This window comes from Halichoerus grypus, chromosome 5 (assembly GCF_964656455.1).
Source record: "Halichoerus grypus chromosome 5, mHalGry1.hap1.1, whole genome shotgun sequence".
In the NCBI taxonomy this organism is placed as follows: Eukaryota; Metazoa; Chordata; class Mammalia; order Carnivora; family Phocidae; genus Halichoerus; species Halichoerus grypus.
The window spans coordinates 30,576,293-31,153,008 of NC_135716.1; the positions used below are offsets into that span (position 1 = coordinate 30,576,293).

At 37.2% G+C, this 576,716-nt stretch overlaps 2 protein-coding genes, 2 long non-coding RNA genes, 1 other non-coding gene and 2 pseudogenes across 16 annotated transcripts in view; 2 read left to right on the forward strand and 5 right to left on the reverse strand.

The window, feature by feature from the left end:
* The first annotated feature begins 69,182 nt into the window (after positions 1-69,182).
* LOC118536362 (U6 spliceosomal RNA) lies at positions 69,183-69,285 on the forward strand. Its single transcript, XR_004917655.1, has one exon. It is a non-coding gene; the product is annotated as a U6 spliceosomal RNA (small nuclear RNA).
* Positions 69,286-78,979: 9,694 nt separating this feature from the next.
* On the reverse strand, positions 78,980-323,216 carry LOC118536353 (uncharacterized). 2 transcript variants are annotated; one of them, XR_013447746.1, is made up of 12 exons: positions 323,124-323,216; positions 308,345-308,560; positions 208,789-208,877; positions 144,686-144,807; positions 128,562-128,606; positions 125,681-125,808; positions 121,144-121,325; positions 115,981-116,036; positions 92,467-92,498; positions 87,835-87,932; positions 85,410-85,528; positions 78,980-80,091 (listed from the first exon to the last, which is right to left on the reverse strand). It is a non-coding gene; the product is annotated as an uncharacterized LOC118536353 (long non-coding RNA). The 2 variants fall into 2 exon arrangements; XR_013447747.1 differs by lacking the exons at positions 78,980-80,091; positions 121,144-121,325 and having other exon boundaries at positions 85,295-85,528.
* Positions 149,429-153,438, reverse strand: LOC118536359 (aldehyde dehydrogenase, mitochondrial pseudogene; annotated as a pseudogene).
* A 5,158-nt stretch (positions 323,217-328,374) lies between the features above and the next one.
* On the reverse strand, positions 328,375-330,037 carry LOC144381713 (uncharacterized). Its single transcript, XR_013447483.1, has 2 exons — positions 329,771-330,037; positions 328,375-329,389 (listed from the first exon to the last, which is right to left on the reverse strand). It is a non-coding gene; the product is annotated as an uncharacterized LOC144381713 (long non-coding RNA).
* A 14,610-nt stretch (positions 330,038-344,647) lies between these two features.
* ABRA (actin binding Rho activating protein) lies at positions 344,648-355,326 on the forward strand. The gene is made up of 2 exons (XM_036083885.2): positions 344,648-345,342; positions 354,194-355,326. The coding sequence occupies exons 1-2, from the start codon at positions 344,678-344,680 to the stop codon at positions 354,669-354,671; spliced, it is 1,143 nt and encodes a 380-aa protein (XP_035939778.1). The 5' UTR covers positions 344,648-344,677; the 3' UTR covers positions 354,672-355,326.
* A 7,328-nt stretch (positions 355,327-362,654) lies between these two features.
* The window catches only part of OXR1 (oxidation resistance 1), a 437,299-nt gene continuing 223,237 nt past the window's right edge, over positions 362,655-576,716 (reverse strand). For 2 of the 11 annotated variants that reach the window (XM_036083875.2, XM_036083874.2), the window contains exons 3-17: positions 572,586-572,782; positions 422,898-422,980; positions 418,356-418,463; positions 417,320-417,433; positions 411,046-411,198; positions 402,583-402,767; positions 398,872-399,629; positions 395,029-395,197; positions 393,399-393,564; positions 372,350-372,430; positions 370,389-370,514; positions 369,482-369,634; positions 367,600-367,695; positions 365,764-365,837; positions 362,655-363,888 (exon numbers count right to left, since the gene is read on the reverse strand). In XM_036083875.2, the coding sequence (XP_035939768.1) occupies positions 363,753-363,888; positions 365,764-365,837; positions 367,600-367,695; positions 369,482-369,634; positions 370,389-370,514; positions 372,350-372,430; positions 393,399-393,564; positions 395,029-395,197; positions 398,872-399,629; positions 402,583-402,767; positions 411,046-411,198; positions 417,320-417,433; positions 418,356-418,463; positions 422,898-422,980; positions 572,586-572,782 (2,599 nt within the window). In that variant the 3' untranslated portion in view covers positions 362,655-363,752. Of the gene's footprint in view, positions 363,889-365,763; positions 365,838-367,599; positions 367,696-369,481; positions 369,635-370,388; positions 370,515-372,349; positions 372,431-381,938; positions 382,120-393,398; positions 393,565-395,028; positions 395,198-398,871; positions 399,630-402,582; positions 402,768-411,045; positions 411,199-417,319; positions 417,434-418,355; positions 418,464-422,897; positions 422,981-439,286; positions 439,585-481,250; positions 481,285-572,585; positions 572,783-576,716 lie in introns of those variants that run through there. The other 9 variants (XM_036083879.2, XM_036083876.2, XM_036083882.2 and 6 more) reach the window with 9 other exon arrangements.
* Positions 485,303-485,444, reverse strand: LOC118530428 (small nucleolar RNA SNORA62/SNORA6 family; annotated as a pseudogene).

A 576,716-nucleotide genomic window follows, 5' to 3' on the forward strand; every position in this document is an offset into this window, starting at 1 on the left:
TCATTTCTCCAACATTTATCAGTTCTTGTTGTGCTGCTTAAGCCTCACAAGCAGAGTCTGCCGCCTGGGCGGGTCTCACTTCTTTGATATTAAAGGTGTATCATCCCTCCCAGCTGTGATGCATTTGGTGTTTCTTAGATGGCATGTCGGGAAAAGGCTATATATGTGGAATTCAAAATGACATTTTCCAGTGGCTCATTTGACTGAACTACATTTGACCTTTGCATTGGCCTAAGAAAACCCTCAATGATGGGCCTACATTGCCACTTGTTACCACTTATAATTTGTAGGTATTCATAATTTGTAAGAACTTGTAATTTCCATGCCTACTCAATCTTCAAGATCCAAATCAAGCATCGCCCTGGTTTTAAAGCTTAAATAGAACTTCAAGGACCAGAGAATGAGTATTCCTTCTTCTGAGCCTGCAGTATAAAGTACATCTGTCACTTACTACGCCGACCACATTGCATTATACTTGTTTCTCACCTTCTGCATTGAGAGCTCCCCTGGGTGGAAGCCATGCCTGATCCATTGCTATCTTCCTACACCTTACTTACTAACCAGTAAATGCATCAATGAGAGGATGTGGTGTAGCTGCTCAGTGATACTTGCAGTGTAATATCTAAAGGCACTTGCATTCCAAAGGAAGTGGCAAGAAGCCACGATCAAGGATTCCTTTAATTTTTTTGAAGTATGTTTATAGGAAATACTTCTCAATTAAACTGTATCAGTGTCCGACTGCAATAATCACAACCCTGCACATTTATTTGCAAATGGCATTGTTATTTTGTTCATACTGCAAATGTTCAGAATCTGATATATTTTCTTCTTTATCCATCCCTGCTCCTTTTCCTTGCCCCCATTTTGGATAATGGCACCACACAGTTCCAGTTGCCCAAACCAGTTACCTGGAAGTTGAACTTGCTGGTCCCAATTCCCACCCCACATCAATCTTTTTTCTACTATTTAATATTTTTTCAATCCTTTCTCAGCTTCTAATGTGACAGAAACAGCCTCCTAAACGCATACCTCCTCACTGGTTAAAGTTTTCAGTTTGCTCTGTTGCAGAGGTATTGTTTATTTCAAGCTCTGCAGCAAGGAGGATGGAGCTGAGGTTGTCCTATTGCAGTTCAGTAATGTTTGGAAAGGAATGGACAAGAATTTCAGAATCAAACGGCGGCCCTTTTTATTGCACACAGAAAGGAGAAGTCAGGTAAGAGGGTTTAGTAATAATGGAGCTTTTTTAATTGAAGGCCCATTCATTGCTTGTCTGTTCCTAAGACAATATATCACTGCCTTTGGAAATTCTATATGAATTTCTATTATGAAATTCTATTATGTTCTCCATAAAACATTGCTACTTTTGGAAATTCTATATGAAAGGGAAAAATAGAACAACGATTATCTACCTGATCATAATACGATTAATATATGATCATTATTAGTTTTTTGAAAAATACTAAAACACACATACACAAGTCCAAGGTTAATAATGATAATAATGTATGATGATAGTAGTCAATAACATTATACACACACAGACAAATTATATAATATGCTAATGCTCATTATTATATATTTACCTCTATTTTTACAAAAAGTAGTTTTATACTAATTATAAACATTTCCTGATATCTGTATTACTGTATCACGTCTTTTTTTTAATGGTTCCATACCATTTATTCAATGAGATTTATGTGAGCAATCTTTCACTGAGCAACATAATAACTTTCAAAATTTTAATTATACATAACATCCCGAAGAACAACTATATTTATACATCGTAAGGTACATCACTGATTTTTTTTCTTCTGATAAATTCCAGGAAATTAAACTGTCATGGAGTGTAGGCATTTTTAAGTCCTTGAGTGGATACAGCTAAATTTCCCTCCAGAAGGGTTGCGTCAATTCACATGCAAAATATATTAAAGACAGTGTTTTAAAACCACAGTGTGATCCACCTTCATAACATGGCACAGATGTGGGCTTCTAGGCCATACCACAGCAGATCATGTGGCTTGATATGTGGCAATGAGGAAGGTTCTCCTCGTGGAAATGTTTGAGGCAAAGTTACAGCGTAGCGAACGGCAACAGCCCTGATTTAGAGTGCAAACCACAAAGGAGTACTCATGCCTACCTTGCCCACTGGTCACACAGTCACATGCTTGTTTCTTTATTTTTAAATTTAATTTTCCCAGCCAGGTTAGTACTATCACTTTTAGGATCATGTTTAAGTCCTACAGAACACTGGCAGAGCAAAGAAGGAAATAAGTAAAAAATATGCATAGAAGCCCTCCAATTAAAGATTCTGAACTAAGATTCTAAAAGGTGAAAACTCTGCTTGTCTGTATAGATGGTTACTGCATAGACATGTCAAATAAATTTTAATCCTGCACCGTGGAAAGATCGGGGGACAAATATTAGCTTTGTCAGCCATTTTCTCCCTCGGAAATGACATATAAGGCAAGTATAAACCTTGGATTTTATAGAGCCATTTCTTCCCAGTGCTCAAGCATTTCACACAGGTAACAAATATAATCATTTGTTGATATTAAATACTGCCTTTATCTCAGGATAATAATTAGGACTACTTCGTGACATAGTTTATCCTGATAGAAACATGTTTTTAATTCGTCTTTTGCTAACATTATTGACAATGAGAGATTATCCAAATGAGGGGGGAAATGTCCAAAAACAGAGACCTGAATTACTGGAGAGTTAATGTCATCATCAACTCATGGCCCATGGGTCCTTGTGCCAGAGACGGTATTCTAGGAGAAAATGGGTAATGTGACACCACAGGACCTCAGTCTATAGAATTTATCAGCCCAGTCATTCTGCACAACTCAATTTATAGACAAAACCCATAAAATTTTGCAGTCAGGAAAGAAACCTTCAAAGAGTTTCATGTCTTCAAAGGATCAATTTTCACAATTAAGCCCCCAATTTAAGGCAGCAGAATATATTTAGTGGGAATGCAGCCTGGTAATTATCTGTGCAAAATAAGCAGCTCTCAACACAAAAAGGAATTTGCACATGCACGCTTCTATTTGTGTAAGCAATCTCCTGTTTTGCACAGGAGGCCATATACTGGGCAGACACAGCCCCTTAAAACGTTCTGGAGCCACTGTGATTGAGCTAGTTGGTATTCACCTAATGCCTGCAATTAGAGCACAACAACTGACCTAGGGGCAAATTCAAGTTCTTTATTGTCTTAGAGCTAAATATGTGTATCTTAAAAACCAGAGTAATTTAAAAATTGATAGGTCTACAGTTAAAGCGTTTGGGGAGAAATACCCAAGAAATCCTGCCTCTGAAAAGTATGTTTTTTCTATAATTTGATTCTTTTCAGACCCCCAATTGACAAACATCCAATCCTCAAATAACCTAAATCTAAAAACAATTTCTCCTTTACACCCTACTTCAGAAATACCTGCTAGGAGTCCTGCTGTGAACACCTAAGTAATTTTTACAGAAAATTCATTGGTTCAAAACTGGAAGGAGAGAATAAACTATAAAGAGCAGAAATCACAAAACGGCTAATTCTACAGACCAGCCATGGTGCCGAAGTGGCCTCTCTGGATGTGTGTTCAACAGAGCCTCCCTCAGTCTGCCCAAGCCACTGGACATGGTTTTCTCTGTGTAGACACATCACTTTGCATTTCAAAAAGTAGCAATCTATTCTGGAAAGCATCTTCATAGCACAAATAGCTCAGAGTTTTCTTTAACAACTTCCACATTTTTATTAGGACCACATAAAATAAAATCAACACAAATGCTTTTTAACCGTTGAGACACTTTATAAACATCCTATCCCTTCTACTGTGGACTAGCAAACCTAAGTTACTCATTAGCCCCCTCATCACCATGTGAGAAGTTTGCAGTTTACACACACACACAAAATTGTTTAAGTTATCCAGACTTAAACAACTTCATTTACTTGTCTTATATAACACCCAGTGCTCATTACATCATGCATATAGGGCATACTCTTAAAGAAATCTATGGAAATGATGACTGATTAGAAGAATCAGTACCTCCACGGACGCCTAGCTTAACAACATTGAAGCAGTGGTGAATTAAAGGCAGGAGATAGTGCAGAGATATTGTAAACTAACTTTCTAAAACAAAATGGCTCTACAATGACAGAGCCACTATATTTTCTTAGAAAACAATTTTATTTAATAGTTTCTTGAAATTCTAGTGACAGATCTGACTGCTCACAAAGTAGATTAAAAAGTGATAAATGAGACAAGCAAAGATAATAGCTAACAGAACAGGGCACTAAAATTTATCATCAGTAATAAGCACAGCTCATGAATCAAGATGTGAATGCTCTATATCATATAAAAAAAACAAATAATGTGACTTATCTTTAATTCTGACATAAAACAAGAGAATTTCACACATCTTCTCAAGATATTTCTAATACACTTTTCTTCTAAGTAGCTAGGAACGAATCATATAATGAATGGTTGAAACAATGGGGACTTTTTTTTAATTGAGTAAAGTAAGTGTCCAAGGGGTAATATAAGAGTACCAAGAAAGGAAAGAAATTTGTTCTTTATTAATTTAGAAGACAGAAAAGGGTAGGAAGTACAGAAAGACTTCAGATCAACATCATCTAAGAAAGAATGTTTAACAACTAGAGTTGGTGAACAATGAAATGACTATGAAATTGTATGTTTTTTGTCACAGATACTATTGTAGATGACCATTTGTCAAGGAAGTTGTGTGGCAGCACCTTGTATTTCATTTTGTGCATATTTATTGTCTATTATATCCCAAACATGCTGATTAGTCAAACTATATGTTACTAGAAATGCAAATCCATTTTGCATCACACCTGTCACTGGGAAATACCGTATCCTACCAGTATTGGGGAAAATGGTCAAGCTCAGGCTCGACCTCCATTAACCCTAAAATTCTTGCCAATCCTGAGCATGTTGAGCCGCCAACATGACACAGGGCAAGTCAAGACCTGCCTTTGCAGCCACAATATGATAGATGTCAAAGAAATAACAATGTGACAGGCTAACACTCTAACTAAATAATCATCTCAAGAGCACACCTTGTGTCCAACAGAGCTGTTGGTACCCCTGATGTTGTCAGTTACCTCTTCTTTCCCATTTGTCCTTGGTCTTGCCTGGTTTATAAACCTAAGGTCATAGTAACTGTATTTTTGCCTCGGGCAGTCCTGAGTTATGACTGTTGTCCCGGTGGGATAATAATAAGGCCCCCTTTCACTCTCAAACCCATTCCAGTTCGAAGACCAAATTCTATTGTCAGATCCACACATCCAGGGAGGCCACTTCCGCACCGTCACTTTTCATGCCTGCTTCTCAAGATTTTTAAAAACTGATTATTTATGTTTATATCCACCTTTATTCCTTTTCATGAATATTTATAGAATTTATAGAATTTTAAAAATTAAAGCACTGTTTTGACCATTTGTAGGTATCCTTTCTTTTTTTTCACCTTTGGGAACTTAATAATACATTACCCAAATAAAAAAGAGGATTTGTCTGAATCTTAATTATATTACTTATTTTTTATTGCTTTAATAAACCCTTAAACACAAAGGATTTCAATTTAAAGCTAGCTAATCATTAGAAGAATAAATCAACAAATGGCTGTTAGGTGAAGAAGTGAATTTTTTGTTTCTTTGTTTGGTTTTGTTATTGTTTTTTTTTTTCCTTCCTTCCTACCTATCTACCTACCAGGGATCCAAATCACTAGGCAGACTCCTGCTTTAAAAGCCATAGTACCAGATGGAAAGCCGAGACTCCTCCATCCATAGAAATCCTTCCCCTGAAAATTCCCCACAACAGATTAGCTGTATGGGATCACATAGGAACAGATTAGGAATCACATAGGCAGAACTGATGCTCTTTCAGTACATGGTAGTATGTGTATTCCAGTAATATATATTTGATGTGTTTTCAAATTGAGCCAGTATCTTGTCTGACTAACTGATACTTGTGTTAATATTAAACTTTACTTCTCCGCTAAGAATATATCATTCTTAAAAAATCTTAGCTTCTTTGGCTACTAATTCATTCATAATCCCATACATCATCACAACACTGGACTCAACACTGGAAAAACAGCACGTTACAGAGGAAGATTATAATTAAAATCAAATACATCAACAAGTAACACCATCAACATAAACCATAGAAAGGGGGATAGGCATGGACTATGACGAGAGACACTGATTTTTGGAAACTTCATGTTATAGAGCTAACAGTAAGAACTCAGTAAATATGATTTAGACACCCTTTTCATTTGTTACATGAATAGCTTTATAAATAACATAATAATTCTATGAGGTAGGTCCTGTTATGACCCCAATTTTACTAATGAAGAAGCTGGGATTCAGAGAAGTTAAGGCATCTGCCTACAAATCTGTTCACTGATGTTACTTTTCTCAGCTTTACTCAACCCACGTGACTTCTGCTAATCCCCATCAGACCATCCGCCCCCCACTGCTTCCTGCTGCCCAACACACACAACGGGAGCAGCTGGTTTCTTTCTTTCTTTCTTTCCTTCCTTCTTTTCTTCTTTCTTAATTTCTTCCTTCCCTTCCTTCCTTCCTTCCCTTCCCTTCCTTCCTACCCTTCCTTCCCTTCCTTCCCATCCTTCCTTTAAGCACATTATAAAGTGCTATTTTTTTAAAACACAAACAAGAAACCACAGGCAACTAAAGTAGCATGCTGATGACAATAGACTTCAGTCTAGAGTGATTCCCAGTTAACCACCTGTCAATTTAAATAAAACTTCCTGTCCAACAAACATCCTTTAGACAAAGGCTGGACTAAACAGAAGGCTTAACCTTTCTTCCCTGTCCATTTTCCATTCACCATGATGGAGTTTAAGGTGATAGAAACAACATTATAAATTAGGTCCTCTTAGTTGCTATTACAGAGAAAGAAAAAAAAAAACCAAAAAGCAAAACTCACCTACCCACAAGAGTTCTTTCTGAAGGGAATTGGTAAGACATCCATCTCTTCTGATCCAGCAATAAGAGTAGGGAGGGCCAGATTAAAGAGTATGTAAAACGTCCAAATATCACTGCCCCTGGTTTATGGGCCAACGCGGTGGACGCCCAGCCACACGTTCCTGCCATACCACGGCACTAGCAAATAGCAAAAGACAAGGTGAGGCTTCTGTCTACATCTTTATTCCTGCCTCTTGGGTGAGGTCTAGATGCCAGTTGAAAAGAAGAATCGCTCAGTTATCCATCAGCTGTGTTTTCAACACTACATCAAATTGATTTAGCTGATTCTCACTCAGAGAATGGCCAAGCCATTTAACTGATTTGCCATGGGCTTCTGGTTCTAAAATGAAGTCTGAAAATTTCCCCTAAAATTTAAACTTTTTAGGGGAAAAAAGAAACAAATGTTCATGCAGTTTATCTTTGCTGGGGCAATAAAGTAGTAAGAGCTGACTGCTCACGTGCACACTGCTGACCCTTCCCAGGTACAACCAGAAAGTGAGTTGAAGCAACGTGAGTTGGAAAAAAATGATAAAAAATTTACCCAGAATGTTGAACCCTAAGCATTTCACCTCATCAAAATCTTTTCTAGCTTTTTTTAATCCTTCAAAAGAATTACAACTTCAAATAAATTGGGTAAATTATTTACCAATAGTAATGTAATGACATCTCTCCACAGTAATGATTAGCACCTTTTTATTTCTCAAGGATTCTAAAGAGTAGTTACTCCTGATACATAAATATTTTGAAAACATGTTAGAAACAATTCCATATTTTTTAAAGGAAAGAGAAATGACACTTTGACTAAGCACCCTGGCAAACACGTCCCTTTCCTTTATTTCCTTTTTTTAAGCAATGGATTATATTCTCTGACATGAAATCTCTGTAGCCAAAACAGATTTTTTAATATTATTCACACGTATATCCATAGTGCGTACTCACATTCTTTTAATCATTTCCTGGACAAACTAAGTATAGGGCACAAATTTATTTGAATGAGAGTTATTACTGATGAATAACTTCAATGTTCTTTGGTTACATACACTTACACATATGTATTCCTAAATATGATACATTTATTTTGGTACTTTCACACATGTGAGTGATTTTAAGCCCTCCAACTTTCTTTATGACTTTCTATATGAATCCTTATTATAATGTTCATGCAGGTTTTTTGCTGTTGTTAACAATCTAATGTGGTTTGGGCTCCTCCTTATTGCTTCATGGACTGGACAGGCCCAAAGAGCTAAATATGGATTCTTCTATCTTCATTGCACTTACTTTCCAAATATCTCATCTTGGTTTTTCCCTGTTGTATTAATACAATGTTTTTCAGCCTCCGCTGCATAGCCAACTTCGGAGAGAAATACAGGAGCTATTGCATTGGAATCGTGCTGCCATCTGTCTTCCAGAATACTTCAACAGGGCTGGCTTTGAGGCAGCTTCGTTAGCATCCTGATGACTGGCGTGTTCCAGGATTTTGCTTTTGGTAACCTCATCCTATTTATATGAAATTGAGTCCAGAATATAGCTGATGCTGGTGAAACGCTCCAGGGAACTACTATCCATAAACGATTTTCCACGGAGAACCATACAGCTCTCAAATCTTTTAGACTTGGATTTTGATCCATATTTAAATTAGTAATTAAAGGAAGGGTTTCAACCGATGTGAATGTTTCTTCAGTGCATTTGAGAAATGATTACTGAGCAACTCTACTGTGCCTGGGACAAGGGGCAAAGAACATTTGTTGAGCACGAAGTGTTTCCACAAGTATCACTGTACTCACTACAACCCTATTCTTAGAGCCGGGCAAACTGAGGCTGAAGGAGGTTATATAATGGCCCTGGCACAGTTAGTAATGATTCAGATCTTAGGACTGTCTCTAACAAAATCAATGCATTGTTCTCCGCACAGTATTCCAAAAGCTAAAATATTCGGTGTCTGCCCTGAAGGAGTCTGCAAACAAAAGTAGCTGAAAGACAGCCCTAGAACTAAACTATAGTGCACTAGGAAAGCATAAGATATGCCAAAGAGCCTCGTGAAACTAAGGACAAGAGATTGATTTAATGTGACGAATGCCTGCGCGGTGGGGGGGAAGGTGAGTGCCATGTGAAATTATCAGAAAGGAGGTGGGAGTTGAATGGGACCTGGAAATTAAAGTAATTGGAAAGGTACTTGGAATTAAAGGTACCACAAGTTGAGAAGAGGGACAAAAATTCTAATAAGGGGATAATTAAGAGAAATGTTATAGAAGCAACAAGTATGTCTCTTTCAAGAGACAGTGAACAATCCACACCAGCTGAGGAAAAATGTGAAACAGAACAGTGTTAGATTCAATTTCAAAGGTCATGTTCTGCTTGGTTATGTAAAGCTTTTAAAAGCTAATGGTAACTTGGATACTACCCACTAGGACAAAAGGGAGTCATTGAAGAGCTGTGAGGGAGAAAATGACCTGATGAGAACAAGACTGAAATTAGTCTGGGAGTAGGTGCGCAAGGCATAATGCAAGGGAAAGAACACCAGAAGGGAGAGCCCTGAGGAAGCTGGGAATTCCAGGTGTGAGTGTTGTGGACCTGGATATAGTGGCAGTCGCAGGTAACAAAAAAAAAAAGTCCCGGGGAAGCCACGAAATCTTTTAGACAAGCATCTTCACTTTGGCAAAGATACATGGTCCATTCTTAAGGGTGTGACGTTTACATAGGCATTTTTATTAGTCTGTCATGTTTTTTAGTTGCCTGTTTCACAAATATCGATTGCACCTTTCAATAACACACAGTACCACAATCCATTACGCTAACCCTGTAGTCCTTACAGCCTGAAACCTATCTTTAAGGCTTTCTTACGATTTTAAGTCTTTACAAACTTTTAGCTGTCCTTGAAAAGGGTAAATTTTTCACTGATTCTTTTGGAGGGAGGACACTAGAATTAAATGTCATATGCTGATGTTAAATTTGACCAAAAAAGTACATCTCATCAGACTTTAAAAATAAAAACTTAATACGCATATTATTTTTATTTTTCCATTGCCATTTAATTTTCTAAAATATGATCCTATTTTAAATCTTCTAAAATGCCAACTAAATAATGTTACATTAGGATTTTTGGATAGAAGAGTTAAGTGGGTTCTTTGTGATGTTAAATTGTGGGTTAATGTTTATTTTACTACTACATGAGAAATAATATTGATTTTTGAATGTAGCAATAATTCTCATTATCAAGAGAAGCTTCCCATATATAACTCACTCTGTAAAGAGATGTTGTTCCTCAATCTCGTTTGTGAGGCTCATAATCTTTATTTTTAAATGTGTTCCATGCTCTTATTTATGAGCGTCTTATCAGAGTGGCACTCACATTTTACATAAGATTTGTAATTTAAACGTCTCTAATCTAAATGTGACTATGCAGAGTTAATGCTACGTGATCAGAAACAGGCAAATGTCTGTTTCCTTGAAATTTCATCTAAGAGTAATAAGATGTGTGTCAGTTATGAAACTTAGCCAAATTTCTGGGTAATGTTAAGTCTCAATTTATGTAGAGCTACTTCATTAGATAAGCAGACTTCTTAGAGGCCAGACCTCCCAAACCAGCATTTGTAATAAAGAAGAAAGGGCTGTTAATAGTAATTCCCTCATTGTTGTTGGTAGAATTTTCTGTTTACATTTGTTTTGGTTTTTCTATTTTTTTAATGATCACCAGTCCCAGAAGATATTTCTTGTATTGAAATGGAGTTGATTTTGGAGATTCCAAAAGTTGAGAAATGACAAACACCATGTAGTTCCTTATCCAAAATATCTGTCATCTAAGAATATTAGCCTGGGAATTTAAAACATAAAAATCCTCTATCATTTCTTTTCTTACCCATTATTACTCTGGATAAGCACAGCCAGTAATAAGATGATGATGATGATGACGACGATGATAGTCTAATAACTAAACTTAGGGTTTATATAGAGAGATAAAGGGTAGAATTGCTTGAGTTAAAAAAGTAAGTATTGTCAGGGAGGTGAGGAGATGGGGATTGGTGAAATAATCTACCAATAATAGTGCTGGGAGTGTTACATTTTAACTGGGGAGTGTGAGGGAAATTAAATCTAAGTATACAGCAAAAGAAAAACTGCTCACCTTTAAGAAAAAACAAGATATAATTTGATGTAAGTAATTTTTAGTCCCTCCCTTCCAACAATGACTTCTAGAAAGCAGTTTCTTCGTATCATTTTTTTCTAATCTTACCAGCAATTTCTGCAATTCAGATGCTTATCTTTATGGTGCTCTGTTCTAAAATATAATCATTTCTGGCCCAGCCATTACTGTTGATAAAATGAAATTTATTATACCATATTACATTACACTCTAATATATATTGTTAGATGTGTGGGAAGTACATTCTCAAAGGTCCTGGTGGGGAAACTCCCATATATTATTCCTTCTTCTCCACAAGCTTGAATTCATCAAATACACACATGGAGGTAAGGACAGCTGCCTGAATTTTTGTTTTTAAGAGCCAGTTCTGTCTGAGTACCTACATCGCAACAGACACCTTACTCTCAGACTAAAAAAGGGCTTGTAATCCTTCATTGAAGGTCAGATGTTCCTGAAAATACAGATTTTGACCAGGGGATCTCAAGATACCAAAATATAAAGACCAAAAATGCCTGGTGATCTCATAAGAAAATCATATTTGACATTGACATAAATCCTTTCTCCAAAAATTGTCTTGAAGGAGCACTATGTATTCTCAAATTTTGAGTATTTCTGAATGACCCCACCGATCCATGGTATCTATGTCTTTGTAACTTGGATGACCCCTGAACCTATTGTGAGGAATGTAAGGCTGCTAAGCAGAATAAGTGAGTGAGCCTAGCATCTATAAACACATACCTCTTTATGAAGCTCTGAGTTTGCACATTAAAGTGAGCTGTTCCTGACTCTGGACACTGGAGAAGGTCCCTATAATATAATAATAGTGCATTATCCATACTGTGATGAATAAGGCCAAGTTAGCATGAGGAAATACAAAGCAGAATTTTAACAGTCCCCCTCTGAAACACTGTGTTCTTTTTTTTTCTTTTTTTAAGATTTTATTTATTTATTCGACAGAGAGAGTGAGATAGTACAAGCAGGGAGGAGTAGTAGAAGGAGAGAGAGAAGCAGGCTTCCCGCTGAGCAGGGACCCTGACGCGGGGCTCGATCCCAGGACCCTGAGATCATGACCTGAGCCGAAGGCAGACGCTTAACCATCTGAGCCACCCAGGCGCCCCTGAAACACTTTGTTCTTGACTCAATATTTACCAGTACAATTCTTAAATCAAGAAGTCATTCAGAGATGCCTTAAATAAAGTATGTTACATTAGAATATGTTGAAGATAGAAATCCAATTGACAAAAATTTTAAATTAGGGTCAAGATGACAGGAAAAAATGATTATGACATTCAACATATTGTCTGCCTTCTTCTAAAAGACAAATAAATTAGTCTAAACTACATCTCATATCCATTTCAGTTTTCAATATAAGCCCCAATTAAATTTCCTAAAGTGTAATCACAATAAGGAAAGCAAACAATGAAGTCTTTCATTAGGAGCATCCCTTACTCTCTGCTCCATAAAATGTAAACTTACCTTTGTATAATTGTGCTCTGAATTAATTAATTCATTTTTTTATCTTATCTCACTGGCAAACATTACAATTCTTCAGTGCAGGAATTGTCTTTACTTGACAAACATGTCATTTTTTTGTTTTGTTTTTGTATATTTTTGTTTTCTCCATGTGAACATGAACAATGCAGAATGTACAGACGAAGCTCGGTGCTGATGAGTTAGGTTCTCCTAGGTGACATTTTACTAGGCTCAGACAACACTTTCAAAAGTCCACAAGTGTAATCAAAGCATGGTATCTCATTTAGATAAATGCATGATTATTCTTAATGCATAAATAAACCCAAGATAATGTTATTTTTTATTCTTCTATGCTATGGCGATTACTTCGACTCACCAAAATGCAGTTGATTTTTTAAAATATGTGTGTGAATATTCTCCAAGTTAGTAAGGACAATTTTTTTCCTCCCACTTTCTTTCTAAAGTTCGCAAGTCACATAGACATTCACAGAAAATTGCCTCTCACAGAGGGCAATTCCATGGTGTCATCCAGGAAAAAATAACAGTACCAACCCTCATTTGCAAATAGCAGAGCATTCAACCAAAAATCAATTGGCCAGAACTTGAACAATTTGAACAACAAAATAACAGTAGGATTGTATTATAACCTGAAGAATAACATACACATTCATGAGTCCATACCGGTATAAATACATGATGAAACGAAAAACTAGGGAGAAGGACAGCTCTTCCTCACGGAAGAATTCAATTAATAAATGTTGGTTGAATGAGGGAAGTAGGAAGAAATCACAAATTAGAAGACCACAGGAAGAACTGCTACAAGCAAGATCCATGGATGAATGCTAAATTAAAGAGGAACCAGAAATCTGCCTAGCCTTAGAGTACCTCCCTCCACATGATTTTTAATTACTGTGATAGTTTGGTTTTCTTTTTTGAGGGAGAGGGTGGCAGGGTGGGGTGGGGGGGGAGTAGAGGCAAAGGGAGAGAAAGAATCTTAAACGGCTCCACATCCAGCAGAGAGCCCAACTCAGGGCTCGATCTGAGATCACAACCTGCACCGAAACCAAGAGTCAGAAGCTTAACTAAAGGAGCCACACAAGCGCCCCATTACTGTGGTAGTTTTAATGTACATCCACAAATTCTTTGAAGTGGAACGAATTCCTCTTTCCCTTGAGTGTAGGTTGGACTTAGTGATTTAGTTCCAAAGAACGGAGTTTGGAAAGTGAAAATAAGTCACTTTACAGTAGCAAAACCTGGCAGGCACCACCTTAACCACGTGACCAAGGTTAATATCACTCATGACACAACACTGATACCATGAACCCTCTCAGATGATGAAGACAACACATCTCTGTATATTCCTCCCCAAAATCCATATCCACAGTCTAATCATGAAAAAAACATCAGGCAAACCCAAACTGAGGGACATACTACAAAATACATGACCAAAACTCTTCAAAAGTGTCAAGGTCATGGAAGACACAAAAAGATGAAGGGCTATTGCAGATGGGAGGAGGTGGAGGAGACGTGGCAACCCCGCAAAGTGACATCTAGATGGAAACACTGGAAAAGCAAAAGGACCCAGGGAAAAGCTGGGGCGATAAAACCCAAATCTGTAGTGTGGTAAATAGGACCAATGCTAATATCTTAGTTTTGATCTTATCAGGCACCATGTAAGATGTTAACCTTAGGGGAAGAAGACAACTCTCCCTACCATCTCTGTAACTCTTCTAAGACTAAAATTATTTCAAAATAAAAAGAGGGGGGTTTTGTTTTGTTTTGTTTTGTTTTTAAAGCTGGAAGGAATCCTCAGTGAAAAATCGGATCAACCCTCTGTCTTCGGGCAGATAGCACATCATTCATTCATGTATTCAATCATTTATTCCTAGATTGCAAGCTCCATAAGAACAAGGAATTTATTTGTTTTTTTTTTTTTTATTTTTATTTATTTATTTGAGAGAGAGAGAGCAAGCAGGGAGAGGGGCAGAGGCAGAGAGAGACAAGCAGACTCTGCACTGAATGCAGAGCCAGAGGCAGGGCTCGATCCCAGGACCCTGAGATCATGACCTGAGCCAAAATCAAGAGTCATTTAACTGACCGAGCCACCCAGGTTCCCCAGAATTTATCTGTTTGGTTTACCACTATAGCCCCAACATCCAGGTATAATGTATGATGAGAGGAACTTTTCTTAATGAACAAAAAATATATATATTTAATGAATTGGATGTATTCTTACATCTTAAAAGTAAAATAATGGCCACTAACAGCAATAGCAACAAACCTTGGGTATGGAGGCTGTTCTCACACTCCTGTTTTATAAACTACCAGATTCTCGGAAGCCATTTCTCATCTTCCTTGTTTTGGAGAGGTGAGATGATTTACTGACAAGGAATCACATTGTGCCTCATTTCAAGATTCTTTAATTATGAAGTTAGATGCTGCCTTCTGAAGATTTAATGAATAGCTATGGTGGCCTGGGGCAATAGACAACCAGTCCAATGGAAAGTGATCTGGAACTCATTCCTGATCACCAGGAACTTGTTAAATGACGGACTCTGTGACTGACGGAGGTTTTTGAGTTAACACTCTGCAGGAAGTTGACAGGGCACAGGTTACACTCTGCTTTATCTTCAAACAGGTTTTAGGGGGCAGGGAAAAGAGGAGGGAGATTACAGACACCTCTGGTGAGAATTCTTTCAATGTGAGAGAGTTTCACCCTGCTGTCAGAAAGCTTCATTCCTGACACTTTCCTCTGTCTAAACAGAATCATCTTTGGGGCATAAAAATGACAGGATATGGCTTCTCAGTCACAGAAAGGGTAACTGTTGGTGAAGTGATTCAACCCCTGTAATCTGACACAGCAAGAAGAAACAAAATATTCTGATCCGCATTCAAAATGTGCTACTTTCGAGCCAGGACACAAATAATGTTTCTGCTTAGCAACTGAATTGGCCAAAATAAATAACATTTTTCTCTTCTGCTTCTTACCTCTCCCTATTATATATAATTCTTGTTGAAAACCAAAGAGAACATACCATATGGAGTTTTGGTGTGTGCTAATCTCATAAAATTACAAATAAAACTTTCACAGAATCATAACATCTGCTTCAGCCTTACCCTGGAGAAAAGTTGTCTTTGCAGAATCACATGAGGACGTATAGTTTAATGTCCAAGTTGTCTTCCACATTTGGGGTTCACATTGTCTTTGAGAGGGCTTGGAGGACATCAGCAATAAATGCCAGATGAGGAAATTGGGTCTTTGGATAGAGAAAGCCATATAAATGTGTGTGTGTGTGTGTGTGTGTGTGTGTGTGTGTGTGGTGTGGTTGTGTATTATATATATATATATACACATATATTACTGATAGTATTATCAAAATTGAAGTGTGGTGTTATTAATTTAAATTGCTCATAAGAACCTATGGCAACATTTTTTAACATATATTTTCTTAAGAAACAAAGGGTCTGACTGACTGTAGAAAGGAATGTCCAAAGAGTTGGACCTCTGCTTTCAAGCCAGAGCTACTTGAAGGGGGTCAAGTTAGAAGTCCACTGACAGGTGAGAAATGAGCCTGGTGCCTGATCTGCCCTTCTATCTCCATGTCTACTTTCATAAAGATCAGATCTAAATACTTCTCAAAGGTAACCACGTATTTTCTTTTCTACTGCTACCACCCTGGTCTAGGCCATTCTGTTTCTCCTTGTCTCCACCCTTGCTTCTATCTATCCAGTGGTGTGCTGGCAGCCCAGCTTTCCAAAAACAGCAACAGCAAAAACACAAAAACAAAACCTTCTTGTTTTGGAAGTCGTGTTTGCCCATTTCCAGCATGTAAATTCTCCCACCCTGTCCTCTTGCAAGCTCCCGGCAGTTTAACAACCACTTAACAGAATTCCTGAATATTTAGCAATTGGCTCTCTTGTGCCAATGTGAGCTAACTCAAGCCCACTGCTGTCTCCATGCATTGTGCCCTGCAGCTGGTCATCTGTAATTTCCTCGCTTAAAAATCTTCAATAGCTCCCATTTCCCTAAGCACTGAGTGTCAAATCCTTCACTGAATTTACAAGACCCTCCACAGTCTGGCCCACACCCACCGCTCCAATCTCATGTGATGTCCTTTTTTATTCACACCACCAGCCATATGGAATTTTTTTTAGCTCCTTATCATCATATCTTGATAACTCCTACTTCTCCAGGTATCAGCTTAAATATTCATTGTCCAGGAAAACGAGGCAGCTAGGTGTATCTAAAAGATACACAGCATTCTTCATATCAGAAAATGTCTCAAAATCTATCAGGATTACTTGTTTAATTACCTTTTACCCTCAAAACTAAAGCTTCCTGAAGGCAGGAGCCATGACTCTGAGACTATCACTTTTATTCCAGGGCCTAGAAAAAGTACCTAGTACCTAGTAGGTCCTCAAATACTTGTTAAATAATGACTTAATGGGGGATGTTCATCTCGCATACCCTGTCTGTAGTAACAGGAGCCTATTTATAAATAAAAGAAATTCATAGTTATATTCTGAGTTATAACGTTTGCCATTTAGAGTCAAGTAAATTCCAAAAAAAGGAAGTTCTCCAAATTCCTAAAAGAAAACTATGGTTTAAGAAGTAATATATTCTGAAAGCTGAGGTCTTATGAAATCAAAAGGCATATAGCTTATAGTGATGATTGAAAAATGCCGCCTTAAAGAAGCACTCTGAGTATAAAACAAGGACACATTCTTTCCTACTCCAGGGCATACACTTTTGAATCTTGGTTCAGAGCCTGGAACTCAAAGATGAACTTTTATAAACTTCTCAGAGGTAATATACACTAGATCCTTGCATTAAGAAAGAAGTCAGAGTAGATGATCTCCAAGTTTGCTCCCAATTTAAGAATCCTGAGATACCATAAAATAAATTTGAGTGGGGGCACCTGGGTGGCTCAGTCAGTTGAACATCCGACTCTTGATTTCGGCTCAGGTCATGATCTCAGGGATGTGAAACTAAACCCACTGCCCCCACCCCGCCCCCCCGTCAGGCTCCATGCTGCTTGTCCCTCTCCCTCTGTTCCTCCCCTCTCTCTCTTTCAAATAAATACATAAATAAATAAAATCTTTAAAAATGTTTTAAATAAATAAATAAATATGAATGGTGGGTGGTGGTAGAACTATATAGTCCTCTTCTGAGTCCACTTAATTGTTCGGCCTAGTGCCCTGGCAGTGACCTTGGACGTTAGAAGAAAATAAACCTGCCAATGGAGACACACTTCCACTGAGCAGTGCCCAGAAAGAAGGACTAGGGTAGCATGACGAGAGTAATTTGCTGTACAAGCCATCAACCTCTGATCTAATATTAGTGTTGGAAAAAATTACCTTCAGAGATTTGAGGGACTAACGATGTATGTAAAAACAAAACAAAATGCTTAAGACACTGTGTCTGTGTATTCTTCAACCATACAGATTCCTAGATGTGGTTTTCCACATAAATCATCCAAACGTATTAGAGCAATTCATAAAGAATGACTTATAAATATTAAAATGTATTTTTGAAAGCTCAACTATAATTATAACCCCAGAAATAAACAGTTCTTCATTCTTTCAGGACACAAGTGCTGAATAACTTCTATTAGGAGCCTAAAATTAGCCCTGTGGGAGGCGATAGGGTGTCCATCTGACTATGACCCAGTCTATGCCCTCAGGGCATACACAGTATGGTGGAAAAGGCAAGACGTAGTGTAAATACTTGTAATTGTCATAAAGTTACTGTCATAAGGTAGCGGGTGAACTATTGAGAAGCAGGGAGTAGACCCCATGTGTTCTCTTTTAATTGGCTCTTTAAATGGCCACAGAATGTTTTCAAATAGATCTTACGTTACACATTTCCCCCCTCAAAATTTAACTTAGCAGAAACTGTCACATTGTTAAATGTGCACATTGATTTCAAGTTGTATCACGTTTTCAAAAATACTTAAAAGTGAAAAAAAATGTTTGTATAGAAGTAATGAGATAATGAGGTGAAGACAACTAACAACATCTGACAGCCAAATCCCTTTTAGGTAAGGTCTCCTTGAGTACTTGGGTTCTGGCTGGGAGAGTCTGGGCATAAGTGGGGATGGGGATAGCTCCGTACAATTTAAGGAAAGACTGAAAAGATTCGATAGTTTCCAGGGCAAATCCAAGAGTGAGGAAAGGGAACATGGCAGTGGGAGAGAAGATAGAAAATTAGGGAAAAACTTTTCAGTAAACACTGTGGGACTACATGAGAATCCAGGAATTTTCATTGTAAATTTTAAAAGAAAGGGAGGCCCTTCTTGAAATGTTAGAGACAGACTGGATTTGTGAGTGTGCATTCTGTGTGGCCCCTCCATGCTTTCTTTAATGCCCCACTGTTGCTGCCTTGAAATTCTTTTTTTTTTTTTTTTTAGATTTTATTTATTTGAGAGAGAGAGAGCACAAGCAGAGGGAAGAGGCAGAGGGAGACAAGAAGCAGACTCCCCGCTGAGCAGGGAGCCCGACGTGGGACTCAATCCCAGGACCCCAGGATCATGACCTGAGCCGAAGGCAGACACTTAACCCACTGAGCCAATCAGGAGCCCGCTGCCTTGAAATTCTTAATAACCCTGGAGGGTGTCTATTTTAGGTAACATCCAGGGGAACAACAGAGCGTGTGTGGGAGCAGAGGAGATAATGTAGCTATAATTACATATATGCATAACAGCAAAACAGAGGAAGGGAAGGCTAGAAATCTTGTGTACACATACCCAGAGACAAAGCAAGGGATGGGGCTTTACTTCTCAGATTCTCTCAGAGGACTATTCAGCTTGGACCGGTTTTCTTTTTCAAGCTCTGGTTCATGAAGTTCTTGCATAAGATAAAACATTCCTTAGATGTTACATGTTTGATACTGATAAAAATTGTAAACTCATTATACTCATTATGTATACTTTGTTTTCAATAGTAATATACATATATATGTATACATATATATGGATATGTATATATGACCTTGACAATATTATTACCATTAGGGTTTTTTTAAAGTATTCAACTGATATCTGTTAAGTCTGTCCTCAAATCTTAGCCAGAATCTGAACATTTCACCCCACCTCCACCTCTCCCAAGATCAAGCTATCGTCAGTTCTTACCTGAATTATCACAAATGTGTCTTAACTGGTTTCCGTGATTCTGCCCTTCCCCCCCGGCCCCCAGCATACACATATCCTTTTAACACAGCAGCAGGAAGGATCCTTTCAAAATTTCAGAACATGTGCCCCTTTGCTCAAAGCTCTTCAAAGGCTTCCCTTCCGTGTGGAATAAAAGCCCATTCCTTAGGGTGGCCCCAAGGTTCTGTAAGATCTGCCCCTGCTACTTGTCTGACCTCACCTCCTCTTACCGTCCCCATCTTCACTCCTCCTTAGCCATGTTGGCTTCTTTTCTATTTCTCAGCATACCTGGGGACTGGATCCTCCCACCTCCTTGAATACGCTTCCCCCAGATCCCTCAGTGGCTTGTTCCTCACCTCTTCTTTGTGAGGCCTTTTCCATTCACCCATTTTTAAAGTACAACTCCAACTCCACACCCCTTTCCCCGGGCACTCCCTCTTCCAGGCAGTAGGAGGCCCTCCGTAGCACTTAGCACCATCCAGCACATTGTACAGTTTACTTCTTTTCATTTTAAATATCTGTCCCCTGGAATATAATCTCCATGAGGGCAGGGGCTTTCTGTTTTGTAAAATGCTGCATCGCCAGCATTAAGAACAGTAACTAGCACTTACTGGGAACTCAATAAACATCTGTTTAATAAAGGAATAAATGAACACTGGATGATTCACTAGCATGATGTTAGTGATAGTGAGTCTCCAAGAGGACTAGGTTTCTGGGTTTTGTGACTTTGAGGAAACAAATGTTTAGTCTTGTATATCATTGTTGTCTGTCTTTTTTTCTTCATTCTTTTTTTTTTTTTTAATTTTACTCCTTTTAATATCTTGACCTTAAATTGTACAAAATCCCCTGTCAACAGAGAGTGGTGAGGTGTAGAGTACCACACTGCAGATACTTCAGAGATTCTAGAGAAGCTGTCAGGGGCTTGTATCCAGCAGCTTAGTCAAGCACTTGCCCCGATTAACACCTTTGAGTATTCTCAGCATGTCTATGGTTTTGTTTTTGGTGCTGGTGTTGACTTTTTTGGGGGATTCTTGATCCAAATGTCCTCTTCTGCTTCTGAGGTGTACTTGAATATGAAAATTAGCCACGCAACTTCAAAATTAATAACACTTCCCTTCATGCCAGCAAGGCCAATCCCACAAACCTCAGTCTAGGTATTAATACTAGGGACCTGAAAAATAGAAAAATATCAAATATTTTTGTATATAGCCTTTCCAACATACAATTGTTTTTAGAAAATTATAAATGTGTTGAAAGGGCCAATTGATTTTTTCTTGTATATTTAGTCAAAATAACTTCTCCTAGAAGCCAAAATCTGTATTTTTAGAATTCCTTTCATTGCAAATAACAGAAGCCCATCTCAGTTTATGAATAAAGTGAAGTCTAGGGATAAAGAAGGCTTCTGAAATATCTGTATTAAGGTATTCAACTAATACCATAAGAATCCTCTCTCAATCTTCCCTTCTTCAGACAGTTCATGTCGTACACAAGATAGCTGACTAACTCCTGACTCATATCCTGCCAACTTACTAAGTCCAATGGAAAGAGATAGTTTCACTAACATTTACAGTTAAAAAAAAAAACAAAACACTAGAGAATTATCCTGATGGAGATCATAGGCCACACATTCATTACTTAACCGATCTCTTTGGCTGAAGGAAGGAATACTCTGGTTGGGGTTTATGACCATCATGGCCACCCCGTGATAAATGAGTGGAGTGAATCGGGTTATCACAACCACAGAATTATAAGAAAGAATATTTCTTATACTGGAAAGGTCTACCATCCTACTCAATGCAACCAATCAGAAAGAATTCAGGGGACTATTACAACAACTATTTCTAGGCAAGTTTTATAATTCAGATCTCTAGAAAGAGAGTGGCTTCCAGAAGTCAGAAGGCATGATTTGGCAGTAAGATGGATACCCAGTGTGTATGGGATGCCTTCTATTTGTTACAGATATTGCTCACTTTCTACATGTGACCACACCCATCTCTTCCTTCAGCCTTTGAAATAACCCCGTGAGGTAGATTTTATTATTCTTCGTTGAAAAAGCAAATTGACCTAGGCCACAAGCTTGGTGACTCAAGAATCAGAGTTTAATTTTGAACCCAGATCTAATTCTGAAAACCATGTGCTTTTCAATATATGGTAATATTCTTACTTGGAAAATGTTGGTGCCCTGACAAAGTAAATAGAGGTTTTCATTTTGCTTTGCTTTCCCTCTTCCTTTCCTTTAAGGAAAAAAGACACGTTGCCTGTTAGAACAGGTCAACTCTGAAAAAGGAATCCATTCCTAGGACCTAGGAGCATAGGTTCTAGAAAGGCTGGGAGGTCATTAGTGTTGAAAGCAGCAAGAAGGACAAGGCCTTTGGTGGTGAGCTTAAAATGGTATATCCTTTTCCACTATTATTATAACATGAAAAGATAGAGAATTCGTAGAATTTCCCACTTCTACATGTAATCAGTTGAAGTTATTATTTGTCATGGATTTTATATTGATTAGTTGGTATGAAAAGCCCAACTGTGTTATTCACTTACATAATAATGATTTATTGAATTTCTACTATGGGCTTATCATTAAAAAAAAAAAAAAAAAACCTAAGGGCATAAAACCCTAATGAAACAGTAAAGATATAAGCCAGTGTTAAAGATAAATAAAGTACAAAAAGAAAGGTCAAAACTCAGCTAAAATCAACAAAAATCTCACACAGGCCACCTTGGGTACTTTGATAGTCTCATCCTCCTTTATCTAGAGGAAGAATGTGTTATGGCCAAGTTCAGCTCTTGTTCTTCCTCCTACGAAATTATAGTAGACTATGAACTTGTGGTTTCCGTCCAAGTGAAAACTTCCCACGATTATGTTCCTGACATTTTATAATATAAAACGTAAAATCTAATTTCTCTACAGAAAAACAGGATTTCAAAATTAAACCTAGAAGAGTGAATAGTTCAAAACATACAAAATCAAACCTAGAAGAGTGAATAGTTCAAAACATCTCTCAGTTATTTGTAGTGACCTTCCACAACACTTAGTTGGAGCCACTAAAGAACAAAGTCCTTCATTTTTAGTTTTTCATTAAAAAAAAAAAGTATCTATGTATAAATATCCAAAAGCCCCAAAGGGAGCTTGACTGAGTTGTTCAATCCAGAATAGAAATCATCAGTATCCACAAATATTTACGCAGAGAAGCCTCTATAGTTACTCAATTCCTACAGGATTACATCCTAAATCTTAGAATGGCATCCTTGGGTTTCTGTGTTCAGGTTCCTACTGACCTTTACATCTGACTCAAGTAACATTTTCTCACTCAGTATCTAAAGGCCTTGCTATTTCCAGGGACATGCTGCTTTTTGCCTTTGTGCCTTTACATACACTTATTCTTTGGGGAAAAAAAGCCTTTTTCACATTTTTAGAGTTAGCAAACCCTAATGCATTCTTCAGAATTTAACTCAAAATTCAGAGAAAAAATTCAATTCATTGTCTCTTCTTTCAAAGTGTTTTTAAATTTTTTTTGCATACCCCTATTAGAACTCTTTTATTACATTAATTTACATTAAATTAATTATATGTAATTATGTTATATTTTACTTCATTTAGGGTCATTAGACTGCAAGTTTCTCAAGATCCTCCTTTTATTATCTTTATGCTTTCAAATCCTCAGAGTGCATTTGTATCCTAGGAAGTGCCCAGTTAATAGCTGGTTGATTAATTAATTACTTTTCTGAACATTTACTACATACAAAAAATTATTTTAGTTACTCAAGTTAAAAAGAGACATAAATAATGCTTCTGACCCCAGAAAGTTTGCAATTTGCTTACAAATACAAGATACAGAAAATAATATTAATATTAATAATGACAATAATAATGGAAAAATTTTATATAATATATAATATATGCCAGGGACCATATGCCATGTCTTTTATGTAAGTGTTTTAATAATTGAATCCTCATAATAGTACCTACAAGGTAGAGATGCAACTTTACTAGTAGTAAACTGAGGCAGAGAAAAAACAAGGAATTTATCCAAAGTAGTGAAATGGGAACAAAATCCCAGGCAGTCTACATTTAGAGTTATCTCAACCTATATATTATTCTGTAAAGGACTTAATAAAAAAATTAAGTTTATCAAATTAAATTAAAAGACTAAATATTAAAATAACTATATATTTATTAACACATGCAAAGTATCTACACAAAAATATTCCATAATTTCAATTCACTTTGAACGAAGGATTTTTTTTCAATCCCATATCTCCTCACAAATATCATTAAACCTGATGAAATTGCTAACAGCATCTTCTTAGGAAGCCCTCAGAAGAGTAAGACATTAGTCCCAACTGCCACTGCATTTCAACCATTGCAGCTTGCTTCCATTTCTTTTCTGTCCACCAATAAAATAAAAGTACTTTGAAAATCACTGTTATATCAGATATGTGTAAGTACATGGAAGACTCAGGATTAGCCCCAGATAAAAACAGAAAATTAAGTAGAACATGCCTTCTGAGATCACACACCTCCCTTCTTTCTCAGGCTCCTGAGTCAACATAATCACCCCCTCCAGCCACTACCAACCTTATGTGGAGGGAAGCTAACCCTTTCCTGCACTAGACAGGTGCTCCCCAAACCCTGCCTTCATTGTGTCCAGAACTTTTCATTCCCATCCCCACCCCCTGCCCTGGCCAACACTATTTTCAAGTCTGTGCTTGATGACTTCTATTTCTTGTCTACTAACCTGCATTTAACTTTGGATTTGATGCTAAGCACATGTTTATTCCAGCACTCGCTATTCTTGATCTTGCTTCTTAAATCATTCCAGGTAAAATTCCTGCTCCAGTGAATGTCACATTGGTGCCAGTCCAGATCACAGATATTTAGCAAAAGATCAGACATCTACAGGGCCTTCACAGGGCCTATGGCATTTGCTTATCATTGAGGTCTCAGCTTCTCTTTTATAGAGATTCTTGAAAATTTTTTAAAAATGGATTTCTGTTGGCAGTTTAAAACACTGCTGGAGGTTTGGGCTCCAGAGGCCTATCCACTGATACCATCAGAACTGATTTTTCTGGCATTCCATATCTTCCAAATTCATGTCAAAAAAACAAATACATTGTCACCCACCTGTTCCATTTTATCTTTTTTCCCCATAGCATCTTAAATATAAGGCTTTATTTATACATGGTACTGTTCTCAACTCTAGAAACCATGAATCATGGGCTTTAAAATAAGGCCACATAAGTAAAAATATAGCCAGGAATTAGAAAATCTAACCAACAAGATCTTCAAACCCTTATATAAGGTTAAAAGACAAACGGTCATTGACAACAGGCCTACTCAGTTATCATAAATTTCATCAAACGTAGTTTTTAATAACCTTGAACATTATGTGCTTAAGGTTTGCCAGGAGTGCCAAGAATGCAGCTATTGCCATATTACTGAAATCACGCTTGTGTCTTGTGCAAACACTTTTCCAAAGGACTTGATAACCAAGCAAGAGACACAAGCACCACAGGATGTAGATGAGATGGGCTGAACTTAAAACTGTGTAGAAAGGGAGAAAGCGGGAAAAGAGACACAAAAATAGAAGTTGAAATAGCATGACAGTCAAATTCTAAGAAGTCAAATCTAGTAAGCAGTCTATTGTACTCTAGGGATGGTGAAAATCTTTGCGAGGCAAGAATCGTGTGGTTCCCTAAGGCCACGGGTAGTCTGGTAAAATATAAAGACGTCTGCAAACAATCCCGACTTAATAGGATAACTCGGATATGCACTTGGCAAAGGACTATCAATCACATGTACAGCTTTTAAAAAATGGTGAATTGGAGGTAATCTCAAAAGGAGTATCTTCCTGTACAGAGCACACAAAGACCAACATGCTCAATACCCATTGAATTTTGGAGGGGGGTGATTTGGGAGTTTCTTTTTTTTTTTTTTTTTTAAGATTTTATTTATTTGACAGAGAGAGACACAGCAAGAGAGGGAACACAAGCAGGGGGAGTGGCAGAGGGAGAAGCAGGCTTCCCGCCGAGCAGGGAGCCCGATGCGGGGCTCGATCCCAGGACTCTGGGATCATGACCTGAGCCAAAGGCAGACGCTTAACGACTGAGCCACCCGGGCGCCCCTTGGGAGTTTCTTAACATGGCTTAGGACTCAATTATCTCACCACATCCATCTTGTTACAGTTGTTTTCTCTTCCCTTCCTTCCTTCATCCCATCTTCCCACTCTCCCTCCTTCCCTTTCTACCTCCTTCAACAAATACTTATTAAATTCAAATTCTAGGTCAGGAATTTTGCTAGATGGTTCATGTCTTTATGCACTGTTTCCCCAAACTAACAATATAGCCCATACTCCTGAAAAGCAATCCGTATACCCCATGGGTCTTGAAGACGTACAGCCTAGGGTTGAATCTGGCTCTGTAGCTTTGGGCAAATTACTTAATCCTTCAACTTCAATATCCTCATCCATAACCTGAAAATGATAGTTACATGTCTATCCCTTAGTTTTGTGGTAAATATCAAATGAGAGAATCCAGGTAAAGAATTTAATATTATATAGGACATATAGTAATTGCTCAATAAATTTTAGCTATTATTACCATTATTGTTTTTAAGATTCATCATGGCTTCACTTTAAACCATCTGTGAACCACCCCCCACAGCTGAACTAAACTTCTGGGATCCCACAGCATCCTATGTGTGATCAACACAGAGACGCATCACCCAGATCCCCGCCCCCAGCCCCCCCCCATTGCTTCCCAGTTTATAAGGAGTATGGCCACGAGAAAGTCTTCAGTTGACAGCATCAGAGTCTGCATCAGCTGCAAAGAATGACCTCATCCAAGGTCATGTACTTCATAGGGCTGCCCACACTCACATCTGGCCATTGAGTAGAGTAAGAGATTTATAGATGCGGCCCGACATGGGACAACTAATTTGGGCAATACTGCAGACCGTCCCACTGTGTTGGCCAACACTTTGGCAGACCTGTATTACTTTGACTTTTCCCTCCGCCCAATCTTGTCTCCTGCCTAATCCTTTCACATGTTTATCCCTAATAAACCTCTTGTACCCCAAACTTATCTTAGTATGTGCTTCCCGAGACCCTAACCTGAAACTGCCCCATAGCTGTGTTCTATTAGTTTGCTTCTCTAACTCCCTGACTTGACTGTATATTCCTTGAAGCCAAGGAAAATCTTACTGAGCTCTGTATCTTTAGCACCTAGCAAGTGGTGATTAAATAGAAAACACTCATTCAGGTATCGTACACTGAATGAATAAAAAATAAGCAAGGAATTAGCTTGAAAGGAAAAAAAATTTTAAATGTGTTCAAGAAAATTGAACCATCATAAAAATAATTATGTTTCACGTTCACTTAAAATGCTTCTGTGAATGAGGTAAAAGCTCTTTTTTAAATTACATATGCAAAGGTGGAAGAAGTAAATTTTATCAGCGAATTCAACACTGCTCTGGATAGAATCCTCTTAACCTTTTAACAGCTGCAGAAACTTTTTTTTTCTTTCCAGTGCTTCCTCCACATACTTGGAGAACCAAATAATGAACAATGTATGTACGACATCTGGTGGCTTCCAGATAATGTTACATTGAACCCGACTAGAATCTGAGTCACAGAGCTTGGAGATCACAGGAATAATGCCTGGAATTTTCCTTATATTGAAATTCTACCCAAATTAACATAGGTCGCTCTGCGAGTGCTGGGAGAATGGGAGTTATTAAATTTACCAAAGATGCCGGTTGTGATGAACGTAACAGCCCCATTCTTTTAAATCCTTTGATTTATATTGTCTTCAGAATTAATAATCATTCATCCAATTAAATGCTCTTGGTCTGGGCCTCTGGCCAATTCGATGTCATAGGAGGTGATAAGACCCATTAGCTATAAGCCTTAAATTAACCAGCATCAGACCCAAGGGAAGTATGTTGCCCAAATGAGCCACCTCCCTTCTAATTCCAAACCTTCATGACGGACGCTAGAAAGTATCTTCATTACATTGCTGCTATTACAATCAGCAGAACAGATTTAAATCTTACAATTAATAAAGCTTAAGATCTCATGAGACTTTTTCAACCACTGGTGAATTAAAGTTACATTTTAAAAATCTATGCAAATATTATGTGACCTAATATAAACTTATGCAAACATAAAACATCTAGAGATAGGAAGAGCACAATAAAAACATAGACTTTTATGTACTATTGATGATATTGTTACAAGAACACACTCTGGTGACCAGCACATTGACTAGATTAAAAAATACTCTGAGAAAAGGAAGAGCAAACTTTTGTGATTTATTAATAGGTGGCAGGATTAAAGGTCAGATTATGTTTATTTCCTTTATTTGGACAATAGACTTTATTCTACCCTTGATTCTGTATGTATTCTTATAGCTTTTGTTGAAAAATTTTCAATAGCACTTGAATATATAGATCATACATCAGGGAAACTAGGAGGAGAAAAATAAAAATTTAGGACATATTTGCTAAGTAACTGCAGTTTCTTTAGGAAACAAAAGAAATCCATTAAAGCTAGGTTAATGTTTGGGGCAGTTCACATGGATTTGAGCATATGCTACTTTGTAATGGGCTAAACTGTGGGCTTTTCTTTGAACTACAAATCCTCAAAAATAAGAACTGATGAAAAGGGTCAGCAAAGTTAAATCACCATGGAAATCCAGGCAGTTTTACACACTTCACTTTCAAAGTTGACAAGTGTCATTGGGTTGAGGTCAACATTGGTATTCAAATAAGAATGTAATCTACATTCCTTATAGCTAAAATCTAACAAACATGTTTAGAATATTTTATGGAAATAAAATGGAAATTTCAACATGTCCTCAATCTTTTGAATTCTACTATTAATAAATGGGGACATGGGGATTTTTTCTCCAACAATGATACTAGAAAAGATATCTTTATTAGTTTTCATCTGTGCACAGGAATTGTCTAAATTAAAATTACCAGAATTTATTGAACATGGTTCAGAGAAAAGCCAGAAGATTTTCTGGATCAAATTACCTCATAGCCTATTTTATTCCACTTGATTTGTAATGACTTGTGTATAATCTCATGACTACAGAGTTTACTAGAAGAGTTTGATTCATCAAGAGGGAGAGGGCACAATTTTTGTGCTTATTGCTGCTAGAACACATACTATATGTTCAGGGGTTAGTAAACTTGTCCAGATCTGAGCATACACATGTTGGTTTTTAATTCCCTTTCAATTTCTCATGCTTATTTCTCATGCTCATCATTATTATTATTGAACTTTGAATTTAAAATCTTTCCCGAGAGTTACCCTCATTGCCTCCTATTGTAGATAAACATCTGGAGAACTAAAGGAGCCCAAATTTGTATTTGTTTGTAAGTGCCAAAACTTTACCTTATTTAGCAAAATTTTGCTAAATAAATAGAAGAGCAGAATTTTAAATATAGCTGATTGATAACCCTATGAAAATCAAACCTTAACTCTAATTTTACCTTAGGAATTCTGCAAGTTCAGAAGTGGAAAAGAAAATATATGGACCTAATTATTTTTTAAGTAATACATACAAAAATCCCCACCTTGTTTAATTTTAATAAATTATCATTTTTATAAAATAGGTAAAAAAGATCCATGACAGGAAATTATGTAGGGACAAGAATCATGGTTGTAACGAGGAATGAACAGGGGCCTACACAGAGCAATCCACATTCAAGAGAGTTGATGATCAAATAAGAACACACCATCGACCAGAAAACTAAGGAAACCCGCAGCGGCTGGAATCCACTCGTAGGCTCTGTGTCTCCATCAGGGGTCTTGCTATTTCACCTGTGAAACCACGTGATCTTAGGCAAGTTCTTAAATATTTCTGAGTCTCTATTTCCTGCTCTGTAAAATGAGAGTAAAAAGTACCAATGTCTTGAAGTATTAAATGTGGCGCTTAATACTTTGGCTTATAATTGGCACATGATACATGTTAACTGTTGCTATAAAAAGAATTTTTGATAGAATCAAATATTGAAAAAAGTAAAGAAAAATAATCAAAAAAGACATTCAGATAATAATTATGAGGTTGAACAAAATAAAATTTGACACATTAAGGGAAGAGAAAGCTTTTTCTTTGAAATTAGGGGGAAATATGTTTTGTGGATTAAAGGAACATATATAAATCTTTACTCTGGTGCTTGGAAAATACATCAACAAACACTGTCTTTAATAGTGTAATTACTAATAGTAATGGTAGTATTAAATTCTATTGGCTAAAGCTTTGAACAAAAGTACTGAGGACTTGGGCTTGAAAAAAATCAAAGCAGAGTTTTTGTTAAGGAAAACGTCAACTCCCCCTTCTGGCCTTTTGACATGAACTAAGGGAAATGTTTCACAGAATTCACAGGCTCACAGACAAATGTCCCTATTACAGTTCTTTCATCAAAATGAAAGAAAATTATTTGAAGGGATTAATGAGTGTGGGGATGGGAAGAATTATTCACAATGGACTATAGATTCCAAAGGATGTTGCCAAAATATTGCCCCAGTCAGGAGAGGAGTGAAAAAAAATCAGCAGTAAGAAAGAACAGAGCACTAATAAAGATAAATGGAAAGTAAGATAAAGTCAAAGTTTGAGAAGAGAAAATAAGTACAGAATTAAATCATCACACATGTCCTAAATTTGGTGCAAATTATATGGGTTCTGGAACTGGCTGAGCTTACCAGGCAGTATGTGGATTGGTCAAAGGGAGATACTGAAGGCCCAAGAAGAATGTAACCAACCACATCAAGTGTCCATGATTGGTAAGCGGCAGACACAGTGCCATATATCCCCTAAGCTCCATTTTCCTTTCCTCCTGACCACATACCTAGATCCATTTGCCATTGTGCCTAGCAGTTGGGAGGAGCAATGAGACTGAATTATACCAAATGGGGTGTGGAAGGTCTATTGTACATCATTTCTAGCACTAGCTTCTCTGAAAAAAATCTTTGCACACTTTTCTTCTCTCTTCTCTTCCCTCATCTGCCAGCTGTATTCAGAGGATTCAGGAAGGCTCTGGGGGATGATGGAACCATTATTTGGAAGAGGCACGGGTCATACAATGACTGTGGATCTTAGTTGTCTCTCTATTCCAGCCTTCATTCCACTGTGCCATGACCAAGAAATAAACTTTCATTGGGCCAAGACACTGAGATTTCATGAATATCTGTAAGCCTCCCCTCATGAGAACCATGAGTTAATCTTAGATTTGGCAGAAGGTTTGCTGTAATTAGCTACAGCAGCAAGAGAAATCTAATATGGGGGAAAGCTCATTTTAACAAAAGCAACCCAAAATGATATGTCTAAGAATACACTTCATAAGGAATATGTTGCACCTATCTGAAGAAAATTGCAAAATTTTATTGCAAATTATGAAAGAAAATTGAAATAATTAGAGAAACATAATATGCTTCCAAATAATGCTGAATGCTACATAGGAGCTCAATGTTCTCAGGCTTACATATAGATTAATTATAGATTAATACATATACATTATTATTAGATTTATATATTTATATATTTTAGGTATTAGATTAAGACATATACATCATTATTAGATTAATTATATACAGATACATATAGATTAATGCAATCACATTCATACCCTTCAAAGCTCTATCTAACTCAAACTAGGGTGTTGTTGTTTAGTGATTTTTGTTTTGGAAGAGTAAGCTAGAAAACACTGAAAATTTGGATGATCTCTACCTCTACTCTCTGCTTCTCTCTTCAGATTAATTTCATTACTTCCTACACCTGTCTGGTTTCTTCATCCTCTTGGGAAGGGGACGAGCATAGCTTCCCTGCAGTATAGTCCTTATTGGCCCAGCCTGAGTCAAATAACTGTCCCTGAACTAATCTCTGTAGTCGAAGGAATGGGCATCATAATTGGTCCAGTCTAGGACACTCACCAGTCGTGTAGCCAGAAAACCTGAGTCTCTTGCCAGAAGGAGAGACACAGATAAACAGATAAATATTCAACACAAGTCTAATTCTAAGAATCTATTATAGGGAATAAAGATGAAGAAAAATATTTACGTAAAATGTTTTTCATATTGGGTTATTTATAAAAGTTATTGAAACAATCTAAATATCCAACAATAATAAATAGTAAATTAAATTATGGTCTAACCACATGACGAAATATTTGGCAGCTGTTAAAAACATTTTCCATGAGTTTTTAGGACTGATTGATAGAATTGAAAATCCATGGGAAAATACTCATAAAGAATTAACAAAACTGGAATACAAAAGAATGTACATTTTGGTACAATATTGCAATATGTATATATTTCACCAAATATTAACAATATGTATATCTAGATAATGACATTACATTCTCTTTAACCTTTTCTGTATTTTCTAATAGCCTAAAGTGGTAAATGATTTATACTGTTTATAGACCTACATATAAAACTGCTTTAATAAGCTATAAAATATTCAACTAATATAGACCTATCTCTTGCTACTAGTACCCAAGGCTCTAGTCCAGTGGTTCTCAAGTTTGACTAGGCATTACAATCCCCTTAGATGGCTATTAGAACACTGATCACTGGGCCCTATCCCCAGAGTCTCTGATTCAGTAGGTCTGTGGTGTGAACTGAGAATTTGCATCCCTAACAAGTTCCCATATGATGTTGATGAAGATAGTCTGGGGACCACTGTTTGAGAACCAGTGCTCTATTCCTATCTGACTACATGAAATTGCTTGAACACCCTGCTTAGGTGCCCTTGTGAACCTTCATCTAGCTTCTCCTTCCTCAAACATGTTGCAAAACCATGCCTTCTTATCTGCCTAAATCCTCCCTGTTCAGAAATCTGATGAGACATCACCTCTCCTGAGGGATTATTTCTTTAATTTCCTAATCTGGATCAGGTGATTTACCCATTGGCTCTCAAAGCATCTAGACCTCTGTCTCCACAGGAGTCTGAAAGGCTCCATTATATCCCCTAGCATAGCTTTGAATAAAAGAATGAACCTATTGTCTCTTTGGATCTACAATTATCTCAGGTCATTGTTGTTGTTACTTAGTTAAATTGTACAAATCAGTTAAACTGAGGCTCACAGAATAGCTTACTGTTTCAAGGTCAACCAGATAGTTAACAGCTGGGTCTGATCTCAACTCCAGTTTCCTGATTATGAGTCCTATATTTTCTGTATTATTCTTTAATATTCTAACCACAGAGTATAAAAGCTATGCATCTAGAACTGTTATTTTTCCACTATTCAGTACTATGAGACCAAACTGATTCAGAAATAATGGATCTGAAGCCTACATCTTCACAAAAAGCCACCAGAAGCAGGAAAGTAGGAGACAAGAGGAAAGAAAAAAATAAATTCTTGTTTAAAAAAAAATATATTGTATGCCTATGTTAGCTAAGGGGGGCGGGGTTGGTAACAGTTTCATTGAGAGAATTCACATATGACACCATTTTATATGTACAATTTTAACGTGTACAATTCAATGGTTTTCTAGTAATTCAAAGGTGCAACTATTAGCACAATTAATTTTAGAACATTTTCATTACCCCCAGAAGAAACCATACCCTTTAGCTGTCACCCTCCAACCCTCCATCTCCCTAGCTCTAAACAACCACTAATCTCTCCCTATAGATTTGCCTGTTCTGGATACTTGATTAAATGGAATCATGAAATAATGTGGTCTTCTGTGACCTGCTTCTTTCACTTAGCATAATGTGTTCTAAGTTCATTCTTGTTGTAGCATGTATGGATAATTCAGTCCTTTTTATTTCCTTGTATGGTATACTATATTTTATCTGTTCAGGTGATGTACATTTGGATTATTTCTACATTTTGGCTACTGTGAATAATGCTGCTATGAATGTCTATGTACAAATTTTTGTGTGGGCATATATTTTCATTTTTCTTGGGTATATACCAAAGGATACACTGACTGGGTCACATGGTAACTCTATGGGTAACCTGAAAGGAATGGCAAAACTATTTTCAAGGTGGTTGCATCATATAAATTTTTTTTAAAGTGAATTTGTGCAAATACTTAGTAAGTTTCATTTGGACTATGCAAAAACAAACTTAACCAAAATATTCACTTTTTGGTCACTTATTCACTGTCAAATCAATACAAGGAACAGTCTCCTGGGTCTATCTGGGGGTGAGGGGAGGTAGAGAGACTTCTGAAGCATTCCCAGCTGCCTCCATCCTATTTCCTCTGGCCCATCTGTCATATATAGCCATTTCTGAAAGCCTGGAATAAGGCCTAGTTGAGCATGTATAGTAGTTTATATACAAGATTGAAACTACTCTTATGTGAGTAGTTTCATATAAGAAATTGAAAAAGCCCTGGAAAAAACATGTGAGTTTACTCAACCAGCAGACTATATTAGACCCTGATTTTTCCACTGGTAATTATTTGTAACTTTTTGATATATTTCCACCAAATTTATGGAAGGTATCACACCATTAAAATACTAATCGAGATAGGTTTCCCATTTCAAAAATATTTATTTACAATTCCATATGGATTCTTTTATTCATGTTTCAATTAGGTGTTTCCATAATCACAAGTAGGTGCCTTCAAGAACACAGCTCTGGGATCTTGTACGCTACCAGATAGCTACTCATTTCTTATCAGAATTGTTGCCCTTGGGCATCATCTGCTGGGTTTTTGATTTAACTTGGCCAAGAATCTTGCCAAGGTTTTAATCTAGGCCTCTTGTTGTACATGAATTCTCAGGAATACTCAAGTTCAGTGGGAAGAATGAATTCTCAAGTGATGTTTTTAGACCTGGTATGCTCCTTTCAGAGGATTTCCCATTTTTAAAGATGTGTTTTTTTTAAAAGAAGCCTTGATAAATAAGAGTGGGGGTAAGGGAGGGGGCCAACTGGACTTTGAATAAGTTGTTCTTTGTGTTCTGAGGGAAGGGAAGGAGAAACAAAGTTTTCCACCCTATTCTAAGATGTGCCCTTTGTCTTTTATCAGGATCTTTACCTATCAAGATATAGGCCAGTGTCATGTCTCCATGAGGCCTCCAGTCCTCTACACCATGAACTGTGGTCTTATTTGAAGGATCTTTAGATTTCTCTAGTTTTCTCCTGCCCCATGACTTTGCAACAATGTGCCTTATCAGTTATCAGTGGACAGGCAAAGCAATTTCCCAAATAAATGGATATGAATGACTGAACAAAAAAAATCTAATTTGCAAAATGCTTCAAGCTAGAAAAGGAGGGGAAGGCAGCTCATAAACCTATTACATTGAGATTTTAAGTTTATAGTAACTTTAAAATAAGCCATTGAAATTGTAATACCCAATTGAGGAGTTGGTAATACTCTTCAGAATTTTAATAGTTCTCAAGAGAAATAAACATCTCATGTTTGAGAACACAGGCTTTAGAGTCCGAAAGCTTTGGCTTGAGTCCTGGCTCTGTAGCCTCCAAGCTGCGACCTAAGATATGTAATTAAGTCATCCTTGTCTAGTTCCCTTGTAAAATTGGTAACACTGGAATATCAATAAATCAATATTTATAAATAGGATTTATGTGAGCATTAAACCAGGCTATACAGTGAAAGCTCTTTGCCCAGTACTGAGAAAATAGTTAAGTACTCAAAAATTGCTTATTATTATTATTACCACTAAAAGCTGAAACAGTCTTCTCTAAAAGAAATGGCTTCCCTGGAAGAGCTGTATCAAATCTTAACTAATGAACTCTAAAAATCTTAAATAATTGAAATTAAAAAATCATCAAAACCAAATGTTTGAAGAGCTACTTTTTGTAAAGTCTTGCTTCAAAATACTCATCTGCTTTTAAACACTAGTTGAATCCTTAGCTGGGCTTTGTGGTTAAAATTTTATCTGGTCTCCTTTTTAAGTACCCCTTCCTTAAATAAATTATATCTGTCTTCATCTAGTTTCCCACCAATGTCCCCTCCCCTTTAAGCTGTCCCCCTCCTTTGAGAGTCAAATTTCCTTCCAAGAGTGACAAATTTCCTTCCAAGAGTGACATGCACCAACACTAGAATCAGGTGCATGTCTGTTTTACTTTTTACTCCAGTTTTCTCTTTAACCAGTTTATTTTTTTGTATATCATTTTTTATTTTGAAAATTGTGAAACCTTTAAAAAAAAAAAAGAAAGTTACAGGAATAACAAATATTCAAATACCTTTCTAGATTCACTAATTTAATAACTTGCCACATTTTCCTTATTTCATTCTCTCCATGCCCCCCATACTTTTTTTTTCTTCCCATATCTTTATTTCACCCTAAATACTTTAGCATGTATCTCCTGAGAACAATTATTACGCTTGGAAAATTTAACATTGTGCAATTGTATCTAATATACAATTCATATTTAAATTTCCCCAAAAACGTCCTTTTTAGCTCCAGCAACCCCCACTTTCCAATGCAGGATTGATCAAGGATCACACATTGCATTTAGCTATCATATCTATCCATCTCTTAATTCATCAAGGATTCCCTTTCTTTTTATTTTATGCTCCTCCCCCAATAACCCACTGAATTGATATCCCAGCCCTCCTCTCCAAGAGTGGGCTACTGAAGTTGTCTGGTGAATGCTGCTTTCATTCCCAATCTGAGTGAGTAGAATTTCTGTCTATGCATGGATTAGAAAGATAGGGGTTAATTTCATTCATTTACTCTCCCTTCATCTCCACATCCAAGTAGACACAAATTCTTAAATCTAGAATCTGTCTACTCCAGTGACTGAATAGCAACAGTTTGGAAACATTGCAAAAGATGTCTTTAATTTTTTTTACTCCATGAACCCCATGTTTTGAAACCCTGACTTCCCAAATGCATTATTTAATAATCAGTGCCTTTTAAATAAAATCACAGCACAAGGCTAAATTTTTTTTGGGGGGGGAGGGAGTGGGGGGCAAGTATCTACCTTTAAAGGCTTTTTGAAATATTTGACAGTAGTGTTTAGTCTCCTTTCCAGGTCATTAGAAAAGAACCCCACCCCGCCCCGCCCCAAATGAGAACTACTGTCTTACTAAATAAATGTGAAATTGCTTACCCTGCCATGTAAATCTCTTTACACTGTGTCTCTTTCTACCTCTGGCCTAATTGTCCACTGTACCACCTTACTCACTGTGCACCAGCCACTTTTGCTGTTGCTCAACTTTTTCACACCTCTGCTCGTTTCCTATCTGTTCTGAAGCTCAGAATCCTCTTGTTTCCATTCTTACCTATCAAGATATAGGCCAGTGTCATGTCTCCATGAGGCCTCCAGTCCTCTACACCATGAACTGTGGTCTTATTTGAATGGTTTCTCAGTACTTTGAAGATATATCTATCGTAGGTTTTATGACATTCTGTTATTCTGTCTCTCTTTGGAAACTCTAAGCTACTAGAGTACAGAGTCTACCCTTAATCATTATTTTCCCCTGTGGTCTAGCACACTATAGATGCTCAATAAATATATGGTGAATAAATAAGTTCATCAGCTAACCCGTGGGCAGAGAGTAGAGGCACGTAGCAATTGAATAGAGAGTATCTCAGGGATAAAGTGGATATACTGGTTCTCCAGCAGTTTTGGCTCTCACACTCCTTTGAGGGCTGGATAAAAGCTTAGAACCTGCTCCCCCAAAAGATGCTTACCTGCATAATCACATTAAATCCCTTACAATGTTAACTCACTGGACTAGGTCTCAAATAATAATTTCTGCTGTGGCCTATGATCTTCCTGTCAATAAATCTTAGCCAATCACAGTTTCTACCTATGGGTGTGGCAAACAGATCACCCCTCTATTTTGCAGAATCTACTATTTGGCTAGAAAATAACTTTCAAACTGGCAAAGCAGTATCATGTTGATAACAAAAAAAGGGCAAGTAATAAAATAGTAACTACAGTATTTTAGCATTAAAACACCACAGGAGGGGCACCTGGGTGGCTCAGTCAGTTAAGCGGCTGCCTTCGGCTCAGGTCGTGATCCCGGGGTCCTGGGATCGAGCCCCACGTCGGGCTCCCTGCTCAGCGGGAAGCCTGCTTCTCCCTCTGCCTGCCACTTACCCTGCTTGTGCTCTCTCTCTCTCTCTCTGTCAAATAAATAAATAAAATATTTTTTAAAAAATAAAGAAAAAAGCAATAAAACACCACAGGAGCCAATTAAATCTAGTTCCTCCCTAATCTGAATACTCAAACTTAAGTAGAATAGTTACTCCTCTTGTGTATCAGCAGTCAGATTTCTAAAGCGGTTATTGCCTGCTTCTTTGTCTTCAGAAAAGACTTAAATTTAAGAAAGTAAGGCTTTATAGCATGGAGAAAATTAGCCACTGCTGAATCAGTTTCTCTAAATTACATTACTCTGTAGCCAGAATTTAATCAAAATCAGTCACCATTTTCAGCAAAGTATGTTCCGAGAGTGTATCCTAAATAATGTAGTCAAGAATCATAAAGTCAGTGGTATGACCTTCTATTTTTTAACCTTCCTGGAATAAAAAGATAATGAGAAAATAGATTGTTTATAGACTTTCCAGACATCTATGATACGAAGAATTTTAAAATAGGAATTTAAAGCAGAAGAGCACAACACCATTTTAGATGTAGCAAACATATATTTAAATATTAATAAAAACTTTTCCCCTGAATTTTATCCTTAGTGATTTTTCAAAATCAAAATTAGACTTGCCACATTAAAACACCCATCCATTTGAAATGTTAGCAATTAAACAATGAGTATTTACCTGACTAAAATATGTGGATATTTAAAAACTTATAATTGTGCAGTTATGTTCCTCTAAGAATTTAAAGTATAAGACAGATTTGTAACATTCAAACTCCTAATTTACCTACAAATCAGGTAAGCAATGGAGTTGTCATTGACATTTTTGGGGGGGAAAGGATTAAGACCTAGAAAATGAATATATTTGGACTAATATTTGTGGTCATAATCCCACTAAAATTAATATTTAATGTCAAATAAAAATTATAACATAAATGTGGTAAGTACTGTATAGAATGAACCTAGATAAAGGATGGGGAGAGAGTTGGTGGGGAAGGAGAAATCATGCCTCCACCACTATTACTATTGATTTTTCTGTTGCTATTTATTCAAAGAGAAAAAGCCCTAGGACGGGTTCCAGCTTACCTTCCATTGGCACAAATTTCCAAGGGGTGTAAGTTTTAAGATAACACTGAGTCTGAACCATGTCTTTAATAGCTAGAAACAGACTATGTCATTGCAACAAAGGAAGGTGATATTCTGGTTGGTTGGACTTCAAATGATATGTAAAAGAAGACAAAATACCTGAAAATTTCAAACTGGACCAGATTATATCTGGCAAAATGAATGGATGAGGAAACAAACATGATTGATCGTAGCGGTGTTTGAGTATGCTGGCAACAATAATTCTTAGTGTTTTTTGAGTTGCTTCCATGGAATTATGGACACTGCCAATTTAGAGCTAACTTAATTATTGCATCCCCTTTTTAAAAAGCATTAGAAACTTCCCATTAGAATAAATTTGGTGCTTATACATTCTTCAAAATGTCACTGTATTGATAAAAATCACTTGATATAACAGCTGCCCACAGATAATTTAAGTATGTGGAGATGTGATCAAAGAAATGAAATTCTTTTGCTTAATTTTGATAATTTTATAACTGCTTCTACTTTGTGAAATTGCCTCTCCATACAACTTTTCTGAAATGGCTTTTTCTTTTATATTAACTCTCCCAAAGGCAAAAATTTTTTATTTTAATTCAATTAATTAACATATAATGTATTATTGGCTTCAGAGGTACAGGCCTGTGATTCATCAGTTTTATAGAACATGCAGTGCTCATGACATCATATGCCCTCCTTAATGTCCATCACCCAGTTACCCCGTCCCTCCACTCCCCTCCCCTCCAGCAACCCTCAGTTTGTTTCCTATGATTAAGAATCTCGTATAGTTTGTCTTCCTCTCTGGTTTCATCTTGTTGCATTTTTTCCTTTCTTCACCTATGATCCTCTGTTTTGTTTCTTAAATTCCACATATGGGTGAGATCATATGATAATTGTCTTACTCTGATTGACTTATTTCACTTAGCATAACACCCTCTAGTTCCATTCATGCCATTGAAAAATGGCAAGATTTCAATTTTTGATGGCTGTGTAATATTCCATTGTGTGTGTGTGTGTGTGTGTGTGTGTGTGTACACGTGTGTGTACATCAATCACATCTTCTTTATTCATTCATCTGTTGATGGACATCTGGGCTCTTTCCAAAATTTTACTATTGTGGACATTGCTGCTATAAACATTGGAGTACATGTGCCTCTTTGGATCAGTACATTTGTATCTTTGGGCTAAATACCCAGTAGTGCAATTGCTGGGTCATAGGGTAGCTCTATTTTCAACATTTTGAGGAACCTCCATATTGTTTTCCAGAGTGGCTGCACCAGCTTGCATTTCTACCAACAGTGTAGGAGGGTTCCCCTTTCTCTGCATCCTCGCCAAGATCTGTCATTTCCTGACTTGCTTAAAGACACAGTATTTTCTACTAACTAACATGCTATGCAATTTTCCACTATTCTGTCTCAATTCTATAAAAAAAAAGATTTATATAAAAATACATTAAAAGCCCATACCTGCTTGAATATAGTACTTTATTTTTTATTTGTAGGGGAAAACGCTAGAAATGTGGGAAAACCTAAATTAGATGTAGAAGAAAGAGATATATGGATATGGAGAATTTGTTCATAAAGCTAGCCTCATTAACGGTAAAAAAATGTGTAATTATCCAAGCTGAGATACTTTGGAGAATGAAACTAAAAGTAAAATGGAAATGCTATTCATAATTGTGTTGCGACAATAGTAAATGAGGCTTTTCCCAAGCAAGTTGGGACATACGCTTATCCTAATTATTAAGCATTTGTTAACATGACAGGCATAGGGATCTTTTTAAGATAAAAGAATAATCAGCTGCTGCCTTCAGGGATCTCAGAGTCTAGCACTTGAAAGGAATAAATCAGTCCTGCAAAACTGATGCCTAGACAGCAAAAAGGCCCTGCCTTGCCAGCCAGTTGCCTTCAGTGGTAGGTAACTTTCTCATCCCTTATTCACTCTGGGATCTAGGCTTCTATTATGTGTTTGGACATTGTTATGGCTTGACTCTGGCCGCAGTTATGGCCCAGCTTTGCTCTCTTGATGGCTTTTTTTGGTGCCCTGTTTTCACTTGTGGTGGCCCAAGTTCCATAATTTAAGTAGGAGAACATGAATGTTCTTGTTACCAGAATTGGACATGCCCCAGAAATCCGGTTTGAGTGTGTGTTTACTCCCTGAGTACTTATGATAGAAGCAGCATTGATCTTGAATCTTTACATTGGCACTAAATAATTTTTTTTAAATTGTCTGTAGTTTGCTGTGCACCATTCCATATGTTGGCTTCCTTACATATGTGGAGCCATACAATCTTCAAAACCGCCCAATGACCTTGATCCTATCATTATTCCCAATTTATAGTTGAGGAAACAGAGTTTCAGAGAGGTCAATTAACTTCTCCCAGGTACCCAGCTAATAAGCATGGAACTAGGATTCAAATCCAGAAATCTGCCTCTAAATCTCAAAACACTGCACTTTACTGGACTTGGCAGTTACTACTCAAAACACTACACTTTCCTGGATTTGGCAGAACAACAGGCTCAACTTGGAATTGGCATCCATGGATTAATCCTTACCATCAGCTCAACTGAAATGTAAGAAGGTTAAGTATTGTTAATCCCTTACACAGTTAAATTTGCTTTCTTTATAGTTTATCTTCTCAAAAAGTATGTGTGCTTAAAAATGAAGGAATCTGAAACTGCTTAGAGGGTACATTGTCCTTTCACAAAGTAAATATATACTAATGTTATTAGAGGAAGGCGGAAGTCCACATTTTAAGGGTCGAAAAAAAGATAGCTATTTAAGCTCCAAAACCCACAGGAAATCCATGATCTTTTATCCAACAGTACAATCAGCTGAGTGGTCCAAGTAGCCATCATTCCAGAATACCTCCCCAAACAGCAAATGCAGATGATTGGTTCAATCAAAATCTTCAGTCACAAACGTTCTTTAACATGCTGGTCACATAAAGATACTTGGCTTGTTTCTATATTTTGAAAACGTTAGTTTAAACCATGCTTCAATGCCTCAACTCTAAATAGATGTAATTACAGGAATGGTATTAGATATCAGAGACATGCAGAGGTTTCTTATAGCCTACCTATATAAAGTAGAATTGTATTCCATTAGAACATACCAGGTACTCTGCATAACTGGGTTTGTTGTGTTTGCTAACAGAATTAATCAGAGTCCTCTTGCTTTCAACTTGAGTTGTTGAAAATCATTCTCAATTGTCTTTGTTCACTCCTGTTGTCATAAATATAGACAAAAGATCTTAAAGTGTCTCCACTAGTTTCCTAAGGAGGAAGTATAATGCAGTAAACATAGAATGAAAACTGAATTCCATAGCTTGTGTTCCTGTAACTTAATAGCTATTATTGAGCAAAACCATCATTTATGTCCTGGTTTTCTAAACTGTAAAATGGGTGATGTCTGACCTATTTATTTTAAAATATCAGTTCAAGGGCGTCTGGCTGGCTCAGTCAGTAGGGCATGTGACTCTTGATCTTAGGGTTGTAAATTCAAGCCCCATGTTGGGTATAGAGATTACTTAAAAATAAAATCTTTAAAATAAATAAGTAACATATCTGTTCAAAATTTAAATGGCCCAATGTATATGAATGTACTTTGCAACTTAGAAGCTCTATATAAATGTATACCCATTTAATATGAAATATGTGCAACTGGGCAGTTACGACTTCCAGGTATAATCTGGAAGTTGTTGAGAATTTTCCATTTTAGGTATTAACATCTTTTTGTTCTTACTGCATTTAACTTCTTATGACTGAAACTATTTGAATTGAGATTGTACTATACATATTCTATCTGCACTAACCTGTAGTTCATTAGGCATTATAGAGAAGCTGGTTGCAGTCCATATTTATATACTCTGTTAAATAATAAAAAGCATTAGACCCCTTAGTTTGTGCTTTCTTTCAGTGGATGTTCTTTGGATACTAGAAATCCTGTATTATAAAGGGTTATGCTAGTAATTTGGTTGTAATCCCCAGTCAGGGCTGCTTTTTTCAGATTATATCAAAATTGTTAGAATTGCAGCAGAATTATATGCAGTTACATGCATTTTACTGGTACTGTGTAGGGAATGTGATTTTTGTCATGGGCAAGTTACCTATTAGAAAACTACTATTCCTTAAAGTCATCACAAGCAAAATACAGCTTAAGCAGAGATGACACAGAAAGAGAAATACTGTTTATTTTTTGCTACGTTTTTATTTACATTCCAGTTAATTAACATACAGTATAATATTAATTTCAGGTGTAGAATTCAGTGATTCATCACTTATGTACAACACCCAGTGTTCATCACAATCTCCCTCCTTAATCCCTGTTACCTACTTAATCCATCCCCCACCGACCTCCCTCCTGGTAACCATCAGTTTGTTCTCTATTGTTAAAAGTCTGAAAGTCTGTTTCTTGGTTTGCCTCTCTTTCTGCCCCCCCCCCTTATTTGTTTTGTTTCTTAAATTCCACATTTGAGTGAAATCCTATGGTATCTGTCTTTCTGACTGACTCTACTTAGCATTATACTCTCTAGCTCCATCCATGTTGTTGCAAATGGCAAGATTTCATTCTTTTTTATGGCTCAGTAATATGGCTAACAGACATGTGAAAAGATACCCAACATCACTCAACATCAGGGAAATGAAAATCAAAACTACAATGAGATATCACCTCACACCACTCAGAATGCCTAAAATTAACCACACAGGAAACACCAGCTATTGGCAAGAATGCAGAGAAAGGAGAACCCTCTTACACTGTTGGTGGGAATGCAAACTGGTACAACCACTCTGGAAAACAGTATGGAGCTTTTTCAAAAAGTTAAAAACAGAACCATCCTATGATCCAGCAATTGCACTACTAAGTATTTATCCAAAGAATACAAAAATACTAATTCAAAGGGATACATGCACCTCAATGTTTATAGCAGCATTATCAACAGTAGCCAAATTATGGAAAGAGCCCAAATGTCCCTCCATCAATTGATGAATGGATAAAGAAGATGTGGTTATATACATACACAAGAGAAATACTAAGATAATTAGTTTAAAAATCTAAAAGAATAAAAGTGTAAAACTTCTTATTGAATGAAACGTTGTTCCTTTTATAACTTATTTTGAAATAATTTCAAAATTAAAGAATTTGGAATAATGAAAAAACCCTAAACCCAGATTTACCGATGTTTAACATTTCTGCCACTTTATTATTCTTTCTCCCTGTCTGTATCTATCTATAGATATACACATACACGTTCTTTATATTTTCTGAACCCTTTGAGAACATGCTGCATATATCAAGATATGTTAACCCTAATGCTTCAATGTGAATTTCCTAAAAACAAGGATATTCTTATATAATCATCATAATCAAATTCAGAAAATTTAATATTGATAGAGTACTTCCATTTTAAAATTTTTTACTGAAGTACAGTTGGTACACAATGTTACATTAGTTTCAGGTGTACAGCATAGTGATTTGATAAGTTTATACATTATGCTATGCTTACAAATGTATCTACCATTTGTCAACTTACAACACTATTACAATACCATTGACTATTACGTAGGCTGAATCTTTTATCCCCATGACTTATTAATTCCATAAATGGAATCCTCTATCTCCCACTCCCCTTCACCCACTTTGCCCATTTCCCCAAGCTCCTTCCTCTTGGCTACCATTAGTTCTCTGTATTTATGGATTTGTTTCTGTTTTTTTTTATTTGTTTTGCTTTTTAGATTACACATAAAAGTGAAATCATATGGTATTTGTCTTTGTCTGACTTATATTGCACTTAGCATAATACCCTCAAGGTCCATCCATGTTGTCACAAATGGCCAGATCTCATTCTTTATTATGACAGTAATATTCCATTTTAAATGGAATACTTTTTTTTATTCATTCATCTATCAATGAACATTTAGGTTGCTTCTATATCTTGGCTATGGTAAATAATGCTGCAATAAACATAGGAGTGCATTTATTTTTTTGAATTAGCATTTTTGTTTTCTTTGGGTAAATACCCAGTGGTAGAATTACTTAAGCGTATGATATTCTATTTTTAATTTTGGGGGGAACTTCCATACTGTTTTCCACAGTAACTGTACCAATTCACATGTCCAACAATGGTATAAGAAGGGTTCCTTTGTGTCCACATCCTTGCTAAAACTTATCTCTTGTCTTTTTTATTCTAGCCATTGTGACAGGTGTAAGGTGATATCTCATTGTGGTTGTTCAGTATCTTTTCATGTGTCTGTTGGCCCTCTGTATGCCTTCTTTGCAAAAATGCCTATTCAGGTCCTCTGCCCATTTTTAATTGGATTATTTGGGTTTTGGTGTTGTATAAATTATTATATATATTTTGGATATTAACTCCTTATCAGATATATCATTTGCTATTATCTTTTTCATTCAGTAGGTTGCCTTTTTGTTTTGTTGATGGTTTCCTTTTCTCTAAAAAGCCTTTTATTTTAGTTGGTTTTATTTGTTTTTTTTTTATGGTCCCATATACATTTTAGTATTCTGGTTCTGGGAAAAATGCTGTTGGTGTTTTGATAGGGATTGCATTAAATCTGTAGATTGCTTTGGGTAGTATGGGCATTTTAACATTAATTCTTTGAATCCATGGGCATGGAATATCTTTCCATTTGTTTGTGTCACCTTCAACTTCTTTCATCAATAGTTTATAGTTTTCAGACAATAGTCTTTCACCTCCTTGATTAAGCTTATTCCTAGGTATTATTTTTGGTGCAATTGTAAATAGGATTGTTTTCTTAATTTCTCTTTCTGCTTCATATTTTTTTAAGATTTTATTTATTTGAGAGAGAGAGAGAGAGAGAAAGAGAGAGCACAAGCAGGGGGAGGGGCAAAGGGACAAGCAGACTCCCTGCCAAGCAGGAAGCCCAATGCAGGGCTTGATCCCAGGACCCTGAGATCATGACCTGAGTTGAAATCAAGAGTCAGATGCTTAACTGACTGAGCCACCCAAGCACCCCCTTTCTGCTATATTATTAGTATATAGGAACATAACTGATTTCTATATATTTTGTATCCTGCAACTTCACTGAATTTATTACTTCTAATACTTTTTGGTCAAGTCTTTAAGGTTTTTTTATGTATAGAATCATGTCATTTGCAAATAGTGATAGTTGAACTTTTTTAACAATTTAGATGTCTTTTATTTCTTGTCTGATTGCTGTGGCTAGTACTTCTGGTACTATGTTGAATAAAAGTGGTGAGGGTGGGCATCCTTGTCTTTTTTCTGACCTTAAGGGAAAAGCTGTCAGTTTTTCCCCATTTAGGATGATGATAGCTGTGAGTTTTTCATATATGGCCTTTGTTATGTTGATGTATGTTGCCTCTAAACCCATTGTATTGAGAGTTTTTATAATTGATTTCCTTGTGATTGATGACTTTCTGCAGTATTATGCTTGGCTTTCTTTCTCTTTATTTTTTGTATACCTATTATAGGTTTTGGATTTGTGGTTACCATGAGGTTCATATATAGCATCCTAAGTATACAGCAGTCTGTATTAAGTGATGGTCACTTAAGTACAAATACGTTCTAAAATAACTTTTTTACTACCCCCTCCACACTTTATGTTTGTTGTCATATTTTATGTATTTTTATTCATAATTTTCTAATTTTGGCCTTTTTTTCCCCTCACTTAAAGTCCCTTTATATTTTTTATAAAGCTGGTTTAGTAATGATATACTCCTTTAATGTTTGTTTCTCTCTCCTTCAAATCTGAATAATAATCTTGATGGGTAGGTTATTCTTGATTATAGGTTTTTTCCTTTCAGCTCTTTGAATACACCCTGTCACCCCCTTCTGACCTGTAAAGTTTCTGCTGAAAAATCAGGTGATAGCCTTATGGGGTTTCCCTTGTACATAACTTTTTCCTTCTCTTGCTGTTCTTAAAATTATCTTTTCGTCTTTAGCCTTTGACATATTAGTTATTATGTCTCTTGGTGTGGCCCTCCTTGGGTTCATCTTGTTTGGAATTCTGTGCTTTTGGAACCTGAATGTCTCTTTCCTTCCCCAGCTTAAAGAAGTATTCAACTGTTATTTCTTCAGATAAGTTCTCTGCCCCTTTCTCTCTCTCTTCTCCTTCTGGGACCCTATAATGTGAATGTGAATGTTTACTTGATGTTGTTCAAGAAATCTCTTAACTTACCCTTATTTTTAATTTTTTTTTTCTTTCTGCTGTTCAGCTTGGGTGCTTTCCATTACCTTGTCTTCCAGATCACTGATCCATATTTTTGCACTCACTTCTTCCACCCTCGTCTCCAGCATGGTGAGCATCTTTATGATCATTACTTTACATTGTTTATCAGGCACATTGCTTACCTCCATTTCATTTCATTGTTTCTCTGAGATTTTGTCTTGTTCTTCCATTTGGAACATATTCCTCTATCTCCCAATTTTGCTTACTTTCCTGTGTGTGTTTGCATGAATTAAGTAGAACAGTTAATTTTCCTAAACTTGAAGGAATAGTCTTGTGTATGGTTGTACCCTGTGTAGATTGTGTGTATCTTGTGATTTTGGCTGGTTGGTGCCATGTCTGACATGGCCTGGGGTCTTGGGGCGCTCCGTGGTTGGACTTCCCTGGTGGGATGGCTTGAGCTAAAGTATGTGTGGACTGGGGTGGTTCCAGGGTTCTCCTCATGGAAGATGCCCTGACAGGACAGCTGAAGCTACTGTTGGTGCAATTCAGAGGGGACCCAAGGCTCTCCATGCAAAAGGGTGCCTGGCAGGACATCCTAAAGCTGAATTGGGCACAAGCCCTGGCATCCCAGAGCTCTGTGCATAGGGGGCACCCCAGCATAACAGCTATAGCAGAAATGGGCGTGGGCAGTCCTGGAGCTCTCCATTCAGAGGGCACCTGGGAGGACAGCTGAAGCTGAAGTGGGCGTAAGCTGGGATATCCCAACGTGCTCAGTGCAAGGGGTACCCTGGTGGGGTGAATGGAGGTGAGACTGGCACAGGCTGTGGCATCCCAATGTGTTCTGTGCAGGGGGTACCCTGGCAGGGTGGCTAAAACTGAGGTGGGGTATAGGCCAAGGAGTCCCAGGGCACATAGGGAGTGTCTTGGCAGGGTGGCTGAAACCAAGGCAGGTATGGGTCAGGGTTCCTAGGTTTGCTCCATGAAAGGGGCACCTTACTGGGGTAACTGGAGCCAAAGCAGGAATGAGCAAGGAGGTCCCAGAGTACTCTGCTCGGAGGGTGTCCTAGCAAGTGAACATGGTGTGGGCCTGAGGTCTTCTGGGGTGCTTTGCACATGTATCACTTTGGCAGGATGGCTGGAACTGTAGTGAGTGCTGACTAAGGATGTCCTGGTGTGCATTAAGCTGGGGTCGCCTTGGTAGGACAGCTAGAGCTGGTGTGAGTTAAGGCCCAGGGCTCACTGTGGTGCTAGCTGGCCAGGGCACCTGGACCCTGCTCCTGTCCATACACTCAAGGTGGACAGGAAGTATAAACCATGGCACTCACTAGCCCCTCACACCCAGACAGAGTTCCTGCAGCTCCCTTGCTATGTGGCAGGGTTTTAGGGCTAGTCCCTTTATATTCTAATTGCTCTTATAAACTGAAGCTTTTTTTTTTCCCTGTGCCCCAGGGCAGACAAATGTGCTCACAGTCCCTCAGTACTATCCTTGACTGCAGTTCACAGTGTCTGGGATGGGGATTCCCTTTGTTACCATGTCTTTATCTCTTGCTGTTCTCCATTTGGTCTTTCTATCTTTTGCTGTATGGAAGCTATTCAGTCAGCTCTTAGTAATTCTTCCGGAGGAAGAATGTTGCCATCTTGGACCAGATACAGGATACAGTACTCTAATCTACAATTCCCATTCCAGTTTTGTGAATGGTCTTAATAATGTCTTTTATAATGTTTTCTTTTTTTCAATACAGGTTCCAGAATGACATATTGTATATACTTGCTATATCTCTTTAAAATTCCTTTTATCTAAAAAATTCCTTAGATTTTATTTTTCATGACTTTTTTTAAAACAAAGCAGCCACTTTATATAAATGATACTCAGTTTAAATTTGTCTGACAGTCCCTTGTGATTATAGTCAGATTATGCTTCTCCAGCCTGAAAAAAAAAAAAACAAATATGATGTTGTTGTTGTCTTTTGGTATTACATCTAGGGAACATATGATGTCCAGTTGTCCCTAATTTCTAATATTAAGCTTGAGTTAATAATTGCTCTTTTCATTCATATAAGTACTATTTCCCCCCTTGTACCTAATCTTATTCTTGTCTTGTGGAAAGACTCTTTAAGGACAATGTAAATAGCCTGCTTCTCATCAGACCACCCACTACTCCCTCCCCTAAGATTTATCACCTATTCATAATTACTATTTCTTTAGGTAGGCTCCATGCCCAGTGTGTAACCCAATGTGTGGCTTGAATTCATGACCTTGAAATCAACCTGAGCTGAGATCAAGAGTTGGATGCCTAACTGATCAAGAGTTGAATGCTTAACTGAATAGGTGAGGGGATGCCTGGGTGGCACCCCCTCACCTATTCATAATTATTGGTAGTTATTGTCTGAACCAAACTACTATGACATTTGAAAAAAGGAGATTTTCTATCTCTACCACTCCCTAATTATGTATTCATATATGTGCATACATATGTATATATATTTTGGATTTTCAAATACTTATATTTGAAAGTATTTTTAATAGAAAAATTCATCCAATTTACATCTTTTGATTACACTGCTATATATTTGCTCTCAACTCTATCATAATTTATATAATACTGTATTATACTTAATTTGCTCTGTTTCTCTATCAGATATGTCTTACTTTTCTAAAATTTTCTCTTGGAATTTAGGAAGGTTTGGGGTTTTGTGTTTTTGTTCTTTGTTATTAGTGATTACCTTTATAGTTTTTGTATAGCTCATAATCCTATAATCCTTCTCTTTCTTATTTACCCTCTTATGTGGTCTTTTAAAAATAGCATCCTTTAACTTCCACCTATTACCTATTCAACAACCATAGCCTCATTCCACTTCTCCCTTTCTCTTTTCTTTTTGGTTGCAGTTGTTTCCTCTCATTTTCCCACATGTGTTTTGTTTTGGCTTTATAACTACATTGTTTGACTACCACATATAAATATGTTTCAGGCTTACCATCAGTCATTTTGCTAACGTTTCCCCAGTTATCACAAGGTCAGATAACATTTATTTGTAAATTTCTCAAAAGGGACACTTCTGAACAATATTCCCTGGTTACTTACATGTCTAAAACTGTTTTTCTCAAGTTCTGATAATTGAAGAACTGTTTGGCTACATACAACATTCGTGGTTCATAAATTCTTTCCTTGAATTTCTTAAAAATACTCGTCTACTATATATAACCTTTGTATTGTTATTTCCTCCAGAAATCTCATACCAACCTAACTTTTTTAACCTTAGTAATAAACATCACTTTGCATAGAGACCCTGAGGATATTTTCCACTTTTAAAATCTAATGTTATAAATAGCTATATAGTAGATCCTTTTGATTTATCAATTGATCTTATTTCCAAAAGGTTTTCTGAATTATAAGTCTATTATTTGAGAAGAGAGAGATGGAGGGAGGGAGGGAGAGAGAGCGCGTACATGCGCAAACAGGGAAAAGAGGAGAGGGAAAGCATTTCAGGAGACCCTGCTGAGCCTGATGGCAGGGCTCGATCTTACCACCCTGAGATCATGACCTGAGCCGAAACCAAGAGTCAGATACCTAAACGACTGAGCCACCCAAGCACCCCTGGATTATATGTTTAAATATTCTGTTCCATAATTTTTGTATAAGAAACTTCAGTTACAAGTATTGAACCTTCCTTGTTGATTTCCTTTAAAACACTTCTCCTTTACCCTTTTTATTTATTCCTTTATCTCATTCTCAGTTTTTTAGATGTTATTGTGCCTTTCTTGAGTATTCAAGTTTTACTTGAATTTCTTCTCTCTTGCATATTTTATTTATTTTTTTAATGGTTTTTTTTATTATGTTATGTTAATCACCATACATTACATCATTAGTTTTTTATGTAGTGTTCCATGATTCATTGTTTGCGTATAACACCCAGTGCTCCATGCAGAACGTGCCCTCTTTAATACCCATCACCAGGCTAACTGATCCCCCCACCCCCCTCCCCTTTAGAACCCTCAGTTTGTTTCTCAGAGTCCATAGTCTCTCATGGTTTGTCTCCCCCTCCAATTTTCCCCCCTTCATTCTTCCCTTCCTGCTATCTTCTTCCTCTTCTTTTTTTTTTTTTTTTTTTAACATATAATGTATTATTTGTTTCAGAGGTACAGCTCTGTGATTCAACAGTCTTACACAGTTCCGGGGGTATAGCTCAGTGGTAGAACATTTGACTGCAGTCTTACACAATTCACAGCGCTCACCATAACACATACCCTCCCCAATGTCTATCACCCAGCCACCCCATCCCTCCCACCCCCCACCACTCCAGCAACCCTCAGTTTGTTTCCTGAGATTAAGAATTCCTCATATCAGTGAGATCATATGATACATGTCTTTCTCTGATTGACTTATTTCGCTTAGCATAATACCCTCCAGTTCTATCCACGTCATTGCAAATGGCAAGATTTCATTCCTTTTGATGGCTGCATAATATTCCATTGTGTGTATATGTGTGTGTGTGTGTGTGTGTGTGTGTGTGTGTGTGTGTATACACCACATCTTCTTTATCCATTCATCTGTCGATGGACATCTTGGCTCTTTCCATAGTTTGGCTATTGTGGACATTGCTGCTGTAAACATCAGGGTGCAAGTACCCCTTTGGATCCCTACATTTGTATCTTTGGGGTAAATACCTAGTAGTGCAATTGCTGGGTCATAGGGTAGCTCTATTTTCAACTTTTTGAGGAACCTCCATACTGTTTTCCAGAGTGGCTGCACCAGCTTGCATTCCCACCAACAGTGTAGGAGGGTTCCCCTTTCTCCGCATCCCTGCCAACATCTGTCGTTTCCTGACTTGTTAATTTTAGCCATTCTGACTGGTGTGAGGTGGTATCTCCTTGAGGTTTTGATTTGGATTTCCCTGATGCCGAGTGATGTTGAGCACTTTTTCATGTGTCTGTTGGCCGTTTGGATGTCTTCTTAGGAAAAATGTCTGTTCATGTCTTCTGCCCATTTCTTGATTGGATCATTTGTTCTTTGGGTGTTGAGTTTGATAAGTTCTTTATAGATTTTGGATACTAGCCCTTTATCTGATATGTCATTTGCAGATACCTTCTCCCATTCTGTCGGTTGTCTTTTGGTTTTGTTGACTGTTTCCCTTGCTGTGCAAAAGCTTTTTATCTTGATGAGGTCCCAATAGTTCATTTTTGCCCTTGCTTCCCTTGCCTTTGGCGATTTTTCTAGGAAGAAGTTGCTGTGGCTGAGGTCGAAGAGGTTGCTGCCTGTGTTCGCCTCAAGGATTTTGATGGACTCCTGTCTCACATTGAGGTCTTTCAACCATTTTGAGTCTATTTTAGTGTGTGTTGTAAGGAAATGGTCCAGTTTCATTCTTCTGCATGTGGCTGTCCAGTTTTCTCAACACCATTTGTTGAAGAGACTGTCTTTTTTCCATTGGACATTCTTTCCTGCTTTGTCGAAGATGAGTTGACCATAGAGTTGAGGGTCCATTTCTGGGCTCTCTATTCTGTTCCATTGATCGATGTGTCTGTTTTTGTGCCAGTACCATACTGTCTTGATGATGACAGCTTTGTAATAGAGCTGGAAGTCTGGCATTGTGATGCCACCGGCTTTGCTTTTCTTTGTTAACGTTCCTCTGGCTATTCGGGGTCTTTTCTAGATTTTATTTATTCTTTACTTCTGAGATGATTCTATATTATCCTGAATTTGATCAAATCTGATGGCATTGGGCGCCTGGGTGGCTCAGTTGGTTAAGCGACTGCCTTCGGCTCAGGTCATGATCCTGGAGTCCCGGGATTGAGTCCCGCATTGGGCTCCCTGCTCGGCAGGGAGTCTGCTTCTCCCTCTGACCCTCCCCCCTCTCATGCTCTCTCTCTCTCATTCTCTCTCTCAAATAAATAAATAAAATCTTTAAAAAAAAAATCTGATGGCATTTATTTCCTTTTTGGTCCATTTCTTTTCTTAAGCTTTATTAATGTATAATTAACAAATAAAATTATAAGATATTTAAAGTGTATTTGTGATGATTTGATACACATATAGATTGTGAAAGGATTCTTACCATCTAACACCTATATAACCAAACATATTTACCCTTTTTTCCCTACTCTTTTGCCAAATTTCAATTATACAATACAGTGTTCGAATCACCATGTAATATGTTAGATTCTTAGACCTTATTTATCTTACAGCTAAAAATTTGTATCCTTTTACCACCTCCCCATTTCCCCTATCATTCAGACTACTCTGGAAACCACATTTCAACTCAGTTTCTATGAGTTCAATTTTTTTTTTTTTTTTTTAACATATAAGAGACACCGTGCACTATTTGTCTTTCCCTGTCTGGTTTATTTTACTCAACATAATGCCCCCCCAAGGTCCATGTATGTTGTCACAAATGGCAGGATTTCCTTTTTCTGTCATGGCTGAATATTATATATATCACACCTCCAAATTCAGTTATCTGTTGATGGACACTTACGTTTTTTTTTTTTTTAATCATAGCAGTTGTGAATAATTATGCAATAAATATGAGAGTGAAGATATTTCTTCAATATTCTGTTTGCATTTCCTTTGGATTTATTCCCAGAAGTGGGACTGCTGGATCATATAGTAATTCTGTTTTTAATTTTATGAGGAACCTCAATCCCCATTCTGTTTTCCATAGAGGTTAAACCAATTTGCATTCCCACCACCAGTGCACAAGGTTCCCTTTTCTTCACATCCTTGCCAACACTTGTTATCTCTTGCCTTTTTAATGACTGCCATCCTAACAAGTGTGAGGTGATATCTCATTGTGGTTTTTGATTTGCATTTCCCTAGTGATTAGTAATGTTGAGCATACTTTATGTAAATTTTGGCCATTTGGATGTCTTTTCTAGAAAAATATTCAGGTCCTCTGCCCATCTTTAATCATATTTTTTGTTATTGAGTTATATGAGTTCTTTATATATTTGATATATATCTCTTAGAAACATGGTTTGCAAATACCATCTCTCATTCCATAAGTTGCCTTTTCATTTTGTTGAATTTTTTTTTCCTTTGCGGTGCAGAAGTTTTTTTAGTTTGATAGAGTCCCACTTGTTTTTTGCTTTTGTTGGTGGTGCTTTTGGTGTCCTATTAAAAAATTGTTGCAAAGACCAATATCAAAGAGGTTTTTCCCTATGCTTTTTCTAGGAGGTTTATAGTTCCACTGCTTATATTTTAGTCTTTAGTCCATTTAAAGTTAATTTTTGTGAGTGATGTGAGATAGGGGTCCAATCTCCTTTTTCTGCATGTCATTATCCAGTTTTCCCAGCACAATTTATTGAGAAGTCTTTCTCCTCATCAAGTATTCTTGGCTCTGTCACATATTAATTGGCAGTACATGTGTGGGGGGTTATTTCTGGGTTTTCTACTTTGTTCTATTGGTCTGTGTCTATTTGTATAGCAATACCATACCCTTTTGATTACTATAGTTTTATAATATAGTTGGAAATCAGAAAGTGTGATGACCTCAGCTTTGTTCTTTCTCAGAATGGCTTTGGGTATTTGAAGTCTTTGTGGTTCTATATAAACTTTAGAATTGTTATTTCTATTTCTGTGAAAAATGCCATTGGAATTTTGATAGGGAATTCATTAAATCTGTAAACTGTTTTAAGTCGTATGGACATTTTAACAATATTTTCTGATCTATGAAAACAGGATATCTTTCCATATGCTTGGGTGGTTTTTAATTTCTTTGATCAAAATCTTACATTTTTTATAGTATAGGCCTTCCACTTCCTTGGTTAATTTATCCCTGAGTATTTTGTTGTTTCTGATGCTACTGTGAATGGGATTATTTTCCTTATTTTTCAGATATTCCATTATTAGTATATAGAAACACAACTGATTTCTGTATGTTGATTTTTTTTTTTTTTAATATACATATATCTGGCAACTTAACTGAATTCATTCATTACTTCCTACAGTTTTTTGGTCGAGTCTTTAGGACTTCCTATATATAAGATCCTATTATCTGCAAATAACAATTTTATTTCCTTCTTGATTTGGATGCCTTTTATTTCTCTATCTTGCCTAATTGCTCTAGCTAGGACTTCAAGTACTATGTTGAACAAGAGTGGTGAGCATGGACACCCTTGTGTTGTTCCTGATATCAGAGGAAAAGGTTTCAATCTTTCACCATTAAGTATTATGTTAGCTATGGCTAAAATTATAATGTTAGCTTGTTGTATATGGCCTTTATTATGTTGAGATATTCCTTCTATACACAATATGTTGAGTGTTTTTTATCATGGAAGTATGTTGTATTTTGTCAAATTTTTTTTCTGCACCTATTGGGAGGATTATATTTTCCATTCTGTTAATATGATGTATCACATTTATTCACGTTTATACGTTGAACTATCCTTGTATCCTAGGGATAAATCTAAATCAATCATGGTGCATGATCTTTTTAATGTGCTGTTGAATTCAGCTTGCTAGTGTGTTGAGAATTTCTGTATCTATATTCATCAGTGATATTGGCCTAAAATTTTCTTAATGTCCTTTTCTGGCTTGGTATTGGGGTAATGCAGTCCTTTTAAATTTTTTGTATAATTTATGTAAACATAAAAATTTTAAGTAACCTAAGTTATGGGGATACAAAAATACCGCATAGGGAATATTTTACAATAATATTGTAATAACTTTGTATGGTGAAAGATAACTACACTTATTGTGGTGAGCATTGCATAATGTATACAATTGTTGAATCATGTTGTATACCTGAAACTAATAAAACATTGTAGGTCAACTAAAATTTTAAAAAGTAATATTAAGGGGCACCTGAGTGGCTCAGTCGTTTAGCATCTGCCTTCGGCTCAGGTCATGATCCCAGGGTCCTGGGATCGAGCCCGCATCGGGCTCCCTGCTTGGTGGGAAGCCTGCTTCTCCCTCTCCCACTCCCCCTGCTTGTGTTCCCTCTCTCACTGTGTCTCTCTCTGTCAAATAAATAAATAAAACTTTTTTAAAAAATAAAGTAACATTAATAGGGATATAAAAGAGTTCAGGGATGTATACATGCTAGGAGTGCTAACAGGCAACTTAAATTGATCAAACCAGACATTCACGCATGGCAATAACAGCTGCCTACATTAAAATGCAAGTTAAACAGGATCCCCTCTGCCTTCCAAAGAGTGTTGACTTGAAGTTAGATGGATTATTTACTATAAGTCATTTATTTTCTTAAGATCGAAGAGTTTTAAATCAAATGCAAACTTTCTATCAGTGTTTTTTCCTGGTCATAACTCATCAGGGACATTTAGAGACAAAACTTGTTTACCTATAATACATGATACTGTACTGAGAAATAATAAACTAAGACTAGATTACGTCTAAAGGCCCTCACAACTTTAAGATTCTAGTTTTTCAATTATTGGAATGAAAGACAAAATTGAATAATTACAGGTATATTACAATGTATTTATACCTAATAAGAATATTATCTTTAATCTTAGATTATTTTTTTCAGAAAAAGAAGCATTTTCTCATTATATTAGTTTGCACCTGTTTGCCCTTCAATTATTTTTGGAGGAATTTGAAAAAGATGGGTGTTAGGTTTCTTTAAATGTTGGTAGAATTCACCTGTAAAACCATCTGTTATGGGGCTTTTCCTTGCTGAGACCTTTTATATTATTGGTTCAATGTGCTTACTCATTATTGGACTGCTTAGATTTTCTCTATTTCTTCATGATTCAGTCTTGGTAGCTTGTATGTTTCTAGGCATTTATCAGTTTCTTTTAAGTTATCTGGCTTATTGACATACAATTGTTCATAGTAATCTTTTATGATTCTTTTATATTTGTTACCAGTTGTGATGTCTCCTCTTTCATTTCTGATTTGATTTACAGGAGTCTTCTCTTTTTTTCTTAGTCTAGCTAAAGTTTAGTCAATCTTGTTAATCTTTTCATTTTATTTTATTTTATTTTAAAGATTTTATTTATTTGAGAGAGAGAGAGTGAGTGAGAGCAAGAAAGAGGATGAGCAGGGGGGTTGGGGTGGAGAGGGAGAAGCAGGCTCCCTGCTGAGCAGGAAGCCCGATGCAGGGCTCGATCCCAGGACCCTGGGATCATGACCTGAGCCAAAGGCAAATGCTTAACTGGCTGAGCCATCCAGGCACCCCATTAATCTTTTTTTTAAAAAACCTCTTAATTTCATTGATTTCCCAACCGCCCCCCAGTTTTTTGGTCTCTTTTATTTTCACTGTGATCTTTGTTACTTCCTTCCTTCTGCCAACTTTGGGCTTAGTTTCTTTTTCTACTTCCTTGAAGTAGAAAATTAGGTTGGTTTAGACTTTTTTTCTTAATATATTATCACTATAAACTGTCCTCTAAGACCTGTTTTTGCTACATCCCATAGATTTCAGTGTATTGTATTTCCATGATCATTTGTTTTGAGATTTTTTTTTTTAATTCCCTTTTGATTTCATCTTTAAACTATTGGTTGCTCAAGAGTTTTGTTTAGTTTTCACTTATTTGTAAATTATCTGGCTTTCCTCATGTTGATTTTTAGTTTTATTCCATTGTATTTGAGAAAAATAGTTAGTAGGATTTCAACCTTCTTAAATTTGCTAAGACTTGCTTTGTGGCCTGTCAAATGATCTATCCTGGAGAATGTTCCATGTGTACTTAAGAAGAATGTGTATTACGTTGGATGGAATGTTCTGTATAAGTCCATTTGAACTAAAGTATGATTCAAGTCTAATGATTCTTTGATTTTTCTATCTGGATATTCTATCCATTGCTGAAAGTGCAGTATTGAAGTCACCTACTATTATTGTATTGTTTATTTCTCCCTTTAGATCAGCTGATACTTAATATATTTAAGGTCTCTGATGTTGGATGTGTATATATTTATTACTATATTTTCAAGGTGAGTTCACCAATTGTCATGACATAATAACCTTCTTTGACTCTTGTTACCATTTTTTGGCATTAAATCTATTTTTATTTATATAAGTATAGTTATCCCAGGTCTTTTTAGATTTACATTTGCATGGAATAACTTTTTTCCATCCCTTCACTTGGATCTTTAGTATGTCATTAGAGCTGAAGGTTATAGGCAGTATATGAGACTTACTTTTAATCCCTCCAACTAGTGAATGGATACACTCTGTGCCGTTTGGTGAATTTAATCCATTTACATTTAGAATAATTATTGATATGTAATAAGATAGACTTATTAATGCCATCTTATTAATTGCTTTCTGGATGTTTTGTAGTTTCATTGTTCCTTGATTTCCCCCCCCCATGGTCATATGTTCTGATATCTTTTTCTCTCCTGTTTGTATATCTATATGAGGCTTAAATAAAAAATCTTATACATAACAGTCCATTATAAACTGAGGACTACTTAACTTCAATTGCATACAAAAATTCTATCCTTACTCCTCTTTTTTTATGTCACAATTTCCTATATTTACTATTTACTAACAACTTATAGTAGCTATAGTCATTTTTATTGTTCCTTTCCATTAACCTTTATACTACAGTTAAATGGTTAATACATCATCATATTACAGAATGACTTTTCTAATCTGAGTGTATATTTACCTTTACCAGTGTTTTTGTATATTTTCATATGTTCTCATGTTACTAATTATTGTCTTTTATTTCAGCTTGAAGAAATCCTTTCAGCATTTCATGTAAGGCAGGTCTAGTGATAAACTGCCTCAGCTTTTGTGTGTCTGGGAAAATATTTTTCCTTCATTTCTGAAAGATAACTGTACTGGATAGAGTAATCTTGGCTGGCATTTTTTTCTTTTCACATTTAAAATCATTCTACTGTCTCCTGATTTGTAAGGTTATTGCTGAGAAATCTGCTAACCTAATGGGGGTTTCTTTGGGGTTACAATCTTTTTTCTCTTACTGCTTTTCAGATTCTCTTTTGATTTTTAACAGTTTAATGTGTCTTGGAATGTTGTTTTGAATTGAGATAATGGCTATTGTAAATAATGCTGCAGTGACCTTGGGGTGCGTATATTTTTTGAATTATTATTTGTTTTCTTTGGATAAATACCCAGAAGTATAATTACTAGACTGTATGGTAGTTCTATTTTTAATTCTTTTTTCTAGAGTTTTTTTTTTAAAGATTTTATTTATTTATTTGACAGAGAGACAGCGAGAGAGGGAACACAAGCAGGGGGAGTGCCAGAGGGAGAAGCAGGCTTCCCACCAAGCAGGGAGCCCAATGAGGGGCTTGATCCCAGGACCCTGAGATAATGACCTGAGCTGAAGGCAGATGCTTAACAACTGAGCCACCCAGGGGCCCCTACTTTTAATTTTCAAGGGACCTGCCTACTGTTTACCACGGTGACTGTACCAAATTATTCATTGTCCTTTGTTTATTAAGTTCCTCTGCCCATTTTTAAATTAGATTGTTCTTTTACTATTGAATTCTAGAAGTTCTTTATATGTTGTGGATGTTAACCCTTTATTAGATATGATATTCAAATATTTTCTCCCATTCAGTAGGCCTTTTCATTTTGATAATTTTTTTTTTCCTTTGCTGTGCAGATATTTTTAGTTTGATGGAGTCCCACTTTATTTTTGCTTTTGTTGCCTTTGCTTTTGGAGTCAGATGCAAGATCAATGTCAGGGAGCTTACCACCTGTTTTTTCCTAGGAGTTTAATAGTTCCAGGTCCTACATTCAAGTCTTTAATCCATTTTGAGATAATTTTTGTATATGGTATAAGATAGTGTTCCAGTTTTATTCTTTGCATGTGACTATCCATTTTCCTAACACCATTTATTGAAGAGACTGTCCTTTTCCCATTATATATTCTTGTCTCCTTTGTCATAAGTTGACCATATCTGTGTAGGTTTATTTGGGGGATCTATAGTCTGTTCCATCAATCTATGTCTCTGTTTTTATGCCAATACCATACTATTTTCATGAATATAGCTTTGTAATATAGTTCGAAATCAGGAACTGTGGCACCTCCAGCTTTGTTCTTTCTCAAGATTGCTTGGGCTATTTTAATATGTTTAATATGTACTGGGATTTTGATAAGGATTGCATTGAATCTAGATTGCTTTGGGTAGTATGGACATTTAATAATGTTCATTCTTCAATCCATGTAATATCTTTTCATTTATTTGTGTGTTCAATTTCTTTCATGACTGTTTTATAGTTTTCAGTACAGGTTTTTCACCTCCTTGGTTAAATCTCAACTAGGTATTTTATTCTTTTTGATACAATTGTAAATGGGATGGTTTTCTTAATATTTCTTTGTTAGTGTCTAGAAATGCAACTGATGTTTATATATTGATTATATATCCTTCAACTTTACTGAATTTAACAGTTTTATAGTGGAGTCTCTATGGTTTTCTCTATACAATATCATGTAATCTATAAATAGTAACAGTTTTCCTTTCTAATTTGTTTCCTTTTTATTTCTTCTCTAATTTCTCCAGGTAGGACTTCTAATACTATGTTGAATAGAGTGGTGAGAATGGGCATTCTTGTCTTGTTCCTGATCTTAAGGGAAAAGCTTTCAGCTTTTCACTGTTGAGTATGGTATTACCTGTGGGCTTATCCTATGTGACCTTTATTATGTTGAGGTACATTCTCTACCCACTTTCTTGAGCATTTTTATCATAAATGGATGTTGATTATGGCAGAATCTTTAAACATTTATATCTTTTCTTGATCTTAAAACTCATGATGGTTGCTGGAAACCTCTTTTGTATTCTCAAAGTTGGTGCTATAGCTTCAATTTGTTTCTTCCTGCTCATAGGTTTTGGCCTGCATCCTGGGCTTATTCCATGTTCTCCTGAGCTAACTCTTGCTGCTGCCCTTGATGCGTCACAAGGAGTCAGAGCTCACATAAGGAGCAAGCCTCAGAGTGGGGGAAGATATGGGTTTAGCACTTGGGTATTGGGATGATGATGACTGCAGGCCAGATGGGGGTATTCTGAGGTTTTTCCAGTGGCTCTTGTTCAAGATTCCTGCTGGAGTCCAGTATGCAGTCCATAGGAACCACATCCCTTTAAGGCCCTCTGATTTTATTATCTGCCTCTTTCCTCCCTCAGTCATGGGGGTCCCACCTCAATACTCTGGGTTTTGTGGGAGAGAAATGGGTTTCTCCATTATTATCTACATGATTGAAGAAGACAGGTACTCACTGCTCTTCCTCTCTCCTACAGGAGAAGTCACCATTGGCTACTCCATCCCCATGCAATGCCATCTTGGGGGGAGGGATGGCACTGACATACCTTACCCTCTCCAATAAATCTACTCTTATATTTTCTCTTTTCCAATGGAATGCTGGAATATTTCCTCTGGAAACCTGGACTTCTACAAAGGCTCTCTTGTCTGTAGGTATCAGCAAGTCAGCCTTTCTCCAGGTGTACCTCAACTGTGGCAAAGAGGGGTTGAGGCTAGTTCATAGGCTCCTACTGGTTTCACAGCCCATACCAAGGTCTCTCTATTACCCAGTACACAGGTAGGTGAGAATCCTTCTTGATCCTTTGGAATAAGGTGCTTGATCCAACAGCTCCCACAGAGCTTTTGTTCATGGATGTATGCTGAATTTTAGTCGTTAAAAGGGGAGAAAGACAGGAGGTACATTTTATGCCACAATACCATAATTACCCTCAATCCAGCTAGAAGTCTTAAAGGATGTTTTCATGTCTGCCTTCATTTCTTCATTATTCATTAGAATTTGGTTTCCAACCTTATTTCTACTAAACTGGTTGATTGATATTCAGTTAATGAGTTCATAATCATCAATTTATATGCCTTCTTTCCTTCCTCATCCTTTTTTTATTTATTTATTATTTATTTGTTTACTTATTTGTCAGAGAAAGTGCATGCGCACAAGCAGGGGGAGCAGCAGGCAGAGGGAGAAGGAGAAGCAGACTCCCCGCTGAGCAAGGAGCCTGATGCGTGACTGGATCCCAGGACCCTGGGATCATGACCTGAGCTGAAGGCAGACGCTTAACCATCTGAGCCACCCAGGCATCCCCCTCATCCTCTTTTATATCTTCTTATTTGACTCTTCCAGATGTTCTCTTTGTTTCTTCCTCCATGCTGTCTAGATATTACCCAAAACCATGTCTTTGACTTCTACTGCATTCTCTCCTTGGAAATTCATATTCAATCTAAAAAGATAACTGAAGCACCTGGGTGACTCAGTCGGTTAAGTGTCTGCCTTCGGCTCTGGTCATAATCCTGGAGTCCTGGGATCAAACACCACATTAGGCTCCCTGCTTAGCAGGGAGTCTGCTTCTCCCTCTGCCCTTCACCTCGCTCATGTTCTCTCTCTCACTCTCTCTGTCTCTCTCTCAAATAAAATCTTAAAAAAAAAAAAGCTCTTAAATATGTATGTCCAACCTCACTTGGTTACTAAACTCCAATATTTAATATTCAAATACTTTCTAGATTTCTTTGCCTCTTTGGTCTGGCATCTCAAATTCATCATGTCTAAAATTTAAACGTCCTCTGCCTCTGTTCTCTGACACTTCTTTGAATTGCTGTTTTCTTAATGAGCCAGGCTTTAAATTTAAATGACATCTATCTTTGATTCTCACACCTCATTAAATATAATGAGTGGTTAAATGAGTTTCCCTAATTCTCTCAAACCCAGGTTACCCCTCCTCTTCCCACATTCAACAGCTCCTTCTTTAATGTAGTTTATACTGGCCAATTAATCACCTTTAAGCATAGCTCTAAGCATTTATATCTTATTCAAAAATCTAAAATGGCTCTATACACCACATAAAATAATGTTTGGATGCCAAGCCTGTTATTCTTTAATGGTCTGGCCTCAGAAAAATTATCATGCTATTTTCTATGTTTTTTTCTGTAATACAGAGCTTTTCATTCCATGTATACATAACCTGCACTTCCAGTCTCTGTGTATTGCAAAATGTTACTCACTTTGCCTAGATTTCCCTATGCCTGCTAACTCTTCCATCCAAGCAGGTCTAGATTCTACTCATTCTTCAAGGGATTAGCTTACATTCCATCTTTATTGTGAAATATTTCTTAGTCTTCCAGATGGAAGTAATCTCTCTTTTATGAAATCTTAGATTATTTTTATCTTTATTTCATCTATGGCATTGGTTCCTTTTGGCTTTGTACTATGTAATGATTTTAATGCAATTTTAATAAATATCTATGAAACACTTGCATGTACTAGGCACATAGGTAGATACTATGAATGCAAAATTGTATTAAACAAAGTTCAAATCCTCAAGCTGCCTCTATTCTATGTTTATGAACATTTATCTTCTCTACCAAATGAATACAGAGTATTTGAAGAAGACAGTTTTCAAAAGATGTTAAAAAGACAAATTCATTTATGGAAAAAATAATAGTAACAAATATTATGATCAGGAGAGATCAAAAAAATATTCTTACCTTCAAGACGTCACCACCAGCAGAAAAGTTCTCAGAACGTTCTATTATTTTATATGTCTCAGTCTATACTAAATTTCACCTAATTTCAACTAAAGTTCAACTTTATTCTAATTTCTTTTTTTCCTTCTTCTTCTCCCGTAACTAAAGCAATCTTTTTAAAATGAAACGAAAAGGAAAATTTTGTTATAAGGAATGACTTTGAAAGTTTCCATGTGAAATTAAATTGGGTTATACTCTAAATATAGACTTAGTAATAAAGAAGTGTTTTGTAAAAGATTGGTCATAAATGACTTGTCTAGTAAGACATATAATATTGATATCAATATGCAGCAATGGTTCTCAAATGTTAGCATGCATCAGAAACCCCTGAAAACTTCATTACAACACAAATCAATGGGAATCCAGTCCCAGAATTTCTGATTCGGTAGGTCTAGGATGGGACCTTAAAACTTGCATTTTGGTCAACTTCTCAGATGATATTGATGTAGTTGTTCCAGTGACCACACTTTGAGAACCACTGCTCTACAGAATTACTTTGCTCCATGAATATTTTGAAAACATTTTTAAGAGCATACAATTCCTTTTTTCATTTCTCATGAATTTTTAGAGAAAAGAAAATGACCCTATATCATGATCATCTCCTGGCTACTTTGATTCATAGTCTTTGGTCTCTACACCTTTCTACACCATTCATTACTACTAGTAATGATCAAATTAATAAACAACATTTTTGAAGGCTTATATTATCAAATCATTATGTAATAGATAATCTCATAATGAAATCTATCAGCATGTAATATTGTTACCACTTTACATATATTAAAACAAAGTCACTCTACAGTAAGAAGTAGAGCCAAGACTCCTTGACCAGACCAAAGGTCTGACTGACACGAGATTGAGGTTTTATTCTCTCCCTACTATTTTGTTTGAGGTAATAAATTTGTAGAGATCAGTGATGCATTATTCTAGTGTGTGTTACACAACTTAATTGAATGGAGATAATCAGTATATTTCCTAAATATAGTATTTGATGAAGTTTCTCAGACAAAATTATTCCACCATGTCTCCTTTAACAAATGGCCTACTTCCTTTTTGGTTAATGCTCTATTTTATCAATAGTGAGCTCTTGGTGAGGGCATACATTAGGCATTTTCATATTCTCATCATCATGAGAGAAAATGAGCACATTTTCTGCCACATAGTAGACATACAAGAGTCATTGATTGAACTGAACTAGGGTTGTCTCACATTTTATGTTCTAAATGCCAAGGCTTATCACATAATATCAGCAGTGATTAGGTTTAAACACTCATAGCAGGATGCAAGCAATTTTCTGAAAAAGACTAAACAAATTCACAATTTTATAGGGGATGTATGTTTTTAATCACTTCTTGGATCCCAATCAATCAATAACGCCATTTCCTGGAATAATAAAATAAAAAACAGATACTAAAAAGTAATATAATAGGACTCTAATTCTCTTTCAACAGTGCTTGTTTATGCCCTGACTCTGAGGAAAATTTATTCCTAAGCATTAAATAAGGAAAACCCTCTTTTTTTTCTGTAAATTCATTCCCCCCCACTATTATCTGGAGAGCAATCACCATCTTATTCTTTTTAAGGTACAGAAGTATCTATCTTACTCATATATTACACTGATTATTCTTCATTGCTAGAAATATTGAAAATTCTCTCCATATCCCCCTTTCCAAAGTGCCTACCTGAGAAAGTAGTAAATTGGAAGTCACTAGAACAAAATTAAAATCTTCATTAAAATCCAGATGTTGAAAACGTATGGCCAAACTCCAGGGTAAAAATACATATATATACATACACACACATATATATTTTTTCAGGGGCATGGCTGCCAAAGGAAATCAACTTAAAAACTGGTGTTGACAGGGGACCAGCAGTGAGAGATCATAGGAAGCAAGAAAGCACATAATTAGATACTTGATCTGTGACATACAAAAGTAAGTCAAGATGATGTGAACCAACTCATGGCACAGTCTGAAAGACCATGAAACCAAGTGTAAAAACAAAAGGATCACACAGATAAAGGACCCAAAGCAGCAAATAAGCCATGACATGCTCTTGAAGCAAAATAACATCTACCGGTGAGGGTCTAGGGGGTCATCATGTCAAGAACTACCACATTTAAACACAAATAACCTTTGCCAATATATAAATGTTCTATAATGTTCTATGTATACATACATACGTAATTAAAGATGGTTTTCCTTTTTTTTTTTTAACCCCTGACTTTAACACACCCAGATGCCTGAAAAATTGTAAGTACACCAAACAAAACCTACTCTGTGCTTGGAACCTGAAGATTTCTGCAGTCATATAGCTAAGAATAAACATCAAACTCCAGGCTCAAAGAGAAATGACAAAAGTCAATAACCTGAGCAAATACTAATCAAAGTACAGGAAAAATTGTTCTGTGTTTCTATAAAACTCAGAGCTTGGGGCTCAGTTGAATTACAAACCCAAGTCTGAAGCCAATATTTCCACAGATTCTTTGCTGCCAAGCACAGTATTACAAGATGAATCTAAACAAACATAAGAGCAATCACTTTTCAACATATAGTGAAATACAGTGAATATAGTCACTCACCTGAGTGTTAATAGCACTACTGAGGTTTTTAAAATACTATGCCTAGCCTGACTTTTACCCAGGATCTACTATAAAACATAATTGTTTCCAGAATCTAGATACAAATCTAATGTTTGTCAAAATATTGGCCATGTCAAGATTTAACGTGCATGTAAAATAAATTGAAAGGATGGGTGAAGAAAGGAGGACATATTTCTGTCTCTAGGTTTAAGTGCAACTGACACTACATAAAGTAACATTTTAAATTGCATTAATCAAACTTTAAGTATTATAAAAAATAAAGTATTGGAATTAATCAGACTTGAATGTATTAAAATTTTTGTTCTCCATTATTAGCTATATGACCTTCAGCAAGTTTCTCGCTCTCTCTGGGCTTTGACTTCCTAACCTCTAACTAGGATGACTATAAAATATAACAGATGAAATAACAAATACAAAGTGTTTAGTTCAATGTTTATTTAACAAATGCCCAATAAAATGTGAACAGAATGATATTACCATGCAACCAATAGAATATATGTTTCTGGGCACTTTGTTTGGGACCCCCTTCTGAGATCCAGGGAGAAGCCCTAGAAATGTGTGATTTTTGTGGTGTGCGTCAACTTAATTTTTAACATTTTGATATATTAATCTCATTTTAAATTTAATTTTAATGCCTGGCTTTCACTTCGTAATATTGGATATATAGTTGACTCTTGAACAACCCAGGAGTTAGAGGCACCAGCCCTCCATGCAGTAGAAAATCTGCATATAACTTTCATCTTCCCCAAAACTTAACTACTAATAGCCTACTGTGGACCAGAAGCCTTACCAATAACATCAACAGTTGATTAACACATATTTTGTATGTTATATGTATTACACCTGTATTCTTACAATAAAGTGAGCTAGAAAAAAATGTTAAAATTATAAGGAAGAGAAGATGTTTATAGTCTTGTATTTATCAAAAACAATCTGTGTATTAGTGAACCCTCACAGTTCAACCCATGTTGTTCAAGAGTAAACTATATTCTTAGCAACCTAAATTGAAATTTAATTCCCACAAAACCTCTATCTACCTGTAAATATTGCCTATAATTATTAGTCATTACCAATAAGAATCAGTAACACTACAATTCAGTATAATTTTTTTCCTAGCTTAAAATAACAAAAGTTTACTTTTAAAGAACATAATTATGGAATCTGAGCTCACAATTAAGAATGTATAACTAGTTTTGCTTTAAAACTGATTTACTATCAGGGCGCCTGGATGGCTCAGTCGTTAAGTGTCTGGCTTCGGCTCAGGTCATGGTCTCAGGGTCCTGGGATGGAGCCACACATTCGGCTCCCTGCTCAGCAGGAAGCCGGCTTCTCCCTCTGCCTCTGCCTCTCCCCTCGCTTGTGCTTTCTCTCTCTCTGTCAGATAGATAAATAAATCTTAAAAAAAAAACAGCTGTTTTACTATCAATTCGAAGACAAAAACTCAATGCCTACAGGAAGTTAGAAGTTTCTTTCAAGTTTGCTGTTTCAAATAGGCAGTTTTATTGAATTAAGCCAGGTGTAGTTTTCAAAATGTTAGTGTGCTATCAAAACTTCTGTGTATTGGGTGAAGATAGAAGCCCATATTGTTTTAACCCCATGAAATGGAGAACAAACACAGTATTGGGAGGAAAGAGGCTGAGTTTAAATGACATTAGATCTAACCCAAAATTGTCAAGCCAGGTAGGATGTTTACAAAGGCCATCTGCCCAGAGCCATAATGTCCAGATCAAAAATTCAAGAATGAACACAAGAGTCCAATTGTCTATATACAATGTTTTCAAGTACACGAGAGTTAAGTTTAGAGAGTGAGTGCCAGTGTGTACATAGGAGAGAGAATTAAAAAATGTAGGGAAAGCTCTTTCCCTGAATGATCCAATGCCTCAGAGTAGCAGGTGGAAGGAATGAATCTGCCCTCACATAATGTCCAGTCCCATGAGCCTCTCATTTTGGGAGTTCCTTGCAACCTAAGTGTCTCAAGACACAAAGCACACAACTTAATCTTGTGTTACCAAAAAAAAAACCCAGCTATTCTCCAGCCCTGGAGGAAAAACTGCTTGTGTGGGATTTATTGAATAAATATACTGTATATTGTACTGTATCCTTGGCCTAATGGATTTCTTGAATGACTTTTCATTGTAAACAATTTTGCTTTACAGCCTTGTTTAAGAAATGAATCCTTAATTAAGAAGTAATTCTACTATACCCTAAGATAGGATCACTTCCAATCAAGATTCTATAATAGAAATACAAAAAAATCAAGTATATGTAGTAAAATAAATTATGAGTTCCTAGTATTCAGATATGTAAAGATAATATGCCTCCATAGTTTTCTATAGATCAACTCAAACCTCTATCTTACCTGATTTTAGCCATTTCAAATTTAAGCTAGCCATCTAAGAGTTTCCTTTCTCTTTCTTTCCCCAGTTTCTGGGTTCTTACTTAAGTTTATGGGGATTAATGAGTGGTGATGGTGGTGGTGTGCAGCCGGGGAGGTTGGTCATTGGTCAGAATCTGGTCACCTGCTAACACTTTTACCCTCCCGAGTCCCTAGCTTCTCATCCTCCCATGCTGGCATCCACTAAGATCCACGATCCCATTGGTCATAGTTTTTATTCCACAGTCTATGTTTCCCTCTCCGTACAGAGAAGCATTTTCTGATCTGCTATCCTTCTTACATATACTTCTTTTCCACTCTTGGGGCCATGAGATATCTATTGTCCCTGAACCCTTTGGGCCCTAGGAAAATGTCTTTTAGAGCTATCTCAAGTGTGATCTGCCTACTCACATCCCACCACCATTTCTACTCTGCTGTTCCTACACTAGGCTGAAGTAGTACTATAAGGACAGTCTCAGTTTTTGTCGGCTTCCTTGGGTTCCACCTTAGAAGCAAGCATATGTCCTTCTTCCCCCTGAATGACAACCTTAAATGGAAGGTATAAGAAGTTCTATCATATGCCTCCACTTGGAACTAACCATAGAGAGAATATAGCATGACCCACTCATATCTTAGAAACTCACACCCAGGATTCACTCTGATGTACTTTTTTTTTTTTCTATTTTCTCCCTAAGCCTAACTTGAAGGATCTTTGTCAAGACTGAGAAAAATGAGTGCTTGCTTCAGTAGCACATGTACTAAAATTGGAACGATACAGAGATTAGCATGGCCCCTGTGCAAGGTGACACACAAATTCATGAAGCATTCCATATTTAAAGAAAAAAAAATTTGAAAAAAATGTAAGATTTTTTGGCATGAACTTTATGCTTTGAACTTTTTTTGCTTCTGAAAAATATAAAAACCCAGCTCTTGTAGCTCAAAATTCCTTAATATTATCACCTTGTCTTAAATTTCAAAAATCTATTTCAAAAATCTATTTCAAAATGCAAAAGCTAAGCATTCATTTCTACATTTCTGCAATAAATTCACTACCATGATGGTAATAGGCCCAGGATGATTTAATTGCTAGGGCAAGGAGAAATATTCAGTGCCATTCTGCGTGGGGAAACATACCAGCTAATGTGACACAATATCTCAAAAGTTCATCAAGAAAACTACTTGAAGGAGAATATTACCTCTTAAGTGCTGAGGGGGAACTCTGCCTAATGGAAGAAATTTCTTATAAATTTCTTAATTGGGCTTCTCCAGAAAGCCCTTGGAGGGGATAGTAGAACTTGGAACTATGGTGGTAGCAGAGCTCTCTGATGTGGCAATGAAAACTGTGGGTGAAACTTACTGGATGGTTTTATTTAACCTTCTTCAGATGTCAAAGTAACAAAGTCATAGAGTTCTTTACTAAGTGAAGTAACTTTTCGTTTGATGGAATTCATCTATTAAAACTATCCTGTTTTGAATTATTTGTATAAATTAAAATCCTGTTTATTAACAGGATCTCTTTCTCTCTTCCCCCCAATCCACCTCTCTTTTTCCCCATAAATGTATAAAATACAAATAGTTATGGATACACAAGTCCATAAGGAAAGCAAATGATTAAATTTGCAAGTTCTTCATTGTGTATCTCACTTGCAGTACTGTACTCTAATTGTATCAGCAAAGATTAAAAAGTTGAAATAACTTGAAATTGGGAAAATCATGTCTGTGGATTCTTAATTTTCCTAGGATCTGGAAAAGGCTGCTGTTAATTGTTTTATTTTATTCTCAGTTGGAGTCTATTCAGCTCAAGAAACAACAGTGTTCCATGGACTTAGAGTTTGAGAACTACCATGGAACCATCTGATACTCCTATATTAACTTACTCTTGTTTCATCTTTCAAAGATTTGGAATCACATCTTTCTTATGACCAGTCTTTTCTCTGCATGGGCTAAAAAACAGCCTAAAGTAAAGAAAGAGTGATTTCACATGTTCTTGTAAGCAAAACTCTAATCTATGACGTTTTGCAAAAACAAGACCATAGGGCAACGGGTTTGTTTTGTTTGGGTGGGGGTGGGTTTTTTTGCATATTTATTTTTGTTTTTGTTGGTTTTAAGTAAAAGACAGTCAACAACTATGAAGAAATAGATTTAGAAAGAATTTCCATCATGAGAGAATGTCTCCCAGCAGCTCTTGGTACAGGCAATATTATATTTCCTGCCAAAACTCATTCAAAAAGTATTTGGGCCATTATTGTTACTTGAGAGCATTTGGAAGGAGTCACACAAGAGAACTGTGGTTCCTACAACTCCCCTCTTGTATCTATTTGAGCAATAGTAAATAGAAGAGCAGTAGAATTATGTGATAGAGTACATGAAGTTCAGACAGAAAGCATATGTCCCTTACAAAAAGAGCTTTGAACAATGGCAGGCAAACATTCACTGCTCTCAATGAGCCCCAGATGTAGAAGATAGAAGTAAACCATATGGGTCAGAGGCAGAAACAAAACTAAGAAAAAATGAGTATTTCGAATAGACCAAGACTTTACTAGATGGATCATTCTAAGCACACCCATCGAAGAACTTCACCAGTAGCAAGAAAATGGTTGATATTTTTCGACCAAAGAGCCAATTCAGATAATGGGATAACAGTTCCTAGAGTTCTGTTTTATGTATGCCATTCTATATAAGCTCCATTTAGCTCCTGTCAAAAGTAGAAGAGCCATAGGGAGTGGCACTTAGGCCATGAATTTGGTTTCTGAAGCTTAGAAAAATGCTGCAAGCAACCTGAAAGAAATAATGGTCTTTAAGCTTCTGTTAAGTATAAATTGAATATTTTTAAGAGTGGATTTTAAGGGGCGCCTGGGTTGTTGTTAAGCATCTGCCTTCAGCTCAGGTCATGATCCCCGGGTACTGGGATCGAGCCCCGCATCGGGCTCCCTGCTCTGCGGCAGGCCTGCCTCTCCCTCTCCCACTCCCCCTGCTTGTGTTCCCTTTCTTGCCGCGTATCTGTCAAATAAATAAATAAAATCTTTAAAAAAAAAAAGTGGATTGTAAGTTTCAAATAATTATTTTGTTGATCTTTAAAGTATCAAGTAAACCTGTTCAAGCATGTTAAGGAAGGGCATGTAAACGAAAACTCACATGAAACTATAGTTACTATCCTGGATCACCAACAGATTAGAGGATTCACACCTAAATAGAAAGCACTTCTACTGGAATAAGTCAATAAGTGATCTTTTTAAATTGTGTCTGAACAGAAAATGTATACAAGCCAATAAGTATCTGCAAAAAGAGTACATGTAATTAAACCTTTGAATCTAAGATATTTATTTTACTATTTCTTTTTTTTTTTTCAGTATTTGCATCACTTTATTTATTTTTGTCATTGTAATAGATACAGACCATGGATCATTTTACTATTTCTAAAGTAGGTAATGTTATAACATTTGTGTAATGGTGGGGTTTTTTCTGAACTACTATAATTAGACCAATCTTATTAAATGGTGGCATCTTAAAACTGGAAGACTAGGACAGTAGTTGATAATACCATCAAAGTAAGAGCCCTAAATTTCCTTGGCTTTCTTTTCCCCCAGTTTTGAGATACATTCAACATATAACACTGTATAAATTTAAGGTGTAGAGCATAACAATTTGACTTACATATATTGTGAAATGATTACAATAAGTTTAGTTAACATCCATCATCTCATTTAGGTACAGAGGGGAAAAAGGAGGAAAAAAGAGATTTTTCCTTTTGATGATGTTTTCCTTGTGATGAGAACTCAAGATTTACTCTCTTAACAGCTTTCAAATGTACCATACAGCAGTGTTTTTTTTTTTTTTTTAAAGATTTTATTTATTTATTCATTAGAGACAGAGAGAGAGAGAAAGGCAGAGGGAGAAGCAGGCTCCCAAGGAGCAGGGAGCCCGACGCAGGACTCGATCCCAGGACCCTGAGATCATGACCTGAGCCGAAGGCAGACGCTTAACCATCTGAGCCACCCAGGCGCCCCAAATGTACCATACAGCAGTGTTAACTGGAGTAGTCATTATGTTGAACACTACATCTCTAGTAATTATTTATCTTACAACTGGAAGTTTGTACCTTTTGACCACACTCACCCAATTACCCCTCCCTTACCCCCATCTCTGGAAACCACAAATCTTTGTTTTTAGTTTGCATATATAAATGAGATCATATGATGTTTGTCTTTCTATGACTTAGTGTAATACTCTTTAAGTCCATGTTGTTGCAAATGGCAAGACTTCCTTCTGTTTTATGGCTAAATAATATTCTAGTATGTGTCTGTGTGTGTAATCACATCTTCATCCATTTATCCATTCATGAAAACAGGTTATTTCTATGTCTTGGTTATTGTAAATAATGCTGCTATGAAAAAGGGGTACAAATACATTTTTGACATAATGTTTTCATTTCCTTTTGATAAATACCCAGAAGCAGAATTGCTAGATCATATGGTAGTTCTATTTTTAGTTTTTTGAGGAAACTTCATTCTATTTTTGACAGTAGCTGGATCAAATTACAATCCCACCAACAGTGCACAAGTGTTCCCTTTTCTCCAATCCTCTCTAGCATGAGTTATCCTTTGTCTTTTTGATGATAACCATACTAACAAGTGTAAGGTGCGCTATCTCATTGAGGTCTTGGTTTGCATTTCCCTGATGACTAGTGATGTTGAGCAGCTTTTCATGTATCTGTTGACCATTCATATATTTTCTTTGGAAAAATATTCCAGGTATTCTATTCAGGTTCTTTGCCCATTTGTAATTGGATTATTTGTCTTCTTGCTATCAAGTTGTATGAATTCTTTATGTATTTTAAACATTAACTCCTTATCAGGTACATGATTTGCAAATATCTTTTCCCATCTGATAGGTTGTCTTTTCATTTTGTTGAGCAGATGTAGTCCCACTTATTTTTTATTTTGTTAAATGTGCTTTAGGTGTCATAGCCAAATAATCATTGCCAAGACCCATGTCAAAGAACTTTTTTCCTGTTTTCTTCAAGGAATTTTACAGCATCCAGTCATACTCAAGTCTTTAATCCAGTTTGAATTAATTTTGGTGAGTGGTGAAGAATAGGGGTCTAGTTTTATTATTTTGCATTGTGAATATCCAATTTGCCCAGCATCATTTATTGAAGACATTGTCTTTTCTCCACTGAGTATTCTAAGATCGCTTATCAAATATTAGTTGGCTGTATGTAAATGGGTTTATTTCTGGGCTCTCAATTCTATTCCATTGGAGAGTGTGTCTGGTTTTTATGCCAGTACCATACTGTTTTGACTACTATAGCTTTATAATATAGCTTGAAATCAGAGTATGTGATACCTCCTACTTTATTCTTTCTCAAGATTGTTTTGGCTATTTGGGTCTTCTGTGGTTCCATATAAATTTTAGGATTCTTTTTCTACTTTTGAAAAAAATGCCATTGGAATCTTGATAGGTATTGTATTGAATCTATAGATGGCTTTGGGTAGTATGGACATTTTAACAATATTCTTTTTTTTTTTTTTAAGATTTATTTATTTATTTGAGAGAAAGGGAGGGAGAGAGAGCCAGGGAGAGAGAGCCTGAGCAGGGGGAGAGGAAGAGGGAAAGGAAGATGGAGAGAATCCCAAGCAGACTCCCCACTGAGCATGGAGCCCCATGTGGTGCTTGATCCCATGACTCTGAGATCATGACCTGAGCCTAAATCAAGAGCTGGTTGCTCAACTGATTGAGCCACCCAGGCACCCCTTAACAATATTCTTCCAATCCATGAACAGAGGTACCTTTCCATTTATTTGTGTCTTCTTCAATTTCTTTCATCAATGTATCTTAGTTTTCAGTGTACAGATCTTTCACTTCCTTGGTTAGATTTATTCTAAGTATTATTTTTGATTTTTTAAATTTTGTGCATGGGATCATTTTCTTTTTCAAAAACGTTTCTAGTGTATAGAAATGTTACTGATTTTTGTATGTTAATTTTATATTCTGCAACTTTTCTGAATTTGTCTTTTAGGTTAACTTTTTGGTGGAGTCCTTAGGATTTTCTATATATAAAATTATGTCATTTGCAAATGGAGACCATTTTACTTCCTCCTTTCCAATTCTGATGACTTCTACTTCTTTTTCTTGCCTGATTTCTCTGGCTAGGATTCCTAGACTATGCTGGATTAGAGTAGTGAGAGTGGGAATGCTTGTCTTGTTTCTGATCATAGAGGAAACGTTTTCAACCTTTTACAATGAAGTGTGATGTTAGCTGTAGGCTTGTCATATATGGCCTTTATTATGTTGAGGTAGTTCATTCTACACCTAATTTGTTTGGAAGTTTTATTGTGAATAGATATCGAATTTTGTCAAATGCTTTTTCTATGTATATTGAGATAATTATTTTTCTTTTATTCTATGTGAGGTATCACATTGATTTATGTATGTTAAATCATCCTTGCATCCCAGGGGTAAATCCCACTTGATCATGGTGAATGGTCTTTTATGTGTTACTGAATTCATTTTGCTAGTATTTTATTGAATTTTTGCATCTACATTCACCATGGATATTGACCCATAGTTTTTTTTATAGTGTCCTTTTCTGGTTTGGTATCAGGGTAATACTGGTCTCATAAAATTACTCTTTGATTTTTTGGAAGAACTTAAGAAGGATTGGCATTAATTTTTTAAATGTTTGGTAAAATTCACCAGTGAAGTCATCTGTTCCTGGGCTTTTCTTCATTGGAAGATTTTTTTTTTTTTTAATTCATGTAATCTCCTTTGGTCAGATTTTCTATTTCCTTCTGATTTAGTCTTGGTAGGTTGTATGCTTCTAAGAATTTTTCTATTTTTTCCAGGTTGTCTGATTTGTTGGCATATAGCTGTTCATAACACCTTCTTATGATCCTTTGTATTTCTGTGCTATCTGTTGTAATGTCTCCTCTTTCATCTATGATTTTGTTGATTTGGTCGTCTTTTTTTTTATGTTAGTCTTGCGAAAAGTTTATCACTTTTGTTAATTTTTTCAAATCAACTCTTTGTTAATCTTTTTTTATTGTTTTATTGTTTCCTATTTCATTTATTTTTGGTCTAATCTTTATTATTTCCTTCCTTTAGCTAACTTTGGGCTCAGTTTATTTATTTTTTTTATTTCCTTGAGGTATAAAGTTAGATTGTTTATTTGAGAACTTTCGTGTTTCTTACTATAGGTGAAGTTTCCTCTTTAAACTGCTTTTTGCTGCATCCCATAAGTTTTGTCATGTTGTGTTCCCATTTTTGTCTCACACACTTTTTTATTTTCCATTTAATTTCTTCTTTGATCCATTGATTGTTCAGGAAACTTGTTTAATTTCCATGTATTTATGAGTTCTCCAGTTTTCTCCTGTTACTGATTTCTAGTTTCAAACAATTGTGGTCAGGGAGGAAAAAGTATGATTTCAATTTTCTTTAATTTTCTAAGACTTGTTTTGTGGCCTAACATATGATCTATCCTAGAAAATGTTCTATGCACACTCAAGAAGAAGGTGTATTCTTCTGTTGTCAGATCGAATGTTCTGTATATGTTAGGTCCATTTGGTCTATAGTGTTGTTCAAATCTGATGTTTCCTTATTGATTTTCTGTGTAGATGATTTATCCATTTTTGAGAGTGGGGTATTAAAGTCCCTAACTATTATCATATTGCTGTTTATTTCTCCTTTTAGCTCTGTTAGTTTTTGCTTTATATATTTAGGTGCACAAATGTTGGGTACATAAATATTTACAATTGTTATATCTTCTTGATGGATTGATCCCTTTATCATTATATAAAAACCTTACTTGTCTCATTTTACCATTTTTAGTTTAAAGTTTATTTTGTCTAAGTATAGCTACCCTGTCTTTTGTTGTTGTTGTTTTGCTTTGTCTGGTTTTGTTACCATTTTCTTGAAATATCTTTTTCCAACCCTTCTCTTTCAGTCTATGTGCATCTAAGGCTAAAGTGAGTCTCTTGTAGGCAACATTTCACTGGATCTCATTTTTTTGTTTTGTTTTTTATCCATTTATCCATTCTTTGTCTTTTGATTGGAGAATTTAGTCCATTTATGTTTAAAGTAATTATTGATAGACAAGAACTTACTATTGCTATTCTGTAAATTATTTTCTGGCTATTTTGTAGATACATTTTTTCTTGCTCCTAATCCTGCTGTGGTTTTTGTGCATGTCTTGTTGTCTTTTTGTGTCCATTTTCTTTGACTTCTTTATTATGTTCTTTTGTATGATGACTACAGGTCTTCCCCTGGTGGATACCATGAGACTTACATAAAATATCTTAAAATTATAACACTCTATTTTATTATTTTATTTTATTTTATTATTTTATTTTTTAGCGAGCAAGTGAGGGGGGAGCAGAGAAACTTAAGCAGGCTCTATGCCCAGTGTGGAACACAATGGGGGGCTCAATCTCACAACCCTGAGATCCTGACTTGAGCCAAAATCAAGAGCCATACACTTAACCAACTGTGCCACCCAGACACCCTTTAAACTGTTAACAAATTAACCTTGATAGCGTTCCTAAACTTTTAAACTCTTCTCCTCCCCCTTCACATTTTAAGTTGTTGATGTTACAGTTTATATATTGTTACACTGTGAATCCAGTAACAGATTTTTGTAGGTATGGTGATTTTTACTATGTTTTCCCATCCAAGCAAGGCTGTAGGATGGGTTCCATTATTGCCTGGGTTCTCTGTTCAGGCTTTCTAGATGTCAGAACTGGATAATATTCTCAGTAGTAGGTGGGGCTATGAATTAGTTTCCCTGTCCCAGCAGGGCAGCAGAATGGGCCCCATGACCTGTATAGCTTGTTTGGGGACCTAAATCAGGAAAGACTGCACTGAATTTCTTGGCCAAACAGGGCCACTGGTTTTGCTCTGTAGATTGGAAAGACCACAGTCTATGCTCTCTGTTCAAGGGCCATTGTACACAGGACAATTGAAGGGTCTACACAACTTCTCATTTTCTCTGGTTAGTTTTCTCAGTTTTCAGGGCCAGCAAGGACCCAACTCAGGCAGATCTGTGCCCCACTGAATTCCCTGGTCAGGGCATACTGTCATCTTGGCTCTGCAGATGAACTAAGACACTAGTTCAGACTACTAACTGGGTGCTGCAGGTAGGAATTTGGTCTGCCAAGATCTGAGCACTGGTTGTTGCAAACACCTCCCCTCATCTCCATTACAATCATATTCCTAGTGGTGAAATCTCACACATTTCCCTGTAATACCATGGGGTGATACCAGAGTTGCGGCTCCCAAGAAGTGACCCATTCAGGGGAGCTGAATGTCCACCCTGGGCTTTTTTTCCATTGGTGAAAGGTTCAGGGGAGACCTCTCAGTGTGGTGCTGTGCTGGCTTGGGGGAGGAGCAATGTAGTCAACATGGAGCTACTTTTCTGAGACTTCTAATGTAGTCTGTCTTAGCCTCTGTGGTACAGAGGGGTTTCAATCTAACTCCTGTGTCCTAGGACTTTCTCAGTGGTGTCTTCTCTATGAATAGTTATTAGTTGTTCTTCTTGTGAGAGAGTAAAGTCAAGAATGATCCCTGTCACCATCTTGGTAATGTCACTCCTGTCTTCGGATCTTTGGACAACAAGCTGATTAAGCTACCATTAAGTCCTATTTACAAGCCTATGCCTCATAAGGAGGAGTGATTGTAGAAAAAATACATGAATTAGAGGCCGGACAACCTGGAACTTATTTCTAAGTAAGTTGATACTTACTAGTCTCCTAGTAACTTTATACTAGATAAAGTTTGTAGACTCTTCCAACTCTAATATTCTTGGGTTCTTGGGGTTGTTTTTGTTTGTTTATTTTGTTTTTTGGTGTTTTGGGTCTGTTTTTTGTGTTTCTTTTTTTTAAGTAAACTTCGAAATATCCACAGTATAAGAGCAGTTGATATTTATAATTTAAATCTTTTATAATTCAAGAAATGTACAAATTATCAAAGATTAAATTCTACTCAAAATGATCTTAATGTTAGATATATATTTTTTCATATTCATTTTTTTTAAAAATTGGTCATCTACCTATATAATCTTTTAAAATATAATTTGCTGTTAACGGAGTATCCCTTTGTTTAATCAGGTTAAATAAGTAAAACTAATATTTTGGATATTATAAATTTGACCCTAAGCATGAGCTACCACAAATAACTTCATGAAAATTGATGAGATTTAGATTTATTTATTTCTAGATAAAAATAAAGTAGGCACATATCATCATCATAGATTGGTCACTAAGTTATTGCAGTTGTTTTATATTCAAAGCCAGAATCTATACAGGTAGAAATAGAGATAAATATTAGAATATATTCATTAAAAATAAGAAAACACAAAAGGATATTTCCAGAGCATTTAGCAAATTTAATCCCCAAAACTTGAAATTTACAGATATATCCCCATGTACTCATAACAGAATGCATCAATGGCTAGTTTTTAATCCTTGAAAAACATTAAATACTTAAGCACCACTTAGTGAAGAAGAATCATTAAAATAAAATAGAAGTTCACAATGTTACTTGGAGAGGCTTGCATTTATTGTTTCCTATAAAAGTTCTAAGAAAACTGTAACAAAATTACAAATATTGGCATGGAGCACATCACTTCTTTGCTTTTAAAAGAGTTGTCTGTGACAAAGTTTATTGATGTGGAAAAACATTAACAAATCAAATTTTCAAAGAGCATGGAACATAGATCTCTAGTGAAGTGACTTTATCAGTTCACGCTTTTTCTCTCACCCATGACTATAATTTTAGAGAGAGCAACATAACTAGCACATCACAGACTGCACAATCTCAAAAATATGTTTTCTTTCTAAACACAAGCCATTGTATTTGGAAAATATTAACAGTATTAGTAAAAGTCCTTTTAAAAAGATACTACAAGATTATAGGTCAGTTCAACAACAGGGGGATGCTTAAAAGAATTATGAATGGATATTACATTTACAAAGAATTTAATAACCTGGGGAAATTGTCATATTATGTCAGTGAAAAAGCATAATACAAAGCTATATACATATAATATAATATCCATCATATATAACATCTATAAATATGTACTAAAAAAACTAAAGGGATTATTAAAAGGAAATGTACTAAAATACCATTTGTGGTTACTTCTTAGAGTGACTTTATGTTAAAACTTTGCTATGCTTTTCAAATTATCTTTAATGTTCATAAAAAGGGAAGATGGTTGAGTATATAATACAAAATTTAAAAGTCCTTTATCATGATGAAAATTGATAGCCAGAAAGATTAAAAATAAAAGTGAAACCATTTAATTGGGGGGGAAAAAAAGTATCACCATGCTCAATTTACATAAATGACACAAAATCAATTCCATATTAGAAAAATGAGGATTTTTTAAAAATTCAACAATTAGCTAACCAGAGAAAAGTCTCTTTACTCAAAATGCTTTTCTTCCTCAATAAAAATCAATGAGAGAGAGGAGTCATTGTTTATGCTTGCAAGTAGAGTTTCAGTCTTTTCCTGTTCCTGCACCTTCAGTCTCCTTCTCAGATTCCCGTAACTCAGTGGTGGTCTGTGTTTCTGAGTCTGTGCCATCCGCTCTCTGCTGAGGAACCAGGCTATGTTGTGACCAGGTCTATTATATGACATCACACACAGCTGTTGGGAGGACAAGTCCTGGTCAGGTACCTGTGTTCAGAACTTGCCTTCACTTTGAATGCTGCCCAGTTCCCTAACTTCTATTTCAGTTTCGTCTTCTGTAGAATGGAGATTATAACCTCAAAGCATTTTAATATGGTTAAAAGGATAATTCTTGGAATGCTGCTGATATCCTTCCCACCTACACAAAACTTCACAGTCTTCTCCATTTCATTTCATGTCAATTTGGTCCTTCCATGTGCTCAGGCCCAACTCCTTGATGTCATCCTAATTCTTCCTTTCCCTCACACCCCACATCCGATCTGCCAGCAAATTCTGTGGTCTCTATCTTCAAAATAAATGCAGGCTCTGGCCACTTCTCTCCATCTCTGCTGCGACCAACATGGGGCCAGCTACCATCCTCTCTCTCCTGGATTATCTCAACAGCCTCCTTAACTGTCTCCCTTATCCCCTACAATCTGTTCTCTGCAAATCACACAGTAAACCACATCATGTCGCTCCCTGCCAAAACCCTTCAGTGGCTGCCTATCTTGCTCAGAGGAAAAAGCAAATTCTCAACCAAGACCTGAAAGGCCCTACAAAAGCTGGTCCCTTATTACTTCTCAGACCTTAACTCCTATTACCCTCCCCTGTGCCACTTGCCTCCACCCTCAGGGGTCTCCTTGCTGTTCAGAACAAAAGGCAAGCCTTGATTTAGGACCTTTGCACTTGCTGTTCATTCTGCATGGGTCATTTCTCCCTTAGATATTCAAATGGTTTGCTTCCTCACCCCCTTCAAACCTTCACACAAATATAATAATCTTCTCAAGGCCTTCCCCATTTAAAACTGCAAATCCTGGGGCACCTGGGTAGCTCAGTCCTTAAGTATCCGCCTTCGGCTCAGGTCATGATCCCAGGGTCCTGGGATCGAGCCCCGCATCGGGCTCCCTGCTCCGCGGGAAGCCTGCTTCTCCATCTCCCACTTCCCCTGCTTGTGTTCCCCCTCTCAGTGTCTCTCTCTCTCTGTCAAATAAATAAAATCTTTGAAATTGCAAATCCTCCCTTAGGTCTCCCCATCCTATTTCCTGGTTCTATTTTTAACTTGAACATGTATCATTTTTTCCACTTACTATACAATTTTTTTTAATTATGCTATTTAGAATATCACTCTAGGAAGGCAAAAATTCGGGCCTTTAACAATGCCTGGTACCTGTGGTTAGTTAATATTTTCTGAGTGAAAGAATGCGTGCATACCCTTAGGTCGGTGACTAAAGATAGCAAGTACTTTACATATTTTAATTAATATCATGCTCTGTAAGAATATCTAGAATTATGAAATCATAGAGTTGAACTGAAAGATCTGAACTGAAACCAGTTTTTGTTTTTAGATTGTTCTATTTATTAGCTAGTTTACAGGCTGAAATGGGTCTCCTGGTAAGTTCTATTCATTGATGCTATAGTTATGCTCTGCAATTACACTAAGTCCATTCACCTTCTACATGAGGGAGCACTCTAAATATTTGAAGACAGCTAGAATGTCGCACTTAAGTTACTTAAGTTTGCCCTTCCTCACATAAGCTTTGTGCATTCTTACATATCTGTTATACCCCAAAGTGAGTTCAGAGATGCTCATACCAGTATGCTTCCACTATTGCAGACCAAGACTACATTAATATTTTATGCAGTGACATCACACCATTAGCTCATTTTGAATTTCTGGTGGTATATGATAACCAGATTATGTTTATGATTTATAAGGTTTTTCACATTAGCTTCTTTTAAGGTAGTTCTCTCCCATTCCATCCTATGCATTTTTCACAGATACAAGATAACCTTCATTGAGACCCTGTCCTTTTTAAGTTTTGAAATAAACTAGTCAAGTATTACAGTGGTAATGCTATAAACTTTCAGGCAAGGAAAGAATAATAATCAATTTTACCATCTTTAATCAGAAACACTTGTTATATATTTAAAGCTCCACCCAGGTAATTTCCATAAATCCTCTTCTTCCACCATTGCTATAATTTTCAGAATTAGCAGCTAAAGAGGATCCCATCTTCCATGAAACACCTACCCACAGTCCTCTCAGGCACTCTTTACTCTAAACATGCCTCAGAGATCTTATTGTGGAAAACCTCTGTTTCTCCTTCTGCCACCAAACCAGAACCTTGAGAACACATAAAACTTACAAAATGACTCCTTCTCCAAAGATTGTGCCATTAAACTAACTTCATGATGTGAACTGAAAATGTTGAATAGAAACCTTGATTTGGTAAATTGCTTTCTTACTCTGATTTTTGGAACCTCATTGCTCAACCCATTTGTTTATCATTAAAAGCAGGATCATACCATGATATCTAATAATATCAACAGTGGAATCAGATAGCCTTAATAGGATGCTTTTGTAATACACTTTGAACTCCTTACAAGACACATTATAAATAACAAGCATTTATGAGTTGAAAAATAGTTAACTGCAAGAAGTGTTTAGTAGCAGAACAAACAGCTTATTCCCTGTACTACAATTCTTTTCATCATATTATAACCCTCCCCAAACTAGGCCTCAACGTGGCTAAGAGAAAATGATCTTTACCCTCAAGATTCATTGCACATGTGTAGGTACAAGACAAATTAGTGTTCAGGAAGATGGCAAATCTTACACGCCCAGAAACAGAGCCATATTGTCATCAGAACAGATTTGCTGAACAGTTATTTTATGCCTCCAGCACAGGTTACACCTAATTATCCAAATTGGACATGAGAGACAAATACATATGTACAGCCCTGTAGATAATAAAATGTTAATCAAAATGTATTTCAGTTGCTTTAAAAGGTTTTGACTAAGAGAAGGCTTCCAGACTTAGCAAATAAAATTCAGGATGCCCAGTTAAATTTGAATTTCAGGTAAACAATTTTTAGTTTACATGTCTCCGGTAGTGCATTGACATACACATAGTAAAAAAACTATTCATTGTTGATCTGAAATTTAAATTTAAATAGGTGTTCTCCATCTTTTCTGGCAATCTTAGGCTAAGATCTAACTAACAGGACTGCCATTGCAGTTCACATCAGTATAACAGTGTGTTAACCGGGGTTCTGGTCCAGGCAACAAAATACTAAAGGTGATGTGTGCCAAAGCTAGGTGCCAGACAAGATGCAAAATGCACAAATAGAATGTACAGAAACTGGTTCCACAATTCTTGGGCTATTCAGTCAGATCAAGAATATAGAAAAAGGGGGAGGCAAAGCATTCAGAGAATGAAAAAGATATTTTGGAGAATGTTTCTATGGAAAAAGCTGGGCTTGAGCCCCATCTCCTCTCCCCAAGGGGAAAAGAGAGGAGTTTGTCATTCCTCATTGCAATGAGAGTAAGGGCTGCAGCCAGAGCCCCTGGAGGGACCTGATCTTCTCCATAATTGAGAGAGACCGTGGACTGAGAAAGTTAGAGTGCTTTATTTCAGGATAACAGGCTATGTTTGCAAAGGAACTATACTTCCATTATTAGTAAAAGCAAAGAAATGCTTGATTCCCATGGACCAATTGTGGGCTCTGGGGGAAAGAGCTGGTTGGGAACACAAAAGACTTGGATGCAGCACCAAGAGGAAGCTATCTCCACAGCAGGGCTGAGGGCAGTAGGAGAGATGTTATTTCATGCTATGAGAGCTGCCCCTAAAAAGGGCCACTGAGGGGTCTTCAGAGTACCCACAGAAGAAAGTATCAGCTATAAACGCCCACCAGGACCAGAGTGAGAAGTTGGCTTATGAAGATACCAGCCCCAGCAGCAAAGAACTTTCCTTCCTTATTTCCCTTTCTTCCCTCCTCTTCCTTTAACATTGGCATGGTCCAAAACTACAGCTCAACAAGTCCAAGCCCAGGAAGGTTACTGATAAGCTTCTCTTTCTCCTCCCCAAATGCCCCAGCTTACTATCTGCAGGCCTGGGCCTCTTACTCTGGATTAAAAATCAAAATTCTAATATCTTAACACTGGATTATTTTTATTTTATTTTTTTTAATTTTATTATGTTATGTTAGTCACCATACAATACATCATTGGTTTTTGATGTGGTGATCCACGATCCATTGTTTTCATATAACACCCAGTGCTCCATGCAGTACGTGCCCTCCTTAATACCCATCACTGGGCTAACCAACCCCCCTCCCCCCTCCCCTCTAAAACCCTGTTTGTTTCTCAGAGTCCATAATCTCTCATGGTTCATCTCTCCCTCCAATTCCCCCCCCCCATTTTTCCCTTCCTTCTCCTAATGTCCTCCATGTTATTCCTTATGTTCCACAAATAAGTGAAACCATATGATAATTGACTTTCTCTGCTTGACTTATTTCACTTAGCATAATCTCCTCCAGTCCCATCCATGCTGATGTAAAAGTTGGTATTCATCTTTTCTGATGGCTGAGTAATATTCCATTGTATATATGGACCACATCTTCTTTATCCATTCATCTGTTGAAGGGCATCTCGGCTCTTTCCACAGTTTGGCTATTGCGGACATTGCTGCTATGAACATTGGGGTGCATATGGCCCTTCTTTTCACTACATCTGTGTCTTTGGGGTAAATACCCAGTAGTGCAATTGCTGGGTCATAGGGTAGCTCTATTTTTAAATTTTTGAGGAACCTCCACACTGTTTTCCAAAGTGGCTGTACCAACTTGCCTTCCCACCAACAGTGTAAGAGGGTTCCCCTTTCTCCACAATCTCTCCAACATTTGTTGTTTCTTTCCCTGTCCATTTTTGCCATTCTAACTGGTGTAAGGTGGTATCTCACCAGTTAGAATGGATTATTTTTAAATTTCGCACTGAGGCTGTCTTATCTAAAAGTAACTGTATTACTGTACAGTGAACATAAACATTTTGGGATCTGCTAAGTTTTAATCTGATAGAAAAAATCTTTGCTCAACTAAAAGTTTAAAGAAACAATAGGAGTTATAAATAAAACTGTTTAGGTTATATCCAATATATAGTGGTTATACTGGGACAAGGATTAAAATAGAGCCCTTTCTATGAAAACCAGTTTGGCTGGAAAAACGTGGAAGATAAATCCATCTATGTCCACCTTTCCATCATATTGATTAACCAAGAAAAATGCTACCAGCTACGCTACTGTACTATCCACTTTTGCCCTGCTGTTCATTTGCTGGCCAAACACAGAGCCAGTCTCGACTGAGAAGCCTATACACCATTTTATGCATTCAAGAACGTATCACTGAATAGCGATTTTTTTGTTGTTTTATTTGGGTTTGGGTTTTTTGTTTGTTTTACTCAGCAAGAATGTAAAGACACTATAGATAAAAATACTTCTAAATTTGTCTGAGATTTTTCAGACCTAAGAAAGTCTTTACTTGGAGTCAATTTATAGTTTTACTTCCAAAGATTTCATTCAGGATTTTTTTTCCCATTTTTTTGTGCCAGTTTTATCCAACTCTCAAGGATTCCGATTCCTTCCTGCAAGAAAAAGAACAACGCTAGACAGATTAACCTCCAGAAACTGAGAACAAGAAAGACATATAAACATATCTGGAATCAATAACAAAATCTATTGCAATAATGTATAACACAAGAAACTCCCGACACAGCCACAGCCAAAACGTAATGCTAGCCAAACATTGCACAATGCTGAAAGCAGCAGTCACGTTTGAAAATAAAAATAGCAGATAGTGTCATTACAGACAGAATGTACAAATTCCCATAATATAATTCTCCCTGGGAATGCAGAAAAAGAAGAATAAAAATGTGGAGACCTGATCTATTACACATGTCTATCTTCTAATATTTGCAAATGTCCAAAATGCTTAGGAGTTATCCTGTTATATTTTATAATAAAGAATAGCTAATGGAAAAGAAATGTATAAGAGATACTATTTAACAAAAGTAAAATTATATAGAGTATCTTGTGAGTCTATCAGTGTAATTCAGATTTATATATCCAAAAGTATTACTTACTTTGGCTTTTCTAATTCCTTACCTTTTTTTTTTAATTGAGATATAACTGACATATAACATTGTATTAACATCAGGTGTACAACATAATGATTTGATATATTTACATATTGCAAAATGATTACCACAATAAGTTTAGTTAACATCCATCACCCTTTGAGAACTTTTAAGATCTGCTCTCTTAGCAACTTCCAAATATACAATTAGCTATAGTTCTCATGCTGTACATTACATCCCCAGGACTTATTTATTTTATAACTGAAAGCTTGTAACTTTGACCACTTATACCCATTTTGTGCCCCTCCCCCCCACACACACTTAACAACCATCAATCTATTCTCTGTATCTATGAGTTCATTTTTTAAAAAATAGATTCCACATATAAGTGATACCACATAGCATTTGTCTTTCTCTGACTTCTTTCACTCAGTACAATTCCCTCATGGTTGACCCATGTTGCAAATGGCAGGATTTTTTTTTTTTTTTGGTCTAAAGTATACAAAAACCCTAGTTTTAGGGCAATAACCCCAAAATGCTATTTATTGTTCTTTTAAACATTTCTGAGAAACGATGCACTGATAGCAACCAGTCCTTCAGAAGAAATTTAAAAAGAAAAAATAATCCTATATAGTAGATCACATACTAGAAGCCCTGACTGCCATCTCCTACCTCAAATCCTAGTTCAAGTGACAACATAGCAAAGCAAGAGAAGCTGAGAAAACCTGGCCCTGGCATACACACACACCTTTGCTTCTGCACCAGAAATAGTTTTAAAAAGGCACGTTTGTGCCAATGACTAATTCCACTTCGAAGCTGTAGTCTAGTGGGGTCTCTAATCTAAAACACATTTGACAAAAATTTCTCTTAACTCCCCACCCCTACCCTTTCCCAATACAATATTAGTTGTTTTTTTTTTTCCAGTAGAAAAAGCAAGATGGATGCAATATAACCAAATATTCAAGTTAAATGCCATCTTACCCATGCAGGTTAATCAGAACAGTTTCTGAGCCAACTTATTCCAAATAAACCAAGCTCTGTCACATATCCAGAACATTTCTTTTTTTTAGGTTCTATTATGACCTTCCCTTTGAAAGCTGTTCCTAGAATAGCTCCAATAGAACTGTTTTTCTATTTTTCAAGGGTTGGAACTTCTCTTTGACCTTAATGAGAATGGGCTTGAGGGGCTCAGGCTTGTTTATTACAGTACCCTTTTCTTTCTGATGATTAAAGTGACACTGTTATTTATTCTATTGTTACTGCATTTGACTTATTATCTTTCATGCAAAACATATTCATGAACAGACTTGAAAATTCAGACAAGTATAAACAAAGGGTCAGAAATCATCAATTTTCCTACCAGCTACCTTCAATTATTTTTTCTCACAGTTTTGGTTTTATCTTCTAAGCCTTTTCCAAAAATATGTACACTTAAGAATATATATATATATATATAGTATATCCTACTCTTCTCACTTATTATGCCATCAGCATTTTCCATGTTCTTATAGAATCTTTGTAAATATTCAGTCCTATATATTTTAATAAGTGAATGTACTATGGTTTATTTAATTCTTATGATTGGACATTCTGTTCTAGTTTTTCACAATTTTAATTCTAGGAACTTCTTTGAGGGTAAAGCTGTCTTCAATATTTGAGATTACTTTATTATGGTAGATTCTCAGGGATGGAATTACAGGAATCATCAGGTTTCTTAAGACTCTTCATACATGTTTGATAAACTGCTGCCCAGAAAGGTCACACCAATTAACTCTGCCACCAGCAATAATTGGAACATTCCATCATACACTTACCAGTGTTTTCATCCCAGGCTCATTAGCATTTTTGCTAATTTGATAGGTGAAGAATTGGATCTCATTGTGGTTTTTAGTGCATTTTTTAAAAATCAGATCTTTATGAACATAAAGATAAAAAACTTATGAGGCCTTTTATGAAAATTAGTAATCCTCCAAATCCTTTCCTCCCACCCAAATACACATCAACCATTTCCTGTTCCCCAGAGGCAGAGCATGTTTTAGCCAATGTAGCTACCTTGTCTTTTGACCATGAGACCATGTTTATGGGCCTGGAGCAATATGACTTCTTTCCCTCTCTTTTTAATCGCTTATCTGTCAGTTGAGGGGATCCACTTTGGCTTGACAATGAGCTGAAGGAGTGTTCTTGTGTTGATGTGCACTAAAATGCCCCACTCATAAAGTCCAGATATTAAACAACTTGATTCTTGATTCTTGGTCCATAACATGTCTCACTCAATAGTCTATCCTTGGGGCTACTATGTCTGCTTTATTTCAACAACCCATCAACCCACAATAATGACAGTCAATTGCTCTTACTTAGCTCTGTTAATGGAGCTGATTTTCTCCATCTTTAATGGTCCAGATGCATTCAGTTAGTTACAAGATAAATTACTCCTGCCTCCCTCTCAAGAAACCTTGTAGGCATTGATCTACTCCACTGTCTGCCTTTCTCTTCCAGGGTGAAGTTCTCAAAGAGCAGACTTCACATCTCAATGAGAAAAAGCAAGAGCCTGGTATGGGATAGGAGTTCTGACTTCTATTAATCTCTGGTGTGAGTTTACTGTTACTTTCTGGTGTGACCTTGTTCAAGGTCCTTAATCTCTCTGTGCTTCAATTTTCTTGCCTGAAAAATAGGAAGACTATCATACCTCATAGGGCTGTTGTCATGATTAAATGAGCTGGGGGAGGGGGCAGCACGTAGGTATGTGCGTGTAGCACTTAGAAAATGAGTGTCTCACACATAAAGCACCATATATGTACAGGCTATAATTTTATTCTACTTAACTCCTGCCACCTGAAATGAAAATCTTGGTTCATAGTTTGATTTCTTGCTGTAGACATTTTACACAGCTTACCTATATAATGTTTCCAGGCATAGCACAAACCTAGCTGCTCTTTGTGCTCTGTCACATACTTACTGTTAAAGGATCCTTACATTTGAAGTTCTAAGACCTATATATCCAGCTGGATTTTTATCAGGGCTGTTAAATTAATAAATGAATTTAGAGAATTAACACCTGTGCAATAATCTTCCCAGTTTATAAATTATGTTCCTCCATTTGTTTAATACTTCTTTCATAATCTTTTCTATCAGAATTTCATCAAAGAAGCAGAACCACTGCATGTAAGATAACACATTTGTTACCAGGATTGAGTCTTATACAATTATGAGAGCTGGCTAAGCAGTGTCTTTAAGGCTGTTATCTTTTGTCTTATGCTAGAACTTGAAATTTCCAGGGTAAAGGCAGGAAGAGAAGATGGATATAGCATAGGAAGAATGAGGACAAGCTGGAACTCACAAGAAGGAGCTGGAACCCATGAGGAAAGAACAAAACCCATGCCAATTCTTACCACTTGTGATCTTGATGATGTGATCCCACATTGAAAGAGTGACCTTCGTCATAAAGCTAAACACACACCTGCCAGGATTTGCAGAGTTAAAGGATCCAGGGAAAGGTGGTGAAACTGCAGACCAAGCTAGTGTCCCACACCAAGGTTTGAGATAGCATTACTGTCTATGTTGAGAAACACTAATGTTTTTGTTTAACTTCCATCTCCCTAATGGCCTATAAAAATGTCTTTAGTGGCCCATTATAACTGGAAATATACAGAAAAGGAATTCTGAGAAATGTAGTTCAGTCTAGTCAAAGTGACATGTTACAAATCCACCACATCTCTCAATAGAATTTATTTAATGAATTATGTTTCACACTCCTAATTACTTATAATTGCCTCTGTCGATGTGATCTCTATGCAATATGTTTATTGTATGGTTGTGAACACCATAATGCCTTTATCTCCTTTCCCTCCTTTATACATCACAGTAACTCAAATGGCCTAGTTATCCAAACCTGCTCTCTCTACACTGAAATAGTTGATTATAACTAGAATGAAACTCAAAAACATGCTAAACAGACCAACTTTGAATTTGAGTAAAAACCCTAACTTAGCCCTCACTTCTGCCTTCCAAACTATTAAACTTTCCCCATCAATTTGCTCTATTCCCCTGTATTACTTTTATATAACTTCTCAAGTCTCCAGCACCTCCTCCCCCAAATTAGTGCACTCAGGCTACCATTACAAACACAGCAGCTGATGGCTTAAGCAGAAACTTGTTTTCTCATAGTTCTAGAGGCTGGCAAGTCTAAGGTAAGGTGCTAGCCAGTTAATTCCTTGATAGGAGCTCTATTCCTGGCTTGCAGATGGCTTCCTTCTCACTGTATACTTGTATGGTGAGGTGAGAGAGAAGGAGGAAGCAAGCTGTCTGCCATCCCTTCTTATAAGGGCACTAACTTCATCATGAGGGCCCTATGCCATGACCTCATCTAAATCTAATTTCCACTAAAGATCCCATCTCCAAATACCATCACATTGGGAGTCAGGGATTCATCATATGAATTTGGGGCTAGGGGATCACAATCCACAGCATCTTCCTTCATCATCCTCAGTAAATTGTTCTGCTTCTTATTTCATGTAGAAATGGAAACCATCAAAAGGGAAAATCTGTATCATCCCACCTTCATATCTATCAGCCCTCTACATTTGAATTCCTATACTCTGTACCTTTCCTGTTACAGTGACTGAAATATATATCCTTATGGGACCCAATACTCCATTTGTTCACTAGATTTTATGCTTTCTTGTCCACTGAAGAACCTCATTCCAGTAAATGGCCCTCTTTCTCCTACATTACCAATTTTTCCTCTCTACTGAGAGGAAACATGCAGACATGTTACATCTCCAATATTGATAAAACTTCTCCCTTCATCTTACATTATCCCACAAGCTTTTGCCTTTAGAGTAAAATTCACCATACCTACTATCTCCATCTCTTCTCTTCCTAGTCCCTCCTGGACCCATCTCAAATGGACTTTCATTGCCACCACTGGACCAAAACCATTTGCCAGTGACCTCCTCATCAATAAACCTGATCATCAGTCTCCAACCTATTTACTGTTAGCATTTAACAATATTGATGATTCCCTCTACCAAAAACTTTCTTCTTGAATTTTGGGACAAAAGGCACTTAAATCTCTTTGTCTTTCATTAGCCACTTTTTCCCAAATCCTTTGCTGGGCTTTCCTCATTGACCAACTTCTTAATGTAAGAATGCCTTATAACCAATCCCAAGACCTCTTCTCAATCTATACTCATCCTTAAGTGAGCTCATCCAGGCCCTCAGTCTTAAAATCATTCATGATTTGATGATTCCTAAATGTGTAGCTCTAGCCCCAGTCTTCAGACTCCTATATGCAACTATCTACTCAGCATCTTCACTTAGATATTTAATCAGCATCTAAAATTTAAAATGTTCAAAACAAACTTACCTATTCTTCTTACCCCCAATATGGTTTCCCCCAATATTTCCCTTATTAAATAGCAACTATTCATCCAATTACACAAGATAAAAACTGTGGAATCATCCTGCCTCTTCAGTCTCACACACTGAAAGAGCCAATCTATCAGTAAATCTCATTGGTGGTTCTTTCAAAATACAGTAAAAAAACTACCCACTTCCTACCACCTGGTCCAAGAACTATTATCCTCAACAATTGTAAAAGCTGCCTAAATAATCTCTCTGCCTCCAGTCCTGTAAGTTTACAGTCTAATCTTTACAAAGTTTTTTTAAATTTTTAGATTATATCATATCTATGCTCAAAATCTTCTAATGGTTTCCTATCTCTAACAGAATAATCCAAAGTCCATTCATAGTCTAAAAATCCCATAGTATGGCACATAGGTAACTGTATGACCTCATTTTCATTCTCTCCCTTACTTTACTCTAGTTACACTGAATTCCTTGCTATACTTAGAATATATCGAGCATGCTGCAACCACAGGATCTCTGCATCTATTGTTACTTTTTGGAATTCTTTTTTTCCCTAAGATAACATCATGGCTAAATTATTTTTTTTAAGATTTTATTTATTTATTTGAGAAGGAGAGAGAGAGAGAGCACATGAGAGAGCACAAGCAGGGGAAGGGGGAAGAGCAGAGAGAGAAGCAGACTCCCTGCTGAGCAGGGAGCTGATTCGGGGCTTGATCCCAGGACCCCGTGATCATGACCTAAGCCAAAGGCAGATGCTTAACCAACTGAGCCAGCCAGGCAACTGACATCATGGCTAAATTATTACTTTACCAGGTCTCTTCTAAATGCCATCTCATCCCAAAGCTTTTGTTCAACACCCTAAATAAAACAGCACCCTTGCCACTCTCTGTCCCCTTATTCTACTTTAGTTTTTCTTCGTATCGCTAATCAAACCTGAAATAGGAGCGTGAACTGCCTAGATTTGAAACTTGTCTCACTTCTCTCACTGAAACCACTCACTGTTATGACTCTGGGCAACTTCCTTACCTTTCTATGATGAATTTTCCACATCTTGAAAATGAGAAAAAAATAGAACCTACCTCATAGGGCTGTTAAGTCATGGAATTTAAACCTGTTTGTGTGTGTGAGAGAGAGAGAGAGAAGACAATGAGAAAGAGAGAAAAACACACTTAGAAAAATAAGTATCTGGCATATAAGCACTACATATACATAAATGCTAGAATAAATATCATTATCTCCTTCTTAAGAATGTAAGCTCAGTGAAAGCAGTATTCTTCTGTCTCTCTTGTTCCCCCATTGTATCCCTAGTATTTAGAATACTAACTTCACATAATATTTATTGAATGAATTTTTTAGAATTTTTTTTTTTAAGATTTTATTTATTTATTTGACAAACAGAGAGAGAGAGAGAGTTCACAAGCAGGGGGAGGGGCAGAGGAAGAGGGAGAAGCAGGCTCCCGGCTGAGCAGGGAGCCCAATGCGGGGCTCGATCCCAGGACCCTGGGATCATGACCTGAGCTGAAGGCAGATGCCCAACCGACTGAGCCACTCAGGCGCCCCTGAATGAATTTTTTAAATGGTCATTGTTATGTATGACATGCATCTGGCTACCTACATTAATTCACTTAAATTTGAATAATTTTTAGTTGAGTCTTTTGACTCTTCTTAGATATCCAAATATACCAACTACAAAAAATATTTTCTTACCTTCCTGTGTTTACTATTAATGTATATGTTTTGTATCCTTTTTAATTGGCTAAAACTTTTAAAACAATAATAACCCTTGCTGTCATCCATATCCCAGTTTTAGAGAGAACACATAGTAGTGGTTACTGCATTAAAAGAAATGCTCTCAATAGATTTGGTTTTGAAGCTTATTAAATTTCTTTTTAATATAATAGAGTGGTAAGAGATTTTTTTCTTCATGTAACCTGGTTAGTGTGGTAAGGGTTTCTGTGTGGTGGACAGCGGTTGCAATCTAAATACATGGACTCTGAGATCATACAGATATGAGCTCGACTTCCAGTTCTAACTTACAACCCACTGATTCTAAGCAGGTGACTAAATCTCCCTGATTCTACTTATCTTTATGTTTCCTCAAAGGTTTACTCTAAGAGTTGAATAAAACAAAAAAAGATAATGTAAGTAAAGTGATTCACAGAACATCTAACATATATTACGTACTAAGTAAATCTTAGGTGTCTCTTTCCCACTCCCCTTTTTTTAAATCATTCTTGAATCCTCATATTCAATTATTTGACAGGTGTGTATATAAAACATACTAAATGTTACTCATTAATCCAGCCACTGAGATAGAAGTTCTCACAGTCTAATATGAGATCATTAAACTAGTTTAAAATTACTAGTGTAATACAAAATGTGCCTGAGAGCAGATGTTCAGTTAATGCTTAGTGAATAAATGAACAAATGGTTAAGTGAAAAGAATAACCTATAGTATATATCTCTTTCTAGAGTTTTAAATTTGAAGTTATTGTTTACCCTATATCGGCAAAGACTAAAAATTTCAGTTCTTGCATATATTAGCACAATACACCTCATGTATGTCTGTGGCTAGAATAGGAAAGGGGAAGATCCGGGAGACAGAAAATGTAGTATGTAGACCCTCAAATAGTAAAATGACGACATGGTTTTGGTGCCTCAAAAAAAGAAAAAAAAAGTGTTTCAAAACAAAAAAATTCAGTAATTTGCTTTTATAGACAGCCAGTTCCATCATTGGCAGTATATTCAAACAGTTCCATAAGCAGGTGCCATTAGCACTAAATAAAATATCTCATAAGACTTCCAAATACCCTTTGACTGTTTCCTCTTCCGAGTTTCCAGTAAGAACTTAATTGCGAGATAAGGTGCAAGTACAAAATACCATCGTGGTATTTTTCCAATTTCAGAAAAATAGACATCATTAAAGTTAAACCAAAAAATATATTCACCTAGCATCATCCATCTTTACTTAGAAAGCAGTAGTTGCCTATCCAGAGTTTGATTGATCCTAGGTTTTCAAAACACACAGGAATGGTTTTGGACAGATGTTTCATCAATGACAAATTGGCCTTGAGGGAAACATGACCACTTTGGACAAAAGCCACATATCCACATATTTCAGCAGCACTCATTTCAAACTGTTTTCTCATCTTAAATTTCTAAGTTAACTTCTGTTAAAATAAATATTAAACTTTTAAAATTAGATTTAAATAAATCCTCTAAAGGCTAAGATTACAGTTTTAAGTAACCCACTAATCAACTTTACAATTTTTATGGCAATAATGTTATTGGCAAGATTTTGCCAAGTGGTTGATGGCATCAACCACAAAGCCCTGTTTATAAGTACATATTATCACATGAAGGGAACACTGTTTTGATTCTTAGAGCATTCCACTTAAATTCTAACCTTAACCCGATCTGATTAATACTTTTTTTATAGTGGTTGTATTTCCTTTTTTTTAATGAATTTAAGATTTTTATTTAAATTCCAGTTAGTTAACTTATAGTGTAATATTAATTTCAAGTATACAAGATAGTGATTCAAAACTTCCCTACAACACTCAGTGCTCCTCACAGCAAGTGCTCTCCTTAATCCCCATCATCTATTTAACCCATCCCCCCACCCACCCCCATTTTATTTTTGACAACACACAGTGAAAACTGTGGGGGAAATATTTAAAGTTAAAGACTCTGAGTAGCTAAGATTAGCATTGTTAGCACCAAAGGCTGTGAAATTCTCTCTTAGATATTCTCCAGAAGGTAGGGTGGAGGAAAGATATGCATTAGCTTTAGAAAATGTTTCTAAGAGGAAGCAAGAGGAACCCAAGAAATTCATAGCTATGTAAGTCACTGATTATTGAGATGTTTCTGCTAAATTCATGTTAAATGTTCTCTACCTTAGAAATTGACACATACACCAGCACACATAACGAGGGCTCATTATGCTAGGAATTTGTTCTCAATCTACTCACCCCACTTTTTTGTTGTTATATTATTTCATTTAATTATACATTTTGTAGCCTCCTTATTATTAATATCTGTTTTAATGACATGTTTGGGAAATCAGTTGACCAAATCTTAAATGCAAAGGGCAAATACAGAAATAGCAAAGTATGTCTAAGATTCTCTTGACCTCATAAAAATGGATCTATAAATATGTTTAGATACGCACGCACACACACACACACACACACACACACACACACACACACACACACACACACATTGTTTTCTTGGTCAAATAGTTCATAGTTGAAATGTTAAAGATGATCCAGCAACTCCTAGAGAGTTTGCCATTCTGTTTGACTTTAAAATTTGTATGTTTACTACCTCTTAGAGAATATTCTCATGAGGGAGAGGGATGAGTTGTGATAACCTAATCAAGTTCTAGCCTCCCTACCTTATCATTGTTTCAGAAACCTCACAGCACTGGGTATTATAGGCAAACAACGAATCATGGAACACTACATCAAAAACTAATGATGTAATGTACGGTGATTAACATAACAACAACAAAAAAAAGAAACCTCACAGCATTATAGAAAGGATTCCCCTTATTAAACTCTGGCCCAGGCCATCCAAGCTTCTCTCCCACTTGCTGACAGAGATCAGAATGCCCAAGATCTTATATTCAAGAACACCATAAAGAGTCTGACTCAAAACTAGCAAGCCTCTTAGACATAATCAAATCCAACACTTCTCATTGTTGTCCAAAACAAAGACCTAGCTCCCCTCCTCTTCACCAGACCAACCCCTGCTCATCCTTTGTGTCTCTCTTGGCTTCTCCTCCAAAAATTCTTCACTGACTGACAAGTGCTTTTCCTGGGAGTTCACTTGGAATTTTTGCACACCTCTATCCCTTTCTCAGGGCATTTACCAAATAATACTGGGTAGTCTAGATGTCCACTATTCCCTCATCCTCATAGTTGAATCACACTTCATCCAAAAAAAACCCCACTGTGTAAATTGGTTTACACTGCACACTCTGCCATTAACAACCTCAAAATCCTGCTTAGGTATCTATCTGCCTCAAAGTCATCTTCTTTACCATTCTCCTTCTGGCAGCACCCTGGCCTCTAGAATTCTCTAGTCTCTCTTCTGCAGAGCAGTTCCAGTTTCAAGCATACCAGGTGCTTTTCAGTGTTTGACAAAAAAAAAAAAAAAATCATGCAAATAAAGAGCATTTACCCTCTCCAGAAGGCAATTTGTCTAGTCTAGTGTTTCCTGATCATGCTCTTGGAAATCTTTCCTATCTGATGAAAGAAAAATAACATCAGGACGCTGCAGTTCTTTGTTCTTGAGCTCTACCAATGTGATTATCTACGCTTTATGTTTCTACTTTGTTTCCCGTCCTACATTTCTCTAGCAAATGGTTTCTTCACCCTATACTGTCTATATGCCTATTTCTACCTTACGGTCACTGCTTACTTATAGTTCCTAATTCCCTCATAACTTCAATCTATGAATTAGATCATTATGACCTCTTTGACTTTTCAACTTCTCCCAATACTACTTACTTCAAATAGTCAAACTAAGAAATCTGATTACCTAGCTTATCTTTTAAATCTGGTCCTATCACAGCTTATTGGCCACCATAAGGATTGACTATCCTTTGTTCAAGACCTGGCCCTGGTCCTCCAGTCATCCATAGTTTTGATTATCCCATGGTACAAAGATGATCATCCAGCCTCACATTCTGTAGTTAACTGCCGACAGCTTAGTTCTCCTTAGACTGGGCCAGAGAGAAGCAACCATTACAATTGTATATTATGCCAATTGCTGTTTCTTCTTCACTATTGTAATAGATGTGTGGTCCCCAACCTCCATCTCTAGGACCCAGTGCATTCATACTCCAGCTCCTATGAGTGTGGCTGTTAAAGACTTTAGCTTTCCCCCCTCTCCAGGGACCTTTGTTCAGCTGACAGGAGCTGCCTCACCCCCCACCCTCACCCTGGGTTGCTGCCTTTCCCCTCTTGTTCACCTTCCTTATCTTGCTTTACATCCTCTCTTACAGATATTTTTTCTGAAGAGATCTCCCTCCAAAAATCTGCATCTGAATTCTTGTGTCATGCTTTGCATCTAAGGAACATAACCTTAAAAACCTGTTAAATAAACTAAGCTCCCTTCGTAACTCTAGTAATTCTTCCAGAGACTTCTGACAGTAATAACTTTGTATTTATGTTTTCAAATCCAGAATTCAGATTCTGTTTTGATTTTAGACATGCTGTCATTCTAATGGAGATGTAAAACTACATAATTCATCTATGAAATGATGTATATAAGTTTGTGGTGAAATTGAATGAAATGAACTATAACAGGTTTAGCAGTTGTGTTTATATAGATCATATTTTAATCAAATTTCCAGTACTCAATTCTTTTATATTATTCAGATATAATTGACATAGAACATGTTTCAGTTGTACAGCATAATCATTCAATGTTTGTACATATCGCAAAATGATCAGACTAGTAAGTCTAGTCAACATCCATCACCACACATAACTCCAATTATTTTTTCTTAAATGAAAACACTTAAAATTTACTCTTTAGTGATTTTCAAATATACAATACAGTATTAACTATAGTCACCATGTACATTACATCCATGGCTTACTTACTGTATAAATGAAAGTTTGTACCTTTTGACCCCCTTCACCCATTTGCCCACACCCCACCTCCTGCCTCTGGCAACAACCAATCTGTTCTCTTTATCTATGAGTTTTTATTTTATTTCATAAATAAGTGTTCTCATACAGTATTTGTCATTCTCTGACTGACTTCACTTCGCATAATGTCCTCAAGGCCCATCCATATTGTTGCAAATGGCAAGATTTCTTTCTTTTATGGCATACTAATATTCCAGTGAATAAGTATGTCAGATTTTTTTTATCCATTCATCCACCATAGGACATTTACATTGCTCCCATGTCTTGGCTATTGTAAATATGCTTCAATGAATATGAGAGTGTAGATACCTTTTTGAGGTAGTGTTTTTTATTCCTTTGGATAAATAAACAGAAGTAGAATTGCTGGATCATATGGCAGTTCTATTTTTAATTTTTTGAGGAAACTCCATACCATTTTCTACAGTGACTACACCAATTTACATTCCTATCAATAGTTCACAATGATTCACTTTTCTCCACATCATTGTCAACACTTATTATTTCTTGTATTTTTCATAATAACCTTTCTAACAGTTGTGAGGTGATACCAAATTGTGGTTTTGATTTGCATTTCCCTGATTAGTGATGTTGAACACTTTTTCATGTGCCTATTAGCCATTTGTATGTCTTCTTTAGAAAAATATCTCTTCAGATCTTCTGCCCATTTTTAATGATTGTTTATTTTTTTGCTATTTACTTGTATGAGTTTTTTATACATTTTGGATATTAATCCATTATTAGATATATGGTTTGCAAATATTTTCTCCCATTCAGTAGGTTGCCTTTTCATTTTGTTGATGAAAGAGATGGTTTCCTTTGTTGTACAGAATCTTTTAGTTTGATGTAGTCTCACCTGTTTTTTTCTTTTTTCCTTTGCTGCCTTTACATTGATGTCCAACCCAAAACATCACCAAGACCTATATCAAGGAGTTAACCACCTATGTCTTCTTCGAGAAGTTTTATGATTTCATTTCTTACATTCAAATCTTTAATCCATTCTGAATTAAATTTTGTGTATGGTATGAGATAGGGGTCCCATTTCATTCTTTTACATGTGGCTGTCCAGTTTCCCCAACACCATTTAAGAGATTATTCTTTCCCTATTATATATTCTTTACTTTTTTAAATTTAATTTTTTATGAAGTAGAATTCACAGACAATATTATATTAGTTTCAGTTATACAGCACTATATTTGTATATACTTTGAAAGGAACACCACTATAGGTCTAGTTAACATCTGTCACCACAGTTACAGAATTTTTTTTGATGAGAAACTTTTTTTAGCTTTTTAAGTTTTTATTTTAACAGTAGATAACAGTGTTATCAGTTTCAGGTATACAATATAGTGATTCAACAATTCTATACATTACTCAGTGCTCACCATGAGAAGTGTACTCTTTAATCCCCATCGCCTATTTCATTCATCCTCCCACCCACCTCTCTTCTGGTAACCATCAGTTTGTTCTCTATTGTTACGAGTCTGTTTCTTGGTTTGTCACCTTCCCTTCTCTTTTTTTCCCTTTGCTTGTTTGTTTCTTAAATTCCACATATGAGTGAAATCATATAGTATTTGCCTTCCTCTGACTTATTTCGCTTAGTATTATACTCTCTAGCTCCATCTATGTCATTACAAATGGCAAGATTTCATTCTTTTTTTTTGGCCGAATAATATTCCATTGTGTACATATGCCACCTCTTAATCCATTTATCAAAATCCGTGGATACTTGGACTGCTTCCGTATCTTGGCTATTTTAAACAAAGCTGCTAGAAACATAAGGACGCATGTATCCCTTTGAATTAGTGTTCTTGTATTCTTTGGGTAAACACCCATTGGTACAATTAGTGGATCTTAGGGTAGTTCTATTTTTAACTTCTTGAGGAATCTGCATACTGTTTTCCAAAGTGGCTGCCCCAGTTTGTATTCCCACTAACAGTGCACAAGTGTCTCTTTTTCTCCATATCCTCACCAACACCTATTGTTTCTTATAGTGTTGATTTTAGCCATTCTGACAAGTGTGAGGTGATATCTCATTGTGGTTTTGATTTGTATTTCCCTGATGGTAAATGATGATGAACATTTTTTATGTGTCTATTGGCCATCTATATGTCGTTTTTAGAGAAATGTCTGTTCATGTGTTCTGTCCATTTTTTAATTAGATTATTTGGTAGTGATTGGGTATTGAGTTTTATAAGTTCTTTATATATTTTGGGTAATAACCCTTTATCAGATATGCCTTTGAAAATATCTTCTCCCATTCCGTAGGTTGTCTTTTAGTTTTCTTGATTGTTTCCTTCACTGTGCAGAATCTTTTTATTTTGATGCAGTCCCCGATAGTTTATTTTTGCTTTTGTTTCCCTAGCCTCAGAAGGCATATCTAGAAAAAACTTGCTTCAGCTGACGTCAGAGAAGTTACCACAAGTGTTCTCTTCTAGGATACTTATGGTTTCAGGTCTAACAGGTCTTTAAGGTATTTTGAATTTATTTTTGTGTATGGTGTAATAAAATGGTCCAGTTTCTTTTGCACATTGCTATTCAGTATTCCCAACATTTGCTGAAGACACTCGCTTTCTCCCGTTGGATATTCTTTCCTGCTTTGTCGAAGATTAATTGACCATATAGTTGTGGGTTTGTTTCTGGATTTTCTGTTCTGTTCCATTGAGCTATGTGTCTATTTTTATGTTCAGTACCATACTGTTTTGATTACTACAGTTTTGTAATATAATTTGAAGTTCAGAATAGTGTTGCCTCCAGCTTTGCCTTCTTTTTCAAAATTACTTTGGCTATTCAGGTTGTTTCTTTTTTCTGTTTCCATACAAATTTTAAGATTATTTTTTCTAGTTCTGTGAAAAGTGCTGTTGGTATTTTGATAGGAATTGCTTTAAATGTGTAGATTGCTTTGGGTAGAATAGACATTTTAACAGTATTTGTTTTTTGAATCCATGAGCATGGAATGTCTTTCCTTATCTTTGTGTCATCTTCAGTTTATTTCATCAGTGTTTTATAGTTTTCAAAGTACAGGTCTTTCACCACTTTGATTAGGTTTATTCCTAGGTATCTTATTATATTTGGTATAATTGTAAATGGGATTATTTTCTTAATTTCTCTTTTTGCTGCTTCATTATTGGTATATAGAAATGCAACAGATTTCTGTACATTGATTTTTGTATTCTGTGACTTTACTGAATTCGTCTAGTAGTTTTTGGTTGAGTCTTTCAGGTTTTCTATATGTGGTATCATGTCACCTACAAATAGTGAAAGTTTTACTTCTCCCTTACCAGTTTGGATGCCTTTTATTTCTTTTTGTTGTCTGATTGCTGTGGCTAGGACTTCCAGTACTATGTTGAATAAAAGTGGTAAGAGTGGACATCCTTGTCTTTTTCCTGACCTTTGGGGTAAAGCTTTCAGTTTTTTCCCAAGGAGTATGGTGTTAGCTGTGGGTTTTTCACATATGGCCTTTACTGTATTGAGGTATGTACCTAATTTGTTGAGGGTTTTTTTCATGAATGGATGTTGTACTTTGTCAAATGCTTTTTCTGCATCTATTGAAAAGATCAAATAGTTCTTATCCTTTCTTCTATTAATGTGATGTATCATATTGATTGATTTGCAAATATCAAACCATCCTTGCAACCCAGGATTAAATCCCACTTGATCACAGTAAATGATTTTTTTAATGTATCGTCAGATTCAGTTTGCTAGTATTTTGTTGAGGACTTTTGCATCTATGTTCACCAGAGATATTAGCCTGTAGTTCTCTTCTTTAGTGGTATCCTAATCTGATTTTGATATCAGGGTAATGCTGGCCTCATAGAATGAATTTAGAAGTTTTTCTTCCTTTCTAAATTTTGCAATAGTTTGGGAAGAATACATATTAATTCTTCTTTAAATCTTTGGTAGACTTCACCTGTGAAGCCATCTGGTCCCGGACTTTTGTTGTTGGGAGTCTCTTGATTACTAATTCAAATTCTTGCTGGTTATCATTCTGTTCAAATTTTGTGTTTCTTCCTGTTTGAATTTTGGTAGTTCATATGTTTCTAGGAATTTATACATTTCTTCCATGTTGTCCACTTTCTTGGCATGTAGTTATTCATAATATTCTAATTTTATTTCTCCTCTCTCATTTGCCATTTTATTTGAATTCTTTCTCTTTTTGTCTTCATAGTCTGGCTAGAGGTTTATCAATTTTATTTATTTTATTTTATATATTTTATTATTTCATTTTATTAGGGCATTTCTGCTCTAACCTTTAATATTTCCTTCTTTCTACTGGTTTTACATTTTGTTTGTTGTTTTTTTTTCTAGGTCCTTTAGGTGTAAGGTTAGGTTGTTTGAGATTTTTCTTGCTTCTTGAAGTAGGCCTGTATTGTTATAAATTTCCCTCTTAGAACCGTTTTTGCTGCATCCCAAAGGTGTTGGATTGTTGTGTTTTCATTTTCATTTGTTCCCATGTACTTTTTTATTTCTTCTTTTATTTCTTAGTTGACCCATTTATTGTTTAGTAGTATGTTATTTAACCTCTATGTATCTGTTCTTTCCAGATTTTTTCCTGTGGTTGACTTCTAGTTTCATAGCAATGTGGTCAGAAAAGATGCATGGTATGACTCTGATCATCTTGAATTTGTTGAGGCTTGTTTTGTGGCCTAATATGTGATCTAATCTGGAGAATGTCCCATGTGTACTTGAAAATAATATATATTCTGCTGTTATAGGATGGAATGTTCTTTAATATATCTGTTAAATCCATGTGTTCCAGTGTGTCATTCAAAGCCATTGTTTCCTTGTTGATTTTCTGTTTAGATGATCTGTCCATTGATGTAAATGGAGTGTTGAAGTCCCTTACTATTACTGTAATATTATTGATTAGTTCCTTCATGTTTGTTATTAACTGTTTGATGTATTTAGTTGCTCCCATGTTGGGTGCGTGAATATTTATAGTTGTTATATCTTCTTATTGGATTGTCCCCTTTATGATTATATAGGGTCCTTATTTGTCTCTTGTTACAGTCTCTGTTTTAAAGTCTATTTTGTCCAATATGAGGATTGCTACTCTAGCTTTCTTTTGACATCACTTTGCATATTAGATGTTTCTCCTTTCTCTCACTTTCAATCAGCAGGTGTCTTTCAGTCTGAAATGAGTCTCTTGTAGGCAGCATATTTTTTTTTAATCCATTCTGTCACCCCATGTCTTTTGATAAGAGTGCTAGTCCATTTACATTCAAAGTAATTATTGATAGATATGTATTTGTCATTTTGTTTTGTGGTTGTTTCTGAAGATTTTCTGATCCTTTCTTTCTCTCTTTCATGGTTTGCTGATTTTAAATGATATATTTGGATTTCTCTTTATTCTTTGCAATGTATTAGTGGGTTTTGATATATGGTTACCGTTAGGTTTGTGTATAACCTCCTCTGCATATTGCAGTCTAGATTCAGTTGATGGTCATTTAACTTTGAATCCATTCTTTACTCCTCTCCTCCCCACATTTTAGGTATATGATGTCATACTTTACATCCTTTTATTTTGCAGTTCCTTGACTGATTTTTTACAGAAATATTCATTTTTGCTCCTTTAGTGTTTCTTATGTTTATAGTGTCACTTTTGGTTTCTCTTTTCCACTCAAAGAGTCCTCTTTAATATATCTTGCAGGGCTAGTTTAGTGGTCATGAAATACTTTTGTTTTTGTTTGTCTGAGAAACTCTTTATCTCCCCTTCTATTCTGAATGATAGCCTTGCTGGATAGAGTATTCTTGGCTGCAGATTTTTCCCATTCAGCACTTTGAATGTATCACGCCACTTTCTTCTGGCTTAGAAAGTGTCTGGTGTAAATTCTTCTGCTAACTTTACGGGGGTTCCCCTGTATGTTACTATTTTCTTTTGTCTTGCTTTTAAAATTTTTTCTTCATAAGTATATTTTTCCAATTTAATTACAATATGTCTTGGTGTGGATCTGCTTTTGTTGATTTTTGATGGGGATTCTCTGGCCTCCTGGATCTGGATATCTGTTTCCTTAGAGAAGTTTTCAGCTATTATTTCTTCAAATAAATTTTCTGTCCCCTTTTCTTTCTCTTCTTCTTCTGGAACTTTTATAACATGAATGTTATTATGTTTGATGGAGTCACAGAGTTCTCCAAATCTATTCTCATTTTGCATAATTCTTTTTCATCTCTTCTGTTCCCCTTGCTTACTTTCTGTTACTCTCTTATAGGTCATTAATTTGTTCCTCTGCTTCTTCCAGACTGCTCTTCATTCTATTGACCATGTTTCTCATTTTATTTATTGAGCCTTTTATCTTTGCTATGTTAGTCCTTATCTCTGTGTTAAGGGTCTCACTTGTGTCTTCTACTCTTTCCTCAAGTCCAGTGAGTATCCTTATGATGATTGTTTAAATTCTCCATGAAGCATGTTAGTTATATTTGTTTTGCTAGATCTCTGGCCGTGGCCTTGTCCTGTTCTTTCATTTGGAATAAATTTCTCTTTCTTATTTTGTCTATGTGTTTCTGTGTGTTATGTTAGGACAGTCAGCTACAACTCCTGTTCTTGAGGGTAATGGCCTTATGAAGAAGAGGTCCTATAGTGCCCTGCTGTGTAGTGCCCCTGTTCCGCAGGACTGGTGCTTTTAAGAGTGTCTCCAGTGTTTACTACGTCTGCTATGCTGTTTTGTTCTGGATGCTTTATCCTTCAGGCCAGTCATCCTCAGAGGCTCTCTTTGCCTGTTGTGGGCAGTGTTTGGTCCCTGGCCTGAATGTGGTGTGTTTTAGCCAGGTGTTCTCTGGCCTACTTGTGAAATGAGTCCTGTTGCTGCTGCCATCAGAACTGAAGCCTCACAGAACTCCTGGGTTGGGAAATGCTATGTGAGCAGGGTTTGGGGCTGGTCTTCTTAGGGAGGGGGCCCACCAAACTGGGACTGAGACAAGTGAGACTGGGAAGGGCAGTTCCACCAGAACACAGGGAGGGGGATGGGCCTTTATGTAAGCAAGTTATGTAGTGAATGTGGGTGCTGTACTGTTTCCCACAGGTGGCCTTGCGCTTATGCTGAGGGGCAGGGGAGGGAAATGGTGCCTGCCAGTTCCTTTGTTCCCAGAGGGGTCTCCCTATGAATGTTGCCTCTCTGCAACACATACTAAAATGATCAAATAGCACCCCTACTCTGTGCCCCAGGTGCTCTTTAGATCATTGTTTTCATGTTATATGTCTGCAGTTTGTTCACCTGCCTTCACTCCAAGAACAGCGCAATGCCCTCCATGCTCTATCCCAGACACGTCCCCTGACCTTAAAGGGCTTATGCCCTGCTGGTTGCCAGAAGTCATGAAATTCATCTTCTCACTTTCCAAGCCAATTGCTGTGGGGATTCATTTTCCCTGTGTGCTCACCTGTGTGCTAGTCTGTCTCTTGCCCTTCTCTGTGACCATGGTTCCCTCCCCACCTCATCAGCCACAATCCATTTCTCTCCCAAAGTGCATCTCCACACTTCCTACCTTCTTCTATGTGGCCTCTTCTCTACCTTTAGTTGTGGCATTTTCTCTGCCAGTCTTCAGGTAAATTTCTGGGATATTTAGGATGATTTGGAATGAGGTGAGTCTAGGGTCCTACTCTGCTACCATCTTCCAACCAACTCTTTACTCTTTCTTGTAAATTAATTGCCCATATATGTGTGGATTTATTTCTAGGTTCTCTACTCTGTTCTGTTGACCTATATATCTGTTTTAATGCCAATACCATACTGTTTTACTACAGTTTTGTAATGTCATTTGAAATCAAGGAGTGTCTTGATTCTCAAGATTGTTTTGGCTATTACAAGTCTTCTGTGGTTTCATACAAGTTTTAGGATTAATTCTATTTCTTTTAAAAACTCCATTGAAAATTTGATAAGCATTGCATTGAATGGTAGATTGCTTTGGATAGTATGGACATTTGACAATATTACTTCCAATCCATGAGCATGGTATATCTTTCCATTTATTTATTTATTAATTTATGTTATCAATATCTTACAGTTTTCAGTGTATAGGATTTTTCACCTCCTTCATTAAATTTCTTTCTAAATATTTCTTTTTGATGTATTTGTAATGGGATTTTCTTAATTTCTATTTCTGATAGTTTATTGTTGGTATATGGAAATGCAACAGATTTTTGTATATCAATTTTGTAACCTACAACTTTATTGAACACATTTATTAGTTCTAACAGTTCCTGATAGAATCTTCATGGTTTGCTATATATATGGGATCATGTTATCTACAAATAGTAACAGTTTTACTTCTTCCTTTCCAATTTGGATGCTTTTTATTTCTTTTTCTTGCCTAATTGCTCTGGCCAGGGTATCCAATACTATGTGGAATAAAAGTGATGAGAATGGGCATTCTTGTCTTGGTCCTGATCTTACAGAAAAAGCATTCAGGTTTCCACCATTGCATATGATGATGATAATCTATGAGCTTGTTATATGTTGCCTTTATCATGTTGAGGAATTCCCCTACACCCACTTTAAGAGTTTTTATCAAAAATGATGTTGAATTTCATCAAATCCTTTTTCTGCATCTATTCAGATAATCATATCAATTTTAGCATTCATTTTGTTTATGTGGTATATCAAATTGTTTTTCAGATGTTAAACCATTTTTGCATTCCTGGATAAATCCCAATCATGGTTTATGATCTTTTTAATGTATTGCTGAATTCAGTTTGCAAATATTTGGTGAAGATTTTTGCATCTGTTCTTTAGGGATTTTGGCCTGTAATTTTTTCTTGTAATGTCCTTTTCTGGTCTGGTAACAGGGTAATGCCAGCCTCATAAAATGATTTTGGAAGTATTCCCTTATCATCATCATCTTCTTCATCTTCATCTTTTTCATCATCTTCTTTTTTTTTTTTTGAATAGTTGAGAAGGATTGAGATTTATTCTTCTTCAAATCTTTGGTAGAATTGACCAGTGAAGCCATCTGGTCTTGATCTTTTGTTTGTTGGAGGTTTTTGATTGCTGTTTCAATCTCCTTACTAGTAATTGGTCTGTTCAGATTTTCTGTTTCTTCTCGATTCAGTCTTGGTGGGTTATTTCTCCTCTTTTGTTTCTGATTTTACTTGAGTCCCCCTTTTTTTTCCTCCATAGTCTAGCTAAAAGTTTAATTTTATGTTTCCAAAAATAGCTGATAATTAATCTTTTTTATTCTTTTTACACTTTTTATTTCTGCTCTGATCTTTATTTCCTTCCTTCTACTAACTTTGAGATTCATTCATTTTTTTCTAGTTCTTAGTGTGAAGCAGCTTTTTTTTTATTTTTGACGTAGACACTTATTCACTATGAACTTCCTTCTTAGAACTGCTTTTGCTGTGTCCCATAAGTTTTGATAGGTTTAGTTCTATTTTCATTTGTCTCAAGATAGTTTTTGATTTTTCTTTGGATTTCTTCACTGACCCATTGGTTGTACAGTGGCATGTGGTTTAATCTTCACATATTTGTGAATTTAACAATTTTCTTTATGTAATTGACATCTTACCTCATGATCCAAATGATTCTTATTTCAAACTTCTTACACCTGTTTTGTGGCCTAACATATATCTTGGAAAATGTTTTGTGTGCACTTGAGAAGAATATGTATTTTATTGCTCTTACATGGAATGTTCTGTATATGTCTGTTAAATCCATGTGGTCAAACATATTGTATAAGGCCAGTACTTCCTTACTGTTTTTCTGTCTGGATGATCTCTCTCTCCCTTTAGGTCTGTTAATATTTGCTTTATATATTTAGGTGCTCCTATGTTGGATGCATAAATATTTATAATTGTTAAATCCCGTTATTGGATTGACCCCTTTATCATTATATAATGACTTTGTTTATTGTAGCTTTTGTCTTAAAGTGTATTTTGTCTGATATAAATACAACTATTCTTGCTTTCTTTTGGTTTCAGTTTGCATGGAATATCTTTTTCCATCCTTTCACTTTAGTCCGTATGTTTTTGGAGGTTTTTTTATCCTAAATCAGTCTCTCATAGGCAGCATATTTAGCCACTGTTTTATGGAGAATTTAATCCATTTACATTTAAAGTAAATACTGTTAGGTATGTATTTAATGCTGTTTTTAAAATTGCTTACTACTGTTTTATAATTTGTTTTTGCTGTTTTTTCTGAAGTGGTAAGCTTAGATTCCTTTATCTTTTGTGCATCTCCTTTAGGTTTTTGCATTGTGGTTATATAAAACAACAGGTTTACATAAAATAACTTATATCTATAGCAATCTATTTTAAGATAACTTTAGTTTGAATGCATTCTAAAGTTCTACATATTTAGTCTCCCTCCCCATGTTTTGATGTCACAATGTGCCTCATTTTAGCTTGTGTGTACATTAACAAATTGTGATTATACATATTTTTTCTACTTTTGTCTTTCAACCTTCATGCTAGCTTTATAAATTAACTCACCTTCTTACATTAGATGATTCTGAATTTTGCTGTATATTTATCTTTCCCCACTGCATTTATGCTTTCATATTCTTTTGTTACTAATTACTGCCTTTTGTTTCAACTTAAAAAATTTCCTTCAGCATTTCTTGCAAGGCCAGTCTAGTGGTAATGAACTTCTTTAGCTTTTGTTCATTTGTTTGGAAAACTCTATCTTTCCTTCAATTCTGAAGGAAAACTTTGTGGAATAGAGTATTGCAGTTTTTTTCTTTCAGGACTTTGTATATATTGTGCCATTCCCTTCTGGCCTATGTTTCTGCTGAAAAATCTTCCAGTAGTTTTATGAGGGTTCCCTTGTATGTAATAAGTTTTGTTTTTTTGTTTTTGTTTTTTTCTCTTGATGCTTTTAAGCTTCTCTCTAGTCTTTAACTTCTGACACTTGAATTATAATGTGTCTTGGTGTAGGTATCTCTGGGCTTCTTGGGTCTGGAAATCTATTTCCTTCCCCAGATTAGGGAAGTTTCACCATTTTTCTTCAAATAAGTTTTCCGACACTTTCTCTCTCTTCTCCTTTGGGACCCTTATAATTCAAATTTAGTCCATGTATGCTGTCCCATAAATCGCTTAAGTAAATCTTCACTTTTTTTTTTATTTTTGTTGCTCTGAAAGGGTGAGTGCCACATCCCTATCTTCAAGTTCACTGATCCTTGCTTCTGCAGCATCTAGTCTGTTTTATTGTATCTTTCAGTCATTGTGTTGTTCAGCTTTGTGACTTCTATTTGGTACTTATATTTTTCTCTTTGTTGAAATTCTTACTTTATTCAATCAGTCTTCTCCTGAGGTCAGTGAGCATCTGTATGATGATTATGTTGAACTCTTTATCAGGAAAATAACTTACCTCCGTTTTATTGAGGACTTTTACTAGGGTTTTTCTCTTGCTTTTTTCCATTTGGAACCTATTCCTCTGTTCATTTTCCTTAATTCTCTGTGTTGTTCTAGGCATTAGATAAAACAGCTAAGTCTCATGGTCTTGAAGGAATGGTCTCCTGTAGGAGATGAAACTTATTGTTCAACTCTTCCCTAGCTCTTGGCTGTCTCTCAAACCTTTTTGACTGTTTGAGCAGCATCTTTTATTTTTTAGTGGTTCCCAATATTGGAGGGTGTACTAAGAGCTATCAGTGTCCAAAGGGGAGGATCACAGTCACCACTTAGATTCAGGCTGATTGGAAGCCAGACCATCAAGTGGCAGCATTTAAAATATAAAAATACACCTCCTTCAGGAGAAGGCTGGGATATTAGCATTTCTGTCTATTCCCTCTCTTCTGAACTTTGGGGTAATAGCCAGTGAAGAACTGTTACTTTGCTACTGTCCTGTTAAACTCATAAACATAAGCCCTTCTGGCCACCAGATCCATGATCTCAAGGGATGTGTCCTTTGGGCAGCAGACACAAAAGCTGGGCTGCCAGATTTATACGCAACACAAGCTCCTTGGGACACCAATGACCTGGAGTGGAGCAAAGGGAGAGTACAAATAGGGTACCTGTCATCCTCCCCAGTCTCTGGAGAGGACTGTAGTCACCCCTAGATATATGTTTAATTAGAAGGCTGCTCTTCAGGCCACAGCTATGAGGATAAGCTAATATACCTTTTTCACAGAAAGACTGGGCCCCTCAATCTGTTGCCTCTATGCTTTGCCCTACAGGTGGTATGTAGTTAAGAACTCTTTTTCCATTGGTTACAGTTCTGTGAGACCTGTGAGTGTAAGCCCCATTGGTCACCAGAGCCAGGTGATATAGAGGTAGCCCCTGGATGACAGATGCCAAAATCCGGGTGGCAGACAAGTGTGCAAACTGCTTTCCAGTAGATACCAGTGACCTGAGGTGAGGCAGGGGGAGAATGCAAAGATGGGACCAGGTGGCCTCTATCTGTGGAGAGTATTTCAGTAAGCACCTAGATGTGTGTTAAATTAGGTGCCTAAGCCTCAGGCTGATGGTTTTAGATAGGCAAATAAGCCCCTTTTACAGAATATCTGGGTCCTTTTCAGTCAACTACCCCTGTGCTGGACCTTAGATTCAGATTCAGGCCTGTGCATGGGAGCCCTTTAAGAATTGTTTGAGTTCACTATAGTCTGTGGGCCTCTTGGATCTAAGCCCTATTGGCTTTCAAAGCTAAATGTTTTGGGGGCTCATATCTACAAATTAGAAATTATACTTCAAACTCCCTTGTAGCTAGGGTTTTAGATATAGTTTACCAATGAGATCCATTTAGGCAAGGTCCACAAGATGGAAGTGGGGTAAAAGCCAATGATTTACCGTACTGCTATTTTCTGTGGATAGTCAGAGAGGTTGGGTCTTTCTGAAATGGTGTTCCAATGCCCACTTGCTAACACGTAGATGCCCAGCAGCAGCTGCATAGGTGCTATAGTGGCCTAGTGATTGCTACCCCTTGATTTTGGCACAAGCAGCAGCTTCCCTGATTGGTGGGTTCCTTGTTACTGCTCTGAGGGTCATTCCTAGAGTACTTCTTTGTTTTGAATCCTTCTCTACTTCAAACAGCTAGATTTTTGTTTCTTATAATTGTATTCTGACTGGTACTGCCTTAGGAGAAACAGCTTACAAAGGAACAGTTGAGGTGTATCTAAAGTAAATCAGAAAGTTCCAAATATGAGATTGAAAGCATTTCAAAAAAACTTGGCCACTGACATTCAAACTTTACTCTGGCTTCCAGCAGTTGGTCACTGGGTGATAACTGATCAATCATGCTGATAGGAAGTATGGCAAGATGCAAGGAGCAGAACCTTTGAAGTCCAACAACAGTGCATAGTCTAGTGGGTTCACAGTTAGAGCTATAGTTTCCAGACATACTGGCAAAAGAAAGGTAGCAAAATTAAATAAGAAACTTAATCCCTACATAAAGACAAAAGTCCCATAGTTATTACTAGAAGTTTAGTGTCCCATGCCTGGGAAGTAAACCCATGCTAAGCTAGACCAGGTGGATAGATTCATAGCCTAGTAAAAAGAGAGCGCAGCCTTTAAAAGGCAACAGTCCTGAGGTCTTCCATCAACTTTGCTGCTTACTGACTGCTTGACCTTTAGCATTTCTTTAGTTTCCAAGCTTCAGTTTCCACAACTGCAAAATGTGGATAGCAACACTTTGCTTACAGGGTTGTTTCATTAGAAGTATAAATAAAGGATACAAAGCACCTATAGTGTCTGGCACATAACAGGTATTCAAAAGTGGCTATGAACTATTATTCCTTCAGCTTTTAATTTAAAAGTGAATCCAGTCTTGTTCACACAGAAGCAGAAATTTAAAAATAAGAGAATTGAAACAGAAGAAAGAGAAAAGATAAATAACAAGATATAGAGCCAGAAGGGCTAATGTTGTCTCATAGGCCCTGAGACACAGGGGAAAGGGAAACATTCTCCTATGGTGAGAAGAAAGGAAATAAAGTAGTCTGGAGCCACAAAGAATCTAGGGCAGGGCCCTCCTGCTGCATTAGCACTGGGTGACTGTAAAAACATGAGGTTGGCTCTCAGCAGTAGAGGTATGCATAGTGGTTTCTATTATAATTCTGTTTTTACTCAAAACTTGCCAAAAACTTTCTTTTGAGGTGAAACTCTCCAGTATTTTCTACAGCTCAAATTGATTATTTGAAGTAGCATTGGAAGAAAGTACAGGCATACTTGTTACTGAAATGCAAGGAGGTGGGAGAAAAGACACAGTTTTGAGTTGCCGCTGGTATAAGGGCAACACCATGTTGAATTGTCCATATGAATCATTAAAAAGAAATTCATTTTTCTATTGAAATTCAGCATGAGAAAAGAGCTTCACAGTGAGAAGTTTCACACTCCTTTTAAAGTTGTGAATACAGACACTGACTAAATACTGACTAAAATATCTAATATAAACTCCATGAGGGGTAGCAACCATGTTCTGTTCATTTGTGCCAGCATGGTTTAATGTACGTCGTGTCCGCAGCCTGCACACATGCTTTCTACAGCCAAAACATCACAAAAATAACTGTTTATTGAGTTAAATCCATTAAACTATTGGTCAGCGAAACAAAATCATGCAAGCCAAGTTTGTTTGTGTATAGACAGATCTAGTCTTCTAGTTAAATCTACATCACTTTAAAAACTGTTAAAATAGCATAATGTACGCATAATTATTATAAACTCTTTATATGTGGATTTAACTATACTTGTGGGAACGACTATGTTCCATAAAGTTCAGTCTTCATCTGGTGCCACTTTTAAGAGTTTCCTTGGTCAGGCAGAAGTACATATGAAAAGTACAATTTGGCTCATAATATGATGCTATCTGGGGAAGCCATGAGCTCCAGACACACAGGTGATATGGATACGACTTTGAGGTCCAGCTTAATTAAGACTGTTTTTCCATGCAGACTTTTTTAACAGATTAGAAATTTGGGAAAGAGGCACAGATATTGAACCATGATGGTATTAAGTATCTGGTTACTGGCACTCTTCAGTAATCTCATTGAGACAACAAGGAAGTACTATAAAATCTCCACTCAACCTGCCGTCACCTCACAACGAACACCACCAGTCACTAGAACTCTATCATCCAGTCTATCTTTCTTCTCTCCTTTCCCACTACTGCCACTCCAGATTAGGCTCTCATTAACTCCTTTCCTGGAAAATTTTGAGTTTCCAACAATGCCCACAAACCCATCATTTCTACACACATACCACAGCCCTACTTAAAATTATTTTTCCTGACTAAATTCAAGTCTCCTTCATTTGTTAATCAAGGATGTCTATGACTTGCCAGTTCTCTTCCCCAGTCATGTCCCATGCGTTTTCCCAGCTCTGCCTTTGCCTGGATTATTACATTCACTTGGAGTTCTCTGCCACCTTTCCACATGTTCAAGTTTTATGCTGCTCTCAATTCCAAGGCCATTTTCTCCATAATCATATTCATTCCTGCAAGCAAATGTCATTTCCCTAACCCACAAACGTATGTCACATGTTATTTATACATATTTACTGATTTATTAAAGGGGAGGGAAAAAATTTCCTCTAACCGTCATAGATTTTCCAGTTTAGGGAATTAGACTAGCCAAAGATAGGTTAACAAGAGAAAATAAACAGAAGTTTATTAGCTTTTGCATCACAAATACACACCTGGGAGCACCCAACAGTGAATAAACCAGAGGGGATTTTAAAACTTGGGTTTATCTTAGGCTAAACAAATGTAAAGGGTTTGGGGCTTCTGGGCTAGGGAGGCAGTTAAGGGAGGGTGACCAGGGAAAGTAAAGTAAATAAGAGTTGTTTACTTAGGTTTGTTATGCAGATTTAAGCAGATAAGAATTGTTAAGAGTTCTCTCCCTTTCCAGTATAAGGAAGAGATCTCTGCAAATGAAAATTTCCTTTACCAAAGGAAAACTTACGCTCTGTTTTTAGAGCTTTTCCTGCTTCTTAGGTTTCCAATGCCGTTAGCTCAAAATAATCCATATGTCAAAGGGGCGTATTTGGGGGTGGCATATTCTGGTACCCTTCAGCACATATCATTCATTACCTTAGTAATTCATTCCTTAAGAACACATCTGATTTTGCCTAACATAACTATATTTGGATTGTCCTAACATAGATTTAACTTGGGAAATTTCCCCCTTTCTGCCTCAACAAGAAAGATGTTTTAAAAGTGGGAGGAAAGACTAGAAAAAATATATAAATAAATAAAGCCCACCTCTTTCAGAAGAGGCTGGGTGAGTGGCTGAGGGTGGGGTACACTCTATACACCAACTCATTTCTTCCCTCAGCAGAGAAATGCACTTGGGAGTCACTAAAAGTTGCCTTACTTGACAAATACTGGTGTAACCGGGTGGCCCCATTGTCCTTGAAAAGAAAGTAGAACAAAGCCTTTTATATTTCTTAGTTTAAACTAAGAGTAGCCCCAGGATTGGGAAAGTGGGCTCGGAACCTGGGAATTGGCAGATGCTCATCCCAATCCTGCCCCACTCTCTACAACTGTGGAGAGGGAACAGGGTATGCTCCATCCCAAAATATGCCTTTTTGGCATAAGGATTATTTTGAGCTGGTTATTTTTGAGACAGTAGAATCTCTGAAAACAGAGTGTAAGTTGCCCTTTTGTAAAGGATATTTACATTTATAAAGGAAATCGCCATTTGTAAGGGGGTCTCCCTCTCTGTATCTGAAAGAGAAGGTGACTCTAAATCTCCAGAAACTTTTTTTTAATTATTTTTATTTTATTATGTTATGTTAATCTCTTAACTGTGGAGAAAGGCAACAATTTAAATCTGCATAACAAGCCTGACCCTTATTACTGCACTTTTCCTGGTCATCTCCCAGAACTGGCCTCCCCTCCCGAACATCTTTCTTTTGTCTTTAACTGGAGATTGTATTTAAGGTGGTGGCGTGGACCATTTCAGTTAGTTTTACTTGGTTTTCCTGGGTCTCTTCCATGTATACAGAAAGTATACATGTTACCAAACTTATTTTTTCTCCTATTAATCGTTTATTACAAAGCCAGTAGGGGGATCTCAGCCAAGAACCTAGAAGGGTAGAAAGGAAATTATTTTTCCTTCTCCCTGTCCTGTGGCCTGGAAAATAACTGTCAGTGAGGTGAAAGGTTTTAAAGAGGCATAATCCCAATGCACCTGGCAGTGATTTTAACAGAGGACCCAGCTTAGTCCAGGGCCTCACAAGTCCCTGGTGACCCTGCCCAGAAGCTTTAAGAGAGGATAGCTTTAGCATCCCTGAGGACCTCAGGCTCTACACCTCAGAATTGCCAATCTGAGGCATCTATTCATTACCAGGGCAGCGTTGGGAGTCTGGCCCTGAGTGTTTAGCCCTAGGGGACCTGTGGAAAAGGGATTATTTTGGATTTGCTGTGATTCCTAATAGATGAAGAGAGAGGTTCAACTCCATCATGGGATAAAATGACTAATGCAATAGTAGCACCCCTAAAACATTGAGGCTGGGGCTACCCCAGTTACAATAATAAGACTGCGTGAGTAGATGGTCTCAGTCTTATTCAGAGAGGGGAATAGTACCTTGTACACTATTAATTTTTACTAAATAGAAGTTATATAGTTGTGTTTTGGTAATTGACATTTTACTGTCTTACACATGCAATTCATCTCCCTTGGACTTCTTTCTAAACAGTGTAAATGACAGACTAAGACAATACAAAGTTTCTTTTTGATAATTCTAAAACATTTTTACAGTCATCTAATAAAGAATTAACTCAATATACATAAAGTAGCATTCTAGATACTAGAATAACAGTGAAGAAATGCCACAGCCCCTGTGGCTAAGAAACATGCAATATATTTAGAGAAATGTTCACCATTCACACATGCAACTTCTATTAGTGAAGGAAAAAAAATTAGAACCTGCCTGTCTATCCAACACCCAGCTAGGCATGGGGTGACACAATCCTGCCCTCAAGTTAGCAATTGAATAAGTTTAAAAAAATCAATATGTAATTATAAATTGTGATGAACACCATGAAGAAAACAAATTAAATAGAAAATAACCACCTCCTTTAGATTGGTGAGGGAAGTTCTCCATGAAGATGTGAAGTTGCAGCTGAGACCTGAAGGTGAAGAAGTAATCGTTTTTGAGAAGTTGGCCCAGACAGATAGAACAGTGTGTTGAAGGCACCAAGGTATAAGACATACCTTCTAGATAAATCAGTTAAGATATATAAGGGCATAAGCTATTACAGTGATTAAGATATTGAATGTATTCTTTTCAATGACTATCTCCTATGTGAATACGATGAGCAAGAGACAAAATGATTAATACAGATATAAAAAGTTCCTGTTCTCCTGGAACTTACAGTCAGGTGAGAAAGATACTGAGCATGCATTTACAGATGTGATGAGGACCATGTGATGGGGGTAACATGGGCATATGTAACAAGCGGATTTTACCAAACCTAGAAGACTGAGGGCACCCTTTCTAAGCAAATGACATTTAAAAAAGGTTTTGAAAAATTAGTATCAACCTGGAAATAAAAAGCTACAATGAAAAGCATTGAGTATTTTCATATTATAGGGGAGCACAGATTCAGGGAGAAACCCAAATACTGTCCAGCTTATTGGGTGAAAGCCATGAATTTTTGTGACGGAAAGGAAGGGGGCAATTACATGAGTTGAAAAGAAATATTTTTCTATGGGGTTAACAAGCTAAGCTACTCTGGGTTATGTGTTGATTGAGTACTGGTTTTAACTACTGGTTTTATCTTTAGAAGGTCCACAAGTATCAGTCTTATGATCAGAATGTCCTTTCTCCTGCTGACTCTCTAACAATTGCCATTTTGCCTAGTCCAAAGGTTTTGGCCCACTTTAAACAAAAGATGGGTAAACCACTCTGGCTCTATTTTAGAAATGGCTCCAGTCAGGTCAATTTTTCCCAGTAGGTATTTTCTGGGAAAAGAGTTAAAGCCTCAGGAGACTGTCCAAGAAGAGGGAAAAGTCCAGGTCTGTTGGTTAGGGTTCTCTGGAAGTAGAGATAGGTAGATCTGTTACTTCAGAGGAAACAATTTACAAGACTAAATGGGTATTTTAGATTTGATGGGTGATAGAGAAGGAGGTATTGAGACATTGAATATAATACAAAAGTGATAAATTGGTAGTCATGGCTGGCAAAAGGAAGGAGTTGAAGCACATTGAGCCTGTGCCATTAGTTTTCCCTGAAAACTTTTGCATAAGAATTAGCCTTTCTATTCTTGTCATCAAGTTACTATTTTATACTTAATCCCCCTCTTCTACCTCTGAAACTGTGCTATTAATGCATTTTAGTTTTTTGTTTTGCAAAATTGCTGTCAGTAACACATTTGGATTCTCTCCATTGTTTTTTTTCACTCAGAGTTGATATGTCTTGGGCGGGGCGGGGGGTGGGGTGGGGCGGAGATGGAGGTTTTATGAAAACTAAAGTATGTCACAAAACAGGACACAGCTTTCCCCAAGTCTTCTAAATTTTGGATTCTGAACACTTATTTTACTTTCCTGTCCACAACATTGGTCAAGCATGAGAGCAAGGAAAAGGCATTCCTTCACTTAAAAGCACAATTTGTGGGAAAGAAAGACTAAAATATGTTTTTCTAGAGCCTTTACCAAATGAAGTGAAGTCCATATGATCGCTAATCTTGTTTTTACCATTATGTTCATGGATTGCATTGTCAAGTACTTTGGTTTTATGATTTTAAAAATTGTTTTAAATATATTTTTATGACATGACAAAAAGTCCCATGATCTAATGGACATATAATTATATAGAAGTTAAATTAGCAAAGCTAAATGCAGCTTGTAGAAATAATGTACAGAAATCCTGAGCTCCACATCTCACTCTCTTTGAAACTGTCCTACCTTCCCTGGCAGTCTTGGTTACTTTCCATACTCAGCCCTTCAATATGGCAGTTATAATTACTGTTCACATACCCATTTCCTTCACTAAACTGAGTGACTCAAAGGCAAAGAATGTTTATTTATCTTTCTGACCACAGAACTTTAGCTATAGTAGATACACAAAAATATACTTGTGTAGGAACAAATATGAGTAAAGTTATTAAGACATACTACTGAGGTTATCAAAGATTGGGGCTTTTTAAAAATAACATGTATAAAACTTTAAAGGGGGAAGTTCATTTAGAACCCCCTCCCCTTCAGCCCGAAACTAAGCCAATACCCAAATACCCCCTTGGCCACTTTGACACCTAGTTCTTGTAAATGTTTCCCTTCCTTCCATGTATTCACTCTCATAATCCAGTGAGTCTAAGAAACACAGCCATGTTTAAACATCTGGGATTCATCAGGCCGATTCTGTTAATCAAAGTTCTGAAGATCAGTTCCAGATGTTGCCTAACTAAAGTTACATAAACATTGTTCACATTTTTAACTACAATCAGACCTAACTTCCCATATCTTGAAAGTAACTTAATTTGTATAGGTAGGAGTTATACTCTGCACTATTTTTTTAAATTAACTCCCAGCTTAATACAGAGATAAGGCTGATAGATCTTCCCTAGAAGTGCATGAATATCAATAAAAATTCAAGATATATTTTTGGAAATCATACATTTAATCACATTAGCTCAAGGATTCCATAAGACAGGAAGACAAATTAATACTGTCTGAGTGTCCACTATGTAAGGGAGGAAAAATAATTTTCCCTTCTAGGTTCTTGATGAGACCCAACCCCTGTAATAAAGTACAGACTAACAAGAGAAAAACAGAGTTTAATAACATATATACCCCTCCTGTATATATGGGAAATACCCGGAAAACATGAGTAACTCCTTGCAATGACTCAAACCACCACCTAAATACCATCTACAGCTAAAGACAAAAGATATTAGGGGAGGTTATCAAGCAAAGCAGAGTAAATAAGGGTAGGGCTGATAGGAGTTTCTAGAGATTTAGTCAGCCTTCTCTTCCTGGTTCAGAAAGGGAGACACCCTTATAAATGAAGATTTCCCTTATAAATGTCAATGTCTCTCACAAAATGGTAACTTTACTGGTTTTCTCCCGTGGCTGCTGTGCCTTAAAAATAATTAGCTCAAAATAATCTTTCTGCCAAAGAGGCTTATTTTGGGGCAGCACACTCTGTTCTGCTTTGGTCCTATCTTTGAAACTTCCCCAATAACTTTGATAATCCAGAAGCTGAATTGATAGAGTGTTCCATATCTCATTGAACCAGTCTTTTAATCTTGAGAATAGTTAAACAGTTAAACAGTTGCTTTTCGTTTCTGGAGGTGGTGTGGCAGGTGGGCTTCCAAAGTTAGGTCTATAAGGTACAAGCAATAAAGTACTTAATAAGATGCAGTTCTATGGGGGGAAAAAAAGATTAATGGTTAGAGCCGACGATAAACCCAGTCCGAGTCATGAGAGCAGATAGTTTAGAAGATTTTGTTGGGAAGGAAGAATTTTATCTGCTGTTCAAGGTGCTTCTGGCTGGACTAAGAACCAAACTGACAGGAGAAAATCAAGTTTAGTTTTGGTCATGAAATTCCAAACACAGTTGGGCACCATGAGGCTTATATGATATCCTGAGCTAAGGGGGGAGGTGGGGGGGGGTTGAGAATACAAAGGGAGGATGGCCATTAACAGGAAGGCAAGAGGAGATGTTTGGAAAACAAAGGTTACCTGCATAAGAGGGGAAGTTTCGTTGTTGTTTTTTTTTTAAGATTTTATCTATTTTTTGACAGAGAGGGAACACAAGCAGTGGGGAGTGGCAGAGGGAGAAGCAGGCTTCCCACGGAGCAGGGAGCCCGATGTGGGGCTCGATGTGGGGTTCGATGTGGGGCTCGATCCCAGGACCCTGAGATCATGACCCAAGCCGAAGGCAGACGCTTAACGACGGAGCCACCCAGGTGCCCCAGGAAGTTTCTTAGATAAAGAGGAATCTCTAGTAATAGCTCTCTTCCTGATATAGGCAGGCAGTTGAGGAGGAGGTAAAAAGCTTTTCCTGAATCTGCTAGGTTTTGATTACTTTTAACTCAAAAGAGCATTCATGCCAAAGTGGCCCATCCTGGGGCAACCTGCCCTGGGCCCCTAAGTTCCCTCCTCTGAAATTTAGCTCAAGTTTTACACCTTAAAAGTGAATTGGTAGATTGTTTCATCTTGTTGAACCAGTCTTAGTCCTGATAATGGGTCAGTTCAATTAAACTCATTTGAGGAGGCGGTGATGCAGTTATGTTCTCAAAGTTAGGCCTTATTGGTTCAAGTAATCAGGTATTTAATAAGAGGCATTTATACAGAAACAAAAGAAAAACAGTAGCTAATGATTGGATCAAATTAGAAACCAGTTTCCGAGTGCTGAGAATAGCCAGTCCAGAAGATTTCTAGATGTCAAGCTTAAAGCATCTTTAGATAGAGTGAGACAGGCAGTTTGCCAATCTGACAGATTTTCCTCGTTTGTAGTTCAAATGTCTCTGGTGATCTTTTGTGTGGCCCACAGAGCAACGGGCATGAAGACTGCCCACATGTGAGCTGTTGTGATTTTCCTGAAGTTTACATCAAGCTATTCATATTTAGTTTGCAGAGCTTCAGGAAAAAAGGAAGTGTCAGTTCTCAAATATATCCAACTCAGAAACATGGGAAAAAATTTGAAAATATTCATTTGGAGAGATATAGCTAGGCATTGGAGGAAACTTGAAGAAATTAGGATCTAGTCTAGTTTATAATGAACATTTTACTCAGGTATGTTATTGAAACATTTTCTTTCTATAATCACACTCATTTCTACTAAAAATAGCCAAATTCATATTAATTTGTGTGCAAAATAAATCTAGTTTCAAAAAACCTGGGTCTCATCATTTACATAAGTGCTATAAGAAGAGCAATTGACTGGGGAACCTGAGTGGCTCAGTCAGTTAAGCGTCTGACTCCAGCTTAGGTCATGATCCCAGGGTCCACATCAGGCTCCCTGCCCCTCCCCCCATTTGTGTGTTCTCTCTCAAATAAATAAAATCTTTAAAAAAAGAATAGCAGTTGAGCACATAGGCTCTTTAAAACCTGCTTTCCTGGGACTTTTTATAAGAAATCTCTAGATTGAACTTTTAACAGCTTCTAAAGGCCAGAAGCCAAGCCAAATACTTGTCCTCAGACTTCACCTGCAATACCTATAGATTTGGGTGAAATCCTCTTTTCTTGAGTTCCCCCAAAATATCCCTATGTTTTTATATCTTCTTTACTCACCTGGTAAGACTGCTGGGATATCCATAAGCTAGTATCACGCTGCTATTTACAAGGGCTTTATTAGCTCCCTAAAGTCCACCTTAGTTCTTTAAAGCTGTCTGGTCATACGTGAGTCTATGCATCTTTCTCCCAAATATTCCATTCAAAGCCTTGGTAATATAACCACTATTTCCAATAGTTTCCTGTTAGAAAAAGAATGGATTCTTGTTGAACATATGTAAATTTATTGCCATAAAAATATAAGAATACTAACAGTTTCAAAATTCTGGATTCTGAAATCAGGTAGGGATAAAAGATAAATGTTTCAATTAGAGTATACCTATGTAAACAATCAAATTGCTGTAAGTCAGCTTAAGAGAAAGTTTTTTTAAAAGGTTATGGTTTTCAAGATTAAAACATTGCAATTATTCTCTTCAGTTTATTTAGTCCCATGTTATTAATTCTTGTTCTGTTTGAACCCAATATTTCCACTAGTTCTAGAAATTCTTATCCAGTTTGGTTTGAGCTTAAGGTTATCAGAAACCTATTCTCAGAGTTCATTTAATATGCAATAGCATCAGTAAAACAGTAACTGACAATACTTAAAAATGGCCCTGGCTAAAAGATCTGATTAGAGTTCATTATAATGCAACTGACAAGGAAATTTGGTTACTTCTGTAACATACAACACTTCAAGATAATAACATCCTAGGACATCAGATTTCTAGGAGTTTCATACTATTTTTAGGACACTTATTTTAATAATATATCTACATAAATATAATCTAAGAGGATTTAGTAGCATTTATTTGACAATGCTTTCCATATATTTTAAGCTAATTAGGCTTATTTGATATGTTAATTTCTTACAAATTTCTTTGATTTTTTGAAATGTTCCAAGAGCTCTCAGGAACACCTCAGAATGTGGCCAAACATCAAAAGACTTGGACATTTGATTAAATAGGATTATGTCATTATGAAACCAGATCTAATTATCCATTTAACCCAAGTGAAAATAAAAGATATCAAAGCCAAATACAGGTTATAGTTTTGAGCAAAATTTAGCTCTTAGACATAGGAAAATATGTTGCCAAAACACAGAATCCTTGTTTTCTGAGGAGGTACCCTTAAAGGTAAAGAAAAACATGTTTACAATTTGTTAAGAACAGATCAGTTCAAGAAAACTTTTTTTTTTTTTAACAAGAACAGTTTTAATTTTGCATCAGTGTATTTTTTTTTCAAGAATTTATTTTTTTGAGGGGGCGCCTGGGTGGCTCAGTGGTTAAGCGTCCGCCTTCAGCTCAGGTCATGATCCCAGGGTCCTGGGATCAAGCCCCGCATCGGGCTCCCTGCTTGGCGGGAAGCCTGCTTCTCCCTCTCCCACTCTCCCTGCTTGTGTTCCCTCTCTCACTGTGTCTCTGTTAAATAAATAAATAAATAAAAATCTTTTTAAAAAAATTTATTTGAGAAAGAGCACAAGGTGGTGGGGAGAGGGAGAAGCAGGCTTTCCACTGAGCAGGGAGTACGACGAGGGCTCGATCCCAGGACCCCAGGATCATGACCTGAGCTAAAGGCAGACGTTTAACTGACTGAGCCACCCAGCTGTCCCTACTTCAGTGTATTTTTAATATTAAAATTTATTTACTTGAATTTATCTTAATCTTAGGCAGTACTGACTACATATAAAATTCCTTTCTAAAGATTCCTTTTCCATAAATCTGCAACTTTCTATCTTATATTCAGATTTTGTACTAAGGTTTTCCTCAACAGAAGCGTATTCCCACCCCACCCCCCCTTTTTTAATCCATAAAGACATCATACTTTCCTTGCACACAGAGTTGTTTCTCTTAATAACTGTAGGGGCCAAGGGCAGATTACCCCAAGATGGGCCAGTTTGGCATGAACATTATTTTGAGTTAAAAGCAATCAAAACCCGGCAGATACAGAAAAAGCTCTCTCTCTGGTCCTCAGCTGTCTACATTTACATTGGAAAAGAGGGCTGGACCAGGAAGAGCCTATTAAAAGAGATTCCCCTTTACCTAACAAACTTAATCTGCATAATATGGCAAACTTTGTTTTTCCAAAACATCTTTCACCTTCCTTATAATGGCCTTCCCTTTGTGTTCTCAGACCCTACCCCTCTTCTTAATCATGATGGTTCACTGTCTATGGAATTTTGTGTCAGTGTGGATTTTCCATAAATACACCTATTAATATAGATTTTTTTCCTATTAACCTGTCTCATGTCAATTTGATTCTAAGTCCACCTAGAAGGACCTTCAAGAGCAGAGGAAGGTCTTCCTCTCTGACACAAAATTGTGAACTGTTTGTTACACTAGTATTCTTTAGATTAGCAATTTTTAAATACATTTCCTAGGGGCACCTGGGTGGCACAGTTGGTTAAGTGTCCAGCTCTTGGTTTTGGCTCAGATCATGATCTTATGGGCACTCAGTGGGGAGTCTGCTTGAAAGATTCTCTCCCTCTGCCCCTCCCTCTTGCTCCCTCTCTCAAATAATTCTTTTTTAAAAAGCACCAGTTTTGTTCCAATATCCTAGGTTGTTTTTTTTTTTTTTTTTTTTTAGTATCTACAAATATTTTAAGAGGTATAGGCAAAGTTCGGAAACTAATATTGGTGGGCTTTGACTTGGTTCTAGAGTTTCATTTCTGCTTTTGTAGAGATTTGTAAGACAAAGACAGTAGTTTTTAATTCCCCAAAGAACTAGATTATAGCCTTAAAAAGATGGGCCAGTGCCTTGATATTAACTAAATTTGCTTATTTATATCAGGGAGATTTTTAGCTAAAATGGGAATCAAAAAGATTTACATCTTTAAATATGTATAAAGCATTTTAACAAAAGCCTTCTTTCTAGGTATATAATTCAACTTGGCTTTTATTAGCCCCTGAATATTGGCCTTTCACAGATCATTTATAGGAAGGCTTAAGTGAAATTTTAGTCCTCTTTTGTGGATAGTCATTAATCTTTTTAATTTCTTTAAATTTGGTAGAATCTTTTGAAAATAGAGGCAAAATAGCCTTATAATTTAAAAGACCTACTGGTGTTCAGGGGACATGAACTCTTTTGCAGTGGGGGGATCTAAGATACACCTGCAACGGACATCACATAGGAAAGTCCAAAGCTGGCAGAACCTGATTACCGAGCTCTGGAAGGTAGGAGCAAAGCAATCCTTAGTGCTAATCTTGGGTGCTTTTATTAAACTCCATTTCCTGTCTTTCAGCTTTACATGAGCAACCTGTATACTTGAACCTAGAGATGAAGCTGGCATGTTCACTGTAAATCTTGTAGGGAAAGGGAATTTAAAACAGGCAGATGAGGCTGAATTTTAAGGGAAATTTACGTTGGAAGTGGATACTTAAGTCTAATTTCTGTTCTTGGTCTTGTCATGGGTGTCCTTAAGGCTAGCCATTATACTAAGAAGACAATTGTGAGCTCTCTATAAAGAATATTTTTCTTTTAAATATAACCAATTTAAAGGATCCAGCATCTGGCCATTGGCAAGTAGGATCTATTATTAGCAACTTAAAGCAATAAGCCTTTAAATGGTTTAACCAAAGATGTAATAGATACCCAAACAGGGCATAGCTGAGGGAGTCTCTATGATCCAAAAGTTTACTCCTCAAATTAGTCTTAGGAGGCAAAGGTCTTAGTTGCACAAGTGGTAAGAATGTTGTAATGAAAATGGTATGTCAGGTCTCCCACAAATCATGTGATGCCTCCAGTCATACACAGGCTAATCTGTGACACTGGGCAGGTGCTAGTAGATTGGAACCTTCCAGAACTAACAAGCAACAATGGTCCTGTGGGCTGGAACCTCTCATGATAAACACCCCTGAGAGCTAGCACAGTGGGACAGAGAGAGAGACTCAGATCCCCAGTCTATTTGACCACCAAGATGCACCCTGGTAAATGTACCTTCCTGATGGTGGAAACAGATATCCTCAGTGGTCAAAAAGCCAAGTTCTTAGAACACAGAACACGATGAAAGAAAAAAACCTCATCTGGCTTTTCTCTTGGCTAAGCCTTGGGTCTCTTGGAGCCACATTAATACCCAGGAGGGATGTACTGCAAGGTTGGGAACTGTGTGTTGTTTTACAGTAAACCTTATTGCATGGAAGTTTTCTTGAGGTCAGTGGGTGACCTAGTGTCTATCTAACCTGTTCCATGACCAACTTATCCTAACACAGTAGTCTTTGAGTTAGGTGGTAAACAATCTGCTAGTTTGTAAGTGCTTGACTGGTGCCCATCAATTTTGCAGCTTTGGCTTCCAAGATGGCCCTTAGCAGCAGCCTTTAACCCACAGCAAAGTTTGTCTAAACAGATGCTGGTCTGGTGAGAACTGTGAACATTCACCTTTTTATGACAAACAAAAAAGGCACCAAGAAAAATAAAGACCATCCCTGGGAGGATTTAACCAAAGAGTCACTAAGGCCAAAAAACTAGTTCCAAAAAGTATTTTCTCCTGCTAATCTAAATTTAGGAAAGAAAAAGGACTCTCACTGCTCTTGCTCCATCAGACTCCAGAGATAAGGTTTCTTACCATGTCAGCCCCCTGAAATCTCTGCCTTTTGCCAGCTGCTTGTAAGATTTCTCAAGGATCTCTCAGCTGCAGCAGTGTGTGGGGTGAGCAGTGTCCAGCAAGTTGAGGTATCCTGCTGACTGTGCCACCTGTTGGAGAGGAAGAATTTTCTCTGCTGTTTAAGGTCCTTCTGGCTGGACTAACAACCAAATTGACAGGAGAGAGATTAACAGGAGAAAATCAAATCTATCATATGAACAGGGAATCCATACAGACATGAAATTCCAAAGACAGGCAAGGTGAGGTTTATATGATATCCACTAAGGAGAGGTGTAAGGGTCTGAGGATACAAAGGAGAGGATGATCACCTCACAGGAATGTAAGAGAAGATGTTTGGAAAACAAAGGTTGCTCTATTATGCATATAAGTTTCTAAAGAGGCATCTCTGTTAATAGCTCTTTTTCTGGTATAGGCAGGCAGTTAAGGAGGAGAGGTAAAGAACTTTTCCAGAGTCTGCTGGGTTTTGATAGGTTTTAACTCAAAATGACATTCATGCCAAAGTGGCCTATCTTGGGGTAGCCTGCTCCTGACCCCTACAATTTCAGCCAGGCTTAAAGCATCTTCAGATAGAATGAGACTAGGCAGTGGTAATAGGACATATTTTTCTGGTTTGCAGCTTGAATGTCTCTGATGATGTTTCTGAATGGTCCATACAGCACCAGCCATAAATATTATCCATAAATGAGATGTTGTGGTTTCTCTGAAGTTTATAACAAGTCGTTCAGTTTCAGTGTACAGTGCTTTGGGAAAAAGGCAAGTGTTGTTCTTAGTGATTCCAGGTAAAAAAGGTGGGGGAAAATTGGAAACATAGTTTGAAAGTTGTGGCCAAATATTTGAAAACTCGAAAAATTCAAGATCCAGTCTGGTTTACAGGTAGAAAACAAACCCTCAGAGTAGTTAATAGCATTAGAATCTGATATCTACAAAGGGATATTGTAATTTCTACTGAAACATAGGTTTTTATTCTACAATCACCTTCATTTCTACCAAAGATAACCACAGGTACTAATTTGTTTGCAAAGTAGGTCTACTCTCATTAACCCTGGCATAATTATTTACATTAGTGCAACAAGAACAGTGATTGATCATACAGGCTCTTTTTGTCTGCTTTGCTGGAACTTTTCATAAGGAATCTTAGATTGGGTATTTAAAAGCCTCCTCAGGGTGGGACTCCCCATTAGACTTTGCCTGCAATACCTATAGATTTGGGTAAATTCCTCTCTTCTCAAGTTTCCCAAGATATTCTGAGATTCCTATGACATTCTTTACTCACTTGGTAGGGCTGATGGGAACACTATCAGCAAGGTAGAAAAAGATGTTTTTAAGGGGGTTTACTGTTTCCATAATGTCCACGTGGATCCTTAAAAATCTTTGATCATATCTGATCTATGCACATCACTCTCAAATGATATTTCAATCAATTGTTTCTAACTGACCTATTACAAAGAGAACATACTCTTATTGAACTTTATGAGTTTCTAAATTCTGAAGGGATCCATTAAGTAGAAAATGAAATTGTTTCCATTCTGGTTACAAAGGTAAAATTTACCAAATTGTTGTAAGTCATAGATGAGAGAAAAATCTCATTAAATTTGGAAATGCAAAACATTAGTGAGCCAGCAATGTTTCAAACAAAAAGGCATCCTTATGAATTCATTCAGTCCCATGTAATTAATTCTTGTTGATTTTGATCTTTGTTAGCAGTTTTATGAATCCATCAGTTTCTCCACTAGACTTCTGTAAATTTTGACCCACTTCAGTGTATGATATGAACGCTATCAGAAACCATGAGAGACTATGGACTCTGAGAAACAAACTGAGGGTTTTGGAGGGGGGTGGTGGGGGGATGGGTTAGCCTGGTGATGGGTATTAAGGAGGGCACATATTGAATGGAGCACTGGGTGTTACATGCAAACAATGAATCATGGAACACTACATCAGAAACTAATGATGTAATGTATGGTGACTAACATAACAAAATAATTTAAATTATTTTTTATTTAATTTAAATTCATTTAATTTAAATTAAATTTAAAATAAATTAAATTTAAATTAAAAAAAAAGTTATCAGAAAACTGTACTTTAAAGTCCTTTACATGGACTTTCTCCTTGAAGAGAGAACAAATTTGCAAGAGCATCAAAGTAAAACAACAGCTGTCTGTAAATGATAAAAAGACTTAAACTCTCATTAGAGCTTTAACCATGGACATTTTTATTATAATGTAATTGAAAAGAAAATTTGGTTGTTTCTGACATACATTTTATTATAATAGAATTATGACTAATAACATAAAACCAGGACATATCAGATTTCTAGGAATTTCATAGAATTCTAGAATACTTAAATTAACATATACCCCTCCAAATATAATACCAAGAAGGTTTAGTATTATTTCTTACTTGGCAATGCTTTCTATATAATTTAACATATCAAATACACCTAATTAGTGTGGCATCTCTCTTTTCAAAAGTAGAATAAATCTTTTGAGATGTCCCAAAGTTAGTCAAAAAGATTTTATTTAGAATTTGATTTTGAGGTTTTTGTCAAAAATATCAAAGGGTTTTGGACATTTGAGTAAGTTGGATCACAGATCATTATGAAATACTATTTAATTATCTATTTAGTCAAAGTGAGAATAAACGATTTTAAAGATAAATACAGAATGCTACATACATACTTGTAAGCAAAGCCTAGCTCTTTTAATATGGAGAAGATTCAATTTTCTTAAGTAATCAAAGACCTGGTAAAGCACCATAAAGCATAGGAAATTATTTTGATAAAATATAAAACCTTAGCTTTTGAGGCATATTACTTAAGAGAGTGTGAAATATTTTTCTTTACCTTTTATCAAGAGCAGGCCAATAGTCCAAGCAAAGTTTATTTCAGCTGTTAAAAGGACAAAGTTAAATTTTAGTTTTACGTAAGTACACTACTGATTTTAAAGCTTATTTTAAAAAGCTTTATAATGACAATTCAGTTTTAGCCCACTTGGCCACACAAGGTGAGATTCTCTTCCCAACTTGCCATATCTATATAGAGTGTTCTTTCTTTTTTTTTTTTTTTTTTAAGATTCTATTTATTTATTTGACAGAGAGAGAGACAGCGAGAGAGGGAACACAAGCAGGGGGGAGTGGGGGAGGGAGAAGCAGACGCCCTGCTGAGCAGGAAGCCTGATGCAGGGCTCCATCCCAACATCCGGGGATCATGACCTGAGCCGAAGGCAGACCTTAACGACTGAGCCACCCAGGTGCCCCTATATAGAGTGCTCTTTATTCTCTTCTTTCCCATCCTGAAATAACCAGTTGTTCTTTAGGACAAAATTACTTTCATTTTCCTTAACAAAAATGTATCTCCATATCTTATACCTTTTCTTAGGACATATCCTACTTTTCCAATGACATATCCTACTTTCCCTGTAGACCAACATAAAATAGTTTCTCTTGCTATTGCTAGTTAGGAATTCTAATTAATATATGTAATTAGAACTAACCCTTAGAAACCTTAATTTCGGGGTGCCTGGGTGGCTCAGTTGTTAAGCGTCTGCCTTCGGCTCAGGTCATGGTCCCAGGGTCCTGGGATCAGGCCCCGCATCGGGCTCCCTGCTCCGCAGGAAGCCTGCTTCTTCTTCTCCCACTCCCCCTGCTTGTGTTCCCTCACTCTGTCAAATAAATAAATAAAATCTTAAAAAAAAAAAAAGAAACCTTAATTTCTAGTGAAAACTCAGAAGTAAGCAATCGTGAACTATTACACTGGAATTCTTTATATCGGCAAATTTATAAATTCATTTCATAATTTTGTAAAGCATATGCCTCTTTTTCCAATGTGGCACAAGACATGTTAACTAACAAACCCAAATACCTTTATTTTTTTGTAAAAAGAAACCAAAAGTAGATAGACGAGTGTTCTGTATCAAATCTGTACCTCTGAAACAAATAATACAATATACGTTAAAAAAAAAAAAGAAGAAGAAGAAGATAGCAGGAGGGGAAGGATGAAGGGGGGGGAAATTGGAGGGGGAGACGAACCATGAGAGACTATGGACTCTGAAAAACAAACTGAGGGTTCTAGAGGGGAGGGGGATGGGAGGATGGGTGAGTCTGGTGATGGGTATTAAAGAGGGCACGTACTGCATGGAGCACTGGGTGTTATACGCAAACAATGAATCATGGAACACTACATCAAAAACTAATGATGTAATGTATGGGGATTAACATAACAATAAAAATTAAAAAAAAAAAGATAGTCATATTCAATGATTTTCTGTCACTTAGCACAATTTTAACACTTCAAGTTACCAAAAAGATTTTGGAAGCTATTTCAAAGGAGACATAGCCAGTAAAACCTCATCATTGTTGAAAAGTTCATTTATAAACTTTCATTCCACCTATATCTATTTAATTCACTGTTTTTAATAATCATATTAACATTGCTCATGAGAATTTTGAGACATTACATAAAGTTAAGCCATCTTATTTTTCTCTTGGTAACAGAAACAATATGATCTTATTTGACTAGTACACCCAGGTGGAATAAAAGTTGCATATCTGCATTATAGTTAAGGCTAATAACTTTGAAGATGTGTCAATTTTAATTAAACCAACAAACTTCAACCAATTTTTACTTACAGAGGATTTTTCCAGATCATATGAACTTAAAAAACACTAGGGTTAGTTTTTATATTTCTGAAATTTTTGGGATACCCAATCCATTCAAACATTTTCCTTCAAGCAAACACAACATAGCTTTTACAAATTAATTTTGGTAATGCCATGTAGAGGTAGAGAAACACCACATCTATAACATACAGACAGACACACATAATGATACAGACAGACACAGAGATCTTACAGCTTTTGTTTTAAAATTTTAGCCATGTGTCAGGTACAATATAAAACTCACTAGTTTATAAAAGAACAGTTGGATCCAAAATGTGTTTCTGGCAGATGAAATAAGTTTACCTGCTCAGATGGCTAAAGCTATTTTACTAATATTTGTGGAAAAAAAACACTTAAGGTGGTTTTTTGTTTGTTTGTTTTGCCAAATTTCTAAATAGCTCCTTTTTCCCCTCTTGAGAACCATTTCCCTAAAGTTTGCATTACAAAGAAATGGCTGTCAGCATACAGAGAAGACAGGGTAGAAAGGTATATTCAAAAGCACAAAAAAGTTTTCTCCAAGATGGGAGTTTTTGGTATATCTGTTACCAGAGGTGTAGCATAATTACTATTTAAATTTTTCCTTCTTTTTCATTTTTCCTCTTTTTCTTAAGTGTAGGACAATTCTTATTTCCAGTGTTCTGATTTTTTTTTTTTCAATATCTGCAAGCATTTTGAGATGAATAGGGGAGGTTTGGCAATTGGTAATGATAGGTGGACTTTGAATTGCTTCCAGAGGTGCATTTCTGGTTTTGTAAATATTTTTAAGACAAAGAGTTTGTAATTCCTCAAAGATCTGGACTGTGGCCTAAAATGGATGGGTGAATTAGCCCCTTGATATCAAATACATTATCTTTATATAAGAGAGATTTCCAACTAAGATAGAAATCAATAAATTCCTACATTCTAGAGCTTCAGGATTTAATGTCATATGCCTTTATAAAGTCTGTATAAGTGCTTACCTTTTTTTCTGAGTGTACAATTCAACCTTAGACCAAAAAACCTCTTCTATTAGCCCATGCACATTGGCCTCCAACTGAAGACATTTCCTGATTTTTATAAGAGGGCCTGGGAGAAATTCATCTGTTTTCTCTGTGAGGGCATTTTCCCCAGGGGACAATCTGGCTTGTCTGTTTAACTACAGTATAAGGGGTGGGAAGAACACCCCCCTTATCAGCCAATCAAGGTCCCTGTGAGTAGAGTTGTGAATGCCCACTGATCTAACTCTTCTCCAAATTTGGTAGGATCTTCTGAAATTGGAGGTTAAAAAAAAAAAAGAGCTTTGTATAATGTCATCTTTCCATAGGTACAGATAAAACAGTTCTTTAGGATGAAAGGCCTCTAAAATTTTTTTGTAGTTCAAAAGATGTATTGTCTGGCCATTGACAAGGATTTTCAATGGTATATTCATTTCAGTAGTAACTCAAACAAATAAGCCTTTTCATGGCTTCACTATGGATGCAAAAGGCATCCCAAAAGAGGACACAATGATGTAGCCCCCATGGTACAAAAAGTTTACCTCCACAGGTAGCCTAAGAAAGCAATTTATTGTTACAGGCCAGAAGAATGGTTTTAGTAAAAACAGTATCTTTGGTCTCCCACAAAAACATGGGATGCCTGCAGTCATAGACCTGCTAATCTGTGACACTGGGCAGATGCTACTGGAATGGAACCTTTTCAGCATTGATGACAATGGCTTCTTACTGACCAGAAACCCTTAAGATAAACTCCGATGAGAGCCAGCTTGGTCAGAAAAAGAGAATGCTACTTGTCACTTTGAGTCTTGGATCCCCTGCCTATTTCAGCTGGCTGAGACGAGAGAATATCCTCACAAGTCACAAAGTCCTGCTCTTAAGACAGAACAAGACAAAAGGAAACCTCATCTTGCCTATGGTTCTCTTCCTTATAATAAGAGGCAAAATCATACAATGACCACTTCTGGGAGGAAAGGGAACAATAGAAAGAGTACTCATAATAAAAATATTTAGCAGTCACTATACCCAAGAAACTAATTCACTCAGTTATTTCTCTGCTAATCTAGGTTTGAAAATAAAGGAATAAAGTTTGGGGTGTGTGTTTGTGTGTGTGTGTGTGTGTGTGTGTGTGTGTGTGTGTGTGTGTGTGTGTGTGTTTAACCTTCTCTAAACCAGGCATACAGAAATAGATCCTGGAGAGCTTACTTTAGTAAGAAGTCTTACTTTCTGCCCGTCTTCTAGGATCCTATCTGCAAGCAAGTATAGTATCTCAGTGGGTCCCATCATGGGTTGTCAAACTGTAGGGGAAGAAAAATAATTTGCCCTCTACTCTTCTAGGTTCCCTAGACACCCCTGTAACAAAATACAGACTAATAGGAGAAAAACAGATTTTTAATTAGACACGTCTATCTCCTGTATACACGGCAGATAGCCAGGAAAACTGAGTAACTCCCCTAAAATGGTCCAAGCCACCAGCTAAAAACAAAAAATGTTGGGATGGGAAAAGAAGACCATTATGGGAGTTTATCAGGCAAAACAAACAAGGGTATCCATGTGGATTTAAGTTGTTGCCTTTTCCACTGCTAAAAGTTTCTGAGATTTAGTCATCTTTCTCTTCCTGATACAGAGAGGGAGACACCCTTATAAAAAATGTCCCTTTCAAAAGGGATAACTTCTACTTGGTTTTTAGACCTTCTCCCGTGTCTGTTGTTTCTTAAGAATAAGCAGCTCAAGATAATCCTTATGCCAAAAAAGCATATTTTCGAGTGGCATATTCTCTCCATTACTGGACATTGTCATGGGTAATTCCACATATAATAACTGCGTGAAATAGAAATTACCTCCATTATACAAATGAGGAAATAGAGGCTCCTAGAAGTTAATTACATTGTTGAAAATCATATGCTTAGTGTCTAAACTGAGATTATAGTCATTTTCCTGACCCCAAATTCAGTATTCTTTCCACATGTTGCCTTCTTCTATAATCTTAGACAATATAAGCCAGAGGGATGAATTTTGGAAAAATAAAAACATGTATCTACAACCTTTTAGGAAAATGTTTTCCTAAGGAAGACCATAAATGTAAACCTTATGTCTCCTTTTCAGATGTAATTTTTTTTTTATTAAGTAAATTCTAATCCTAATGTGGGGCTCGAACTCATGACCCTGAGATCAAGAGTTGCATGCTCTACTGACTGAGCCAGCCAGGTGCCCCTCCTTTTCAGATATAATTCAGTATTTTGTCCATATTTTATTGAGATAATTACCTGATTAGATTTTCATGAAGTTCAAAGTCTGGCATATGAGGAAAACAAGTGAATCAATCTAATTCCAGTGCTAAAGGCTCTATAATAAGCACTTTATAATCCAGAAATGCTGCAAGGCTCTAGAAGAAGCATATGTGCTACTGAATAAAAGTCATGGGCTAACTTCTGATGTTAGCAGAATCATGGGATAGATGTTCCAAATGGTGCCCTTAAAGCAATGCAAGTTGATCTTGCATAACTATAACATACTTGTTTAAAGCAGAGTTGGGCTCAAAAAAGAAAAAAACAAAAAACAAAAAACAGGAAATCTCCCAAGATGAGGAGAAGAAAGAGAAGGATAAAGAGGGAGAAGAAGCAAAAGAACAGTAAGTTAAACCCTGAATAGTGCCAGTAAACAAATATAAAAGTCAAGTCTCCTCACTGAAAAATAGCAGTTCTGGACTTAGAAGACACATAAGCCATTCTGCAAGGTGAGGGTGTGGAACAGAATGCTGCTCCATAGGAGTTAAGGTAGTTGCAGTTATATGTGCCCTTGGCTCCAGTGCAGAAAATGCAAATCTTATGTGACAGAAGCCACAATACATTAAACCTTCAGAATTCCCAAATTACTTAAAAAATAAAAATTTTGAATTTATTTTAATTATTTTTTAAAGATTTTTATTTATTTGACACAGAATGAGAGAAAGAGAAGAAGCAGGGGGAGTGGCAGAAGCAGGCTCCCCACTGAGCAAGGAGCCCAACATGGGGCTTGATCCCAAGACCCTGAGATCATGACCTGAGCCAAAGGCAGACGCTTAACCAATTGAGCCACCCAGGTACCCCTAAACTCACAATTTTTAAAAATCACCTAACAATGAATGAACTAGACCACCATGAGTGAGAGTCAGCAGATACAACAAAAAACAAACTTAAACTGCCAAAACCTGGAGATATTATGATGAAGCAGATTGCAAAAAGATCAAGTAGAAATTTTATAAATAAAAAAAAGATTTATTGAAATTAGACAACTAGGGCGCCTGGGTGGCTCAGTTGGTTATGCGACTGCCTTCAGCTCAGGTCATGATCCTGGAGTCCCAGAATCGAGTCCCACATCGGGCTCCCCACTTAGTGGGGAGTCTGCTTCTCCCTCTGACCCTCTTCCCTCTCATGCTCTCTCTCACTCTCTCTCTCTCAAATAAATAAAATCTTAAAAAAAATTCATTTAAAAAAAAGAAATTAGACAACTAAAGAGACAATGAACTAGAAACAAGAACTAAAGAATTTGCAGTACTGAGAGATAACATGGATCCTGGGATCGAGCCCCGCATCGGGCTCCCTGCTCGGCAGGAAGCCTGCTTCTCCCTCTCCCACTCCCCCTGCTTGTGTTCCCTCTCTCGCTGTGTCTGTCAAATAAATAAAATCTTAAAAAAAAAAAAATTCTTCACCTTTTACAAATTGAAAAGACCAATAAATAAATCTATATATAAAAGATTAAGAACTATTGAAGACAGAATTAACACAAGAAGGTAAAACATACATGCAATAGTTTCTGAAAAATAATACAGAAAGAATGCAAAAGAGGCATATTGGAAGGGTTTAGAAGTAGGCTGAGAATGGCTGAGTACTTATGATAGACAGAAACTGCAGGTGTAAGATACACAATATTTACCAAACAGAATAATCAAAGAAATATACATGCAAAATATAGCAAAACTTCAGAACACAAAAGATTAAGTAAGTATCTGAAAGGCAACCAGAGAAAAAAACAGAACACCTACAAGAAAGAAAACTTAGACTAACAGGAGATTTCTCAACAGCTTTAGTCAAAGCCAAAAGCCCTTAGAGCAGTGTCTTCAAAATGCAGAGAGAAATAACCATCAACTTAGAACTGTGTTGTAAAAAAATTCTTTTTCAAGGTCATTATCAAAATAATAACATTTACAAAAAAGAAAAACCCAGAGTTTACCAGTGACAGACCTTTACTAATGTACATTCTAAATGATATACTAAAGGAAAGATTCTACAAAAAAGTTATGAAATGCAAGAAGAAATGTTTAACAATTTCCTTAACATGTAGATTAATCTAAAAAGAAATAATGTAGATAGTAAAATGATGACTAACTTCTGTGTTAATAAAGATAAGACAGAACAAAAATATTAGATCTACACTGTCCAATAAAATATCTATTAGCCACACATTGCTATTTAAACTTAAAAAAAAATTGTTGGGATGCCTGGGTGGCTCAGTTGGTGAAGCGTCTGCCTTTGGCTCCCCAGGGTCCTGGGATCAAGTCCCACATCATCGGTCTCCCTACTTGGCAGGGAGCCTGCTTCTCTTCTGTATGCCACTCCCCCTGCTTGTGCTCTCTGACAAATAAATAAAAATAAATTGTTTAGTTACATTTCTGGTGCTCAATAGCATCATTTACTGGGGGCCGATCTACTTTGTAAGAAAAGAATTACTGTAAATATGGAAAGAAACTAAAATGTCTCTACTAACAGATTATATGATTGTTTACATAGAAACCAAATCATCTACCAAGAATATTAGAATTAGTGTTTATCAAGGTGCTTAAATATAATACTCAAACATTAATGTGTTAATATACATCAGCTACAAATTTAGAAATCATAACTTAAAATACATATTTATAATATTAAAACACAATGAAATAGAGGTTTTGAAAGATATACAAAAAGGTAAAGGTTTAAAATTTTATTGAAAGCTAAATCACAAATATAAAAAGAGAAACATTCCATGTTTATGGATGGAATAACTATCATAAAAATGTCAGTTCTTAAATTTCACTACAGTCTTAATCAAAATTTAATAGGATTTTTAAGAAATTTGACAAGTTAATTCTAAAACTTATTTGAAAAATCAAGTGTCCCCAAATGGGTAAAGCATAACTGAAGAAGGATAAGGTAGGAAACTTGTATTATCAGATACTAAGCTTTATTATAAAGTGTCAGTGAATATAATGTGATATTAAGTCAAAGAGAGACCAGTTGGCCAGTGGAATAGAATATTCAATGGAATAGAGAGTGCAGAAACAGACCTATGCATAATAGAACTTCATAATCACAAACAGGATATTATTGATCACTGGAGAAAGGACATAAGCTAATTATATGAAAAAACAGTAAAATTTATAGTTTACTTTATAACATGTATTATAAAATTCCAGGTAAATTAAAAATTTAATTCCAAAGGGAAACTTTTGGAGGAAAATATAGAAGATAATTTTTATGATCTCAGAATATGGGAAATATTAACTAAGTGAAAAAAAATTGCTAAATTCAACTACATTAATAGAAAGAACTTCTGTTTATCAAAAGACACCATAAAGAAAATGGAAATAAACCACAAACTATTTGCAACATACATAAATTCAACAAAGGATTAGTATCCATTAAGTAAATTCTTATGAATTCTTATGAATAAACAGGAAAAAGACAAACTCCTCACCCCACAAAACAAACAAAAATAATAAATGACCAAACAGGCATTTCAAATTAGAGAAAATACTAATAGCCCAGTCTCATTGGTCATCAGAGAAGGGTAAATTAAAATCACAAGATATCATTTTATTTATATTACATTAAATAAAAAATTCTGATAGTATCCATTTTTGGCAAGGAAATAATGAAAAATATATATAGCTCTAGGGGTATACATTTGGAAAACAGTAATTCTGTAAATTAGAACATAAACTTACCTATTTTACTCCTAGTAACAAAACCTAGAGAAACTTGCATATGAGTCCTAGAAGATATATACAAGAATTGTATAATTGACAATGATTGAAATGATAGGAAAAAATCAGGTAACAAAAATCTACTGACAGAAGTGGATGAATTGATTATGACATAGTCACAGAATATTATATAGCTGTGAAAATGAATTATAGCTACTGGCAATAAGATATATAAATGAAAAACAATGTTGAATGAAAAGAGCAAGTTGGAGAAAATTAAATATTATGTAATTATATAATACATAATATGTATACATATATAATTAAATTACATGCTGTAAATTTTACAAACAGATTATTTAAGGATTGCTATATATGTGAAAATTTTATTTTAGAAGATAAGGAAATACATCCGTTACTTCTGGAAGGGAGGTAGAGGAATGGAACTTTGGAGGAATACACTTATAACTTAAAGATGTTGATAATGTTGAGGAGGAAGAATTTCCTCTACCCCCAAGGTCCTTCTAGCTGAACTTCAATTGACATGAGACATATTAATAGGAGAAAATCAAATTTAATAGTGTATATACAGGGAATCCAGACAGACATGGAAATTCCAAAGAGGCAGCATGAGGCTTGTATAAGCTAAGGAGAGGAGTAGGGGTCTGAGGATACAAAGAGGAGAAAGTCCTTAGCAAGAAGGTGAAAGATGTTTGGGAAACAAAGGTTGGCCCATTATGTAGGTAAGTGTCTCAGGTAAAGAAGAATCTCTGTTAATAGCTCTCTTCCTGGTACAAGGAATTTGAGGGGGAGGTAAAGAGCTTTTTCTGAATTTGCTGGGTTTAGATTGCTTTTAACTCAAAATAACGTTCATGCCAAAGTGTCCCATCTTGGGGTGGCCTAAACTTGGCCTGTACAATAATATTCTAGTTTTTAAACAGTCGGTTCACTACTGTTGGTGGTGTTATGCTTCATGAAGTCACATCAATTATTTATATTGATAATAGAAAAACTCTCTAAAGGCCTGGTATACAAGGGAAACCATTATAGATTTATTTCTAAGTCAACATGACTGTTTATAAACTTTGTTCAAACCAAAATCCTGATTTATGGCCCACCAAACATGTATTGTACATCTGCTTTGTGAATTAGTAGCCTATTCCCTGCTTCCCATTATGATAAAACTCATGATTCCTGCCTATATGCTAATCTATAATATTTTGAGCTTTTACAAGGCATAAAAAATAATATAACCCTGTAAAAACTGTTCATTCTCCAGAACACTTTCTTCCTTGTGAAGAGCATGTTTTCCAGGCAGCTGTCCTAACTTGGACTCAAATAAAACTCTTGTTCAGTTTGTATTGATCTTTCTTGGTGCAGTTGGCAGGATATCAGAGCAACTCACCTGAGAACACCTGGGGGTCATCTGGAACTTGGCACTCAGTACGAGCACAAGCCCTTTGTGCCCCGCTGACTTCTCACCACCTCACTGGTGAATCTGGTGAGTTGTCCTGATATCTGCATCTCAACTTGAGTTGAAGATCCTTTTATTCAAGCTGTTCTCTAGGTGGGAATAACCTTGAGGAACTGAAGTCTCAGATGACACAAATGGGATTCTTTTGCCATGTCTAAATTATTTTTCTTATGCACACAATTATAGAAAGCCAGCTACAAGGCTAAGTAACCAGAAACTAGGAAGCCGTTTGGTTCAATTGATGAAAGCTCCAACTTTTGGGGAGGAACCAATGCTCACAGAGGAATTTTGAGATTTATTTGGTTTGTTGCAGCTTTGGGCTGCAGCTTTGGGCATCTTTGGACAAAACTATCCATATTAGATTGGAAAATGGAAAATGACTAATTAATGGGTCCATAGATTATACTGCTACCTTACAATTAGATTTGTTTTAATAAAGGGGAGATATTTGGAAATTGGGTCTTTAATATCCTCTCCAGAAATATTAATGAAACAAAGGCTAGATTTTCTTTGCATCTTGTTTGTGTATATGTGTCCATGTGTGTTATGTGAGATGTTTTTTCTACCTCTAGATGGTATTGCTAAGACTAATTTGTAGGGGCACCTGGGTGGCTCAGTTGGTTAAGCATCTGCCTTCAGCTCAGGTCATGATTCCAGGGTCCTAGGATCAAGCCCCACATTGGGCTCCTTGCTCTGCAGGGAGCCTGTTTCTGTCATGCCCCCTGTCAAAGTTTTAAAAAGTCAAATTAATTTGTAAAAAAAGCTCTATTTAGGGGTGCCTGGGTGGCTCAGTCGTTAAGCATCTGCCTTTGACTCAGGTCATGATCCCAGGGTCCTGGGATGGAGCCCCGCATTGGGCTCCCTGCTCTGCTGGAAGCCTGTTTCTCCCTCTCCCACTCCCCCTGCTTGTGTTCCCCCTCTCGCTGTCTCTCTGTCAAATAAATAAATAAATAAAATCCTAAAAAAAAAAAAGCTCTATTTAATTGGTTAAAAATTTGGTTAAAAATAAGTGCTTATAAAAACTGAGCATTTTAAAATTCAGAAAGATAGAGATTAACCCAAATATTTTGCAAGTTCATACAATCTGGAAAAATATTCAGTATTAAAACCAGTTTAAATTTGTTGGTTTAATTAAAATAGGCATGTCTTTTGGAGTTATTAACATCAAATATAATACAGATAACAGCCTTTTATTCTACCTAAATGCATTAGTTAAATTCATATTTTACCTGTTGTAATTTATCAGCAAAAAAATTACTTAAAAGGATGGTTGATTTTGCTTGTCTCATGAAGTTTTCATAGGTAATTATTAAGAACAAGTAGGCTGAATAGATAAGTTTATAGGAAAATATAAATGGCTTTCAAAGTCTTCAGTTACCTGAAACTTTGAAGTTTTGCTAAGTTAAATGATTAATTAGGTTGAATTCATTTAAGTCTTTTCCAAATAACATAGAATTCTAAATCATTGATTACTAGGTTTGTCTGCTTTTGGCAGAGAAACTGAGGATTCTTGGATCTGTTGGTAAACATGCTTTGTGCTTAATTGAAAGATTATGAGAAAATGTTTCTAGAAATTATGAAATGTATTCATAAATTTCTGACCTAAGAAATTCTGGTGTAACAGTTCATAATTGATTACTACTTAGTTCTCACTGGAGACTAAAGTTTCTAAAAGTAAAAAAAAAACACAAAATTTAAGATTTTATTTGAGAGAGAGAGATAAAGAGCACAAGCAGGGGGAGCAGGGAGGGAGAGGGAGAAGCAGGTTCCCCGCTGAGAAAAGAGCCCAGTGGACCCTGGGATCATGACCTGAGCCGAAGGCAGATGCTTAACCTACTGAGTACCCAGGTGCCCTAAAAGTAAAAATTCTGATAAGGTATGAGGAATGGGAATACATTTTTCTTGAGGGAAAAGAAAGTAATTTTGTCCTAAAAGGAGACTGTTTATTTAGAGAAAGAAGGCTTAGGACAAAATCTGAATGAAAAAGAAAGTTACAGGTTTGTGAAGGGGAATCTTTAAAAAAAAAAAAAAAAATTATGCATGGTCAGGAATGACTAAGATTGGAATGAGTGAGTTTTAAAAGTACACTAGTATAAGATTGAGATTCAGTTTTTTCTTAGATTATTGGTCTACTTTTTTTTTTTTTTAAGACTTTATTTGAGAGAATGAGCACAAGCTGGGGGAGGGGCAGGACGCTGGGATCATGAACTGAGCGGAAGGAAGATGCTTAACGGACTCAGCCACCCAGGTGCCTGATTATTGGTCTACTCTTGATAAGAAATTATAAACAAGGTCTTTATCTGCCCAGAAAAACAAAGTTTATCTTTATCAAGTTTTTGATTATTGAAAATTAAAACTTCTCTATTAAAGGGGCTTAAGTTTTACTTATAACTGTATATAACCTTCTGTAGAATCTCTTATTGCCACCTTGGTTAAACATAAAGTTTATGATGATCTGTAATCCTATTTAGGCATGCACTTTAGAAGCTTCTGAGGTCTTTACCAAAGTTCCCAAGTATTCAAATTCTAAAAGAAGTCTTTTTGACTAATTAGACTTGTTTATTTGGTATGTTTAAGTTACAAGGGAAGCATTGTCAAACAAATGATGAAAAACCTTCTTAGGTTACATTGTATAGGTAAATGCTCTGGTTTAGAAATTATATGAAATTCCTGAAGTTTTCATATGTTCTGGTATAAGGTCATGTCAAATGATGTTATGTCACAGAAATAAACGGATTTCCTTGTCAAGTGCATTATCATGAACTCTCATCAGATCTTTGTGGCTGTATTTTAGTCTTTTGTCATTTATAGTTATTGTTCTGATGCTCTTGTAAAATGTGTTTCTTCTTCAAGAAGATTCATGAAAAGGACTTTTTTACAAACACCAGTTTCTAATATATTTTAAGTCATAAAGCTAAGCTGAGTAAGAATTTCCAAAACTAATGGGAAAGATGCATTCAAATAGAACAAAAATTAATAACATGAGACTAAATGAATTAAGAAAGATGATTACAGTTTGGTGACTTTTGTTTGAAATATTGCTGGTCCTCTAATGTCTGATCTTCCAGAATTAAGGAAACTTTTTCTCTTAAGATATCTATGCCTTACAGAAATAAATATTTCAACTTGTTTATGAAGGAATATTTTATCTTTTCTCCCTACCTGAACCCTCTGGAATTCAAAATCTGTCAGTGAATATTCTTTCTTTCATGGCATTTACATAAATTCAGTAAGAATCTGTTCTCTTTGGAACAGAACACCATTGGAAACATTGGTTATATTACCAAGGCTTTGACTGGAATGTCATATTTGAGAGACAGGAATAGCCTCAGATATGACCAGACAACTTTGAGGAATGAAGGTTGACTGGAACAAGAGAGCACCTTGGAAATGTTGACCTGATACCTTGCTTTCCAAAATACCCGGTAGCCTTACCAGGTGAGTAAAGAATGTCATTTCCTAACAGGTACAGGGACCTTAGGATATTTTGGGTACATCAAGAAGAGAAATTCACCCAAACCTATAGGTATTGTAGGCAAATCTTGATGTTAAGTATTTGGCTTCTAACCTTGAGAGGTTATTTAAAGCTCAATTTGAAATTCCTCATAAAAAGTCCCAGCAAAGCAGATTTAAAGAACTTGTATGGTAACTCACTATTCTTGCTATGCCTCTATAAAGAATTAGGCCAAGTTTATTAAAACAAGGATGATTATAAAAAGAATATGCTTCAATAACACATTTTTGTAGATATTATTAGATTTTAATACTATTTATTATATACTAGACTAGATCCTGATTTCTTCTAGTGTCCTCTAATGCTTGGTACAACTCTACAAACTAACATTTTTAATTTTCTTCCACCTTTCTGACTTGGATCATTTGAGAACTAAAACTGCCCTTTTTCTTGAAGCTCTGCAAACTGCAAATGTAAATAGCTTGATGTCAAGAAATCACTGGAATAGCCCATGTGTAGACAATCTTTGTGCCTATTGCTCAGTGGGCCACCCAAAGATCATCAGAGACATTTGAACTACAAACTGAGATAAGAAGTAGATGACATGAGGGTAGATTGCTGTCCCAAGATTTGGGACTAGGTCTATATTTCTACTCTTCTTTCTTTTAAAATTATAACATTAGGTTTACTATCTTCTATTTGTTTGCTTTTACCTCCCCTTTTATTGCATCCTGATAAATCATCAGGTAACCATGAGATTTTAACTAATATAACTCCGAATACTATCCTCATACTTTATTATGATGAAAATTTAGATAAAATGTTTAGTGACCTCTTGGACATACTCTAATGTTCCTTTAACTCACTGGTGCTTATATATTATAAAGAACCTCTATTAGAAAAAACCTTTCAGGAATTATTACCTAACTTAAATTTAACCTAAATTATATATAACATTCAACAGACTGGAAATAGAAATCCCTGACACATTTAGTTGTGCCTTTCCCCATTTATACTCACTCTCTTGAACCTCCCCTAGTGTCACTGGAAAGAGAATTTCTCTTTGCAGACATCAGGATCGTAGTTCTCCCCCTTCCTATCTGCTCATCTCACTTTATGGATCTCGTTCTTTCTCACAGCCATGTACCCAGTGAGCTCTTGGACATTCAAGCAGTCCTGAGGCTACGGTCATTGATGCTGGATGCATAATCATTAATCTTGAGGTAACATTTGCTCCAAAGGGGGCATGAGAGAAGAAAAAATTTCTATCCTCATATAACAAACACCTAAGAGAAAAATACAATAAAAATCTGATAATAGTATGGTTAGTATAAAAATGAAATTTGTGTATGTGATATTTATAGGAATGTAATAAAAATCCCTCACATTCAGCAAAAAGGCAACTTATATGTCACACAAAAAACCTTACTGAAACCAAGAGTAAATTCCTATAGAATATGCATCTGAAATACAGATATAAAAGAAGCATAAAGAAAATGATCATTAAATTCTCAGCATCTGAAAAGAGGAATAAAAACAAAGTCAAAGACATTTGCACGAGTCATATTTGGGAAATTTCCAACTGTGAGCAAAGCAAAAAAAAATGAGCCCTAAATATGTATTCGGATAGTTACTGATGGAAAAGTGTGAGCAAAAACCAAGACAGAAGATCATAACCATTTAATTTCCTAGGGAAAGGGGGTAAGAGAATACATGGTAGTGCTCTGTCAACCTGAAACTCAGGTGCTGACCTTCCTAAAAGGAAATTCTTCATTTTCCAGTACCCCCAAGCTTAAATGAACTAAATAATAAGACTACAGGGGATATTTTAAATATTAAAGGTGTGTTTTAATTGTTTTTGTTTTTACCTCTGGCAGTATCTATATCTGAAACAAGAAGTCTTGACCCATTTACAAACAAAACACATATTAAAAAAAAATGCCACTCTGACTAGCCCATTATACCATTTTTCTAAACAGTTAATAATTTCCAATCCATGGGATTAGGAGATCCTGAACGATTGGCCTACTAGCTGTACCTTTTTTGAGCTAATTCTTTACAGATCAGTGGATGTTCATCTACCATAATTGGTGACTGGGATTTCTTTGTCCTACTAGAATAAATGGGATTCCGAGCACAAGCAAGAGACAAAATTCTGGAAAACATAGCATCCAGACATTGTATACAGCTCCATTAAGAAACTGAGATGGATGTTAGCCTATATGAAATTTATTTATGTGATCTACTTATTAATAATATCTTCATGCAAATCATGCTTTGCTCCAAACTCTGTTTTCTACTCTTTGTCTTACACTGTTAAATAAATCCCAAATAGTCATTTAATTGGTATAGTGCTTCATTCCTTTTGCTTGCTTTCCAAGTCCCAACGGTGTCTTGCAGACATAGTTTTAGTCCCTCTATACTAAGTATGATTTTTCCATTAGGATGAACGAAAGAGGCTACTTACATCTGGGTAGTGTGTAGTTGCAGATTTCTACAAAATGGCACTGGAAAATAAAAGTCAGGTCACAAATCCTTCTCTCAAAGGCAAATACAGTTCCTGCTTTTGATCCAGGCAGAAAGCCAAACCTAGAATAAGAGAAGCCATATGTATGTATTTGAGAGAAATTTGCCTACGTAAGTAGGGATTTTCCCCAAATAATGAAGTTAACTTTTCAATGCCTTTAGGAGAATGAAGGAAATGTAATGGTCACACTACAAACTTTAAAAATGTTTTACAAATTCTTTGAGGTAATTTTTTAAAAAGAAGAAACAGCATGATAAAAGGGCCACAGCCTTCATCAAGACTGATTAATGCAAAGAGGGCAAGTATGGCATTTAAAAGTTCACCAGTTTCCTACACTCAAGTACAGCTGAAACTTGTTCCCAGATATTTTTATCCATGTTCAAAAGCAGAAAGATCTCTGACTCAATTGGGGAGAGCCTGTAAACCTGCCACCCTCAACCCCTTTCTGATCTTCATTTGTGCTTAATAAGACATGAGAAAAACAGATGAGTGATTCTAGGGTTACCATTAGAAAACCTCTTTTATACACACTAACACAGTTCAAGAAGATTGATCCTAAGGTTTCCAGGCTCAGAAGCATCTACAGATCTTCTAAACAAGATCTCCCAGTGGTTCCCCCTGGGAGAAATTTGCCCCTAGGGAACACTTGGTATGTTCAGAGACAATTTTATTCTTACAACTGGAGAGTAGGAGATGCTACTGGCATCTAATGAGTAAATCAGGAATCCTGAAAAATATCCTACAGTACACAGGACAGCCCCTGACAAGAAAGCATTATAGCCCCAAATATCAAAAGCAGAAGTTGAGAAACACTGTTGTAGATCAGTGTCCCCTGGATCAGCCCAATCTATGAGGAAGCATGGTCTTCTTACTGATTTTTGACCTTTGGGTCCTCATTGTAAGCAGGCATTTGGAACCATAATTACCCTGCTGTGTATGTATCAATTGGGGGTGAGCGGCATGGTTTCTCTCCTTATTTCCAGGTTGGGAGGCCCTCCTTGTAAGCAATTATTTGGAGTCCATAGCTCTGTTCCTCTCTTCTAACAGACCTGGATCTCAGAGCCTGACCTGCTCTGGCCTAAAAAGAAAGACACAAAAGGGAGGCTGGAGCCAAATAAAATGTTATTTTTTGTTTTTTCTCAGCTCACCTGGAACATTCTAAGTTAAGCAGAATGACATTTGGAGTTTGCTTCCACCTCTAGGCCAAAGAGTATGTTTGACAAGGACTATAAACAAAAATAAATTTCAGGGTGCCTGGGTGTCTCAGGTGGTTAAGCCTCTGACTCTTGGTTTTCACTCAGGTCATGATCTCAGGGTCGTGAGATCAAGCCCCACGTCAAGCCCTACATCAGGCTCCATACTCAATGCAGAATCTGCTTAAGAGTCTCTCTCATCCTCTCTCTCTCCCCTTTCCCCTGCTTGTACTCTCTGTCTCTAAAATAAATAAAAATCTTAAAAAAAATAAATTTCAAGAATAGCTTTTATATTTGAATTCCACTTCATGGTATACAATTATATGTATGAATTCCCATACTGATATATTTAATCAAGAAAAAAACCCAAATGGGGCGCCTGGGTGGCTCAGTTGGTTGGGTGATTGCCTTCGGCTCAGGTCATGATCCTGGAGTCCCAGGATCGAGTCCCGCATCGGGCTCCCTGCTCAGCAGGGAGTCTGCTTCTCCCTCTGACTCTCCCCCCTCTCATGTGCTCTCTCTCTCTCATTCTCTCTCTCAAATAAATAAAATCTTAAAAAAAAAAAAGAAAAAAAACCCAAATGTTTAAATTTTCCTCTATTTAAAATACTTAAAAATATCAGTACAAAGTGGCCAATGTTGCTTTCTTGAGAAGAAAAAAAATATTCTGGGATGATGTTCTTCATTGATTTTGGTGTTAAAGTAATGGTAGAAATAGATGAAAAATACAGATGCTGTAAAAATTTTCCTTAGTAGAATAGTAGGTTAGAAGCTTTGTTGGTTCTCCATTTACTCATTTGAAATTTTACTGATCCATGAAACCCAAAATTCTGGAATCACTGTTCTAGTCTAGTCAACAACTAAATAGTCAAGGTCTTTGCTTAAGCAACTCTACTGGTGAGGAATTTTCTGCTTTCTGAGGAAGACCATGTCATATCTGGCCAGTCCTATTGGAAAGTTCTTTATGTTGCAGTAAAACATAACATTTGTAATCATCCCCCCACAATTTCTTGGTTCTTGGCTCTTGTTCTACCTTGCAGGTCACAGCAAATGAGCCAAATTCCACTTCTATAGGACAGCAATAAGTAATGATGGTTATCATACCCATCTTGAACTTCATCTTCTCTAAGCCAAGCATTTGCTAGTGCTGCACTGACACAACTCAATAGTTCCTCTCTACGTTGTGGTCATTGTCCTCCAAATAGCTTCCCGTTTCTATAAAATTGAACAAGCTAAGTTTTAGCTGAAACAAAGTCTATTATATCATTTTTCTGTTTTAGACATTTCACTCATACTGTTTGGCTTTAAGGACAAACTAGATTTGTTGGCAGGCCTTAGTAATATTGACACATGAAATTATAGTTAAATCAAACCATAGATATTTAAACAAATTCTTCCTCTAACTCCTATGCCCTCTACTGCGTATACAATCAATTGGTGGGGTTTCTATTTGATTCAAGGTTGGGATTTTTTTTTTTATTCATATCCTAAATTTCATCTTCTTTTTGTCAGCACATCGTTCCACACTGCTGAGATTTTTAAAAATATTTTTCTTATAAAATATTTCAAACATTTGGAAAAAGAGATGAATATAATGAAAGGTCATATGGCCAAACCCAAACACAATAAATATTAACATTATACCACATTTTCTTTAGGTTATTATGTTTTTAAGCAAACCAAACATTAAATATATTTGCAACCCAACTGAGAACTCTGAACTCCCACCCCCTGCCCTCTTCTCCCTAGTTAAACCACCACCCTGAAGGTGCTATGTATACTTATCATCCCAGATTTATATACCTAATTCTACATATGCAGACAACTATAGACTATACATACTTTTAAATATATCATAAAATATGAATCACTATATAGTTTGGTTTTTTAAACTCTTTTTTCTGACCCTTATCCTTGTTAAAACATGAGGTACCAGTTCTTTCATTTTCAGTTGCCCATTCGTCCAGTCTATTTTCTCCATTTCAAACAATGCTATTACATGCATCTTTAAACACATCATCTTACGTCCATGTATAATAGTGGCCATAGGACAAGATGTCTAGAAGTAAAATGTCTAAAATTAAAACATATCATTACTTTTAATAGATACTGTCAAATTGCATTTTAAATCAATAGTACTAATTTGTGTTTCCATTAATAGTGATTGAGAGTTTGCATTATTCCACACCCTTGGCAATACTTGGTGTTATGGGTTAAATTGTGTCCTCCTCCAAAATTCATAAAGTCATGTTGAAAATTCCGTATTGAAGCCCTTATCATCAATATCTCAAATGTGACCTTATTTGGAAATAGGGTCACTGCAGATAAAATTAATAAAATTAGGTCATATTCGAGTAGGGTGGGTCCTTAATCCCATGACTGGTGTCCTTAGCAAAAGGGGAAACTTGGACATAGGGAGAATCCCATGTGAAGATAAAGGCAGACAGATATTGTAGAGATGTAGAAGTCAAGGAACACCAAAGGTTGCCAACGAACCACCAGAAGCTAGGGAGAACATGAACAGATTGTCCTTCACAGCTTCCAGAGGGAGCCAACACTTTGATCTTATTCTTCTAGGCTACAGAACCATGAAACAAGTAATTTGTTGTGCAAACCACCCAGTTTGTGGTACTTTGTTATACCAGCTCTAACAAACTAATATACTTGGTATTACCTGACTTTTCAAATGTTTGCCAATATGATAGATACAAGACAGAATCTTATTTCTAATTTTTATTTTCTTCCACCAATGATATTGAGCATATACATTGCTAAATTGGTTTCCCTCTTCAAAGAATTACCTTTTTAATCTCTGCCTACTTTTAACTGATTTACCTCCAAGTTTGATGATTATTTTTTTACATAAATATTTTAATTATCCAACAATACTTTTATGAAATAGGTTCTTGGTATCATGATTAAAGGTATTCCTACCCTGAGGTCTTAATATCTTCTACAATTTATTTTCTAATAATTTAAAGTTTTGCTTTTCACAATTTGTTCTTTAATCTGACTGGATTTGAATTTTGTGTACAAAAGGAGGCAAGAATTTATCGTTTTTTATATTTGGATAATCAATTTTCCAATAACCATTTCTTTCTTTAACCAAAAAGTGAACAGCAGCATTGTTTTTAATGAATTTTAGTCCAGACTACAAAGCAGGGCACTAGCTGTTGCCCTGACTTGTTAGTACACATATAAACAATGGCTTTCTGTTCCCCCATAAAAGCAAGTTACAGAAGTATATCAGATGGACAGGATAAGACATTTGAATCTAGTTTTGAAAAATCAGCCCGGAAGCTAGTAGTACTGTTGCAGTGTAAAAGGCTTTCATGTACTTTTTGCCCAACACCCACCCTATTTATCAGTTCAAATGATCAAGAGATTTTGCGGGAGAATTTCTCTTTTGAGACTTTTAGTGTATAAGGGTCATTTTTCTTGGTTTTGCTGCTGACGTCCTTTACCTCTGTCACTGGATGAGTGAGGGAGCTGGCACAGTTCTTCAGGAGTTCTTCTGAGGCACTTTGACCATGATGGTTTTCACTTAAGTATGTGCCTGCAGCCCATCCTTTCCCAGCTTCTGGCCACTCTGGACAGCTTGTAGCCACTGAATGGTGATTGGGCCCCAAACACATAATAGCAGTTGACCTACACAGTGCCAGCCTGGAGGGCTTGGGACAGATAATTGGTCTCGTCCAAGTCCTTGGTGAAGACAGCTGCAGCCAGCCCATACTTGGAATTGCTGGCTCTCCCAGTGACTTCCTCTGTGGTCTTGTACTTCAGGATCTGCATCATTGGCCCAAAGATCTCTTCCTTGGCAGTAGTCATGCTGTCTTATATATCTCCAAATGGTGATGGTGGGCTAGACAAAGTAGCCACGGTCAGCAGTCACCCCTCTATCACATAACAGCTTCACCCCCTCCTCTTTCCCAGATTTGATATAACCAAGGACCTTCTTAAGCTGAGTTTCATCTACCTGAGGTCCCTAGTTGTCAAAGGGTTCCCAACTACACAAGACCTGGCCCAGGTGATGCTCTGCTTCACAGACTCAGTGTAAATATCTTCTTGCACAAACTGGGAACCTGCACAGCAGCACTGGCTCTGCTTGAGGAACAGGGCAAAGGGGGCCTGTTCCATGGCCCAGTTCATGTCTGCATCTGACATGATGATATTGCCCCCCGACACACACACACACAAACACACTCCAGGGTCACTCTCTTGAGGTTATTGCTCCCTGCAGCAACCTGGACTAGGTGGCCAACCTCAGTGGAGCCCGTGAAGGCCGCTTTGTCCACATCCTCATGGGAGGTGATGGTAGCTCCATCTGTGGGGCCAAATCTAGGAATAATATTAACTATGCCAGGGGGAAAGCCAGCCTCCTTAATGAGGTTGGTCACATAGAGCGTGGTGAGTAGAGTCTGCTCAGCTTCCTTCATCACAACCTTTCCTGTTGCCAGGGCTGGGCCCAGTTTCCTGACTTGCATCAGGAGTGGGAAGTTCCATGCAATGATCTGCCTGAACACTCTGATAGATTCATGGTGGATATAGCTGAAAAAGTCCCCGTCCATGGGAATGGTTGTCCCATGGTACTTATCAGCCCAACCAGGGTAATAATGGAGGCTTTTGAGGACCATGTCCAGATGACATAGGCTTGCTGTTATCCAGGGTCTCCAAGGCTGCCAGGTAGGTCCGGTCTTGTTCAATCAGATCAGCCAGGCTGCTCAGCAGGTGGCCTGTGTCAGATGTGTCCATGTGGCACCAGGGTGAACCCAGCTGGAAGGCAGCCTGGGCCGCCTTTACTGCCCTGTCCACATCTTCCTTGTCTCCTTCAGCTACCTGACAGATGACTTCTCCCATGGGTGGATTGACAGTGGGGAATGTTTTCTTGCTGACAGCACTGTGCCACACATTGTTTATGAAAATCTTGTTGTAGAAGACTTCAGGCTGCTGGTTGGGTGGCAGCAGCAGACACTAGGTGATGGCCCAGGCTGGGCCTGAGGTCGGCAGCATGCAACATGCTGTGGTGGGAGCAGGTGTGCAGGACCTCCAAGAACCATTTATAATTTTCAGTTTTTTGTTCATTAATTTCTACTAGCACTTCTGTCACAGTTCACGTTCCCATATATGTGCAGCCTTATTTTGGGCTCTTTATTCTCTTCCATTTGTCTTTTTTTGTCTAATTCTGTGGTACTACTATACCGTCTTAACTATTATAGCTATTAAGTTTTCATTGACATGAAAAAACTTTTTAGTATCATTTTTCCTCAATTTCTAATTACAGTGCATTGTCACTAGAAAACATAATTAGTATCATAATGAGTCTATAATAGATTAATTATTAAAATGAGTCTTTTTCTATCTGTTTCGGAGTAGTTGCTAAGTAGTTTGCAACACACAGCCCAAGCACTACATGCAGGGCAAATATGTCTGGGAGATGAGGAAAGAGAACTTCTTTCCCCTCCTTCACAGGTAAAAGAGATGTCTTCTTATACCTATTAAAGAGCTTTAAGAAACAAAGAGCTTAATTCCAGTCTTCTGGAGCTTGAATAGCAATGCTACTAGTAGAAAGAAGGGGACATTTATTACTAGAAGCAGTTCAGTGTAGAGGGAATAAGCAACCAGCCAAAGAGGCACAGCGTGCATCAGGGAGCCATAGCTAAGTGCTTCCAGCTGGGGAGTCTTTAAGGCACCCCTTGGGACTACCCTCAAGAGAAACATTCAACTTTGAACATCCACTGAGCATCAACATAGATATGCATAATAGCAGGCAAATAGAAGTTTTCTCTCTCCTCTTCCTCTCCCACTTTTGTCCACCATCAAATTCAAGATGAGAGGATATAGAGAAAGAACTGATGAGAATGGATGGAGGAACCAAACAAGGAAATAGTGCAACTAAGCATGCCTCTTCCCCCTGTGTTAGCTTTCAATGAGAAAGAGGAAAATAGTTCACTTAAATGAAATTGGGAATTTTTGTTATTCACTGCAATATATATTCTTTTTAGTACACATGAAACATTTACAAAAATACAAAAAAAAAACCCTCAATACATTTTAAAGAATTGATATGATAAATAATCTCTCTTCTGATGATTATATAATAAATTGGAAATTGATAAGAAAATTAATGCTTTAGAATCTTGTATTTTGGGAAAACATGACATATTTCCAAGCACTTGTATTAAAGATTATGATTTTTTTTTTAAGATTTTTTATTTATTTGACAGAGAGAGACACAGCAAGAGCAGGAACACAAGCAGGGGGAGTGAGAGAGGGAGAAGCAGGCTTCCTGCCGAGCAGGGAGCCCAGTGTGGGACTCGATCCCAGGACCGTGGGATCATGACCTGAGCCAAAGGCAGACGCTTAACGACTGAGCCACCCAGGCGCCCTAAAGATTATGATTCTTAGAAGGACATCATATTAGTAGTACTTCTTCCAAAAATATACAACCTGAATCTAATCATAAATAAACATTAGACTGAATAAAACTGAGGAACAGTCTACAAAATAAATGACCTGAATTCTTCAAAATACCAATGAATGACAAAGAAATTGCTAAAGAATTATTCCAGACTGAAGGAGGCTAAAGAAACATAAAAGCTAAATATAATGAGTGATTCTGGATTAGACTGTGGACTAGGAGGGGGAAAAGCGATGACGGTCATGACTGAGGCAAAGCAAGAACAAGAGAGTATTATGAACAACTTCATACTACTATCTTTTAAAACCTAAATATGTGAATTTCTGTAAGAGTATAAAGTGTCAAAATTGAATCAAAAGTGAAGAGAAATATTGAATAAGAAGCATTAAAGAAAGTACAGTCAACATCTTTCTCCCACCTCGCCCCCAAGTAGTCCTAGATTTTACAGATGAGTTCTACCAATCTTTCAGAAAGAGATAACACTGACAGAAGCTGCCCAAGGAAAGAGAAAATGCTGTCCAGCCTAATAGGAAGAGATAATATTCAACCAATTCTTACTTATACAGTTGTATTAGTTGCTTACATTCTGATTGGCTGTGCTCCATAATGATTAAACAGTGAACACTGTCATTTTGAATGATAGTTTGAATATTACTCAGGAAAAGTATAATTAGAATTCCAAAATCAGATGTCAAAACAACAAATAATACAATTTTATTTATGCATCTGGATGCAAAAATCCCAAATAAAATTTAGCTTTAAAAAATTCAACACTCTTTTTTTTAAATCATGCATTATAATCACTTAATATTACCCAAGGAAATTTCTACATGAAAAAGCCTTTCAGTGAATGAGTGATGTGAATGGAACTTGTGAACCAAAGGTCACCTAAAATCTTCTCCATAAAAGCAACAAGAACAATGGCAAAAATTGTCCAATCAGCTTATTTAGAACCTGAAAATTAACTAAAGGCTAAAACAATCTGGGGAGCATTTATTCAAGAACAGCTGAATCTCAGTAATAACATTACCTTTGTGGCATTTGAACTTGGCCTGTTTCCATACCTCACTCCCCAGCTCCATGGTAGCTTTGAAAACCAACAATTCGAGAAAAAAAAAAAAAGAAAAGAAAACCAACAATTCCACAATCACAGGGAAACCAAGAGCATAGCAGTCACTGGAGGGAGGAAAGGGCTGGAGTTTCTCCAAAGCCCCAGATAACTGTCATTATTTGACTTGTCTGGCAGTTCCCATGAAATCTTCACTAAAATGGCTTGTCTTTATTTGAACTGACTCAAGTTTGCCTAATGCAAACAGCTTTCCCCCTGCCCCCTTAAGGGACTTGTCAAAGACATTAAGCAGCAACTGTAACTGTTTAATATCTTAGCTGCCCAAGACACCAATAATGGCTCGGTCAAACAACTTGAAGGGAAGAAAAAAAAAAAACTTAAAAAAGGGGGGGAGGAATTCTGGAATTAAAAAGTATAATACCTGCAATGAAAATTTTACCAGAGAGACTCAAAAGCAGATTTGAGCTGGAAGAAGAAAGAATCTGTGAACTTGAAGGTAGTTCAAGGAACAGATCTGAGGGACAGAGAGAAAAAATGAATAGTGAATACAGGCTCAGAGACCTGGGGGATACCATCAAACATTCCAACATACATATAACAGAAGGAAAGAGAAAGGGAAAGGAATACTTGAAAAAAATAATGGCTGAAAACTCCCTGATTTTTGTGGGAAATATTAATTTACACAGCTCAAAAAACTCAACAAACTTCAAGTAAGATAAGCTCAAAGACATTCCGACTTATACACATCATAATCAGGCTGTAGAAAAAAAGAGATAATTAGGAAAAGTAACATTTTTGCTTTATGTTTTTACTAAATGTCCTAAAACATTGCAAGTTCCAATATTCTACAAAAGGCAGTATATTCAAATGTCAAAGTATTACGGATTTCTTAATAGGAAATACTCTGTGCCTCACTCAGTCTGGCTTTGGATACCCTACAAATACTGATTGAATCTGCCCCATTTGACCTAGATAATAAATAGAATCAGCTGGAATAGAAATGTTGATTGCAAAATCTTTTCATTCTCTGTGATAAATGATTCCTCCCCAGACAAGTCTTAGCCACTGTGCCAGTGTTCAGTCATATTATGTCTTTAGAGAAACCATGTCCTGGAGAGCAAATATATCTCAATCTTTTTTTTTTTTTTTTAAAGATTTTATTTATTTATTTGACAGAGAGAAACACACCGAGAGAGGGAACACAAGCAGGGGGAGTGGGAGAGGGAGAAGCAGGCCTCCTGCTGAGCAGGGAGCCCGATGTGGGGCTCAATCCCAGGACCCTGGGATCATGACCTGAGCCGAAGGCAGACACTTAACGACTGAGCCACCCAGGCGCCCCTATCTCAATCTTCTAAATAACCTTCTATCCATTACTGACAGTGATACAGTGAACTTTCAAGGGTCCCATTGGGAAGAGGATACTGAGGAAATAGCCAGATAGAGGGGAAAAAAACCCACACAATTTTATAGTTGGTTCTACCCACTTGAAACAGCTACTATAAAAGTGATAAATTATAAAGATGAGGAACTCAGCCCACCTATGAGCCAAAAAATCCCCCCAAAACCTTATATATTTAGTCAAAAAATGAACAAAATTATTTTTTAAAGATTTTATTTATTTATTTGGCAGAGAGAGTGAGTGAGCACAAGCAGGGGGAGAGGCAGAGGGAGAGGGAGAAGCAGACTCCCCGCTGAGCAGGGAGCCCAACATCATGACCTGAGCTAAAGGCAGACACTTAACTGACTGAGCCACCCAGGCACCTCTGAACAAAATGATTATTAGTGTATTTCTTCCTTGAACAAACATCACAATCTCTTTATAGGTCTTCAATGTCATACTTCCTTTTATTTTTCTAAACAAATACTATGATTCCCTTTCTTTTCAAATATATATATTTACCTCCTTTCAAATGTATTTTCTTAGAACCCTCTTTTGAAGTAGCCTCTTTGAATTTTGCTAACTTCAGGTAAGGACCACCTTCCCCACCCCTGATGAGCATCAGAACACTTTATGTTCCCTGCATTTCAAGAGACCCTCCACCCTTGCTCACAGGGCAGATCTTGAAAAGAGTTTTGGGTATACTCAGATAAAGAAGCAAGACTATAATTTTTGTATTTTAAGAAGTGGGGTTTAGTGATTATTATCTATTGTGATTCTATGGATTGTTTAGATCAGCTGGATGATTGTTCTATTCCACTTGGCATTGTCTGGGATCTCTTGTTTGGGGCGGGAACACTATCCAAATCATTCTATGAGGCCAATATTACCCTGATTCCCAAATCATTACACAGACATTAAAAGAAATTAAACTACAGACCAATATGCTTTATGAATATAGACAAATTCAAAATAAATTCTAGCAAACCAAATCCAGCAACATATGAAATGTATTATACACCATGACCAAGTGGAATTCATTCCAGGAATACAAGGTTGGTTCAATATATGAAAATCAATCAATGCAATAGACCATTTAATCAAGAATAAAAAACACATGATCATGTCAATGGATGCAGAAAAGGCATTTGAAAAAATCCAACACCCTTATTATAAAACACTAAACAAACTAGGAATAGAAAGAAACTTTCTCAACCAGATAAAGGCATCTGGGAAAAATTCACAACTATTCTATTATGCATGAAAGACTGAATGCTTTCCTCCTAAAATGAGGAACAAGACAAGGATATCTGCTCTTGCCACTCTTATTCAACATTATACTGGAGACTTAGCTAGAGCAATTAGGGAAAAAGAAAAAAGATATCCAGATTAGCAAGATTTCTTACAATTCAATAACAAAAATATAACCCGATTAAAATATGTGGAAGGAAATTGACCAGATATTTCTCCAAAGAAGATATACAAATGGTTAATAATTATTAGGGAAAAGCAAGTCAAAAACCACAATGAGATAGAACTTCCCACCTAATAGAGTAACTATAATAAAAAAAGTTCTCATAAAAAAAAAGTATAGATGAAGATATGGAAAACACTAATGTATTGCTGATGGGAATGGAGAAGATGCAGCTGCTTTCAAAAACAGTTTGGCAAGAATGTAGCAGGAAGGGAAGAATGAAGGGGGGGAAATCGGAGGGGGAGAAGAACCATGAGAGACGATGGACTCTGAAAAACAAACTGAGGGTTCTAGAGGGGAGGGGGTTGGGAGGATGGGTTAGCCTGGTGATGGGTATTGAGGAGGGCACGTTCTGCATGGAGCACTGGGTGTTATACACAAACAATGAATCATGGAACACTATATCTAAAACTAATGATGTAATGTGTGGGGATTAACATAACAATAAAAAAATTAAAAAAAAAAAACAGTTTGGCAATTCTTCAAAAATTTCAACATAGAGTTAGCTTATAATTTTGAAATTCCATTGCTAGGTATATACCTAAGATAAATGAAAGAGTGTGTATGTGTGTGTGCATGTGTGTGTGTATCCATATTTTTTTTTTTTTTAAGATTTTATTTATTTATTTGAGAGAGAGAGAATGAGAGACAGAGAGCATGAGAGGGAGGAGGGTCAGAGGGAGAAGCAGACTCCCCGCCGAGCAGGGAGCCCGATGCGGGACTCGATCCTGGGACTCCAGGATCATGACCTGAGCCGAAGGCAGTCGCTTAACCAACTGAGCCACCCAGGCGCCCCTGTGTGTATCCATATTAAAACTTGTATCCAAATGTTCATAGCAACATTATTCATTATAGCCAAAAAGTAGAAACATCCCAAATATTCAAGTGATGAATAAATAAAATATGGTATATCTATATAATGGAGTATTATTGAGCTATAAAAATAATGAAGTATTGATATATGCTACAATATGGATGAACTTTGGAGATATTATGCTAAGTGAAAGAAGCCAGACATGAAAGAAAACACATTGTATGATTCCACTGATATGAACTGCACAGAATGGGCAAATGCATAGAGACAGAAATCAGTGTGGTAGTTGACAGGGACTGGGGACACAGAGCAATGAGGAATAACTGCTTAATAGGTATAGGATTTCCTTTGGCAGGGTGATTAAAATGTTTTAGAACTAGATACCTTTATGGATATACTAAAAATCACCCAACTATATTTTTTTAATATTTTATTTTATTTTATTATGTTATGTTAGTCACCATACATTACATCATTAGTTTTTGATGTAGTGTTCCATGATTCATTGCATCTAACACCCAGTGCTCCATTCAATACGTGCCCTCCTTAATACCCATCACCGGGCTAACCCATCCCCCCCAACCCCCTCCCCTGTAAAGCCCTCAGTTTGTTTCTCAGAGTCCATAGTCTCTCATGGTTTCTGATAACTTTCATATCATACACTGAAGTGGGTCAAAATTTATGGAACTCTAGTGGAGAAACTGATGGATTCATAAAACTGCTATCAAAGATCAAAATCAACAAGAATTAATTACATGGGACTGAATGAATTCATAAAGATGTCTTTTTGTTTGAAACATGGCTGGTTCACTAATGTTTTGTATTTCCAAATTTAATGAGATTTTTCTCTCACCCCCACCCCCCTCCCCTCTAAAACCCTCAGTTTGTTTCCAACTGTATACTTTAAAAGTGCTGAATTTAATGGTGTGTGAATTATATCATGAAAAATTGACAATATAATCTCCCACTTAAAGAGAGGGAAAGTCATGTGATTGCCTCAATAGAGACAAAAAAAAATCTTTGAAAAATTTCCAGATTCATTTATTAGAAAAAAAAACAGTCATATACCAGAGTGGAAGGAAATCTCCTTAACTTGTTAAAGTTTATATCTACACACACACAAATATAATAAATAGTATACTTAATGGAAAACTTAAAGTACAAGATTCCCACCAACAATAATGTCATTTAACATTGTATCAGACCTCCTGGTCAATACTATAAAGTATAATAACAATAATAGTGATGCTGATGGTGATGTAAAGGTATTAGGCTTCTAAGGGAAAATGCAAAAATGTTCTTTCGAAATACTATCATTTACCTAGACAAATCACCTTAATTAATAATAACAGTTCAGCAAGGTTGTCAGAGAAAATCAATATACAAAAACCAATGGCATTCTCTATACCAGCAAAAATCAACTAGAAAATACAATAAAAAAAAAAAAAAGGCATCCTTCCAATACAATAAAAATTTAAGGTACCTGAGAATTCTCCTTATGAGGAATACATAAAACTCAAATTTCAAAAATGTTAAATTTCACTAATGTATGTAGATGATTATATGAATAAATGGATTATATTCTGTGCCATGGATGAGTCCATTTAATATTATAAAGATATTAGAACTTCCAGGGAAGATGGCCAAGTAGAAGGATCATAACCTCATCTCATCCCACAGATACAACTAGGTAGCACCCACATCAGTATAAATAACCCAGAAAATGAATTGAAGACTGGCAGAATAGAATCTCCACAGCTAAATGTAGAGAAGAGACCACAACTAGAGAGGACGGGAAGGGAAGATATGTTGATCAACAGAACAAAATAGAGAGCCCAGAAATAAACCCACAATTATATGGTCAATTAGTCTTCAACAAAGGAGTCAATAATATGCAATGGGGAAAACAAAAGTCTTTTCAACAAATGATATTGGTAAAACTGGACAGCTACATGTAAAAGAATGGAACTGGACCACTTTCTTTCACCATACACAAAAATAACCTCAAAATGGATTAAAGACCTAAATGTGAAACCTGAGACCATATAAATCATAGAAGAAAGCACAGGCAGTAATTTCTATGACATTGGCCATAGCAACATTTTTCTAGATCTGTCTCCTGAGGCAAGGGAAACAAAAACAAAAACAAAAAACCTATTGGGACTACATCAAAATGAAAAGTTTCTGCACAGTGAAGGAAACAATTAACAAAACTAAGAGACAACCTAAGTAATGAGAGATCTTTGCAAATGACATATCTGATAAAAGGATAGTATCCAAAGTATATAAAGTATTTATACAACTCAACACCAAAAACCCAAACAATCCAATTAAAAATGGGCAGAAGACATGAACAAACATTTCTTCAAAGAAGACATACAGATGGCCAAGAGACACATGAAAAGATTCTCAATATCACTAATCATCAGGGAAATCAAAATCAAAATCACAATGAGATATCATCTCACACTGGTCAAAATGGCTAAAATCAAATACACAAGAAACAACAAGTGTTGGTGAGGATGTGGAGAAAAAGGAATCCCCATGCACTGTGATGGGAATGCAAACTGGTAGATCCACTGGAGAAAACAGTATGGAAGTTCCTGAACAAATTAAAAATAGAATACCATATGATCCACTAATTCCACTAGTGGGTATAACCCCAAGAATAAGAAAACACTAATTGGAAAATATTTATGCACCCCTATTTTTATTGCAGCATTACTGACAATAGCTGAATTATGGAAGCAGCCAAAGTGTCCATCAGTAGATGAACTGATAAAGATGTAACACACACACACACACACACACACACACACACACACACACACACACACAGGAATATTACTCAGCCATAAAAAAGAATGAAAGCTTGACATTAGTGACAACATGAATGGATCTAGAATATAATGCTAATTGAAATAAGTCGATGAAAGACAAATACCATGATTTCACTTATATGTGGAATTTAAGAAACAAAACAAACAACTTAAAAAAGAGACAAGCCAAAAAACAAACTCTTAACTATAGAGAACAAACTGATGGTTACCATAGTGAAGGTGAGTGTGTGTGTGTGTGTGGGGGGGAGGGATAGGTGAAATAGGTGAAGGGAATTCAAGAGTACACTTGTCATGATGAGCAGAGTAATGTATAGAATTATAGAATTACTATATTGTACACCTGAAACTACTATAACTATGTTAACTAAACTGGAATTTGAAAAAAAATTATAAAGATATGTTTTTCCCAATTTAATCTATTACCTCAACTGAATAAAAAAATATCCATCTGGAGTATAAAAAAACCTATTTGATATTTGCATGGACAAAATAGAAGTGTGCAAATAACTAAAGTGACATATACTAAAAAAGCAAAGATCAACACTTGCTCTTTCAGTTATTATAATAACTAATAAATAAATGGGCTGATGAATCAAAAGAGAAAGTTTGGAGACAGACCCATGAACATATAAAAACAATATACAAGAAAGATGGCACTACATATTTATGTACTAAATGGAAAGAACAGGTTGTTTATTAGATGGTTTTGGGGAAATTGGTTCACTATGGAGAAAAATTAAAATTTATCTCATTAATTAGCAAAGATGGAATCATGTTTTATAAGACACAAAAATGTAAAAGTAAAATAAAACTAATTACAGATAATGTGAGAAAATATCTGTGTATAGAAGAGGAAATGAACTTTTTAAACATAACCTTAAAAGCACAGAGTAGCAGACAAAAAACATTTTTAAAACCAATTTGATATATAAAAATAGTGGCTATTGATTGGAGAACACAAAGTCTAAATAGAGTATAGATTGAGAGATGGAATTTACAATGCCTGAAATCAATCAGAAACTTTCTTTCAGACTAGAGGTCAGAAAACTTTTTCTGTAAAGGAACAGCTAGTAAATATTTTAGGCTTTGGGTGTCATATATTGTTTGAATTACTCAACTCTGCCATTGCAGCATAAAGCCAGCAATATGCAATATGTAAATAAATGAGGCTATGTTCAATACAACTTTACTTATGGACAGTAAAATTAGATTTCATATCATATTCATGTGTCACTGAATATTATTCTTCTCTTCAGTTTCCCCCAATCATTTAAAAAATAAACACCATTTTTAGCCTTTTGGCTATATGAGAACAGGCAGCATATCAGATTTGGCCTGCATACCAAATTTTGCTGACCTCTGGCCCAGACTGTAAAGGAACTTTTTCAAACAAACAAGACAATGGAAGAAAAGCAATACTGAATAGGCAAAGACTAAAAGCAAGCAAAATGAAATTTAAAAGGTCTCAGTGTTTGAATACATGCTCAAACTAATAATCAGAAATGCAAATTTAAATGAGGTATCATTTTATAGCTTTCAAACTGTCAACAATTAGAAAGTTGAATAATGCCAAGTGCTGGCTGGATAAGAGGGATAGGGATCTTCATGCCTTGCTGGTGGAAATGCAGACTGCAACCCTTGTGAGAAATCTGATACTATCTAGTTAAATTACCATCTGATCACCATCTAGATTGATTGATACCTTTCCTTCTGAAAATCTTTCTCTTTTTATACCAAAGAAGTGCATTAGGGGAAGTATATAAGAAAATTTGTTCAGATTTGCTGTATGGAGTTGAATGTAATCTGGGTGCCCATTATTGAGAGAATAAATGGATAAATGTGATGAATACATAAATACTAGTTTGGAGTACCAAGCAGATTTGAAAAGCAACATACACAGCAAAATTGATAGTCATATCAGCATAGTACTTTGTGAAAAACAGTTGAAGATATAGTGTACAGCACCACTTCAGGAAATTTTAGGAAAATTAAATAACATATGCACATTATATCTCATAAGCACATATACAAACAGAAAGACATCTGTCAAACCAGTTAAAAAGGTTTCTTACGTGAATGTGTGTTGGGGAGTGGGAGGTAGGTGGAATAGAGGATGAGGGTGAAAAAGAATAAATGTATATCAAAAGAAAAGAGGGGCATTGCAGGACCATCAATAATTCTGCACTGGGTATTGAGGTATGTGATCACTCAAACTTTTTTCTCTGAGGTTCAGACAGACATTCATACATATACAGAAACAAACAGAAAGGACAAATAGAAATTGCTGACATAGTGGGAGATTTTAACAGAACTTTCCATTTTTGACAGATCAAGTACACAAACATAAGAGAGGAAGAAATAAGAGATTTTTATCTTAAATAAAGTTAAATGAAGATAATGTGACTAGTTTCCCATGCTGCAAAGGAAAGAAACATTTTCATATTTTGTGCAGGGACATTTAACTGAAATTGATCACCTCTTTAACCTTATTAATTTTTTTTTTAGCTGGGAAAATACTATGTAATCACTTAAGATAATCATGAAGATTGAAACAGAACTTTGGTCAGATTCATAAATCAAAGTGACTGTCATTTCAAAATTCTCATGTCCTCATAACTTAGAATGGTAGATCTACTCAGTAATTCCTACATAGTCCTTGAGCTAAAATCAGAGTCCTGTAGTTACATATTAGAGGATGCCACCTCCTTAACTTTAAACAATAAACTTAAAATCTATAATTCTCCATAATGTAAAAAGTTTAAATTTTAAAACACACAATCTAAAACAAAACATATCCTAACCACAGAAACTAAAAATCAATTATCTACCCATAATATATACAAAGAGAACATCTAAAACAGCTGTGGATAATTTATACAGTAATAAAAATACTATATATCAAAACATATAGACTGATATATAGTAATAGGTAATTTTCTATCCTAAATTTTATTAACTATTTAAAAGAAATGGAACTAAAAAAGACTTACATCTAAGTATTTATAAAAAGAAAGGTTAAGACTCGTCATTAAGAATTGAAGGAGAGATACTTTTCCAGAAAAGCAAAAGCTAAAAGAGTTTATCATCATAAGCCAGCCTTACAAAAAAAATGTTAAAGGGATCTCTTTAAGCTGAAGTTAAAGAGCACTGATTAGTAACTGGAAAACTTAAGAAAGTATAAATCTCAATGATAAAGATAAAATATATAGTAAAATTCAGAATACATGACAGTTGTAAAAGGTGGTCAGTTAATCATTTATAAATCTAGTATGAGGGTTAAAAGAAAAAAGTAGTAAAAACAACTATAACTACAATAATTTGTTAATGGATACACCAAATAAAAACTTGTAAATTGTGACATCAAAAACATAATATGTGGAGGGGGTAATTATGTAGAGCAGCTTAGAATGCATTCAAACTTAAGCTGCTAACATCTTAAAATTGACTGTTATAAATATAAGGTGTTTTATGTAAGCCTCATGATAACCACAAGGCAAAAATTTACTACAGATACACAAAAGACAAAGAGGGAAGCATCTAAGCATACCTCTATCATCAAATCATAATGAAAAGACCAAGAGAAGAAACAGGAACTACAAAACAGCCAGAAATCCATTAACAAAATGGCAGTAAGTACATACCTATCAATAATTACTAAATGTAAATGAGCTAAATTTTGCAATCAAAGTGATGTAGGAAATGTTGGGGTTCAGAGCCAGATGGCCAAGTAAGAATTCTTGAGATGTCTTCAGTGCAAAATGGTGGTTTTATTAAAGCATGTGAACAGGACCTTTGGACAGAAAAAGCTGCACTGGGGTTGTGAGGAGTTGGGATTATATACTTTCAAGTTGTGAGGGTGTTAGGGACAGCATAAACCTCCAAGGTATTTTGGAAACAAGGTTTCTAGGACCTTGAGGGGGCTAACTCTTTTTAGGAAAAGGTCATTTATTGCAGTCTATAAAACCTTAGTCATGAGACCCTTCAGATGTATATCAATGGGCCATATTCTTGGGGGATAATTGCCAGCATATATCTTGGGGGATAGAGATAAAAGGAAGTTTCAAAAGGAATTTTTATATGTTAAAGTAGACTTACAGGATCCTGGGGGGTTGGGATAAAGTTAAACCAAGATTGCCTTTTGCCCTTAGCAAAGTATTAACATCCAGGCAGCTGAGTTCCTAGAGGAATGTCACTCTACCTGTTTCAAGGACTTGTCAATGGGCTGTAGGCCGTAAAGAAATTTAATATTCTCTTTTGCCCTTGTTTCCCATATCAAAAGGACTTAGAATGGCTGAATGGATAAAAACAAGACCCATCTACATGCTGCCTAAGAGACACACTTCAGATACAGGATACCTACAGACTGAAACTGAAGGGATGGGAAATGATATTCCATGTAAAAGGAAAACCAAAAGAAAGCAGGGGCAGCTATACTTATATCAGATGAAATAGACTTTAAGATAGACTCTAATAAGACACAAAGAAGGTCATTACATAATGATCAAGAGGTCAATCCAACAAGGGGATGTAACATTTTAAAGTATTTATGTACCCGAGATAGGAACACCGCAATAGAGAAAGCAAATATTAACAGACCTATAGAAAGAAATAGGCAGCAATACAGTAATAGCAGGGAACTTTAATACCTCACTTTCACCAATGGATAGATCATCCAGACAGAACATCAATAAAGTAACATTGGCCTCAAATGACATGTTGTTTCAGATGGACTTAAGAGAAAAATACAGAACATTGTATCCTGAAACAATGGAATGCACATTCTTCTCAAGCATATATCAAGCTTATGTTGGACTGCAAAATAAGTATTAATTTAAAAAGACTGAAATCCTATTAAGCACCTTTCTGACCACAGTGGTATGAAATTAGAAATCAATTACAATAATAAAAGTAAAACATTTTCAGGGCACCTGGGTGGCTCAGTCATTAAGCGTCTGTCTTCAGCTCAGGTCATGATCTCAGGGTCATGGGATTGAGCCCCGCATCGGGCTCCCTGCTCTGCAGGAGGCCTGCTTCTCCCTCTCCTACTCCCCCTGCTTGTGTTCCCTCTCTCACTGTGTCTCTGTCAAATAAATAAAATCTTCAAAAAAAAAAAAAAAAGTAAAATATTTTCACAAATATATGAAGATTAAACAACATACTACTGGACAACCCATGGGTCAAAGAAAAGATCAAAAGAGATATTAAAAAATGTCTTGAGACAATGAAAATGGAAATACAACATACCAAAACTTACAGGATGCAGCAAAAGTTCTAAGAATTTCATCATAATAAAAGCCTACATCAAGAAACAAACAAAAAAGAAACAAACAAAAAATCCCAAACAACCCAACTTTACACTTCAAGGAATTAAAAAAAAGAAGAACAAATGAAGGCCAAAGCTAGTAAAGAAAGGAAATAACAAAGATCAAGGGAAATAAATGAAATAAAGCCCAAAAAATAAAAAAGATCAAGGATACTAAGAGCTATTTTTTCAGAAAGATAAATAAAATTGACAAACCTTTAGACAGATTTGCCAAGAAAAAAAGAGAGGACTGAAATAAAATCAGAAATGGAGGAGACATTATAATTAATACTACAGAAGCACACAGAACCATAATAGACTTCTAAGAACAATTATACACCAACAAGTCAGACAACCTAGAAGAAATGGCTAAATCCCTAAAAAGATAAAACCCACAGAGACTGACTCATGTAGAAATAGAAAATCTGAACACACCGATTAGTAGTAAGAAGATTGAATGAGTAGTAAAAACCTCCCAACAAACAAAAGTTCAGGACCAAACTTCCAGACTAGACAGCTTCACTGGTGAATTCTACCAAACGTTTAAAGAAGACTTAATACAAATCCTTCTCAAACTCTTTCAAAAAAAAAAAAAAAAAAAAAAGGAGGAACACTTCCAAACTATTTTTACAAGGCCAGAATTACTCTGATACCAAAACCAGACAAGAATACCACAAGAAAATTACAGACAATATCCTTGATGAATATAAATGCAAAAATCCTCTACAAAATTATTAGCAAACCAAATTCAACAATATGTTAAGATCTTCATATACTATGATCAAGTGGGATTTATTCCAGGGATTCTAGGATGGCTCAACATCCATAAATCCATCAATGTGATACACCACATTAACAAAATGAAGGATAAAAATCATACAATCATTTTAACATGTGTAGAAAAAGCATTTGACAAAATTCAACATCTATTCATGACAAAAACTCTCAACAAAGTGGGGGGGGGGGACTATAACTCAACATAATAAAGGCCATATATGAGAAGCCCTCAGCTAATATTACACTCAATGATGAAAATTTTCCTCTAAGATCAGTAACAAGACAAGGATGCTGATTCCTGCCACTTTTATTCAACATAGTATTAGAAGTCCTAGTTGGGGCAATTAGGCAAGAAAAATAAAGGCATCCAAGTTGGGAAGGAAGAATTAAAATTGTCACTATTTGCAGATGACATGACATTATATATAGAAAACCCAAAACTCCACCAAAAACAGTTAGGACTAATAAATATTCAGTAAAGTTTCAGGATACAAAATCAATATACAAAAATGTATTGCATTTCTGTACACTGATTACAAACTACGATAAAGAGAAATTAAGAACACAATCTCTTTATAATTGCATCAAAAAGAAGAAAATACCTAGGAAGAAACTGAGCCAGGATGGTGAAAAACCTATACAAAGAAATCTCTAAGACCTTCATGAAAAAAACTAAAGAAGACACAAATAAATGGAAAGCTATTTTGTGCTCATGGCCTGGAAGAATTAATATGGTTAAAACTTCCATACTACCCAAACCAATTTACAGATTCAATGCAATCAAAATTCCAATGGTATGTTTCACAGAAATAAAACAATCCTAAAATTTGTATGGAACCACAAAAGCCTAACTCCAAATAGTGAAAATCACCTAGAAAAAGAACAACAAATCTAGAGGCATTGCACTTCCTGATATCAAATATATTACAAAGCCATAATAATTAAAACAGTTTGATCTGGCATAAAAACAGATACACAGATCAATGGAATGAATACAGAGCCCAGAAATAAACCCATGAATATATGGTCAATTAATTTAGGACAAAGGAAGCCAAAAATATACAATGGGGAATGGGCAGTCTCTTTAATAAATGGTGTTGGGAAAACTGAATAGTCATCTGCTAAAGAATGAAACTTGACCACTATCTTATACCATACACAAAAATTAACTCAAAATGAGTTAAAGACTTGAACATAAGACCTGAAACAATAAAACTCCCAGAAGAAAACACAGGCAGTAAGCTCCTCGCAATCGATACTGGCAATATATATATATTTTTTGTATTTGACACCAAAAGCAAGGGCAACAAAAGCAGAATTCAGAATTGGGGCTATATAAAATTAAAAAGCTTCTGCACTGCAAAGGAAATGATCAACAAAAGAAAAGGCAACCTACCAAGTGGGAGAAAATATTTGCAAATCCTGTGTCTGATAAAGGGCTAATATCCAAATTATATAAAAACTCATTCAACTCAATAGTAAAAAAAAAAAAAAAAATCTGATTAAAATATAGGCAGAAGACCAGAACAAACCTTTTTCCAAACTAGACATATAGATGGCCAACAGGTACATGAAAAGGTGCTCACCATCACTAATCATCAGAGAAACAAAAATCAAAATCACAATGAGATATCACCTCATAGCTATTAGAATGGCTATTATCAAAAAGACAAGAACTAACAAGTGTTGGCAAGGATATGGAGAAAAGGGTATCCTTGTCCACTGCAAATGGAAATGTAAATTGGTGCAGCCGTATAGAAAAGAAGTTAAAAATAGAAACACTATATGATCCAGCAATTCCACTTTTGGGTATTCATCCAAAGGAAATGAACACACTCACTTGAAAAGATATCTGCAACCCCATGTTCATTGCAGTGTTATTTACAATAACCAAAACATGGAAACAGCCTAAATGTTCATCCACAGATGAATGGATAAAAAATTTTTGTATATATACATGATGGAATATTACTCAGTTATAAAAGGAAGGAAATCTTGCCATTTGTAACAATATGGATGGACCTTCAGGATATTATGCTGAGATAAGTCAGATGGAAAAAGACAAATACCATATGATCTCACTTATATGTGGAATATAAAGAAAGAATAAGTAGAATATAAAGAGAGAAAGCAAGCAAGCTTATAGATACAGAAAAGATATTGGTGGTTGCCAGAGGCAGGACATGGGGGTGGATGAAATGGGAAAAGGGGTTGAAAAGGTAGAAACTTCTAGCTATAAAATATATAAGTCCTGGGGATGTAACGTACAGCATGGTTACTACAATTAATAATACTCTGTTGTATATTTGAAAGTTGCTAAGAAAATCGTAAAAGTTCTCATCATAAGAAAAAGTTTTTATAACAATGTGTGGTGATGGATGTTAACTAAACCTATTGTGGTGATCTTTTTGCAATATGTGCAAATATTGAATCATTATATTGCACACCTAAAACTAATATGTTGTTTTATGTCAACTATATCTCAATGAAAAAATTAAAATAATAATAGTAAAATGCAAAAGAATTCAGAAGGAAAAAAGAATAGGGATAAAAATACAAATCAATATTAACAGAAACAGCAAATACATATATTTATTTGTACAAATTTAGATATGTAAACATATTTAGTAACAAATTTCTATTCAATTAAGAAAAGTGATAAAACAAGATTAAAATTAGAAATTATAGTGAGAATAGAAAGGCAGATTTGCTAATATAAGTTATCAAGATTGACCCAAATGTCAAAGCCCAAAACACTAAAAAGGAAAACTTTTTTGATATTAAAAAATTGCTTCACATAAAGGCTTTGATATAATATATTCTTATCAGTTAATTCCTTTAAAGCTTCAGGGGAGACATTTTCTTGAATATTTTATTTGTGAATTTTATAAAATGCTGTTAGATTTTATCTGAAATGCAAGAATGATTTAAAGTTTATTAACTCTTATAAGACATCAAAACAATAAATTGCATAAGAAAAACTATAATCATCTCAGAAGACACTGAAAAGACAATGGATGAAAAATCTGACACCCATTCATGCTTGATGTGATAGGTAAAAGAAATTCCCAAACAGAAACCAGCAAGGATGCACACTCTGATCATTATTATTTCTTGTTTTTAGAAGTTCTAACCAATTACAATAAGAAACAAATCAGAGGGCGCCTGGGTGGCTCAGTTGGTTAAGTGACTGCCTTCGGCTCAGGTCATGATCCTGGAGTCCCAGGATCGAGTCCCGCATCGGGCTCCTGCTCAGCAGGGAGTCTGCTTCTCCCTCTGACCCTCCCCCGTCTCATGCTCTCTCTCTATCTCATTCTCTCTCTCAAATAAATAAATAAAATCTTAAAAAAAAAAAAATTAAAAAAAAAAAAAGAAACAAATCAGAAAACACTGATGTAACAAAATATAAAAAAAGAAGAGTTATTCTTATTTCAATAATTCTGTACTTAAAATTAAAAAAAAAAAAATGGACCAAAAGCCTACTAGAATTGAAACTTTACCTCAGTAAAGAATCTGAATAAAATGGACTATTCCCAAGTGAATAATCATTTATAATCCTAACTTAATGGAGGAAAAATAATAAAGAGAATTATAAGTAACCTCAAAAAGAAATATTTTAAGAGTGAATAAAATTATGAAATTTTGCTAAAGAATGAAAATTCATATTAAATAATGATAATGCCAAATACTGTAGAGGTATCATTTTTCTATAACAAAATTTTATGTTAAACTCAAAGATAAAGATGTATTTCAATTTATCTGGAGTAGTAAACATCTTGTTAATATGTGTTTTATAAATAAAAAGGTAATCAAAGGGATGTGCCTTGCATAATATTCAAATTTATTATGAAGTTAAAATAATTAAAATAATATAAAATTAGCCCCCCAAATCAATCAATAGAAGAATATGCTTCTGGCATATGTAAAATTTTAATATGTGGTAAAAGAAAAAATTGACTTGTAGAAGAAAATTAGGTCACTCTGCACCCCAAATCAATTTTATATTAAAGGCTATGTATTAAATAAAAATGAACCAGAATAAAATACAGGAGAATATTTTTGCAGCAGTTTTGCTGCCTGGGAAGAACCAGGATAAGTGTAATGAAGAAAAAATTTTCTTAGGGCCATTGGAGGAATGTGCAGAAACTAACAGAACTTGGGTTAGATAGGGAGAATTTTCCCATGTACTACTCATGTTCCCCATAAATGCTGGACTTCTTAGCACCTGCCCCAGAGCACCGCACCTGTTTCTAGCAGTTTTCATGTGCATATCTCAAGTCTCCTTCCGATAACTCATTTAACAAGCCTTCCCAGAATACATGGCCCTAGACGTCTACTACGGTGATGGAAAGACAATCTGCTAGCCATTTGGAATTTAACTAAAGATCTCAAAATGGGACACTGGGGAGGAAATACCTTTAATTATAAGAGAGGTTAATTGTTCATGTAATTTTCATAAACAATCTGGCATTTGCGCAATGGGACCTTAAATGAAAGGTAAATTTTGAATATATGAGTGTGAGAGAAGGGCAGCCCATTATAAAGGAATAGCAATGAAAAAAAGCCAAGGAATTGGGAAACTTTGGGAACATAGGAAGGAACATGAAGAAATAGAATGATCAACAAGATTAGTGAGTAAATGTGTTAGTTTGCTAGGGCTGCTGTAGCAAATTACCACATACTGAGTGACTTAAAGGAAATGTATTGTCTCAGTGTTCTGGAGGTTACGAATCTGGAACCAAGGTATCAGCAGTCATGCTCCCTCTGGGGGTGCTAAAGAAAAATCTGCGCAGGCCTTTCTTTTAGTTTCTGGTAGTACCTTGGCTTATATCAACATAACTCCAATCTTCACATGGTATTTATTCTCCTGTGTGTGTGTCTGTTTCCCAATTTCCCCTCTTTATAAGGACACTAATCATATTGCATTAGCACTCATTCTAATGATCTCATTTTAACTTGATTACCTCTAAAGGGACCCTAGCTCCAAAGGTAACGTTCTGAGATACTGAGGGTTGAGAGACTCCAGTACTTTTTTTTCTTGTGGAGAAATTGGGAGAAGAAGGGGGACACAATCAACCATTACAGTAAACAGTAGATCAGAGAGAGCTTTATTTAATGGGCTAGTGGAATGAAGTACTGCTTAACCATACCTGAGGTAACAACATAAGTTAAATGATTTTAGTTCAGGGAACAAATGAAAATAAGAAGGAAAACATATCTAGTTATTGAAAGCAAAAAAAAAAAAAGTTAAATGTTAACAGGGTCAGAATAAGTTAAGCTATTATAATTTACATTTGCTTTGTTATTTCTTTTGGAAAATAGGAATTTGTCGTTCAGGTCATGGAAGAACTACACCAAAACACATATTTTAGTAAAGAAATACTGGAGCTACCAAGAAAAATTGAACTAACAGCCTACAAAAATGGACCATAACAAAGAAATCTGCTGGAGGATATACAATCCCAGGAATTTTGCATGCCCTAACAATAAACAGCAGATGGTAATAAGTCCAAAGAACATTGGTAAATAAAATAGCCAATGGTTTCAATCAGTTGAAAAACTGGAATGTTAACTCCAAATCCTATGTAAACCAGTTTCCAGAGGGAACTTTTTTCTTTTTAAGTGAAAACATATTGACATTTTGATGGCACATTTCTTTCAAGGCTTTCAAAGCATTACTATGGGTATATTTATCTCCTTTATGAATCATCTGGGGCAATTCACTTTCAAGTCGGTATTGTGTTGTTTTCATTATAAATGTATAAATATTTCAGGTACATTGTAGTTCCTGGGGTTGGGGGAGCAGTAACTACCATTTATAACAACGTCTGTATATGCACCTGAATGTAATATATGAATAAGTTGCAAACCACATAAATATGAACAAGCTAGGAAATATAGAAATACAGAAAATCACCATAAAAAACATTCAGTTCTATAGTAGTTAAAGCTTTTGGCAGAATGTAGCATGTTGGCACAAATCTATGAATTATCATAGATTATGCAAAAATTAACCTAACTCATGGAAAACTATTTACATTAACATCACAATAAAATCATCTCTAACATGGGTTATGCTTTCAAATAATTGCATAAGGAGAGAACTCCATGTTGTCAACATTACCCTCAATAACCCATTAAATCACCATATACTACACTATGTGATTTTGTACACTCTCTATCTCCAGCAGGGATTTGAATTGTTTTGTTTTTGTTTTGGTGTGCACCAAATAAAGATAAAGTAATTAGCTAATATATAATGTCCATACTGTAATAGATAAATGATATTTTTTGTATACTGAACACATGTAGTCATTTGGATAAATGTAGATATGACAGCTCCACTTTCATGATTAGGATTCACTCCATTTTTACTCAAATCAGTGAAATATTTAGACACCAAAAGCAATGGCAACAAAAGAAAAAATAAATGAATGGAATTGCATCAAACTAAAAAGCTTCTGCATAGCAAAAGAAACCAGCAAAATGAAAAGACAGTGTACTGAATGGGAAAAAAAAATTGCAAATAATATATCTGACAAGGGGTTAATATCCAAAATAAATAGAAGTCATACAATTCAATAGCAGGGAAACAACCCAATTTGAAAAATGAACAGAGGATCTGAATAGACAGTTCTCTAAAGACATACAGATGGCTAACAGCTATGTGACAAGGTCCTCAACATTACTAATCAGTGAAATGCAAATGAAAAACACAATGAGATACCACCTCACGCCAGTCAGAATGGCTACTATCAAAAAAAAAAAAAACCAAGAAATAATAACTGTTGCCAAAGATGTGGAGAAAAAAGAACGCTTGTGCACTATTGGTAGAAATGAAAATTGGTATAGCCACTATGGAAAAAGAGTATGGAGATTTCTCAAAAAATCAGAAACAGAACAACCATATGATCTAGCAATTCTACTTCTGAATATTTACCCAAAGGAAACAAAAACACTATCTCAAAAAGATATCTGCACTCCTATGTTCACTGCAGCATTATTTACAGTAGCTAAGACATATATATATTATATATAATATATATAAAATATACACACACGATGGAGTATTATTCAGCCATAAAAAAGGACATCCTGTCATTTGCAATAACATAGATGGATCCTGGAGGCAGTATGCTAAGTGAAGCAAGGCGGAGAGAGGAAAAGCATATGATTTCTTTTATATGTGGAATCTAAAACAAATAAAAACAGTAGCACAGACCTCAAAAGATACAGAGAACAGATTGTTGGTTGCCAGAGGGGAAGGAAGGGATGAGGTGAGCAAAACAGGTGAAGTAGGTCAAAAGGTACAAACTTCCACATAATAAAATAAATAAATCCTGGGGATATAACGTACAGCGTGGTAACTATAGTTGATAATACTGTGTTGTATATTTGAAAGTTGCTAAGAGAGTAGATCTTAAAAGTTCTCATCACAAGAAAACATTTTGTGTGGTTCTGGATGTTAACTAGACTTATTGTGATGATCATTTCATAGTATGTAAAAATACTGAATCATTGTGTTGTACACCTGAACCTAATATAATATTATAGGTCAGTTATATCTCAATGAAAAAAATATAAATATTTAACTTGAGACCCTGACCTCTCACTTTCATTTGCTCTCCTTCTTACTGTCATTTTCTCTTGGTCTCCCATGATTTCCAGCTCTTTATTTCTCTATCTCTTGAATGCCACAGGTCCTATAAAGCAGATGCTGATTTCTGTGGGGCATAATGTGAAGACGGTAGTATTATAAGATGTGTCAGGCTTAACCAGTCTCTGCCACTTACTAGTTATGAGGTCTTAGGTCTCTAAACCTCTTTGGTCAATACCACAAAGTCAGAGTTAGTGCCCATCACATCATATGGTTTGGGAAAAATATATAACTTATACCCCAATGTACATATATATGTGTGTAAAATAGCACCCATTTTACAGATGAGAAAACTAAGGCTTAGAGAAATTAAGCCCACAATTATAATAACATGAAATTGTGATTGACTATTCTAATGCAGGCTTTTATGGCTTTAGAATGAGTTGTTCATTGTTCTAGGTCCATAATACAAAAGCCATAAATACAAGAGAATCTTCCTTAAGCTTTTACTACTGCACAGACCTAAACATATCCATGTAACTTAGAAATCCAGCTCTTTTCTTTTCTGCTTCCTGCCATCTATTTGTGACGATTCTATGACTAAAATACCACATTCTATAAATTCCTCCAGCTAATTAAATGGGATGTGGATCATGGAAAATAATACATCGAAGAGCTAAAATACACCATATAGTAAATGGAGAAAGTTCAACTTTAATGCATCAACTAAAACAAATGAACTATTTTTTTCCATGTCTATCTTATTAAACTGTTAACACAATTTTTATAAATCACCTCAGTATCCCTTCTAAGGAGGCTTCATAGTAATTAGGTTATCTTAAACATTCTCTTGTTTTAATAAAATATAGTAAATCACAAAAATCAGAGCAAAACTTAAGCAATGTTCTCAGTAATATCAAGCACAGATAAAAACAAAATGCCAAAAATCAATTTAGATAGAAAAACAACAAAAGTTCTGAATTAAGTAAAAAGAAATAAAAGTTCTGGGCACCTGGGTGGCTCAGTTGGTTAAGCATCTGCCCTCTGCTCGGGTCATGATCCCAGGGTCCTGGGATTGAGCTCCATGTCATCAGGCTCTCTGCTCAGCAGGAAGCCTGCCTCTCCCTCTCCCTCTGCTCTCCCTGCTTGTGCTCTCTTATCAAATAAATAAATAAATAAATAATCTTAAAAAAAAAAAAAAGTTCAAATGTGCCATTTCCTTTTCATTCCAACTAGCTTACTTTTGCTTATAATAATCTTTTAGTGTATACAGAATTTTCCTAGGGTGCACATGCTTTCTGAATTTAGCAGTTTTGCTCCATGCCCTGGTAAATACACAGCAAAGAAATATTAATGAGAAATAATTGAGATTCTTGATGACTCTAAATAAGTAACAACTGATACCCCATTTGTTACAAACATTGAAAATAATCATTAAAATGCATATTTATGAAATTTATTTTATGATCAAAAAATGAATATTCATGCTCTTCTGAAAAAATTCTACATTTTTAAAAAAAGATTTTATTTATTTGACAGAGACAGCAAGAGAGGAAACACAAGCAGGGGGAGTGGGAGAGGGAGAAGCAGGCTTCCTGCCCGAGCAGGGAGCCCAACGCGGGGCTCGATCCCAAGACCCCGGGACCATGACCCGAGCCGAAGGCAGATGCTTAACGACTGAGCCACCCACGTGCCCCAAAATTCTACATTTTAAAAAGTATAACAAGAACTGTAATATCTTCCATAATTCCCCTTGCCATAACCGCCATTTAACAATGTAAAGTAAGCAAATAACTGATTGAATTTGTTTTCAAATAATTTATAACTCCCAAATTTTAGAGAAATCTATTTTATATTTGTTTAGATTATCAATTAAAATGGAAACACACATGGCAAGAATATACAATGGGGAAAAGACAGTCTCGTCAGTAAATGGTGCTCGGAAAAGTAGACAGCTACATGCAAAAGACTGTAAGTAGACCACTCTCCTACACCATACACAAAAATAAACTCAAAATGGATTAAAGACCTAAATGTGAGAACTGAAGCCGTAATATTCTTACAAGAAAACATAGGCAGTAATCTCTTGGCCATCAGCCTTAGTAAATTTTTCTGGATATGTCTCCTCAGGGAAGGGAAACAAAGCAAAAATGAACTATTGGGACCACATCTTTTGCACAGCAAAAAGAACCATCAACAAAACAAAAAGGCAGCCTACTAAATGGAAGAAGATATTTGCAAATCATTTATCCAATAAAAGGTTAATAGCCAAAATATGTAAAGAACTCCTAGCTCAACACCAAAAACCCCTAATTAATCCTACTAAATATGGGCAGAGGCCCTGAATAGACATTTTTCCAAAGAAGATATATACCCAGGGGCGCCTGGGTGGCTCAGTTGGTTAAGCGACTGCCTTCGGCTCAGGTCATGATCCTGGAGTCCCGGGATCAAGTCCCACATCGGGCTCCCTGCTCAGCGGGGTGTCTGCCTCTCCCTCTGACCCTCTTCCCTCTCGTGCTCTCATTCTCTCTCTCAAATAAATAAATAAAATTAAAAAAAAAAAAAAAAAAAGATATATACCCAGCCAACAAACACATGAAAATATGCTCAGTACCACTAATCATCAGGGAAATGCAAATCAAAACCATAATGAGAGATCATTTCACACTGTCAGAATGGCTATTATCAAAAAGAAAAGAAATACCAAGTGTTGGCAAGGATGTGGAGAAAAGGGAACCGTTGGTGGTGGGAATGTAAATTTGTGCAGCCACTGTGGAAAGCAATATGGAATTCCCTCCCTCAAAAATTTAAAAATAGAACTACTACTGATCCAGTAATTCCACTGCTGGGTATTTACCCAAAGAAATTGAAAATATTAATTCAAAAAAATATATGCACCCCATATTTATTGCAGCATTATTTACATGGCCAAATTATGGAAGCAACCCATGTGTCCATCAATAGATGAAGGGATAAAGAGGATACGGTAGAGAGAGAGAATGAAATATTACTTAGCCATGAAAAAGAATGAGATCTTGCTATTTGCAACAACATGGATGACCCCGAGAGTATTATGCTAAATGTAATGTCAGAGAAAGACAAATATATGGTTTTACTTATATGTAGAATCTAAAAAGCAAAACAAAAGAACAAACAAACAGAAATAGACTTGTAAATACAGAGAACAAACTGGTGGTTGCCAGAGGGAAGGTGAGTGGGAAGATGGGCAAAATATGTGAAGGGAATTAAGAAATACAAACTTCCAGTTACAAAAGAAATAAGTCACAGGGATGGAAGCATAGTTAGTATAGTCAACACTATTGTAATAATTTTGTATGGTGACAGATGATAACTATACTTATCATGGTGAGAATTGTGTAATGTATGGAATTGTCAAATCACTATATTGTATACCTAAACCTGATATGATATTATATGTTGACTATACTTCAATAAATAAATAGGTAAAAGCAAACATTCAGTACCCATTCTACAAATATTGATTCTTCATTCAAGAACTATCCATTTAAAATATTCTGAGGCACTGTTCTAGCTATTAGGAATGAGCCAAACAAATGTAAATTTCTGCCCTCATAGAAACTACCTTCTAGTTGAGGTAGCAGTAAGGGCAAATATTTTTAGACTAAATACCTAAAAAACAAATATTTTATTTTTTTAAAAGATTTTATTTATTTGACAGAGAGCAGGAGAGAGAGAGCAAGAGAAAGCACAAGCAGGGGGAGCAGCAGAGGGAGAGGGAGAAGCAGACTCCCCACTGAACAGGGAGCCCAATGTGGGGCTCAATCCCAGGATCTGGGGATCATGACCTCAGCTGAAGGCAGATGCCCAACTGACTGAGCTACCCAGGTGCCCCCAACACAAATATTTTAAAAATATCGTGTTTTAAAAGGGATATGTGCTTTGAAGAAAAATAAAGCTCTCTGCTTTATTTATTTATTTATTTAAAAAATAAAAAAAAGACTGCCAAGGGGTAAGTAGCGTAATTTTTAAATAAGGTGGTCAAAGAAGACTTCACTGATAAGATGATAGTTGAGCAGAGCTGAAGGAGATGAAGAAATGAGTCCTGTATGTGTCTGGGAAATAGGGTTTTAGGTATTTCTCACACGCCCTTAGTCACTGTTCCACCAAAGAAAAAAAGCAAAGGACATTATAGCAATAATAGATGGTTTTCACTGTGGCAACTTAGAACTAAAATCGCTGCTTTACTGTGTTTTATAAATGACTATCTCATAGCTCTTTTAAAGTACATACAGTAAGGCTTAACTCTAGCTGATCATTCTATCCAAATATTCAATTAATTCATTGCCAATCACTTTATGCCTTACGGAAATACCACAGAAGCAATCACAGAAAATGAGTTTTATTCTAATTATAGCTAAAATTATTGATTTTCGTATTTGTAGACTATGAGAACAGTCTCAGAGTATGTGTGATGATATATGGCAATTGATACTCAGTGTTATGTTGAAGGGACAATAGGAAATAGTGGGGACTATAATGAGCTAGAGATGACATGTTCCATCAATTGTCCAGTCACTAGTTAGCTCCAATCAACCATTGCAACTCAGGATTTAAACACACACATACAACATGGATATAAATAAAGTAGAGTGAGACTATTCCCTAGGCTTCCTATCACCTTCTAGTTCCTGGCTCAAATCCCTTCTATGGTCAGGCTGCATTCTTGCCTTTCACTTCCATAAAATAACTGTCATCATGAACAGTTGCATAAGCCAAGTGTGGGTGGTTTCTTTTGGTTAGAATGCAAAGAGTCCTAAATAATGCAGACAAAGGAAAATAAGAATGAATTAAGGCTTGTATCTAAACGCTACAAGCTAATGAATTCTCATCAACTCATTGTGTAAAGAAAGGATTCATGACCTGGATGAAAAAGTATGTGGCAAGGTATTATATGTAACTTACTTAAAAATTTAAAAAGATAAAAAATAAATTTACAAATGTAAAATGCCAGGTGAAACTTACAAAATAGCAGCCAAAACCTATTCTATGATTCTTTGGGCAACATAGCCAGATGAAGAACATAAAAGGAGGTCAGAGTGGAAGGGAGATATGACCTGGAAGAGACCGTTTTGTGAAGAGTGCCACATAATGCTGGAAGACCTATTCCCTACGAGGGAAGACTGGGGAACTTAGCCCCTCACCTCAAACTCTGGTGGGGAGAGATTCCAATCAGACTCTGAAGAGAGATTATTCTGTGACCTGTGAAGGTAGGGGCATAGTGAACTAGGGTGCTTGTGGAGAAAAGAGATGGAGGAGTGTTTGGAAATGGGCTGGAGTGCTCTATGTGGAGAGGAAACTGGAAGATGTAAGACCAGTTGACTTAGTGCTTTGGTGGCAGAGCCAGGATAGCTGCCTCATCACTGAGGTTGTGTGTGTCCCCAGAGTTTGTTGGAACAAGGAATGCATGAGTGTTTCCTATGTGCTGTAAGTGAGAGAGGGCTAGCAAGGAGTCACCTTGTGTCCTGTTCTAGAAGAGCAGAAGTCCTGAAGTAAGAAGCTAGAGATGGAAGCAATCCCTAGAGGCTGTAGGAGGCTCCAGTCACTAGTCAGACTAGACATGCAATCTCTTGAATCAAGGGAACAGCAAGTAAGAAATCCCCCATTTAGAGATCTCAAAGGAGCCAATGGAAGGGACCACAAGAAAGAGTGGGCTTTAACCATGCCAAACCCAGAGAGCACAAAACCATCCAGCCAACATTTGTATTTCATCACCTCTCTTCTCTCCCCATGCCTTATCACTGACGGGGTAGAGAACATCCACTGGAGAAACAGAATAAGAAATTAAGAGTGTAAGTGATCACTACATCCCAGGCCCTAGCTGGGAGAAGGTGAAAGACATATCTTTGAATAAAGACTAAAGTGTTAATTAAGAGCTTGAACTAAATGCTTTTAATTTTTGAATCGTGACTGTTTGGTGACAGAAACTGACACCAATACCGTCTATTACTTTAATAACCCCACTGAGTAGCTAAGGAAAGTCCTCCCCTCACTGAATAAAGTTGAAAGGGGCATTGGGAGACAGGATTTGATCACATCCCATGAATCATGTATTCAATTTATCAGTTACACATACCTACTATATATATGTAATCTTCATTATAAATGTTGTGGTTTTCACATTTTAAGACATCTGCAAATAATTGGGCATGCTTAATTTAAATGCTATAGTAAATTTAATCATACCCATACATTTAGTATATAATGAGCTCTCAATAAGAAATAAATGGTTGTAAGTCAGCATAGAGACAATAGCAGATGCAACTGATGCATCACTCCATAGCCCCTGGACTCCCCTCTAAGTTCACCTCCAGGTGAAGTAAAGAGTTCCCTGCAGGGGGGACAGCTTCCCTCCTCACAATGATACTGTATAAACTAGTGATATAATTATCCAAAAATGTAAACAGAAATTGTATAAAAGGATAAAAATGGTCCCCTCTGAGGAACATGAGACGGAGTGGGAAAGAGAACAGGAACTGTTGCTTTACTTATGAACTCTTGTCTTTTTTTTTTTTTCAATTCTTTAAAGTATTTAGGTATACATACAACCCCAAAAGAAGTGTATGCAAGATATGTTATTACATTTTAATTTAAGGTGCAGAAAATTATTATTACGCGTCCAATTTCAATAGAACTAAATGCATGTATACACACAGCATAAAATTTGTGGTACTTCTCTTAATACATCACTTTCTTTGATTGCAATTTGACCAATGCTTATGGTCCAGAGAAGGTGGCAAGACAGATGTCATCTTGGGAAGGAGAAAGAAGTCTCCTCCAAGCCTAGAACAGTAAGAGATTTAGTGGTGAGGACCAGTCATGACCTCCTTCCCACTTTCAGCTAAAATCTCAGGTTAGGGCAGGAGGCATATTTGACAGGTTCGGGAAAAACTAAAAGTGAGAGGGTTTTGGTCTGGTTTCCCATCTGGTCCTGTGGGAGGACCACACTGTAAACAAACGGTACAATGGAGGAGAAGCAGGGCCTGTGTTTATCTTTCTAGAACTTCTGCCATCTGCCCTTATGTGATATGATTGATGCAAGGGGCACTAAAAGTTTTTATGGGCCCGCTGGAGGGAAGACAGGCCTTGACTGGCTCCTTCTGGGAAGCAGGACTAGGAGGGTAAGACAGGAGAAGTGAAGCCCAACAAGGACCCAGAAAACAACTCTGAGATTTTTATGCAGATATGAAACCTCCTCTATTACCCCCCAGCCACCACAAACACACCTCAGATTGCCCCAAAGGCAAGTAGTCAATTTGGGAAGAAAAACAGCTAAGGATGAAATCTAAAAAACTCAGCAATTACTCAAGAAGGGGTCTGGTACACAAAAAGGACCTTACAAACAACCACCAGAACTTCAAAGAATACAGCTTTAGAAGGTTAAAAAAAAAAAAAAAAACCCTACAAATTATAACAATTACAACTGAGTTCAAACATGAAATATGATAGATCATGAAATCACAATATGAGTTGTAAAACAAATTTTTCCTCTGAGACTGTAAAATGTACTCAGGTTTTTGTCAGATATAATTGAGAATAAACAGGATGGAGTGCCATCTTATGGAAAGACCTCCTACCCACTGCCTCATGGGACCCAGCATCCCTCCCCTCTACTACCAGCCCGTTGTCTCATTTCTGTGTCGGCATTAGATCATGCATGCATATCAGAGTCCACCAGTGTGAAACCAATTAATCAAAAACACATAAGGTTTACATTGGGCTAATTAACTTCAAAACAAACATAAATCTTAAGAGCATTTTCTACATAACAGCAGGAGTATGTGGAATGAGCCATGTTTCCACAACCCCACTGCCAACTCTAACATTTCAAACAGCCTTGCTCTCGCTAATAGAAGGTGACCAGGTGTTACTTTAAAACTGTTATTTTAGGGGCGCCTGGGTGGCTCAGTCGTTAAGTGTCTGCCTTCGGCTCAGGTCATGATCCCAGGGTCCTGGGATCGAGCCCCGCATCAGGCCCCTGCTCAGTGGGAAGCCTGCTTCTCCCTCTCCCACTCCCCCTGCTTGTGTTCCCTCTCTTGCTGGGTCTCTCTCTGTCAAATACATAAATAAAATCTTAAAAAAAAAAAACTGTTATTTTATATTTGATGGCAAGACAATGACTTGAAAATAAAAATATGCAATAAGTCAACTAGCCACTTCCACCATGCTGAGCTTTATTTGTACAGCCATTTTTTAATACAGTTTTTCTCATTACAATGAATGAATGAAAGATTGCCGCAGCACATAGACATAACCTCAGTTAAGATGATAAAGCCTGTTCTGCCCTCATTAGGGGTACCACTGCAGAAGAGCATACAGACCAAAATGAACCAAGAGTGATTTTTGCAGCAGGTTGTAAAACTGGACCCAGAGGGAGCTTTGCTGGCAAGAGAAGCCATCTCTACAGCATGACATGTTAACAAGAGCATGGGCTTTGCAGACAGATCTTTTCCCCCTCCTTGGTGAAATAAGATTAGTAATATTAAGTTACTTAGATTCTTAGATGCAAGCAATAGACACTGACTCTAGCTGATTTTAGGGGGAAAAAAAACTTTATTTAAAAGACAAAGTGTGGGGATGCCTGGGTGGCTCAGTGGGTTAAACATCTGCCTTCAGCTCAGGTCATGATCTCAGGATTCTGGGATAGAGTCACGCATCAGGCTCTGTGCTCAGCAGGGAGCCTGCTTCCCCTTCTGCCTGCCTCTCCCCACTGCTTGAGCACTTTCTCTCTCTCCCTCTCTCTCTGACAAATAAATAAATAACATCTTAAAAAAAAAAAAGAAAGAAAGACAAAGTGTGGTTCACCGGGTCTCAGGGAAGGGCAGAGAACCAAACTCAGAGGCGAGATCCAGGCCTTGACATACCTTAATTCAACATTCAGAATAATACTTTTCTCTGCAGTGGGCTTCTACGGCTTTCCCAGTCACCCCAGTTTCTGAGGGGCTAGGTGGGAAAAGAGCAGCTGAAGAGGACACTGTGAATCCATTGACCACCTTTCAGATGGAGGCTGTGAGGGGTTCCTGCGGGGGCTCCTCTTGCAACACTGGGCCTGTGGTTCTCCCCCTTCTGTAAGGGCTCTTCTGGCATTAACCCGTGTACCAAATTGGAACGTGACTTAATTTTTTTTGTTGTTAGTATATCATAAAAGGAGAGCTGGCTTTCTCTGCAAATATCAAATAGGCAATAAGAAAAATGTCTGCAAAACTATATGACTTTACTCATCTGTAAGGTGGGGGATAAATAGTATTTTATCTTATAGAATTGTAAGAACTAAAAAAACTAATGTAGGTCAATAGCGTTGAGCATACAGGGTCGGCTTGCCTCTCAGACGCCGTGGGCACCTTCTCTTGCTCTCTCCACTCTTCCATCAGTCATAAGCATAGTTTTTTGTTTGTTTGTTTGTTTTTGTTTTTGTTTTTATGGCTTCTGATTTATCTGGAACACACTCTTTTCCATTCGAAGTCTGGGGTCAGTATGCCCACATCTTAGTTACGAGGGAGGCTGAGAAAATGCAGTGGAAGACAACTTTTACCCATTGCTCAGCTACAAATACTTCTTTTGAAGACTTGTAACAAGGCTGAAATTGTACACATTCCATCAAGGAAAAGACCATAACCCCTAAGTCAAGGCTGGTACACAACCGTTGCTCAGTAAGAGCTGTTTGAGTAATAAAGTTTTAAAAAGCAAAGAACAGGGGCACCAGGGTGGCTCAGTTGGTTAGGTGTCTGCCTTCGGCTCAGGTCATGATCTTGGGGTCCTGGGATGGAGCCCCATATCAGGCTCCCTGCTCAGCAGGGAATCTGCTTGTCCCTCTGCCCCTCCCCTTGTTCATGTTCTCTCTTTCTCTCTTTTTCCCTTTCTCTAATAAATAAATAAAATCTTTTTTTTTTTTTTTTAAACCAAGGAACAGATGAAGCATATAGGTAAAGATTCACGCTGTGTGGCACATAATACTCAAGTAATGAATGTATTTTCTTCTCCCAGTTTATGATGCTCACTTCTCTGGAAACTATGTTATACAAACCATTTATATTTAACAATTGGAGAATAAGTTTTCTGATTTATAGAATAGCATGTTAAATGGTAAATATACATTCTATAAATTATCAATTTAAAAGTAATTAAAATATATGTAGTTATTGTTAAAGATTTTTTAATTCAATTAACCCTCCTTTTTTTTCTGAGTTAGAAGCCTCTACAGGATTACCCCTTGGACATTGAGTGTTATATCCTTAGTTAATATTCTGAAAATGAAAGTAAATACCACATAATAAAGACTTTTAATTTTAGATCACCTGCTAAAGTAACTTTTAAACATACTTTTTCAGTAATTATGATTAAGAATTTAGTATTAACATTCTACAAGGCATTAACATAAATGTTTAATAGTTTTTTTTTAAAAAATAGCATTTAATTTTCATTAGAAAGCAATGCTTTCTCAAACATGCAAAGTAGTCTTTAATTGTCTCATTTATTAACCTTCATTTTTGCTATGAAATGTTCATGTCCTCCACAAATTATTTGCTTTACTAATGAAGTAATCATTATCATGGACCAGATTTTCTCTGTATTCAATCATTGGAATTCAATAATTTTATTATAAAGATGGTATCATTTTCTAGGCAAGGAACTGAAAAAGTGGAGGGGAAGGTAATTTACCATAGTAACTCTGAATAATCTTATCTATCTCTGAAATGTGGGGGTTTTATGAAATTACAAAATAAATACAAAAGTAATTCAAGATGTTTTGAACCATGGTAAATCAGAGTTAAGCAGACCATGCCGCAAAGCTATTTACACAACACAGCATTTTTGGCCATCTGGATCACTGTTAAACTAGACCGACATAATGATGAAACACACAGGCAGAAGGACCAGAGCCACGTGCAGCAAAGCCAGCTGTCACCTCAACTCTATGTGTGGCCCCATGTCTGGAAATGACATTAAATCAGAGGTTTCAAGAAAACACTCTTTCCACAAAAATACTTATTTTTAAAAAAACATTACACATAATATACATTAAAGGAAAATACAAATAAACAAAATCAGAATGAAAGCCATTGTAATCCTACCATATAAGTAAATCCTGTTAACGTTTTGGTGTATGTCCCTTTAATTGCATTTGTATATATGTACGTATGTGTGTAAGTATGTTTGATGCATGTGTAGATATAGACAAAAATAAAGTTATACTGTACAACCTAATTTCCTCACCTAGCAATATTTCTGGCCTCACAATATTCCATGGCATGGATCTACAAAATTATTTACCCAATCCTCTCCTTGGGTATTTGGGTTATTTCTAATTCTTTCAATATAAGCGTAATTGTGATAAACACACACTGATAGACTGCCTTCATTTTTTTGACCCCTGTTTTCAAACCCTACCCCTCCTCCTCTTCTGCTTGCCCCCATATCTGGGGCAAACCCCACAAACCCTACAGGGACCCTCATCCCAGCCCCAACCCCAACAAAAAGCAAAGCCACTTTCTTGTCCCTCTTTTTGTTCCAGTCATTCTGGATGGTCTTGTTATCTGAGTAATAAACCTTTTCCTATCCCCTTTGTGCACTGCACGTGTGACATCATTCTCAACATCCAAACCAAATTTGAATGAAGTGTGGATCCCGCTGGCCACAGGATCATGACAGTAGGGTTGGTGCTGTAAGCAGGATGGTCTAGGTGATGACCACCACCAGCAGGGGAGCTTTGTTCTCTTGCATCTGGCTTGCTAACTGGATCATCTGTCTGTGGCAAGCATACACTTTGAGCTGCTGTGTGCCAACGGGCATGAGTTTTGAGTTGTGTTGCTACCTGCTGGCAAGCTTGCACGTGAGCTGCCCTACACCCTGCTGTGTTCGCAGAATCCTACCAAGCCTCTGTTATAGATGTAGCCCGCTTAAAATCACAAGTTTCAATACCTGACATTAGGGATAGGTGTGGGATTGGGGCTCCTCTGAAAGTGGACCTGGGTTGTTTGTCTTGGTCAAAATCGATCTGTGTGACAGATTAAATCATGTTTCAATTCCAGCTGATGGTAGGCCCATTCATGCTGTTACTTACAAATTGGCCCACTTGGAATTGCGTTCTCTACCAAAAAAGGGCTCTAGAATCTATCCAAACTGCAGTGGAACATGCACTCCCAGAGACTGTCACTGTGCAAGAAACTCCCTCCTCAGCCCCATGTTACACTCCATTAGAACAACCACCTCTGGCCACATACTGAGCCCTTCTGGAGATGGAGGCTTTCACCAGCCCTGAGCCTCTGACTCCTCAAACCCAACTGACTGTTATGCCTTGGGTTATGGGAACAGAAGTCTGAAGGCTCAGGATGACCACAGAGATCTCCTTACTAAAATGGAAACAGTGCTTACAGATAGAGCCAAACCTGGGCCCTTTGGTACATTCTACCTATAACAGAAAGTGGCTTCACCCGTCCTCATTCCCTCACCAGGGACAATGGCACCAGAGGAGGTCACGCCTCTTCAGACCCACTGGCCACTTGGGAAGCCCACAGGACTCAACTGGATGATCAGAAAGGGAGTTTATATACTTCACAGATGGCACATGTGAGGGAGGTCCCCAGAGAGTTGTTTTGTCCATCCTCTAACTGGTACATCCCTGATCAAACAGCATCCAAGGGTCAGCATCACGGACCAACTTCAGGCAATTGTCTTAGCACTGGAAAAGGAGCTGGACAATTATCAGCCCTTTCTGCACATTTTTACAGACTCTTGGGTCATTGACAATGGTCTGGCTATCTGTTGCAGTCAACAGCAATAGTAGTTCTTTAACCAAGGTTTCTTCCGATAAGAATTTCTTGCTTTACTGATACCCAAAATATAAATCAGGGTCACACATGTCTCTACACATACTAAAGCCATTGAACAAGGTCTCACCAAGACACTCCTTATTAACCTGTTCAGAGTTCCAGCCATTACTGATATAGTACCAAGGCACTCATCTTACTTCTCAGAATACACAATACTGGGCTCTTGAACAAGGCATCTAATGGAACTTTTCACTTTCCTTACGAGTTAGGGTTCAGGCCTCACAGAATGTCATAATGGCTTAAATGAGTTCAAAATCAGTTAATAAAATATGGCATATTTCCATTATCAATCCAAAATCAAGAGTGAATTACAATAAAGTGTCTGACTCTATTTTTGATGTTTGACCACAGACAGCTTTCAAGCCCCACCTGGGCGGGTAAGAAGACCTGGGTCCTCCCTTCTTTTGGTGCCCCAGAAAATTCAGACCATGCAAATGGCTGACCCTGCACAAAAACACTCACCCCTGCCCCATTTCCTAACCACAATCAAAACCAAAGCCACTCATCACTCCCTCCAATCAAGCCCTTCCAAATCAGTTTGGGTGTCTGCTCTGCTCTTCCCAGTAAGTCCTTTTATAAGAATTATAAACTTTTTTACAGCTTCTTGGTGCATGTGTGGTTTCATCAGTATCAATATCTGAACCTATTCTGGGTGAGGCATTGATCCCACCCTTGCATGACGACCACAAAACATATACATACATGGTTGGGTACTTATCTAATTATTGCCACAGGAAAAATTCTTAGAAGAAGAATACTCATGGTTTCTGATTTTTACTCTTTACCCAGTGATGTAAATTATCTGTTACTTGCAAATATTAAATAAGATGCTCTTTTATCTTTGCCAGTCTGATAGATGAAAAATAGTACCACATCATTTAATTTGAATTTATTTGATTCTTAGAGGTGTTAAACAAGTTTTAAAAATTATTTTTCTATATTATCTATTTTTTTCCTATTGTGTACTTCTTATTGATACCAGGTGTCCTTCTTGCTATTAGTCTTTCTCTTTTCCTTATTAATTCCGAAGAGATTTGTGTATTAATATTAATCCTTTATATATGCAATCTAATATATTCAAATATATATATGAATTTGTAGATGTAAAATATAAACAATTTAAAAAATATGTCACATACATATACAAAATAGCATTTGTCCAAAAATAACATTTGCAATTGCCTTATTTTACTATATGGCACTGCTTGTAATAGAAAACCTTTAAAAAATTGTTTTTAACTTTTTTATTTTTAAGTAATGTCTACACCCAATGCAGGGCTCGAACTCACAATCCCAAGATAAAGAGTCACATGCACCATCGACTGAACCAGCTATGTGCCCAAAGCTTTAAAATTTTTGTATGAAATTCAGTCTTTCTTTTAATGGACATTAATTTTAATTTCATGGTAGATGTAATATTAGGATTTTAATAATGAAAATAGAAAGTTATCCAGCAATTTTGGTCCTTAATATGATAGTTTTCCATATATATGTTTAAATATGTTACTATTAACATATATTACTATATTAATCATATATTAAGTTTAAACACATATTAATATTAGGATGAGATGTTGCCACTTTGTAAAGAATTCCATTTAAAAAGTATATGGAATAACAGATGGCTACAAAATTCAGTCTTCTAATATTAGTTTACTTGATAATCTGAGATTTTTTTTCCCTCTAACAAGTTAGGAAAACTTAAAGTTTTTAATTGTAATGGAGAGGAGGGATGCCATTTTGGGATTTCCTATGATAATCTACAAATTTCCTTTAATTATTGAGCTAATCAGATATCATACAAGGAGAAGTGGCCTCTGAATATAGCAACAGAATTCTCATTGTCAACATCCAGTTTTAAAATTCAGAATCTACTGAATTACAGAAATATTGTATGATTTCTCATGCTCCCTTCAGTTTATACTCAAAATAGCAGTCAGTGATTTTATTAAATTTTAAGTCAGACCATGCACCCCACTCTTCTAAACCTTCCAGTGGCTTCTCATATCACTTAATGCAGTGATTCTCCGCAGTGATTTTTGCCCCCAGTAAATATTTGGCAATGTCTGGAGACATTTTTAATTTTCATTCTGGGGGGAGGCTACTGTAATCTAATGGACAGAGGCCAGAGATACTACTAGACATGTAACAATGCATTGGGAAACGGAGTAACAGGCCTTGCTAAGACATGCAAACCTCTAGGGGATTTGCCTCTTGTCCCCAATTATTATTATTCTTATTCTTCTAATTCTCCCCTCCCTTACTTTACTCCAGGCACACTGGCCTTACCTTCTGTTCCATAATCAGTCAGAAAGGCTATCACCCCAGGATCTTTGCACTGCTATTTCTTTGACTGGAAACCCTTTCCATGCATCCCAACATGGTTTACTCCTTTCCTCCTAGCACGTCTCTGCTCAAATACCATCTTTTCAATGAAGACTTCTCTGCCCACAAGCTGTCAACTTTCAAACTCTCCTACCCCCAACACTTCCAACCCCTCCCTGTTTTTTCTCTTTGGCATTTACTGCTATCTAACAAACTATGTTTTGCTTATGTTGTATATTGTCGTATTCCCTAATTAGTACACAAGCTCCAGGAGAACAAATTTTTGTCTTTGCTGCCTTCACTTTTCCCCAGTGCTGAATCCCCCAGTACCTTGAACGCTGCCTGGTGGTAGTGTAGGTGGTCAAAAAAGTGTTAAATGAATAAAGGAATGAATGTCCAAAATCTCTGACGTTGTATATTTGTTGTACCCCAGAAACTCTACCATCTCCAATCCATAGTTGTGAGTGATGGTTTTTCAAGTTAGTTTAAGTAACAGGAAAAATTTGGCCATATCAGATCAATTTTTGGGGGGCCCATTTCTTCAGAAATTACAGATTTAAAGAAAGGATTAGAGACAGAAAACATATAGAAAAATCAGCACCCCAGCCAATGCCTTTTCTAAATCTTCCCTAAGAATTGTTCAGTTTCCAACTGTGTTCTGAGAAGACAATTTCTTTTGCATTTTCAGAGATCTGAGGATAGAGTGATTGCTCTAATTTTTTTTAATTAGAGAAAGTCTAATAATTATACTATTTCAACCCATGAGACTCATTTTCTACTGCTCTATTCAACTTCTAGGATACTTTAGCATTCTGCTAAATCTACTAAAGGAATCCAATCCTTACACACATTTTTTAAAAAATTGCTAAACTGTTTGTATTATAAGTCAAATCTGGACTTATTTCCTGAGTCTAAAGTAGAATGCCATTTATATGAAGCAAATGAAGCAAGAGCTACAATCAACCAATACTCATATCCTGATGCTGAATAAATTGAGTTCCCCCTCGACCAAGTCAACAGATGAACATTACAGACCACATGCAGCTCATAGGGCTTGTGCCTATCAAATCAAGGGCTTCCATCCCTGCCAAACTGTCACAGAATGGATTGAATAGACTACTCCAAAATCTACTCATGTGGAAAATTTGACAGTGAAAAGAGTATTTCTCTAGACTTAAAGATGATTGAAAGCAAAATGTGAATTTGAATCTCATAAAGTTGATTCTCTGCCTTCATCAGCCAACAGATCAAATGAAGTATACACCATGCCTCCCTTCTCCCTGATTTTAGGTCATCAGTTTATTAACGCAGGTAGAAATGCTGCATGGTTCAGTAATTTGTGCAGATTTGTTTTCAAAACAGGAAGATGGCTATAGTTTAATTTTGGCAGTAGGGCTGATATCAAGTGAAGTATTTATCTCAATCCCAAAGTCCAAACACATAAATGTGAAGGGAAATTTTATGGAGTCAAATTGAGCCCTCAGAGATACTTTTCAAGTATGCTAAGTCCACAAAGCTGTTTGTGCCTTCCCAAAATATAAATCTTAGTTCATATTCCACTACTGCTGCCTTATGTTTTGTTTTATATTGTTTGGGATGGGTGGAGGAGAGGAATGTATGGGACAGAAGATAGTTGGGAAGTAAACCCCTTGTACCACAAACAATGTTTCTGTTCAAGAATGTGATCCAGAGACAGCAATGTAATGTCTTCTCCTGAGCAAGCAGGACTCATCAGTAGTGATGGTCAAGAGAGCTGCACTGGGAGAGTCTGAGGCTGAGGGTGCAGGCATCTCAGCCATTTACTTATCCTCTGAGTTGTGGGAGACGCTTTGGAGTTAAACAGACTTGGGTTTGCATTCTGGTTCTGCCAATTACAAGCAATTTTTAAACTTGTTGCATCATCTATAAATGGGGATGATGTTCTTTATATCAAAGGATCTTTGTGAACATTAAATTAAATAATATCCATAAAGTGATTTATACATAACATTCAATAAATGATAGTCATTATTTTAGAATGATAAAATATATACCCCCCCACACACACTCACACATATAAGCCCCACACTTATTTATAGCCTCTTTTTTTCCAAAAATGATGAGAGGACATTTTCAAAATATATTTTGAAAAAATTTTCAAAAATTTACAAAAACAAAAAAGAGAAAGTTAAAAAATTGGGATAAGGGCCAGTTATGATAAGAAAATAAGAGGAAGTCAGGTATGAAATTAGTTCTCAAAATATATACAAAAGATTTTTAATTTCACTGAAGTTGGGCCAGAAATTTTACTTCAAATCTTGCAGATAGCAATAGGAGGAAAGCTGATCATTTAAAGAGGTTTTTAGGGCCAAAAAAGTAAAAACGTTTTGTTCAGATGGAGCAAAACTATTCTTTATTTAGCAGGCTAAACATTCATACAGTCAACAGAACGAGGAGTTTCACAAAGGTCTGTTTCTTAAATACTTTTCAAAATAATCCAGTGCCATTTTGCCAATGTATTTGTAATACAGAAAGTGATATATATAAAAATGCCCATCATTCCTTTCAAAAGAAAAAATCCTCTTATTCTAAGGCAGGAAGACTATGTATAGAGACAAACATAATAAGTGAACAAGGTGGTTTCAAACAAATCTCCACTAATTCTTTGCTTCTCCACCCCTTCTTTGATCCCCTTCTTCTGGAAAGGAGCAGGACTTAATATTCATTTCTAATAAACAGAATACAGTGAAAACGAAGGTATGAGATTTCAGACACTAGGTCATAAAAGGACAGGCTTTTCTCTTGTTCTCTCTCTTTTTCTTGGATTACTTACTCTGAAGGAAGCCAGCCGGCATGTTGGGAGCTGCCCCATTAAGAGGCTGATGTGGCAAGGAACTGAGGTCTGTTCCCAATAGCTAGTGATAAACTGAGGCTTCCTATTCACATATGATACAGGTTGGAAGTAAATCCTCAGCTACAGACAAGCTTTCAGATGACTGAGGCCCAGACTGGCACCCTGACAGCAATGTCATGAGAAACGTGGACCTAGAACCACCCAGCTGAGCTGCTATCAAATTCCTGACCTGCAGAAACCGAGATAACCAGGGTTTGCTGTTTTAAGCTGATAAGTTTTAGGGTAATTTGTTATACAGAAATAGAAAGCTAATGCAACTTCCTTGGAGAGAAAAGCTAGAAGTTTAAGCTATTTGTAATTGGTAGATAATAAAACATTGTTATTGGTTGCCTAAAGACAAAATAAATATTTGAGTATTTTTCAACGGGACAAGAACTGCATGTCTACAAGATTTTGCAAGCTTCTACTTGTGGAAAAATACAGATATGCACAATTTAATGAGTCTAATTGAAAACACTTTGAGTTTCTTTCCCAGGTCAAAGTGATTTTTTTTCCATTTCCAGGTTTTGTTTTGTTTTTTCCTTTTGAGCCCCTTACAATAACCACAAATATTAGAAGATGATTGGATTCAAAGGCTTGATGGTAAATGTAATTAGCCTTTAAATAATGCACCAGAGTTGTACAAAGGGAATAATTTGTGTGCAGCGATGAATCTGTTGCAAAAAGTAGAGGAGCTAAATGGTCAACAGATATCATTCATTGCCTCATTCTTTTAATTGAAAACATTGACTCCTACTATGTCTTATGCACTGGGCTAGATACTCCTGATGCGGACATGAAGCCCCAAACTTGAGTCAGCTGATTTTTACAGAATACTATGAAGTCCTGACCAAACCGCCCCCATATCCATAAAGTCATCCCCAGTTATCAAAGAGGCCTTTCCCTCTTTTGGACTCCTATAGCATTTGTTTGCATAGCATGTATACATACGACCTTCCTTACATTATTACAGCATTTATCTTACGGCCCCAACTGGACTTCCTTGAGCTCAGGAAGAGTGTTTCCTACATGCTTGAATTTCTCACACTATATTCCTAAATGTTTAAGACAGAATAGGAGCTCGGTATTTGTATGACTTATCAATTGATGCTGCTTAGCATTATGTAAATATACATTAGATAGATAATAGATGATAGAGATGGTTGAGAGAGAGGGAGGGAGAAAGAGGGAGATATGTATATTCTTACATTTTTTTCACATGTCCTCATTTTTCTTCTGGGAAAGCTGGAGTTACATGTGGAAAGGAATAAAGAGAACTACTTTGGAAAGGACTACTGTGCTTTTAACACAGACAAACATATCACAGCTAAAATCAGAAAATATAGAGTAGTTAACACATCTGGGTTCTAGCTCTTCCACTAACAGCTCTGTCAAACTAGCATATTACTTCTCTGAAAACTAAGTGAAACTTAGTTTTCTCAGTGATTAAATAAATCTACCTATTGGGTTGCTGGGAAGAATTAATAGATGACACATGTAAAATACTTAGCACAGTTCTTAGCACATAGTAAGTACTTAATAAATGGTAGGTGGTAGTGACATTCACTTGCAATAATACTTTGCAAATTGCATCTAGGAAAATTCAAAGTTGGGAATGCTCTGATGGTATTAGCCCTCTCCTCACTGCCTTTGACTTCTTCCTCCCCACCCCTCCACCCCACTTTCCTCACAGTTAAACCTACTGATCTTGACTGAAGATTCCCAACAACTGGAAGTACTTAGCCTGGTCCTGAGTGGCTTATAACATTAAGTTATTCCCTAATTTGAAAAAGTGGCAACCTCAAACTGATTTCTCCTAATTTACAATCTGTTCACTATTCTTTGATATCTGGTTAATTTGGGGGCACTTCCACCTGTGCTCCTAACACTACATCAGACAAATCTATCCAGGTTCATATGAATGGACTTCTGATTTTAAATTGTACTTCTAGAAGTCTCACTTAGGACTCCAACTGTGTGGCCAGACTTCTCAGTCTCAGAGACTATCCTCACTAAGTTCACTGACTAAAGACTTGGTTTGGTTCCCTTCTTGAATGCTCTATGAACAGATGCTTTACTCACCTGTGATCATTCCCAATCCTGCTTCCTCTATGACCCTGGTACTGCCTACAGGTGAACAAAAATGCCCATTGTTCCCTAAACCCACAGGTGAACAGGATATTTGAATGTCTACCATTCCCTCAACAACTAACAGAGTAAACAGAAATTCCAGGCTGAGAATTTTATTACCTTCTTGCATAACTGACACAAGGAATGTAGGGAGTTAGGGTAAAATTTTTCAGTAACAATATTGATGAATCAGAAAAATGTGTTTTTCATTTTTGTCTATGCAACTTCCTCATGCACTATATGGTTCTTCCCACTCCTAAATTTAGCATCTTTTCACCAGTTGCATCTTCTATACAAAGGACCTGTCCTAGCTCAGTCCAACTAGGGTTCTCTTTCAAATACCATCTTTCAAGGAGCCCTCTCTGTGCTCATTGAAGTGTGAGGTTCTGGGGTGGGGCAGAGAAATGGTTGTGTCAATGAGGTGGGGATCATATAGAAATAGAGAAAGGCTGAGTCAGGACTAGGAGTTTACGTGTACAAAGTAGGGTCTACATTTACTGGAGTTAGATATTCAGAGACCAAGCTGAGCGAGGTCAGAGAATGTCCCAACCCCAGAAGGGTGATTTTTCCATCTAGTCCCTACATTATCCTCTATGGAGATCTGTGAAAAGCCCACGTCTAGGCCCTAATCTCAGATTATTCAGATTCTCTAACGCTGTTGCTGGAAATGAATGCAGGATTTTGATTCAAATACAAAGTTGATCTATTTCCAGTGTTGTTATGCAATACACTGAATGTTCATTCTAGACGAGCAACCATGCTAAAAGTGTTATCAGCATGTATTTTTTTTTCCTTGAAACCATTTTATAGATGAGAAAATTACACCTTGCCCAAGGCCATGCAAAAACTAACAGTCAAAGCTGGGATTCAAGCTGTGGGCCACCAAACCCCAAACCCATTCACAATCCCTACCCTATATGGCTTTTCAATGCCCCTGCCTCTTGCTACTGTTGCCATAAATACAACTTACTCTTTAGGACTTGTCTGCTCTGAAAGAATACCATAGACTGGGGGGCTTATAAACAAACACTGATCTATTTCCCACAGTTCTAGAGGCTAGGAAATCTAAGGTCAAGGTGCTGGCAGATTCTGTGTCTGGTGAGGACACACATTCTGGTTCATAAATAGCTGTCTTCTCACTGTGTCCTCCGAAGAGGGAAGGATGGAGAAGCTCCCTGGGGTCTCTTATGAGAGCACTAATCCCATCAGAAGTCTCCACCCTCCTGACCTAATCACCTCCCAAAGGCTCAACCTCTAAATGCTACCATATTGGGGATTAGGTTTCAAAATATGAATTTGGCAGGGAGTGGGGGAGAAGACAAAAGTTCAGACCACTGTAGCATCATTAGAGTCAAACAATTCAGTAGAGAGCTCAGCTCAGCCATTTCTCCAAATATAGCTGGCCTAGACCTAACACAGGAGACAAAGGCCATTAAGATGAGAATCAATCCAACTCTTTCCTGATGTCATTCTGCAGTAAGGAAACAGACCCTACATGAAAAATTACTCCAGTGCTCCCCTCCCAGTAGGATGCTGACATTTCTCCACATTTCTCATACTATCCTAATAGCAGTCACATACAACACTGGAACAAAAGATTCTGAAGCTCAAGCTAGCCAGGTTTGTCGATATTATTATGCCTGTGTGTGTATGTGTTATAAAGATGTGTCTTTCCTTTATTTTTATTTATTTTTAAATATTTTATTTATTTATTTAGAGAGAGAGGAGTAATGGGTGTAGGGGCAGAGGGAGAGAGAGAATCTCGAGTAGACTCCCTGGTGAGCATGGAGCCCAAAGTATGCTCAATCTCGCCAACCTGAGATTATAACTTGAACTGAAATGAAGAGTCAGACACTTAGCTGACTGAGCCACCCAGGCGCTCCATGTCTTTCCTTTTTTAGCATCAACTTAAATTTGTAAAATCAAGGCAAACTACCACAAAGAAATGAAACTGGAAATAGAATCTGTCATAATCTCCTTCTTCAGAGTTCCACAGCTTGGATTAGGATAGTTGTTTAAATTAGAAATCCGTATCTGAGTAGCTAGGAAAAGGGGCTCAGCTGCTTTTAGTGCTGCCACTTTCAGATTTCAAGAATGCTTAAATACACGTACAGCCTAAGCAGAGAAGAATGCGTTACCACCACAGCTCTAACCCACTGACATATATCATATGTGTTGGAAGGTAATCAGTATTTTTCTCCTAGCACTAATGGGATAAATGCATGTGCTGAATTTCCAAGAGAATGACTAAAGAACACACAGCATGAGAAATGTCAGGACACTTCTGCCCCAAATTTAAGCGGCCCTGGATATCCACTGACTTCTGAAATGACTAGGTCAACACGAGCAAACCAATCTTTCTTGGCAACTTCAGCAGCATCCCACAGTATCATGAGTATCCAGTAGTCCAAGCTGTTCAATTTGATCGTGAAACAAGGTCTCTGACACTTTCTCCCCAGACCCAGACATTGGCCAGTCTCTCCTCCACTGGTGATCACATTTCCCCCATCTGTGAAATCAGAAAACTCTCTCCTCCGCAAGGAAGGGATAATGGATTAATTATCTACTGTCTGCCAAAGGATCATCAATTTCTCTGGGGGAAATATCCAAAACAGTTATGGATAGTAACATACAGAAATGTGCCCCCCTGCTGTTTTCTCTCTTGGCCAACTGGCAGCTACTGGAAGATGAAGGGCTTCAGAAAACGCTGCCTCAAAACTTCAGGGTTCCAACAACATGCAATCATAGCACAAAATATTTCACTTGGCCTTTGGTGTGAACAGTCATCCCATCTCTTCTTCTTTTACTCTTAGAAAACTTTGTGCAGGGTGGATCATCTGTCTTTAGAGATAGGACACCTCTGAGCTTCTACAACACAAGCAGTAACTTAGGAAGTGTTTTTCAAAATCAAAAAGGTCTATGTCACCAACAGCAAAGAAACCTGAATAGATTAAGGGTATTTATTAAACTTCCCACTACTGGTAAAGGTAGATTCCCATGGGCATAGAATACTTCAGGAGAGTAAGTTGCAGACAGGGTTATGCCCCATGACTACTGAATGACCTTTCCTCCTTTACGGTTCTGACACTCTGCTCTCTTAGCATGACCAGCAGTGTGGAAGGATCCTAGGGCTCAAATAGAAGCTGTATAAATACTCTTTACTTGTGACCAGGGAGCCAGAGACTCCATGAGCCACCCTGCTTCACTTCCTCAAGTCACATTTACATCTGGGCCTCATTTCTTTTCTTAAACAGATTTTTTAAGGTATTTTTAGGTTCACAGAAAAATTGAACAGAAAGTACAGAGATTTGCTATATACATGCCCCCCACATGCACAGCCTCCTCACTATCAACATCCTGCCCAGAGTGGTGGATGTGTCACAATTAATAAGCTTACACTGACACATCATTATCACTTAGAGACCGTGGATTCATCACGGTTCAGTCTGGGTGTTGTACAGTCTACGGGTTTTGACAGAAGTATAATGACATGTATCTACCACTATAACTTGACAGAATAGTTTCACTGCCCTAAGAACCTCTTGTGTTCCATCTATTCATCCCTCCTCGTCCCCCACCCTGAACCCTGCAACCACTAATCTTGTTACTATCTGCATCGTTTTGCCTTTTTAAGAATGGTATATAGTTAGAATCATGCTATATGGAAGTTTCCAAATAGGCTTCTCTCAGCAATAGGCATTTAACCTTGACAGCTCATTTCTTTAGTGCTGAGTAATATTCCATTGTCCAGATATACCACAGTTTATTTATCCATTCAGTAACTAAGGGACTCTCGGTTACTTCTAAGTTTTGGAAATTACGAATGAAGCTGCTGGGAACATCTGTGGGCAGGTTTTTGTGTGGACATCCATTTTCAACTCATTTGGGTAAATACTAAGGAGTACACTGTTGGATCATATGTAAGAGTCTGTTCAGTTTTATAAGAAACCACCAAACTGTCTTCCAAAGTGGCCCTCATCTCTTCCTTTTATCCAGAGGAAATTTGCCTTAGGGCTCCAAATTTCTCCTGTTCATTGTATCATCATCTTTACCATCATCTGAATGGAACCAGGCCTGGAGCTGGGATACCTCTGACCCCTTCCTCACCTCTTGGATCTCTGGTCAGGGCCCCCTGGAAAAAGGTGCTGACTCTGAGCAGTACAGCATTAATCAGGTGGCCAAAAGTCCTAGCCAGAAACCCTCCAACATCTGTTTTGTGTCAGCAAGAGGCTGCATCCCAATCATGGTTCAGTCAGTGTATTGAATGGGCCATTTTTCCTAAATGCAAGCCAAGCTTGAGGATCAAGACTCACCAAACCTCTTCAGCAATTTGCATGTTGGGCTGTCAGGGTGCTCACCTTTAGTAGTTGGTCACCTTCCATCAAGCTCTTTAGAATTTTCTCAGTTTGAGAAACACCTCACTGTCTTCAGCTAGGTTAAAAGGTCTGGAGCAGGAGAAAGTCTCTAGTTTACTATGTAGGGATTCCAATTCCCACATGAATTCTTAACTGGATGAATGAATGATGAACAGACACCTCTTCTACAGAGATTTAGATGTACACACATCCTCTTACCCGAGGGGCCCTGCTGAGCCAGTCAGTCTCAAAAATGAACACAAAAGGAGACATCATGGTCACTGAGACCTGCTCAGGATTCTCTTAAAGACAGAGCACTGCCAGAAAATATCAACATGTTAATTCCACAGTCTAAAGAGATATACACATAAACCTGCAAACATATACAGTAATGAAATGCAAAGATCATAATAGCCACATCGTAACTGGATGGTCCCTGATTAGCAACTTACTAAACAGGATGTAAGTATGAAAATCAGGATTAGTAAACAATTTTTTTTGGCTGGTCTTAATTGTGCCAATATAAGGTAAGCTTGTATTTGATTAAAATTATTTTGAGATCTTGTTGCCATAAGTAAAAACATCCTGTGTTGAAACTGCACTTCTGAATAAGAGGCAGAAGAGAGGGGCAGAGTACACGATACTGGGACAGGGCCTCAGAGCAAACATGTGGCACAATCATACTAGGTATTGAGGAGTGTTCGGTAATGGGTCCTCTGCACTGCTCTGAGTGGAGTACAGTGACCTGGGGAAATAGTTGAGGCCAGGAGGACACCCAGGCCAGAAGAGGCAGGGGGAGAGGGCAGGTACTGGAACCCAGAGAGAACTGTGCATAAAGGACAGCCTTGACATCCAGAGACACATGCAGCCAACCTATAGCAAGAGGACAGGGAGGGAGCAAGGGAAATAAATACCCCAACCCATTCTCCTCCCAAAGTCCAATACCCTGCCTCGGCCTTTCCCTAGTAGAACCTGTCTGGGAGACAGAGCAAGGGTAGCCCGTGATGCAGAGAATAGCATGAAGGAGCAATTGCCTTACTTAGGCTTAAATCTATGCAAGCTCTGTTTCTTATTAGCATGATTAAAGTGCCTCTCTTTAATATTCAACTGCTTAACTAACCTTTTGGTTTAATCACAAAGGAATGTAACTCTTCACAGTAAAGCTTTTGATGACCACAAACATGGTAAGACATTTGCTATAGGAAACCATACTCACTTAAATTAAAAAAATGTTATCTGAAGTTAAATTTACACACTGAAGTTATAAATGTGCTCACCAACATCAACCTTATAATCAATCCAGCCCTCTGTAAATGAATTCATCCTTTTTGTGTACATGAATTCATCACGTGGGTTTTCTTTTAAGCAGAGAGCACTCCGGCTAGTGTCCTATAGCTATAGAAAAAAAAATTAGTCTCACCTCTGACAAATTTATCTAAACATATCACAAAGTTACTTTGCTTTTTCATGCAAGATAATTCTTTATGCTCTTGAGAACTTGCCTGTTTTTTATACTTATATAAATTATGGTTAGACTTCTTAGACTTTGAAACATACAAAAAAATCCCGAATTATTAAGATTTTTTTACACTAAATGGTCTTTTATTTAAAATCACCCAAATAAAGGTGACTCCAGACCTTTGTAGGATATGTAAAGCAATTACCTGGGGTCAGAGGAATAACAATAAAATATTGATGTGTACGTCTGTCTCTTTGAAACTAATCTGTCTGTAAGAAATGTCAGCGAAAGGATAAAGCACAGATCCAAAGTATTCAGGATATACTCTGTTCTCTTTATGCCTAACCTTTGTGGCAGACATTAGCCCTGTGGTACCAAGACTCTGGAAAATTGACTTAGTAACACTCCTTAATATGTACGCATCTAGGACAATACTGTAGGAAAACATTAATGGTGTATTTGCCTAGGGCACTTAGCCCCAAAAGACAATGCAAACACATTTTATTAGACTTAAGCATCTATTTTTATGCTTTTATTTTTTAATGCAAATTATGTAGGTTTCTTTGTATACTTATGTACAAGCAAATAAAAAGAGAATTGATTCTCTTCCTAAGGAGTATGCCTAAGCAAGTAGTTACAGGTCAGTTCTAGAACCTTTTCTCTAGAACCCCTCTGTGCTTGTTGGTCCTATCCTCCAAAGTCCCGTTCTCCATCCAAACCCTGTACTGCTCAGTTCTTAGAAGGGATTTGGTGGTGGTGTTTTTACCAATGCTTTTGCTCCAAGTCAGATGTTATCAAATCCTTCTTTGTCATCCTCCAACTTGAGATTGGGTTTAAAATAAAAGAAAGCAGACACATTCAGTTTCATGAAACTACACTTAGAGTGATAAAGTTTGAAAACAGAAAGATGGACAGGAGAGACCAAAGGCAAACAAAAAGAGAGTGGCACTATTATTAGATGAGGTAGAATGTAAGATTATAGTGTCCAATAAACTGTCACCTTGACTTGATCCTGTACAACTTGCTCAACCCTTTCTAGGTAGCCATTATTAAAAACTAGTGTGTGTCCTTCCACGCCTTTCCCCATGATCATAGAATTACACACATACACACACGTAACTTGGTTTGGGGGATTATTTTTATATACAAATGATTTTCATATTAATAGTCTTTACAGGTACCATTTCACACTTACACATGGAAATCTCACCAAGAAAGCTGGCAGATCTAATGCCTTCTTTGATTACACACAATTTGAAACTTTAATCTTACATTCTGTCTCATCTAATAATATTGCCACTCTCCTCTTTTTGTTTGCCTTTGGTCTCTCTTGTCCATCCTCCTATTTTCAAATTTTATCACTTTTAAGAATGTTATCTGCTTTCTTTTATTTTAAAACCCAACCTCTCAGTTTCTTTCAATAAGAGAATTTGACTAAGTCATATGCAACAATTTATATACTTTATTTTATTCTTTGCCTCCTACTTGGTTTACTTATTTTCATTTTCTTATGGTTTCCTCATTCTTTTCTCTTGCTTTGGCTGTTTTGCCAGTTATTCCCTCTTTCCTCTGCATTTCCCTTGAAATTCTGTATTTTCCCATTCTACCATTCCAACGCTCATAAGCAAACACTTGTCTCTTTTTATATGAAACCAAAATAACTCTTTCTCCCAACTTAGATAAGCTATGTCTCCACTATGTGTTCTTCCCCCCTGCCCTCCCCAGCAAGTCCACACTAAAAGACTTGACTTTGTCCGCTCTCGCTCTCGATGATGAGTACTGTAGAATGAGCTCTTTACTCCAGCCCACTCTACCCACACCTAAATTCTACGTTTCTAGGGCAAACATTTAGTAACTACACTCTTCCCTTCTTCTACATCCCTTCTGTTCTAACACTGTGAATTTAGCACTTAAATGATGCATTCCTTGTTCCATTATCACTATCCATTTACATGCATTTAATATACATTTGTGTATTTTTATACCTACTTATGTACATTTTAAAGTTTATTGTTTGCCATTCTTTCTTCTTTTTATCTCCATTTATACCGAGGTTTCTTCTGCTGTAAGATTTTCAAGTACCTTTTCCATTTGGGGTGTGTGCTTGACATTCTCCCTGAATCTTTGCAAATCCACAAATCTTTCTCTTCCCTTAGCAGATGAGTTACATCAACATTCTCGGCTTGCACCCGATTCCCCCCCGGTGGTCTACAACAGTGAGTTCAACATCTTCTGGCTCCCAGAGTTCCAGTATCATTTTTCTTCCTTTGTAAGTAGTCTATTTTTCTCTTCAGCCTGAAATCTTGCAAGATTTTCTCTTTCCATCTTCTACCTTCTCAAAAATTTTCTAGGCCTATCCTTCACATTTTCCAGCCTTTTCTATCATCTTTTACATTTTCCTGAATTTCTTCTGATTACTCAGTTAAAAAGTTGCCAAGCTAAAAATTTTCCAATTTTAAATTGTTACTTAACCCACCCTCTTTAAGCATGTTACCATGCTCTATTCTCTTCTCCTCATGCTTTGTAAATGAGAAATATGCAACGAATGTTTGCACATTTACTCACTCTCCAGAATGTGTTGAGCACACACTGTGTGTCAGGAACTCTTCTAAGTGCTGGAGGTACAATAATATCTTTTTTAAAGACCAAAATGCTTGCCCTTATTGAACTTGCTATTTTTTCATCTCCCATCTTCTACCCACTGAAATCTACTTCCACCCGTCCACTAGGCCAGAATTGCTCTAGCAAAGATAGGGAACGAACTGTAATTGCTAAACCCACGCCTACTTCAGCAATCTGGGGCATTTGTCACTTTGTTCAACATCTTCTTGATTGTGATAATGCAACTGTATCAGTGAAGATGACTTCCATTGCAAATAAAGGAAAACTCAACCAAACTGGCTTTAAACAGTAACAATCTGTAAACGAATATAACTGAAATTTTCAGTTAAGATAGGTTTCAGAGCCAATTTGATTAGGCAGTTCATCAAGAACCTGGTTTCTTTCCTACTATTCTGCTTCTCTGGTGTAAGTTTCATCCTCTGCTGTAACAGTTTCATGTTTCACATTAACAGGCCACACCTCTCAGAATAAGATCGTCTCTCAGGAGTTTTTCCCCCCAAAAAAATCTCTAGCAAATTTCCTATCATGTCCAATTAAATTTAATTGGGTCTTTACCCCTTCCTCAATGAATCCCTCTCACCCTGGAAATGCTGTGTTCTGATTGTCTCAGATTTGGGTTCTTTGACCCCATCATTATGGCAACGGTATAGGATTACTCTGAATGGCTATATAAACCAGGACTCATCCCTAGAGCTGGGTTTAAGTCAGCTTCTTAGGAAACACGTCAGTGACATAATGGAAAGATATGTGGATGCCCCCCAAAAATCTGGGTACTGTTTGGAAGGAGGAGGTAGGGGAATTATTGCTGGGTTGATCATGCACAAATGCTAATCAGTTTCCTCCTAGACCATGAATTAAATTTTGTGGCTGCCTACAATTTCAAAGTACAGCAATTCTGGGTATTTTAATCTGCTATTTCATGATTTTAACTACCACCTGTATCATGGGCACTCTCAAATCTGCATTGCAATCTCAGCTTCTTTCTTGGAATCTAACTTTGTATTTCCAGCTATCTTGGCTTGTCAGTACTTCAAATATAACTCATCCAATATCTGCATAGACATGACCAGCAATCCAAGATAGAATCCTCACAAAAACCTTTGGTCATCATCTCTTTTGCTTAATATTCGCTCCAAAATTGCGGAGGCATTTGCTATCTGCACCAAATATTTGGATCTCCTTTATTAATGTGCCCCTTGCGTAGCTGCATATTATAGTCACTTAGGCACCTGAGAGTTTCATGGAGGTGAAATTTTTTTTAAAGATTTATTTATTTATTTATTTGAGAGCGAGAGAGTGAAAGAGCGAGCACAAGCAGGGGGAGGGGCAGAGGGAGAAGCAGGTACCCACTGAGCAGGGAGCCCAACGCCAACTCGGGGACTCAATCCCAGGACCCTGGGATCATGACCTGAGTCAAAGGCAGACGCTTAACCAACTGAGCTACCCAGGTGCCCTTCATCAAGGAGAAATTTGTTTAACCTTTGCTTCTGACTACCTCTTTTGTCCCAAAGCTCTATCTGCTCTTACAACTATCAAGTCAACGTGGTAAGCCAGCTCAGTAGTATGGAAAGATTAACGTCCTTACCTTTTGTTCTTAAGCTTTCCTTGAAGTTTTGACCAGAGCTAAGTAATCGAACATACTTTACTCTTTTGTATCTTCGTATCGGTGCTCTCCTGGCTGGAATTTTCTTTTCTCCTTGGGCTCCTGCATGAAGTGTTCCCTGACTCACCCCAGACAGATGTTACTGTCTGGCAGAGTTACTGACTCTCTTTCCCGACACCTTACACAGACTTAATCCTCTAGTACTGAGATTATCTACTGTTGTCCAGACACACTACATCATAATTAGTTTTATGTCCACCTCCATAGCAAATGGCCATGTCCTTGTTAGGTATGCAAAGATGCAGTATGTTCCAAAGAATGGAAGAAAGGAAGGAGGAGGACTGTACTGCCATAATAATGCAGTATTGTGATCTTAGAGCATTGCCTTCAATTTTTGGTGGACAGATTTTATATGAACAAAAGGGAATAATCTGAGGATGAAAATAAGGATCTGTATCTAAATCCTTCTATTAATTACAGTTATGTACTAGAGCCCCAAACTCAGCAAATTCTCTTTTCTCTCTGGATCCAACAACAATAATTTACAAATGCAGATCATTCTAATCAGCCAAATTTTTTAGGCTGGCTCTGGAGCAATATGGGATATGCAGTTCAGTGAAAACGCTGGGACTGAAATGAGGCATGTTACATTAGTAATGTGGCTCTGGTTTCACGTGCTACAGTACAGATTTGCATAGGCACTAAATTAGAGACAAAAATCTCAGGAGGATGGCAGATATCTTTCTGCCCCATTTAACAAACACAACTTTTTCTCGTTTCTTGGAGATTGAGCTCTTGTTTCACTTTCTTATTGCCTATCAATCAGCTTGAGAAGACATTTGCAATTGTATTTCCTTCATAAAGACATAAGTCGGACAGCCGCCGACGACACTCATCTAAAAGCTCCTTTCTAAATTACCTCTGTCAGACTGTGTAGAAAGTAAAAGGCACACTTCAGTCTTATTTGATTAAATCAGGGAATGTACCAGCCAGCCAAAGAATGGAAAGTCCTTTCCATTTATATGCTCCATTAACTGCACTTCACTGAAAAAATAAATCTCAGTGCAATTCTTTACCTCGCTCCTCTAATTGCTACTTACAAATTCTTTTCTCTCAATCATTCTGTCTTTCATAAATCAGGAAGCAAAAGCATTTGAGGCCAAGGCCCGGGCTCTAATTTAACATGATTTGCCACCATGCCACTATTAATGCCAAAGACAAATAATATACCAAATTACTATGGGAACCAGGGCATGAGAAGGTGAAAGCCCTCCCTTCCATAAGATAGGTGGGGCTTTGTGGAACCTTATGCAACACCATCAGGGGCCATGTCATTTTGGCAAAATTCCTCAGAATCTTCTCATTCCCAATCCGGGAGCTGTGTTGGCCCATCCTGCATTCCCTGAAACCTAACACATAATTGGTTCTTACTTCCAAAGGAGAAATTATAGGGTAATCATTCACATTGCAAAGAGATTATTCGTTATATGTTCACTTTCAAGAAACAAAGCATGTGACAAAATACTAAAAAACCAACTTAGAAAAGAGATCAACAGAGGGTTATTACTACCATTAAAATATTTTACTTTACAAAAGCACTCATCTCAAAATTCTCTAAAGTATATAGTATCCTTTTACCTTGAATTCTTATCTACATCTAGATTATAATTTCAAAATTGGAAGTGAGGTCACATAGTTAAATCAGTCAGAAATAAAAAACAAGTATCTTTATAGTTATAAATCAATGGAAAGAAATTACCCTGTTTTCTAAAACATTAATTCACCCAGTGCTTCAGTGATAAGGCTTGTTTCCAGTGATATAAAACTACCCCAATACATGCATCTGTGTTGTGCCCCCTACATCCAAGGAAAGAGTTCTCCTACAACTCTTCTCCCCGCTCCCCACCAAATATTTCTTCCTCAGCCTCATCTACTTATATTTGCTCTGTTTCATCCTCATCCTCATGCAAACAAAAAATGTCAATTATAAGGAAAGAAATCATTGAATTTCCACTGTAAGAAAAATATTTCTTGAGAGGAAGAGACAAAGAAAATGCAAAGCACCGTACTAACATGATAATATATAATTGCTTTAGAGAAAAGAAAACTCAATTGTATGTATGTTAGTGAATGGGGTCATTTGTTTGCTTTTCTGAAATGTTTTCTCCATTTTATTCAGAAAATGCCTTAAAGAGTTGAGCTGAAGTAAGCAACCGCATTCCCCTTTGCTATAGTTCTATAAAACGTCAAGTCAAAATTGGGGCACAAATGCACTGCTGGTTACCAGAGTAGACAAATCTTTGCCACACATGCTGATTTCATCGGGATTCAAATTATTGCTAACAGTCTTGGGTTCGTTAAATTCAAAACATATTTTATGGAATATTTTGGCCCTTCAATTTTTTTTTTTTTTTTAAAGATTTTATTTATTTATTTGACAGAGAGAGACACAGTGAGAGAGGGAACACAAGCAGGGGGAGTGGGAGAGGGAGAAGCAGGCTTCCCGCGGAGCAGAGAGCCCGATATGGGACTCGATCCCAGGACCCTGGGACCATGACCTGAGCCGAAGGCAGTTGCTTAACAACTGAGCCACCCAGGCGCCCGGCCCTTCAATTTTAAAACCATGTGTGCTTTAATGAAAATTTAAATTCAAGAGAGTTTGATTTCATTTGAAATCATTAAGATTTAGGTAAGCTTCTTGATGTTGACCAAAAAGGTCTGCCAAACCTACAGAATAATGTTGAGTGAGAGGACTGGCAGTCAATGAGAGGCCAGTGTTGGAACGAGGGCACTCCTGAAGGAGTGGGCGCAGTGGTCTGTAGACTCCAACAAGTCAGCTGTGAAACTCTGGAGGAGCGGAACAGCCCGGAGGGTGCAGATTTATTTTTTATAAAGCGTCCAAATCATTTGGCACACCTACTTGCCTTTTTTAGTAGAAGAAATACAGTTTCTCACATCTATCTTTTCTAGTTATGTGCATGTCCATGCATGTGTGTGCATACACACCACTGTATTAATAAAACACAAATTTCTTGAATAGGGAGTTTTTTCAAGTTTTTTAAAAAGTAAGTCATTTCCTTAGATGACTATTCAAGTATTAGGTGAGCCATGAAGTCAGCAGAAGACCTTGTGCTAGAATACTACTACTGGGTGGCTCAGTCATTAAGCGTCTGCCTTCGGCTCAGGTCATGATCCCGGGATCCTGGGACTGAGCCCCGCATCGGGCTCCCTACTCCATGGGAAGCCTGCTTCTCCCCTCTCCCTCTGCCCCTGCTTGTGTTCCCTTTCTCGTTGTGTCTCTCTCTGTCAAATAAATAAATAAAATCTTAAAAAAAAAAAAATGTATTGAGCACTTATCACATGCCAAACACCCTGCTGATGACCCCCCCAAACATCTCATTTAATCCTCAAAACAACTGCATGAAGTGAACATATATCAGACCTCACACCTTTTCCAAAGTCACACACATCCTTTCTACTTATCCTTTAAAAAGCAGTTTAGAAAGGAATGTATGAAAGTAGGCCATGCTGGGAGGCTTTTGTTTCAGGCTTTATCGCTTCAAAGAATTGGCATCCCTGACATGATAGGCAGAGGGAAGTGCCATTTATTTGTGCCAGGATCAGAACCTGATGGTGATAGTCTGCATACTAGAGAGTCAAAGTTCAGGAACTAAACACTGTACCAGGTTCAATCTAACATAACAAAAAACACCAGGGGTAAGACTTTTTGCAACAGTGTTATATACTGTATCATTATTCAAAATATTCACTGCTCCTCTGTGGGAGAATTGTTTTTTATCTCCCTTTCTGTTGACAACAGATTTAGCCACCAGACTTGCTTTGGACAATGAAATGTGAACAGAAGGTGAAACATGTCACTTTTCAGAGGCGTTCAGATCCAGCACATGAATCGCTGTGTTTCCATGTTCCCTTTATTATGAGCCCAGCAGTGCCCCTGACAGGAACTTCTCCATCAGCCTACGTCCAAGATTGAAGACAACAGATGGCAAAACCCCAGACAGCCCATGGTGAACATATAAATGAGAATGAGAAAAATCAACTTTTTATGGTGTAAAGCCCCTAAGTTTGGTAGGTCATTTGTTACCACACATTAACTTTGTCTATCCCTACAGATACAAACAATCCAACACAGTGATTAGAGGATGAAGTCAACAAACTGCCTGGCCTCAAATCACAATTCCAGCACTGTTATTTATGTTATTGAAATTTAGTTCCAAAAATCTGACCCTTAAATAAGCTGAGCAAATGTATAACAAATTAAATTTTGTCCCTTGCATACTCCCACTGGCTAAATGGACAAATAAGTAGGATGGATAATTTACAATTGGTTTACATGAACCAAAATAGGTTACAAAGCTCATACATCTCAAAGGCTTTTGTAGAAGTGTTTCCAATACATAACCATGTTGTATATTTCAAGTTCTAAGTGACTTTGGTGCCGTAATTCCTTTCAATAACACTTATCTAGTGTTTGTTCTGTATTTGAGTTGTGTATCTGTTTTTTTCTTTCCGTTACTGGAATTATAGAACATTATTATTTCTCTATTTCTGGTCTTCTTCAGACGTTGAAGTATCATACTCAGAAAATAATGGTATGTGATTTTCTGGTAGGTCCTTTGACCATATTTAATAATTCATTTCTTATCCCTGTTTATCATACTTATAAGTTTTGATAAGGAAAAACATCTGTTCAGGTAATTATACCCTAAAGTGCTTTCAAAGTGATTTGGAGTTGCTTGTAGATACCACCACAGGGCCAAGGATAAATTGAGAAATGGGTGCAAAGGAGAATAAAGGCAGGCCTGTTAGAGGGATTCAATACATAAAACTTGAATCCAGCAGGAGCTTACATAGTTATAAAATGCTCTATTAATTCCACTTTGAGATTCCTAGTGCCCAAAGCAAAGAGAGAAACAATCACTTACCAGATACGTAATGTCCCAATAATTGTAATAAGCAATCACTCAAGAGAAGCACAACTTCTTACGTCATGGGAATCTGTCCAGCTTCTCCTCTGTGGGCCAACACAGAAAATGTGAGATAGCGTCCTTAGCAGTGTCCTTATCAATAGCCCTACAAACACAACAGCAAAATACAGATTTCCTACTCTGCATTCTATTAAGACTTTAATTCCATCCTATGACTTGAGAAAATATCCAAGATGATATATCCGTTCAAGTGATTTATTTGCAGTAAGCTTACAAAGCTGTTTAAGTCATGTTTAAGTCATCCTTACGTATAATGTGCCATGTGGCATTTCTGAACTAAATACAAAAATAAGTATTGAAACACTGATCATGGTTGTAGATACTCTGTAGTGTGTGTGCTACAATTTATTTAGGCCTAGATGTTGGAAAAACATTCTGGTTTATTTGCAAAAGAATTTTGAATAAGCAAGATCAAATTCTTTTATTTAATTCAACTCAAGATCATACTCTTCTATTCAATCCAACAATCTCTACATCCCTTGCCATCAACATTTTTTTCTATTGTCATCTCCAATTAATAGTTATTTTTCATTTCAATTTTCTGAAGCCATTCTTCTTTCTATTACAGACTTCACTGGCTAGGCACCTCATTTAAGGTGGCAATCACACAAAACTATCCAATGAGTATAACTCATTACAGATGTCTTAGGTGTTCACATAAAAACTATACAATATTATTGCTGTTGGCACTTGTCTTCAGAGCGCCTTGCTGTCTATAGAGTTTTTCTGGCCTTGCTTGTCTTACTACATGAATGTCAATGATTCTCATGGTAAAACAGTGCCTTGTTGAAGAACATCAACAAAAGCAGTCCAGAAGATGGGGGGTGGAGAAGATCAGTGAAATAATGAATAGATTTCAGTATGTCTCTGAAATCTTGGACTCAAACTTGGGCAAATGTCTTCAGAAGCCATAGAATGAACAGATATGAAAAAAATCTTCATTTAGATTTGTAAGGTCATTTCATTCTGTTATTCACTTCTAAATATATCAGGTTTTTAAAAATAGTTTATATTTATTTATTTGAGAGAGAGAGGGAGCAGGGGGAAGAGGCAGGGGGAGAAGGAGAAGCAGAGTGCCTCCTGAGCAGGGAGCCCCATGTGGGGCTCAATCCCAACACCCAGAGATGAAGGCAGATGCCCTACTGACTGAGCCACCCAGGTGCCCCTAAATATATAAGGATTCAGAAATTATTTCACTGTGGGAATTCAATATTCTTGTTTGTTTGACCCAGAGTAAATTGGTTAATCTTCTTGTGCCTCTGTTTCCCCATCTTTAAAATATAGATTGCAATAAGGCCTACTTCGTAGGGTTGTTGTGAGGAATATGTGTGTTAAAATTCATAAACCACTTAGAGTCATGCTTGGCAACAGTGTGAGCGTTACAAAGTGCCTGATACAAAAGTTTTATTCTTATCACTCTCTATATTTTTTCCTTATCGACTATTCAATAGCCTGAAATGATAGACATGGGCCCCATGAAAATTAAAACACATTTTTAATTTTTCAGATGAATGCCAAATTCTATTTCATTAGGAAGAAATGAGGCTACAAGTTTTCCTTTTCTCACACACACTGTTTTAATCAATAGACAACATGACATTTTAATCAGTGATAATTCAAGAAAGATTTGTTATTGCTAAGGACTCTTCACAAATTAGTACTTTTTGTTAAAGGCCCGAATAAAGCCAACTACAGTTTTAGATTTTTTTTTAATTTAAAGACCCTTGTCCTCCATCCAGCTTGTCCCTGAAGACTCTGTTCACGTATCCCTAGCCTGACAGCAGGTTACAGTGAAAAGAGAATGGGTGTGGAAATCAAAAACTTGTCCTAAACTGATGGTATCATTCACTGGTTCTTTCAACAAAGCTTGTCCCCTTTATGAACTTAGTTCCCTGCAAGGGCTAAATGGAGATTCTCCTTTATAATTATAAAACTCCATAATTCTCAGGAGCTTTTCACATGTTATCTATAGATGTTTGACAATGTGACATTAACTCCTCCACAGTTATACATCTACATACAAAATTGGACAGAAGATGAATTCTCCTCATCTGGATCATTCATGTATTACCCAGATTTGTATGCTTTCAAGAGAAAACAAAATAGTTCTGTAGAGGGCAAGATGGAGTCCCTCATGTCAAGCAGTGAACGTAAGCGGGCAAAGGCATCGCACCTAAGACCGGATATCATGAAAACCAGTACAGGTGGACATCACCTAGAACCGATAACCAGCAAAACCAAGAGAGCCTGGAAGAGCCAAGAGCTGATAATCACCAGAACCAGAGGAGGCCCAAGACCGATTAAACTCCTTTACAAAGGGAAGACTTTTGCAGCAACCTGTCAGATTCTCCAGATTCTTCCACATCAGAAAGGCAACTGCCATGAGAGCCTCTGCTTGTTTGATCTCTGAACATGATAGAGCTTCCCCATGGCTTGAATAAGCAGTAGGCCCTGCGAGCTGAACTGGGCTAGACCGAGGCCTAACCTCAACTGCACGCTCATGAACTGACTTTATGTTCAGTTCCTTCACTTCGTACCCCTTTCGGTATCTTGTTTGTTGTGTGACTGTCTTATGCTTTGCTCTGTGTGACGTGTATGAAGCCAATTTAAATACATACTGAAATGTCACTGAGTTTGAATCTTGAACCTACTCTACAATCATGTTAACCTTGCTTTATGATTGAAGCGGACATGAAATACTGAATAGAGACACCAGTGGTGTGTGCGCTTGCATAGGGTGCTCATGATAAGTTCTTTTATTTGTAGTGTACTCATGACAAGCTCCTATTTAAAGCTATTTCATAACTTAAAAATTAGAATATTCCTAACAGTGTGGGAACTGTCATGCCTTTCTTTCCACAAAGCAAACACAGATTTGACTGTATTTTTTACCTTTGCCATCATGTCCAATTTCTGGCTTCTTAGTAGTTAGTCACAAATACAAGTGAGATAGTCCTTGCCACATTTGCTTCTCAAAATCTAACTCCCTGAATATAGCTCCTTCACCCCCTCAGTATACAAACATGGAGCTGTCTTCTGGGATTCTTGCTTGTACATCCTCGTGCCAAGAAACCAGTTGCTTGTTTTACTTCCAGGAGCACTAGTACCTTAGTGGTATGAGCAACCATATTATTCACAACTAGAACCATACGCTGTACATTCTTGGAGATACTGCTGGTGTCACAAAAGGTGGGAGACAGTTCCTAGAGTCACATTCCCTCCAAGAAAAGAAAATAGACAAACCAACAAAGTAGAGCTCACCCCAGGGCTTCCAGGGGACAGGGACTGGGTCAGGCACAAGACAAAGCAGGAATCTCTGAAGAATTTAATAAAAATGTGTAAAAAAAAGAATTTGATAAAAATGAGCCAGGCCCACAAAAGAAAGGAGTCGAGGTTAAATTCATAGAGAATTAGAGTAGTGGGCAGTGGGGGGGGGGGGGCAGGGAAATAGACTAAATCAACAGACACCATTGAGAGGCAAGAGTCCCAAAGCAACAATGATGTAGGACTAGCACCAGGAGACAAAGTTGAGTCTGAGATTCCTCCTTTGAGCTGTAACTGAGATGAAAGGATCTGCAGTGTCTGGGATAGCTCAACCACCCACCCAACAGTGGAGGCAAACTGTCCTTAGTTGAAAGCTTCCCTAAGGTATAGGTCCACGAGTCTCCTACAGATTGAAAGCAAGAATGACCTCAAAATAAAAATCACCACACACACAGGAAAACAAGCCACTATGTAGGAGAGTCAGCCCATAAAAACAAAGATCTAAACAGAAAGAATTGCAGATATTGAAACTGTTTGACATAATAGAAAATAGCTATGTGTAAAATTTGTAAAAGAAAAATGGGATTATAAAGTCTATAGTAAAACTATGAGAAATAAGCAGATAGAAACAAAAAGGTTATAATGTATAGAAATAAAAAATTATAATTGAAATTATATATGTTGAAATTTAAAAGCTCATTGAATGTCAATAGATTTGACAAAACATAATAGGTTAAAGGAAACAAGAGTCAGGGGGTGGGGCTAAAAGTTCAAACTCTAATTGTACATTGGTCTTCTGGCTACTAGCCCCCATCCTGGCTCAATATAGAGGCTCCCAGCCAACAGACATCTCATTAGCATACAAAAGACATTCTTAATCACTCTGGAAGTTCAAGGGTTTTAGGAATTGTTTGCCAGGAACCAGAGGCAAAGACCAAATATTTATTTTTTATTATATTACATTTCTTTTAAATTGAATATTGTCCTTTAATGAACAATAGCCATTTACATTTATTATGATTACATTTGCATAGCATTGCTTCACATCTTCAAGGTGGGACCTTCAATCATTTTGACACTAAACAACCAAGACTCTAATTGTATTCATTGCATTGAGTGACTGAATTAACAAAAATCAACCTTTTATTTTGTATATTTAGCATAAATTGGAACAGAGTCTGGTTTTCCAGAAAGTTTTTTTTTTTTTTAAGATTTTATTTATTTATTTCAGAGAGAGAGAGAGAGTGAACAAATTGGGGGAGGAACAGAGGGAGAAAGAGAGAAAGAATCCTCACGACCCTGAGAGCATGACCTGGGCCAAAATCAAGAGTCAGATGCTTAACCAAGTGAGCCACCCAGGCGCCCCTCCAAAAAGTTATTTTTAATGCAATTAAACTGAAAGACCTTGAGTTCCAGGAAAACAGGAGCCACAATGTTTCCAATATTTCTTACTTCTCTGAAGCCAAAAACAGTTATTCTGCAGTTATAAATGTGAATCAAAGAGTCACAGAATCTCATAAGGGACCTGTAGTAGGCAGTGTAGTAGACCCGCAAAATGTCAGTGCTCTAATTCCCAGAACCTGTGAATGTTACTTTATAGATAGCAAAAGGGGCTTTTCAGACATGATTAAAAGTATGGATTCTGAGATGGAGAGATTTTGTTGGATTATGCCTAATCGAACGATGTAACTCTTAATAGTGGAGTTCCTTTCCAACTATGGTCAGAGAGATGTGATGACAGATAAAAGGCAAGAAAGAAAGGACAGTCATGACCATTCTGGCTTTGAAGACAAAAGGGCCTACAAATCAAAGAATGCAGGTGGCCTTTCCAAGCTGAGAACCAGCTAACAGCCAGCAAACAAAACAAAACAAAAAACAAACAAAAAAAACAAAAAATGGATCTTAGTCCTGCAACCAGAAAAACGAATTCTGCCAACAAGCTGAATGAGCAAGGAAAGATTCTTGCCTAGAGCCTGCATAAAGGAACGTGGCCTTGTTGACACAATGATTTTAGCACAAGACGTGGGTCAGACTTATGACCTACAGAGATACAACATAACAAATCTGTGTGTTCCAAACACTACATTTGTGGTAATGTGTAAGAGCAGTAATAGAAAACTATTGTAGGACCTCAGTGAATAGAGAAGTGACTTTCTCAAAGTCCTGCAACTTTTAGAGATAACATAACATTTTTTATTCCATTTTCTATTAATTTACTCTTGGTGGAATCAGAATATATAATCATCTTCCTGGTAATAAATATTGAACTACTTCATAATGGACATTTAGCAAACAGATGTTTTGAAAGATACAGATAATGGTGGTATTATATTAATATCAATTTAGTTTTTAAGGAAAGGAATCATAAGAGCTTTTTAGTTTTGGCTTAGAGGAATGAAAAGAACTTCCACATTTTAAAAAGTTTTATATCATATGTATCACTTAAGAAATGTTTATTTTATTGGCAACAGAACAGATATAGTTCTCAATTAAAAAGGCTGTTTGCAAAAAAAAAAAAAAAAAGGCTATTTGCTACAGTTTTTAGTACTTCATGAACAGCAGGTTGGATTCCCTAGAGAATTCAGGCTGAATTCTATATAAAGTATTGATTTATTAGTTTAATATGTTTTTTTTTTTAAGATTTTATTTATTTATTTGACAGAGACACAGCGAGAGAGGGAACACAAGCAGGGGGAGTGGGAGAGGGAGAAGCAGGCTTCCCGCCGAGCAGGGAGCCCTGTGTGGGACTCGATCCCAGGACCCTGGGATCATGACCTGAGCCGAAGGCAGACGCTTAACGACTGAGCCACCCAGGTGCGCTAATATGCTTTTTAATTATGAAATAAAGGGAAATTTTTCTAAAAACCAAGAGGTTGTAGAATTGTTAATAGGCCATTTAGGATTTATTAAAATTGGCAAGTCAGCAAATTGCAGTGGAAATTAACTTGGAAGAAAACAGTTTCTCATTGTGTAGCCTTGGGCAAAAATCTTTTAAGGCTCAATATTCTCATCTGTCAACTAGTGGAAGACCAAATCTGTTTCTGCCTACATGCCATATTATTTTAAGAACCAAATGATATCGTAGAGATAAGAGTGATGTGTAAAGGGATCACGAAAGCACTGGACTAGGAGGCAAGAGACCTGAGTGTTACTTCCCAATTGGCCACATGACATCGTATACTAGACCGTTTCAGTCCTTAAAACTTTAGTTCTAACCTCTGCAAAATAGAAATAATTAAACATCTCTTTTCAACTTCACAAGATACCTTCTTTGCAAGTATTTACAAATAAGAAAATTATATACATCTGAGACCTTTTTGGTACATGAAAGGGATAGCTCACTCTCAAGAAGTTATACCCATTATAGATACAGGAAATAAACTGTTGGTTACCGGGGGCGGAGGGGTGGGGACAGGCAAAATAGATGAAGGGGAGTAAGAGGTATAAAATTCCAGTTATAAAATAAGTAACTCATGGGGATGTAATGTACAGCATAGGGAATGTAGTCAATAATACTGTAATAACTCTTCATGGTGACAGGTGGTAACTAGACTTATCAGGAGCATCACTTTGTAATGTATAAAAACATCAAATTGCTATGATAAACTCCTGAAACTAATAGGATGTTGTATGCCAATTATACTTCACTAAAAAAATAAAGATGTCCAAAGAAATCTAAATATTTTCTGAGTAAATGATGTGATAATGTGTTATAGAGTTGTTCTCCCAGATACATAAATAATTTAATGATTCCTAGACTTCTATGTAAAGCCACAAGTTTGGATTAATTGCCCAAGGAGCTTAAACCTTAAGGAAATATACTCCTTGAAAGGGAACCATTAGGTATATGCCTAAGCCTAACAGAGGAGAGACCTATAGCCAAGCCCAAAGAGGAAAGCATTGTGCAGAAACATCCAGGAAGTCAAGAGGTGAACAGTAACCATACTGAGACCCTGAAGAGGATGCCACACCTACATGAAGAATAGAGTCTGTCTTCCATGTGTTTTCAAAAATAGCTGAAAGGGTCATAAAATATCCCAGTGATGACAACTATCAAAATACAGCTGGCTGATTCATCTCTCTGCACGGAATTTGGGATTTATAACACTTCATTGTATTAAGAGCATAAAAGTAGAAGACCATATTTTTTAGGTATTTACTATCTGATTGAAAAGCTTTGCCTTGTAAAGATTAGAAGACTCTAATATTCATGTTTAGAACACAATTCCACCAAATCAATCACACGTGCTCAGATGGGCCAGGTACCTCTTTTTTGAAACAAATTTTAAAAGAAAAGAAGATGTATTCTCTTCAGCGGGGTCAGAATCCAAAAGTTCTTATAATTTCTCATTACTTGTACTTTCCATTATTAAATCCAGAAATGTTTACCTGCTGTTGAGAATTTTCCAGAAACCATCCTTAAGACTATCATACTGTTTCTGGAAAATTATGATTATTTATCCCTCTCTTCTTGCAGTTCCTTGTAAACATCTAGTTTTTGATTCACAATTAAAATTTTAATTTCTCAAACAAGCAGTAGAGCAGCTCTTAGGAAGTCCACAGTATGAAATCTCTATGTCTTCATAAAAGATAGGATTTTTAATACAATCACCAAACAGAAACAAAATAATAATATTTAAGGTTTTTTAAGAATAACTAATTAAGAAATAACCCAACTGCCATAACTGTAAAGATGAACAATAAATTATTAAAATACATTCACACAATGAGTTAGAGGACTCCTTAAAATCCCTACCATCCATTCCTTATCTTTGGAATCACTCAGATCTCAGTTTAAATCTGATACTTATTTGTTATAGAAACTTAAGCTACTTCAATTTACAGTGCACTTGTTAAGAATATATACTTTAGGGGCGCCTGGGTGGCTCAGTCAGTTAAGCATCTGCCTTTGGCTTAGGTCATGATCACGGGGTCCCGGGATGGAGTCCCGTGTTGGGCTCCCTACTCAACGGGGAGTCTGCTTCTCCCTCTCCGTCTCCCCTCCCCCTCTGCCTGTGTGCTCCCTCTCAAAGAAATAAATAAAATCTTTAAAAAAAAAAAAAAGTACTTTACATGACTGGTGAAGATCAATAGGTGTAAAGCTCCTACCTTAGTTCTTGTTGCATAATAAAGAAGTTTTATTGGTCCATAACCATAAGAAATAGGGGGAAATTATTCTACTTTTCACAAATTGAAGCTCTTAAGAGCTATATTCTAGTACCCACCTTAGCAAAATCGTTGTAATAACCTGAGCAACATTTTATGATTGCATAGAACTTTATCATTTAAAAACACTTTATAAATATTTCATTCAATATGAATCCATAGCAATAGTTTAATCCATGCCCTTTTAGAGAGGAGAAATTTGAGATTCAGAGAAATTAAGTGATTTTTAATAATTATGAAAGTAGTAGATGTACTTTGGTTGACTAGGATTTTTCTTTGTCTTGAAAAATGTCCTGCCCTCCAGGGGTGCCTGGGTGGCTCAATGGGTTAAGTTCCCTACTCTTGATTTCCGTCTGCTCAGGTAATGATCTCAGGGTCCTAAGATTCAGCACCATGTCGGGCTTTGAGCTCAGTGCAGAGTCCGCTGGAGATTCTCTCCCTCTGCCCCTCGCCCCACTCATATATGTGCTCTCTCTTGCATGTGTTCACACTCTCTCTCACAAATAATAAATATATAAAAAAAATGTCCTTCCCTCCACTTCATGCACATGGTTCCTCGAGAATTTCCAAGACTTACATAAATCCATGCTCTTGGCTACAGTTGATTGGTGCAATAGTGGGAACAAGATTCAAGTGGAGCCATTAATAACAGCCCACATTGTCAGTGGCCATAAGTGACTGGTCCTAGAACCAAAGGGTTCTCTCTCAGGATTCTTTGGACCTAAGCCAAGAAAGTTACTCTCTAATGACAAGGCTTCAATATGTTTAGCTCCAGAGCTTAGGCATCTATGACTTAAACAGAATGGGGAATGTTATTCTGAGCCAGAAAAAAGAATACAAAAATAAAAGTGAAGAGGAAAGAGGGTGAGAGTCCCTGTTCAAAAGTTCTTCATACTTTTGTCCTTGGTTTTTATGGAGTACACCAGTACTTTTATAATATATTCTGTTTTAAACTGAAGCTAGTTTGTATGATTTCTATAACTTGGAACTGAAAGAGGCTTAAATGGGGTTTTCTTATACTAAATTTGGTGCCTGTTTTTACTAGACAGACCACTAATAGCCATCACAGTTCTCCAAATACCTCCTTTTGCCATTTTTATGCATGTAATATTTGGTCCTAAATAGGATAGAGCTGTAAAGGGCGGTAATCAAATTCTATGCACGTACTGAAAGCATTACAATATATAAGAAAATGATACAAAACAAAGAGAGACAGATCATGTCCAAAAACTGCTTCAATATATATAGTACACACTATAATCCAGCTAACGAATGAGCTAAAGCAGAATCCTTTAACTTGCCCTGCTTCATATAATACCATCCCATTCCACATTTTGTTTGTTGTTGCTGCTGCTTAGACCTCCCAAACCCTGGCCTACAACCTTGACAGATCTTTACTGAGTGTTGTTAGTCATGTTTCAGCATAGAGGTAATTTATTTCAGGAAGCTTTCTCTTAGTCTCTATGTCTGGGTTTTGTGTATCTCCTCCATGCTCTTTGAGCATCTGTATTAAACCTATCATAAATCTTACCCCTTTGCAGTGAAATTTCCTGATAAATGGACTCTGAGAAACAAACTGAGGGTTCTAGAGGGGAGGGGGTGGGGGTATGGGTTAGCCTGGTGATGGGTATTAAAGAGGGCAGGTATTGAATGGAGCACTGGGTATTATACACAAACAATGAATCATGGAACACTACATCAAAAACTAATGATGTAATGTATGGTGATTAACATAATAAAATAAAATTTAAAAAAAAAGTCTACCAATATGATATAATCCCAAGAGGGCAAAAACTATACTGTTCGATGCTGTATCTTAAGTGGCTAGGATTGTGTTTAACACAATATTTATAATAGTCACCCTGAATAAATTTCCTTGGGAATTTTTATAAATTTTAAATTGTCCCCTCTTTCAAATGAATCACTGATGAGGCATCTCATTTACTAATGAAAGTATTTGAATTACTCAGTTGTATTGGGATGAACATTAGATTGAAACCACTCAATTCTAATATGCCTGAAGTCCCCTTATGAGAGCCCATAAATAGAATTAAAGGCAAATTTAAATGGGTACTGAAATAGGAATGGTCTTCAAAGCACGTTCAGAAAATTTATTTAAATTGATAATGGAGAATGATAATTAATATCTATATTCCATCAAAGTACAGTAAAAGAGCCAAATTTTGTCCCCTAGGAAAGAAATTTACAACAGGTTAAAACTGAAAATTGTAAAATGGTTCTCATCTAACTGGTCATTGACTCTTAGATTTTGGCAATACCACTGTGGACTATGTATTCTGAAAACCAAAATGTTTGCCTTATGTGAGTGGACAGAACTATGCAACCAAATCTGTCTCAGAAAATATTAGAAATGACAGTGATGAAATAAAAAAAAACTCAGTTAAAGAAATATGTATGCTACTCAAATTCCACGAGCAATTTAAATGGTATGAAGCAAATGATCCCCTCACTGGGTGACATCAATCCGACATAAACAATAGCACCAGGAGAGTAACATACCTAAATATACTCCTGTCACAAGGACTTAGGTTGAAGAGAGGCAGAGAGGAAGCCCAATGTTTTAGTTTCCATCAACTATTTGATACAGTGTTTTCATCCTATTGCTGATTTTGGCCCTTATGAACACTTTTTTTTTTTTTTTTTTTTTTGTAAGATCTCTAGAAATAGCACATCTTAAAATACAAGGGCACCATGCATTCTAGGCCAGGAGAATGGCAGTGCTTAGTAATGTGGTATGCCTAAGATCATGCCTGATACACAGTATGTGTCTAATAAATACTTGTTGCATAAATGAATGAACTAATTAGTTTGTTTGTATACTTTCAATTTATTGGTTTTCCATGTTTTTAAAATTTTAAATTGTTAACAACAACAAAAAACCTTAGCAGTATATGACCACAAAGCAGTCCTATTTATAAGCAGAATGGATAACTTCTAACAAGTCTTGAGTTTAATGTACCTCTTTTTCAAAATATGCCTACTATGTCCCCTGTTAGAATTGACCTTACTTGTTTACAGAGGAGGACTAGTCAAATCTAAATGTTTTCTTTGGATCAAGTATTTGAATACAAATATATGTATAGTCCTTAACATGAGAAGAAGCCAATTAATACATTTTAGAAATGTGTCAAGAAAAGATCATTTCAAAAGAAATGTACCTAGAAAAGATCAAGAAAAAAACAGAAAAGGGACAAATAAATTATATTAAGGGTAACTATGGAGCCCTAAATTCAGAATGGGATATAATAATCATTATTAATATTATGTCAGTAGCTTAATGATTGAAATAAAATGGATAATTTCCTGCAAATATACTTAGTATAACTGCCTCAAGAAGAAGTAGAAAACATAAATAGTCCTTAACTCATTAAAGAAATTGTGTTAGTAGTCAAAAATCTACCCAGGTAGTCCAAAGCATCTCAGACTGTATTACAGATGAATTCTACTAAATAATAAAGGAAAAGATTGTTACAGACTTCACAAACTCTACCAGAGAAAGAAGAAACATGCCAGTAACATTTATTTTGAGGATAGTATAGCCTTAATACCAATATCATAATATGAAAAGGAAGCTTTACACTAAATTCACTTATGAAAAGAATTGAAACAGAAAGGGGTAATACATGTTGGATCTGTTCCATGAATACAAGAAAAATTTAACAATAGAAAATGTTATTCATCACATTAACAGATTAAAGAACATTTAGATAATCACATGGGTAGGAAGAGAACTCAGTCAATTCTATACCAATTATAAAACTTTTATAAAAATCAAGAATAAATGAGAACTTCATTACCCAATGAAGAGGATATACATAAAACCTACAATAAATATCATACTTAATAATGAACCTTTAAAAACCTTCCCTTTAAATCCAAGAATGAATAATTTCCTGCCATCATCACTTTTAATCCACATGGCCTTTGGTTTCTAAGCAATCACAGTAAGACAGAAAATGGTTTAAAGGGATAAAGGTTGAAAAGAAAGAAACTGAACAATTATTATCCACATACGACATAATTATTTACATAGACACCTGCAAAAGAGAACATAGGCAATGTGTGAGAATTTAAAAAATATATCAAGGTTGATGAACCTAAGGTAGATTTTAAAAAAGATTAATCTTATTTCTATCCACTAGCAATGCTAGAAAATGAAAATTTAAAAGTAACATTTCAAATAATCAAAAGAAGATGAGAGAATAAATTTAAGAAAAGAGCTGTATAGATAATAGTATAAGACCTTCCTGCAAGAATTTAAAAATACCTGGGTAAGTGGAGGGATGTACTAAAATGCAGTGTTTCTTCAATTAGGCTGTGGCTATACATTGGAATTACATGAGTTTTTTAGAGTGCTAACACCTGGACTCCACTTTCAGAAAGTATGATTTAACTGGTCTGGAATGCAGACTGAGTTCTGGGAGTTTCCAAATCTCCCCAAATGATTCTAATGTGCAGGCAAGTTTAAGAAGCAATGATTTAGTGGATGCTGTGGTGCCCACCCAGATCTCAGCTATAGGATAGAAACACCCGTTCTCCCAGCTGCTAAAAGTATTGACAACTGATAGTTCTCAGATGACTCCTCCATCCTGGACTTTCCCTCACATCCTTTGGCTGAAGACACTAGAATTAAAGCCCCCTATATACCAATCCATGGACACTTCTCTCTATTCCTTGCTCCAAAAATAACCACTAACTTGGATTAGGTGTTTTGCATTGTTATGCATTTCTTTATCATTTTACTACATATGTATGTATCCCTAATGATACACAATACTAAATTACATCACATTCCATATATTCTTCTTGCTATATTTGCTCAACTCTTTATAAGTGGCATTCACATTAATAACTAATTCTAATTCATTTATCTTTTCTAATGTATAGATTTCAATTGTATGTATATGCTATAGTTTATCCATTTTCCTGTTGATTCCTTGTATTGAGGGTGATTCCATTTTTCTGAAGGCAACGGTTGGAGGGTTTGAGATGCCCCAAACAATTTGTAATTTCTTTAAATATACAGGGAAAGGGATATAAGTTCTGGGTGGGATGGAAAGCCATTGAATATGGCACTTTGGAAGGAAAGAGGAAATCAAGAGTGAAAAAAGATATAAGGAATCAAGATGAAAAAGCTAACTGGAATCCATGTTTCCTGAAGGCCAGCCAGAGGACCAGTTTTTACATATGTATCTCTGTCACATCTTCAATTTCATTTTCTCTTTATCACAGCTACCCTTGGACTCTCAAAAATCCTCGCCACTTTTCTCCTGAGGCACTTCCAACATGAAGTGTGAGGTAAATTGTGTCCTGCCATAGATCATTTTTCCTTAGCCTGTGTTGCTATGTTTTCTCCTGCTTGTATAGAGGATTATAATCCTATAACATTGGCAGAAGAAAGCAGGACACTTATGAATCATGGCCTACATTTTATAAAAGATGAGAGCCTAAGTTTTAGAGTCAGACAGCCTGGGCTAATGAGATACTGTGTGAGGAAGTTATTTTGTCTCTCCAAGTTTTGATTTCCTCATCTGTAAAATGGAAATATAATTTAAAATACACTTCTTCAAGGGTTATATGTAGGACAATTGACATATGCATGTAAAGTCTTTGGATGCATATCTGGTACAAAGTACTCAGCCAATACTAATATTTTTTTTTTTACTATTGCTCTAACATTTCTTTTAAATTCCTTTTTTTTAATTAACATATAATGTATTATTTGTTTCAGGGGTACAGGTCTGTGATTCATCAGTCTTACACAATTCACAGCACTCACCATAGCACATACCTTCCCCAGTGTCCATCACCCAGCCATCCCATCCCTCCCACCCCCCTCCACTCCAGAAACCCTCAGTTTGTTTCCTGAGATTAAGAGTCTCTCATGGTTTGTCTCCCTCTCTGGTTTTGTCTTATTTCATTTTTCCCTCCCTTCCCCTATGATCCTCTGTCTTGTTTTCTCAAATTCCTCATATCAGTGAGATCATATGATACTTGTCTTTCTCTGACTTATTTCGCTTAGCATAATACCCTCTAGTTCCATCCACATCATTGCAAATGGCAAGATTTCATTTTTTTTTGATGGCTGCATAATATTCTATTGTATATATATATACACACCATATCTTCTTTATCCATTCATCTGTTGATGGACATCTAGGCTCTATAGCAGTAATGTCCACAATAACCAAACTATGGAAAGACCCTAGATGCTCTAACATTCCTTATAAAATCCCACATCAACTATAGAATATCACCAAGATATCATCATTGTCAAAAATTAACACTTCTGGAGAAATAATTTTCTTGGGATCAGAGCATGCTAAATTCTGATCATATGAATTTCTTTACGGTCCCCCAGTTGGTTCAAAATCAGTCAGTGATGCATATTCAGAAAACTGAACTTAAGGTTTCACAGTGGTTTTTGATCATGTCTATTACAATAGATTCTACAAGTTATATGCTCCTAAATTATAACACCTTTGAAAAAAGTAATAAAGGTCTATTGTGCAGTTTATACTTTCCTTATAAGGCTGATAAACCTAGGGTCCATATTTTCATAGGTGGCTTCCTGGAAAGTGAGGCTTCCCTGGAACTGCATGCAAAATTTGATCTGTATATGTATTCTTCTGGAGAGCATTTTGTTAGCTTTCATCAGATTTCAAAAAAGATCTGTGACACAAAACTGAACAAATCCTGGGTTACTTAAACCAAGCTGGGGTGAGCAGCAAGCAGCGATCTTGTGTCTCCCTCCTGCATTGCTGCTGGTGGCCTGTGATTAATAAGTTTGTTGCATGTGCACGGCATTAATCCATCACCCAGTTCACCTTATGACAGAGCTCATCTCCCTCCTTGTCAGTCCTTCTCACTATAAGTGCCCCTGTGAAACCACCTCTATACTGTTACGGCTAGAGTGGACGTTCATCCTCCTTGGCCTGGGACAGTCCTATTTTTCACAGGCACCAGGATAATTATTAAGAGCACCACTTTTGCTCTCAAAAGTGGCCCAGTTTGAATAATATGATTACCATAAACACGACTCAAGAATGCCTGAGAACAAGACTAGCCTTTGATGAAGCACCATCATCTCTCAGAAAAAAAGTTAATCACAGTCAATTTCCAAACATAGCTAGTCTTGCCAGCAGCCAAGAGAAGAGCAGCAACCAATCTTACCAATCTTCAAGAAGTTTTTGCCCCCAACAGGGGCAATAGGCCCCTACAGCAGATGTTTACTGAGGAGGCAGAATGGGGTGAGGCAGTTGGGAAGAAGTATTCTCCACCCTGCAGATTATAGAAGGAAGCAGCCGTTCTCGGACAGACAACGTGATGAATGATCACTTGCCCCAACACTGCCCTTTCACTGGCCAGGCCACCTGACCTCTGAACGGAAACAACTACTTTTAGAATCCAGATTCTCAGAATTCTTGGTAACTTGTCCAGATCCCGAAGCTAACTTCATAATTCCCAGGAAGAAAACACGCTATGAAAATGCCTGAAGTACCAACAGTAGTCAGTCCTAGATGTGCATTTTAAATGAAAAAATGTCTACTACAGTTTCCACACTTTCTGGACAGTAAAAATGTATGAATAGGAGAATGGCAGCATAATGGATGTTACATTATAAGATATTATTACATGATATTATCTTATTAAAAGCATTATATAAGATATTATCAAATGAACACACAGCATTGTTTTGAATATTATATTGAATGAGGCCAAAAAATGAATTTCTACTTTAGTGATGTGGAACTCAGTGATCTGAAATTCTTCAAAAAAGAGAGTTCATCCTAAATTTGTCCACAAAAATACTAAATATAATGAAGTGATAAATATGAATAAAAAATAAGGATATCAATTTTTATATCCAAATTTAGAATGATGTAAAAAGTTATATGCTAATTGGGAAGATTCTATGTGAAAATCTCAAAAGAAATTCCTTTCTTTTAGCAAATGGCTAGAGCTGTAAGTAAATTGAATTAATGTAAACATGTGATGCCAATGAGGGGTAGGTAAATATCACTGGAATCCCCCTGGCTTAAGGAATAAAAATCCTCTTGTTGAAAGTATTTTTTTAATTAATTAATTTATTTGACAGAAAGAGAGAAAGGGGGATCAGCAGAGGGAGAGGGAGAAACAGACTCCCCGCTGAACAGGGAGCCCAACGTGGGCCTTGATCCCAGGATCCTTAACCAACTGAGCCACCTAGGTGCCCCAAAAGTATTTTATTAAGGGAAGAAAACCATTCAATTTTACCCCCTCCAAGGAGAAATCTTAAGAAACAAGTACCCATCCTTCAAAAAAGTCAAATAGGAACTGCATTCTGGTAAGAGTGCTGATGGTCTCACTGAATGTTCTTATGCTGTTGACATTTCTCCTACAACTTGAAGTGAGTGTTAAGTTTAGCCATAATTGGCCAGTAGGCTCCTTGCTTGAAAATCCAATCTCACCAGGTAAAGTAAAACCCAGTTGTATGTCAGCCTTCAAGGGATGGGTGTTTTTCATTTGGCTTAAAAACATGATTTGTAAAACATGAGCTGGGAACACAATTTAACCCAGTTCCCACCCAAAGCCTAAATCCAAATGAATCCCTCTGGGGTTTTATGTGCCTGGTACAATAGAAGCTCTGTCAAGCTAAAAGAAAGCTGTGACGTGAAGGACTGTGTGGACTCCTCCCCACAGCGGTGAAGTCAGTGCCAAAGAATTGGAAATGTTACAGAGTGAAACCATATCCTGCCTGGACTTCCAGTTCTCATTTAAACCCAACCATTCCTTGTTTGGCCATCTGAAGCTATTCCAAAAGACATACAATTCTATCAACAAGAATGTAGGCAATGTTATTTACAAATGCTACCTACAAATTTACTAGCTCTTGTTCCTTCCCCGTGTTTCCATTCCATTAGGCTATCCTGCTTCCCCTCTGTTAGCATGAACCAATGTCTCTGATGAGTATGGTAGGTTTAGGGGGGGATGTCTTACTTGGGCAATCTTCCCACCCCAGAGCTTGCCCTAGCCCATCATTCTGAGTCCCTGAAATGCCAAAGCAAGGAGTGTTTTGATACACCTGGAGTCATGCCTAGGCTCTGGTTGTTTAAGAAGGAGATGGGATTTTTATGTATCCTCAGCCAATGTTTTTGCCAATGATTTAGTCTGACAGCAGCATGGTACCTCATGGAAACTAGAAATACCTGACTTCCTTCTTTCTCTAATATGTACTCTTTTATGTCCTATGAAACTTAGGAAATACTAGGAACCCAGTGACTGCATGAGGAATATACTTTCCCTAGATTTGGGTGGTTATGAACCAGCATCTGTAGATTTCAAGCTTTCTAGAAAACTTATTCAACAATATAGTTCTAAAACACATTTTATAAAAAGTTGTAAAAGCATCGGCGAACAGTTGTTGATAGTACAAGTGGGCATTTATTCATTTCAAATATCGAGTAATTCAGTATATACTTATTTAAGTAGGTACCAAGTATAAATGTTTAGATAGCTCATCTTCCCTTCACATGATTGAAATTTGCCTAGTTAGTTTTTCCATACCCTATTGTAAATTGAGAAGAATTTTCTTTTCCATTTTAGTTTCCCTCTACCATGGTTGCTGGTTAGTTTTATGTGTCAATTTGGCTGGGCCACAGGGTGCCTAGATATTTGGTCAAATATTCTGTGTCTGTGAAGATGTTTTGGGGTGAGACTAACATTTGAATTGGTAGACTCAGTAAAGCAAATTGCTCTCCTCAGTGTGGGTGGGCCTTATACAATCAGTTGAAGGCTGATACTTCCTATTGTAAGAGGGAACTCCTCCCACCTGAATGCGTTAAACAAGGACATCTGGTTTCTCCTGCCTTCTAACTCAAACTGAAACATCAACTCTTCTGGGCCTTGAGTTTGTGGGCTTTCCAGCTGAAACGTATACTATCAGCTCTCCTGGTTCTCAGGCCTTCACACTCAGACTGGAGTTACACCACTGGCTCTCCTGGGTCTCTAGTTTGCCAACTGCAGATCTTGGGACTCCTCAGCTTCCATAACGTTGTGAGCCAATTTCTTATAATAAATCTCTTTGTTTTTTTTTTTATTTTTATTTTTTTAAAGATTTTATTTATTTATTTGACAGAGAGAGACACAGCGAGAGAAGGAACACAAGCAGGGGGAGTGGGAGAGGGAGAAGCAGGCTTCCCGCGGAGCAGGGAGCCCGATGTGGGGCTCGATCCCAGGACCCTGGTATCATGACCTGAGCTGAAGGCAGACGCTTAACGACTGAGCCACCCAGGCGCCCCTAAATCTCTTTCTATATATATATGCATCCTGTTGGTTCTGTTTCTCTGGAGAACCCTAATACACATGAGGAAAACCACCAAAATAATCACAAATCCACCAAATACTTATAAAACTGAGACTTTTCTAATCAAATGAATAAATATATTCTTAAAAATCTAGTGAGCCCAAAGTTGCTATGGTAGACACAGAAGAAAAACAAGAAACTTATAGTAAAAAAAAGATGACTTATAATCTAGCTAAGGAAAGAAACATCTGGCTAAGAAAAGATGTACACATATGGAAAGCCAAGGCAAAATTATGTGAAAAAATATAACCAAGTGCTAGATAATAAACAAAAGAAAGGGATTTACTTTAAGAAATAGCCTTGGACTATACAAAATTATGATTGGCATACAAAATTCACTCATTTCATATCTACCTTTAACATTTCCTGCTTTATCCAAATTATTTCATGTCCCCTTGAAATCTGGGAGCCCTCATCATCTACAGTATACTATCTATTAAAAAAAAAAAAAATGAAAGGCAAGCCAGAGCCTGGGAGAAAATAGTGACAGTACACACAAATACCAAAGGATTTATATCCAGAATATAGGAAAACTTCCTACAACTCAGTAATATCGAGACAGACTATTGATTTTAAAAATAGAAAAAATATTTGAACAAACACATCACAGGAAATGTTCACAAGTGACTAACATCATTAGTCATCAAAAAAATACAAATGAAAACTATAATGAGATACCACTACACACACATTCAAGTGGCTAAAATTTTTAAAGATGCACATTGCCTAATGTTAACAAGGATATGGAGCTTTTGGAAATCTTATACATTAATGGCAGGAGTAGAAAATGGGGCCAACACTGGAAAAACTTGACTTTTTTTTTTTTTTTAATAAACACACACTTGTATATCTAAGAGAAATGAAAATCTATGTCCACACAAAGTCTTGTCTTGAACATCCATAGCAGCCTTATATGCAATAGTGGAAAAACAGAAACAACCCAAATGTCCACCAACAAGTAAACAGAAATACAAACTATGCAAACTATTCATGCAGTGGGATGTTACATGGGGATGAAAAAAATGAACTGCTAAGATATACAGCAACAAAGCTGAACCACAAAAAATGTATGCTGAGCAAATGGAGGCCAACATATGTTATTGTTTAATTTCATTTTTATAAAACTCTAGGAAGATAAATCTAAATTACAGGTAAAAAAAAGATCAGTGATTGTCTGGGACTAGTGGTGAAAGATGGGGGTTGACTGGAATGGAGCATAAAGAAACTTTTGGAGGTGACAGAAATGTTCTATATTTTGTTTTTGAAAGTGGTAACATGAAATACACATTTATCAAAACTCATCAAACTCTAAAATTACAATGGGTGCATTTTATTATATGTAAATTATACCTAAATAAAGTTCAATTTAAAAATCCAAAATAAATCCCAATACAGTCTAATGTTCTTTCACTAAATAGCCACATAAAAGAGTCCCTCACCTCCTCTGAGTCTTTGTTCAAATGTCATCTTTTCAATGAGGACTTTCCTAACTACTCTACTTGAACCCTTTTTTCCAATTTCTGATTCCCTTATCCCACTTCATTTCCTATGCTTAGTATCAACTATTATACTATATAATTTATTACATTGTATGTTTATCATCTATTATCCAGCTACAATGTAAATTCCATAAAGCCACAGATATTTTATCTTTGCTTTTATGTTTTGTTTATTAATGCACCCCAAGTTGTTATGTGCCTTACACAAGGTATGTGGTCAGTAAATCTTTGTGGGATAAATACAATTACAAAGAGCTAATCTTTTCAGAGGGATCTCATTTTAACAAGCCACTAGACAAAATGAATTAGAATACCTTTGGAAAAAAAAATCATATTTTTTACATTGTCACATCCAGGCAGTCATTCTCAAATATGTTCTCAGTGTTACTGATTTGGTTTTAGGCAACTAATCCATACATAATCTTGGTATTGTTGTAGATAAAGGAGAAGAGCTGAGAAAAGTATAAAGAATGACTAAATATAAAGACCACGGTGTCATATTCAATGATACAACAAAGGAACTAACAATGCACCCTAGTAAAATGTCACTTTAATCATATTTACTCTTAGGAATGCTTTAGGAGTTAATTGACTCTTAAGTAAATAAATCCCTATGAATAGTCCTAAGTGCCAAAGGAACTTTATTATATTTACTATAATCAAATTATTTAAACCCTCTGGATCAGTTTTCTTATCTGTAAAATGAAAGAGTTTTTCAGACCAGGGACAATCACTGAGTTTTGAAAAAGATTGTTAGAGTTCTAAAGAGTACTTTGCAAGTAGACTTGGGTTTAGATAATTAATGAAAATTTTTTCAAGCTGTGTCATCAAAATGTCAGAACACTACAGAGAGCTACAAAGTCCAGCTGTTCCTACTCTTCCCCACAATGAAAGTGTTCCACTCTTCCTTTGAGTCTTGGTTATCACAGCTCTTCTCCAATAACCCCAGTCTCCTCTTTTAAACTTATGTTAACCAGAGTAATCCTCTGTTGCTTGCAACCAAGAGTCCTAACTAATAATGAAATTGGTCCTTGGAAGCGAGCATCACAAGTGTCATATGCTAAATTGTGAAAAGGAGTGGAGACCAAATGAGAAACAGTGCGGATTTCTTACACTGGGGGCTAGGAAAAGTTCAAGTCTTGCTATTCTAAATAGAAAAGCTGTATTATTAAGCAACCATCTGTTGTGTTTTGAGAATCACATAATATGACTAAAGATAGGAATTTCAGGGGGCTGGATAGGAGATGTCAGGATGATGGAAGAGGTTAGCTACTTCTTTCAGATTTTGATAAAGTGTTGCAAGAGAGGGAAGCACACGGCCCAAGGTATTCCAGCTGAAGGAAGCAAACAGGACAGTTAGAAGGCTTTAAGAGAGGTCCAATAATGCAAGATTGCCAATGGGCAGAGGTTAAAAAGTATAATTTGTTTCCTTCATGCCTTAGCCAAGAATAAAGAGGGAGAAGAATTAAGAAAGCTGTCAAGAAATTGATAGAACTTTACACAGTACCAAAAGAAAAAATGAAAAAGCATGAAACATTACATCAGGCAATAATGAGATTCATTTAATCCAAATAGTGAATAAATTAAAGTGTGTGTAGGGGATAAAAAATCCAATCCTTTCCATTCAGGGAATTAAAATTTGGAGTCAAGATTAAAAAAGAGATCAAAGTTGAAAATTGGGTTAGAGCCAAATTCACCAGATTGATAAAATGAATCTCAGCTGTAATTATAGGCATGCATTCCGCTCTCTATTGATAAAGCAAGCAGAGCCCTAGCTATAAGAACGAGACCAGCTTATTGATACCACATTTTAGAAAAAAAAAAAAAAAATCCTTTTGGAAGGTACAAAGGCAGGACAGATCCTAGTTCCTGTTCCTCAAATCTTGGCTAATAATTCAAATACATGTTTGCATCATAGTCACCAATATCCAATAAGTAACTTACATTTGTATGAGACAGTGCATGTCTCTCCTATGTAGACAAGTGAGTTTGAAACCACAAGATGTGAAAATAAGGGTAGAAATTGGTAAATAAAATCTATTTTATTATCAATTTGGGGTTAAGCTTAGAAATAAGTTCTGCAATCATCAATTATTAAGTTTTTAAATGATTAAAATAATTTGATATTTTAGAGAAATTTTATGTATTTATTTTAATAAACCATATATAATTCTATGTAACAGGTACTCTTTTGAGTTTTTAGAAATATTACACTATTTACTACTCATAACAATCCTAAAATAATGCATTATATAAATGAGAAAATAGAAGCAGAGAAGTAATTCACTCAAGGTTATATAGGTAGTAAGTGGCAAATCTGGGGTTTGAGCCTAAGATAGTAAAGTTCCAGAGTTCATACTATTATCCACTATGCTATGTGGACCCTCTATTGATTTATTAGACATGTAGTTTTACCTAAATTTTTAAAATTGATATTATAGATGTGATTTTACTTTGAAAGGCATAAAAGGCAATTGATCAATTTGTAGATAGTTTTAATATTAAATAGAATCTGATTTATTTATAAATTTAGGCAAAATTTATTTGAAATTGTATTGAAATATCTAATAATATTCTGCTTGTTAGATATGTAAGTCTGATCTTTATAGTGTTGAGAAAATCAGATAATTAACTTTTTGAAATATATTATAGATGGTATTACTCATACAATTTAATCTATTAAATTTATGAGTTAATGAACATAACAAATGGGTGATTGCTCCCATCCCATAGATCTATAAATAGAATAAAATTTGTAAATTGTACATAAGGCTTAGAAAAAAACTAAGTTTGAAACTTATACTTCCAATAATTGTAGTATTAGTTAAAATTCTGGTAACTAGAGTCCTTTATGAACACAAAGTTTTACTCTTATATTAAGACATTTCATTGATATAGCTGTAAAGATGAGCTTTACCACAAAAGTTCATGTGAGATCATTTCTATGGATTCCTGTAATTTTTGCTGTATATTTCCCTAAGCCTTTTCTGCAATTGTCTAACATTTTGCTAAAAACTAGTACATTTAGGTTATAATAAATTTCTATTGTAAACCCTGTGTTCACATTACATATCAGTCCAAGTAAAATTTAGGGTACTACAAACATCGAAGAGCTTAGCTAATTGTAGTACAAAAATTCAAAACTTCACATGGGTTATCTCCTATTTTTTGGATTCATATCTTCACCTTTGCTTGTCATTTAAAAAAAAAAAAACTGCACAAGAGGAGGAGCAAGATGGCGGAGGAGTAGGAGACCTAAATTTCGTCTGATCCCAGGAATTCAGCTGGATAGGGATCAAACCATTCTGAACACCTATGAACTCAACAGGAGATAGAAGAAAAGAATAGCAGCAACTCTCTGAACAGAAAAGCGACCACTTTCTGGAAGGTAGGACGTGCGGAAAAGTGAATCCAAGGTGATATTTGGGAAGATAGATGGTGGGGGAGGGGGCCTCCATAGGCCACTACCAGCAAGTGATAGAGCCACTGAGCACAAAATTGGAACTTTTAGAAGTCGGCTCCGCTGAGGGACGTTGCTCCAGTGGCTAAGCAGGGGGTGGAACCCTCTCTGGGGCAGTGTGGTCTCAGGACCCTGGGGGTCACAGAAAGCCCGGGGGGGCCTGAGTGCGGCAGAGCTCCCAGACATCAGAGCAGGGAAGCCGGCTGCAGAGATGGAGCTGAGGAGCGGGCTCTCAGCTCGGGGTTGCCATAAACTGTGATCCGCAGCACAGTCAGGCCACTGCTCCTCCAGCAGGGACCCAACAAGGGGCAGATCAGGGAGACTCCCCTTCCTCCCCCAGGAGGAGTGGCGCGGGAGCGCACCGCGGGGATCTGCTGGGTTTGGAGACTCCACCCGGGGTCGGGTGCCAGAGATAGAAACGCTCGGTCACAGGCCGGGTGAGCACGGAGTGCGGCCGGAGACTGGGGAGACAGGAGTGACTGACTACTTTTCTCGGGGGGCACACTGTGGAGTGGGGCCTTGAGTTCTCGGCTCCTCCGGGGCGGAGATTGGGAGGCCACCATTTTCACTCTCATCCTCCAAAGCTGTACGGAAAGCTTGCAGGGAACAAAAGCTCCCGAGAGCAAACCCAAGCAGATTACTTAGTCCGACCAGGCAAGGGCGGGGCAATTCCACCTCCAGCAAAGACATTTGGGAACCACGGCGACAGGCCCCTCCCCCAGAAGATCAGCGAGAACAGCCAGCCAAGACCAAGTTTACCGATCAATGAGAACGGCAGAACGCCAACACTAGGGGAATACTGCACATAGAATTCAAGGCTTTTTTTTTTTAAATTTTTTTTAATTATTATGTTATGTTAATCACCATACATTACATCATTAGTTTTTGATGTAGTGTTTCATGATTCATTGTTTGCGTATAACACCCAGTACTCCATTCAGTACATGCCCTCTTTAATACCCATCACCAGGCTAACCCATCCCCCCATCCCCCTCCCCTCCAGAACCCTCAGTTTGTTTTTCAGAGTCCATAGTCTCTCATGGTTCATCTCCCCCTCCGATTTCCCCCCATCATTCTTCCCCTCCTGCTATCTTCTTTTTTTTTTAACATATAATGTATTATTTGTTTCAGAGGTACCCATGATTCTTTAGTCTTTCAAAGTTAATTTTTTTAATTTTTTAATTTTCTTTTTTTTTTTTTTTGAATTTTTCTTTTTCCCTTTTTCAACCAACATATTATCAATCCCTATTTATAAAATCTTTTTTATTTTCATTTTTAGAGTCCTATTCTATCGCTTCAAAATAGTTAACCTTATTTTTGGTGTGTGAGTGTGTGTGTGTGTGTGTGTGTGTGTGTGTATATATATGTTGTTCTTTCTTTAAAATTTTAGGATACAGTTTCTTCTAACAGACCAAAATATACCCTAAATCTCTAGTGTATGGCTTTGTTCTAGTCTCCTGCCTGATCACATTCTATCCTTTTTTTTTTTTTTAAATCCTCTTCTTTTTCAACCAACTTCTTATCTTATCAATTCCTTTTATAAAATCCTTTATAATTTTCATCTTTACAGTCATATTCCATCCCTTCATCATATTTACCCTTATTTTTGTACATATATAAGTTTTTCTTTCTTTAAAATTTTGGGAGGCACTTTCTTCTAACAGACCAAAATACACCCCAAATCTAGTGTGTGGCACTGATCTATGCACCAGCATGATCATATTTGATCATATTCTGGTTTTTTTGTTTGTTTGTATCTTTTTCTTTTCCTTTTTTTTTTTTCTCTTTCTTTCCTTTTATTTTCCCCTGATATCAGGTCTCTTCTGATTTGTTTAGTGGATATTTTTCTGGGGTCGTTGTTACCCTGTTAGCATTTTGTTCTCTCATTCATCTATTCTCCTCTGGACAAAATGACAAGATGGAAAAAATCACCTCAACAAAAGAACAAGAGGCAGTACCGACTGCCAGGGACCTACTCAATATGGACATTAGTACAATGTTGGAACTAGAGTTCAGAATGATGATTTTAAAGATACTAGCTGGGCTTCAAAACAAGCATGGAAGTTATTAGAGAAAGCCTTTCTGGAGAAATAAAAGAACTAAAATCTAACCAAGTCGAAATCAAAAAGGCTATTAATGAGGTGCAATCAAAAATGGAGGCTCTAACTGCTAGGATAAATGAGGCAGAAGAGAGAATTAGCGATACAGAAGACCAAATGATGGAAAATAAAGAAGCTGAGAAAAAGAGAGATAAACAACTACTGGATCATGAGGGCAGAATTCGAGAGATAAGCTATACCATAAGACGAAACAACATTAGGATAATTGGGGTCCCAGAGAAGAAGAAAAAGAGGGGCAGAAGGTATATTGGAGCAAATGATAGCAGAGAACTTCCCTAATTTGGGGAAGGAAAGAGGCATCAAAATCCAGAGGCACAGAGAACCCCTCTCAAAATCAACAGAAACAGGTCAACACCCCGACATCTAATAGTAAAACTTACCAGTCTCAGAGACAAAGAGAAAATCCTGAAAACAGCTCGGGAGAAGAGGTATGTAGCCTACAATGGTAGAAACATTAGATTGGCAACAGACCTATCCACAGAGACCTGGCAGGCCAGAAAGGACTGGCATGATATATTCAGAGCACTAAATGAGAAAAATATGCAGCCAAGAATACTATATCCAGCTAGGCTGTCACTGAAAATAGAAGGAGAGAGAAAAAGCTTCCAGGACAAACAAAAACTAAAGGAATCTGCAAACACAAAACCAGCCCTACAAGAAGTATTGAAAGGGGTCCTCTAAGCAAAGAGAGAGCCTAAAAGCAACAGAGACCAGAAAGGAACACAGACAATATACAGTAACAGTCACCTTACAGGCAATACAATGGCACTAAATTCATATCTTTCAATAGTTACCCTGAATGTAAATGGGCTAAATGCCCCAATCAAAAGACACAGGCTATCAGATTGGATAAAAAAACAAGACCCATCGATATGCTGTCTGCAAGAGACTCATTTTAGACCCAAAGACACCCCCAGATTGAAAGTGAGGGGGTGGAAAACCATTTACCATGCTAATGGACACCAAAAGAAACCTGGGGTGGCAATCCTTATATCAGACAAATTAGATTTTAAACCAAAGACTGTAATAAGAGATGAGGAAGGACACTATATCCTACTTAAAGGGTCTATTCAACAAGAAGATCTAACAATTGTAAATATCTATGGCCCTAACATGGGAGCAGCCAATTATATAAGCCAATTAATAATAAAAGCAAAGAAACACATTGATAGGGTGCCTGGGTGGCTCAGTTGGTTAAGCGACTGCCTTCGGCTCAGGTCATGATCCTGGAGTCCCAGGATCGAGTCCCACATTGGGCTCCCTGCTGAGCAGGGAGTCTGCTTCTCCCTCTGACCCTCCCCCCTCTCATGCTCTATCTCAGTCTCTCTCTCAAATAAATAATAAAATCTTAAAAAAAAAAAAAAGAAACACATTGATAACAATACAATAATAGTGGGGGACTTTAACAACCCCTCACTGAAATGCACAGATCATCTAAGCAAAAGATCAACAAGGAAATAAAGACTTTAAATGACACACTGGACCAAATGGACTTCACACATAGATTCAGAACATTCCATCCCAAAGCAACAGAATACACATTCTTCTCTAGTGCCCATGGAACATTCTCCAGAATAGATCACATCCTAGGTCACAAATCAGGTCTCAACCAGTACCAAAAGTTTGGGATCATTCCCTGCATATTTTCAGACCACAATGCTTTGAAACTAGAACTCAATCACAAGAGGAAAGTCAGAAAGAACTCAAATACATGGAGGCTAAAGAGCATCCTACTAAAGAATGAATGGGTCAACCAGGAAATTAAAGAAGAATGTAAAAAATTCATGGAAACCAATGAAAATGAAAACACAACTGTTCAAAATCTTTGGGATGCAGCAAAGGCAGTCCTAAGAGGAAAGTATATAGCAATACAAGCCTTTCTCAAGAAACAAGAAAGGTCTCAAATACACAACCTAACCCTACACCTAAAGGAGCTAGAGAAAAAAACAGCAAATAAAGCCTAAACCCAGCAGGAGAAGAGAAATAATAAAGATCAGAGCAGAAATCAATGAAATAGAAACCAAAAGAACAGTAGAACAGATCAATGAAACTAGGAGCTGGTTCTTTGAAAGAATTAACAAGATTGATAAACCCCTGGCCAGACTTATCAAAAAGAAAAGAGAAATGACCCAAATCAACAAAATCATGAATGAAAGAGGAAAGATCACAACCAACACCAAAGAAATACAATTATAAGAACATATTATGAGCAACTCTATGCCAGCAAATTAGATAACCTGGAAGAAATGGATGCACTCCTAGAGATGTATCAACTACCAAAACTGAACCAGGAAGAAATAGAAAACCTGAACAGACCTATAACCACTAAGGAAATTGAAGCAGTCATCAAAAATCTCCCAAAACACAAGCCCAGGGCCAGATGGCTTCCCAGGGGAATTCTACCAAACATTGAAAGAGAATTAATACCTATTCTTCTGAAACTGTTCCAAAAAATAGAAATGGAAGGAAAACTTCCAAACTCGTTTTATGAGGCCACCATTACCTTGATCCCCAAGCCAGACAAAGACCCCATCAAAACGGAGAATTACAGACCAATATCCTTGATGAACACAGATGCAAACATTCTTACCAAAATACTAGCCAACAGGATCCAACAGTACATTAAAAGGATTATTCACCACGACCAAGTGGGATTTATCCCTGGGCTGCAAGGTTGGTTCAACATCCGCAATTCAATCAATGTGATACAATACATTAATAAAAGAAAGAACATGAACTATATGACCCTCTCAATAGATGCAGAAAAAGCATTTGACAAAGTACAGCATCCTTTCTTGATCAAAACTCTTCAGAGTATAGGCACAGAGGGTACATACCTCAATATCATAAAAGCCATCTTTGAAAAACCCACAGCAAATATCATTCTCAATAGGGAAAAACTGAGAGCTTTTCCCCTAAGGTCAGGAATACGGCAGGGATGTCAACTATCACCACTGCTATTCAACATAGTATTAGAAGTCCTAGCCACAGCAATCAGACAACAAAAGGAAATAAAAGGCATCCAAACTGGCAAAGAAGAAGTCAAACTCTCACTGTTTGCAGATGATATGATACTTTATGTGGAAAACCCAAAAGACTCCACCATAAAACTGCTAGAACTCATACAGGAATTCAGTAAAGTGGCAAGGTATAAAATCAATGCACAGAAATCAGTGGCATTCCTATACACCAACAACAAGACAGAAGAAAGAGAAATTAAGGAGTCGATCCCATTTACAATTGCACCCAAAATCATAAGATACCTAGGAATAAATCTAACCAAAGAGGCAAAGAATCTGTACTCAGAAAACTATAAAATACTCATGAAAGAAATTGAGGAAGACACAAAGAAATGGAAAAACGTTCCATGCTCATGGATTGGAAGAACAAATATTGTGAAGATGTCAATGCTACCCAGAGCAATCTACACATTCAATGCAATCCCTATCAAAATACCATCCACTTTTTTCAAAGAAATGGAGCAAATAATCCTAAAATTTGTATGGAACCAGAAAAGACCCCAAATAGCCAGAGGAATATTGAAAAAGAAAAGCAAAGTTGGTGGTATCACAATTCCGGACTTCAAGATCTATTACAAAGTTGTAATTAGCAAGACAATATGGTACTGGCACAAAAACACATAGATCAATGGAACAGAATAGAGAGCCCAGAAATGGACCCTCAACTCTATGGTCAACTCATCTTCAGGAAAGAATGTCCAATGGAAAAAAGACAGTCTCTTCAACAAATGGAAAATTGGACAGCCACATGCAGGAGAATGAAACTGGACCATTTCCTTACACCACACACAAAAATAGACTCAAAATGGTTGAAAGACCTAAATGTGAGACAGGAGTCCATCAACATCCTAAAGGAGAACACAGGCAGCAACCTCTTCGACCTCAGCAGCAGCAACTTCTTCCTAGAAACATCACCAAAGGCAAGGGAAGCAAGGGCGAAATGAACTATTAGGAACTCATCAAGATAAAAAGTTTTGTACAGCAAAAGAAACAGTCAACAAAACCAAAAGACAACTGACAGAATGGGAGAAGATATTTGCAAATGACATATTGGCTAGTATCCAAAATCTATAAAGAACTTATTAATCTCAACACCCAAAGAACAAAGGATCCAATCAAGAAATGGGCAGAAGACATGAACAGACATTTTTCCAAAGAAGACATCCAAATGGCCAACAGACACGTGAAAAAGTGCTCAACATTGCTCGGCATTAGGGAAATCCAAACCAAAACCTCAATGAGATAACACCTCACACCAGTCAGAATGGCTAAAATGAACAAGTCAAGAAACGACAGATGTTGGCAGGGATGCGGAGAAAGGGGAACCCTCCTACACTGTTGGTGGGAATGCAAGCTGGTGCAGCCACTCTGGAAAACAGTATGGAGGTTCCTCAAAGAGTTGGAAATAGAGCTACCATATGACCCAGCAATTGCACTACTGGGTATTTACCCCAAAGATACAAATGTAATGATCCGAAGGGGTACGTGCACCCGATGTTTATAGGAGCAATGTCCACAATAGCCAAATTGTGGAAAGAGCCAGGATGTCCATCGACAGATGAATGGATAAAGAAGAGTGGTATATATATACAATGGAATATTATGCAGCCATCAAAAGGAATGAAATCTTGCCATTTGCAACGACGTGGATGGAACTGGAGGGTATTATACTAAGCGAAATAAGTCAATCAGAGAAAGACATGTATCATATGACCTCACTGATATGAGGAATTCTTAATCTCAGGAAACAAACTGAGGGTTGCTGGAGTGGTGGGGGGTGGGAGGGATGGGGTGGCTGGGTGATAGATATTGGGGAGGGTATGTGCTATGGTGAGCACTGTGAATTGTGTAAGACTGTTGAATCACAGATCTGTACCTCTGAAACAAATAATACATTATATGTTAAAAAAAAAAGAAGACAGAGGAAGGGAAAAATGAAGGGGGGGGAATCGGAGGGGGAGACAAACCATGAGACTATGGACTCTGAGAAACAAACTGAGGGTTCTAGAGGGGAGGGGGATGGGGGGATGGGTTAGCCTGGTGATGGGTATTAAAGAGGGCACGTACTGAATGGAGTACTGGGTGTTGTACACAAACAATGAATCATGGAACACTACATCAATAACTAATGAGGTAATGTATGGTTATTAACATAACATCATAAAAAATAAATAAATAAATTGGAAGAGGAAAAAAAACTGCACAATCTTTAATTGTAAAAATAGGTAGCTCTCTACCCATCGCATTACTATTTCATTGTGATGACCAGACAAGACACTTTTGAAGGAGAATTGGAGACAAAATCTCATCAGCTCATATTTGGCATTGTTTCTCATTAAACCTGTGTAGTTAGGTTGAGATCTGATATGCAGATTTTAGGTTCTATTGTTAAGAAACTATTTATTTAATAAATACACATAGTTCCCAATGACATAATTTAAAGTGAACACAAATTCATGTGAACATTAAAAACTTATGAGATGGGTGCTATTATTATCCCCATTTTACAAGTGAGGAAGCTGAACAGAGACCATAAATAAACCACACCTGATCACACAACTGGTAAGTAGTGGAGCTGTGATTTGAACCCAGGAAGTCTGACTGCATACAAATTCACAAAGCCCAGATGCAAATATTAAAATTCAGCACTATTTTTAGTATTGATTACTGGCTATCAGAGTCTTCTAAAAAGAAAGCCAAAGGACTTAAGGCGGTTGTATTGTCAGAATAACACCAATCCTGAAAGTAGGAGTATGGTTGTTCCATCTCTACAGCAATCTCTTGAAAATGGGTTCAATTGTTTTATCTACCTGCATAAATAGACCTTGAAATCCTACTCACATGGGACCATAAAAAACACTGTTGATTCTTTCCAGCCCAAGACCACCAGTAATACCCCTGTAGTCAAACAAATGATCATTGGTTGACTTGTTAATCAAACAAATGATCATTGGTTGACTTGTTGCACTAAAGGAGAGCACATACTCTTGAGAATCATGGGGGAGATCTCAGTAAGAGGGTTTCAGAAAGGACTCATTATAGGGTTTTGGCTCATGCTGGTGATCTGGGAGAGTGTTCAGCAGTGCTTTCTTTGTTCTTTCCAAAAAGAAGTAAATTTATGATTAGGTATCTTAATTTTTATTATGAACTAATCTTGTAACCATAGCTCAACTCAGCCTAAGAAACTGCTGCTAAATTTTAGTGTAGTGGGAAAGAATATTCACAATTCTCTAAAAAGGCTACTAAAATATATCTCCTTTTCCAATCACATATATGTCTGAAGCTGGATTTTGCTCATATATTTCAAGCAAAACAACATATTGCAAAAGACTGAATCCAGAAGCACATGTAAGAATCCACCCATCTTCTATTAAAGCAGACATTAAAGAGATGTGGGGAAAAAAAGCCCGATGTTACTCCTTTCACTAATTCTTTTTGTTTTAAAAGATACAGTTTACTTTTCACAAAAATGTTACTTGTAATAATGTAATGGGCTTTTATCATATTAGAAATTTAATAATTTAAAATGTTCTCAGCTTCAGTTTCTAATGTGATAGATACAATAATATAACCTATGTCAACAAAAGCTGTTGGTGGTTCTCAGTAATTTTTCAGTGTATTTAGGGATTCTGAGAACAGTTTGAGAATCACTGATTTAAGCAAAGAGAGCAATATGTACAAAAGTTTAGAGGCCAGAAAGTATATACTATCATTGCAAGAACTGAAAGTAACTCAACTTAGTTTAATCAGAGTAGAAGGAGGGAAGCTCTAGAAGAAACAAACTAGGAGAGGTTGGCAAGAATTGAAGAAATACACCTGTCAATATGGCACAAACTTATCAGGGACCTTAGCATTTCATGGTTCACCATGGAGGCCCATCACATTTTTTTAATAGTTCTTTATTTTTTGTCAGCACCAATTTGTTACAAGGCAATGTCACACTGAGATCTGCCTTTAGGCAATAAATCATCGTCATCAATCATTTGGAAGAACTCCTTTGTCCTCTCCCTGCCTCAATTCTTGGAGAGATACATAAGTTAAAATCTTAACTCTGAATAGAGGGTCTTGGTAAGGGCAAGAGATTGAATGAGAGAGAGTTATTTATTGCCTGCTTAAGCAATAATCAACTAGCTAATCTCATGAGAGCATACTGCTTGAAAAAAAAAATTTACTGTTGGTTTAAATCCATTATTTTGCATGATGCTGAATCTGTCTAGAATATAATAAGCTAAGCAACTGACTACCCGAAGTCTTACTTCTATACTTTGATTTTTACCTTTATCTTGGTAGGAACTAAATTTCTCCCTAAATACATTATGAAGACACAAACTTAAAGCTCAATACCTTTCTAGAAGTAAGTGATATGTTCCTAAATTTGAGGCTATTTCCCATATGGAAATAAAGAAAATTTTCATTGTACTATAGGAAATAGCCTTGTAGTTTTTCTGTACCACAATCTAGATAAACTTGAGAAATGAATTTTAGTCATATTCCATTTTTGTCCAAGGAACAGTACATCATGAATTTGATATAATTGCTGTTTTTATAGAAGGACATGGCATTGAACCTGTTAAGAAACCAAGATCTATGAGGCTAACATAGCTCACATGACTAAATAGCATGACCTTGCATACAGAAAAAAAAAATCGTAGGGGGAAATGTGAAAGATAAAATCTAGTATGTAATGAATTCTAACAATTTACCTAACACAAGATCTCAAAACTTCTTTACCTTTAAATCCTAGATTTTATGACATGCAATGGGAAAGAAATACAACACAAACATGCATTAAGATTAGTACAAATGGGATGAACTCAGAGTTGATGCATTGTTGTTGAGAAACCACAGAGTTAAAACACGCACAAACTGACTTCATCTTACCGATGGCCTTTCCTTGTTGCTTCAGTTTTCACAACTGTTACCATTTTAACCAAAGCTAGCCACCCCCCCCATCCTCTTGGGATAATTTTCATTCATCTTCTTGGGAGAAAGAAAATAACTCCCTTTTCACCACAACATACACCTCAAAGATAATGAGTTGGGGCAGTGATTTTTAAACAAGCTCCACATTGAAATCATTGAGGAGCTTTAAAAAATTACCCATATTTGAGTTCTACCCAGAAATTGTTATTTCATTGTTCTGGGTAACTAGGTGCTTAAGTATTAGTTCTTTTAAAAAAATAGTTCTCAGGCTCCATTTCATATTGGAATCACCCAGTGCACCTGACCCTTTAATGCCAAGACCAACCCCATAACAACTGGCTAGACTCTCTGCAGGTAGCACCCACTAATAGTAGTGCTTAAAAGCTCACAGGCATTACTTAGTGGCACATTAAAAACCTGAGGTAGAACCTTTTCTACAAAAGTAATGAGAGATCCCAAACTCCTCTTTAGCAGAAAATCCTACTTACAGATCAGCTCCCTGGCCTTACATGATGCCATGTTCTGCAAGTATGTCACCATGAAGCTGTATTGTGGTCAGATACACAGAATACAGTGGGGCCGTCCTATCTGAAGGACTGGACATATTACATGCCCATAAAAATTTTAAAACCTAGTGCTTCCATGTGTTACGGTTTGGTTTACTTAAACACCTTTGAAAATAACTTACAAAGATACAAGAGACCTAAAGAAAGGGCAGGAGTTGCTACTACAAGAAAAACAAGTTAAAAAATTAGTAATTCAAGAGATAAATTAGAGAAATACAGTTGAAGGATAGCAAAAAAAAAAAAAAATGCTGAATCGGAGGACTTACAGCTGCATGACAGTATCAGATAATTTCCCTTAGCCTCCATTTTCTCATCTGTACAAATGGTTAATACCTACTCTGCACAGATATTGGAGAATTCCACATAAAATTGACAAGCTCTATGCCCTTGCTAATCTAAGTGTGGTTCTAGAACAAGCAGCATCAGCATCATGTGGGGACTTGTTAAAAATGCAGAATCTCAGGCCATACCTGAAATATACTGAAACAGATTCTGTATTTAACAAGATTCCCCAAGTGATATGTATGCACATTCAAGTTTTAGAACTCTTCTCTGTACATCAGCATTATTACTAAAGTCGTCATTGTGGGAATGAAAGTTCGTTGATACAGATGCATATATACAAACAAAATAAATTTGCACTGAACATTCCCATTGCACAGATTTTTCTGGAGCAGTGAGCATGTGTAAAGTGTCTGCAAAGACATGCTACACTCTTGCAACCTGATAGTCGGAATCAGTTACTTGGCTAGTCAATTCATTGGGAGGAATTTCTATTTTGAACCCACTTTGACATTTCCACACACATGACAACATCTCAGTGGAAAGGCTAGCTTACATTCAACAGTCTTCTATTCAATTATCCAAGAAAAGCTTATCCCCCACTTCCCAAATACAGGAGAAAATGTAACATACAAATATATATAATGGAATATTATTCAGGCTTTAATTAAAAAGAAGGAAATCCTGCCATTTGTGATAATATGGATGGATGGATTTGGAGGACATTATGCTAAGTGACATAAGCCAGACACAGACAAACACTGCATAAGCTCACCTGTATGTCCAATCTAAATGAGTCATACTCATAAAAGCAAAAAGTAGAATGTGGTTTCCAGTGGCTGAGAGGAAGGGGGAATGGGGAGGTGTTGATCAAAGGGTACAGAGTTTTAGTTATGCAAGATAAATAAGTTCTGGAGATCTAATCCACAGCATGGTGATGATAGTTAACAATAACGAATTGTTGAATTCAATACTAGAATATTCTCATCATGAAGAAAGGAAAGAAAGATGGAAGGAAATGAACTATATGAGGTGATAGGTATGTTAATTAGTTTGGTTGTGGTGATCATTTCCCAATGTATATGCTGTAAACCTTAAAAATATATAATTTGTATTTGTCAACTATGCACCAACAAAGATGAAAATAATTCAAAAAAAGAGAAGTAATCTTTTCTAAGGTTAACTGGAGAAAGAGACCAGGAAATGGAGTGGAACTCTATCAACTCTATCTAGAAATTTGGGGCTCCTGGGTGGCTCAGTCGGTTGAGCATCCAACTCTTGGTTTCAGCTCGGGTCTGATCTCAGGACCCTGAGATCCAGCCCCACATGGGCTCTGTGCTCAGTTGGGAGTCTGCTGGAGATTCTCTTCCCCCGCCCCTCCCCCCACTCATGCACTCATGGACTCTCTTCTCTCGCTCTCTCCAATGAATAAATGAATCTTTAAAACAAAACAAAACGAAAAAACAAGAACTTGTTCTTGAACAAGAACAGATAGGTGATTCTGAAACTCCATAGGAAAAAAGTCCGAGTCTTTAACCCTTTGCCATATCATTATTTCTTTTTTACACAGGAGCCTTTTCTAAGATGTGTTTACTAGCCAATTATATCAACTACAGTGACTATGCTATATTTTGGTAGGCAGAGTATCTCTTCAGAGAAGAATAGAAGTTTCCTCAGACTAACGGAAGTTGTTTTTCTTGAGATTTGCTATGAAAGATAAAATTTACTACATATATTATAGGACCACCCATTGTTTCTCTGAATAGGAGGAGAATGAGAGAAAAACACACACACAACTCTCCATTTTCATGTAGAACAAGATACCAATGCAGTGTATCAGGAGATAGTTATTTTTTTTAAACTAAAATATCTATATGGAATGGTCCTATGGCCATTCTCATAAGCCCCGACATGAAAAGAGGACATGACAGGAAAAAAAGTTAAAAAAAACAAAAAAAAACCCATATAGTTAGCTAGTAGCATATTAGTGCAAACTAAGTATTCTCTGAACATTCTCAATGCATACTTTACGCATGAACATTTTGCCTTTCTCCAAATAAAATGATAAACACTCTTGTTAAAGCCTTGTCTAATCACAAATCTGGATGGGAATTTCCAATCTGCTCTGCTTGTAGACAAGCTTGGCTCAATCTGACCAGCCCATGAAAAGAAAGAAATCCAATTAGACACAGATGGAGGAAAACAAACTCTTCAGCAGGTTTTTTTATTCAAATACAGCCAACTTCATTGTGTATAAATATTTGAAGTTTAGGAGGGAAATAGAAAAACACAGGTAAAGATTGAAGAATAAGCTTTTTTTCTAGCTCTTTGGATTTAGATCTCTAGAATTTTAAACATTTTAACCCTTTCATTTCAGTAACTAATAAGAGTATCTTTGTGGGCTACCACTTAAATGTTTTGCTTCCAGGCTTACACCTGATATATTCTCCAATTGTTCAGTACAGCCTTCTATTTGTTTTATTTTATTAGGTCTAGTTTCTAAATTACTGTTCAAATTTATTATGTACTTAAATGATTTTTTTGACTGCTGCTTATGCCACATTCTGAAAGAGCTAAGACACATTCTCCCTAGATGATGATGGATTTTTCCATTTCTCTTTGTATTTCAATTTTTGTTTTATGTATTTTGAAGCTATATTTTCAGTTCAGAATTGTTATTTCTCACAAGTGAATCAAACATTATTTCACTGTGGAGTGAATCCATAAAATATTATTTTTTTGAAGTCACCTATAATTTTTTTTTTACTTTAAAGTCTATTCTTGCCTGATACTAATTCAGCTATTTCACTTTCTTCTGGCTAGTATTTTACCATATTTATTCCATTTCTTTTTCTTTCAAATTTTTAATATCTTTTTATATTTTTGTTTTAGCTGAGTAGCATATAAATATCACAAAGTTGGATTTTTTTAAATCTAGTCTTACTGTTATTGCAACTAAGTGTATATTTGATTTATATTTCTTTTGATTACTGATAAATTTCATTTCTACCATCTTATTTTTGTAGTTTCTCACTTATGATTTTCCTATTTTTTTCTTCATACCTTGGCTTATTCAATTGACTGGGAGAAGTTATTTTTTCTCAGTCCATTTATCCCCTATATTAATTTATACATTATACTTTTATGTTTCTTCTTTTAAGAAGTTCCATAATTAAATCCAGACCAAGTCTTATGTTAATCAAGATCCTTACTCTCCTCCCCACAAATATAAGAATCTTAGAACACTTTCATTCTGATAGCCTTCACTAACACATATGAATTCCACCATTGCACACTGCATGATGCACGTTAGGCTGTATTTCACTCACATTATGGGATATATATAAGATTACATCTCACTATCCTTTTTGCTTAACATCTCAGTTTTACTTTAAGATTTTATTTATTTATTTGAGAGATAAAGACAGCATGCATGCGTGTGAACAAGGGGAGAGGGAGAAGGAGAGGATCAAGTGGACTCTGTTGAGCATGGAGCCCCACACAAAGCTCAATCTCACAATGCTGAGATCATGACCTGAGCCTAAATCAAGAGTTGGACACTTAACCAACTGAACCACCCCGGTGCCCCTAGAGTTTTACATTTTTATCTCTTTGTCTACATGTCCAAAAAACTTTAGTTATAGACTTATAGATGTTTTTCCAAAACAAATGTTTAGGTCTTTCTCACATAACAACATCTTGGTTCATCATTTCTTCTCACCAACTAGAAGTATTTCCTACAGTATAATTTTTCTTCTGCTTTAATTATATTCTTTATAACCTCCTCTAGTGTGGGTTTATTGGTGATAAATGTTCTCAGTTATTGTCTGAAAATGACTTAATTTCACCAATATTCTTGAAAGATATTGTCACCAAATATATAGTGATTGTCACCAAATATATACTGGTCAATTTAGGTTGACCATTATTTTCTTCAGACTTTGAAGATATGACTTATCTTCTGGCTACTGCTATTAAGAAGTCAGTCATAGGGCGCCTGGGTGGCTCAGTTGGTTAAGCGACTGCCTTCGGCTCAGGTCATGATCCCAGAGTCCTGGGATCGAGCCCCACATCGGGCTCCTGGCTCAGCAGGGAGCCTGCTTCTCCCTCTGACCCTCTCCCCTCTCATGCTGTTTCTCTCTCTCTCTAATAAATAAATAAATAAAATCTTTAAAAAAAAATGTTTAAGAAGTCAATCATCCCTCAAATTGCCATTTCTTTGCAGTAATCATTTTTTCTGTCTTTAAGCATCTTATTTTTGCCTTTTGTATCTTATAGTTTACTCTGACTCATTAAATTAGTATTTCTTATTTATCCTGTTAATTTTGTATCTTACCTTGGTCTTTTTTTCAATTGAAAAGTTATGTCCTTTCCAAAAGTCTGGAAAATTCTTGCTATTTATCTCCTCCCTCAAATATTGCTTCTTTTCCTGTTCCTTCTGAAATCCTAATTAGGTACATGTTAGACTGTATCCCAATATTCTTTCTCATCTTACCCTGTCATATATTTTCCATCTCTTTGTGTATGTGGCCTCAAAAAATTTAATTATACTCTTCTTTAATAGATTTCTCACAATTAAAGTGGTTATGCTTGACATATTTTGGAACAAACAGATTACATGAATCCAGGTAGCAAACATGCATGAGGATTAACTCGTGGCACAAATAATCAAGGGAGATATTTTCCCCTTCCAGCCTATGCCAAAGTATGTCCTCTTCTGTTGACAGGGCTATTCCTCCTTTCCATTGCATTGAAGTATGCATCTTTAAGTTTCTAGCTTTAGCAGAGTCTTCTATTAGATTCTCCATATTGAGGAGGTCCTAGATTTTATCTCCCATTCATCACACTCTATGGAACTTTGAAAATTGGGGTTTAATTCTCTTCTAGTCCCTCCTTCCTTCTGATTTAAAAAAAAAAAATACTGACTTCATTAAAGAGCCATTAGATAGTTCTTCCAACTGTCAGGCGCCCCTCACTAATCTATGTATTATTCAGTGCTCATCACAGTAGGTGTACTTGTAATCCATTTCACCTATTTCACCCTAACCTCATATTTTAATATATTTTTCCATTCTGTTCTTAGTTTCAGTGTGTGTGTTATCTTCAACTTTCTAGCATTTTATTCTTTTAACTTTTATTCATTTGTTCAATTTCTTCATACCCATCTTTAATATCCCCAATTCCATTTTCAGCAGGATCTAATCTTCAGTTTTCTTTTTGCTAATTCCTCTATGTTTTCAATTTCTGATATGGTTGTATTTCTCACATTTCTTGACTAAGTGCTGCCAACTTAACATTTTTAATTACTTTCTACTGGCTTATCTCTAAACATTTGTTTCAAGGTAGTCACTATTGAACTTTATATATTTTCTATCCTAATACTTGCCTGCTTCCTGGTAAAATATTTCTCAACCAATTCCAGTATTTTGTCACATCCCTTTCCAGATTTTTTCTTCCAATATTTTAAGAAATCCCATCTTAGTTACTTTCTGGTTATTACTAGATTTTGAGTGTCAGCTATATTGTTGAAAAATAAAATAGGGGAGAGAATTGGAGAATCAAATAGTCTGTAAGTAGCTTCAGTTTCAGCTAGTTGTCTCTGTACTCTTATTTCATCAGCTTTCTGCCAAATGAACAAGTTTGAGCTCCCAGAGAACAGGAATTTTTCCTGGCTACAATGATACTCCTCATCCCGTAAACCATTATGTGGTGACCTAGCCTAATCATCATCAGCTGACAAAAATCCATGGCTATAAAACTAATTATAAGCTATAAAGTAAACCATAGTTCACTATACAGAAAACAGGTAACAAAGATGGTATGTCACTGGTATTTACTCCTTTATCACTGTCTCACTCTATAGTGTCACACTGGGATATTTATGCAACTCAGTGGACACACAATCACTTACAGATCATACTAGATCTTACAGATCATTCCCTTGTTTCACTCAGGGAATAGCAGGAGGGCCAGAGTGCTTGTAAGTATTGAGTGTATCTGAGATGAGGTCAGACAAGTAGGTAGTGACCTTACATAGGGTCACAGGCCATGAAAAGGAGTTTGCTTTAAGTTTTGAATATGATAGGAAATTATTGGCACATTTTAAGAAGGGAAGTAATATGTATCTGACTTCACAAACAGGAAGTAAGAGTGGAAGCAGGGAATCCAATTTGGACGGTATTTTCATAATCTAAGTAAGAAATTGAACTAAGGTGGTAGTAAGTGAAGGAGTGAAATGGATGAAGGCATAATTTGGGAGATGCAACCACTAAGACTTGCTGTTGGAGAGAGGGAAGAGGAAAAGGGGGAAAGGGAGAGTTCCAAAGAGGTCTTGTAGTAATTTCTCTAAACAAAGGGGAAAATGGGGAGTTATGAGTAAGCATAGGAGGAACTTTTTTTAGAGTTAGGAATATTAAATGAATGAATGAGCAATGATACATCAGTCTGCCTTTGATGCGCATATGAGCCAGTGGGGAAACAGACAAGCAAGAAAGAACTTTCCATAAGATGTGAGAAGTACTATAATCAGGAATCTGTGACACTGTACAAGAATACACAGGAAGGTCATTTAAAGAGTGCTTTGGAGGTCAGAGTGGACTACTTGGAGGAAGTGGCTGTCACTTAAATGAAGATCCAGTGGTAAGAGAGAGAACAACAAGGAAAGGGATGGAGAGGTAAAGGCAGACAGATCACGAAAAGCCTTTTAAACCATATTCAGAGCTTGGTACTTCTCCTGAGGGGAACAGGACATCAGGTAGGTTATGTAAGCAGGGAAACCTAAAAGTACTTACTTCCCTTCTGTTCCTATTTCATTTATCAGAAATCAGTCCCAGATCTCACACAGCTGCATGGGCTAGGGAGTCAGGTCTCCCTCATGCCCAAGAAGCAAGAGGAGGGGATCAGTGAGCACTAAGCAATGTCTACCACAGAGGGAGGCCTGTTGTTATACAGATGATATATTCTATAAGTATCCCGATTCATTTTTCTTCTGTGCTTCAGTGGAAAAGACATAGGGCTGTAAGTTAAAAAAACGATCTTGAAATAAAGTTCTAGTCTAAGCATATATTTGTTTACTGCTGTAGTACATGAATAAGGATGCATATACTGTCATCAAATCCTTATGCTACATTTGGGATGATCAATTTTTAATATGGGCTCTGAACCAAATGCCTGACCGGCTGAAACTGATGAACAGGGAAAGCCCAGTATGGCTGCCAACTGGAAGAGATTTGCCAAATATGTGAAGACACCATTGACAGAGAAAACAGTGGTTTCAAATCTGGTCTCCAAGCAGAAAACCCCAAGTGCAGATGCTTCAAATTGCTGTGATAGGTTCAAGCTGCTTCTCCCTCTGCACTGTGTGTGTGTACCTCAAAGGAAACAAGGCAGAGATTGATTTTTAACAATGGTGGTGATTCTCTTCAGTAGCCCTGTAAAAACTAGTTCTTGATATTATAGGGAAAGTTTTTGATATTATGCTATAGCTGATATAATCTGTTAAGCTAGTTGACACTGCTTGAAATAGGCTACTTTTGCCTACTATTTAGGTGAGGAAATTGTCATGTACTTTGTTTTGCACAGAACCCCTGTTGACCCCAGGTTCTACTACCTACTGTCTGTGTGGTCTGGGGCAATAAACTCCCACTTTGTGAGCCTCAGCTTCCTCATCTGGAATATGATCATAATAGTGTATACTTTACTATGTTATTATAAAGATTAATTTTTAAGACCTATAAATCACATAATACCATGCATGCTCGCCATGTGGTAAAGGCTCAATTAATGGGAGCTCTTACAACATCATTTTTCAGTTCTCTGTACGCACTTGTAGATTTTGGATAAAACTTACTTTCTTTAGGTCACTTAAATTCAAAATAACATCATTCTTATTTTAAGTGCACAAAATAATGATTTTACACTGAGGAATTTTTATAGAGTTTATTTTAATGAACCCATTTTTTATTAAAAAACCTGAATCCTATTTAAGGTCAGATCTCTTTCTTCATAAAGTTCTGACAAGCAAAATTAAATGTTTGCCAAATGTCCTCCCATTTGCTAAGAACTACAGCTGTCCTGGCACACAGTACAAGGACACCCACAGTCATACCCACAGGCTGAAGGGCTTAAAAAATCTCATTTATGGAATCAGAACCCACGGTGTTTGGTGGCTCAAAAAGATCCCCCAACACACAGCCCTCAGGTTTGGCTGAGCTACTGATGGTCCCCTGAGGGACCCACAAAATTCAGCACTGTGAGTCCTGGAGACCACAAATGCAGATAATATGTTCTGAGGATTCCCCAGGAGCCCTGGTCCATTTCAGAATTCATGTGGTTGAACAGGTTACAAAGAAAGTGTACTGAATTTAGTAATGCCTGGACACTTGTGCTTTAATGTAGTTATGTGAAAAAGAAGGACAAATAGCAAAGACCTATCATGTTGAAAAGCACTACAGCAGTGGCCATGCAGAGTCACCAGGTCACAGAGATGAAGAAAAAAAGAGCAGAAAAGAATACTAAAAAGAACTCACACCCTGAAATCAGGTTTCAGAAAACAGACTCAAGTAGATGAAAAGCACTATCATGAAGCCCTGACGTTTGGCTAATGAATAGCTTATGAAGAGCTAACTTCTAAGGAGCTCTCTTCCATTCTATTTCTGATACTTCGACATAAAGGACAAAAAGGCCAACTTCTAAAAACAAGCTGAAGGGTAAGAATTTACCTTTTGCTCTATTCACCTCTCTATTTGTAAAGGTCATTATTTAGCCCCTTTTGCAAGGCAATCTCAGAAACCTGTCAAAGAAGTGACTGGGAAGGCAGGCAAGTGTGGAGGAGAAACAGACACACACCGCTTTACCAAGAGCTGGGTTTTAGTCCTTCTTGGTCCCTGATGAAATGTGTGACTTCACTAAATTGCACATCTTTGTGGCTTTGTTTCCAATGGGTACTGTGAGAAGGTTTAACTAGGTGACCTCTTGGAATGCGACTGGATTTCCCAGAACTTGTTCCTGAGTTTTCATAGCATCCCCTCTTGCACAGAAACAAGTCCTGTGTTAGTTGATAAATAGTGTGGTTCAGCCTACCTCCTACGTTGTGTTGCTGAGCTCTAAAATCCTATTAATTCTTCCACTTATTCATTCTTCCAAATCTAGAGCATTCATACATGGCAAGGCACTCACTGGAAAAATAGTTGATGGTAATATAATGATTAGTTACATATGTTCTAATGTGTTAACATATTCTATGATTTAAATTTTCTATTTGAGATTTAGCTTTTAAAAAAAAAAAATCCAAACTTACCAATTAAATAAAAAACTGTATTTTAGCATTGCATAAGCCAGACATCTATTTCTTGGCCATCTTTCTCCATAATTGATGATCCTCCTTGGAAATAGAGACTTCCCTTCTTCCTTCTCCATTTCTTTGGCAGCCATGATTATCTTCTGGGACACTCCTCCCTCCATCTGAGCCTCCTCCACCCTTCCCCCCTTGACAAGCCACCTCTGGCCTGCCCCCCTCATTCTCTCTCCTGCATCCTTTAACTGGAACCACCAGTAATTTATCACTGTGATAACTGCTTGCAGCAAAGCTGAGCTTTAAGCATTAGCACCGCAGTGTGGGGGCACATCTTTAGGCGGTTATCCACCATCCAAAGAGGAACCAAAATGAATTATTTGATTAATGAAGGCCACATCACCATCATACCCTGCACTCTCCTCTTTTCTCCACCAATTAACCTTCCATTTGCCACCATTCCAGAAGAAGACTCAAACACAAATCTTAAAATCATTTATCATCCATGGAAATCTACAAACTCCAGTAACTATTTATTACTATTAAAATAATTTCCTGTAATGATTATAAACACTCTCCATCCCATATGTGTCTCAAAAGTATTTTTAAGTGATTGATTTTGTACTTCAAACTATGTAATATTAACAGAGTTTGACAAGTTATATTTCATGCTCAAAGGTTAAAATATGTTGGAGAGTCTAATAGTCTAAAAATAAATAACAGAACAAAAAAAATGAAACAAATGCTTTCAGATACCATTAAAAAATAAATAGGAAGGGAGTATTTAAATAGTCAAGGCTTATAATAATTATACCTAACATTTACTTTCTCTGTCCCGGGTCTAGATCTAAGCAGCTTCTGCTGTATAAACTTCTACAATCACCATAACAACCCTACAAAAGTTAACTATTTCATGGATGAGGAAACTAAACTGGGGGAAAAAAAAAGGGATGACTTCCCAAACCTTTCAGAGCAAGCAAGTAACGGAGATGGATTCAAACCCAAGACCTACCCCATAGTCCTTCCTCTTAAGTCATTATGCTCTTCTGCATACATCAATGGTTTTTAACCCTCTAAATATTGTGTAACTCCTGTTTCAAAATCCTCAAGTAAAATTTATGGAAAATGTAATGTGCTTACAGATATAATTAAAACAATACCCCATCAAACTCCCTAGTTGTTATATTAGGGAGAAATAAAAATAAATCAAATTATAGTAAGACAATGCATAATTCAGCATGTGAATACTCACATTAAAAACATAATGATCTAAACAGCCAAAAATGCAAACTGACACAGGTGTTTTGCATTTTTGACTCAAATACCACAAACGTCAGTGTCCTCAGTGATGAGAATTACTGTAATAATGAACAACTCTTGGTAAATCTCCCAGTGAAACAGTAAAACCTTTCTCTACATACACAACAGTTGCAGTCTAGCAAATTCGGTTTATATTAAAGCTGCATAAAAATGCTAAATGTTTAATATGTAAAAAGATCATTTGGTTCTTCCTTTGCATAATTATAAATAGGTTCTTCACATATATGAAGGTCTGGTGGGACTTCTAAAAGTAAGTGGCAGCATAAGAAACAATGATTTGTTCATCAGTACTCTCCTGAACACAGCTAGAAATGCAGCTTCCAGATGCCCCATTCACTAAATGCCAGTAGAGCTTCTCAATCACTGGGGCAGCTACAAAACACCCCCCCCTCAGATTTCCAAAACAGCACTGAGCAGTGGGGCTGCTCCTCCAGAGTACCACTGCTTATAGAAAACAGAGGATAAGCTTCAAGCAGAGAAGGCATCACCTCTATGAGAGGAAAATAAAGCACAAGATCAACTAAAGATGGAAAAGTTTACTTAAGAACATAGAATCTATGGCAAGCTGATCTTGAACTTTAAATGAATACTGAAAAACCGATCTTCCAGGGTGTTCAGAATTTTGTTTTGAGACTTTCCTCCCTTTGCACCAGCCTCAAACATCCCGCCTGGTACAGCTGAGTATGTGTCTCTACTGTGGCTCCTTTTCCAAAAGACCATGTTGGAATGGGGTCAGTTTACCTTGTGAAGGGAAGTTTATTTGTCCTTTTTATTCTTTTTTGAATGAACTACATGACCTTCCCTCCTCTGACCCTAGTTTCCTCATCATTATTCTTCTAATATCCTTCACAGATACTCCTAGGAAGCAGAACAGGACAAAAAATGAACTCTAAGAACAAATATTTTTGTGCTAAAGAGATTAGTTGATATAAAAGGGAACTAAGACTTCTAGAAATTATTTCATTCATTCAACAAATATTATATGAGCACCTTAGATGTGCCATACACTGGGTTTGGTACATACTCTCCATCTAGAAGGAAATTACGACCTGGTGGGAAGACAATAAACAGGCGGTTTCAAGATACTGTAATAAATACCATGGGTAGGCCCAGGAGGATACTGGTAATGTAGAAGCTCAGAGAAAGGACACCTGACCCAAGCTTGAGGAACAAGAAACCTAAAGGACTGAAAAGTAAAATGAGGAATAAAGAAAAGAATATTTAGTAAGTATAGTAGTGTACCTGTAACTCAGGAGAACTTAGAGTCTGAGAACTGCAAGTAATTCAATGCTACTAGAAGCAGGGCGAAAGTGACAAGTAATGAGGCTCTGTGTGTTAGCAGAGGCAGGCTGGCTCACATTTGCCCAAAGACCAGACTTTACCCTGAGTGCCATGGGATCCTACTGGGAGGTTTTCACGAGGAGATTTGCATTTCATTTTTAAATTTTTATTTTTTTACTGAAGTATAGTTGGCATACAATGTTATATTAGTCTGAAGTGCACAACACAGATTTGCATATTAGAATGACTGTTCTGGCCCATCGTGGAGAACAGTTGGAAGAATGGCAGCGACGGAGGCAGAAGGACCAGTCACGTGGCTCTAGCGTTGTTAGAAGCAAGAGAGGAAGGGAGCTGGGACTAAAGTAGTGCCAGTGGGGGTGGGGAAAAGTGGCCCGTTGGGCAGTTACAATGGACATAGGAGCGCTGAGGACTGGGCGAGCGTCTGAATGGGCAGGGAGGAGGGCACACTCACCGGTCTGTGTGTCCATCAGCTCAGTAGCGGATGGTGCCCTTGGCTGAGATGCAGACCACAAGGGAAGGAGAAGGTTGGGTATGATGAGAACGTGGAAGGTAAATTTTGAGGCAAAATATCCAATTGCAGCTGTTACTAAGGTACCTAATTTTCTCAGAAAACAACTTTGCTGTTTAGAGCTATTCAATTTTATGAGAACCAAAGGAGGTTTTGGTTATCAGACATTTAAGTTCTTCATTTAAAAAATAATGAAACCACGGTCAAGGCGAGCTCATCCCCGCGGCTGCAGGGGCCTGCAGCTAGCTGTCCCTGAGCCCTAGGTGAGGCCGGGGAAAGAGTTACACAGGAAGCTGTTCAAGAACACTGATGAGCTTAACTTGGGCTTCTGAATAGAAGACAAAAAAATTGCAGGGCTCTTCCTTGAGGTTACCATGCTGTGTTTTCCTGGAGCCTGTGGGTTCCCGTTAAGAAGAGCAGAACAGGATGGGGGGGAAAGATGGTGGAGTAGTAGGGGACCCTATTTCAACTGGTCCCCGGAATTGAGCTGGATATCTACCAGACCACTCTGAGCACCCACGAAACCAGCCTGAGATGTAAGAAGATCTGGATCTCTACAAACAGAATATCGCAGGCGGTTGGTTTTGAGGTATGAAGTGGGGAGCCCTGATTCCATGGGCAGATATGGGAGGATAAACGGCAGCAGGAGGGTGCCTGACCGTGGGGATCCTACACCGCCGGTGAGTGACAGCCTCGTGCGCTGCAGACGGGGCACAGACTCGCAGACCGGTATCGACTAGGAAAGGACTTTAGGGCAGCCCCTGGGGTGGAAACCCGGAGCAGCGGGGTTGCACCTGTGAACTGCAGCCCCTGGACGGAAACCCAGAGCGGCGGGGTTGCCTGTGAACTGCAGCCCCCAGGGCGGAAACCCGAGTGGCGGGGTCCCACATGCACCCGAACTGGGAGTGGCTGGCAGTTTTAGAAGCACAAAGGGCAGAGAGGTGCCCTGACCTGGAGGCAGGACTGGGAGCACTGCGAAGAGGCGCACAACCCAGGACTCTGCAATTTATAGCAGCACGGACAGAAACGGAGACAGTGTGGCCTGGAGAGCTCACTGAAGAACACTCTGCGATCTCTCTGCTCTGACACAGAGGGTTGGAAAGGGTCTCTTCTGCTCTGACTCGCTGAAGAGACGTGGAAAGCCGCCAGGGAAAGCCACCAGAGAACAAAAGCCCCAAAAACTGATTCCCACTGAGCCCATCCCCTGCCACAGGGGCACAGGGCAACTCTGCCCGAACAGGGTTGCCTGAGTAACAGCACGGCAGGCCCCTCCCGCAGAAGACAGGCTGGGAAAACAAGAGGCCAGCAACCCTAAGGTCCCAAGAAAACAAGTGCATCTTGCTTGGGTTCTGTTCAATAATTTGGACTCTATACATTCCCTCAAACACCCATCAACAGAATGACTAGGAGGAGGAGCCCCCAAAATAGAAAAGACTCAGAGATCATGACTTATGCTGCAGATTTACAAATGGATGCAGACATAACCAAGATGTCAGAGATGGAATTCAGGCTAGCAATTGTGAAGACAATGGCTAGAATGGAGAAATCAATTAATGGCAACATAGAGTCTCTAAGGGCATAAATAAAAGATGAATTGGCAGAACTTAAAAATGCTATCAATGAGATCCAATCCAATCCAGATAATCTAACAGCTAGGGTAACTGAGGCAGAAGAACGAATAAGCGACCTGGAAGACAATATAATAGATAAAAAGGGAAAAGAGGAGGCCAGGGAAAAACAACTCAGAATCCATGAAAATAGAATCAGAGAAATAAGTGACACCATGAAGGGTTCCAATGTCAGAATAATTGGAATCCCGGAGGGAGTGGAGAGAGAGAGAGGACTAGAAGATGTATTTGAGCAAATCGTAGCTGAGAACTTCCCTAATCTGGGGAATGAAACAAACATTCGAGTCCTAGAGGCAGAGAGGACCCCTCCTAAGATCAAGGAAAACAGGCCAACACCCCAGCCTGTAATAGTAAAACCTGCAAATCTTAGAACCAAGGAAACCATCTTAAGGGCAGTTAGGGGGAAGAGATTCCTTACGTACAGAGGGAGGAACATCAGAATAACGTCAGACCTATCCACAGAGACCTGGCAAGCCAGAAAGGCCTGGCAAGACATATTCAGGGTACTAAATGAGAAGAACATGCAGCCAAGAATACTTTATCCGGCAAGGCTTTCATTTAGAATGGATGGAGAGATGCAGAGCTTCCATGACCGGCAGAAACTGAAAGAATATGTGACCACTAAGCCGGCCCTGCAAGAAATATTAAGGGGGGGTTCTATAAAAGGAGAAAGACCCCAAGAGTGATATACAACAGAAATTTACAGGGACAATCTATAAAAACAATGTCTTCACAGGCAACATGATGACAATTAATTCATATCTTTCAATAATCACTCTCAACGTGAATGGCCTAAACGCTCCCATAAAACGGCACAGGGTTGCAGACTGGATAAAAAGACAGGACCCATCCATATGCTGTCTACAACAGACTCATTTTGAACCTAAAGATACATCCAGACTGAAAGTGAAGGGATGGAGATCCATCTTCCATGCCAGCGGACCTCAAAAGAAAGCTGGGGTAGCAATTCTTATGTCAGACAAATTAGATTTTAAACTAAAGTCTGTAATAAGAGACACAGAAGGACACTATATCATTCTTAAAGGGTCTATCCAACAAGAAGATCTAACAATTGTAAATATCTATGCCCCCAACATGGGAGCAGCCATCTACATAAGCCAACTGTTAACCAAAATAAAGAGTCATATTGATAACAATACGTTAATTGTAGGAGACCTCAATACTCCACTCTCAGCAATGGACAGATCATCTAAGCAGAAAATCAACAAGGAAACAGCTTTGAATGATACATTGGACCAGATGGACCTCATAGATATTTACAGAACATTCCACCCTAAAACAACAGAATACTCATTCTTCTCGAGCACACATGGAACTTTCTCCAGAATAGACCATATACTGGGTCACAAATCAGGTCTCAACCGATACAAAAAGATTGAGATTATTCCCTGCATATTCTCAGACCACAATGCTCTAAAACTGGAACTCAATCACAAGAAAAAATTTGGCAGAAATTCAAACACTTGGAAGCTAAAGACCACTCTGCTCAAGAATGTTTGGGTCAACCAAGAAATCAAAGAAGAACTTAAACAATTCATGGAAATCAATGAGAACGAAAACACATCGGTCCAAAACCTATGGGATACTGCAAAGACAGTCCTAAGGGGGAAATACATAGCCATCCAAGCCTCACTCAAAAAAATAGAAAAATCCCGAATTCACCAACTAACTCTACACCTTAAAGAACTAGAGAAAAAGCAACAAACGACGCCTAAGCCATGCATTAGAAGAGAAATAATTAAAATTAGAGCAGAAATCAATGAACTAGAAACCAGAAACACAGTAGATCAGATCAAAGAAACTAGAAGTTGGTTCTTTGAAAGAATTAATAAGATCGATAAACCACTGGCCAGACTTATCCAAAAGAAAAGAGAAAGGACCCAAATTAATAAAATTATGAATGAAAGTGGAGAGATCACGACTAACACCAAGGAAATAGAAACAATTATTAGAAATTATTATCAACAACTATATGCCAATAAACTGAGCAATCTGGATGAAATGGAGGCCTTCCTGGAAACCCATAAGCTGCCAAGACTGAAACAGGAAGAAATTGACAACCTGAATAGGCCAATAACCAGTAACGAGATTGAAGCAGTGATCAAAAACCTCCCAAAAAACAAGAGTCCAGGGCCTGATGGATTCCCTGGGGAATTCTACCAAACATTCAAAGAAGAAATAATACCTATTCTACTGAAGCTGTTTCAAAAAATAGAAACAGAAGGAGAACTTCCAAACTCATTCTATGAGGCCAGCATTACCTTAATCCCCAAACCAGGCAAAGACCCCATCAAAAAGGAGAATTTCAGACCGATATCCCTCATGAATATGGATTCCAAAATCCTCAACAAAATCCTAGCTAATAGGATCCAACAACACATTAAAAGGATCGTCCACCACGACAAAGTGGGATTTATCCCTGGGATGCAAGCGTGGTTCAACATTCGCAAATCAATCAATGTGATAGAACACATTAATAAGAGGAGGGAGAAGAACCATATGGTCCTCTCAGTTGATGCAGAAAACGCATTTGACAAAATACAACATCCTTTCCTGATTAAAACTCTCCAGAGTATAGGGATAGAGGGAACATTCCTCAAGTTCATAAAATCCATCTATGAAAAACCCACAGCGAATATCATCCTCAATGGGGAAAAGCTGAGAGCCTTTCCCTTAAGATCAGGAACACCTCAAGGATGCCCACTCTCGCCACTATTGTTCAACATAGTACTAGAAGTCCTAGCAACAGCAATCAGACAACAAAAAGAAATAAAAGGTATTCAAATTGGCAAAGAAGAAGTCAAACTCTCTCTTTTTGCAGACAACATACTTTATGTGGAAAACCCAAAAGACTCCACCCCCAAATCACTAGAACTCATCCAGCAATTCAGTAATGTGGCAGGATACAAAATCAATGCACAGAAATCAGTTGCTTTCTTATACACTAACAACGCAACTGTAGAAAGAGAAATTAGAGAAATGATTCCATTTACAATAGCACCAAAAACCATAAGATACCTCGGAATAAACCTAACCAAAGAGGTAAAGGATCTATACTCTAGGAACCACAAAACACTCATGAAAGAAATTGAAGAAGACACAAAGATGGAAAAATATTCCATGCTCATGGATCAGAAAAATAAACATTGTTAAAATGTCTATGCTACCCAGAGCAATCTATACCTTAATGCCATCCTGATCAAAATTCCAATGACATTTTTCAAAGTGCTGGAACAAACAATCCTAAAATTTGTATGGAATCAGAAAAGACCCTGAATCACCAAGGAAATGTTGAAAAAGAAAAACAAAGCTAGGGGCATCACGTTTCCCGATTTCAAGCTATATTACAAAGCTGTGATCACCAAGACAGCATGGTACTGGCACAAAAACAGACATATAGACCAATGGAACAGAATAGAGAACCCAGATATGGACCCTCAACTCTATGGTCAAATAATCTTTGACAAAGCAGGAAAAAACATGCAATGGAAAAAGACGGTCTCTTCAATAAATGGTGCTGGGAAAATTGGACAGCCACATGCAAAATGAAACTCGACCATTCTCTAACACCATTCACAAAGATAAACTCAAAAGTGGATGAAAGACCTCAATGTGAGACAGGAATCCATCAAAATCCTAGAGGAGAACATAGGCAGTAACCTCTTTGACATCGGCCACAGCAACTTCTTTCAAGATACATCTCCAAAAGCTAGTGAAACAAAAGCAAAAATGAACTTTTGGGACTTCATCAAGATAAAAAGCTTCTGCACAGCAAAGGAAACAGTCAACAAAACAAAGAGGCAACCCACAGAATGGGAGAAGATATTTGCATATGACACTACAGATAAAGGGCTGGTATCCAAGATCTATAAAGAACTTCTCAAACTCAACACCCAAAAAACAAATAATCAAGTCAAAAAGTGGGCAGAAGATATGAAAAGACACTTCTCTGAAGAAGACATACAAATGGCTAACAGACACGTGAAAAAATGTTCATTATTACCCATCAGGGAAATCCAAATCAAAACCACACTGAGATACCACCTTACGCCAGTTAGAATGGCAAAAATGGACAGGGAAAGAAACAACAAATGTTGGAGAGGTTGTGGAGAAAGGGGAACCCTCTTACACTGTTGGTGGGAATGCAAGTTGGTACAGCCACTTTGGAAAACAGTGTGGAGGTTCCTCAAAAATTTAAAAATAGAGCTACCCTATGACCCAGCAATTGCACTACTGGGTATTTACCCCAAAGACACAGATGTAGTGAAAAGAAGGGCCATATGCACCCCAATGTTCATAGCAGCAATGTCCACAATAGCCAAACTGTGGAAAGAGCCGAGATGCCCTTCAGCAGATGAATGGATAAAGAAGATGTGGTCCATATATACAATGGAATATTACTCAGCCATCAGAAAAGATGAATACCCAACTTTTACATCAGCATGGATGGGACTGGAGGAGATTATGCTAAGTGAAATAAGTCAAGCAGAGAAAGTCAATTATCATATGGTTTCACTTATTTGTGGAACATAAGGAATAACATGGAGGACATTAGGAGAAGGAAGGGAAAAATGGGGGGGGGGGAATTGGAGGGAGAGATGAACCATGAGAGACTATGGACTCTGAGAAACAAACAGGGTTTTAGAGGGGAGGGGGGAGGGGGGATTGGTTAGCCCGGTGATGGGTATTAAGGAGGGCACGTACTGCATGGAGCACTGGGTATTATACGAAAACAATGGATCGTGGATCACCACATCAAAAACCAATGATGTATTGTATGGTGACTAACGTAATAAAATTTTAAAAAAAATAAAATAAAATAAAAAATAATGAAACCGGGGCGCCTGGGTGGCTCAGTCGTTAAGCGTCTGCCTTCAGCTCAGGTCATGATCCCAGGGTTCCGGGATCAAGCCCTGCATTGGGCTCCCTGCTTCGCAGGAAGCCTGCTTCTCTCTCTCTGTGTCTCCTCTGTCAAATAAATAAAATCTTAAAAAAAAATAATGAAACCAAGCACAGACTAGGAGAGAAAACAACTTAATCTGAAACTTAAAGCTAATAGTTAATTGAGGCAGAGTGACAGAACACAGAAAAAGACCCAGAATCAAATCAAATCTCTGATCTGCTCCTTGTCAGCAGGTTGCCCTTCACAAGGGCCCCTCCCTGTCTACCTCCACTTCTTAGTGTTGCTGGGAAACCAACTGAATTACAGGTGTACAGTGCATTAGGGTGCTGGGTGGGGAGCAACTCCACAAAGTATTATGGTCTTTATCCCAACAAACCTGGTCATTTCCTAGATAAAAGGGCCAAAGGATGATTTTCCCAAAATTTGGTTCTCAGTCATCCTCTCTTTGGGCATGGGAGTTGGGTAGAATCAGGCTCAAATACAGATTCTGACACGGGACTGGACGAGTTAGCTAAAGGTTTTAAAACTTGATTCCCTTGTCAGTAAATCTGGTGACACTATCTGTCTCACAGGTTTTTCCCAAAGATTAAGGGAGAGAACATGTGAACATGCTTAAAATAGTCCCAGGTACATAACAGTTGCTCAGCAAATCCTTCTCAGTAGGCAGACATGGTTAAAATTTTAATCTAGCAGTTTAGAAAAGAGATCGGGACGAAGATATAAACTGGCTCCTCTAATAAAGAGGACCGTTGGTTTAAGATGGAGATTGGGAAAGGATGTTGAAATGGGGGAAATCCACCACTAGGTCTTAAGGAAAACCTATATTTAAGAAAGATGGTGGGGAGTGGAAGGGGAAGATAATCAATAAAGCCAAGGACTGTAAGAACTATTGACAGAGTTTAGAGTGGAAGTAGGGATTGGTCAAACAGTAAATATAGCACAGAAGTAAATAATGAGAGGAGCCAGGAAAAAACTATGAGGTATGTGAACTGGATGTGAAGGGTAGAGGACACTGAAGAGCAGTTTCAAAGTGATTTCAAAGTACACAGAGTGAACAAATCAGTAAATATCTACTGCACTTCAAATACTAATTTCCAGGATGTGTTATGTGTGACTGGGTGGGGGTTTTTGTTTTGTCGCCTGGCTTTGAGTAAGGGGTGCTACCTTTGGTTTTGGGGTTTGGGGGTGTTTTGTGGTAGACAATGGGGTCTGCATAATTTTTGCTTTGGAAAAGTTACTGTGAATGAATGCAATAGAGTACAAACTTCTGGGTCATACAATTCTAACAGTGAAGATTTTGAGCCTGCATTCCCAATAAATGTTTATGCATACATATATGCACAATCACGTAATTTCATTTTATATATATTTTTACATTTCATATTTTATATAATATACTTTTGTGGTTTTTTATATATCTACATCTTAAAAGGTGAGATAAAAATAAACACAATTAGAAGTTCCAAAATTTCTTATCCCAGTATTGTTTGGGTACGTATTCTACTCTCCTAAATTGAGACTACTAGGCTCGTTGCAAATGACAAAATTTTGACACTTTCTTGAACGTAAGTTATGTTCTCACTGGGTGAAAAAGTTTGGTAAGTGTTTCAAATATCTATGTTCTTCAGTTTTAACATGCTTGATCAGAGTCTGCCAGATGTATTTACTACACTATGTAAAGGACATCTGTAATTTCTCCAAGTAGTGAGGTTTTTACTTTACATATGTAAAGTAAAAATTACTTATATATTGATCTAGATATATCAGTATATAGAGATAAACGGATACACAAGTAGATACACAGATAGCCAGACCAAGATAACCAGACAGAGATAACCAGACAGATATATCTGTTCATTTAATGATTTTCCCCATAAAATTCTCCTTTGCAGGATGTCGATGTTACCACTGTTTTGAATTTCTATGTGCCTAATCTATCCTTGCCATTCCTTTTACACTTAATACCTTTGTTAATTTTCTTTTATCCCTTGGAAACAGCAAATATTTGAATTTGAGTTTTTTCTTCTCTTTAATTCAAAAAACATAATCTATGTTTATCAAAGGCAAATTATTTATATGTATGTATTTTAATACACCCCTTGTTTATAATTTTCCCTATAACTTTTCTTGTTTCTGTCTTTTGCTTTGTGGACTACGGCTGTATTTTCTCTGCTTTTGTCAATTAGAACTTATCTAAAGTGTTTTTAAAACTCAAAACATGTTTGAAATCTTCAATTATCAAGAATGCAAGAGAATCTCTTGACTCTCCCATGTAAATAAGAAACTTAGTAGGTTTTTGCTTCCCCTAATTTTCTCCCACTTAGTATTTATAAAATATGGCTTTTTAAGGCATTATTTTTATTTTGTATATTATCTTTGGGCATAGTTTTACATTTGCATTATTTTTGTATTTATATTTACAACAAGAATTCTGACTTGTATCTATGTGTCACTGGTATCCGTGTTTAACATCAATTCTTTTATGGCCTAATTTGTCCTTTTATTAAGTTCATTGCTAATGTATGTCCTGCTCCAATGCACATTTTTATTTTTTTTTTTTAAGATTTTATTTATTTGACAGAGAGAGACACAGCGAGAGAGGGAACACAAGCAGGGGGAGTGGGAGAGGGAGAAGCAGGCTTCCCGCTGAGCAGGGAGCCCGATGTGGGGCTCGATCCCAGGACCCTAGGATCATGACCTGAGCTGAAGGCAGACGCTTAACGACTGAGCCACCCAGGCGCCCCTCCAATGCACATTTTTAAAGATGGATGGGTGATATAATTTTTGTATCTTGGATTTTATGAGAATTTCATTTTATGTAACTTTTTCACATACTCCTATTTTTCCTCTTCCCTATCTACCTTAGAAAAAGAGAGGGAAGCTGGAAGTGACCTCAGCATCATGATAACAGGAGCCATTTCTCTTTGCTCTCCCCTTTGATTAGCAACTATTTGGACATCCATAACAGAATAAAGGGACTCTGCATTACATGAGAACACCCAGGAGGTTTCTACCAACCTGTGCGTTCAAAAGTAGGCAGATGGGACCTCAGCAGGGGCTATGGATCCAAGAGAGTCCACGAGTCCGTGAGTCCACTCCCCTGGAGAAGAAAGGGAACCTGGAGAGTACAAAACTGGGTGGATACCCATAGGCAAGGGAGAATTTGTGGCAGTCCAGTGTGCCTGAAGGGAGAATCTGGCAAGCCACTGGAGTAGGACAGAGGGGAGTAGGGCGGCCCTCCTCCCCAGGGGGCGCTGAGAGTGGCCCGGCTTCTAGCAGTGGCAGTGGCTACCCCGGGCAGAGGAGGTAGAGAGGGGCAACGTTTCCCCCAAAGGAGTTCAAAAGCCAAAGTGGTGAGGGACTTCCTAGCTGTCCCAGTTGTGTAGGTTGTGGCTGGAGAAACTGTGTCTCTCCAGCAGCACACAGAATTCTAAGGACCTCCTTGATTGGGAGGGGAGGAAGAGGAAAGGAAGCAGGGAATAATCTCGAAGGGCATTGAAGGAATGTGTTCCATTGCCATCAGCTTTGGGCCTTCAGCAGGAAATCTGTTCATGGACCTCTGGGATTGCCCCACTGGTGGATACCCCCACTGGACCCGTGGGTATCCCTAAAGGCTCAGATGCTAAGCCCACACCTCCCACAATTCTGCTGCCAGCTCCTGGAACACACTCCCAAGTGCATGAGAGGCAGCTTCGCAAGGAGAGACCACAAGCTTGCGCTACAGCGCCACCTTCTGGAATACAAAAGAAAGGTTTCTAATAGCCAACCTGTTGACTGTTAAGGACCACACACACAACTTATAATTAAGGATGGGTAGCCTACTTCAAACACAAAAGCAGAAGTGTACATCTTCAAACACTGAAAAAAAATTAAGGAAATATGGCATCACAAAAAGAAAATAATTCTCTAGCAACCACATGCAAAGGCATGGAATTCTACAATGTAACAAATAAAGAACTCAAACTAGCTGTTATGAAAAAAATCAATTAGCTACAACAAAATTCAGAAAGACCATGCAATGATCCCAGTAATACAATTAATAAACAGAAGGAGTTCTTTATCAAAGATTAAAATTATAAAAAGATACAAACAGAAATTCGAGAGCTGAAGAATTCAATAAAATGAGAAGAATGCACTAGAAAACATTGGTAATAGGGCAGACCAGATGGAAGAAAGATAAGTGACTCGGAGGATAGGAATATAGAAATAATAGAAGAGGAAAGTGAACTAAGATTTTCTTTTTAAGTAAAGAAACCCTACAAGAGCTATTAGATTAGATCAGAAAGGCAAATGTAAGAATTGGTGTACTTGAAGAAGAGAAGCAGAAGAGAGCAGAGAGATTATTTAAAGAAATAATAGCTGAGAACTTCCCAAACCCAGGCAAGAACTTGGACATATACGTCTGCAAAGCTAATAGGACACCCTATGAGCTTAATGCAAGAGACCTTCTATAGGACACATTGTAATGAAACCATTAAAAATCAGTGATAAAGAATCTTAGAAACAGCCAGGGGCGGGGGGGTGGGGGGGTGGGGTGGGAAGTAGCTTACAAAAGAAACCTAATTAAGACATAAGCAGATTTCTCAGCAGAAACTCTACAGGCCAGGCGAGAGTAGAAGGACATATTCAAAGTGTTGAAAGTAAAAACTGCCAGCCAAGAATACTTTATCTGGCAAAGACATGAAGGAGAAATAAAGGCTTTCTCAAACAAACAAAAACTGAGGGAGTTCACCATTGCTGGGCCTGCTTTGCAGAAAATGCTGAAAGGAGGTCTTCAAGCTGAAACAAAGACACTAATCAGTGACATGAAAACATACGAAGGTATAGAACAGTCTGGTAAAAATGAAAAATAGCCATAATGAGAAAACTGGAATTCTATATTAAATGGTGTGTTAACTGCCTAACTATAGTATAAAGGTTAAAGGAAAAGAGCATTAGAAATAACTGTAGCTGCTATGATTTGTTAATGAATATCCAGCATAAAAAGAATCACGACATCAAAAACAAAAGGGGAGGAGTAAAAGGGTGGGACCTTTATAGGCAAATGAAGGTAAGTTGTTATCAGCATAAAATGGACAGTTTTATCTATGAGATGTTTTATGTTAAGCCTCATGCTAACCATAAAGCAGAATCTACAGTAAATTCATGAAATATAAAGAAAGGGGAAGATAGAGCATATCACCATGGAAAACCACCAATTTACAAAGGTAGGCAGAAACAGAGGGACAAAGAAACAATGAAAATACAAAGCAACCAGAAGGCAAACAAGAAGATGACAGTAGTAAGTCTTTACTCACCATTTCGGCTTGAAAAACACACCTAGACTCAAAGTAAAGGGACATAAGGAGATATTCCATGAAAGTAGAAACCAAAAGAAAGTGGGAGTAACCAAACTTGTATCAGGCAAACTAGACTTGGAGCCAAAAACAATGACCTTCATTGTCTAATTATTAAAGGATCCATAAATTAAGAAGATATAATTGTGTATATATATATATATGCACCCAACATCAGACAACCTAAATATATTAAGCCAATACTATCAGGTCTAAAGGGAGAAAGAAGTAACAATACAATAATACGAGGGAGCTTCAATACTTATTATCAGCAGTGGATGTATCATCCAGACAGAAAAATCAACAAGGAAACGTGGGACTTGAACCATACTTTAGATCCAATGGACTTAGACATATACAGAACATTCCATCCAACAGCAGAATACATATTCTTCTCAAGTGCATACAGAACATTTTCCAGAAAAAAAAGCATATTATAGGCCACAAAATAAGTCTTAGCAAATCTAAGATTGAAATTATATCAACTATTTATTTTGATCATTATGTTATGAAACCAGAACTCAACAAGAAGAAAGCTGGAAAGTCTACAAGTATGTGGAATCTGAACAACACACTTTGGAAAACCAATGGGTCAAAGAAGAAATAAAAAGGGAAATAAAAATTATCTCCAAACAAATGAAAATGGAAACCTATCAAATCCTATGGGATGCTGCAAAAACAGTTCTGACAGGAAAATTTATAGTGATAAATGCCTGTATTAGGCAATTAGAAAGATTCAAACAACCTAACATTTCACCTCAAAGAACTAAAAAAAAAAAAAAACAACAAAAACAAAAAAAAAACCTAGGCCCAAAGTTAACAAAAGGAAAGAAATGAAGATCAGAGCAGAAATAAATGAAATAGAATCCAGAAAAAAAACAATAGAAAGGATCAACAAAACCAAGAGCTGGTTTTTCAAAAATAAATAAATAAATAAATAAATAAATAAATAAATAAATAAATATTTTGACAAATCTTTAGCTAGACTAAGAAAAAAAAGATGCAAAAAAAATTAGAAATGAAAGGAGATATACAACTGATACTATAAAGATACATAAGATCATAAGAGACAACTATGAACATTACGTGCCAACAAATTTGATAACCCAGAAGAAATGGATAAATTCCTGGAAAGACACAACCTATATAATCAAATATAATCAAATCATGAAACAGAAAATCTGAATAGACCAATAATGAGTAAATAGATAGCATCAGTAATCAAAAACCTCTCAACATAGAAAACCCCAATACTAGACTGCTGCACTGGCAAAATAAAGAAGAATTAATGTCAATCCTCAAATTTTTCAAAAAAAAAAAAAATTGAAGAGGAGGGAGCAGATCCAAACTCATTCTATGAGGCCAGAATTACCCTGGTAGCAAAACTAGATAAGGGCACAATAAGAAAACTATAGACCAATATCCCTGATGAATATAGATGCAAAAATTCTCAAAATATTAGCAAACCAAATTCAAGAACACATTAAAAAGACTATACACCATTACCATGTGGGATTTATCCTTAGGATGGTTCAACATACATAAATCAAAAATGTAGTATATCACATTAATAGAATGAAAGATAAAAATCACATGATCTTGGGGTGCCTGGATGGCTCAGTCACTTAAACATCTGCCTTCGGCTCAGGTCATGATCCTGGGGTCCCAGGATCGAGCCCCACATCAGGCTCCCTGCAGAGCAGGGAGCCTGCTTCTCACTCTCTCCCTCTGCCTGCTGCTTCTCCTGCTTGCACGCTCTCTCTCTAATAAATAAAATCTTAAAAAGAAAAAAAAAAATCACATGATCTTCTCAATAGATACAGAAAAAGAATTTGACAAAATACACATCCTTTCATGAAAAAACTCTCAACAGATTGAGTATAAAAAGAACACACCTCAACATAATAAAGGCCATATACAACAAACCCACAGCTAACGTTATACTCAATGGTGAAAAATTGAAAGCTTTTCCTCTAAGATCAGGAATAAGACAGTGATGCCTACTCTCACCACTCTTAGGCAATATAGTATGGAAAGTCCTAGCTAGAGAAATTAGGTAAGACAAAGAAATAAAAGGCATCCAACTCAGAAAAGAAGAAGTAACACTGTTATTTGCAGATATGATTTTGCGTATAGAAAATCCCAGAGACTCAAACAAAAAACTGCTGAAACTAATCAATGAATTAAGTAAATTTGCAGGATATAAAATCGATATACAGAAGTCAGTTGCATTTTTATTTGCTAATAATAAAACATCAGAAAAAGAAATAAAGATAACTATCCCATTCACAATAGCATTAAAATAATAAGGGTGGGCGGAGCAAGATGGCAGAGGAGTAGGAGACCTGGATTTCGTCTGGTCCCAGGAATTCAGCTGGATAGGGATCAAACCATTCTGAACACCTACGAACTCAACAGGAGATCAAAGAAAAGAATAGCAGCAACTCTCTGAACAGAAAAACGACCACTTTCTGGAAGGTAGGACGTGTGGAGAAGTGAATCCGAGGCGATATTCGGGAGGATAGATGGCGGGGGAGGGGGCCTTCGTCAGCTGCTTCTGGCAAGTGATAGAGCCGCGGAGCACAAAATCGGAACTTTTAGAAGTCGGCTCTGCTGAAGGACGTCGCTCCAGTGGCTAAGTGGGGGGGTGGAACCCTCGCGGGACAGTGTGGTCTCAGGACCCTCGGGGTCACAGGAAGACCGGGGGTGCCTGAGTGCGGCAGAGCTCCCAGGTATCGGAGCGGGAAAGCCAGCTGCAGAGACAGAGCCGAGGCGTGGGCTCTCAGCTTGGGGTTTCCATAAACTGTGATCCACGGCACAGTCGGGCCACTGCTCCTCCAGCAGGGACCCAACAAGCAGCAGATCCGGGGATACTCCCCTTCCTCCTCCAGGAGGAGCGGTGCGGGAGCGGACCGCAGGGATCTGCTGGGTTTGGAGACTCCACACTGAGTCGGGTGCCAGAGATAGAAACGCTCAGTCACAGGCCGGGTGAGCACGGAGTGCGGCCGGAGACTGGGGAGACAGGAGTGACTGGCTGCTTTTCTCTGGGGGCTCACTGAGGACCGGGGCCCCGAGTTCTTGGCTCCTCCAGGGCGGAGATTGGGAGGCTTCCATTTTCACTCTCGTCCTCCAAAGCCGAACGGAAAGCTTGCAGGGAACAAAAGCTCCCAAGAGTAAACCCGAGCAGATTACTTAGCCCAACCCCGCAAGGTCAGGGCAATTCCGCCTCCGGCAAAGACATCTGGGAACCATGGCAACAGGCCCCTCCCCCAGAAGATCAGCAAGAGCAGCCAGCCAAGACCAAGTTTACGGATCAATGAGAATGGCAGAACTCCAGAGCTAGGGGAACACTGCACATAGAATTCATGGCTTTTTTACCATGATTCTTTAGTCTTTCAAAGTTAATTTTTTTTAACTGTTTTTTTTTTTGAATTTTTCTTTTTCCCTTTTTCAACCAACATATTATCAATCCCTTTTTTAAAAAAATATTTTTATTTTTCATTTTTGGGGTCATATTCTATCCCTTCATAGTAGTTACCCTTTTTTTGGCATATATATATATATATATACTCTCTCTCTAAAATTTTGAGATACAGTTTCTTCTAACAGATCAAAATATACCCTAAATCTCTAGTGTATGGCTTTGTTCTAGTCTCCTCTCTGATCACATTCTCTCCCTTTTTTTTTTCTTTTTAAATCCTCTTTCTTTTTTCAAACAACTTATCAATTCCTTTTATAAAATCTTTTATAATTTTCATCTTTACATTCATATTCCATCCCTTCATCGTATTAACCCTTATTTTTGTACATATATAAGTTTTTCTTTCTTTAAAATTTTGGGAGGAACTTTCTTCTAACAGACCAAAATGCACCCAAAATCTAGTGTGTGGCACTGATCTATGCACCAGCCTGATCATATTTGATCATATTCTGTTTTTTTTGTTTTGTTCTGTTTTTGTTTGTTTTTATCTTTTTCTTCTTTTTCTTTTTTCTTTCTTTCCCTTTCTTTTCCCCCGGTTTAAGGTCTTTTCTGATTTGTTTAGAGTATATTTTCTGGGGATGTTGTTACCCTGTTAGCATTTTGTTCTCTCATTCATCTATTCTCCTCTGGACAAAATGACAAGACGGAAAAAATCACCTCAACAAAAAGAACAAGAGGCAGTACTGACTGCCAGGGACCTACTCAATATGGACATTAGTACAATGTTGGAACTAGAGTTCAGAATGGTGATTTTAAAGATACTAGCTGGGCTTGAAAAAAGCATGGAAGTTATTAGAGAAAGCCTTTCTGGAGAAATAAAAGAACTAAAATCTAACCAAGTTGAAATCAAAAAGGCTATTAATGAGGTGCAATCAAAAATGGAGGCTCTAACTGCTAGGATAAATGAGGCAGAAGAGAGAATTAGCGATACAGAAGACCAAATGATGGAAAATAAAGAAGCTGAGAAAAAGAGAGATAAACAACTACTGGATCACGAGGGCAGAATTCGAGAGATAAGCTATACCATAAGACGAAACAACATTAGGATAATTGGGATCCCAGAAGAAGAAGAAAAAGAGGGGCAGAAGGTATATTGGAGCAAATGATAGCAGAGAACTTCCCTAATTTGGGGAAGGAAAGAGGCATCAAAATCCAGAGGCACAGAGAACCCCTCTCAAAATCAACAGAAACAGGTCAACACCCCGACATCTAATAGTAAAACTTACCAGTCTCAGAGACAAAGAGAAAATCCTGAAAACAGCTCGGGAGAAGAGGTACGTAGCCTACAATGGTAGAAACATTAGATTGGCAACAGACCTATCCACAGAGACCTGGCAGGCCAGAAAGGACTGGCATGATATATTCAGAGCACTAAATGAGAAAAATATGCAGCCAAGAATACTATATCCAGCTAGGCTGTCACTGAAAATAGAAGGAGAGAGAAAAAGCTTCCAGGACAAACAAAAACTAAAGGAATCTGCAAACACAAAACCAGCCCTACAAGAAGTATTGAAAGGGGTCCTCTAAGCAAAGAGAGAGCCTAAAAGCAACAGAGACCAGAAAGGAACACAGACAATATACAGTAACAGTCACCTTACAGGCAATACAATGGCACTAAATTCATATCTTTCAATAGTTACCCTGAATGTAAATGGGCTAAATGCCCCAATCAAAAGACACAGGCTATCAGATTGGATAAAAAAACAAGACCCATCGATATGCTGTCTGCAAGAGACTCATTTTAGACCCAAAGACACCCCCAGATTGAAAGTGAGGGGGTGGAAAACCATTTACCATGCTAATGGACACCAAAAGAAAGCTGAGGTGGCAATCCTTATATCAGACAAATTAGATTTTAAACCAAAGACTGTAATAAGAGATGAGGAAGGACACTATATCCTACTTAAAGGGTCTATTCAACAAGAAGATCTAACAATTGTAAATATCTATGGCCCTAACATGGGAGCAGCCAATTATATAAGCCAATTAATAACAAAAGCAAAGAAACACATTGATAACAATACAATAATAGTGGGGGACTTTAACACCCCCCTCACTGAAATGGACAGATCATCTAAGCAAAAGATCAACAAGGAAATAAAGACTTTAAATGACACACTGGACCAAATGGACTTCACACATAGATTCAGAACATTCTATCCCAAAGCAACAGAATACACATCCTTCTCTAGTGCCCATGGAACATTCTCCAGAATAGATCACATCCTAGGTCACAAATCAAGTCTCAACCAGTACCAAAAGATTGGGATCATTCCCTGCATAATTTCAGACCACAATGCTTTGAAACTAGAATTCAATCACAAGAGGAAAGTCGGAAAGAACTCAAATACATGGAGGCTAAAGAGCACCCTACTAAAGAATGAATGGGTCAACCAGGAAATTAAAGAAGAATTTAAAAAATTCATGGAAACCAATGAAAATGAAAACACAACTGTTCAAAATCTTTGGGATGCAGCAAAGGCAGTCCTAAGAGGAAAGTATATAGCAATACAAGCCTTTCTCAAGAAACAAGAAAGGTCTCAAATACACAACCTAACCCTACACCTAAAGGAGCTGGAGAAAGAACAACAAATAAAGCCTAAACCCAGCAGGAGAAGAGAAATAATAAAGATCAGAGCAGAAATCAATGAAATAGAAACCAAAAGAACAGTAGAACAGATCAATGAAACTAGGAGCTGGTTCTTTGAAAGAATTAACAAGATTGATAAACCCCTGGCCAGACTTATCAAAAAGAAAAGAGAAATGACCCAAATCAACAAAATCATGAATGAAAGAGGAGAGATCACAACCAACACCAAAGAAATACAAACAATTATAAAAACATATTATGAGCAACTCTATGCCAGCAAATTAGATAACCTGGAAGAAATGGATGCATTCCCAGAGATGTATCAACTACCAAAACTGAACCAGGAAGAAATAGAAAACCTGAACAGACCTATAACCACTAAGGAAATTGAAGCAGTCATCAAAAATCTCCCAACAAACAAAAGCTCAGGGCCAGATGGCTTCCCAGGGGAATTCTACCAAACATTTCAAGAATACCTATTCTTCTGAAACTGTTCCAAAAAATAGAAATGGAAGGAAAACTTCCAAACTCGTTTTATGAGGCCACCATTACCTTGATCCCCAAACCAGACAAAGACCCCATCAAAACGGAGAATTACAGACCAATATCCTTGATGAACACGGATGCAAACATTCTCACCAAAATACTAGCCAATAGGATCCAACAGTACATTAAAAGGATTATTCACCACAACCAAGTGGGATTTATCCCTGGGCTGCAAGGTTGGTTCAACAACCGCAATTCAATCAATGTGATACAATACATTAATAAAAGAAAGAACATGAACTATATGACCCTCTCAATAGATGCAGAAAAAGCATTTGACAAAGTACAGCATCCTTTCTTGATCAAAACTCTTCAGAGTATAGGCACGGAGGGTACATACCTCAATATCATAAAAGCCATCTTTGAAAAACCCACAGCAAATATCATTCTCAATGGGGAAAAACTGAGAGCTTTCCCCCTAAGGTCAGGAATACGGCAGGGATGTCCACTATCACCACTGCTATTCAACATAGTATTAGAAGTCCTAGCCACAGCAATCAGACAACAAAAAGAAATAAAAGGCATCCAAACTGGCAAAGAAGAAGTCAAACTCTCACTCTTCGCAGATGATATGATACTTTATGTGGGAAACCCAAAAGACTCCACCCCAAAACTGTTAGAACTCATATAGGAATTCAGTAAAGTGGCAGGATATAAAATCAATGCACAGAAATCAGTGGCATTCCTATACACCAACAAGACAGAAGAAAGAGAAATTAAGGAGTCGATCCCATTTACAATTGCACCCAAAACCGTAAGATACCTAGGAATAAATCTAACCAAAGAGGCAAAGAATCTGTACTCAGAAAACTATAAAATACTCATGAAAGAAATTGAAGAAGACACAAAGGAATGGAAAAACGTTCCATGCTCATGGATTGGAAGAACAAATATTGTGAAGATGTCAATGCTACCTAGAGCAATCTACACATTCAATGCAATCCCCATCAAAATACCATCCACTTTTTTCAAAGAAATGGAACAAATAATACTAAAATTTGTATGGAACCAGAAAAGACCCCGAATAGCCAGAGGAATGTTGAAAAAGAAAAGCAAAGCTGGTGGCATCACAATTCCAGGCTTCAAGCTCTATTACAAAGCCGTCATCATCAAGACAGTATGGTACTGGCACAAAAACAGACACATAGATCAATGGAACAGAATAGAGAGCCTAGAAATGGACCCTCAACTCTATGGTCAACTGATCTTCGACAAAGCAGGAAAGAATGTCCAATGGAAAAAAGACAGTCTCTTCAACAAATGGTGTTGGGAAAATTGGACAGCCACATGCAGAAGAATGAAACTGGACCATTTCCTTACACCACACACAAAAATAGACTCAAAATCGTTGAAAGACCTAAATGTGAGACAGGAGTCCATCAACATCCTAAAGGAGAACATAGGCAGCAACCTCTTCGACCTCAGCCACAGCAACTTCTTCCTAGAAACATTGCCAAAAGCAAGGGAAGCAAGGGCAAAAATGAACTATTGGGACCTCATCAAGATAAAAAGCTTTTGCACAGCAAAGGAAACAGTCAACAAAACCAAAAGACAACCAACAGAATGGGAGAAGATATTTGCAAATGACATATCAGATAAAGGGCTAGTATCCAAAATCTATAAAGAACTTCTTAAAACTCAACACCCAAAGAACAAATGATCCAATCAAGAAATGGGCAGAAGACATGAACAGACATTTTTCCAAAGAAGACATCCAAACGGCCAACAGACACATGAAAAAGTGCTCAGCATCGCTCGGCATCAGGGAAATCCAAATCAAAACCTCAATGAGATACCACCTCACACCAGTCAGAATGGCTAAAATTAACAAGTCAAGGAACGACAGATGTTGGCAGGGATGTGGAGAAAGGGGAACCCTCCTACACTGTTGGTGGGAATGCAAGCTGGTGCAGCCACTCTGGAAAACAGTATGGAGGTTCTTCAAAAAGTTGAAAATAGAGCTACCATACGACCCAGCAATTGCACTACTGGGTATTTACCCCAAAGATACAAATGTAGTGATCTGAAGGGGTACGTGCACCCCGATGTTTATAGCAGCAATGTCCGCAATAGCCAAACTGTGGAAAGAGTCAAGATGTCCATCGACAGATGAATGGATAAAGAAAATGTGGTATATATATATATATATATATATATATATATATATATATATGTATATGTATACACACACACACACACACACACGCACGCGCACACACACACACACACACACACACACACAATGGAATATTATGCAGCCATCAAAAAGAATGAAATCTTGCCATTTGCAATTATGTGGATAGAACTGGAGGGTATTATGCTAAGTGAAATAAGTCAATCAGAGAAAAACATGTATCATATGACCTCACTGATATGAGGAATTCTTAATCTCAGGAAACAAACTGAGGGTTGCTGGAGTGGTGGGGGGTGGGAGGGATGGGGTGGCTGGGTGATAGACATTGGGGAAGGTATGTGCTATGGTGAGCGCTGTGAAGTGTGCAAGACTGTTGAATCACAGATCTGTACCTCTGAAGCAAATAATACATTTTATGTTAAAAAAAATAGAAGAAGAAGATAGCAGGAGGGGAAGAATGAAGGCAGGGAATCAGAGGGGGAGATGAACCATGAGAGACTATGGACTCGGAGAAACAAACTGAGGGTTCTAGAGGGGAGGGGGTGGGAGGATGGGTTAGCCTGGTGATGGGTATTAAAGAGGGCACGTTCTGCATGGAGCACTGGGTGTTATATACAAACAATGAATCATGGAACACTACATCAAAAACTAATGATGTAATGTATGGTGATTAACATAAAAAAAAAAAAAACAATAAAATACCTAGTAGTAAATTTAACTGGCAAAGTAAATGATCTGTACAATGAGAAGTACAAGACTTTGTTGAAAGAAACTGAAGCAGAGACAAACAAATGGAAAGACATCCTGTGTTCATGGATCAGAAGAATTAATATTGTTAGGATGTCCATACCACCCAAAGCCATCTATGGATTCAGTGTAATCCTCATCAAAATATCAATGGCATTCTTCACAGAGATAGAAAAAAACTTCTAAAATGTGTATAGAACCACAAAAGATCCTGAATAATCAAAACCATCTTGAGAAAGAAGAACAAGGTGGGAGGCACCATTGCTCCTGATTTCAAACTATACTAAAATGCTCTAGTTTTTAAAACACAAAAACAGAAAATAGTAGGATACTGGCATAAGAATGGATACACAGACCAATTGAACAGAATAGAGAGCCCAGAATTATCTGCCCCCATATATGGTCAACTAATATTCAACAAGGGAGCCAAGAATACCCAGTGAGGAAAAGATAGTCTCTTCAACAAATGGTGTTGTGAAAACTGGATAAACACATGCAGAACAATGGCAGTGAGCCCCTTACCCTACACCACTCACAAAAATTAACTCACAATGAATCAAAGATTCAAACAGAAGACCTGGTATCATAAAACTCCTAGAGGAAAACACAAGGAAGAAGCTCCTGGATATACATCTCAGCAATGATGTTTTTGACAGGACACCAAAAGCACAAATAAAAAAAGCAAAAATCAAAGAGGACTACATCAAACTTAAAGTCTTTTGCATAGCAAGAGAAACAAGTAACAAATGAAAAGTCAACCTATAGAATGGGAGAAAATTTTTGTAAACCATATATTGGATAAGGGGTTAATATCCAAAATATATAACTCCTGCAACTTAGTAAGAAAAAAACTGGATTTAAATGGGCAGAGGAACTAAATAGACACTTTTCCAAAAGAGACATCCAAAGAGCCAACATGTAAATGAAAAGATGTTCAATATCACTCATCATCAGGGAAAGGTAAATCAAAGTCACAAGGAGCTGTCACCTCGCACCTGTTAGAATAACTATCATCAAGAAGATTGGAGATAAGCAGTGCCTGGGGTGGCTCAGTCGTTAGGCATCAGACTCTTGATTTTAGCTCAGGTCATGATCTCAGGATTGTGAGATCGAGCCCTGTGTTGGGCTCCACACTCAGCAGGGAGTCTGCTTGAGATTCTCCCTCTCCTTCTCCCTCTGCCCCTCCTCCCACTCGCATGCATGCTCTCTTTTGCTCTCTAAAATAAATCTTTTTTTAAAAAAAAGACAAGAGGGGTGCCTGGGTGGCTCAGTCGTTAAGCATCTGCCTTCGGCTCAGGTCATGATCTCAGGGTCCTGGGATCGAGCCCCACATCGGGCTCCCTGCTCCGCGGGAAACCTGCTTCTCCCTCTCCCACTCCCCCTGCTTGTGTTCCCTCTCTAGCTGTGTCTCTCTGTCAAATAAATAAATAAAATCTTTAAAAAATAAAAAAAAAAGAAGCTAGTGCTAAAAAAAAAAAAAAGACACAAGTTAAGTATTGGCAAGGATGTGGAGAAAAGGGAACTCTTGTCACTGTTGGTTAGAATATAAATTGTTTCAGCCACTATAGAAAACAATATGGTGGTTTCTCAAAAAATTAAAAATAGACCTACAATATGATCCAGCAATTCTAAAAGTAATTGAAATATATACCCAAAGGAAATGAAAACAGGATATTGAAGACATATGTATTCCCATATTTATTGCAGCATTATTCACAATAGACAAGATATGGAAACAACTTAAGTGCCCATTGATACACACACACACACACACACAATGGAATGTTATCCAGCCATGAGAAGGAAGGACATTCTGCCATTTTTGACAACTTGGATGGACCTTGAGCACATTATGCTCAGTGAGAAAAGTCAGACAGAAAGACAAGTACTTATATGTGGAATCTAAAAAAGCCAAACTCATAAAAACAGAGCAAAATGGTGGTTACCAGGGGATGGGTGGTAAGGGCAGACAGATGTTTAAGGGTGTAAACTTGAAATTAGTAGTAAATAAGTCCTAAAGATTTAAGGCACAGTATAGTGAATATAGACAATAATACTATGTTGTAATCATAAAATTTGATAAGAGGCTAGAATGGAATTATTCCAACCACTAAAAAGAAGTTATAAAAATGGAGGTTTTAGTTATCATAACAATAGCAATCATGTTACAATATATAAATGTATTAACATGCTGTACACCTTAAATTTAATGTCAGATTACTTTGATAAAAAATATTTTTAAAAAAAGAAAACTGAGATGATTTTTTCTAGTAGTGCATAAACATTTTATCCTTAGAGCTGTGTTGTAAAGTATAAAACCAGTTTCATTTGTTGTTTAAAATATTTTTTTTATTTTTTAAATTCTTTAAAAGTTTATTTTTTTAGTAATCTCTACACCCATCATGGGGCTCAAACTCATGACCCCAACATCAAGAGTCACATGTTCTTCCAATTGAGCCAGCCTAGCACCTCAGTTTTTCATTTGTAATAACCCTGGTTTGCTTCTATTTTGCTTTTTTTCTTACCCATCTAGACATCTAAATAGAGTGCTTTCTTTCTCTGAAATTCAAAAGCAATTCATCAGGCTATGTCTAGGGGTTTTCTTCTCAATTTTGCTTGCTATTTGGTGTCTCTTTTATTTACAACTGGTCTTTCTTAGGTCAGTAAACCTTTATGCTCTCGTATATTTGATTTTTATTACTCTTCATTTTTTTCTGATCAGGAACTTTTTTAAAGTTTGAAAGAATGTTTGAACAATTGATTATGCCCTTCACTGTTTCTATTAAAGCTATAAATCATACATTATTTAACTTTGTGCAACAAGGTTTTTATTATTTTTTTACCTGCATACAAGTCCCCTTTTCTTATTTCTAATCACATTTGTTTGTGATATATATATTTATAGAATTTTTTCTATGTTTTATTAAAAACCCAAAGCAGGTGTTATAAAATTTACTTTTGTGTTTTGTGTTTCGGAAGTCTGATTTTTTTTTCTACAACCCGAAAAAAATGTTCTCATTCTTTAGACTAGAATCTTTCCCTAAATCCAATGCTCTTTTCACCTGATTGTTTGTGTTTCAGTGAGGAGAGCTCTATTCAGCTGAAACATTTTCCACAGAAACATGAGAACATTCTCCTTGAGACCCAGACTAGGTGCTGTGGTTGATGTTCACTACCTCTAAACTACTTCCTGATGTCTAACATTCATTCTTTCAGTGTTAGCATGCTGAATTAACTGCAGGTTTCTGGAGCATATGAGATCATTCTCACGGCAATGAAGTACTCCCCTTGCCCTCTCCCCTGGAGGTGTTTACTGGCAGCAGGCATCCTGATAATCCACAGTAAGGCTTGGGAGGACAGATTCTAGAGCCCCGTTGCTTATGTCCAAATCCTGACTCTATAACTTGAAGTTTTGTATGTGGGTACCTGCTTTGGAGGAGGCCTTTGGAAGCTATGGAGGGAGAAGTATTTTGCAAACTTTTCCTAGTTTTCTCATTTCTAAAACTGAGATGTAGTTTTCCCTCAGAGGGCTGTCATAAGGATACAATGAGTTACTACACGTAAAGCACTCAGAACAATGCCTGGCCCATAGTTACTCTTACATAGCCTGTTTGCCACTTTTAAGGTACTTTAGCTTTGAACGGATTGTGTAGAGATTTGCAGGCTCCGCATTTACACAGATCTGGGCACTATCATTTAGGAATTGATACCACCAGAGCAAAGGCAAAATAGCTAAAGATACTCACCTAGTGAGAAAATCTCCCTAACTTTTGACAGTCCACACCATACTGAGGAAGCTACCTGCACAGAAGTGGTTCTTCTTCGGATGTGCTACTCCTGATACTACACTGTAATCATGGTGTCAATCTCACGATGTGAGATTTAATGCCCATTAAAATCCTCCTGTGGAAAATGTGTCCTTAATGATGTGAGTATTCTCATTATCTGGCTAGCAATGCACAATGAAGAAAAGACAGCTATGTTTTTGGAATTAGAGACGTGTGAAAGGATAAGGCAGAAGAGGCAAATAAGAGAGGGGATGGAGAGAGGAAGGGCAGTAGGCTGAACAACACAACAGACTTGAAATTAGTGTTATAGAGAGACACCCATGACGTTTCAAAGAGACAGCGGGTTGTGAGAGGATAAAAATGCTAAGGAGGCAGTCATCCCACAAAGGACCATGACAGATAAGGTGTGGGTCCCACATCACAACTCCCACAAAGCACCTGTTATGTGGCAGACACTTTGGAGGTTTGGAGTGACACCAGATCTAATCAATGGTGAATGTAGACAAAGGGGCTGTTCCCTGTGCATATTGAAAAGATTCTGTAAGGGAATAAAATTCAGAGAGTGGGATAGATTCATGGTGGGGTAGAATTATTTGGCCACAAACACAGCCCACCCCATTATGCTCATCTTCTATGATTATATGGTAAAAATGCCAAGGGTGATGCTTGCACTGACCACTTGCAAAACAGCCTTTTGTTTCTTTGCCAGATCTTCTTCCCTCAGTGGTCCTTTATTATCAAGAGTCCCTTTTTGTTTCCAACTTAAGCATCAGACACTTCAAGAAACCTAAACAAACTACCTGAATAAAATAACATTTGACCCATGTTTACTGAAGAAAAACATCATACTTTCTTCATGTTCCTCCACTCTACCTAGATTAAGTACAGGACAAACCGTTTTCTGGTAATTTTGTTTGAAATCATTTCAATAATTGGCACATTTCAGGTGGGAACTCCTTTTCATGTTAATCATCTGAATAATGGTCTCAATCCATGTCCCTTTTAAAAACCACAATCTCGATTCAATAAATGGCCTTGCTCTTAACATGAGCAGGCATGGGTTAGACAGAATCAGGTGCAATTCTCACTGTGTCCTCAAGATGGCAGGCAGGGATTTAGACTGAGTTAAAGAGCTCTAGGGAAGACTTTCCCTCTACCCCCATTCAGGCCTCCTAGTATTGAATCCATCAACAAGCTTCTTTTTCATTTTATCCCCAACTTTACTGAGGTAGATCTGAAACATTAGAAGTTGTATGTATCGAAGGTGTACAACATGACAATTTGATATACATGTACATTGCGAAATAACTACCCCCATTGAGCTAACACATACCACCTCACACAGTTGCCTTTCTTTTTGTGGTGCGAACACTTAGATCTACTCTTAGAAAATACCAAGTATATGATATATTGTTAACTATCCTCACTATGCTCCACATTAGACCCCCAGAATTTTTCTTTATAACTGAAAGTCTCTACCCTTTGATTAACATCCCATTTCTCCCACACCCTAGTCTCCAGCAACCACCATTCTACTCTCTGCTTCTAAGATTTCAACTTTTCAATAAATCTCTTTTGAATGCATGGTTTGGGCCAAGGATTATGCTAGATTTGGTTGGGTAATACCATTTAGTTTTTTAAATTTACCATTACTTACTATATGGTTTAGAAAAACACTGGGTATTTTATTTCATGGAGAAAAGGCAAAAATTTTGGACAGCACACTACTATAATTAAATGGGCACAGGAGGCTGTAACTAAAAAGTTGGGAAAAAATAGCGTATAAAGCAATAATCAAGATAGAAGTCTGTCTAGCAATTTTTTAAAATCCTACTGGGATTACCACAAAAAAAAAAAAAAAAAATCTGAAGACTGACTCCAAAAACTCAACCCTTTTCTAAAAGTCTTTCCTTTGGAATTTAATTTGCTTACAATAATAAAATTGTAAAATATTTTTCCCCAGAAACCTGTGTTAACCTTACCAATTGAGTAGAGCTGGGATTATCAATGCTAAGAAATAAACCTTCATTGTATTACAAAAGCCAATAAAGAGAGCTACATTTTAAAATAAAGGGAATTTGAAAGGTCAAGAGATGTCAGGGAAAATTTTCCTTTTCCAGATCTTGAAATTTAAATCAGATACATTTTCTTATACCACACTGATGCTAGGCAAAATTGGAGTCACTGAAAAGTGATTGTTTATTTCTACATATTCACATATCTTCTGAGTGTCCCATACCATTTAACATGACAAAGTACTGAAAGTAAAGTCCTAAAAAGTAAATTTTAAATTAGTATCCAATATTAGAAAAGACTAAAATAACATGAATACAAAATGCCAGATGGTATCAGGAATTCAATCTTGGAAGAGGACAAAGGGCACTAGTGGAAAAACTGGTGATATCTGAATAAAGTCTGTAGTTTAGTTAATAGCATAGTATCAGTGTTAATTTCTTGGTTCTGACAAATGAACCAAGGTTTTGTGACACGTTAATATTAGCCTGGGAAGCAGGATGAAGGTATATGGGAATGCTCCATATTTGCACCTTTCCTATAAATCTAAAATTATCCCAAAATAAAAAGTTAAAAATATATTAGTATTCAATATATTCAGCAAGCGCAACTAAGCACCTACCATACATCAGGTAATGTTCCAGATGCTGGAGACACAAACCCTGCCTATGCTGTTCATAGCCTAGTAGATATTAAGCATTAATTTTTAACAAAAATTTTATTAAAGATATTTCTTGATATCTGCTATTACTGCTTTTATTTGGAAAAATTAAAAATCATGGAGAAATTAATATGAATGAAAGAACAAAAAAGATGGTATTGTCAGAAGCATAAAATTATGGGAGAACTGTTTAAAACAGAAACAAAAGGAATAATGGCAGAAACAAAGAACAATTAGGTGAATGAAGTACACAATCTGGTGTGGTAATGGACATCTTCTCTACCATTGTTTACTTTTAGACTTTTCCTGATTAAAATGGGCATTTTAAAAAATAACTGCAAGACAAATATGACCTAAATGGTACAATTCCCATGGATGATTTTATGTACCATTTCGTTTTATATCCTACCATTTTGGCTTGTGTGAGTGGTGCTTATTTTACCCCATTCTCCCAATAACATGCTTTGTAGATAGTGGGGAGTGAGAATAGAAGAAAAAAAGCACAGGCAAAAAAAAAAAAAAAAGTTGTGAAAGAGATGGAGAAAGTAGAAGAAAACTATGAGGTGGGGAAATAGAAAAAGGAAAGGCATCTCGCCTCATCTAAAAACTGACTCCTCAACTAAATTCAGTAGGACCCTGGTAGAAGCTGAGCCAACCCTACTCATGCTTTGGCTATCACTGTTAATTATCAATGGATGGCCCAGATAATGAACTTTACACAGAAAGGATTTAATAGGTTTCTGAGAAGTTGGGCTCTCAAATTCCAAGAAAGTTACATTTTTATCTTTCTTTCACGAGACAAGAATCATTTGCTCAACACCAAAACACAAGCAATTGGATTTAAAAATGGGCAGATGAATAGGTGTTTTTCCAAAGAAAAAGATCCAGATGGCCAACAGACACATGAAAAGATGCTCATTATCACTCATCAGGGAAATGGAAATCAAAACCATAATGAGACATCACTTTATACCTGTCAGAATGGTTAAAATCAAAAACACAAAAAACAGCAAGTGTTGGCAAGGATGTGGAGAAAAAGGAACCCTCATGCACTGTTGGTAGAAATGCTAATTGGTGCAGCCACACGGAAAACAGTATGGAGGTTCCTCAAAATATTAAAAACAGAATTACCACATGATCGAGTAATCCCACTACTGGCTATTTACCCAAAGATAATGAAAACACTTTGAATTAGTGTTTACCCTTTTGTTTATTGCACCATTACTTACAATAGCCAAATTCTGGAGACAACCCAAGTATCCATCTATAGATGAATGGATAAAGAAGATGTGGTACTTATATACAATGGAGTATTATTCAGCCATAAAAAAAGAATGAAATCTTGCCATTCACAACATGGATGGATCTAGGGAGTATAACGCTAAGTGAGAGAAGTCAGAGAAAGACAAATACCATATTTCATTCATTCATATGTGGAATTTAAGAAACAAAACAAATTTAAAAAGACCAATAAGAACCCCCCCCCCTTTTTTTTTTAAAGAAAACACTCTTAAATATAAAGAACTGGTGGTTACCAGAAGGGAGGTAAGTGGGGATGGATGAAACAGGTGAAGGGATTGAGAGTACACTTATCTTGATGAGCACTAATATAGAACTGAATCACTGTTGTACACCTGAAACTAATAAGACCGCATGTTAATTATACTGGAATTAAAAATTAAAAAAAGAGCCAAATCTCAGGATTCAATATCTGTACCTACTTCATCATGATAAATAGAAACAGTGTTATCATATAGTCATAGAGTTGAAGACCATAAACTGAAATATGGCAGTTAACATGTCCCCTCTTGTTTCATCAAGAGTCTGTGATCAATGGAGGACACAGACCAGTCCATGAATCAGCTTATGATGCAGAAATGGTCTTATCAGGATTCAATTTACTAACATCATTGACCACATACCAGGTAAGAATCAGGACCAAAATATTTTTCAGATCTCTGTCACAGGATTTTACCAGTTCCCTGGGCCACTGAGAATAGAATTGCCTTGTATTGACACCTCTCATATCTAGGAGCCAGAAGTCCTAGCAAATGTGGCTGCTTGGATCACATGATCTCAAGGTTTCCTTCCAGTTCACCATGCTTCTGCACTTTTTATACTCCTACCTGTGAAAGCACTTTGTGCTAGGCTCCCATAAGAAGCCATCAGCAGTGACAGTGGAGGAAGAAGGAAAGTGGGGACAAGGTAAAGAAACCAGTTATTGTAAAAAGCCATTTATTTCATCAAAAAGAGAATTTCTCTTGTTAAAATGTTCGATGTATTTAGAATATGTCAGATTCAAAAATATCTGAGAAGTTGGTATGATTTTTAAAGCTAGACAGTACACCAAATTGACTACTTTTTACTTTCATACATTCACATGTATTAAGAAATGAATAGAAAAATATTTCCACGTGTATTTCATTTTCATACTTTTCTATTTTGATATAGCAGTACAGACCTGTAGCCTTCATTTACACCAAAATCTAAATCTTAACTTAGATCAGAGTGGATTAAGGTTATGTGGGAATAATAAAATCAACTTTTCTTGAGAAGTTACTATGCCCCAGGCACTTTTCTAAGTGCCTTAAGTGTATGTTATCCTCATAATATCCCTATGTGCTAAGTATTATATTTATCAAATGTCTTTTACAGATAAGCAAAGTGAAACACAGAAAAATCTAACTTGCCCCAAGACCCACATCTAGGCGGTGGCAGTATCAGGATTTGAACTCAGGCATTCTGTGTCCAGAGCTTCACTCCTAGCCTCCATATAACCCAGCTTCTAAGAAGCCATCAGGGTTAGGATTTTATGCTTACAGGTTTGGTACTGGCTCTGTAGGACCATCGTGGACAGCAAAGCTGAAAACAGCCTTAGTGTCCCAAATCGGATGGGAGAGGCCAGTACAAAGTTGAAAGGGATTGTTTGGAGACGATGCAATGAATTTTTGTTTATTTGACAGGTAAATAGCATAGGATAAAGGACAAGTTGAAGTTTAGAGCCAATTACACTGTTTTATGTTGTAGTAGGAAATGGTAGGTACCAAAAAGGAAAACATCTGGATTATTCTCTGCCCAGGTAAAATTCAAAATTATGCCATCAAGATGTGCCAGGGGAAATCTTCATTGGATCATTTAGAGACTACACCACTCACTCACTTGCTCACCCATGTGAGAGTTAATAGAGCAATATAAATACTCTAATGGAACTTGGTGTCTTTTTAATACTGTTTAATATTGCTTGCTGAATTCTTAAAAAGTATTTAATTTTTTTGTAATTAATTTTCTTAGCATTGTCTTTTAGAATTGGAAATTCTATGGAAGTTACCGGTAGAGGGTTTAAAATGTGGATTTTACAAGAAAACCTGGCATATAAAAATATTAACAATGTGACAGCTTCATCGAATGGGTTTGGAGCTCACCCCTTCCTAACTTGTCCTTCTGGCTCCCTCCTTCCCAAGGGGATGAATAAAGGTCTTTATGAAATTCCTCAGCTTCTAGACCACAGTTTGAAAACCACTGGCATTATTGAGTGGAAAACTAATGCGCAATATCCTTGAATTCTGCAAATGGTACAGAATACGTTCTGAGGATCAAGAAAGAAGTCATGGTTTGAAGACTCTGCCATTTAGCCAGTAAAATCCATTTTAAAGAAGGTCTTCATGGGAATGGTAGCGGTGGGGAAAGGAGAAACCTAGGTCCTTTCCTAAAATTCAGAAATGCCCAAGCACATATGATAGGCCAAACACAAATCCATTTGATTCAGGGTTTGAGGAGTGTCTTGAAGTCATTCTAAGGAAAGAGGAAGCCAGGAGAGAAGATTCTATGAAGATTATTAGGACTTACAGGGAGGGGACAGTGTGGAAGGATGGATGGCAGGGTCAGAGGCAGAATGACAATTTGAGAAAAATGGTTCCAGATAATTTTAAGGACAAAGAGGGGTTACTCAACTTAATCTGAAGGTGAGTGCTGCAAAGTGAGAGCATTGAAGAATGATGCTCAATTTCTGGGTCACCATCATTACAGAGTTTAAGAGGCCAGGGAGTATATTAAAGGGAATAAATCAAATTTGATGATGAATCGAGAGCTCAAATCTTAAGTTCAAAAGATTTTTAGTAAATGAGGTCAGCAGAGCATCATATGGAAGGAACCCTGGACACAGGTGGTGGTGTTGGTGGTGACTGAGGAGCCTCCCAATATCTCTGTCAAATTTCATCTTGTTACAGACTTGCTCTGGCTGGTGGGAAAGCTTTTTAGGTCCTATTTCTTTCACCCTAAAACTTCAACATTTCTTCCAGCTTAATTTATCATTCATTAAAATCAAGTTAGTGGGTCTCAGCCAGCATTTTTTTAAATGAAATGGAATAGGATAAAAAATTGAATGTACTTCATACTGTCAGTGTATTATTTTGAGACTTTTGTTTTAAATATATGTGTTTATGTATTTATTATATGTATATGAAGGTGTGTGTTCTAAGTCACAATATAAAATAGTTTTCTTACTCTTGGGTCATATTCAAGAAAATTTTGGAAGTCCCTAGATTAGGTAAACTGGTAATGGTGACAGTTTGGGGCAAAGGGCACTCTTGTACACTTCCACAGAGACTGTGAAATGGTACAACCATTCTAGAGGTCAATATGGTAATTAGGCACCCAAAGCACCAAAAATGTTCAGATCTTTTGATCTTGTAATTCTGCCACTCAATATTTAGCCTAAAGAAGTATTTGATCAAGTACTCAGGCATGTTCATTTCTCACAGAATTATGAATAATGAACACCTGGAAACAACTCAAGAGTCAAGTAATACAGTAATGCTTTACATAAATTTTGTGACATATAAAATAAACACCAAAGGGTGCTAGTTGTTCTAATATGGAAAAATATTCCTAGTAAGATTATATTATAATACAAATGATGTGTCCATAGAAAAAATTGTGAAAAGATTTATACACAAAAATTGTAAAATCAGTACCTGTGGGAAGTGGGCAAGCATTATGGATGAGTTTCATTTTTTCCATTATTTCAAATATTGTCTTTTCCAAAATGAATACAAGGTTTTATTTTTGAAGCACTGATAATTATTTCAATCCTGTCCAGTCTAAAACACTGTGACTTTCAGAGCCTATACCCAGAGATGGACCTCCAGTATTCAATCCACACAATTTCTTACAAGAGTATTTGAGTCCTATATAGTACAGCCTACAACTTGAAGTGGGAAATAGGAATAACATAGAAAGCAGACAAGAAGGAATTGATCCAACTGCAACATGAGAGCTTTTCAAGAATATAAGTTTAGATAGATAAAGGGTAATCAATAGGCTATCAAGCATTACATGTAGAATTTGCAACATGCACTTAATCTTTGTAAGATAATGAGTCCTTTCATGGGAAGGCATGGGAGGTTTTCCCTGTCAGTACATCCTAATGTCCACTTGGTCTAACCTTAAACTCTCTCTGTGCAAACTAATTCTGAAGGGCAGAAGATCCATTTTGCAACATGAGAATGGTAGTATATGGAATTAAAAGAGAAAGTGATTCAGGAGAGTTCTTCACGGACCTCTTCTCACAAAACAGTCTATTCTTTTCCAGCTACTCTAGCAAGTACTTAAGATTTTATGACATATTAAATACTGCATTTATGCATCTATAAATGTCAGCTTGAGTCTTAAGAGTAATGTTCTATGTGATGCCCCATTTTGTAAAGGGCAAGATCTTTAAAGATTCTTTCCTTGCAGTGTTCCAAGCATTATGTTTGGAAAGCACCATGCCTTAATGAAATAAGACCTTAATATGCTCAGAGGGAAATAAAAATGGACTCTACTTAGTATTCTAAAGATAAGACCACAAATACTCTTGCCTTGATTAAGCCTTAGTTTAGGGCTTGGCAAACTTTTGCTGTAAAAAGTCAGATAATAATTACTCTAGGCTTTGCAAGCCAAATGGTCTGTTACAACAGACTATAGACAATATATAAACAAATGGGTGTGGTTGTATTCCAGTAAAACTTTATTTTCAGAAACAGATAACAGGCCCAATTTTGCCCACAGGCCATAGTTTACCAACCTCTAACTTAGACAATATCAAGTAAACTTCACTGAAACACAAATTAATCCAAGTTCAGAAAACACCAAAGAAAATAATTAACTAATCAACAAGGATTTCATCATTTAAATATTCTATTCAAATAGTAATTGATTTTTACATAAAATCTAACAGAATATTTAACCCATCATTATATATGAGATTTAGTTATTGTTTTTCTAGGAAGTTTTCCTATCTTACAAAATCCAACAATGTAGAGATGGAAGTCAAGTTTCATCTTTAGATGCCTATATATTTCTAATTTTAAAGTTAATAAATGTGTAAATTATTATAACCCTGTTGGAATCTACATGCATTTTAAGTACATGCTTGAATGCATAAATACATAGCCTTCTTCTCTATAATTGGAATTGACCAGCTCTATAGGCTTATTTCTGCTGGTGGAAAACAGGCCAATTTTAGATCAATTCTCAGTCCAGCCCAAATACTCAGGCAGTTCAGGTCTATGGTTATAGTCTTGTTATAATTCATAACCCCTTCACATGCTTTTGGGTTTTCTCTTTCACCCAGTTCCTGAGTCGACTCTATAGTCCTAAACCAGGGAGATTCTAGTGTTGGCTGGTGAGTCTTTGTCCCATTTCTTTGCTCCACAGGTGAACACTGACCTTAGCATTCTGTGTAAAGGACTCCACTTCTTCCCTTCTCCCTGGCTTTTGGGGTCTATTGAAATTCCAACCAAGTTTCCCAATGATCTATGGGGTAAACTACATACCCTCGCATTGCATCCTACTAGTCATGGTCATCTGGCAACAGGCCTGGAAACACTTCCTCTTGCCAATTTTTCTTGTCAGGCTCAGGGGAACTCCAGTCCCCTTCAAATTCTCTGAAGCACTGAAAAACTCAGTTTGGGGATGAGGGACAGGGCAGTCTCTGAACTCTGATGCTCCAACACATTTTTTCCATTTTCAGCTCCTCAACTCACCCACCATGAACTCAGTGGTGTGGGGCAACAGGCACTGCTACACTCTAAGATCTCAAACCAGAAGCAGGTTCCAGTCTCTCTGAGCCCTGAATCCTATGGCCCTGGGTGGGAGAGGGGGTACTTGAAGGTGGTGGGGCAGGGCATCACAGCCCCACAAAGTCCTACCTTTATTTCCACCTGTCGTTCTTTAGATCTAGTAGGAAGGACCCTTAGTTTTTGCACAGGAGGTAAAGATTTTGAGATCCTTAATTTTTAAATTGGTCTTTGTCAACTCTTGATATATGGGGTGAGCAATGAGGTGGTTCATAAACAAAACCAAATCTGGCCTCAGGAATGGAGGCCAAGATCTCCTTTAAGGAGATTTTCATCTCAGGGTGCCTGGGAGGCTCAGTCATTTAAGTGTCTGTCTTCAGCTCAGGTCATGATCCTAGGGTCCTGGGATCAAGCCCTCCTTAGGACTCCCTGCTGGGCCAGGAGTCTGCTTCTCCTTCTCCTTCTCCTTCTGACCCTCCCCCCAGCTCATGCACGCACGCATGCTCTCTCTCTCTCTCTCTCTCTCGCTCTAACAAATGAAAAATCTTTAAAAAAATAAATAAGATTTCCATCTCTCATTAGCAACCCAGAGCCCATGGGTGAAAGCTCATGGGAACAGTTCTCTTAGCTGAAAGAAAGAAGTAGGAAAGAAACCATGGAAATGTTTTCTTTAGGATTCTTAATTGTTATAGCAGGAGTTGTAATAAGTTATTTTCAGAAGGAGGCAGGGATGTTACACAGACACATGGACTAGTGATTGGGGTAAGGTGCTTGGGAAGAGAGGAAATGACAGAAAATTAGTCCTGAAAGCCAACCTGCAGCAGTATTGAAGAGTTAATTTAGTATGCTAGTATATGTATAGTGACTCAGCAGTCAGAGAGACCCAGTTGAGAATCCTCAGTTCTCTTCATTTGTTGTCAGGATAATCTTTCTCCTCCTAAGTCCAACCACTCCACTGGTACAATGGATCCTTACAATCCCAGCTCTTTGAAGATTTTGCCCCGAATAGTTCTCTCTCCCCTACATCATCCTGTTATAGTCTCCATGGGGTCATTCTTACCAGCTCACATATATGTTATAAGCATGTATTACATTTCAGCAAAATTTCTCTCAATATTGGTCTGTACTCACTGTCCCCATTTCCCCACTTCCCATTCTTAGGAAGGCATTGGCTATGTTTTAATGCTTTCTAAATAAGCATTTATCCTAATCACCCATGGAAACCTCACTTTTCAATATTACCAATGGACACATTCTCAAACCTCATCTCTTACAGCCTCTTGGCAAATTTGGCACAGCTGAGGATGCTCTCCTTTCTGAAACACTTTCTTCACTTGGCCTCCAGAATATATATTCTTTAAATATGCCTATCTCACTGGCCTATCCTTCTCATCCTTCTTTGCCAGATCTTCCTCCTCAGCTCTCTTCTCTAACCTCCCTTACCCTAATGATCATCCTTAGTGCTCTTGCTTTAAACTATTTCAATATCATTTCAAGCTGATGATTCCTGAATCTTTATCTCTATTCCTGACATCTCCCTTGAGATCCAGAAAGCCTATGTACATCTCTACTCAGATATGTAATAGGCATCTCAAATTTAGTTGTGCCGAATAAAACTCAAAATCCTCCTTCAGTCTAAAGACAAAATACCACCACCAACAAATATTGAACACTAGTTAATAGTTTGCTTTTCACAGTGATAGGCATTAGCAATTCTCAAAATATTTTGTGTATATTCCAGGATTGAGCAAATGGGTCAACATATTGATAATAATAGGAGCCAATTTGCTCACTGTTGGAGAAGAAATTACAGATGCAGAAATGGAGAAGTCTAGACTGGAATTGAAAGTATTAGTATGAATTCATGGTGTTTGACATAGATCAATAGATGAAAGACAGATATGGTAAATAAAAATATACACACACTCACAGCTTTTTCCTGCTAAGACTTAGCGGCATTGACCCCCTGGGATCAATGAACACACCTAGCATATTCTTTTCTCACAAAAAGAAATCAAGAGTTTCTTGGAAACCATGGAGCAAGGAAAGTAGAAAATAAGCCTGAAACAACTTCCTGTGCTAGAAAGTAAGGAATTGTTCAAAGAGTAATGGGGGTACATCAAAGGGACACAAGAATCAGCATGGAGAGATTGACTGTCTAATCTTGGGAAATTTGAGCACTAAATTAATGATAGTAATATATAATAATCCTTTGAATAGAACAAAAATCCATGATTCCACACTAATATAAATAAATTAATAAATGAAGGAAGTGAAGCTTTATCTTACAGTGGAATGACAACTAATAAATGTAGAAGCAAGAATAGAATTGGGGGAGTGGGGAATCACCACTTTTCACAATCTAGGTTAGACTTGATATAGGCAAGAGTCATCAATGGATGATAAAACTAGTAGTTGAATGTTTGATGAGGAACAGGGTATTTTACATAATATCTAAGCATCTTCCCACAGATTAATAACAAAGGGAAATATAGAAACTGTACAGTGGAGAGAGCTGGTGACCACTACCTTAACATAGTAATCAAAGTTAGTATCACTAATAAGACAATGCTCCATTAAATGTTTGATATGATCCACCAAGGATATAACATTTGTAGTATTCCTGCTGACAAAGCATGTTAACCCAATCATAAGGAAACCACAGATAAACCCAGATCAAAGGACATTCTAGAGTTTACCTTGCCTATCTGCTTAGAAAATATCAAGTTCTAGAAAGACAAAAATGACGGTAGAAATGTTCTAGATTTAAGGGGACTAAAAACATAGGAAAACAAAGTAATGTGTAATACTGAATTGAATAGTGGGCTGGGGAGAAAAAAAAGACATTGGAAGATTGATGAAATTGGAATATAGAAATAGAAATATAAATTAGATGAATAATATTCAATTGTAAATATCCAGATTTGTACCATTTTACTGTATTTACGTAAATGAATGTCCTTGTTCTAGGAAATGTACTCTGAAATATTTTGGGAATAAAGGGGTACTTTATTGACCACAGAATGGGAGAAAATATTTGTAAATCATATCTGATAAGGGTCTGATATCTACAACATAGAAATAAGTCTTATAATGCAACAAAAAGACAATAAAATGGTCAAAGGACTTGAATAGGCATTTCTCCAAAGAAGATACACAAATGACCAACAAGCACATGAAAAGATGTTCAACATCATTAATCATTAGGGAAATGCAAATCTAAACAGGGGGATACTACTTTGTAGCCATGAGGATGGCCATAATATATGTGTGTGTGTGTGTGTGTGTGTGTGTGTGTGTGTGTGTGTGTGTGTGTGTGAGAGAGAGAGAGAGAGAGAGAGAGAGAGAGAGAGAGAGAGAGAACACAACTCTATTCACGATAACCAAAAGGTAGGAATAATCCAGATGTCCATAATGGATGAACAAAATGCAGTAAATCCATACAATGGACTATCATCTCACTATAGGAAGGAATGAATTACTGACACATGCTACAACATGGATGAACCTTGAAAACATTATGCTAAGTGAAAGAGGCCAGACACCTAAGGCTACTTATTATAAGATTCCATATGGGGAAATGGGGAGTGACTAATGGGTGTTGGTTTCTTTTTGCAGTGATGAAACAGTTCTGGACTAGATAGAGGTGATGGTTGAACAACATGGGAATGTACTTAATGCATTGAACTTTACACTTAAAATGGTTTATAAAGTTATTGGGGTGCCTGGGTGGCTCAGTTGGTTAAGCGACTGCCTTCGGCTCGGGTCATGATCCCAGGGTCCTGGGATCAAGCCCCGCATCGGGCTCCCTGCTCCGCGGGAAGCCTGCTTCTCCCTCTCCCACTCCCCCTGCTTGTGTTCCCTCTCTCGCTATGTCTCTCTCTGTCAAATAAATAAATAAAATCTTTAAAAAAAAAAATTAAAAAAAAATGGTTTATAAAGTTTTATTTTGTATATATTGTAGTACAAAAAAAAAATACAGGGTGTCAAAGAACACAGTAAAAGGTAGAGAGGTGTAAAATTCTATTGGGTGTCTGCAGAGGGAGAACAGGAAAATGGGAAGAGTTACATGAAGACACCAGAAAGGGAACCTGGAACGAAACTTTGAAAAGCTTTGAACATCATATTAAAGAGTCTGTACATTACTCTAGAAACATTAAAGAGCCACTGAAGAGTTTTAAGCAACAGGGAAGATTGATCTGACAGTTCTAAAGTTTCTGTACCACTCTCTTGAATGGGGGTCCTGTGAGATATCAAAACAGCTATCAGAAATTCTCTTATGGATAATTTCTTTAATAAACTTGATTAAATTGCCTCCTCTTTTTCTCCAGAAAGCCAGGGTTCAAAAGTCTTCTCCTAGTAGAAGACTTTTTTTTTCCCTAACCTCCTTCTTAAATTGTAAGCTAAAAGTAGCCAGACTGATAGCCATCCCTGAAAAGGTTTAATTTTTTTTATTTGAATATAGTTGACACACAATGTTACATTAGTTTCAGGTGTACAACACAGTGATTCAACTTCTCTATACATTATGCTATGCTCACCACAAGAATAGCTACCACTGGTCACCATAGTAAACTATTACAATACCACTGACTAGATTCCCTGTTGCTGTGTCTTTTATTCCTGTAACTTACTCATTGCTACCCGGAAGCCTGTATCTCCCCTTTCCTTCACCCATTTTACCCAACCCCTCACCCTATCCCTCTCCCCTCTGGCCACCCTTTGCTCTCTGTATTTATAGGTCTGATCCTGCAAGGACTTAATACCTCTCTTAGGATACTCTTTTACAAAAGGAAACTAACGCTTCCCTAAACAATTAGTTGACTGAAGGCCCAAGCTATTTTAACAAAAATATCTCCCCTGCTCCCAGGCAGCCCTGAAGCCTCCTCCTAGCTGTGGAATGATCCTTTGTGCGTAAGCATGAAAGCCAGGGGTGCTAACATTCCATGGCAGAAAGTCAACTCTGCTGCCTGTGAGTCTGGCATGTAAGGCATATAGATCTATCTTTAATCAAAACCACAGACCGTTGGTATTTGGGGCACTCCAAGAATGCAGGCAGGAATTCTCTATGATCCAACCCTGGCTCAAAGCTCGTATGAACACCTGATAGAGCGATTTGGTATAAGATTTATTGTTAACTGTTTATTAGATAGTTAACCACTAGTGTTTGAGTTAGGGGCATTAATAAATCTCATACAGAGAGGCCTTATTAACCAAAGTTCCCCATTTGTTTGCCTCTTTTGGATTTTAATATTATAGCTTCAGGCTCAAATATTCAACTAAATTTTTATTTTTAAAATTCAACCACACATTATCCAGTTTGTGAGTTATCCATAGTCATTTTATCCCTCTAGACTCATCCCCTACCTTTCTCGCCATACAGACCCAACTTTTGCCTATTTATCTTATTGATAGTGTATCTTCTGATGTATCATTTGCTGAGGATACAAATGTGGATAAGACATGGTTACTGCCTTCTAGCCCAACAAAAAACAGATATTGGGCTGTTGCAGGAACAAGGTATTTTCCAAGTGTCTCTCTCCAACATTGTTTTAGTAGGTCACGTTTCTGTGCCAAACACCTTAGGAGCTTTACAAAATTAGAGACACCTCTCCATTCTAGGCAAGACCTTACTTTGCATTTTTCAAATCACAACGAGATGAAAATTTAGGACAGTTAGGCAAGAAAAAGGGTTTCACTGTCCCTTTATGCCTGACAAAAATGGGGTACCAAGAAATACCCAGATAACACCTAATCTCTGTCCCAGTTTTGAGCACCTTGTGTGTCTTCCCACCTGAGCAATTCGGGACCCTGAAGGCTTGTGTACTATCTACAGCCAAACCTCATGACCTTGACCAAGTGGAGAGGAGGTGTGTCTTTTTTGTAACTCTTGGGCCTCAAACTGTGCTGTCGGATCACAAGCTGTTACTTCTTTTGAGTCCTGAGGGGCAGGTCTCCTCTAACCTGTCCTAGAATCATTAAACATGCAACATTTGGAACAAATAAAATTATAGCTTAGAAATTTTACAAGATCAACAGGCCTTCTTTTGTGTAGTATGTATTATTTTACTCTGACTTATTTAAGAATAAACAATGAGGGGGTTGCCTGGGTGGCTCTGTTGGTTCAGCATCAAACTGACTCCCAATTCCTGTTCAGATCATGGTCTCAGGAGTGTGAGATCGGCTCTGTCAGGCTCTGCACTCGCAGGGAGTCTGCTTGAAATTCTCTTTCTCTCTCCCTCTACCCCTCTCTCTCTCAAATAAATAAATCCTTAAAAACAGAATAAACAATGAGCACAGTTTGTTAATCCTATTTGTTTCTCATGAAAAGAGAACAAAAATTATATGCTAAGCATCAGGACCCTTGGTGATGATTAATTTTATGTTTCAACTTGATTGGGCTAAGGGATGCCCTAATGGCTGGGAAAAAATTTTTTCTGGGAGTGTTTCTAGAAGAAATTAGCATTTGAATCCATAGCCAATGTGAAGAACATCTGTCCTCACTAATGTGACGGCATCACCCAATCTGTTGGCCTGAAGAGAAAGACAGAGAAGGGTGAATTCTCTCTTCTTGAGCTAGAACATCCACTTCCTCCTGCCCTTGGACACTTCCTCCTGCCCCCTGGCTTTGGGGCCTTTGGACTCTGGGACATACACCAGCACCCCACCGCTTTAGGTTCTCAGACCTTCAGCCTCAGACTAGTAGTTACACCATCAGCTCCCCTGGTTCTCAGGCCTTTAGACTTGGACCGAATTACACCACTGGCTTTCCTGGTTTTCCAGCTTGCAGATGGCAGGTCAGAAGACTTGTCCATCCATCCAGATATTCATCCATCCAGATATCCATCCATCCTACTGATTCTATTTCTCTGAAGAACCCTAAAAGACACTTTAAAGGAGAAATTAACTTAGGACCTCTCCATTGCAAACATCCAGCATGGTGCGGGGCATATGGATATTTTTTTGATGAGACACTAAGTTTTGTCCTTATTGTGGGCTTCTATAGAAAATACATAATCCCACACACACACACACACACACACACACACACTTTAATCAGATTCTCTTGAATTTCAAACAGCACATGTTTTTACAATATCTACTGGGTCAATCCTGTTTACATATAGGAATTTTACATAATTAGTTACTAAATTTTCATCAATTGCCCCCAACATTACAAAATAACACCAGTCTGCTGCGTCTGAATGAGTCGTTAAGGCATACAGCTTCTTGTCTATCCACTATTTATGCCCTATGTGTCAAATACTCCATACTGCTGGAATGGAATGGAAACAGAGGCAGTAATAATTGTGAACTTCATACATAGCCAAAAATAATTATGGGGTACATATTAACCATGACGGAGTTTTCATTTTGACCTGTATCAATTTTAGATATCACTATCCCAAGGTTATTATAGTCTTGCCACTGAAGCAGCCCAATGTGGGAACGTATCTCTTCTCCCTGCTCTCCCACAGGCTGTGAGGCAGCCCAAGACCCTCCACATAGCTGGCTGAGGCAGTTCATAGTCTGTCCTGCACACTCAATCCTCTCTAAAGCCAGTGTAAGGTCTGGATTTACATGGAGATAGTGGGAATTTTGCCTTAATTTCCAACCAGGGAGAGCTGAGCTTTGAGAATTATTAGTTCTTGATTTAAAAACTCATAATTTGTTTTCCCTCCAGAACCAGTTTTGGATCTATTAGCACTTAGAGAAGAGGAAGAGTGACTAACTGGTACTCTAGAATGCCAATAGGCTTAAAGTAGACCACTTCTACAATGGCTCAATTTCACCTTCCAAGAAGTTTCTTTATGACCACATTGGTGAAGGACAATGTGTACCATGAATTTATTTCTAACTCCTTTCCCTAAACACACACAAAATCTGCAGTTGAGAAGGCAGATCCAACACAGTCTAGAATGTCCGACACATCTTACGGTCATCTGGTCTCCACTCTTCTCCCAAATAACAAGAGTGAGATTCCCTTTAACAGAAGGGATATGGGGAGGATAAAAGGTTAATAGCCATATAAAGAGGAAGTAAATTTAACCTCAGCAAAAATTAAAATTCTAATAATGAAAATCCTGAGCAAAGAAATAAAACCCATCACTGGAAATGCAATGCAGAAGCTGGATGTTCATGGCAAGGGACTCTGGAAGGGATATGCAGTCTGAATGAGAAATTAAAGGTTCTCTGAGATCCAAAAACATAACACAGTAAGATACAAAGCTGCTGTCCCACCAACCAAGAACGGCTTTCTTTCACCCATGTAGCTGGAGAGGCCACCAGGTGTCAGTGTAAGCTGGAAAATAAAAACAACTCTTGGGGGTTTTTTTGTGTTCTTTGTTTTTATAACTTGCGTCAGTTTGCAAGAGGAGAGAACATTCTGGAAATGTTGGACATAAAAAAATACTAAGGGGAATATCAAATACAGACACTCATAAAAAGTATCAAAAAAGTTTATTAATGAAACCCATAATCAATCAGCTTCCAATTCTTCTCATATAGGGAATATTTTAACCAATGACACATTTGGGAGTAAGAAACAATGGTTTCTACTGGTCAGATATGAGCAAATAGCAAAATTATTTTAATAAACTTGACTGAGATGCATTCCCACCTGGGATCAGCACAAGCATCATGTGAAATGGGCAGTTATTTGGGAGTCACAGCTGTTGATTAATTCCAGGGAATTTTGCAGACATTTCCACACTCCCCATGTGAATAACCTGGCTTCATATTCTTACTGGCAATTTTAGAAAAAGTTCTGCCTATTTAGGGAATTTCCTCTAGCCACAAAGAATTAATTGAAAACAATGAACACCCCCACTCCCATAGGAGACCTAAAATTACTATGCTTAGGAAAGATGGGCACCTCCCAGAAAATAATTTCATCTCTTTCAACTTCAGAGGTTAATGGGTTCTTGCGGGAGTCTCGCCTATACTTTCAAATTAGCCATATTCTTGAAAATTAGTGACATCTTTGCCTCAAAACCAAAATTATCCCTGAGGAAATAAAAACTGATATTTTTATAACACTTTAGGCTTATCAGACAAAATGTCTACCCACATTGGATATTAACAGCAATCCTATTACATAAGATAGAATAAAGACAAATCTGAATGTGGTTATCCAACAGAAAAAAAAAAAAACACAAAACCATTTATATGGTCAACTAGAGCAATTTTTGTCAAATTCTAAAGAGATTAAATTTGTCATGAGACTACACCACTGCAAACAAAATGGAAAACGTATATACTTTTTTCCTTCATGTCTTTGGCAGGAGGAGAATGGGTTAGGAGCAAAATATACTTAATGTTTATTTATAAGGCCTTAATTCCATATTTTAAATTTTTATTGTGCAGAGACTAGGAGAGGTAGGAAAGTGAAAGTTATGAGGATTTGAGAAGGATCCTCAATAAAATAAACGTTCACTCTCCTGGGTTCTGAACAGATGAGCAGGGTAATCAGGCAGATGGGCCGCTTTATCGCTCACGAGCTGGGAGAAATGTGGCTGAGGAGGGAGAGAACACTGGGTTCCTTGGAATGCACCCTGAACAGATTCACCCAGAAGCAGGACCCAAGACAGGGTATGACTACAGGTGATTTACTCAGAACTTAATCCAGGGAGGGGAGTGTGGGAGTGAGGCTGGCTGGCCATTATGCTAGCTAGAGACAGTCACTGCTGTGGGCAGCCTGAGCTCCATCCAGCTGGGGAGCTCTGGAAGAAAGCAGAGAACACACCTCTGAGGGTATCTCAAGCTCCAGTCCAGGAAGCTGGCATATTTACTAATCAGACTCCCATTCCATCCTGGCTGGAGAGCTGCCTTTAGAGACATCCACTCTCGGGCACTTCCAGCTTATCTTGGGCATGGGCCAAGCAAGCTCATGTGGCCAAGAAAAAGCACTCAGAACAACCAGGTGTTCTGATGCCAGCAAGCTACTTTTTCTGTGTGACTGCAATCCCATAAGAGACTCGGAGTGAGAACCTGAGTTGGCTTGGCTAACCCCAGCCAAGCCTCAGAACTAGGGAGAAAATAATCAGTGGTAATTATTGCTGTAAGCCCCTATCTGAGGGTGGTTTCTTACACACCAACAGACAACTTGAAACAGAGCTGATGAAAGGCAAAGTTCCTTCGACTTCAATGAGCCAGAAAAGGGGACTCAAAGGCATTCTTTGTATCTATAAGGGGTCCCCTGTAGTGGAGATGGGGTTTGGCTACCCTGAAAGCCCAGAGGTCCTCCTGAACACTGAAGTTCCTTCGACTTCAATGAGCCAGAAAAGGGGACTCAAAGGCATTCTTTGTATCTATAAGGGGTCCCCTGTAGTGGAGATGGGGTTTGGCTACCCTGAAAGCCCAGAGGTCCTCCTGCCTGTTTCCTCTCTCCCTTTCCAATGCAGGCGTCCCTCGGCCCTCACTCCTGTGCAGAAACTCTGCCCTGGCCAACTCTTTTCATTACACAACAAGTGAGGCAACACTGTTTACTCCCTTAGTTTGGAAATTCTACTGGTGCTCACCTACAGAAATGGCCCTGTGGGGACGCCTGGGTGGCTCAGTCAGTTAAGTGGCTGCTTTTGGCTCAGGTCATGATGCCACAGTCCTGGGATGGAGTCCTGCAGCAGGCTCCCTACTCAGCAGGGAGTCTGCTTCTCCCTCTGCCTGCCGCTCCCCCGGCTTGTGTGCATGCATGCTCCCTCCCTCCCTCCCTCTCTGGCTCCCTCCCTCGCTCTCTCTCTCTCTGGCTCCCTCCCTCCCTCCCTCTCTCTCTGGCTCCCTCCCTCCCTCTCTCTCTCTCTGGCTCCCTCCCTCCCTCTCTCACTGGCTCCCTCCCTCCCTCCCCCTCTCTCTCTCTGGCTCCCTCCCTCCCTCTCCCTCTCTCTCTCTGGCTCCCTCCCTCCTTCCCTCCCCCTCTCTCTCTCTGGCTCCCTCCCTCCCTCCCCCCCTCTCTCTGGCTCCCTCCCTCCCTCCCCCCCCTCTCTCTGGCTCCCTCCCTCCCCCCCTCCCCCCCTCTCTCTGGCTCCCTCCCTCCCCCCCTCCCCCCCCTCTCTGGCTCCCTCCCTCCCCCCCTCCCCCCCCTCTGGCTCCCTCCCTCCCCCCCTCCCCCCCCCACTCTGGCTCCCTCCCTCCCCCCCTCCCCCCCCCACTCTGGCTCCCTCCCTCCCCCCCTCCCCCCCCTCTCTCTGGCTCCCTCCCTCCCTCTCTCTCTGGCTCCCTCCCTCCCTCCCTCTCTCTCTGGCTCCCTCCCTCCCTCCCTCCCTCTCTCTCTGGCTCCCTCCCTCCCTCCCTCCCTCTCTCTCTGGCTCCCTCCCTCCCTCCCTCCCTCTCTCTCTGGCTCCCTCCCTCCCTCCCTCTCTCTCTCTCTGGCTCCCTCCCTCCCTCCCTCTCTCTCTCTCTCTCTGGCTCCCTCCCTCCCTCTCTCTCTCTCTCTCTGGCTCCCTCCCTCCCTCCCTCTCTCTCTGGCTCCCTCCCTCCCTCCCTCCCTCTCTCTCTGGCTCCCTCCCTCCCTCCCTCTCTCTCTCTCTGGCTCCCTCCCTCCCTCCCTCTCTCTCTCTCTGGCTCCCTCCCTCCCCCTCTCTCTCTCTGGCTCCCTCCCTCCCTCCCTCTCTCTCTCTCTGGCTCCCTCCCTCCCTCTCTCTCTCTGGCTTCCTTCCTCCCTCTCTCTCTCTCTCTCTCTGGCTCCCTCCCTCCCCCTCTCTCTCTCTGGCTCCCTCCCTCCCTCCCTCCCTCTCTCTCTCTCTCTCTCTGGCTCCCTCCCTCCCTCTCTCTCTCTCTCTCTGGCTCCCTCCCTCCCTCTCTCTCTCTCTCTCTGGCTCCCTCCCTCCCTCTCTCTCTCTCTCTCTCTCTGGCTCCCTCCCTCCCTCTCTCTCTCTCTGGCTCCCTCCCTCCCTCCCTCCCCCCCCCCTCTCTGGCTCCCTCCCTCCCTCCCTTCCCCTCTCTCTCTCTGGCTCCCTCCCTCCCTCCCCCTCTCTCTCTGGCTCCCTCCCTCCCTCCCTCCCTCTCTCTGGCTCCCTCCCTCCCCCCCTCCCCCCCTCTCTGGCTCCCTCCCTCCCCCCCCCTCTCTGGCTCCCTCCCTCCCCCCCTCCCCCCCTCTCTCTGGCTCCCTCCCTCCCTCCCCTCTCTCTGGCTCCCTCCCTCCCTCCCTCTCTCTCTGGCTCCCTCCCTCCCTCCCTCCCTCTCTGGCTCCCTCCCTCCCTCTCTCTCTGGCTCCCTCCCTCCCTCTCTCTCTCTCTGGCTCCCTCCCTCCCTCTCTCTCTCTCTGGCTCCCTCCCTCCCTCTCTCTCTCTCTGGCTTCCTTCCTCCCTCTCTCTCTCTGGCTTCCTTCCTCCCTCTCTCTCTCTCTCTGGCTCCCTCCCTCTCTCTCTCTGGCTCCCTCCCTCCCTCTCTCTCTCTCTCTGGCTCCCTCCCTCCCTCTCTCTCTCTCTCTGGCTCCCTCCCTCCCTCTCTCTCTCTCTCTGGCTCCCTCCCTCCCTCTCTCTCTCTCTCTCTCTCTCTGGCTCCCTCCCTCCCTCTCTCTCTCTCTCTCTCTCTCTGGCTCCCTCCCTCCCTCTCTCTCTCTCTCTCTCTCTCTCTCTCTCTGGCTCCCTCCCTCCCTCTCTCTCTCTCTCTCTCTCTCTGGCTCCCTCCCTCCCTCTCTCTCTCTCTCTCTCTGGCTCCCTCCCTCCCTCTCTCTCTCTCTCTCTCTCTGGCTCCCTCCCTCCCTCTCTCTCTCTCTCTCTGGCTCCCTCCCTCCCTCTCTCTCTCTCTCTCTCTGGCTCCCTCCCTCCCTCTCTCTCTCTCTCTGGCTCCCTCCCTCCCTCTCTCTCTCTCTCTGGCTCCCTCCCTCCCTCCCTCTCTCTCTCTCTCTGGCTCCCTCCCTCCCTCCCTTCCCCTCTCTCTCTCTGGCTCCCTCCCTCCCTCCCTCCCCCCGCTCTCTCTGGCTCCCTCCCTCCCTCCCTCCCCCCGCTCTCTCTGGCTCCCTCCCTCCCCTCCCTCTCTCTCTCTCTGGCTCCCTCCCTCCCCTCCCTCCCTCCCTCTCTGGCTCCCTCCCTCCCTCCCTCTCTCTCTCTCTGGCTCCCTCCCTCCCTCCCTCTCTCTCTCTCTCTGGCTCCCTCCCTCCCTCTCTCTCTCTCTCTCTCTGGCTCCCTCCCTCCCTCTCTCTCTCTCTCTCTCTGGCTCCCTCCCTCCCTCTCTCTCTCTCTCTCTCTGGCTCCCTCCCTCCCTCTCTCTCTCTCTCTCTCTGGCTCCCTCCCTCCCTCTCTCTCTCTCTCTCTGGCTCCCTCCCTCCCTCTCTCTCTCTCTCTCTGCCTCCCTCCCTCCCTCTCTCTCTCTCTCTCTGGCTCCCTCCCTCCCTCTCTCTCTCTCTCTCTGGCTCCCTCCCTCCCTCTCTCTCTCTCTCTCTGGCTCCCTCCCTCCCTCTCTCTCTCTGGCTCCCTCCCTCCCTCTCTCTCTCTGGCTCCCTCCCTCCCTCTCTCTCTCTGGCTCCCTCCCTCCCTCTCTCTCTCTCTGGCTCCCTCCCTCCCTCTCTCTCTCTCTGGCTCCCTCCCTCCCTCTCTCTCTCTCTGCCTCCCTCCCTCCCTCTCTCTCTCTCTGCCTCCCTCCCTCCCTCTCTCTGCCTCCCTCCCTCTTTCTCTCTCTCTGCCTCCCTCCCTCTTTCTCTCTCTCTGCCTCCCTCCCTCTCTGCCTCCCTCCCTCTCTCTGCCTCCCTCCCTCTCTCTCTGCCTCCCTCCCTCCCTCTCTCTCCCCCTGCCTCCCACCCTCCCTCCCCCTCTGCCTCCCACCCTCCCTCCCTCTCTGCCTCCCTCCCTCCCTCCCTCTCTCTGCCTCCCTCCCTTCCTCTCTCTGCCTCCCTCCCTTCCTCCCTCTCTCTGCCTCCCTCCCTTCCTCCCTCTCTCTGCCTCCCTCCCTTCCTCCACCAAAAAAAAAAAAAAAAGGCCCTGGGGGAAGACAACTACCAAAATGATTCTATGGAAATGATATATTCCTGGACCAAGACAGCATCAGAAGGGTCCTTTTCAGTGTAGATTATAAAATCTCACTGGCTTCTGTTGTTGCTGTTGTTTAAACCAATGTATAAAACCTTCAGGGGCAGCTCCTTTTCATCAGCACAGCAGGAGGTGTTTTTACTTATTGAAAGATGCCAGATGCAGGTAATTACCTTTGCTCCCAGATCTGATTTACAGGATACTAACCGTGCTGGTGTGGAAGCCACCTGGGCCTCAGGACTAACAAGCACAGCCTCTGCCAATGAGTGGCACCTCCCCCCACCCCCAGGACACTGGCAAGGGCCCACCAGCAAGGCGAACAAGGGCGTGGGAGGGATGGGTGGGGTGGAAGGAAGTGAAACACCTAAGCTTCTAACTCAAAATAACTTCAACATTTTCTCCAAGTCCATGGCTCCTGTCCTCTATGGGAACTCATATTGCCAAGTATCCCAAGAATGAGTTAAGTGACCCGGGTCCTCTTTTGTCTTTTACAAGTATGGAAAGTCAAAACAGCTTTGCTGTAAGCTGGAATATTCCCTCTGCTCTGCAGGTCTCAGAAGCCTTTGCTACAGGCTTTTAACATCTACGTGCTGGCCTTTACCTCTGGCCCAGCTCGGCCACTTATTACAAATGCAACACGGAAACGTGGTCATGAAATCCACTGTTGGGTTCCCAGTTGCTGTCCTTCATACCAGCCCAGACAGCTTACTTGACTTAACAATATCATTACTTCATAAAACCAGCATTCCAGTTAGGCATTCCCATATTAAGCTCATTAAATAACAAAAGAAGGTGGAGAAAATGCAGGGGTTCTCAACAAATGTGGTTCCCGTGGCTGTGGCCTTCATGTGCACGCTTGAGGGCATCAACTTGGCAGCAGTGGTTCCCCTAGGGAGTTTTTAACACATGCTCATGCCAAGCCTGCCCCAGACCAGTTATATGAAAATCACTAGGGGTAGCTTCCAGGCACTGGTCATTTTTAAAGCTTCCTCATGATCTTAAAGTGCTGCTCAGTGTGTTTTTGCTTTGTGTTATTTTCATGGACAATAAACCCACGTGGTTTTCGGAAAGCCTGCTTTCAATGCCTTCTGAAACTTTAGGGCTGTCTACTCCCACTGTTCCCATTTATTTATTGCACTAGTTAGCACTACAGATGACCCTAAGTCTTTGTTAGAAGGAAACTTGAGAGTCAGAAATATGGAAGACTCTGGGAGTAGAAGGAGCTCTGGAGAAAAATTCTCTGTTGCTTGAAGGTGGATCCTGGACTCAATGCTATCCTTAGTGTAGTCATTCTCCCTAAAGACTCACCAATTGTGTCTAAGTGTTTTACGTAACCCCAAAAATGCTGGGTGCCCTCCAGACCAGAATTAGCATATTATATCCACAAGGCAGTACAAATATATGTCCAAAAGGCCTTGACAAAAGGTGTCTTTATTTCTATTTCTTAAAAAGTGGCAGAAAGAAAATTATATAGCATAAAAGCAAAATACGCTTAAAAATACTGTCCCCCCAAAATCCTACATAGCAATATAGCTTCTAATGTCTCCTCCCTGCTCTTTCAAAAACACCACTTCTCAAATATCCAGCCTACTCGGGATTTTCCTTTTTTTTTAAATCAATTCCTTTCTGTAAATAGCTTACTGTCTCTTTAATATTTAGTCATTGATATCTTAGTTTTCATGCCCAGATCTGAAATTTCTTATTCTAGGAATAAAAGCCCTTTTCCTTGGGAAATCACCCTCTTCTTGACAGTGTTTCAGGAATAGCTGATCAAACCTGCTTCCGAGACTGAATACCAGCCCTGGCCCACCCTCTGCGACCCACAGTGCCCAGCCTTGGCCGAGCACACGTGCAGCCAGGCCGATCAGAGGCAATGGAAAAGCCAAGACTGTTTAGGCTATTGGGCAAAAGACTTTTTCTTCTGAGGAGAGCAGTTTCAGAAACAGAAGTCTAGAGTTACCCAGAGTGAGTATAAGACGTCTTGAGAATGAATCCGATGATAAGAGTCTAAAACTCCCGGGTGAATATAAAACATCTAGGTGTGACAACATCCCTCAGAGAGGTTAATCCCAAACCTACTAAGCTTTTGATGGAATTCAGCTGTGCTTCAAGAAAAACTACCCTGCTTCACATATAGAAGACAAACTATTTTAAGATACTTTGAATAGTTTTCTGTTGCTTGAAACTGGACGAATTAGGTTTAATACAGAAACCAGTACTTAGATATAGGGTCTAAGTATATTCTAAGAGTCCATAAATGTGGAATTGGCGGAGCTGTGATGTGGTAGCTGGCAGTAAGGATACCTCTACTATTTCAAAGAAGTTGGAAATGTTTGTTACTAGGTGGCTGACAGATCATCTATTATATCTGGGATATAGATAACATGCCTAACAAGGCTGAAATACTGGGGCCATTTGCAGAAAACTCTAGAAGGTAGGGGTATATTGGTTACTCCATGTAGCCTTCGCCCAGACCCAAAAAGAAACAAACTAATTGTACGTAGAAGTTCTGTGCATGTTAGCCTATCTGGAAACAGAGGGAAGAAAATAGAACCATGCTAAGAAAGACCTTTTCGTCATACAAATCACTGAAGGGGTTTGAGATTCTGTTCACGTTTTTACTCGCAGGGTTAGCGATACTAAATTCTCTGGCCCAGACTAAAGTTGGAATGGAGGCTAAAAGTGGAGCAGGAGATAAGATAGGAGGATAAATCAACAATTTTCTCCCTCAGACTTCTTTTAAACACCCCAACCTGTGAACTCCCTATCTAAAAAGCAGACCACCAGCTCCAGTGAAAAGAGCCAGTCATTGGACTATAGGCTGAGGACAAGGGAAAGATAATATGGGACTTTTGAGCTATCTTGAGAAAGAAGACAAACTGGAGAGTATTAAGCTAATCACTGCAAGGATGTGCAGAGCTCTAGGGTCCACTGACCGGAATCTAAATTCTGGCACTGACTCGACAAGGTAACTAGCTCTGTCTTTACTAAAATTGACTGGTGCAAATAGATCCCAAACCTACTAAGCTTTTAAGGGAATCGGTTTTTGTCAGAGAATCCATAGTCTGTTGAATAAATGCCTATACATAGATTGTTCTAAAGCTTTTCTTTTTTCAGTTAGCAATAGGTCTCGGGAAGAAGCCTATAGTAGTGCCTACTGGATTAATCCTCTCTAACTTCTGCAAATGGTATTTCTTTGGGTAAAGGTTTTATAATTTATTTATTTATCAAGACCACAGACGACTATCCAATTTAGAGAGATCATAAAGAATGCTGCACTGAATATCTTTGACTATCCTTATAGTTTTTTCTTTAAAACTCCAACCTGGTACTACGGGAAAGGTTATCACATTTAGCAGACCAGTTCTGGGAACTCAAACGAGCATTTGTTCAATAAATGAATGGATAGCTATCTTTATTAATCATGACTGTTGTGCTTCATTTCCAGATAGGGGTGTCTCAGAAATACCCTCCATAAGGCTTCAACGAAAGACCTTAGCAAAGTGCCGCATGGACGGTGAATTTAGGATCTTACCTTCTGTGATGCTCAAGCAGCCTGCCAGCACACCCCCATTCTCTTTTTCTTCCTGGTTGGTTTTGTCAAAGCTCCGCGGTTTCCTACTATGCCAGCAGCATGTTTGTTTTTCATTTGCCTGTGGCTTATAAAGCCACAGATGTGGGTGGGTGGCAGGAACTCAGCACTTTGCTTCCTGAGCGATAAGTACCACCATCAACTGCACACATATGGCTCCTATTAAAGTAAATGGAAGGCACGTGTCTAATTTGGAGGGCAAGATTGGCAAAACCGAAACAGCTGTAGCTATTGACCCTCTGGAATGGGTGCTACGTGAGGTGAATAGTTCGGTCCCTTCTTCTAACCTGTTTATATGACTTCCTCATTGCACAATGGTCATTTCTTTCTACCTCTGTTCACATATCATAGGATTTCTCCCAGGCTCTTCTTGGTTCAGTATTTCTTTCTCATAACGAAAGAAGAAATCTAGGAAAGCCATTTTGCATGCGTCTATCAACACCAATGACAAACAATAACCTTCTAATCTGGCAGAATCTGGGTGACCCATTATTGGGATATTTTAGAGAAGAATCAAATATCAAATTGGGATAGTGGTTGACTGGAACACTTCTTTTGACCTCAAGTGTCTACAATTCATGGATTAATTCAGTGAACATATTTTGAGCATCTTAATACGCCAGTTCTTGGTAGAATCTGGACACACACAAAACGAAGACAATTTCTATTTCCAAGGATTTCACATTCTAGAGAGGGCAGTCAAGAAAACTGCCTCATACAAGAAACCATGAACAACTTGAGGGCAAAGAAACTGCTGTTTGTTGTCCTGTTGTTAACACTCGACAAGCATTTGTTGTATGAATAAAATAATTGCCATGTATATGAGGAAGTTAACTAGAGAGAGTAGAAACATAGATCTGAAAGTTGAAAGAATAGTCTAAACTTGGATGGAAATTTTTGAGTCATCACCATAGAGATGTTAGAGAAAATACAAAAATGAATGAGACTGACCAGGAAAAATATATGAAATGTGGCCAGCTTTGGAGCAACTGATCTCTCATGGACAGATACGGGGTAAGAAGCCACCAAGACACAAACAGAAACCTAAGACGAGAATCTGTAAAAAGTGATGCCCTGGAAGTGAAGAGAGGCTGCTACAACGACATACCATACACTGGGGGGCTTATAAACAACAGAAATTTATTCTTCACAGTTCTGGAGGCTGGGAAGTCCAAAAGGAAGGCCCTGGCAAATTTGGTGTCCAGTGACAACCAGCTTCCTGGTCGTAGAGGGCACCTTCTAGCTCATTAACTTCACGTGGTGGTAGAAGTGAGGGAGAGCTCTCTGGGGTCCCTTCTATGATGGCATTCATCATATTTATGAGGACTCTGTCTCCATGAACTCATCACCTCCCAAGGCTCCACCTTTTAATACTATCACCCTGGGGTTTTAGATTTCAATGGATGAATGTTGGAGGGACACAAACATTCATATCATAGCAGTTTCAAGAAGCGTGTTACCAAAGATAAGAAAAGCTACAGAGTACATATGTAAGATACAGACTGAAAAGTTCCCATTTAATAAAAAGGATTAGAAAAAGTAGAATAAAGGAAAGTAGGCCAAATTGTAGAGAAAAAGTAGCCTAGAAAAGGGAAAAATAAAGCTGGAGAAGACTTTCGTTTGTCTCTGTCTCTTGGATAGAAGTTTCCTTCATATCCCTCCACAGAACCCAGCGCAACAATTAGCAAAGAAAATATTTTCCCATGCAATTCAGCTATGTTTTAAGTTGGACAAAAGATATTGCAGCATTAAATAAAATTCTGATAGTTTTTCCCAATTTGTACAAAAAATTAATTTAAAAGATGATTGTGTTCTCAATTGTAAGTTGTCTTTCATGTATTTGTATTACGCTTTTGATGTCCATTCTGCACTTCTGCTATCAAGTGCTAGTGTCTGAAAAACAAGGGGGGATCGAAGTAATACATTCTGAATGAGGAAACCTAGGAAGAAACTAACCATGTGAGTTTGGTGACTTTTTATTTCATGGACAGGTATGCTCAAGATTGTGATTTCACATTATAAATGTAAAGTATGTTCTCAGTTCACATAACAGAATTAATTAGTCTGTTTTTTCATGGTGTTCTGAAAAGTATCATAATATCTGGGGGTTTTATGGTATCTCCTAGACAAATCTGAGAACCATTGGCCTAATACATTAGTTTGCATGGACTAATCAAACAAACCGTCTACTCCTATTTACTCCTCCCATCTCTTATCAGAAGTCTTATATAAGTGAGTTTAGTGTGGAATCCACCTTCTAAAGAGAAAGCAGGTTTCTCCTTTGTGCCTAGATGACGATGATGATTGCCAAAGACATAGAATATTCCAGACTGGGAAGTGAGACTATGGGTAGGTATTGGAGAAGCTAGATAATTGGAGAGAAAATTTGATATTTTAATAAATATTACTATATACTATTTGATTCCCCTATGGATATTCTCAAAATAGTGTAAGTGAAATATTTGAGTTTTTCCTAGATTCCCTTTTGGGAGTCTGGATTCTGTTTTTTGAATGTTAAACTACTACTTAAATGGGAATTTCTACTTAATTTCAGGTCCATTTGGGTCGTTCCGAGGCAGGTCTCCAGTTAGCTATACTACCTTCCTGCGCAGAGAACTTCCTCTCAATAACACATTGTTACACACGTTCACCTCTGAATAACTACATCCTTTGCAAACAGCTCTGCCCTCCTGCTTTCCTTTAGTTCATTACTGTTTAAACCCAGAAGGTTTTGTTTATCAGTAGTATCTGTAACTGACTTCCTGTTAGCATCGAAAGGAAACTGACCATCATCGGGAATGAAAGGAAAAGTTCTCTAAGAGCTTCAAGGAGTCAGAGCTAAGGGAAGGACATCTGAACACTGTTGTCATGATTGGTCTGAATGAAAGAGGTGATCTCTTTGGACATGCTCAAAGCTTGTGACCGTTACTATCTAATGTGAGGAGGGGACTGCACAAAGAAGTACACACCTAGAAACAACTGGTCTCCCAGCCTTAGCCAACCTTCTAAGGACAAGACACCAAAGGCCTTTTTAGCTCATGGTGAAAAATTACTCCCACGTCGTTGGTATACTATCATTTCCACACCAGGACTAAATGAGCTGAGTAAATCCCATTTCTTCCACCCTTGGGAGCATTATCTACACAAAACAGACATCCTACTGATTTACAATCTGGACAGCCGTTCCCACAGACGTGACAAAGAATTTCTCACAGGGCTTTTCTCAGCTGTTGCTTTTTCCTGATGTGTCAAATGCTCTGGCAGGTGAATTCTGCATCCCTGTGGTGGCCTTGGGCATTGGCATTTGTAAGCCAGTATATTTCTGTCATCTCCTGCATGTCAAAGCTCAAAAGAGCTCACCCGTGGGTTGGGGCAAAGGCAGCTGCTTTTGTCCCTTGGGTGGGGGGGGGGATGCAATTAAGAAACTTTGTAGCACACAACCTCAGCATTTCCTTTGGAGAATAAGTAGGAGAGTTGGAGATCCAGGGGTTCAGAACAGGGCAAAGGACTCTCTAGAACCAGATATACAAATCTAAGAAGCTTAAGGAGATAGCAAGGCAGAAGGGAATGATAAAGATCAGAGCCTCATTCCATGCCTCATTTTGCCCAAAACTTTGTCTGATGTAGCACCGAGAAACTGCTTCTTTTGATTCTGCCTGACAAAGCATAGGGATGGAATTAATTTCCAATGCATCTTATGTTGTATAGACATAGTAGGAACTGATTGGAAGGAACCAAATGTATATATATATGTATATGTATGTATATATGTTATATACATATATATTATGTATGTATATAGTTTATATACATATACACACAATATATACATACACATGTGTGTGTGTGCACACATGTGCACACACGTGTATCTCAAGACTCATCCTACTGGCTTAGTTAGCTATCAATTGAAATATCTGACACTTTACTGGAAGACAACTAGTTTGAACAGTAGAAAAGGCACTTTTCAAACAGGAAAGAGTAGGTAAAACCATCACTGGGTTGAAGCAACACTTTATACACTGAAAGAAATATAAAATATTAAAGTCAGAAATTCCTTAGACTTAAATTTCCATACCCCTCATTTTAGGTAAAGAATCCGAGGCTCAATAAAGTGAGTTGATCAAGGTCTTACCTGGTTAGTGAGAATAGTAACTTTGATGGTTATCAAGCAAAAAAATCATTTTTCCAAGGCATGGTACTGGGTACCCGTGTCTCCAAAGGGGAAATAAACATGGTCTACTCAGTTCCTTGAGGGCGGGGGCTATGATTTCTCACAGGGAGGACAGTGCTAAAGGATCCCACCCAGAACCACATGTGTGTGTGATAGTGAGTAAACCCAGGAATGGATGAGCTCATTTAGGTACAATGTTCAGAGCAAAAACAGGAAACACAAAAGCCAATCTCATGAAAATTCCAAGGTTCTTTTTACAAGGCTTATCTCAATCAATACCTAAAAGAAAAAATATAATCTCCACAGCATTATATTGTTCAATCTTGTGATGTAAGAGAATTTTATGTGAATGAAAATGTCATATTTATACCAAAATTCTCTCAAATCCTGTACTTGTTACTATAAAGCAGATTTTGGTACACAATCCAAACATGCCAGGCCTCAGCCCCGGAGAGGTCACATTTCCCTCTTATATTCAAACTGCTAAGGTTGCAACCCTCTCATCCTTTTGATGTGTAACTTTCCCAGGCTGTCTTAGCTACTATAACAGAAAACCACAGATTGAATGGTTAATAAACAACGGAAATTTACTTCTCACAATTCTGGAGGCTTGAGGTCTAAGATCGGGGCGCTGGCAGATTCAGCGTCTGCTGAGAGCCCTCCTCCTGGCTCATAGGCTGCCATCTTTTCTCTGTGTCCTCCCATGAAGCAAGGGGGTGAGGGACCTCTCTAGGGACTCTTTAAAAGGGCACCAATCCCATTCATGAGGGCTCTGCTCTCATGACCTAATCACCTCCCAAAGACCCTACCTCCTATTACTACAGATGGTCCTTGATTTATGATGATTTGACTTATAATTTTTTGACTTTACTATGGTAGGAAAGCAATGTAGAAATATACCTGGAATTTTGAACTTGGATCTTTTCCCAGGCTAGCGACATGCCACAGGACCCTTTCTCGTGATGCTGGGCAGTAGCAGCCCTAGCTCCCAATCAGCCACGTGATCATGAGGATAAACAACCGATACACTTAAAAAACAACCATTCTGTACCCAGGCAATCATTCTGTTTTTCACATTCAATACAGTCTTTAGTAAATTATATGAAATATTCAATACTTCCTATAAAATAGGCTTGTGTTAGATGATTTTGCCAAACTGTAGGCTAATGTAAGTGTTCTGAGCACGTCTAAGTTTGGCTAGGCTAAGCTGTGATGTTTGGTAGGCTAGCTGTGTTAAATGCATTTTCAACTCATGATAATTTCAGCTTGTGGTGGATTAATTGGGATATAACCCCATCATAAGTCGAGGAAGATCTGTATGGCTGTAGGGGTCAGGATTTCAACATAATGGATTCTGGGGTCGGGGGTGGGTACAAACATTCAGTCTCCAGCTTATGTTTTCTTCTTCTAACAGTTTCTGAATATCTCAGCATTTTCTGTTCCCCAAATCCTCCCTTCACCACCCATCTGATTCTTGACCCTATAAACTGCTTCTTTTCATCCCAGAAGCTCTTCCCCTTCACTTGTCACAACATTGTAGAAATGAGCTAGTATTTTAAAAATCCTAATAATAAGACTATTTTAAGGATAAACCAAAGATACTGCACAGTCCTCAACACCTTACAGGTCCCTTACAATATAGGTTCACATCATGTCCTCTATCCCAGGCCACTTGCTCAGAGCTACAGGTTTATACTATACCCAACCACTGTTCATGCTCCAGGTACCTCATACCTCCAGGTCTAGACCAAAGGGAGCCCAGGCTTCAGAGAGAGAAGAAAGTACTTCCCTCACCCTGTTCTAAAGCTCACTCAGGAATGACTTCTTTCCAGAATGACTGACAGTTGAAATGTCCATTTCCTTCAGGTGCAAACCCATTCATATCTACAAGGTTGTGGCCAAGCTGCTTATAAGACAATTCTATGATGACTGATAGCATGTTTCCCAAAGCCCACATTCCCTAGCTTGTCCCCAATTTGTAGGACATCAATAGCCCAATGGAAGTTAGGTGTTGCCAAAACTAGCATTATTCTGTGGTGGGCAGAATAATGTCTTCCAAGGATGTCTATTCCTAATCCCTGGAACCTTTGAATGTGTTCATTCCCTTACATATCAACAAGGACTGTGCAGATGTGATTAAGTAAAAGACCTTGAAATGAGCAAATTATCCTGGATTATATGGGTGGACTCAATGTAATCACAAAGATCCTTAAACACAGAGAAACTTTCCTGGCTGTATTCTGAAGTAGATAGGACTACAGAAGAGGTGTCAGAGAGATGCAACATTACTCACTTTGTTGTAAAGAAAGGGGCCACAAGCAAAGGAATGTGGGCAGCCTACAGAAGTTGGAAGAGGCAAGCAAAATGGATCCTCCCCTAGAGCCTGGGTAAGGAATGCAGTTTTGCCAACACCTTGATTTTACCCCAGGAAGACCTATGTCAGACTTCTAACTTACAGCCTGTAAGATAATAAATTTGTATACTTTTAAGCCCTTAAGTTTGTGGTAATATGTTATGGCAGCAAAAGAAAACTAATACCTTATTCCTTTTCAGTCCTTCCTCTTTAAGGCTGCAGAAGACATGGAGACCCAGTATCACACTAGTAATGTGCATTACGCTTGTTACACTGGTAATGTCAGTTCATCTTGGATGTGGTGTGGGGAATTTTGGTAAGCAGCATTCTGTACTAAACTTAGTCATTCTTGGACTCAAGAAAATGATCTAAAAAAGAAGAAGAAAATGATCTAAAACAGTAAATAAAGTTGAAGTCCATAGGGAGAATATTTAAATCAATTAGAAATAAATTCTCTAACCCAAGGGTTCTCAACTTTGGCATTATTGACATTTGGGGCCAGGTAATTCTCTGTTAGGTAGGGCTATCCTCTTCATGGCAGGATTTTTAGCAGCTTCCTCACCTCCACCCACTAAGTGCCAGTAGCAAGCCTTCTCCTGCGACAGCGGACACTGCCAACGGTCCCCCAGGAGACGACATCATTCGTGGTTGAGAAACAACGGTCTACCTCAGTGATGTCTTGGAGGACAAAAAGCTGTCTTGTAAGGATAACCTAGCTATTCTAGGATACAAAAATGTTCCGTGAAGAAGTATACACTGGCAGGATATGTGTCAAAGCCATAGGCCTTTACATCTTCAATATGTGGAACACACAGTGTCAGGGATACAAATATTCATTTCAAAGTGATTTATATATGAGGACCTTCGTGGATAAATTATCGGTATGGTCTTTCACTTTTAATATGAGGTCTCTCCCCATGAGGCAGTCGTTTTTCCTGGCAAGCTGACTCAGAGGGCACTAAGTGGAGCTGGGCACTGTGGCTTTACTTGCAAGGACATGGCATGACTTCTGAGGAGATCGCACACTCACACAACCAACTGCAGGCCGCTTCGAGTTACAGAGCATAGGCCAGTGGGCAGGAAGGGGATGTCGCCATAGAGTCACTCACTGAGAAGGGCAGGGGCTTCAAACATAGCTCAATTTGTCTGGCTGAAGGTGTTAAATGGGATGCATTCTCAGGAGAAAAAAAAATCCATAGAGTGAGATGTCATACACAACCAGTCCCAGACTTCCATTCCATGCCGGAGATTTAGTGACTTAGCCCTACGTGCTAGCACCTCAGGCTACCGCGTGCACAAGACATCAAAGGTTACCTATTCTTCTCAAATATGGTAATGATCTAAAAATAGGGAAGTGATTTAAGAACTAAACAAAGCAACTGAGTTGGTTGTTTATAACCTGTGAATAAGCCAGTGCATGAATTCAGCTGATAACAATTTGAAAGTGAGGAATTCAGCCTAGAGCAAAACTTAATCCATTACCATGATCATATCAACCCAAATTAATACATTAAGAGAACAGATGGTCCAAGGTTCTAGTCTATAGCAAAATAGCTAAGATTTTGGGTGATATTTCTTTCTGACCATCAATAAAGTCAGCTGGGTCTCTTTTGCAGGACAGAGACTTTTAAAACTGGGATTTTTCTTTAAAGGACATTTATAATGTCCAGTTGCCACATGTAGTAATAGTCTATGGAAGCAGTGTTTGGGAATGGGAAAGTGAGTTAAAAGTGACAGACAAATGAGTTATTCTCAGCAGAGTTCTATTTTAGATGGTTTTTATAAATACACTCCCTGTAATTAATAATCACGACACAATTAGAGAAAAACATCCCCAACTGCCATTCTCCCTTTAGATTAATTCAAGGTGGCCCCTCAATTACATCGCAGACAGAGGCACTATGGTCACAACTTACAGCTCTCTTCAAATAGTTCAAGGTCTATTAGACTGGAGGGAGATTAAGTCCCTAGATGTTTCTCCAGAATGAGAACCCTTGGATGGAAGTTTCAGGAAGTCAGGTTTCAGAACAAAATACAAAAACCCTTTTGTTGTTGTGCAATGAGACTTGGTTAGCCAGAGGGGCTGAGTTCTATTGCTCCGCAGCTCCAGCAGGGGCTGCAGCATCAGTTCTTTACAGCAGTGTGTGCAGGGGCCCTGATTTCAATGAGAGGTAGACCGGCTGCCTCTTCACTCTGTTGAGGTCTACACTCCAGCATCCGGAGGTGGCTGCCAGCTGGGGCTCCAGGTCCTGGGTTCTAAGACATCAGATGACTCTCCCAGCCCCAGAGGGACCTGACACAGCCTCCCAGAGCAGAGAGGGATAATAGGAGGCTTGTCCTGTTTTCTGTGTTGGGGCCACTGGTCATGACGGAGCACAGGCTCTGTCCATAGCACAGGGTGCCATGGTATGAGGAATGGCCCATGGTCCACTCCTCTGCTCTTTACTCCCCTTTCCAGCAGCAAAAGTTTTTATAACCTAATTAAGGTCTCATTCTTAATAAGTCAGGTCCTCTATTATAATGTTTGTGAGCCAGCTCAAAATTTTGGCTCTAACCTGTTCCCTAAGTATCTTATAAACGGAAATCAGTCATTCAATAAATATGTATTAAGAACCTGCTTGTGGGGCACCTGGGTGGCTCAGTCGTTAAGCATCTGTCTTCGGCTCAGGTCATGATCCCAGGGTCCTGGGATCGAGCCCCACATCAGGCTCCCTGCTCTGCGGGAGGCCTGCTTCTCCCTCTCCTAGTCCCCCTGCTTGTGTTCCCTCTCCCGCTGTGTCTCTCTCTGTCAGATAAATAAATAAATAAAATCTTAAAAAAAAAAAAAGAACCTGCTTGTGTCAGGCCCTGTAGCAGGCATTGAGAATAAAGGGATGAGCAAAATAAGGGTGGTCCCTGCCTTTTAAGGTGTTAACAGTCAAACAGAGGAGATAGGAAATGAGCAAGCACTACAGGAATATATGGCGGCAGCCTCTCACCTGTGGAAGTGAAAGGGGGCTTGCCAGAGCCAGGGGCCTTTAAGCTGAGACCTGAGGAAGGATTGGGGCTAGGACAAGGAAAAGAATGAGTGTTCCAAACAGAAGAGGAGGCCTGAAGGCCAGAAGTCAGCAGAGCTACCTGCTTTTGAGGAAGTGGTAAGGATACAGAGAGGTGGGGAGTCCGAACACTCAGGCTGGAGAGAGGGGTTGAGGGCCTTCTCCTTCTTGGGGATTGTGCGGTGTAATCATATTAAACCAATTACACTGGGAACAAGGAAAGCACCGCCCAAAGGGCTATAAAACAACCTACCCCATCTCTTGCTCGAGCAAAGTCCTGTCCCTGCCCAGACAGCCCAAGTGCTGATCTGTCTGGCCACACAGCCTAGAGGTGACCCTGACAGTAGAGCCAGTGACTGTCTCTCTGTCCCGTCTCTCTGCAGTCCCCACCAAAGGCTGCTGGGAAGCTGCGACCCTCCCCCAGAAGGGCCTACTGTTGAGGCCTAGTGTCCAGCGCAGTCTCCAGGCCCCCACCTCCCGACTCTGGTACCACCCTGCTGGAGCGCTCCCGATACACAGACCTGAGCAGGGACTTCAGTGGGACATGCCCATCTGTCAGTGTTGTTCTCAGGGCACAGCATCACCTGGAGAGGGAGTCTGGAGACGGGAATGTTAGTGAGACGGCCTGTCCCTTCCATACTGCTTTATGCTCACTTTCCCCTTGGGATTGGTTGGGAATGATATCCTGGAATGACAGATACCAATTCCAGCCTCTCTCCTCCACCCTCTACCCCAGGTTGCATGATGTGGGAAGGTGGGGAGATTGTGTGGATGCAGCTGTAAACAATGCGGTCTCCCCCATCTCTAATTAGGGCCCTGCCACATCCCTGCATCATGCAGCTTACCGATGGGTGAAGAGAAAGCTTTCTCTGATTCCCACTTTGAGCCATTACCAGGAGTTCAGAGTCTCATGGATGCAAGTGGGTTTTCAGAGCCTGTCCCTCCCCTGTTTCTCAGAGCAGGCAGCTCTCCTGGGCCTTGGCACATGTGCCCCCAGGGAATACCTCCAGTTCTGAATAAAAGGGATCAACTTGGTTGCCAAAGAAACTTGGGGGGGCACAGGGTAGCCATCCAGCGGTGATCACAGATAATGACAGTTAGCTCTGGAAACCACACCTGGGAAAAAAAATTGCAGTTTTATGCAGCTAAAAGTAGAACTTGTTTGGTAGAATTTGAGCCCTAACTAATTGATCATGATGTTAAGAAGTGATGGTTTATTGTTTAGGTGTGATCACAGTGTTAGGGATATATTAAAAAGAATCTTTTAGAAAAACAGGCCAAGCTGAAATATTAATAAAATCATATGTTGTCTTGTAATTTATCTCAGCATAATCTGACAATGGAAGGAGAGTAAGGATATGTGAGGTTAGACAAGCTTAGCCATTAGCTCATGATTGTTGAGCCTGGTTGACAGAGACTCAGGGTACATAAGACTTATGATACTATAATCTCTATTTTTGTCTGTGTTTCACATTTTACCTACTACGCAGTTTTAAAGAGTATATCTAGTAAATATGCAAACTACCAGAAAGGTTTAAGATAACAGAAATCCTTTAAAAAGGTATTAATAAATGCACTTCACTAGGTGAATAAAGGCAGAACAAAGTCTCCATAACACATATGGAATCAAGCAAACCAAAGATAGCTTTTTGAAGACCTTCTGCTGTGGATTATAGGTACGGAAAATTTAGGCTTGAAAATTAAAATTAGGTCACATACAAAGAAGGGAAAATCAATAGAAAGATCTTAAGTAATATATATTCTTTCTTCACAACGATACTATTAGATTCACCAGCTAATCAAGATTGAACAACAACAACAAAAAAAAACATTTATTCATTTTCTGAAGTTTTGAGTCCAGTGCAGCTAGAGAACAGAAACAGAGTTCCAAGTAACCTCCAGGTCTCCCAAATTGGTTTCTGTGTAAATGAGAGACAATATGAAACGTCTCAGAATCATCGTTTCAATTCTACTGTTGGCAGGTTTGGCTCAAAAAAAAAAAAACAAAAACAAAACAGACATCAGTTTATTATCAAAAGGATTGGAAATATTCAGTTCTCAATCAATGGTGTACAGATGTGGCAAGATTCAGAAGTGGATCTTAACCCTCAGGTGGGGCTCACCCACAAAATGTAAGAGAAAGGAAGAGAATACAGTGAGCTGGTTATTTCATTCTAACTTAGAATTTAGAAGTCTATCACGATCCAAATTCTCAATTCAGTAAAAAACTGCCAAAGTTTTCATGTCACACTTCATCTGCCACGAGGAACGGAATCAGGACACAGACAGGTATTGACCACTTGAGCAAGTGCCCAAGCCACTTTCAGGTAAGATCAGAGCCTAACAATGAACTATTTGGTGCCCCCTGGGTGCTAAGCATGTCACCAATATTGCTGAATATAAACTTTTCAGAACTCTCATTTTCTTTCCATTTTACAAATAGGGAAACCAAGACACAGAGAGGTTCAGAAAGTCACCTAAAGTCATATAACTAGTAAGTCGCTAAGTTCGGATTTAAAACTGATTTAAAACTACAGAATCCATGTCTGTTGCCACCACACAAGCCGATTTTATTAAATACAATGGAGATTTTAAAATATACCAGAGACTATGTCCTCTCTGGCATTGACCAAGTAAACGCATACTCTTTTGTCGACCCATCAAGCAAGTCATCCAATTATGTCCTTTATCCCTCACTACAATTAACCTCTAGTGCTGTGAAATTCCTTTCTTTCCAGAGGCTCGTCAGGACTCCAGTCTGGAATATGGCAAAGAGCCACTCTTATATTTAAAAGTAGCCACTTGTTTTTCACACACACACACCCACACACACACACAAACAATTGATTTTGGTAGGTTGAAAGCCAGAGACTAAGGGAAAAGAACCCCTGGGAAGGATGCCTGTGATAATCAAAATTAACTTCTGATTAGAATTAAGGGGAGCCCAGTCTAAGGCAAAGCTGACTTGTTAATTTGCCAGAGAAACTATTCATTTCCTGTCCAGGAAGGAAGTAAATCTGGCCCTGCAATTATGTGGGCAAGACAGCCGCACATGACTTGAGAAAGAGGTAAGAAAAAAGGAAAAAAGGAACTCTTTTCACACAGGGTCTTTCTTAGGAGTAAGAGGCAAGCCAATCTTTCCCCAGCAAGCTCAAGCTCATTAGCTCTGTGTTGCTAGCCTCATATGAGATCACTAAGATTTACTGTATAATATTTAACTGGATCCAGTTACAATGTCCTTGTTAACTCTGAAAGACAAGTTATTTGGCAGAAAACTGAACACAATCCTCCCCTTTGAGAGGTGTAAATATTTATCTCTCTAATCCCATTGGAAGAACAATCTTGTAGCTAATAATATGTTCTATGCAAGACTTACCACAGAGCTTGGCTAGTAGAGTCACTAATTAAAAGGCATCTTCTCCATGATATAATTTTTGAACTAGCTGATCAGAAGCATTTAAAGGTAAAATAAGGCATCTTGTTTTCCAGTTTTTGACACTTATGTGTGATTTACACCAAGTTTCTTCATTTAATTAAACATGTGGGAAGGACAAATAATGGCCTACACTCATGCTCTCCCTCACAAATATTTCACAGTGCTATGAGGTGTGTGGCACAAATGAGTGATATATAATTTCAATTAAGGAATTGAAGTTTATGCATTTTTTCTTAAAACAGAATCGTGGGTTTTTTTCCAAGAATATCACTCTTGCTAGCTTGTATTTTGTTTAATTCTGGATTTTGATTGATTTTACATGATAAAATTCCAGTTTAAGGTAGCCTAAACAAGAAAAGGAATTTATTAGTTAGCATAACTGAAGAGTCTTAGAGGAGTAACATCTTCAGATATGGCTTGACCAAGATGCTAAAACAGTGTCATGTAGACTTTTACTCTCTCAACCTTCTTTCTTTGCTTTCCTTGACATTGATTTCATTCTCATGTAGGCTCTCCCCATGAAGTAGCAGAATAGCTTATCTTACCACTTAGCAACACCAATAGAAATCAGACCTTTCCTTCCCACTATTATAGAAAAACTCTGGGATTGAGTCTCACTCTATCACTGGGTTCACTTGTCCATTTCTGCCTCCAGGGGGGAATAAAATATGCTGATTTGTTCAATCAGTCACTCCCCTGGAGAGGGGGAACTGGGCAGAGAGTGAGTCCCACTCAATTACATGGGCAGAGAGCAAGATGATTATTGAAAGACAAAATGAGATGCTGGTTCTAAAAAGAAAACTGAAAGCCAAGCAGACAAAACCAAGAGTAGTCAACTCCATACAACAATGTAGAATGTTAGCAAAAGCATTTGTCCACTGCACCTAACAGACAAACCTATCTTATGTTTCACACTTTTACAAGACAACACCAGCAATTACATTATGGTCGTAATGTAGATTAGAATCTCGTAAGTCCTAACAATTTATTTTCTCCTTTTATTGATAGATAAATTTTGAATAAAGAAGAGAGCACAGGAAAATGCAGAGAGAGTAAGTACTATATCCACATCCATACTGACTCTGATGCCATTATGGTAAACTTTGCTTAAATTTACATCCAGATTCTTTTTTAAGTGTCATCTATCACATGTGCGAAAACAGATAAAAGTATGAGAGCTGCTCCAAGACCTCTGAAGAATGTGCCTTATGGTAGTCCATCTCCACAGGAGGAGAACCTCTAACCCACTGGAAAAGTTCTGGTTGCTTAATTTATGTTGTTTGGGTTTATTTTGGAATTTTTTTCTCAGATTTCCAACCAATACTAGCATATAATGTAGGAATTGCCAAGGATGTTATTGATATCAACAATATAATTTGCAGAAAGATCCATGCTTCAAAATGAGGGTAGAAATGAATGACTTTCATTGCTTTATACAAGCAATTGCATTTTAGTGCCCCAAAATAATTCTATCTTGTTTAATATTGTCATAGAATAAGGTAGTTGATGTAGGAAATTTTTCCAGCTACTTGTTTAAATTATATGTTACTTTGACACATTTTTCTAGAGTGCATCATTTTATTTAGGAGCTTAACATACATATTGGAGCCATAGATAAAAATATCAACTTAATTCACATGTCAAAAATCAGCAGTCTCAGGTCTGATAACTTACTGGGGTTTGTATGGATCTATAGCCAATATATTAGATGTCTCCAAACTCACGTGAAATTGGAGTTGCGTCTGCTGTGTCCTCCTCCACTGCCAGATGGCCCACTAGCTTCTTAGCGCTATAAGCGTATCTTCCTCATTGAAGTTTCTGACCTGTGCTAGAAGGGGTAACAAATAGCTTGTTAGAATTTATCTAAAATAAGAGTACATAGATTCCATGTGATAATTTAAGGAGTTCTGCAGTAAGTGAGGTACAAGAGTTTCAGTGGCAGTCAGTGTTAAGATCCACAGGATTCAAAATCATCTATCACTTTTTCACTTCACTTTTCTTGTGAAATTCAAATTAAATAATCTGAAAGTCTTTTGTAAATTATGAAACAATATCCAAAAATTAAATGCTGTTGATATTATTTTTCCATGAACTTGAAGGTTTTACTTGTTGCTGAAAACCATCCAAATTCTTTGGTTTCTTTTTCCTTCCTGTATCCTTCAGAGATAAATCAAAACAAGTAATGCTTTGTTTTACTCAATCATGTTTTTATTTGCATTTGATTTTTCCAAAGTCCAAATTCTACTTTGTTTTTGGATTTGTTTTGTGGGATTGCATTATATATTCTATAAAATTTGGGGAGTGTTGGGAATGAATATTTGCTCAGAGGATCTTGGGGACAGGTTTACAGCATTTTAATAAGTGGATTCAAAAGATCTAGGGAATCTACTTCCCATATCGATCTAATAAAGACCCAAGGAATGAAGTATGGATAGGGAATATTAAGAGGTCTCTTTGAGACCCCTTTCTTTATTGGGTAGAGATTCAAGGTATGCCTGATTGCCAAGTTTAGCAAATAAAAGACCAGTTAAATTTGATTTTCGTATGAACAATGAATAAATTTTTAGTGTAAGTATTGCCAAATGTTATGTCCTGTACTTTATCTGGCAACTGTAGGTAAGACATTGCTTTTAAGATTCTTAAAAGACTCCTTATCTACTTGAAAAGGACCATAAGTAGTCTTAACAAAACTGTAACCTTCAGGGGATCTTTACCCAAAAGTGAGATACTTTTGCCATCTGAAAAAGGATTCTGTGGGTTGACCAGGGTCATCTGGGATGTTCTCTTTTAGTGTCTCTCACGTCGGTGCAATTTTATGGCTGCTGGGGCTGGAGTGATCTAAAAACTCAACTGAGCTGGAGACCCAAGAGACCTCACTCACGTAACTGGCTATTGACTGGGAGCTCAGCTGACACTATCGATTAAAGTCTCTACATATGGCCAATCCTCATGGCTTAGGCTGCTTCTGGCAGGATGGCTGTATTCCTAAACAACATCCCAAGAACGAGTGTTTTAAGAGCTAAGTCTTTTGTTTTTGCCTTCAAAGAAAGCAAACTCAGTGATATTGTTGGTACCACCAACACTCGCATCTTAGAGATGTTTAATATTGTTACAGCAGATGTTGCATGGCCTCTGCTCTCTAGGAACACATTTACTTCAATAACTTTGAGTAGAAAGACAAAGAGGAGAGGTCAAAGAGTAGCAGGTGGAATGAGCATTGGACAAAGGGGCAGAAGGACAGGTGTGGAGGCAAGTTATACAGAGCAGTGGTGGCCAGGAGTAGTGGATGGGGTGGGAGATAGAGTGGGAGAGACACTGGATTGATATATGGATTATCTAGAATAATTCTGAGGAAAGGAGAGCTGGTTTAATTAAGAAATAAGTTGACCTCTGAGGAAGAAAAACTGAGAACCTGAAATAAAGAAAAAAAAAAAAATCTTTTTACACTTTAGACCCTATAAGAAACTAAAATGTAGTAGGTTTGTGGTTTATCCTTTCTTAAAGAAAGTAAAATTTGATTTGATTTGATTTACACTTTTTTCCATTTCTATTAAGTCTATGCCTAGTCACTTTAAAATAAAAGGCTACTTTCACTTAAATGCACTAAAAATGTTAATTTAACCATAGAAACTTGCCTCTAACATAGATCTTGGCTTATATCTTGAATTATAACATTCACTGCACTGCTGTTTCCCTTCCATATTTCATGAATGTCCCAAGTATAAGCTGAGAGCCCCAAAGGCATTCAGGACCTTGAGTGACTTTAATTCCACTCTATCAAAGTTTCTAATCACAAGTTCTTGAACTGCTTAAGCTACACTGGGTGTACAGACAATGTTTGATGGAGGCTCCCTGTGATTGTAGGTTAGCCCCAGAGGTTGCTTTTGGTTAAATAAATATTAGGTCTGTTGGAAGGCTACCTTTCCCAACCATAACATAGCTGCCTGCTGAGCAGAACAGTTGGTGGCTGAGTAAGAATATGCTCCGCCTGCTGCCATGAAGCATGAAAGGAGGTTGCTGATAGCTCGACTTGCCCTGAGAGACGCAGAATAGAAAGGTCAAGCAACTCAGTTGTATACTGGGTCTAAAATGCAACTGAGTTGTTTCTGAAAGGCAAGCCCAGAGGGAGACTATAACAAGAGGGAGAAATGAGATCTTACTGTCTAGCCAGTGACTAAAAAATCAGGCTATGATCTTCTAGTCTGTCCCTGTATCAGAAAACAGGAATGTCCACAATAGCCAAACTATGGAAAGAGCCAAGATGTCCATCAACAGATGAATGGATAAAGAAGATGTGATACACACACACACACACACACACACACACACACACACACACACACACACACACACAAATGGAATATTATGCAGCCATCAAAAAACCGAAATCTTGCCATTTGCAATGACGTGGATGGGACTAAGCGAAATAAGTCAATCAGAGAAAGACATGTATCATATGATCTCACTGATACGAGGAATTCTTAATCTCAGGAAACAAACTGAGGGTTGCTGGAGTGGTGGGGGTGGGAGGGATGGGGTGGCTGGGTGATAGACATTGGGGAGGGTATGTGCTATGGTGAGCTCTGTGAATTGTGTAAGACTGTTGAATCACAGACCTGTACCTCTGAAACAAATAATATATGTTAAAAAAAAGAAGAAGAAGAAGATAGTAGGAAGGGAAAAATGAAGGGGTGGAAATCAGAGGGGGAGACGAACCATGAGAGACTATGGACTCTGAGAAACAAACTGAGGGTTCTAGAGGGGAGGGAGGTGGGGGGATGGGTTAGCCTGGTGATGGGTATTAAAGAGGGCATGTACTGAATGGAGCACTGGGTGTTATATGCAAACAATGAATCATGGAACACTACATCAAAAACTAATGACGTAATGTATGGTGATTAACATAACATAATAAAATAAAATTTTAAAAAAAAGGAAAACAGGAAATTTCACCCACAGCATTCAGTAACGGGACCTGGAAAGCCATTGAGTAGGGAGGGAACAGAGTATATATGGCCCTGGAAAAAAGCAAAATAAGACTTGTGGTCATCAGTCAGCAGTATATGCATCCTGTTGATGTGGCCTAGCCATGAGTAACTAGAAAAAAGTTTTATTTGGAAAACGGGGCTTGGGAATACAAATGAGTTAAAGTGATAAAGGAATAATCAGTTTACCTCTACAAGCCATAAAGGCTGAGATTAACCTATCCTAACATAGCATTTCTAAACAGCATTGGAGGCAGATAATCATACCTGAATATTTAGTCTTCAGTCTCCTTCTCTAAGAACTAGTCTTGACATTGGAGACATTAGGTAATGTTGGAAATGTACAGTGGATCTTTGCTATATGCATTGTTGCTCTAACCTTGTCATACCATCTTTGTGGCAAAAGGACAAGGGTGGTTCATTTGTTGATATTTCAAACATCAGTTACTCGTCCTCTCTCACTTAAATAAAGCAAAACAACTCCTAGAGTTTACCTAACTCACTTCAGACAGTGTCTTTGTGTAGCTTCCAGAGAAGATCAAAAACCCTTCATCCCTATGTGTCTGAGGCCGGCTTATCATAACCGGCTGGATTTGCAGCTCAGTAGCCAAAGCCTGGCTCCCTCTAAGCGGTCATTCCCGTAGCACTTCTGCTCTCCTCAGATGACCGTGCAGAGGCAGACAGAGAGATACCCCTTCTTTGCCGTCTCCCTTTCTTTCCTCCACGGGAGTGGTTCAGTAGCTCCATCAAGGTATTCAGATTTCCAAAGACCAGCCCCTATGAAGTGGCTTTCCAGGTGGGGACTTGACAGAGCAGAGGCAGATCACTGACACTTCTGAGTCTGAGGGGGAAATGGAATGAAGCGCACTTGCAGCAGAAAGACAGACCACGCTCCCTTTTCAGACAGCCTCCGGCCACTTGAATCACTGAAACTTCACTGAGCAGCACAATTACCTATGAAAGAGCTTGACCCACGGGTAACGCTCAAAACACGGAACCACTGGCACAGCCTGAGCCCTGAATAAAAGCTGGGTCTGGAAGGTCCCACTATGCCAGAGTTAACCCCTGAGGTGCTGGATTCAGGGTGTCTAGAGGTTCTTGGGGCAGAGGCAGGGGTTGGGCACAAGTGTGGTTTGCACAAGTATTTCAACATTCCAGCAACTGTGGTGGCTACGTCTGTGTTCACCCGCATCCTATCGTTCCTGTTCACAGCCTGGCCTCTCTCTAAATGCTCTGTAATGAGACATGAAGAAAACAAATACGATACAATCTTGATTTTGTACCTTTGCTGTGTTTCTTATGCAATTACGTAGTTAATTGCATTGTCTTAAGTTTTCCTTGTGTGGAATAGTTCTCCCCACCTTCAGTCAAGACATCATGAAAACACAGTGATTGTGAGAGCTTTCTGAAGGAAAATCTGTCATCTAAAAATATCGTTACTACTCTCTAGTACTGTCTTTGAAAGAGTCTTAAAGAATTTTTGTCATATAACTTTCTCGACACAGTCATTAAAAATGCACATACTAACTTAGCGGGATTCAGATTTAAGAGTTATAATTACTGCCACCCTTCTCTTCATTATTATTAGTGTATGTGTTGGTGTCATTTTTAGGCTTACTCTTTTTTACTGTCCCTGAGTCAAATATTTTTGAATGGGTCAAAAATACACTCTTCTTATTTTTTTTTTTTACCACATATATTAGAAATCCAGGGACTTCCGATATAAGGACACAAATAGATATTTATATGTATACAGACACCTGTATATTAACTGAGATGTGACTTGTAAACATCAAGACTGTCATATTCAATTAACTAATGGATAAAAAATTATATATACTCTATCACATTAACACGAATATCTGAGGACATAGTACAATTTTCACAGCGAAGCCACTTCCTCAGCAGGGTAAGGTGAAAATAACACATTTCCTTTAGCACCCAAGCCTAAACCGTTAGTTGATAAACGAATGAAAAATAAAACATGTACTGAAGGAGATAAACCTGTTTCTTTATCTCATCACTTAGTGGCTTAGAAAAGGTTTCTGAGGGAAGAAAAGGTTGTGGGAGTTGGTTGCATGTAGAGGAGGATGATTTATGGAAGTTCAGTTATAGAGTAATCTCATCGGTATTGCACAAACCAAGCGCGAGTGACTGCCATAGAGTAGAACAAAAAACCCTCCTGAATGCATACTGAGCTTCAAAACAAAGAGCAATATAACCGGTGGCTGCTAGATACAAGTCTCCTGAAAGGACATTGTAACTAAAAATATCTGAAGAGTATTTTAAATACAAAGTACCAAGTCATTTCAGGAAGGTAACGGGACCATTGACAAAGAATGACAGGGATATTCCACAAGGAAGTGCTTGGAATTGCATATGTTTTACTTAGAGACTAAAGAAAAGTAAGTGAAGGGTAGAATTCATGTCCCATTCTAATTTTATCGTCGTGAGAGTAGCCATGCCACCACTCAATGACCTGCTCCTGCTTCTGCATCGCTTATACCTGCGAGGGACGGTGTGGAATCAGAAGTAGCACTTGCCAGTAAGTCCCAAAACAAAGTTTCTGTCGAAGAGGAAGCAATGGACAGTTTAGTGATGGGCAGGGGAGGAGGGGCAGACACAGAAGAAGGAAGCAAGTGTTGAAATTTGAATTGAGAAACGTCCTTTTCATCCAGCCCATCCTCTCCCTGAGCCTGTCTTGTGCCACACAGCAAAGAGCCTCTGGGGTTTTGAGAATCTGAGCTTGAATCAAGATGCTAGATGTCAGTTCTGTTGACATCATGCATTTCCTCCACGACATGGACAAATAATGTCTTCCACAGCTCCACTCACTGTCTGTAAAAGGAAGATAAGGTACACGGTTTTCCACTTGAAGTTGTAACGAGGAGATGCTTAGACGGAGTCTCTTTGGTGAGGAACCGGAACACAAGAAGCACTGTGCCCTCGAGCGGCATCGAGCTACATTTTCACCGAAGCAAATTCAAAGATATACTTGGGATGTCCTGGAAGCCCAGATAGACACAAGATACAACATAAGTCCTTGACCGTCATTCATTCTGTACATCCTGCTTTAGCCCTGGTCAAAAGCAGTTTTCAAAAAGCAGAATTGTAGTCATGTAATTCTCTGTTCAGGTATATATTATGATAAAACACTTTTTTAGCACTTACCATGTTTTACCAAGCCCAGTTTTAAGTACTTTGCACATATTACTCATTCACCTGCCCCATAACCCCCTGGTTAATACTATTTTTCTCCCCTCTTTATATTTAGGCAAATAAGACAGAGTAGATAAATAAATTGCCCTAGAGGTACTGGTTTCCTCTTGCTGTATAAAATCAGCACGAACTCAACAGCTTCAGATAATACACATTTATTGACGCACAGTTTCTGTCAGTCACGAGTCCAGGCACGTCTTACTGTTCCTTGGCTCACGGTCTCCTTGCAAGGCTGCAGTGGAGGTGTCCATTGGGCTGCTCGCGCATCCCCAGGCTCAGCTGGGGAAGAATCTGCTTCCCAGCTCATGCAGGTGGTTGGCAGCTGCAGGACAGAGACCCTCCCTTTTGCTGGCTGTTGGCTAGAGGCCACTCTTAGGTGCTAAAGGCCACCCTTAGGTGCTAGAGGCCACCCGCAGGTGCTAGAGGCCACCTGAGTTTCCTTCCTGTGCAGCTTCTCCCAATTGGCTACCTATATCATCAAACCTACAAGGAGAGCCTCTCACCTCACAGAAGAATCAGTCCCTCTCTTAAAGGCTGTTCACCTAATAAAGTTGGGCCCCACTATGGGGTATTCTTCCATTTAACTCAAAATCAACTAATGCGAGACATTAATTATATCTGCAAAATCTCTTCACCTTTGTCGTATTTTACCAGCGGTAAGTAAGTCACAAGTCCCACTCACACTCAAGGGGAAGGGATCCCACAAAAGTTTGAACAACAAGAGGTGGAAATTATTGGGGAGTCACCCCAGGGTCTATCTGCCACACTAGATCAGTGCTTCTCAAACTTGAACGCACATATGAACCATCTGGCAATCTTTTTGCCTGATGAGGAGTATTGGACAAATATTACTGTAGATTCTCGACCATCACATCCTCTCTCTAAATAAGAGAAGATTTTTTTGGTTTTGTTTTATAAATTGGACCTCCATAGACATTCTCATCTGACTGAAGTGTTTCATCAGAGAAACCTTTCCCTTCTAAGGAAAAGGAAAGGAAGTACAGGTTTTAAATATTCCTCGGCTTTTGAAGAGAATATTTACTTTAAAGAAGACAGGATTTAAAACATTTACTTAGCTACAAATAACCCTCCTTGGACTTTGTAGGGGGAGGTCTTTCTCTTGAAGATAATAAAGAAAGCCTGAACAGAACTTTCTCTTCTAGTAATCTCTCCCAGACAGGAAACTGTTATCTACCTTCTTTTAAAAATGCTGCTTAGAGGGGCGCCTGGGTGGCTCAGTCGTTAAGCGTCTGTCTTCGGCTCAGGTCATGATCCCAGGGTCCTGGGATCGAGCCCCACGTCGGGCTCCCTGCTCGGCGGGAAGCCTGCTTCTCCCTCTCCCACTCCCCCTGCTTGTGTTCCCTCTCACTGTGTCTCTGTCAAATAAATAAATAAAATCTTTAAAAAAAATGCTGCTTAGATCCTTACAATTTAAATTTAGCTCTCAGGCACCCTCTGCTTTCTCCCTGTGAGGTACAAGTGGTGTTAAATGACAGAAAGATGTTAAACAAGGTATCTCCCACATGGCTTCTTTTGACTCTCTGAATAAGTGCCAAACTCTACTTACAAAAAAAAAAAAAAATCTGAAGATAAGTCTGTCAGAGGGTCTTGAAATTAACATAACTCAGACCTCCTGCCAGTGTTCTAAAACTTAAAATAGTGAATTACCAATTGTCTGCCAGTTAGCCGCAAGGCTTCCAAGGCAAAGCCAGTGCTCCAAGATCAGAGCATGCCTCCAACGCTTACCTTGGCACTGGGAAAATGAAGGCAGAAGGACCGAGATAAATGCTTCCTTGTAAAAGCACACATTGAAAGCTGAAATCTTACCACAGATGCGAACCACAATGAGATCATCTCCTCTTTGAGCTGTGCTAATAGCTTTACATTCCAGGCCCCATTTAATCTTCACAACAAACTTGTCAAATGCATATTTACACTTCCCACTTGGTTAGGCAACTCAGGCAGAGAGAAGTTAAGAAACACACCCAAGGTCACACAGCTAGCTGGTGGCTGGACTGAACTTAAACCAAAGTCAGCCTACTAATGCAGGCAGAGAAGACGAAAAGCACACTAGGATGCTCGAGGAAAGTAAGAGAATACCATGCAAGAAGACTGTAGTGGATTGAATGGCGGCCACCCACCATTGGGTGGTCCACATCCTAACCCCTGGAATTTGTGAATATGACGTCATTTTTAAAAGGGTCTTTGCAGATGTAATCAATTTGAGGATCTCAAGATCCTTCTGGATTATCTAGGAGGGCCCTAACTAAACCCAATGACAAGTGTCCTTACATAAGAAAAAGGCAGAGAAGAATGTGACACACAGAGAAGAGGAAAAGACACAGACACGAAGGAAATAACCATAAAGACAGAGGCAGAGACTGAAGAAGGGTTGCCACAAGCTGAGGAAGCCTGGAGCCACCAGAAGCTGCAAGGGGCAAGAAAGAACCTCTCCCTGCCAAGTTTGTGGCAATCTGTTAGGGCAGCCCTAGCAAAACAGTACAGACTTAGAAAAGGAAACCTTAGGTTAACAAGTTGTGGAGTCCCGTGTGCCCCAATCTCTGACTGGATTAGACACCCTGAGAGGGCACCGACACCACCTCATTTGTCTCCGAACGTCTAACCTTCGTGATTTTTATGTGCAGCTTAATGAACGTTCATTGAAAGGAACCACAGAAAGAGCTGGAAGTCTAGCAAGTAGATGCGGTAAAGGCTGTAAGCCTGAAACCCCCTGAGAGCGTGCAGGGGTGGCGGTGGCAAGTCCGGTCCTTGTAAAAGGGCACATGGAACTGCAGGAGCGTGTGCGTGCGCGTGTGCGTGCGTGCGTCCATATGCGCGCGTGCGCGTGGGCGTGCGCGCGTGCACACGGCTCTCCCGCAGGACTAAGGAGAAGGATCAGGAGTCCTGCCATCGTCTGGGGGCTGTAGCTGTGGCCCTGGGGAAGTTCAGAGCTGCCAAATGTTTTCAGCCTTGTCTAATCAAAACGTAGTCGTGGAAGTGGACACCAATTCCTATAAAATCTGGAATGGAAGAAAATAGAAATAAATTCGAGGCCCTCTTCCTATTCACTCTTTGTTTTATTTTTTAATTTACTTTTTAAGTAAATTTATTATTTAAAAAACACAAAGGTATGCAGTGAAGTCTCCCTCCCCCATCACCCATCGATTCACCTACCAATTATTTGTTGAGAACCTACTCTGTGCCCTGTTCTCAGTGCTTGGGGTTCATGAGTAGGGCAGGCAAAACAGTTGTCTTCATGGCCTTCACATTCGGCTGCGCTGAGAAGTTGAGGCACAAGTCCTTGAGAAGGCCAGACTTGAGCAAAGACTTGCAGGGACCTTAGCCAAGCAATTATCTTTCCCCTACTACGTTTGTAGTTAAGAGTTTTCTGAAAGCTTCTAGAGTTTCTTTGTGGATATGGCAGCAAATTTGAACATACACACTTCTTTTCTCTTTCTTGAAAACAAAAACCAGCATATTCTACTGTATCTTGCTTTTTTGTTTAATAAATCTCGGAGATTTTTATCAGATAACTTTCTTGGCTGGAAAGTTTCCCTGTTTATTTATTTTTTTACTACTGACTAGAACTTCCTTATTTGGGTGGATATAATAATGAATTTAATTGTTTCCTTATGATGGAAATTTAGGTTGTTTTTAATCCTTCACTATTCTGAAAAATGCGATAATGCATAACTTTGTACAAATATCATTTGACTCTCTTGGATAATTTCCCAGAAGACGAATTTCTGGGTCAAAGCTATATGAATGAGTGATTTTTAACAAATACTGCCAACTGCCCTCCTGATATATACCTCCCAACAACGGTGAGGGAGAGTGCTGGTTTCCCACCCGTGACCAACAGTGTGTGACATAAAATGTTTGTTTATAACTTAAGTGTTCTGGCCATTGCAATTGGCAGAAAAGTGATAATCCCATGTAATTTTAAATTTTAGTTTGTGTCTTATAAATAAGGGTGTGTTTAGGAGCCATTTGCATTTCTTTTCTAATTAACTCTATATTTTTGCCCAATTTTCTACTGGGAAGTTGGCCTTTTTCTCATTGATTTCTATGTGCTTTTTTTTTTTTTTTTAAGATTTTATTTATTTGACAGAGAGAGACACAGCGAGAGAGGGAACACAAGCAGGGAGAGTGGGAGAGGGAGAAGCAGGCTTCCCGCCCGGAGCAGGGAGCCCAATGCGGGGCTTGATCCCAGGACCCTGGGACCATGACCTGAGCTGAAGGCAGACGCTTAACGGCTGAGCCACCCAGGCGCCTCTCTATGTGCTTTTTATATACTAGGGAGATTATTCTGTTTTAAGAGGTGCAAATATTTCTTCCTGTATGTTGTCTTTTGACTTTATCTATAGTTGTTTCCCTTTTATTTATATTTTTCCTTGCATAATTTTTTCAATGTAGTAACATGTATTGATATTTTTCTTTATAGCCTCTGGATTTTGAGCATTATCTCAAAAGACTATCCTCACCACAAATTTACAAAAGGGTGTTCTCATTTTCTTCTAGTATGGTTTCATTTTTTACATTTAAGTCTTTGATCTATTTAGAATGTATTCAAGTGCACAGTGTGAAGGATGAATCCAACTTTTTCCCCAGATGCCCCCTTACTTTTCCATCACCATCTTTTGAATAGTCTATTTTCCCCCTCCTGATCTAACACCTGTATCATGTATTAATTTCTTATATGTGGTTGGGTTTATTTTCTATCCTGCTCCAGTGGTTCTGTTTGTCAATTCATGTCAATACAATACTATTTTATAATTGAAGTCTCTCTCTCTCTTTGTGTTTTCCTGTCTATTCTTTTTTTTTTTTTTTAAGATTTATTTATTTTTGAGAGAGAAGGGGAGGAAGGGGGAGAAGGAGAGAGAGTCTTAAGCGGACTCCTCATTGAGCATGGAGCCAGACATGGGGCTCAGTCTCATGACCCTGAGATCACAACCTGAGCTGAAACCAAGAGTTGGACACTCAACTGACTGCGCCACCCAGGCACCCCAATTCTTGATTATTTAATTTTCATATGATCTGTAGAATCAGTTTGTCTCCTTCTAAGGAGAGAAAAAAATTAAATTATTGGAATAGAGTTAAATTTACCATAGAGAGAAATTATGTAAAATCCTCCTATCTAAGATTATGTGTTTTTTTATATTTTATCTTTTTAGGTTTTATTTAAATTCCAGTTACTTAACATACACTATAATATTAGTTTTAGGTGTACAATATAGTGATTCAACACTTGCTTATATCACCTGTGTTCATCACAGCAAGTGCAGTCCTTAATCCCCATCACCTAATTAACTCATCTCCCTACCCACCTCCCTTCTGGTGACCATCAACTTGTTCTCTATAGTTAAGAGTCTGTTTCTTGGTTTGCTTCTTTCTCTCTTTTTTTCCCCTTGCTCATTTGTTTTGTTTCTTAAATTCCTCATATGGGTGAAATCATATGGTACTTTTCTTTCTCCGACTCATTTCACTTAGTATAATACCCTCTAGCTTCATCCTTGTCCTTGCAAATGGCAAGATTTCATTCTTTTTTATGGCTGAGTAATATCCCATTGTGTATATATATGCCATATCTTCTTTATCCATTCATCAGTCCATGGACACTTGGGCTCTTTCTATAAATGACATATCCAACTATGATTTTATCTTTTCTTTATTCAGTTGTATTTTGTGCCTTTCAGGAGTACTTTAAGGTCCATAGTTTTTGCATATTTATTTGTAAGCTTATGCATAGATATTTTATTTTTATTGTTATTTTAAGTGGCTAATTTATTTCATTATACCTTCTAAATGATTGTTAAATATATGAATGATGTTCATTTCTGCGTAATAATTATCTACCCCACCATCCAACTGAATTCTTATTCATTTAAAAATATTTTTAGTTGATTCTTGTGTTTTCCAAGTACACATTCAGTCTTTGTAAATAAAAACAGATTTATGTCTTCCACTCCCATTTTTCTACCTCTAGCTTCTTTTTCAAGACTTTTTTTGTCATTGATTGGTGTCTCCACCTCGTCCATAAATTTTTGTATCTGTTTTGCACTCTCCCTTCTTCTTTTTTTTTTTTTTTTTAAAGATTTTATTTATTTATTTGAGACAGAGAGAATGAGAGAGAGAGAGAGAGCACATGAGAGGGGTGAGGGTCATAGGGAGAAGCAGGCTCCCTGCCGAGCAGGGAGCCCGATGCGGGACTCGATCCAGGGACTCCAGGATCATGACCTGAGCCGAAGGCAGTCGCTTAACCAACTGAGCCACCCAGGCGCCCTCTCCCTTCTTCTTCATAGAGGTTTCTTTGTCTTTAAATTTATGGCTAGATGTTCACATTTTTCATCTGTTTTGTGGCAACTTTTTTCTGGTGAATCTTCTTTGTTGATAGGTTTACTGTACTTTCCCATATGTTTCTCTTAAAGTGTGTTTAGGTTGATATTGTGCTTATTTAAAACGTTTTTTACATCAGTGAGTTAAGTTTTCTGGACTAAGCATTTAAGAAAGCTCCTGTGGGAAGAGAGGAGAGACCAGAGTAGCTTCCCAGTGTTCAAATTTCTGTTGCTACCACAGAGATTGGCCATTTCCTGCAAATACAGTGCATCCATGCAATTCTCTATGCAACTTTACTACCTCTGCCTTTTTAAATCCATTGCTTTTTAAAGTTGAAGTTTAGGAGGATTTTTATTATCATTTCTGACACCAGATTTTCCCACTCACTATAGGAAACATGTCATGCAGTTTTTTAATAGAGGGCAAAGCCCTTCCTTTCAGAAAATGTGTTTTCGCAAAATCCTTCTGCAACCTACCTTCTAAGTATTCATCTTAACTTCCTGCTAGGTGGACTCTAATCTCAGCTATTTTAGCAGTCATTACACATATGTCAGAGTCTGCAGATTATCTGTGTCCTATTTAACTGAAGATAGAGTTTGAGACTTTTTTGGTTTTTTGTTTTTTTACCTGTTGGTTTTAGATGACTACCAGAGAGGGGGTAGCCTGGCATACAAAGCCATGTTCAATAAGCTATCTCAGCAATTTTCTTTTTCTCAAAATAACAGCTCTTCCCTGAAGTTTTCTAGCACAAAGTTTCAGGATTGGGAGTAGATCGTATGAGAAATGCATGTCTGTGGATGAGCTTTGTGTGTGTGGTATAATTATGATTACTTATTTCCTTCTGGTTTTCCAAACTTTCTCTTTCTGTCATGACTTTCTCTCTCTTTCCCTCAACACATTCACATATTTACACACAAACACACAGAAGAGGATGTATATAAGATTATCAGTGCTCTATAAAAAGCTTAAATAAGTGAGAACCAAAACTCTCCCTTGGATTTGGTAATGAGGAATTCATCTGTGACCTTGAATAAATTGAGTTTGTGGAAAGAAACCAGAATTGTGAGTTGAATGAGTTGGGATGTGAACAAAAGGTCATAGATTAAGAAGCAGAGACTACCTTTTAAATACTCTTTTTTTCCTCTTTATTGAAATATAATTGACATATAACATTGTGTAAGTTCAAGTGTACAACATATTGGTTTGATACACTTTTTTACAAAATTATTACCACCATAGAGTTAGCTAACACTTCCACCAGGTCATATAATGACACTTGGCTATTAAGGAAAGGAAAGTTTTACAGGATCACATAGAAAGTCAGGGCTAAGAAACTATATTTAGACCTCCTTAAGAAGCTTGTTTAGAGGGTGGTGTCACAAGATTGTGAAGTCCTGTCCTTCAAGGTGGGGGTGGAAAGCAAGGAGTAGGAAAATAATTTGTGTTAGAACATAGTCATTAACAGTGCTGACTCTGAAGTCAGAGGGCCTGGATTTGATCCTGTTGTAACTCTTGTTAGCTCTGTGACATGGCAGAATTTAGTCTCCATGAGCCAAAATGATGCCCTGATCTGTATGAGTCCAGATCTTTCTCCTCAGCTCCAATCCCTACCTTCTGAATTACAGCCTGGATGTCCTGCAGGAAACTCCAATATGACCAAAATTTAATTTAATATTTGTCCAATTCCCAAGCTTATGCCCCCTGTATTTCCATTCTTAGTGAATGAAACCATCTCTGTAGAAACCCAAGCCAGAATGCCCATGTTTATCTAAATGCTTTCATTTCTTTCACACATAACATCTCACTGTGACCAATTTATATCAACTCTACCTCCTCATTTCACCTGAAGTATTTATGCCCTCCTGTCCAACTTTACTGCTGCCATCTTGGAGTAGGTTTCAATCATCTCTTACCTATACGACTACTCTCTTATAGCCTCCGCCCAGCTCCCTTGCACTTGGCCTCGAGCCAGAAATCCACAGTTCAGATTTGTGAATCAGGTTCCCAGGGAAGGTGAAGGGGAGACAGTTGGTGGAAGAGAAAGTGGGAGCAGCTGCCCATTGGCTGGAATTTGGCACAGTCACTGTAGGAACCAGATTGGGCACTCTCCAACCAGAGTAACCCTCTCCCACTTCTAATGGTAGAAACAATCCTGGTCTGCCTAATTTGGAATTAACAAGACTAACTGAAATTTCTGAGTTAGAAGGGCCTAAATGGTGTGGGGAAAAGGCCACAGACCTTTCCCCCCCACCCCAGCACCCAACATCCTGCTCTTGTGGTAGGGAACTTCCTTTGGATAAAAGAAAAAAAAAATTCCTGAGCCTCTACTCTTGCCCACACACCATCCTTGAATCTATCCTTCATACCACCAACAAAGTGAATTTGTTAAAAATTTTGATCATGCATTCTGCAGGTCAAAACTTTATAATATTAGGATTAAACCTACATTTCTTATCAGGGTTTTAAAATGCCTCTACAGTCTGGCCCTGCCTATTTACCTCTCTAGCCTCAAATGATAAAGATAATAAGTGGTCAAATTCTGGATAATTTTCAAGGTATATCAAACATGATATACTAGGGAACTGTATGTGGGATATGAGAAAAGAAAAGGAGTCAAAGATTACTTCAGGTCTCTTGGCCTGAGCAACTGATTTTGAGCTGAAAAGACGAATACTGTGAAAAGCTCATGTTGGAAATATTTATCCAGTTTTGTACACATTAGGATTGAGCTAACCATTAGACATCTGGTAGACATGACTACCAGGTTGCTGAGTATACATACCTGAAGTATAAGGGATAGGTCAGGATGGACATAGACGTTTGGGAATTGTCATCATAGAGAGGCATTCAAAACCTTGAGATCACCAAGGAAGTGAGTATAAATTGAGCAGTGAAGAGGACCCAGTTTTGTGCAGTCCAACGTTAAGAAGCCAAAGAGGAGGGAAAGTACCAGCAAAGGAGATTAAGAGGGAGCAGCCAGTGATGTAGGAGGAAAACCTAGAGAGTTTTGTTCCAGGCGTCAAGTGAAGAAAACATTTGAAGGAGGAGTGACTATTCTCATGTGTCAAATGTTGAGATAGGACAAGTATATTTAGAACCAATAATTGATTATTAGATTGCATAATATGGAAGTTATTGGTGACAGGACACGTGTAGTTTTAATAAATTGTGAAGGTAAGACCTGTTTGGATTAGATTCAAGAGAAAACAGGAAACAGAATGGAGACAGGCAATATACACAATTCTCCCAAAGAGTTTTACTGTTAAGGGGAGTTGAGGAATGGAGTGGATATGGGGCCAAGAGATTATATTTTTTTTAAGGTGGAATAAATACCAACATTGTTCAGATTTAAATAGATATAATAAGCATTTATGTGTTTGTTTTATGAATTAAGTTAATGTGACTACAGTTTGATAATGGGTTTTGTGACATTTGTTCTCTGAAATTTTCTTTAGTCTCTGGGAATAATATGTAAATTGTTATTGTCTACAATGTAAAAGTTTATATTTCATTATTCATACTGAGGTTTGAAATGTAATCTATGAATCTAGGTTATTATTTAGAAGATGGCATCATAATCCTCAATAACAGTATAAATAACAATACAAATAGCTTCCATGTGGTGCTCTTAGTGTATTGGGCAGTAGGCTAACTGCCTTACAGACCTCATCTTATATAAACACAATAACACAGGGGGAAATAATGATTGCCATTTCCAGACAAGGCAATTGAGTCTCAGAGAAATTAACTCTGCAAGGGTACAGAGATTCTGAAAGAAGATCCAGAATGCAAAACCAATCTGCTTGAACCCAGTACCTGGGCTACTGGTCACTACACTCCTAAAACCTACTTGTTGAGTCTCTGCTGGACCCACAGCACACTAGAATCTAGAACCATGGTTCTCAACCCTGAGGTATGTTAGATTAAGGCGGTGCCAGGACTCCACCCAAGAGCTGTCTTTAGATATACCACTTTACCGTCTGCAGTTTTTAAAGCTCCACAGGTAATCCCAATGTGATTTAAGATTCTAATGTGTTTCTCAGTGATTGTAAACCACTGAGCTCTATATTCCAGGAGATTTCAGGATAGAGTCTGCACTCAATGGAGTTATCACTACCACATAACTGAGACCTCATCTGACCCTCATCATGCTAAGGGAAACCTCTCAGACACTGCCTTAAAAGCCTCACTATAAATTACCTTAAAATAAAACACTATAAATAAACTTTCTCTTGCAGCCCCCAGTCCTTACAAGTGACCCCAGTTGACCTTCCCATCTGAAGACTCACCCCTGCCATGCATGTGGTATTAATCCTATCCTTCATCAAACAGAATTATTTAAAGAGCTTTAATTTTCTAACCGCATGACTCAACGTCGAGGTATGAATAACAGTAGCCATGTATCAAGCACTTACACGTGCCAGACATGGTGTTAAGTACTTCACATGTATTGACTCATTTAATCCTCAACCTAACCCTATGAAGTATTTTAAGTCCAATGCAATCTCAAATTCGCATTACAAAATGATCAAATCTAGAACCAGTAAAGTGGGGTTTGGATTGGAAAAGATAAAACTAGGATAGGGAGACTGTTTACAGGTCAAGGATGATCTAGTGATCTAGAGATTTCAATTTAAATGATGGGCATGAGGAAGTGACATTAGCTGAGAAAGAACAGGAAAAGAGGAGGATTTGTACTAAGAAGTAAAAGCTTCCATCTTGAATTGAGGAAGCTCCAGGTCATGCCTGTGGAGATGTTGAGTACTTCAGTGATACAATGAGCCTCATATGATAAAACACTGATTCCTGAGCAAGGTGTTGTTCACAATTTAGCTCCAACTTAATTCCTCAGAGGCCTGTCCTAACACTCCCTAGCCCCTTGTCCTTACCGCATAGAAACTGTATGTTCTTCTCCAAAATTCATAAACCGGGGCCCACAAACAATCTCATCCAAAGACATGGTACATCATGTTGGTTCACCCAGTACTACTGTGTGTGAAGGTATGTGTGCATTTGTGTGTATTAACTGTCACCATTTAAAGAATCGGAGGAGTTTTTGCAAAAATCCACATTTTTTACATCTCTTGAAACATTATTTCACCAGTTGCCCATTGTCCTCACCACCCCCTGTTGGACCTCAAACCCAACTCACCTCACACATTTGAGTGACCTGCATGACCTGCAGGCATTTGAGTTTATGATCGCTACTCCAGGCCGTTAGAGGGTCTCTAAGTGTACCATGTATCTTCATGCCTCTGTAACTTTGTTTCTTCAGATCAGAGTACCCTTTATCCACCTATTAAGTTTCTATCTTTAAAAAACCAGATAAAGGATCAGCATTTTTGTGAGGTCCTTCCAATAAAATCAGTCACCCTTTGTTCAATGATCCCATAAAGTTTTATTTCTATTTCTAATGTAGCTCTCCCCAAACTATTAAAGCTGTTATGTGTGTCTTCTTCTGGCTAGATTGGGAAAACCTTGAAAGTAGGTTCTATTTTGTTCAGCTTTCTACCCTCTCTCACATTGTCTACCATCATGCTTCGCCCATTGTATACATTCCATGAATGTATTCAATTCAATTGAAATCAGAAGCTCTTTTTGTTCTTTATTAAAGTCTTTTTATTCCCACTTTGTGAAACTGAACTAGTAAAGGAATTATTAGTTTATGTAGAAAGGGTGAATGGAATTATTGTTTCAGATGAGCTTTGAGAAAATGTAGGTTTCTGAAGTCTTTTTAATAAGAGTATATAGCTCATGATGAGAGTTAGGCCTACTTGACTTCTCAGTGCATAATGCAAAGAAGTCTATAGATACAACCCCCTCCCCTCCCTAGTACTGCCCATATCAATCAAGTAAAAACTAATATTTTTTAAAAAGATTTTATCTATTTATTTGACAGGGAGAGCAGACGCAGGGGGAGCGGCAGGCAGAGGGAGAGGGTGAAGAGGCTCTCCACTGAATAAGGAGCTCAGTGCGGGGCTCAACCCAGGACTCTGGTGGGATCAAGACCTGAGCCAAAGGCAGAAGCTTAACCGACTGAGCCACCCAGGCACCCCAAAACTAATATTTTTTCAAAACACTTTCACACTTATGACAAATTTCTTAGGTGGTAACTCATTAATCAGCTCTGCAACTTCACCTACAGTTTCTAATCTCCTGTTTTCATAAGAAACTCACATTGTAAACTACTTATTTCACTATATCTTTATCTTTGAGACTGCATTTTCCTTTCTTTTGCACCTTCTATTAAAATAGAAGAATAGGGGCGCCTGGGTGGCTCAGTCGTTAAGCGTCTGCCTTCGGCTCAGGTCATGATCCAGGGTCCTGGGATCGAGCCCCGCATCAGGCTCTCTGCTCCGCAGGAAGTCTGCTTCTCCCTCTCCCACTCCCCCTGCTTGTGTTCCCTCTTTCGCTGTGTCTCTCTCTGTCAAATAAATAAATAAAATCTTAAAAAAAAAAAAAAAAAAAAGAAGAATACTGAACTCCTAAGAATCTAGATCTAGGTTAAGAAAGAAGATAGAACATTTCTTGTAAAATGTACAGTAGGGGGGGCACCTGGTGGCTCAGTCTGTTAAGCGTCTGCCTTCAGCTCAGGTCATGATCCCATGGGGCTGGGATCGAGCCCCCTCCTCCCCAATGCCGCGCCTGGCCCCCTGCTCAGTGGGGAGCCTGCTTCCCACCCCGCCTCTCCCCCCTCATGCTTGCGCTCTCTCTCTCTCTCATGTGTGTGCTCTCTCTCAAATAAATAAATTTAAAAAAATAAAGTAAAAAAATAAAACGTACAGTAGGTAGCATATAGAGCTTGCTTTAGGGAAGGAATGCCCAAAGTAGACGTGAGGAAGAAACAAATTTTACAATCTCTTCTGGAGCAGTAGGAACGAAGAACCACAGTTGCCCTGGAAGTGAACTCTCAGAAGGAATGACCAGACTGTTAGGAGCTGCCTCAATTTTTTGCCAAGACTGTCTGCTGACAGTCCCAAGCCCCAGGCAGTGGATTGCAATGCCTGTTAATATTGAAACACTAATAACGTTTTGCTCTCTCCACTTCATCTCTCTCAGGATTGAGTATGCAGCAGGTGTGCACAGGGAAGCAGAAAAGTCCCTTGGACAGTTGTAAATTAGCCTGATCCTGGGCCAAGCTCATGGGCATCTCTGAAGAACCCCGTTCCTTCCCAAGGCATTCCATGTGGGATGAAGGGAATCTAAGAGGAACCGAACAGTCTGCAGTGTATCTACATTCCAAGAAAGTATGCCAGAAATTTCAGACTCAGATTTAAATCTTTATTTGTAATAGTTTTCTTTCCTTGTGATCCAATTTCCTCCTAATCAAGGATTTTGTTTCAGTTAACATTATCAGATGCTGTTGAACTCAGACTACAACATCTGACAGATTTCTAGATAGAGCATTAAATCATCTCCCACATTGTTTTAATCTTGGGAGGTAAATGACCTACATGATGAAAAATTGACATCAGCATATTTTTAAAATAAATTTGTCTCATCATCAGAATTAACTGACTTTCGAGTTTTTTTTAATGCTCTTAGACAGCAGCTCTCAATCAATATCGATTAGAGGAAAGGATACAGTTCTAAAGCCTATAGAACTGTTGTGTGAAAAGAAATTCTATTTGTCGTACTTTAAGAAATCATTCAGTGCTGAGTCCTGAGCATTTTTATCTAGTTTAGCACACTTCATATATGGGTCATTTTCTCTCCAAATGACCTATCCAGTCCTTTTTTAAAACTATATTTCAATCTTTGTTCTGAGAATTGAATGAATGTCTTTTTCTGCATGAATCTAAAGGGCTGTGAAGGGTGTGTAATTAAAAACAAAAGGTCGGGTGGGGTTGCTTCTGATAGCATTCACCTATTTTGTCTTTAAATGGTCTTTTTTGAAAACAAAATATTTTTTCAAAACATTTGAAAGGATTCCTAAAATTAATCTATGAAATTCAACATGTGTGTAGGTCTCAAAGATTTTAAATCGGACCAAAATTTTGACCATTATCTTGTCTATCAAAATGACCTGTCTGTATAACAATTCAAGCTTTGGACTGGAAAACCTGGCCCTTGTCTCCCCCTTATCTGGGCGTCAGTTTTCCCATCTGGAAAATGAAGGTTGGATGAGGTGATTCTAAGGTCTGTATTGAATAGAGGTGAAGACAAAAAAAAAAGGAACTTAGGATCTTTGATAACTAGAATAAAACAGCACGAGTTTTGAATCAGACAGATTTGGGTTTGGATTGCAGATATTATTAGCTGTAGGAAGTTAGATTTCATTGTACTTCGCTATAAAATGGGACTTAATTAAGAGCTATATTGAGATTTAAGTGAGAATAAGCCTATAATACTCCTAGCACAATTTGTGCCCATATTTTATGCTCCTATAAATGGTAGGAACATATTTTAAGGTCAGGAAGAACATAAGGCTGAGCACATGATCAAATCTAGTAATTTCCACCCTGGCACTTGAGAAGAAAGGGAATGCATATCACTGTCCTTCACCAGCAGAGATGTCCCTCTGCTGAGATGAAACTGGAGACGTCAGGGTTTAAAAAAAGCACACCATCAGGGGAAGGCACCACATCTTGGCAAGAAATGTTTAACATAGTTTCCACCGTCACCAAACTCTTCCCCAACCCCCCCACACCCGGCTTCTATTTAAATCTCAGGCACTCCCTGGGTCCATACTCCTTTCAGCCAGTGCCCAGGCTCCCAGCAGAGAAGAGAAGGGTGCCATGGCTCCGGAAGACAAGGAAAGAGAGGAGGGCCCAGCCAAGCATGCCCTCCGCAAGGTACGCACAGCCACCCTGGTGATCAACTTGGCCCGAGGTTGGCAGCAGTGGGCAAATGAGAACAGCACCAGGCAGGCCCAAGAGCCCACAGGCTGGCAGCCAGGAGGGACCCAGGATGCACCCCAAGCTCCTAAGCCAGTGATCTACCCCACTCTCCACCAGAAAGCTCAGAGCACCCCAAAGTCTTCCTCCCAAAAGTCAGAGGGACATGGAGATGGACAAAGCTCAGAGGAAGCCACAGAAGTCTCTCATATCAAAAGGAAAGAGGTGGCCAAAACAATTGTCAGCAAAGCTTATGAGAGAGGAGGGGATGTGAGCCATCTGAGCCACCAATATGAGGACAGTGACATGCCTGGAGCCGGGCAGCCAGAAAATGACATTGACAGAATCCTCCACAGCCATGGCTCCCCAACGCGGAGGAGGAAATGTGCCAACCTGGTATCTGAGCTGACGAAAGGCTGGAAAGAGATGGAACAGGATGAGCCCAAGTGGAGGAGTGACAGCATCGACACAGAGGACAGTGGCTACGGAGGGGAGAGCGAGGAGAGGCCCGAGCAGGATGGAGAGCAGGTGGTCGCCACCAGAATCAAACGCCCCTTGCCTTCCCAGTAAGTGTATGCCCCCTTCAGCTGCTTATACTGCCTTTGAGCCCCAACTGGCCATGGGGACTGAGAGAGCAGGGAAGTGCTCCCAAAGTTAGAATGAGAATCTTAAAAAGTGGGCAGGCGGCGAGATCCTATGGGGGAGGCACTGCCCCTGGGCCAAAGGGGCAGCACCAAGCTAGACATGGACCTCTGGGTCAAGGGCCTGTGCTCTTCTGTTTCTTCTTTATGTTTTGAACTGAATACTCAAGTTTTAGCCTCAACAAAGATGAAGCTAAAGATGTAAGGATGTAAGGAAGCTAAGGATGTCTGCCTTGGGTACATTTTTAAAATAAAGTCTAGGATGAGTAGCAACTTGGCTTATTTCTCTGCAGAAAATGTGCTTGCTGGTAGACTAGGACTGGGCAAACTTTCCCTTGTCTCAAACCAGTCTATAGTATTATCAGGAGACACATCTACCCCCATAGGGCTCGTGGGACACAGGTCTATGTGACCCTGTAAACGGGTGGGAGGCTGCCATTTAACTTGAGAGTAGGCTCTGAAGTGAGACAGACCCAAGTTCAAATTCCAGCTCTGCCCCAACAATAGTTGATAATATTGTACTATAATCTTAAAAGTGGCTAAGAGAGTAGATCTTAAGTGTTTTCATCACACACACACACACACAAACACACACACATGAACTGGTTATTTTTCTAAGCCCATTTCCTCTTTTGTAAAATGATAGCAAGAGTAAACTTTTGGGATAAATTCTGTTGTACTAGGAGAAGTAAATGAGATTAAGGCTGCCAAGCATTTAGCACAGTACCTGCTCCATATGCTCCATATATAAAAGCTATTATTATTCACATAGATTTTATTATTTGGCAATTTTTCAAACTTTCAGAAAAGGTTTGTTCTCTTGGTAATCAAAGACAGAAATGCTATTAAAGCTAGGTCATTAAAATACTGCAATCCTAAAACATTTAGATGTCAAATACACACACACACACACACACACACACACACACACACACTGAGTCAAACTGATACATTCAGATAAAAAAATACATATTTTCTTTTAAGACAGTAACTCTACTTCCACATAATAGAAAGTCAGGATATCTCACTCCACAACTGTAGAGTATCAAAATATGTGAAAAGCTTCTAATATGATGAATGCTTACAAACTGACTCCCTTTGGAAACATTAGACATGTAGGTGTGCTTTTTAAGCTTTATGAAACAATCAGAAAGTAAAGAACAAAACTGATTACCTAATTTGACAAAAAGCTGTGGGACAGTTTGTGACTTTAAAGGTGATTTGAAAGAATTAGAACTGTGACATCACATGCTTTCAAGAAAAATGAAATGGCAAATCTAGATAATTGTAACGACACTCACACATTTAGTGCATGCCATGGACAGCTAACATGCTCTGTCCTTTTAACTCCCATGATCCTACAAAGCAGGTAGTATTATTCCATTTTAAGGACGAGAGCACTAAAGCTCAGAGGGGAAGTTTACCCAGCAAGTTAGTGACAAAGCTGAGATGTGCCTGTCTCCAAACGCAAAGTTTTGAAAACAGACTTGGTGCTAACTCTCACGCAGTGCCTTGAGGATGTTGTGGAGAGATCTGGATTTGTGCTCTACTTACATTAATCCAGAAATTCATAATCAGAAATAAATATTCTACCAGGAAATATGGAACCGTAGTCTAATTCTGGTCTTGTGGATTTGGTTTGTGTGTGTGTGTGTGTGTGTGTGTGTGCGCACGGACATGTGCTTGCTAGAAATGGAATAATAGAACCTAACAGAATAAAGATTGAGGATGGCACAGTGAAGATCTTCTGTCAGTATGCTTCAGATTAGCTAGAGGTAGGAAGTGGACAACTGGAGACAATCTCCAATGCATGTACTCTTCTTGGGCACTTGTCTATGTTTATTCATATGTTTATTCATATAATCCTCACAATATTCTCATGGGCGGGCATAAATATTCTCCATATTTGATAGACGGGGGCATAAGACAAAGACATAGTAGAAAACTTGGATAAGATTGTACAGCCTATGGGATTTGAACCCAGGCATTCTGGCTCTCGATCCCACTCTCTTCTTCACCACACTCTAAACTGGAATTGGGGACTCACATACAGGACCCTTCTCAGGTTCCTAAAACCGGACATGTACATGGACACCTTCTTAGTGTGATGGAGAGGAGCATAAGCTTTGAATGAGAGACAATTAGGTTTGAGTCATGGTTACTTTGGCAAATCCTGTCTCTTAGTCCTCATCTAAAAAATAGATGTAACCTATTGAGTTATTTTGATATTAATGATGCAAAGCAATGGACCCAGAGGAACTCCTTAGTAAGTTGTATGCATTATAATGCAGGGGGCCATTCCTGGTGATCCCAACCCTACAGGACGCTGGGAGATTGGTCCCCAGGGTTGGGATGTAGGAGGGGGATTAAGTCTCTTCTTCCCTTCTTCGGTTCCTTTCTCTCAGTCTTGGAAAACATAGGGTACCAGAATGTCGTATGCAGAAACAGCATTGCTTAATGTCAGCAGTAATCCTAGCTGTGCTCAGGAAGCTTCAGCAGAAGCCTGATGGGACTGTCAAGTACTGCTTGAGAAATGAGCGTGATATTATTGAGTAAGCCTATATGAAAGGAGATTTTGTTAATTCATTTTTGATTCTAAGCACCATTCTTTACCTATATCCACCAATAGGGAGAAAATTATGTACCACGAATGTTTAAGTAGAAAGAAAGAGAGGTTTTTTAGTGGTCAAGATGTTCCATGGATAACAAAAACAAGTTAGGTTTGGTAAAAAGTAGAGATATTCTTTACTAAGAGTTTTGCTAACTGGGTTTTACTATGACAATGATTCCTATTTAATGCTTTATTTTAAAAGTATTGAGTGTTTTGATTGTATAGTTACATGACTTGTTTGGTCCAGTCCTTTAGACAAAAGAAACTGCATCCCTCTCCCATACAGTAATGGTGCAATATTCAAGTGCCAATCATCCATTCATCCTCTCCAAGTTATATTCAGCAAAAATAATAATAGTTGAGAACAAGAATCCCATTTTATAGATAAGGGAATTGACACACAGAGACATTAAGAAATATATCCAAGTCATAGAGTTAGTAAGTGACCAAGTTGGGAAGGCTGATGACAGAGCTTATGTTCTTAACCACTATGCTAGACTGATTCTCTCAGTAGAGAACGGGCTCAAGAAAACTAAAATGGAGGTCAAAGTGTCAGCTTAATTAACAGAATCCTAATAACATCCTAAGTGTAAGGTCTGGGTACAACTATATTAAAGGACTTTGCTAGAAATAGAGCTGAAGTATGGCTTTCTGCTCTTTGACCTCAATTCTAGAGCATAGAACCCTTTCTATGGAGTCTGAGAACAGTTACCAATCTGCAAGAAGGATCACAGGCCTGACTCTCAAACCTGATTGATAACAGACAGAGATAAGAGTAACCCTGTGAATGGCATGCGTCCATTAGTCAAACTGGCTAGACTTCCTGTGGAGAAGAGCAAGCAAACCAATGCACAGAGGAAGAGATTCTCCCCAGCACTTCCCTGGGAAGTTGGAAAGGGTGGCAGAAATTATTTGCTTTACTGACAGAGAAATGTTCGTGGGCAAAGAGGAGAAATGCTCCCTCTCCGGGAGAGCCTGTGGGGTGGGGCCATGAAAGCAGGTCTCTGCTTGCTTCATGCCGATGCAAGCGTTAGACCAGAAAAGTTCACCTCCCGCAGCGTGACAGTTTGAAGCATCGCTTGGTGATGCAGGTGAAGACCACCTACCAGAGTGCTTCCAGTGCCAGTGAACTTGGTTAAGTTTAAAATAGACCTTTCAGAATTTTTATTTCCTGTGGGGTTTATTCATATTTAATAATTTACCCACATAATTATTACTCCAAAATGATAAAACTATGATACAGTTGGTTCCTGTATTCTCATTAGATTGCTAAAAAGCCCATTCACATGAGAAAGTAATACTCAAACTGATGCCATTTTTAAAGCTAACAGATAAATAAATTTCTGAATTTATTTCAGTGAATGAATGTACACTCTCCAATTAGAATGCTTATAATGTCTAGTAGGATTAGTTACTTTGCACATAATTGGACAGGGGAAATATTTGTTGACTATAAGAACATTTGTTTATTAATAATGAAGAAACTAAGAAGGCAAGTTTAGATGAAATATTACTATCTTAAAATGTGGGTGTGATGTCTATCTTTGAATATTGCTTTGCTTCCTATAAATTTGTACTAGATTGTCTTTCTAAAGCTCAATCTAAACTATTATTCACATTTTTACTTGAAGGTAAAAAAAAACAGGATAAGCTGGTATATTGTTTCTTATGTTCATTGACCAAGAAGATATTCAAGGTATAAGATTTTCTAGTCCTGATTTAAACATGAACTTTCAGGGATGCCTGGGTGGCTCAGTTGATTAAGCGTCTGCCTTTGGCTCAGGCCTGCATCTCCCTCTGCCTGCCTCTCTCTCTCACTCTCTCTCTCTCTGACAAAGAAATAAATAAAATCTTCAAAAACATAAACATGAACTTTCAGGCTTTTTAGTGTGGTGGGGGTGGGAGGGATGGGGTTGGCTGGGTGATAGACATTGGGGAGGGTATGTGCTATGGTGAGCGCTGTGAATTGTCTAAGAGTATTGAATCACAGACCTGTACCTCTGAAACAAATAACACATTATATGTTAAAAAAAAAAAAAAAGATGATAGCAGCAAGGGAAAAATGAAAGGGGGGAATCAGAGGGGGAGACAAACCGTGAGAGACTATGGACTCTGGGAAACAAACTGAGGGTTCTAGAGGGGATGGGGGTGGGGGGATGGGTTAGCCTGGTGATGGGTATTAAGGAGGGCACGTACTGCATGGAGCACTGGGTGTTATACGCAAACGATGAATCATGAATACTACATCAAAAACTAATGATGTAATGTATGGTGATTAACATAATATAAAAAAAATCTTAATAAGGTGAATTATATCAATTTTTCTGTTATTGTACCATTCTTCTAATTCTGTTATGAATTCAACTTGGTCATAATACTTTAATACGCTACTGAATTTTACATTTAATAATATTTTACTTACATTTTTTCAACTGTTAATAAGTAAAATCATTCTGTTATAAAAAAAAGAAATTGGAAATGCAAAAACAATACAGAACGTTTATAAGATAGAGACAATTAAATACTCATTAAAGTAGTTCCTCCTTCACTTTTTATAACCTATGTTCTAATTCTTGCTTATTAGACCAATTCCTTTGCTTTCCTTCTCTCCTATTATTGGGAATTACAATTTGACAATAAAACAAATGGACATTAAGATTTAGGAGGTGCTTTTTTAGAAGATAAATGCTTCACTTCCTCAGAGATTTATTACTTCACCAACCTCAACCCTATCCCTAATAACATAGAGTTTCAAAATTCAGGGACTCTAAGTTCCTAATGCAAATTAGAGGGAAAAAACCCTACATCAAGGAATCAGAGACCCATATAACATACAGTTTAAACAATTACCTTGGAAGGCTAATTTGAATATTTTCCTTTTTTTTTTTTTTTTTGCTTTCTTTAAATCATAAAATCAATATGATACCAACAGGAAAGATTATTTTTTAAAAAGAAAAAAAATCAACTGCCATCTGGATACTAACAATTATTTTCAATTGTGCACATGCACAAAAGTGATTTCTTCACCTTGATGTGTATGCATTTTATAGTGTTAGAATTTTACCATATACTCAAATTGGTATTCCTCTGATTATCTTCATGAATGTCTTTTAATGGCTATTTACTTTTTTATTATTGAATATCCAGTAAGTACCTAAAACAATGTCTGACACACAGTAGGTGTCATAAATACTTTAACAAAAAAGATGGAAAGTATGCCAAGGTGGCCAGAAGTTCCTTAAAGGGAAGATGTACAGTAGCTCCCCCTTATCTGTGGGGGATCTGTTCTAGTACCTCCAGTGAATGCTTAAAATTGCAGGAAATACCAAACTCTATATATACTATTTTTTCCTATACATATATATGTATGAAAAAGCTTAATTTGTAAATTAGGCACAGTAAGAAATTAACCACAATAATAATAGAGCAATTATAACAGTGTATTATAATAAAAGTTATGTGAATGTGGTCTCTCTTTCAAAATATCTTATTGTTCTATACTCACTCTTCTAAAGATGGTGTGAGATGATAAAATGCCAATGTGATGATGGGCGCCTGCATGGCTCAGTCAGATAAGTGTCTGACTCTTGATTTCTGCTTGGGTCATGATCTCAGGGTTGTGAGATCAAGCCCCGTGTCAGGTTCCACACTAGGCATGGAGCCTGCTTGGGATTCTCTCTCTCCCTCTCCCTCTGCCCCTCCCTGCTCATGTGCTCTCTCTCTCTTAAAAAGAAAGAAAGAAAGAAAGAAAGAAAGAAAGAAAGAAAGAAAGGAAGGAAGGAAGGAAGGAAGGAAGGAAGGAAGGAAGGAAGGAAGGAAGGAAGGAAGGAAGAAAGAAAGAAAGAAAGAAAGAAAGAAAGAAAGAAAGAAAGAAAGAAAGAAAGAAAGAAAGAAAGAAAAAAAGAAAGAAAGAAAGAAAGAAAAAGGAAAAGAAAAAGAAAGAGAAAAAAGTGCGTGCATGATGAGATAAAGTGAGGTGAATGATGTAGGCACCGTGATGTAGCCTTAGGCTACTATTGACCTGATGACTCATTAGAAAGAGGATCATTTGCTTCCAGACTATAGTTGCCCACAGGGAATTGAAACCATGAATAAGGGGGGACTACTGTATTACATTTTATAATATAGGACAGAACTACAGTCAGTATTTGGGAGACGCAAGTATGCATTAACAAATTATGCCATTCTTTTCATTTTCTTCTGAGATGCTTCAAGTCTCTTCTCTAACAGGATGTCCCTGCCTCAAATCAGGTCTGAGCTTTGGGTTATGCTGGGATGGCCTTGAGCTCATTATTCAAGAGGATGCCCATCATGTATTGCCATGGTTCTCAGGGGAGAAGGTGTTTGCTCTCATCTGATAATGAGATCAAACAGCCCCTACTCTGGGAAGCTGAACAGGGACAGTCTATGGAGAGGCAGGTAATGGTGAGGACCAGCCTTCAGTGTGGTATAATTCCTAGTACTTTTCCATATGTATGTGACTTTTAAAAATTGCAGTAACTGTGTATACAGTTTTTATGTGCTTTTTCCCAATTAACTTTGTCAAATATTTTTATCCATGTGGCTACAAAGAATAGCAGTGTTATACGTACCAGCGTACCCCTCGTTTGAGCTCTGTCATCGTAATGAAACTGAATGCAGCAAGCATAGTTTTGAACACATAAAACATGGGAATTAGTGAAAGTTTGCCATCTAGTGGCTGTTATTCCTCTTTTGAAAATGCCAATACAAGTAGCTGTGTCTCCCTATCCATGTCTGTGAGTCTCCTGCATTTAGATAACTAGATTTCGGGAAGTGAGATTGGATAGTGAGGAATACCCACATCTGGCCTGTAACTGGGTTTTGAATAGAGAATTGTGAGACTTTGGATAGGAAGGGCTACTTAGCTCAGGCATACTGCTCACTCAGCAAATTCAGTGAGGCTCTGCATCTCCAATCCCTGTGCTTCCAGACATGAGGCCACTTGGTGTTGGGGAGAGGGAAGGGTAGGTCGCTTGTGACGATGAGGAATACAAATCTCTGACTTTTAGATAGCCCAAGAGTTCATGTTTTACTCATGAAGGCAAAGAGACCTAGGAAAAGGAGTCTAGGAGACTGGAGATACAGAAAAGACAGAGGAATCTTTTAAAGATAAATTTTACCCATTTTAAAATTAGGCCTGTACCTTCATGACATCACTGGTCTATACTTCCAAGGCTGTTGGGTTTGTTTTTTATAAGAAAATACATTCCAAATTGCAAGGACACACACACATCTGAAACACAACTCATCTACTTATTGGACACTGTACCCGCATGAGTGACAGACATCACTGCACAGTGGGAAGAGTACTGACTTTAGCCTCAGACAGTTGGTGTTTGAATACGACCTTTGCCACTGGTTTAGGGCAGTATTTCGTGGTATTACACCCAGGCCTGGTTCAAATCCCAGCACTAGCACTTACCAGGTTTGTGACTTTAAGCAAGTTACTTAACCATTCTGACTTCAGCTTCCTCATCTGGGAAGTGAGAATAGTCATACCTATCTCACAGACTGGTTATAGGAATATTAATAAAAAGTATTTAGAAGAATGCCAGCACCAAGTATTCAATAAATGTTACTATTGCTAGCAACTGTCTTCTATCTATACAACTTGATATTCTATAATTTGTGGCACATCATTGATACTAGTATAAATATGCTCTCATCAAAAATCTATATATGAACATACATATATAAGTGAATAATACAATGTATATGTGCTAGTATAATAAGCCTTATTTTGGGGAAATAAGTGGTTTCTGAAGTCCTTTACAAAATGGTTTCCCTTAATACATTTATATGATTCCGATTCTAAAATGTCATCAACATGCAACTTTAAGACATACATATTTACATTATATTTGTGTAAAGAACATTTTTTTTCTTGAAATAGAGTTTAATATTTTTTTATGGTGCTCCAAAATAAGAACAGTGGTAGTTGTCATCTATCCTCAAATAAAAATAAAGAACAATGATGTAACTGTTACAATTGTTCTTCTTTCATTTCTAATTTATTGTACTGCATTTTGTTTATAATGAAAAAAATTAGACTTACGTTAAGATGCCTACGTGCAGGAAGTACAAAGAGAAAGCAACACTTGGATGTTAAATATCAGTATCTTGATTCTTCACTCTCCCTTTTAGGGCAAATAGATTTACAGAGAAACTCAGCTGCAAGGCCCAACGGAAATACAGCCAAGTGGACAACCTGAAAGGGAGATGGCAACAATGGGCTGATGAACACATCCAATCCCAGAAGCTCAATCCTTTCAGTGAAGAATTCGATTATCAGCTGGCCATGTCCACCCGCCTACACAAAGGAGATGAAGGCTACGGCTGTCCCAAGGAGGGAACCAAAACAGCGGAAAGGGCCAAGCGAGCTGAGGAGCACATCTACAGAGAGATCATGGACATGTGTTTCATCATCCGCACAATGGCCCGCCACAGAGGAGATGGCAAGATCCAGGTTACTTTTGGAGATCTCTTTGACAGATATGTTCGTATTTCAGATAAAGTAGTGGGAATTCTCATGCGTGCCAGGAAGCATGGGCTGGTTGACTTCGAAGGAGAGATGTTATGGCAAGGCCGAGATGACCATGTTGTGATTACTCTACTCCAATGAACCTTCAACAACGAAAGCCAGACTTGACCCACTGTTGTCTTAACACCAACTGCTAATGTAGTAAAAATTAAAATGCAAACTGCTCTGTAATAAGTTAGTAAATATTAAACAATTTTTATATTAATGACTTTTTGGCACTCTATTTCTGAGGAAGTTTGAAGATTTTGAGGAAGCACGCAGCATATCAGAAGGCACATAGAGGGTTATTAGGATACAATAGCAAAAATATTTGAAATTCTACTTACCCTTCAGGCAAAAATATTTGGCTATGAATTGCAGAAATTATTACAGATATTTCAATAAACAATTACTACATCTAAGAAAAATGCTGATTTTAGGTAAACATGAGCAGAACATATTAAGATGTGTCATTTTGGGGGAAAGAATTCCGTTAAGTTTGGCAAAACTAAAAATTTTCTAAGAAGCTTGACTTTGTATTATTTCTATCAAAGCATCACTTATAAAATAAACACATAAGTAAGAAGTATCCAAATAAGATGTGGAAATTAATGAAATTTCTCTGTGAGCTTGGAATTTAAGATTTCCAACGGGAATTAGTTGTCCTATTTCTAGTATGATTTGCACAAACCACATAAAAACAAACATCGCTGGTGTTCAGAAAGCTGAAGGAGAAGTCGGTATGTTTACCTTCACTGTGAAAACATTTTTGTTTCCCTAATAGATTTGTTAAATTACAAATTAATGACCAATATTTCTAAATAGAATTTCCTGTAAGATGTACACTTCTATTACAGTGAAACCTATGTCAACATTTAAAGTCATGCACAAGAATAAAAGATATTTTCTATATTTTCTGTTCTTATTTATATATTACTATTTTAATGTTATATTGCACAATAACACTTTCTTGTGTGTGAAATACAACAAAATTTTAGAGCGCAAGTTGGGTTACTTCTAGTATTGGTGGAATATTTAGATCAAGGCTTCAGAAGAATATCCTTATATTCAACTCTGAACAATAACCATTTATGCAGCCACTGACGCAGATTAGTCCAAAACTTCAATTTGTTGGAATTTGAGGATGGAGTTAGAAAATCTTCTCAGAGAGCCTACATTAACACTCCTCTGAATAAGGTATGGCTGTGAAGTCAGAAAGCTAGTTCCCTTAGAGAAAAATGCCTGCTATATGACAGAATTTTATCCTAAAAACTACATGATAAGAAAATCCATAGTTGAAAAACAGAGCTTTTAGACAAAAAAAAAGAATAAGTAGAACTCAAGTGGCAAAAGTCTTCACAGATATTTTTTATAGTTGTCAAAATAATGAAAATTACACACGAAATAAATATACACCATCAATAGCATTTTAATGGTAATTTTAAATCCCCAATAATAAGCAGTATACAATGGGTTTCCAAATCTTCAGAATTTTTCTTTTCCAAACTTTCAATAAGAAGTTTCAAGAGTTTTGGAGTGGTTGAAATGCACTTTATAAAAACCCCTTCTGTCTGGACCACCACATTTTGATGCCTTTCAACTTTTTTAACTTGAAGTTTTAGGACTTCCTGATTCCCAAGTTCACCTTCTTACCATTCTGCCCAACGACCCCCAACAGGAGGAAAGATCTGCTTTCGAGTTTTCACTTCCCAAGTGAAGTGGGGCTGCACCTATATTCTTCATTTGCCTTCCACTGTGAACTTCCCAAACTCAAGTTCCTTCTTTTCTTAATACTACCAAAAGGTATATTGGGTGCTGATTCTCACATGATGTGGGGATAATTCTGTGTAAGCCAAAATTTTGAGTCAATGGGAACTCATGCTCAGGGAAGTATTGCAGTACTTTAAGTCACTCTGTTCAGGGATAAGAGGAGCAGAAGACCATCTGGCCCATGCTAAAGTGGCCTCTTAGTGAAGATGCTTCCTTAGGATTCCTAGAATGTTCCTTTCACCCCCAGTACCTACAACATTTCTTAGTACATAGTTAAGGTCTGTTGAATTACTTACTTTATAAATGCACTGTATGATCTAATCTCTCAGGTTAGAGGTTTTGAGAGAACTATGGTTCACTCACCATCATCCCAACAAGGGTTATCTGATGACATTGTGTGACCAGATTTGGGGGGCATGTTGGTATCTAACAAAATTACATTGCATTTATTTTTTGACCAAAAATTCCACTCTTAAAATTTTCCTTGAAGATAAAACTTAAACAATATGAAAACACATATGCATAATGCATTGTGCATTATTTTAAATTGTAAAATACTGGAAAAACCTAATACATATGGGAACATGGCTGAATAAAGTATGGTACATCCACACAATGGATGCAACTCTAAAAAAAACAAAGTCTTTAAGAACTGGAGTTATTTTTAGTGTGTGCATGCACACATACACACACACTGGATTATATATGTGCATGTGTATGTGTGTGTGTATACATATATACACACACACACACACACATACACAATAGAGGATAACCAGAAATAATGAAATTGACTTCCTGTAGGAATGGGGGGGAAATCGGTTGAAAGAGACAAAATTCTGCAGACTTTGACTTTGGAACCCTTTAAATCCTTACATATACAAAAAGTAAAATTAAATATATGAAGACAGAAAAAAATAAAATTGAATATAAACAAAAGTAATAAACCAAATTCTATTTCAAATTATTAACCACATAGGATAAAAAAAGAAATGTACATCACTCTTGAATACAGTATTTCGATTAAATATCTTCAGTCTAAAGACAAAAAACTGCAAAGGAATATTCTACTTTTGTTGTGAGAGTATGGGTGTAGCAATTCTGAATCTATGATGTGTATATTGTCAGGTTAAGCAAATGAGTAATATACTGATATCCTCCCTGTGGGAGAAGAGAGATACAAACATGGAGTGTGGGAAGACAAGGAAGAAGTCCATAATGTTAGATTGCAATTAGAGGTATTAGTGTGCATTCATGATGTGTGAATTTACTTCCTAGCTCTGTCTCCTAAAAGGCCCTAGAAGCAACGCCACCCCAGCAGCAACGAGCAACATTCAGATTTCTGGGCACCTGGGTGGCTCAGTTGGTTAAGCATCTGCCTTTGGCTCAGGTCATGATCTCAGAGGCCTGGGATCAAGCCCTGCATCGGGCTCTCCACTCAGCGGGGAGTCTGCTTCTCCCTCTTACTCTCCCACTGTGCTCTCTCAAATAAATAAAATCTTAAAAAAAAATAACAGATTTCCAAATATCATTCTCCTTGAAGAGAAACATGTCTACTTGGAGAAATGGCTGATTCTAGGATTGGGTTACAGAAAGTACAGGTAAATCTGGAACATCATGTTTTACCAGGGGCAAGCGCTCAAGAAAATGTACAGAAGTCAGTTTGACAGGGCACTCACTGGTTAAATATAGGACAGAAATGGATTCTAACACTTTGAATTAAAAAAAAGAACCTATTAGTTCATACCAATAATACATATTCTTAAGTGATAAAAGAAAGCTCTTACAGTAAATGCCAACTAATAAATGTGCTGGGAATGAAAGTTAGAAAAATCATAATTTTGCAACAATTTCTGTAATTCAGGCAAGAATCCTCGATGGATACCAAAAACACTGAAAATTTGGAGAACAGAATAACTATGGTATTAAAGTATTTCCCCACACATTCCTTATTAATTACAAAGGGAAAGTAATAGCAGTGGAAAAACATAGTGGACACTATATTAATCAACTAATCCAAGCTATTATCACCAATAAGGGGATAAACATATATATGTGCATCATAATATGCAGAGAACACAACATCACTTCTGTGGTTTTCTTGCCAAAAATGCATAACCTAAATATAGGAAAAATTCAGACAAATCCACATTGATGGGCATTCTATAATCCTGAGCTCTTCAAACATATCACTCATAAAACACAAAGAACGACTAATGAACTCTTCCAAGTTAAGAGATCAAAAAGAACAACTAACTGCAATGAAGGATCCTGGATTGGATAATGGATCAGGAAAAATAATGCTTTAAAGGATATTATTAGGACCACTGGTGAAATTAAAAAGTGGATGGCATATTAAATCAAAATATTGTGTTATGTTAAATTTCCTGAATTCAAACATTGTACTGTGGTTATATAAAAGGATACCCCAGGTCTTGGAGAGGCACACAAATACATATGTAAGGTATAATAGAATTAGATTCAGCATAATAGGTGAGTGGATGGGTGTGTGGAGGGAGGGGGAAGAGAGTGGGGAGAGGAGAAAGCAAATAGTTCTGTAAACATTCCAATACTTACCTCTCAGTAAACAAATACACACATTACTGTTGGGTATATACCAAGGAATTAAATTGCTGGTCAAAGGCTCAGCTTTAGTAGATCCTGCCAAGAAAAATTCCCAAATTTTTCCAGTTCACATTTCCCTTTAAGATAGCCTTTATTGGCTATTCTAATTCTCTTGGAACTGCCAAAGTCTCATCTTTTTTGTTGAATTTTTTTTGATTTTAGTCAGTTATATTTTGTGGGCTTAAGACATTCATTAGATCTGTGTATTATACAAACCTTCCACTCTGTTGCTTGCCTTTTCACTTTTAATGTCTTCTGATGAAAAGTTCTTAAAATTTTAATGTAGTAGAGTTCATCATTTCTTTCCTTTATGAGTGCTCTTTTGTCCCATCTAACAAATGTATGCATATTCTAAGTTCATGAAGATATTCTATATTCTTAAAGCTAATACTTTACTTTTACTTTTTTACTTTTTCCATTTAGATCCACAATCTGTAATTTTTGTGTGTAGTGTGAGATGGATCAAGATTATTTGTTCATTATGCATATCCAATTAATCCAGCACCATTTATTGAAAAGACCATCCTCTTGATTGAGCAAGTGCCATCTTTTCAAAAAAATTCTTCTCTGGGCTCTTGATTTTGATTCTTTCCTCTGTAAATCCTTTGACCGAGACCACTTTGTCATACTTACTCATCTTTTTAATCATAATATCTGGTGTTCAAGACTACAGCCTCATTCTTCAGTGTTGCCCTGGCTAGGCTATTCTGTCTTTAAATTTCCATATAAATTATAGAATCAGCTTAATTTCCAAAAATAAGCCTGGCTGAGATTTTCACTGCCAATATAGATTGATTTGGAGAACTGACATCTTTCAATATTGTCTTCCAGTCATGAATATGGTATATCCTTCTTACTGAGGTCTTTTCTGCTATATATCCGATACTTTCAATGGTATTACAAATGGCAATGTTCTAAGCTTCGTTTTCTAATTGTTGGTTGTACATGACAAATGAAGTTTTTATATTGGACTGGTATTTAGTGACCTTGCTTAATCAACTAGTTAATTCCAATAGTTTGATCTTTTTGGAATTTTCCATGTCCTAAATCATGTTACATACAAATGACATTTAGAGTTCTTCCTTCCCAATCCTTATGCCTTCTTTGTTGCTTTTTCACTGTTTGAAACTTCCAGAACAATGTTGAATAGAAGTGGTGATAGCAGTTATCATTGTCAGGTTTCCTATCTCTGGGAGGAAACTTTCAATAAATTAATGCTTCCTGTACATTTTTCAAGAATAATTTTTTTTATCATTAATGATTAAGGAAGAGCACTTCTTTCTTAGTTTGCTGAGTTTTTATCATAGACCCCCAGTGAAATTAACCAAAAGCTTCTTTTGCTTCTATGGAGATGATCATGAAACTTTTTTTCTGTAAATGTGGTAAATGGTATGTTTTAAAAGATGTTAACTTCTCTTGCTTTCCTGGAATAAACTTAATTTGGTGATTATTCTTTTATATATGGCTGATTTGATTTGCGGCTATTTTATGTAGGATCTTGTATCTATGTTCATATGAGACTGTTTTAGAACTTCATTTTCTTGTAAGAATTGTGAAGTTTTGGTACCAAGGTCATGCTGGCCTCAAAAGGCAGTATCTGAAGTTCTCTCTTAATACCCTGGGAAAAGTTCATCTAATTAAGACTGACTTTTTCCTTAAATACTTAAAAGAATTACCCAGTGGAACCATTTGGGCCTGGTTTTTTTGTGGACTATTTTTTTTTTAACAAATTCAAATTCTGCAATACAAAAATTGTATTACTTCTGGGGTCAGGTTTAGCGAATTCTGTTTTCCGAAATGTTTTTTCCATTTTACCTACATTGTCAAGCTTATTGATGTAAAATTGTTCACAATATGCTCTCTTTTAAAGTCTAGAGGCTCTGTAGTAATGTCTCCTTTCACATTCTTAACAATCGTACTTTTTCTTCACCTTCCTAGAGGTTTACAGTTTTACTATTCTCAGATTTTGTCTTGTATCCTTGTTTAAATTTTACTGACTTCTGTTCCTATCTTCATTTTGTCCTTTTATTTTCATTAGGTTTCATTTGTTCTTGTTCTAGCTTCTAGAAATGGAAGCTTAAGAGTCTTTTCTTCTGCCTATCACTTAATATTACTATATCCACAAAATTTATCTCAAGAATTCTCTTTTCACTATAATCTCCAAGGGCATTTCATTCATAGGTAGTGGCTTCAACATCTACCTGTATGTTGTTGATTTTAAAATCTTTTTAATGGAATGAAATATTAACACCTCTCCCCATCAGCTAATTTCTCATAACTAACCTAATTTCCCTATCTGCTGCTTCTCTTTTTTGTACATCACTCATATCAATGGATAATTTACCCAGTTGCTAAGTAAAACACCTAAGAACTATCCTTAGCTCTTTCTGACAAGTAATAATGAAATTGTGTTAACACTAATTCCTAAATCTCTTTCAAATCCATGCTTTTCCCCCTCCCCCCACCATGCCTCCTTCTTGATCACCATTGTACAATTCTTATTCAGGCATCATTTTTTCTCTGGACTGTGTAAAGGCTTGCTTATTTGTCTCCTGGTCTCTAGTTTTTTCCTCTACCAATCTAATTTTGAGAGATCTTTCTAAAGTGTAAACTTGATCGTGTCATTCCTCCACTCAAATTTTCTTAATTGCTCCTATGAGATAAAAAAAAATCTAAATTTCTTGGCATTGCACATAATGAAACTCTTTATGGTATCAGTCCTACCTTGCTATGCACTCCACATCAAAAAAGAAATCAACATAAATTAAAAATATCAAATGACTTGCACTTCTTCACAGGTCAAGTGCCCTCTCACTTCCTCATTTTTTAAACTATGATTTTCTCTCTACTTGAATGCATCCTTCCATCATTACTATTACCACCATCACTACCACCACCACCCAAAACTACTAGAAGCATTTTTTACACATAAACCATAGTAGCAGGTTTAATCAAAGACTTCTTAGATATGGAAGTAACTTGATTATTCAATAAATCCAAACTCAAATTTGTATTTAAGTATTTAATTTTATTTGGTATACACCACTATGACCTTATTGTAATTGAAATCCAATACAGGATTTTTTTCTTTTTTAATTATTAGTCAACTCCACAAAGACAATAATACTGCTGTGGAAGACCAAAGGGGAAAAAATGATATATTTATTTACAATTCTCTATATTGTAAACATTTAATCTATATATTGTTACTAACTTATAATGAGAGAGCTTTACATAGACAAGGAAATGATGCCCACATTTCTATTCATATTCAGCGATAGCATATTAAATAGATCAGATTTTGTTTTCCATTAGCATTATGCTTTCTTTAGATAATTATCTAAACTTTCAAAAGATCTAAATATATTCAAGTCCTATACAACTAAAACTACTAAAGCCAACATATTTGGCTTATAATTTCCTTTTTAGAATAATTTAAAGTGCTATAAGCAACCTGGCAATCAACACTTTCTATAAGAACAAAACTACCTTTAAACATTAATTTACAATATAATATACAATGTTTATCTGGAATAGCTGAAATTTCAGCACAAGGTCACTGTCACATGTATTAACAGCAGGATTTTTTTTTTTTTTGCATACCATGAAGCTCTGAAATTAACTGATGAATGACCGCCACAATGGCATATTATCGGTTTCCTACAAAAGAGGATAAGAACTACTAGTATATTCTATCTTGTCTTTTTTTTTTTTTTTGAGGTCACTTGACAGTAAGTTTGCATATTCAACAAGTCTACTGAGTTACAATATTGTCTACATTAATCATTGCCCTTTTCTAACAGCAAATGCTAATGGTAAGTTAGTAACATATACCACTCAAAAAAACATTTTTTTTTCCTTTTGAACAGGAACCTATATTTTGGGAGTTGGTACGCAACAAGGCTAAAACAACAGAACTATAAAACAGTATATCTGACACAATATGTTGAAGAAATATGCATCTGTTTCATAGTTTTTGTACTTATGATAATGCCCTGCTAAGCTACAAATATGTAAATAGTATATTTTCTTGCTTGATATATTAAGTCCAGTAGAATCATCAAGTTCTCATTCTCCTTTGTATTTTATAACTTTATCAGATAATCCAACCATGAAAGCATATGCCCAAACCTGCAGACCATGTGCATTGTGGTCTATTACAACCAGAATTTTCTTCAAATTTCATTTTTATTAAAATGAAATTAAGAATACCTGCAAAATTAATAAAGAGAACGTTGTAGTGTGAATTAAAATTAGAACTCAGTGGTTTATGAAATATGCATTATTTTGGCATGTGTCTTTTCCTTCACAAGAATGACTAAGTTGAGCTTATCCAAGTCACCGGTGCCAACCTCCAGATGCCTTACAGCATTATCTAGTCTTCATTCTCTCAATGCCCCAATTAGACTGCTCTAGTAAAACAATCAATATAGTTTTAAAAGTAATAAACCAAAAGAGGTTCAAAAAAAGAGCACCATTCTATTAGGAGACTGAGATAACATGGATTGTAGATGAGGTGGTCACTATGATTAAAATGCTGCCAAAATTCTAACAAAACCCAAGCTGTTACACTGCATGGACCCACACCATGGTCTAAACCTAAAAAACTCTGGGACAGAAACATGATTTTAAAAATAAAGTCCAAAATTATAGCTGTAAAAAATGGTGATATGATTAACTTTAAAGCACAAGTGACATGTTACATTGTATTGCTTCTTGAACTTTCCAAACAATGCTTGTCCATGTCAGGTTTGGGCCATTATCCTGCTAAGACAGAGAGCATTACATTTATTCAAAAGCCCAGATTTCAATGTCTTGAATAAAGAAATCTTCCTTCTTAGAAAGTGTATGATTCCCAAATGTTTTACAAGAATGGCTTCTTCCATGGTAGAGATCTCCATCAAGCCAAAGGGCAAATTCTCCCCTGCAATATATAAAAGAAAACAGTTTTAACAATAATGTCTTAATACTTACGTCCTAAGTTGTAAGTAAGTATTGCAGAGGTTGTAAAATAATAATTTAAATGAGACATTTCAATATTCAAAACTCTAAAATCATTAATTTTTTCAAACCCTTTCCCACTCCTTTTCACACTGGTATGAAGCAATTTTGTTTTGTTCACACCCCATTACACAGATTAAGTACAAAATGAATCCTCTAAAATTAACTTCACATATAATTCTTTTGAGACAGGTGTCACTCTGTTATTCTTTTCCTGGTATTATGGGTTTCTCTTTGCTAAATGGTTTTAATATATTTGACATGAGTTAAATATTTAATATATTTAACATGAAAACTCCCTCTCATCTAACATTAACATGTGTGGTTCAATCTCCAATTCACAACTGAGGAAACTTTAGACTTCAGTTTGCTCAAGGTCCCATATGTACTATCATGTTGAGACCAGAATCTAAATCAGGTCTAACTCCAAAGCCTATATTTAGTCCATCACATCATGATTTAGATTTGGGGGCTCCTGTCTGGAATTCTGGAATATCAAGTCCTTGTAGCTCTAGGTTTGTGAGCCTGTACTCTCCTTCTCCAAAGACTGAAAATTTGTCTTAGTTTGTTATCAAATGACCCAGTGTTTAGTTTAGCTTGCTGCAATCATGTGGTATAATCAAAATCAAGTTCCAGCAGACATCTAATGACATTATGTATGTTATCTTCAAAGATTCAAGGCACCCTTAACAGCTTGAAATTATCAGCCATTTGCTTGTGAGGCCTTCCTGGAGAGCTAACTGAATCACATGTAAGATTACCATTTGGGATAGGGCTGAATGACTGCCTGCACCCCACCAATAAAAAAAGGTGTAACTGGAACATATAAACATATGCTGATTCCCACAACTAAAAATAACATGGTTTTTAATTATCGGGTTATGTCCTTCAGAGAAGGCTATAATAACCATGGTAATTTTTTAATCACTGAAATCATGTCTCCAAACACCTATCTATAGAGAAGTTGTAAGAGAATTTGTTAGAATCATTCAGGATAATGAATATTCTTGCAGGCTAACAAGATTCTGCAGCCTGAATGAATTATTATATATCCTCAGAGCTGGGGGAAACTATTATACTTTTATAAGTCTGGGAATTACGTAGCATACTTTATGTCTGGTCCTGAAGGACAGAGAGAAATAACAAAAGAAGGAGTAAGCGTTTGCTAATAAGCACTATTTGAAAGTCTAGGCTAGCAGGAAGTAGAGCCAATTACTTCCAAACACTGTAAAGACTGAATGAAGCTGGGATACCAGAATGAATAAATAAAAGTTGTCATAGTGCTTGCTATGCAAAAGAATCAAATCAAATTAATGACTAACAGATACTGTTAAAAACAAAGCAAATAAAACAAATTCTGAAAATCTGGGGGGATGGTGTGTCACAATTTTTTTGTAGGAAAACAAATTTCTATTATTCTCTGAACTATCAATCCAAATAGTCTCCAGGGTAGAATAAAAAGGAAACAATTGATCTTTTTATACATTGGGAGAAACATACCATCGTGATTTTTTAAAAAATTTGAGAAGGTCTAAGATGTTAGTGTATTTCACTTTCAAATACTAAAAGATGGGTTTTAATCAAAAGGGAATCAACAGCATTTTAAAATGAATAAATATTTTATCAATAGTTTCACATACTACACTTAAGCACCTTCTTGTAAATATATTGTTTTCTTAGTCATAGTATACAAATTAAGATTCTAATGTCAAAACTTTCCAAAAATAACTGACTTTATAAATAATACAGATGAATAGTTTCTTTAAAAATCTCATGGTAAAATGTTCAAGAGACTTACCCTCCACCACCAAAAGCTAGTGAATCCATGTCTCCTTTGATAAAAAACATATTATCTCCTGTCCACTTAAAGACCTACAAAAATAAAAAGCTTTAAATATGTAGATGAAAATGGTCACTATACAGAGTTAGTTCTGCTAAACCCCAAGTACTTAACAAAGCCTAGATTGACAGTAAGAGAATAGTAACAGTAAGAACAAAAGACTGGGCAGAAGGGTCTGGTGTTTTGTGCTTCAGTATTTGTATGATTAAGTTTAAAAGCACACAACTTTCATTTCCAATTCCTCAAATCTTATTATCTCTTTATACATACTTCTCTTTTCTATGTATGCATCAAGAATTGGACGGTTAATGAAAAAAGTTGAAGCAGAAAATCAGTTAAAAAATTGTTACAGATGCCATTAACTTTTATTTTAACATTAAACATAAATGTACACTAATTTGATAATACTTTGATGTAAGGCCAAGGTCTTTTCTTTGGATACAGATTTGCCTACCATCATTCTTATATAAGCCCACTACATGTGTTTATGATTTCCAGTTTCAATTTTTTTAAAGAGCAGTGAGAACATGAAAACACTTAAGAAGTCCAAGAGCTAAATTTCTAGATGTTCATATTCTTAAATATTTTTTACTAACCTTCCATGGGAGTTTTACCTAAACCTAATACAATAGCAAATTCTAGCACTGCACACCTCACCTTTATCAACTTTTTCCTAAGTATTCATTATAGTTTTCAATAGAATAAACTTTAACATTCACTTTTTCATAGTTATAGAACATCTAATTAATTACATAATCTGGTAGAAACAGCATAAAATGATTTAAGTATAAGCACAACTGATGCTTAAAAAATCTGTAACAGGGGCACCTGGGTGGTTCAGTTGGTTCAGCCTCTGACTCCTGGTTTCGGCTGAAGTCATGATCTCATGGGTGGCGAGATCCAGCCCCACATCAGGCTCCATGTCCAGTGGGGAGTCTGCTGCTCTGCCTCTCTCTCCTTCTGCCCCCACCCCCACCCCACTCACTCTTTCTAAAATGAGTAAATAAATCTTTAAAAAAAACTGTAACAATTATAAACTTCCAGTTAGCTGTAGGCATCAGTTATGTTTTATGAGGGAATGGAAAGCACTGGCTAATCTGGTAAGCCAACTTAAGCACAAGTTTGTTAAGAAATCTTCTAGTGTGTTATCTGCTCATTATAGAAACTATTCTGCTCATTATAGAAACTATTTCTAAAGACTACTTCTTTAACCTTTTTTCAAGATCTCTTAAGTAAAGGTTTGACACACTGAATTTTAATGTACCCAAAATGCTGCGATTGCATGCAATAAGTTTTAAACAGTCAACATATTGACTAAAATTCATCGTACATCTTTACATTTTAGATCTTATTGGCACTGGAATGTATTCAATTTAAGTTAATCAAGCCGTAAGAAAAAGGTAATTAACTGATTTAAACCCAAATGATTTATTTTTTAAGTTTTCAATGCTTACATCATGCAACTTAGTCACTGAAAGTTTCTAAGAATTTCACAATGGCAATTCAGAACAGTAACGATGATGTATACTTCTTACTGAGACCATGATGTATGTCTAGCACTATGCCAAGTGTTGTATATATGATTCTCATTTAATTTTTAAACAATCCTGTTATATTTATGGTTCCCATTCTATCCATAGGAAAGTTGAACCTCAAAATGGTCAAAAAGTGCTAAGTTACAGTTAGCAAAAGACAGAGATGGGAGACAAATGCAAGTGTATATGACTCCAAGGTGCATGTTCTTTTCATTATGCCATTTCTTTATAAACTGAATATTGGAATAACTGTCCTTACCTCAAACTCTGGACAGAATGTAAAAACAAAGGTCTCTCCAGTACCATAAAAGCCATCACTCACTTTAAATGGCTCAGACGCTAACGCACCAAAAACCTAAGGAGTAAAAAAAAGGCATGTTCAATGACATGACTATTAATTTGCTTCATTAAGCATTACCTCATTATTTAGGTTTAAGTAAGATGCAAAAAAACCCAGAAATGTAATATAATTTTATCTCCTCCTACTTAAAAAGGGAAACACGATCAGCTGTTATAAAATTTGCATTATTGTGAAGTACAAGGCATATCAGTTTCTCAATGGGAAATTTTTCCTAGTTTTGAAATCTGAAAGGATGCTTATTATAACAATTAACAATCTTAAAAAGTGATTATCACATTTCAGGAGAACTTATATGCACAACGCATGTACAATAAGGATAACACGTTACAGTGGGATTACAGGATTTAGGAAAGCAAAAACCCTTCTGCGTGGGTAAACATTCTACTAAAAAGGTATATGCTCTTTTTGTCTTCATTAGACAATAAATTCCATGAGGGACGGTCTCTGGTCTGAATTGCTTGGACCTGTAATGCTATGCTCTTATACAGAACAAAATACACAACATAAATAACCTAAAAAAAGAATGAGTGAATAAGGAACTGGGACAAGTTATTTCAATGCTCTGGGTCTAAGTTTCCACATGATAAAAAGGGAATGTAGAGTTTTACAGATGATTTCTATAGTCACTTTTATAATCTTAATTTTTGATAATCTACTGATAATCTACTTTGACAGTCTCAATTTTTAAAATAGATTTTCTTATTGAAAGGTATATGTCATATATATAATATACATATGTTTTATATAAATATAAATACACAGCTTAATGTGGAATTATCACAAAGCAAAGTCCCATTTAACCTTCATTTAGACCAAGAAACAGAACATCATCAGCACTTCAGAAGCTGTCCTTGTGCCTCCTCTGCATCACCACACCCACTTCCCCAAGGGAAGCTAAATAGCCTGAATACCATAGATTTGTTTTGCCCATTTATAAACTTTCCTTAAATGCATTCATAAGATAGTTACTCCTTAGTGTCTGATTTTCAACTCAATATTACATTTGTGACACTTATCTATGCTGTGGCATGTAGTAAGCAGTTCCTTCATTTTCGTGCTGCAATTACCTTTTACTGGGTGTTTAACTTTGGGGAAGCTGATGAAATTCTTTTAGTCATAGTTTACTCTTCCTTAGAACAGTGATGATAAAAGTATCAATCTCATAGGGCTTTGATGATTAAATAAGACAATGCCTATCAATGATTAGTCAAATGTGTGGAAAAAGCACAATAAAGGTGTCAGTAGTAGTAGTGTTTTTTGTTTTTTAAATTAATATTGCTATTTCATCCTCTCATTACTCTCCAATCTGAACTAATTGACCTGAACTTGATGTTTCAGGAAAAAACCAATATTTTTCTTGCTTACCTATGGTTTTGTTCTTGGTAGCATCCTCACACAATTCTCTTTAACTTTCAAAACTTTAACCTATGCTTCAAGACTCTATTTTTTCACCCTTTCCATGAACTTCATTCTTACCTGTCCAGATAGATATGAAAACCCCTTCTGCTTTCTCTAGGTTCTCACTACATTTGGCATATTTTGCTTGTTCCAGGAGATACTGGTATACTTAAATGTTCTTTTTTACCAGACTATAATCCCTTTAATGATTCATGCTCATATCTATCCTCTGTAGCACTCAAAAATGCCTTGTATAATAGAAGTACTCAATAAAATTATCAGTTAAACTTAATGAAAATAATTTTTACCAAAAAATATATTAAATGTTACTTTTACTGTAATCTCTTAAAGGGTAAGGTGTCCATGTAGTTATTTTTCATACCTGCCCATCACTGTCTTTAATCACCATCAGCACTGGGGTGTCTAAACCTGTCATTGTTCGATAAAGGGTCTTCAAGCTTGTGCCATGCTTCCCGGTGCCATAAACAAGAGTCCATGGATAGCCGATTGTTCTTGGTGGAAGATGCTTGGTAAGCTTTGAAAAATAAAATGTTAACATTTTACTTGATAGCTTATTGTCAATGTGCAAGACAGTAATGTCAGCTGAAATATAATGGTACTTCATAAAATATAGGCTACAAAAATAACAGTAGAGATTATTCTCAAAGACACACAGATGCTTGAAGAATAACTGTACATTTCTCAGCATGAAAAAGTCATTGTTCACCAAGAAAAGAAAGGAACATGCCAAACAAGACATGGATTAGAAGAGAGACAAGAAATAGGGATTACTTATTGTTTTCACCCTCTGTATTGAATTAACAAAAATACTGAATGGACTGTTAGCTTAATTATTAACAACTTCCCAAATAATGGGCCCTAGAAATCAAGCTTCAACATTTTATAGCTGTGTGACTTTGAACAAGATACTAAATTTCTTTATGCCTAAATTTTTTCACTCATAAAATACGCACAGTAAGAGTATCCAACTCCTATAGGGGCTGTAAAAAACTACATGAGATAACCACATAAAACAAGTAACTAGTACACAGTAAGAAATTAAAATTTTGGCTATTACAACATCTCATCTAAATTGCTATCGTTTATTTTAATGCCTGCTCCCAACATCATCTTTTACACTAGTTGCTATATTTTGTTTACTTTTATTCACAGGAAAGGAAGACTAATAGCAGTAACCCTGCTTCTTTAGTGTTGAAAACAACTGAAAAGAGGCTGTTTTACTCTTACAGGCACACGCTCAGAAATGCACATATGTGGGTATGTTATACCTTTTCAATTTGATCTGGCAGTAAGAGTTCACTGGGATCACTTAGGTTTGGTCGAAAAGATTCAGACTCCAGGTCTGCTTTCAATGGAGCAATCTGCTTTGAATTTAGGTCTTCTCTTGTAGTAATCTAAAGAAGTAAACAGCAGCAGCATGTTAATATAAAATTGCAACATGCATTAAACAATTTCTGCCTTTTGAGAGAAATAAAACTTTGTACCTTAAAAAAGTGGGCTAAAACTTTAATTTAGGATTTTAGAAGGCAAGGATGCTCCATCAAATAACAATAGTATATCCAATGCAGAAAAAGATTTTTTAACTATAAACAGACATTTTTCTCAACCACTATATGATGGAAAGATAATGATTAACACCCATATTTCTGTGTGAAAGGAAAAGTCACATGCAAACTTTAATTTTCCTGTTGAAGGGCAAAAGTGAGCCAGCTAGCTTGCTATTTGTCTGTGCTATTTAAAATATGTGGGGTTTTTTTCATGGTAAACATAAAATTTGCCAAATATAATTAAGAAAACTTTCTGGGTACCAAATTTTAAAGAATGATCCAATAGAAAGTATAATTTTCATCAGTATGTGTGCATACATAGATTTATTTGCTTCACTGAAAAATTACCATTACTTAGAAAATGCCTTCCTTAATTTTATTTTCAAAACACTTTTTTTAATCGAGTTGGACCACACAATAGATTTAATTTTTTCATAACTATACTTTAAAAATTAGATAAATGTGATGCATTAAAAAAGAATATATGCTTTTGCATGATGGAAATGATCTCACTGATATTCTTAAAATGATAAAAATGTCAATTAACTCAAACTCGGATACAATCTATTCTGTTGATACTTTTCATATTTTATTAATAAATTATAAAGTACCATTAATTTTAATATATAAATGCAGTAACATTAGGAAATAAAAGATATAAAACATAACTATTATTGATGAAACTTTTAAGTTGGAAAATTCTATTGGAGCAGATAACTAAAATGCAGCAATGCACAGCAACTGATTCCATTAAGAATGAAATCTTGCTAAACTATTTTGTTCCTTTAACAGATTTCTTACCAAACCTAAATAGCATATATTTTCAACCAATACATGTTCTAGAACTGTATTGCTTTTTGATGAGAAGTTAAACTATATTAATTCTTTCACATCATCAGCATGTTTTACCCTTATTCTGATGATGTGAAAGGTTAAAAAAAAAATCCAAGGCAGCATGAGCAGCATTAAAAGAAAAGACAAAAATCAGTAGTTCTAGCACAGCCATGAAAGCATATCTTAGTAAGAAGAGGAAAACACACAATAATACACAAAACTGAAAAATGAGTTCAACTGTATCACTTTCTTGTTATTAAAAAAAAAATCACAAAGATTATTTCATGGAATTTTAAATAATTTTTCTAGTTCTGATGTCTAGGGTATACTATTCCGAAGTATTTCTAATCCAACCAGGAATACCTCAAAAACAAAAACAATTTATCTCATTAAAATATTTGATGTGAGGTTGATACAACTGAAATAACCTTAAAGAAGAGAAAATATTTAAGTCTTGCTATTCATTAAAAGGTTTTCAATTGTCTGACAGTACTTCATCTCTCAGATTCTATTTAGTAAAGATTTAACCTCAAACCCAAAATATTCTTCCAATTTTAAAATTAAGTGAACACTCCTCATTGCTCTAAGAAACACACAGTACTGAGAACAGTTCTACAGTGCCAGAAAATTCCTCTGAATATTTTAAAATGAAAAGATGACAGAAAAGATAATCCTAGAGCTCTTCAAGGCAAAACCAAACTCTTTAATACAAAAAGGAATTTTCTGATGGGCTATTTTAGTGCTGCAGTCAAAACAAATCCTTTAAAAATGAGATTTGCCCTGACGAAAGACACTAAAAACAGGGAGTATTCAATCTCCGGAGGGGTTTAAACTACTGAATGGGGCACCTGGAGACGTCTGCAGAGTGTGCGTAGTTCTTCAGTATTTAGAGCATCGATCCTGCGGTGATACTCAGCCACTGATACTACCTGAATATGGAGACAGGAAGACAATAATTCCACTGACAGTTGAGAAAAAGAGCCAAAACAAAACAAAACAAAACAAAACAAAAAATGGAGAATTTTAAATGGAGAAAAGAAAACTGTAATCAGGGTTTCTTTCCCCACTCCATGCTGAAAATCCAGGAGATACCGATATCAAGCTACAGTGAAATACACATGAGTGAGTTTAAAACCGCTACATCCAACTGGTTCACAATATAAGGTTTATGAACTGCTTCATAAGACAGAATTTGATTGAATAAATAGAATTATAGTTGCTTATAAAGGAAACACTACAGAAAACAACATGCTTTGCTAACTAACATCAAAGATAACATTGAAGACAACATCTAAAATCATAATGGTGGGCATTTTACAAAGAAAAGGTAGTTTCAACTCTCCCCTCCAAATCAGTTTAGCTCAAACGTTTATCCTAACGGAAATGCTGAAAGAATTTCTTCTAGGCAAAGGTGAGAAACATACCCATGCCATATGATCTGTATCAGAAAGAAAGGGAGGGAGCAAGAATAAGAAATGAAGTACATTAAAAAACCTAAGGTAGTAAGAAAAATAAGCTCTAGAAAGTAAAAATTAGATTTTCAAAAGTGTACCTAATCAACAGTACCTTCTCAGGCATGTCTACTTTAGTCTTTCTACATGACTTCAGTTTTTGTCTTTGTATTATTTCTTTATGGTTGGTACTGCAACAGTTATCTATGACTAAATCTTAATGACTTTCCTACATTCTGAATTCCTAAGAAAAATTCTTTACCTTCTGTAATTGCCTAGACCAGTCTCTTGCATAATGCAGTTGAAAGCCATATATGAAGAGGAACATTATTATAAAAAATCCACAAAAACAGACAAGTTTCCTCAGGTTGATAACAACAGCTACAGCTTTCTCAGATCATGACCTAATTCCTAAAACAGAAACCATAATATAGTGAACTCTGGTTGTGCCATAAATATGTGCTGACTCTCCTGAGCTATGACAGATTGCTCTTGTGATCAATGCAGTTGAACCACTGGCTCGGAAGAGCTGACTTCTAACCTAGGTTTTAAAAAGCTCTTGTTTCAGCCAACTAAAATAAATTAACCACCCATAAACATCAAGGTAACTGACAAGTTATATAAACCTGTTGAAAGCTATGAAAGACATGAGCATAGTAAAAAGGAAAAGAAACTGGACAGATTTCTGTTTTGTCATAATATTGACTTTTACAAATCAACAATGCATGCAATGTGATAGTTCACCCTACTTACAAAGAAACCGAAAATGGTTATGATCTCTAGAGCCCTAGAGGATCAGATGGATCCGAGTTTGGACCCTTCTTTTTTTTCCCAATAAAACAATGGAAATAATAAGACCACATACAAAATACATTTTTTTATGAAAAAAATGAGGAAATAAAATGCACATAATAAAGGATTGAGTATAGTGTCCAGCACATAGTAAATAATAGCTACTATTACTAACATTACTTTTGCTTAATCATTTTTCATCAATTACCCTAAGGACTAAAGGGTAATGTCTGAAGACCTTCCTTATTTATTTATTTATGGATATTAAAATATTTCAGTTTTGAGAGCTCAACTATCTTGTATACTATGACTCTTCTGAAATTAATTTTAAATTTCAGGATTAGATAAGAATATTAAATCCTTTTCAATTAAGAACAAAAAAATTTTCAATAAAGATGAAAGAGAAATTAGATCTTAAAAATTAAAAAATCACAGCCTTGTTTTTCTATGACCAGCAAAAGAAATCTCCACAAAATATTAAATGGCCAGCTGTATTTTTCTTTCTTTTTCCCAGGGTATTCAATCTGATCAAGTCTCCTAGCCAGAGTTTTCAAATTATATGACATATCTACTCCTCTGCATTCCTTCTATCCTTCTGGTCAATGCTAATTTTACACTTATTTGTATTAAAGCTCCTTCTTTTACCATATTAAACACATTTCTTTGCTAGAAGTAAAATTAAATTATGCTCACAAAAGGAATCACTTACAAGCTAACCATATCAGTATCACTGAGTAGGAGGTATCACTGAGGGAACCATGAACTGCCATCCTAAATATAAGCTTGTAACATTTGGTAAAGTCATAGTTTCTTTTTAATGTCACAAATCTACCTTTTCTCATTCATACTTTTTTTGTAAAAAACTGTATTTTGGGACTTATAAACCCATTACTTCCTCAATCCTAATATTTACTCAGGCTGTGATAAATGAAGATACAAAAAACCGTCAAAAGAGTCTGTGAATTAATAAAGAAAAAGGGTGTGAAATCAAATGAGTACAGAAACATACATCATCTTCTCAAAATAAATGAATAAAGAGATACAGATTATTAGTATATATGATGGAAGTGAATTAGTCTTAAATTAATTTTTATCCCTTTGGTAAATCATACTCCATGTACAGAATTTATTTACCCAAAAGATTAAACCTAAGTAGAAAATGGACACATCTCTACAAAATGTCCTACACCATACTCCCAATTAAGGGTGCAGACTTTGAAGAAACTAGCCTCAATTTAAAGTATATTCACTGTCTTGCTAGAGTCATTTCTTGAGGAATAAAGTGGTTTGCATACACTGCCAAATCCCCGCTGTAGGAACTGAGTACTATGATCTACTCTACAGAATTAAGTGCTACTCTCCAGTCTTTCCAGTCTGACAAAGGACTCTCACACAGAGAAAGTGTTTCCCTAAGCATTTATTTTCACAGAATACAAATGTAGGGGCAGGATTAAATCCACCCATCTCTATTACAAAGGGACTAACAACAACAACCAGTACAGAACAAAAGCTAAAGCTAGAGAAAACATACAGTTTCTGTCAGTCCCATGAGTAAGAACATGTTCTTCTCCTAGACATAAAGACCAATGCTATGGTCTAATAGTCCTCCTTCCAGGATGTTCGGTATTTCCCCGAGATTACCCCACAAACAAAACAGAGCCTCCCTTCCCCCAACTTCCTGGCAAACTAACAAAAGTCTGGTAGATAGCCGTGAATGTGCCATTTTTATTCCTTACTTACTCCTTACTTGTGTTCCTTAGTAAAGGGAAATGGAGTAGAAAGACAAATATTACCTAATCAATGCCATTTATACTTACTTTGGTACCCAAAAATATGTTTAACAAGGAGGAAATCTAAGTTGTAGCAGCTAACAAAAAGGCATACAACATCATGCTTCACACCATATAACCTTCTGTTCTATACATACACAACGTCTTTATTACAAAATAAGACCTGGATTATGTTAAAACTTTGCTCCTTTTTGCCCTAAACTACTGCTTTCAAAATAACACTTCATGGGACTGTAATAAATAAGGTATAAAAGAAGCAAACAGAATCATAAATTTGCCCATAAAACAGAAATAGAGGAAAAAAAGAGATGTAATCCACAGCAAATGGAAAATAGAACATATTATCAAAGTTTTGAATAAATCTATATTTAAAATTACTTCCTCTTAAATATATTTGCAGGTGATTCAGATTTTCATGAGAAGGCAGATATATTCACTCTTCTTTTAGTCAAAAAGAAACCTGTTAGCCACTCAAAACCATTCAATTACACTATCTATATGTTGCTTCAGCTTTTTGGAACAGTAAATATAAGAAGTGAATCTCAAAAAGGGAATAATCTTATTTTCTCCATAGTATGTCAGGGGAAAAGAATACTCATTACATAATCTTGAAATATATAAATCCACTATTACAGTTGGAGACTTCAAAGCTCCTCTATCAGTTATTTACAAGTCCAGCAGGCAGAAAATCAGTAAGAACAGAGTCAAACTGAAAAACACCTCAATTAACTGGATCTAATTGACATGTATAGACTATTCATCCAACAACAACAGAACATACATTCTTCTCAAACTCACATGGAACATTCATTAAGATAGACCACTTTCTGGTCCATAACACATACTTTAACAAATAGGTATCATAAAAAGTATGCTCTCAGATCACAATGGAATTAACTAGAAATTATAACAGAGAAATAGTGGGAAAATCCCCAAATACTTTTCAACAACACATTTCTAATTAATGCACAGTCAAAAAAGTCCTGGCAGAAATTTTAAATGTTTTGAACTAGATGAAAAAAAATTCCAAAGTATTGAAATTTTGGGATGCAGTGAAGACAGGAATTAGAGGAAAATTTATAGCATAGAATGCATATATAAGAAAAGGAAAGATCTAAAATCAATAATCTAAGCTTCCATCTTAGGAAACTAGAATAAGAACAAATTAAATCTGAAGTAGAAGAAAATAAATAAAAAAATTAGAGCAGAGGGCGCCTGGGTGGCTCAGTTGGTTAAGAGACTGCCTTCGGCTCAGGTCATGATCCTGGAGTCCCTGGATCGAGTCCCGCATCGGGCTCCCTGCTCGGCAGGGAGCCTGCTTCTCCCTCTGACCCTCCCCCCTCTCACGTGCTCTCTCTCTCTCTCATTCTCTCTGTCTCAAATAAATAAATAAAATCTTTAAAAAAAAAAAAATTAGAGCAGAAATCAATGAGACTGAAAACAGAAATGCAATAGAGAAAAATCGATGAAACAAAAAGCCAGTTCTTTGAAAAGGTCAATAAATTGATAAGCCTCTAGCAAAGCTAACTAAAAGAAGAGAAGGAAGAAATGAATTATATGAAGAAATGAAGAGGGGCCATCACTATGGATCTCATGGATATTAAAAGAACAAAGGAATATTATAAATGACTCAATACCCACAACTTTGATAACCTAGATGAAATGGATCAATTCCTTGAAAGAGACAAACCACCAAAACTTACACAAGAAAAAAAATAGATCAACTGAGTAGGCCTAGACTGATTAAAGAAATTTAATTAATAATTACTAATCTTCCAAAACAGAAAGTATGAGGCACAGTTCTAGCCAACTAAAATGAATTAGTTACCAGGAAACATCAAGATACTCTATAAAAAGCTATGCAAACTTGTTGGAAGCTATGAAAGACATAAGAAAAAAAACAGATAAACTGGACAGATTTCCCTTTGTGCCATTATTATTATACTGACTTTATGCAAAGCAACAATGCATATACTATGGTAGCTGACTCTGTACTCTGTACTTACAAAGAAAGTTATGATCTCTAGCTCTGGAGCATCTGGAGTGAATCCAGATGGATTCACTGATAAATTCTATCAAACACTTAAGGAAGAAATTATGCTAATTCTCTACAGTTTCTTCTAGAAAATAGAGGCAGATGAAATATTTCCCAACTCATGAACTAAACATCTGGACACCTCACCAAAGAAGATATACAGATGGCAAAGAAGAATATGAAAAGATGTTCAATATCATACATCAGGGAAATACAAATTAAAATAATGGGATACCACTACATACCTATTTAGAATGGCTAAAATCGGAAGCACTGACAACATCAATGCTGGTGAGTTGTGGAGCAAAAGGAATTCTCATTTACTGTTGGTACAGTGGAAAATGGTACTGCCGCTTTGGAAAAGTCGGGTAGATTGCTACAAAACTAAATATAATCTTATAAAATCTGGCAATCATGCTCCTTGGTCTTTAACCCAAATGATTTGAAAACTTATGGTCACACAAAATCTGCATGTAAAACAGCTTTTTATTTTGTCAAAACTTGGAAGTAACTAAGATATCCTTTAAGAGGAGAACGGATACATCCAGACAACAGAATATTAAGTCAGCACTAAAAATAAATGAGCAATCAAGCCATTAAAAGACAGCAAGAAACTTTACATGTATCTTACTAAGTGAAAGAAGCCATTCTGAAAAGTCTACATAATGTGTGATAGCAACTATATGATACTCTGGAAAAGGCAAAACCACAGAAACAAGAAAAAGATCAGTGGTTACTAGGTATTCAGGTAAAGAGGGATAAACAGAGGCAGCACAGGGAACTTACAGGTAGTGAAACAATCCTGTATCATCCTGTAATGGTATGTCATTCCACAGAACGTACAACAGAAAGACTAGACCTTAAGGTAAACTATGGACTTTGGGTGATGACAACGTACAGTATTAGTTCATAAATTGTAACAAGTATACCATACCAATACAAGATATGAACAACAGGAGTACTGTGTGTGTGTTGGTGGGGGGAGGGGTATATGGGAACTCTGTACTTTCCATTCAGTTTTTCTGTAAACCTAAAATTGCTTCAAAAATAAAATCTATTAATTAGAAAAAAGTAGGGGAAGGATAACACAATTTGGGGAGGTGGTTACCAATTTGGGGAAAACATGAAATGACACAGAGAAAGTACATACAGGCTGATACAACTGCTTTGGTAATGCTCTAGTTCTTAAGCTGGGTAGTGGGATCAGAGATACTCATTTTATTATTATGTCTCCTAACTTGCATATACAATAAATATGCTTTTCAACTACTAAGTCAAATGAAGAAAAAATATTCTACACTGAATATATACGCATATATCTTTTCAATTAGGTTGTTGACTAGAAAGCAGATGTTTTACATACAATAAGACGTATATAAATACTAGCTAATAAATTTCCTGTGAATAGGTACTACAGGCAGCATCACAGTCTAGCAGAGAGAACACTGGGTTTGGGTACAGACCTCTGCCTTAATTTTAATTCTGCTTTTTACTAGTTTTGTGAACTTGAGCAACTGCTTTTAATGTCTCCATTTTATGTCTTTCAAACAGAAATAATATTTTAAGCACTTTATGAGGAATACATGATAATATATGTAAAACATATATCAAAATAAACACTGACACATTAAATATACAAAATAAATGTTAATTCCCTTCCCCTGGTTATGTTGTGAAGATTTTGACAGAGAGTAAAGAATTTAAGGGCATAGACTAAAGCCAGAATGCCTGGATTCAAACCATGGCTCTGACCCTTTTTGGTTGTAGTATGACTGCCTTTGTTTCTTAAAATGGAGATGAGAGTAGCAATTTTCACAATGAGGATTAAATGATGGTAAGTGTTTAGAATAATACAGTGTTATCAGTATACGGCATTAGAAGTAATTATTTTTCTCATTAACATGAATATTATCTTGAGCCAAGGTCACTGGAAGATTTTTACATTTAAAGTGGCTCTTCTTATGGACTTATTCTTGCAGAGATGTAAATAAGTTATCATGGGATTTTTTTCTCCTGTTTTCATACATGAAAGCCTAAGTACAAAAAAAATCTGTCTTGTCACATATGAGGGCCTAAATATAAAAAAAAGCTGACTAAAGTAATGAAATATGGATAGAGATAAAACAATGTTGCTATATTTAATGATTTGTGACTTTAATCTAATTAAGCCTAAATTCTTATTATAAAATAGGCTTATAACGTTCAAGCAAATTACAATTTATTGACAGATATTAAAAAGCCAGGATACAGTATATGGTTACAATAAATATATAAATAGTTTCAAATAAATAGTTAGAAATTAAAGTTTAGGTTGTTTGTCAGAATAAACTCTAAACTGGCCTTTTAAAAAAATAAAGACAGGAAAGTTAAGCATGCTTGATCAATATGGTTCTCACTGAAGCTAAATGGCAAAGGTTTAACTTCATTCCATATATTTTAGAGCATATTTTACCTATTAGTTATTAATGTCTCTGAGCCTTAAATTAACTCATCTGTAAAATGAAAATAATCTATATCTGGTTAACACACAGAGTTACTGTAAGGTGAAATATGATACTATATACACAAGCATTTAGAAAATTGTCCTGATTTACATAAATACATAGTCATATTAATACTAGCTATAAGACCTATATGAAGTCTCAGATACCATTCTAATCAGTTGAGTAAAGATATGATGAACTGTAAAAAGCTACAAAATATTTGTTATTCTATAAGAATCATTTTCTGTTTTTTGTTTTAAAGCACAAGAATCCCTTTTCAGGCAAAATCTTATTAGGGAATCTCAATCTACAAAATAAGAATTGCTATCCTTTTAAGCCTTATTTTCTTAAGCTTTTTTCCTGCTGTACAGCTACTAGGGTATCTACTCCAAAGCAAGGAAAACAGCTAGAAAACCTGAACCTGAACTTGTCTACACATCAAAACATATCACACTGTACTGTCACATTTTTAAAACCTCTGAAATACACCCTGGTGAAGTAAAGAATGTGACAGTCAAGCTCTCTGTGCTCCGTGACAGCTTAGTTCAGTAACCACTTCATACCTGTTTCCTCATCTTTAAAATGGGGAGTAATGCTGATTCTGCAAGGTTACTATGAAGGCTGAATGTAATAATATATAAACTATATGTATGGGCAGAGCTGAAGACCAATGAGAACCTTTCGCTCCTATCTGACAAAAACCACATAAAAGCCTCCTATAAGGGTAAAAACAGGAAATGTTGAGTGTGGTAAGTTTGTGATGCACATTATGATGATCCATAAAATTCAAAACATGCACAATTTGTTTTGCCTGTATTTGTAACAGATTAAAGTCTTAGCAAACTAATTATAAACACTTACTTGAACTGCAAATCAAAAAATACATGAATGCTCCACTGTTCTTGGTTAAAAAAAAAAAAGCTGTGTTAACTGGCTATTCCGATAAATCTGGTCACAATTTTAACAAACTAAATCATTTCAGATGCCTACATCCCTCTGTGCTGATGTATCACATGAACAAAAATTTGAAATTATTCAACTTAAACATAAAAAGACATAACAAAGTACACTCAAGCCCAATAAAAACACCAGCTGAAATAATTTTGGTATTTTTACATGCTTAACATTTATAGGTGGCAAGCTGCTTTGGGGGCATCTTCCAAAGTCATTCTTGGTTCTAAGTATTTATCTAGCTTTATTTAAATTACACACAATTACAGTAAAAATAAAAATTAATATTCATAAGGCAAGTTATAATCCTGAATCACCACAGAAAGAACTGGCAATACATTTTCTAACAAATCATGCACACATATTTTTACCGAAAAATAACAGGATTCTCAAAATAGTAAGGTTGAGATTTTTCTTGACTAGACAGAGTATCTTTTCAAGTTTTGTATTAGGTAGCACTGCTGGAAATTTTTAGGATAGCTTAAAAAAGCCTTTTCTCAAGATTACTAAAATAATTGTCTTAAGATACAATGTTATAAATTTATCTAGTTTGGGATCCAGTCAATAAAAATTAAAGTTAATTCACTCTGTTTGTTCTACTCCATTTATTTTTAAGAAAAAAAATTCTGAATATTTTCCTACAACAGCTTAAATTGGAAATTAAGGCAGCAATAAAGATTTGATAATTTCCCGTTGATGTAAAATAGGAAAGCCAAAATACTTTTATAAAACAAAATTACAGTTTCTTATTCATTTCCTTTTTGAAGATATTTAGGATTAGCAGAAAAAACTTAAAGGTACTTTTCTGTAATCATACAACTTTGTATTCTACAAATATTCCCTCTGCTTAAACTTTCAGAAATTGTATAATTTTGCATCATGTCACCATAAAGACTATTAATAAACAGAAATTGAAATCATTGACTAAAATTTACCAGAGTGTATTTATGATTAATTGGCTGATGTCTTCTCCCTTTTTTCCCATACCAGAGACGAGACATTTCCTTTCCAGAGCAAATTAAGTTATATCAAATCTCATAAGGACTGTTTTAAAAAGCATTCTTCCTCTGTTAAAGATAAATTTCAGCACAAGAGCCCTACTACAGTGACAAAACAGTTTGCTAGAGACAAAGATTTGATTGACAAGACAGAGAGCTAATCACTAAGTAGTATCCACTGCAAAGATAGTTCTGAGTGGAGACTGTAAAGCCAGGGAGGGAAGAGAAGGTTTCCCATGTTGAAGTTTGGTTGCACTGTACCCAAATGTGCAAAAAAAAGGGCTCAAAAGTTTAAAGACACAGAGCATGTATTTGCAAGCACCAGTACACTTAAGAAATACACTGAAAATATCTGTCATAAAAAAGTACTAAGTGCAGTTTCCGGAGTCCCTCCTAATGTACACAAACGATTTCAATTAACATTTTGTTGTTTTGCTCATGTAGTCATATATCTATTCTTTATTAAAATCTAAAAATTCAATAAAATGTCATATTTTATGTGAGCATTTTTTAAGCAATGAGACATCCTTTGAGGACCTGCCAACCCTCAAATTTTATAGAATGCCTATGTAAAAGTGAAGCCAATCCACTACAAATAAATCCTATACAAATATTCAAGTGACCTGAAAATTCCTTTATCTGTTTATACAGTCCATTTTTAAACTGCATTTTCTCATACCCAATTTCTTGAAAAGGTACTTAAATTACTATACCTACATATACTTCACTAATCAGTGGTATGCTGAATATAAACAAAGAAGTGAACTTTGAAGATTAAATATTATGGCTATGAATTAAAACTTCCTAGAGCTCAATTTTAAGTAGAGTATCAATGCATAATAGTATGCCTGAATATTTCTTCCATTTTAAACCAGCTCCTCCCCAGTTACCTTGCTGTGTGTTCACACAAAGCTGTACACACAAACACTGAACCACACCCACAACTCCACATTTTCCTCCACATTCCATGATGTACACGCACAGAACACAGCTCACTCCACACTAAATATCCTCCCCCGCACTCACACCAGCTACTCCCCCATCTCCCCAACCAGCCCCACCACACTTACCCTAAGATCTCTCTCCCACAGTCCCTCATATGTACACTCTAACTATCCCCACACGCATCTTACTACACATTACACATTGAGTGCACTGTGATCACTACCTCCCCCCGTCATGGCACACCCCCTACACACACCAACATTACATGATTTGGTGGTAGTGGGCTGCCATTTTGAAAACCTATCATTACTTCCAGCCAGATTTTCTAAAATTAAAAATATTATATGTGTACCCAAATGTGGCTGAAATACATACATACACACCCCAAGCACAGGGCAGCTTATTTTGCTGGTTATCCTGTCAACATCCATCCCTGCACCTTCTTCCTAATACAGCTTTGATTTTGCTCCAGTGTCTTTTCAGCCATGTTTCTGAGAAGTCTTACTCCATACCTGGACAGGGTGGGTCCTTATATAGATCTAAACCAGTGGCTCTCCAATTTTAGCTTGCATCACACTCACCTGGAACATTTGTTAAAATGCAGAATGCTGGGCTCCAAAACCGGTTTCTGATGAAGGAGACTGGAAAGGGGTCTGAAAATATGCATTTTTAATAATGCTGTTGCTGCTTATTGTCTAGGGACCACACTTTGAAAAACAACTAAACCACAGTGAGAGGTCATCTCACACCTATTAGAATGGCTATTATCAAGAAGATTAAGAAATAACAAATGCTGGTAAGGATGTGGAGTAAAGGGAACCCCTGTGTACTATTGTTAGAAATGTAAACTTATGCAACCATATGAAAAACAGTATGGAAGTTCCTCAAAAAATTAAAAATAGAAATATCATATGACTCAGAAATACCACTCCTGGGTATTTATACAAAGAAAACAGAAACACAAATTAAAAAATACATATGCTCTGAAACAAATAATACATTATATGTCAAAAAAAAAAAAAGAAGAAGATAGCAGGAAGGGAAGAATGAAGGGGGGGAAATTGGAGGGGGAGACGAACCATGAGAGACTATGGACTCTGAGAAACAAACTGAGGGTTTTAGAGGGGAGGGGGGTGGGGGGGATGGGTTAGCCCGGTGATGGGTATTAAAGAGGGCATGTACTGCATGGAGCACATGGAACACTACATCAAAAACTAATGATGTAATGTATGGTGATTAACATAACATAAAAAAAAATTTATATGCATCTCTGTGTTCACTGCATTATTTACGATAGCCAAGATACGGAAACAACCTAAGTGCCCATTAATGGATGAATGGATAAAGAAGATGTGTTTTTTATATATATATATTATGTATTATACACACACACACACACACACACACACACACACACACACACACACACACACTGGAATACCATTCAGCTGTAAAAAAGAATGAAATCTTGCCATTTGCAACAATATGGTTGGACCTTGAGAGCATTATGCTAAGTGAATTAAGTCAGACAGAGAAAGACAGACATTTTACGATCTCACTTACATGTGGAATTTAACACAACAACAATAAAACCCAAGCTCACAGATAAACAGACTGGTGGTTGTCAGAGGCAAGGAGTTAGAGGTAGGCAAAATGGGGGGGGGGGTCAAAAGCTACAAGCTTTCAATTCTAAAATAAATATGTCCTGAGGATGTAATATACATGGTGACTATAGTTAATACTGTATTGCATATTTGAAAGTTGCTAAGAAACTGTATCTTGAAGTCCTCATCACAAGAAAAAAAATTAACAATACAAGGTGACAAATGCTAACTTTAGACCTGTTGTGTGATTGTTTTGAAATATACACAAATATCAAATCTTTATGTTGTACACCGGAAACTGATATGCTATGTATCAATTACACCTCAATTAAAAAACAACTGATTTAAGGGCGCCTGGGTGGCTCAGTTGGTTAAGCGACTGCCTTCGGCTCAGGTCATGATCCTGGAGACCCAGGATCGAGTCCCACATTGGGCTCCCTGCTCAGCAGGGAGTCTGCTTCTCCCTCTGACCCTCCCCCCTCTCGTGCTCTCTCACTCTCTCTCTCAAATAAATAAATAAAATCTTTAAAAAACAAAACAAAACAAAAAAAAAACAACTGATTTAAGCTATTTGAGAGTGGTTTTGTTTCTTGAAGCTAAATGCTTCCTAATTAATAAACACAGTATCTAGCAGACACAAAAAAAATGAGCTCAGTAAATCTCCTTCTTGCCCTTTTTTTTTCATAGTGCTTAGAAAACATAATTAGGTCATTTAAATATTTCTAGATATCCCAGAGCTTGAAAGAGATCTCAATTTACCATTAGTGTAAAATGACAGACTATAAAATGAAACACTTTTAAAAACAAAACCAGTTTAAAGGTTGAACATAATTCATAATTCAACCTGGTCTCATGATTCAGATACTCAATAATCTCTTTTCCTCTACTTTCTTTATTGGTGCTGAAATTATATCTGATTTCCTCTGAGTTGGGAGTGGCCTACCAGGGGCAATTATACAAAATCCACCCTATTCAATATTTAAGGTAATATTTTAGAAGTAATTTTAATATTTAAAATCATAAATTAGTTGTTCATTGCTGGTATATAGAAATACAATTAATTTTTGTGTGTGAAAAAAATTAGTCTGTCATTCATCCATTCTGTCTCTTCTCACAATCCATATTAAATAACATTTTGGATTTTTAATGGAAATTTGATAGCCTATAACTTTTGGATAGTTACCAAGGGAGAATATTAACAAAAAGCAAAACATTAGTTCAAAACTTTCCTGAGGCAGATAACATCCTAAGCTAACATCCTAAGCTAACATTTTTAGTAGTCAAAACAGACTATGTTAGGCATAATTAATGAGTGCCAAATGATGAGAAAATTTATGAGTAGTCTAGAACTGGATATCTACTCTGTAGCACAGTGCCTATAATAATACTGTATTGTATACTTGAGAATTTGCTAAGAGTGTAGATTTTATGTTGTGTTCTTACTACAAAATAATAATAATAATAATAATAATAATAATAATAATGATAATAATAATAAAGAGGGTAGGAAGAAACTCTTGGAGATGATGGAAGTATTTATGACTGTGGTGATGGTTTCGTGGATTTATACTTGTCTCCAAACTTATCAAGCTGTATATATAAATATGCACAGATTTTTGTATGTCAGTCCTATCTCAATAAAGTGATTTAAAAAATACTTAATATAGAAATATGATTTAAGACAATTTGTATTAACTCATACATTCTAATTGCTTTAATTTAGAAAATAATACTTCTTTAAGAACTTAAGAAATCTGGGGCACCTGAGTGGCTCAGTCGTTAAGCGTCTGCCTTCGGCTCAGGTCATGGTCCCAGGGACCTGGGATGGAGCCCCTCATCGGGCTCCCTGCTCCGCGGGAAGCCTGCTTCTCCCTCCCCCACTCCCCCTGCTTGTGTTCCCTTTCTCACTGTCTCTGTCAAATAAATAAAAAAATCTTAAAAAAAAAAAGAACTTAAGAAATCTGTGTCTGCAACAGATATATTGACAGTCCCCCAAATTCTAATTGTTTTTACTGCTTTTGATTTCTACCCTTTTGTCGGATTTATTGAATTACTTTTGGAGTTATGGTTTGTAATACTATGTGATATGATCAATTTAAAAAAGTATATTTTTCTTTAATTGCCTTTATCTAAGATATGCGACCTCTCTCAATTTAGTGACTTAGAAGTACTTTCATTTTGAACAAAATCAATTCTGTATGGATTTTGCTGGCTAGGCTGAGAAGTGATATGGAATTTTGTTTTGCTTTATATATTGCTTCAATTTCAATTTTGGCATTACTTGTGCCTTAACTTAAAAAAAAAAATCCTTTTGTTTAATAAAATGAATTAACAGAGTATCTGACAGCTTAAGAAATAAAATATGCACCAAACAACTGAAGTCATCTCAGAAACCAAAAATTGAGTGAAATATATTTTTACTAATACTTTGGCAAGGATGATAAGTGAGGACTAAACTGGCATGATAAGCTTCTAATTCTAATCGTTACTTTTAAGAACGAAAAATACTATTATGCCATATAATCTATTGGCACATAATACTAGTAAACTCATATTTTAAAATTTAGTCAACGAGTATAAACCTGGGATAAACTGATGAAAGCTAATTTAATAAAGCCAATTGTTTTTATCATCCTAGGAGCACTTCATTAGTAGGTTTGGAGTTTCAAAGATACTGAACTGTAAGTGGTATAAAATTAACTTTAGAGATGAAAAAATGGAAAACTTTTCCTGCCATTTCTTATCCCAAAAAGAGTGAAAGTCAACTCAAAGGAACTGGGACAACAAGTAATTGTAGCTTAAAAAGCTCCATTTTTGAGGCCTGTGTCATCAAGCACCAAGACTGACACGCCCAACACATGTGACACTTTAAAACCCCAAAAAACTTTCAGAGGATTCTAACAGAGAGTCTCTAAGACTATTAGAGGCATTAGACTCTATTAGAGACTCTCAAGTTGGTACTTGGGGTTGAGGGTGATAGAGCCTAAGGGGGAGCAGTCACTGAGCCACGTGGTACCTCGTGACAGGATAAAATTGACTTAACATTACTGTAGCATCACTTCTACTTCATGATAAGAAATTTTAAAAATTCTTTTTATATTACATCAGATAAATTAAAAAGATGAATACAAAATTCACATGAATCTTAAGGATAAAACAGTCTTCAAAGGTATTTTAAGCTTATTATTGTGGCTGCTGTGTTAGACTATACTACCAGACTCTGGGTACTTGTCAATACATCAGACTTTAAAGGGTATTTGATGGACAAGTTCAAGAGGTACAGATCAATGACTTACAAAGTGATATGTTTCTTGGTTTCCCTCTCCTTGTAGTGCCTCTGAGCACACAATGTGATAAAAATCCTTTGGTGTGTAAGGGAGCTCCTGCCTGAAGTAATTCAGCCTGGCTGTTATTGATAAGAAAAAAAACAAACAAAAAACCATGCTTTTAAAAATCAAGGCATAAAATGATTAAAGAAACCTTTCTCCACAGTGAATCAAATTTACGCTTTTGGTGTGCAGATGCAACAACACAAAATATGAGGAATATTTTGAAAAATATTTTTATACAATATAACTTGCATGACAGGGCCTTGAAAATTAAACTACAGTATGATCAATATAGTCTGAAAGAATCTTCCAGTCTTAGCATTGCATTTAACACAACACCTAGGGTAGCACACTGGTTTTTCCACCTCTACTGTACAGTGTCACCCCCTGAGGAGCTTTACAGAATACTGATTTTTATTTGCTCTGAGGTGATCCTGAGGCAGTAAGATTTTTGAAAGCTCCCCCAAATGATTCAAAGGTTCTGCCAAGATTGAGAACTTGGCCTGGTGAAAAGGACAACTGGCTCTGAATGGCAGATTATTATCATTTGTTACTATGAGGATTTTAAGCCAAATAAGAAATAAACTTAGAGAAATTCTCAATAAAATAAAGATGACAGTCTATGATTAAATGGGTTGCTCTAGATCTAAGGCAGGAGAATATGTTAATAACACTGTGAGGATTTTATCAGCAAAATCCAGATTGTACGACATTCTAGAAAAAAAATCTGATTTCTTAAAAATGAAAATTGCAAGGAAAAAAAGCAAATCACAGCAAAGAAATGGACAGAGAACCTAAATTTATAGACTTAAAGAGACATTTTAACTAACTGAAACATCTGGAGCTTAGCTGGATCCTGATTCAAATAACAAATTGTAAAAATTTTTTCATATTACGTATATTTTAAACATACTTATGACATTTGAAGAAATTGAACTGGGGAAAAGGAAGGATTACAGATGAATAAGCTGATAAAGCTGAGTGATGGTATGTGCAAATTCATAATACTATTTATCTCTATTTTTGTACGTTTATCAAATCATAGCACTATCATGAGGGAACAGTGTCAACAGATATCTTTCCCCAACTTTACCTCAAGACCTTCCTACATTTTGTTGAAATGCCATTAGAATACTTCCCCTGTCAATGAAAATCTATAAAAACAATCCCCATCAAAAATCAGAAAGTATTATTTTTCACAAAACCGCAAAGCCTCACATAAAACATTATCCTCACTATACATGCTCTACTTGTCACTGGTAACACTGGCAGAAACTAGGGGAAAAGAATCTACAATAAACAGTTGCTTTCCGGTTGCAACATAACGTTATTAAACTCCAGTAGCAGAAGGATTCATAATTAAGGAACTCATTATGGTTGGAAAAAACAAACTTGAGGTAAGCCAATGTTTTTATGCTATTTTATATTGACTAAACTAGAACAATAAAGAGTATGTGGTAAAAAATATCAACCTCTTACACATCTTGAGTTATATGCACAGTATTTCTCAGATTCTTTCTCCCAATAATCAGGAATCTTAGAATAGAGGCTCTTATTCTTGACCACCTTAAAATTTGTCTAACCTGCTCTTAGTGAATGCAGGCTTCTGCCACTCTCACCTCTCTTGGAATTCACTATACAAATCTCTAATACTGTACTTCTTTCTTCCTTCCTTTTCTCATCATTTCTGATTCTTAAATTCCAGTATTTTTTAATTATCTTCAATAGGGCTTTCAATTTGCATGTTTTAGAACTGAAACTGTTTCAAATGTTATAGAATTTTTCTTGCTATTCCAAGTGCACATTTAAGTAATTTGGGGTGCCATAGTTTCAATTAAGTTTTAACACATTTGAGAGTAATAATGAAGATAGTGTTGAATCTACAAAGAGTTAATAAACAGTAGAAGCATCAGATAAAATAACCCTGGAAGAAGATTAAAATGGAATAAATATTTTCAGACTATCATAGTATATAGAAAACTTTTGTTGTTGGTGTACATCAGAAGGTAGAACAAAGACAAACAGACTATACTTACAAACATATATTTCTCTAAACTCACTGTAAAAACTTTCTAATAGAGTTGTCCTAAAATGAAAAGTACTGCTCTTTGAGGTAATAAACTCTATCACTGAATTATGTTAAAGCAGAATCAAAAACAGTGTAAAATGAGAGAGGCTGAACTGCCAGTTAATTCCCAACTTCCAGAGTCTATAAATTTATGATAAAATATTTACTACGCTGACATAAAAACTTACTTTAGGATGTAGACCATCTTGGAAGATGAGTAAAAATTTTATATCCTATTTTAATCTTTGCCCAAATTTATTCATCAATTGAGTAAATAATAGTAATATAGTATTTATTGAGAATGAATTATATCCTTGCATTGTTCTTAACTCTGAGGATATAGTCATGTATGAAATTGACAAAAACCCTGCCCTCTGGCGCTTACGTTGGGAGAGGGACAGGAGGGACACAGAAGAGAAACTGGAGGAGAGTAAATTAATCATATGCAAAAGTTTTCCCAATGTATAAATTTCTGGGTAGCAATATATTTCTGCCTAAATAGCGGTTAGGGATACTAATCTCCTAAGTATCACTAGCTGCTCTACTCCAACAGACTGATGTCCAAGTTGGCAGCCATAATAAATTCATCCTACATTCTCCAGTCACCTATTCTCCAGCTTGACATACAAAAAAGCCCCAAAACAGCAAGCACTTCACATTTTGAAGTACTTTTACTTTACATAAGTGGCTCTAAAAAACTTCCATTTTTTAAAACATTAACATTTAAAATACTTTTTTTTTTTTTTTAATTTTTTTAAGATTTTATTTACTTATTTGTCAGAGAGAGAGAGCACAAGCAGAGGGAGAAGCAGGCTTCCCACTGAGCAGGGAGCCCGATGCGGGACTTGATCCTGGGACTCCAGGATCATGACCTGAGCCGAAGGCAGTCGTTTAACCAACTGAGCCACCCAGGCGCCCCAACATTTAAAATACTTTTTATGTCATTATACATTTGTTCACCAAGAGTGAACCCTAATGTAAACAATGGACTTTGGATTAAAAAAAAATATGCTTTTTACTTAGGCACTTAGTAATAACCATCAGGCACCAGACCAGCATGGTACAAGAGAAATGCAATGCAAGACATATATAATTATAACTTTTCTAATAACTACATTAAAAAAGAAAAAAAGTTAATTTTGATTTTTATTTAACTCAATATACCAAATACTGTCACTGAAAATTAAAGATATTTTATACTTTTTTCTTTTAATTCTAAATCTTTAAAATCCAGTGTATATTTTATACTTACAGGACATCTCAATTCACACTAGCCACGTTTCAAAAGTGCTAAATAGCTACTGTATGTACAGGAATTAGCATATTTTACATTACAGCACCTCTCAATTCAGACATTAAATTTTCACAGGAAATACCTGATGCTGTTTAGATTTAGGTTTATTTAGATTTCATAGAACTTACAGTTGAAAAAGTAAATTCATATATCCTAGTTGTTCCAAATGTATAAAAAAACTTATCCAATAACTGAATCAAGTATCCATTTTAAAATTTAACTGACAGTAACTAAAATTAAAAATTCAATTCCTTAGTTGCATTAGCCACATTTCAAGTACTCAATAGCCACATAATAAAGATGTGGCTACCATATTAGACAGGACAGTACTGTTCCTAGACAATGTAGCAAAAAGTTCATAAAATTAATTTTTTTCTCTAGCATTTCCTTTTTATTTGAATTAATTCTGGTTGAAAACAGGTGAGGAGACATTTATTTTTTTCTTCAAAATTATAACCGGCAGAATCTGCCACAAGAACTGAGGCAGTTCCTTTGAATCAAAACAGTCAATAATCAATCAATAGTGATAGTCTATTATTTCCAAGGTTAAGTGCTCCAACCCCAATGGAGAAAAGTCCCTTATTTGGTTGAAATTATTGCAACCCCCCTTGCCACCCAAGTTAGAAACTCCACTGTTACCTAGTTGTCATTAAATCCTTTCTTAATACCTAGGTTACACCTGTTTAAAAAACTTAATTTCATCATCTTCCACTCTACTTTCAACTGTTGCTACCCTAGTACAAGTACCCATCTTTGATCATCTGAGCTATTTTAAAAGCCTCCTAAAGCTAATTTTAAATACACAGGGATTTTACATATGTCAACACCCATGCAACTAACCATCACCCAGAAAAAATACAAAGTATCTCCAGTACTCTATAAAGTTCCCTCCTGTCCCTAACAACCCCGTCAACCCCTAGAAACAGGTAGTCTGGTGGACTTTTGATTAGTTTTGCCCTGCTGAACTTCATGTAAATGGAATTACACAGTATATACTCTTTTATACCTGGCCTGGTTTAATTAAACACATTATATCTATGAGATTCATCCATGTTGTTGCCTGTGCACGTAGATCTTTCTTATTGCTAAGTTATGTGGAATTTTACGAATATTCCCAAATTTATTTATCCATTTTTCTGCTGACAGACATTCAGGTTGTTTCCAGTTTAGGGCCTATTGCGAATAAAGCTGGTATGAAGATTAATAATGTTGGTTTAAGTATTAAAAGAACCCAAAATAAATGCTCAGTATATGTTACCTCTTTCCCTCCATTGTATTGGAGTTACAGTAGAAACTGATGCTGTATATACTATACAGAATGAACTTAAACAATTCAAAATCAGGTTGAAAGACATGCCATGTATACCTTCAATCATTATACACGTTAAGTACACGCACAATAAATTCGTATCACATAAACAACCACAAACATTAACACCAAATGACTGACAAAATTTAATCCTGTTTAATATCACATTTTAGCATCTGCTCTATATTTTCTAATGCATCAAGAAGACATTAATCCAGGCAACCAGAACAGAAAAACCAGATTTTGTCACCTTATCATTTTGATAAGACAATGCATGTAAAAACATGATATGCAATATTAAAAGATGATTCTTTAAGAGGTTACAGAAAGTTAATTAGTGTTATTTTGGCCATTTAAACAAGTTCAGTAAATTTGAGCATATGAAATTTTTATACTTTGGAAAATCAGCATCAGCTTCCCTAAGCATTATTGTAAATTCATTTCAAAATAATGCTTGGGTATGGACTTAGTAGGAATGCTAATTGGCATGAATGTGTTAAATGACTGGTGCACTTCCTCCATGCAGGAGGTAATATTAAAATGAATCAGATGAGAAATAAATGTTTTATAAAAATTAGTAAAACAGCAATTAATATCCTAAAATCCACTCAATAAAAATATTGCCTATCACTTGCCTCTCTAATATTATAAAGCAAAAGGAAAATGAAAACAGTAAAAAAAAAAAAACCAAGGTTACTAATCAGATTCATTCCATAAACACATGGACAGTAAACCTTTAAAAATTACTCATTTGTACAAAGATCACTTGTACTTTGCTATACTACCATAAAGCTATAAATTCACACAAAGTAAAAAGATCAATGCAATCTTCACATTTTTCTCCTTACCTCCCATTCTCTGGCTGCTGCTGCTTCATTACTAGAATCCTCATTTGGTTCAGATTCTTCAATCTTTTTCACTACTATAAATCCAGGTTCTCTGGTATATTCACCAGTATCTTCTGCATATATTTCTGGACTCCACTGAATGAAGAAGGCATACAAGTGGTCTGTCCTGTTAGAACATGTGACTGTTAATAACAGACCTACTAGTCTGTACTCCTAGCTATAATTACAAAATGATATTTGTTAAATGACTTCACAAAACTTGAAGATTTAAAATATACACAACATATACTATGCTTTATTTAAAAAGATAATGAAGCCTAATGGCAGGAAGACATTAACTTAAAAAAGTTTACTCGGCTGTGTTCTGTCAAGTCGTTCTGAGAAACTAAAATTTTTGAGTAAGCTCAGATGATGTCCATGGTAATTTTTTTTTTTTTTAATTTTTAAAGAAACTAGTGATGGGAAAGGAAACTGAACAGGCAACTGTGACCTCATTCACACAATGACCTAATTATCTAAAATACGAGTAAACAATTTACGCCTATTTTAAAACCTGGATATTATACAGAATTTTCTGAAGTTAATAGAAATTTAATTTGTTTAACTCTTAAATGATACCAGGAACACACAATGTATTATTGGCTCAGGGATAGATGATCTAATCTTTTAAGTCTCTCGCTCCCATTTTCAATTTTGTTTACTATAGCAAAACCTGTTGTTACAAAAGATAATTAAATCCCGGATCAACTTACTTGAGGATCAAACACACATTTCAAATATCTATGTATCCTTGGCTATTAATTAGCAGGGATACTTGCATTTTAAAAAAGGGATTATATATCATTACCTGCCTTGAGGTAGTGGCCATACTGTTTAATATTTTGAGGAACCTTCTTGCTCTAAGACATTTTTTTAAAGTTTTTACTTAAATTCTAGTTAGTTAACATATTGTGCAAGATTAGTTTCAGGTGTAGAATTCAGTGATTCATCACTTATATACAGCACCCAGTGCTCATCACAAGTGCCCTCCTTAATGCCCATCACCCATTTAGCCCATCCCCTGCCCACCTCCCCTCCAGCAACCCTCACTTTGTTCTCTACAGTTAAGTCTCTTATGGTCTGCCTCCCTCTCTAAGACAATTTAACTAGGTTTCTTTACCACTAAAACTAGGTACACATTTACTTTTTTTGCATTAAATCACAGAGAGGAATAAAATTTAAAATGGGGTAAATTAAAAAGTACAAAATAGGAGCTAAGTAATTTTAAGGGGTGCCTGGTGGCTCAGTCAGTTAAGCATCTATTGGTTTAGGCTGAGGTCATGATTGCATGGGTCGTGAGATCCAGCCCTGGAGTTGGGCTCCACACTCAGCAGTCTCCTTGAAGATTCTCTCCCTCTGGCCCTCCCCTGACTCTTGCACATGTGTGCACCCTTGCGTGCACGTACCCCACGGGCACGCACTCTCTTTTCCTTTCAAATAAATAAATCTTTAAAAAAATAATTTAAAAAGATATAATGTCAGGTTTTAATCATAAACTATTTTTTTTTAAAGTACTTTTCCACTGGTATTAAGTGATATATAAGATCATTTTAATTCAAGGAATCTCAATAATGTTTTTGAGTTTTTTTACCTTTCTTGTGGCACAGCAAACCAATATTCATGTTTCTTATCTCTCTGTGCATACTGTTGCATTGTTGCACTTGCTTGAGATACAAATGTTTTCCTCATTGGTTTTCCAACTCTGAGACATAAGAACTTATGTAATCGATGCCTTCTCTTTTCTCTTAAAAGTGCAGAACCTAGAAATGAGATACAAACAGAGCTCATTCAATTCTCATACACCATGCTTAAGCAATTTGGTTTAAGTGATGTTTACCTCCAAACTTCTGACAAGTTAATACAGAATAAAATTAAATTTACTGACAGTCACTTAGATGAATTCTCTTAAGTAACTTTTATTTTCTTCCAACGAGATTCATGAACTAGCACCTAAGTTATGAACTGAAATTATGTCGAAGCATATCAGGAAAAAAAGGGAAAGTTTTAGGAATTCTTGGATTAAATTTTCGCTTGGAACAACTATATTAAAGTAATTACATGCACATATATAATTTTCTTCATATTCTCTATTAGACTTCTAGAATAACATCAAAACACATTGTAGAATCTTTAAAAGTTTACTTTAATATAGTTATTATAGACAAAAATTTAATAAAAAATGTTTCTGGAAGCTTTTCCATATATATGAGGTAGGATAAAACAATCAACAATATCCTGGATTCAGCCATCTATTTGGACAGTTTATTATGAATTATCTCTAACTCTTCCAAACAGAGATGCTGACATAAGGTATACTGAGGGTCTGACACTATGACTGAATTCAGAATTCTGGACGTTATTAGCTTACGAAGGTGGCATACTGTGGAAGAAAAAGCACTTATTTATAATCAAGATAACTGGGTACTAGTCATGGCTTTCTTCCGTACAGTATTGTGCAAGGTGCATAAATCTATCTGAGCCTCAATATTTACATCTGATTAAAAGAGTGAACTTTTACCATCTTCCCCACAATTATATTCCACAGTTGTATATTTATTAAACCATTTTGTTATATTATAAGGTCACTAAAGATCAGGAATGTGTAATATTTCCCGATTATAGAACCTCAAGTTACTTAAAATTAGTTACTTAAAACAAAATTTCATTCCCTCCCCCCTCAAAAAGAACTCAAACAATAATACAGGTACACCTATATCTAAACTTAACAATTTTTCTCCTTTAGTATTTTGTCATAATAGGAGCTCCTTCCCCATCTAATCCCATACTCCAACAAACCCAATAAATGAAAGCATTCTACCACATTATTAAGTTAAACAGAACCCCTCATTTTATTTTTTTCAAAGATTTCAAAATATAAGGCAACCATCAGACACAAGGATAGCAAATAAAGACATTCACACCAGCATTCTTTACAATATCAAAGATAGGAAATATCTCAACAATACGAATTGTTAATAACAACTGAATGTCTTAACAGTATGGAAATGGTTAAAATACAGGGCCATTAAAAGCCATATTTTCAAAAACCTATAATGACATGGGAAATTATTCATGACATAAAATGTTAAGTGAAAAAAGGATACAACAGTATAATCCTGATTTTATATAAAAAATACATATGTATAAATACAAATACCAAAATTGTATACATATGTATTTAAACGTGTATGTATATATACATACACACCAAAAATCAAAGATAAATATACCAAATGTTAATAATGATTATTTCATTGATAAATTTCAGGTAATTTTTAAAAATTTTCTAAAAAAATCTGTATTTGTCAAATTTTTTTTTTTTTTTTTAAAGATTTTATTTATTTATTTGAGAGAGAGCACATGAGAGGGGGGAGGGTCAGAGGGAGAAGCAGACTCCCTGCCGAGCAGGGAGCTCGATGCGGCACTCGATCCAGGGACTTCAGGATCATGACCTGAGCCGAAGGCAGTCTCTTAACCAACTGAGCCACCCAGGCGCCCTGTCAAATGTTCTTTAATGAACATTCATTAGTTCTGAATAAAGAAAAAGGTATTAAAAAAGAATTATTCAATTTTTTATAGAACTTTCATTGAGCAAATTAATTCTTTAACATCTACTAAATATCATCAGGATATCTAAAAAAGATGGTGCAAAGAAAATCCAGCACAGGTATTTTAGAAACTGAACCAAACTTTTGTATATTGCTGGTGGGAATATAAAATATGAAGCCACTGTGAAAAACAGCTTGGGGGGGGGTTCCTCAAAATTAAATTAAACACAGAATTACCATAGGAACTAGCAAATCCACTTTTGGGTATATATCCAAAAAAAATGAAAGGAGGGATTCGAACAGATATTTGTAACCCAATGTTCATAGCAGGATTATTCACAATAGCCAAAAGGTAGAAACATCCAAATGTACATTAACAAATGAATACATAAAGAAAATGTGGTGGTAGTAAAGTTGACCACTGAATGGTGCAGGGGTTAGGGACATGGACCCCCCCCCACACACAGAGTCAAAAATTTGAGTATAACTTTTGACTCTTCCCAGAAACTTAACTACTAATAGCCTACTGTTGACTAGAAGCTTTACCAATAACATAAACAGATGTTTCCCATGTTTTGTATGCTATATTTTATACTGTATTCTCACAATACAGAAAGCTAGAGAAAAGAAAATGCTAAGAAAATCATAAAGAAGCAAAAAAACATTTACAGTACTGTACTGTATTAAAAAATTATGTATAAGTGGACCCGCACAGTTCAAACCCATATTGTTCAAGGGTCAACTGTATACTAGAGTACTGTGCAGCTTTTAAAAGGAAGGAAATTTTGAAACAAGCTACAACATAGATGAAATTTAAAGGCATTCTCCTAAGGGAAATAAGCCATACTTTACAAAAGAACAAATACTGTATGATTCCATTTTTATGAGGTGCCTTATGCAGAGACAAAAGTTCATAGAGACAGAGTAGAATGGTGGAAGGCAGGAGCAAAGGGGAGGAAAGAATGAGGAGTTACTACTTAATGGATACAGTTTGTTTGGAAAGATGAAAAAGTTCTGGAAATGGATGGTGGTGATGGTCGCACAACAATGTGAAGGTACTGAATGCCACTAAATTTTACACTTAAAAATGGTTACTATGGTCAATTTTATTTTATGTATATTTTAGCAATAAATTACTTTTGAGTTTAATTTAAAAAGTTCATATGCTAATTGGATTGATTTAGAATCAGTATTTTAATAGAATATAAGAAACGTTAGCTAAGATATCTGAACTACACCCCATTTAGTCTATTATGTATTAAGGGGAAGCTACTGTTTATTAGAAATAAAACATAGTATATTACTATAATTTTCATAAGTAAACAGTAATAAAAACCAAAACTGAAAGAGAAATGGTTTTTGAATTTATCCTTGGTGTTTTTTAAAGGAAAACGTTTAATCAGACAATGATGAACTTTTGGACACTTGGAATAACTTAAGAAATAAATTTTTGAGTAATTGCACTTTTTAAAAAAAGGTAGAATTACAAACTTTGGCAATTACGAACTGTAATTACAATATTTTATGTGCAGTAAAAAATTTTAATGAGGTAATACACCAAGAATTAAGAGAAAATGGAGAAATCAAAGGTATTACAGAGCTTGTGTGCATTTTCAAGAAATCGTTTAAAGACAGAACACAGTGAGTCAGGAGTATCTAAAGATGGTGGAAAAGATGCTCATGATGTGTACAATCCACCATGGGATAAGAAGAGACCTTAGACTAGCAACTAGAGACCATATACTTATCCCCAGAGAAACATCAGTGAAGGGCCACTAGATCTTCCTTGAGAGTGGCCTAAGATACAGCAGCTTTTTAGTCTGTGAGGAAAGAGGGAGACAATATGCAGTAAGATGAATTAACTTTATATATCCCTTAACACTTACCTTCTATGTCAGCAGTTGCTATTTTATGCTTAATTTCTTTTTGTGACACTTGTTGAATATTTTCCCTTTGCTGTTTAGTCTGTTGCATAGTATGGATTTTCCAGAGTTTCCGTAGCTCTTCTACCTCTGTCTCTGAGTCCTGATTTTGCTCCTTTCCTTGTTTTCCTTTATTGACAGTTTGCTTTTGTTTAAAATCTGCTGCTTCCCCACAAGGCATACTTTCTTTTTTACCCTCTTCTTGATGTAGTGAATTCTCATTCAGAGGAAAATCCTGGTCTGTATTACCTTTTATACTTGTGCTTTGTTCTTTAGGGCCTGGTATTTCCTGAAAATTATCTGTAGCCTGATCTTCCTTAGTGGCCCTTTCAAGATTATCTAAAACTGTTTTAAGAGAAGTAGTCCCAACTTCATTTGTAGAATGTCCAGGATCAGATTTTAAGTGATCAGGCGTATTAGTAGACTCTGATATGGCTGTTAAACATTCTACGCCACTCTGACTGACAGTTTGCACAGATTCTGATGATGCACCAGATGACTTATCTTGTCGAAGTTCATCTGACGAGACAAGCTCCTCCCGTATAGGAGAGAGTTCTGATTCTGTGAACACATCCTCAGAAAGAGACTCCTCGGTGCTCCTCGGAGCCGTGCTGGCACTATCGTTACCTGCATCGCGGGCTCTGGAGTCTATTTCATCAGTATGACTTCTCATCATTTTCTTTAAGTGGCAGAAGTCCCTTCCTGATACCTGATCTATCTCTCTGTCAGTAAACAAAATTAAAAGTTGTTACTTTTTAAATTGCATTTTATTTCCCACAAATTTAACATTGAATGAGTTATCACTAAAAAGGTTTCTAGAAAGGGGTATAGTATATATCTCAATAGCATATCAAAAATTTGATTTATACAGACAGACCAAGTAATTAAGTCAAGCCTTTGCAATGATTTTTTGAGATCTGGGAAACATCAACAGAAGATTACCTGAATTAATCTACCTGAAAAGAAGTTGGAAATACAAGTTTTGGGTGAAGCTATAATTCTACACTAAACTTTATTCATTACAGGAATATGGAAAATAAGCTTAGATAAAATTTTGATTAAAATTTTAAATGTCTTAAGAAAAAATACATTGATATTAAATACATGGACACACACAAACACACAGTGCTCATTTACATTTAAATAGATTACACTAAAATATGCAGCTCAAATGCAAAGCTGAAGACCAACTGGAATAAAACTGAGGCAAAAATACTTATAGGAATTCTTCAGGCTACCAGCAACAACTCTTAATTCAGAAAGAACTTGTTCCGCTAAAGGTTTAGATACTAGATATATGAATGGTTCATAATTCTATCAAGATTTCCATGTTTAATGGCATTTATATATATGAGCACTAATGTTCAAAGTTAGTTTAAATTCTGGAAAGAGGCAATACAAACATCTATATAAAGCATGAAATGAAAGTCAAAAATTTAAAATGGTGGTTAAAAATAGTTTGTGACAAATGGAAATTAACATGAGTTCTTAGTGGAAAAACTACTAACATTTATGTAAGTTTAAGAATAGGACATAAGTCAAAACAAAAATAATTGGCTGTCTCTGGATGGTGAAGCTGGGGAACTCTTCTGTTTTATTTTTTCTTTGTAGTATTTTTCAAATTTTACATAATGAGTATGCATAACACTTTATAACTAAAATAGATAAAAATTTATTTTTTAAACAGTTATCAGTTGAATTCCAATTCGTGTCTGTCTTGTCTCCCTTGCATCTGATTCGCCATAAGAAACACAAACATTTAATTTGTGCTATTAAAAATGTAATAGTGTCATCTACTGGTGATCCACTCAAATTGCATATATAGGATCTTGGAACATGGCAAAAGGCAAAAGTTTTGAGAAACCGTATGTGTACATTTAAGAAGACCATTAGGTAAGAGATAAAGTTAACAAATGTAAGAAGACATACGTTTGATTAAGGGCTGTAAAACCTTCAGAGTTAATATGCTGAAACTAGATATTTAGGCCAATGATGTTGCTACTGCTTAACACAGTTCTAGAACAATACCTTTGAAATCAACTATCCAAGCAGAAGACAGAAGAAAATCAATCAAATCTTATGCCTCACTATTGCTACACATGGCATTACTCTGCAAAACTACTTGCTTTATTTATCTAATTTGCTGCCAAATAGTGTTTTTAACTAATTCACAAGGCAGGATTGAAAGATACTTCGTTTTGGAGGAATTTTTTTTAAATGTTTGGATCAAATGCATGGTCTTTCCCGGGACATTCTAAATAATAAAAGTGATCTGCAAGAAGAGGAGCCCTACAGCATCCTAGTGGAATACTTACAGATCATTCAGCATAAGAGAATCCCAAAGTATAATAATAAAAATAGAAAAGCAGGGCAACAGAAAGTGAATCTCACAGTGACTGACAACATGCACATATATATAATCTTATTTTTTTAATCTAATCCTTTACTCCTTCACCTTTGTGTCATCCTTTCACCCATCCCAATAATACTTATTTCCTGAAAGTGACTTTAGATGACGATCTATAAAAATAACTAAAGCAGAAGATACTCTAGGAATTATCTGCACCTCTACGGATGAGTTTACCAAGCCAAAATAGTATCTATTGGATGGAAGGTATAATGGACACTTTCCGAATAAGGCATTTTATTCTACCACAGGTATCGTAACAACTCATGTACTCTGCCTCAGAAACAAAAATAATTTGCTCTACTATGTAAGCAGTTCTCTACCACAAGGGTTAATTTTCAAACAATGATCCACATCCCTGTGGGCTAATAAAGTTAAAGTGAAGCCAGTTTTTAAACTATTGACAAAGTATGTGTGGAGGAATGGGGAGTATTCTTTTCTGTTGTCATTCCTTTCTTTGAATACTTTCTTCTCCTTTTCTTACTCCTCCCTTTTCTCTCTGGTCATTCCTTTGGTCAAGCACATTACTTTCAAAGGCTGTGCTGAGCTGCAGTCTCACAGCTATGTTATTTGAATCACATGAATCCCTTGACCAGTATATTCCAAGCATAACTCTTTCAAGGATAACCGAGGGAAGGATGCTCATGAGATCTCCCTCAAAACCCACACCGACTCTTCAGGCTCTTCTAAGAAAAATTTGAAAGCTACCGTAGTCTACTTATATTACCTTAAATTAGTCACAGAAATAATTTAAAAATCTGAATGCTGTGTTTGAATAAAAAGGGCTGGTAAACATTAAATTAAATAAGGTTTATAGGTTACTTTTAAATATCCAGTTCCCTGACGAAATATATAAATATAAATATAGAACAATTCCTAACTATTCAAGGTGTGTTAAAAATAATCTTTTCGGGGCGCCTGGGTGGCTCAGTCATTAAGCGTCTGCCTTCGGCTCAGGTCATAATCCCAGGGTCCTGGGATCGAGCCCCACATTGGGCTCCCTGCTCAGCGGGAAGCCTGCTTCTCCCACTCCCCCTGCTTGTGTTCCCTCTCTCGCTGTGTCTCTGTCAAAAAATAAATAAAATCTTTAAAAAAAAATAATCTTTTCAATACCATATTTTTTCATTGCTGATAAAATGAAAAGCAGTTTTAATAAAACTACTAAAAAATACTTAAGAGTAAAAAAAAAAAAAAATACTTGAGTATTAAACCAGGGTCAACTATCTAGATGTAATAAAATTCCAAAGGAGTATAAATACCAATCTTACATGGGTAAGGATTCCTTTATTTTGCTATCCAAAATTTCTTTGTACATTGCAGCTGACATCACCTCTTCCATTGGACACATGATGCCATATTCCTCACAGCCATTCTCTTGAACCAAAGGGTCAGTTTTATGTGGATCAAACATTATATTATTTGGTGTTACTAGCAGCACACCACTGACTGTGCCCTAAGATGAAAAAAGAAAATGACATTTAATGCTCAAATTTTCAAAAAGTATTCTAGCTGTTTTTACTAATTTTCTTCAGATGTTAGGCCATCTGTTATATATAAAAGTAGTATATCCAAGCACTAAGACATTCTCATGAAAACATTTTTTCATTATGTTTTACATTTATTTGCATTCTGCTTCCTGTGTTGTTCCCTCACTACAGGTACCAAATAGAGTTTCATGTACACAAACAGGTTTAATAAATAATGTGTTGATAATTCAATCCAGTATAAAAGAAAAACAGCATAATCTCTTTAAAATGTCTTTTTAAAAAACCTCTGCTTCAACTGACCCTGTTAACTACCTAGCTATTTGACTTTGGGCATGTAAAGCTTCTGGGCCTCAGTGCCGTCATCTGTAAGGGTAGGTAGATTAGATACTTCTAGGGTATATAGTAATCATTTTTAATTTAATCATGACAAGTTATGAAATTTTAAATACATTTATATAAACAGCAATATAAATATGAAGAGTTCAGCCTCTTGTCTTAGAAATGAGCAAACTGAAGTCCACAGGAAGCCAATCTCACTAATTATTAGCTAATACTTACTGAAAGCTTTGTATGTATCATGCTTTACATACATTATTGTTCATTTGATCTTCACAAGCACAGCTATGAGATGATTACACAAATAGGAAAATTAAGGTTGTGAGAGGCTAGGAAACTTATCTTAAGTAATAAATAACATAGCTAACATAAGTGATAGAACCAAGATTCAAAATCCAGGCAGTCTGTGCCTTTTACTTAAGTCCCTCCACATTCGAATCTAAACCACAGTCACTCCAACTCAGGCGCTAAATATTCCTTAATCCAATTTTTAACTCCTATTCTATATATTCTGTAAGTGTAAAAATGAAGAGCCATACAGAATTCTAAAAATAAACTAAGTAGTTACTTAAAAGCTGTCCTGTCTTTTTTTCTGAAGCTATTAAGGAAAAGAAAATAAATCCTGCTTGATTTGGTGTAACATCCTCCTTCAAAATCCATATTCAGCTCTATAAATTTACCTGGCTTAACTTTAAGAACATAAAACTTAAGTTATGACAGACACTACTATTAAAAATGATCAAGAGGAAAAACAGAAAACGCTGGGAGAGTTTTTGGTCACCCATCTGGTAGAAAGTTACTGCAGATGTTCAAGATAATAAAACATGCTTATCATTTATAGTAACTGCATACAATATTGGAGAGAAGCATATGCATATGTGTATGCATTTTGGTGGGAAAAAGGGAATCGATGTGAAACTCTAAACAGCATTTTTTTTTTAGTTCAGACCAGGGACTACCTAAATAAGGAGTAACTATATAAACCATGGCCTGATCATATTTTGATGGATATTTTAAGTAGATTCATATATATCCGGTTGTATTCCTGGATCACATGCCAACACAAGTCAAAGACAGATGGTGAGGTATGTTACAGGGACATTTACATTGCTACGGATAATCCAAGAAATAGACAATCAAGAGTAGAGTATACACAATGTAAAAAATCTTAAAGGTTTCTGATTCTCTATCTTCCCTTACTCTATCTCACCTTCTATAAACTTATTTGAGAAATAAAACCAAGTAATCAGTAAGAAGTAAGGAAAGCAAACATCAGGTCTCTGAAACACCTCAGTTCATTCTTGGTTTCATAAATTTTATATAAGCATTAGTTTTAAATAATGGTACATTATTAGGTTCACTGGCATAACATTACATATTATCTTTCATTTCAGAATATTTTTGCAAAGATAATGACTACTAGGTATATAGGATAGAGAAGGCCCAGTATTAATGATAATGCATTAATTCACTATACCTGTTAATACTATAATACTGCTACTTTTAGTAGTGTAACTACAGAAATCGTTTAAAAAGCCTCTCAAAATTGTGCTTCTACTTCTTAGACTAGATGGGGCTTAAAGCCCTACCTCTTAACACTAGTCTGACCAATCTAGTAATGTTACTTTGCAGGAATTCACCCTTATTTGCTGCTATTGCAGATGTGCTAATGTATTCTTCAAGCTTCTTTCCCTGATTCTAGGTGGGGCTCTGAGGTATTCTGTCAGATGTTATTCTCTTTAAATCAAGAGTTGGCCATGAGAGGGTGCCTGGGTGGCTCAGTCGTTAAGCGTCTGCCTTCGGCTCAGGTCATGATCCCAGGGTCCTGGGATTGAGTCCCACATCGGGCTCCCTGCTTGGCAGGAAGCCTGCTTCTCGCTCTCCCACTCCCCCTGCTTGTGTTCCCTCTCTAGCTCTCTCTCTCTCTGTCAAATAAATAAATAAAATCTTTAAAAAAAAAAAAAAAAAAAAAGTTGGCCATGAGAAACACTACTTCAACATAAAATTCACAAAAATCTTTTGACAAAGTAACTGCTCAAATTCAACTAACCAAGACCAAGTTTGAAATCATAAACTCAAAATAAAATACTGTTTCACTCTTTTTTAAGGCTGTTTCATAAATCTGAACGTATTATCAGGAGCAAGAACGTATTATAGTAAGCGGTTTCCAATTAAAATATCTTCTTCTTTTTTTTATGTGCCTTGTTGAGCATTGCTGTTTTTTTATCACCATACATTACATCATTAGTTTTTGATGTAGTGTTCCATGATTCATTGCTTGCGTGTAACACCCAGTGCTCCATTCAATACGTGCCCTCTTTAATACCCATCACCAGGCTAACCCATCTCCCACCCTCCTCCCCTCTAGAACCCTCAGTTTGTTTCTCAGAGTCCATAGTCTCTCATGGTTCATCTCCCCCTCCGATTCCTGCCCCCCTTCATTTTTTCCCTTCCTATGAGTGCTGTGAATTGTGTAAGACTGATGAATCACAGACCTGTACCTCTGAAACAAATAATACATTATGTTAAAAAAAAAAAAGATAAAATATCTTCTTAATCCATATGACCTTCAGAAACTTTAAGCACAGATTTCTCTTTAGTATTAGTAACTGCCAATTCCTTATGTGCAATTACTTGACTAATCTTCCATGGAGAAATTATTTCTATTAGAAAAGAAAGTGTCTGCTTTTTGGGGCGCCTGGGTGGCTCAGTTGGTTAAGCGACTGCCTTCGGCTCAGGTCATGATCCTGGAGTCCCTGGATCGAGTCCCGCATCGGGCTCCCTGCTCAGCGGGGAGCCTGCTTCTCCCTCTGACCCTCCCCCCTCTCATGTGCTCTCTCTCTCATTCTCTCTGTCTCAAATAAATAAATAAAATCTTTAAAAAAAAAAAAAAAAAAAAGAAAGTGTCTGCTTTTGTCCATCAACAGATGAATGGATAAAGAAGATGAGGTATACATACAACGGAATATTATGCAGCCATCAAACGGAATGAAATCTTGCCATTTGCAATGACGTGGATAGAACTGGAGGGTATTATGCTGAGCGAAATAAGTCAATCAGAGAAAGACATGTATCATATGATCTCACTGATATGAGGAATTCTTAATCTCAGGAAACAAACTGAGGGTTGCTGGAGTGGTGGGGGGTGGGAGGGATGGGGTGGCTGGGTGATAGACATTGGGGAGGGTATGTGCTATGGTGAGCTCTGTGAATTGTGTAAGACTGTTGAATCACAGACCTGCACCTCTGAAACAAATAATACATTATATGTTAGAAAAAAAAGAAAAAAAAGAAGATAGCAGGAAGGGAAAAATGAAGTGGGGGAATCAGAGGGGGAGACGAACCATGAGAGACTATGGACTCTGAGAAAGGAACTGAGGGTTCTAGAGGGGAGGCGGGTGGGGGGATGGGTTAGCCTGGTGATGGGTATTAAAGAGGGCACGTTCTGCATGGAGCACCGGGTGTTATACACAAACAATGAATCATGGAACACTACATCAAATACTAATGATGTAATGTATGGTGATTAACATAACATAATAAAAAAAAAAAGAAAAGAAAGTCTGTCTGTAAAAGTTACCACTTATACTACAATATTTCTGTAAATATTAGAAGATAAAAAACTATCTACAACTACAGGACTACAACTACAGAAAACAACTACAACTAACTACCAAGTTGTAGTCATCAAGATAGTATGGTACTGGCACAAAACAGACACATAGATCAACGGAACAGAATAGAAAACCCAGAAATGGACCTACAACTCTATGATCAACTAATCTTTGACAAAGCAGGAAATAATACTCAATAGAAAAAAGACAATCTCGTCAACAGTAGTGTTGGGAAAACTGGACAGCAACATGCAGAAGAATGAAACTGGACCACTTTTTTACACCATACACCAGAAAATAACTTCTACTGATCTTTTTTTTCAGTCTTAAGTCCACTGTAACCTATTATAATTTTGTTGATAAATTTCCACAATTTTTACATAAATAACCTTTATTATAATAAATCTATAGGAAGACCCAGTCTCCAGCAAATGTTCACCTTCCATGAACACCAGGCTTGAAGCTGCTCCTAACCCTGCGAATGACTTTATCTTTGCTTTGATACTTAAATAAAAATTTTATTCAAATGGTTACAACTGAAATTCTGCTTCTAGCCAAGAACTAATTTTGCCTAAAACTACTAAAACCACACACACACACACACACACACACACACACACACACTACATGAAATGACTATTTTCAGTTACTGGAATGCTGGACAATGATACCTGAATAAGGGAAAACAAAGAAAATGAACTCTATAAATGCCCCAGCATACTGACTGGAGAGTTTCCAGGCCAGAGGCAGAGAAAGGAGAGATGAGCACTCCCAATTGAGAATGGTTTGGAGATCCACAGAAGGTCTTCTTTCAAGTTTCCAGTTGAGCACTGAATGCTACCTATATGTATCGCAACTATCCCAGGACGAGAAAAGCAGCAGCACTCAAAAGAAGCAGAGGAAACAATTCATAGAGTCAAGAGAGAAAGGAACAGCTTATAGTCTTACCAACCACAGCAAAAAAACCTTATAATTTACAGGGCCCCAGAAAACTCAGAAGGGCATTGTCTCAGTAAGGGAAAAACTAGCTATAGTTGCTTTGGTCCTGCCTGAGAAAGCTTAAAACAAGCTATGTTATGATCAAACTGCTTCTAAAACACAACTGTATCACAGAAAATAGTACAAGTATATGTAGAGAAATATAAAAATATCCAGCACCCAAGAAGATAATAACATTTATATCTGATATCCAGTTAAAGATTACTAGGCATGTAAAGAAAAATAAAAAAGTGACTCATCACAATGAGAAAAGTCAATTAACAGGAAGAAACCCAGAAGTCAGAGAGAGAAATTAATTAGTAGAAAGACATTAAAATAATTATTATAACTATATTCCATATATTCAAGAATATAGGATAGATTGTGCATGGTAGTTACGGACAAGGAAGATATACGAGAGCCAGTTTGAACTTACAGAGATGAAAAATATGCTTAATAGAATTAACAGCAAATTAGACATGGCAGACAATACATTAAATAACTTAAAGGTATAGTAACTGAAATTGTCCAAAATAGAAAGAAAAAAAAAGAACAGAGTATCAATGAACTATGTTGAGACACAACATCAAGCAGCCTAATATATGCATAAGTGGAGTTCCCAAAGAAAAGGAGAGGATGGAGAAAAAAAATTTGAAGAAATATGACCCCAAATTTTCCAAATCTGATGAAAACTATAAACCAACAGATTCAAGAAGTTGAGTGAATCCTAAGCAAAACAAACAGAAAAATACACCAAGGCACATCATAATCCAATGGTTCAAAATCAATGATAATGAGACTCTCAAAGATATGTACTCTGCAAACTACAGAACACTTACGAAAGAAATTAAAGAGGACACAAAGAAATGGAAAAACATGCCATGCTCATGGATTGGAAGAACAAACATTGTTAAAATGTCTATACTACCTTAAGCCATCTACATATTTAATGCAATCCCTATCAAAATACCACCAGCATCTTTTACAGAGCTAGAACAAACAATCCTAAAATTTGTATGGAATCACAAAAGACCCTGAATAGCCAAACAATCCTGAAAAAGAAAAGCAAAGCTGGAGGCATCACGATTCTGGACTTCGAGCTATAGTCATCACTACATGACAACCAAGTTGTAGTCATCAAGATAGTATGGTACTGGCACAAAACAGACACATAGATCAACGGAACAGAATAGAAAACCCAGAAATGGACCTACAACTCTATGATCAACTAATCTTTGACAAAGCAGGAAATAATACTCAATAGAAAAAAGACAATCTCGTCAACAGTAGTGTTGGGAAAACTGGACAGCAACATGCAGAAGAATGAAACTGGACCACTTTTTTACACCATACACAAAAATAAATTCAAAATGGATGAAAGACCTAAATGTGAGACAGGGGACCATCAAAATCCGAGAAGAGAACACAGGCAGCAAACTTTGACCTCGGCTGTAGCAGCTTTTTCCTAGACATGTCCCTGGAGACAAGGGAAACAAAAGCAAAAATGAACTACTGGGACTTCAAGATAAAAAGCTTCTGCACAGCAAAGGAAACAATCAACAAAACTAAAAGGCAACCTACAGAATGGGAGAAGATATTTGCAAATGACATATCTAATGATAAAGCGTTAGTATCCAAAATCTATAAAGAACTTACCAAACTCAACACTCAAAAGAACAAATAATCCAATCAAGAAATGGGCAGAAAACATGAACAGACATTTCTCCAAAGAAGACATCCAAATGGCCAACAGACACATGAAAAAGTGCTCAACATCACTCATCATCAGGGAAATACAAATCAAAACTGCAATGAGATACTACTTCACACCTGTCAGAATGGCTAAAATTAACAACACAAGAAACAACAGGTGTTGGCGAGGATGCGTAGAAAGGGGAACCCTCTTGCACTGTTGGTGGGAATGTAAGCTGGTGCAGCCACTCTGGAAAACAGTATGGAGGTTCCTCAAAAAGTTAAAAATAGAACTCCCCTACCATCCAGCATTTGCACTACTATTTACCCAAAGGATACAAAAATACAGATTCAAAGGGGTTCATGTACCCCAGTGTTTATAGCAGCATTACCTATAATAGCCAAACTATGGAAAGAGCCCAGATATCCATAAACTGATGAATGGATAAAGAAGATGTGGTATACACAATGGAATATTACTCAGCCATCAAAAAGATGAAATCTTGCCATTTGCAATAATGTGGATGGAGCTACAGTATATTATGCTAAGCAAAATAAGTCAGTCACAGAAGATCAAGTACAATATGATTTTACTCATGTGGAATTTAAGAAACAAAACAGATGAACAGATGGGAGGGCGGTAAAAAAAAAAAAAAGGGAGAGGGAAACAAACCATAAGAGACTCTTAAAGATATAGAACAAACTGAAGGTTGATGGAGGGAGGTGGGGGGAGGTCTAGATGGGTGATGGCTATTGAGAAGGGCACTTGTCATGTTGAGCACTGGGTGTTGTACGTAAGTAATGAATCACTGAATCCTACTCCTGAAACCAGTATTCCACTGTGTGTTGACTAATTAGAATTTAAATAAAAATTTGAAGGAAGAAAAAAGAGAGACTATCTTAAATGCAACCAAAGAAAACACAAATGTACAAAACACCAAATATAAAAATTGTAGAAGACTTCTCTTCAGAAACAGTGCAAGTCAGAAAATATTGGAGTTCTGAAAGAAACATCTTTAAAGTTCGAAGAGAAAAAGAAAACCATGTGTGACTTAAGTTGGTAACATACTATAGTTACTTTCTAAACAATATCTGGACTTTATTCTCCAATTCTGTGTTACTTTACTATACTCCCTCTGCACACTACAAGTTCTTTGTTTAGAAAAGCAGCACAGAATCACCAACTCCATAGGATTATTTTGAGTTGTTGAAATACTTAAAATACCTCATATAGTTTCTGGCATATAGTAAATAATAAATAGTAGTTATCTTCCTTTTGTGTGTTATACCAAGTTTGCAAGAGTTATCACTCCAAATAGTGCCCAGCAGTGGTCATTTTATAACAGCTTTTTGAAATATTCTACCAATAGCAAATCACCTGTACTTTATACAGTAAATTTATATCCCATTGCCTTTAACAACTGCAAAAGACCACCAGATTCTAAGTTATAAGCAAAGTCCATACTAATAATACTAAATACTAAACTAGTATTTCCACCAGTATCTTCTTAAAATATTCAATCAGTTGCTGATGTTGATAACCTAAAATGCAAATGCCAAATTGTCATATTTCAGTAATAAATAAAGCATGATAAAAAAATTTTTCTGAAGTATTATTCATTACCTTGCCACTGGTGATATATTTGCAATTAATTTTAAGAAATTTCTCAGTAAATGCTTCTTCTTCCTCAGAAGTTGAAGATACAACTCGTGCAGGTCGAATACCAGTAAAAGTAGATAAGGGAGTTGCTTCTTTCAGGTGGACTACATCAGGATTCTTTAAAAAAATAATAATGATAAAGGCACTTCAGAGAACTAAATAAAAATTAAATTAGCACATTATTAAAGCCAAATGAATAGCTTTCCCCTATTCTTATCACATTCTTGGAGGTCAGCTCAAAATATTCTTTTTTTTTTTAAAGATTTTTTTTTTTATTTGAGAGAGAGACAGAGTGTGGTGGGGGGAGAGGGGAGAGGCAGAGGGAGAGGGAGAACAGGGAGCCTGACACAGAGCTCGATCCCAGGACCCCAGGATCACAACCTGAGCTGAAGGTAGACAGTTACCCGACTGAGCCACCCAGGCACCCCTCAAAATATTCTTACGTTAAAAAGAAATAGGAAAGAATGGCACTGTGTTCACATTCAATAAAGATCTCTAACAGAGCTTAAGCTTTTATTTTCAATGATTTCTTAATGGGATATATATTTATGAATCATCTGTAAAATGCTGAAAACTACATCTCTTGTACCTGCACACCACACGAACACACACACTCAGTTGTTCCTGAAAAGACCATTTAATATATCCCTCAGGTGCTGGGAGCAGAGAAAAGATGGAGTGCTTGTCTGTGATACTTAGGAATTCAGCCAAACTCATTTCACTGGAAGAGCCATTTAAAATGTTAAGCTACAAAGAGTTTATCAATACCACTGTATAAAGTATTAATTGGTTAGATCACAGATTCTTGACTTTTTTTAATGCCATGGACCATTCTCACAATGAAGCCTAAGGACCTCCTTCTCAGAATGTTTTTTGAATACTTAAAATATAGGATTACAAAGAAAAACAATTATAATGAAACATAATTATCAAAACATTTAAAAATTAGTTATATTTTTTATTCATAGTTATAATAGTTATATATAGTTGATACATATATCCTTCCTTATTAAACATGAAATAATAAAATCTAGTGTTGACTGATAATTATAATTTTGAACTATATGGCTATAAACAGTATTTTTGATATCTACAACTCTAAAATGATTTGAAAATATCTGTGAGTTCTATTGGGGACAAAGTCACAGGTATACATGGTGCTACTCTACAGTTTATATTCTTAATTTGAAAAAATACTATATTTCATTTAAAATTGTTTCTATCCAAGTTCACAGACCCCTTAGAACTCATGGGTCCCCCCAAAGTTCAACATTCTCTACAATGTAGAAGGCTAGACAAATGTCCTTTATTCTTTGTCTTAAATACCTCCAGAGGCATTTTATAATTCCTGAGTAAATGAACAGTGCCTTATAGAACAGTTTTCATAGTACCAAAGTTCTTCAGAGCTTTGAGCTAAAATCCGGCACTTTGTGACAAATACCCAATAGTTCTGACTTGGCCTTTTGAAATAATAAACAAGAATGCCTCCTCTTCAATCTCAAAGACTTCGAGATACTTGAAAAGCACTCTCAAATTTTAACATAACTTTTTCTACTTCACTAAATGGATCTAATTCCTTAAGTCTGTATGAGGACAAAATTTTAGACTTCCTTTCTAAATTTCATTCTCTCTCTCCTAATAGATACCCAATAGATATTTTTTGAAGGAAGATCAGTACAGAATACTGCAAAACAACTATATTTAACATACTATGATTATACCTTAAAAAACCTAAATGGAATTAGATTTTAACAGATGCATGACACTGTTTAATCATTAATATCTATTAACAAAGTTCTCAATCTTTCCATTTTATGATAAAAATTAGTAACTTTATACTCATCCTGTTGTCTCTGGTAATTACTATACTTGAGTTTTGTATGATACATAAATTCATTCAGCACAGATCATTTAAAAGGAGATGTTAGCAACAATAATATTAATGGACATTTATGAGTATGTGTTATATTTAAGTGTTATATGAACCATTTCATTTAATTTTCAAATCATTCATATTAGGTATATACATTATTACCTTAATTTTAAAGGACACTTATGGTTAGCCAAGTTCAGTAACTTGCCCAATGAGTAAGATGAAGCCGATATGTAAAAACCACATTATCAACACTTGAACTAGTGAGCTTCACTGCAATACTTACACCTTCCCTTTCAAATATTTTTCTAAACAATTGATAAATGTGTGAAGGGAATAAAAGCCAGTTCCAGAGCCACTGGAAGGCCCTCTGCAAGCTGGCACAAAGCTATCAACAAATTCTGTTTATGACTGTTCAGTTCCTGCCAGTTGACAACATTAGCTACTATGTAACCTAATCATTCACAAAAACTGTATCAAGAAACACTGTCAAATGCTTTCCTTATATGAAGATATACCTCGTTGAACAACATGATCGCTTAGGTTCCCTCAAAGTCTCAAATTCTACAACTCAGTATCTATAGCAATCCCGATTTGTCAGTGTAATCCTATTAAAAAGAATACATGAGATTAGCTTAGTAAATGCTCGAAGTATAGCACATAAGCACGTAAGTGTACATTTCTTAAAGAAAAAAAAAAGCAACGTTCAGAGGGATTGTAATTAGATCTCTTTATAACTTACATACATGTATATTAGCACCCAAAATATCAGTATCTCTAGGTAGCTGGTTTTGATTGGTGTTTATAGATATAGATTCTGATTTTTAATGCAGTGATTTTGAAGCTCCTTAGTGCTTTCTGAGGTTTCTTTGTGCAATTCTGTTTTAGCCACTAGGGACAGAAAGGTGCTTAAAAATACAGAAGTATAGATATTTATCTAGTGAGCCTCAATCATTGCCCCAAATGTTCAAATGTGCAAAAGCAAAGCATCACTAGAACAAGTGAAGCAAAAAGGTTGACTTATGGTCATTTTTTTTTGGTACAATATGATTAAATAGTATACATTATGATTTTTCCAGCTATAAAGTGGTAATAAAGAACATGGGCTCTGGACCAGAGTACCTGGGTTGGAATCCTAACTCAGCTACCAGCTAACTGAAGGAACTTAGACACTTAACCTCTCTCCCTCAGTTTCCTTATATGTAAAATAAACACTGTTACTGGTCAGGTACTAGAAGAAACAGATGGCACATCAACTTGAGTTAATTTAAAGAGTTTAAAAATGGAACTATTTACAAAGATATTATGCAGTGTATACAAAAATTCAGGGCAAACAACAGAGGAGTCCTTATCACCCACAGGCCTAAAGGGGAGAAACAGATACCGCAGAGACAGCAGGCTCTGTGTCTGATGAGATGAGAGGTTGAAGCATGTTGCCACTCTGAAGTGACCTTGCAGGAAGGGAGCTAAGAGAATAAATACGCCCCCTCTTGCTCCTTTTCTCTCAGAAAGACCAAAACTAAGAGAAGCAAAAGGTTAGGGGAACCCACTGATGTAGTCTAAAGCCCAAAGGAGGGTGTAGAATGGGTCTACAGGAGAAAACAGAAATAGCCAGGACAAGTGCTATATCTCCTAAGTTTGAGGTTAGGAATAAATGACAATACTTTTAAAGTACTTAGAACTATACCTGACACATGGTAAATTTTAGCCATTTATTATTTATTTACTTACACTGGTTCTATCTCCTTCTATGTTTCTTCATCAATATGTGAAGAAAAAAATGGGTAAAAACTGTTTGACCCTGGAAATTCTCAAAGATAGTATTTTTATGTGGAAATAAATTATTCAAAAAAACCCACTGGGATCCTTTATGCTAACAAAGCCAGGAACATAATATTTTAGCCTCCATGGTAAGCCACTACACAGCTGAACTGCAAAGAAACCTATGGGTCATTATTAGAAATATAAACTCTGACAATTTCTGGAAAAACATGCAACAATACCAATAAACATTTTAATTACTGTAATACAAATATGAGTTATATTTAATAAAACATAAGATCCTTGCTTCTAAGGGACTTAGAATGGGAGACCTAAATCCAATAATTATATATGGAGATATAAACACTAGAGATATGTAAAAGTTATATAGGAATATTTTATCTTGTGAATCTAGTAATAAACATATTTCTAGGTAAAAAACAAAATACAACTAAAGTTTAAAAATTACTGTTCAAAAGAATTATTTCTAACTATTGCCCATAATCAGGTAGCAGGTGATGACTATCATCCAGGGAAAGGGAAAACTTCAAGAAGTCAGTATTTCTTAACTCCTTCCTGGATCCATCCTAGGGAGAAAAAAATGTATTCACATAACCAGTCATATTAGAGGATACTTTCTGGGCATCTCTGGCAGCAGCTGAGTAGCTACAGATTAAAAGGTCATTCATATAGTTTTATTATTCTTTCCCTCTCTTCCACTAACATGGCAAAAGTGAGGAAGAAAGCATTTTCACATAGGAGAAGGCCTGGCTTTGTTGCTTTAGCATTCTCTTCTTTTTTGATCTTACGCCTTCAAGAAAGCTAGTTGGTAAGATTTGGGTTAAAGATGAGGGACAGAAAAGGACCCCACAGTGTTTTAGTCAGGCAGGATGCTACACAGTCAAGTTTTCACAATTCTGCTTTAAGGTTTGAAAAAGAAAGTAAATTAACCTAAGCCTACATTGCTCTCCTTTGTTGTTGCACAGCTTATGAGTACAGCAATTTGTAAGTGTCATGGGACAATGGCATGGCCATGTTCAAAAACGTATTCTTATATCATTTGGTCCAGCAATACCTACTCATTAGAACCTGACTTCTGCTATCATCAACAGTGAAAAATGTAATATATTCCTTTCATGTGACTGCATTCTAAAGTACAGTGCTGATGTATTTATACAAATAAGATATCCAACAAATAAATATTTGAAAATGACCCCACTTCTCTCACTGTCTCACACCCAAATACACACTAAAAGTCCCTGGGCAAGGAGAAAAATAGTTATCAGTATATCATGTACTTTACTCCATGAAAGAAGTGGAGCTAGTTTAATACTAGAGCTTAGCAACTAATAATGTCTAATAATTTATAGGCAAATTAGTATTAATGATTTGTGTTTTGTTACCCATAGGTCATTCGGTATCTTAAATTCTGAGTGCAAATTGGGGCAGAAAAAAAAAGGATGCCTCCTAAAGTAGGGAAGGCAACACACATGACTCTCCCACAGTAATCTAGCCATTTAATAGAGGAATAGCCTTTTATGTGTAAACAGAATCATTAGGTCATAAAAAAATGGGAAATTATGCTTAGTATTAATTTACATAAAAAACGCAAAAATATATCAGAGAGATTTTAATCAAAATTATTAAATACAGTTTGGTTCTTTAGAATTCATTTGTAAAATGTAACTTATATAGAACATTCCTTAAAAATGCTAGGTAAATTAATCCACTATTAATTACTCAGAATACTTGGAAGAATGATTAAGATGATAAGTTTTTTTTAAAAGGTAGTGTATCAGGGGCACCTGGGTGGCTCAGTCAGTTAAGCGACTGCCTTCAGCTCAGGTCATGATCTCAAGATCCTGGGATGTGCTCCCTACCCAGCAGGGAGCTTGCTTCTCCCTCTCCCTCTGCTGCTCCTTCTGCTTCTGCTCTCTCACTCATGCTCTCTCTCTCAAATAAAATCTTTAAAAATAAAAATAAATAAATAAATAAAAGGCAGTGTACCAAAAATAAACTCAAGGGTGCCTGGGTGGCTCAGTCAGTAAAGTGTCTGCCTTCAGCTCAGGTCATGATCTCAGGGTCCTGGGATCGAGTCCCTCATTGCATCGGACTGCCTGCTCAGCTTCTCCCTACAGTCGGCTTCTCCCTCTCCCCCTCCCCCCTGCCTTGTGCACTCTCTCTCTCTCTTTCAAATAAATAAAATCTTCAAAAAAAAAAAAAAGAAAGAAAAAGAAACTCAAGAGTTCTAACTACTATATAAATAGAGAAAACTGAAATAAAAATCAAATAGGACATGGACTTCCTATTGTGTTACTGTCATGCTTATTAGCTAAAACTCCTTCCTTAAATTATCATATGGTATTTATAAAAGAGAGTTGATGAATATCTGGACCACCACCAGTAACAACAGTAAGTTAATTTAAGCTGTCTGGTTTAGTAAGAATGTTCCCTTTAAAAACAGAAATTTATAAATTTATGTAGCAAAATAAAAAGGGAAAATTTTGTCTTAACCATAGTCAAAGCAGGATAAAAAAGCATGATGATATACACATATACAGTGACATTTCTTCATAGCTATCTTTGAAAAGTAGGGACACTTACAGTGGCCTTATCAAATTCAGCCTCAGAAGATGTTGGTGACAGAGGACTTATTGGGCTTAGAGATGGAGAGCTCTCAACACTAGAGACATATTCAGGATCAGGAACATATAAAACCTGCAAGAAAGCATTCATATAAAGATTCAGTCAAACTGAAATATTAATAATTGAATGGTGTTCTATAAACAAGTACCATTAACAATGATCTTCACCAATAAATAGAAAAAATAAAAATCTTCAAATTCAAAGAATATTTACTACCATAATAATTCTAATGAAGTAAAAAAAGATTTAAATTCAATTTAGACAAGTTTGATAATAAGTACTATCAAAGACAGGGTGGGGAAAGAGTAATTCTCATGTACTATGGGTGTTCCTCTTAGAGGACAATTTGGTAATAGCTGGCAAAATTTAAAATGCACATATCATTTAACTCAGCAATTTTACTTCTAAGACTTTACAGAAATGCCTGCATATAAGAGATGTAGAAGAGTGTTCCCAACAGCAATGTTTATAATAACAAAGGAGATGAAACAGTCTAAAGCTTACTGTGCTTTGTTAATATATCAATATAGTGCAATACTACCTACACATGAAAAAGTCTGAGGTCAAGCCATACTTAAATAAAACATTTTCTAATAATCAAAGTTAAATTTAAAAAAAAAGGGAAAGGCTAGAATATTTCTGGAAGAGGATACAAACTGTTAATGTGGTTGCTTCTGGAAAAGGAAACTGGAAGTCTGAGATGGGATAATTTTGAATTTTTTATCATGTACATGTATTGCTTTGAATATTGTAATAAGCTCTTTAAAATTACATTTGAAAAGGTAATTCACAACTATTTTCAATCTAGGTAATCTTCAATTACTAAGAAAACTTAATACAGGTATAAGTGACCATTTTCTCTTCTAGAGACAATATGATTTGTTCAAAGCGTGCATAAAATTATTCTTAAATTTTCTATTGTCAACTATACTGCAGTGGATACTTTGTCTTGCTACTGAATGCTTCTAAACACCAATGCATTAAAAAAAGATACCTGTCCAGTAACAACTGCTCGGGAGAATAACTTATTTAATTGAACAAGTTCGTTGGGCGTTGTATCAAATTTCAGGGCTATACTATTCAAAGAATCCCTTGATTCAACCTGTTTGAAAGAAAAAATAAATTATTTGAATCTGTTAAAACAGAAAAACTAAATTATGAGGTTTAATATTATGAAGATGTCTGTGGACCAATCTCACATTTGATTAACAAGTGGTATTTTCCATCTTTAGGAGAAATTTTGTGCTTTGTTAGCAAATGGCCTCAACCTATTATGATACAGTGTATATGCTTTATCATAGTATATCACAATTATATGTGGGCCTCTACTTCAAGTAATTTCCAAATACAAAATATAATTTACAAAACACAAATGATTTTCATTTTACAAAGGCTCTAAAATACATTATTCCCTTAAATAGTTTCTAAAACATATGGAACCTAGAAACATACAAATTTTATTTTAGCAAAGTATGCCTGTTATCAACCTGAAAATGCTATTCTAACAATCTTTACGTATACATCTTATCATTTAAATATATAAATCAGAAAACATTTGGCAATCTGCTTCTAAATCACTAATATCCTTTAATGATCTTATTTATAGAAATCTTAAATTATGGGATTTTGCCAATTACCCTGAAAGAAAAAGTCACTTGATCAGTCATATTCCTTTGGAGTCCTCTACACATAAGCCATTATGACAGCTGTGTAGGATAAAATTAAGTGCAACTAAATGGTTTTTAGTGCACAAGGGATTTACAATCTAGTTGGAAAACAGGAAAAGACAAAAAAAGATTATATGAGATGAAGAGCAATTTAAATGAAACAACAAATATAAAACAAGTTCTGAGTATGGATAGTATACCATATTTGCTCCAAATTGTCCAGGAAAGACTATATTAAAGTGATTTAAAAGCTAGATTTTGAAGAAGGATTGGAATTTGAGAAGTAGAGAGAAGGGAAAGAACATTCAAAGCGAAGAGCATAGGACTGACATGTTAGGAGACAGAAAAGTACAAAATACTTTCTGTGTGATACTATTTCTTCCTTCCCAAACCACCCAGAGTACACTAATGAGTTTAGGATTTTAGGAAGGTTACTAGAGTTAATTCTCAAAAAGGATGAGCTTGGAAAGGCATTTAGAATTAGGCTATAGAAGACTTCGAAAGTCAGGAAAAATAGGTATGTATACAATGTAAAAGAACAATAAATATATAGTTTTCCTTTAAGGGTTATATAAAATGAAATTTGTGACAAATACATGGGATAATAATTGAATAGTTCTGTTTCCTTCCTTTTATGCAAACTTTCTCATCTATGTAATGAGATGATCTATCACTTACCCTACTGGGATAATATACGTAGAAGCTCTCTGTAAACAAATTTTATTTTGCAGTAACATCTGTAAGTTTACAAAATACTTTCATATTATCTCACATTTTATCCTCACAATGATCCTATTAAATGGGGGTGATGAAAGTAATAAAAGACGCCAATAGTTATAAAGCAAAGAAGTTATATGGCCTGAGTGACAACAGGTCTAGGATTAATGAGGCAAGAGAACAAACGCAGAAAAATCAACTTAACACTACTGCAGTAAATGAGGTTAAAAGTAATAGAAATGTAAAAAGAGATTAAGGTATATAAGGTTTCCAAATAAGACTCGAGAAAGCAATCATGGAATGAATGAGGTTGTGACGATGGTAGCTGTAGTAGTAGCAGGTCAGGGGAGCAAATGGCAATAAGCAACTGATGTTGAATCTCAAAATTCCAATCTGGATGAATAACAGACTGAAGGGAAACGAAAATAAGAACATCAAGCACTGGACAAGGAATGGAGAACTTGGTAAAAGGTTTGCTACAGTTTGTTAAGTATCAAATGAAAGCAGGAAATACAAGCATCTAGAAAGGTAGGAATAGAAAAAAATTGGAGTCTCACTCCACATAGTTTATACAGTAAAGTTCTTAAGATCTCTAAGTAATAGAATTTAAATGGAAAAGTGAAAAGAAACAAGGGACCACTTACATTCAGAATCAAGAAGAATAGAACAGCCAGTAAGAGATGGAAGATAGAGTAAAATTGACAGCAAGAATACCAGGGCAATGAAGGATAATGATGGCAAAATGTAGTCCAATTAGTTTCAAGAACAAATAGAGGGAAAATGGGAGATATACTCAAAGAAATGATGGGTGATAATCTTCCAGAACTATGAATGATATACTCCTCAGACTGAAGAAACACAGTAAGTAAAAATTTGTCTGAATCAGGACTTATCACAATGGTACTGTAGAACTGTAAAGAAAAAAGGGAAAACTCCAAAAACAATCTTAAAAAGAGAAGACTGCCTAGAAATGAATAAAAATAAAAAGGCAACAGAGGGACATAAGAAAGTGGATTACAACACTGAAAGCGCTGTCAGAAAACAACTGTCAACCTGATGATCTATAGACAGGTCAACTACCAGGAATGAGGGTGCAGTGAAGACTTTCAGACATTGCCTGATTATCCATTCCCAGATCCTCACTGAAGACAACTGTTAAGAAAAGTAAAACCAGGAAGAACGAACAATGAGCAAAAAGCAACAAAGGAAAGGCCCCTGGGTTTGATAATTAGAAATTCATTAGTGCCCTTGGAAATGGCTCTTTCATTAGAATGGTATACAAATATTAAGTTAACTAGGAAGAAAATGATAATGTATAGCATTTTCAAGGTCTACTTTTGATTCCTACTGAAAGTGATTTCATAATTAAAAACAATATGTATGTGTGTTTATATATATATGACTTTAATTCTAAAGCTATGTAAATACAATGATTTATACTATATTTAGGTGGTATGAAATATATTTAAGCTAGATCATAAATATTTCAGAACAAATTCTGAGAGTACATTATGGTATCAAAAGTTTTATTTTAAGAGAACAGAGAGGAAATATATTTTTTCCTAAATATAAAAATGTTATATAAATATTTTATATAAAGATGTTATACGAAAATTTTATAAAACTATAATAAGAATAGAAGACAATAAAATCGTACTCAGTTCTAGAAATACACTTCTTTCTTTCTTCTAGGATTTGGAATAGGGAATAAACAAATAATTAAAAAATAGGGCGTAAAAGTCTAAACAAAGACCTGCAAGAGGATGTTTTATAACTTTTCTGGTTAACACTTGATTATTTCTAAAAGGTCAATTACAACATTAAGGAAAAATATAATTTCAAGTTTCAATTACTCCCCCTATAAAATAATGGTTCTTAATTTAAATTTACTTTTGTTATAGATAACACAAGTTTTATTGAATTACAAGAAAAGAATGGTAAACTCCTAAATTCAAAACAAACTAAACATTTACAATTCCTCACAATCACATGATTACATGTGTAAATAACATCTTATGCCTCATGCCTATAAATGCCTTATGCCTGAATAAACACTAATGAATACATCAAATTACATGACCCATTATTTTACTGTTTGAACTTATTTTCTCAATTTCTCAATCATGCAGAGAAGGTATAAGCACACTCAATTTAAGCTTATAATATACTTTAAGATTCTTTCGATGGTAAAAATAATTCTACCCTAAATATCTGGGTCCCAACTTTTTAAAAAAATACTTAAAATCTCAAATTATCAATTATACAACTTATAGAAATAAAGAGTTTTTAACCAAGTTAACCAAGTTTTTGATATTTTTTCCAATTTTAAGGATACATGGAAAATAATCAAAATCAAACCAAGACTGGAAGGTTTCATGATGACACAAATGCAGAGATTGTTTAAAACTGCTATTTGCTTCTTAATGCAGTTGTAACATATTAGAAAAACACAAAATAATAACACAAAATTAAGGTCAGTTAAAGAACTGCTTATAATTTTGTTAACATTATGTAAATAAACAATATTCATATATGATCAGGTAAGCATTACACCACAGACTAAAGTGGATTTCTCACTTTAGTTTTCCATAGTAAACAGAAATGTAAAGAGTTGACTGCCAGAGAGATTTGAAGGTCATTTGAAAAACACAGAAAATAGTTCCAATTCAAAGCCAAACAAACTTAGCCATAAATCAGTGCAAATAATCATGATGTGAGAGGTTATTCTGGAAGATAAATGTCAATTTATCTTTTAAGTATTCTACCTGCCATTTTCATTATTCTTAACACTGCTGGGAATATAATGAAGATCACATTTCTAAAAGAGTAAATGTTTTCCTAAAAGCCTAATCTAATAAAAATTATTAGAACACAGGAATTTTGACTCCCCATAAATTACCATCTATATCAAATTAAACTTGCTGGGATAACTGTCTTTCTATCACACAATAAAATTTCTCTTTAAGGAAAAATAAAACCTAAAATATAATTAAGAACTTAAGTATTATTAATAAAACAGTTACTGAATGGCAAGTATTTTTGCAATAAGGCAATTAACAATCTTTGTTTTATTTATTATAGTATAAATGAAGAATGTCTTAAGTAACACTCTTGCAAAGACAAGTCAGTCTTTTCAAAAGCAAATAACTTACTGTATACTCAATAGTTCCTTTAGGTTTCTGAAAGGACATTCGTCTCCCATCTTTCTTGTCTAAGGTCTTCTTTTGGCCGGTGTCTGAAAGAAAATGAGGTAAAACTCCTATTAAATTCATTTTCTTTTCAGAGCAATGTCAAGGACTGCTAACTAGAGCTCACTGGGCAGTTATCTACTAGACTTAGTACTACTACAGCTTGCTCCCTGGGATTCTCTGCTCTAAAATGCAACCAACTGTTGAAAAAGGAAATGTATCTTCTTGCTTGCTTGCTTTAGGAACTGACCAGTATGAGACACTATAATAACTGGAAGTCAACTCAAGGGGCGCCTGGGTGGCTCAGTTGTTAAGTGTCTGCCTTTGGCTCAGGTCACGATCCCAGGATCCTGGGATCGAGCCCCGCATCGGGCTCCCTGCTCTGTGGGAAGCCTGTTTCTCCATCTCTCACTCCCCCTGCTTATGTTCCCTCTCTCGCTGTGTCTCTGTCAAATAAATAAATAAAATCTTAAAAAAAAAAAAAAAAGGAAGTCAACTCAAAACATAAGCAACGGTCAGCGAAAGGATTATTTTATTTTTTAAAGATTTAATTTATTTATTCATAAGAGACAGAGAGAGGCAGAGGGACAGGCAGGCTCCCCACTGAGCAGGGAGCCTGATGTGGGACTCGATCCCAGGACCCCAGGATCATGACGCAAGCCTAAGGCAGACGCTTAACCATCTGAGCCACCCAGGCACCCCATGGATTATTAAGTTTTATTAAAAACTGAATTATGGATCATTTCTTTCAACCTATCTAACTTGATTACAATTAACTATATATTTGAGGATATATATTATTATTATTATTCATTATTATTATAAACCAAACCATGTTTGAAAAATGTAACATTAGTCCTCACAGGAAAAAATAACTCCACTAGGTATTTTTCTTATCTTTGCTTATCAAGATATTTCACTTGAACTTGTTATTATCACTGAGATTATGGTATCTGTTTCACTTTAAATTTTGCATTAGTCCTAACCTTCTCATCTATACTTCATGTAACAACCATTACACTGATTGATAAATACCACTCCTATCTAAATAATTTAAAATGATTAAAATCAATCTCAAAAAAACTCAAAACTGAGTAAGACAGTGAATGGAAAAATGCCATAGTCACCCTCAATATTCTACAAGGTTAAAATGATAGTTCTCAAAGAAATTAGTAAGTGATCCGAAGGGGTAGGTGCACCCCAATGTTTATAGCAGCAATGTCCACAATAGCCAAACTATGGAAAGAGCCAAGATGTCCATCGACAGATGAATGGATAAAGAAGATGTGGTATATATACACCATGGAATATTATGCAGCCATCAAAAGGAATGAAATCTTGCCATTTGCAATGATGTGGATGGAACTGGAGGGTATTATGCTGAGTGAAATAAGTCAACAGAGAAAGACATGTATCATATGATCTCACCGATATGAGGAATTCCTAATCTCAGGAAACAAACTGAGGGTTGCTGGAGTGGTGGGGGGTGGGAGGGATGGGTGGCTGGGTGATAGACATTGGGGAGGGTATGCGCTACAGTGAGCGCTGTGAATTGTGTAAGACTGTTGAATCACAGACCTGTACCTCTGAAACAAATAATACATTATATGTTAAAAAAAAAAAGAAGATAGTAGGAAGGGAGAAATGAAGGGGGGGAAATCGGAGGGGGAGACGAACCATGAGAGACTATGGACTCTGAGAAACAAACTGAAGGTTCTAGAGGGGAGGGGGGCGGGGGGATGGGTTAGCCTGGTGATGGGTATTAAAGAGGGCATGTACTGAATGGAGCACTGGGTGTTATACGCAAATGAATCATGGAACACTACATCAAAAACTAATGATGTAATGTATGGTGATTAACATAACAATAAAATTTAAAAAGAAGAAAAAAGAAATTAGTTCTACCCAACCCCAAATAATCTAGAAAATATCTTTCATTTGTTCTCCCTCTATCCAATCTTAATTGAATTCTGATCATACTAGAGTTTGTTTATATGTAACTAATTAGCTCAGTTGGGTGAACAGTTCTAACAAAGCATTAATAATAAAAATAGTAAGTATGAATACCAAAAAAGTCAGTTTGTTTCACAATACTTAAAAAAGCTCTCCTAAAACCTTCCTGATCACCTAAGGTAACCTAAGTCTCTGTTATTAATCATATAGCATCTGTATGTCTCCTTCATAGCACGTGGCTCAGTTTTAAGTTTCTATCTCTTTTTAAGCCCTTCCGCTACATGGCAACCTACAAAATACTGTGCTTGCTTTGTTCCTCATTGCCTCCTCTGAACCAACAACTTAAACTATACCTCGAACTATCACAATTCTCATAAACCGTCATTAATTTTCCATAAAGAAAAGCAAAGAATTATGGCTCAACCATTATGCCCCTGAGGGCAATGAATTTTATATATATATCCCCTACTTTTATTTCCTAAATATTTACAGAATTCTTAAAAGCTGGGAAGGAATAAAAGATAAAAACTCAGAAAAACAGGCAAAAGATATCATCAGACAATTAAGAGAATATAAAAATGGTGCTTAAACATGTAAAAAATATTTTTAATCTAACTCATAACTACAGAAATGCAAATGTGAACTACATTGAGATAGAATTCCTCACCTATCAGATTGGTAAAAATTCAAAAGCCTAACTAAATATTGTTTGGCTATAGAAAAAACAGCATTCTTCTATATTTATGGTAGGAATGCAAAATGATATAATGCTTATGGAAAGGAATATTATTTTTGCTTATTGTAATCCACTTTTCCTCCAAAGAACAGCATATATTTAAATTTGATTTTCTTACGATAAAACATTAAACTATTTTAAATCTAAACAATTTAAAAAGTTTTAAATAGTAATTTCTGCTCTTTCATAAACAGCAGAGGGAGCCAAAAACACTATCCTCATTTTGCTGTTTAAACTTAAGCAATGCAAAGTACAATTACAGATAACTTTTAATAACATATATCCATCCTTAACTGATTTTAGGAATAACCGTTAGTCTACATTACTTTGCCTAACTGAAGTTTTTCAATTTGTGTTTCATAATATCCCAAGAATTCATTAAATATTTAATCACAATGAAGTTTGCAATTGCTCTCATTTTCAAGAGTTCACCATGGAATGCAGTTCAGAGCAAGAAAACCAATATACTAGCTTTCTATAAACTTTAAAACAAATTGAAAATATCCACTTTAATAATTTAGAATTATATATTATTTTAATGTTTATTATAAAAACAGTTCTAAAGGTTAATAACCAATGTTAAGACATTTACTCATAAATATAACTACCAGAGCACAATGAAACAAACTGATCATTCACTTCTATCAGTATGAAAATACAATCACATAATCACAATATTTGAGACTTTCTGAAAATGATCACAGTTGCTACCTAGCCCAGTCTATTATTGGGTAATTGTAATACCTTTTTGATTTTTTTTGATTTTTTTTTTTAAAGATTTTATTTATTTGACAGAGAGAGACACAGCGAGAGAGGGAACACAAGCAGGGGGACTGGGAGAGGGAGAAGCAGGCTTCCCGCAGAGCAGGGAGCCCGATGCGGGGCTCGATCCCAGGACTCTGGGATCATGACCTGAGCCGAAGGCAGATGCTTAACGACTGAGCCACCCAGGCGCCCCAATACCTTTTTTAAAGAGAGCTGCCAGCATAAAAGAATCTAGACAGTGAGTATGGAGAGGAGAGGCCTTATTCTTCTTCCCCACAAAAGTTATTACAGTTTAGAAATATATACATATTTGTGATTTATTTAACAATCAAAATAATAAACATTTATCAAGTGCTCAGTATTTGCCAGCCACTGTTCTAAGTACTTCACATTTATTACTTTACCTGATTCCTCAACCCTATAAAAGTAGGTATCATTATTATCCATTTTACAACCTAAGAAAATGAAGCACATTGTTGGTTATTGCAATTGGGGAAATGTTACTGGCATCTAGTGGGTACAGGCCATGGATGCTGTTAAACATTGTGTGTTAAACAATGTACAGCACATTCCCCTCACAACAAAGAATTCTCTGTCCCAGATTGTCAATACTATTAAGGTTGAGAAGCCTTTCTATGTACCCAGCACCTTATATTATGTGTGGCATACAGTAGGCATTCAGTAAATTTTTGATAGGTAAATGGATATATAAAACTTCCTCCAAGATACAATTATCTTGATATATTGAAAAGAGCAAGGGACTTAGATTTTACTCTATCATTACCAAAAGCGCTTACATGTAATCTAGAGCAATAAAGTCCCATTCTAAGATGAATCCTACAAACTTCGATATTCTGTGTTTTAATAATTTGGTCCAAAATATTTTATAACTTCTAATTTCTTTTGATATTAGAGAATATTGCTTAATTTGCCAACATATGAGAGTTTCTAAAATTTATCTTTTGGTTACTGATTTCTAGACTAATTGCACCATGATGAAAGAAAATAAAGAAGTTCAAACCTTTGAAATCTGTTGAAATTTGCTTTATAATCATGTGTAAATTTAGTAAATACTTTGTATGTACTTGAAAAGAATATGTATTCTATACTGTAGGGTAGTGTTAAGTGTGTGTATCATACATACATATAATCTATCACCCTATCAATAAGGTCAAGTTTGACAATTGTGTTTTCAAATTTTCTATATTCATATTGATTTGCTTTTGTATGATTATTCTGTAAATTACTAAATACAGGTTGTTAAAATCTCCCACTAAAATTGTGGGCTATATATGGTCCCTTATAAATTTCTCTGCTTTGTTTTCTGTATTTTGAGACTATGACAACTAGGTTAATATAAATTAGGAACTGTTTATCTTCCTGGGAAATTGAGCCTTTTCTCGGAATACTTCTTACCTTAAAGTCTACTTTGTCTGATATTAATTATACCAGTTATTCTTCCATCAGTGTTTACTTTTTCTTTCTACTTTCAACCCTTCTTTATCCTTACATTTTTTTTTTTAATTTTTTAAGAGTTTAAGTAATCTCTACACCCAACATGGGAGTCAAACTCACAACCCTGAGATCAAGAGTTGCATTATCTACTGACTGAGCCAGCCAGGCACTCTAACCTTACACTTTAGATAGGTCTCTAAATAGGCCCTTTTTGTCTATTTGTTCTATTTTCTATTTTTCTGCCTGTTCTGTTACCTTCCTTTCCTTCCTTCTTTTGGATTACTACTTATTAATTTTGTTTTCCTACCATTAAAGTTAGTCATTCTTTAACAATTCTGTTAGTGATCATCCCGGAGGTTACAGCCTGAAATACTGACTTATCACAGTCTAATATTAACTAGTACTTTTATCCTCTTCCTGGACAATGTAAGGACACTAAAAACTGTGTGCCCCTGCCAAGACTTATATGCAACTGTTATTACTTTAATTATATATATATATATAAAAACCTACTATAAATCATTATTTTTCTAGACAGTCAACATTCACTTAGTTTTGCCCTCATATTTACCATTTTTACTGCAACTCTGGGTACTTTTACAGAGTACAGAATTCTAGGTTGGCAGATATTTTCCCCTGCTTTTTAGTTTCTATTTCTGTTGGGAAATCAACTGCCAATTTTATTGCTACACCATTAACTGTTTGTTCTGATTGCTTTTAAGATTTTTTTTTATCTTTGGTGGGATTTGTACTGATTCCACTAGAGGTTTGTAGGGATGCTCAAATCTATGAATTAAAGTATTTCATCAGTTTGGAAGTTTTTATTCTCTTATTAAATTATGCTTCTGCCCCATTCTCTCTCTCCTCTCCTTTAGGAACTCAAATATACATACATTAGAACTTCCCATTGTATCTTTTATTAACCTTAACCCTTTCCCATATTTTCCATTCTTTTGTCCCTCTCTCTTTATTCTGAATATTTTCTTCTGACCTATCTCTCAATTCACTAATTCTCTCTTATGGTGTGGCTAATTTGCTGTTAAAGTCACCCACAAAGATTCTAACTTGGATTATATTTTTCAGTTCTAGAATATCCATTTTTCTTTTTTATAATTTGTATCTTTCTACAAAATTCTCAATTAGCACAAAATTCTCAACACGGCTATTTTAAATCACAACTACAATATCCAGAGTTCCTTGGCTCTGTTTCTATTCACTGTTGTTTCTGAAGTCTTGTCGTGTGCCTAATTATATTTTGTGTGCTGCATACTGTATTTGCAAAATTGTCTACAGACAGAATTTGACACACAAAAAGCTGTATTTCTCTGGAAAATATTGTTTGCTTCTGTTAAACAGCTGAGGACACTAGCAATACCAGATCTTGTTAATGAAGATATAGGAATTATAATCTGAAGCTAAGCCAATCTCTCATGAGAATCTACCTACTTCAGTTTCTCTATATATCTCAGATACAATGTTTTAGGGTCCTAAGTGAGAGTTCACCACCTCCCTTGTAGTGGGTCTTATCCCTTATCCTTTATACGTATATGCTGTTAAAAGCACCTTTTAATCTTTCAGTTGCTATTTCTGGAATCAACATATTACCTAGGAAAAGGAATCCCAAATTGGAGTTGCTCCTCCTTGGCCTCTGTCCTCACTTAGATCCTAGTCTAGTCGTATCAGTTTGCTTTCTGATACCCTCAATAAAATGTATTTTGCTTTGGCCCAGCTTTTCAAATTGTTCTCAGCAGGATAGTCTGAATTACCCAGCTTGCTATTACCAGGCTCAGAAGTCCCAAAGATTTTTAAGCAGAGAATTGAAAAAGCAGTATCAAAATTTTAAACTAAAGTCATTTTGGTAATAGAATGGAAAAGGCAAACTGGAGGAGGAAAACAAGCTGTAAACCAACAATGAAAATAGCATGAGATCCAGTTTTAAAATACTAAATGCCCACTACTATAACTGAATATTCTAATTTGGGTAGTAGCTACTGATAAAAAGTGTGATAATTTAAAAATATTGAGCTGAGAATCAGTATTTTCAAACACAATAATACAGATATTAAAACTTCAAAAGCATCTTCTAAACTACAAGAGATATTCTGATTACAGCTTTTCTAATTAACTGATTCCCTCTATAGTGAGGTAATACAGGGAAAAAATGCCTGTATTTTTAAACTTTCTCTTCTGATGACTCTTTATCCATAATCAAAACAAAAATAAATTCTAAAAATCCCTCAATTTCTCTTCAACTTTGTAAACACCCTCTTCTAGATTTCACACCATCTTTCTGCTTCTTTTCACAGTTGAACTTTTGGAAATAAGAGTCTACTTTCCGGTCTTTACTCCATCACCACCTACTGATTCCACAATGCACTACAATAGCTTCTCTCTTCTCAGTTCACTAAACCTGCCTTGGAAAAGAACAAACCAAGTGGCAAATATGATGGGCCTGTTCAATTTTATTTTATTTGATCTTTCTGAAGCATTCAACTAATTCCTTCTCAATGTTCATCTTTCCCTTTATTTGGTAATATCTCATATACTCTTCTTGGTCTCCGACCCATTAGTTGTTCCCCTTTAGTGCCCCTCTTCTCTATCTAGCCGAAGATTTTTTCAGTGGTCTGCTTCTAAGTGAAAAGCTCCATTATATAAAGTGCTATATAGAGACAGCCTTGCTACTTAAAGTTGTTTTTCAGGGACCAACAGCATTGGCATCACCTGGGTGCGTCCAGTGAATGCAGCTGTCAGTGAATGCAGAATCTCAGGCTTCACTCCAGAACTACTGATTCCCAATTGATACGCATGTGCAACAAATTTGAGAAGCACTGTTAATAGAACTTTTGGAAGGCTCGAACTTGCAGACTGAATAACTGGCAGAAGAAATGGCTTCCCTACTGGTGACAGAAAGACTAGCAATTTTCAAATTTCTGTCAAATTCATATGTTTTCTAAAATAGTCATTGTGATAAGACTACATTGTTACTGAGTGTCCTATATTCCTTCCTGGGCAGAATATAAAATACACTGCATCCCACTGATGTCTGACATGGCCATGTAACATGCTTTGCTCAATGAAACATGAACAGAAGTGAGGAGTATTCTAGGTAAACTGTTAAGACCCACATTATACTTTTTTTTTTTTTTTGAGATTTTATTTATTTATTTGACAGAGACACAGTGAGAGAGGGAACACAAGCAGGGGGAGCGGGAGAGGGAGAAGCAGGCTCCCCGCCCAGCAGGGAGCCCGATGCGGGGCTCGATCCCAGGACCCCAGGATCACGACCCGAACCGGCAGATGCTTAACGATTGAGCCACCCAGGTGCCCCTACACGTTATACTTCTTAACTCTCTTTTTCCTCTATCTCAAGACCAGGGCTGTTCCATATATTGACTGCTCTATCAACATGGATCCTAGAGGAAAGATGTAATTCCTAAGAGTATTACACACACACACACAAGTACACATAAATCTGATTATTCCCTTTCTGCTCCTGATTAAATAATAGTGCTTGGAAAATAAAAGAATTCATGCGTAAAAAGCAAATCACCTACTAGGGGGAAAAAACAGTCTAGCTTGCTTAACACTTCTTTATGGAAACGTTATTCAATGCCAGAAGACTGAAGTTATGTTAACTGTATCAAAATAAAAATTCCAAGAATGAGGAGGGCTTGATAAAAGGACTAGTGGAAAGTACTCAACAATGGTATAAAAATGTAGTTGAAAAACTATTTGTGGATATTACAAGTAGGAAAAATGTAAAAATAATGAGTCAGTATCAGGAGATGGGGAGAAAAAATATGGGAGATGCTAATGCCATCTGAAGCAAGAATTAATAATACCAATGTATGAGAATTTTCTCAAATTCTGCTTAACTTTAGACACACCACTTAGAAAATACTTTCTTATGGCAAAAAATATATCCTTCAGTTACCCCTTCCTTCAAACCCTCCATACATCATTCTATCTGTATATATACATAGAAAAAATCTGGACAATAATGCCTATCCTAATATTAATTATGTCTCTGGATGGCTAGATTGGAGGTGGCTTTTAAACTTTAATCTTTGCAATCTATGACTTCTTCATAGTTAGCATACATGAATTTTACTAAAAAAAAATGTCTTATAAAAGACTGGAAGCAAATATACTAAGATTCTATCTTCAGCATTTCTCTTTCAAGTTCTTTTCAGGAACTTTTCATAGTCACCTCACTTTTCCTAAGGTCTCAGTCCTATTGAGAGGTTGCCATACAATTTATTTTTTTTTAAAGATTTTATTTATTTTTTGACGAGAGAGAGAGACAGTGAGAGAGGAAACACAAGCAAGGGGACGGGAGAGGGAGAAGCAGGCTTCCCGCTGAGCAGGGAGCCAGACACGGGGCTCGATCCCAGGACCCTGGGATCATGACCTGAGCTGAAGGCAGACGCTTAACGACTGAGCCACCCAGGCGCCCCTGCCATACAATTTAAACATGCATCTCTTTTCAGAACCTGAATTATAAAACAGGTGCATGTCCACAGTGCTTGTGAAGAAAAAGGACAAAAACAAAAAATAAACAAAAACCCACTGAGGCTCAGTAATTTGATTGAGAGAAACAGTATTGAGGAAAATAGTGGTTTCTTTTAACCCTACCTATACATTAGAATCACCTGAGAAAAAACTAGTTGAAGTCCTAAACTTAAGAGATTTTGATTTATGATCTAATCTTTGATTACTGTCAAATCGTAGAGATCTCATGCTAAGAGTGGGGCCTTACAACCAGAATTTTAAAAAAAATCTACCCAGGAAATTCTAATATACAGCCAGTATTGAGACCCATTGCTCTAGTAGAGTGTTTTCCAATGAAACTTTCTGCAGTGATAGAAAGTTTATATCTGCATTATCCAATATAGTAGCCACCAGCCTTAAGGCTTCTGAGTGCTTGAAACGTGGCAAGTGAGACTGAAAACTAAATTTTTAATTTTACTTAAAGTTTTATTTCTGTTGAGTAGCATTGTTCCAGAAATCTAAAATCTAGAGCCCTCATTGTATGATCTAAAATCTGTATAATCTAGCACCTACCCCTCAGTTAAGATACACCCTCTGATAACTACATATCTGGATTAATTGCTTTGGCCCTGTCAGAACTGCTTTTATTAACTTTGTTGTTATACCATTAAACCACACTAAAGAATGGTGTTAAAAAGTAGCTTTTTGAAATTAGAGGCTATATTTACTATAAAGATGGTCAGGATACTTTTTGCCCTATTAGAGTCCCATGAGAATTTTTTCTCATTATTCTATCAGCAATAGTGATATTCCTGCAATGAATGGAATTTTCAGCAATGATGGAAATGTTCTATATTTATTTATCCATTATAGTAGCCACTAGGCAAATGTGGCTATTAAGCACTTGAAATGTAAATAGTAAGGAACTGTGTTAAGGAATTTGGATTCCGGACTCTATTTCTGCATTGTCCAATAGGATAGCAGTCAGGCATATGTGGTTACGTTAGTTTAAATTAGGTAAAATTAAAAATTAATTCGGGTTTCTCCTGCCTGTCTAGGCAACAGATTTATCTTAGGGATGCTGATTTATGTCTGATCACATTTCCCTTTTTTCACTGACTGCTAGAAAACAAAGGCACATTTTTGGCCTTTCTCTAACACATGAATTTGACCTAATACATGCCCCCTTTCCGTTCAACAAAATTTATCAAGAGTCTCTTAATTTAAGTTTATTGGTGACCATGAAAAGAGCCTTTATAAACAAAAAACTATTTGCAGTTACTTTATTTTTTTAATTAATGTTTGATTTATTAAAGTACAAATATAAAAACCTAGCTTTCCCTTAAGCCTTCAACTATCAAGTGCATTTTATTTATAAATCTAGTAACTCCTGGGGCGCCTGGGTGGCTCAGTCGTTAAGCGTCTGCCTTCGGCTCAGGTCATGATCCCAGGGTCCTGGGATCGAGCCCCGCATCGGGCTCTCTGCTTGGCCGGGAGCCTTTCCCTTTCCCACTCCCCCTGCTTGTGTTCCCTATCTAGCTGTCTCTCTCTCTCTCTCTCTGTCAAATAAATAAAATAAAATCTTTAAAAAAAAAAAATCTAGTAACTCCTAACACACTTCCCAAGGTACTTTTGATAGCTGATCAACTCAAACAGAAAACAAACTAAATATCCTTAATCCTATTTATAAACCTGGGTAATTAAATTTTCTCACATACATTAAACTGCATTTATAAATTCACTACATTTTACTTTAAACACTTTAATTGCCTCTAAGAAGTAAACCTTTCTAAGAATGTAACTGTAGGTAAATACATTAGAATAAAGTTTTAAGTATAATTAAGTTCTAAATATTCTCATAGTTTCTAAATTTAGCCAAATACTTGCACCTTTCAATTTAGAAAACAATTACACAAATACTCATTTTAAATTGTATTTAAAGACTAATCTGTATGTACTCTAATAGGCCTAATTCTCTGAAACACAATTTTTTTTGAGAGAGAGAGCGTGCTCATGTGAAGTGGGGAGGGGCAGAAGAAGAGAGTGAGAATCTTGAGCAGACTCTGTGCTGAGTGTGGAGCCTGACATGGGGCTCCATATCATGACCTTGAGATCATGACCTGAGCTGAAATCAAGTGGGACACTTAACCGACTGAGCCACCCAGGTACCCCTGAAACACAGTATTTTAGGGGCGCCTGGGTGGCTCAGTCGGTTAAGCATCTGCCTTCGGCTCAGGTCATGATTCCAGGGTCCTGGGATCAAGCCCCGCATCAGGCACCCTGCTCGGTGGGGAGTCTGCATCTCCCTCTGCCTCTTTCGCTCTCCCCCAAGCTTGTGCTCTCTCTCTCGCTCACTCTCTCAAATAAATAAAATCTTAAAAAAAAAAAAAAAAGAAACACAGTATTTTGAAGACCAAATACACTGATCATTCCTAAACTTAATTCAAAAATATTAATACTAAGCATTTAATAAATGAAATTATATTTACTCCTAATCTTACCATGGATAAAAGACCCATTAAGGAAAGTAGTGATTCTCAATGTGTGGTCCTCAGACCAGCAGCACCAGTATTACTTGGTAAATTGTTAGAAATGCAAATTATGGGGCCCAACCCAGAAGTACTAAATCAGAAGTTCTTGGGAAGGAGCCCATCATTTTTGTTTTAACTAGATTTTCAGGTGATTCTGACACACATTAAAGTCTGAGAATCATTGCTTTATTGTAGCATCAAATATTCAGAGACAGTTTTGCCCAAAAACACAGATAATACAAAAGATTTCAGTTCAGTGGTCCTGTGAGATGAGCAGCAATTCTAAAATAGGGAAATTTAACTCATGTTTAAGAAGGAAACAATATGATGAGCTCAAACTTACCATCAGTTACCATGAGAGCAGCCTGAGCTTGTTTATCAAGGTGAGGTTCTTTTCCCTCATCCACCCCGCTGCCCACCTTAATAAATGAGACTAAAACTGTAGGACACCTAGGGTCACTCTCCTCCACTGACCAACACTGTGAGTTTTGGGGGTTTTTTAATAGTTACTGCAACAATTGGTCCTCCAAATCTTTAGAGCCACTTGGTCTTTCATGGGTTCAAAATAAATTATCTAACTCTTACAGATAATCAGCATCTGCAATTTCTAATGTAAAATATAACTTTTCTAACATCTTCATTGAATTTTGCTTTTTCAGCTCATTTTAATACCTAACTCTAAGCTTCAATGACAACCCATCCTACCCTTTACCTCATTTAACTTGTTTTAATTTAACATCATATATGATAGAGCTCTGCATTCTTCTCACATTTTTTTTTTCCTGTCTGACAGGGCCATCACTCTTAAGAAATATGAAGATAACACTCAAATGGATTCTACATCCCTTATTTCTTTGTCTGGCTCAGTTTCTTCATCAGAAAAATGGGATAACAGTATCTATCTTATAGAGCTGTTATTAGGATTAACTATTTGGTAGTGCCTGCCCAATGTTCCTGGCAACTACTACTTTTGTTGCTGTTTCCTCCTGAAAGCTAGTGTTTTAATCACTAAAACTAAATGCAAATAAATTTTAAATAGAACTGAGATGCGTTTAAAGTATACTGTCACCAAGTGGGAAAACAAGAGTTGACATAGCAGGGTAGTTTATGATAATAACTAATCACAATAAGTTGAGACTTACACTTGATAAATCTGCTTATTTATTACTATATGATCCAGTAAAGTGAATCCTTTTAATGGCTAGGTGAAATAAGTCAGAGAAAGACGTACATTGTATGATTTCACTCATGTGGAATTTAAGAAACAAAACAGATGAGCATAGGGGAAAGGAGGGAAAAATAAAATAAGAGCAAATCAGGGAGGGAGACAAACCATAAGAGACTCTTAACTATAGGAAACAAACTAAGGGTTGCTGGAGGGGAGGGGGGCTGGGGAATGGGGTAACTGGATGATGGGCATTAAGGAGGGCACTTGATCTAATGAGCACTGGGTGTTATATGCAACTGATGAATCATTAAACTCTACCTCAAACTGATAATACACTATATGTTAATTGATTTTAAATTTAAAAAAAATAAATAAATAAAAGCTGCATAGTATAGACTTATGGTCATGCTCCTAAACAAGAGCTGTAAGGTCCAAAAATTTTTCTTGAATCAAGTCACAATTTACTCTTTAGGCAGAAACAAGAATTGAATTATAAAATGTTTTCTTTGTAATTGTTATTAACTAAAGCAATGGTGTGATAAGCTCCTTAATGTGTCTAACTCCCAATTATGGTTTTCTTGGGGGGAACTATATAAAGTTGGAGTCAGAAAACAAAAGCAGCCACCTAGGAGAGGAGTAAAGGCATTAGTAACACTAACAGTACAATAAGTGGTTTGATTATAAAAAATCAAAAACATTTGACCAAAATTTTATCTAATTCATTCTTAATATGTCAACAGCAAAGCTATTTTATCAACATCATTACTGAACCCAAAATGGGGCAAGATCACTACAACAAATGGGGTCCTGGAGTGCAGCCAATTTACAAGCGTGGATGTGTCTGTACAAGAAATACTGCAATAGGGGGCGCCTGGGTGGCTCAGTCGTTAAGTGTCTGCCTTCGGCTCAGGTCATGATCTCAGGGTCCTGGGATCGAGCCCCGCATCGGGCTCCCTGGTATGTGGGAAGCCTGCTTCTCCCTCTCCCACTCCCCCTGCTTGTGTTCCCTCTCTCGCTGTGTCTCTGTCAAATAAAAAAAAAATCTTAAAAAAAAAAAAAGAAATACTGCAATAGCACACAGGACATTTTAAAGAATTGAAGGAAGGGTGAGAGACGATAGGAAACTTAAGCAGCTGTTATAAAAATCTGAAATAAAGGTAGTCACAAGCAGAAAGGGCAAAAGAAATCTTTCAAACACACTGACAGATACTCATTCTGAAACACATAAATACAAAAAAAAAAAAGAATGAAAAATCCTATAGCCAAATCCACTGGGTAGGCAGCTGCAAAAAAGGTTCTCATTTTAAGCAAAGGCTAACTAGAAATAAAGCACCATCTACTTTTCACTTGCATATACACATGTTGCCTCTCAAAGGAGTCGATCTAGAAGCTATACTTATTTTAAAAATGGTGATCAAATTATTGCTGGAGCACTTATTTCCTTAACTGCCTTTAGAACTCTGTAAGCATAACTTCATAGACCCACAATATTTTTACACCCAAATGGTATTTTCTAGCTTTACCACCCACCATTTCCACTTGTGTTCTAAATGAAAAAGAGCTCTAAAATTGAGAACTTTTGGGATTACCTAATCAGCCTCATTTACAAACAAGAATATATAGGCCCAAAGAGATTAAGTAAATGTACAAATTCTTTCAGCAAGTTAATGACAGGACGTACCTGCCCACCTGACTGTGGTCATAACTGGGACATCACAAGGCCTAACTTGTGTCAGAGATCTGGGGGCACCATAAATATTAAACAATGTGTCATGAGTTGATAAGGCAGCTTCATCAGAAGAGGACTTTTAAAACTGCAACTCTGAAGGAGTGTCAGATACAGCAGCCTGCTCAATAAATGTTTCTGAATGAATGAATCCGATGTATATGTTTGGGCTCATTAAAATACTGATTATATTCCTTCCTGGTTAAGTTACACCACATATTTCTGAATTCTCCATCTATCTAGAGGCTGGTCACCTATCATGTTTTCAATTAAGCAACTAAAGACTCATTTTTAGAAATCCTTTATTCAAACACTTTAAAGGTTTAGTCCTCATCCTTGGTCCCACCTTTAGGAGAATTCTGCATCTGGTTAACACTTCAAAGCAGAAATATAGTAATCCCCCCTTTTTCATTTTTTAATTCCATAAACAGGAATTCTAAAGACATATGTAAAGTGAGGAAAAATTATTTAAAGGGGCCATGCTAAAATTAATATTCAAGTTTCTTCAAAGTTTAAATTACACACCTACACACACAGGTCAATAGATGTCTCCACTGTTTCACTGCTTTAAAATGAATGGCAGAATGTGGGGTTATGGATAGATTTTACACTCTGTGAGCTTTTCTCTATATTCTAAACTCTTTAATGCTCATAAGTTGACTCTCATAACACCAAAATGCACATTAGAACAACTAACAAAAATAAAATATAAATGAGTAGGAGAGGTCTGCCACTTACTAACTTAGAGGAGGCCAATGACACTGGAGAAGTTATCGTATGCAACACCTCTTCAGCGAACGCTTTTTTAAATGCCATAAGATATCAGTATCGTGCCTTTATGACTGATTTTTATGATGGAAAAAAAAAAAAAAACTAACACAAGAGTGGGTATAGTGATCATTGAGGAAAAAGAAAGTCTCTAAGTTCTGCCATCTCAAGACCACACGCAGCCTTTCAAAGTACATGGCACAAAAATCAACCGAGGTTCCAGTGTAAATTAAGCATTTTCTTTTCCAAAGTAATATTAAGTGCTGAAGTGAATCCTAACAGTTGACAAATACCAAATAAAAACAGTGACCCAAACCAAAACACCAAATGCGGCACGGCGTTCTTAATTACCTCAAAGACGAAAAACACCGACATCATAATTGGTTCAACATTCACCTCCCAATGGGAGGGAAGAAAGAATGGATCAGACCGTCCAAATACTTGGCGGGGTAAATAAAGTCGAGTCTAGGTGAAGAAAGCAGGAAGAGCAGAGCAGGAAAAGCTACCACGCAGACTGCAGAAAGTCTTCCGTCCCCAGAGCAGAGCGAGTCCTTCCCTCCTCACCGCCTCCCTGCCTCCCGCTCAGGCACACCTGCCAACGTCCGGCCTCGCGACCCCCCCCACCCAGTTCACGTCCGGCGCCAGCCAGGGCCGCGCACTCCCACCCCGAGCCCTGACCGCCGCCGCACCTCCCCCCACCCCCCGCCCCAGCCCTCCGCCCGGGTCGGCCGCGCGGGAGGCGAAGGAAGGCTGGGCTCACCAGGTCCCTCCGGGCTGGACGGCGCCGGGGGCCGGTGGGGCGGGGACCCGCACCCGGGGTCCCCCTGGGCGGGCTCCCTCAGGTAATCCTCGAAGCGCACCTGCCGGGCTTCGCCGCCACCCCCGAAGCCCCACAGGCGGTTGGCAGTGCCCCGCAGAAGGCGCCCGCTCTTCCCGGTGAATGTGGTCAGGTAGTCCATGCTGCCTCGGGGCAGGGGCCCGGGAGGCCGACGGCTTCCACGGCGGCGGCAGCCTCTGGGTGCGCGCCCGCCCGCCCCTGCGACCCGACCCGGGGGCGGTGGCTCCGCGCGCCTCACAGGAGGCGGGGAGGGGGAGGGGGCTTCCCTAGCTTGGCCCGAGGGCGGACCATCAGGAAACTATGCATCGGGGGGAGCAGAAGCTGGCAAAAGTTTTTGAAAAGTTACTCTTGTTGCTTCCAAACGCCAAGTCAGGCAAAACTTAGCTTGTAAAGTAGGTGCTTTCTCCCTGGAACAGATGCAGGGACGAAAAGCTGGCGGTTTTTAAGCAAGCCGGAACGGTCCTATCTGCTCCTCCACCCCCCCCAGTCCGGCTCCAATGGAGCAGGCCTGCCCCGCCCTGCCCCGCCCCGCCCCGTCCGGACCCGACCGGACTTTCAGGACTGCTGGGGAAAGCGGGGGAGGCTGAGTCTTGGGGCCCTAGGGCTGAGCCAGGGATAAAAGTGGCCCAGGGGACTCTCTCCTGGAGTTAGGTAGAGTTTGGGGGCCTAGGAGGGCAGTGTTAAAAAAGTTTGTGTGTGTGTGTGCGCGTGTGTGTGTGTCGGGGAGGGGCACAATTTACTTCAAACTTTTGCAGCTTGTAATTTTGGGGGGCTGTGTGGGGGTAGGGAGGAAGGAGGGAAGGTTATTTTAAAGCAAAACTTAGTAGTTAGAACCAACTTAGATAAAATGCTTCTTACGAAGCATTATGAGACCATACTCGAAGACTAAAGCATTAATAGTCACATTTTAAGTTCGTTGTGGCATTATGAACTGTTAAGAGTGACAATTCCATGAATTTGGTCCTATAAAGCAAGGTAATTAAGGGCTTTAGTGTGCAACCTTATTCTTTAGGCAGAGAAGAATCAATGGCTTTTGACAGACATTTACTAAGATCTGGTTATTCTCTTCCTTTCACATCTGTTTATATCACTTTTAGTTTTCCGCACGCGTTAAATAAATAAACCGTCTTTCTTGGAATTACCAGTTTATTAATGTATGTGAAGAAAAGGTTTGAATTACTTAAGAGTTGAAGATTTAGTCAAACCAAATAATGGAGTCCAGAAAATCCTTCAGAAACTTAAGCTTTTTGCCAAACCATAAAGATTACCCCACTTCCCTTTTTCTAACTGATCTTTTTCCCACCATCACCTTTCAGCTTAAATTCGTACTAGAAAAACTTCACCATTTTAACAATACCATCACCTTTATACCTGGTTAAAAATACAGAATGTTTGGGCTGTACCCCCAGAGTGTAACTCAGTGTCTGTGAGAAAGGACCCAGGAATCTACATAACCAGCAATCATCCATGTGTTCAGATATTCTGGACCTCCTACCGGACCCATCTGGTAGAATGGTAGGTGGCTCCTCGTTTTCCTGAGATTTCTTTTTGATAAGGAAGCATTACCACCCTTAGCACCACTTCTAAAATCTCACAGAGGCTCAGTAAGCTTAAAAATCAAGTTGGAATGACTTAAGTCTAGTCCTGATTAACTAAATTGAAATTTTTTTTCTAAAATATGTTTTAAATTTACGTCTTGAAATTTATCAGTTTGTGATAATCATATCCAAAATAGTGTCTGAGTTTTTTACGCTTGATTAAATCTGCACTTTTACATCCAACCTTAGCAGGAAACTGTACTCTATCAGTTCAAATACAGGTTTATAGGCAGTTAGCCCATCAGTTTTTTTTCTCCTTCTGTTTCATAGAAAGCTAGAGCTGCTGGAGAAAAATGTATAACCTTGATGATTAAGTGCTTTACAAATTTTGATTTAAACTCAAGTAAGCCCTTAATGTCTCCAAAATCCTTCTATTCATATAATCAATCAGCTTTCTTTTTTTATTCTTCACATATGTTGTCTGAACCATCACTATTCTCCTGAAGTTACTAAATTCATCACTCCAATATGTTACTTTGCCTTCTGCATGAAAAGTCAGGCCATCAAATGTGAACACTCTCACTTTTCTTCCCTTTTTCTCTTCAGTCTACAAAAGCTCATCTCCTTTACTTTGCCTCAGAAGTAACTTCTGTCCATGCCATTCCCTCTCCAAATTAACTTTTAAAAAAAATTTATTTATGAGAGAGAGAGCGTGAGCTCACAAACGGAGTGGGGAGGAATCTGAGGGGGACAGGGTGGGGGGGACAGGGAAGGGCAGAGGAACAAGCAGATTCCCCGCTCCTGCTGAACTGGGGCTCTATCCCAGAACCCTAAGATCATGACGCTGACCCTAGCCGAAGGCAGACGCTTAACCAACTGAGCCACCCAGGCACCCCTCCAAATTAACTCTTGATCTTAGTCTGGTTTATATTGTCTTTGACTTGTCAATGTTATTAACTTCTCTCTTGTATTATTTTCTCTGTCTTTACTCCGGATCCTTCCCCTTTTTCTACCTATATCATTCACATAAATCCTTTCCATCCTTAAAAAAAAAAAAAGTTTCCTTATACCATGCCTGCCTCCTCCAGCAACCTTTGCCTCATTTTAAAATATGTTTATTGGGGCCCTTGGGTGGCTAAGTCAGTTGAGCCTCTGCCTTTGGCTAGGGTCATGATCCCAGGACCCCGGGATCGAGCCCTGCATTGGGCTCCCTTCTCGGTGGGCAGCCTGCTTCTCCCTCTCCCCACCCCCCTGCTTGTGCCCTCTCTCCCTCTCAAAGAAATAAATAAAAGCCTTAAAAAAATAAAATACATTTATTGACATATGATTTACAAACCATATAATGCACCTGTTAAAGGTATACAATTCAATGGATATTGTATATTTACAGTTATTAAACTGTCACCAAAAATCTAATTTTTCAACATTTCTATCACCCCCAAAGGAAACCTCTTACCTATTTGCAGTCACTCCCCATGCCCACCCCCAGGAATTGGTGACCACTAATCTACCATGTGTCTTTATGGATTTGCCTTTTATAGATATTTCATACATATGGAATTATATAATATCTGGTGTTTGGTATCTGACTTCTTTCACTTAGCATAATGTTTCTGAGGCTTATTCATGGTATAGCATTTATTAGTATTTTATTCCTTTCTATTGAAAATAATATGATGCTGTATGGATATATCACATTTTATTTATCCATCATTATCCATGCTGGGCATTTGGATTGTTCTCATTTTTGGCTATTATGAAGAATGTTGCTATGAACATCTGTGTATAAATTTTTAATGGACACATGTTTTCATTTCCCTATATGTATAATAGTGTAAGCTTAAGGTATATAATGTGATGATTTGATACAATGCAAAATGATTACCACAATAAGGTTAGTTAACACCTCCATCAATGCACACATTACTTTTTTTGTGTGGTGAGAACATTTCAGATTTACTCTCTTAGTAATATTCAAGCAAATAATGGTGACTGTAGTAAACAGTCACCATGCTATACACTGGAGCCTCAGAACTTATCTTAAAATCAGAAGTTTGTACCATCTCACCATTAATTCCAACCACCATCCCCTGGCAACCACTATTCTAATCTCTGTTTCTATGAGTTCACCTTTTTTAGATTCCACATGTGAGTGAGATCATACAGTATTTGCCTTTCTTTGACTTTTGTTTCACTTAGCATAGTGCCCTCAATGTTCATCCATGTTGTTGCAAATGACAGGATTTCCTTCTTTTTTAATGGCTGAGTAGTATTCCCGTGTGTGTGTGTGTGTGTGTGTGTGTGTGTGTGTGTATCATATTCTTCTTTATCCATTCATCCAGTGATGGATATTCAGGTTGTTTCCATGTCTTGGCTATTGTGCATAATGTTGCAGTGAACATGGAAGTGTAAATATCTCTTCAAGATAGTGATTTCATTTCCTTCAGATATATACCCAGAAGTGAAACTGCTAGGTCATATGGTAGTTCTAGATTTATTTTCTTGAGGACCCTCCATACTGTTTTCCATAGTAGCTATACTAATTTATATTCCTACCAATAGTGCAGGGGGCTCCCTTTTGTCCACATCCTTACCAACACTTGCTATCTCTTCTTGTTTTGATGGATAGTCATTTTAACGGGTGTGAGCTGATTTCTCATTGTGCTTTTGATTTGCATTTTTCTGATGATTAGTGATATTGAACATTTTTTCATGTACCTGTTGGCCATTTGTATGTCTTCTTTAAAAGAGTGTCTGTTGAGGTCTTCCACCCATTTTTTTCATTGGATTGTTTGGTTTTTTTCTATTGAATTTTCAGTTCCTTATATATTTTGGATATTAACCTCTTATCAGATAAATGGTTTGCAAAGGTTTTCTCCCATTCTTTAGGTTGGGTTTTCATTTTATTGATGGTTTCCTTAGCTGTACAGAAGCTTTTTAGTTTGATGTAGTCCTACTGGTTTATTTTTGCTTTTGTTGCTTGCCCTTTTGGTATCATATCCAAAAATCATTGCTAAGACCAATGTCAAGGAGCTTTTGTCCATGTGTTTTCTTCTGGGAGTTTTACAGTTTCAGGTTTCACATTTGCATCTTTAATCCATTTCGTGTTAATTTTTGTGTATGATGTAAGTTAGAAATCCAATTTCATTATTTTGTATGTGAATATCCAGTTTCCCCAAGACTATTAAAGAGACTGTCCTTTTCCCAGTGAGTGTTCTTGGCTCCCTTGTCAAATATTAGTTGACAGTATATGGATGGTTTATTTCTGGGCTCTTGATTCTGTTTCTCTGGTGTATGTGTCTGTTTTTATGGCAGCACTATACTCTTCTGATTACTACAGCTTTGTAATATAATTTATATTTTTTAATTTTTATTTATTTGACAGAGAGAGAGACAGCAAGAGAGGGAACACAAGGAGGGGAGTGGGGGAGGGAGAAGCAGGCTTCCCGCCGAGCAGAGAGCCCAATGCAGGGCTCGATCCCAGGACCCTGGGTGACCTGAGCTGAAGGCAGTCGCCTAACCAACTGAGCCACCCAGGCGCCCCTGTAATATAATTTAAAATCAGGAAGTATGATGTGTCCAATTTTCTCCTTCTTTCTCAGGATTGGCTATTTGGGGTCTTTTGCAATTCCATATTAATTTTAGGATTGTTTTATTTCTGTAAAAAATGGCATTGGACTTTTGATAGGGATTGCACTAAATATGTAGAACACTTTAGGTAGTAAGGATATTTTAACAATAGTGTTCTAATACATGAACACAGAATACCTTTCCATTTATTTGTTTAATTTCTTCCCTCAACATCTTACAGTTTTCAGAGTAGAGATCTTTCACCTCCTTGGTTAAATTTATTGCAAAGTATTTTGCTGTTTTTGATGCTATTATAAATGGTTTGCTTTATTTCTTTTTTGGATAGTTCATGGTTAGTCTATATGAATGCAACTGATTTTCTATGTTGATTTGTATCCTGCAACTTTATGAAATTCATTTATTAGTTCTAACAGTATTTTCATGGAGTCTTTAGGATTTTCTATATATAAGATCATGTTCTGCAAATAGAGACAGTTGTTATTTCTTCCTTTCATATTTGGTTGCCTTTTATTTCTTTGTCTTGCCTAAATGGTCTGGCTAGAACTTCTAGTACTATGTCGAATATGAGTGGTGAGAGTGGGCACCCTTGTTTTCTTCCTGATCTTAGAGGAAAAACTTTCAAACTTTCACCATTGAGTGTGATGTTAATGGGCTTGTCATATATATGGCCTTTATTATGTTGAAGTACATTCCTTCCATACCCAATTTATTGAGAGCTTTTGCCATGGTGGGATACTGAATTTTGTCAATTGTTTTTCTGCATCTATTGAGATGATTGTATGATTTTTATTTTTCATTCTATTAATGTGGCATATATATAAATTTATTGATTTGCATATATTGAACCATTCTTGTATCTCAGGGCTAAATCCCACTTGATCATGGTATATGATCTTTCTAATATGCTGTCGAATTTGGTTCGCTAGTATTTTGTTAAAAATGTTTGCATCTATATTCATCAGAGATATTGTTCTGTAGTTTTCTTGTGGACTCCTTATCTGGCTTTGGTATTAGCATAATGCTGGCCTCCTAAAATGAGTTTGGGAGTGTTCCCTCCTCTTCCATTTTTTGGAAAAGTTTAAGAAGAACTGGTGCTAATTCTTCTTTAAATGTTTGGCAGAATTCTCCACTGAAACCATCTGGTCCTGGGCTTCTCTTTTTTGAGATGTTTTTGATTACTGATTTAGTCTCCTTACCCACGTTTGGTCTGTTCAGATTTTCTGTTTCTTGATCATTCAATTTAAATAGGTCGTATATTTCTAAGAATTTAGCCATTTCTCCCAGGTAACCCAATTCTAGGCATACTGGTCTCTCATGAACCTTTATATTTGTGTTTTATCAACTGTAATGTCTCCTCTTTCAGTTCTAAATTTATTTATAGCTGTTCACTCTTTTTTCTTCTTAGTCCAGCTAAAGGTTTGTCACTTTTGTTTGTCTTTTTAAAAAAACAACATTGAGTTTCATTGACCTTTTCTATTGTTTTTCTGGTCTCTATTTCATTTTTCTGCTCTTATCTTTTGTTAGTTCCTTCTTTCTAACTTTTGAACTAAGTTTGTTCAAAGTTCTTTTTCTAGTTCCTTGAGGTGTAAAGTTAGGTTGTTTGAGATCTTTCTTTTTCTTAAATTTTTCTACAAAATTCCCTCTTAGTACTGATTTTGCTGTTTCTAATAGTTTGGGTATGTTGTGTTTTCATTTTCATTTGTTTCATGATACTTTTTGATTTCTCCTTTGGCTCATTGGTTGTTCAAAAGTGTGTTGTTCAATTTACAAATATTTATGAACTATGAATTTTTTCCAGTTTTCTTACTGTTAATGATTTCTAGTTTCATACCATTGTGGTTGGGAAAGATATTTTGTATGATTTCAACCCTTTTAAATTTGCTGAGACTTGTTTGTGACCTAACATATGATCTGTTCTGGAGAATGTTCAATGTGCACTTGAGAAGAATGTGTATTCTGCTGCTATTGGATGGAATGTTGTGTATATGTCTGTTAGGTCCATTTGGTCTAAAGTGTAGTTTAAAACCAATGTTTCCTAATTGATTTTCTGCTTGGCTGATCCATCCATTGTTGAATGTGGGATATTAAAATCCCTTATTATTACTGTATTTTACCTATTTCTCCCTTCACATCTGTTAGTATTTTTAAAAATATATTTAGATGCTCCAATATGGGTGTATCTATTATTAATGATTATTATATTTTCTTAATGAATTGACACCTTTGTCATTTTATAACAACCTTCTTTGTCTCTCATTATGGTTTTGGACTTAAATTCTATTTTGTCTACCTTAAGTATAGCTACTCTTGCTCTCTTTTGCTTTCCATTTGCACGGAATATCCTTTTCCATCTCTTCACTTTTAGTCTGTGTGGTCCCTGAAGCTGATGTGAGTCTCTGTGGGAAGCATATAGTTGGATCTTGTTTTTTTTTTTTTTAATCCATTCAGCCACTCTATGCCTTTTGATTAGAGAATTTAATACATTTACATTTATATTAACAGGTAAAGACTTTCAGTAAGGGTTTACTGATGCTATATTATTGTTTTCTGACTGTTATTTAGTTCCTTTGCTCCTTTTGTCCTCTTTTGCTGTCTTCCTTTGTAAATTGATGGATTTCCATAGTGGTATGCTTTTATTTCCTTCTTTTTATCTTATGAGTATCTACTATAGGTTTTTGCTTTGTGGTTACCATGAGTCTCACATAAAATATAACAGATTATTTTAAGCTGATAACTTAACTTCAATAGCATGTAAAGACTCTTGGGGCACCTGATGGCTCAGTTGGTTAAGTGTCTGCCTTCGGCTCAGGTCATGATCTCAAGGTCCTGGGATCAAGCCCCATGTCGGGGCTCCCTGTTCAGCGGGGAGCCTGCTTCGCCCTCTCCCTCTGCTGCTCCCCCTGCTTGTGTGCGCTCTCTCTCTGTCAAATAAATAAAATCTTAAAAAAAAAAAAAGACTCCACACTTTTACCCCTCCCCCATTTGTTTCTGATTTTTCAATTTACCTCTGTGTTGTGTATCCATTAACAAATTATTATAGCTATACTTATTTGTAATACTTTTGTCCTTTAACCTTTTTACTGGGGATAAGTGATTAACACACCACCATGTTACAGTCTTAGAGTATTCTGATTTCACTTTATAATTATCTTTACCACTGTGTTTTATATTTTCATATGTTTCTATGTTACCAATTAACATCCTTTCATTTCAGCTTGAAGAACTCCTTTTAGCATTTTTTTAGGGCAGATATAGTGGTGATGAACTCCCTCAGATTTTATTTGCTTGGGAAATCTTTAACTTGCCTTCATTTCTCAAGGACAAGTTTGTCAATTCATGGAAATCATGTAATATCTAACTGGCAACTAACTATTTTATGGGATAGAAATGTCAGCACTCAAATTTCTGATTTGATAAGCAGAATCACTGATAGAATCGATAAAGTGGACTGCCGCTAAGCCAAGAGGTTTTAGGTGTTAAGAAACAAAGGAATGAATCTATTTTTCACTTAGTATATCTGCATCTGTTAGTAAACCTAAAGCCTAACTTGATAGATAACCAAACTGGTTACCCTTGATGTTAACGCTTTCTGTATTCAAAGTCTTACTGCTTCTTTCTCCATTAAAAGGGTTACACTGGCATTCAAACTTATCATATGGGACTGTCACCTGTGTCAAAATTACCACAAAGAGGAAGAGTATAGGTCATTGTTTGGATACAGCCGTGATCAAAACATTGAACAGTATATGGTAAAGATTCAATCTGACAGAATGAGAAAGAACTTAATATTGATTGAAAACAAATTCCCCTCTAGTAGATGCCAATCCTGGATATAATCATTACAAACCCTATGAAAAACCAAGTAACTTTCGCTCAATTTGAAAACTGTCTAAAAAGTGTTAACTACTACACTTGTCAGAAACAACAAACATGTAGGTAATCAAATCAAGCAAGGAACTAGGAATAGCATCATTGAGAATTGTAAGTGAAACTTAAGTCACGATAACTCACATCAACTTGCCTTATAGCTATTTGAGGACCTTTTTTATATCCTATCAAAGATTAGAATTATGTAGGGGCGCCTGGGTGGCTCAGTCGTTGAGCGTCTGCCTTCGGCTCAGGTCATGATCCCAGGGTCCTGGGATCACGGCTCAGGTCGTGATCGAGCCCCGCATTGGGCTCCCTGCTCGGCAGGAAGCCTGCTTCTCCCTCTCCCACTCCCCCTGCTTGTGTTCCCTCTCTCGCTGTCTCTCTCTCTGTCAAATAAATAAATAAAATCTTTTTTTAAAAAAAAGATTAGAATTATGTAATTACAGCTCAAAATACTCCATACCTGGAATGCGGCAGCTTCTGACTCTGGATCAGTTTCACTTAGCTCATTGAACAAGCGCCAAGAGATATTACCATTTATATCCAAAGTTGTGAAAGCTTAACAAGGCTTTAAAAGTCTTTAGGATCAATAGTCAATCAAATTCCCCATAGAGAAGTGTTATGGTATGAAGGCAAATATTTGCAATCCGTTTCCACTGCAGATTTCTTTTTCTGTCTGTACTCTGTGTGGGGTGGCAGTACAGTATTTATTTCTACAGATGGGACTACATGCATAGCCATGAATTAGTCTACTCTTAGTCTCTTTTTGGATTCTTCCTCTCCAGCCTTGTTCCACTTTTCTCTTAGTTCTATAATTGGTCTTTATATGTTGTTGCAACTTCTTATTTGTGTTTATTGAATAGAATTCTGATGTTTCATGTTCTTAACCTAAAAAAGCTGATAAGTGAAATGTTTGGATGTGTGGTATATTAAATCCTTTATTTTAATATATTAATTTTAGTATTAATATTAAATATTTTAAAGTTATATAATATTTAGTTATGGTTTTAGAGTGATTTTAGGTTAGAATGTATTAGAAATAATTTTCCTCTCTTTGTATTTTTTTAATGTATTTAAAAAACGTAAAGGCAAAGATGAAAAGAAAGCAAAATAATTTGGGAGAAACCTAACCCTGTTGTTAGTTATTACTTTTATACCAAGATGCCAATTTCTAGCTTCAACTTAGAGCTGCTAATTAGTTTTTTTTTTTTTTTTCCTGTTGGGGGGGGACTGAACCCTGGGCTCTATCAATGCAAGAAAAAAACAAAGCATGGCATTAAAAAGAGAACCTGACTACAAGTTCATCCATCGCTCTTAAAGTGCTCAGCAGCAATGACAAGTTCTTATCAATATTCCACTTATTTCAAGCCATGGTCATGAACAACTGATAAGTACTGAGCATAATATTTGAAAGGAAGAGAACCTACTCCTCTTCCCAAAGTGTATAGAGATTCCCTGACTCCCCACGTCCCCATCGCAAATAGCATTTGGGACAGATGCTAACAATGCTAGGTGACTCAGCCAAAATTCAGGCAGCATAGAGGAAGAGAAACCCAAACTTGGATGGTCAATCTTTAAATGATCAGCACTAACTGGATAGGTTTAATTTTCAAAAGAATCATGCACTGGTTATTTTCTCCCATTGCAGATCTTCTCTTAAATCTCAATTTTCTCAGAAAGCAGCAGAGACAGCAATACAACCATATCCTGTGTTGTCCTAACAGGCACGAAGGACAGTTTGACCACGTCCAGCCACCTCCCAAGAGAGCAGCAGGCCACACCCACCCATCCCACTCCCCTGTCCCTATCCAGGGACTCCTCTGGGTGCTGAGCTAGCTCTAGCATCAGCAGCAGTGGCATACAAAACATTTATTGAAGGAGTTGACAAGGCCTCTTTGAGCCTATCTTACTGGTTTTCTGAGAGTCAAGGAAGGAGTGGGAGGAGATTCCTAAAATAAGAAATTTTGTAACAATGGTGTTAGGCTCTCAGATTGAGCTGGTCCTGTTAACACATTGCGTGATATATAAGCACATGTATTTATGTTTGCTTATTAAACCCTGTATATTCTGTGACATGAAATCCCAGCTTCTAGTTTCTCCCCTCTTGAATCCAACACTTGCAGCCAGGGTAATCTTAAATCCACAGATCTAATTGTTGCTTTTCCTCTACTTTAAATAAACACTCCTTGTTCACAGCAGCAGCTTCCTGTTGATAATGAGAATCGGCTGTGAAAGCTTTTTCAAAATGCATATTTCCCAACTCTATCCCAAAGATCCTGATTCCCGGGCTACAAGGTGGAGCTCAGGAGCCTACATTTTCCAATTATGAGCCATGTTGGAGATTTGCTCCTTTGTAGCTCTTCACACACTACTTTTTGAAATAAGGCCATACATAAGACTAGCTTTGGCAAATACTGAGCAGAAGTGATATATGTGTTTTACACTCACGTGTGTAAATAATGGCCTCTGTTTAAAATCCAGACAATGTTTCCCACTCCAGATGCCTCTGCCCCTGCTTCAGCAACAAAGGATACTACCTGCTCCAGACCGTGCAGCTACTAGATGGGGACGCCATCTGCAACACCCTGGATGCCTGAGAAACCTTGTGGAGCAGAACTGCTCCCCCCCAACCTCAGCCTGTGTTTGTAAATGCGGTTTGACTGGAACATAGGCGCACCGGCTCGCTTCTGTATTGTCTGTGGCTGCTTTGGGGGCTACAGCAGCAGCAGCGACTAGTTGTGACAGAAACCTTAGGGCCCAAGAGCCTAAAATATTTATTCCCTTGCTATGTTCAGAAAAATTCTGTTGACCTAGGTTCTAGATTACTGAGATCCTTTTGAAACTACTCTTGATTCTTGGATCCACAGTTACCATTCAATATCTCTTTCACTGAGTCAGCCACAGATTTGTCTCCGTTCAAGCTGTTCACAGAAATGTTTAATGAGACACGGGGAAGGCGAGGCCCAAGGCACACAAGAGACCACCTTCATGGCTGACAGTGATTACCATTCCCTGGACTCAGTTATCTGAAGAAGTATGAACCCACTAAATGATACTATCAGTCAGTTGTCATTTATCAAAAATGTTGTGCATTTCTTCTAATATGCAGAAGAAGATGAGGTACAGACCCCCTCTTTTTCCCCTCCCAAGTGGTTTCAAACCTATGTTGTTTCTATATCCTTCAACTCCATTTCAACCCCATGTTTTGAATTTGAATTATTTTTCTAGCTACATTTTTCTGGCAGATCTCCTATTATCTGCGTAGAGACTGGTTAGCTGTCATCAAACCCGATTATTGTTCTTCCTGGGCACACTACATTTCCCAGGAAGAACAATCAGGGGTGGCCAAGTGACAAAGTTCTAGCCAATGGAAGGCTTGCAAAAGTCATATGTGCTCCTTCCAGGCCTGGCCCATAAGAGCATCCCATTGGTAACCCTCCGTGGTCTTTTCCTTTTCATAGCCTGGAAACAGATGAGTATGGAGACCTGAATTTATTGAAGATGGCAAAGCCACAGCTAGAAAGAACCTGGGTCCCTGAATCCATCCTTAGAGGGGAGCCACACATACCACTCAAGAACATTTTGGACTTGAACGTGAAATAAATTTCTATGGTATTTAAACCATTATATATGTATTTTGCTGTTTGTTATGAAAGAGAATGTAATTGTCAAAAAATACACTTATCATTACTACCAAAATATCACAGGAAAATATCCTAACTCAGTTTTCTGGGCCAAGAAGTTACAATTCATGTAAAGTGGATGTGGGTGGCCTTTCACCGTATTCTCACCTACCTTAGCCTAAACATGTCCATTTCACTGTTTTTGTTTTGTATTCTGGTAGTTCATTCTTCTTGCGAAAAATAAAGCAAAATAGGCATTACGCTTGTTCTGCCTTTCTGTTAGAGCACATCTTCCTCAAAAAGAGAGCCTCACATTTCCTTCTTGTTCTCTTTTAGTCTAGGACTTCCCTTTTCAACAGAATGGCCCTAGTTGCTTTACTGTTTCTAAACCTCACTTTTCTAAAACCTCGCTCTGTTTTGGCCTTTCTGACACTATTTTTACAGTTTTATGCCATCCTTTCACTTGTCCTTGGTAATATGTCCTTCGTGCTTTCATCTCATCTAAGAGCTAAACCCAGAGAACATCTTGTTAAGTCATGCTGCTTCCTCCCCATTTTGCTTTCCCATTAAGATTATTCATGACTTTGGTTTTTTTTTTTTTTTTTTTGGAATGCCACCGTCTCTCATGAAGGCCTTAGTCCTAGTCTTTGAAATTAGATTAAAATGTCTTATTTGTTTATTATCTGTCCCTCCCTACTATCATTGAACAAGGACAGGGACTCCCTTTACTGCTTAGAACATGGCCTGCCACATAGTAGGCACACAGATATATTTGTTGAATGACTGAAATCATGTCCGTCTTTTCTCTAAATCTGATCCTAACCCAATTTTCTACAACCCAAGAATCAGATATAATTAAGTTTAGCTTATTTCCTCTCTTCCTTGTTAAGGACTACCAATTTCTAATACTTTTCTCTCAAAGAGTGGTTCTCAGCCTTGGCTCCACATTTTAGGACTCCTGTGGAGCTTTTGAAAATCCCAATGCCAGGCCACACTCTAGATCAATGAAATCCAAATTTCTCACAGGTAGGTTACAGACATCAGGGAAGGACAATCCCCAGGTGAATTCAATGTGCAGTCAAGATTGAGAATCACTTGCAGGGTTCCTGTTGTTTCTGTAATACCGTCTTTACTGTTAGTGAAAATTAAGTCCAGACATCAGTAAATACTATGACACCATCTTGTGAGGGATTGTCAGTAATGAACATAGATCAATTGTTTACTATGCCAGGGACTGTACTAAGAGTTTTTTCATACATTATTTTCTTTATACCTCATGTCCACTCTGTAAGGGAAGTTAATGAACCCCCTCTTTGCAAACAAGGTTATGGGGTCTGAGAGGTTAAGGAAAGCAGCACTGTCAGTCAAGAGTCTCTTGAGTGTTTGCTTTTAACTTAGTGATACTACAGCACAGGGGTTCTCAGTCATGGGCAATTTTGCCTCCCCAAAAGCTTTCTAGATTAAAATATAGGACTCTCAGTTAAATTTGAATTTCAGAAAAATGACGAATAAGTTTTTTAGTACAAGTCTGTACCAAATGTTGCACAGGACATACTTAATGAAAAAGTTACTTGCTGTTTATCAGAAATTCAATTTTACCTGGGCATCCTCTCTTTTCACTTGTTAAAGCTGCCAACTCTACCTGCAGGGAATATTTAGCAATGTCTGGAGATATTTTTGGTTATCAAACTGAGGGTGTGCTACTGGCATCTAGTAGGTTGAGGCCAAGGATGCTGTTTAAGCTCTTACAATGCTCAAGACAGCTGCCACAACAGAGAACCATCCGGCTTCAAATGTTACTAGTGCCCAGGCTGAGAAGCCCAGATCTAGTGGATGTTGGGAAAGATTAAGTAACCCCATAGCAGCATCATGCCTCTAGCAACTTTTATAGTCTGTCTTCAGAACGCCTTCCTCTCTTTCTTTCTTTCTTTTTTTTTTTCTTTCTTTCTTTCTTTCTCTCTTTCTTTCAGATTTATTTATTTTAGAGGGAGAGAGACAGTGTGCATGAGCACATGGGGGAGGGGCAGAGGGAGAGACTCTTCAAGCAGACCCCCCACTGAGTGGGGAGCCCCATATGACCCATGAGATCATGACCTGAGCTGAAACCCAAGAGTCAGATGCTTAACCGACTGAGCCACCCAGGTGCTCCAGAAAGCCTTATTACATCCTGTGTCTAGCTACAATAATGTGTAATATTCTTTTGCATTTGCACTTTAGTAAGTTGTGCCTGGAGATTATCACGCATCTACTACTCCTGGTGCCTCTTCATCTCAGTACAGAGAAGATATGGGACTGAAAGAAAGGTGTGATAAAAGCCCACATAGCAGAGGGAGAAGATAGCTGCATGCCAAATGGTTTATTGCTAATGGGACGATGCTTCTTTAGCTGGCAGATTTGTATGTTGTGAATGCCATTAGCATGATGGCAAGCTTTTGATAACTTCTAAAGTTGCACTACGTTGCAGATGTTTTCTCAAAACTTTAGTCAAAGAATACTGAAATGAATTTTATAAAGGATTTATAAATGATTTTATAAAACAAGCATATTAGTGGCTCAGTCAGTTAAGCAGCTGCCTTCAGCTCAGGTCATGATTCTGGGGTCCTGGGATCGAGCCCCACATCGGGCTCCCTGCTCAACAGGGAGCCTCCTTCTCCCTCTCCCTCTGCCTGCCGCTCCCCCCTGCTTGAGCTCTCTCTCTCTCTGTCGGATAAATAAATAAAATCTTTAAAAAAAACATGCATATTAGCTTGTGATGAATAAATCTAGGTAAATGTACTTTATAAGATACATGTTTTCTTGTTTGATTTTGGAACCTGTTGAAAAGCATGTTGGATATTCTTTCAAGTATTATAATCAAACACAGGATGTATTTGGTACAAAGAGTTTTAAGGACTTCTTCAGGAATTTGAGCTTTAACTTTAAATCATGTGCCAGAATTTTAATTTCAAAAGATTTAATTTGTTTTTCTCAGATGTAACTTTATTATACTCACTTTAGGGTATTTCTAAAAACTGATTTGCAAGGTAATAGATGTCAGTTTCATGCCACCAAAGGTTAGAGCTTAAGTTACTTAGCAAAAATCACTTGTTACTCAAGCTTTGAAAAATATATGCTCATTTCTACTATTCTTAAATAGAGGACTATTGTGCTTGAAAATCATCACACTCACTACTTATCTCTCCCAAAAAGAAGAGACCATGAGTTCTAAATTATATAGAAAAGAGCCATATCCAGGGGTCTATATAGCCTTAAGGTCCCAATAAGAATCATCTGCATGAGCAAGGGGATAAAGATAATTACTACAAAAATTTAATATACAGCTAATTGAAATATATGTACACACACACTTGCATTGCATGCATCATATAGTTGATCCTTAATAAATATGAATTCTTTGCACTCATCCAAAACTTGATATTGAGTGTTTGTAAAATACATTTGTGTAAATATGCATGTCTGGCCTGGGGATGTTAATAGTATAAAGAGAGAAAGAAAAGAAACAAGGAGAAACATTGCCTCTGTAAACATAATGCTTTTTCTTCGATTTACCAAAGATAAACCAAAGTAGGACACTCAAAAGATCTTAGAATTCCTGGCAGTGGCAGATTGCAGGGAGGTTGTAAGATTCTGTGTATTTTCTCCCAAAGGGCTCTGTGACTAAATTATACTTATCTTACCACACTAATTATTTGTTTATATTTCTGTTTTATTTGTTTCTCTGTCTCTGAAACTATTAGTACACCTGTCTACATTAATATGACCTTACTACTCTACTGTCATCTGGTGTATTCCAGAAACATCCCGAATGACACATCAAGTTTAACAGAAAAAGCCAACAAATTCACACATCAGAACTCTTTGAACCCCTTGCCTCAAATCTTCATCTTATTCTATCAATACTAAACCATCATATCATAAATTATCATATATATCATGATCATTACTCAATCCTAACCATTGAAAGACATGCCTTAAACTTGAAAATCTCAAATATACCAACTATTTCTGCCTGCCTTCCCCTGACAAACCACCTTCTAAGCCCTACTAAGGCTCTGTTGAGGTGGTATTCTCCTTTTCTCAGTACTAACTCAGCTTTGTCTTACTAAAAGGTGGTTTTAGTGATATTTTGGGGAACCAGGCTTTTGACACTTCCATTAGATTGTGAATTCCTAATGGGCTGGGTCTATGTCTCATTAATCTGATCTATAGTTTTTTACACAGTTCCTCTGAGCAGGTAGTTCTCAAAGAGTCTTTAGATCAGTAGCATCAGCATCATCTGGGATTTTTATTTTTTTTTTTTTTAAGATTTTATTTTATTTATTTGAGAGAGAGAGCAGGGAGAAGGGCAGAGGGAAAGGGAGGGAGAGGAACAAGCAGCCTCCCCACTGAGTGCAGAACCTGAGGTGGGGCTCCATCCCAGGACCTTGATATCCTGTCCTGAGCAGAAATCCAGTCAGAAGCTTAACTATTGACCGAGCCACCCAGGCTTTTAAGAAATGCAAATTCTCAGGCTCAACCTTAGCTCTGCTGGATGAAAGGATAGGTGGAACCCAGAAATCTGTGTTTTAATCAGCTCTCCAGGTAATTCTGATGTTCTGTTAAGTTTGAGAACTACTGTAGATTACAGCAGATGGTCAATACACAAGAAAAGGGACTTGAAAGATTAGTAAAATTTGGGAATAAAGGCTGAATAATGTAGGGCTTAAGGGTGCTGGAATGCATAACAGAAAACATTGAAAGAGGCTGAAGCTAAAATGTGAGTGTCTACCTAATGAATTTGGACTTCTTTCTGTTGATAGTAGGGAGTCACTGATGGTATGGTGCCTTTAGGGATAGAGTACTGTAAGGGAAACAAAACGAAACAAAACAATACAAAAAAACACTGTGCTTTAGTGGAAAACCATGCAGTATATAGAGTAAACTCTGCTGGATTATCTGATTTGACTCTATGGAAGCTACTTTATAACTCTATAAATTGTAAAAACTGATAGCAATCCAAAATAATTCCTGTCTATAAACAAAGGCATTCTTGTCTAAGGGAATTCTGTCCAATAGACTGAATTGGCTTTTTTCACCATCAGTAGAAGAATGTGCCTCCATCTGCACATTTATTTCAATAATCCTCATCTATTAATATATCTGTTTGGATTCTCCTTTGAACTGGTTGTAACATCTTACTGGTTCTTTCATTAATGAGTTAAATACAATATTTAATGTGTTATTTTTGTCTGTCTTGATTTTATACTTTTTTTGGGAGAAAATTATCCTTAAACAGTGTTCTCTTACCGTCTTATTTCTATGATAGAATCCTTTGGGATATACACACGTGTGTACACACATACATTAAAGCTCTTTCTTTTGCTATAGCAATATTCTTTTAAAATATGAAAGGAAATAACATTTTTTGCTATATTTATTAATTCTTTGGACTATGAAATGTTGCACCATGTTTCCTCTTAAATCCATCTACAGTCATAAAGGCATTTTAGATATTTTGAAATATTCTTGTATTTTACAATGAACAATTTTAAGAGCAGCAACATGGTTGGGAGAAACAACAAATTATTCTAATTACAATTCTCTAGCCAAGGATTATAATACTGTGCTGTAGCAGAGCAAACAAGCTGAGGGATAAAAGAGTGTGTAGAACATGTTTATGGAATGGCAGATGATCACGATTTAACTACCAGGTTTTGTTTGTACTGACTGAGGGCTAATAAGCAATACAGACAATTTTATGCAGAGACTGCTGCTGTGGAGGGAAGAGAGGGAGAGACTAGGTAACTGGGCATCTACTAGGAAGAAGAGGGAGACAAAACAACTTGAATATCTACAAAACTGAAAATCACACACATCTAACAATGCAGCTTCTTATCAATAGGGAGCCTCTCAGGAGCATACCCTAAATTAGAGAAGTGTAATGACCAGCACCTGAGTGTCAGTAATTCTCTGATTCAGAGTCAGAACCAAAATTCCTTCCCCTGTCCTATTACTCATTTATTCCTCCTAATACATATTTGTCTAAAGGAAAATCTTAGATGCTGTAGATTATTCCATACAATCTAAACCAACAAATATAGTACCATATAGGAAGAACTACTTGTGGTTAAGATGGGAAGGTTTCTGAAAGTAAATTCTTGCTCGTCCGCTGACTCACTCTATAAGCACGAGGCACCTACTAAACCAGTCAGGTGTCGGTGGTTCATCTATAAACAGTATAATGTCTACATCTGGGGATGCCGGCTGAGTTTACTATATAGTCCTTGAGAACCATTCTCAGGTTTCTATAGGAAGAAGCCAGAAAACATGAAACGTATTACCACAAATACTGCCACTTAATAAGCTGCAAAAGTGCTTGGGTTTTCTTTTTAATAGCTTGGGCAATTCTCTTTTGCTCCCTTTTCCAGAAACAAAAAAAATGATATGCTGTCCAGTTGGTAAGTACATAAAGGGTTTATATGATGTTGAAAGGAATGCTTTTCTATATGACAAATACATACCAGCTTAAAGGGTTTCCTATTGATCACATAACATCAAAAGGCCTTAGTCTGCTCTTAAGCATAGACTCTCAACAGAATGAGATCATGACAGGACTCTATTTAATGCTTGGTTTGGATGAGTAGGTAGCTTAACATTTTATCAGCCAACCATTGAAGTGAACTGCCAGAGAAGAGTGCCATGACAAGAGCAAATACAGGGCTAGAACAGAAGCATCATCAAATGCTTTTTCTTTTTTAAACACAACTAAGGCATTAAATCTAAGATCGATGGCCCAAAGTACTCACAAAGTGTAACATCTACCATAGGACATTTTTGAGAAAAGGAGTTTGACAGATCTGGCTTTTGCCAGGACTACCTGAAAATGCCCCTAGACCAATGAATTTATCCTATTTTTAAAATACTTTGGAGAGGGGCACCTGGGTGGCTCAGTCATTAAGCGCCTGCCCTCGGCTTGGGTCATGATCCCAGGGTCCTGGGATCGAGACCCACATCGGGCTCCCTGCTCAACGGGAAGCCTGCTTCTCCCTCTCCCACTCCCCCTGCTCGGGTTCCTGTTCTCACTATCTCTCTCTGTCAAATAAATAAAATCTTAAAAAAAAAAAATACTTTGGAGAGAAGAAAGCTTCTCTGGCAGCCCGTTAAATGATTAATCCTTCTTACTATAAGAAACTTCTTGTAGTTATTTCTAAAAATTTCTAGAGCATAAGTCTACTTCTTTTGGTATTTTTTTAAAATTATGAAAAATTTGGGGCATCTGGGTGGCTCAGTTGGTTGAGCATCTGACCCTTGGTTTCAACTGGGGTCATGATCTCGGGGTTGTGGGATCAGACTCTGTGTGCTTGAGATTCTCTCTCTCCCTTTCCCTCTGCCCCTTCCCCCCACTCACATGCACTCTCTCTCAAATAAATAAAATCTTTAAAAAATTATGAAAAATTCTAACATCCAAAAGTAGACAGAAGAAAGGCAACCTACTGAATGAGAGATTCGCAAATGATATATCCAATAAGGAGTTAATATCCAAAATATATAAAGAACCTATACAACTCAACACCAAAAAACCAATGTGATTTAAAAAATGGGCAGAAGACATGAATAGACATTTTTCCAAAGAAAACATACAGATGGCAACAGACACATGAAAAGATGTTCAACATCACTTATCATCATTTCCCTGAACTGTAATGAGATATCACTTCACACCTGTCAGAATGGCTAACAGCAAAAACACAAAAAATAACAAGTGTTGGTGAGGAGGTGGAGAAAAAGGAACCCTCACATGCACTGTTGGGGGAAATGTAAATTGGTGCAGCCATTGTGGAAAACAGTATGGAGGTTCTTAAAAATTAAAAATAGAATTGCCATATGATCTAGTAATTCCACTACTGGGTCTCCACGCAAAGAAAGTGAAAACACTAATTCAAAAAGATATATGTACCTCTATATTTATTGTAGCATTACTTACAATAGCCCAGATATGGAAGTAACCCAAGTGTCCATCCATAGATGAATGGATAAAGAAGATGTGGTATATATATGTATACACACACACAATGGTGCGTATATATATATATATATATATATATATATATATATACCACTTTATATATATATCACCTTATATATATAAAACAGAATATATAAAACACTATATGTATATTTATATTTATATATATATATAAATAAAATGGAATATTTCTCAGCCATAAAACATAATTAGATCTTGCCATTTGCAACAATATGGATGGACCTAGAGGGTATAATGCTAAGTGAAATAAGTCAGAGAAAGACAAATACCATATGATTTAACTCATCTGTGGAATTTAAGAAACAAAACAAATGAACAGACAGAAAAAAAGAGACAAAAAACCCCAAACTCTTAAGTAGAGAGCAAACTGGTGGTTGCCAGAGGGGAGAAGGGTGGGAGGATGGGTGAAATAGATAAACAGGATTAAGAGTATATTCATCTTGATGAGCACTGAGAAATGTACAGAATTGCAGAATCATTATATTGTACACCCAAAACTAATTTAACACTGTATGTTAATTATATTTCAATAAAAAATACAATAATAAAAAGTACAAGAGAAAGAACATCAGATATGATGGTAAGTCTTCACATATTTGAAGTTAATAGACAATGTTAGAATGTCAGAATTTTTTAACAATTAAAAGATGTTCCTTATACAAATCTACATGGAAAAACTTTGAGCTATATCTTTTGTGTGAAGATTTGAGGGTATATTTTGCCTCTTATACTGTCTAGTTTTCAATACAGGCTGAAGTCGGATTTATTTACTACTAATGAAAATAAAATCCAAAATGACAAAAAAAAAGTAGACAGAAGAGTAGTATGACAGATTCAACAATTTTAAAGATTTTGCCATATTTGTATCACTTATTGCTATTTTCTTTGCCAAAACATTTTAAAACAAATTCCAGATACATTATTTCACCCCTACATGCATCAGTTTACATGTCTAAATTTAAAACACAAAAATATTGGATGTCCATCATTAACTATTAGGTGCCATTATCACACCTAATGAAATAGCATGCATTCCTTTGCAGAATCCAAGACCTAATCCATACCCAACCTCCCCAATGGGTAAAAATGTCTTTTCCCTATTGGCTTGTTGAATCATGATCTAAACAGGGTCTACATACTACAATTGGTTAAGTCTCTAGTCATCTAGACCAGTGCTTCTTAAACTCTATGAGCAAATGAATCACTTAGGGATCTTAAGACTCACTAGGGTCTGGGACAAGACCTGAAATATTGCATGTCTAATAATCTCCCAGGTGGTGGCAATGTTGCTGCAATCAAAGTGGGCCACACTTGGAGCAGCAAGATCTTAGCAAAGGCCCCATCATTTTTTGTTTGTTTTTTCCATGCCATTTGGCTTGTTGCAGAAACAAGTCAGTGATCCTGGGCTATGTCCCATGGTCTGGATTTCCATGTTTGTTTCCATGTGATATTATTTAACTTGTTCCTCTTCCATTACCCTTACTTTCCTTAAATAATGTTAGCTTTAAAAACTTGAATAATCAAGTTCACCTTTTCTATGATTCAAATAACTACTCAATCTGTTTGAGTATCATATGCTTTATGGTGACTGTCTTGTTAAATAGCTGGCTCTAGAGTCAGATTTCCATGATTCAATTTCTGCCTTCATCACTTACTAGTTGTATGACCTTGGATAAGTTAATCCCCTAAGCCTCAGTTTTCTCATCTGTAAAATGGGTATAATATCTATAGTACTGTGAAAAATGGCATATGCCAAGTGTTCAATAAATGGAAGTTATTATTGTTATTGACTGTTATTTTTTTATTTCAAGTTACAATATTTCAGTTTCTGGGACTTTTCTTCTAAGTCCTAAAACTAACTTTTCAGCTTTTTGTTCATTTTAGGCTCTCCTATAAATCAGCTATAGCTTTTCTTTTTTTGTACAGTACAGATCACAAACTAGGCAGGACCCTAAGAGGGAGCATATTATGAGTTTTCAGAAAATTTCCTTTTCATGTTTTAATCTCTCTCTTTTTTTTTAAAGATTTTATTTATTTATTTGAGAGAGAGAGCATGAGTGGGGGGAGAGGGGCTGAGGGAGAGGGAGAAGGGAGAAGGGTTCCCGCTGAGCAGGGAACCTGACATGAGTCTGCATCCTCGGACCCTGGTATCATGACCTGAGCAGAAGGGCAGACAGACACTTAACTGACTGAGCCACCAAGGCGTCCCTTCATGTTTTAATTTCTCTTTCAGATTACCATGGGTTATATAGCCTACAAATAAGACTGATTTTTAACCTTATATCAGCTCACCCAAGTAAGTCTTTCAAAGGGTGTTAGTTCTTGGTAGTTCATCATAGAAATTTAGGTAACAAAATTGTGCAAAATGAAATAGTTCCAAACCAAACATCTTAAGTGTATATTACAGAACTAAGGGAGCTTGTTCATTCATGTAAATCCCGCATAAATTATATAGACTTTTTGTGTATTATCAGTAATAAAGAAATGTTTTAATATCAAGACTGAGGTTTAGTCAGAGAGTAAATCTTCAAGAGATTACTGAAGTTGAGCTCATGGGACAAGCTTATAGTTCCTTCTTTAATAGTTTTTGGAAGTTTGGAGAGAATCCCCACATTAAACTTCATATTTTGGGTACAATCCCAAACAACACAGTACCTTTTGAATTTTTTTTACGACTGACCATAGGAACACAGCACATGAATTATATGGCCATGAAGTCTGCAGTCGTAAGTTAAAGCCATGACTTTCTTTATAATAAATTCCATCAGCACAGAGTAACTTAGAGTCATCTTTTTTACAGCAAGCAAGTGCTGGCCCTGATGATCAGGGCCAAAAAAGAAGTAAGGCAATGAGCCCAACATTGTTTTACACTTAGCTCTTTTTTCTTCTCCTTTTGAGCTTGATTTTCTCAGATGTCTTTCCTATGAGACTACGAATATATTTGTTGCAAAGATGTAGTCTCTTAGTTTAACGTGAAGAGTAAAGTAAAGAGGTAGAAATGGCAGAGTACTAGGACCAAAGCAAAATAGCTGAAGGGAACGTTTGAAAGTTAGTTCCTTTAAAGAGTCATATGCGAAGGTAGACACATGGTAAGAGAAGAGTAGTGGTATTACCATAATTTTACTAGTATGCAGTTGTTTTGCAATAATAGTATTTACCTGTGATGCAAGAAACCTAGTGATTTAACTAGAAATCAGATGGTAGGCTACATAATTATGTCTAACTTAACAAAAGGCAGCAAAAATTTAAATTATATACACCACAAAGAGTGCTGTATAAAAAGGCCCTTTTGGGGTGCCTGGGTGGCTCAGTCAATTAAGTGAGTGACTCTTGATTTCGGCTCAGGTGATGATCTCAAGGTTGTGAGGCCGAGCCCCATGTTAGGCCCTGCGCTGGGCATGGAGCCTGCTTCCAATTTTCTCCCTTTCCCTCTGCCCCTTCCCCCCTCCTCCTGCTCACACGTGCATACAAGCACACTCTCTCCCTCTAAAAAACAAAGTGCCCTTTTTTTTCTGTAGCTATTATATGTGTTTTTTTTTCTGTAGCTATTATATATACAACCTAAAACAAAATCAAGATCGATACAGAATAAGCTTTACCCACCAAGGACAATCCATCTGTTACTAGATAATAGAGCATTTCACTTGACAAGTTGTTTTATTTCCAGATATTTAAATGCATTTTGCCTGAAATTATTGCTTAAAAGGCAAACATAAAAAGGAATTTAGTGGAATCAGACTACCTAGAAATGAAATAGCATTTTATAACCATATTCAGATTTTAGGCCATATCTGCTTTTTCCCACATTCACCCAGGAAAAGGTAAAAGACACAGAAAATGTGTTATGTAATCAATCACTGTAATAATGGATGGCATTGCAAAGCTAGCCATGTCCTGACGTGATACCACTTGAAGGTAATATCTGTTTCCACATTAAGCATAAAGAACACTACTTTTTCTCCTCAAACCTTTTATTAAAATCTGAAGGGTAGGTCTAAATGGATCATGTCCTATCTTTCTTCATTCTTAATATGTGCACGATCTAAATCTCCTAAGAAATTTTCTGTCTTCCCAAAATGTATTTAGGTTAAGGGAACATATCAATAACATCTTTTCCATGAATATAGATATTTTCTTTCTTCTTGTCTAGGCTATGAACTGAATATTCCCGGTCTCTCTCATTTTATTTCAGTTTTCAAACTGCAAGTACTTAAAATATTTTTTTGCACTGCATCTTGATGAGGGGTATAGAAGTACGTAAGGTATTATACATAATACGTAGCAGACATAGCGATTTCCCCAGAACAGAGGATGAAAGCTGTAGCGAAGGGATTTTTTTTCTTCAGTTGCCTATTAAATCACTGTATCAGTAATATGTTCCCAAGAAAATTTATGTTGAAAATCACTGAAAATTTATATATTCTTATTATTTATATAAGAATATAATAAAGAATTATTTATATAAGAATATAATAAAGAATATATAAATTTATATATTCTTATATTCTTATATTCTTATATTCTTATACTCTTATTAGGATCAAATTTATTAGTAGACTGATTATGATCTCCTATGGCACAACCTAGGTCACTCGTGACACACAGCAGTCATTCAATAAATATTTGTTGAGTGAATTAAATGAATAAACACTAACAAAATGCAAGGAAAGCATATTATATGTTCACTAAATGCTCCCAATCTAAACTCACATCCATAAAATATTCTACCTTTTGTAATTCATTTTATAGCTACTTAAAAATTAAAGCCACAAATATATTTTGATAGATTTTTTTGTGTGTGCCAAAAAAAAGACTAATAGGTAAATACAAAATGAGGTGCATAAACAGTCCAAGGTTGAATATTTCTGAAGACATTCAATTTGCCTTCTTCATTTCATGTTCCATCCATACACAGAAAAGCAATGGCTGTTCACCATCCTTACAAAATGGCAGCAAGCATCACTGTATGAAACTACAGGCTGGAATTGTGTACGTGCAGACTCTAGTTTAACGAATTTCAAACATTTCCAGTCTTCCAGTTCTCCTTTCTGCCCCTCATCGCTTCCCACTCGCACACTCATCTTGCCTATCTTTCACTATTGAACCAGTATTTGAAATATTTAGTCAGTATTTTCTCCTTTTCCAATGATTTCCATGCCCGATTACCACTTCCCTTGATCCAGAAGCAACTTCTGTGCTCTGTTGACTCCATGGTGTATTTTTCTAGGCTTCACAAATGAGGTCAGGTCCCACTTCACACAGCAAAAGCCCAGAAGAAAATTCTCCAAATAATCTTATTTTGAAGAGAATGCTACAGATTATTTTCAACAATGCCCATTTAACTGTCCTAAGCATTTACTGAATATTGGTGCAGCCGTGATCCATACAGAAGCAAGAGGCCTATCAGTCTCTACCCCTATTCACTGTGCTTCACAGTCATATGGTAGCTACTGAGATAAAGAAAATGGCTCAGTATGTTAAAAACAAAAGAATACCTCTACGTAGTAGTCTCAAATCTTTAGAAGAATTAAATGCCTTACTAATTTATGTCTGCCCTCACTCTTAAGAGACAGATTGTTTACTAGTGTTGCTTTGGAGTTCTGTTGCTCCTGATATGTTTAATTGATAAACTATTTGGCTGTTTCTGGATCTGGATTTATGAGAAAGTTATTATATGGATGGCTCCAGGATACTAGATAGCTGATCTCTGACTTTTAACTTAAATTCTAATTTTGGTTACATAGTAATAGATCTTGAAACAAAAATTTTAACACATTAATCTACTGGAAAATACATTTCAAGATAGAACACAGCCTGGCAAAGGACAAATGTTTTTCACCAGATAAGTCTGAAGTTCTCATAATCTTAAATTTAAAAAATAATGAGAGTTACATCATTTGGTTTACTTGCAAGATCCTCTGACACCACACTTGGGTTGCACTATGGTCAAATGGCAAGAGTTCATACAGCTCATGAACCATGAGAATAATTTGCGGTTGGTATATTTTAAGGTTAAGTTCTTATTATCTATTTGTATATCTTTACAATGCCCAAAGGGACTTTTAGTTAATTTGTGCTTATTTTACTCTCACAAATGACTAGAGAAACAGAAAGGTATGTATTATCTTTCTTCTTCTTCTAATACAAACAACCGCTTCCTTTCTATTACCTTCTTAATAAAGCTACCTTTTATTTATCTACTACTTTTAGATTTTCAATTTGCTAAAACCCTCATTTATTTTCCCTCCATCAATGCTGGGAAGTGGGGGACAGGGAGCTAAGATAGAGCTGATATTCATGATATCCATCTTATACATTAGAAAATGATATAGGCAGAGCAAACAAATAACTTTTCTGAAGTTATATAGTTACTTAGTGATTATAGGAAGAGCTGCTAACTAATATCCATTCTTCCCTTCTTCCTTCCTGATTCTATTTGAAATAACAATATATTTAGCGAAAAAAAAAAAAGCTCTTTTTTCACTTTCTTTTTCCAGATAGCCCTGTGACACAGTTCTGGACACAGAGACATGAGCTGAAGTCTCCTAGAGGCTTCTGGGGAAGTTTCTGCTTCACTGATACAGGTACCACTCCTTCCTACCTTTCTCCTGTCGGAAGATGGATGTGATGGCCAGAGCTATAGCTTCTTTGAACCAAGAGGAAAGGGTGAAGAAAATTTTAAAGAGACTTGACAGCCTGAATTTATACCAGTAATTGCCTACTTCTAGATTTCTTCCACAAGAGAAAAATAGAGCTCTATGTGACTGTAATCAGGGGGTCTTCACTCACAGACAAATGCAATTGCTCACCATTAGAGTAGGAGCTTGAATTTAGGTTCTCGGGTTCCAGCTCTGTCATGTTCCCATTGTTGTAGATCATAGTGCCTGCTAACCCTAGGCTATCCCTGGACGTGTTATTCCTAGCACCCACGAGACACAGCATTCAACATCCAGTCCTACAGCACAGAAACAAGGGTCGTATCACATCTTGTATTCTAACTCGTTACCTCTATAGCACTAAGCAAAAAAGCAAAGCAACCAAAGGCTGTTTTCGACATTTCCCTCCCTACCTCCTTCTCTCGCTCTCTTCTCTCTCTCTCTCTCTCACACACACACACATACACGTTTTTAAATGAGCTTTTCTGGACCCCTGGCACTTAATGTCCTTTGGAATCTACTACTCAAATTCTATCAAGGCCTACCCTTTCCTAAGGGCTTTAAGCTCTTAGTGACACTCTCTTCTGCCTCCCTACCACCAATCAAAGCTGATAGGATGAGAGGAGAAATGTAGAATTATTGTCACTGAAGTAATTTATGGGGATGTAAATATCACTATAGGAGGGTATCTGCAAGATGACTTGTAAATCCAGTCCAACCTCTAAGATTGGAAAGCACTGAAGAGTCATTTGTGAGTGAGGGCTTTCAGCAGTACTCTAATCTAAGCAGCCACTCTTCTGCTCGGTTTAGCCCCCTTGAACGTCCTCACTGCCCCCTCCACCCCCAGCCAGCACAGGTGCAACACAGCCTAATGCAGGGATTTGCTGCTTATTGTTTAGACCTGCGAAGTCCTAGAATTAGAAGAGTACTAGAAACAGGGAAAGGAAGGAATGTGCTTCTGCTAATCCTGTGCATTTAAAAGTATCGTTAGTAGATATTTTAACTGTGTAATACAGATCAGGTAATTAAAAGTTTCTGCTTTTTAATGTATGTCTGGCATGCTATGAACCCTCCAGTAAATATTCTTCCTTGTACCTTCCTCTTTTCTTTTCTCATCTGCTGTCATGTTACTTGGTGTAAAAAGCCTACTTGCTCTTTCAGATCATTCTATCATAGTCTTTATATTCCTCCCATGAGAATATCAGTTCTGCTGTGCCTATCAAGAGAAGAAGAAGAAAAAAAAAACCAACAAAAACAAAAACAAGGTACACTCAAGCAAAAGATTTGGTTTCTAGCCTCAGATTTATGACTCTGGCTAAATGATCTTGGGCAGAGCATTTACCATTCCTGCATCTCAGTTTTCTTAGCTGAAATGGTGAGGTAGATTCACCTTGGAAAGGAACGTTTCAGTTCCAAGATTCTCTCATTTAAGCCCATATTTATACATATGTCATTAATCTTTGCAACAATCTTGTGGGGAAGGAGAATAACATTATCCCCATGCTGTAGATGTAGACAGAAGAGGGAAAGGAGGCTCCATGACTTGTCCACTGATGCAAAGCTGGCAGGTAGCCAAGCAAGGAACTAAACCCAGATATTAGCTGACTTCTTTCTCTGCAGAGAAAGCTAAGCCACCATTACCTGATACAAAAAGGAGACAAAGGAGGTCAACTAGGTGAGATTTTAAGGCTCACCCTCAAATTCATAGATAGAGGCAGGGAGTTTCACTCCCTTAAGACATGGGATTATAATTTGTAAATATATCCTACTGTATTCAGATCACATATGATTTAGACCTTATAGTTGTTAAATCTCTAAGGAATGGAGCATCCTGCTACACAAGTTTAAACAAAAGTTTATTAAAAATAATGTTTGCCCTCCTCTTCATAAAGAATAATGATACTCAATGAAAATTATTTATTTTATAATTTAACACATGTGTTTATGCTGATATATGTGCACTCTATATTTTGAGGGAGAATATAAATTCTAGAATTATTTCTGTGTTGGTATTCTTGACATACAATTACATACTAACCAACAGAACATAAACATTCATGAGTTTAAACTATTAGTCTATTAAACATGGACAAACGGAACATGAACACTAGCAATGACAATGATTTACTTTGCTAACTGCTCCATCCTCTATTTTTACCCAGTTCCTCAGGGGACACAGTAGTAGTTGGCTAAACAGAACCCGGGACTGGTAGTCAGAAGCTTCAAGCACTGTTCCAGGGACTTGCACTGACTCACTCAATGACCATGTGCCTATCAGCTGATCTCTCTTATGCTCTCAGATGTGAGAATTTAGGAGTGTTGCCTAACTTCACTAACCTCTCGGAAATGCTATGAATGTAGGTATAACTCTGGAAAAAGTAAAAAGGATCAGGAGGGGAAAAGCATAAGATGAGTCTTACCCAACTTAGCATGAAGCATAACTATTACTTTTTTAAAAAGAGAATTTAAACTTTTAAGATAATTTAAATTCTAAATTTTAAAAGAATTATTTCTAAATATTGATCTCCTCTCCTTTGGTAACAAAATCCCACAATTTTATGGAGGGAAATGATTAGAAAAAGGGGGCAATTTTATCTCCTCTTCTCCCCCTCTAACCTCTATAAGTCTGATTGTGCTCCTTCATAAAATCTGATTGAGTGTTATTTGAAGGGTTAGGGCAGTAACACAGTGAATGGAAAGAGGAATTCTTCATTTTTGAGAAAGAGCAAAGCCCCACATATTTTGAAATTCTGTTCAGAGTTTGCATCACTTCTTTATCTGTTCAACATTTGTTGGGTGCTGCACATTATGCTCAGCTCTGAGAATACAAAGACAATGAAGATATGGTGTCTACACCCAAGGAACTCCCAACAGATCAGAGAAAATAGATATTTAAAGAAATTATTACACTACAGTATGGGGAGTGTGAAGATGAAAGAGGACAGAAAAGAGGTGCTAGGGGCATCTAGAAAAAGTCAAAGGTGTAGTTTATCAGTTAACCTTGTGGCCAATGGAAGCAAGAAAAAGAACATAATTTTCCAGATACTGTAAGTTTTATTGTAATGGGTTTTTAAAAAGGAATATTTAATCAAACTGAATTGTGCACCTGGCAATGTGTCAGGCAGCGGTCAAGTATATAAAAGCACCGGTTTTGGAGTTGGATAGATAAAATTACAACTCCATTTCTGTCTATAGGTGTGACCTTGGGCAAGTTGCCTGACCTCTCAAAATCTATTTCTTTGTTTAGAGAATGGAGATTATAAAAGTATCTACACCTCATGGGGTTATATGAAGATTATGTGGGAGAATACACATAAGCACCCAGCCCAGTCCTTGAAACCTGCTAAGATGGTAAGTGTTCAGTAAATACTAGTTACTAGTAAGTACTCTATATACATTTTCTCATTGAACTCTTGCAACAATCCAATGGATAAGCATTCCTAAAATAGGATATAGAATACAAGAGATGTTAGGAAAATAGGTTCCAAACCACAAAAGACTATGTGTGCCATGATAAGGAGTCTGGAATGTATGTGGCAGGCAATGGTAAATCTTTTGAGGGTTTTTAAGAGAGAACCAATGAGTTCTATGTTTCAGAAAGATCCTTAAGATGACAGTGTGGATAATAGGTTGGAAGGGCAAGGAGAAGGAAGAAAGTTAGGAGTCCAGTTAGGAATTCCTTATAATAAGTTACTCTGAGTAATAGTAGTATGGGAAATCCTAAATGTAATACATAACCCCTGTGACTCCAACCTCCTATATCCTGTGATGGCAAAAGCTTTAGGGCTTGCCTAAATGCTGATTCCTTCAAGACATGAACTGTACCAGCACTGGTGGTCTTTTCAGATTCATTTTCTCTGTTACTAAGCGGCATGAGGTTGGCATCTCTGAAAGGCAGCAAATAAGCTCCCTGCTAGAACTGGAGGAACTAAGTATCAGTGTGATTGTTTCTCGGCTGCAGGGGAAAAGTGGAAAGCAGATGTTCTTAAAGCATTGGGGTTTGATATCTTTATCATTTTTGTCATCTTTATATTTGGATGATGTCATCATCATTCGTCTGTACATTAATTCAAGAGTAGTAAATCACACAATAGTAGAGTTGATGCAAAACACAAATATAGAATATCTCATTGTACCATGGATTTACCACCATATACCTACTGTTCTATCTTTTTCTGTTTCAAAAAGCCAGTTTTCCTTATCATAGCATTTAATGTTTCCAATATAAAACAGTAATCTCTATTCACTATTTTTGCTGCAGATTCTCAATAGTAAAAAGTACACTTCAGAAGAGCAAGGAATACAATGGAAGTTTAAAACATGCTGAAGGCTACTCTTCTTTCAAAATGCCAGAAGCTAGTAATTCAGGACCGCTCTCTTGCTTATGTACCAGCACTGGAATATAAACCTTAAGAAATGTATGAGAAACCAAGTTTTCTTTTGAAATACCATCTTTTTATATTCTGATTTTTTCCCTTTCTACATGTGCTCTGATCCAATTTTGCTTAACAAGACATACTTTGAGATGCCTTGATTTCAGTTGTTTGCATAACAGGTACATGTTGTTGATAACATGACAGAGAACTACCTGGAGAAAAGAGTCAAGATATAAAGAAGACAAAGAGTTTCAGCATTTTATGTTTTTCAGGATTTGCAATTTTAAAATGATATAAGCAAATGTGTGCTAGCCCTTTAAAAAAGTTATTGAACACATTAACATCATGTTGCATTTAAAATATGTTAATCATATGAATTTAAAAAAATTGGTTTGAATTCTATGTGCTGTATTCCCCTAGTAAAAAAAAAAAATTGGTTTGAAATATTTATATGAGGAAAATTAGAAACTGTAAGTGTTCTAAAGAATTTTAAAAATTATACAGTATTTATTTAGTGTGTTTGAAACTGAGAAAAGTATCGTAACACTAGTGAATAATAACTATGAGATCTTTTTGTAAAGGTTAGGACTTGGTGGTGGTGGTTGTTTTTTGATTACAAGAATCTACAATGTTCTAATCAGGAGATCAGCTTTGAGACCTGGAAGAAAAAGTGGAGGGAAAAAACCATTCTTAAATACTATCACAAGTTTAATAAATGTGTAAGAGTTTTTTAAAAAAGAAGAAAATTAGATACTTTATTTATTTATTTTTATTTGAGAGAGAGCAGGGAGAGGGGCATAGAGGGAGGGAGAGGGACAAGCAGACTCCCCGCTGAGCACGGAGCCCTATGCAGATCTTGATCTCAGCACCCTGAGATCGTGACCTGAGCTGAAATCAAGAGTCCACACTTAACCAACTAAGCCACTCAGGTGCCCCCAAATTAGATACTTTTAAAGTAGTTAAGTGTCTGACTCTTGATTTCGGCTCAGGTCATGATCTCAGGGTCATGAGATCTTGAGCCCCATGTCCAGCTCTGCGCTTAGAGCAGAGTCTGCTTGGGATTCTCTCTCTGTCTCCCTTTCCCTCTGCCCCTCCTCCTGCACACTCTCTCTCTCCCCCAATAAATAAATAAATAAATAAAATCTTAAAAAAAATTAGAAAGGTCTTTTTAGTTAATAGTCTGAGACAGTAAATGTCATACCTCTACTTAATTTAATTTTGAAAACTAAATAACAGAAACGTGGTTAACTCCATAGTCCTGATTGCCTTTAAAAATAAGCTTGATAGCTTCAACCGTGAGCTATTTCTCATATGTCTAGATTGATTTTTCAATTAAAATTTTTTTTTCTTGTAAGAAGTTATGTGGTAACACACACATACACACACCCCCCCAAATAAAACCTTGAACAGAGCAAGAATTTAGAACATAGAAAAGAATTTTTTAATCCTGAAAATTATAGATTAGCATTTGAAAAGATATGAACTTAAAAGAGCAAATTTTAAGCATATAGAAAAGAAAAAGATATGTATGCATTAAATATAACTAATTCCTATAATAAACTTACAAATAATCTAAATCCTTTCATGATAAGTAAGCATATGAAAAATAGAAGAATATAGTTAAATCTCAAACAAATTTTAAGTGTCACATGTGACATCATTTCAGCAAGCTAGGGAAACATTATTGATGACACAGTGCAGAATTACCTTGGTGACCAAGGTGGGGGAGGCTAGGACACCTAACCTGTGATTAACTCCAGTTCAGGTTGTCAGCATCTCTCACTGGACTAATTGACTGTGCTATTTTCTTCAAATTCCTGTTCCAGAATGAACTATTTAAAACTCATATCTGACAGGGAACATAATATGATGCATCAACTAGCCATCTAGTAGAATCAGTGATGTGGCTAAACAGAGAGTGTGTAGATCCTTGCTCTACACTCATGTGCTGTTAGAGTGAATTTATTCATCTTACCAGCTCTTTTTGTTTTTCTTTTTTTGGCATTGATGAGCCCTTAGTTGTACTGAAGCCCTAAGCTCATTTCAAATCTGGCTAAAAGACGTTTTGACTTTTGGCAATTTTGATGAAGCATGGGGAATCAGGACCAGGGTGTGTGTGGTGGGGATGGGGCATTGTAGGCCTCTCTAGCAAGTCACGAAACATTTACATACTATCTTTTCCTCACCTGTAAAATGGAAATGACGTTAGTCCTGCCTACTTCATGAGGGTGTTACGGAACTTTATGTGCAATTAGGATGTATGTTAAAGGTCTTGTTTTTTTAAAGATTTTATTTATTTATTTGACAGAGAGAGAGCGCACACGCAGGGGGAGCTGCATGCAAAGGGAGAAGCAGTTCCCGGCTGAGCAGGGAGCCCAACGCGGGACTCGATCCCAAGACCCTGAGATCATGACCTGAGCCGAAGGCAGACACCCAACCAACTGAGCCACCCAGGCGTCCCTGTTAAAGGTCTTTATAAATCCTGCAGTGCAGAGCAAATTCAAGTAATTCTCTATCAGAAATAGTAGATTTATAATTGTGACACAAGTAAAGAGGAGTAACAACTCCAGTGCTCACGGGCAGAAATGAAGGCTAATTATGAGTGTACATCAAGTCACTGTCTAACTCTGAGACTACGTTTTGTCACTGTTACTACTCTCCTCAGTCATACTGGTATTCTTTCTGTTCCTTGAACCAAACTTCTCATCCCCCAACCTTTGCACTTACTGCCATCTCTCTACATGGTTAGCTACTCTCCTGGGTCCGTGCGTGGCTTCTCATCATTTGGGTTTCAACTTTACCGATACCTTCTCATAAATGCCCCCATCAATATCCACTGCCCTCCCCCACTTCAATCTCATGTGATCATTATTTTCTTTTTAACATTTATTATCAAATTATCTTATTTCTTCTTTTAGCTGTTCACGGATAAAGTCACCACTCTGTAAGAGCACTGTGCCGTGTTTTGGAAGGAGGACCTGAGTGACCAAGCAGTCTGTCACTAAGCAAGATCAAACTGCCAACATTTTGGGTGACCGGAAGTTCGTAGTGACCTTGTCAAATCAGAGAAATGATCAGCTGGAAACCTGACTTTCCCAGAGGAATGAGGTGGGGACACAAGGACAAAAAACACTGAACAGACTCGGGATAAACTGCCTTTTTTTTTTCTTTGCCCTTTTATATATAAGATGTTGGAACTGGCCTAACATATTAAGCAAAAATAACCGTTTAGAGAATAAAATTTCTTGTTCTTGTTTGTCAGCACCCTGCAACCTGAATCCTATGCAAAAATAGATTAAAGGAGCCTGAATAGATGAAATTGACAATTTTCCATATGATGCATTTGGATAAGTAAAGACATTCTCTTAGAAATTAAATTCAAAATGTGTGTACTTATTGTTCAGATAACTCATTTGCCTATAATTTCCATTCTGTAGCATATGGAATGTTATTTTAAAATATTCTTAGTCTCATCCTCTAAGGCACATTTATTTGTTGGTATTCCTCAACATCCTCTTTCAAAAAAAGTGTCTTCTTTTTTTTTTAAAGTAAGCTCTGTGCCCAATGTGGGGCTCGAACTCATGACCCCAAGATCAAGAGTCACATGTTCTACTGACTGAGCCAGCCATGCATCCCTGTCTTCACTTTTGAGACACTTAATTCCCTTCCACTCACTGTTTACATACCTGCCCCACAACTCATTCTCCAAGGCCCTGCTTTCAGCTTTCCGCAGATCTCTATTCGGTGTTTCCTCTTCTAAATTCCAATTCAGAATTATATACAACCCTCCTGTGACACTTAGAGAAGTGTATGACTATCCCTGTGCATGTATCTGTCTCTCTCGTTACATTCTACTCGTATTGCCGAAGACGTAGTCCCAGGGCTTAGGTTTTACAAGCACAGGAGGCATTCAATACGTGTTTTCATTTTCTACTTTTCCATAGTGCTAACATTTTTTTTAACCATTGCCCATTTGTTACTTTATTACTACTGTTTGAATGTCAACACAGGTGGGGTTGGGGGCATTTGTTTCTGTATTTTTCGATGGTAAAAACTTATACCTTCTTTTAAGAAAAAAAATCGACAAGTGATGGAGTAAAGAGGCTTTGCTTTGTCAATTTTCCATTTAACTGGAAGGAAAGCATATTGAGGAAAATCCCAGCAAATAGATGAATCTCTATACAGTTCTACTTTTCCAATTAATTTACTAAGTCATGTAAATAAGAACCATAGAGTGGTTTGAACCCAGACCCCAGAGCCAGGGCCTTAGGTTTGAATTGTGGCTCTGACATTTGCTAAGCTGATTTGACCTTAGGCAAATTTCTTAATCTTTCTGTGCCTTAACTTTCTCATTTGTAAAATGGGGGTAATAATTGTACCTAATGCACAGGGTTGATCTGAAGATATATTCAACAAATATTTATTTAGGACATATTACATGCCAGGCTCTCCTCTTGATATGAGCTATCAAACAAGCTATCAAAAAAAGACAAAAGTTCTTTCTTCATAGAGTTTGCATTCCAGTTAGCATAATAAACATAATACACACATATGTGTTAGTGATAAGAGCTAAGGAGAAAAAAAAACAAGAGGGAAGAGAAGTAGGGGGATATGAGCTGTTGAGGAACAGGCAGGATTTGAAATTGTAGGTAGGATGGCCAGGGAAGGTCACATTTGCAAAGTCAACTTGTGAAAACAGACTAAAGAAAATGAGTGTGCTGGCAGCATCAGTCTCTATGGGGGGGGGGAGCCTGGAAGGCCGAGGGAACAGTGTTTGCAAAAACCTTGAGAAAGAAGCATGTCTGGTAGGTTCAAGGGACCAGTGTAGTTGAAGTGGAGTGAACAAGGAGGAGATTATCGGCAATAGGTGTGTATGTGTGTGGTGTGCACTTGCCCCCATGCAGGGGGGTGATCAGTGATCAGATGAGGCCCTGGACGCTGTGATGGCAACTTCAGCTTCTGAGAAGAAACAGGAGCCCCTGAAGGGGTTAGGCACAGGAGTGAAGGAATGAGATGCATGTCTTAGCATATTCCTCCAGCTCAGCTGTCTTACCGAAAGCTGACTGGCTGGGAGTGGGATAGGAGGAGGGGGGACCAGGGAGTTGGGAGGTTTTGCAGGAGAGAGCAAAAGCGAGGGAAAGAGACCAGTCAGGAGAAGGTCCTAGTTAGACTGCAATGGTAGTCAAAAGACGATGGAGTTTGGACCCAGGAGAGAGCGGTGCAGGTGCTAAGAACTGGGCGGATTCAGGATCTTTATTGAGAATACAGCCAATAGGATCTCTGGGCTGATAAGAGACAAAGTGGGAGAGGAAAAAGAAGAGTCTAGAATTACATCAATATTTCTTGGCCTAAACATCTAGAAAAATGGTGCTTCCATGAACCGAAATAAGCTAATATAGCTTAATGTATGATTCTTACCATTATGCTAAAATGTATTAACATGTTAATTAGTTAATATATGTAAAGCACTTAGTATAGTACTTAATACCAAGTCACTCCTATGTCAATGTTTGCTGTTATTGTGAATAAATTGAGATGGGAAAAATTTTAAATCTCAGCATGTAAAAATTTTAAATCCCAGTATATATCCCATTTAATGATGGGAAAATGTTCATGTTAGAGTTACAACTTTTGGTCTTTGGAAATCAAGTGATTGAGGGGCACCTGGGTGGCTCAGTCGTTTAAGTGTCTGCCTTCGGCTCAGGTCATAATCCCAGGGTCCTGGGATCAAGTCCCACATCAGGCTCCCTGCTTAGCGGGAAGCCTGCTTCTCCCTCTCCCTGATGCTCCCCCTGCTTGTGCTCTCTCTCTCTCTGACAAATAAATAAAAGCTTTAAAAAAAAGTGATTGAAATGAGAAATTGGAAGACTCTCCATTGGCAGAGACAGTATAGGAAATATGATTATCAAGTAATGACCAAATTCCATCTTCTTCAATTCCCCTTTTCACCTGTAAGTGCCTTTAATACTGCAACTCTTTCTGTTCTTTACTCTTGCCTCTTGAAAGTATCCCTATCCTCAAAAACAACAACACACACATACACTCACATACATTACCTTTTAAAAACAGTCTGTGTTTTCCACTCACTATAGCAGTGGAATTTACATTAAGTGGTACTATTGTAAGTACCATTGAAGTACCATGTGTTTTGAAAAAAACCGCAATGACATTTATTTTTTACTATTATGTTCTTGAAACTGTGAAAGCCCATACAATGAAAGTATTAGAGAATGCTGAAATGCACACAAATATCTTAACTAGTGTAAACCTAAAGCGCTTTTGGTTTTTATGTAACGGTACCTATGTTTGTCCATGGAGTTCATTTCTCATTGGTCAATTGTAGATGAAATTTCAAGCTGAAAATATTTGAAATCTTTTTATGGCAGTAAAAGCATCCTGGCTATGGAAATAAGTATGTGACTAATCCTATTTGGTTCATTGATTTTGTATCATTTCCCCTTCATGAATATCTGGAACCAGAGAGTGGGACCCTTTCCACAATTACTATTATGATTTGTAGTGTTTGTCCCAGTGGGCATTAGCTTATACCTATAGTTCCCTTTCTGTGGAAGGTAAAGTTGTTGTATGTTGATGTGCAAATTCCATTTTAGTTTAAGTCTTCACGTGTAATAGGGCCTGGTAAATAAATAACCTCGGGGACCAACAAACAGACAAAAATTAAGGTTTGGTTGCTTTGACTAGACCAAGAAACTAAAACAAACAAATGCAGAAAGAAAGTACTAACTGCTGGCAACCACCCCACCCACCTCCACTGTGTTTTTCTCTGAAAGTCAGGGGCATTAGAGAAAATTCTTTGTCATGCAGTGATTCCAAAATCCACTGTTAAACATACTTATGTTATTTTTTTTTCTAGACCAAACCTTACAGTAATTTACAGATCGATGTGTCTCTTAAGCGGAAGGAACAAAGATAAGAAAGGAATTTGGGAATCTAAGTAACCTCTTTTATTTTTAATGCCACGGAGGTGCTGTGGGCTGTGGTTCTGCTAATTCAATAAAGGATACGAGCTCTCTGAGACTGGCACACGTTCAGCCCTGGGGTTCAAAATAACTAAGACTCTAATTGCTGGAAGTTCTCTGGAGACAGATTTCACAGTGCTCTTTGTGACTCAGTGAGTTAAGGGGTCCTATCATTATTTCCAGTGATAATTAAAATGCAGAACTTACTCTCTTTAGTTGGGGGCAAATTCTTGAATTTCTCCTTCTTTCTTCTTTCTAACTTTCCATTTACACATAATCTCATCTAAGACTATTTTGTTTAATATTGATGCTTAAAATTTATAATCAAACAGTACTTCATTGTTTATAAAGTGCTCTCATATATATTTCATATTCAATATTTTTACTGGTTCAATTTTTTTTCTTTTTACAAATTGTCCTAACAATCCTATGATGAAGAAACTATTCATATTATTTCTGTTCTTTGGATGTATAATTTGAAGCTCTGAGAAAAATTACTGGATCCCTAAGTACTCATAGTTTTAAGGAGTAGAACCATAACTTGAACCTAAGCCTTTAGTTTTAAAAATGTGTACTCTTTCCATTTTATTACAGTTAAATTTTGGTAATTAATTTACTAATAAAATTCTCTGAGTATTTTCCAGAGGAGTTCAGTCAAGACAGTTGGTTCAAGAACAGGTAGAATCAGTGTGAGGGAATCAGGGTGAAGGAAGGTAGTGAGGAGAGACCAAAATTGGTTATGGAGAAGCCACATAACAGAAAAAGAATACTCTCAAAATATTTGAATGTGAAATACACAGCCTTTAGTATATTATACAAGTAACAGATCAATCTATATTTTTACTGCCATAGTTCATCGTATCTAAAACAGAATGTCTTATAAGATGCATCGCCAAAAGTAAAAAAAGGAAAACAAAACCCTGCCAATTAAACCATGTTATACCATTGATTATAAGATACTTTCAGATTTTAAAAAACTAAATTGTGAAAGAAAAAAAAAAAAGGCCAATCTTAGAATCAAAGAAATACAGAAGTGGTAACTGCAGGGTATTAAAGTTCTCAAAATTAGTCATAACACCACCTTACTAGACAATCAATAAGCATTTATTAAGTGCCCATGGATGGGCATGACAAAGCAAAATACATAATCTAGGTGAAGAAGCTTAAGTGCTACATATGAAATATTAATTACCATCCTTCAGTTTCACAATGTTGACCACTGTTGAAGAAAACAGATCCACTTATGCAAAAAGATGTCTGAGTGTGCAAGTGTCAGGAGAGAAGGTAAAGGAGGGAGGAAGAAGAGGAGGAGCAGAGGAAGCAGTTGGGGGAGGGGAGGATGCTTGGAGGACAGGCAGAAGAATGGAGGAGGTGTCTAATTTAGCCAGAAGCTTCACTGAAATTCAACGGTGGTCTGAAACCTGTCTGCACCAGATCTCCTGATTATATAAATAATTGCTGTCCTGTATGTGAACAACAGCTTTGAAAAACGGTTGCATACATTTTTATAACATTTATAGCTTCACGTCTAATACTAAAGATTTTTCCATTCTTGCATAGTTTTTAAATCATGAAGAAGGAAAACTAGATAATTTTAATATTTCTCAAATTTGAACTAAATGTAATGATTAAATGTTGGGCAATGCTTGGAAATTAAATTTTATAATGACTGGTTATTAACTTCCTTGATGCCTGAAAAGCTTTAGAATTTCTGATTAAAATTAAAAAGTTGTTTGAGCTTAAACTAATCATCTAAATATTTTACTTGGGCATTTTACATATATCATGATTATCATCACAAAATCCGTGTGCTGAACTGGAAAGATGAAATTAGATTGTTTCTTTTTTTTTTTTTTTTTTTTTTTTTTAAAGATTTTATTTATTTATTTGACACAGAGAGAGAGAGAGGAATCACAAGCAGGCAGAGTGGCAGGGAGCGGCAGAGGGAGAAGCAAGCTTCCCGCGGAGCAGGGAGCCCGATGTGGGACTCGATCCCAGGACTCTGGGATCGTGACCTGAGCCGAAGGCAGACGCCTAACGACTGAGCCACCCAGGCGCCCCAGAAATTAGATTGTTTCTAATTAAAAACATTTCTGTTTCTGTAATGAGAGTTTCATACATAAATTGCCCTATAATATGTGAAATGACTGCTTTTGAAATTACTCAAATAAAAAGATACTCAACCTTTTAACTAGGCATTATGCTCATAAATTTATTACTAATTTGAAAGAGATAATATCCTCAACATCATTAAGCCTCATGACTAAGTGGTAAACTGGTAAACTATTATACATTCTGATGTTGTCATATAGTTGCTGTGATGAGGAAAAACTAACCTAGTAATGGAAATTACTTCTTTTGAAAGGCAAAATTATAAATAAATAATAATGCAGGGCAATTTCATTTTTAAAAGTCAATAATGAATTCCATCTGCTGCATGCCATTAAAAATCAAAGAGGTTACTTACATGCTTCAGATCTTTTTATATCTTTATTCCTTCTATTTAAAAGTACAGGTCGATCCATCAATAATAATGTTATTTTGACTTGTTTGACCAAAACTTTAAAAAAAAAAAAAAAAAGACGAAAACCTCCTATTTCTCTCCTCATTTCTCTGGAGCCCAGAGAACTTAAAGGAATAAAATACTAAAGGAAAACAAATACATTTAAGCAAACTGTTAAGAGGATGGTTAGGAGAGACTAATGAAATTAATTACCAGCCATTGAAACCCAGAGCATTGGTGATAAAATCTGAGCATGTGGCTCGATCACTAGTATTTCCCTACCTGTGTACAATTTTTCAGTTAGGGACAAGGTAAGACCATATGGAAACCTTACTGACAAATGATTTCCTGTGAATGAATGAAAAGAAGTCACTAACGACTTGTCATAAATGGCCACTGGACATGAAAACAAACTCTAAATCACTGTGTCTGAATCCATTTCTGAGAGCACCTCCTGATAGAATCACACTTAGCAGCAGCACCTATAGCAAATCAGGGACAAAAAATATACATGCACAGAAAGTCTTGTTCATATCCTATATTTAGATTTAGTATTTCAACAGAGTTTACTCCCTCTGGGCCTCCCCTATCAAACATGCCCTTTCTAGAGGCAGTAACTAACATATCCATATAGCTTATCTGGACTTTAAAAATACAACATAAAGTCAGCCTTCTCTGACTTTCCAAAATGACGTGTTTAAAGCAGAGAGCACTTGCACATACCTTTGCGAGGGCAGAACATTTCTGAGGTCCTCCTTTCAGACCTATTCCGCCAGCAATATGCTGCTTTCAGGAAGAGAGGACAGGGATTGTGGTTCTTGTGCTTCCCTGGGTAATACAGACTTCCTCTCCAGGAGAGTGCCCTCTCCTCCCACCTGGGGCCTGACCCCTTGTGGCAGTGTGAGAGATTCGGAAGTTTCTGTTTCGGCACACAGGAAACTACCCGCCTCGTGACTGTGGACTTGCTCTTGGCTCACTGAACGTTTGGGAAACAGTGCCAGCATGCTCTGCATAATATGTTACCAAGTTGACCCTACAAGTCTATCATGGAGTGAGATAAAAGAACTCAGTATCTAACTTCTGTACAGTTTCTTATCATAAAGTAAATCAATGGCATGACCACCTTTAATGAATCTCTATTATTCAGCCTTAATAGCTCTGACAGGCAGTAGGTTTGATAAGCTGGGTACTAACCTAGCTGGTGTTTTGTACCTTGACAGATTTTTTTTTAAGATTTTATTTATTTGTCAGAGAGCGAGAGAGAGCACAAGCAGGGGGAGAAGCAGGCAGAGGGAGAAGCAGGCTCCCCGTGAGCAGAGAGCCCAATGTGGGACTCGAACACAGGACCCTGGGATCATGACCTGAGCCGAAGGCAGACGCTTAACTGACTGAGCCACCCAGGCACCCTCCTTTACAGATTTTTAAATGCTGCTGGCTCACTGTCCCAACCTAAGTTTGATTTTTTTTCCCCCCAGAACCTCCTACTGCATCATGAGACTGTATACCTTATACTAATATTATACTATTATGGTTATTTCTTTCTGTATTTTTTTCCTATTAGGACAAGGAGAGAGTCCTCCACAATATCCATCATGGTGCTAAACACTTAGTAATTGAGTGAATGGATAGAAGTCATAATAACTCTCTCCTTCCTACCTGGTCCCCTCTTAATCCACATTCTCTGTTAGCTTTATGGAAGCAGATGGCAGCCTCTAGGGCCTGAGGCTCTCGGACTCCCTGTTCATGTCCTCAAACTTCAGAATCCTGGAGAAGATTTTGGTGGACGCTTCTCTTTTATTCTCCCCTGTCATCACACTTTTATGAGATCCTTCAACACAGCTCACTGAGATCCATACATATAATTCTGTATTTTATTTGGGGGTAGGATCTGGCTCTTTTTAAAAGCAAGACTTCATGTTAGAAGAAGAAACACACACACACAAACCCTGGACAAAATATAAATGCACGGTTTTCAACATCTGCAGAATATGCAAAGGAGGGCTTTGACATTTTTACGTCTCACATAGATGGTAATGTTACCTATATTTGCATCATGTTTGAATACAAACAAGAAAGCTACAAAAACACTTATGCATTCATATCAAACACACTTGTGAACTGGGATATGACAGGTGCCTCTACGAGGAAATAACTACATCTATATATGTGCCGTATCTATACAAGATATGTATTTCCCAATATTTTGTCATTTGCTCTTTCTTATTTGCTCTCATTAGGAACCTGATAGGAGTTAGACTTGACTCACTTGTCAGCTAAGTGTAGTTCTTTCAGGGATTTGTAAGACCAGATCAATCTTTTAATTGTGCTTAGACCCGTCCATTAGGCATCCGATGAACAGTTTCCTATGAGTAGTACCGGCTCTTGGACATTCCTTTCTCTTAGCTGCTCATCATCTTTGGGATCCAGGCTGCTGAGAGACTCTCATTTAAAAATATTTTGGGGCGCCTGGGTGGCTCAGTCGTTAAGCATCTGCCTTCAGCTCAGGTCATGATCCCAGGGTCCTGGGATCGAGCCCCGGATCGGGCTCCCTGCTCAGCGGGAAGCCTGCTTCTCCCTCTCCCACTCCCCTGCTTGTGTTCCTTCTCTCACTATGTCTCTTTCTGTCAAATAAATAAAATCTTTAAAAAATATATTTTAAATGCTGTGATCAGAAATGCCACTGCTTCTACATCTCCTTTAGTTTTTATTCTAGATTCTTTCTCTAACTTAGTTTTTTATTTTTCTAGTTTACTTTTCATTTATTTTTTATATCTGTTATTACAGCATGTAGATTGACCAATTTCTGATAATGTGATTTTATTTAATTTTTTTGAAAGCATTCTAAAAATTTTATTATGGTAAGAAAATTTAGCATGAGATACATCCTCTTAAAGAAATTTAAGTGTACAGTACATTATCATTAACTATGATAATGTTACTTTAAATGTCCACGTCTGTTGGTTTATTTTTATGACATGGAGAATTCTGCTTGATCACATAATTAGAGCTTGTTCAAAATGAATTTTGTTTTCGAAGATGGTAGAGAAAAGACCCTTTGCTAATGGAAAATTTATGATAAAAACTCTTTCCAAGACTTGGGTAATTTTGGAGTCATGTGATCTTCCTATTTATAGATGTTAATTGTTGGCAGGTAGGATTATAAAAGTACTTTTGCTAGTATCACACTACAATGCCAAGGATACAGTCTTAACCTGAGATGTGATTGCACCCTTTTCAAAAATCACTCTGCAAAAGACCAAGAACACTTGCCCTGGTCCAGAGAAAACATCTAGCTTCTCTAGGAGAAAAGTTACTTATCAAGTGTTTAACTAATTTTTTTTGAACAAAGGTGGTGTTCTTAAAAGAAATTCTGAACTGCTTATAGTACCCCTTATTGTTGGGTATTTTAAGTGTTAGGCTTCATGGGAAAAGAAGTACCTCACAAAATTCCTGTAAGTTTAGCATGCACAAAAGAGCTTTAACTAAAGCAAATCACGGAGCATGTAATAAAACTTAGTGTTGTTTCCTGAGCGTCGACCAGTTTGAGGCAAGCCTGTGCTAAGCACAGGGGTTACTGTGCTGATTCAGCCATCTGATACACACAGCCTTTTAAATTTTCTTCCTTCTTGTGAACATACTTTGTGACTAAAGAAAAGAAGTCTCTCATAGTTCTGTGCTTTTTCCCTTAGGAAAAATGTCACATATTAAGCAGGGAGCATGTTTTCCATTCTATTCTTCCCTCCTGTTCCATTCCTCAGCAATCTGTACTCAGTAGTCAGCGTACCTCCTGCCTTGGCTGGGCTACATCAGTGAATGCAAAGGTTGCAGAGTGAGGAACAGTTAAGGCTCCAGAGCCAGTCTGCCTGGGTTCAAATCTCTGTTTCTCCACCTTCCAGACATGAGGTCTGAGATCAATCATCGACCTCTCTGCCTCTCAGTTTTATCATCTATGAAACCAGGATTTTAACACTTCCTACCTCATAAGGCTGCTAGAAGGATTAAAAGATTTCATACATACAAGTACTTAGAACAGTACTTGGCATGTAATAAGTACTCAATAAACACTAGCTTGTTAAATTATCATTATGAAGAGAGAGCTATACAAGTATGTGTAGATGTCTCACATATTGCCTTCCACGTCAAGATAAGCCATGTTTATATAACAGTCTTTATAATGCAGAAATTTCTTAGGATGAACTTTTCAAAACAAAGCCTGAATAAACAAACAAGCAAAAAGCGGAATCAGACCTATAAATACAGAGAAGAAACATGGTGGCCAGAGGGGAGGAGAGTAGGGGGAATGGGCAAAATGGGTGAAGGGGAGTGGAAGCCACAGGCTTCCAGTTATGGAATGAATAAGTCATGGGGATGAAAGGCACAGCACAGGGAATACAGTCAATGATATTGCAATAGAATGGCATAGTGACAGATGGTAGCTACACTTGTGAGCATAGCATATGTATAGAGTTGTTGAATCACTATGTTGTACACCTGAAACCGTAATACCATGCGTGAACTATACTCAACATTTTTTTTAAAAACCTTTTATTTTATTTCATATTTTTATGTTTTATTTTTTTCTTAATTCTCACTCCAATAGAGTTAACATAGTGTTATATTATTTTCAGGTGTACAATATATTGATTTAACAATTCTATACATTATTCAGTGCTCATCACGTTAAATGTAGACTTAGTCCCCGTCACCTATTTCACCCATCTCCCCACCCACCTCTCTTCTGGTACCCAACAGTTTGTTCTCTATTCTTTTTTCTTACTTGTAGTAACAATTACTATCAAACTTCACTCATTGGGCCAGAGACCCTTGTGGTGTTAGTGAAAGACTTGCCCCTCGTGTAGCACCCTACCTACACTTGTGAGTTCATCGGCCAGCCAAGTTTGTTCTCTATAGTGGAGTTTGTTGTTTGGTTTGTCTCTTTTTTCCTTTGTTTCTTAAATTCTACATATGAATGATCATATAGTATTTGTCTTTCTCTGACTTATTTCACTTAGCGTTATACCTTCTACATCCATCCATGTTGCTGTAAATGACAAGGTTTCATTCTTTTTTATGGCTGAGTAGTATTCCACGTCTTTATCCATTCATCTATCAATGGGCACTTGGTTTGCTTCCATAATTTGGCTACTATAAATAATGCTGCAGTAAACATAGGGGGTGCATATATCTTTTTAAATTAGTGTTTTCATATTCTAAAAAAAGCTTTTCTTAACTGTCTGATTCAGAAAATTCAAAATTATCAAGAGAAGAGATACAGAAAAGAAATAAAAGAAAAAAGTGCAGATCATAGTGACAAATGAGTTTTAGGCTGGATTTCAAGATCTTATGATAATGTCTGTAGAAGAAAATGAATGGTTATACACATAACAAGCTATATAGTATGTGAAAATTATAATACTCTAAAAGAAATACATTAAAGTTAATGTCTGATTAAAATATTTACATCAAGGGTGCTTTGGAGACTGCCTAATAGTATATATTTTTAACTTTTTACTTTATAAATTATTATAATTATTAATTATAAAATTTCACTGAATATGAATAATGTACCTTAAGTATACTGTCCTCATTTCTTTTTTTTTTTTTTTTTTAAATATTTTATTTATTTATCTGACAGAGAGAGACACAGCAAGAGAGGGAACACAAGCAGGGGGGTGGGAGAGGGAGAAGCAGGGTTCCTGCCGAGCAGGGAGCCCGATGCGGGGCTCGATCCCAGGACCCTGGGACCATGACCTGAGCTGAAGGCAGCCGCTTAACTGACTGAGCCACCCAGGTGCCCCTACTGTCCTCATTTCTATATGATGTTCTGCTCCAGTTTCTCTTCTACCTTTACTTACATTTATTTTGCATAAACTTGAAAATAGTATGCTTATCAGAAAAAAAATTTTTTTCAGCCAAAGGAAGAAAATCTTTAGGATTATGGACATCAAGAAGGGGAAACAACAAAGATCAAGTAGAAGAAAATGAAAGAGAAAAATGATGAAATGATTAGAGACTGATTAATAAGAAAAGAAAATGGAATACATATCATTTTAGAAAATAATTCAAGATCTTTCAGTCATATAAATCAACCCTGGAAAAAAGCAGCTCTCTTGAAAAAATAGAATGAACTTTTGTTTGTTTGTTTGTACATTTTTTTTTACCATACAGAGATATGTAAATTAAAATTATACTATATTTGGTCTATTTAGACCATGTGGCTAGAAACTGATGTAAAAACTGGAATTCATTACTTTATTTTTTAAAACAATGTATTACACTTCCTGACAAAAGTCACTGCTATCGTACATCTCCATCACTATCCAAAGGCTAGAAAGGATTCTAGACTTCAGATAAGTTAATTTTGGAACAATCAGGAAAGAGTGGGGATGGAAAGGGGCAAAGAGAACAGACTGGGGTGTCAGGCTGTCTGGCCAGCGATGCTAGTTTACACAGGACAAAGACTTTTCTCCACCTGCTGTCACCTTTCTGATACCCGTCCAGTTCTCCAGGGTCTAACAGTTCTGGCTCAGTAATTCTCAGGGCAACATCCTTGCACTGGAGAGACTCCCTCGTGTTGTCCTTGGTCCTCAATATCCCTTTTCCCCACTAATGCATGCAGTCCAGTTTGTGTTCTCAGTCTAAGTACAAAATCATGAGGACAATTAAAATTGATACTCAGACTAAATTAGACCTGACAGAGTGGATTCACTGTTCACCATCACAGGATCTGGCCCTAACAACTCCCTTCCATCCTTATCTTCTTGCTCACTGAGTGTAACACACACACGCCTCTTGGCTGTTCCTTGAACACACCAAGCATTCTCCTGGCCTAAGGCCTTTGCACTTAGAATGTTCTTCCCAGACATTGGCCTGACTTTGCTTCGTCATTATATTTAGGTCCCTGTTCATACACCTCTTCACTAGAGACTCCAGTACCCAAGGAAGCACCTCATGTATGGTTTCCTTTCATGACATTTATCACTAACTGACATTATACATTTCTATGTTTCTGAATAGTCACCCCCACCAGAATTTAAGCTCTAAGAATGTTCAAGTCTTCACATCCAAAATGCCCTCTGTAACATTGTAGGAAGTCAATAAATATCTGTCCAATGACCCAACCAGAAGTTGCTAGGCATATAACAGGTGTTCAATGAGTATCTGTGGAAAACCTTGACTGAATGAATATGTACACACTTTATGCTAGTTCCAGAAATGTATTCATAATAATCCAATTTTTTTGTTATTTTGGTTTTAATTTTGATTTGATCAGACTTGGACTGTCATGAATGTTCTCTAGGGGAATGTCATTTAAGTTGAGATTTAAAGGAAGAATAAATCAGACAAATAGGATTATGTGTTCAACAAGTTGTTGTAAGCAGGGGAAAATGAAACTAACTGTTCAGGGCAGAGAGACTAACATGGGCAAAGGCCTGGCGGCTAGAGAAACCTTCAGCTGAAAGTGAAGTGTGACTGTAGCATGGTAAGGGAGAGGGCAAGAAAAATTTGGGCAAAGAGAGAGAAGAGATATAAGATGAGAGAAATAAACAAGAACCCACACCTTCATGTGCCTTGTAAATTATACTGAGGATGTGGATTTCAATCTGAGGGCAATAGGGAGACACGTAGACTTTTTATTTTATTTTTTTAAGATTTTATTTATTTATTTGAGAGAGAGAGAATGGGAGACAGAGAGCATGAAAGGGAGGGGGGTCAGAGGGAGAAGCAGACTCCCCGCCGAGCAGGGAGCCGGATGCAGGATTCGATGCGGGACTTGATCCCGGGACTCCAGGATCATGACCTGAGCCGAAGGCAGTTGCTTAACCAACTGAGCTACCCAGGCGCCCCTAGAGAGACACGTAGACTTTTAAGCAGAGCATTAAGAGATGAAATTATCCGCAATACAGGAGATGGATTGGAGGGGGACACATTCTGAATGCAAAAGACCACCTGGGAGGTGATTATAATCCATTGTGATATTGAAGCTGAATAAATGTGAGGGCTGAAAGAGTAGATCCGCTGAAGAGACTACAGGTAGAATAGTATAGAATAGAACAGGATTCCTTGAGAGAGTGTAGCTGTGTTGGTGGGGGAGATGTGGTAGGGGAGGTAGAGGAAAGAATCTAGTTTGGTAACAGAGAACAATGAAGGAACTCAGGTTAAAAGGGACCTAATAAAACCAATTGTGGAAAGGTTGATTTTGAAATACCTGTGGAATATCCTAATGGATATGTTTAGTAAACAGCTGAATTTATAAGTCTATTGTTAATTATAATCTTTTTGGCTAGAAATTTAGATTCAAGCATCATTTGCTCAAAGATGTGAATTAATATTGCTTAGGATAAACGTTTTCTCACTATTCTTTATCTAGATTCAACTACTGTTAATATTTAATTCCTTTTCTTTTACATTTGTGTTTTCTTTCTCTCTGTGATATTTATGTATGTACACACACACACACACACACAATGTGCATATTTGCTGAACCATCTGAGCCTAAGTTACATGCATCATGGCCCTTTGTCCCTAAATACTTATGTATACTTCCTATGAATACAGATGTTTTTACATAACCACAGAGCTGTTTTTAACTTCAATTTCACATTGACATAATACTTTTATATGATCTGTTGTCTGTATTCCAATTTTGACTACTGACCCAGTAATGACTCCAGACAGCATTTTTAATTCTGAAGTAAAGGTCAATTTCTTCTGTTACGTTTAGCTTTCACAACTACACAAAAATCTAAGAACCACATTCAGTAGTTGATTTTGTTTGCATTTTCCTACCTACAAAAGAAGTAATAAGGTTTGTAAGGATATTTCCTTATATTACTAAAGTCCATTTCTTACAGCTTTTTATTTATTTTTTTTTTTTTAAGATTTTATTTATTTGAGAGAGAGAGTGTGTTTGTATGTGAGAGGGAGAGGGAGAAGCAGACTCCCCACTGAGCAGGGAGCCTAACATGGGGCTCAATCCCAGGACCCCAGGATCATGACCTGAGCTGAAGGCAGACAGGCGCCCCATTTCTTACAGCTTTTCAAACTCTACGGTTTCATCATCAATAAAGGGAAAAAGCCACCATGTGAATAAAAAAGTGTTGCCAAAATTGACCTCCTCTGTATAGTATTTGCTTTTATACTTTTTATAAATAAACAACAAAGCTACTTAATGTGCCAGACAACTCTTCCTATTACTAAGATCACCTAGTTTGAGTTATATTATTTTTTTCTCTCTTCAGGAAAGTAACCAATTAGGAAAGGATAAAGAGCAGTGGTGGAGGGGGGACAAAGTCTATTCAGAGAGTATTGTTTATAATTAAGGTCACCTCTAAGAAGTATCAAAATTAGCTAGAGCTAATTCACTAGGCTGTCAGTAGGAGTTCAGAGTAGGGCAACATAAACCATCAGCATTCCAAACCTAGCATGACTAGAGTGGCACAATGGGAGGCTTTATTTATAGGAATCCTTTGCACCCACTTACAAAGTTGCTAAACTGGTTTCTGTTTCCTTTGTGGGTGTTCTGGTAAAAGAAGAAAAGCATGCTTTGGCTTGTCACTGAGAGTTGATCTCTAATGGAAAGGGAACAGACTTATCAGGATTATTTAACTCCACAAATGCCCTAATTTAACATGGGTAAAAGCCACCCACACATGGACAAATGCCTTCCTTCCCACACCACCCCTCTTTTTATGCAGATATAAGAACTGCACGTGGATTAATCTGCGAGCCATGTCAAAGGCAGAGGTTTGACAAGTCCTAGATCTCTGATTTAAAAAAAAAAAAATACATATAGCAGTCCTCAAGTTGTCCTCAGAAACCACCACCAAGATGACCAAACTACGATATGTTTGTCATTAGGCTACTGGAAGATTTGCCACTAAAATACATAAACTCCAGCGAGCCTTCATAAAACAGAAGCCTTAAAAACAAAGTCAAATGGCAGGGCTCCAGGGCAGTGGTAGAGCTAGGGTCTCTGAAATCAGATACATCTGAGTTTGAATTCTCTCTGTCACTGACTGTGTAGCTTTGGCTGAGTTATATAAAGCTCTTTAGCCTCCCACGGCCTCACTAATGAAAAAGGAGAAAATACACCTTCCTGCCAGGGCATTACATTAGGATTAAATGAGATCATGCATGTACAATGTCTAAGGACAATGTCTGCAAATGGTAGGTGCTTAAAAAGAATTCCCTGAGCCCTTCAGTGTGCTGACAAAGATGGAGGCCAAAGGAATGGAAAGGAAGGACCTGAGGCTTCCTGGGGATGGAGGCACAAATCAGTGAAGGAAGGAAAGCACGAGACAGTTAGGAGGCTCTGCCTATATCCTGACAAGGGCACAAGAAGCTTGAACTTGGAGAGCACTTGTGAGTGTGGGAAGGAGTCCATGTTCACATGTGCATGTCAGAAGAGTAGGGCCACTCTGGCAACCAGCAGGGATTAAGGATATTTTGAGTCAAAAATGGTCACTTGAATTCTGGAGATATTTTCTGGGACACAGAGAAGATTAAGGAGGAGTTTCCCAGCTCAAGCTGGACATGCGGTGCTTTAGGCTTGACAGAAAGTTCTACTTGGTGCTTTAAGCTTGACAGAAAGTTCTACTTGGGGGGGGTCAGCTACATATAGGTGAGTTGATACCCTCACAGAAAGTATCCTCAAGAAAGAAGTGTAGCACGAGAACAGGAAAGCCGTAGACCATGTGTACTGAGGTCAGACGTAACAACCCTGTTCTTTTACAGCTTTAAAGGCAGAGTGCCAAAACAATGTTTGTAAAAGGTACTGAAATGCAGTGTGGGAGGGCTTTGTGCTTATCTGGTTTCTGGGACATTGGTCAGATGGCATCCTCTTTAACAACAAAAACCATTCAGAGAGGGTTGCTTCCTCTTTGGGGGATTAAGAACAGCAAAAACTAACATCCCCTGTGTGTTTACTTAGTGGCAGGTACTCTGCTGTGGTAGGAAGAACAAAAGTGTCCCTGTCCTAATCCCTGGAACCTGGGAACATGTGACCCTACTTACATGGCAAAGAGGAATTAAGGTTGCTAATTAATTGGCCTCGAGATAGGAAATTATCCTGATGGGACCGGTGTGATCACAGGGGTTCTCATTAAGTAGAGAATGGAGACTGGAGAGTTGGTGGCTGAGTGATGGGAAAGACTTGACTGGCCACTGCTGGCTATTGGAAGATGGAAAAGGCAAGAAAATGGATCCTTCCCTAGAGTCTCCAGAAAGAAAAGCAGCCCTACCCACATACTGACTTTAGCCTTGTGAGATGCATTTTGAACTTAGACCACCAGAACTATAAGATAATAAATTTGTGTTGTTTTAAGCCACTCACTTGTTGGTAATTTGATACAACTGCAACAGGGAAACCAATACATCTGCTAAATACTTCACATGGCGCATCTGAGGCAGGACCTATTATTAATCCCATTTTAGAGAAAATTAAAAAGAAGTCCTTGAGAAGCTTAGAGAGGTCCTACTCTGGTGTGATACCAAAGCCCACGCTCTTAACCACTATTTTCTCACCCACCAAATTCTTCCAAAAGATCTCAAGAGGGGCCTCAAGTTATCATCTTCCATTCTTCCAGAAAGTTCCTCAATATAGTTCTACTCATTCAAAGATACTTATGTCATGGTATAATGGGACAAGAATGGATTATAATCACACCTAATAAAAACAATATGAGTATTTTCTTGTTAGGATGACTAGTTAATTTGTAGTGGTTGCTTTCAACCAGGAAATAAAAAGGGCCTTATCACAAATAACTAATTTCCATTCATCGAAGCTTAGTGTTTATGTCGTTTCAAACTAAGGTGGTTGGTTCAATTACAGCAAGCTATTAGGTAAGCCTCAGCTGAGTCTTGTTGGAGAAGGAAGAACATCTGACCTATAAAAGAGACCTCAGACAGAAACCAGATCAGTAATGCTGAAAGGTAGCCATACCTTTGTGTTTTAATTCCTGTAGTTTTAATTTTGATAATTTTTTAAATTTTAGTTTTCAAATGTAAAACATTACAGAGACCATTTCTTTAGGAATTGTACAGTAAACTCTTTCAAGAAATCTGAGCTGAAGAGAGCATTATGTAGCGTCTGACCTATTAACTGATTGTAATCTGATGTGGCTTTTTATCCAGAATGACAGCCTGTGGTACCTCAAAATACTTTGTGCAAAGAGATGTATGAATCATATACATACACGTGTACACAGGCCACATGAACACGCTCACATGCTTGTGCACATACAAAAGCAGCTTCAATCGTTTCTGAAATGCTTCCTTCCTGGTATAGTCTTCGGGCATATTATATAAACTTTTTGAGAACCATTCTGAGAACAAGAAAAACTTATATAACCATTATCAAATACTAGGCATGCCTTCCATGTTATTACAAATAGCTGTACAAGCATTTCTCCATCAGCTGTGTGCTGGAAAGGCAATAGACAGTTTTATTCAATAAAACTCTTCCTCTTTTCTCTTTGTCCCTGGTTTAAAATCATGCAATCCAGCACTTTAGTAAAGCAACTGAGTTTTGTTACTGCTTAAATTTCTGCATCTGTCCACAGAAAACTCATGGATGAGTTCAAAAGCAGTGATTTCTAATGCTGCAAGTCTTAATAAGAACAATACTCATAGGGGCGCCTGGGTGGCTCAGACGTTGTTAAGCGTCTGCCTTCCACTCAGGTCATGATCCCAGGATCTTGGGATCTAGCCCCACCTCGGGTTCCCTGCTCAGCGGGGAGCCTGCTTCTCCCTCTCCCTCTGCCTGCAGCTCCCCCTGCTTGTGCTCGCTCTCTGTCAAATAAATAAATAAAATCTTTAAAAAAAAAAAAAAAGAACAATACTCATAGAATTTCACAGAAAGCCAAAAACTAATACCATATCTAATTTGGTGGTTATCAACAATACTGTATATGACAGAAAATGAAAAGATGGCATCTAAGCATTTTTAAAGTTCATATAAATATGCAGATTTATCCAACTAATTACATATTTTGTGTCCCCTGTTAAAAGATGGTACATATGAACATATATTCCCATGAACACGGAATAAGTTTTGCACTCTCTGTCCATTACTAGCAATGCCTTTTCCTGAGATAGCCATGTTTTCCTGTTTTGCAGTTCTTGGCTACTAACAGCCTACATTTTTCAGATAACTCGATAGTCCATGACTGTGGAACATAGCAAATCTTACAGGAAGATGATAAATTCGGGAAGGGAAGCGCACGTCCAAGGAGTCAAATATTTTGGCTCTAAAACGGATTAGTTGCATAAACCTTAGATAAGTCTTTTAAATTAAATTTAGTAAGATCCTGTTCTACCATCTATTTTAGCAATATAATTAACCGAACTAATCAGATCAAATATCAATCAGCACCATCTATAACTCAGAATAATTGTATTCCATTTGGAATGACCAATGATAATGTCACCACATGGAGTGCCAGCTTACATAAGGGTGATTTTTTTTAAAGATTCATTTATTCATTCTGGGGGGGGAAGGTGCGTGAGTTGGGGGGGTAGGCAGAGGGAGAGAATCTTCAAACACATCCCCCCTCCCCCCGCCAGCTGCATGCAGAGCCAGACACGTGACTCGACCTCATGATCCTGAGATTAGGACCTGAGTGGAAACCAAGAGTCGGATGCTGAACCGACTGAGCCACGCAGGTGCCCCCGTAAGGACAATTTTTAAGTCAACAAGGAAGCACTAAGAAACATATATTGCCAAATTTGATTGAAAAAATTATTAAATCATCCATATACATGGTATGCATGGTTTTGTGTATACACCACATGTACAGAAGTGCTTAAGAACATTAAAGTATGTTTTAAAGAAAAACAAAAGGAAGGTCTATATGCAGATATTTGGACACTCAAACCACATTGCCTTTAAGATAGTTATGAAACCTTAGTGGGGAATGGGATATGGATGGGGAATTACACAGTGTTTCTGTTTGCTTGTTGGTATACTCTACTTTTTAGTTCTGTTATTCAGATTAAGCTCTATTATTTTAGCAGACTTACTTATTGCGAGGTTTAGGTGACAGTAATGGAGGCACATCCTATACTTTATATGGGGTTTGAGTGTGAGTAAGTTCAAGGTGATATGATTTCACTGCAGCTACAAGTGGTGGGCATGTCTGGGGATGTCATCCGAGTCTACATATTTTCCATCCCCACAGAGTGGCCTATGCTGGCATATGGATCTTCATGAGCCTTTCCTTGAGCAGACTGTAGGATGAGGTCTCACCTGACACTTGACTCAAGAGCTGCTCTTCCATGGGAAGACAGTCTGGGCAATCACAACGAAGAGATGAATTCTGAAGATCAAAGACTGTAGAGTTAGAGCCTAATTGAAGTCATAACAACAAAAGCCATGAGCAAACTAATGGGTAAGGAAAGAAACTAGTCTATAGTGGAGAATGGAAAAGACTTACAGGGAAGAGTGAAAATGAAAGACCTTGGGGAAGCAGGGAGAGAGAGACAACCTTGACTCTTGACTTTCTAGGACCAAGTCCATCTCCATGAAGCCTGGACTCTGGGTGTTGCCGCTTGCCCAATCATTATCATCTCTACCTTTTTTTGACTATGATTGGGTCAGTTTTAATTTCTTGTGACTCAGCCTTGACTCAAAAGAAAACTACCATTTAAACAGTATGAAACATGCTGCTGGAAAATTTATATATTTTTTTCATTTGACCTTACTAAAGCTCTGAAAAAAATCACTCTTATTTTATAGGCAATGAAAGGAAAAAAGGAAGGTTTTGTTCAACATTGTAGAGCTTTGCCCAACTCTGGGATTTTCAGCTTAGGACTGTCCATCTCCATCATGCCACACAACCATCACCATTACACCTGAAGACAGTTTCTTCTCAGTAGCTAACAAGGCTCCTCCACAATCATAAATGTTGTTGTTTGCCTGGAATAACTGGAATCATGTCCAGAATTTCCCTAGGGTGACGGTGTTTCCTTACTCTTAACACAATAAAGCCAAAGCTGCCATTGGAAGTCTTAGCCCTCACCCCAATTCTGTAAATCTGATGGTACTGCATACAGGGGTTGAGGGTATAATGGGTAAGTGGATCTTTCTGACAGTATGGGCCATTTCAAAGAACTACAGGCAAAAATTTCTAATTAATCTTTAAGCACACTGATGGTAAGACCATGTTTGGGCCTGGCACATAACAGGAATTCAAATATCTAGAATGTGATGGTTAATTTTATGTGTCAACTTGGCTAGGTGATATTCCCAGTTGTTTAGTCAAATACCAATTGGGATGTTGCTGTGAAGGTAATTTTTATGTGATATAAACATTTAAATCTGTGGATGTTGAGTAAATCGAATTACCCTCCATTAATGTGGATAGGTCTTAGCCAATCAGTTGAAGGTCTTAACAGACAAGACTGGGATTTTCTTTTTTTTTTTTTTTTAAGATTTTATTTATTTATTTGAGAGAGAGAGAGTGAGAGAGAGCATGAATGGTGAGGAGGGGCATCAGGAGGGGGAGAAGCAGACTCCCTGTCAATGTGGGGCTTGATGTGGGGCTCGACCCTAAGACCCCAAGATCATGACCTGAGCCGAAGGCAGATGCTTAACCGACTGAATGAGCCAACCAGGCGCCCCAAGACTGAAATTTTCTGAAGAAGAAGAAATTAGGACTCAAGACCGGGACACAGAAACTTTTCCAGCTTGCCTGGCCTGCCCTGCAGATTTAAGACTAAAGACGGCAACATCAATTCTCACCTGAATTTCCAGCCTGCCAGCTTGCCCCGTGGATTTCTGGGGTGCCAGCTCCCACATTACATGAACCAATTTTTAAAAATAAATATCTACAGATAGAGAGATAAATTATATATATTTTTATGTATTACTTTCATGTACATATATATAAAACATATATAATGTACATAAATAATATATAATATTTTATATATATTTTCTATGGTTCTGTTTCTTTGGAGATATTTTATATATATTTTATATTTTATTATATATATTTATATTTTTATATATATTTTTATATATATTTCCTATGATTCTGTTTCTCTGACTAATATATAAAGTTTGCTGAGGTTGTTGGAGTGGAAGCATTTGATTCAGGAGAGGCTAGAGAAAAAGATGTCATTTCAAATCTGCAGCCAATCCTTTGTAAAGGTGAAGGTGGAGCTCCTGAGTGGATGGCACTATCCTTCACAGAATATCTTAGTGAGTTACTCAGTACAGACCCAGGGCCAGAGCCTGGTCTGGAATGGATGGTGGGGGGAGGGGGGTGGGCATGGAGAGCTCAACAGCTGTGCAACCTTCCCAGTTCCCAGACATGTTGGAGAGTTGGAAGCCAGATGGAGGTTATTAGAAGAGGTTGCAGAAGAAAAGCAAAGGTTCCAGCAATGTGTCAAGAGGCCTGAGTCTGAGAAAGAAATCCCCTGTGTTGAGGAATTGTGGGTAAGTTCTTAGGAACAGCGGTGACTGATACCAAATCTACGTATACTGAATACTGTTTCCAGCTTTTTGCAGAAATCACCTTCACCATTTCTTCTCTTCCAACCTCCAATACCCAATAAAGTGTCACTCTAATGTTTAGTTGTGCTTTGGGGGTCAAAGGAAGAACATGGGGTTTCCAGCTTGAAGCAAAGTGGGCCAGTGAGTGAGATTGTGCACTCAGCAAGTGCTGCAGCGAAGAGCGATGATTAGAAGCAAAATGACAGAGAAGCAAGTTGCATGTAGTCTGACTCAGTGACAGCTATTCTTGAAAGCAGTGGAGAGTCAGTTGTTTATAGCTGGAAGAAAAGCAGTTTAGATTAGATGGCAGATAGCTATTACAAGTAATAGCTAAGAGCAAGCATTAGGATAAAACAATCCTGAGATTAAACCCTACCCTACTGTTGACCACAGGGTGATCTTAGCCTAGCTCTTTCTCTGGCCTACTTCCTCATTCATAAAATTGGATAACTAAAAAAAAAAAAAAAAAAAATCCTTTGAAGTCTTCACAAAGAGCGCATGTACAGCACACAGCAGACTATCCACCACGTAGAAGAAATTCAAACAATAGCTGCTATCATTAATAAAGAGACGCCTGTAGAACTTCTACTGTGGTTTGCAAAGGCCATTTAATAACTAACATTTGTGCTTGATGCTGAGTTGTGACAGGTTTTCTTTCCCTCTGAAAGCCAAGCTTTCTGACTACACACAACATCTGGGCTTATCCCTTCACCAATAGGAAGTCACAGTCCTTTTGAAATTGTTTTTCCCCGATCCATTTTTCAAAAGGTGTTTGAAAATATACTTAAAAAGTGGTTTGAAAAAAAATAAAAAAAAAATAAAAGATGGTTTGGGTTTTTACAAAAGTGCGATTGTTGGCTCGAGGTCAAGTGTTATGGCATACAATTAGTACACTGCATAGCCTGGTTTTTCAAGTTTTTCCATTTAATCCTTACAAATGTTTAGGTTGCTTCTGTTTATTCCTGATTTTTAAAGCAATTCAAGGAATTGTTTTCTAAGACATCTTAAAGTGTTTTTTCATTAAAATTTAAAGTTCTGTTAAAGTCTTTATTGTTAGAGAGGACTACTAATATTCAATATTAAACATCTATGCAATGCAAAAAAGTAATGAAAATAAAATAACAACCACCCATCATAAGCCGATCACCCACAGGCAACCATTATTAAATAGTATACAACCTAATACACTGAATATATTTTTAGTTGCCACTTCTTGAGATATATTGTAGAGATTTTAATTGATAGTTTTAGCTCAGAAGGATGATAGTATTATCTACCATATAGTATTTTTAAAATGTAGAAAAACAAGATGAAAAACATTAAAAGTCATTTTTTTTGTTGTTCTTCCTTTTATATATTGCAGACTACATAAAAATATTTTACACTCTATGTGTTTGGAAGGAAACTAATTTGAGGATGAGGGCACATCAAGACTTCCTGATTTTATAAATAATTTTGGGAAATCTATATTTTCCCATATTTTCATAAAGGATGACTGGCTTACTGGCATCATCCTATCTCCTCCTGGTACTTACTAACAACAGACCCTGACTCCAGTCACATGCAGTTGGAATATAGTGAGAGGGGTCAGGCCAGGCAGGAAAGAACAAAAGAAAACAAAATGAAACATTGGAGCATACCTTCAAGATACACAGGCTGTGATAAATTAATAGAGAAATGATTTTTTTTTCCACCCTTAAAATGGCAAAGATGCTTTTACTAGCAAAAATACTGTTGTGAAAGTGAAGTCAACTTCTCATATACTATTGGAGGGAATGTAAATTGGTCCCGCCTAACTAGAACATGATTTAATACATTTGAATTTAAAAAATCATAAGAATGTTCATACCCATCAGACCCAGCAACTCCAATTCTAGTGATTTACTCTAAAGACTGAGAATCATAAAGCAAATACCATATGATTTCACTCATATGTGGAATTTAAGAAACAAAACAAATGAGCAAAGGAAAAAACAACAACCAAGAAACAGACTCTTGACCACAGAGAACAAACTGATGCTCACCAGAGGTAGTGGGGGGATGGGTGAAGTAGGTGATGGGAAATAAGGAGGGCACTTGTGATGAGCACTGGATGATGTATGGAAGTGCTGAATCACTATACTGTGCACCTGAAACATAACAGTGTATGTTAACTATACTGGTATTAAAATAAATTTTTAAAAAGAATATTTACTAGGACATCATTCATAAAAGTGAAAAGAATAAAAACTGGTTTAACCATACAATAATAGAGGAATAAGGGACTGGCTAATACTTGAGATTAATATACAATAGAATATTACACAATCATTAAAATTCATGTTTTTACTGTTAAGTCAATAAAAAGTAAAATGAACCATACACCATCCTAATTTTAAGACAAATAATATTTCATATATATATATACATGCATATGTATATGCATATAGATATTTATACACATACATATGCAAATATATGTAATGTATATCTAACTACTAACTTGGTGAAATACATATTTCTTTTCTTAAAAAAAGATTTATTTATTTATTTATATTTATTTATTCACTTATTTTTGCAGGGGAGGGGCAGAGGGAGAAGGAGAGGGAGAGAAGCAGACTCCTCACTGAGTGCGGAGCCCAATGCAGGGTTCAATCTCATGACCCTGAGATCATGACCCAACCCGAAATCAAGAGTTGGACACTTAACCCACTGAGCCAACCAGGCACCTCAAAATATAGTATTTCTAAAACTGAGCACCATCTTCTGACCCCACCATGTAGGCCAAAATATCCATCCTCTCTTCTTTCAAGATTTAGTAAATAGCACTACCCATCCACTCATTTGCTCATGCCAAAATCCTAAGAATCATTCTTGATTATTTCCTTTCTTTCCTCCTCCAAATCCTATTTCTCAGCAAACCCTGTTTCACTTCCAAATTTATTTAAAATCCGTCTACTTCTACTGCCAGCGTCCTACTCCAAAGCTGCCCTTATCTTTTGCTTGGATCATGACAGGGACTCTAACTGTTCTCCATTCTTGTCCCTCAGTTTATTCATGAAGATCATGTCAGGGGCGCCTGGGTGGCTCAGTGGTTAAGCGTCTGCCTTCGGCTCGGGTCATGATCCCAGGGTCCTGGGATCGAGCCCATATCGGACTCCCTGCTCGGCGGGAAGCCTACTTCTCCCTCTCCCACTCCCCCTGCTTGTGTTTCCTCTCTCGCTGTCTCTCTCTGTCAAATAAATAAATAAAATCTTAAAAAAAAAAAAAAGGAAGATGTCATTCCTTTCATGTTAATTTGCTATTGTTGTGTAACAAATTGCCATGAATTTAGCAGCTTAAAAACAACAGAAATTTATTACCTCATAATTTATTACCCAGTTTTTTTTTGGAACAGGAGTCCAGGCATGGCTTTGTGGGGCTCTCTGCTGAAGATCTTACCAGGCTGAAATCAAGGTGTTGGCAGGGGCTGCAGGATCATTGGAGCTCTTTCCAAGCTCATTGGTTGTTGGCAGAATCTAATTTCTTGCAGTTGTAGGCCTGAGGCCTTTAGTAACTAGACACCACCCACCGTTCCCTGCTGCATGGGCCTTTCCACACAGCAGTTTGCTTCTTAGAGCCAATGGAAAAGCTTATTTGCTTTATCAGAATATCTCTGACTTCTGTCTAAGATCTCTAGACCCTCTTTTATTTATTTATTTTTAATATTTTATTTATTTATTTGAGAGAGAAGGGGAGAGCACAGAGGAAGAAGCAGACTCCCCGCCAAGCAGGGATCCTGACCCGGGGCTTAACCCCAGGGCCCCAAGACCATGACCCCAGCTGAAGGCAGAGGCTCAACCGACTGAGCCACCCAGGCTTCCCACCAGACCCTCTTTTAAAGAGCTCACTTGATTAGGCCAGGTCCATCCAGAATAATCTCCCTCTGGACTAACTTAAAATCAACTGATTAGGGACCCTGATTACATTTCTAAAATCCTTTCACCCTTCCCATACAACATAACCTAATCACAGGAGTGATGTCTTCATATTCATATTCATATTCCTGCCCATGCTCATTGAATGGGAAAAGATTTACAGTATACTAGAGGTTGAGAGTCTTGGGAGCTTATTTGGACTGTACGAATTCATATGTTGAACCCTTACTCCATTGGGATAGTATAAGAAGGTGGAGCCTTTGGGAGGTCATTCGGGTTAGATTAGGTCATGACGGTGGAGGTCTAAGATGGAATCAGTGCCCTTATATGGAAAGGACCAGAGCCCTCTCTTGGCCATGAGAGGATATAACAAGAAAGCAAACTAGGAAGAGTGTCTTCCTCAGACACCAAATCTGCTTGGCATCCTGATCTTGGACTTCCCAGTCTCCACAACCTTAAGAAATAATGTGTCCTGCTTAAGCCACCTAATGTGTAGTATTCTGTTATATGAGCCTGAACTGGCTAGTACAGAATTCTCTCTACCATACCTCCCATTCCATACTTGGCTCTGGGTGATGGTATCTGGCATGATATATTTTCTTTTTAATATATTTCTTGTATTTTCTGAATTTTGTACACTATATGTTAGCATTTTTCCTCTTCAAAAATATCTAAAGTCATGTCATTCTTCCACTTAGCTTTTCATCATGTTCTTAGAAAACTCCAAACACCAGGTGGCCTAGAAGTCCTTGCATGATCTGGCTCCTGTCTGCCTCTTCAGCTTCTATTCCCTTCAGAGAACTTTTAAATTATTTTGTGTTTTGTCCATTTCCCTAACTAGAATGTAAGTCTAAGGAAAGCAGAGCCTTTCTCCCTTGTATCCCAGGACCTAGTTCAGTGCCTAGCACCAGAAACTACAGTTTGTATGTGTTGGGATGAAACAAATGCTAATGGAAAATGGGTCTTTCTAAGACCAGCCAGATAACATGAGCAATACAAGTAAACTTGGAATAATATAGTCGAATATGAGGATGCTTTTTGTAGTTAAGGAACTGATTGTATCATCCCTGAAGCAAAGAGTTAGAACCCTCAACAGTGACAGACTCTCAAGTCACGATCACAAAACAGAGAGGCCTATGGGGCTCTTGCTGATCAGAGTAATCTACTGTTAAAGTTCACAAATCATTGTTATTAATATCCTCGACCACAAAAGAGACTACTTTCACTACCATCACTGATAATAATTGACAAAAAACTTGGCAGCTTCAAAAGGTGGTGAGTTCTTGTCGCTGGAATTGTTCCAACAGAAGTGAACGGCCACTTGGCAGGTTTAAGAAGGGACCTAAAGCTTGGATAATAGGTTGGAAGAAACTACTGTTTGGGTTAGGCTAAGTCATAGGGTAGCAAATTGGGGATACATAGGCCACGTTTATTTTGTGGATGGGTTTGTTTGCAAGACACAATATTTATTTTAAATTGGTTTGAACATTTTTAGATAGGGCATAAGCTCTCGAATTCATGTGGTTTCTATCACTCCTATTATTTGCAAATGATGGATATAATCATTTACAACCCCAAAGAAGCACGTTGAGTTTGCAACTCTTGGACTCTCTAAGGTCTCTTTCAACACCTGACTATAAAGGACAAGGTGACATGTTAAGAGAGTTGTTGAGATGGAGGGATGTAAACTTTACACTAAGAATAATCATCACTGCATGACTTGCAAACCCTTTCTCTACTCTTTATCCTTGACATTCTAGCCTATAAAATCTAACTCTCCTCACTTAAGCTTGTGGCTCACTTTGAAGATTTTATCTGTTGTCAAAATATTAACTTAACCTTTCCCAGTAAGAAACTTGATAAAAATCTAATACATCTGTGGACCAAAAGAAAAAGAATCTCTTTTTGTTCCTGGTTGAAGAATAAATATGACCCACTTCAGATATTTGAAGAAAGATACATAAAGTAAGTAGTCTCTCTAATCATGCAAATATTGACTTCACTCTCAAAGTTCTTTTTACTTCAGAGCATTGAGTTACAATTGTATTTAATTAGTAAACATTTTAACCACTCTGGTGGACTGACTTCCTGTCCTTCTACCAACTTCTACTGTTTCAGATGCTGAATTAGCATCTGATGAAGGGATGCTGACATTTCCTCCTCTCAGTAATAAACAGCAACTGGGAAGAAAGAACAGCGTGTGTTGTGTGTGAGAAGGAGCTAACACTATCCTCTTATTTGCCCTTCAGCTAGCCTCCTTAATGAAAGGAGGTCTTCTAAGTGAAGCCATTAAACTTGTCTACAAAGCCCCTCCTTTCTCATTTGTTCATAATTTTCTCCAAATTAAAAGCCCTTTTTGTGTGGCAATGTCCTAAGTCTTATTAAATGAAACCTAGTGACATGAGGGGAAATTGAGGACATGAGGGGGGAAAAAAATTAAGGACGTGAGGAGAAATTGAGGACATGAGGGGGAAAAAATGCTTCTTTTTGTTTGTTTAGTACAATAAATTTTGCCCTAAACCTCTCAGATTAACATACTTTTACTTGGTATTTCTTTGATTAATGTGAACCTAGCAGTGATCAATGAACACCTGAAAACTTAGTTTAATCACTAAGATGTTAATTCTTTTTTTTTTTTTTTAAAGATTTTATTTATTTATTTGAGAGAGAGAATGAGATAGAGAGAGAGCATGAGAGGGGGGAGGGTCAGAGGGAGAAGCAGACTCCCTGCTGAGCAGGGAGCCCGTTGTGGGACTCGATCCCAGGACTCCAGGATCATGACCCGAGCTGAAGGCAGACGTTGTAACCAACTGAGCCACCCAGGCGCCCTTAAATACCTTTTAAATGGTATTAAATCTAGATTCATATTTCTTTTGGAGTGATAGTTATTTAAATACTGAATAACAGACTTGAATGTTTTATATTTTTCTGCTATTGGTCAACTTTTTTGAGCCAACTGAATATGTCATCATCTACACTGGTTACAAAGCAAGTCATCTTATTGATCATGGAATTTTCTTTTCATAAGGTTGTGTTTCTACTGTTTCAGGTGTTTGAATGTGAGACTTTGTAATAGTTGCCTAGTAGTCACTTTAATTTACCACATTCTGAAGCACGTGCAGTGGTGGTCTTTCTCACCAGCACCCCTGAGGTCTCGTAGAGTATAGGTTTTCATTTTGGTGAGTTGGTAAGTCTTTATTTTAGTTGTACTGTTGTTTGCTCTCTACATCTAATTAATTAAGACCAGAGATACTCTTGGCCTCCCACTAACATCAGCTTCTGATAGTGGAAATAAACTGTTCCTTCTTGGTTAAATTCTAGTTAAGTATTGGCTACTGTTAAGGTGCTTTCTTCACAATCCCCCAAAGCCCAGGGCATGAGGCAAAGGGAACATCATGAAGTTGCCTCTGATAATCCTTGGATTCTCCCCTGTTGTGGGGTCATGTGGGAGATCTCATACATTATCAGAGGCCTTATGATTCCACAGAATCTACAGGGTTGTCTCACCCCCTGGTTCCCTGCAAGATAGAAAAGGTTACCTTCACACCTGTGTGTGCTTATGCAAAGGAGTGTTCACACCTGTGCCTTCCTGAGCCATGTAGGAATCAGGTATATTAGGGGCAAGAACAGAGGCTACAGGCAAAAATTGTCTTGAGGAATAGCTAAAACTAGTGACAATCTTGGAAGATAAATGAATTTCATAAGTCACACTGTCTGCTTGATCAAATAGGACCCCAGTCATTTAGCCATTTGTGATCCATAATCCATAACTGATACTAACCCACATATGGATAGCATTTGGCAGGCAATAATACACTCTTCACAGAGTCAGTCAATAATATATTCTTCACAGAGTCAGGCTCATTTTAAGGCAGTTACATTCACTTAAAACACGAGGTACCTCCTGTTAATTTTCTGAGAGCAAGATATCCCATAGTTGTGAAGTAAATTTTTCAGACTATATCCAAAGACGAAATTTATACTAAAATTTCATCCTGACTGTATTCCATCTGGATCATATGAATATAAATACTAACCCCTTCAAAATTAGCAATAGTTCTGCTCATGAGTTTTGTTTTTATATTTTTATGCTTTCCAAAAATATTAAAAGGCACTAGATGGAATTACTATCCAGCTATGTAAACAGTTGCCTTTTGAATTTTGCAACTTTTGGTTCACTTAATACAAAATATTAAACATAAATCAAAATTAAAATATAACCTTAGATATTCATGAACAGTTTTTTGTTTCATGGGATACGTTTGTGTTGCCAGGGAGGCAATTTCACACATTAATAATAATCCCTTTGTGGGCTCTAAATATTATGGATCTGCAGAAATGCAGACTTGCTTTGCTATCTGATTATTTTTAGAAAGTGCTCTAGAATTAGGAGATTAAAAAGCACATATAGTAAGGACTCAGACACACAGCATACACGTCCGTGAATTTTTAACACCATCATTTCTGATGATCTTTTTTCTTTGGTCTGAATTTTATTTATGATTAGATTGAAAATCTAGGGCACTTGCAGTTGTTCAAAAAAACCATTTTGCTTTTAGTTCTTTCCTTTACTGCATTTCAAGCAGTTAAAATTCTACATAAAAAATTGAGTAGTAGTTGGCACAGAGTAATAGTTGGAAATTGCCCCTATGCATTATACTTCAGAATATTCAGAACAACAAAGGCAGTTCAGCATAATGCCCCTATGCATTATGCTGAACTGCCTTTGTTGTTCTGAATATTCAGGTAAGCAAAATCATCTGCACACTCTGGCTAACTCTCAAATAAATAAATAAAATCTTAAAAAAAAAATACAGTATAACATACCCCCTAGCCCCAATCCCTTTTAACCTGCTCTACTTTCACTTTTTCCATTGTACTTATTTCCTCCTAACATATCAGGAAATTTTATTATTTATTAGTTCTGATATATAAGCTCCTTGAGGGCAGGGATCTTTATCTTTTTTGTTAATTGATGGGTCTCTTGTACTTAGATGGGTTCTTGGCACTAGTAGTTGCTAATAAGTATTCATTGAATTAACTGAATGAATCACTAGATAAAAGGGAAGTTCGGTAGAAATTTTTGCAAAAATTTGTATTTTGAAAATAATATATGGTAAATTGAAATTACAAAATTAAGAATAAAAAACATTTGAAATGCATTTTCAAAAATCTAAAACCTTATTCAACAGTTTCTTTTACAAGTGTTCCTATTAATTGCTCTCCTCTAACATGGATCTCTTAGCCTGGCCCCATTGCCAAAAATACTCAAGTGCATGCCAAATTCTAATTTCAGTGAGTTATAGAGAATTTGAATACTGCTCTAAGAGTTTTATTTGCTATCTTTATTGGATATGCCTTATTCCTATTACGCCTGTGGGCTCATTTACAAGCAAGGAGGAAAAGGCCACTTCCACTCTTCTTGCATGCTGGTAAAAGTGACCGTAGAAACTAGATAAATGCTGTCTTTATTAATTTTTTCCCCTATGAAGTATAGTTCTGGCATTCTTATGGGGAAATGATGCCTCCATTTGAATAGAGAATGTAATGATGTGACTGGATGTTAATAAAGCAAAAAGCCAGTTCTGTGCATGCTTCTTTCTCAGAGTCCTGGGACCGGAACTCTAGCGTAAATTTAAAGCAAGGGTTGCAAATCAGTGGTCCACAGGCCACATGTGGCCCACATCCAGAATCTCCCACTGGCCACTCTCCCTCCTAGGTAGTACTTGCTCCCACAGGAGGGGAGATTATATAAGACTGAGCACATTTTAAGGGAAGAGAGACCAATTCTGGTTCCTTTGTGCCCAACTCTGCTGTTTGTGTTTCATAGGTTCCTTTTGACTCTTAACAGCAATATAAAGCAGTCTATTTTTACCAGGTTCCTTGGGCTCCAGATTTCATGCCTCAGATCACCCCAGGCCAGTATCCTCTGACATGTTAGGTACCAGTGATTTTTGGTCTCATTAACTGAACTTGTTCTTAGAAGAGATTTTGAACTCATTCGCACTCAAGGCAGAAAGGCAAATGAGAACTTCAAGAAGTCTCCAAACAAGAGCTACAACTCAAATAAATAATAAAATTCTTAAAATGAAATAGCAGACAGGTAAGCAGTAGTTGGGGGAAGGGAACAGGTTTCCATGCCTTCATTCTTGTGTGTAACCAAGAGGACCCCTGGCTTGACTAGTTCCAGGGCACCTTTAACAAACTGCCAAGTGAACCAGATGATTAATTTAATTTTGAATTAATTTAAAAGATGACAAAACTTTTCTCTTACACAGCAATATTGGTGTTAAGATCCCTCTTAGCCTGCTTTGTTTTAAGGATTTACTTTATTGGAAACAAGAAAGAAACCAGCCCTCAAATAGAGCCACATGTCCTATCAATTGCCAGTTAGAGAATAAAAACTAAAGTTTCAACAATCTAATAGACACTTAAGTTTTACTTGCCCTGTTTGAGATTGAGATATGGTAGCTGTTCAGCTGGGCTTGGTGGGATGCTCAACTTCATTCCTTTCTGCCTACAGCCTGGGCAAATAATCAAAACAGAGTCTACACCTTGAGTTTATGGTCTTATATTCTACCACCAGATGAGGTTAAATCAGAATCAAGTAAACCAGGTGGATCAAGAATACTATGTATATACCCCCGTGCTAGGTCTATATGCTGTTTAGGATGCAAAGATGAATGGAGTCAATCCTGACACTATATGGTACCTGTATGCAAATTGGGAAGAAAAAAGAACTCCTCTTGATGGAGGCAGCACACCAACTGGGCCTGGTGTTACGGGGCTCATCGGTTTGGTGAGTAGAGTTGAGGTTGGTTTTCGGCCACAAATCAAATACTTGGTTGGGTCTAAGGCCCCTTGTGAAGGGGTCAACATGAACACTCATACACGTTAGGCCTTGGGAAGAGGAAGGAGGTCTAGCTGGGACAGAAGTTACCATTCTCCAACTAGTTGCCTTTACCAACTCTCGTCCTTCCTCCTACAATCTATTTTTCTTCCAATATCCAGAGTGACCTCCTTATCAGGATTAAGGTTATTCTTCTGATTAAAATTCTCTAATAATTTCTTGTAATTTAGAATAAATTTATCTTGCAATTTAGAATAAAACCCAAGCTCCTCAGCATGACCTAGCCTCTGCTGTTTTCCCTGCAGGCTTCTCCAATACAGCCACATGGCCCTTTTTTTCTTGCACCTAGACATTCCAAACTCACTTCCACCTTTGCATGTGCTGTTCCTCCTGCCTGGCTTGCTGTCCCCTAGATCTGCAAAAGCTTGGTTTCTCCTCTTTAATGTCATCTCCCTAGAGAAGACTGCCCGAGATACTTCAGAAGTCAGAGGAGTTCTGTTTCAAGTCCTGGTTCCACCTCTTAGGATCATTCTGGCCTTGCCTCAGTATCTTCACCAATAAGGCTAAATAGCTACTTGAGAGTTGCTATGAGAATCCAATGAAGCAAATCACAGAAAGCACACTGAACAGTGCCTTTAGCCTGCTCTTCTCATAGTGACCTGTAAATATTAGTTATCAATATTACTATTTTCTTTAAAGATTTTATTTATTTGACAGTGAGAGAGAGAGTACAAGCAGGGGGAGCAGCAGGCAGAGAGAGAGGGAGAAGCAGGCTGGGGCTCGATCCCAGGACCCTGGGATCATGACCTGAGCCAAAGGCAGACGAGTAACGACTGAGCCACCCAGGTGCCCCTCAATATTACTATTTAATGTATCAATCATAACCTTAAATGATTTTATTTATTGACATTTTTTCCTTATTTGTTGGCTATTTACTCACACAAGAATATGAGTTTTATCAGTGCAGATTTCTTGGTTTTCACTTCTCCATTTTGAGTGCTTCTAATAGCACCAGGCTTCATAGTAGGCATCCAATAAGTAATTTGTTGACATTTAATAGGGGAAGGACAATATGGCAAAGCAGGAAGAAGTGGCTTTTCAGTAGTCTAATACTAATTTTTCCACCATTAGTGTCACCTTGGTCACTTCAGGGCTTCAGTTTCCTCTTTAGTATGGCTCTCTAATAGGAGGGAGATTCAGCTTGTTAATTTTAGAAGGGTATGATGTGCGAAAAAGCAAAGTTACGCATCAGGCAGCAGGGGGCAGCAGTGTGTCAAAAATGCAACTGTCGCTTGAAGACCCAGGTGTCCTCTCCTTTCCCTTTAACTGCATAACTTACATTTAAATATTCCATCAAGTCAGCACATCCTGCAAGATAAAGAAAAAACTGATACCCTCAGAGAAATGATGTGTAAACCCTTTTCTTCCTGTAAAAAGGAAGGATCAAGAAAGACTCATTCCTGTCTTCTGATTTTATTTCCAAGTGGGAAGCAGTTAGTCATGGGACCTACGAGAATCAGACTTAAAAACTGTGTTGGTGGTGGCAGTCAGAGTTTCAGTTCCACTGTTTACCAGCTGTCTGACCTTGGACTGTTGGGAATAAGTAGTAAAACGGAACTTATCTGTAATAATACTATTTAATTCTCAGACCAACCCTATAACTCATAGATAGTAAAACACCAAACAATGAGAGATTCAATTATTTGTCTAAGATCATGCAGCTGAGATATACAAACCCTGGTAGGAAGCTTTTAACTATTATGTCATATTATAAGAAACTGCTTGGTTTGGGGTACCTGAGTAGTTTCTTATCTAAATCTGTATCTTTCTTTTCTCTGTCCCCAGGCATTCTAGTACCTGTTTTGTTTTTTCTCTTTTCGCCCAGCTCAGAAATACTGGTAATTCCCATCAGTTCATACATTAACAATTCCATCTAGAAATACCGTAAGAAGGAAATACACACCAGAAAGAAAGGGAAACATACAGAAGGCGATCCAGAGAGGTTTCAAGAAGAGGGAGGATCGAAAAGCCAGGTAGCAGAGTGGATCTAGGCCCAGCAGCAGCCATATTTGTGCACACACATCACACAGAAGCCCACTAACGATCACACAGTGACCTGTTTGGACTTCTAGGAGAAGGTTAGCCTATTGTTTGAGAACATTCTTTAGTCAAAGTCCATCTTAAAAAAACAACTGTAAAGTTGCTCTGTATTTTCAAATTCAACTACAGAGGCATGACAAGCAGGCTTTCCAGAGATATTTCTGTGAGCCTCCAGCGGACCCAGAGTGCTGCATGGCACGGGTACTCTCTTTTCCTATTATGTACTCTCCCACTCTCCTAGAAGGGGATTTCACACCATTTCCCCTCTCCTAAAAAAGCCCTCATAAACTCTCCCTCCATCCATATTCTCAGTTGATGATCTTGCTACCTAATTTATTGAACAAAGTGAGGCATTCAGAGAACTTGCACAGACTCTCAGGGTCATATCGACCCTCCTACTGGCACCTGCCCCCACTCACTCAGCTTTCTCATGTGCTCCTATTTTTAAACTCATTTAGTTTCCTCTTCTCTCACCCATTCAAAGACAATCCTTCTGAAACTCCTCACTGCACATTGTCACATTTCCCCCTCCTTGCTGGATTACTCTCATTCACATAAAAACATGCTGTTATTTCTCCCATCCTAAAAAAAGCCCTCTCTCGAGCCAATTTATTCCATCAATGAGCACTCCCTTCTTCACCCCTTTGAAGAAAAACTCCTTGAAATTTTCTATATTTGCCATTTCTAATACCTCCCATGCTCTCTCTTATATCCAGTCTAGTTGGGCTTCTAGGCTGACTTTTGCACTGAAACTGTTCTTGTTCAAGTCATCAACGTCCTTGACCTTCATAAAACCAATGGTCATCTGAATTCTCATTCAACACTCCTTCCTCATACACTTTTTTCACGGGCTTCTAGGAGATCACAATCTCATAGTTTTTCTCCTACTGAACTGGTTGCTCTTTCTGTCTCTTTTGCCAGGTCTTCTTCTCCCCAAACTGGAGACACATAGGAGTCAGTTCTTGGTCATCTCTCCATGCTTACTCTTTTGGTGAGCTCATCAAGGCTTTTGTTATCATCTACATATTGAAAACTCCCAAAGCAATTATTTCCAGCACAGATCCCCCTCCCACCCTGCAAACCCCAGATTCATACAGCCAACTTGCTTATTCTCCACTTGTACACCCTACAGGCCACCTCAAACTTAACATGTTCAGAAATAAACTCATGAATTATCTGCAAACCTGCTCTACCCTCATATTTCCCATTTCACATGAAGGAAAATCCATTTGCTTGGGCCAAAAACCTTGGAGGAACACTTAACTTCTCATTTTATCTTTATTTTCTCTTTACTCTCTCAAACCCCACATCCTATCCATCAGGAAAATCCGTTGGCTCTTCATTTAAAATATAAACAGAATGTGAGCACTTCTCATTGCCTCCGTCACTACCACCTTGATCAAAACCATCACTATTTCCTACCTGAATCACAGCAGTAACTTCCTAACTAGTCTGTCTGCTTCCATTCTTGTTGCGTCAATGGTCTATTTTCTCCATTTCAGATAGAATGACTCTTTCAAATATAAATCAGATCTTGCCATTTCTTTGCTCAAAATCATTCATCACTGTTTGTTTCACTCTGGGTAAGGGCTGTAGTCCTATAATCCAGAATAAAAGCTTCTAAGATGCTATATGATGTGACCCCCATTCTCTCGCCACACTTACCTCCCATTTATTCTCCCCTGTTCATTTCATTCCAGTCACATTCACTTGGATGTCCCTGAAATACATAAAGCAAGCCCCTGCCTCTGGGCCTTTCTTTCTGTCTTCCTGGAATTCTATTTCCCCAGGTACCTGCATTGCTAGCCCCTCACCTCCTAAAGGTCTTTGCTCATCTTTGTCATCTTCTTAATGAGACTTACCCTTACTACCATTAAAGAAAATTGCAACACACCCCTTCTCTGGCACCCCTGATCTCCCTTTACCATTCTCTTTACTCATTAGCACTTATCACTTAATTTATTATACAATTTACTTATTTACGATGTTCATTTTTTTGCCTTTATCTACTTATATAAAGTTCCAAGAAGAACCGGATTACTATAGTATGTAGAATGGTGAATAATGAGATAATGTAAAATTAAAAAGAAAAAAAAAACTGTAATAAATTCAATCAGGCAGAAAATATAACTTGTAATCTGGATAATAGGTATTTAGCCAGTAAATTAGTTCAGACAAAAGTTGCCTGAGATGATAGGAGAAAAAAATGAATAAGGGAACATGTGATTTATTAGGTTGTTAAGAAAAGGGGTGGGCTTGAAAAGTCCCATTAAAAGAAGGGATTTGGCTTGTTAACCTCTATTTTGGTAGATTTTTCTAGAAGTAGCACTGAGAAACACAGAATCACCATTCACAACTCAAATCAATGACCACAGTTGCTGCAATAGACTGGAGATGATGATAACCATCTCCTTGGTTGCACTGTAATTTTTAACACCAGGAAGGTGTACAAAAAAAGCACAGAGATGACAAAGAAATAAATGTTACTCAAATTGGATTTATGTGAATTTTCTACAACATGATGATTTGATTATTCTTTGTCTCTTTACAATCTTAGTTTTAATTTTTATCAAAAGTCCTATGAACTAAAGAAGCCAACAGTTAGTTCTCATGGGCTTCTTATAAAAAGGCAGTTCCTCCAATCTCTTTTCTTTTTCCACTCCCCAGATCCAACCTTGAACTCTCTCCATTCTGAGCTGCTTCAGCCTGAACTGTTGTTACCTAGAATAGCTATCTTAGGGGAATTGCCCTTCAGGAGATGCCCTTCACTTCTCCCTTACAGGTACCTCCGGCTTCCTGGATCCTATACCTTTCTCTTTTTTGCTTTATTTTCTTGTATTGATGGGACACCCAAGAAAGGGGGCATGGGAGGGAAATTTTAAAGACATGTATGTATGAAAATGGCTTTATTCTACTCTCACATATTATTTATAATTTTAGTAAAACTTTTGGTAGGAAATAATTCACCATTAGAATTTTGAAGGCATACTCCATTGTCTTCCAGTTTCCCATAGAGAAGTTCTATACCATTCTGATTCTTGATCCAGTAAATAAATATGTCCTCCAGACGATGTTTTTTTTTGTCACAAGTTTTTTTTTTGTCACAAGTTTTCTTAAGTTAAATGATAATATGCCTGGGTGTTTATTTTCATTCATTGTTCTTGGTACTGGGATCTTTCAACTTGGAAACTCACGTCTTTCAGTTCTGGGAAATATTCTTGAGTAGTTTCTCTGACTTTTCTCCACTCTATTTTTCCCTTGTGTCTCTTTTTCAAACTCTTGTTTAGAAAATGGACTTCCACAACTTGTCCTCTAATTTTCCTATTTATTTTTCTCTTCTTTTCATTCTTATCTTATTAGTCTACTTTGGGGAAGATTTCCTTCGAAAGGCTTTACTGAATTTTTCATTTATGCCATCATATCTTTAATCTTTTAGAGCTTTTATTTTTTTGTTTTGGAATATTCCTTCTTGTATCACCCTATTTTGCTTTTATGGATACAAAATATTCTGTTGTGGGCGCCTGGGTGGCTCAGTCGTTAAGCGTCTGCCTTCGGCTCAGGTCATGATCCCAGGGTCCTGGGATCGAGCCCAGCATCGGGCTCCTTGCTCTGTGGGAAGCCTGCTTCTCCCTCTCCTATTCCCCCTTCTTTGCATTCCTGCTCTCGCTATCTCTCTCTCTCTGTCAAAAAAAAAAAAAAAATTCTGTTGAGACTATTAATGATGTTTTAGAAGTCCCCCCCCCCCCGCCCCCGCATATTTTCTGTTCTTTCCAAATTTTTTTTTCTGTGCATTTGGTTTGGTCAATATTCTCATATTAGAATATGAGATTATGTAATTTAAGAGTGCTTGAATTCTGGAATTCACCTCACCAGCTTTCCCATTTAAGAGCAGGACACTAAAAAAGCTTATTGGCAATGAGGCTTGCAGGCTGTACTCTTTACTGTAAGATCCTCTGGTGGAGCTGATTCATAGAATTCTTAATGTCCATAACTTTAGGTCTTTTCTCTTGGGTCAATCTACTTTATAAACAGACTTTTTAGTCTTATCTTTCAGACTCAATATCACCAACTGTCTTTTGGGAATTCTGCACTACAATCTGGTGCTTAACTTTTCTGTTAGCTCCTCTGTCTCCTAAGGTATCTGCTTTCCAGCTTCCAAAATTGTTGCTATTATTCCCTCTTTTGTCTTTTGCCCTTTGTCCTATGTTTCCCTCTTTTAAAAAATCACTTTACTGTCATTTAAGTTGAATATCGAAAAGAAACAAACCTTAATGGTTATATTTCATCTGCCATCTTTAACTGGAAGTCTTGCTTACAGGCATGATTTTATGATGTTTGAAATGCTTCGGAGAATCTAATTTACTAGATTTATAGATTTGATTTATTAGTTTTTATAGGAGTTAAATATCTAGAAAGTATTGGCTTATTGTATTTTAAATTTGCCCCATTAAGCATTTGTAGTGTTTGTTTAAAAAAGTATAGTTTAAAATGTTTAAAAAAGCTTATTTAACTAGGTTTGTAAATGGGAATAAATTTCAAGGGAACTTAATCTGTTAAATTTATGAGTTAATGGAATCAAATAACTATATTTTTATATAAAAATGCTTAGACTTTTAAATTGTGCTTAAACCTTAAAGAAAAACTGTGCTTTCTAATTAATTTTGTTTATAAGTTATATATCTAAACAGAAATAACTTTAAATAAGTCTTTTCCACAAAACACAATCCCTTCTCCCAACTGATTGAACCTGGGGGACATTATGCTAAGTGAAAGAAGTTAGAAACAGAAGAGTAACTCCTACATGATCCCACTTAATATGAACAATCTAAAATAGCCAAACTCATAGAAACAGAGAGTAGAATGGTGCTTACCAGGGGCTTGGAAGAATTATTAGTCTGAGGGTACAAAGTTTCAGTTATGCAAGATGAGTAAGTTCTAAAGATCTACTGGGCAACATCATGGGTATAGTTAACAACAATGTATTGTATACTAAAAAAAATTCTAAGAGGGTAGATCTTATGTTAAGTGTTGTTATCATAAGAATAAATAAGTAAGAAGGGTGGGAGAAAACTTTTGGAAGTGATGGATATTTATGGGATAGATGGCCTCACGGATACATGAGATTCTTATCTCCAAACTGATCAAGCTGTACACATAAATATATACTGCTTTTTGTATATCAATCATTACCTCAAAAACATTTTTGGTTTGTTTTTAAACCCTAATTGATGAAAATACATTAAAATCTAGCATAACTACATCTGTCAGATGTATAGAAGCTACGGGAGTAGAACTTTGTTTCAGTTTTGGCTGAGAACCCCACTGTTGAAACTGTGAAGTAGGTACCAAATATCTCCATATCCTAAAAGTGATGCTAGGAGACTATCACATTGGTTTTGCCAGCATTGGCCCACCACATACCTAAAAGGTATGAAACAGTTGATATGATGAAAGATGCCAAAAAAGAACTTCTTTGGAGAAAGTGGTCAGTATATTGAGTTTCCACCCCCAACTGCACATGGTTTGAGCAAGGACTAGGGAAATCTTCCTACTCACGTCAAGCCAAGTGAGTGTCTTCGAAGGGATTAGTGAACCTAGCTGCAGCTGGCTGACCAGAGAAATAGAAGGAGTCTGTGTAGGTTTTGAGCTTCACTCCCACCAACGGCAAAGCAAAGTAGTCTATTTTCTGGAAACCAGATGCCCTGGTAGGTTACTACCAAGATGCCACAGTAGCTAATTCTGTGGAATTGTCTTAAAGGGGGTCTCATGCAAGAGGGGGACACCTAGTGAGAGGAAGGATACTCCGGAAGACATCTGAGGGACTGGCAGTTTGGAGTAATTATATGTAGTTAAACATCCTCCGGCATAATTCTTAGAACTCCATAGAAATCCATCCACTACCTGAAATCAGTATTATAAAAAAATAAGTCAAATAGTTTGTTGACTATGTTGTTAGTGTCCATAAGAAAATGGTGCTCCCTTGTCATTTCATCGACTAAAGACTTCGCTAGACTAGAAAGAAATAAAATACTGTTATAACTATGGTTGCACATTACTTATTATTTTCCAACTACTACTAAAAAGGCCCCTGGAAAAGTCAATGGTCTCTATTTTTCTCTATTCTATACCAATTTTCTCTAAAAAATCTCCTATTTGTTTCATAGCCACTTTGTGACCAATTCCATAGACTTCTCCAAAGTCTCATTGTATTATATATTAATGAATCCTTCATAAAATAAGTCTGCTAGTCAAATGATAAGCTTTAGCAATTATTTCTAAAAACAGGAAATACAACACTGCTGTTTGTTGCTTCATGAGTTTTTTTTTTTTTTTTGTACTTTATAAGTAGTGTTTTCCCTCCAACTTTGTTATTATACAGTCTTACCCAAAATTTAATAAGGAATTTGGCTTTTTAAGATTAGCAAAGGTTAAGTTGAAATGTTGTAAAAGACTATTTTTATTTAAAAATAGAAGTATTCTCCATTGCTGGATACTTACCACCCAAAAGAAATTATAGTAAGTTCTATAATGGCAGGGACATTTCTGTTTTGTTCATCATGCTAGATAATCATAACACAGAATAAATACGGAAAAGAAAATTGCATTGTCCTCAGGTTTGCTACTTTTAGCTGTCTCACAGAACAAGTGCCTTGTTTTTAGCTTATTATTAACTTTTACTCTTATACTTCCACATAATCTTATCTTATGTAACCTAATAGGCTTTTGTTATTTTTATTTCTTTTCAAGTGAGCTACGCTGAGTTTTGGCCAATATTTGTTTTTCTTTACATTAAAAAAAATCTGTCTTGCTATGTTTTCTATCAATTATTTTTATAAATTATTTGATAGCATTAGAAAATTTATCAGTCACTGGCTGTAAAAGGTGAAATTTCTGATTTTTTCCCACATTAACAATTCTTTTGAGACTCTAAATATTATCTTCTTGTGAATACATGTGACATTAAACATATTACAATTTCACTTTGTTCTTCTGTTCTAATGTTTAGAGTGAAAAAGACATTTGCTTAAGTTTCTACTAGAAAAATGAGAAATGTAAACAAGAAAAATCAAACAATATTAATAGAAATAAGATAAATGTCTTTAAGAGGTTTTTTTTTTTTTTTTAAACTCATACTGCAGCACCACAATATTATAGACAACTAATATAACTAGTGCTTTTTTCTTAAAGTCAAAGGCTGGCAATTTCTGGTACTTACTCCATAATAGGGTCACTATACAAATATCCAAATCCACTGTTACTTGCATAAGATTCTATCATTTGGTTAATTTCCATGATTCACTAGCAGGACATGCTTTCCCCCAACTAATGATTGACATTTCAAGTAAATGAGAAATAGGAAAATAGAAAGGCATGACTTCAGAAACTTACTTCTCAGCTTCATGGATATTGAGCATATTTCTTTGGAATTCAGCCTTCTGCAGCAGTGGGTTGGTGACTTCTCTTTCAAACATTCTTGCTACTTCACTGGGGTTTATTTCCATCCTAAATTCTAAGTCTCCAAGTACAAAGTGTCTTTGAATAGCACCATTTTTTCCCTCCATCTTTAGCAGGCTGTCAAAGTGAGAAGTCTACACCTTCCCACTTGTCTCCCTCTGACTAATTTGAAGAAGCTTTTAGAGCTGGGTAAGACAGTGGTAGCCAAAAGAATGAAGAAACAAATATGTGTTTTAGGTTCAAAAGAGCAAGTTACTCATTTACTCAAGGAATGTTCTGGAAAATATTTAGCTCCTGAAATTAAACATTTAGAGGGCTTCAAGGATAGTACATTTCTGAAATCAAAAATATATTGCCTCACCAAAACCTGAAAAAGATATAATATTTTACAGACAATAACAAGTGTTGACGAGGATGTGGAGAAATTTGAGCCCTAGCGCACTGTGCGTAGGACAGTGAAATGGTATAATCTCTATGGAAAACAATAGGGAGGGTTCTCAAAAAATTAAAAATGGAACTACCAAAAGATCCAGAAATACTACTTCTGTATCTACATACACAAGAATTGAAAACAGGGTCCCAAAGAGATATCTGCACACTCATGTTCACAGCAGCACTATTCATAATAGCCAAGAGTTGGAAGCAACCCAATGTCCATTAATCAATAAATAAACAGAATGCAGTATGTACATGCAATAATATTCAGCCTCAAAAAGGAAGGAAATCTTGTCACATGCTCCAATATGGATGAACCGTGAGAACTTTATGCTAATAAGCGTACAGGCTTTTATTTTCACTAATAAGTGAAATAAGCCAGTCATGAAAAGACAAATACTGTATGATTCCAGTTATCGGATTCAAAGAAACAGAAAATAGAATGGTAGTTACCAAGGGCTGGCATTAAGGGGACAAGGGGAAATGGGAAAAAGTCAGTTTTATGGGTATAAAGTTTTTGATATGCAAGATGAAAAAATTCTAAGTATCTCTTTTACAACAATGCAAATATTCTTAATCCTATGGAATTGTACACTTAAAAAATGGTTAAGATGGAAAAAAAATGGTTAAGATGGTTTAAAAAAAAGATACAATGTTTGGAACGATCCTTATTTAAAATATTCTCTGTGTATCATTCTGTGTATTTGGAGTCACAGCTGCCCGTCAGTCATATACAGGAAGAAAATGCTGGCCACCAGTTTAAGCTGAATCACAAACAGTGACTCTCTGCAGGTGGCTGGCAGCGTGTGGTCAGTCAGAAGGTGTAAGCCTCGGATGACAATAGCATCTGGGCCACTGCCACAAGACTACTGAAACTTCTGGCGTTGTAACCAATTATTGCTACCCTAAACCTCACTGAACTGAAGAAATACACACTTACTAATGCTAAATTATATAAAATCACTGTGATTAAGAATATGGGCTCCGAACTTACTCTGAGTTTGAATCCTGACCCTGCCTTAGTAGAGACAGTGTGACTTTGGACAAATTACTTAACCTCTCTAGACTTTTAAGTTTTTGGGGTTTTTTTTCCCCGCTCATCCATTTAGTAAAAAAGTTGTAACTACTCTGTGGGATTCTCATGAGCAGTACATCAGATAAATAATATAAATGCTTACTGTAGTGCCTGGCACATAATAAACACTGAAATCTTGGTTATTGTTGTATCTTCTCTCTCTCTCTTTCTAGAAGAGATACCTGAAACTAAAGATTTTCTTCTCAATATTCTGAGTGAGAAAATAAATCAAACTGTTTTAGTGAGTCTCTAAAATCAGGCTTCATAATTACTTTGATTTGTAGATTAGTTGGTTTCTTCAAATATTAAGGTATTCAAATATTAATGGTATTCATCTTTACCATTGTTACTTTCAAACTCTGTGACATTCTCTGAAGTAGCAAGAGTATTGGCATCACCTTGCAGTAATGGAAAGAACACTAAATCTGAGTTTTGTTGATTACTGGCTGTGTTACACTAGATACACAAACTTTACATCTTTGGGTCAGTTCCTCATACAGAGAATTAGATCAATTTCTACTGAAATCTTGAAAATAAGTTAAATGTGATCAACTGTGATCATGCTTACAAAGAAACTCTGCAAACCCCAATAAGTTCTTTAGAGTTATTTTATCATTAAAATGTATGATTAGATTAAGAATGATCTATCTATTATATCTATCTATCAGATGTATATTATTGGTAACTGTTCATTGTAGAGTCAGTCTAGGGCAAAAAAGTGTTAGCCAATTACGTGTAGGTTCACTTTCATGGGTGAAAATAGTCTCTTTTGTCTGGTACTCAAATCTAAATATGACCCAGCTAGACCATTAATTGCTTAACCCAGCAACCTGGCTTTGGAACAGGCTGTTCGAAGATTTCTATTCTGGTCACTGCTTCTTCCATATTCCTAACAATCATTGGGCCTTTCAAACACAGACTGAAATTACATTCTGAAGGATTTTATTAGTAGTGGTTTTTCTCCCTTTTTCATTTATGGAAATAGATGCCACACAGAGACGAGGTTTCAATAGTTGTGTAAGTAAGCTATGTCTACTTAATAACCCTCCCCTAATGTTCATAAGTCAGGAAAATAGTCACTTAGACAGGATATTCAATTTTAGATATCAACAAAGTCATTAAGTAGCATTATTGAAGGGTAACATAAACATTGCTAACATTTGAGTGCTTTCTCTGTGCTGAACAATTCTAAAAAATTTACGTGGATTATTCAACTTAATCTTTAAAAAAAATTTGAGGCAGATATGTTGTATTCATATAAAAAAAAAAGAAAGAAAGAAAATTGAGGTAGAGAGAGATAAAGAAACTTGCCTAAGGTCACACAACTAGTAAATGATTGAACCAAGATTTGAGCTCGGTCTGTTCTGACTCCAGAGCTGACAAACTCAGCCATAAGGCTTTATAACATCCTTCCCTGAACACTCAGAGATAACCAGACATATAAAAATAGTCACCTACTTCTCCCACTTTGGCCTGGGCTTTTCTACTCATTTTATTTAAATAGAGGCTGGCGGGCTTGGGAAGCAGCAAGGCTAACGCTAACCCTAGGCTTGGGGAAGATGGAAGGGCGCATAGGAGAACCAGAATTTTGAGTTTCAAGTGTCAAGGAACGGCAATTATAGCACGTAAGACAGAAAGGGATAAATTTCACACGGTTACTATATAACCAACCCAGCCGTCAACAGGAAATTGCAACAAAAGGGAAGCAGTAAGCCAGAAATGTGGTCTGGGACAAGCCAGGAACCCAGAGTAAGCTCAAAAATTCAGGAATAAAAATAGTCATGGCTAGGGACAGGCAAAGGCGGCCAAGAATTTCAGGAGTTAGCAGAGGTCAATCCAAGTCAACAATAAAGGATGTGGCATTTATTGAAGGACAGTGGTGTGTTTTCTTCCGAGGCATGAAGAAAGTTGAGAAGACTATCTAGGTTGTAACTAAGGTCAAATGTAGTGGTTGATAGTAGGAACAGGATACAGAGAAATGTGAAGATGGAACAACCTTGTTGATAAGAACAATGCAAACACCACTGAGCTGATGAATGTATAACCAGCTGTGCTAATTATTTTACTAACCAATGAATTTAGTACTAAGTCCAGAATTTAGATGCAAGTGGGATGATGAAATTAATCTATTATGAACTAACAATTGATCTATTTTACAACCACATTAAATTTGTAATTTTTTTCCTTCTTCTTGTCATATTTATAATTATATCTGTGTGTATAATATATATAAGTACACACACATACCATAAGTTACACATATAGATACACACATACATACACACATATACATAGAGAGTAATATAGTCAATTTTTAATTCCTTGAACTGTTGATAAGGAAGCCATGCTGTCATGAGAAGAACTGACTATGATTTATATCCCTGAACCATACAGAACTAGGTATATCCAATATATGAACTTTTTCTTTGCAAAGTTCAGATAACTTCTTTCAGAGTTACCGCCTATGTATCCATGTTAACTTATAACATTAACTAGTAGGAAAATTATTTTATCAATCTCTATATTTCTGCTTTAGGCAATTATGCTGTATCAGTCAGTATGGCCAGGAGACAGAACAGAATATAAAGAACAGGTTAGGTATAAAGTTGATAACACCAAGTTATCACAAAGATGGCAACTGTAGGAAGCACATACTATCTCTACAGCTGGGGAACAAAAGGAAGTGGTTGGAATTACGAACCACAGGAAATTAGAGAAGGGTTGCTCCTGGAAGGAACCCTGGTTGCCAAAGTAAGGAAAGGTAGCTGGATGAATATTCAAAGGAATGGCAAGCAGAGTTCCTTCTCTCTTCTGGCTTTGCAGTCGCCTTCTGGCGCCCCCTATGGGCAGAGCCTAAAAGTTAGCCGCTGGCAAACCAGAAACTGTTCTCAGGAGACCCAGCCTAGCCACATAAAGCTGAATCCAGAAGAGTGGGTTTGGATCTGAGAGAAATTAACTTAAAAACAGGCAGATGTAGAAATATGTTCAGTGTAATCCATTATTTAATAAAGGAAATCATGTAATTTAATTGTCCATGTGATTAGTTCAGAAAATCTACAGATGACTATTTCAAGCTAACATTATAAAAATATTTCATACATTTAATAAATTTCTGGATAACACTATGAATTCTTCTAAGTAAAAGTTAAAAGTTATTCCCCCAAAATACAAAGAAACAAATTTGCATGGAAGAAATGCTACAAAAAATGTACATAAACATTCCACTCCTATATGCAAGATGAGTATATATAAAATTTTTTAAAATACTTTTTTTGGTTTCAATTATTGCAATTTTACCGACCTGAAATATGATTTTAATTTGTGAAATGTCTGCAATATTATTTAAATAGCATGAACAGCCTGTCTAAATATATAATGATGTCTGACTTGCTTAATTTAAGAATTTCCTTTCTAATGTCATAATGTATGACTAATCATTATGACCATTACTTTACAAATAATTTAAATAGCATCCAAGAGACATATACAATAGACCCTCAATAAACTATTTAGCTAGACCATTGAATATTATTTAAAAATAATATAACTTTAATTATCTTTATTAGAATAATACATATACATTTTAGAAAATTTAAAAAGATACAGAAAAAGTAGAAGAAAAAAATAATCTTACCAGCCCAAGAAAATCATAGTTAATATTTTTGTGCATTTATTTTCAAGATATGTCTTTTCAATTTTTAAAATTTATGATCAAATTCTAGGTGCAAAGTTATACCCAGCTTTTTTATTATAAATATTTTTTCTGTGATATTAAAACTTCTTGTAAAAATAATACATAAGGACTTTTTACTATTCTTTGAATAGATGAGCTATAATTTCATTAAGTGGCATTGTTCTAAAAATGTTACAATTTCAAAAAACAGAATTTCAGGGTCTTGGGATCAAGCCCTGCATCCGGCTCCCTGCTCAGCGGAAAGCCTGGTTCTCCCTCTCCCACTCCCCCTGCTTGTGTTCCCTCTCTCTCTCTGTGTCTCTCTCTGTCAAATAAATAAATAAAATATTAAAAAAAAAAAGAATTTCAGGTTGTTGCTGGTGGTGATGGTGGTGGTGGTGTGTGTATGTGTGTGTGTTATAAACAATACAAAATCTCTATCTTTTCTGTCAATCTCTCAGCTACCATTATTTGTTGTTAATATGTTTGTTGCTCTTTTCTAATTTTCTGTTTTTAATCTGCCAAGGGCTTGGAAATCATATAATCAAATGTGTTAGGATTTTATCTAAATTTAGAGTTAATGTGCTTTGAAATGAGAATCTGAAATCTCTGAGAAAGCTGCATGAGCTTTGGCACATAAATAAATGAGGTGTCATTTATTTTAGCAATTTAATACCTGATCGTTTTAAAAAATATATATTCTTCAAGATTCTTGGCTGAATCAAGTTGGTTGGTATCATTAAATTAAAATTAAATGTAAGCAGGTGTCATTAAGTGAGATATTATAATTCCCTTTTACCTGCTTTAGTGACTCAGTCAGGCACATGATAGTTTATATTTGTATTAAAACAAGGGATGAATAAATGACCAAAATAATAGAATTTAATGTAGACATGAAAACATTGCTGGTACATATGAAACCATACTCAGGCTCATCAGTCAAAGAGGGTCTGCGAATGTCCTTTTTCAAGTGAGGCAACTTTAATTTAATTATAACAATGCTAGTGAGGGTGATATGAAAGAGATTAGCAGAACAAGCTGGAGTAATTTTCAATATCCTTTGTGGAAAGTGGCTTAGCAATATAGATCTAGAGCCTTTAAAATTTTCTTACCTTCTGATTCAACTTCATTTTTAAGATTCTATTCTAATAATTCAAAATGCAGACAAAAATTTATGCACAAAGATGTTCATAGTAACATTATTAATACCAACAAAGTCTGGTACTTCTATAGGTTAAGTTAATGGAAACATAAAAACTGATATTAGTATCCCATTTTAATGATGTGAGAAAATTATATAGTGTTAGGTTAAAAAATGCAAAACTGTGTCCAATTACATTAGTAAAAAGAAGACTCAAAGTCATAAAGGAAATGCACCAAACTCTTAACAATGGTTCTCTGGCTAGTGAAATTATGGTCGATTGTTAACTTCTTTATGTTTTTCTGTATTTTCCAAACTTTCAAAAGTGTGCATTTTTAGAGATCAGAAATAAACAATGCATATTATAATTATTTTTAAATGCTGGATTCTATAACCCATGGTAACTGAAGTAGAAACATTATTTTCATGTACACAAACCTTATATTCTGTTCATGTTAGTTTATATTTGGACAACCTGGTGCACTCATTGAGAGAACTGGGCAGACGCATCATTTCAGCTTTGGTGGATAGGAAGTTATACAGCCTCTTTTCTCCAGAGGCTCTGTGCCAGAGCTTGCTAGTTTTCTCCCTATTATACTCATTCACCTTCTACAGAGATTGAGGGTTTAACTGGGCACTAGGTTGTCCAGCACTCAGTTTCTGGCCAATGAGAAATGAACAGAAGCAATGTGATGACTTTTGGGCCATACTCCTACAAAGAAAGTTCTGTAACTTTCTTCCTTTCCCCCTCTTTTCATGGTTAAAATGTAGATGTTAGAGTGGAATACTAGAGAAGCCTTTTTTGGACCAAGGGATGGGAGATGAATATTAAGGATGCCAGAGGAACTAGAATAAATCTCTACCATTGACACTGAAAAACCTGCCCAGGACTGCTTACACTCAAACTTTGTATGGGGCAAAAATAAAATCTTTTGGCCCTTATTATAATAGCCAAATTAGTATCCTAACTAATCTGCTGTTCTATCTGGCAGAAGCAGTTGGATTTGGTTGATTACTTTTAGAAGATTAGCTCACCATTAATTACACCCAAACTAAAATCACTATATTTAGGACCCATTCCCCAACATTTAAATAGCTAATCTTAAATAACCCATTTTATAGGGCAATTAATATAGCTATTTGAGAGTGCAGAGTGCCATGCTACTTGAAACCAGATGTCCCAGAAACCATCTAAGGTTCTCCTAAGAATTAATTTTTTTTTTGAATTAAAAATCACTCATTATATGCCATATGGCTCAGACTCAGTTGCTGGAGAAGATTCAAAGTATTTATTGGGACGATGTTGGGAGCACTTTCAGGCCACAGGGCTTTCTACACCAGTGCTGAATTGAGAATCAGTCTCTCAGCTGTTCACAATAGAATGGGAGAAACTTAAGATCTGACATCTTCCGTATAAAGAAACTTTGCTTTACTTTATATCTTAGAATACGGTCCCTTCTTAGAGAACTAAATCTTGAATTAACAACAATAGAATATTGTTCAAGCATTTAAAATGGGCTTTATTTGAAAGACTAATGGATGTATAGCAATCTTATTCTAGATTCTTCAAATCACGTCTCCCATTAAAATCAAAACGTCAGAAAACAAAATATGTACACAGAAAGTTAGTATTTGGTGTTTTTGACCTAAAAGAGGAGTCATTACTGGATGTACTGTCTCTGTGAAACCCTGTTTTTGTCTCTTTTCTTTTTTCCTTTCTCTTTTCCTCTCCTCTCCTCCTTCTCCTCCTTCTTCTGACAATACTTAAGTCAATAAACTCTTCCTTGAATTTAATTTCCAGAAGTATAAGATGAACTTCACGCTTCCTTTCTTTCAAATATATATCTCAGATATACATTTAAACCCAATGTTTCCCATTTAGTCACAGCTACTCTGGTGGATATCTGCCTTTTTAGCTACCTAGCATATATTCCTCTTACTCCTCGTAACAGCACCCTACTCCAATGTAACCCATGTGCTTCAAGAGTAACTGACTTGACCTCCAAATGACAGAATCTATGGCTCAGACCTAAGGTAACTGGCATAACTCCATATCTACGCCACATTTATTGAGATAAGAATTGGAAAGTGCTCTAAGTTGATTCATTTAGGCCAAGGCTCAGGATTCTTGTTTGAGAGTAGAAAAAACAGCTTTCTTCTTTGCTGAGTATGAGTGAGACAGCATGTATGAGATAGAGGTTCTCAACCATTCATAATAGATTGTTAGCTACTTCAGACTGGACATCTTACTCACAAAGAAACCTGAATGCTAAAAAGGTAGCCATCTTGGGACCAGGAAGTAGGGAAGCCTGTAGAGAATGGAGTTAGCACTAGAGTCAAGAAATGGAGAGAGCATGAGTAGGGGTCTTTCTCTCATCATTTTAAGTGAATAGATCAAGCCTGATCTTATCAAGCTGACCTCTGCCTATGAATTTATTTTATTGTTAAAATCGATTTGAGATTGATTTTCTGTTGCTTGTAACCAAAGGCATCCTGATAGAGACAGCAAGAAATTGAGACAAATTTAGGGCTTAACTCCAACACTAATTTCATCTCACATTCCTGATAATGCCAATTCCCTCTCTTTAAGGTGCTCTCTGGTTTTTTGACGTGATCACACCACTTTACAGTACATTTCATTTCATAACCTCTGTAGACTTTTCTTGCATTGCATGGGATGGTGGTGAGAAAGAAACCTACATTAATTCTCTGCCTAGGGGCATCTGGGTGGCTCAGTCAGTTGAATATCTGATTCTTGGTGTCACCTGGGGTCATGATCTCATGAGTCCTGGATGGAGCCCTGCATGGGCTCCATGCTCAGTGGGGAGTCTACTTGAAGATTCTCTCCCTCTGCCCCTCCCCCCACTTGCATATCCACATTGCATGCACGCACGTTCTCTCTCTCTCCCTAAAATAAATAAATAAATCTTTAAAAAAAAAATTCTCTGCCTACTTTGTCTGACATTTAATGTGTACTGTTTTATTTAATTAACTGAAAAGCTAGGTTTCCACTAATATATAAAGAAAATGAGGCTCAGAGAAGGTAAGATTCCCAAGGTCACACAGCAGTTAACTCAGCTGCTAGGACTTGAATCTCCAAAGCTCAATCTCTATTATACTAGATTGCTTTAGATTAGTAACAAATTCCAAACAAATAATAACAGGCCCGTGGAGATACCATTTAATATGTGAGTTTTGAAACACTGGTCACTGCCTGCCTCTCTAAATTTGTATAACATTTTAAGAATTAAAATTTTGTTTTGGAAAAATTGAGCATTTCTCAGATCATTTAGAAATCATTTCAATATCTCCAAAATAAGGCAGGTATCACTAACTCTTAAAAAGAGAAAAACGTGAATGTGCTAATTTGGACAGTCTGACAACTAATAATTATTTTCCCTTGATCTTTATTTTCAGTAGGTACCACATGTTTCAAAACGATTCCTTACTGAAGAGCTATTTTCAGATTTCTTCCCCATCTAAACTAGGCCTTACAGTTCAAATCTATCTCTGCAGTTAAAGCATGATTTTTGGCCATTCTTCTGCTTTCCACACTGTAATTTCTTTTTTGATTTTTTGGCAACTTTCTATTCCATAATAACCTCTTTCCTCTGCAGGTGGAGGCCAGCCTCTTTGTCTACTTTTATATCATCTCTTTCTAGCATGAATTGAAGTTCAAGTTTCATACTTTTTCTGTCAACATCCATTTAACTCCTCATTTTAAATTCTCACTCCCCTCCTTTTTCTACATCTCCACTCTATCAGCCAGACTCCTGCCTAACTGCTCATGTTGCTAGTCCTCTTTTGAGCTGCTTCACAGACAGCAAAATCATGTCTAAATCTCTTGGCAATCATGAACTGATCATTTCAAATTGATCCCTATGCAATACAGAAAACACAAAGCTATTGGCTCTGGACTTCCAGGTCTACATATACAAGAAATATCAAGGGGCAAGAACCTCAAATTTGGAGATGCAGACACAGTGGAAGCAGTCTTCATGGTTTTTCTGAACGTCAAAGTCAGACAACACAAGGAAGCACAATGGGATACCGTCAGATGCATCGTTCACGTAAGAGCGGATGTTAAAAACATGATCAAGAATCATGGCCAGGGGTCAAACTCAGATCAAACCATCAAAGCCACACCATGAAGGTGACTGGCAGGAAAGCAGGAGCTGTGAAAATTATATAAGGCTACATTCAGCGGCAACATGTTCTGGTTATTTCAAAGCATTTGCACCTAGAGATATAAATAATCTATTTACCTTGGAAAAACAGCTCCCACAGAGACATTTCATATTTGATTCCATGAGGGGAGAACATTTAACAGGCTACAAATATTGCACAAGGTTTTACAGCATTTCTGGGTTTCATAACCGTTTGGGATTAGCTTAAATGGGCACTGTCAAACTATTTACACTATTTTAGCAAGATTTTATCCTTGCTGGGTGATAGGACCTTGTATCTCAGGAAATGCAGAAATGGGTATTTACAACATTTCGTATGCAATGACCTTTTTAAACTGGTTTTTAATTTTTTTTTTCAGCATACACGTACTATCTGTGAGAGTGAAGGGAAAGAGTCAATCTCGGTTGACTGGATTGTGAATTGACATAATCATTTGGAGAACAATTTGGTAGTATATGTAATAATTCTCTAAAACTGTGAATAGATTACTTGCACTTGGCAATTCTACTTTTATGAATTTACCCAAACAGTAATAAGGAAGAAAGGCATAGTTTTATTTGTCTGCATGTTGATTAAAATACTACTATAGGCAAGAATGAACAAACAGGAAACCTGAGAAGTCTGATAATAGAGGATCTATTGAGTAAGTTGTGATATATCTATACTGTAGAATACTACATAGTCATTGAAAATGATCCTGCAGAATCCATTTATTGGCCCAAAAAGACATGGAGGATAAGTTAGGTTCAAAAGGGTATTGAATATACTCTGGAGCACCTGGGTGGCTCAGTCAGTTGAGCTCCTGACTCTTTGTTTCAGCTCAGGGCACGATCTCGGGGTCGGGGGATTGAGACCCACACTGGGCTCTGCACTCAGCGTGGTGTCTTCTTGTCCCTCTTCCTCTCTGCTGCTCCTCCAAATAAATAAATAAGTAAATACTCTGTGATTGGCATGTTCTAGATGCTGGAACAACAGTAGGGAGCAAGAAATCAAAGCACATTCCAAAGCACATTCCCTTGCAGAGCACATACTCTGGTGCTTACCTTAGAACCATATAGTATCAACCTGCTTTGTCAATGTGTATACATAGTTCACATGTAGCTTAGAAACCTGGCAAATTACATTTAAAGTTGTTCATTTTGGAGAGTGTGTTTATGCTTCATTTCTTCTATTTTTAAAAATATTTTCTAGTATTTTGTATAATGAACAAATAATCATGTTATTTTTAATCTAAAATTTTTGATATGTAACAGCCAGTAATAATGAAAAAATAGGGTAAAGGAGCAATGAGAAAAGATTTTCCAACATACAGGAAGCTAGCCACTTCTTATAATTCAGATCTATTTCATTTACAAAAATTAAGGCCAATGTTAGACCTCAAAGACAAACTGAAAAAGAAACACCAGCAGGACAACTATTTCAGTAGATGCTATCATTCTTTTTACCAAGACGATTCAGGAGAAAAAAAAAAGTATCTTTTAGGTCTTATCTGCTATAGCTCTATATTTTATCATCCCTTTAGTTAGTCTCAGGATTATAATTTTTCTGTAGGGACCAGAGGTCAGAGGCCAGAAGGTTTCATTGAAAAGGCAGATTTGCGACATCCAAAATGATGAAGGATAAGAACAGGAATACAATTAATTGCGGACCTGATGAGTTGTTAGTGAAGGATTCTGTACTTGCAGCTTTAACTACTTCCTTATTTATCATAATTCCACGAGGTAGGTGTTCTCCATTTGTCACACATGAAGAGATTGGAAAGGGTTATCATGTTCATGTTCATGCACTTAGGAAGTAAGGGAACAAGATTTGAATTTATATCTGAGTCCAAAATTAGTTCTTCTTTCATTAACTTGGTTGGCAGAGAAAACAAGATATAATAAAGTCAATGACCTTTAGGCCAGGAAAGGATCTTACAGATCATGTGTTTCCATTTCCTCATATTATACATGGGAACACAATGACTCTGGGAGGCTAAGAAAAACTTGTCCAGGGTCAAATTCCATCAGCACTAGAGAGAAATGATCATAAAATATCATAATTTGAATCATTAAGCAATAGTTTTATTTTCCTTTGGCCATTGTTCAGTGTCTGTTAGCAAATTATTCAGTGATCACATATCATCCAGATAGAGAGCTTCATTCAATTAATTCCATTTACATTTTAATTGAAGATATTCTGCATTTAATAACTAACTAGAATGGAGAGTCACAGAATTTTTTTTTTTAATTATTTAGCTTCCATTACCTTTATCAACTCTTCCTAAATACTGTGTGTTTTGAAGACATGCATCATAGACATGGTTTCCAAATTATGCAATATATTTACTATTTTGACAGACCAATATGAGCTTCCAAATGTTCCCCACTTTAATAGTTTTAATAGCATTTGTATTTGGTAATACAATGAATTTTGGCAGTCCATCTCTGGAGAATAACTCCTTATTTGGGTAATTATCTGGCAGTCTGCTCACAAAAAAACAATGTAAACAGATGAGGCTAAAAAGTGTATCTGAATTCATTTTTCACTGAGGCAAGCACAAAATGAAAGCCATGGCATCAAAGAAGGATATCTTCGTTTTGAGGCTGCCTTTGTATAAAGCATATGGCGCTGATGAAATCGCAAAGCATCTGTTGGAGCCATGAGTAATCTTTTTAAAACCCAAGGAACCTATCTGAAGTGTCTGGTCCACCTGTTTTGAATCTAAATAAAGTCAACATCCCATGTACCTCTATATGCATAGCAAGTATTTATAAAAGACAACATTTCCTCATGATTCCTCTTCCTGCACCCAATATGATACAGAGAGTGTGAAAAACAAATCTTAGGAAAAGTAAGATATACAAGTTCCTTAAGTCAAGCTTTTTGCAGCGTATTGAATAAAAATGAAATGGGCTGAAGTAGAGTGGTTTGATCAGAGGGTGGGATCTACTTGTCATGACCCGGAGGCAAGTGGCTATGGCCAGAATGCCATCTGGAGCCTACACCAATGGGACTGATGCCCCTGCTTGGCAGATGGGACTTGCAGGCATGCATGGGCTTCAGGGAGCCCCTCCACGTTATCTGTCCAGGTTCAGGACAGTGACTGCCTCCGGATGCCTGCTATGAACAGTCCTCGTCAGCTTTATACAACTCCCATAGAAGTAAAAAGAGTCCCTAGGAAGCATCAGTGCTTTCAGGACAGGCTTACGGGTGAGGATATGCAAAAAGAGCTCAGAGGAAAACCCCTAACCAGCCTATAGAGCAGAATTCTGTAATCAGTGGATCTTCCAAACTTTCCTTAGCAAGCTGACAGCCCTGCCCTCTCTTGATTACTCAGGTTAGTGTCCTTTTATAACTGCATTTCTTCAATACAGTGGACAATCTGTAGCCATTGGTTTTCCAACTTCAGTGCCAGTAAGAATTGTTTAAAGTGCAGACTCCTGGGTTTCATCCCAGAGATTCTGGCTTCCTCCATTTTACCTGCAGTTTTATGTTCCTCAATGATCTTCATCCATGATGCCTTTTGAAATAGGGTGTGTGTCTCTTTCCACTTCGAGAATTGTGTGTTTGGGAAAATCTCTACCAACTTTACTTTTATTTTCTATTATGAAAAAAAATAATTGGGCTTATTTTGTCCCACTTGACAAATATAATGATTGTAATATTAAAACACTTAATATGGTTTTTCAAACTACCTATTATTGCCATCATTTCCCTAATTAAGACTGTACTCTTATTACTAAGGAGTATTTGTATGACTTGTTTGTTCTTGATGTGGGGGTTACTGGAATTTGTGAGAGGTGAGATGGAGAGACACATGGATGTCATCAGTGACGTTGGTATACCAAGATGGAGGGGAACCACTGCTAATTTCAGAGTAAGGTATATTAATGATAAGATATCAAGGGTCTTGGGGCAACCTGGACAGGAAGATTGTAATATGGATGGGACAAGGCTAACATTCAACCAGTTTGTATCAGAAATCCTTTTGTACTGGCTGATACATAGCTACTGCACCAATCCCCAGATGGTCCTCTCCCTTGATGTCCAGGTTCCTCCATTTGCCCCCTCAGACCAACTGATGATTCAGGAACTAAAGGACTGACAATCACCTGGCAAGGGGCATCCAGGCTGGTGATCCAGCCTTATAATTGCATTCAATTGGTCCGACCCTCTGCCAAAGTGGTTGCTAAATATTTCAAACATCACTTTGAATAGAGGTAAAATATAAAAACATTCATAAAATTCCATTATTTTGATTGAGCCAACTGTGGAAGCATGAGAAGCATGAAGGAGTTCAGAGGAGGCCTGAAGACCCATCCAGCTAAGTGTTACCTAAATTACCAACTCAAAGAAGTATTAGAATACTTATTCTCAGAATAACCTGTTGTTTTAAGCTACTGGCTTTTGAGTTGGTTTGTTATGCATCAGTAGCAACTGATACAAAAAGAGATATGTGCTTTTTCTTCCCACAGTGGCCTGTTCAAGAAGGAAGCTTTTCCCAAGCACAGGTCCCAGAATCAGCAGCTCATCCCTTCTATAATTCTCACAGCAACTCTATGAAGTGACTGTTGTTCCTGTTCTATGCACGAGGAAATGGATGTTTGGAGAGGTGACATGACTTCTTCAAAGTCACAAAATCGAATCAGTGGTAAGAATTCAGTCAGTTCCATCTAACTTCAAATCACTGAGATTAACATCTGCAGTAACACATAAGATACTTTAGTTCACTGACGTGTCTTCAATTTTCAATTCAGTTTCTGAGCTAGTGATGTTTAAATTATTCCTTATTGACTTTTCCTTTCTTTATTAAGATGGAGCCTTTTCTCTCAAAAAAAAAAAAAGACAAAAATAAGCAAGACAAGTCAAAGATCCCACTTCAGATAGGAAGGTTCCACCACGAACCTGAGTGGCATCTGACCACCGCACAGGACAACAGCTCTTCACTGTGACTTTAAGGGTTTGTTCTTGTTGCAGGTTAGCTTAGCTCATCCTTGGTTGCCTGCAGAGATGAAGAATAAATGCAGAGTCCGAAGGGATCCTATGGGAAGAATTCAACAAACAGAATCTAGGGGAAATATGTCCTTCTTTCTCTTGTTGGGAGCTGTCTCACAATAAGGTCATTTCCAATATATAAGTAGAATTCCACAAACAGAAGTTTTACTGAGAAGGGTTTTTTTGCTAATTCTGTGGCCCAGATAATAAACAGGTCCAGGAAATGTTAATACCTGGGTTAGCTGCCATTCAGTCATCATTTAGAAGAAACCTAAGCTAGAACAGTAGCCTCTGTGGGTAACATAATCCTTAACTGTATGCTTTATATAATTAAAATTTAAATTAAATTTCATTTTAGATTGAGCACTAACTGGGGTGCCTGGGTGGCTCAGCTGGTTTAGCATTCAAATCTTCATTTTGGCTTGAGTCATAATCTCAGGGTCGTAAGACCTAGTCCCACCTCGGCTCCCGTTCAGCGTGGAGTCTGCTTGAGATCCTCTCTCTCCCTCTGCCCCTTCCCCGCTCATGCACACTGTCTCTCTCAAATACATAAATAAATCTTAAAAAAAAAATAAATCAAGTACTAACTTACAGCTTTATATGGAATTATTTCCCATGCTTCAGCTACCTTATTAAGGATGGCAAGGAATCAAAATGGTTTTAAGTAGCATAAAAGGGAAGGTTTCTTTAAGTCCTACTGATCAGCTTTTTAGGTAATGGGTTATAGCTCCTTCATTAGAAAACAAAATCCTAATTAATTAATTGGAAGGGCTCAATGAAGACAATGTTTCATCAGCTACAATTAGAGCAAGCAGTAACAGAAAAAGGAATTGGGAGTTTACGTGTATGTGTGAAAAGGAAAGACTGATCCACATGAGTTTCAAGAGAAAGGAAACTGCAGGTGGGTATTTGCTCAGACTGCATAAATAGCTTCATGGTTACAAAATGAATGAGGGAAGGGAATTGCTCAGTTCAGCTGAGAGAATGGGAAGCCATGGCCCGAAGCTATGGAAGGATGGCTCAGACTAGCTGTTAGGGAATGCAGTGAGTTAGAACAGTTAGCAGGGAGGCACACACACAGGAAAGTTGACTGAGAAGCAACACCAGCACAGGTGTTACATAATCCGTGAGGAAAGATTACGTAAAACACAGGCGTGGCAGTAGTCGGTCAACGTGCCTAACTAGGGGCTTCTGTGCAGCTTTTGCTTTCGTGCCTTGTTTCTCAAGGACACTGGACATCCCGCTATGCTCAACTGTTTCTGCATGATCTCACTGAGTTGTAAGAATCTCTGAATTGGGTCCTTCCATACCCTGTTTTACAGATGAAGTAAGTGAGGGGGGAGAGATTTAGTATGCCCCCAGCTCATGCAGATTATAAGGACAGAAGCAGGACTGGAACAGATCCTGTCATAGGACACCAACGCCTCTGCTCGGCACAGCTCCACAGCTGTTAATGTTTAGACAACATCATCTTAAACATAGATCTGTATTCTCAATACCATGAGAACTTGGTTTGCCTAAACCCAGCGTCTTAAATGAATGCACCATACAAAACACATTTGTGATGCCTCCCTATTCACTAGCCTCCAAACTGCGCTTACAGTCAAGACACAAGGGCTTGGAATGTGGATGCAATCCGATTCTTCCTGCTTCCCCAGGCTACTTTTACTCTTCTCTCTGCTTCACAGACTCTGCTCCCAGGATACCTGTGGTAGACCTAAGCAAGGGTCATGCCTAGTGCTGTGTTTTGTAGAGTTCTCGGACACTGCTGGCTCTCCCAAGAACTTGAATTTTGCTGCAAGGCTTTGGGGAGTTGGGCATCTTTGGAGAATTTCCCCCTGCTGCATCTGTTAACATTTCCCAAAACATTTTTTCCTCCTTACAAACTTTAGCCCCACGGAGAAAACTTCCATTGCTCTTTGTTCTTTGTAAATGCTATAGCTGAATAGAACTTAACTTTCCAAATGGGAAAAAGAGAAAAAAAGAGGGAAAGGTTAATCCATGCATGAATTGGCCCTGCACGCCAAGGAACTTGTAGAACTTCGGCCAAAAGAAATAATTTAGAAATGCCTTAGGTAGATGAGAAAATGACACTGTGGCACACTCTAATCAATATCCTGTTAGGTGAGCAAATGTAATATTCAAATATATTATTAGTCTGAAGCATGCCATCAGTCCTACTAATCCCCACTTTGTCATTATTTCCATAATCAACTCCTACTCTGCGGCAAAGCTTTATTTCAAACCAGAGCATGTAGTTCAGGTCAGAATTTGTCCTCCAATATTTTATTAAACTGATCATAAGCAGAGGCTAGAGTTTTCAGTTCACACTTAATTGAAACCTTGGAAATAAGCCTCCTCAGTATCATTTGAGAAAACAGAGCCTAAGACTCATTAATTATGACCAGCAAATTCATTTTATGCACAATATGAATAAGTACATTCACATTAGATCTGATCCCATCAAAAAGCTGCTTGAGTAAAATATATTCTTGAAGTAAAATACTCACTTTTATGAGGGCAATTAATTTTTTTCAGTGCATCAGCTAAGCTACTCAGTGGCAAAATTCCAGTTCCAGAGCATTATATGGTAAGTCACTCTACTGGAAAAGGAAAGTTACTCAGAATGTTTAGTTCTCAGAGTTTATTTAATTCACATCATATCATTAATAGATAGGCCCAGAATGGACATAGATAGATTGGTAGACAGATATAGACATGGATATGTATACATTATTTCCTCAAGCCATGGGGAAATTAAACTACATTTTGGTAAATTATTTTGGTTTGACAGATAGAGGCATGAATCTAGACATAATCTATTGGTTTAACACATAATTGGTATAGGCAGAATGCATTTTTTCTACACAAGGGGTAAAAAAAAAATGTCCACTTAGACCACTTTCTGACAAGATACTTACTATTCCATATTTATCAGAATGGTGCTGGTTGTTTTTCAAAGCAAAGAGATTGGAAAATTATTTCTATTGGATACAGAAAACTCAAATGTCTTCAAATAAGATGCCAAATTTATTTTTTGTTTTAAACGCCCATGGTAAGAACAAATATATTTTAATAAGGCGGGGATGGTCACGCTCATCCTTTCGAAAGATCCCTGATTAGATCTGCAGTTATTATAAAATGACAACTTAGGGAAGTGTGGTTACAGCTGTGCTTCTTACCAAATGCTTTTAGTAGCAGGGGATATCCCCAGAAGGGAAACTATATGATACCTCTTCCTCAGTAAAAGTATCATTTTCAAAAAAGAATACGCGTGAGCAAAACAAGGGGGGGACCACATGGCCTGACCTCTTCCAGTGCAGACCAAACGTGCAGCTGCCATATTTTCTCTCTCCAAGGATCTGCAGACCATCAATCTTTGAAGATCAGAGTTGGGAGGCAGAGGATAGGGCTGCAGTTCAAGGAAACGGTCAGTGCTGCCTCTGCAGAGGCGTCACCTAACGAACGCTTAATGAAGGAGCAGGTGCTCACAAACCAGATCCTCTCAGGGTCTGCAAGAGGCAGAGAAATAGCCCCAGTAGACCTGGACTGAGCGATATCTACAGAAAGGCATTAATGTTTATTTCTACTCTAACTCCATGTGTTTGGGCATGAGAATTCAAAGCACATAAAGAATCTTAGTGTTCAATATTCATCTTGATTACTAATTCCCACATGGCTCCAAAAAGGAGGAAAAAAAAACCCAATATGGTAATTAAACAAGACACCTATCTTATCCTGCCTAGAACAAAGCCAGGCATGACTAATAACTGGAATAGATACTCATCTTCAGCATTTAATAAGGGAGCTCCAAAGATGCCCTTGACATTGATCATCAAGATCAAACAGAATTCTCTAGGGCCACCAAGACACCATGGAGCTTGAGAGGTGCTAAACAAAAGCATTCTCCCTAAAAATTCTCCTTCTATCTGAAAATTCTACCCTGTCTGGAAGAGGGAAACTTGTGTTTAGATACCTCCAATCTCCTACATGTTCCTCGCCCCTGCCCTCCTATCTCCACATCTACTCCAACAATAATCTTTTCAAAGAGATTCTGAATCAATCACATCTCTCTCTCTCTCTGTGACTGTCACTCTGACCCAAGTTACTATCTTCCCTGCTATACTGAAATAGCATCCTAGTTGGCCTTTCGGCTTCCAGCTTTATATCCAACAATCCATTCTTCACACACACTAAGTTTTAAAAAAAGTATAGTTGGGTTCAGATGATGGTTGTTTAAACTCCTTACTGTCTGTAAGCTCCAATATGAGCCACTCAATCTTCTCTTATAACTTCCTCTACTTTCCCCCTCCCTCTCTATGTTGGCCTTCTTTCCTTCCTTATAATATGTGTAGGTCGTTCCCATCTTAGGGCCTTTGCAGTTGCTACTCCAGGTGTTTGGGATTCTCTACCCCTTGATGTTTACATGACTTGGCTCTTACATTTATGTTTTAATAAAAAAATAATTTCTTTGGAGATACTTCCCTATGGCCCAATCTGAAGTATCCACCCACCATCCACCCCTCTCTATAATGTAGCCATATTAAATTTTTAAAAATTATTTTTATTGAGGTGAAGTTCACATAACATAAAATTAACAATTTTAGAGTAATTTTTAAAAGTAAACTCTATCCTCAACGTGGGGCTCGAACTTACAACCCCAAGATCAAGTATCCCATGCTCTCCTGACTGAACCAGCCAGGCACCCCTAAAATTAACAATTTTAAAATGAACAATTCAGTGGCATTCAGTGCATTTGCAATGTTGTGCAACCAACCTCTATTTACTTCCAAAATATTTTTATGACCCCAAAGGAAATGCTGTACCTATTAAGCAGTTGCTCTCCATCTTCCTCAGGCCCTGGCAACTATCAATCTATATTGTCTCTTTGGATTTACCTTTTCTGTACATTTCCTATAAATGAGAACCATACAATATGTGACTTTTGGTTCTGATTTATTTCACTTAATGTAAGGTTTTGGAGGTTCATCCACATTGTCGCATGTATTAGTACTTCATTCCTTTTTATGGCTGAATAATATTCCATTGTATGTATATACTACAATTTGTTTATCCATTCATCTGTTGATGGACATTTGGACTGTTTTAAAAATTATTTTTTAGGTATAATATATCTGAAATTATCATGTTCATTTAGAATTTTGCTTGTTTATCATTGTGTCCCTCCACCACTGGGATGCAAGTTTTGTGACGTCAGGGACTTGACTCTCCAGTACTCTATGTCTAGTAAATCACTATTGAGTAAATAATGGCCAAACTTACATTCCATCGAAGTTGGGGGATTTATCAGGAAGTCCATTACTAAATTTAAGCTTCCTTTTTCCACTGCTACCATAAGGAAAACTCTCTCAATCGGGCCTTAGCCTTCATTGCCAGAATCTGGACCAACTTTAGTATTTCTAGATAGTCTGTAGTGTTTCCCAAACTTTTGTGGTCATAAAATTCAGCTTGGATAGGGGCGCCTGGGTGGCTCAGTTGGTTAGGCATCTGCCTTCGGCTTAGGTTATGATCTCAGAGTCCTGGGATCGAGCCCCACATCGGGCTCCCTGCTCAGCAGGGAGTCTGCTTCTCCCTCTCCCACTGCCCCTACCTCCCACTCATGTGCTCTCTCTCAAAAAAATAAATAAAATCTTTAAAAAAAATCAGCTTGGATAAATGTTAAAATACTCCTGTCCTCTGAATATTGATACAGTAGGTTTGGAGTGGGGTTCTCTACATTACAATGCTAATGACCATTGTCACAATCTTGGAACATTCCAGGATATGCTATGACTCATGCACATTTGGGAATATTAGCTTAGAGCAGCAGTTTTCAACCATGACTTGAAGAGAGTTGCCTAAAGGACTTCTTAAAAATATCAATGCTTTGGCCCAACACCTAGATATTCTGATTTAATCTAGGATAAGGATTAAGAATTGGGATTTTAAAAAATCTTCCCAGGTGATTCCAATGGACAGCCAAGGCTTAAATTGCTGGTTTTCAACTTGTCTGTCCATTAGAATAATCACCTGGGAAGATTTTTTAAGTCCCTGTGCTCAAGTCTTAACCCAGACAAGTTAAATCAGAACATCTAGGGGTGACATAAATCACTTTTTAAAAAAGTTTTTTTGGGGGGCGCCTGGGTGGCTAAGTCGTTAAGCATCTGCCTTCGGCTCTGGTCATGATCCAGGGTCTTGGGATGGAGTCCCGCATTGGGCTCCCTGCTCAGCGGGAAGCCTCCTTCTCCCTCTCCCACTCCCCCTGCTTGTGTTCCCTCTCTCGCTGTGTCTCTCTCTGTCAAAAAATAAATAAAATCTTTAAAAAAAAAAGTTTTTTAAAACTTTTTAAATAATTGTAGACTTACAGTAAAGTTGAAATAATGATAGAGAAACACCATATAACTTTGACCCAGCTTCCTCTAATATTGACATCTTATATAATTATAGTCAATTATCAAAATCAGGAAATTAACATTGATAGAATATTTTAACTAACCTACAAGTCTTATTCAAATATTTCCTATTAATGGCCACTTTCTGGTTCAGGGTCTAATTCAGGATCCTGCATTAGATCATGAAAATGGAAGTGAAATTCACATAAAATAAAATTAACCATGTTGAAGAATGTTGGCCAGTCATTTTGTCAAAGGATCCTCAAATAGATCTGATGTTTTCCTATGATTATACTGGGTTATGCCCTTTTGGGAAGAATGCCACAGGGGTGATACTGTAGCCCCTCAGTACATCATATGGGGTATACATGATGTTGATACGTCTTATTATGAGCATGAGTATGTTTTAAAACTCCCCAGGTGATTCCAATGTGCAGTCAAGTTTGATAACCATTGACATAGAGGAAATTATGGTAAGTGTCTCCAGAAATGGTAAGTTGATGGATCCTGGGATTTGGATATTACAGAGAATCTAAGAAGAAAAAAACATCCTGGGATACTGAAAATTGATGATAGAAATACAAATATAGATACAAATATAAATAAACTGGCATTTAGACTTAAACATTTTTACTGAATGTTTACTACATTTCAGGCATTGGGAAAGAAAGATAAACAGGACGTAAACTTGGCCCCCAGGGAGCTTAAGGTAATGCAGAAGAGAAATTTTAGCATAAAATATCAAGTATTAATACAGAGGTATTATGGCGGCTTAAGTGATGCTACTTGAGTAGAACCTTAAAGAAAAAGGAAAAGTCGGGGCGCCTGGGTGGCTCAGTCGTTAAGCGTCTGCCTTCAGCTGGGGTCATGGTCCCAGGGTCCTGGGATCGAGCCCCGCATTGGGCTCCCTGCTCAGCAGGAAGCCTGCTTCTCCCTCTCCCACTCGCCCTGCTTGTGTTCCTGCTCTCGCTATCTCTCTGTCAAATAAATAAATAAATAAAATCTTTAAAAAATAAAATAAATTACAAAAAAAAAAAAAGAAAAAGGAAAAGTCAACTAATGGAAGGTGAAAATGGCTCTCAGGTAAAAGAGGAACTTCACAAATAAAGAGCTGTAGGCAAGAATAGCAAGATTTAATGCTTGGGGGTAGAGGCAATAGGCTGTCTACATTTTGTTTTTAGTAGAGTACAATGTTTTTGAAAAAATATAAGAATAGAAATTATATAAGAATAAAATGGCATTAAAGGTTTTGTTTGGGTTTTACTTTTTAATGGGTAAGACTTCAGGGTTACTTTTTCTCTAAATAAGAATATATTTCTAGTTATGCCTACAGTTTTTTTCTCCTTTTGGTTTAGAAAAATCTTCTTTCCTAAGATGCCAGGAAATGTTTATGAAACACCCACTGCATTCCCAGCACTCTGATCAGTGAGTGCCGAGGGCCATTGAAGAGGAGAATGAAACAGTCTTTGATATCCAGGATGCTATTATTTATTTGGAGAAACAAGTTAAAATGATCCACCCCCTTGACCACACTGAGGCTTCTAGAAATTATGTGGAACTAAATAAACTGAGAACCTAACAATGTCACTACTGTTAAGAGATATGAAATATTCATACTAATGAACTTAATGCGATTCAAATGAATGTCATATCTGAAAATCTCCGGATACAGTCTCTGGCCACCTCCACCCGCCAGGAAAGCTGTATTTTTTTATCTTTTTTTTTTTTTTTAATATTTTATTTATTTATTTGAGAGAGAGAGAATGAGAGAGAGAGGAAGCACATGAGAGGGGGGAGGGTCAGAGGGAGAAGCAGACTCCCCGCTGAGCAGGGAGTCCGATGCGAGACTCAATCCAGGGACTCCAGGATCATGACCTGAGCCGAAGCAGTCGCTTAACCAACTGAGCCACCAAGGCGCCCCTGTATTTTTTTATCTTTTGAAAATGCAAGAGTCATTGAATCCTCTCTCAGGAAGACAAGAGAATATGTGGAATTGATGAGGGATCAGAAGGCCAGCTGAGGACAAAGCATAAGCTGACACCCTGCAATCCCACCCCCACTGCCAGGTGGGATATGTGTGACATTCCTCAGGCACTCCTGGCTGCCCTAAAGCTAAGGGAAGGAAAAAACAAACGGTTAACTGATAAGAGATTATAGTCCAGCAAGACAGGAGTCTCCCTCAGTTTATAAATGTCTTAGTGATTTACAAGAAAAAAAGCATTCTTACCAATAACCTAACTTGCAGAAGGAAACTCCCAACTATCTTAATGTTAATGCTTTACTGGACGGAAAAACAACATTAACTTGCCAATGGCAAGGCCTCCAATATCTCATAAATCCTCTTTAGCATACAAAAATTCTTTTGAAAACCTCCCTTTTTCCTTACCCCCAACTCCCAAGGATATAATCAGCCACCCTCACAACCCCGGGGGCAGCAGCTCTGCCCACGGGTCCTGTCCCTGTGCTTTATTTTTATTTTTATTTTTTTTAAAGATTTTATTTATTTATTTGACAGAGAGAGACACCGCGAGAGCAGGAACACAAGCAGGGGGAGTGGGAGAGGGAGAAGCAGGCTTCCCGCTGAGCAGGGAGCCCGATGCGGGGCTCGATCCCAGGACTCTGGGATCATGACCCCAGCTGAAGGCAGACGCTTAACGACTGAGCCACCCAGGTACCCTGTCCCTGTGCTTTAATAAACCACCATTTTGCACCAAAGACGTCTCAAGAGTTATTTCTTGGCTGTTGGCTCTGGACCCCACCCCACCAAACCTTACCTATATTCCAAAACTATATCAGACTCATGATGCAGTTTTACTTTGTGGTTTTTCACAAATATATCTGGCCAATGACGAGCTAAATTTACAAAATGCTATCTATTGGAAGGCTTAATATTTAATGTTTCTGAAGTCCCTATGGATTTCTAGGAGGCCTGACTATACTGAACTCAACTTTGATTTTTAAATGTAGCAACAGTTTAGGCCTGAAGTCCACATACTGACACTGCCGACGAATAGAAATGTAGCTGGCTGTCCACACAAAATATTCATATAGTGGACAGGGGAACAAATTCGATTTGCTTGATAAACAGAAATGTGGGACTACTTAGAACAGATTCATACAGAAAGCACCAGCCAGGTTCTCAGCTCAGCTGCAGCAATTCTGACAACAGGAAGTTCAGCCAAGCACTCTGCAGACACAGGGTGGAAGCTGAAGTTCCAACTAGAGTTGAAGTCACAGCATCTCAAATGACATATAAATCCTCCCTGTTCTCTGAATACACCTAGTCCCTTAGTATGACTGATTGCCCTGGTACAAAGAATTACTTATGGAGCCCTTCTTTTTATATCAAATCTACTTTTTAAAAAATTAGCTAGAAGAGGGGCGCCTGGCTGGCTCAGTCTGTTAAGTGTCTGCCTTCGGCTCAGGTCATGATTCCAGCATCCTGGGATCAAGCCCCGCATTGGGCTCCTGTTCAGCACGGAGCCCGCTTCTCCCGAGCCCGCTCCCTCTGCTTGTGCTCTCCCTCTCTCTCTCTGTCAAATAAATAAATAAAATTAAAAAAAAAATAGCTAGAAGAAAAACAAAGGAACACCATCAAGTCCCTTCCACTCTCTAAGAGACCGAACTTAGATGTGGTTAGTCTCAGCATTCTAAATGGAACTGTTACCACAAATGACGTGTAGCTGACAGGCATTTCATTTTAGCCTATACAAGCAATGAAAATGCTAAAACAAATAACTAATTAAAAGTTTTTATATTTTTGTCCTTTACCTAAGTGTTTGAATAGAAGAAGACTTTAGAGTGTTTTTTCTGTGGCTCATTTCTTTTGCTAATTGTTACGTTCAACTAAATTTTGCTCATTTCAACAAGAAATATTCTCTAATCACAGTTGTTGAACCCTACCTACATACCTGGCTGTTGGTTGGATACTATGTTAATTGGCTATTTCCTAAAATAAATATAGTGCTCCAGGATGAGTGAATTTTCCAGATAATTTACATACTTATTTTAAAAGGTAACTGCTCTTGATGGTAAACCATTTGAATTCTATTACTCCAATTATATGCCCAAATAAACTAAGGTATAGCGGAATGGGAGCACAGAGAATGGAAAGATTCATTTGGGGACTGGGAGAAGTTTCCCAGGAGAGATAGCATGCGAATTAAGTCTGAGAGCATTAATAGGTATTAATTAGCTGAGGGTTAGAAAAGAGAACCTTTCCAGGGTAAAGAAACAGTTGAGTGCTGAAGTGTTGTTGATGAGGGAACAGAAGGGAAGCTGAGAACAAAGCAGAAGCTGACACCCCACAACACCCCCCCATGGGATATATGTGACATTCCTCAGGCACTCCTGGCTGCCCTAAAGGAAAAACAAATAGTTAACTTGTAGAGACCACAATCCTGCAAGACCTGAGTCTCCCTCGGTTTACTTACAAAAGCCTTAGCAGTAGCTTCCAGAAGGGAATGTAAATACAATCAAATATCTTTATACCTGCAGCCCATCAACAGATAAGACTTGAGGCGGGCAGAGTGTAATGTTCCTCCAGGAAGTTCCCAACTATCTTAATGTCAATGCCTTACTAGAGGGGTAAACAACCTTAACCTGACAATGGCAAGGCCTCCAGTATCCTGTGAGTCTTCTTGAGCATATGAAAGTTCTTTCAGAAACCTCCCCTTTTCCTCACCTCCCCCAAACCCATAGTATATAATCAGCCACCCCTCACAACCCCAGAGCAGCCGCTCTTTCTGCCCACGGGTCCTGTTTCCGAGCTTTAATAGCTTTAATAAACCACCATTTTGCACCAAAGACGTCTCAAGAATTCTTTCTTGGTTGCCGGCTCCGGACTCCACCCCACTGGACCTTACCTATATTCCAAAACCCCATCATTGTGACCGCTGGTTCCTGCACTGATGGGTCACTTTCGCTGACTTAGGACTTATCTAGTGTCCTAGACATGTGGGTTTTTTCTACCATGAGGGAAATCCAGATGGGTGAGGCTTCTGAAAGTCTTACTAATGAGTCATACAGAATGCTATTGTGCGGACAGATACTGTGATTTCGGCTCTTGCTCTCAGTCTAGTGTACATGGAGTGATGTTTCAAGAGCTGGGACTACAACATTTCTGCACTGGAATCCCCTGCTTAGAGAGGAGAGCAGGTGGAGGTCATCGCACCAGTAGAGCCCCGGTTTCCAAGTTCCACTCCCGAGCAGCACTGTCACTTTGGGTAGATATGCAAGCAAGTTAAGCCACAGCTTTCTCATATGTAATATAGGAATGATGATGACATCGACCTCACAGCACTATTGTAAAGATTAAGTTAGGTGTCTAGGAAAAGCTTATTAGCGTGATGCCAGGCAAACCGTTAAGAATTCAGAAATACCCGTTACTTTTGTTCAGGATGACCTCTGCTACACTGTGTTCCTTCCAAAGGCAGGAGTGAGAACTGGCTTTTGTAAGAGGACCCAGGAAGATCTCCAAGTGGATAATGATAGTTGCCCATTATCATGTATACTTTTAGTTTTTCATCTAAGTGATCATATCGTTTTAAAAACAGAAATTAAAAAAAGAAAAAAGAAAAAAGAAAAACAGGTATGATAGGACATTCATAAAAAAGAACCTTTGATGTCATGATCAGAAATAAAACTCCAAAATTAAAAAAAAAAAATTAGAACTTTCCCAATCATGCTCAGACATATTGGCTAATATTCAATGTTCACTCACACAAAGTCAACAGGTGGTCACAGAGTGTTTCCTTCCTATGTGCCCGGCCCTGAGCAGATGCTGGGAGATAGTGATGAACCAAGCAGCCTCGACTCCTGCCTTCCTGGAGATTATGATCTAGAGAGGGATGAAAGTTACTTCCAAAAGGTTTAATAGGTTTTGTGATGGGAAAATCCACGATGCTCTGGGAGTTCTGCCGTCAGATTTGTGACTCACCATCACCTTTGCTTCGAGGTGCGGTGTTCCTATGTGGGCTGTTCCAATTCCCTGGAGGATGGAAGCCCAAAGCTGAGATTTATATCATTGCTGCTGTTTTTTTTTCCAGTGATCATGACTTTGAGGCAGGTGTAGTCTTCGCCGGCATTAGGATTGCTACTTTATGCTGCTTTAATATAGTCATGAAAGTGGCTGGGGTTATTTTTGGGTTGTGATCAATTCCAGTGAGTGGAAAGAAGTCTGTGATTGGATGTTTAGACAAGTAGTGCTTTTTCTACAGCTGCTTTTAGGCTGCCAGAAAAAGGTACATTTTATAATATTCACAGACTACATTACCTTTGAATCCCCAAATATTTTGAGAACTCTAAAAATCAGATCCAAATCTCTTCATATTAATAGAAAATGACAAAGCAATAGGCAATACACATCCCACTAGCAGATTCAGCTCTCTTACACATAGCAATTTCCTGCAAACAACTTCATTAAGGTCCCACACATACAGTCTACTAATAAATGAAAACTCCTTCAGCTCTTATCCATTCATTGTTGAGACAGTGTAAATTACTTTAATTCACCCCTCTCTACTGGTTTGTAGAGAAAGTAGTATTTGTTCATGTTTCTTATTTAGCTTTTTATATATTATAAGACTTTTTACTGTGATTAAGAACACTTCACATGACATCTACCCTCTTAGCAAAATGTTAAGGGCACAATACAGCATTGTTCCCTTTAGGCACATGTTTATAGCTGTTTCCTCTGTCATCTCATATTTTCCTGTTCTCTCCCTTTTTTTTTTTTTTTTAATAGTGAAAAATTAGACCATGTTCAACCACAAAGCAAAAGGCAGGCAAGGGTGACACTAAAATGGGAAGTTTCTGGTCTGTCCTTCTCTGTGTCTACTTGTGTGCCCAGAGGAGCTTTATGCCTTGGTGGAAGGAGCACTGGGCCAGGAGTCAGGAAACATGTTCAACAGCCTCTTACCCTGGAGTAGGTCCCATGAATTCTCTGACTCTGGATCTGCTTATGGCAAAATGAGTGAGTCAAATCAGTTAATTGCTAAGATATAAAAATGAATGATTCATATCACTTCATACCCATTAGGATGATTATTATTTAAAAAATAAACAGACATTTGCAACAACATGGATGAATCTAGAGAGTATAATGCCAAGTGAAATAAGTCACTCAGAGAAAGGCATACCATTTGATCTCACTCATACATGGAATTTAAGAAACAAATGAACAAAGAAAAAAAGAAAAAAAGAAACCAAAAAACAGACTCTTAACTACAGAGAACAAACTGTTGGTTCCCAGAGGGGAGGTGGGTGGGGGATGGGTGAAATAGGTAATGGGGATTAAGGATGCACTTATCATGATGAGCCCTGAGTAATGTAAAGAATTGTCAAATCACTATATTATACAGCTGAAACTAATATAACACTGTATGTTTACTATACTAGAATTAAAATTTTTAAGAAAGTGAACAGATAAAATGTGAAGAGAAATTGGACTCTCGTGCATTATTAATGGGAATATAAAATTGTACAGCCTCTATAAAAAAAGTGTGGTGTTTCCTCAAATGATTAAAGATAGAATCCTCATATTATCTCCAAGTCCACTTCTGGGTATACACTCAAAACAAAAAATGAAAGCAGGGATACACACAGGTATTTGTATATAGCAGCATTATTCACAATAAACAAAAGGCGGAAGCAGCCCAAGTGTCCACTGATGGAGGAATGCATAAATGGGATATATACATAAAATAGAGTATCAGTCAGCCTAAAAGAGAAGGCTGTTCTGACACATGCTGCCACATGGATGAACCTTATAGATATTATGCCAAGTGAAATACACCAGTCACAAAAGGACACTTACTGTATGATCCCACTTATATGAGGTACCTAGAATTGTCAAATTCAGAGACAGAAAGCAGAATGGTGGTTTCTAGGGACTTGAGGGAAAGGAGAATGGGGAGTTACTATTTAACTGATGCAAAGTTTCAGTTTTGCAAGATGAAAAACATTTTGGAGATGGATGGGTGCAATGGTTGCACAACCATAGGAAGGTACTTAAATGCCACTGAAATGTACACTTAAAAAATGGTTATGTTTTGCACATTTTACCAAAATTAAAAAAAAAATGAATGATTCCTTTATAAATATACTTTACAATAACAAGTCTACCATGCCGGAGTCTGAGAATGTAGTAATAGAAGTCTCTTCAAAGAGTACACTGTTGAGCAGAGAAGAAAGAGAAGTGAACAGACATCCATGATCCAAGCTAGCACATCCTGGTATGCTAAGAGGGAAATCTAACAGAGACTGCAGACGTCAGAGGAAGAAGTGGCCCAGGTAAGCCCAATGGTGAAGGAGAAAGAACTGACCCTTAGGTAGAATGAGAACCCACAAAATGGCATAGAAGAGTCAACATTTATTTTGTTGAAATGTAAAGTATGAAGTATGTAACATTTTTCTTCCAAATGGTTAATCAATGTAAGAGCATCATTAAATAAATTTTCCTTCCTTTACCTTCTGATTTATGATACTACTTTTCTTTCTTTCTTTTTTTTTTTTTTTTTATAGATTTTATTTATTTTTTTGACAGAGAGAGACACAGTGAGAGAGGGAACACAAGCAGGGGGAGTGGGAGAGGGAGAAGCAGGCCTCCCGTGGAGCAGGGAGCCCGAAGGGGGGCTCGATCCCAGGACCCTGGGATCATGACCTGAGCCGAAGGCAGACGCTTAACGACTGAGCCACCCAGGCGCCCCATGATGCTACTTTTCAAAACTAATTTTTTATGTGAGTTAAAATCAGTTTTGAGGCCATTTACTCTATTCTACTGGTCTACTGGCTAGTTGGGGCATTGATGTAACATTGGCTTTGATTATCACAGTTTATGATATGCTTTAGTATCTGGAAGAGCAAAATTATTTTCCTTCCTTTCTTTTTATAATGTCCATACATTCCCTGCTTGCTTTTTTTCCTAGCTTTTTTGTTTTGTTTTTGTTACCCATTATAAAAGTGATTCCTAAATCTCATTTTCTAACTAGTTACTGTTGGTTACTGATTTTGTATATTTATGATTATATATATATATAATCCAGTGTAGTCTTTCATTCAAATGACTTTTCAACTGAATGTCTTGGTTTTACCAAGCAGACAACTACATTACCTAAAATGATAATTTTCTCTCTCCTTCAGTTGCTTTTTTTCTAATTTCTGTTTTGTATTATATTGCATTGTCTAGAAGAATGATTCTTACCAGAGGTGACTTTGTCCCCAGGAGACATTTGGCAATGTCTGGAGACATTTTTGGTTTTCACAACTGGGGTTGGTGCTATTGGCATCTAATAGATAGAGGCCGGGCTGCCGCTGAACATCCTACAATGCGCAGGACAACCTCCCACAACAGAGAATTATTGGCCCCAAAATGCATCAGCACTGAGGTAGAGAAAGCCTGATCTAAACCTTCCAGAACTGTTAAATAGTGGTGATAAAAGACGGGCAATATTGACTTTTTTCTATAATCACTTTCTCAGTGATAAACTAATAAACTAACGAAAATCTAGATGGTAAATTTACACAGTATATTACTAGGCATCTTGAAGGTTTTTATCTCATAACACGATAGTTACAAAAAGTTAATTAAATAATAGGAGATAATTTAGGGCCAGTCTGGAGAAACCTTGTTTCAAACTTTACAAATCATCCCAGCACAACTATATAATCTTTCATACAAAAACTCTCAGAGAGGGGTGCCTGGGTGGCTCAGTCCTTAAGCATCTGCCTTCGGCTCAGGTCATGATCCCAGGACCCTGGGATGGAGTCCCACGTCAGGCTCCCTGCTCGGAGGGAAGCCTGCTTCTCCCTCTCCCACTCCCCCTGCTTGTGTTCCCTCTCTCACTGTGTCTCTCTCTGTCAAATAAATAAATAAAATCTTAAAAACAAAACAAAACAAAAAAACCTCTCAGAGAGAATCTACTATGTCCTACGATGATAAGTTGCAGCCTTATAATTTTTATCCATTATTTTTACTTACAGGAGAACACAGAATACTTTTAGATAGTTTTATGTCAGTCAGAAAAGCAGTGAGCTTTTCTCTGAGGTTCCTTCCACTGATAATATGTACATGCTTAATTGCTCTTGCCAATTGATAACAAATCAGATACACCTTAAAGAGCATTTCCATAAGGTTAAACTTTTACCTTCTAAAACAAAATAAACACAATATTGAAATATGTTTCTGCTTACTAGGCCTTTTAATGTGATCAGATTTGCTAACAAAAATGCCCATAAAAGGCAAAGGAAAGTTTCACATATTGTTGGTTGATAGGTAACTTTCATACTACCTGGGTATTGCATACATCATGTCTCCCTTTGGATGATATGCTTTGACAAGAACACCATCTTGTAAATGGAAAAAAAAACCAACCAAAAACCTTGTCCTCTCTGCAGTTAAGAGGCAGGATAAGGATGGATATGTAAACATTTGGAATGCTAAGTCATTCAATATTACTCAAGCCAGTGCTTTGGGGAAATATACAATTCCACCTAAGACTTACAGAGTTGACCCATGTGTTCTTTATTTTTTTTTATTTTTTTTTAAAGATTTTTATTTATTTATTTGACAGAGAGAGACACAGCGAGAGAGGGAACACAAGCAGGGGGAGTGGGAGAGGGAGAAGCAGGCTTCCCACGGAGCAGAGAGCCTGATGCGGGGCTCGATCCCAGGACCCTGGGACCATGACCTGAGCCAAAGGCAGACGCTTAATGACTGAGCCACCCAGGCGCCCCCATGTGTTCTTTATTGTATGGCTATTAATGCTGTCCCATCTCTGACATTTATGTACAAAGATCCAAAGATCTAGATCTGAAAACTAGATTTATCTCTATTCTCCTGCTAGTAAGATTTCCATTTAGATTCCATCAGTGAGATGGACTCATTTATGGACATAAAGATTTGGAAAGGAGAAGATAGGAAGGTTACTTTCCTTCCTTAGTGGCAAAGATAGACTTACGGGTGGATGGCACTGTGAGGTTTTCAGAGGCTTCTTGAATCTCTCCATGAATCACTTATTTCAGTGCTACAGACAGCTAAGAGCATTAGCACCAGCTTCCTGCCATATTTGCACTTTCGTTTTGTTTTGTTTTGTTTTGTTTTGTTTTAAACCAGCAATAGTTTTGACTTTTACTCAGCCTCTTCTATAGCTTTGTAGGCATATAATTCCTTGTATTAAGTCCTTTCTTGGTCAAACACCTAGAATGTGGTTTCTGTTTTCCTAAGCAAATCCTAGCTGATATAGAGTACTGTTCACCAATGAGTATCCATTGGGAGAAATTCACCTAGTTGTGTCTGAATTTTCACGTTCAAGGATGGCAGAAGCTTTCCATAAATTTTTAAAGAAATCACTAAGAATTACACAATTCAGTTTTTTGTTTTTGTTTTTGGTCTTCTCTTTTGTTTTTGATGTGCATATACTGTTCAGTATCTTTTCCCGTGGAATCATTAACTAACCTCTCACACCCACATTTAAGTACTCAAAAATGAAATAATCCAACAACAAAAAACAAGAAGAAAAACAAAGATAAATTGACTGCATCTCAGGTGGGGATGTTTAAAATAAAAGTGGATATAGAAACAGAGGAATAACCCTATACAGTGTAAACTAATCAAATTGAATTAATTTCAAAGTAGGATACTTGGTCAATAAGCCTTTCATGAAATTCCGTGAACGAAGACTATCATGTTCATTCAGCAGCCTCCTCTTACTTTTCCTTAATGATGCTCTGTAGAATCGTCCAATGTCTGTATTCAGACCTAGCCACAGAGGATGTCCCCAAGAAGTGCGGACATGTAGGAAACCTCTTCTTTATGCTTATTTTTTTTTTTTTTTAAGATTTTATTTATTTATTTGACAGAGAGACAGCGAGAGAGGGAACACAGCAGGGGGAGTGGGAGAGGGAGAAGCAGGCTTCCCACTGAGCAGGGAGCCCGATGCGGGGCTCGATCCCAGGACCCTGGGATCATGACCTGAGCCGAAGGCAGACGCTTAAGGACTGAGCCACCCAGGCGCCCTTCTTTATGCTTATGGTACAGAAAGAAGTCATAAATTTCTGTAGGTGTAGCCTATTTACCATAATAATGTCATTGAAATGGGACCGCCTAGAAATGAGACTAAAGACTGGGAGTCTTAAGCCAAAACTAACAGACTGACCAGCTATATCTGAAATCAATTAAGGCAAAAAGGAATTTACCATACCCTCAACCCTTTTCCAGGGCGGGGAGCCATCTACACAAACTGTACCCATTTTGAAAAAAAAAAAAAGAAGAAACCAGAGATAGGTGAAGGTTTTGCTTAAAAAATAAATAAATAAATAAAATAAGTAAAGTATCTTCTGAGATATGGGAACTAAGTTACATATAGTTTCATTATTTTTTTTTCTCATGACCTTAGACCTCAAGCCAATGTGAAATTTAGTTTCTTGCAATGATACTACTTTCAGGTTATTGCTAACAGCATAATATATTTGAAACTTATTTAAACTGAATTTATTTATATTCAGCAATGCTACCACAGTTTTATTGGAGGCAATGGAAATTAAAAAAGAAAAAAGGCCTAACCCACACTGGAAATTTACTAAGATAAAATAATTTTGATTATATGTATGTGAATTTTCTCACTAAACTTTGGCAGAAATATAGATTGGGGAGAAAAAAATAAGTCTTTCTTATGAGTTTTTCAAGTTCTGAATAAGAGTTTCATGTTTTGAAGCTTCCTCCAAGATTTCTTGGAGTTGCCTTATGAAGATCAACAAAAACCTATGGGGGAGAAAGAGGATATATTTTCCCCAATCAGGTGTACCACCAGGCTAATAAACACTTGTTTTAGAATGCCTACTGTTTGTTTGTTCCCTTGTACGCTATTTCATTTTAGGATTTCAAGTTGGGTAATATTTATAATAATCTCCAATATAACCTTAGTGGTTAACAGTTTTACTAAATGTAAACAATGATCTCTGAAAGGCTTGGGAAGATCACTTGCATACGTATTAAAATGGTGAAGTAATTTTGCTGTTTGTAAAAGAGAAAATCACTTTATCCATCAAAAGTGGTGATACAGAGCAAACAGGCCCCTGCTTTTGTACGGAAGACAAATCTTTGGTCTATCAGTTACTAACTGTGGAATCTCAGGCAAGCTACTTAACCTGTCTGGGCCTTAATTTGTTCATTTGTTAAATGGAGATAAAAAATATATAACTCATAGGGTTTACTCAAGTAAAATAGAATGAATGTGTAAGAGCCAAGAACAAAACCAAGTAATAAATTGGGCCTAGACAGAATGTTGGTATCCTACCCTGCTTCGTATGATGCATTTCTTCTTTACTACCTTTGAGATCTGTGTTCACTCCCTGGGCTCCCTCTTGGCCTGCCCTGTATTTCAACCTTGCCTTGCTTCTCGAACTTTCACTGAAATCAACTGTTTCCATAGTTCATCACACCTCAGGGAACTGCTTCCATGCTTCTAAGGCATCAACCACCAATCTGCTAAACTTAGTTTTTCCAAAGTGCTGATAAAACAAGAATCAACAGTATTGCCTTTCTTCTCACAGGGGGATTAGTGATTCTCTGGAAAAAAAAGTCCTGTCTTGGTTTTATAATTTGTGGGTGATTTTCAAAGGAGCGCTTTGGAATCAAACCAAAAGAGAAAATATTTGGGGTAGATACGGCTTTATGATACCCCTCAAGAATCACGTAGTGTGCTTTGGCAACAAAGAGTGAATTTTGTTTTCTTCTTCACCACTGAATTTCCTGGGAAGGATAATGTAAAGAATAATGGTGAAATGAACTTGCATTTCCTGAGAAAACTTAGGAGAATGTAGAGCACGAGTTTATGCCTCTTAGTAGAGGACACAGGGTCGGGGACAAATGATGTGTCATAACTCAGGAGCACCAATTTGTTTCACGTTAACATGATAGTTATCCACTTTTATTTATTTACCACTTACTATATAGTAAAGTGTTTCAAAATTGTGAATTATCATACTCTTGTAAGCTATTATTAATAGGTGTTTGTTAAATATTTATCAGGTTTCAAAGGGTATCCTAATTTAAACAATACATTATCTACATTTAATCCTTGGAAGAGCATAGTGATATAGACAGTATCTTCTCTTGACAGATGTAGAAACCAAGGTTCAGAGAAATTAAGCAAACTTCCCCATATCACATAGTAACTGGTAAAGACTGGATTTAAATCGGACTGTGTTTGGCCTTATGGCCAAGACTTTTAACCTCTTCTACAGGGCCACTTACTAAGGGACACTCCCAACTGGGGCAGTAATGCAGCAATTCTAGGGGAGAAAAAGGAAATCATTTCAGAAGTCTATCAAAATGCAAACACAATTTGACTATGGCATGGCATATCCTATAAAATGGAATGGCACACACATTACCATGGTTTTGTGCAAAAAGAAAATATAAATGTGTTATTTTATATGGGCAAAGTAAATAAAATATAGGGCAGAGTTGTCTTAGAATCCCCTATTTTTATAGTTATTATTTTCACATGGTCTTTCTTTATATAAGGCTAAAAAGTGATCTTGGAACTTCTACCCATTGGTTTTAGTGCTACCCTTTGGGAGCCATGCAGACAGATGATGGTTGATCTTTCTTCCTTAGGGTGGACAAGAGCTACAGTGTACCCTTGAGATCCTGATCATTTAAGATTATATTCCCTTTTTGGCTTGCTATGCCATATTACTGACAGTTCATTCTGATGGGAAGGATCAGAATTTGCCCCCCTAAAATATGTCTTTTTGGCATAAGGACTATTTTAGGCTGATTATTTTTAAGAAACAGCAGACATGGGAAAAGCTTGGAAAATGGAGAAGTTATGCTTTTATAAGAGACCTTCACATTTATAAAGGCAATCTCCATTTGTAAGGGTGTCTCCCTCTCTGTACCAGGAAGAGAAGGAGGACTAAATCTCTAGAAACTCCCATCAATGGAGAAGGAACAACTTCAATCTGCATAACAACCTTACCCTTGTTATTGTGCTTTGCCTGGTGCTTTCCCATAACTGGCCTCCCCCACCCCAAACATCGTTTATCTTAGGTTGAGGATGGTATTTAAAGTGGTGGCTTGGACCATTTCAGGGAGCTGCTCAGTTTTCCTGGGTCTCTCCCATGTAAACAGGGGGTATACACGTTTCTAAACTTCTGTTTTTCTCCTGTTAATCTATCTTTTATTACAGACAGGGTCTCAGCCAAAAATCTAGTAGAATAGAGAGAACATTATTTTTCCTCCCCCACAACTCCTAAAACTAAAATCTATGAATCTTTTTTTACTAAAATTGCTATTGAAGGAAAGCAGAATTCACCACCCCAAAATATGTCAGTTTGGCATAAGGGATTATTTTGAGCTAAAAGCAAATAAACTCAAGCAGATTCAGGAAAAGCTCTTTACCTCCCCCTCAACTGCCTTAAATTTACTTGGGAAAGGGGGCGGATACCAGGAGAAGAATTATTACCAGCTTACCTAAGAAACGTACCTGCATAACAGGATAACCTTTGTTATCTCTCACCTTCATGTGAATGGCTTTCCACCCCTGCTTTCCCTGACCCCTACCCCTTTCCTTAGCTCAGGATTTTCTATGAGCATGAGTTACTTGGCTGCCTTTTATAGTCTCACTTTTTTTTTTTAAGATTTTACTTATTTATTTGAGAGAGAGAGAGAGCACAAGCAGGGGGAGCGGCAGGCAGAGGGAGAAGCAGAGCAGGGAGCAGGGAGCCTGATGCAGGGCTTGATCCCAGGACCCTGGGATCATGACCTAAGCCAAAAGCAGATGCCCAACCCACTGAGATTTTATTTATTTACTTGAGAGAGATAGAGAGAGAGCACACAAGCATGGGGAGGGGCAGATGGAGAGGGAGAAGCAGACTCCCCACTGAGTAGGGAGCCTGATGTGGGGCTCTATCCCAGGACCCTGAGATCATGATCTGAGCCAAAGTGAGGCACTTAACCAACTGAGCCTCCCAGGCACCCCTGGAGTCTCACAGTTTTATGGGGCCCCCATACATACAAAATTAAATTTGTTTTCCTCCTGTTTATCCGTCTTATTTCAATTCAATTAATAGACCAGCCAAAGATCCTGGAAGGGAGGAAGGGAAATATTTTCCACCCCCACACTGTTAAATCAGGTTTTCTGAAATATGTATATGTACAGCTGGCTTTTTCGAACAAAGAGAAAAATTAACATTCAAACTCATCAAATATTAACTTTTCAGTTTGAACCAACTATACAAAGTTTGAATCAATTCTATAAATGTTAATTTTTCAACTTGAGCCAATCCTTTAAGGCAAACTTATCCTGTCATATTTTGATCTCACTCAGCATTATGTCAATTTACTTCTTATCTGTCTGCGTCAATGGTACAGATGAAATCCCAATGAGACACAGTCCCAAATTCAAGCCTTGTGGCCCAGGGCTAGAAACCACTCCCCAAGCTGACTCCTTTCCGTTAGTCATTCCCAAAGCTGGGAGAATCATCTTGTGTTCATTTTCCTCTCTTTTTAACTGACCATCATAAGAAATTTGTCAGATGGTTCTGCCGAAATCAAGATATTTTCTCCATGACATTTTCCTAACCCTTAAGTCTTCTATTTACAAAGAAAAGATTTGTTTGACACATGAGTCATTTTTAAAGAAGTCATACCCAAACTCACTGCATGACATTTTAAATTAACTTATCATTTTTTAACAACATGCTTAGTGAACTTAGTTTTGGTTCCTATCAAAATATTATTGTAATTTTATCAATTCATAATTTACTAGAGCATGAAACAAGCAAATTATAGAAGTTCTATTTAATTTTTACTAAAATATCTACACACACACACACACACACACACACACACACACACAACAAGCCTCAAGCCAAATCATATAACGAGTTTTCAAACATTGCCAGTATTCTACTTTCATTGAGAGAATATGGAAAGGACATGTTTATTGCTTCAGTGGGAATAATGCATTAATTATAAAATGCTACTTCAAATACACACATGAAAAGTAAAATTATATGAGCAAAATGAAGTGCATAATTGTGCATATCAATTATTTATTATTGTTCCTTAGGAAGCTTAAATGACTTAACCAGCTTTATCAATTATAGCAACAATAAGTCACAGTCGTCCCCTTACAGCTGATATGGTGCTAATGTGGCCATTATGTCATCTGATAAATAACAAAGTTGCCACAAAAGAATAGGTCACACAGCTTGAAGAAAGCGAAATCTAACAGAAAGAAGATAGGTTTTAGAGTCAAATGGGGATTTAAATCCTTTTCCTACTTGTTACCAGCTGGGTGACCTTGGACAATTCATGGGAAATCTCTGAACCTCATGTGTAATATGTAGACTACAATATTTTATGACAAGGTTTTTATGAGGATTAAATGAAATGATAATGCACGGGGGCCCCCCGCCGCATGCACCGGTGCTTCTAACTGCTGGTTCTTTACTCCTTCCTCTTCTTCACTTTGAAGAATCGAGCTTCATTCACATGCATTTTCGTATGCTCAACTGAACTCTGCTTTACTGCACTCAAAACACCTACTTTTATGCTGTTCATCGTTGTGGAGTTTGTTAGAACTATCTGGGGTCATGAAACCCAAACAAAGAACATAGCCACTGAGAAAAGATTCCTTCTTCTATAAAGGGATTTAATTGTTACAAACGTTGCTCATTTCAATGCAGCAATACAATTGTACTAAATAAAGAAGTTCAGGAGCCTGCAAGAAAAGACAAATCATGATGAGCGGTTGGAATCATACACAGGAAATACGTAGGTCCAACCTGAAGCCTGTGAATTTTGGAAAAAGAGCCTAGACTCGTTTTAGAACAACAAAATTTAGGGGTACCTGGGTGGCTCAGTCGGTTAAGCAGCTGCCTTCGGCTCAGGTCATGATCCTGGGGTCCTGGAATCGAGCCCCATGTCCGGCTCTCTGCTCAGCGGAGATCCTGCTTCTCCCTCTCCCTCTGCCTGCCACCTTGCCTACTTGTGCTCTCTCTCTATCTCTCTGTCAAATAAATAAATATAATCTTTAAAAAAAACAAAAACAAAAAACAAAATTTAATGAGAGAATACTAAAAATGGCAGAAAGGAGATGATGCAAGTAATTGAACATGTTTTTAAAAATAAATGTTATTTTGAGTTGTATTTAGAAAGGTGTTGTGCCAAAAATCAATGCTCAAAATAATTTCATTTGAAAAAAACACTAATAAAATGCACTTCCGTTAAAAATATTAAAATCTAAGAATAAGAGGCACAAGGGAATCTGTGAGCATGAGGATATCAAATTCCCTAGTTTGTCAGATGTGGGAATTCGAGTCCTGACAGGATAAGTGACCCAGGTCCAGGACCACACAGTTAGTTAGGAATAAATGTGGGAAGAGTTTTCAAATTCATCTGCTGATTTTCCAGTCCCCTTTTCCCATTATTAATGATTATGTATCTAACTCTGAGGTCAGCTGAGGGTCTCTCTATCCTGTGTGTCTGGGTATATTCTCCCCATTTCTGCCTAATTCAACCAGGACAAGGAACTTAGTCCTTCCACCAGTTTCCACATGAAATCCAATCACAGCCAGAATTTCATGATTTGTACAAACTTCGCTGAAAGTTCAGGAACCGCAGGTAGGGGAGGTGCAGAGAGGACATAAGGCCCAGCATTAACAAAGAAAATTGGCATCTGGGTTAAAAGACAATTGAATAGAGAGAGCTCTGGAGACATACAGATTTCTCTCTCTGGAGCTATGTATTTACATTTTGAAGGAGGCTAAAACTCTGAGTGATTCTGTTTATTTTGCAAAGGACTGTGAAATCTTAGGGACCTTTTCCAGAGAGGATTCATTTACATTAGGAACAGAGGGGTTTTTTGTTTTGTTTTGTTTCCCGCCCCCTCTTTCCAGAGGGGAGCAGGGCAGCTGTCCGGCCCCTGTATAAATGTCCAGGTTCATAATTTCAGGTTCCTGCAGCACAAACCTCTGTAGAAAGAGCACACATCTTTCATGGTGTTGCCACAAGGGGACTGAGGGAAGGGAACTCAGCACTGTCATTGCTGTAGGTAAAAATACATCTGATCCAGAAACCTTATTTTTGCTTTCAGTACAAAAGAGAAAAATATAGATATTAAACACTTATCAATAATGTATTTCCCCAGGCTAAAACTATTACTGACAAGCTCTTACTTCCTCATTGACCCCCTCCATTTCCTTTTGCCTTCTTTGATGAAATAGCAACTCTTCATTTCGTATTTACTAAAACCAGATTCAGTACGAAGAGCTTTACATGAATTACCTTCTTTAAAACTCACAAAAACTCTATGAAGAAAGTACTTTCATTCCCACTGAATAGTTGAAAATACGGATCAACAATTTCAACCTACACAACTGGTGAATACTAGAGCAAAACAGAGAGTAAATATCTAATTTCTAACATGTCCTTTTGTGTCAGAATCTATGTTACTTCCTTTGCTCTTCAGTAAATTACACAATACGGTCACACTCATGCTCTTGACTCATCAAATTCAGGAACAGCTAACATGTCTCCAATGCTCCAATGTTAACAACACAATTTGATCTATTAATACAGTGTGGTAATTTGTGTATTTTGTAACATGAAAACTGTGTATGTGTACTGTGACAGGACATCCACATTCTTATTCTGAAAGTTTCTTATACCATAGCTATTAAGGGCTGGGAGCTAAGCAGTTTGTTTTGAGAAAGGAACACAAGTCTTAATGATAAATTCTTGGTCCAGAATAAGAATTTGGGTCCAAATATTGAGATGTATGTTCTATGTCCTGCCAAATGAAGAAAGCCTTCAGGCCGTTATAGACTAGCCTTACTATTCATGGACCAGCACCAACAGCATTACCTGAAATCTTGTTACAAATGCAAAATCGTGGCCCTACCACAGGCCTGCTGAATCAGCACCCGTGTTTTAGTAAGATTCTCCAATGCACACTAAAATGTAGACAGCAATTCCTCAGAATAGTTTTAAGGCATTAAAGCTTTCCCCTCTGAGTCATGCTGATGAAAAGTAAAACCAAACCTTTCCCCTCACCATTCAGGTGGTGTATCATGAAATTGCCTTTAGACTCTGAGTCATTTGCTGTCTGGTACTCATCCTTAAGTTCTCTGCAAGTCCCAAAAGAATGTAGGAGAAAGTTCTCAGACCGTGTGATGTGGTATGACTCTGCAATAAATAGGGTGTTTAAGCAGAATAAATCATAAGTGTGATTTAACAAAAAGGAGAGACTCATGAATACTGATTTGATACTGGAAAAAGATGTTTTGAGATACACTGACTTTTCTCTAAGTCAGATAAAAACCATTTGCTTTAACATCAACAGGTTTCGAATGTGATACTTAGACATCAATCCCAGTTCATCCCATTTTTCTCGACACACATTATTACTCCAATAAACTTAAATGGTAAGTGATGACCAAAGAAGGAAACCAAAGAGAAGCCGCTGCCTCTTCTTTCTTTCGATAAAGAATATTCTCTACCCACCTCCAACACAGCTTTCATGCACACCTGTATTCTTTAATGTTAGCATGTCAAGGTCCCATCATGATAATCTACTTTTGCACTTCGGTTAGTATGAATGACATAGTTTCATCTCTCTCCTAAATGACTAGAAGAGGCTGAGAAAGGACAAATCTACTGGAGTATAGAGCTGGAGGATACAACAAGGACTGCCTCCTCTGCCCTTGACCATCCTTTCTCAGTTCCCTCTGCAGCCTCTGGCCTCCTCTTACCCCTTATGTTTTGGGTAAGACTCTTCTTCTTGCTCTATTCACTTAAGAAACTCCTGCATGCTTACGTGCCAATTTGATTTGATGACTTTATTCTAAACCTAACTCCTGAGCATCAGAACAGCAGATTCAACTGCCTATTTCCACAGGTACTTTAAGCTCAACCAACCCACAAATGAACACAATATTCCATTTTAAAAGCTATCCCTGGAGTATTTTCCATCTTTGTAAATAGTAACCTCATTCACCCTGACATTCAAATTTGAAACTCAATAGTTATCCTAGAAGCCTCAAATGAAACATACCATCATTTTAAGAATTAATTTTTTTCTTTATATCAAGAGCCGATTCCTCACCCAATTGTTGATTTTGTTGATTTTCTCAGTTCTAGCTTTCCTCCTGTACTTAAATTTTAGTGTTAGGCTCCTTTTGAGAGGAAACTTTTAGGTTTTTCACATTTTTTCTTACTCTTTTCTTTCTCTCTAGTGTCTTCTCTTTCCATCCAGCTATTTTGTGTTTATCTCTACATGCCCTCGGAGACTTCCATTCCAGAAAAAAAAGTTTTCTATTGGTGGTTCCCATCCTGTGCTGTCAGTGGGGAGAAAACAGATCAAAATAAGGAATGAATGGGTGGTTTCTCATAGGTCCAGGTGGCAGGTCTCTCTCTTTTTCCTCTGGCCTCTGAAGCTTGCTATGAGCCACAACCTGTGGTGGGTAATATCACAGCTTTTTCCAGCCTCCTTTTATGGTTGGGAATCCCTGCTTAGGTCAAGTTCAAAGAAGTGAATAGGGCTCTATTCTCCCGTGCATGGTGTCCTCTTTTTTTTTTTTTTTAAAGAAACGTCTCTATTTGAGAATAGTTTTTATATTTACCAAAAAGCTGCTAAGATGGTATAGAGTTCTCATATACTCCACCATCCAATTTCCCCAATGATTAACATCATATTTCAGATGTTACATTTGTTATAATTAATGAATTAATATTGATATATACTATTAACTAAAGTCCATACTTCATCTAGATTTCCTTACTTTTTACCCATTGTCCTTTTTCTGTTCCAGGATCCCATCCAGGACCCCACACTGCATTTAGTGGTCATGCTCTCTTGAATTCCACTTGCTTCTGACAGTTCATAGGGTCCTTCTAATCCTAGTCACGCTACTGAAATTGAGCTCCTGGCTGCCCCTATTTCTGAACCAGAGCTCAAAAGGCCCATGGCTTTAATGTTAATTTATTGTTATGTGCTTTTGCCCCTTTTCTGGTCCCTAGAGACATTCACTTTGTTTATAAAAGAAGATATATCTTCTTCATCAAAAAATGTTAGCTATTGTTGTTTTAGTATTTAAAACCTGAAACTATAGCACCAGCTGGAGCATCTTCCCTTTCCTTCATTTCCAGTTGATCACCAATTCCTCTAGATTTCTAGATCATCTCTCTGTAATTCTTTCTTGTCACATTGCCTCTGTCTTATTTCAGACTGTCACTCTTTATTAAAATCATTTTGATACTTGGATTTTTATTTTTTATTTTCTTAAGAGAAAGAGAGCACGCATGCACGCCCAAGGGGGTGGAGGGGCGGAGGGAGAGGGAGAGAGAGAATCTTAAGCAGAATCACGACCCTGAGATCATGATCTGAGCCGAAATCAAGAGTCAGATGCTTAACTGACTGAGTCACCCAGGTGCCCCAATACTTTGCTTTTTATTTAACATTTACTGCATGCCAACTCTATGCCAGTATCTATTAAGCAATCTGTACACATTATCTCATATAATAAACCTTATTTTGTAATAAACCTTATTACAAACCTAAGTGGTACAGGGTAATCTCACTTCCCAAATGAAAATCAGAAGTTCAGCGAGGTTAAGTGACTTGTCCAAAATCACAGAGCTACTCAGAATGGCCAAGCTAGGATCCAAACACTGTAATCCCAGAGCCAAAGCTCTTAAACTATACAATATATTTATCCATTCAGCCCTTACACCATATGTCTGAAAGATTTTTCTGTCTCTAGGCATATATACCCCCAATGCATCCTCCATATGATGCTTGAAACATCTCTCTACAAAGCAACCTTATCAAGGCATCCCCGTGGGCAGAACCCTTCAACAATTCCCAAAGTATCAAGATTAAGTCCAAATTCCATAGTATAGCACACAAGACCCCCATTATCTGGCCTCTCATCTTTCTCAAGCCTCATTTCCAACTAATGGCACTTGTCAATGGTACTCAATCACTTATTAAGTGAATGAATGCTCATTCATCCATTTTTTAAAATTTTTTTTGAATAAGTGTTCTTAAAACTACCCATTGAATTAGTTTAGATAGGCTTATATAGGGGTGGAGGTGAAAAATAAATGTGAGAGCATGGAGAGAGGGAATTATTATTATTTATATTCCTTTTTTTTTTAATGTTAATGCATCTTTTTGGCGATACCTATCCCATCCCATTTACCCTATGTGTATTTACAAGAATGTTTCTCATGAGAGAAAAGATCTGTAATTTGACAAAATTATTTAAGGCAGGAGGTGAAACTCTGTAGCCCCAAACAGCATTCCAGATACCCTGTTTCTTAGAGTAAATATTATTCTACTGCTTCTGCTGTACTTGACTCACTTGAAAGACCTCAAAGACACTGAAACTACCTAATTGGAAAGGAAATTATTTTGACACTGAAACTACGTAATTGGAAAGGAAATTATTTTGAATGGGTCTATGAGACACTCAACAAACAGTCATAAAGTTCAACTCTCTGGGAGCACCTAGGATATTTTACCTCCAATATACTACTGATGACAATTTTTGCCTCCTATGGCTTTGAGAACTATGAGAGGAAATCGATGTCCCTTCTACCAATGTATTAAAATTTAAGTAACATATAAAGTCCAAGGATCCTTGACTGCAAATGCTAGCAAAAAGAAAATATTATAATGCATCAGGCAGACAGGCACTATTTAAAGTCTTACAGATTTCAAAATAAAAAAAAAATCTTGAAAAAAAAAGAAAGAAAAAAGGGGCGCCTCAGTGGCTTAGTCAGTTGAGCATCCAACTCTTGGTTCAGCTGGAGTCATGAGCTAGAGCCTGTGTAGGGCTCTGCGCTCAGCGGGGCATCTGCTTAAGGATTCTCTCTCTTCCTCTCCCTCTGCCCCTCCCCTGTTTGCGTTTTCTCTCTCTCTCTCAAATAAATAAATAAATCTTTAAAAATAAATAAAAATTTTTAAAAAGTCTTACTTATTTATCTGATGATGGGCTATTTTCCATATACTGAATATGTAATGTTTTTAATATTACAACACAGTTCTTTTAAAATAAATGCCTATCAGTTCTTCCATAAGACAAAATGTACCAGAAGACTTAAGATTCCAATTTATGAAAGAGGTTTACCAAAGAAATGACCAAACAGAACAGAGGCAATGTGATACTAAGGTTTGTTGGACATGATAATAGAGACAATACAGGCTTTCTCCCCAAGGAAGTATCCATCTAAAGTACTAAAGACTTATTCATATAATATTTTGAAGGTATTTAACTTTAACATACATAGCAACATAGAAATAGGTTAATTAATAGATAACATGACTTTAAAACCAGCTCACTGGGGTGCCTGGGTGGCTCAGTTGGTTAAGCATCTAACTGGATTTCGGCTCAGGTCATGATCTCAGGGTCATGAGATTGAGCCCTGCGCTGGGCTCTGTGCGCGGCAGGGAGTCGTGTTGTCCCTCTCCCTCTGCTCCTCCCCCTGCTCTCTCTCAAATAAATAAATAAGTAAAATCCTTAAAAAAAATCAAAATAAAACCAGCTCATTAATTTCTCTTAGTAGGTATTTGCCTAGTAAAAAACTATTTCTAAAGCTAATTTGCTGAACACAATATTTTCTATATCCTGAGCTTATGTTTCCATTACAAATCCATACAGCTCTTTATTCATAGATTGTACTAACACAAGACTTTTAATCTCATAGTCTGTCCAATTGATCTCAAAATTTGAATTAGTGAAGTTTCAAAATAGCTCACGAAAAGCCTGCTTGCACGTAGATGTGCACATGATTTATTGTAAATCTATTACAAATGGTTACTGAAACATTTATAATTGAATTGTTCAAAGTAATCAACAGTAGTCAAAGCAGTTTCAAAATGTGTGGCAGAAACAGCAATGGAAATATTCCCCCTAATTGTGCCCGGCTTTTAACTATTTTTATTCTCCTAAGTAATATTCTTTTGGTCAGACTTGTGAACATGGCCACTATTTCATTAAAGAACATAAATCCTTAATTTTTTTTTTATTTTAATGTGTGAAGAAAATGTCATTAGTATGAATTGGGAAGTAAAAAAATAAAAAATCAGGAGATACCAGAAACTTTATTTCTGAATGTGCAAAATCCTTAGAAGCTTCTAAAATTCATACTCTTTAGAAAAAGGAAATACTGGGGAAATTAGAACATATTTTACTGTTCAAATTGCCATTAATTCAATCATTAAATGTTTAAAATAAAGTGGTCTTTCTTAGTAATCTGTCATTCTCTTCCCCAGTCATGTTTCAATGAAATGAAGCATTCCTGCAAGTCCCGGTGGGTGGAAAGGGCAAGTTTTGATGGCTGACAGTGCTAAAGGGCTTATTTTAATAGGGATTTAGCAAACTTCAAACAGGATCATGATTATTTCTCAACCATGAAACAATGTCCATTTTAATTATTCCACAATTCTAACCAGTTTTAATTAGGCTGTTTAGAAATCATTAAGTAAATTGACAGGTATAATTTGTTTTTAGAAAGTTATGATGATTATGCTGCAACTCAAACACCATTCTGTGAAAATTAATTGAAGGAAACCTCATTTAAAATGGAATGGGAAGGCCAGCAGGGGGAGCGCTCATGCCTTGCCACTAGTCCTTAACTGCAGACCCGAGAGGAAGAGACGAACCTTGCTAGTCCATACTACTTCACTAACCCACAGGAAGAAGAAAGGCTTTTCTTCTCCCCTGGGACTAGCCCAGCCAACGAGAGGCTGTCACAACTCAGGCCCACAAAAGACCACAACTCTTCAAACTCCCAGTTTACTCCAACAGCCCTCCCCACGCCCTCTTTTCCTCTATAGAAAAGCATTCCTCTCCTTTACTCTCTGGTCTTCTCTAGGCTTATCCTGAATTGCAGTTCTCTGCTATTACGGAATTCACACACTTTTGGTGGTAAAATAACTGCCAGTTTTATCTTTAGGGCTAACAGTACCAATACAAGCTGTTCAGGGAAACCTGAGGGTTATTGACATTTCTTAATCCATTTATCACAGCCATGATGAAGCTGTGTTTCTTGATCTTGGGTTGATTACTTCTGACAGAGAACAATCACGGAATTAGGGCAAACAAGAATCAGGCGGCTATACAAAATATGGTACGAACCCAGGCAAATCAGAGTTGGCAAACTTCTCTGGCACAGTTTAGGCACTGCCGATCTACAGGATATCAGATGAACGCTTTTCTTCCTCCTGAGTACATCTACTGCTGCTTAGTAAAGTTTAAAATTGTATAAATGTTCAGTAAAAAAATATCTAATGTCTCTAGGAAGATGTAAAGCTTTCATATTTATTCTAGAGTTGAAATGGAGTTTCTGCGGGTGGGTTTTCCTAGCCTTCCTGTTTTAAAGTGGGTTTTAAATGGAATAAGTAAAAAAATGACATGAAATAAAAACTCAACTAAGTACCTCTTCAACACATGCACACAGACACAGACTCTCACATATTGAATCCCTAGGTCTATTTACCCTACAAATGAACAAAAAATTGAACTTGGGTTCTCAATATCTTTGAATTCACTATCTTAATAAAAACTGCACATTCTTACGCAATATACATAAAAAGGAAAAGAAATGACACTTCTACACACACAATGGGCTTCAAAATTTGTGAAAAGCCCAGGTCCACGTAGAGAATTTCAGCTTTCATGTATCACCAGGAGCCTCAGCAATGGAATAATTTTCCCTACATATTCTTGTGACTCAGAAAATACAAGAAGTCATCAAACTGTCAGAACAAACTTCAAAACAAAGTCATTTTTCTGAAGAACATAATTTAATTTGAACCCTGAGAGCAGTTATCCATTTTAGTTTCTGTGCTTATAGGCAGTGACCTGCATGCCAAGATGGTTCTGCTGATTAAATCACAGAGACTTTCTGCTTTTACATGAAGATTCTTCTAGCTTGGAGAGAAGGTTCGGGTTCAGGGGTGACCTAGTTTCATGCTGCAGAATGTGTCGCCTCCAGCAAGATTAGTCTTTTCCATTTTTTTTTTCTCTCCTGTTACAGTATTTTTCAAATTAGTGTTGCTCTTTTTTATCCTTATAATTAAAAAGTCTGGCTTCAAAATGAGAGGCATACAAGTTATGTGATGATATTTTAAAAATGCCTGGTGTACCGCAATTAAAAAGCAGTTAAAATATGTGTCTTGCTTTTCTCTTTTTAGAGTTTCCAAGCTAGTTATTATTGTTTTAATTTTGCCAACTACTCAGAAGAATTCCCAGGGAACCCCTAATTCTGTGGGCTCTCTTTTTAATATGTAAGGAGCCCAGGGTTAGTAAAATACAAATCTGTATTTAACTGTGCTTTATTAAGCTTGCAATGTTGAAGGCATTCTATCCTGAAGGCAGGGCAAAAGACAAGAACATTGGATTTCAGATTTTACAATTTCACAGACCGGTAAGATTTCAAAAGAATATTCTGGGGGACATTTCCCAACTTAATTTTGAGAAGCAAGGAGATTTAAAAAGAACAAATCTGATTGAAAAAGTCTACCAAACCAATATATATACTATGGCATCATTTCACAAAAGGCAGTTCATTTTAACACAAGGAAGGAGGCAGGAAAGAAGATGAAAATGCGGGAAAAAAGGAGGAAGGGAGGAAGAAAAAGAGACAGAGCAAGAGAGGAAAAGAGAAAAAAAGGAAAAGACAGTCACTTCAATCTAATTTGATGAAAAACTAGTATTCTTTTTTAATGGATCTGTTTCACCATCAGTGGAATGAACTTGCATTGGGGAACCACTCACTGACATCTCTGTTAATGTAATTTCATTTTTGTTTTGCTTCTGAGAAGAGAATGTGATCTGAAAATGTGTAGATAGATGATAAACTCTTTACTATTAGTCAGCCGTCTATGTAGATTCTTTCCTTGGCTTTGCCACTATTTAGAGTGTGATCATGAGTAAGTCATTCAACTTTCAGAGACTTAATTCTACAGAATGCAGCATGGTGGTCAGAATGTATGTTCCACTTATCCTTGAACAATGTTAAAGCAACCATTGAATTCAACGACAGTGGGTATGTTAAAATGCTTCGAAAACTATTCATGTTGATCAGATTTGGGGAAAGTGTGGCTGGTTATAAGGGAAGTTTGGGTTGAATTCCAACACTATGCTAGGTGGAAAGAAGAGCTAGCATCAAGCCCGTGATATAGCATACATAAGGACACCTCTGGGAAACCATAAGGAATTTGGCTTGGCTAGAGTGTAGGGCTGGGGTCTGAGAGAAAGCTGGAGAGTAAGTAGGGGCAGAATATGAAAGGGCTGTAGAGCAACAATCTTATTTTCTGGGGAGAGTGAAGAACCACTGCAGGGTTTTTGAAGCGGGACAGAGAAGTTGACCAGATCTACAAGGATCAAAAGATAGGAGGAGGCTTAAAAAAAAAATAAAAAGATAGGAGGCTTGCATCACATAAATTCCAGGTTAAGCTTCACATCCCACCCAGGGATCATGTGTGCTGGCTGCTTACTTGATGCCCAGTGACAGCAACGACAAGCTCACTAACACTGATGGAGAACTTCCCCATTCCAGGCACCAGTACGATCATTCATGCGGACTATTTCACCTACTCCTCACAACACACTTTAGTAAAAAAGGAAAGATGTGAAGACACCGAGCTTTGAGAGTCTAAGTACCTATGCATGCTCATATAACTACCAAGAGGAATGGGATTCCAACTTAGACATCAGATTCCGCTGCCAGTTATCTCACCACTGATCGCTGATCATGTGAGCAAAAGCAGGGGATTAATAAGCACATGGAATGAGTACACCAGGACCTTCCTGACATTGATCAAAATCATTTCGGATCTTTGAGAGCTGGTCTTATCACTTTCCCTCTAGGCAAATTGACTCCTGAACCATTCTAAAGAGGTAAGAGCTGTACTTTAAAAAACAAAAAGCAAACTTTCCAGTAACATATACTAAAACGTGTCACATTCTTTATTTAATTTCAATATTCTGTACTACAGACACGTGTCGTGTCTTATTCTTTTCTTGGTAGAAATGAAAAACATCTGCACACCCCTTCTTTCAACAATACTGGGAAGCTTGAGGGTCATTAAATTTCCCCTCAATCATTTGCTTCTTCATGCTGCAAATGTCAATTCCATTAGTCTTTTCAAAACCTAATTCTATGCAAGGAAAGTAAAAAACAACTCTTTGAAAAATGTATTATGAACACATCTAATGCCCTGTAATTGAAACCATGCTAATTGATTTCTCAGAACTGTATAGGTCATCTGACAAAATTCATCAAATAAAAACTATAAGATTTAAACACATTTTACAGAGTAACTTTTCTATCACCTTTCTCTCTTAACCTGTTTTTTTCTTTAAATACTTATCATTCCTTGACAATGTGTTAACTTTCTGATCATTTATACCCTGTCCTCCCCACTAGAATATAAGCACCCGAGGGCATGGACTTGGTCTTATTTACTCTTTTATTAGCAGAACTTCAAATAAGGCCTGGCATGTGGTGGGCATTCAATAAATATAATTGAATTAATGAATAGACTCATAAATGAACATATTTTCATATGTGGGAGAGTTTGAGTTATACATATGCCCCAAATAAACCCAGAATTCATTCATCTGAATATAAGTGGAAATTATTGTGTAAAGAACTGATTCACCATAGGTGGTGTTTTACAAAGAGAAGGTGTTACAGTGACATTAATACAGATAGAATAAAAGGCAAAGACTGAGCCATGAGAGTCAACAGGAGATTAAAGAAGGTGAGCAGGCTGTCAGTTCATATGACAAGGTGAGGACCTGACAGGGAGAGGTCTCAACTGAAGGACAGCTCCAAAGGTATTATTCATTCGGACACCTGAGAGCCAAGGAGCCCCCATAGCACACCTGTTTGGAAGTCCTGCTGAACCAGGAACCTGGGAAGGCCAAGTTCCATCCTTGTCTGCCTTCTCTGTGAAGTTTCAGAGAGCACTTAAATAGCATAAGTAATAAAAGAGGACTTTGATAACTCTAATCTAGATAGACAGATAGATTAGATAGATAGATAGATAGATAGATAGATAGATAGATAGATAGTATTATTTGATTCATCGTTCTCCACAGCAGGTGTTCCAATCCTTTTCTGAGGAGCAATGAAGAACTAGAATGAAGCCTCCAAGGCTCCTCCTTAAACTGAACTCTTAGCCGATTTCCTCCTCTTCTCCTCCACTAGCAAGGGCAAGGTTAATCCTCACAACCTCTGCTAGTCCCCCTTTCTCCCTCCTCTTTACCACCCTCAAAACTTGTTTAGCACTCACTATGTACTTCACACTCTACTAAGTACTTGGATCAGTGAAATTAACGGCATCATCCCCTACCCATACTAATGGAAACCTGGTATGGAGACAGATATGCCAACACAGGAAAATCAGGGGGACAAGTAAGTGTCAGAGGCCAAGGGAGTTTAAAAGCAAGGAGGGTGATTACTTCCTTTTAATTTATCTTTAGATTCATATATTTCACATCAATAGAGAATAGCTTTTCCCCTACTCATTCCAAATCAATGAAATGTTATTACACTTCTTGTAAGATGGATTAATTCTCTTATAAAAAATGAGTTTATGCTGTGTCATTATTTTGCTGCTATTAGGTTTAATATGTTTCTCTTACCAGGAATAATTAAGGACCCGAATCTACTGTCTATACAAGAATACTGTATGTCTTTCTTAGAGTCCGCTCAACAGGAAATAGATTCTATACATAGGTTCATGAAGGATAACAGCTGTGAGATCAAAAGAAATTTCTAGGGGTGCCTGGGTGGCTCAGTTGTTAAGCGTCTGCCTTCGGCTCAGGTCATGATCCCAGGGTCCTGGGATCGAGTCCTGCATCAGGCTCCCTGCTCAGCAGGAAGCCTGCTTCTCCCTCTCCCACCCCCTCTGCTTGTGTTCCCTCTCTCACTGTCTCTCTCTCTCTCTCAAATAAATAAATAAAATCTTAAAAAAAAAAAAAAGAAATTTCTAGAGAAGCTACTGTGCCACCAGCCACTAAAAGACAGTTAAATAACTTCAAAATCTTTTAGTTTTTTTAATTTGAAAATTCTTTAATTCCCAGAATCATTGTTTGATTTTAAATATATTATTTCACTTAAATACAGTACTGCTCTTCATTGCAAAACTTAAATGTAGTACTGAACTTAGCCACATGAGGGCTCCTAGGTTTTATTCAATTGTGTGAACCATAAATTGAAACATTGAAAGATACCTTTCAATGAAAGTGCACATTGGCTGGTGGATGGGTTAGCTGGCATGGTTTCCTTAAATGAGATTATCTGAGAATTGAAGTAAAAATACTACTCTACTGTATTACCTATAGAAACTCATTTGGCGCACCTCTGCAGGTAGCCTTCTGAATAACTGAAGGCTGATTCTGAAGTGTCACAAGAGAAGGTTAATTTCATCTGCAGAATCTGCTATCTCTTGCTCACGGCTCCTTAACTTCTCTCAGGTTCTATCCCTTATCTATAAACATAAAGAGTAGAACACCTACCTAACAAGCTTCACTTGTGCCTGGTAGATGGCATTACCAATAAGGGGTACTTTTAGTTGTTGTTGTTATTACCAACACATATCATTAAGGGATACTGAAAGAAACTTGTTTTGTGAAATAACCCTTCAATACAGGCGATTACATAGTTGCTAATATTTCAGCCTTGAAAATAATAGTTACGGGTCCAAATTAGTAGAGGGGTTATAAAAACACATGAAGTTAACAATTCAGATATCTCTTTTATCATAATAGACATGCCATTGGCACTGGTTATGAATCAAATTGTTGCAAGTCCACTAATTAAATATTCACTAGTGGTAGGGTCATTTATGGTAACTCACACTTCCTCTCTCTGTAACCCAAACTCACCATTTAGACTTCTATTTTCTAGGCTTATCTCTTTATTTATGTGGCCAAGCTTGTCATTGTTTCTCCCTCATTTTCTCATCTTTAAAGAACATTGAATTTATATGATAAACTTTATTTTCTGAAGGCAAAATACCATTTCTTCTTAGCCAGTTAGTAAGTTGGAAAAGCAATAGAAGGTGGTCGACACGTTAAAGGGTGGAAGGAGAGGACACTGGAAAACAGAGAGTCAGTTATGTAAACATTATGGGCTTTTCTAGTTAACTGATTTTTAGAAACATGCTATTGTAAGTTTTAAAAATAAGACTGTTTACACTGTCTTATATCAATTCTTATTACTTGACTATTGATATCCTCAAAGACACCGTGCCTGCTCTCTCTTGAAAAATAAGATTTGAACATCTTCATCAGGAAAGAGGACACCAGAGAGTAGATATAGGAAGAGGACATAAAATGGCAGAAAGGGAAAGCGTGATTTTAGTCGCCATATCCTGAAACAATGCTAGGCCTACATGGAGGCATGTCTTCAAGCTTGAAGGATACAACTTAACCCAAAGACACAAAACATGTCTTGACAAAGTCACACAGAAAATTGATGTGGGAGTAAGAATTAGAAATCTGGCCTCTTGAGTGTGATCTCTAGATAAGAACACTAAAGTAGCTGAGACAAAATTTTCAAACATCCCATATTGGGTTGAGGTGGTAGATACCAAATAAAATGTGACCCTTTGATGTAACTTTGGTAAACCATGAAGCCATAGTCTCTACTTTTAAGGCTTTTGGATATGACCAAATCTCTCTAAAATGAAATAATAAGCAATGTCAAGCCTCCATCTCCTCTTCCTGGGTAGATTTATCTCCCCTATGCAAAAAAAGGGGCATTGTGCCTGCACGACTCTACCCCCAGTTTACTATTTCCTTAGCTGATGGGTTCTATGTGGGGTTCAATCCCTCCAAAGTGAAGTAACGTGCAAGGCCAATGCACACCTGCACTGCAATCTGTCCTCCCTCAGCCTCTGTTTTCTTAATGGCTTTGTTAGTTACGGGGGCACATCAACCACTGTCTCAACAACCTGACAGAACATGGTCAGAGACTTGAAAGCCTGGAGGAAACATGAAAAGAAGAAACACAAATAAATAAGAAGTGGCGTTGGCTGAGAGGGGCAAAAACGAAAGCGATAGCACATAAACTCACACACTGGAGAACCATAGATACATACGACTAACTCCCCTCAGGCCAGGACATGGACGGTCCCCAAGCCTGCTCTCTAACTTAACTTTGTGGAAGGTTCTCAGTGCTCTTCCATCTCCATGTTCAAACTGCATGAGAAAATGACCGCATCAACCAGCAGAAAGATACGCGTGTCCTATAAGCAAGGGGGCATTTAACTGCAGACCCACGCATTCACAGGGCTGTTCAGACAGACTGCACCTGTTCACATGCATAAAATGTCTGGTGCTCACCAATGGTGTAGAACCTCTTCAGTTCACTCCTCCGAGAAGGATGCTTCTGGGTATTGGTCGCGTTGTTCTGCTCTTCTTCAATGATGGGCGTCTTGGGTGTGGGGGGCTTACTGGCTTGTGGCGTTGGCTTTCCTGCAGCAGCCAGAGGGCTGAACCCGGGAGCGGTAATATCCACCGACTGGGACTTTTTCTTCAACCTACAGGTAAAGAATACCACATGCTGATTACTCACTCGAGAGACACTTGTTTCAACTTCATCTCCGGCATGTTTTCAACAACTGAATTAATATTTGGCCCTGAAATAGAACAAGGTTTATTCACAAATTATAGACCTTCCCTACAGTATTTTAAATTCTTCAAATATTTGTGAAACTTCAAATATTTGGGGAAAAAAATCTGCCTAATCATTTTAAAAGGTTTTGGTAAAAGGTATTAGAATTTAGTAAGGCGATAAAGGACTTCTATTTTTCTAACAGCAAACTAAAATGCGGTGTCAGACAAAGATAATGCATTTGGCTACTGCTTTTAATTCTGAAAGGAGTATCTTTAATGCTATAGTAAAACACTAGTTAGAAATAAATAATTGCAACCCAGAAAGAGATTATGAAATGATTATTTGGGTAACTAGAGGCTGCCAGGGCTTTTCCGTTTAATCTATAATAGCATCTTAGCTGTAAAAATTATAGAGTTCACATTATTTCTCCAGACATTCTCACGGACTACTCACTTCTACATTTTAGAGAGCTGACATGAGACCTCACATGGAAAGCAAAAAGCTATCCATAAAACATTTTCTCCACTCATGCATAGGGAATGTGTCTCTTGGTGTAAAAATTACTGATAAATGATATGAGATAAATCCAAATACTTCAAGCTACAGAACTTCAGATTTGTAATCGTAACTGAACCTTAAGCCCAGTCTACTCTTGGTTCATGGTACCTTGAGAAGCTAACACTAGGTGTCATTTTTCAAGTCTAGATTCCTCATAGAAAACAAGTTGGTAGTTAATTCTTTATCAGTTACAGTAATCACACTTGACATTTGCAATTTCCCAAGTTTCGCACATGTTTATACCTCAAGACTTTATTTAGGCTTTTCCAGTACATTCTTCTATATTCTGCCCCACTGTCAGGCCTGCTCATGTTTCTAGACTCACCTTAAAAATGGCCTCCTCTGGCACTATGTAATAGCATAGTGTTTTAAGACCATTGACTTTGGAGTTAGAAAATCTAGGTTCAACACCATCTCTATCACTTAAGCTTTGAAACCTTAGACATATTTAACCTTCTGGAGACAGCAAAGCAACAAAACAACAATAATATGAAGCTCCTGTCACCCAATTATTTTTATTTTATAGGGGTCTGTTACCCAAAGAATAAAAATTTAAAGAAAGAATAGCCAAGGCTTGATGTCAGATTGATAACAAGGGAGGAGAAAAAAGAAGTAGAAGAAAAAGGATTCCAAGGTTTCTGGTATAGGAGATAAAATGGATTAAGATTCACAATGGGAGCATGAAGGACTCCTAGAAGATGCTCCTACAGGAGCGTAGCGCCTCGGCATCGCATAGTTTTTGGAATACAAGCAGGGGTTACATTACAGATTTGCGGTAAAAAATTTAGAGTTTGGATCATTTTGCTGATTATCAAAAATGCTGACTAACTTTCATTGAATATAAAAGCAGATGTTGGCAGAGGGGGGACAGGAGAAGGAGGAGAAGAAGGCTGAGTGGGAGAATAGGGCTGGGCAAGAAGACTTCCAAGGACCTTCAGATTTGGAGCATCTACAAGTAGAAACTATTCATGCAGCAACTGGTGAAATTACTATGTTTTTGGCTGTGAATCAGGGCTGAACCTCAAGACACTGTCTACAAATAATAACATACATATAGTCGTAGAGATACCCTGGCAAGAGTCAAAGAAGTTGTCAAAGATCGTGAGACTTAAAAATGTGTATCTGGGGCACCTGGTGGCACAGTCAGTTGAGCATCTGACTCTTGGTTTTGGCTCAGGTCGTGATCTTGGGGTTGTGAGACCGAGCCTGGCGTCGGGCTCCACGCTCAGTGCGCAGTCTGCTTGGGTTTCCCTCTCCTCCCTTTGCCCCTCCCCACCTCTCCAAAATAAATTTTTAAAAAAATGTGTATCTTATTGCTCGACCACACCTTCTGTAGCGCACTCTGAGTTAACACAGTAATCATACTATATTTTTCCTTTTTCCTTTTATAATTTTGAGAAAAATTTAAACTATAGAAATACTGTTATCTAACCATTAAAATTATTTTTGTTATATTTCTTTCATTAATATTGTATAAATCTGTTGTCTTATAAAGAATAGTTATATTGAAAATAAATGGTCTTCTCTGGGCAGCTTCCCATGACATGGACCTTGGTAGTCTCACATCATTCCACAGAGGGGGTTATTCATAATTAACTCTTAAGCTTATATTTAATTGAATTTACTAGACCAAAAGCTTTTTTAAAGGAATAGATGTATCAATTAGTAAAAGATTCATTAATGAAAGCAGTGTTTACTAAATTTTAGCAATTTCACCATCACCCATATGATTTTAGCCATACCCACATACCACCTATTTAGTATTCATGAAAATTGAACTGCTTTATTCAAATTGCCAACAAATATGTTAAAAAGTGCTCAACAGCATTAGTCATGAGAAACACAAATTAAGACCGAGTTGTACTCATAGCACACCCATCAGAATGGCTTCAATGTGAAAGACATGATATTAACTGCAGTGATAAGGAGCTATCGGAGTTCGCCAACACCTGATGGTGGGTGTGTAAATTGGTACGACCACTTTGGACAAATGTCTCGCAATATCTGCTTAGATGAAGGCATGCATCTTTTTATCACCAATTCTATTCCTAGGATATATCCTACACAATATGTTCACCCAAAGACACAGTCACGAATGTTCATAGAGACACTACTTGTAATACCCTAATATCAAACACAACCCAAATGTCTAATAACAGTAGAAAAGGGCAAATGAATTGTGATAATACTTGTACAATGAAACTTTATACAGCAATGGAAATGAATGAGCTACAACTACTTGCAACGGCAAGAAATGTCTTCACAAAAATGATGCTGGGCAAAAGAAGCCCGGTACCAAAGAACACATACTGTATGATTCCATTAATATAAAGTTCAAATAGAAGCAAAACCACCTCTGATATTAAAAAGTGTGGGTAGGATAACTACTGGGAGTTATATTGATGGAGACATGAAGGGGTTTGTGGGATTCTAGCAATGTTTTGTTTCCTGTTCTGGGTTCTGGGTACCAGGATGTGCTTACTTTGTGAAAATCTAATAACCTATGATTTTTGTGGATTTTCTGGATATATGTGATACTATCCATATGAAATTGACCAATTTTGGGGGCACCTGGGTGGCTCAGTCGTTAAGCATCTGCCTTTGGCTCAGGTCATGATCCCGGGGTCTTGGGATCAAGCGCCGCATTGGGCTCCCTGTTCAGCCAGGAGCCTGCTTATCCCTCTCCCGCTCCCCCTGCTTGTGTTCTCTCTCTAGCTGTCTCTCCCTCTCTGTGTAAAATAAATAAATAAAATCTTTAAAAAAAAAAAAGAAATTGACCAATTTTTAACATTCATTTACAATGAAGATTGTATGTAATTACTAAATGGCTACTCGCCACAAAAAGTGACAGTAAAAAGAAATAGAATGATAATATTGGCCTTTAGCCTCCCAAAGATGACCAAAGTAGAGTGAATCTAAGGAAGGATCCTTTCCTTTAAAAGAATTTAAAAAGAATCACTCTGGCAGCTCTGCTGGAAGTTTGATTGAAGGCTATATCTCAAAGTTAAGCAAGCTGCATGCAATGTCCTTCAAGGAGTAGCAAGCAAAAATCACCTAGTGTACCACATGGCTGAGGAGATGTGGATTTACTTTGCACAGGGTTATCTACTTTTTTTAATGTCTTGGTCTTCCCAATAACACCATTCTTGTCCTAGTCTGGAGTTTGTAGGCTGGAGCTGAATGTTACAGTAGTACTATACACAACTAAGAAAGGCATCAAAATTAATAAGAATAAGTTAAGAAATAAGTTGCAGGTCATTGAGGCAACAAAGTTAATTTGTCCCAACATGGCTTCCCAG

What these genes read in the sequence shown, in the direction of transcription:
- ABRA (XM_036083885.2), top strand. Translation starts at nt 344,678, where the DNA reads ATGGCTCCGGAAGACAAGGAAAGAGAGGAGGGCCCAGCCAAGCATGCC. An exon ending in AAACGCCCCTTGCCTTCCCA is followed by an intron (nt 345,343 to 354,193) that starts GTAAGTGTATGC and finishes TCTCCCTTTTAG; the next exon opens with GGCAAATAGATTTACAGAGA.